The sequence below is a fragment of the Fomitopsis serialis genome (assembly GCF_022376445.1).
Source record: "Fomitopsis serialis strain Sig1Antser10 chromosome Unknown B0H18scaffold_23, whole genome shotgun sequence".
In the NCBI taxonomy this organism is placed as follows: Eukaryota; Fungi; Basidiomycota; class Agaricomycetes; order Polyporales; family Fomitopsidaceae; genus Fomitopsis; species Fomitopsis serialis.
This window is the reverse complement of record NW_025954983.1, coordinates 1-463,813: the sequence shown is the minus strand read 5'-3', so window position 1 is coordinate 463,813 and position 463,813 is coordinate 1. Positions and strand designations below refer to the sequence as shown.

At 56.1% G+C, this 463,813-nt stretch overlaps 160 protein-coding genes and 4 non-coding genes across 164 annotated transcripts; 82 read left to right on the top strand and 82 right to left on the bottom strand.

Annotated features, from left to right (window-relative positions):
* Window positions 1-4: 4 nt before the first annotated feature.
* Window positions 5-1,145, bottom strand: B0H18DRAFT_829566 (molybdopterin binding oxidoreductase; the record flags this gene model as incomplete). The annotated part of the gene is made up of 4 exons (XM_048039382.1): window positions 5-214; window positions 266-430; window positions 495-794; window positions 852-1,145. Coding segments are annotated over 4 exons (969 nt in total), but the record flags the coding sequence as incomplete, so codon positions are not given.
* Window positions 1,146-2,011: 866 nt separating this feature from the next.
* On the bottom strand, window positions 2,012-3,066 carry B0H18DRAFT_1117935 (uncharacterized protein; the record flags this gene model as incomplete). Its single annotated transcript, XM_048033681.1, has 5 exons — window positions 2,012-2,279; window positions 2,362-2,412; window positions 2,470-2,675; window positions 2,735-2,878; window positions 2,929-3,066. 5 exons carry the CDS (start codon window positions 3,064-3,066, stop codon window positions 2,012-2,014), a joined length of 807 nt encoding a protein of 268 aa, XP_047894982.1.
* Window positions 3,067-4,494: 1,428 nt separating this feature from the next.
* On the top strand, window positions 4,495-4,762 carry B0H18DRAFT_832230 (uncharacterized protein; the record flags this gene model as incomplete). Its single annotated transcript, XM_048039413.1, has 2 exons — window positions 4,495-4,583; window positions 4,636-4,762. Coding segments are annotated over 2 exons (216 nt in total), but the record flags the coding sequence as incomplete, so codon positions are not given.
* Window positions 4,763-6,328: 1,566 nt separating this feature from the next.
* B0H18DRAFT_1000468 (uncharacterized protein) lies at window positions 6,329-7,283 on the bottom strand. Its single transcript, XM_048028224.1, has 5 exons — window positions 7,073-7,283; window positions 6,768-7,002; window positions 6,615-6,715; window positions 6,518-6,560; window positions 6,329-6,489 (listed from the first exon to the last, which is right to left on the bottom strand). Exons 2-5 carry the CDS (start codon window positions 6,832-6,834, stop codon window positions 6,365-6,367), a joined length of 336 nt encoding a protein of 111 aa, XP_047894980.1. The 5' UTR covers window positions 6,835-7,002; window positions 7,073-7,283; the 3' UTR covers window positions 6,329-6,364.
* Window positions 7,284-7,590: 307 nt separating this feature from the next.
* Window positions 7,591-9,390, top strand: B0H18DRAFT_874564 (serine incorporator/TMS membrane protein; the record flags this gene model as incomplete). The annotated part of the gene is made up of 7 exons (XM_048040362.1): window positions 7,591-7,687; window positions 7,742-7,803; window positions 7,865-7,996; window positions 8,064-8,914; window positions 8,966-9,065; window positions 9,121-9,185; window positions 9,240-9,390. The coding sequence occupies 7 exons, from the start codon at window positions 7,591-7,593 to the stop codon at window positions 9,388-9,390; spliced, it is 1,458 nt and encodes a 485-aa protein (XP_047894979.1).
* Window positions 9,391-9,816: 426 nt separating this feature from the next.
* B0H18DRAFT_874747 (P-loop containing nucleoside triphosphate hydrolase protein) lies at window positions 9,817-11,080 on the bottom strand (the record flags this gene model as incomplete). Its single annotated transcript, XM_048040370.1, has 6 exons — window positions 9,817-10,059; window positions 10,115-10,185; window positions 10,238-10,331; window positions 10,384-10,479; window positions 10,534-10,661; window positions 10,717-11,080. 6 exons carry the CDS (start codon window positions 11,078-11,080, stop codon window positions 9,817-9,819), a joined length of 996 nt encoding a protein of 331 aa, XP_047894978.1.
* Window positions 11,081-11,337: 257 nt separating this feature from the next.
* B0H18DRAFT_1117932 (uncharacterized protein) lies at window positions 11,338-11,918 on the top strand (the record flags this gene model as incomplete). Its single annotated transcript, XM_048033680.1, has 3 exons — window positions 11,338-11,541; window positions 11,590-11,658; window positions 11,712-11,918. 3 exons carry the CDS (start codon window positions 11,338-11,340, stop codon window positions 11,916-11,918), a joined length of 480 nt encoding a protein of 159 aa, XP_047894977.1.
* Window positions 11,919-12,363: 445 nt separating this feature from the next.
* B0H18DRAFT_1000456 (sterol-binding-like protein) lies at window positions 12,364-13,289 on the top strand. The gene is made up of 5 exons (XM_048028223.1): window positions 12,364-12,644; window positions 12,697-12,774; window positions 12,834-13,001; window positions 13,059-13,145; window positions 13,200-13,289. The coding sequence occupies exons 1-5, from the start codon at window positions 12,615-12,617 to the stop codon at window positions 13,224-13,226; spliced, it is 390 nt and encodes a 129-aa protein (XP_047894976.1). The 5' UTR covers window positions 12,364-12,614; the 3' UTR covers window positions 13,227-13,289.
* On the bottom strand, window positions 13,290-16,566 carry B0H18DRAFT_1000452 (P-loop containing nucleoside triphosphate hydrolase protein). The gene is made up of 6 exons (XM_048028222.1): window positions 16,133-16,566; window positions 15,566-16,073; window positions 13,985-15,516; window positions 13,734-13,933; window positions 13,552-13,680; window positions 13,290-13,497 (listed from the first exon to the last, which is right to left on the bottom strand). Exons 1-6 carry the CDS (start codon window positions 16,446-16,448, stop codon window positions 13,402-13,404), a joined length of 2,781 nt encoding a protein of 926 aa, XP_047894975.1. The 5' UTR covers window positions 16,449-16,566; the 3' UTR covers window positions 13,290-13,401.
* Window positions 16,567-16,677: 111 nt separating this feature from the next.
* Window positions 16,678-18,088, top strand: B0H18DRAFT_1000449 (dihydrodipicolinate synthetase). The gene is made up of 4 exons (XM_048028221.1): window positions 16,678-16,870; window positions 16,931-17,106; window positions 17,165-17,446; window positions 17,500-18,088. The coding sequence occupies exons 2-4, from the start codon at window positions 16,987-16,989 to the stop codon at window positions 18,025-18,027; spliced, it is 930 nt and encodes a 309-aa protein (XP_047894974.1). The 5' UTR covers window positions 16,678-16,870; window positions 16,931-16,986; the 3' UTR covers window positions 18,028-18,088.
* A 99-nt stretch (window positions 18,089-18,187) lies between these two features.
* On the top strand, window positions 18,188-19,948 carry B0H18DRAFT_1000445 (NAD dependent epimerase/dehydratase family protein). The gene is made up of 4 exons (XM_048028220.1): window positions 18,188-18,323; window positions 18,377-18,616; window positions 18,666-19,671; window positions 19,734-19,948. The coding sequence occupies exons 1-3, from the start codon at window positions 18,293-18,295 to the stop codon at window positions 19,628-19,630; spliced, it is 1,236 nt and encodes a 411-aa protein (XP_047894973.1). The 5' UTR covers window positions 18,188-18,292; the 3' UTR covers window positions 19,631-19,671; window positions 19,734-19,948.
* Window positions 19,949-20,551: 603 nt separating this feature from the next.
* On the top strand, window positions 20,552-21,435 carry B0H18DRAFT_1000440 (uncharacterized protein). Its single transcript, XM_048028219.1, has 5 exons — window positions 20,552-20,683; window positions 20,749-20,973; window positions 21,088-21,132; window positions 21,188-21,307; window positions 21,352-21,435. The coding sequence occupies exons 2-4, from the start codon at window positions 20,914-20,916 to the stop codon at window positions 21,305-21,307; spliced, it is 225 nt and encodes a 74-aa protein (XP_047894972.1). The 5' UTR covers window positions 20,552-20,683; window positions 20,749-20,913; the 3' UTR covers window positions 21,352-21,435.
* Window positions 21,436-23,187: 1,752 nt separating this feature from the next.
* B0H18DRAFT_1000427 (uncharacterized protein) lies at window positions 23,188-25,317 on the top strand. The gene is made up of 11 exons (XM_048028218.1): window positions 23,188-23,277; window positions 23,340-23,532; window positions 23,595-23,629; window positions 23,687-23,850; window positions 23,940-24,024; window positions 24,081-24,178; window positions 24,231-24,328; window positions 24,423-24,645; window positions 24,721-24,772; window positions 24,827-24,861; window positions 24,917-25,317. The coding sequence occupies exons 2-11, from the start codon at window positions 23,417-23,419 to the stop codon at window positions 25,043-25,045; spliced, it is 1,035 nt and encodes a 344-aa protein (XP_047894971.1). The 5' UTR covers window positions 23,188-23,277; window positions 23,340-23,416; the 3' UTR covers window positions 25,046-25,317.
* Window positions 25,318-25,518: 201 nt separating this feature from the next.
* Window positions 25,519-27,993, bottom strand: B0H18DRAFT_1000425 (uncharacterized protein). Its single transcript, XM_048028217.1, has 19 exons — window positions 27,751-27,993; window positions 27,613-27,691; window positions 27,544-27,557; window positions 27,445-27,481; window positions 27,333-27,394; window positions 27,261-27,270; window positions 27,191-27,208; window positions 27,116-27,141; window positions 27,029-27,054; window positions 26,904-26,972; window positions 26,840-26,851; window positions 26,760-26,775; window positions 26,668-26,710; window positions 26,506-26,606; window positions 26,389-26,448; window positions 26,303-26,330; window positions 26,181-26,244; window positions 26,000-26,123; window positions 25,519-25,951 (listed from the first exon to the last, which is right to left on the bottom strand). The coding sequence occupies exons 1-19, from the start codon at window positions 27,819-27,821 to the stop codon at window positions 25,837-25,839; spliced, it is 975 nt and encodes a 324-aa protein (XP_047894970.1). The 5' UTR covers window positions 27,822-27,993; the 3' UTR covers window positions 25,519-25,836.
* Window positions 27,994-30,352: 2,359 nt separating this feature from the next.
* Window positions 30,353-30,532, bottom strand: B0H18DRAFT_1000417 (uncharacterized protein; the record flags this gene model as incomplete). The annotated part of the gene is made up of 1 exon (XM_048028216.1): window positions 30,353-30,532. A coding segment is annotated over one exon (180 nt), but the record flags the coding sequence as incomplete, so codon positions are not given.
* A 2,617-nt stretch (window positions 30,533-33,149) lies between these two features.
* Window positions 33,150-35,196, top strand: B0H18DRAFT_1117924 (Maf1 regulator-domain-containing protein; the record flags this gene model as incomplete). The annotated part of the gene is made up of 4 exons (XM_048033679.1): window positions 33,150-33,184; window positions 33,236-33,268; window positions 33,322-33,494; window positions 34,259-35,196. The coding sequence occupies 4 exons, from the start codon at window positions 33,150-33,152 to the stop codon at window positions 35,194-35,196; spliced, it is 1,179 nt and encodes a 392-aa protein (XP_047894968.1).
* B0H18DRAFT_1094183 (uncharacterized protein) lies at window positions 35,170-35,766 on the top strand. The gene is made up of 3 exons (XM_048032374.1): window positions 35,170-35,267; window positions 35,319-35,485; window positions 35,598-35,766. The coding sequence occupies exons 1-3, from the start codon at window positions 35,265-35,267 to the stop codon at window positions 35,692-35,694; spliced, it is 267 nt and encodes an 88-aa protein (XP_047894967.1). The 5' UTR covers window positions 35,170-35,264; the 3' UTR covers window positions 35,695-35,766.
* A 568-nt stretch (window positions 35,767-36,334) lies between these two features.
* Window positions 36,335-38,123, top strand: B0H18DRAFT_1000409 (uncharacterized protein). The gene is made up of 7 exons (XM_048028215.1): window positions 36,335-36,452; window positions 36,504-36,952; window positions 37,001-37,028; window positions 37,085-37,159; window positions 37,209-37,446; window positions 37,501-37,704; window positions 37,770-38,123. The coding sequence occupies exons 1-7, from the start codon at window positions 36,368-36,370 to the stop codon at window positions 38,050-38,052; spliced, it is 1,362 nt and encodes a 453-aa protein (XP_047894966.1). The 5' UTR covers window positions 36,335-36,367; the 3' UTR covers window positions 38,053-38,123.
* Window positions 38,124-39,036: 913 nt separating this feature from the next.
* B0H18DRAFT_1117921 (uncharacterized protein) lies at window positions 39,037-39,843 on the bottom strand (the record flags this gene model as incomplete). The annotated part of the gene is made up of 5 exons (XM_048033678.1): window positions 39,037-39,222; window positions 39,276-39,393; window positions 39,445-39,517; window positions 39,571-39,711; window positions 39,759-39,843. The coding sequence occupies 5 exons, from the start codon at window positions 39,841-39,843 to the stop codon at window positions 39,037-39,039; spliced, it is 603 nt and encodes a 200-aa protein (XP_047894965.1).
* Window positions 39,844-39,923: 80 nt separating this feature from the next.
* On the top strand, window positions 39,924-41,887 carry B0H18DRAFT_1000398 (uncharacterized protein). The gene is made up of 6 exons (XM_048028214.1): window positions 39,924-40,653; window positions 40,866-40,955; window positions 41,005-41,094; window positions 41,180-41,239; window positions 41,293-41,394; window positions 41,483-41,887. Exons 1-6 carry the CDS (start codon window positions 40,024-40,026, stop codon window positions 41,639-41,641), a joined length of 1,131 nt encoding a protein of 376 aa, XP_047894964.1. The 5' UTR covers window positions 39,924-40,023; the 3' UTR covers window positions 41,642-41,887.
* Window positions 41,888-42,352: 465 nt separating this feature from the next.
* B0H18DRAFT_1000397 (uncharacterized protein) lies at window positions 42,353-43,990 on the bottom strand. The gene is made up of 4 exons (XM_048028213.1): window positions 43,504-43,990; window positions 43,156-43,350; window positions 42,733-43,053; window positions 42,353-42,682 (listed from the first exon to the last, which is right to left on the bottom strand). Exons 1-4 carry the CDS (start codon window positions 43,724-43,726, stop codon window positions 42,591-42,593), a joined length of 831 nt encoding a protein of 276 aa, XP_047894963.1. The 5' UTR covers window positions 43,727-43,990; the 3' UTR covers window positions 42,353-42,590.
* Window positions 43,991-45,523: 1,533 nt separating this feature from the next.
* B0H18DRAFT_1117918 (phosphate transporter) lies at window positions 45,524-48,049 on the bottom strand (the record flags this gene model as incomplete). Its single annotated transcript, XM_048033677.1, has 12 exons — window positions 45,524-45,762; window positions 45,821-45,945; window positions 46,007-46,256; window positions 46,330-46,483; window positions 46,528-46,584; window positions 46,646-47,028; window positions 47,082-47,205; window positions 47,269-47,375; window positions 47,444-47,590; window positions 47,653-47,711; window positions 47,782-47,835; window positions 47,898-48,049. The coding sequence occupies 12 exons, from the start codon at window positions 48,047-48,049 to the stop codon at window positions 45,524-45,526; spliced, it is 1,851 nt and encodes a 616-aa protein (XP_047894962.1).
* A 4,492-nt stretch (window positions 48,050-52,541) lies between these two features.
* B0H18DRAFT_874771 (phosphate transporter) lies at window positions 52,542-54,648 on the top strand (the record flags this gene model as incomplete). The annotated part of the gene is made up of 9 exons (XM_048040372.1): window positions 52,542-52,669; window positions 52,723-52,776; window positions 52,844-53,034; window positions 53,093-53,199; window positions 53,253-53,376; window positions 53,431-53,813; window positions 53,878-54,133; window positions 54,192-54,450; window positions 54,507-54,648. 9 exons carry the CDS (start codon window positions 52,542-52,544, stop codon window positions 54,646-54,648), a joined length of 1,644 nt encoding a protein of 547 aa, XP_047894961.1.
* Window positions 54,649-54,913: 265 nt separating this feature from the next.
* B0H18DRAFT_247132 (uncharacterized protein) lies at window positions 54,914-56,449 on the bottom strand. Its single transcript, XM_048037276.1, has 7 exons — window positions 56,119-56,449; window positions 55,979-56,058; window positions 55,795-55,919; window positions 55,635-55,728; window positions 55,405-55,560; window positions 55,187-55,336; window positions 54,914-55,132 (listed from the first exon to the last, which is right to left on the bottom strand). The coding sequence occupies exons 1-7, from the start codon at window positions 56,231-56,233 to the stop codon at window positions 55,079-55,081; spliced, it is 774 nt and encodes a 257-aa protein (XP_047894960.1). The 5' UTR covers window positions 56,234-56,449; the 3' UTR covers window positions 54,914-55,078.
* A 774-nt stretch (window positions 56,450-57,223) lies between these two features.
* On the top strand, window positions 57,224-62,075 carry B0H18DRAFT_1117915 (ribonuclease H-like domain-containing protein; the record flags this gene model as incomplete). The annotated part of the gene is made up of 10 exons (XM_048033676.1): window positions 57,224-58,465; window positions 58,533-58,910; window positions 58,966-59,584; window positions 59,638-59,912; window positions 59,967-60,365; window positions 60,420-60,735; window positions 60,802-61,160; window positions 61,213-61,299; window positions 61,811-61,916; window positions 61,993-62,075. 10 exons carry the CDS (start codon window positions 57,224-57,226, stop codon window positions 62,073-62,075), a joined length of 3,864 nt encoding a protein of 1,287 aa, XP_047894959.1.
* A 1,946-nt stretch (window positions 62,076-64,021) lies between these two features.
* B0H18DRAFT_874619 (uncharacterized protein) lies at window positions 64,022-64,578 on the bottom strand (the record flags this gene model as incomplete). Its single annotated transcript, XM_048040365.1, has 2 exons — window positions 64,022-64,225; window positions 64,282-64,578. Coding segments are annotated over 2 exons (501 nt in total), but the record flags the coding sequence as incomplete, so codon positions are not given.
* Window positions 64,579-65,162: 584 nt separating this feature from the next.
* Window positions 65,163-67,840, top strand: B0H18DRAFT_1210230 (uncharacterized protein; the record flags this gene model as incomplete). Its single annotated transcript, XM_048036357.1, has 9 exons — window positions 65,163-65,319; window positions 65,376-65,605; window positions 65,675-65,890; window positions 65,942-66,006; window positions 66,065-66,440; window positions 66,498-66,659; window positions 66,720-66,893; window positions 66,953-67,104; window positions 67,325-67,840. 9 exons carry the CDS (start codon window positions 65,163-65,165, stop codon window positions 67,683-67,685), a joined length of 1,893 nt encoding a protein of 630 aa, XP_047894957.1. The 3' UTR covers window positions 67,686-67,840.
* Window positions 67,841-74,738: 6,898 nt separating this feature from the next.
* B0H18DRAFT_1000367 (uncharacterized protein) lies at window positions 74,739-76,157 on the bottom strand (the record flags this gene model as incomplete). Its single annotated transcript, XM_048028212.1, has 2 exons — window positions 74,739-75,151; window positions 75,220-76,157. The coding sequence occupies 2 exons, from the start codon at window positions 76,155-76,157 to the stop codon at window positions 75,025-75,027; spliced, it is 1,065 nt and encodes a 354-aa protein (XP_047894956.1). The 3' UTR covers window positions 74,739-75,024.
* A 2,467-nt stretch (window positions 76,158-78,624) lies between these two features.
* On the top strand, window positions 78,625-79,680 carry B0H18DRAFT_953950 (uncharacterized protein; the record flags this gene model as incomplete). Its single annotated transcript, XM_048042229.1, has 3 exons — window positions 78,625-78,670; window positions 78,731-78,779; window positions 79,251-79,680. 3 exons carry the CDS (start codon window positions 78,625-78,627, stop codon window positions 79,678-79,680), a joined length of 525 nt encoding a protein of 174 aa, XP_047894955.1.
* A 1,133-nt stretch (window positions 79,681-80,813) lies between these two features.
* On the bottom strand, window positions 80,814-85,145 carry B0H18DRAFT_1156846 (uncharacterized protein; the record flags this gene model as incomplete). Its single annotated transcript, XM_048035781.1, has 11 exons — window positions 80,814-81,817; window positions 81,867-82,022; window positions 82,104-82,330; window positions 82,405-82,807; window positions 82,886-83,301; window positions 83,364-83,718; window positions 83,774-83,987; window positions 84,052-84,316; window positions 84,386-84,491; window positions 84,551-84,829; window positions 84,912-85,145. 11 exons carry the CDS (start codon window positions 85,143-85,145, stop codon window positions 81,248-81,250), a joined length of 3,225 nt encoding a protein of 1,074 aa, XP_047894954.1. The 3' UTR covers window positions 80,814-81,247.
* A 1,054-nt stretch (window positions 85,146-86,199) lies between these two features.
* B0H18DRAFT_1117909 (uncharacterized protein) lies at window positions 86,200-87,657 on the top strand (the record flags this gene model as incomplete). Its single annotated transcript, XM_048033675.1, has 7 exons — window positions 86,200-86,499; window positions 86,558-86,641; window positions 86,727-86,816; window positions 86,874-87,002; window positions 87,093-87,260; window positions 87,319-87,449; window positions 87,501-87,657. 7 exons carry the CDS (start codon window positions 86,200-86,202, stop codon window positions 87,655-87,657), a joined length of 1,059 nt encoding a protein of 352 aa, XP_047894953.1.
* Window positions 87,658-88,822: 1,165 nt separating this feature from the next.
* B0H18DRAFT_874647 (uncharacterized protein) lies at window positions 88,823-89,446 on the top strand (the record flags this gene model as incomplete). The annotated part of the gene is made up of 3 exons (XM_048040368.1): window positions 88,823-88,933; window positions 88,988-89,110; window positions 89,162-89,446. The coding sequence occupies 3 exons, from the start codon at window positions 88,823-88,825 to the stop codon at window positions 89,444-89,446; spliced, it is 519 nt and encodes a 172-aa protein (XP_047894952.1).
* A 1,555-nt stretch (window positions 89,447-91,001) lies between these two features.
* B0H18DRAFT_1000354 (uncharacterized protein) lies at window positions 91,002-92,576 on the bottom strand. Its single transcript, XM_048028211.1, has 4 exons — window positions 92,258-92,576; window positions 92,031-92,136; window positions 91,666-91,978; window positions 91,002-91,410 (listed from the first exon to the last, which is right to left on the bottom strand). The coding sequence occupies exons 1-4, from the start codon at window positions 92,287-92,289 to the stop codon at window positions 91,235-91,237; spliced, it is 627 nt and encodes a 208-aa protein (XP_047894951.1). The 5' UTR covers window positions 92,290-92,576; the 3' UTR covers window positions 91,002-91,234.
* B0H18DRAFT_1000349 (uncharacterized protein) lies at window positions 92,577-93,536 on the top strand. Its single transcript, XM_048028210.1, has 5 exons — window positions 92,577-92,605; window positions 92,660-92,707; window positions 92,766-93,050; window positions 93,123-93,298; window positions 93,357-93,536. Exons 3-5 carry the CDS (start codon window positions 92,827-92,829, stop codon window positions 93,437-93,439), a joined length of 483 nt encoding a protein of 160 aa, XP_047894950.1. The 5' UTR covers window positions 92,577-92,605; window positions 92,660-92,707; window positions 92,766-92,826; the 3' UTR covers window positions 93,440-93,536.
* A 4,458-nt stretch (window positions 93,537-97,994) lies between these two features.
* B0H18DRAFT_1117905 (uncharacterized protein) lies at window positions 97,995-99,153 on the top strand (the record flags this gene model as incomplete). Its single annotated transcript, XM_048033674.1, has 2 exons — window positions 97,995-98,301; window positions 98,357-99,153. The coding sequence occupies 2 exons, from the start codon at window positions 97,995-97,997 to the stop codon at window positions 99,151-99,153; spliced, it is 1,104 nt and encodes a 367-aa protein (XP_047894949.1).
* Window positions 99,154-100,345: 1,192 nt separating this feature from the next.
* On the top strand, window positions 100,346-101,620 carry B0H18DRAFT_246915 (uncharacterized protein). The gene is made up of 7 exons (XM_048037275.1): window positions 100,346-100,535; window positions 100,590-100,669; window positions 100,735-100,844; window positions 100,909-101,002; window positions 101,062-101,217; window positions 101,268-101,417; window positions 101,478-101,620. The coding sequence occupies exons 1-7, from the start codon at window positions 100,427-100,429 to the stop codon at window positions 101,535-101,537; spliced, it is 759 nt and encodes a 252-aa protein (XP_047894948.1). The 5' UTR covers window positions 100,346-100,426; the 3' UTR covers window positions 101,538-101,620.
* A 611-nt stretch (window positions 101,621-102,231) lies between these two features.
* Window positions 102,232-103,347, bottom strand: B0H18DRAFT_246898 (riboflavin kinase). Its single transcript, XM_048037274.1, has one exon. It carries the CDS (start codon window positions 103,049-103,051, stop codon window positions 102,434-102,436), a length of 618 nt encoding a protein of 205 aa, XP_047894947.1. The 5' UTR covers window positions 103,052-103,347; the 3' UTR covers window positions 102,232-102,433.
* Window positions 103,348-103,458: 111 nt separating this feature from the next.
* Window positions 103,459-104,928, top strand: B0H18DRAFT_246859 (uncharacterized protein). The gene is made up of 7 exons (XM_048037273.1): window positions 103,459-103,730; window positions 103,791-103,870; window positions 103,929-104,065; window positions 104,130-104,232; window positions 104,295-104,450; window positions 104,515-104,664; window positions 104,719-104,928. Exons 1-7 carry the CDS (start codon window positions 103,652-103,654, stop codon window positions 104,740-104,742), a joined length of 729 nt encoding a protein of 242 aa, XP_047894946.1. The 5' UTR covers window positions 103,459-103,651; the 3' UTR covers window positions 104,743-104,928.
* A 552-nt stretch (window positions 104,929-105,480) lies between these two features.
* Window positions 105,481-106,018, bottom strand: B0H18DRAFT_1000322 (uncharacterized protein). The gene is made up of 4 exons (XM_048028209.1): window positions 105,869-106,018; window positions 105,764-105,801; window positions 105,639-105,707; window positions 105,481-105,574 (listed from the first exon to the last, which is right to left on the bottom strand). The coding sequence occupies exons 1-4, from the start codon at window positions 105,967-105,969 to the stop codon at window positions 105,489-105,491; spliced, it is 294 nt and encodes a 97-aa protein (XP_047894945.1). The 5' UTR covers window positions 105,970-106,018; the 3' UTR covers window positions 105,481-105,488.
* A 216-nt stretch (window positions 106,019-106,234) lies between these two features.
* Window positions 106,235-107,727, top strand: B0H18DRAFT_874621 (CRAL-TRIO domain-containing protein; the record flags this gene model as incomplete). The annotated part of the gene is made up of 7 exons (XM_048040366.1): window positions 106,235-106,471; window positions 106,582-106,601; window positions 106,691-106,814; window positions 106,873-107,033; window positions 107,094-107,160; window positions 107,228-107,252; window positions 107,303-107,727. 7 exons carry the CDS (start codon window positions 106,235-106,237, stop codon window positions 107,725-107,727), a joined length of 1,059 nt encoding a protein of 352 aa, XP_047894944.1.
* A 463-nt stretch (window positions 107,728-108,190) lies between these two features.
* On the bottom strand, window positions 108,191-110,851 carry B0H18DRAFT_1000311 (aldehyde dehydrogenase). Its single transcript, XM_048028208.1, has 15 exons — window positions 110,672-110,851; window positions 110,451-110,614; window positions 110,196-110,388; window positions 109,991-110,140; window positions 109,911-109,935; window positions 109,831-109,842; window positions 109,707-109,774; window positions 109,645-109,651; window positions 109,491-109,582; window positions 109,152-109,429; window positions 109,018-109,092; window positions 108,846-108,961; window positions 108,751-108,789; window positions 108,579-108,694; window positions 108,191-108,513 (listed from the first exon to the last, which is right to left on the bottom strand). The coding sequence occupies exons 1-15, from the start codon at window positions 110,714-110,716 to the stop codon at window positions 108,460-108,462; spliced, it is 1,434 nt and encodes a 477-aa protein (XP_047894943.1). The 5' UTR covers window positions 110,717-110,851; the 3' UTR covers window positions 108,191-108,459.
* Window positions 110,852-111,734: 883 nt separating this feature from the next.
* B0H18DRAFT_1156811 (uncharacterized protein) lies at window positions 111,735-114,257 on the top strand (the record flags this gene model as incomplete). The annotated part of the gene is made up of 15 exons (XM_048035780.1): window positions 111,735-111,770; window positions 111,823-111,894; window positions 111,952-112,012; window positions 112,065-112,229; window positions 112,285-112,487; window positions 112,532-112,642; window positions 112,730-112,894; window positions 112,924-113,012; window positions 113,042-113,173; window positions 113,209-113,224; window positions 113,278-113,415; window positions 113,480-113,660; window positions 113,715-113,782; window positions 113,842-113,866; window positions 113,921-114,257. The coding sequence occupies 15 exons, from the start codon at window positions 111,735-111,737 to the stop codon at window positions 113,953-113,955; spliced, it is 1,497 nt and encodes a 498-aa protein (XP_047894942.1). The 3' UTR covers window positions 113,956-114,257.
* Window positions 114,207-115,732, bottom strand: B0H18DRAFT_246619 (serine threonine protein phosphatase 2A). Its single transcript, XM_048037272.1, has 7 exons — window positions 115,564-115,732; window positions 115,354-115,437; window positions 114,993-115,292; window positions 114,679-114,931; window positions 114,509-114,626; window positions 114,378-114,447; window positions 114,207-114,326 (listed from the first exon to the last, which is right to left on the bottom strand). The coding sequence occupies exons 1-7, from the start codon at window positions 115,648-115,650 to the stop codon at window positions 114,324-114,326; spliced, it is 915 nt and encodes a 304-aa protein (XP_047894941.1). The 5' UTR covers window positions 115,651-115,732; the 3' UTR covers window positions 114,207-114,323.
* B0H18DRAFT_1084444 (nucleic acid-binding protein) lies at window positions 115,649-116,625 on the top strand (the record flags this gene model as incomplete). Its single annotated transcript, XM_048031791.1, has 4 exons — window positions 115,649-115,651; window positions 116,106-116,288; window positions 116,344-116,446; window positions 116,501-116,625. 4 exons carry the CDS (start codon window positions 115,649-115,651, stop codon window positions 116,623-116,625), a joined length of 414 nt encoding a protein of 137 aa, XP_047894940.1.
* A 244-nt stretch (window positions 116,626-116,869) lies between these two features.
* B0H18DRAFT_1210218 (uncharacterized protein) lies at window positions 116,870-117,836 on the bottom strand (the record flags this gene model as incomplete). The annotated part of the gene is made up of 2 exons (XM_048036355.1): window positions 116,870-117,751; window positions 117,801-117,836. The coding sequence occupies 2 exons, from the start codon at window positions 117,834-117,836 to the stop codon at window positions 116,870-116,872; spliced, it is 918 nt and encodes a 305-aa protein (XP_047894939.1).
* A 395-nt stretch (window positions 117,837-118,231) lies between these two features.
* B0H18DRAFT_1000284 (general substrate transporter) lies at window positions 118,232-120,811 on the bottom strand. The gene is made up of 15 exons (XM_048028207.1): window positions 120,697-120,811; window positions 120,621-120,636; window positions 120,388-120,491; window positions 120,258-120,335; window positions 120,054-120,150; window positions 119,969-119,999; window positions 119,830-119,916; window positions 119,711-119,773; window positions 119,602-119,655; window positions 119,302-119,548; window positions 119,131-119,239; window positions 118,851-119,076; window positions 118,714-118,794; window positions 118,543-118,651; window positions 118,232-118,483 (listed from the first exon to the last, which is right to left on the bottom strand). Exons 1-15 carry the CDS (start codon window positions 120,740-120,742, stop codon window positions 118,359-118,361), a joined length of 1,473 nt encoding a protein of 490 aa, XP_047894938.1. The 5' UTR covers window positions 120,743-120,811; the 3' UTR covers window positions 118,232-118,358.
* Window positions 120,812-120,968: 157 nt separating this feature from the next.
* B0H18DRAFT_1000276 (A1pp-domain-containing protein) lies at window positions 120,969-122,386 on the bottom strand (the record flags this gene model as incomplete). Its single annotated transcript, XM_048028206.1, has 9 exons — window positions 120,969-121,333; window positions 121,391-121,443; window positions 121,496-121,603; window positions 121,672-121,798; window positions 121,852-121,915; window positions 121,976-122,023; window positions 122,074-122,085; window positions 122,142-122,206; window positions 122,263-122,386. Coding segments are annotated over 9 exons (644 nt in total), but the record flags the coding sequence as incomplete, so codon positions are not given.
* A 193-nt stretch (window positions 122,387-122,579) lies between these two features.
* Window positions 122,580-126,285, top strand: B0H18DRAFT_246372 (uncharacterized protein). Its single transcript, XM_048037270.1, has 18 exons — window positions 122,580-122,841; window positions 122,889-122,898; window positions 122,953-122,971; window positions 123,024-123,372; window positions 123,427-123,697; window positions 123,756-123,860; window positions 123,916-123,929; window positions 123,983-124,067; window positions 124,130-124,190; window positions 124,246-124,284; window positions 124,333-124,424; window positions 124,490-124,651; window positions 124,708-124,751; window positions 124,812-124,826; window positions 124,879-124,913; window positions 124,972-125,104; window positions 125,152-125,847; window positions 125,941-126,285. Exons 1-18 carry the CDS (start codon window positions 122,740-122,742, stop codon window positions 126,037-126,039), a joined length of 2,331 nt encoding a protein of 776 aa, XP_047894936.1. The 5' UTR covers window positions 122,580-122,739; the 3' UTR covers window positions 126,040-126,285.
* Window positions 126,286-126,584: 299 nt separating this feature from the next.
* On the bottom strand, window positions 126,585-128,255 carry B0H18DRAFT_1084455 (kinase-like protein; the record flags this gene model as incomplete). Its single annotated transcript, XM_048031793.1, has 9 exons — window positions 126,585-126,819; window positions 126,879-126,958; window positions 126,994-127,014; window positions 127,076-127,219; window positions 127,285-127,621; window positions 127,671-127,776; window positions 127,825-127,921; window positions 127,970-128,092; window positions 128,148-128,255. The coding sequence occupies 9 exons, from the start codon at window positions 128,253-128,255 to the stop codon at window positions 126,585-126,587; spliced, it is 1,251 nt and encodes a 416-aa protein (XP_047894935.1).
* A 374-nt stretch (window positions 128,256-128,629) lies between these two features.
* On the top strand, window positions 128,630-128,714 carry B0H18DRAFT_t77. The gene has a single exon. It is a non-coding gene; the product is annotated as a tRNA-Gln (tRNA).
* Window positions 128,715-129,271: 557 nt separating this feature from the next.
* On the bottom strand, window positions 129,272-130,585 carry B0H18DRAFT_246357 (uncharacterized protein). The gene is made up of 3 exons (XM_048037269.1): window positions 130,255-130,585; window positions 129,993-130,190; window positions 129,272-129,933 (listed from the first exon to the last, which is right to left on the bottom strand). Exons 1-3 carry the CDS (start codon window positions 130,316-130,318, stop codon window positions 129,365-129,367), a joined length of 831 nt encoding a protein of 276 aa, XP_047894934.1. The 5' UTR covers window positions 130,319-130,585; the 3' UTR covers window positions 129,272-129,364.
* Window positions 130,586-130,827: 242 nt separating this feature from the next.
* Window positions 130,828-132,033, bottom strand: B0H18DRAFT_953931 (uncharacterized protein; the record flags this gene model as incomplete). Its single annotated transcript, XM_048042228.1, has 6 exons — window positions 130,828-130,907; window positions 131,108-131,192; window positions 131,238-131,299; window positions 131,361-131,432; window positions 131,593-131,681; window positions 131,747-132,033. The coding sequence occupies 6 exons, from the start codon at window positions 132,031-132,033 to the stop codon at window positions 130,828-130,830; spliced, it is 675 nt and encodes a 224-aa protein (XP_047894933.1).
* Window positions 132,034-132,771: 738 nt separating this feature from the next.
* On the bottom strand, window positions 132,772-136,329 carry B0H18DRAFT_1084454 (VTC domain-containing protein; the record flags this gene model as incomplete). The annotated part of the gene is made up of 17 exons (XM_048031792.1): window positions 132,772-132,821; window positions 133,002-133,114; window positions 133,158-133,201; window positions 133,278-133,801; window positions 133,861-134,058; window positions 134,114-134,189; window positions 134,247-134,473; window positions 134,577-134,871; window positions 134,943-135,061; window positions 135,120-135,158; window positions 135,209-135,269; window positions 135,328-135,531; window positions 135,658-135,758; window positions 135,839-135,968; window positions 136,026-136,127; window positions 136,154-136,255; window positions 136,306-136,329. The coding sequence occupies 17 exons, from the start codon at window positions 136,327-136,329 to the stop codon at window positions 132,772-132,774; spliced, it is 2,409 nt and encodes an 802-aa protein (XP_047894932.1).
* Window positions 136,330-136,538: 209 nt separating this feature from the next.
* On the top strand, window positions 136,539-137,640 carry B0H18DRAFT_246221 (Gtr1/RagA G protein conserved region-domain-containing protein). Its single transcript, XM_048037267.1, has 6 exons — window positions 136,539-136,694; window positions 136,750-136,851; window positions 136,908-137,016; window positions 137,066-137,191; window positions 137,240-137,435; window positions 137,491-137,640. The coding sequence occupies exons 1-5, from the start codon at window positions 136,591-136,593 to the stop codon at window positions 137,309-137,311; spliced, it is 513 nt and encodes a 170-aa protein (XP_047894931.1). The 5' UTR covers window positions 136,539-136,590; the 3' UTR covers window positions 137,312-137,435; window positions 137,491-137,640.
* Window positions 137,641-138,939: 1,299 nt separating this feature from the next.
* On the bottom strand, window positions 138,940-139,701 carry B0H18DRAFT_829865 (AhpC/TSA antioxidant enzyme-domain-containing protein; the record flags this gene model as incomplete). Its single annotated transcript, XM_048039383.1, has 4 exons — window positions 138,940-139,018; window positions 139,072-139,312; window positions 139,372-139,499; window positions 139,553-139,701. Coding segments are annotated over 4 exons (597 nt in total), but the record flags the coding sequence as incomplete, so codon positions are not given.
* B0H18DRAFT_246224 (uncharacterized protein) lies at window positions 139,553-141,658 on the bottom strand. The gene has a single exon (XM_048037268.1). It carries the CDS (start codon window positions 141,438-141,440, stop codon window positions 139,782-139,784), a length of 1,659 nt encoding a protein of 552 aa, XP_047894929.1. The 5' UTR covers window positions 141,441-141,658; the 3' UTR covers window positions 139,553-139,781.
* Window positions 141,659-144,426: 2,768 nt separating this feature from the next.
* Window positions 144,427-147,349, top strand: B0H18DRAFT_1117886 (transmembrane amino acid transporter protein-domain-containing protein; the record flags this gene model as incomplete). The annotated part of the gene is made up of 10 exons (XM_048033673.1): window positions 144,427-144,974; window positions 145,217-145,445; window positions 145,501-145,755; window positions 145,818-145,983; window positions 146,033-146,402; window positions 146,459-146,492; window positions 146,546-146,624; window positions 146,684-147,017; window positions 147,076-147,214; window positions 147,266-147,349. 10 exons carry the CDS (start codon window positions 144,427-144,429, stop codon window positions 147,347-147,349), a joined length of 2,238 nt encoding a protein of 745 aa, XP_047894928.1.
* B0H18DRAFT_246196 (uncharacterized protein) lies at window positions 147,243-149,992 on the bottom strand. Its single transcript, XM_048037266.1, has 7 exons — window positions 149,785-149,992; window positions 149,603-149,728; window positions 149,498-149,546; window positions 149,303-149,443; window positions 148,023-149,250; window positions 147,913-147,964; window positions 147,243-147,860 (listed from the first exon to the last, which is right to left on the bottom strand). The coding sequence occupies exons 1-7, from the start codon at window positions 149,843-149,845 to the stop codon at window positions 147,544-147,546; spliced, it is 1,974 nt and encodes a 657-aa protein (XP_047894927.1). The 5' UTR covers window positions 149,846-149,992; the 3' UTR covers window positions 147,243-147,543.
* A 374-nt stretch (window positions 149,993-150,366) lies between these two features.
* B0H18DRAFT_1084433 (nitrogen permease regulator of amino acid transport activity 3-domain-containing protein) lies at window positions 150,367-152,935 on the top strand (the record flags this gene model as incomplete). Its single annotated transcript, XM_048031790.1, has 6 exons — window positions 150,367-151,240; window positions 151,289-151,712; window positions 151,767-151,922; window positions 151,970-152,689; window positions 152,746-152,851; window positions 152,909-152,935. The coding sequence occupies 6 exons, from the start codon at window positions 150,367-150,369 to the stop codon at window positions 152,933-152,935; spliced, it is 2,307 nt and encodes a 768-aa protein (XP_047894926.1).
* On the bottom strand, window positions 152,668-153,991 carry B0H18DRAFT_1000223 (uncharacterized protein). The gene is made up of 6 exons (XM_048028205.1): window positions 153,671-153,991; window positions 153,580-153,622; window positions 153,387-153,526; window positions 152,896-153,336; window positions 152,747-152,830; window positions 152,668-152,690 (listed from the first exon to the last, which is right to left on the bottom strand). Exons 1-4 carry the CDS (start codon window positions 153,931-153,933, stop codon window positions 152,943-152,945), a joined length of 840 nt encoding a protein of 279 aa, XP_047894925.1. The 5' UTR covers window positions 153,934-153,991; the 3' UTR covers window positions 152,668-152,690; window positions 152,747-152,830; window positions 152,896-152,942.
* Window positions 153,992-154,157: 166 nt separating this feature from the next.
* B0H18DRAFT_1000217 (uncharacterized protein) lies at window positions 154,158-156,635 on the bottom strand. The gene is made up of 6 exons (XM_048028204.1): window positions 156,198-156,635; window positions 155,546-156,051; window positions 155,414-155,510; window positions 155,010-155,387; window positions 154,574-154,957; window positions 154,158-154,524 (listed from the first exon to the last, which is right to left on the bottom strand). The coding sequence occupies exons 1-6, from the start codon at window positions 156,556-156,558 to the stop codon at window positions 154,442-154,444; spliced, it is 1,809 nt and encodes a 602-aa protein (XP_047894924.1). The 5' UTR covers window positions 156,559-156,635; the 3' UTR covers window positions 154,158-154,441.
* Window positions 156,636-157,550: 915 nt separating this feature from the next.
* B0H18DRAFT_1117881 (S-adenosyl-L-methionine-dependent methyltransferase) lies at window positions 157,551-159,402 on the top strand (the record flags this gene model as incomplete). Its single annotated transcript, XM_048033672.1, has 9 exons — window positions 157,551-157,686; window positions 157,739-157,993; window positions 158,050-158,158; window positions 158,206-158,443; window positions 158,499-158,644; window positions 158,693-158,757; window positions 158,822-158,902; window positions 158,953-159,135; window positions 159,194-159,402. The coding sequence occupies 9 exons, from the start codon at window positions 157,551-157,553 to the stop codon at window positions 159,400-159,402; spliced, it is 1,422 nt and encodes a 473-aa protein (XP_047894923.1).
* A 325-nt stretch (window positions 159,403-159,727) lies between these two features.
* Window positions 159,728-161,642, bottom strand: B0H18DRAFT_1094161 (uncharacterized protein; the record flags this gene model as incomplete). The annotated part of the gene is made up of 5 exons (XM_048032373.1): window positions 161,537-161,642; window positions 161,320-161,487; window positions 160,965-161,157; window positions 160,464-160,911; window positions 159,728-160,411 (listed from the first exon to the last, which is right to left on the bottom strand). Exons 1-5 carry the CDS (start codon window positions 161,577-161,579, stop codon window positions 159,728-159,730), a joined length of 1,536 nt encoding a protein of 511 aa, XP_047894922.1. The 5' UTR covers window positions 161,580-161,642.
* Window positions 161,643-161,849: 207 nt separating this feature from the next.
* On the top strand, window positions 161,850-165,244 carry B0H18DRAFT_1117879 (DNA helicase; the record flags this gene model as incomplete). Its single annotated transcript, XM_048033671.1, has 15 exons — window positions 161,850-161,874; window positions 161,922-162,351; window positions 162,404-162,491; window positions 162,526-162,573; window positions 162,624-162,981; window positions 163,047-163,108; window positions 163,168-163,325; window positions 163,379-163,489; window positions 163,550-163,643; window positions 163,703-163,910; window positions 163,961-164,076; window positions 164,132-164,320; window positions 164,377-164,496; window positions 164,561-164,654; window positions 164,715-165,244. 15 exons carry the CDS (start codon window positions 161,850-161,852, stop codon window positions 165,242-165,244), a joined length of 2,631 nt encoding a protein of 876 aa, XP_047894921.1.
* Window positions 165,245-167,356: 2,112 nt separating this feature from the next.
* B0H18DRAFT_1117878 (uncharacterized protein) lies at window positions 167,357-168,466 on the top strand (the record flags this gene model as incomplete). The annotated part of the gene is made up of 2 exons (XM_048033670.1): window positions 167,357-167,458; window positions 167,522-168,466. The coding sequence occupies 2 exons, from the start codon at window positions 167,357-167,359 to the stop codon at window positions 168,464-168,466; spliced, it is 1,047 nt and encodes a 348-aa protein (XP_047894920.1).
* A 995-nt stretch (window positions 168,467-169,461) lies between these two features.
* On the bottom strand, window positions 169,462-171,078 carry B0H18DRAFT_1117877 (uracil-DNA glycosylase-like protein; the record flags this gene model as incomplete). The annotated part of the gene is made up of 8 exons (XM_048033669.1): window positions 169,462-169,581; window positions 169,648-169,674; window positions 169,749-170,034; window positions 170,078-170,130; window positions 170,191-170,243; window positions 170,309-170,407; window positions 170,473-170,594; window positions 170,657-171,078. The coding sequence occupies 8 exons, from the start codon at window positions 171,076-171,078 to the stop codon at window positions 169,462-169,464; spliced, it is 1,182 nt and encodes a 393-aa protein (XP_047894919.1).
* A 577-nt stretch (window positions 171,079-171,655) lies between these two features.
* B0H18DRAFT_1084426 (uncharacterized protein) lies at window positions 171,656-174,970 on the top strand (the record flags this gene model as incomplete). The annotated part of the gene is made up of 13 exons (XM_048031789.1): window positions 171,656-171,725; window positions 171,914-172,281; window positions 172,327-172,354; window positions 172,407-172,641; window positions 172,696-173,010; window positions 173,037-173,137; window positions 173,302-173,360; window positions 173,420-174,199; window positions 174,277-174,336; window positions 174,393-174,464; window positions 174,541-174,597; window positions 174,646-174,789; window positions 174,851-174,970. 13 exons carry the CDS (start codon window positions 171,656-171,658, stop codon window positions 174,968-174,970), a joined length of 2,409 nt encoding a protein of 802 aa, XP_047894918.1.
* Window positions 174,971-176,551: 1,581 nt separating this feature from the next.
* B0H18DRAFT_874624 (uncharacterized protein) lies at window positions 176,552-181,571 on the top strand (the record flags this gene model as incomplete). The annotated part of the gene is made up of 24 exons (XM_048040367.1): window positions 176,552-177,264; window positions 177,326-177,439; window positions 177,565-177,642; window positions 177,698-177,755; window positions 177,808-177,887; window positions 177,943-178,015; window positions 178,066-178,104; window positions 178,156-178,191; window positions 178,241-178,625; window positions 178,681-178,760; window positions 178,814-178,850; window positions 178,903-178,978; window positions 179,035-179,068; window positions 179,128-179,309; window positions 179,363-179,546; window positions 179,599-179,679; window positions 179,732-179,830; window positions 179,880-179,903; window positions 179,953-180,947; window positions 180,999-181,020; window positions 181,070-181,140; window positions 181,191-181,228; window positions 181,283-181,451; window positions 181,505-181,571. The coding sequence occupies 24 exons, from the start codon at window positions 176,552-176,554 to the stop codon at window positions 181,569-181,571; spliced, it is 3,735 nt and encodes a 1,244-aa protein (XP_047894917.1).
* Window positions 181,572-181,894: 323 nt separating this feature from the next.
* B0H18DRAFT_1000160 (uncharacterized protein) lies at window positions 181,895-183,155 on the bottom strand. The gene is made up of 3 exons (XM_048028203.1): window positions 182,780-183,155; window positions 182,521-182,723; window positions 181,895-182,467 (listed from the first exon to the last, which is right to left on the bottom strand). Exons 1-3 carry the CDS (start codon window positions 182,808-182,810, stop codon window positions 182,048-182,050), a joined length of 654 nt encoding a protein of 217 aa, XP_047894916.1. The 5' UTR covers window positions 182,811-183,155; the 3' UTR covers window positions 181,895-182,047.
* Window positions 183,156-183,480: 325 nt separating this feature from the next.
* Window positions 183,481-184,922, top strand: B0H18DRAFT_1084423 (homoserine O-acetyltransferase; the record flags this gene model as incomplete). Its single annotated transcript, XM_048031788.1, has 3 exons — window positions 183,481-183,665; window positions 183,719-183,892; window positions 183,944-184,922. 3 exons carry the CDS (start codon window positions 183,481-183,483, stop codon window positions 184,920-184,922), a joined length of 1,338 nt encoding a protein of 445 aa, XP_047894915.1.
* Window positions 184,923-185,106: 184 nt separating this feature from the next.
* On the bottom strand, window positions 185,107-185,984 carry B0H18DRAFT_245675 (uncharacterized protein). The gene is made up of 4 exons (XM_048037265.1): window positions 185,937-185,984; window positions 185,795-185,880; window positions 185,540-185,740; window positions 185,107-185,489 (listed from the first exon to the last, which is right to left on the bottom strand). The coding sequence occupies exons 1-4, from the start codon at window positions 185,953-185,955 to the stop codon at window positions 185,292-185,294; spliced, it is 504 nt and encodes a 167-aa protein (XP_047894914.1). The 5' UTR covers window positions 185,956-185,984; the 3' UTR covers window positions 185,107-185,291.
* A 256-nt stretch (window positions 185,985-186,240) lies between these two features.
* B0H18DRAFT_1156693 (cystathionine beta-lyase) lies at window positions 186,241-189,822 on the top strand (the record flags this gene model as incomplete). Its single annotated transcript, XM_048035779.1, has 10 exons — window positions 186,241-186,466; window positions 186,576-187,066; window positions 187,123-187,339; window positions 187,392-187,527; window positions 187,584-187,890; window positions 187,949-188,625; window positions 188,690-188,780; window positions 188,837-188,950; window positions 189,001-189,164; window positions 189,205-189,822. 10 exons carry the CDS (start codon window positions 186,241-186,243, stop codon window positions 189,563-189,565), a joined length of 2,784 nt encoding a protein of 927 aa, XP_047894913.1. The 3' UTR covers window positions 189,566-189,822.
* Window positions 189,823-190,267: 445 nt separating this feature from the next.
* Window positions 190,268-192,238, bottom strand: B0H18DRAFT_245670 (alcohol acetyltransferase). Its single transcript, XM_048037264.1, has 2 exons — window positions 191,814-192,238; window positions 190,268-191,758 (listed from the first exon to the last, which is right to left on the bottom strand). The coding sequence occupies exons 1-2, from the start codon at window positions 191,857-191,859 to the stop codon at window positions 190,404-190,406; spliced, it is 1,401 nt and encodes a 466-aa protein (XP_047894912.1). The 5' UTR covers window positions 191,860-192,238; the 3' UTR covers window positions 190,268-190,403.
* A 149-nt stretch (window positions 192,239-192,387) lies between these two features.
* Window positions 192,388-193,009, bottom strand: B0H18DRAFT_1000141 (uncharacterized protein). Its single transcript, XM_048028202.1, has 2 exons — window positions 192,935-193,009; window positions 192,388-192,883 (listed from the first exon to the last, which is right to left on the bottom strand). The coding sequence occupies exon 2, from the start codon at window positions 192,865-192,867 to the stop codon at window positions 192,598-192,600; it is 270 nt and encodes an 89-aa protein (XP_047894911.1). The 5' UTR covers window positions 192,868-192,883; window positions 192,935-193,009; the 3' UTR covers window positions 192,388-192,597.
* A 101-nt stretch (window positions 193,010-193,110) lies between these two features.
* B0H18DRAFT_1094152 (HMGL-like-domain-containing protein) lies at window positions 193,111-195,411 on the top strand. The gene is made up of 8 exons (XM_048032372.1): window positions 193,111-193,483; window positions 193,535-193,663; window positions 193,711-193,803; window positions 193,856-193,978; window positions 194,042-194,260; window positions 194,318-194,549; window positions 194,599-194,791; window positions 194,855-195,411. Exons 1-8 carry the CDS (start codon window positions 193,219-193,221, stop codon window positions 195,077-195,079), a joined length of 1,479 nt encoding a protein of 492 aa, XP_047894910.1. The 5' UTR covers window positions 193,111-193,218; the 3' UTR covers window positions 195,080-195,411.
* Window positions 195,412-195,864: 453 nt separating this feature from the next.
* B0H18DRAFT_906738 (isoprenoid synthase domain-containing protein) lies at window positions 195,865-197,201 on the bottom strand. The gene is made up of 4 exons (XM_048041507.1): window positions 196,785-197,201; window positions 196,444-196,732; window positions 196,041-196,383; window positions 195,865-195,986 (listed from the first exon to the last, which is right to left on the bottom strand). Exons 1-3 carry the CDS (start codon window positions 197,162-197,164, stop codon window positions 196,042-196,044), a joined length of 1,011 nt encoding a protein of 336 aa, XP_047894909.1. The 5' UTR covers window positions 197,165-197,201; the 3' UTR covers window positions 195,865-195,986; window position 196,041.
* A 3,072-nt stretch (window positions 197,202-200,273) lies between these two features.
* Window positions 200,274-201,366, bottom strand: B0H18DRAFT_1000130 (DNA-directed RNA polymerase RPB5 subunit). The gene is made up of 6 exons (XM_048028201.1): window positions 201,274-201,366; window positions 201,132-201,214; window positions 200,975-201,079; window positions 200,831-200,912; window positions 200,627-200,766; window positions 200,274-200,570 (listed from the first exon to the last, which is right to left on the bottom strand). Exons 1-6 carry the CDS (start codon window positions 201,343-201,345, stop codon window positions 200,426-200,428), a joined length of 627 nt encoding a protein of 208 aa, XP_047894908.1. The 5' UTR covers window positions 201,346-201,366; the 3' UTR covers window positions 200,274-200,425.
* A 104-nt stretch (window positions 201,367-201,470) lies between these two features.
* B0H18DRAFT_1000119 (WD40 repeat-like protein) lies at window positions 201,471-203,047 on the top strand. The gene is made up of 4 exons (XM_048028200.1): window positions 201,471-201,550; window positions 201,603-201,802; window positions 201,859-202,729; window positions 202,782-203,047. Exons 1-4 carry the CDS (start codon window positions 201,482-201,484, stop codon window positions 202,860-202,862), a joined length of 1,221 nt encoding a protein of 406 aa, XP_047894907.1. The 5' UTR covers window positions 201,471-201,481; the 3' UTR covers window positions 202,863-203,047.
* Window positions 203,048-203,167: 120 nt separating this feature from the next.
* B0H18DRAFT_1117866 (uncharacterized protein) lies at window positions 203,168-204,433 on the top strand (the record flags this gene model as incomplete). Its single annotated transcript, XM_048033668.1, has 8 exons — window positions 203,168-203,339; window positions 203,410-203,484; window positions 203,540-203,664; window positions 203,719-203,792; window positions 203,847-203,853; window positions 203,908-203,952; window positions 204,010-204,089; window positions 204,142-204,433. The coding sequence occupies 8 exons, from the start codon at window positions 203,168-203,170 to the stop codon at window positions 204,431-204,433; spliced, it is 870 nt and encodes a 289-aa protein (XP_047894906.1).
* Window positions 204,434-204,640: 207 nt separating this feature from the next.
* On the bottom strand, window positions 204,641-205,014 carry B0H18DRAFT_1117865 (NADH-ubiquinone oxidoreductase 12 kDa subunit; the record flags this gene model as incomplete). The annotated part of the gene is made up of 3 exons (XM_048033667.1): window positions 204,641-204,670; window positions 204,745-204,914; window positions 204,978-205,014. The coding sequence occupies 3 exons, from the start codon at window positions 205,012-205,014 to the stop codon at window positions 204,641-204,643; spliced, it is 237 nt and encodes a 78-aa protein (XP_047894905.1).
* A 318-nt stretch (window positions 205,015-205,332) lies between these two features.
* B0H18DRAFT_245468 (ClpP/crotonase-like domain-containing protein) lies at window positions 205,333-206,722 on the top strand. Its single transcript, XM_048037263.1, has 7 exons — window positions 205,333-205,503; window positions 205,557-205,772; window positions 205,831-205,887; window positions 205,950-205,991; window positions 206,044-206,165; window positions 206,217-206,459; window positions 206,518-206,722. The coding sequence occupies exons 1-7, from the start codon at window positions 205,449-205,451 to the stop codon at window positions 206,611-206,613; spliced, it is 831 nt and encodes a 276-aa protein (XP_047894904.1). The 5' UTR covers window positions 205,333-205,448; the 3' UTR covers window positions 206,614-206,722.
* A 315-nt stretch (window positions 206,723-207,037) lies between these two features.
* On the top strand, window positions 207,038-208,379 carry B0H18DRAFT_953906 (NAD dependent epimerase/dehydratase family protein; the record flags this gene model as incomplete). The annotated part of the gene is made up of 3 exons (XM_048042227.1): window positions 207,038-207,068; window positions 207,123-207,362; window positions 207,415-208,379. The coding sequence occupies 3 exons, from the start codon at window positions 207,038-207,040 to the stop codon at window positions 208,377-208,379; spliced, it is 1,236 nt and encodes a 411-aa protein (XP_047894903.1).
* A 3,464-nt stretch (window positions 208,380-211,843) lies between these two features.
* Window positions 211,844-213,124, top strand: B0H18DRAFT_1156652 (uncharacterized protein; the record flags this gene model as incomplete). The annotated part of the gene is made up of 4 exons (XM_048035778.1): window positions 211,844-211,846; window positions 211,902-212,002; window positions 212,113-212,473; window positions 212,509-213,124. The coding sequence occupies 4 exons, from the start codon at window positions 211,844-211,846 to the stop codon at window positions 212,845-212,847; spliced, it is 804 nt and encodes a 267-aa protein (XP_047894902.1). The 3' UTR covers window positions 212,848-213,124.
* Window positions 213,125-214,168: 1,044 nt separating this feature from the next.
* On the bottom strand, window positions 214,169-215,913 carry B0H18DRAFT_874776 (aspartic peptidase A1; the record flags this gene model as incomplete). The annotated part of the gene is made up of 6 exons (XM_048040373.1): window positions 214,169-214,249; window positions 214,309-214,845; window positions 214,907-215,137; window positions 215,195-215,333; window positions 215,388-215,797; window positions 215,854-215,913. The coding sequence occupies 6 exons, from the start codon at window positions 215,911-215,913 to the stop codon at window positions 214,169-214,171; spliced, it is 1,458 nt and encodes a 485-aa protein (XP_047894901.1).
* Window positions 215,914-217,577: 1,664 nt separating this feature from the next.
* On the bottom strand, window positions 217,578-222,450 carry B0H18DRAFT_1156648 (uncharacterized protein). Its single transcript, XM_048035777.1, has 11 exons — window positions 222,111-222,450; window positions 221,721-221,991; window positions 221,552-221,634; window positions 221,465-221,510; window positions 220,731-221,410; window positions 220,338-220,679; window positions 220,213-220,281; window positions 220,025-220,180; window positions 219,949-219,991; window positions 219,763-219,906; window positions 217,578-219,712 (listed from the first exon to the last, which is right to left on the bottom strand). The coding sequence occupies exons 1-11, from the start codon at window positions 222,273-222,275 to the stop codon at window positions 218,070-218,072; spliced, it is 3,642 nt and encodes a 1,213-aa protein (XP_047894900.1). The 5' UTR covers window positions 222,276-222,450; the 3' UTR covers window positions 217,578-218,069.
* A 775-nt stretch (window positions 222,451-223,225) lies between these two features.
* On the top strand, window positions 223,226-225,097 carry B0H18DRAFT_1084412 (kinase-like domain-containing protein; the record flags this gene model as incomplete). The annotated part of the gene is made up of 8 exons (XM_048031787.1): window positions 223,226-223,639; window positions 223,693-223,768; window positions 223,820-224,000; window positions 224,056-224,222; window positions 224,276-224,379; window positions 224,430-224,574; window positions 224,628-224,893; window positions 224,951-225,097. The coding sequence occupies 8 exons, from the start codon at window positions 223,226-223,228 to the stop codon at window positions 225,095-225,097; spliced, it is 1,500 nt and encodes a 499-aa protein (XP_047894899.1).
* Window positions 225,098-228,530: 3,433 nt separating this feature from the next.
* On the top strand, window positions 228,531-229,162 carry B0H18DRAFT_245406 (uncharacterized protein). Its single transcript, XM_048037262.1, has 2 exons — window positions 228,531-229,111; window positions 229,161-229,162. Exon 1 carries the CDS (start codon window positions 228,650-228,652, stop codon window positions 228,968-228,970), a length of 321 nt encoding a protein of 106 aa, XP_047894898.1. The 5' UTR covers window positions 228,531-228,649; the 3' UTR covers window positions 228,971-229,111; window positions 229,161-229,162.
* Window positions 228,565-229,981, bottom strand: B0H18DRAFT_1000074 (uncharacterized protein). The gene is made up of 7 exons (XM_048028199.1): window positions 229,894-229,981; window positions 229,728-229,831; window positions 229,637-229,707; window positions 229,334-229,497; window positions 229,225-229,244; window positions 228,945-229,121; window positions 228,565-228,768 (listed from the first exon to the last, which is right to left on the bottom strand). Exons 2-6 carry the CDS (start codon window positions 229,735-229,737, stop codon window positions 229,003-229,005), a joined length of 384 nt encoding a protein of 127 aa, XP_047894897.1. The 5' UTR covers window positions 229,738-229,831; window positions 229,894-229,981; the 3' UTR covers window positions 228,565-228,768; window positions 228,945-229,002.
* Window positions 229,982-230,448: 467 nt separating this feature from the next.
* Window positions 230,449-231,859, bottom strand: B0H18DRAFT_1000064 (uncharacterized protein). Its single transcript, XM_048028198.1, has 6 exons — window positions 231,417-231,859; window positions 231,355-231,390; window positions 231,197-231,334; window positions 231,137-231,154; window positions 230,984-231,084; window positions 230,449-230,778 (listed from the first exon to the last, which is right to left on the bottom strand). The coding sequence occupies exons 1-6, from the start codon at window positions 231,819-231,821 to the stop codon at window positions 230,700-230,702; spliced, it is 777 nt and encodes a 258-aa protein (XP_047894896.1). The 5' UTR covers window positions 231,822-231,859; the 3' UTR covers window positions 230,449-230,699.
* A 296-nt stretch (window positions 231,860-232,155) lies between these two features.
* B0H18DRAFT_1000059 (uncharacterized protein) lies at window positions 232,156-234,256 on the top strand (the record flags this gene model as incomplete). The annotated part of the gene is made up of 12 exons (XM_048028197.1): window positions 232,156-232,195; window positions 232,243-232,357; window positions 232,401-232,426; window positions 232,448-232,475; window positions 232,549-232,614; window positions 232,682-232,722; window positions 232,785-232,877; window positions 232,947-233,052; window positions 233,105-233,173; window positions 233,209-233,263; window positions 233,332-233,384; window positions 233,940-234,256. Coding segments are annotated over 12 exons (732 nt in total), but the record flags the coding sequence as incomplete, so codon positions are not given.
* Window positions 234,257-234,640: 384 nt separating this feature from the next.
* On the bottom strand, window positions 234,641-234,728 carry B0H18DRAFT_t76. Its single transcript has one exon. It is a non-coding gene; the product is annotated as a tRNA-Ala (tRNA).
* A 512-nt stretch (window positions 234,729-235,240) lies between these two features.
* Window positions 235,241-236,275, top strand: B0H18DRAFT_1084408 (uncharacterized protein; the record flags this gene model as incomplete). Its single annotated transcript, XM_048031786.1, has 7 exons — window positions 235,241-235,307; window positions 235,378-235,398; window positions 235,454-235,706; window positions 235,772-235,843; window positions 235,872-235,955; window positions 235,976-236,037; window positions 236,181-236,275. 7 exons carry the CDS (start codon window positions 235,241-235,243, stop codon window positions 236,273-236,275), a joined length of 654 nt encoding a protein of 217 aa, XP_047894894.1.
* A 2,515-nt stretch (window positions 236,276-238,790) lies between these two features.
* Window positions 238,791-239,446, top strand: B0H18DRAFT_874744 (uncharacterized protein; the record flags this gene model as incomplete). Its single annotated transcript, XM_048040369.1, has 2 exons — window positions 238,791-239,199; window positions 239,256-239,446. 2 exons carry the CDS (start codon window positions 238,791-238,793, stop codon window positions 239,444-239,446), a joined length of 600 nt encoding a protein of 199 aa, XP_047894893.1.
* A 508-nt stretch (window positions 239,447-239,954) lies between these two features.
* Window positions 239,955-240,604, bottom strand: B0H18DRAFT_1117855 (uncharacterized protein; the record flags this gene model as incomplete). Its single annotated transcript, XM_048033666.1, has 3 exons — window positions 239,955-240,091; window positions 240,144-240,358; window positions 240,429-240,604. The coding sequence occupies 3 exons, from the start codon at window positions 240,602-240,604 to the stop codon at window positions 239,955-239,957; spliced, it is 528 nt and encodes a 175-aa protein (XP_047894892.1).
* Window positions 240,605-241,615: 1,011 nt separating this feature from the next.
* B0H18DRAFT_999996 (uncharacterized protein) lies at window positions 241,616-244,978 on the top strand. Its single transcript, XM_048045601.1, has 13 exons — window positions 241,616-241,805; window positions 241,856-242,079; window positions 242,141-242,381; window positions 242,446-242,841; window positions 242,894-242,927; window positions 242,982-243,091; window positions 243,148-243,630; window positions 243,683-243,728; window positions 243,778-243,834; window positions 243,884-243,996; window positions 244,050-244,345; window positions 244,400-244,538; window positions 244,592-244,978. Exons 1-13 carry the CDS (start codon window positions 241,761-241,763, stop codon window positions 244,922-244,924), a joined length of 2,517 nt encoding a protein of 838 aa, XP_047894891.1. The 5' UTR covers window positions 241,616-241,760; the 3' UTR covers window positions 244,925-244,978.
* A 355-nt stretch (window positions 244,979-245,333) lies between these two features.
* B0H18DRAFT_1117853 (uncharacterized protein) lies at window positions 245,334-246,347 on the bottom strand (the record flags this gene model as incomplete). Its single annotated transcript, XM_048033665.1, has 1 exon — window positions 245,334-246,347. The coding sequence occupies one exon, from the start codon at window positions 246,345-246,347 to the stop codon at window positions 245,334-245,336; it is 1,014 nt and encodes a 337-aa protein (XP_047894890.1).
* A 2,034-nt stretch (window positions 246,348-248,381) lies between these two features.
* Window positions 248,382-250,467, top strand: B0H18DRAFT_244641 (MFS general substrate transporter). The gene is made up of 7 exons (XM_048037261.1): window positions 248,382-248,633; window positions 248,696-248,761; window positions 248,817-248,977; window positions 249,031-249,165; window positions 249,229-249,388; window positions 249,442-249,982; window positions 250,034-250,467. Exons 1-7 carry the CDS (start codon window positions 248,478-248,480, stop codon window positions 250,237-250,239), a joined length of 1,425 nt encoding a protein of 474 aa, XP_047894889.1. The 5' UTR covers window positions 248,382-248,477; the 3' UTR covers window positions 250,240-250,467.
* A 210-nt stretch (window positions 250,468-250,677) lies between these two features.
* B0H18DRAFT_1084404 (uncharacterized protein) lies at window positions 250,678-252,728 on the top strand (the record flags this gene model as incomplete). Its single annotated transcript, XM_048031785.1, has 7 exons — window positions 250,678-250,755; window positions 250,800-250,999; window positions 251,068-251,526; window positions 251,550-251,689; window positions 251,723-251,945; window positions 252,031-252,127; window positions 252,504-252,728. 7 exons carry the CDS (start codon window positions 250,678-250,680, stop codon window positions 252,726-252,728), a joined length of 1,422 nt encoding a protein of 473 aa, XP_047894888.1.
* A 73-nt stretch (window positions 252,729-252,801) lies between these two features.
* On the bottom strand, window positions 252,802-254,013 carry B0H18DRAFT_1117851 (uncharacterized protein; the record flags this gene model as incomplete). Its single annotated transcript, XM_048033664.1, has 6 exons — window positions 252,802-253,106; window positions 253,157-253,233; window positions 253,285-253,350; window positions 253,406-253,512; window positions 253,591-253,893; window positions 253,948-254,013. 6 exons carry the CDS (start codon window positions 254,011-254,013, stop codon window positions 252,802-252,804), a joined length of 924 nt encoding a protein of 307 aa, XP_047894887.1.
* A 1,038-nt stretch (window positions 254,014-255,051) lies between these two features.
* On the bottom strand, window positions 255,052-257,785 carry B0H18DRAFT_999960 (acyl-CoA dehydrogenase/oxidase). The gene is made up of 18 exons (XM_048045600.1): window positions 257,652-257,785; window positions 257,564-257,584; window positions 257,412-257,502; window positions 257,148-257,350; window positions 257,034-257,099; window positions 256,929-256,981; window positions 256,789-256,876; window positions 256,716-256,733; window positions 256,380-256,663; window positions 256,310-256,321; window positions 256,235-256,259; window positions 256,004-256,173; window positions 255,869-255,946; window positions 255,677-255,815; window positions 255,588-255,619; window positions 255,407-255,527; window positions 255,309-255,348; window positions 255,052-255,249 (listed from the first exon to the last, which is right to left on the bottom strand). The coding sequence occupies exons 1-18, from the start codon at window positions 257,697-257,699 to the stop codon at window positions 255,179-255,181; spliced, it is 1,560 nt and encodes a 519-aa protein (XP_047894886.1). The 5' UTR covers window positions 257,700-257,785; the 3' UTR covers window positions 255,052-255,178.
* Window positions 257,786-257,933: 148 nt separating this feature from the next.
* Window positions 257,934-261,319, bottom strand: B0H18DRAFT_999955 (sphingomyelin phosphodiesterase). The gene is made up of 19 exons (XM_048045599.1): window positions 261,056-261,319; window positions 260,957-261,004; window positions 260,584-260,907; window positions 260,366-260,531; window positions 260,192-260,312; window positions 259,999-260,133; window positions 259,919-259,940; window positions 259,784-259,866; window positions 259,692-259,753; window positions 259,470-259,596; window positions 259,241-259,344; window positions 259,122-259,190; window positions 258,974-259,039; window positions 258,887-258,924; window positions 258,777-258,836; window positions 258,654-258,722; window positions 258,567-258,592; window positions 258,352-258,515; window positions 257,934-258,297 (listed from the first exon to the last, which is right to left on the bottom strand). The coding sequence occupies exons 1-19, from the start codon at window positions 261,239-261,241 to the stop codon at window positions 258,107-258,109; spliced, it is 2,061 nt and encodes a 686-aa protein (XP_047894885.1). The 5' UTR covers window positions 261,242-261,319; the 3' UTR covers window positions 257,934-258,106.
* Window positions 261,320-262,394: 1,075 nt separating this feature from the next.
* On the bottom strand, window positions 262,395-266,569 carry B0H18DRAFT_1103704 (uncharacterized protein). The gene is made up of 23 exons (XM_048032592.1): window positions 266,547-266,569; window positions 266,164-266,482; window positions 265,948-266,113; window positions 265,774-265,894; window positions 265,581-265,715; window positions 265,419-265,468; window positions 265,278-265,309; window positions 265,079-265,138; window positions 264,906-265,003; window positions 264,682-264,842; window positions 264,593-264,621; window positions 264,435-264,538; window positions 264,101-264,154; window positions 263,999-264,051; window positions 263,776-263,948; window positions 263,598-263,661; window positions 263,440-263,537; window positions 263,263-263,359; window positions 262,981-263,130; window positions 262,909-262,924; window positions 262,801-262,852; window positions 262,710-262,741; window positions 262,395-262,645 (listed from the first exon to the last, which is right to left on the bottom strand). The coding sequence occupies exons 2-23, from the start codon at window positions 266,323-266,325 to the stop codon at window positions 262,486-262,488; spliced, it is 2,067 nt and encodes a 688-aa protein (XP_047894884.1). The 5' UTR covers window positions 266,326-266,482; window positions 266,547-266,569; the 3' UTR covers window positions 262,395-262,485.
* A 312-nt stretch (window positions 266,570-266,881) lies between these two features.
* On the bottom strand, window positions 266,882-268,836 carry B0H18DRAFT_999938 (uncharacterized protein; the record flags this gene model as incomplete). The annotated part of the gene is made up of 9 exons (XM_048045598.1): window positions 266,882-266,974; window positions 267,152-267,313; window positions 267,643-267,789; window positions 267,939-268,033; window positions 268,107-268,204; window positions 268,265-268,301; window positions 268,442-268,614; window positions 268,665-268,717; window positions 268,769-268,836. Coding segments are annotated over 8 exons (833 nt in total), but the record flags the coding sequence as incomplete, so codon positions are not given.
* Window positions 268,837-269,074: 238 nt separating this feature from the next.
* Window positions 269,075-272,220, bottom strand: B0H18DRAFT_874779 (sphingomyelin phosphodiesterase; the record flags this gene model as incomplete). Its single annotated transcript, XM_048040374.1, has 20 exons — window positions 269,075-269,200; window positions 269,255-269,283; window positions 269,344-269,504; window positions 269,566-269,591; window positions 269,644-269,712; window positions 269,766-269,825; window positions 269,876-269,913; window positions 269,964-269,995; window positions 270,099-270,171; window positions 270,229-270,332; window positions 270,447-270,596; window positions 270,649-270,702; window positions 270,752-270,834; window positions 270,885-270,906; window positions 270,966-271,100; window positions 271,152-271,266; window positions 271,318-271,483; window positions 271,537-271,860; window positions 271,909-271,956; window positions 272,014-272,220. 20 exons carry the CDS (start codon window positions 272,218-272,220, stop codon window positions 269,075-269,077), a joined length of 2,022 nt encoding a protein of 673 aa, XP_047894882.1.
* Window positions 272,221-273,248: 1,028 nt separating this feature from the next.
* On the bottom strand, window positions 273,249-274,263 carry B0H18DRAFT_999924 (uncharacterized protein; the record flags this gene model as incomplete). The annotated part of the gene is made up of 6 exons (XM_048045597.1): window positions 274,244-274,263; window positions 274,059-274,178; window positions 273,783-273,910; window positions 273,605-273,633; window positions 273,512-273,543; window positions 273,249-273,451 (listed from the first exon to the last, which is right to left on the bottom strand). Coding segments are annotated over exons 2-6 (499 nt in total), but the record flags the coding sequence as incomplete, so codon positions are not given.
* A 2,605-nt stretch (window positions 274,264-276,868) lies between these two features.
* Window positions 276,869-283,310, top strand: B0H18DRAFT_1117846 (Metallo-dependent phosphatase-like protein; the record flags this gene model as incomplete). Its single annotated transcript, XM_048033663.1, has 37 exons — window positions 276,869-277,213; window positions 277,258-277,311; window positions 277,340-277,372; window positions 277,432-277,565; window positions 277,827-277,899; window positions 277,947-278,088; window positions 278,158-278,164; window positions 278,225-278,327; window positions 278,378-278,450; window positions 278,508-278,517; window positions 278,575-278,606; window positions 278,658-278,695; window positions 278,754-278,813; window positions 278,867-278,935; window positions 278,996-279,021; window positions 279,079-279,242; window positions 280,251-280,348; window positions 280,410-280,457; window positions 280,513-280,996; window positions 281,052-281,166; window positions 281,230-281,364; window positions 281,412-281,433; window positions 281,497-281,579; window positions 281,636-281,689; window positions 281,746-281,888; window positions 281,953-281,959; window positions 282,019-282,122; window positions 282,178-282,246; window positions 282,308-282,317; window positions 282,371-282,402; window positions 282,458-282,495; window positions 282,554-282,613; window positions 282,670-282,738; window positions 282,801-282,826; window positions 282,879-283,042; window positions 283,104-283,132; window positions 283,185-283,310. The coding sequence occupies 37 exons, from the start codon at window positions 276,869-276,871 to the stop codon at window positions 283,308-283,310; spliced, it is 3,279 nt and encodes a 1,092-aa protein (XP_047894880.1).
* Window positions 283,311-283,876: 566 nt separating this feature from the next.
* On the top strand, window positions 283,877-284,249 carry B0H18DRAFT_1117845 (uncharacterized protein; the record flags this gene model as incomplete). Its single annotated transcript, XM_048033662.1, has 4 exons — window positions 283,877-283,891; window positions 283,950-284,048; window positions 284,111-284,164; window positions 284,223-284,249. The coding sequence occupies 4 exons, from the start codon at window positions 283,877-283,879 to the stop codon at window positions 284,247-284,249; spliced, it is 195 nt and encodes a 64-aa protein (XP_047894879.1).
* A 332-nt stretch (window positions 284,250-284,581) lies between these two features.
* Window positions 284,582-285,766, top strand: B0H18DRAFT_1117844 (uncharacterized protein; the record flags this gene model as incomplete). Its single annotated transcript, XM_048033661.1, has 3 exons — window positions 284,582-284,623; window positions 284,676-285,149; window positions 285,230-285,766. 3 exons carry the CDS (start codon window positions 284,582-284,584, stop codon window positions 285,764-285,766), a joined length of 1,053 nt encoding a protein of 350 aa, XP_047894878.1.
* On the bottom strand, window positions 285,671-288,636 carry B0H18DRAFT_244155 (uncharacterized protein). The gene is made up of 9 exons (XM_048037260.1): window positions 288,288-288,636; window positions 288,149-288,230; window positions 287,888-288,089; window positions 287,709-287,839; window positions 287,503-287,650; window positions 287,262-287,438; window positions 287,035-287,207; window positions 286,851-286,981; window positions 285,671-286,799 (listed from the first exon to the last, which is right to left on the bottom strand). The coding sequence occupies exons 1-9, from the start codon at window positions 288,568-288,570 to the stop codon at window positions 285,940-285,942; spliced, it is 2,187 nt and encodes a 728-aa protein (XP_047894877.1). The 5' UTR covers window positions 288,571-288,636; the 3' UTR covers window positions 285,671-285,939.
* A 179-nt stretch (window positions 288,637-288,815) lies between these two features.
* B0H18DRAFT_1117842 (uncharacterized protein) lies at window positions 288,816-291,462 on the top strand (the record flags this gene model as incomplete). The annotated part of the gene is made up of 7 exons (XM_048033660.1): window positions 288,816-288,847; window positions 288,902-289,275; window positions 289,343-289,503; window positions 289,552-289,660; window positions 289,715-289,991; window positions 290,611-291,143; window positions 291,200-291,462. 7 exons carry the CDS (start codon window positions 288,816-288,818, stop codon window positions 291,460-291,462), a joined length of 1,749 nt encoding a protein of 582 aa, XP_047894876.1.
* Window positions 291,463-291,465: 3 nt separating this feature from the next.
* Window positions 291,466-295,939, bottom strand: B0H18DRAFT_999884 (vacuolar sorting protein 39 domain 1-domain-containing protein). The gene is made up of 17 exons (XM_048045596.1): window positions 295,787-295,939; window positions 295,624-295,740; window positions 295,345-295,458; window positions 295,285-295,292; window positions 295,043-295,261; window positions 294,711-294,987; window positions 294,585-294,665; window positions 294,093-294,532; window positions 293,620-294,025; window positions 293,241-293,572; window positions 293,105-293,175; window positions 292,912-293,053; window positions 292,659-292,854; window positions 292,509-292,604; window positions 292,352-292,454; window positions 291,937-292,294; window positions 291,466-291,774 (listed from the first exon to the last, which is right to left on the bottom strand). Exons 2-16 carry the CDS (start codon window positions 295,694-295,696, stop codon window positions 291,937-291,939), a joined length of 2,916 nt encoding a protein of 971 aa, XP_047894875.1. The 5' UTR covers window positions 295,697-295,740; window positions 295,787-295,939; the 3' UTR covers window positions 291,466-291,774.
* A 44-nt stretch (window positions 295,940-295,983) lies between these two features.
* Window positions 295,984-299,338, bottom strand: B0H18DRAFT_244003 (uncharacterized protein). The gene is made up of 8 exons (XM_048037259.1): window positions 299,202-299,338; window positions 298,897-299,141; window positions 298,801-298,841; window positions 298,610-298,741; window positions 297,942-298,558; window positions 296,751-297,885; window positions 296,626-296,697; window positions 295,984-296,565 (listed from the first exon to the last, which is right to left on the bottom strand). Exons 2-8 carry the CDS (start codon window positions 299,075-299,077, stop codon window positions 296,206-296,208), a joined length of 2,538 nt encoding a protein of 845 aa, XP_047894874.1. The 5' UTR covers window positions 299,078-299,141; window positions 299,202-299,338; the 3' UTR covers window positions 295,984-296,205.
* Window positions 299,339-299,926: 588 nt separating this feature from the next.
* Window positions 299,927-302,860, bottom strand: B0H18DRAFT_999876 (uncharacterized protein). Its single transcript, XM_048045595.1, has 10 exons — window positions 302,463-302,860; window positions 302,119-302,304; window positions 301,959-302,066; window positions 301,666-301,907; window positions 301,422-301,616; window positions 300,962-301,365; window positions 300,838-300,904; window positions 300,596-300,785; window positions 300,368-300,499; window positions 299,927-300,299 (listed from the first exon to the last, which is right to left on the bottom strand). The coding sequence occupies exons 1-10, from the start codon at window positions 302,691-302,693 to the stop codon at window positions 300,270-300,272; spliced, it is 1,785 nt and encodes a 594-aa protein (XP_047894873.1). The 5' UTR covers window positions 302,694-302,860; the 3' UTR covers window positions 299,927-300,269.
* Window positions 302,861-303,075: 215 nt separating this feature from the next.
* Window positions 303,076-307,993, top strand: B0H18DRAFT_953885 (uncharacterized protein; the record flags this gene model as incomplete). Its single annotated transcript, XM_048042226.1, has 12 exons — window positions 303,076-303,141; window positions 303,354-303,550; window positions 303,623-303,908; window positions 303,970-304,077; window positions 304,128-304,251; window positions 304,290-304,659; window positions 304,684-304,710; window positions 304,757-305,548; window positions 306,234-306,333; window positions 306,399-306,884; window positions 306,949-307,271; window positions 307,342-307,993. 12 exons carry the CDS (start codon window positions 303,076-303,078, stop codon window positions 307,991-307,993), a joined length of 3,531 nt encoding a protein of 1,176 aa, XP_047894872.1.
* A 1,008-nt stretch (window positions 307,994-309,001) lies between these two features.
* On the top strand, window positions 309,002-309,803 carry B0H18DRAFT_1117837 (uncharacterized protein; the record flags this gene model as incomplete). Its single annotated transcript, XM_048033659.1, has 4 exons — window positions 309,002-309,295; window positions 309,358-309,411; window positions 309,464-309,545; window positions 309,610-309,803. The coding sequence occupies 4 exons, from the start codon at window positions 309,002-309,004 to the stop codon at window positions 309,801-309,803; spliced, it is 624 nt and encodes a 207-aa protein (XP_047894871.1).
* Window positions 309,804-310,049: 246 nt separating this feature from the next.
* On the bottom strand, window positions 310,050-311,377 carry B0H18DRAFT_1084397 (uncharacterized protein; the record flags this gene model as incomplete). Its single annotated transcript, XM_048031784.1, has 2 exons — window positions 310,050-311,195; window positions 311,372-311,377. The coding sequence occupies 2 exons, from the start codon at window positions 311,375-311,377 to the stop codon at window positions 310,050-310,052; spliced, it is 1,152 nt and encodes a 383-aa protein (XP_047894870.1).
* A 65-nt stretch (window positions 311,378-311,442) lies between these two features.
* Window positions 311,443-314,827, top strand: B0H18DRAFT_999860 (DNase I-like protein). The gene is made up of 9 exons (XM_048045594.1): window positions 311,443-311,999; window positions 312,184-312,712; window positions 312,772-312,899; window positions 312,953-313,078; window positions 313,134-313,411; window positions 313,472-313,573; window positions 313,627-313,840; window positions 313,893-314,238; window positions 314,291-314,827. Exons 1-9 carry the CDS (start codon window positions 311,844-311,846, stop codon window positions 314,362-314,364), a joined length of 1,953 nt encoding a protein of 650 aa, XP_047894869.1. The 5' UTR covers window positions 311,443-311,843; the 3' UTR covers window positions 314,365-314,827.
* A 273-nt stretch (window positions 314,828-315,100) lies between these two features.
* B0H18DRAFT_999854 (autophagy protein Apg17-domain-containing protein) lies at window positions 315,101-316,633 on the bottom strand (the record flags this gene model as incomplete). The annotated part of the gene is made up of 7 exons (XM_048045593.1): window positions 315,101-315,473; window positions 315,526-315,689; window positions 315,740-315,932; window positions 315,981-316,061; window positions 316,160-316,245; window positions 316,299-316,539; window positions 316,592-316,633. The coding sequence occupies 7 exons, from the start codon at window positions 316,628-316,630 to the stop codon at window positions 315,414-315,416; spliced, it is 864 nt and encodes a 287-aa protein (XP_047894868.1). The 3' UTR covers window positions 315,101-315,413.
* B0H18DRAFT_t78 lies at window positions 315,172-315,252 on the top strand. Its single transcript has one exon. It is a non-coding gene; the product is annotated as a tRNA-Val (tRNA).
* A 750-nt stretch (window positions 316,634-317,383) lies between the features above and the next one.
* On the top strand, window positions 317,384-318,842 carry B0H18DRAFT_1117833 (actin family; the record flags this gene model as incomplete). Its single annotated transcript, XM_048033658.1, has 5 exons — window positions 317,384-317,395; window positions 317,813-317,838; window positions 317,889-318,174; window positions 318,243-318,707; window positions 318,759-318,842. 5 exons carry the CDS (start codon window positions 317,384-317,386, stop codon window positions 318,840-318,842), a joined length of 873 nt encoding a protein of 290 aa, XP_047894867.1.
* B0H18DRAFT_t75 lies at window positions 317,466-317,558 on the bottom strand. Its single transcript has one exon. It is a non-coding gene; the product is annotated as a tRNA-Val (tRNA).
* Window positions 318,843-319,509: 667 nt separating the features above from the next.
* B0H18DRAFT_1084394 (uncharacterized protein) lies at window positions 319,510-321,967 on the bottom strand (the record flags this gene model as incomplete). The annotated part of the gene is given in 12 exon segments (XM_048031783.1): window positions 319,510-319,656; window positions 319,718-320,143; window positions 320,207-320,245; window positions 320,275-320,410; window positions 320,465-320,561; window positions 320,616-320,647; window positions 320,700-321,037; window positions 321,127-321,224; window positions 321,284-321,368; window positions 321,422-321,573; window positions 321,593-321,635; window positions 321,680-321,967. 12 exon segments carry the CDS (start codon window positions 321,965-321,967, stop codon window positions 319,510-319,512), a joined length of 1,881 nt encoding a protein of 626 aa, XP_047894866.1.
* A 275-nt stretch (window positions 321,968-322,242) lies between these two features.
* On the bottom strand, window positions 322,243-325,085 carry B0H18DRAFT_999834 (acyl-CoA dehydrogenase). Its single transcript, XM_048045592.1, is given in 18 exon segments — window positions 322,243-322,512; window positions 322,567-322,606; window positions 322,667-322,787; window positions 322,844-322,875; window positions 322,931-323,069; window positions 323,127-323,203; window positions 323,266-323,283; window positions 323,303-323,361; window positions 323,472-323,500; window positions 323,619-323,734; window positions 323,796-323,852; window positions 323,935-324,067; window positions 324,140-324,177; window positions 324,225-324,290; window positions 324,445-324,554; window positions 324,616-324,706; window positions 324,761-324,781; window positions 324,841-325,085. 18 exon segments carry the CDS (start codon window positions 324,886-324,888, stop codon window positions 322,442-322,444), a joined length of 1,266 nt encoding a protein of 421 aa, XP_047894865.1. The 5' UTR covers window positions 324,889-325,085; the 3' UTR covers window positions 322,243-322,441.
* Window positions 325,086-325,161: 76 nt separating this feature from the next.
* B0H18DRAFT_999830 (uncharacterized protein) lies at window positions 325,162-325,745 on the top strand. The gene is made up of 2 exons (XM_048045591.1): window positions 325,162-325,496; window positions 325,517-325,745. Exons 1-2 carry the CDS (start codon window positions 325,443-325,445, stop codon window positions 325,673-325,675), a joined length of 213 nt encoding a protein of 70 aa, XP_047894864.1. The 5' UTR covers window positions 325,162-325,442; the 3' UTR covers window positions 325,676-325,745.
* A 577-nt stretch (window positions 325,746-326,322) lies between these two features.
* On the top strand, window positions 326,323-327,195 carry B0H18DRAFT_953879 (uncharacterized protein; the record flags this gene model as incomplete). Its single annotated transcript, XM_048042225.1, has 4 exons — window positions 326,323-326,356; window positions 326,516-326,673; window positions 326,731-327,030; window positions 327,106-327,195. 4 exons carry the CDS (start codon window positions 326,323-326,325, stop codon window positions 327,193-327,195), a joined length of 582 nt encoding a protein of 193 aa, XP_047894863.1.
* Window positions 327,196-329,644: 2,449 nt separating this feature from the next.
* B0H18DRAFT_1117829 (carbonic anhydrase) lies at window positions 329,645-330,350 on the bottom strand (the record flags this gene model as incomplete). Its single annotated transcript, XM_048033657.1, has 3 exons — window positions 329,645-330,041; window positions 330,090-330,184; window positions 330,234-330,350. 3 exons carry the CDS (start codon window positions 330,348-330,350, stop codon window positions 329,645-329,647), a joined length of 609 nt encoding a protein of 202 aa, XP_047894862.1.
* Window positions 330,351-330,922: 572 nt separating this feature from the next.
* Window positions 330,923-336,792, bottom strand: B0H18DRAFT_1156431 (ABC transporter; the record flags this gene model as incomplete). Its single annotated transcript, XM_048035776.1, has 23 exons — window positions 330,923-331,228; window positions 331,308-331,391; window positions 331,455-331,524; window positions 331,581-331,655; window positions 331,697-331,782; window positions 331,900-332,131; window positions 332,164-332,244; window positions 332,303-332,534; window positions 332,593-332,729; window positions 332,787-332,973; window positions 333,033-333,055; window positions 333,108-333,158; window positions 333,222-333,326; window positions 333,380-333,407; window positions 333,461-333,481; window positions 333,540-333,656; window positions 333,712-334,095; window positions 334,176-334,530; window positions 334,559-334,711; window positions 334,771-335,528; window positions 335,571-335,602; window positions 336,226-336,715; window positions 336,767-336,792. The coding sequence occupies 23 exons, from the start codon at window positions 336,790-336,792 to the stop codon at window positions 330,963-330,965; spliced, it is 3,993 nt and encodes a 1,330-aa protein (XP_047894861.1). The 3' UTR covers window positions 330,923-330,962.
* A 615-nt stretch (window positions 336,793-337,407) lies between these two features.
* Window positions 337,408-340,420, bottom strand: B0H18DRAFT_999798 (DEAD-domain-containing protein). The gene is made up of 12 exons (XM_048045590.1): window positions 340,244-340,420; window positions 339,641-340,161; window positions 339,439-339,581; window positions 339,259-339,375; window positions 339,133-339,203; window positions 338,964-339,072; window positions 338,500-338,907; window positions 338,170-338,423; window positions 337,933-338,098; window positions 337,738-337,842; window positions 337,580-337,664; window positions 337,408-337,546 (listed from the first exon to the last, which is right to left on the bottom strand). The coding sequence occupies exons 2-11, from the start codon at window positions 340,086-340,088 to the stop codon at window positions 337,617-337,619; spliced, it is 1,869 nt and encodes a 622-aa protein (XP_047894860.1). The 5' UTR covers window positions 340,089-340,161; window positions 340,244-340,420; the 3' UTR covers window positions 337,408-337,546; window positions 337,580-337,616.
* Window positions 340,421-340,602: 182 nt separating this feature from the next.
* Window positions 340,603-342,559, top strand: B0H18DRAFT_243386 (uncharacterized protein). Its single transcript, XM_048037257.1, has 8 exons — window positions 340,603-340,771; window positions 340,822-340,922; window positions 340,980-341,403; window positions 341,465-341,539; window positions 341,994-342,143; window positions 342,193-342,317; window positions 342,371-342,398; window positions 342,458-342,559. Exons 2-7 carry the CDS (start codon window positions 340,902-340,904, stop codon window positions 342,377-342,379), a joined length of 804 nt encoding a protein of 267 aa, XP_047894859.1. The 5' UTR covers window positions 340,603-340,771; window positions 340,822-340,901; the 3' UTR covers window positions 342,380-342,398; window positions 342,458-342,559.
* A 739-nt stretch (window positions 342,560-343,298) lies between these two features.
* B0H18DRAFT_999770 (uncharacterized protein) lies at window positions 343,299-345,309 on the bottom strand. Its single transcript, XM_048045589.1, has 10 exons — window positions 345,267-345,309; window positions 345,133-345,189; window positions 345,034-345,074; window positions 344,905-344,979; window positions 344,785-344,856; window positions 344,566-344,721; window positions 344,311-344,493; window positions 344,106-344,235; window positions 343,916-344,043; window positions 343,299-343,851 (listed from the first exon to the last, which is right to left on the bottom strand). Exons 3-10 carry the CDS (start codon window positions 345,049-345,051, stop codon window positions 343,390-343,392), a joined length of 1,224 nt encoding a protein of 407 aa, XP_047894858.1. The 5' UTR covers window positions 345,052-345,074; window positions 345,133-345,189; window positions 345,267-345,309; the 3' UTR covers window positions 343,299-343,389.
* Window positions 345,310-345,428: 119 nt separating this feature from the next.
* B0H18DRAFT_999764 (uncharacterized protein) lies at window positions 345,429-347,308 on the top strand. Its single transcript, XM_048045588.1, has 3 exons — window positions 345,429-345,543; window positions 345,598-346,070; window positions 346,091-347,308. Exons 1-3 carry the CDS (start codon window positions 345,516-345,518, stop codon window positions 346,853-346,855), a joined length of 1,266 nt encoding a protein of 421 aa, XP_047894857.1. The 5' UTR covers window positions 345,429-345,515; the 3' UTR covers window positions 346,856-347,308.
* A 1,459-nt stretch (window positions 347,309-348,767) lies between these two features.
* Window positions 348,768-349,945, top strand: B0H18DRAFT_874553 (cyclin-like protein; the record flags this gene model as incomplete). Its single annotated transcript, XM_048040360.1, has 3 exons — window positions 348,768-348,965; window positions 349,020-349,559; window positions 349,724-349,945. 3 exons carry the CDS (start codon window positions 348,768-348,770, stop codon window positions 349,943-349,945), a joined length of 960 nt encoding a protein of 319 aa, XP_047894856.1.
* Window positions 349,946-351,022: 1,077 nt separating this feature from the next.
* On the top strand, window positions 351,023-355,139 carry B0H18DRAFT_1210150 (multifunctional beta-oxidation protein; the record flags this gene model as incomplete). The annotated part of the gene is made up of 25 exons (XM_048036354.1): window positions 351,023-351,090; window positions 351,151-351,245; window positions 351,306-351,432; window positions 351,489-351,637; window positions 351,698-351,810; window positions 351,862-351,921; window positions 351,983-352,144; window positions 352,195-352,244; window positions 352,298-352,328; window positions 352,382-352,586; window positions 352,622-352,960; window positions 353,015-353,037; window positions 353,091-353,212; window positions 353,299-353,326; window positions 353,391-353,586; window positions 353,636-353,685; window positions 353,734-353,794; window positions 353,827-354,041; window positions 354,102-354,181; window positions 354,248-354,399; window positions 354,487-354,583; window positions 354,651-354,678; window positions 354,733-354,784; window positions 354,842-354,988; window positions 355,051-355,139. 25 exons carry the CDS (start codon window positions 351,023-351,025, stop codon window positions 355,137-355,139), a joined length of 2,739 nt encoding a protein of 912 aa, XP_047894855.1.
* A 462-nt stretch (window positions 355,140-355,601) lies between these two features.
* On the bottom strand, window positions 355,602-358,000 carry B0H18DRAFT_874618 (Sodium/calcium exchanger protein-domain-containing protein; the record flags this gene model as incomplete). The annotated part of the gene is made up of 11 exons (XM_048040364.1): window positions 355,602-355,868; window positions 355,922-356,520; window positions 356,588-356,609; window positions 356,710-356,846; window positions 357,001-357,066; window positions 357,125-357,151; window positions 357,294-357,339; window positions 357,480-357,631; window positions 357,683-357,740; window positions 357,807-357,841; window positions 357,895-358,000. The coding sequence occupies 11 exons, from the start codon at window positions 357,998-358,000 to the stop codon at window positions 355,602-355,604; spliced, it is 1,515 nt and encodes a 504-aa protein (XP_047894854.1).
* Window positions 358,001-363,608: 5,608 nt separating this feature from the next.
* Window positions 363,609-365,947, bottom strand: B0H18DRAFT_1084385 (uncharacterized protein; the record flags this gene model as incomplete). Its single annotated transcript, XM_048031782.1, has 12 exons — window positions 363,609-363,683; window positions 363,747-364,094; window positions 364,128-364,320; window positions 364,345-364,705; window positions 364,761-364,902; window positions 364,929-364,950; window positions 364,974-365,062; window positions 365,117-365,130; window positions 365,154-365,261; window positions 365,316-365,337; window positions 365,364-365,429; window positions 365,450-365,947. The coding sequence occupies 12 exons, from the start codon at window positions 365,945-365,947 to the stop codon at window positions 363,609-363,611; spliced, it is 1,938 nt and encodes a 645-aa protein (XP_047894853.1).
* A 420-nt stretch (window positions 365,948-366,367) lies between these two features.
* B0H18DRAFT_999733 (uncharacterized protein) lies at window positions 366,368-368,215 on the bottom strand. Its single transcript, XM_048045587.1, has 5 exons — window positions 368,067-368,215; window positions 367,143-367,248; window positions 366,777-367,090; window positions 366,694-366,707; window positions 366,368-366,641 (listed from the first exon to the last, which is right to left on the bottom strand). Exons 1-3 carry the CDS (start codon window positions 368,144-368,146, stop codon window positions 366,818-366,820), a joined length of 459 nt encoding a protein of 152 aa, XP_047894852.1. The 5' UTR covers window positions 368,147-368,215; the 3' UTR covers window positions 366,368-366,641; window positions 366,694-366,707; window positions 366,777-366,817.
* A 169-nt stretch (window positions 368,216-368,384) lies between these two features.
* Window positions 368,385-369,039, bottom strand: B0H18DRAFT_1084384 (Erg28-like protein; the record flags this gene model as incomplete). Its single annotated transcript, XM_048031781.1, has 5 exons — window positions 368,385-368,437; window positions 368,501-368,619; window positions 368,684-368,774; window positions 368,827-368,970; window positions 369,024-369,039. The coding sequence occupies 5 exons, from the start codon at window positions 369,037-369,039 to the stop codon at window positions 368,385-368,387; spliced, it is 423 nt and encodes a 140-aa protein (XP_047894851.1).
* Window positions 369,040-369,220: 181 nt separating this feature from the next.
* B0H18DRAFT_242967 (uncharacterized protein) lies at window positions 369,221-372,981 on the top strand. Its single transcript, XM_048037256.1, has 3 exons — window positions 369,221-369,747; window positions 369,802-372,918; window positions 372,973-372,981. The coding sequence occupies exons 1-2, from the start codon at window positions 369,289-369,291 to the stop codon at window positions 372,712-372,714; spliced, it is 3,372 nt and encodes a 1,123-aa protein (XP_047894850.1). The 5' UTR covers window positions 369,221-369,288; the 3' UTR covers window positions 372,715-372,918; window positions 372,973-372,981.
* B0H18DRAFT_242953 (uncharacterized protein) lies at window positions 372,955-374,741 on the bottom strand. Its single transcript, XM_048037255.1, has 2 exons — window positions 374,305-374,741; window positions 372,955-374,254 (listed from the first exon to the last, which is right to left on the bottom strand). The coding sequence occupies exons 1-2, from the start codon at window positions 374,427-374,429 to the stop codon at window positions 373,195-373,197; spliced, it is 1,185 nt and encodes a 394-aa protein (XP_047894849.1). The 5' UTR covers window positions 374,430-374,741; the 3' UTR covers window positions 372,955-373,194.
* On the bottom strand, window positions 374,636-375,372 carry B0H18DRAFT_1103682 (uncharacterized protein). Its single transcript, XM_048032591.1, has 3 exons — window positions 375,263-375,372; window positions 374,986-375,203; window positions 374,636-374,941 (listed from the first exon to the last, which is right to left on the bottom strand). The coding sequence occupies exons 1-2, from the start codon at window positions 375,305-375,307 to the stop codon at window positions 375,087-375,089; spliced, it is 162 nt and encodes a 53-aa protein (XP_047894848.1). The 5' UTR covers window positions 375,308-375,372; the 3' UTR covers window positions 374,636-374,941; window positions 374,986-375,086.
* A 97-nt stretch (window positions 375,373-375,469) lies between these two features.
* Window positions 375,470-376,642, top strand: B0H18DRAFT_1094116 (thiamine pyrophosphokinase, vitamin B1-binding domain-containing protein; the record flags this gene model as incomplete). The annotated part of the gene is made up of 7 exons (XM_048032371.1): window positions 375,470-375,679; window positions 375,709-375,762; window positions 375,853-375,878; window positions 375,968-376,063; window positions 376,118-376,258; window positions 376,315-376,426; window positions 376,485-376,642. The coding sequence occupies exons 1-7, from the start codon at window positions 375,550-375,552 to the stop codon at window positions 376,640-376,642; spliced, it is 717 nt and encodes a 238-aa protein (XP_047894847.1). The 5' UTR covers window positions 375,470-375,549.
* Window positions 376,643-378,038: 1,396 nt separating this feature from the next.
* On the top strand, window positions 378,039-379,060 carry B0H18DRAFT_1084380 (Metallo-hydrolase/oxidoreductase; the record flags this gene model as incomplete). The annotated part of the gene is made up of 3 exons (XM_048031780.1): window positions 378,039-378,209; window positions 378,281-378,404; window positions 378,459-379,060. The coding sequence occupies 3 exons, from the start codon at window positions 378,039-378,041 to the stop codon at window positions 379,058-379,060; spliced, it is 897 nt and encodes a 298-aa protein (XP_047894846.1).
* Window positions 379,061-379,144: 84 nt separating this feature from the next.
* B0H18DRAFT_874756 (uncharacterized protein) lies at window positions 379,145-380,629 on the bottom strand (the record flags this gene model as incomplete). Its single annotated transcript, XM_048040371.1, has 6 exons — window positions 379,145-379,785; window positions 379,835-379,848; window positions 379,898-380,022; window positions 380,065-380,148; window positions 380,211-380,408; window positions 380,474-380,629. The coding sequence occupies 6 exons, from the start codon at window positions 380,627-380,629 to the stop codon at window positions 379,145-379,147; spliced, it is 1,218 nt and encodes a 405-aa protein (XP_047894845.1).
* Window positions 380,630-380,685: 56 nt separating this feature from the next.
* On the bottom strand, window positions 380,686-382,043 carry B0H18DRAFT_999714 (uncharacterized protein). The gene is made up of 2 exons (XM_048045586.1): window positions 381,849-382,043; window positions 380,686-381,792 (listed from the first exon to the last, which is right to left on the bottom strand). Exon 2 carries the CDS (start codon window positions 381,743-381,745, stop codon window positions 380,789-380,791), a length of 957 nt encoding a protein of 318 aa, XP_047894844.1. The 5' UTR covers window positions 381,746-381,792; window positions 381,849-382,043; the 3' UTR covers window positions 380,686-380,788.
* B0H18DRAFT_999713 (uncharacterized protein) lies at window positions 382,044-383,419 on the bottom strand. Its single transcript, XM_048045585.1, has one exon. The coding sequence runs from the start codon at window positions 383,317-383,319 to the stop codon at window positions 382,339-382,341; it is 981 nt and encodes a 326-aa protein (XP_047894843.1). The 5' UTR covers window positions 383,320-383,419; the 3' UTR covers window positions 382,044-382,338.
* A 3,282-nt stretch (window positions 383,420-386,701) lies between these two features.
* Window positions 386,702-389,439, top strand: B0H18DRAFT_1117811 (uncharacterized protein; the record flags this gene model as incomplete). The annotated part of the gene is made up of 6 exons (XM_048033656.1): window positions 386,702-386,938; window positions 387,024-387,123; window positions 387,189-387,839; window positions 387,891-388,028; window positions 388,086-388,795; window positions 388,822-389,439. The coding sequence occupies 6 exons, from the start codon at window positions 386,702-386,704 to the stop codon at window positions 389,437-389,439; spliced, it is 2,454 nt and encodes an 817-aa protein (XP_047894842.1).
* Window positions 389,440-389,980: 541 nt separating this feature from the next.
* On the top strand, window positions 389,981-391,744 carry B0H18DRAFT_874561 (Endonuclease/exonuclease/phosphatase; the record flags this gene model as incomplete). The annotated part of the gene is made up of 1 exon (XM_048040361.1): window positions 389,981-391,744. One exon carries the CDS (start codon window positions 389,981-389,983, stop codon window positions 391,742-391,744), a length of 1,764 nt encoding a protein of 587 aa, XP_047894841.1.
* A 4,560-nt stretch (window positions 391,745-396,304) lies between these two features.
* On the top strand, window positions 396,305-397,724 carry B0H18DRAFT_999706 (uncharacterized protein; the record flags this gene model as incomplete). Its single annotated transcript, XM_048045584.1, has 7 exons — window positions 396,305-396,436; window positions 396,461-396,537; window positions 396,559-396,625; window positions 396,656-396,778; window positions 396,800-396,814; window positions 396,839-397,143; window positions 397,165-397,724. Coding segments are annotated over 7 exons (1,002 nt in total), but the record flags the coding sequence as incomplete, so codon positions are not given.
* Window positions 397,725-401,098: 3,374 nt separating this feature from the next.
* B0H18DRAFT_953862 (uncharacterized protein) lies at window positions 401,099-401,590 on the bottom strand (the record flags this gene model as incomplete). Its single annotated transcript, XM_048042224.1, has 1 exon — window positions 401,099-401,590. The coding sequence occupies one exon, from the start codon at window positions 401,588-401,590 to the stop codon at window positions 401,099-401,101; it is 492 nt and encodes a 163-aa protein (XP_047894839.1).
* A 2,163-nt stretch (window positions 401,591-403,753) lies between these two features.
* B0H18DRAFT_999701 (uncharacterized protein) lies at window positions 403,754-404,512 on the top strand. Its single transcript, XM_048045583.1, has one exon. It carries the CDS (start codon window positions 403,766-403,768, stop codon window positions 404,087-404,089), a length of 324 nt encoding a protein of 107 aa, XP_047894838.1. The 5' UTR covers window positions 403,754-403,765; the 3' UTR covers window positions 404,090-404,512.
* Window positions 404,513-405,202: 690 nt separating this feature from the next.
* Window positions 405,203-408,115, top strand: B0H18DRAFT_953861 (uncharacterized protein; the record flags this gene model as incomplete). The annotated part of the gene is made up of 12 exons (XM_048042223.1): window positions 405,203-405,566; window positions 405,624-405,773; window positions 405,824-406,012; window positions 406,072-406,179; window positions 406,228-406,350; window positions 406,412-406,620; window positions 406,667-407,041; window positions 407,099-407,323; window positions 407,356-407,550; window positions 407,597-407,670; window positions 407,722-407,847; window positions 407,896-408,115. The coding sequence occupies 12 exons, from the start codon at window positions 405,203-405,205 to the stop codon at window positions 408,113-408,115; spliced, it is 2,358 nt and encodes a 785-aa protein (XP_047894837.1).
* A 5,086-nt stretch (window positions 408,116-413,201) lies between these two features.
* Window positions 413,202-415,705, top strand: B0H18DRAFT_999691 (uncharacterized protein). Its single transcript, XM_048045582.1, has one exon. It carries the CDS (start codon window positions 413,454-413,456, stop codon window positions 415,422-415,424), a length of 1,971 nt encoding a protein of 656 aa, XP_047894836.1. The 5' UTR covers window positions 413,202-413,453; the 3' UTR covers window positions 415,425-415,705.
* A 1,907-nt stretch (window positions 415,706-417,612) lies between these two features.
* Window positions 417,613-422,261, bottom strand: B0H18DRAFT_1117802 (uncharacterized protein; the record flags this gene model as incomplete). The annotated part of the gene is made up of 16 exons (XM_048033655.1): window positions 417,613-417,787; window positions 417,841-417,966; window positions 418,023-418,096; window positions 418,153-418,614; window positions 418,666-419,040; window positions 419,090-419,153; window positions 419,207-419,258; window positions 419,331-419,433; window positions 419,620-419,795; window positions 419,862-419,990; window positions 420,044-420,401; window positions 420,749-421,015; window positions 421,074-421,247; window positions 421,706-421,844; window positions 421,900-422,103; window positions 422,158-422,261. The coding sequence occupies 16 exons, from the start codon at window positions 422,259-422,261 to the stop codon at window positions 417,613-417,615; spliced, it is 2,982 nt and encodes a 993-aa protein (XP_047894835.1).
* A 1,583-nt stretch (window positions 422,262-423,844) lies between these two features.
* B0H18DRAFT_953858 (uncharacterized protein) lies at window positions 423,845-427,097 on the bottom strand (the record flags this gene model as incomplete). Its single annotated transcript, XM_048042222.1, has 10 exons — window positions 423,845-424,408; window positions 424,461-424,637; window positions 424,697-424,972; window positions 425,025-425,188; window positions 425,343-425,404; window positions 425,507-425,820; window positions 425,885-426,136; window positions 426,179-426,470; window positions 426,526-426,644; window positions 426,693-427,097. The coding sequence occupies 10 exons, from the start codon at window positions 427,095-427,097 to the stop codon at window positions 423,845-423,847; spliced, it is 2,625 nt and encodes an 874-aa protein (XP_047894834.1).
* Window positions 427,098-431,490: 4,393 nt separating this feature from the next.
* Window positions 431,491-434,237, top strand: B0H18DRAFT_1117798 (uncharacterized protein; the record flags this gene model as incomplete). Its single annotated transcript, XM_048033654.1, has 6 exons — window positions 431,491-431,667; window positions 431,730-431,972; window positions 432,024-432,497; window positions 433,011-433,205; window positions 433,265-433,531; window positions 433,581-434,237. 6 exons carry the CDS (start codon window positions 431,491-431,493, stop codon window positions 434,235-434,237), a joined length of 2,013 nt encoding a protein of 670 aa, XP_047894833.1.
* Window positions 434,238-440,223: 5,986 nt separating this feature from the next.
* B0H18DRAFT_874579 (uncharacterized protein) lies at window positions 440,224-441,042 on the top strand (the record flags this gene model as incomplete). The annotated part of the gene is made up of 1 exon (XM_048040363.1): window positions 440,224-441,042. A coding segment is annotated over one exon (819 nt), but the record flags the coding sequence as incomplete, so codon positions are not given.
* Window positions 441,043-441,282: 240 nt separating this feature from the next.
* On the bottom strand, window positions 441,283-443,173 carry B0H18DRAFT_999685 (uncharacterized protein). The gene is made up of 9 exons (XM_048045581.1): window positions 443,068-443,173; window positions 442,838-442,976; window positions 442,570-442,784; window positions 442,341-442,509; window positions 442,214-442,288; window positions 442,018-442,164; window positions 441,870-441,956; window positions 441,648-441,817; window positions 441,283-441,596 (listed from the first exon to the last, which is right to left on the bottom strand). Exons 1-9 carry the CDS (start codon window positions 443,106-443,108, stop codon window positions 441,578-441,580), a joined length of 1,062 nt encoding a protein of 353 aa, XP_047894831.1. The 5' UTR covers window positions 443,109-443,173; the 3' UTR covers window positions 441,283-441,577.
* A 677-nt stretch (window positions 443,174-443,850) lies between these two features.
* B0H18DRAFT_1094113 (uncharacterized protein) lies at window positions 443,851-446,815 on the bottom strand (the record flags this gene model as incomplete). Its single annotated transcript, XM_048032370.1, has 5 exons — window positions 446,370-446,815; window positions 446,080-446,272; window positions 444,719-445,996; window positions 444,490-444,618; window positions 443,851-444,457 (listed from the first exon to the last, which is right to left on the bottom strand). Exons 1-5 carry the CDS (start codon window positions 446,617-446,619, stop codon window positions 443,851-443,853), a joined length of 2,457 nt encoding a protein of 818 aa, XP_047894830.1. The 5' UTR covers window positions 446,620-446,815.
* A 1,355-nt stretch (window positions 446,816-448,170) lies between these two features.
* B0H18DRAFT_1156393 (ankyrin repeat-containing domain protein) lies at window positions 448,171-449,256 on the top strand (the record flags this gene model as incomplete). The annotated part of the gene is made up of 6 exons (XM_048035775.1): window positions 448,171-448,252; window positions 448,277-448,289; window positions 448,371-448,421; window positions 448,473-448,528; window positions 448,580-448,707; window positions 448,759-449,256. 6 exons carry the CDS (start codon window positions 448,171-448,173, stop codon window positions 449,128-449,130), a joined length of 702 nt encoding a protein of 233 aa, XP_047894829.1. The 3' UTR covers window positions 449,131-449,256.
* Window positions 449,257-449,491: 235 nt separating this feature from the next.
* Window positions 449,492-452,461, top strand: B0H18DRAFT_1084374 (PRMT5-domain-containing protein; the record flags this gene model as incomplete). The annotated part of the gene is made up of 12 exons (XM_048031779.1): window positions 449,492-449,783; window positions 449,846-449,931; window positions 450,001-450,325; window positions 450,377-450,543; window positions 450,608-450,793; window positions 450,849-450,926; window positions 450,984-451,030; window positions 451,079-451,201; window positions 451,257-451,432; window positions 451,484-451,729; window positions 451,792-451,991; window positions 452,051-452,461. 12 exons carry the CDS (start codon window positions 449,492-449,494, stop codon window positions 452,459-452,461), a joined length of 2,337 nt encoding a protein of 778 aa, XP_047894828.1.
* A 266-nt stretch (window positions 452,462-452,727) lies between these two features.
* Window positions 452,728-453,825, top strand: B0H18DRAFT_1210134 (uncharacterized protein). The gene is made up of 6 exons (XM_048036353.1): window positions 452,728-452,919; window positions 452,974-452,996; window positions 453,052-453,134; window positions 453,188-453,258; window positions 453,311-453,475; window positions 453,532-453,825. The coding sequence occupies exons 1-6, from the start codon at window positions 452,843-452,845 to the stop codon at window positions 453,704-453,706; spliced, it is 594 nt and encodes a 197-aa protein (XP_047894827.1). The 5' UTR covers window positions 452,728-452,842; the 3' UTR covers window positions 453,707-453,825.
* Window positions 453,826-453,994: 169 nt separating this feature from the next.
* Window positions 453,995-459,816, top strand: B0H18DRAFT_1210133 (uncharacterized protein). Its single transcript, XM_048036352.1, has 12 exons — window positions 453,995-454,414; window positions 454,490-454,606; window positions 454,669-456,330; window positions 456,388-456,816; window positions 456,873-457,532; window positions 457,591-457,941; window positions 457,994-458,320; window positions 458,374-458,616; window positions 458,676-458,777; window positions 458,837-459,006; window positions 459,058-459,735; window positions 459,792-459,816. Exons 1-11 carry the CDS (start codon window positions 454,121-454,123, stop codon window positions 459,383-459,385), a joined length of 4,683 nt encoding a protein of 1,560 aa, XP_047894826.1. The 5' UTR covers window positions 453,995-454,120; the 3' UTR covers window positions 459,386-459,735; window positions 459,792-459,816.
* Window positions 459,716-462,218, bottom strand: B0H18DRAFT_1210132 (armadillo/beta-catenin/plakoglobin; the record flags this gene model as incomplete). The annotated part of the gene is made up of 16 exons (XM_048036351.1): window positions 462,008-462,218; window positions 461,899-461,951; window positions 461,816-461,835; window positions 461,695-461,760; window positions 461,569-461,644; window positions 461,479-461,507; window positions 461,278-461,389; window positions 461,172-461,227; window positions 461,022-461,116; window positions 460,900-460,966; window positions 460,647-460,844; window positions 460,421-460,594; window positions 460,340-460,368; window positions 460,112-460,289; window positions 459,792-460,056; window positions 459,716-459,735 (listed from the first exon to the last, which is right to left on the bottom strand). The coding sequence occupies exons 1-16, from the start codon at window positions 462,145-462,147 to the stop codon at window positions 459,716-459,718; spliced, it is 1,578 nt and encodes a 525-aa protein (XP_047894825.1). The 5' UTR covers window positions 462,148-462,218.
* Window positions 462,219-463,029: 811 nt separating this feature from the next.
* B0H18DRAFT_953851 (uncharacterized protein) lies at window positions 463,030-463,758 on the top strand (the record flags this gene model as incomplete). Its single annotated transcript, XM_048042221.1, has 5 exons — window positions 463,030-463,227; window positions 463,277-463,377; window positions 463,431-463,510; window positions 463,567-463,630; window positions 463,689-463,758. Coding segments are annotated over 5 exons (513 nt in total), but the record flags the coding sequence as incomplete, so codon positions are not given.
* Between the last annotated feature and the right edge of the window lie 55 nt (window positions 463,759-463,813).

Genomic DNA, 463,813 nt, shown 5'->3' with positions numbered 1-463,813 from the left:
GGTTACTTATCTTCGCAGGCATCCAGGTTGCTCCTTCGTCAAGTGTGACCTCGACATTGGTCACCTTGGCAGAGCCCCGCCCGATTGCATAGCCTTTCACGAAGAGTTCTGAAGGCGACCGCCGTGTGATGGAGGCTACGACGGAGTTGAGCGGGAGCGTGGTCATCGAAGGGTACTTCGTCCAGGCGTTCTTTGCCTGCTCCTTGTTCTCGATCTGAAGCGCATATATCAACTTCGTTCTGCCAAGGGAAGCGTGTGGACGTACCTCTGGTGGTAACACCTTATAATCCCTCGCCTGATAGTAATTCGGACTCTCCTCTCTGCAGATCTCAATCTCATCCACCCACTTAACCCATCGTGCGCCGAGGTAACCAGGAACGACTACCCGCAACGGCCCACCACGGTCCGGACTCAACGGCGCATCGTTCATCTACATCAGAGCGCGATGAGTATGTTACGGTGTGCAGGTACGTGATACGAGTGGCGGAACGCACCTCATACGCAAGCAGGGCATCATTCGAGAGCGCTTTGTCCAAAGATATGCTCGCGCCATAGTAAGCGTCATTCTCAGTTGGCGTCACGCTCGAGTTGAAGCGAACATACAGCCCGGAAGGGCCGGTCGTGGTTTCGATGTCAGACGCGCGGTCGAGAAGATCTCTAGGAAGCCCGGCGGCAGCAAGCACGTCGCGTAGACGGGCACCTGCCCACTTGCAGTTGGCGATAACACCGTCATCCCAGAGCACACCCACGACGGGCTTGAGCGTAGACATCTCCTTGCGCCGGTTTCCTGCGCACTGCATGCCCGACACGTTAACTTCCATGGTCGCCTGGTACGAGCAAACACGACGCACCTGTAAAGCCGCCTCGACCTTTACCCTCTCGAACTGCTCTCGGATGTCCTTTGCTGTGATGACTTTCTCCACAACGTCTGACGCTCCGTCAACCTGCACATCCCCGACCCTGATCTTCACCTCGAAGTCGTCCCAGTCGTACTCCTGCACTGGGCCGTGGTTTCGACAGTACACCAGCTCCTCAGGTGTGATGGGGAACTGCACGAGTGCGGACGCCTTGGGCTCCGCGTTGAACGGCTGGTTGCCGCGAATGATGAGGAGATCTGAGTGTGCGACCTCCAGTGAGAAGTTCATCCCGGATGCGGACGCCTTCGCGGTAGACGAGCCGGGCGGCAGGCCGGGCGCGGCCATGGAGGTCGTTATGGTCTCCGTCATGACAGATCTGTGGAAAGGGGAGAACGTGCACGAGTGGCGTCCGGGTCTTGTCCGTTATACTTGCGAGCAGGTACTCGGTATCAGCGCAGGAGGTGCTTGCGAGGGATGTACACAGACACGCGCCAGTCAGGAGGTCGGCAAGGAGTTCTATGACTGGACTAGCGGAACTTCTTGATGTTATTGTTCCGAACAACGTGAGGTAGCACGAAAACTCTACGCACGAGAAATTCGGAATTGCATTCGGAAATGCTAGTGCTCGGCCGAGCTGGGTGGACATGGGACACGCATCTCAGTGTCACCTAGGCTTGCCATTGCCTTGCAGTGGCCTTGAGTGAATCCTCTGTGAGAACCACGGAAGTTATCCATACTCGGGGGCTTTGCCCCATTAGCGAGTGGTGAGACCGTTGACGGCCCAGGCTGAGGAGAACGTGGTCAAGAAGTAGGCTGAAGACGGGCTAGACATCTGTGCAACATCTGTGGTGGCTGCAGCGAGTCGGCGTCTGATAAGTGCGCATTTGACGCCAAGTACTTACTTTCTGCAGTGTGCAAAACTCGCTCATTTTTTTGGGCGCAGTGGATGTTTTGTTGTACTCGACGCAAGATCAATGGCCGGTATGTATCACTTCTGACTTGTGTGATGAACTCATACGCTATGACTACGTACTACTATAGGCTTTGACTACAGGTGCACCGTGGGAAAGGGAGGATGGGAATTAGGACGGGGATAATGGTGAGATGGAACAGGGAGAATGGTGAAATGGGACGGGAGGATGGACCTGACGTGCTCATACAGTCTGCTGAGGAGCGGCAGCAGTAGGCGCTGGTGCAGCGGCAGGAGCAGGGCCAGTTGCGGCGGCCGCCACTGGGGGAGCAACCTTCTCGCCACGCACAGCCGTCGCGTTCTGGTTGGCGTACATGCCAGACCGGTGGCCAAACGCCTCGTAGTCGATGTCGCGCAGCTGCCAGAGGAAGAGCGCCAGGAAGATCGGGCCGTGAAGAGGTCGAGGATGCCGTACCAGATCATCTCGGAGGTGACCGTGATGACATTCCCGCCTTCCGCGCAGGCCCAGGCAATGGGGTACGTGATGAGCATGAAGGAGAAGTATCCCGCGGCGAGGTAGTAGCCCCGACGGACGATACCGCCGCGACGAAGCTTGAGGCGGGGGCGTGCCAGAGGAGGACGTACCTAAGCCAGGCGAGAATGTAAGTGACTTTACAGATTCTCGAGAGCTTCGTGACGTACCAGATGTAGAACAGAGCGACGACACCGAAGGTGTAATAACCCCACTTATAAGTGCTGTGCACGAGCGCACCGACGAGGCCGCTGACGACGATGACGAGCGACATGAAGAGCGTAGTCACGATGTCCGACAGGGGTAGGCTAGTCGCCAGCAGCATGGCAAGCAGGAGAGTGGGGAAGTTGATGAACCACTGGATGTAGCGAACATACTGCAGGTCGTCGCGGTCAGACCGTGGTGTGGCAGTGGAGAGCACAAAGTAGTACGTACCCAGATCTGGCGAGTCTCATTGCCACGGAACTCGGCAGTGATGGGCGTCGCACCCAGGTCAGATGCCATGGAGAAGTAGGCAATACTGGAAGTCGTGAGGATGATGACCGCCAACTGGTGGAAGAAACGCGTGCCGCGGGGCCTCTACGATAGGTGGTCAGACGCATGCGCAACCCTGACCGGATACCACGTACCATAATCGCCGCACCAGCAGTCAGCAGAGTGCCGAGAGCCATGATAGAAAACACAGTCCACAACCAATCCGAGCCATTGGTCGAGAGGTGCTCCTGAGCGTAGGGCGGATTCTCCGACACTGCCTGATTGCCTGCCATTGCTTGGACTTAACGACGTCGGGAGGCGTTGAAAGTGTTGGGCAAATGGCGTGAGAGGTGATGCAGGTGAGGAGAGGCTGCTGATCCTGGAGGTGGTCAGCGAATGCATGTTATATACGGTCTTGGGTCAGCCTCCAATCGCTCCTGGGCCAGCCACCAGTCGCTTCTAGGGCGGATTGACGTATGAGTCCGAGGCGGCTGACGCGCCTCCGTTAGGTTGGAGGCTAGACATGGACAGCCGGTCGAAGGCGGGCTAGCCAGAACCCGAGTCAGCCAGTTGAGCGACGAGGAAGCAATGTCGGCGTCCTTTGCCTGGCACAGGGTGGAATCTAGAGCTTGGAGCTGGGATACTGGGATGAGTATCGAAACGTTACGATCGCTGGAATGGCCGATGACATCGGTCCGTGAGCCGAAGAGAGCCGCATATAACGATACGAAGAGTTTGACGAGTCCAGTACTTGCACCAAGGGAGACAGGTCTCGGGACAGGGCATTCGGGAATTACTAGTGATCTAGACCATGCCAGACTCCAACACGAAAGCCGAGTGATCCTTGGCCTGACCGAGTAAGCATAATGGGCGAGGCCGGGGACGAGTACAATGCGATTATGAGAAGCACTCTCACCTGTAGTAAATTGACGGGACAGAAGTCGAGTCGGCCAGTCTCGCCGTGTCAGGTCGCTCTCGAGCGGCCGGTATGAGGTGACAGAATTTCGGCCCAGCACCGTTTGGCGCAAACAGATTCCGAGGCGAGCGATATGCAAAGCCGTAATCTGGCGGACGCCGATGAACCGCTCAACGACGTGAGTATATGTACCAGAGTTAAAATTCATCTCCTAGCGAATCCGCATCAAGTAGTAAAACGAGGGCGCACACGATGAGCTACCAACGTCTACGTTTGAGCGAGGTGCAGCGAGAAATCAGCGCGAACTGACTCGACATGTTCGCAATATGAGGATGCTTTGTACGGGCAAGCATTCTGGAGCAGCTGAGGGGGTGTCAAGGGGCAAACAGAGCAGTTAACCGCGTCAGAGTCGAGGCTTCGCCAGAAAGTCGGGTCGATCGTGATCGAACTGGACAGTGCAGCATTGAACCGAATAATGGCAGAGGTCCCTCAGGCTCAAAACGGAGTAGGTGGACCATATGTAGCAGAAGTGCCCTAGCGGACAAACGACGCTCGGGACGACTGAGAAGAGACAGGAGACGGAGGAACGCAGTGCAAAAGCGCTGGCACCAGGCAGGTGTAAGTACGACTCGTCCACGTGGCTACCGACACGGCTCGCGGCCGACCATATTCGTCGCTCCCACTGTCACTGGGCCACACATCCGCCGACCGCGCACATAACCCCTGCTCGTCGCTTCGTATCCCAACGTTCACCGCTCCTCTTGCGATCGCACCCTCCGAGCCGTCTGCACATATCGTTACCAGCATGGCCCTCGGCAGAATCTTCCACTACGCAGTAGACGCGGTCCTGTTGTCGACCGTCGTAGCGGGGGTCAGGCGATCAGCAGGATTCAGGTGTGTTGCAAGGCCTTCTCTGCGAGTGCCCCCGACTGAACTCTCTGTGTAGACCTGATACAGAGGGCATCATCCCCGACCCTACAATGCGCTCGATAGCAGACCGGTACCTCGGTGTCGGGGAGACGATATTCGACATGATCCAGGCGACAGCGGTTAACAGCCATTTTTCAAGAAGGATAGCAGGAGATGATCTCCGATACGCTGGGGAGCATTTGGACATTGGGTTATGGGATTGCATGGTTGGGTGTAAGCTATCGTTCTTGTACTATGCTGAGGGATCGTCACGAACAAATCCCCTATATATTCACTCGGTCTCTCCATCACAGGGTGTGCAGCTCGTACGAGTGCAATACACTTGCAAGGGACTGGCTGAGTCTCCCCTGTCTGCACACAAACGGCCTATGTCATCGAGTCTTCACCATCCGTCCTCCAATGTCAAGGCAGGCCTGTCGCCTACATTCACCATGCAAGACCTCACTAGGTCGTTTGAACTTGGCAGTAAGCTGGGGTAGCAGAGATTGATTCCCTGTCGCTATTCTCCTTCAAAGCGCGGACCATCGTTCTATCCCCACCTTCCCTATCCCCTGTTCAGGACGCCTCCCTCGACCTCCCCCATTTGAGCCGTATGCATCCCACTTCACGCTTCGATCATCTGAGACATCGTTTCTTGCGCCGCACATGTCGGAGACTACGAAAAAGCCTGACAGGTCGTCAGTGTGTATGAATACGCGGTGAATGTACAATGTCAGTAGACCACGGGCACTCGCAGTTCCTACGGGACATAGGTCGACACCTGAGATCTATCCCAGCCTACTGGGTTGCACTCGGGACGCGTTGCGTGGTTGTCTTCCTCGCGGAACGTTTTGTCTGCTACACGTACGATTCAATCAACAGGCAAGAGTGTGGTGTATTGTTGACAGTAGCTAAAGGTACATGACTACGAGAACAGGGCCGCTCATGGGTGGGTATGCGACTCGCCGCCGGCGAGACTGCGAAAGACTGGTAAGAACAGAAGATGGTATGCGAAGCGTAGTACGCGCCCATTCACACTGTACTGCACAACACGGAGCGGCGCGGACCCGAGAGGGCGTATAAACGACAATAACAACGAGCAGTGGTCATACTCTCCGGAAGACGTAACATCGTTCTGCAGCGACGATTCAAATGGATACTTAAATGAGTTCGGCGCGAGTTGGTTTCCCCTCGCGCGCATGAAGCGGCACGAGGGTACTTATCCCGAGGACCACGTAAAGGTCCGCGCCCGGACGGTCGCCGCACAAGTGCAAGCGTCCGCCCGCCCTCGAGGGCCTCTTGAAGGCTCTTGCTGCAGCCTCGCTTGCGGCGCTTGACGATGGCCAGGGACCCCCGTTGACGCAGCCCCCGCTTCCGGCGATTGACCCTTGACGTCGCTATTGACGCAGCTCAACTTGCAGCGCTTGACGACCCGGATGGCCCACTCCTTGACGCAGCCCTCGCTTCCGGCGCTTGACTGTTGACGGACCTTGGGGTTGATGCAGCTCGTCTTGCAGCTCTTGAGGCAGCCTCCCTCCTTGCGGCGCTTGACCCTTGGCTTCAGGTTGAAGTTGACGCAGCTAGACTTGCAGCGCTTGACGACGGCCCGTCTTGAGGCAGCCCGCTTGGCGCTTGACGATCCCCGCCCCGACTTGAATCAGCCCGTTTGGGGCGCTTGAAACTCATGTTGACGCAGCCCCGCTTGCAGCGCTTGACCCTTGCCGTCGTCGCCCGCCACAATTTGAGGCTGCCAACCTTGCGGCGCTTCACGATGGCCTCGTTGAGGCAGCCCCTGCTTCCGGCGCTTGACCCTTAAAGAGCTTGTACTGGAGGCAGCTCAACTTGCAGCGCTTGACCCTTGCATCAGCTTCACCCCCCGCCTTGACGCAGCCTATGTTGCGGCGTTTGACATCGGACACCCACTGGAGGCAGTATGCTTGCAGCGCTTGACCTTTGAACCAACTGACGCGACCGACGTTAGCAAGGAGCAACGGAGTGAACAGCCGGATCACATACCAACAAGGAGACGAGCTGAGACCGAGAGGTGGCCTCAAGCAACGCCTTGAAGCAGCGGAGTTGCAGCGCTTGACGACCCGGTCTTGCCTCAGAAGACTTGACTACGTAGAGAATTGGTATATGAGCGACGACGATGAAAGAAGACCTGCTCACCACTCACAGAATCACATAGGCTTGCGGTGATCCCAACAATCAGCTCAGCGTATACTAGGCAGGACATATGGCACAGGCGAACATGCAGAGTACAGACAAGCAAGAGAGAACAAGAAGCAATAGAGAACAGGCCCAGCGACACGCTCTTAAGTGGACCACCTTGAGGCTGTCTGGTGGCCGGGAGTGGCGGAGGCTGGCAGCGAGTGTGGCGGCGAACATCGGACAGAACTTGCGGCTGACGGACGAGTGTGAGGCAACACCAGGCAACGTCAGGATGAAGTCCTTGACCGAGGAGTATAACATACCTTGACGAGTGGTGTTGGTGGCGTACAATTCGGGGGCCCGCAGCCTGAGTGGCTCACTACACGGCGAGGTCAGTAAGCGGGGACCTCATATCCCGTAGCAGCTACGAGTACAAGACAAAGGCACGCCCCGAATTGGCCCCGAATGACATGACACGGAGGGGGGATCAGAGGAAAGGGAGATGATGGGATGAGAAGAGAGACGGACTGGGCGAAGGTGCGGATAGCTGCTTCCTATATACGCGCGGGCGGGAGTGGCACACGACCCAAATCCGGGGCAGTCCACGGGAGAGGAGATTTTCCGCCATATCGATGCGCTCGGGCCAATCAATCGCTTGTAGATCACCTCATGGGCTTTTGTGGGTCCACATCGCGTCCGGATGCAGAATAATGGGCTCGAAATGGCAACTGCTCGGCGCGGCTAGTTTCGGACAGGGCGAGACGCTTACGTAATGGACCGCTGCGCCATAACCGGACCTGTGCGCCGACTGTGCACTTACACTCACTCACTCATTCACATCATGGGCCTCTTGTTATCCCTGCCCTTCACGGGTATCCTGGGGACCGTCGCTACATCATGTATAGGCGGTCTCGCCTTCTGTTTCACTTCGACGGCTGGTTAGTCGAGTTGGTACCTTGAATGCGGTTCAAGAGCTAACGTCGTACGTGTAGCGTCGATGTTCTTCAAGTCATGTAATTGTAACTCCTCCATCGCAACGCGGGTTGGTTTTGCGGTATGTACATATCCGTGGACTTGCTAGTCTTGTGAGCCTGATACGACACCTGTACGTCTAGATCATCTTTTGCCTGAACTCAATGTTCGCATGGCTCATGAAGACACCACTCGCGATTCAAACCATCGAGAGATGGAGTCATGGCTACTTGGAGATGGACTGCGACGGCGGTCGATGTTATGGTGTACTGGCGGTACGTGCTTAATGTCCACTCCTTGACTGTGGGTGCGGTCGTACTCAGCGATGGCGTTGAATTGCAGGTCCACCGGATATGCTTCGCTCTTTCGCTCTTCCATTTCATCCTCGGTGCCTCCCTTGTCGGCGTGAAGGACACCAAAGACAAGCGTGCGTCCATTCAGAACGGCTGGTGGGGCCCGAAAGTCTTCCTCTGGCTTGTCCTCGTGGTCGCGTCCTTCTTCATCCCGAACGGCTTCTTCATGTTCTGGGGCAACTACGTCGCCCTCATCGGCGCGACTATCTTCATTCTCCTCGGCCTCGTTCTCCTCGTCGACTTTGCGCACTCCTGGTCCGAGACCTGCCTCGAAAACTGGGAGAACTCCAACTCGAATCTGTGGCAGTGGGTTCTGATCGGGAGCACGGCGGGTATGTACGTCGCTGCTATCACGCTGACGAGCGTGCTCTATGCGTTCTTCGCGGACAGCGGCTGCACGCTCAACCGGTTCTTCATCTCGTTCAACCTCGCGCTCTGCATCCTCATCACGATCGTGTGCGTGCATCCGGTCGTGCAGGAGCACAACCCCCGCAGCGGCCTCGCGCAGGCGAGCATGGTTGCTGCGTACTGCACCTACCTCATCACATCCGCCGTCGGCAACCACACGCATGAGACGTGCAACCCGCTGAGGAAGGGCGGCGTCGGCGAGGGAGCAAAGAACACCACTGTCGTGCTCGGCGCCCTGTTCACCTTCCTGGCTATTGCCTACTCAACCAGCAGGGCGGCGACGCAGAGCCGTGCGCTGGTTGGCAACAACAAGAAGGGTGCCATCGAACTCTCGAATGATGACGGGCATGCGGAGATGGGCGTCGTGAACACTCAGCCGGGCCGTACGGAGTCTCCTAGGTATCAGGCCTTGTTGGCAGCTGTGGAGGCAGGGTGGGTATAATATTTCTGCTTGTTCACATGACAGCTGACCCAGCGTTCTAGTGCTATCCCCGCTTCTGCACTCGATGAAGACGAGGAAGAGGACGAAGATGAGGTTGTCGGAGAGACCCGAGACGACGAACGCACCGGCACACGATACAACGTACGCCTTCGCTGCTTTTCTCACGATGCCTACTCTGATGATACTATCTCTGCAGTACTCTTGGTTCCATATCATCTTCGCCATGGGCGCGATGTATGTCGCCGTCCTGCTGACAGACTGGTACGCTTATCCTTCAGTACTGCATCTCCTCAGAGCTAATCAATTGCATCGCAGGAACGTGGTCAAGACCGAGCCCGGCCCCGACGACGACGTCTACATCGGCCGCTCGGAGATCGCCATGTGGGTCCGCGTCGTGTCGAGCTGGGTCTGCATGGTCCTGTACATGTGGAGCCTGCTTGCGCCGGTCATCATGCCGGATAGGTAGGTGGTGTGGCTGTCTCTCGCAGAAGGCTTATACTAATGAATGCATTGGGTGCAGGTTCGATGATCTATAGTAAGTATACATATTGCGTGCAGTGTTTGAGTATTGTACATCTAGTGTCATGGACGCTCTTGACTGAGCTATGCCTTAGCTATGCTTCGAGACAGCAGGGTTATGACTGCAGTTGTCGGTCTGACCACAAGACACGACCGGGCTTCGATTTTGAAGTTACGCCTGACGAAGGTCACCCTCGTATCGCCCTGAGCATCGGGTGTCGTCCATAGGAGCACCAACCTGGTGTACAACCTGCGGACAGTCGCTCGCCGTTGATAGGAGCATAGTGGCCCTGGCTCGTAGGTTCCGTCACCTGCACTACGTGTCTGACAGTATACCGCGTCGAATCTTGAATGTGCACCATGACCGAGAAGGCTACATCGATGTCAGCCCAACTGAATAGGACACATCCACTGTGGAGAGACGCACTACCATCCTTGATCGGAAGATTTCCGCGACGTGCGTCGCACTCCCGTCTTCAGCGGTGTCGTGTCTTGCGAGCCAGAGCGTCGTATCTGTTAGGAAAGTGAATGACGGCCCGAGCGCGGGCTTTCTGTCGGTTGTGGCGAAGACGGAGTCGGGGTTGCGAGGCGTGCACCGTGTAGACGAGTTGATAACCTGCGAGGAGGGAGGTGATTGGTCGGATGGTGCCCGGGAAACCAGATGGACTCACGAGGATGGTCAGGGAGAAGGATTGGGCGAGGGTTTGGAGCTGGCGCATGAATGTGGTCATGATGGCATGGCCTATATTCCAAACGAAGGTGAGCTTACGACGGAGCACAGTGCGCAGAGATACCTTGGGAGGAAACCGCGCTCAGTAGGGGACTGAGTAGTGCGGTGACAGTGTCTACAACTACGCAGCGCACGACGGGCGGAGCGTCGGGATGTGTCTACGTCGGATGGTCTCAGCAGTACCCTGCGTACGGAGGGCGTGCAACTCACGCTCAGGGTCGTCCGAATCATTTCTAACACGTCTTGGGCTGTCTCGATGTCGAAGGCGAGCGCGACTTGTAGCCGTTCTAGAGTAGTAGACACCGCCTATAACCCACAGCTTAGGACTCGTTGCGTGGACCGAGAAGACTGGCATCTTACACAGCCCTCATAGGACTCGAGAAGAGGAGGTATACGGTCGGCAGAGAACTCCCCTGTGGTATCGATCCACAGCGCTCCGAGGTTGTGGTCAGAAGAAAGATGTCGCAACACGACTGAAGCGCAAAGGACTGTAGACGGTGTCCACACGTCGGCTCAGTAGCACGTTTCGCTGCAACAGCATACATACCGACTTGCCGGACCCTCTGTCTCCCGAGACCTCAATGACGCGCGGAGGTGCAAGTCCGCCCAGCAGCTGGTCAAGCTGTCGCACCCCCGTAGTGGGCTCACTGTAGAGATCGCTCTCTTCCCTTCTCTTCCCTTGTTCGAAGAGCACGTCTCCGCAGACGGCTGGTGCCGCCGCTTGTCGCGTTACTTGCGCGACGAATGAGTGAAAATCATGTAGACTCAGAGTACCGGATGGAAGCTTTCTGAAGATGTCGACAGGGGTCGCTGAGAAGAGCAGATCCGTGTCTGTGCGGATTCCGACCTGCGCCAACGCGTCGAGCAGGGTCTGGGGAGGCGAGGGGACCAGAGTTTGGAGGCGCATTGCAGAATGAAAAGCTTTCAGCGGTGGATATGCAGGGCCTGGAATGTACGCCCAGATAACAGACAGCAGCGGGCACTATCAAGCAATAAAGTCGCAAGAGTACGAGTGCGAGGCGCGTACACGGCGTTGACAAGTCAAACACGGTCGACCGCGCGAGTGGCCCGGGTCCACGCCACAGACGCGTTGGGATTCTCGGCCCGCTTCGAACGCACTGACCACCACCGTCCAGCCACTGTGGCTGATACTGAACCTCCACCATGGCGGACGCTATACCACAAAGCGATGTTTCTCGTCCCTCTGCGCTGCCCACAGCCAACCTCCTCCAGCGCCCGATTCAGCCGCTCGTCGACCAGAACTCGAACGAGTACCTGGATGCCATAGAGGAGGAGTGGAACAAGAAAGTCGACGTTGAGGTCGACACACTGGTGGACGGAATGGTCGACCTTGTCGGGCTGGCTTCGGTGAGTGGGATGCCTTGTTGCCCCGGGACTTGTGCTTAGTTGGAACAGATCGGAGACAAGGACAAGTTCAGAATAGCGCAAGAGTCCTACCAGGCTGAATGCCGAGCAGAGTCAATGGTGAGTTAGCATGTAGTTGGTTTGTATCTTTTGCTGAATCCCAGAGCTCTTAGATCCGGGCAGCACATTCTCTGCTGTCCATCATCCACTCCATGAAGCTGCTGCTATTACTGTCCGACGAGTCGCAAATCGCAAATCGTAGGGATGCGGAAATGCGGGATGTTCAAGCAGAGAAGGACACGTTGAAGCAGGAGGTGGCGGGCAAATTGGACGAGATACTTCACCAAGGGCGGTCAGGACGCCGGCCGGAGAGTCAATGATAGACCGGCGCTCTGGTGAACGTCCCGTCCGGCGGCACTGATCATGACACAGCTTCAGCTCGAGGTGTCTTCAAGGTAAGTATGTCCTACATAGACTGCGACTCTGTTCATGATTTATCAGGTGTATCGCCCGCCCTTCCATTGGAGTTTCCTTCGACAGCAGGCGATGGGGCCACGGCTGCCGCGTCAATCGTGCTCGTGTCAATGCGGCTACATTGACATAGTACGATGAAGACGTAAAGCAGGCGTAGGCTTACGTCTCATCGCACGGACGACAGACTCAGTCCTTATGGGACTGGCGCATGATATTGTCCATCGGAAAGGATTATACGTACTCGACCTACGCATTGCCTACGCATTTCTGAATGTGTCTAGCGGGGCTACCGCAGCCAGAGATTGCTTGACACAACACATCATGGTGTCGTTGCACTCCTCGTCTGAAACTACTCGTATCAAATGTGAGCTGGTCTGACTCTCAGTGAGCACTGAGGATGCCCGATTGCATCTATGAGCGCGTTTATCACATGCATCGGACCAGTCGGTGAGTCCGAGCGCGCTGTTCAGCTCCCAGCATCATAAGTTCAGCTGGGGAAGCATCTCCCCATCTCCAGCTTCCCCCCTCCTCCTTGCCAGCATCTCTGACGCTTCTCCGACTATCCCATCTCTCCCTTTTCATCGTGAACTACGTAAATCACCATGTCTGACATCAAGGAACTGGGTTTCAAGGTAGGATAGTGTCCACACGAACGTGGTACCAGTAGGATTCACGAGGAACCAGTCGTCCGAGACACTCGCAGCGCTCGCGACCGTCTTCAACGGCTACAATGACGAGGAGAAGAAGGCACAGATCAAGAAGGTGCGTCCTCGTCGCACGTCGCGCTGCTGCACCCAGAGCTGACCGCACGCGACCCACAGACGAACGGCATCTTCGAGCTGCGCGTGAAGAACGCGGAGGGCAAGGAGGGCGTCTGGACCATCGACATGAAGTCGACAGGATCGGTGTACAAGGGCGCGGCGAAGACGAAGCCGAACGTGACCCTCATCATGTCCGACGAGACGTTCCAGCAACTAGCTGACGGCAAGGTGCGTCCCGTCTCGCATGTGCTGTCAGGACGACTGCTCACGGATTGGGCTCTACAGCTCGACGGACAGAAGGCTTTCATGACAGGCAAGCTCAAGACGAAGGGCAACATGATGTTCGCCACGAAATTGGACGGAGTGCTGAAGGCAAGCCCCGCCTCCCCAACCTTATGCCCAGTGACTTACCCTCCCTCTATACAGGCGGCCAAGACAAAGGCCAAGTTGTAGACGCCTCTCCTGTCCTATCTATCCGTTGTATATCCATGTTGTTTTTTATCCGGAAGGAACACTAATGTATGACATGATTGAGCTTGAGCTGGAGATAGCATACGCGACGAACCCAGTCGTGATTACAGTAAGTACTGGTATCCAAATCCGAGAATGAGCGAAGGCGCAAGATTATCTAGTCGAACATACTGCCAAACAGGCCGCGTGCTCGACGTGGGGTGGGCTGGACATCTGGCCGTAGGGTGGCCAAGCTGTTCAGCTGTTTCATGACCTATGGCAGCGAATGAGTACTGTCCGAGATCTGGGCACGCAAGCGCGGACTTACCTCCTCGAGTTTGTCTTTGCGCTCCTGGAGATCAAGATGCTGCCTTACGGCGGGATTCTCCCGAGCGAACTCGACAATTTCTCGGCGATCGAGGTCGTAGAGGAGGCGCGAGTCGATTTCGCGGGGGAACTACAAGGATCCGCTCAGCGTATGGTGAGAGGGACATGCCAACCGCAACATACCTGGTAGAAGAAATGATCGAGGAGCTCGATGTTGATGAACATAGCTGACGTGTAAGCCAGCTTGTCTGCTACAGCGTTGAGGAAGATCTCTGGGCAGAAGACGTCGTTCTCCGGGCCGCCCTTGCATCGCTTCGACTTGAGTGCCGCAAGCCGGAGCTTGAGGATGCTCAGCCTGTCAGAGCAAAGAATAGCATGTCGGCCTATCAGCGCGTCAGCACCTTACATGGGTCAGCGCATACAGGTGGACTCACCATCGAGGACTTGTCCCTGCGGGTAACGGTAGTCGTCTCCATTGAGATCCGGTGCGTCACCCTCCTCTACCCCGCTTAACCGCTTCCGCCTCCTCTCGCTCTCCTTCTCCTCTATCCCCTTCACGTACGTCATCAGGCTTGTCAAGCGACGGCTGCCGCCCACGCGCTTCCTGATATCCTTCAGCTTGTCCTCGCACATCCGCATCTCGCTCTCGAACAGCTCCACCGCCTGCGTGCGCCCGAGCTCCCACTCGCGCGCCTCGACCTCGACCTCGTACTTGTACGGCTTGATGCAGTTCTCCACCTGGTCCGCCGTGATCCCGATGCGGTCGCGCAGGAGCATGTGCGAGAACTGAATGAGCCGCTCCGCCGCGCGCGGGTGGTACGTGAACGGTTCGCCCGCCGCGATGGAGTCGATGAGCGCACGGAGGCCATCTGCGACAAGGAGAGTCGCGTCGCGTCCGACGCCTGACTTGGTGAGCAGCGACGAGGCAGCCTCGAGTTTGTACCGCCAGTACGGCTCCACGTTCTCTGGTTTCACCTTCGGGTCCGCCGCGATCGCGGTGAGCTCGGGCGTCCGCTTGTCTGACCAGTAGAGTTGTTCGAGGACGTTGAGCACCTTTTCGTCGAGCATCGCCTTGAGCTTCGTGCGGACGTGCGGCTTGCGGAACTGTCCAGTAAACTCGCGGAAGCGCGCCTTGAGCGCGTCCATCGTTTCCGCAACGTATGATTCGGCGGTGATGCGGCGGTCGTTGTACTGCACCTTGAACTGATACTGCGCCTCCTCCATCTCGAGTTGCACCGCGTTCGTGATGCCGTGTAGCGACGACGCCATGCTCGACTCGAGCACCTCCATGAGCCGGCGCCGTAGCGTGTCCGTGCCAACCATGAGGCTCGACTTGTTGCCGAACTGCTCGCGATGTGCACCGAAGTAGTCGCTTTCAGCTTGTCTCGCGACGAGCGCGCTCGACTCGTTGCGCGGCTTCTTGCCTGGCGGTTTGCAGACGACGCCGACGTAACCGAGATGGAGAGGGTAGCGGTTGCCTGCGAGGATCTCAGCACCTTGTGTTGGTGGAACAAGGTCCATCTTCGTCACGACTCCAATGGTACGCAGGCCGAGTGGGTCGACTTTCCTGCTTGCACGTAGCGCGGGCGAGTTGGCCAGGTCAACGTCCGCCGCGCAGACCGCCAGGATGATGTTCGGTTCACGGATGTACCGCTCGCAGAGGCCCGCAATCTTCTCCTTCAGCGATTCAGGCTGGTCCATCGACGCGATCTGGACGTAACCGGGGAGGTCGATCAGCGTCAAGTCTGGAACACGCGGACTGTATATCCGCAGGTCAATGGGGTCGTTTGAGACGGCTTCCGAGGCGGGCACGGCAAGGTTGAGGTCAGTCAACGTCCTCTGAATGTTGGAGAAGTCCGTGATCTTGCCAAGTCCGAGAGCAGGGAATTCCCCGTACTCCTCCGCAGCGCCAGGCGTGTGAATGAGGGTCAGTTCGATCGGACGGCGAGTAACCATGTTGGTTCCTCTGCGAGAGTGTTAGCATTATTTCGAATGATTGGCGTGGCCGTACGTACTTAGGAAGGAACTCGTGCCCGACAATTGCCTCAAGGACCGAGCTCTTGCCTGAGCTTTGGCTGCCGATTACAACGATGCTCGGTAGCTTGAGTGCGTCACTCTGGTCGATGCTGATTAACATACTCCTGATTTCAATGAGTTTCTTTGTGAGGTGCATGAGACCGTTCTGCCGTGCGTCTGCGGATGTCCCATCATCCTTGCCGTTCGCTTTCGAGTCCGAAGCGGAAAGTGTTGTAGCAGCCAACATGGCAGCCAGCGCCGTGGCGTCATCCCCATCTGGCTGCTTCTTCCCTGAGCTTCCGGACCTGCCACCGTTACCACTGCCCTCGCCGCCTGCACCTTCTCCAGAGAATAGGTCCTTCAAAAATTGTGGTGTCTCGAACTCGGGCAGCTTCACTTCTGGGATCAGGGACTTTGCCGACTTGACAGCGTCGGATGCAGAATCAATCAGGTCCGTCGCTGTATCCTGCACACTCGAGATCCAGTCCGAAGACTTCTTCCGGAACTCTGTCAGCGGAACCAGATCACTCGGTCTCCGTATGCACCAAGACGAGCAGTACACGCACCTTCGAACTTGTAGTTGGCGTACGTGACGCCACCCGCACCTACTGTAGCAGTGGCAATCGGGACGCGGAAGGCCCGGAGCACGAATCTAGGGATAGACGAGTACGAGAGCGCGCGGACATGCATATGGCGCAGCGCAGCTGGAGACGGGGCATAACGAGGTCGTGAACGGAGGTGGTTGGACGTCAAGAAGGTCGTGAACTGTCTGTGCGCAGGCCGGGAGGCCTCGAGCTGTCTCCGAGAGGGTGTCTTCAAGCCATAGGCGACGGTCTTCTTCAGCGAGAACGCGGAGACGCGACGGCGCACGGCAGCGTACATTGGACCGTGTCACAGGCTACAGCCGGGCGAGATGTCAATGTTGTCGCGGACGTAGCAGGAGAGCCAGCATGCGAGCTTCCTGGCGGCGAGGAGGGAGACGGAATGTGCGCAAACGAATGAAAGTGGATGGGCGTGTTGCCGCGACGATGCGCGTACTCTGCACGCTGCTGACTAAGCCCGACGCCGGGATCTGCTCCTTCTTTTGGCAACTAGTGCCTCAGACGTTGACTGAGTCCTTCATTTGCACACCACGGCATGGGTCTTCTTCCACTCACTGGGTCCGTCATACATGGGAAGATTGCAGGGTAGTGGCTTCCGAAAGACACGCTCGGACTTACTCCTGGAGTAAGGGTGATCATGAGACGATACATCGCTCAGCGCAAGTGAGTGCTCAGCGGAAGGGCCGGCAAGCCGGCGGACCTGTGAGCCTCCGTACACTCTCTATCACGATGAAAATCGAGATGCGATACCTATATAATAAGCTGAGGCTGCCAGAAATGCCTCAACGGCGTATCCGAGATAGCACACCAACCCCGTCATGGCACCTAACAGCACTCCTCCCCCTTCGGGCGTGTACGTTCCCGCTGTTCTCTATTTTGACGAGAACGAGGACTTCGATGTGCCCGCTATCCAGGCACACGTTCTCCGGCTGGCGAAGGTCAGCCATGCGATGACTGAGCTCATGGCCACGAACTGACAAGCGCATGGGATGCCAGGGCGGTGTGACAGGCATCCTCGTCCAGGGCAGCAACGGCGAGGCACAGCACTTGTCGCACGACGAGCGGAAGGAGGCAATCCGTATCACGCGGAAGACCCTCGATGACAATGACTTCCAACAAGTGGTGATCATTGCGGGAACCGGTGCGCAATCGACCCGCGAGACGAAGAAGCTCTGCAAGGACGCCGCGGAAGCGGGGGCTGCCTTCTGCCTTGTCCTCACACCCTCTGTATGGCCAACCCAGATGACACCGGCGAACATCCTGAAATTTCATAGAGATGTCTGTGCTCTCGTTGAACTCCCAGTCTCCCTCACACTGAATACTCTCCACAGGTTGCAGATGCCTCACCTATCCCGACGATGGTGTACAATTTCCCGGTCGTCACCGCTGGACTGAACCTGGATTCCGACATCATCGGAGAGCTCGCCCAGCACCCAAACATTGTCGGTACCAAACTATCCTGCGGGACCGTCGGCAAGCTCCACCGGCTCACTTCGACCGTCCCTATCACCAAGTTCGCTACCTTCCCCGGCGTCTCCGATGTCTTCCTGCAAGGGCTCGTGTCTGGCAGTGCAGGCCTCATCGGCGCGCTCCCCAACGTAGCGCCGAAGGCGCACATGGAGGTGTACCGGTTGTACAAGGCCGGGAAGATTCAGGAGGCAGAGAAGATCCAGGCTCTGCTGGGCCACGCTGATTGGGAGTTGGGCAAGCTGGGCAGCATTGGGGGTATCAAGGCGGTGGTCTCGAAACACTTCGGGTATGGAGAGACGATCGTGCGGGGGCCTCTCAGTGCGGCGGTCGTGACGCCGACGAGCACTACGAAGCTGGAGGAGCTGATTGCATTTGAGAAATCGCTGTAAACGTCAACTGTATCGATAGATTTTTATATCTATGCTAGCGAACGAAATGCGCGCTCGAGGTTGTCAATGTCAGAACGCATCTGTCTTGGATGCCGTCTCGGAGGCGGCGAGCTTATGACGACATGCAGCTGTAACATCGCTGCTTCTTGCTGAATACACCTCTCCGCTTCGTCTGAGCTTATAACTTTAAGGTCGTTCACATCGGATCTCTGCGATACCCATCTTTGTGCGTACTGCAGACCTTACAATCAGCAAACCTCTCACTATGCCGACCGCAATTGTCACTGGCGCAACTGGTGAGTCTCATGTGAGCCTTCGAAAGCTCAACTTGTCATTCATGCTGGTCCAGGTATCCTCGGTCGCGAGATTGTCTACGAGCTTGGACGTCATCCGCAAGAATGGACTACGGTCCATGCGCTTTCGCGTTCGAAGAAGGACGTATACCCATCTAACATTGTCCATAACTTCATCGACCTCACGGCGGATGTGCAGGAGGTGGCAAAGGAGCTGAAGGACGTGTCGGCTGACTATATCTTCTTCGCTGCATATCTACTCAAGGGTTCGGAGGAGGACAATACCAAAGTCAACGGTGAGCTGCCAACATCTGAGTCACGTTGAACGAGGCTCAACCTGTATAGGTGATATGCTGGAGAACCTCTTCAAAGCCCTCGAGATCAACAATGCCGTCTCGCATATCAAGCGTATCGTCTTGGTCACCGGATGCAAGCAGTATGGCGTCCACCTCGGTCGCGCCAAGACTCCCATGGTTGAATCTGACCCTTGGCTCCCCGAGCCGCCCTACCCACCCAACTTCTACTATCGCCAACAGCGCAGCCTGCACGCCTTCAGTGCAAAGCATGGCATCGAATGGGTCGTCACCTACCCAAACGAAGTCATCGGCTTCGCCAAAGGTAACTTCATGAACCTTGCCGCGTCGATTGGGCTCTACGCCGCGGTGCACCGCGAACTCGGCACAGGCGGGCTGCCCTTCCCCGGCGGGGCGACGTTCTACGAGAAGTTCGACTCCTTAACGTACAGCCGGCTACACGCCGAGTTCTGCGTGTGGGCTGCGACCGCGCCCGGCGCGAAGAACCAGGCGTTTAACGTCGTGAACGGCGATGTCGAGAGCTGGTCGAATATGTGGCCGAAGCTCGCTGCGCGCTACGGGATGACGGTCCCCGGCGACCAGTTCTCGCGCCCTGCACCGGACGCGTCGGATGTGCCCATGGCGGACAACCCGCCGATCTCGTTCTTGGCGAAGGCCCTAGGACTACAGGGCAAGACAGCGCAGTCGCACATCGAGCAGACGATCGACCTCGCGAAGTGGAGCCAGAAGCCGGAGGTGCAGGCGGCCTGGGAACGCCTCGCTGAGCGGGAGGGCCTTGAGAAGGACGCATTCGAAAAGGCGACGTGGATGTTCTCGGGCTTCGTGTTGGGTCGCAACTTCGACGTGATAGTCAGCATGAGCAAGGCGAGAGCTGCGGGGTGGACGGGGTACCACGATACGTGGGAGAGCTTTGAGAAGGTTTTCGACCAGCTCGAGAGCGAGAAGATATTGCCCAAGGCAATTGGCAGATTCGTCGGGTGGTCGATGCAGCAGTGAAGTCACTGAGGGAGTATACTGTTCTTCAGCCAAAACATGTATCATATGCACAGCCTTATTGGCCTTCGTAGCTACATACCATGAACCATGTCATGCAAGAGTCGATCAGAGCTGTAGTAGACATGGCCCTGTCTTGATTTTGGCTACACCGCATGGCATGGCATGCCGTACCAGCCCGGGCCGTGCACGCGACAGCATGCTTCAGACGCAAGTCCGATTCAAAGGGGCATAGTCTGTGGCAGCGAAGTCACGTAGCTGGAGGCTGCCAAAGTTGCGACTGGCAGGCGTGCTTTCACTCTGAGTCGAGCGAAACAGACTAAGTAGGTGAGGATGTTGCCCCCCGCCCGGGCCAGGCCGCCTCACGCGTGCGCGTGAGCGCTTGAGCGCTTGAGCACGCGTGAGCGCGTAACGCCGGACCGTGCACTTCCGCAGATCAAGATCGACGCGTTCGGGCGCCACACTTGCCAGCGGCCCGCGGGAAACTGAGTGCTTCCAGATCCGCATCCTCCTCATCTTATCCGTCCCTCCGTCCCCACTGCCTGCAGCCATAACACTGCGCATCAGACGTTGCGAAGCTCTTTTTTGTCTAGGTATTGTGTGATCTGCTTTGTTCACGCGCCGGATCGGCGCGTGCCAAGCAGTTGCCATTTCCAGTCGTCCATTGTTCCGCATTTGGACGCGGTGTGGACCCACAAAGTCCCATGAGGCGATCTGCAAGTGATTGATTGGCCCGAGCACATCGATAGGGCGGTGTAACAGAGCTTCCGTGGACCATGCCCGGATTTGGGCCGTGTGCAAGAAGTGTGCCACTCCCGCCCGCGCGTATAAAGGAAGCAGCTATCCGCGTCTTCCGCCCAGTTCGTCTTTCTTCTCGTCCCATCATCTCCCTTTCCTCTGATCCCCCCCTCCCATGTCATGTCATCGGGGCGTGCCTGTGTCTTGTACTCGTAGCTGCTACCGGATATCAGTCCCCGCTTACTGACCTCGCCGTGTAGTGAGCCACTCAGGCTGCGGGCCCCGGAGGTGTACGCCACCTGAACGCCACTCGTCAAGGTATGTTATACTCCTCGGTCAAGGACTGTATCCTGACGTTTCCTGGCGTTGCCTTCGTTCGTCAGCCGCAAGTTCTGTTCGATGTTCACCGCTACACTCGTTGTCAGCCTCCGTCACTCCCAGCCACCAGTCAGCCGCAAGATCGTCCATTTAAGAGCGTGTCGCTGAGCCTGTTCTGTATTGTTTCTTCTCACTTGCTCGTCTGTGTCCTGCATGTTCGCCTGCGCCATATGTCCCGTCTAGTATACGCTCAGCTGATTGTTGGAATCAACGCAAGCCTATGTGATTCTGTGAGTGGTGAGGAGGTCTTCCTTCATCGTCGTCGCTCAAATACTAATTCTCTACATAGTCAAGTCTTCTGATTCAAGACCGGGTCGTCAAGCGCTGCAACTCCGCTGCTCAAGACGTTGCTCGAGGCCACCTCTCGGTCTCAGCTCGCTTGCTTGTCAGTATGTAATCATGGCTGTTCACTCCGTTGCTCCTTGCTAACGTCGCTCGCGTCAGTTGGTTCCAGGGTCAAGCGCTGCAAGTGTAGCTGCCTCCATTGGGCCGGCCGATGTCAAATGCCGCAACGTAGGCTGCGTCAAGGCGGGAGACGAAGCTAATGCAAGGGTCAAGCGCTGAAAGTTGAGCTGCCTCCAGTGCAAGGTGTTCAAGCTTCAAGCTTCAAGGGTCAAGCGCCGCAAGCAGGGGCTGCCTCAACGAGGCCGCCGTCAAGCGCCGCAAGGTTGGCAGCCTCAAGTCGTGGCGGGCGACGGTGGCAAGGGTCAAGCGCTGCAAGTGGAGCTGCGTCAACATGAGGTTCAAGCGCCCCAAACGGGCTGATTCAAGTCGGGGCGGGCGATCGTCAAGCGCCTCAAGACGGGCCGTCGTCAAGCGCTGCAAGTCGAGCTGCGTCAACTTCAACCTCAAGAGTCAAGCGCCGCAAGGAGGGAGGCTGCCTCAAGAGCTGCAAGACGAGCTGCGTCAACGTCAATGTCCGTCAAAGGTCAAGCGCCGGAAGCGAGGGCTGCGTCAAGGAGTGGGCCATCCGGGTCATCAAGCGCTGCAAGTTGAGCTGCGTCAATAGCAACGTCAAGGGTCAATCGCCGGAAGCGGGGGCTGCGTCAAGGTGGGCCGATGTCAAGTGCCGCAAGGGGAGGCTGCGTCAAGGGGGTCCTGGGCCATCGTCAAGCGCCGCAAGCGAGGCTGCAGCAAGAGCCTTCAAGAGGCCCTCGAGGCGGGCGGACGCTTGCACTTGTGCGGCGACCGTCCGGGCGCGGACCTTTACGTGGTCCTCGGGATAAGTACCCTCGTGCCGCTTCATGCGCGCGAGGGGAAACCAACTCGCGCCGAATCCGTTCCAAACATCGTCGACCTCACTGAGGTATTTCGTCTCTTTGAGTCTTTTGCATCTATCGTCGTCGCCGTGTACTTGTTCTCTCGTACTTGTGCTATGACATGGCGAGTCTTCCAAATCGATCCAGTCTCCGTGCTCGTGGCCCTGTATCGTTAGACGTAAGTATGAACAGTGTGCTACGATGTTGCCTTACTTGCGTCCATCTGTGTACCTGATGAACCCACATCAGACGAAGATGCTGTATACTGTCATTGCGGTTGTAAGTGTCTTGGCTCGCGTGTTGTAATCAGGACCGCCGTTGCGTTGGACTAGGCACACGAGGGGTGGAAGCTTGCCTTCGAACTGAATAATGATATATATGCGCACTTGAAGCACGGCGTCACCTCAGGCGTGAGCTTGAAGTCAATGTGGCATGGCATTCGCACAATTTCCGATGGGCCACATCCAAAGTGAGATAGCGGGCGGGATCAAGAACAAAAATAGGACGAGCCTGCAGGGAACGACAATTCGAAAGTGGAAGCCTGAACAGTAACTCGGTTGAGCCACACGCGTCACGTGATCGCGCGCAGATCTGATCGGTCGTTGATCCCGCGTTGCGCGCCCCGAGACTGCTCCGACTCGGAGGCCCAGGTCGTTCAAAAGCGTCAGCTCCGTCGAGACCTCGAAGCATGTTCACCGATGCTCCTTGCGCGAATGCAGAGGTGAGTCTGCGTGGCGTTTTGTACGCTAAGGCAAGTGGGCGGTCAAACACCGACGCTGTCAGTACATAGCCGACATTGCAACTTGAATGACATGCGGCCGCTGGCGGCGTTTGACCGCCGCTAACTTCTTCGACGCAGCTTCGACGTTATCGTGCCTGATCAGTGACTGCGCTCCGCCGAGCGCTGGAGAGTCCTTGCCCATTCTCTTCCTGACAGTGGGGAAGCGTCTGACCCGGATCCATCTCGTACTTATTGTCGGACTCCAGGCCAAGCCTCGACGCTGCAGTGCTCTCTCAATTACACGTAGGGGTTCATATACGCCTAATACTCACGTCCTGTGGTTGTGATCGACGCCGGTCTTGAAGAGACAGGCCACTCAAGATCCGAGGCAAGTACTGCGGTGAGTGTAGCAGCATTACAGCTCAGGTGATATGTCGCCTCTGTTCTAACGCCGTCGTAGATCAGAGCGCTCTGCGGTTTTCGTGTCATCGGTTGCTGAAGCCCAGCTGCACCCCAGGCTTGTCAAGGTCAAACCCGCCCGCTTCATTCATAGAGTGCGTGATACACAAGCAGCGCTGAGACCTGCCCTGACCAGAACCGCATCATGTCGATCTAGACGACTGCGGCTGAGTGTAGCCTCGCTCCATTACCGCTCGCTGTCACGCCAGTGTACGCTCATATACATCAGCGAGGATGAGCGCAGCACACTTGCACCCGGCGGCATTGTATCCTTTCCTCCTTTCAGCATCCCCCATGTCGTCAGGCGACCCGCAAGTCACACAATCAGACATCACTGCGCTCAAGCTAACGTCTGTATCCCTTCATCCTGTAGAGCAGGTCCCCGACTGATGATGCGCGTCATTTTTCTTAGTTTCACCAACACATGCTGCCAATTGGCGGCGGCTAGTAAGTATGAGTACAGACGCCGATGCAGGAAATGCCTGATCGAATCGATTTCGCCAGCCATGATATTTCACGAACACATGATCACAATCACTCAGGAAGTACGCTATGTGTGGGGTCAAAGACTTACCGGGGCCACTCTTATATTCCTTCTGAACCGATATGTGGTCCTAATCCTCGGCAGTACCATCGTTCTACAGACAGTAGCTTGGGACACCCCTCTCGTAAGTTTGGCACAGTGTTCATGTACTATTGCCTTCTGATTGTCGCTTATGCTTCACTTGCAGAGGTATGCGATCGTCTTTTAGGAAAGGCTCCGGCTAACGCATCTGGTAGCTGCGAAGCGACGATAGTGCTATATGACGTAGTGTCTATTTTGTTGTACATCATCGTCGCAAGTACGTCTGTTCCGCTACGCTGGTACATTCGTCGTGAATGATGACTGAAACTCAAGTATTCTCTGCCCTTCGAGCGTATGCCATTTGCGGACGCAAATGGACCTTTACCTTGGCTACCCTAGGCCTAGGACTTGCGATAGCGATTGCAAGCATTGTACGGATTCCTGATGGTCGCGTCCTCTAGCAGCGCTGACGCTGCTCCGCAGTACTTCGCGGCGAGGTCATCATACGCATACGTTCTCGTCATTGACGATATGCCCGTCTGCGACTATACGGACTACTACTCCGTGGATTCGTTCAACAAGTACGTACCTACTCTTCCTACAAGTTTGACACACTCTTACCTGGCTTTTGCGCTGTTTTCAGTGGTACGTCGCCCACACGTTGGCAGAGCGTAGTACTCATAAAGTGTTCACCTATCCCAAAGCACTGATCGCAACACGCGTATGCGCCATCCTGGCGGACGCCCTTCTGATAGGACTTACGCTATACGGTACATTGAGAACACGGCGGATCATATCGACAAGCCTTGATGCCACGACGCCTCTCACTGCGCAATTGGCTAAGGATGGTACGTCGTCTGGTATACATGAAAGTCGATTGCTGAATCTAATTCTTCAGGTTCGCTATATTTCGTGTATGTCTCGACCTGACAATGACGAGTCACTGCATAACGACTGATTTGCTGGTGCATAGCTCATTGCTGCTACTCAATGTTCTGCAAATGGCGTTCAGATCGGTACATGGCGTGTGTGTTGAATATTGGTGCGACGAGGAATGCGTTCAGCTCACGCTTTCATAGGCTGCTACAAATTATATTTCTGTATTCGTCGCCCCGTAAGTCTACGCTAAAATCTGCGCCGGACCTTCCTTGACCGACTCACACCCACAGCATCTCATCCATCCTCATCTCACGGTTCATGCTGAATCTCCGACACGTCTTCTATCTGCAATCCATGGGATGGAGCACGAGCGTGATCGGCAACATGGGCAAGCCACTCGATCATCACTGGTACTCTGACCCCTCAACGTCAACCTCGAGTTCTTTCAGGGCAGCGACCAGTCCGTATATGTCATCCGGCATGTCAGGGAGCGAGGCTCTGAGTTCTGAGGTTCCCTATGTGGAGCAAATACCGGAGGATATAGAGCTGCAGGACGTGCGATGAGCACCTGATTATCATCGCTTTGAGAAGGGCATTGTACGAGTATGGGTCCGTTGTATGGCAGTTGACTTCATGCCTGTCATATTGAGGCATGTGAACACAAATCAAGTCTCAGTTTGACTACAGCATTTACTTGTGCGCAGTCGACTTCGTCTTCGGAATCGTAGATGCACTGGCACGCGCGCATGTATCTACTTACTAGTGAACGACATTGCACATCTACGGCGGGCTGTGACCGGTTGGCCCGTGACACCCGGGTTGTAGTGACGTCTACAATACTAGTAGTGTTGGTACATGTATTGCTTGAACTCTGCAAACAAGTGCACAGCTTGTCCACGCTCCACACCAGCTAGCCATATGACATGGACTCCGGACGATCTTAATTACCCAGTGGGGATTGGTGGGGATAACAGTACAGCTTTTGCTAGGTGACAGATTTCGGGGCCTCGCAAACGAATCGATGATTCCATCTAGCTCCCCTCTAAACCTGCCCTTTCCCATATGCTTTCTAGGGGACTTCGTGAAGCGAAGGGGGCGAAGCCCAGGAACTTCGCCGCCGAGGAGTTGATGCTAGCACCGTGAAGCCTGTGCTGCTAGATGCTCACCAAGCCGTCGACTTTGCGTAGCCAGCGGCGGCGTCCCCCTCCATTTACACCTCGCCGTCGCGGACAGCTTGAACATCAGTCGAGATGGCGATGACCGTTGGCAGAACAGATTGCTGCTGCTGGCTGCTGTAACTGCTGCCACCGCCGCCATACTCAGGACTGTCAAGTGATCAGCGCAAGTGGAATTAATAGAGTTAACTGACGTACGCGGCTGCAGTGCGTTTGACCTTTGACAGCGGTATAGCCGACTTGAGAGATGGAAACTGTGTTCGTTTGCTCTTAAGCACGAAGTGCCTGACGTTCAGGACAGCGAGCAACGAGTTCGTGTAGACTTGGGAGTCATCGACGTCAGGGCCAAGACAGCTGGCAGAAAAACACGATGACTAACTCTGTGTGCCAGGGAAGTGGAAGACCAGCCATAGAAGAACGTTACTGTTCTCCAAGGCGGCATACTGCAGAGAAGACGCCCCGTCAAACACTGCACATAAACGAGGTTGGTACGTCACGCACAGTTACAAGGACGACAACCTGTAGTACACTGTCGTTTCATCGTGAGCGATCCGTCTCGTCGGAATGATCGACGACATCAAACTTACGCCGTTAAGACGCCTCGATTGACCATTGAGAATGTCAACCACCAGATCCGGCTTTCCGACCTAACACCGGCAGTAAGCAAAGGAAGCCCGTACACACGCCGAAGTAGGAATGCTCACTGAGCAAGTCCCGTCCGGTTGCCGCGCAATATCCAGCACAGCGAGACAGTGATGAAGACGTCCGTGATGCAAGCCGCGATGGTTTGCAAATAGGCAGGAATCTGCCCGCGCAGGATATGTTTCAGGGTCTCACGATCCGCATCAAAAAATATGGTCACCGACCTTGACCCGGGCGAAGGCAACGAAGACAAAATTATCTAAGGTACTGTAACCGGCGTAAGTCAAGATACGATCGGAATGTCCACAACACGCACGTGATATACACATCGGCTGCGACGATGGGTTACTTTACGCTCAGCGACGAGTGGTGCGCTGATGAAAAGCGGGCACTGACCGAGGCCACAAGCTGAGTACAATGTGATCAGTTCGAGTCGCGGTCTCGGCGAGCAAGGACGTACCCAAAGAAATAATAGAAAGTAGAACAGCCGTTGACAACATAGGGAGCCGATACCACTTCTTTGTCAGCACTGAGAAGACTCATGAGCACATATCTAGGTGCCCTTCACGAAGAGGAGTAACTGACTGCGCCAGATAGTAGACAAGTAGTGGCTGGGATGATGTATCGCGATCAGTGATGCATCCCGAGGAAGACCGCATCGACGACTCTCACCATTGTACTACAAATACAGAGATCGCCTGCCAAGGTCTTAGCAGGGATCCCTCTGTGTCTGACATGATAACATACCGAAAGACTGTATTGCGCCTGCACGCAGCCACGTTCAGCGATCATCCTCGTGCAATAATTGTGCGCTTACCCTGAAAGACCTGTACGCATACTGCATTCCAGCACATGGGCAGGCGAAGCAGGTGCAGAAAGGCAAACTTACCGGGGCGCGTAGTCAAGCGCTGCTGGATTTTGGTGGTTTGAAACCGTGTAGTACCAGAGAACCTATCACCTCGTGAGCGTCGTCGCAATGAAGTTCTCAGAATGCAGCATACCTGACTATTTGCTATCGTGGTTGCCGTATCCAGCACCCTGCAGCCCGAATCGGAGTAATCAACATTCCGCTCATAGCAATAACAAGTACCTTCACCGACCATACAAAAGCGACCTGTAGATCAGAATAATCAGGTATGAGGTTTGCACGGCGGTTGTACGTTACGTACGAAAAGCTTCAGTACTCTCGAGTCCTTTGGGTATTCCTTGATGTAATACAAAACCTGCGCACAGGTGCATCCGTACAATCTGCGTGCACAATCGTCTCAGTACTTACGTCAGCCTCATCACTCCGCTGTTCTACATACATGCCCGAGAAGAGAATACCAGCGAAGAAGCAGCCCACGCTCCCGTCGAGATGGATGTTGAGTCCAGTCATGGTGGCAAAAGGAGGGGTGCGCCGAACGTTGGAGACGGGACCATTAAATAGATATGAGAAAATTGGCCGGGAGCGAAGTTGGTTACTTCACAGCCAAGTGTAGGTGGGTGGTTCGAGACGCGCCAGAATTCGAAGAGAAGCAGAAGAGGAAACCCTGACTTGGTTGCTGATGCCAAAGTGATGCATCCTGACGCGACTCACGGTGAGCAACAGGCTCCAGCGAATGATGAGGCTATGCATGGCATTGCAGGCGCGCCGGGACTGGCATGCCAGTGTCCACGTCCTGATTAGAAATGCACAGGCTCGGTCATGCTAGGCCCCGAAGCAATGCCACTTTTGTTCCAGCGAAGGTTCAGTCGTTCCCGCAGCGTAATGCTTCGCCCTTAATGAAACTCAGCTGTCGTGATACTGCAGAGTGCGGCGAGCGTTAGTCACCTGTATCCCCGTACTCCACGGTTAAAACACCCACGTACTTTGTCATTTGATATAGGATATATCAGCGGGGTCCATCTTTGTGACCTTCGAGACACAGTGCCCAGACGTATTCTGGCGTGTCGCCGAGCAGTCCGCGTGCGAGGAGCCGATGTGAGCCTCGCGGCGGGAGGAGTTGACTGCGCCTGCCAAATATGGCCTGTTCATTTTGCGAGGTCGATTTAATCGCCGCAGCCACTGATCGGTGGCTGTGGATCACGATATTATACTGTACTATTTCGACCATAGGTTCGCGGGGTGTGACCTGTGACCAACGAACTAGCGAAATTTCTACTTAGTTCACAGTGTCTGGTGACCTGTGACCACAGCACTTGGATAGTTCACAGGTGGCCGGGGCAAGCGGCGGGCGACCGCCTTTGCTAGCACTGCGCCGCAGGCCCGAAAATGCATGCGTATACCTGTGACCGCCTATGGGAATCCTTGGTTCGGACCCCTCTGTGACCTGTGACATGTGAACTGAAACCCTAGCTATATTCGAGGGGGGTGCGACCTGTGACCGAACCTATGGTCGAAATAGTACAGTAGATCGGACCTGGCCATCGTCCACCGGGGTCCGGGGATCGTCTCCGCCCTCTTATGTCGCAAATGGGCCCACGTGCTTTGGTGAGCTGCATTGTTGTCCTGGCACTCAGAGGGCTGCACTTTATTCTGCAGTAGGAAAACCTATGAGGTGCTGGCCATCATCAACCCACAGCGCCGACTGTCATGTGCGTGCTTCCGCCGGGAGTGTACCTGAAATCTAGAGACCTTACACCCTCTTACACCCCGTGCTTGCCATTGTTTTGTCAAATTGTTCTGCTTTGAGCCTTCCGATGTGATGAGGAACTCGGGAGCAGGCGTCTCATCTCTGCGCGTTCGTGGCGCATGCATCATGATGGTGATGCGGCTGCTGTCACAAGTAGTACACTAAGTAAGTAATAGCTTCCCCTCCGGAGAGACGCAGTAGCATTGTCAGTAGGACGCTGGCCATAAATACGACCACCACGGGACCTGAGTGGCACGTTGTACGCAATATCTGACACATGCCTGGCCAACTACCCCGCCTCCGATCTGCTGCATGTGGTCGGATAGTGATCTGGTATTTGAAACCCCATCTAGGGGTAGTATGAGTTCTCCATACTATCTGACCGACCATCTCTGTCCATTCATCAGTTGCCTGTTGCTAATGGCAGATCTGCGTTTTCGGCAGTGTGCTTGCGCACGTCGTGTATGAAATGTCGACGGATATCGACGTGGCGGTATAGAGCGAAGACCGTCTGCAGAAAGATTTGGGAGTCTCTCGAGTCTACATGGCGTCATTGGAGGTCGGGCGTGCAGGTCGTGCACGGGTTCGCTGGGAAGTGGATGGCCTAAAGCTGCACTTCATTGAAGACGAATTTCACCGACAAGTTCATACCATCGAATGAAAGTGTGACAACAACAAGGTTGGCAACGTTACGAAAGAGCATACACAGTGGGCAGACAGCATGAACGCGAGGGTCGTCTACACATCGACCACCCGTTCAGCCATCTGGCGACCGACTGGCGATGAGTTCACGGCAACTCCATCTTCTTCCAAACAAGGACCCCACGCGAACGCCGGCTTCTGCATCAGGTTGTACATCATCGTCGCAAGTACGTCTGTTCTGCTACCGTTACGCTATACGGTACGTTGAGAACACGGCGGATCATATCGACGAGCCTTGATGCCACGACGCCTCTACTGCGCAATTGGATGGTACGTCGTCTGGTATACACACCGGAGACATAGGTCAGATTGAGGTCGTCTCAAATCTGGCTCAAATCCAGCCGCAAATTGTGACCGATGAGACGGGGTTTTAGGTGGTCTCATACGCTAGCCTAAATGCTAGGTTTATGCTCGCATTTGGGCATATCTGATATTGAATTGCCCGAATGAAGCGTTGATGATGATGAACTCAGCATTTATTAACCGCAACAAGCAAACAACGTGCTAAGACGCGGCGGACGCCGGCCTGTACAAATGTGGGCGTTAAAACGCGCCACCCAGACCTGCGTCCCGTTCGAGGTGGTATAGTAGTCTATAGACGTGATGTGTGTATAGTAATGGGCAGGCAATCTAATCGGGTTGTGAGACGGGGTCTAATGGTGTGGTCTGAGGTCGGGACGTAACACGCATGGTAATAAAGATAGAGAATAATGAAGAAGCGAGAAATGAGGGGAAAGCATACGGTCCATATCTCGGCACTCCGGTGTCTTTCTCCTAGGGGCGCAAGCCGGGATTGCCCCCTAGTGCACGATGTGTCGATGGTGGTGTTGGGTAGGGTGTGGGGACGGTACTTCGCCGTGCAGCTAGTACCGTTTAGTCTTCTTCGCCCTCGTCGTTCTCCGCCTCTCCTCCGTCCTGGTCCTGGTCTTCCTCTCCGCTCGGGTCTTCGTCGTCTTCGTCTTCCGCATCTTCTTCTCTCGCTTCCTGGTCCTGGTCTTCTTCGCGCCATCCGCCTGGCGGGTCTCCCGTCTTCGTAAACGCGTTGCTTTTTCCGATGAACTTCGCAAGGGCGTCTATCCCCTCCTCTGTGCCGAGGATGGTCGGCAAGTCGATCGTCGTGCTCACCGCGCGTAGGATGTGTCGGTGCTTCTCGTATCGTGGGCAGTCCTGGAGGATGTGGCGGCGTGACTGGTATGGGTCGCCGCATGGGCAGTCGACCGGTTCAGTAGGTACAAACGACTTGTAGTACTCGCCTATGAAGCAGTGTCCCGTTCGGCATTGGAGCGTACGTCCGAATAACTCTCGTGGAAGAGTTAGGAAGGGTTTTCTTGGTTTGGTTTGTGGTGGTAGACGGTTCGCTGTTGCGAAGTGGCCTGTTGGGTGTGTCTTTTTCCACTCGTCTATCCACGCGTTCGTTGCACGTTCTTTCGCTCTGCGCAATGCGTTGGCTCGTGTCGCGTACTGGTTCGGGCCTTCTTCCTCCGTAGCTTTCTTTGCTAGTACGTCTGCGATTTCGTTTCCGACGATGCCCTTGTGGCCTGGCGTCCACGCCACTGTGATTCGATGTTTGGGGCTTGCTTCCAGGAATCGTATGGCGAAATTCCTGAAGGTTATCGAGTGGATCTGCGAGGGGCCTGGTTTCGCCTCGAAGATGGCTGAGATCGCTGCGGTGTTGTCGGCGAAGAAGTGTAGGTGGCTGATGTCTCGAGCGTCGTCGCACTGGAGGTATTCTTCCATGTCGACGGCCGCCTCTGCTAGTCCTAGCATCTCCGCGTCGTAGACCTCCGATTTCCTGCTCATGGCTATTATCCTCTTGAATAGAATCTTGTTCTGCTGGGCAACGACAAAGCCTGCGCCGGCACGGCGTTGGCCGTTCTCTGTGAGTAGGGAGCCATCAGAGTAGATCATCGCATTTTCTCGTGACCGTTTAAGTTTGCTTAACTTTCCGTTGTGCATCTTCATTGCCTCGTTCTTCGTCACTCCTTTGACTGCCGGCGTGATCACCAGTCGGCCTCCAAAGTCGGCCGGGGTCTTCTTCCATGGCGGTACGGCGAGCGGCACTATGCGCTCGTCGCTGGGGTCCGATCTCTTCGCAAGGTTGCAGAGTCGAGTGGAGGCAGGGGGTGTCTTGCGGCGGGCTGTCACTTTGCGGTGAGTGGGACGCGGGGGAGCTGGTGTCGAGGTTGGTAGTATGTTCCATCCCTCTGGGAGGCGTCGGATGATCGGGCTGTGGGCGCTGAGTTTGTTGAATCTTATGGCGGCGCGGTCTTTCGTGAGTTCTAAGTGGTGTCGGATGGGTAGGATAGCGGCCTCGATTTCCATCGCCACGATTTTCGTCGTCTTGAAGGCGGCACAGATGAGTCTCAGTGCTCGGTTCTGTACCTTCTCCAGTGCGTGTTCGTGTGCCTTCTTGCCTCTCCACCAGGCCGGGCACGCGTATGTCAGTATTGGACGTACGCATGCGGTGTATAGCGTCCTCAGGTGTTCTTGGGAGAGCCCTCGTACCGTGTTTGCGAGCATCCCCATGCCGTTTACGGTCTTCTCCGCTCGTCCAGCCATCTGTTTAACGTGGTGGTCAAAGTTTAGGCGGCGGTCCAGGTGGACTCCGAGCCACTTGGTCGTGTGTGTTGCCTGGATGGTTATGCGTATGCCGTTTGCTCCTGGTAGGGTGATTGACGGTGAGTCGTTTGGTTTGCGTTGTTTCATCGAGTAATGCATGAGTTCTCGTTTAACGAGGTCGGGCGACAGCCCGACGCTCGTCAGCCAGGCCTCTACGTCGTTGTATGCCAGGGTGAGTATCCGGATGTTTGTGTCGAGGGACTCTGACGAGACGTAGATCTTCCCGTCGTCGATGAACATGATCAGGCTGGTTTCGCAGGGGTTGTCGGGGAGCTTGAGCTTGGCGGTCATTGCTTCGACATGGGTGCGGGCTTTCTCTTGGAACATTTCCAGGAGTTCGGCGGCGTAGAGGATGGATAGGATGGGGGATATGGGGGAGCCTTGGGGTATGCCATGCCCGAATGAAGCGTGATTGCCCGCCGCAAACTCCTCAATTGAATTGATTTACTGATTTTCGACGGGCTAACTTGCTTCATTTGGGCTATCAGATATGAGGCATGCCCATACCTCGTACCATATCTACGATTTAGGCTGGCATGTTTGCTCACCCAAAATTGGGTCTCATCGATCACAATTTGCGGTTGGATTCAGGCTTGATTCAGGCCGCATTTGCGGTGGTCCCAAAACCACGCATGTCTCCGGTGACATGAAAGTCGATTGCTGAATCTAATTCTTCAGGTTCGCTATATTTCGTGTATGTCTCGACCTGACAATGACGAGTCACTGCATAACGACTGATTTGCTGGTGCATAGCTCATTGCTGCTACTCAATGTTCTGCAAATGGCGTTCAGATCGGTACACGGCGTATGTGTTGAATATTGGTGCGACGAGGAATGTTCAGCTCACGCTTCACAGGCTGCTACAAATCATTTCTGTATTCGTCGCCCCGTAAGTCTACGCTAAAATCTGCGCTGGACTTCCTTGACCGACTCCACCCACAGCATCTCATCCATCCTAATCTCACGGTTCATGCTGAACCTCCGACATGTCTTCTATCTGCAATCCATGGGATGGAGCACGAGCGTGATCGGCAACATGGGCGAGCCACTCGATCATCACTGGTACTCTGACCCCTCAACGCAACCTCGAGTTCCTTCAGGGCGGCGACCAGTCCGTATATGTCATCCGGCATGTCAGGGAGCGAGGCTCTGAGTTCTGAGGTTCCCATTGTGGAGCAAATACCGGAGGACATAGAGCTGCAGGACGTGCGATGAGCACCTGATTATCATCGCTTTGAGAAGGGCGTTGTACGAGCATGGGTCCGTTGTATGGGAGTTGACTTCATGCCTTCGTATTGAGGCATGTGAACACAAGTCAGGCTTCGGATTGACTACAGCATTCTACCACTTGTGCGCAGTCAACTTCGTGTTCGAAATCGGAGATGCACTGTCACGACGCATGCACAGCAATCTGACAAACGTGAGCCCGGAACCCTGCGAGTGCCATCTTCTCTTTAGCAAGTCTATGAGCATAGATAGACTGTAGCGAGCTCCAGTTCTGGCGATCGGCGGGCTGCGAGCTGTGGGAGAGGCTGTCTGTTGGAACGTGCGTGGCTAACATACACCGGCTTGGTCTGCATTAGGCAGTCTGTAGGACCGTGGCTGCCACCATCCGCGTTTAGCGCGTCGCGCCAACTCCCAGCGCTCCGCCACTCCTTTATCCGAGACGCATACCATTCCACTGCCTTGCTGGCAAGCAACAACTCCAACTGCAAGAGACACTTCACCCCAAGACGGCATCCGGACACGACGCATCCAACGGCACACTCGTCTCGCTCGACACGACCGCCCGATGAAGTACATTGACATACCTGACCTCTCCCGCCTTGCGCACGCCTCGACCACGATGGAGCCGAATGTTCTGTGCGCACCCGCGTAGAGGCATACAGCTGCAAGAACATCAAACGCGACAAGAAGCTCTTCCGCCAGCTCGAGAGCGCATACAACGACGAGGTCTCCAACTCGCCACCCGTACCGTCTTTCATCGCGCTCGACGAGTCGACCGCGTTTGGGCCAATGTCTGACCCCAACGCGCGCAAGACGTTCCACACCGTGATCGCGATGCTCAATGTCGCCTACCCCGACCACGAGTTCTCAGACGTGAAGCCTAGCGACTTCCACCGGGAGGACCCCGCAGACGTGCTGAACTCACTCAGCACGGCGCTCCTCACCTACCGCGGCACCCACGCACCCCGGGCTTACTCCTCCTACCCACGCTCTGCACCTGGAATGTTCCCCTCTTCGATGCCGACGTCCTCGTCGCCCATGGACTACATGCGACAGAGCCCGAACGCACCTTCCAAGGCCGTCTCGGGCACGCACCCCTTCCTCTACCGCACAATCGACGACGCAATAGGCGTCGCCGAGTGCGAGGTCTACTCGTACGAACCAAGCATGGTCGAGTTCGACCCGCATGCCAACGACTACGACGACGACGATGATGACGTCGCCTCTGTGGCGAGGAGGACTCGGCATCCTCCGAGGAAGAGCTGCTCTTCGACGCCGACCCTTATGACGTCGATGAGGCGGGCGGCCAGCCCTCGCACGGATACCTGCGGATGGGCGAATGTCGCCCAGCAGTGGCGCACGACCTCCAGCGAGGAGTTCGTCTTCCGGATACCCTCACCGACCCGCGTTCGCATGCGGCGTCGCGGTCCTCTGCTGTGGAGCTGCCACTACTTCTTCTACAACAGGAAGCTCAAGCGTGTGCTGTTCATTACCGTGTGGTCGCGTCGGCCGCGGAATGCTCAGTGGTCATCCGCAAACGAGGAGATGGACGAGGAGGCTGAGTATATCTCGGGGGCGAGCGTTTCCTAGGCTGGGAGGGTGCTGTGGGTGCTGGGGCTCGGGCGATGGGTCTCAGGGCTACGATATCTATATGAGCCATGGTGAGTGTCTGAGACCAGTTACCCCTGCACCTCCTCCAATCAATGCTATAGAGTACAGGACAACAAGAGAACGCACCGATGCTTCGATATCCACTCTTGATTACCCTATGGACACTTCTGGACTCGACCTGCTCGCCTATCCCTGCCCTGTTGTACTATAGCCATCTGGTCTGCTCCGTTTCCGTGGAGTGTCGATGTGTCAGCCCCATTTCTACTGTCTGTTCGTTGCTCCCATATTAGTGGTGATAGCTACTTTACCGCATATATGATGCCGTCTTCATGTGGTGCCCACGAGCCGTCTGAGACATAGGCTGTTAACGAAATACGTACCGACTCAACATGCCTGGTCGAAGCAGCGCAGATAGAGCGGTGTACGACCAGCCATATGGTGTCGACTCAGCACACAATTGACTCGCGCGGAATATGACTCGAGCAGCCAGACCAGATGGTGGACGAGGGCGAGTGCCTGGGCCGTCGACGGTACTTATACGATTGCTCGACATCGATAAGGGGAGAAATGAAAACCACCTGCGGCGGCTATGCATATTTTTGCTCCGCCACGTGGAGGAATCGATCGCCACAGAGCGCTCGCCAAACGGGCCATTTGTTTGGCAAGAGCTTTGGATCCTAACAAACGCCGCCACGTGAGACTCAACGTGCCCTTCACGCGTCCTTCGCGCGCCCGCCACTCGTCCGCCACCACCATCCGTCCTCTCGTAACACGCCAGCATGATGGGCTCTCCGCCACCTCCGGGGAGCAGCTTTACTCCGTCTTCTGTGCCCAGGTTCATTCGCCCTCGGGATCGCGTCCAAGGCACTCTCTCAACTCGTCTTTCTCCTTTGGGCCACAGTCGCTCGTGAACTCGTTTGCGGAGGCAAACACCAGCATTGCTTCCCACCCTCATTCCTTTGCGCTTGACCCCAACCGCTCTATCCTGCAGGCGTCTCCCCTCTACTCTTCGCCGCATCTCACACGGAGAGCGAGGTTCAGTACCTCGAGGCACCCGCTCGCGAATGATACAACGGACGTGTTCGAAGACGATGAGGACATGAGAGCCGAAGATGCGGAGGGAGAGCCAGAAGCTGGGATTGTGGACCGCATGCGACTGTGGAGACACGACGCGCTCATGCAGCATTTGTACGAGACCGCGGCGTTCTGGGGCGACAAAATTGTGAACTGGACAAGTGAGTCGTTGACGCGTCTCCTACGTTCTGTGCTATAACTCACCCGCGCAGATGACCCGAATGACGCGTTCTGGCTCGCTCAAACGTACTTCCTCACACATCAGTACTCACGGGCCGAACGGCTCCTCACGCGTCCGTTCCCCACTGGTCCTCCTCAGCGTACGTACCAACCCGCTGGTATGAATGGGCATGCCCAGTCTGGAATGAACAGCTCGAAGGGTAAAGAGAAAGAAGTACCCTTTCCTGTACCACCTGCAAACGCTCCCATCATGGAGCGCCTCCCTATTGGGCCCAGCGAGCTCATTGACGTCGCTGCTCGTTACCAGGAAGGCGTCTCGAGGCTGGTAGACATGAGCGTCGCATGTCGGTATCTGTGTGCGCAGTGTCAGGTGAGGCAAGGGAAGTGGAACGAGGCCACTGAGATACTGGGCGAGGCGAATCCATTCCGCGAGTCGGGGAGGAGTGGGCCCGACGTACCGAACATGGACGGTGGGATTAAAGTATGTATTCTATGCGTGGTCCAAGGGTCAAGTTGACGTCGCTCACAGATCGAAGCCTCTATGTGCCACCTGCGCGGTCTGCTCATGCTCAAGCTGAACCGGGGAGACCAAGCAAAAGCATGCTTCATGGAGGCACTCCTTTTGACGTGAAATGTTTCGAAGCGTTCCAACAACTCATAGATGGACAGATGATGTCTCCAGATGAAGGTACCCACATTTCTCGCGGCATAGAGCATAAGTACTGACAGAGATCAAGAGTGGGAGTTTGTACAAGGCCTCGCTTACAAGGATCAAACTCCAGAAGATGCTGATTTCATGTGTCTTATGTACACTTCTCGGTTACGCAAGCTGAAACACGCCGAGGAGCATGCTCTGGCGAGGACACGGCTGGTCAACGACTATGGCCTCGGTGACAACCCTGATGTTCTGTACAGCTTTGCGGACGCATTATATATGCAGTTCAGGTTCGCTGACTGCTTCACTGTCACCTCGCGGTATGCGCTCTTTCCGGCAGGTGTGTTGGTCGTGCTGACGAAGCCTTGTGTCAGGATATTGGGCCTTGTCACAATCCATGCGCCTACTCTACCCTTGCACCTCGCTTGCATGCATCATCTTTCCCATCTAAACTCAAAGCTATTCATCCTTGCACACGAGCTAGTTGAGCGAGAGCCGGAATCTCCAATCAGCTGGTATGCAGTCGGTGTCTGGTACTTGTCATCGGGCAAGTGGTCCGAGGCCCGCACGTACTTCAGGTGTGCCCGATCCCATTCACAGCACAGCGATATGTGAGCTAAGACGTGCGTAACCCGGACCAAAGCAAGACATCGCTCATGGACCCACGTTTCGCGCCGGCGTGGATTGCTTTCGCGCACACGTTTGCACACGAAGGCGAGCACGACCATGCAATCACCGCGTATTCGACCTGCACCCGTCTGTTCACCGGATCACACCTTCCACTCATGTTCGTCGGGATGGAACACATCAGCCTCTCCAATCTTCAGATGGCTGACGAATCGTTCACCGCTGCGAATCTGATCTGCGACGCCGACCCACTTCTCGCCAATGAGCGCGGCGTGCTGGCATTCCATCGTGGAGAGTAAGTTTGTGTCCTACGTTCACAGACGTTCGCGTCTTACATGGATGTCTAGGTTCGAGTTTGCCGTGACACTTTTCTTGAGTGCTCTGGAACTAGCGAAGATTGTGCAGACTTCGCAGCGGGCATGGATGAACACGTATCTAAACCTGGGTACAGCGTATCGCAAGCTCGGGTAGGTTGACGCCTCACTTATTGCGGGTGGCGCTGATTGGTGGTATCTTCAGGCGTCTGGAAGAAGCCAGAGCAGCGTACCAAGAAGTGGTGAAGATGGACCCACGCAACCAGACGGCAGTGGCCTTCCTCGGCGTGACATGTCACTTGCTCGGCGACATCGACGGCGCCATCGTCAAGTATCATGAGGTACGCGTTGTAATTCTGTCCTCGGCACCTGGACGCACACTCACAATACCCCCAGACGTGAGCATCGATCCCATCAATGGCCCAGTGCTGGAGCTGCTCGAAATTGCCCTCGAGGCTAGCGCAGAGGTGGGACCGTTCGGTAGCAAGGGCATGCCTGGCGGCGAGGAAGAGTGGGCGCAGAAGATGCGGGAGCATAGAGACAGGGACAAGGGAAAACAGATCGCTACGAGAGACTACCCACACCAGCAGGACGCTGACGAGATGAGTATAGAATGAGACGCGGACGAGTTGTCAGCCTGTATCGATAGATACCCAGGGGATTGTATTTATAGCAGAGCGGTACCCTACAAGTCTACGTTGTAGCGCGTTGGTCATCACTGCCCCGTCGAAAATATACCTTTCCGCATCGTATCACGTTGGTATTGGTAGCGTGAAGGGTCATTCTGCGAGACAGGCCAGCTGCCTTCGTAGCCCACTGAGTAACCAGCGGCTTGAACACCCCACTCCCGTAGTGGCCGCCAAAACATCGCTGGGGGCCGTGGTTGGGCTGTTCGCGCCTTTGCTCGTGCTCGCCGGATGTTTCTTGATGTCTTTGTCTTGCTTTCCGCCGACGCTGTGGTTACCGCGATTACTGGAACATTGATTTAGGTCCTAGTGTATGCGGCGATGGCCGGAGTTCTACGAAGGGTCTTGCACTCGCAAGTTTCGGTGTTTTAGGCGGAGGTTTGTCCCATTCCACGACCATGACCGGTGGCGGGGGCGACGAGACTTTGCCTTTCATATGGATTGCTCCTCTGGCCTCCACTCTATGACTCTGGACGAACGTTGAGTGCCTTCCTACAACAAAAAAGGGGAGAAGACACGAACAGTACTCAACCTCTGGGCCTCGTGAATTATCTGGGCGAAATGTACTGCAACCTCTTGTGCTCGAGCTCCACGACGTGCTGCCTCATCCTCGTTGTCCTCACACGGCGGCTCCCTCACACTGTCGGAGAATCAGTGACGAGCGATACGATTGGACACCCAAAAAACTAACACAATAACTGGGGCTTCCTTCGGCTTGAGCTCGATTTCTTTAGGAGGGAGAGTCCGCGACACAAGGCGAAACGCTACAATGTTACTCTGCTCAGTGCCGCCGGACAGTCTTTCGCGACATACGTACGTATGGAGGTCAAGGAGTTTGTGCTCTCCTCTTGAGCGTCGTTGGCGTGTTTCTTCTCCGTCTTTCTGCGTTTCCTCCGCGCCTTCTCGTCGGCATCTTCGGAAGTACCAAGATCGCCCAACGAACGCTTCACCAGACGATCTAAATCGGTCAACAGTGCATCATCACGCACAGCCCCGCTCCCCGACTCTGTATCGCCTGCAGTGATTGTGCCCGTGAAACAATCTCAACCTTCGCATCAAGAGAATGAGGGTTCACAAACCGAGTGAACATGGCGAAAGCGTTGAGTAAACTCGGAGTTGCCAAAAGAGGCGAAGCGGTTGTTTGGATCGGAAGCTCTTGGTAAATAATCCCATGTGGCTGCTGTAGATCCCATCGGGACAAATAATCTCCACCACTGCTCGCGCCGGCCTTGGAATCATCCTCACCGTCCTCCTCCTGCATAGTCACATCATGGCACCAGGCCTGCTAGAGAAACTCAAGACGAAGAAGTCCAAGGAGGTCATCTCCGCAAAAGCTGCAGTGCCTGCTCCCGCCGTGGAGTCGCCCAAGGCGGACTCGAAGAGGCGAAAGAGAAAGTCACAAGCAGGAGCGGACGATACTCCGAGCACATCTACGAGCGTGCAGCCTGCGACGACAACTGAAGCCGCTCCCAAAAAGTCCAAGAAGGCGGATGCGTTGCCAATCGAGCCAGCCCAGGTGCCTCCTGTCGCGGAGAAGGCACCGGCGAAGAAGGGCAAGGGCGAACAGGAGGAGCTCGCTGATGAGCAGGTTTCGAGCGGTGCTGCGTCACTGAAGGGAAAGCGGAAGGAGAAGGGCGCCGGGGCTGTAGACAAGGGCTCTGTCGCCGGAGAGAAGAAAGGCAAGGGAAAGGAAGCGCGGTTGGAGGTAGAGGCCGACACGGAGGTAGAGAAGAGAGCGAAGTCGAAGAAGGGACGTAAGTCGAAGAAGGAGGGGAGCCTGTGGAGGACGACCTCCCCGAAGCGAAGAGCTCCAAGCAGGAAAAGAGCGCGAAAGTCTCAGAGGCGGCTCCTGCGAAAGAGGTCCAACCGAAGCCGTCGAAGAAGGCACCCAAAGAGCCGAGTGCCACTCCCATAGGCATATCTCACCCCACCATCTCGTCCAAACCGAAAGACAAGAAGAAGCGCAAAGCACTTCCCCCGAGCCTGAGCCGTCTGCTTCTGACAAGGACGAGGAACCAGGAAGAAGGATGTAGATGATGATGGCGAAGCTGACCACATATACGGGTTCTCTACCGATGATGATGACTCGTCGGACGAGGAAATGGGGATGAGTGGGACGGCATCGACGTCACGAAGCTGCCGACCATTGCGAAGGACGACGCAGTGGTCAAGAAAAGGCTGGATCAGGCCAAAAAGCATCCGGTATGTTCATACGTCGTTCTGCAACTTACACAGAACTGAAGTTTGACAGACGGTAGACCGCGGTGTCATCTACCTCGGCCGGATACCTCACGGCTTCTACGAGGACCAAATGCGCCAGTACTTGTCCCAGTTCGGCACAGTACGCGATTGCGTCTATCGCGTAATAAGAAGGCAAGTTCTACCTTTTGTGTGGCATACTTTGGCTAACTGTCGCCCCGTTCCAGACCGGTCGCTCAAAACATTACGCCTTCATCGAATTCGACTCGTCCTCTGTCGCGGAGATCGTCGCAGATACGATGGACAACTACTTGCTCATGGGCACATCCTCACTTGCAAGATTATCCCCAAGGATGAAGTGCACTCCGAGCTTTGGATCGGTGCGAACAAGAAGTGGCGTGTCATCCCGAGGGATCGCATTGCACGCGTGCAGCACAACAAGGTACGTCGATCGCCTTGCAACGTCTCGCAATATTTGTAACTTTGCATGCAGCCTCGCACCGAAGAAGAGCAAGAGCGAGCTGAGAAAGCGGCTGTTGAAGCGCCAAGCGCAGCGGAAACGCAAGCTGGAGGAGGCGGGCATCAACTACGACTTCGGTGCCGTCGCATATGTATGTCTTCGTCTCTCGGCTTTGAATCATTCGCTAAGCACCTTCTTTGGTCTTCCCAGAAAAAGTCCAAGCCTGTAGAGGTGTAGGACCCGGCTTGACAATTCAGCACATCTCCATCTATGGTTGTAGCCTTGTACTGGAAATGCTTGTCTTCTAAGAACAGTCTCGTCTGGACTCCGCTGTCGTACCTGCCTTGGGACATATTCTCCCGTGTTCACTGCTGAGATCTGTACGGCGCATGAATGCCAGTGTCGAGCTCAGTGGCCCAGTGAGTAGGAATTCTGACTGGCCCTCGCTTCCTTGCAGGTGCCACGATTGTCACGGGCGCATGGGTAATTCCATAGCATGGCTCTCCGTCTTGCCCGCCGCAGTCAGACATATACATGGTGTGTTCAAGGCATCCAACGTGGCTGGTGTCACTCTTCCTCCGTGCATTGCGTAGAGGTAGCCCCGTGCGTCAGACTATAAGTAATCGGACCTGTGTCGCTTGCGGCCCGGTCGGAAGACATGACACTACTTGCCTGTCAATTACTCGTTTAAATTCTCGCGCGTGCAACATGTGCATGAGGTGGTCGGATAGGGCAACGGAAGACGATGGGTACTAGACAGACGAACGTGCTTATGTCGCCTCAATGCTCCTGATGGTGAAGTGCCGTGGCTGAAAGGAGCTGCAAGTGTAACTGACAACGTGGCAATTCGTAGCGCAGACAGCCATGATACATCGGACGATAGCTATAAATGCGAACGGACCATTGCGAGGGCCATTGACAGCTAATTAGGCCAGGCTGAGGGGAAACCTATGTGTCATATTACATTGGAGTGAGGGTGCCCCACAGCAGCTCCCATGCCATTCATTCTACACTGTGTTTTCTATGGTACAGGGAAAGACGAGGTACAATAATATCAAGATACAAGCACTGGGCTATCAGTACGGCGATAGCAATACAGCTGACGACTTACAATGCGCGAAGACGCGAAGATCGAGCACAGACAGATGATACATTCGAGAAAGGTAGATATCAGCACGTCAGAAGAAAAAGTCATCCTCGTCTGTCGGTCTGCCATCGCCGTATTCTGGCAGCACGTCAAGTTCGGGCTTCTCCTTGAACGCGTACCTCACTGCAAGAGTGTTCAGCCCATGCACACAGCACACCGCAGAGCACACTCACGCAAAGCATGGGTCCCCGCGTCATACGCATACCCAAAAGCATTCTCAACATGAATCGCGCGGTCAGGCCAATACACGGTCCGAATGCTCTTCGACGGCATGATGTCCGTGCCCTGAGGCATGTGGAAGTCGCGGTAGTCCGAGAAGCATCCGATCCAGTCGAGATACGCGGACGATGTAGCGGCGTAGAGCGTTGACTGCGTGGGTGACCAGGCGATACCCGTAACGGTGGTGTTCCCCGTGCTGAGCTCGTACACGCATTTCTTGGCGCGGACATCCCAGCACTTGATGCCCTCCGTTTTGTTGCCGCCGGAGAACATGACTACAGGCGGTCAAAATGCAATGCAGCGGGACAACGGAAGAGGAGCGCTTACTTGGGAGTCCGTCGGCATGCGCAAGGGCCGCAGCCAGAGCGGCGCCTCACACTTCTCGACGTCAAACGTCAGGGCGGGCAGCGGCTTGCGGCGGTCATAAAGCCTTGCGTAGCCATCTCCCGCAGCCGTCAAGAACATGTTGGCGTCACCCTCACTAGTGGAGAAGTCGGTGATCACTCCGGCATGGCCAAGGTAACGCGCCGCCGGCACCGCCGTGTTCGAGGTCGAGGCGACGCAGCCGAATCCTCGCCCGCGAGCAAGTGCCCGCTGGGCTTGTGCACGTGCACCGCGGGGGTGAAGGAACTGTTCGCAAGGGCACCGTCGTGGTCGGCAGGCTCCCCGTGCTGTATTCTTCCTCCTCGTCCTCGCGGTCGCACATGCAGTTCTCCCAGCTATACTTGCCTGCGCCATCCGCGCGAATTTAGGGCCGCGTCCGTGCGTCTGGAGCGCGTCGAGCGTCCAACTCAGCGCGGACCCCCGGCCGGCGCGAAGTAGACGGCCGCCAGGCAAGAGTACGAGTGGTCCCCGATGCGTCTTCATGCAGTTCAGCGTGTGCACCGGACGGTCCGATTTATCCGCCCACGTGAAGGACTTGATACGGTCGCTGTCCGCGATGAACATCAGCTTGCGCGCATCGTCGAGCACGATGTCCAGCCCGGCTCGATGAGTGTCGGCGTGAAGCCATTCTGTTCGCTTTTCGTCTGCCTTGGGGAGCCAGTACTGCAGCACAGGGTCGCGATTCTTATACCCTCCTTGCGCGACCACTGCGAGGCATTCGCCGCTGTCCGAAAGCGCCAGCTCGCAAGGTTCAGAGATGGCCTCGTCGTAGACTTCACAGCGCGCCTGGAGGACCGCGGTCGCGAGAGGATGGGCTGAAGAAGAGGGAACTCTATCCCGGAGCGGAAGCGCGAGAGTCGCGTAGATGCCGGGTGTGGCTGCTGCTGTCTCATCCAGGGTAGGATAGTACGCCCAGAGGGTGGAGCTGAAAGAGAGACTGAGCACGCCGACAACCAGTAGTGAACACACATATACTCACATGCCGGCCTTCCCATAAGCTCCCAATGAAGTTTGCCATTGAGTTGCAAGGGCGTCCCCTGCGTGAGTTGCCGCAGATCAAACATATTCTCGACAGAACGGACGAGCCACTAACCACTGGGATGTCCCATGAACGAGTGCATGGAATCCTTGACGAGAGTTCCCGGCCTGTCTGCATAGCTCCTGAGCGCAGCATAACCCACCCGTTTTTTGACAGCAAGCTCTGTGACTTTGTTGTTCAGCGCCTGCACCTGCTCGAGGATCTGCGGGTGTCCGGGTGGTCGGTGATGTTGGCTTTGTTCGCGGCCATGCATGCGCTTCGCATATCTCCCAAAGCTCATTATCTCTTCGTTGTCCGAGTAGTAGTCCGAGTCATCTAGGTCGGGCTCTGGTTTGTTCTTGTACCGTCGAAGCGCCTCTGGAGTCTGTCCAAGGCTCTTCGCTTGCCAGTTCCACTCGGAAGGCGCTGAGCCAGGCGGTGCCGGAGCAGTCGCCATAACTGTCGATGTCCGAGCTAATATCTGTGGTTGCTACCGAACGAAGCTTTGCGAGACGACGGGTCGAGTTGCTGAAATTTGCAGAGTGCCTTCGCGGAGCTTCGCGGGCAGCCCATTGCCTGCTGCTACAGGCGCTAGTCAATGTACCGATATTACTCCCGATTTGGTAGTTGACGTCATTCAAGTAGACTTGGCAACGGAGTCATCAACACGTTGCTACTGAACGCCAGAACAGTGAGCTGGCGTCTATGTACATATAATGAGATGGCCAAGTCATGAACGTTTGAACGAGGAAAAGTTAGGTCCGAAAATGACGCGTTGGCTCTGTACTTCACGTGATCTACAGGGCATGGCACAAAATGCAGATCTGCATCGCAACGCGCGGGCACTCGACAGATTCCTTTGAAAGGTCGGCTGGCACGACCCGGAGATCATTGGTATCCCTAGCATGCTCATTCGGTGTTCGAGCTTGGATAATGGATCTTTGTTGACGTGGGCATGAGCGGTCTAGTTCGTGGGTTCGCGGGCATGAACCTGTGGGATTTCCGCTACAATGGGGGCTGGTACTTTTGCTACCGCAGCAGCATCAAGTCGTTCGTCTCAACGGCCTCCGATGGAAGATTGGAAATAATTTGCATTGCCTACTCTACACAGGCGGCTTGCTCTACATTACATGAGCTCTATCATTACATATCGGCCAATGAGATGCAACACAGACATTTTGGTATGAAAGGATACAGAACTGTTGTACAGCCTGATCAAGGTTAACGAATGTAGACGTAGCCAACGCTAAACAAGCCCAGATACACAGAGATAGAACGAGCGTGCGCGATGACATCTGTGCCGAAAGGCGAATAGCTTACTAGATAGGTATCAAAGCCGCCTCTCAATACTTGAACGAGGAGCTGGAGGGGCTCGTGGGATATGGTGAGCTGACGAATCGCTCATGTTCCTGATTTACATGTGCAAAGATGGGTCTCCGTGGCGATGCGGCGGGATCCACGCATATGTCTGGGGGCTCCAGGTCGAGCTCGGGTTCATGGGTCTGCTGGAATGGCTTCAGCTTGATGGCGGTCAGCGGGAAGTCGCTGGCGAATGTTTTGACGCTAGAGCGCCGCCGCGGGTCTGCGAGTTGAACAACGATAAGATACGAGATACCGATGACTGACGGGGAGAGGCGCACCAAGAAACCGAAAGAACTTGTCCTGCCGCTCATTCGAGAGCGCCTCGAGCGTCTTCTGGTTCGTCTCAGGTATCAACATCGTCGACAGGACGCCCGTCAACATGAAGAACCCGAAAATCTGCAGGCTAGCCACACGAGACGCCGACCCTCAGCCAATTTCTCCACAATCGTGCATCGCGTACGCACATGTGGTCCAGAAACGCATTCGAGCCCCTCGCGCCCCCGATGTCCTTGAGCCACTGGAACGCCACCTGCGCGAGGACCGCGCCGAACTTGCCGCTCGCCGCCGAGATACCGTGCGCGGTCGAGCGGTAGCGCGTCGGGAACGCCTCGCCGGGCACGATGAACGTCGTCGTGTTCGGCCCGAAGTTCTGGAAGAAGTTCGCGAGGCAGTAGAGGAAGACAAATACGCGGTCCCGCGCGTCGTCGAGGTGAGCTTGTGGTACGCGAAGCCTGCGTTGCGTCATCAGCATGGATGGGCGGAGCACAGTGACATGGAGCGGACGTACCCATGACGACGAGGAGCACCGTGAGGGCGCAGAAGCCCATGAGCTGGATCGGCTTGCGGCCCCAGCGGTCGATGAAGAGGAAGGCGACCCAGTATCCAGGGACGAAGCCCGCGAGGGAGAGGACGAGGTTGCCGAGGGAGGTGTTGAAGAGGCTCTGATATATCGCCAGCCCACCTGTAATGCTCTTGTCCGGCGAACCAAACCAATCGCCTGCATGATGACGGACGAATTCAGGCCGAGCCCATAGAACGCAAACTGGTGCGGCGCGTCAGCACCTTCGCCATACAGTGGGAGCACACTGTGGACGAAGACCCACGTCGAGCGCGAACCACGAGTAACTCGTCCCGATCAACACCTTCAAGTTCTCCCACCTCCCGAAGTACCGCCTGAAGTCCTCCTTCGTCGCCCTCTGCGCGCTCAGGCGCCTCGAGACAGCCTCTAGATCGACCGTGTACCCCTCGTGCGTAAGGAACTCGTCGATGTCGCGCGCGGCCCTCTCGACGTTGCGCTGGATGTCGAGCGTGAAGCGCGGTGTCTCCGGGATGGTGAGCCGGAAGTAGAGCGCGATGACAGCGGGCACGCAGCCGAGCCCGATGATGATCCGCCAGATGCGGTCGATGTCCTCGAGCAGCATGCCGCCGTTGGAGATCAGGCTGGACTTGTAGGCGCGCACGACGACGCAGGAGACGGCCGTTGCAGCTGGGGGTTGCCTCAGCCTCGGGTGATAGAGCACTGTGTGACAGAGTACGTACCGAGTTGGCCCCAGCCTTGGTTGGCAAACACCGCTGTCATGACACGTCCACGGATGTGCGTTGACGAGAACTCGGACGAGATGACCGCGCTCAATGGGTAATCGCCTCCTATCCCTATACCCATCTTCGTGCCGAATTTGCTTAGTATGGGATTTGACAACCGTGATCCTGGAGAAGGGGCACTCACGAAGGTGCGCCAAACGATCAATAACGCAATGAAGCTGACGGCCATACTTGGGGCCGCGATGGTTTGACCGAACGTGCCAATAATCATGATCATCAGCTCCAACCCGTCTGTTCGTCAATACAAACAACGAATCGTCGGTACTGGCCTTCGTCGGGAAGTTGAGAGAAGGACTCACAAATCCGCTTGCGGCCCATGACGTCCCCGAGCCATCCGAAGAGCAACTGGCCGACGATGATACCTATGGGCGTAGCGACCTTCACGCCGAGCTGCTGCTTGGCGCTGAGTGAGCGACCAGCGACTCCAGGGACCGACGCGTCCTGTTCTGTGGAGCGAGACAGTGACATAAACAATTTGCACCGTGACGGCGACTATTCAATTACATACCATCGCCGTACACGTAACCTAGCATAACAGTGACAACATTGATGGCGAAAATGTCATAACTAGTAGGATCGCCCTCAGTGAGATGCACTGACGCGCTGAAGCGCTGAAGGTAGTCATGAAAAAACATACGCATCGGTGAAGAACCCTGCACCAGATACAAACGCGACCTTGATGTGGAACCATCTGAGGACAACCAGGAAGACGTATCGCTTAGCTGAATTACGGGACCGTGGAAGCGCACTCACGAGAACCTGGCATTGTCGACCTCGGCGAGGATAGCCCGCCGTTCCTCGTTCAGGCGGTGAACTACGCCATCTTCGGCTCCGCCAACGACATAGCTATGTATGTCGCGGTCGGACCGTCTATGGAAGACTGTGACCTTTGGTGATGTCGCCATGTGCGCAGGGGCGTAGGCCCTGGTGCCCAACTGACGAGTGGAGTCGAGAGCACAGGCCGCAGAAGATTCAGGAGGGGCTGCGCGGATATGACGGAACGTGTACCGTACAGCTTTATACCTCTAAAGGTGTGATCGGCGTGCATTCGAGGGGGCGCCTTGCCGGTACCGGTCGGGGAGCGGAATACCACGCCGGTTCTGTCCCCTGCCCGACCTTAAAGTGAGTTTGCGCCGGGCGCAATGGCAATGGGACAAGGGGGCAGGAAGAAAGATGAGAGCGTTGGGTGGCACATCAGGGTTGGAAACTGGATGGCGGGTCGCCCAGAGCTCCCGTCTCAGCAGGCACCACGCGATCTCATCGGACAGCGCCAGACCAGAACCGTCCGAAGCCTCGACTGGTGTGGGCGCGCTGACAAGCTGAACCCTTGGATTGGACGCCACATGAGAAGTGAGCCCAAAATGAACCCATGCTTTGCCACTCACCGTTCCCACCGCGATAGCGCACCGTAGCGTCTCCGAGTCTGAGGCTCGGTGTGCTATGCATGTTCACAGCTTGCCTCGCAGACTGAACAGCATCAGAATGCCGAGGCGGTCTCGCACATTCGCCATCGCGAAAGAGGACAGCGGCAGCGGTGCCTTGGCTGAGCGACTGAACCTAGTGTCGAGCTATTCACGAACGTGCGCTCCGTACCTGCCATATTGCCAATTTAGCCTAGACGCCCGAGAAGCATGCCCGCCGGATGCACTGAGATCTCCCGATCAGTTTGATCCGTGTGCCGCCACATTCAATTCGAGCTGACCGGTGGATTGGCAGATCTGGCATTCCGCCTCTGCGGCGATAGCAGAAGGCGGGCGAACGCTTCAGGCGACCAGGCGATACTACGTGGTGGTACCATGTCACCCAGACCAGATGTCCATGATCACGCGCAACTCGTCTCAGCATCGCTGTGTGCCACTGTGGTAGAAAGCATTAGCTTCTTGACGATGGTGCACACAACTGCACTCACGTATCCAAGAGAGTCCGCCGAAAATTCACCAAACTCCCATAGTACCATGAGATCTTAGATTTTACTGAGCCTCCACCGACAAGGGATCCGTGCTCTACGATGCTGACAGCGCGATGACATCTCGCAGTAGGAATGGAAGCAGCCGAAGGTGTCCACGAATGGAACTGGCGGCCAGGCGGCGGCGGCGTTGCTGCCTGATACTAGCTAGTTAGCACGTCATCTGTTTGGTTGGGGCAGCATCATGTCGGTCAAGATGTGCGGCTCACGGTAATTGGATCTGTTCATTGCCTCATCACGCCCGCCATTAGCAGACCGTTCGAGCTCAGGCTGTTGACGTCCTTTTTGAAAGTGGACACATTAGAGACAGGTGCGCAACGGTATGGTGAGAACACTCACTCGCGACTTTTCAATGGCTTCATCGAGGTTTTAGGAAGTCGAGATGCCGAGATCGCGACCCATCTGGTTCTGCGAGACAATAATTGCTACCCAGTCGAGCATGCGACCAAAACACGAAGTGCGGACGCCTACTACACTTGCTACAGCATCCCTGGATAGGCTGCGTTACTTACATCAGTCGGTCTCGGGTCCAGGGGTGTCGTGCAAACTCAGTACCGGCGCCCGCCGACAGGTGTAGATGAAGACTCGAAGCTCGTATGACAGATGAACAAGGCTATGACTCGCCTAGTCCCGGACGCCGCTGCGCAGGAAGCAACCGACGGCGGACGAGTGTTCAGAGACGGGAGGACAATCTATCCGGGACACGACATACACGTCCCTAGAACCTGATTGTAGATGCGCTGAGAGAACGAGGTACAGTCAGTACCGCAACGACCTACAAAATTGCCGTTCCATCGCGTTAGTGTCATTTAAACTTCCCATTCAACGGCCGGAGACTCACTGGGCTCTCGTCGTGATATGCCGCATGTACAATGAACTCGCGCGATATCGACGGGTGGGGACGTAACGCTACAAACCGTTTCTTCAGGGTCGGTAAGTCTCCTGCATTGCGCAGACAGTTCCATCTCCGGCGGAATTGATAGACCTGTCTGTTATACCGACTTCACGGGTGCGGTTATTCAGATGCGCTCGCAGGATCGAGAGCGGGGTCCGAGTAGGTCATCCGATCTCCCACAGAAACCGAAGTAAGGAGCCCTCATCATGTCCAAGACATCTCATCTCTGGAAGACGCATCCTTGTACGTCAACGGCATACAGGATCGAGAGTGACTGATATCCCGAGTACAACCACGAACGACCAATCTGCCCGTGTCGCCTGCCGTCGCGCAGATGTGCCTAGATACAGGTGACAGAGCACAGCGGGACGCCCCGCGCCCAGCACCCTCACGCACCGATCATCTACAATAGGATCAGGAGCACCACCCCGCCCCTGCCGCCAGTCCCAAATGACCCACCGTCACGTCAAGCTACCTCAGACATGCAATCGCCGGGAGGTACCACCGCGAACCACGGGGGCATGACCCAGGGGGCGGCGATCAAGAATCCTTCCCAACTCCGGGGATCAGCGAGGAGGAAGACGCATACATACAAGGTTCACCTTGTACTCCGAGTCAGCGTTGCCTCGCGCACCGCTCGCCCCCGCCCGCATTCACGGCCGCCTGGCACAGCGGCCTGAGGAAGCGTCGCTGTGCATCGCCTGGCGGTTCGGCCAGGATCCGCGACGGCGATATATGGGTGGGGCGCTGGCGCCCATGTCGCACGGGACGACGGGTTTGTGGCTGGCCTTCGCGATGGGTGTGGCCTCGAGGATGGGATTCGTGGAGGCGTAGTAACAAGGAAGAAGTGCCGGTGGCAGGCGACACTGCCTTCAAATGCGAGGAGAGGCTGAGTCCGGAGTGGGCTAGTCCAGTTGAGACAGAGAGTAAGCATCCCAGGAGGGGTAGAACGTGGGTACGCAGGTGGGTCAATTGTCAAGATGACGGTGCCGGAGCAGCATCATGACCCGGCTCGCGATTCCTGCTGAGTACAGGTAGTCAACAACATATCAATTGCTAGTACTAACGAGGCAAACCTTGTTGGCATGGCCGCCGCGGCTCCGGACGAACGGATGCGATGCTGAGACCAATACGAGTGCCGGCGGTGCATTCTGGTAAGGAGTCCTTATGTGCTGGGCGTACTACGGCATTCGACGACATTGACCCGCTAGCGTGATCAGTGACATCTGACGTTCGGCCGTATATACCAAGTGTCTTGATGCTGCATAGGACAAACCACTGCTGTGCGTTATAATTGTACACATCGCTACGTTCAGAACTTGCCGGTCACCTTGTTTGGCGCCATTTGGAGGCGGTACTATCTGCAAGGGACCTTTGGTTCTGCCGCAAGCTACTGGGGTTGCTCCGTGGGTCGTTGCGTTTCCGCTCTGCACTCGGCAGTGCTAGATCCAGTCCAACGTGGAATTGCTGGATATGACCTGGGGTGGCGTGCGGCGGACAGCTCGCACCCGAAGAGCAGCCCCTGGTCAGTACGTAAGGAGGCCGCGGCCGTGACTATCGAGCATTAGAATAGCACTGATATGATTTGAAAACAGTTCGTGCGCCTCTCGGAGATACTGACACTCGTCATGTGCCAATAACCGAGCGGTCAAGATATCACCGTAGGGCAGTTCGGAGGGTGCATAATGAAATGCAGATCGAGTACAGTGAAGCGCGGAGCAGCGATCGGTGGACATAGCAGGTCCCTAGATCTGGTAGCTCTGCGAGAAGATGCTTCATGAGATTAGAGTTGTGTCTACGCACGGCTTCTCCGCGAGAACAGCATCTCAGCGTGCTCATGGGCTGCCGCGGTCTACAGCGTGTGTCGAAAGATGTGAGCAAGGAATCGCCGCAGCGGGCTGCCGCTGTCTCATTCGTGGCCACATAGAGCCCGGCGCTTTGCCCCCCGGCAGCATGTGCTGCGCGAGTGTCTGACAAGTAGAGAGAAGATTGCTGAATACGCCACCTACGAGCCCAGGCATAGCCAGGCACCGCGAGTATTCGGGTCGAGCGAGCGAGCGAGTGCGGAAGGTGCGCCAACACACGTCGACGGCGAGTGAGGAGCCGGGTGGAAGCCAGAAACATACTCCCCTAGGCACGCGAGCGCTGCCCTGGCTGGCGGGAGGGAGAACAGCGGGCGAGGATGGGCCCTGTGGACGGGTGAGAACGTGCATCCCGACGCTCGACACCGTGCTTCTTGCGGCCCAAAGAGGAAAGGTGCACAAACAGGACACCACAGGCGCGCGGCGGTGGTTGGCTGGGTGGTACGAACGTGCAAGGAACGACGCCGGGGGCAGAATGGGAGGCTCGCGGGCCAAGCTGCATCCAATTTCATCAAGTCCGGAACACAGCATGCCGTCCGTGCAGAAGCAACTTAAAAGACATGCAGCGCTATCTACAGCCAGTCCTCCAGCCCCGTGCTCTCTCCCGCACCCCCGCCCGACTCAGACGACTCCCTCGCTAGACGTTCCTTTCCAGCGAGATGGCTGAACTCCACATGGTAGACAAGGCCTCCACCAGCAGCGCAGGCCCAGAGCTCGAGAAGGGCGGCCCACCCCCCGTCGCATACGCGCTCGACGAGAAGCGCCGTGCAGCGCTCGCCGAGGTCGACGATGCCAAGTTCAGGTGAGCTCGATCGCATTTCACCTCGCTTACGGCAGCTCACGATTAAAACGCAGTTGGTTCCATGTGAAGGTGTCAATGGTGGCTGGTGTCGGTTTCTTCACCGATGCGTAAGTGTTTTGTGCGACGCCGTTTCACGGCTACGTTCTTGTGCTGATATGCCAATATTACCTTCAGCTATGATATTTTCGCAATTAACATCGCCGCGATCATGCTGGGCTACCTCTACGGAGGAAAGGGGTCGGGCGCAACTCGCGCCCTCACCTCAAACCAATCGCTTGGTGTCAAGGTCGCGACTCCCATCGGTAACATTTTTGGCCAGTTTTTCTTCGGTTGGATGGCAGACGTGGTCGGCCGTAAGCGGATGTGTAAGTCCTAGTTCACCATTTCACTGTGAAGCATTACTCATGTTCGTATATGTAACAGATGGTATCGAACTGATGATCATCATCGTCGCGACATTCGGTCAGGCTGTCGCGGGTCAGGCAAAGGCCATCAACATCCTGGGCGTCATCGTTGTCTGGAGATTCATTGTGGGTATTGCGCTGTGTGCCGGATGTATCGTTTAGCTGATAGCTGCACGCAGATGGGGATCGGTATTGGAGGCGATTACCCTCTTTCTGCCGTCATCTCCTCCGAGTTCGCGTCCAGAAAGAGCCGTGGTCGTCTCATGACGGCGGTCTTTGCCAACCAAGGATGGGGCCAGCTCGGTATGTCGTCTGTCTGACCTAGATTTGCACAATTCGATCTAATCACCTCCGCAGCCGGTTGCATCGTCGCATACGTCGTCGTCGCGGCTGAGAAGCACTCCCTCCTCAGGGACAACGTTGACAGCATGAACTCGGTCGACTACATGTGGCGTCTCCTCATCGGTCTCGGCTGCGTTCCCGGAGTCATCGCGCTCTACTTCCGTCTGACGATCCCCGAGACGCCCCGTTTCACCATGGACGTCGAGCGCAACGTCAAGCAGGCCGCGCAGGACGTCGAGAACTTCCTCACCACTGGCAGCTACCACGTCGACCCCGACGCGGTCGTGCAGCGCGTCCAGGCGCCCAAGGCCTCGCGCCGCGACTTCTTCCGCCACTTCGGCAAGTGGGAGAACGGACGCCAGCTCCTCGGCTGCGCGTACTCGTGGTTCGCCCTTGACGTGCGTGCATCTCTACCGCTCCCCATACTCTTGCCTCCGATTCTGACACGGTGCCCGCGCGCAGATCGCGTTCTACGGCCTCGGCTTGAACAGCTCGATCATCCTTGAAGCGGTCGGCTTCGGCACGATCACCACCGGCCTGAAGGGCACGGAGCTGGTGTACCAGAACCTGCGCAACATATGCATCGGTAACATCATCCTCTCCGTCGCGGGTCTCATCCCCGGGTACTGGGTGGCCTTCTGCTTCATCGACACTTGGGGCCGCAAGCCGATCCAGCTCATGGGCTTCATCATGCTCACCATCCTCTTCATCATCATGGGTGCGCCTCCTTTCCTTCCTCTCCCGTAGCGCACGGCGTACTGATTGTTCGCGGGCAGGCTTCGGATACGACGCGCTCTCGGCGACGAAGTCGGGGAGGAACGCGTTCGTGTTCCTCTACTGTCTGGCGAACTTCTTCGAGAACTTCGGGCCGAACACGACGACGTTCATCGTGCCCGGCGAGGCGTTCCCGACGCGCTACCGCTCGACCGCGCACGGCATCTCCGCCGCGAGCGGCAAGCTCGGCGCGGTCATCTCCCAGGTCGGCTTCGCGCAGATGGCGAACATCGGCGGGACGAACAAGTTCGTGAAGCACATGTGAGTCGCGTCTTTCTTTTGTGGGGTTCCGTGCGGGCGCTGACGGGTGATGACAGTATCGAGATCTTGGCGCTGTTCATGCTGACGGGCGTGTTCTCGACGCTGCTCATCACGGAGACGAAGCAGCAGACGCTCGAGGACATCTCGAACGAGGACCAGGAGGGCTTCGTCACGGGCGTCGCCGCCGCAGACCCATGAACGCCTCTATCCTCCCCTGGTCGCCCTTCCGGCGCATCCCTCTGGCACGCTCATTTCTTGCTCACTCATGTACCCGCATACCACGCCATCATCGCCCTCATACCTCCGTCCTTGTCGCGGGTCACGAACCCTCCGTCTGTGCTGCTATGATGATCTCTCTGACTCTCTCCTCGATGTTATCCTTATTGAGCTGGGTGTATTGTAGCGGGGCCTTGCGTGCGGTCGGTCAAAAGTGTCGCCGCTGTTGTCTGTGCGGTTGTTGTGTTACGTAGTAGAATCTAATGGTGATCGACCAGTAACTAATGCGAACTGTGCCGCTTGGTGCGAGACCCTGTGACCGCCAATTTGAAATGGCTGAGACCTACGTATACAGCGGAGACTCAAGCAAGACCCTGAGATAAACGCAAACACTATAGTCACAAAATAAACCCTAGACCATCTCTTCCTTCAAGTCATGGGCCGCGCCCTGCTGTTCCCTCACCATCTGCAATGAAAAGGTTAGATTCGAGGCACGCGTCCCTCACCGCAGAATACGCACAATCCTAACGACGATGGGCGGCTCCATCCATGTCGGGTTCTCGTCCCCGATCGCGAATTCCCGCACGACGACGAAGCCGCAGCTCTCGTAGAACGCGGTGTTGGCAACGTTCGACGAGGAGAGCCAGGACGCTGCGCCGAGCGCGTCTGCCTGCACGTCCCGGGGAATCTGGCAGTCAGCCCCAGACTCGGGCGGTAGGCAGTTACGGACAGACGTACCTTGGCGTTGGCAGCAGCCACGAGTGCGCCCCCGTACCCTCTGCCTTGCTTCCCTGGATGTGTTGCGAGATCGTGCGCGGCGAACATGCTGTGGATCCTCTCGCCTATGGCCGCCTTTATGGCGGCGTCCTGTTTCTGCATCGTCTCCTCCATACGCTAATTATGGTTGCGTCAGATAGTCACCAAGTAGGGGCACGCGTGTATTGGAGAGGGACCCGTAGGATGCATACCTTCTTCTGTTCCGCCGTCCTCACCTTCCGTAGGAAGGAGGTACTGCGCCCGATGATGCGCTCTACGACGGTCGGCTTACCACCGGGAAGGCCGCTGCGAATGCAGTTCACGACCGCCTGTGAGAAGCAATGCCGCTTTACGGGTGCGGATCGGACTCACAAGTATAGATAGGCATCCCCGTCGTTAATCACCAACATCTTCCGCGCATGCACGCGTCCGAGACATTGTAGGAAATACACCAGGCTATCGAGCCAGCGACTCAAGCGCGAGCACGTTGCATCATCCTGCAAGCAAAAACATCACTTCGAGAGCTGTACAACCTTGAGATGATGCGGTGACACACTGGCGTCCTGAACAAGTAACTCCATACGGGGTCGTTCGCGAACGCAGCCCTGTGTGTTGCGACAACGTTCGGAATGTCGGCTGCGCAACGGTGTCAGCACGACGACCTGGGTCCCATCACGGTAAGGATACTTGACTGACCATATCTCATCGGCCTGACATCCGCCGCCAGGTCATCTCTGGCCTGAGGCTGAGCGTCCGAGTCCTCCAGTTTGAAGTACATCCAGAGAGTCGGTGACGCGCCCGGGGGTATCATCGCCTGGGTCGACGACTACCGCTACTTATGTATGATCTGGCATCATCATGTGGCACGTTGACATGCAAGTCACCGCGGCGCAGCAGGTACTACCAAGGAATGCCTGCCTGCGCTCGCAGCAACGGAGGCGCGTGGAAAAGACGACGCAGATGTTGATCGCTACTTAGTATGGTATGGTGTGATAGCGCCCGCGTCAGCGCTGCGGACCTCTCTGGCGGTTGAAACGTTGAGGTTCGCCGCGGCGCGCAGTTGGGACGACGCCGAATGATGGCGATGCCTAATTTGAAAGTGCGGCGGGCCCGACGCAGTGGTGTTCCTAGAATGGCAGGTAAGTAGATCGTTTCCAAAAGTGCTTGAACCGACCACATCGTGAAACTAGGTGATCATGTGTTCCATGGACGTAGTTGTGGCAGACTCTAATGCGCAGCGCCATAGGGTAGCGTATGAAAGGGGCCTGTTTTAAACATGTAATTACTTTACATGTATTATACTGGTTAAATACGACTAACTTACAGGGTCCCCGGGTGTACATGTAAGAAAGTTTTCAGACCAACGGTCACATGATGAGATTTCGCGCGGCGGCGCCGCGCGACCGCATTGGGTCGTCGCGCGACGCGCGCCCGACAATCCGGCGCCTGGCTGCAGTGTCGTGTACTGTCTGACCTGGCCGACTAGTAGTACAGATACTCGTATATCGTAGACTCTGTTCATATCCAAACATAGTGAACTTTTATTTTATTTGACCTGAGTATATTAGTCTCGGAACTTCCGTCCAACTTGGTGCCCTACCGTGACACCGCTGGAGCAGTGACTCCAAGTTCAAGTTGCCAATTGTACTATTATGCGGATACATGGTAACACATTGGCAATGGAGCTGGGTTAGTAAGCCATGCGAGTGTCGCAGTCACTGCCCGCCATCTCTGAAGTACTAGTACTCGACGACTTGAACCTTGTCACTCAAACGACTCCAAAAGACTCGGACCTCTGCCCATGTCGAAACCTAAGTCGCATGCTGGTGTCTTCGTCTCGCATGAATGGATACTGGCTGGCCAGCAGTTTGCAAACACACCAAGCTACGTCCGCGAAGTCCTTGCGAGCCTTCTCACAATGCCATCTGGCTTGGAGATAGCTCTTTTCGGTGTACCATCCACAACTGTCCGTGCATTCATTGCTAATGGCCAGGTACCAATACTCTCGCCCGGAAGTCCTACCCCGAGTACACAAGACTTCTTCTCTGCAGAACCTTCCACCCTTCCTACGTTCAAGGACCTGTGCGCGCTGCCTGTGCCGCCTGTGGAGATGATAGATAAGCTCTTTCGTGCTGTAGGAGAAGAGTGGCTTGCTGGAAAGGTCTCTATCCATTATGCTCACCTCATATCGACCTCGTATGCCACCAGCACTGGTGCCAACTCCCTGGTGCCCTTGTATATTCTCAGTTTCTGGCGCCGTGTGCATCGCATGCGGAGCACCTACACAACCTGGAAAACAGCCGAAACATGGTTGTTGACGTCTGGGCGTGCTCCAGGGCCACTGACCGACTCAACCCGACTCCTCTTGACACGGATACCCCATTCCGGACGCCTTGGAGCTCTTGAAGGGAAGCCGGACACGATAGCTCTCGCCTCATTTCTTTCACGAGAATGGCTCGCATCAGAACACATCGGAATGATCTGTAACATACTACGCACCGATATCGACATGGACGACCACCTTCGAGGGAGACATGCTATTTGGGATGCATACTGGACGTGGCTGCTATGGAGCAGGTATGTAGAAAGGGCACAGGTACGCAGTGCCACAGGAAAGCCTATCCCACCTCCAAAGGTCGTGCTCCCTGCTTGGTTGGTCCAATTTGGAGAGCGCCTCGCAAGTGGGGACCTTCTATCACTGAGTCTCGTTTTCAATTTGAATGGTGCCCACTGGATCGCGGTCGTCGTGGACTTCAGGGTGTGGTCTATCCTCTTCGCGGACTCGATGGGACATAGCATCCCTCCTCAGCTGCATGATCTGCTTCAATGGTGGCTCACACCGTACGCAAAACAGCAGCTCTCTGTATCGCACCTTCCATGCATGCGACAGGCGCCTGGCGACTACTTCTCGTGTGGAATCTGTGCCCCGAACGCTATTGCCCACTACTATCTGCCGGATCTCCATCCCCTCATATTGCCTGATATGGTCGACAGTGCACGGATGGTCTATTTGGAACGTATATGGAAGATCTCGCAATCCTCAGTAAGCCTTTGTGCTTGGTACCCTATCTCATTGAATGCAAGACTCACGAGAGTTACTAACTGCTTAGCCCGTGGAAGCCGCGACATCAACACCCGACTTCACTGATAGTGACCTCGGTGGCGCCCTGCAGATTGATCAGGACATCACCATCATTGATACGTCTATCGACATACCTATCCTGTCCAAGCCCAAGTGTGACAGTGCAGCCATCGCATGCGAGACCCCAAAGGTGCCAGGAAAGCCGATGAAGCGAAAACGGCGTCCGATCGGAATGGGGTTCGATGTGGGGAGCAACCTTAGTGATGAGGGTTCCGAGGTCAACCCGATGGACGTCATACTGATGGGGAAGGCGGCACCGCACCTGAAGAAGCCCGTGAAGAAGCGTCGTCGTGGGGGGAAGTCTCAGAAGAAGAAAGCGGAGAAATCTGTGGCACTACCTGCAATTGTGAGCGTATATGTCTGTGCCAATGCATGTCCACTGAAACTCACATGCTACGCAGCGATCCTTCAAGCCAAACCCTAAGGATATCCTAGGCGACACACCATCAGATGGCGACTCCGAGTCAGAGTTAGATGGGAGCAATACAAGTGGGGACTCGGACGTACCTCATGCACAAACAATAGGACGCCCTCGCAAGCCACTCCTGGACCAGCTCACACGCGAGCTGAATCAGGCGACCGATGGCAAGAAACGCTATGGTTGCATTGGTCGTGGCTGCGATCGGGCTTGGTCTGGTCGGACAAGTGGCCGAGTCCTTTCTCATGCGAGCCGGTGTCTGCACCTGTCAACAGAGTTGCGATCAAAAGCCTCGAAGGCGAGTAGGGAGAACACCCCAAGTGCAAGGCAGGAGCAACTCGCCTTAGTGTTTGCCCAGAAGGTCGCTCCGAATGGCGGCATCACGAACATGACATTGGCGCCGGATCCCTCCACTGTAGTTGCTGCCCAAGCGGCATTGGCACCCGAGAACTCCCGGTTGGTAGCTGTCGACAGCAGACAGCCCAACCCACATGCAGCGAAGTCTGGCCAGACGACGCTCGATGTCATGGTTGGGCGGGCCGGGCGCACTTGGCTGAAGGCACAGCTTGACCCCGCGATCTTGAAGTTCATCTGCTGTAACGGTATTCCCCATCAGTTGTCGATTCAGCGACGTGGAAGAACATGTGGGAGATAGGGAACACAAAGTACATACCTGTGTCCCGGAGTACGCTCGAGGAGACACAAATCCCACAGGAGGCAGAACATGTACGACATCTGCAAATTGAGTATCTCCGCACTCAAATCAACCTCACCATCACGTACGACGGTGGTGCGAATAAGCGCCACCAGTCGTACTATACTGTGCATGTCACGACTGCCGCGCCGAATCGCCAGGTCTTTTTTGTTGATGTCATTGACGGTTGCCGGGTGCGACATACGGCGGACTGGTTGGCACGAAGCATGCTGAAGGTTTGGTTATTGACACATACAAAGACGTAACTCACTCACACTTTTGCTTTTCAGCAAGTTGTTGATCCGATCGGTCGAAGACGCTTCAGCGCCGCTTCATCGGACAGCACTGGCAACACGAAAGCATGTCGGCGCTTTCTGTGTGCGACGGTCCCTACAATCATGAACATACCTGATCCGGTCCATCATACAAACCTTCCGATCAAGAACCTGTGCAAATTGCCGTTTTTCAAGGACGTGATTGCAACTGTACGACGCACCTTGCAATTCTTTTCTAAGTCGGACCAATCTGCTGAAGAGTTGGCGGTAATCCGTGAACGCCTCGGTATACCGCGTGGCCTTGAGAAGATAGGAAAGACCCGGTTCGCGATGATCATTCGAGCTTCGGTGGCCATGCGGCGATGCCTTCCTGCACTCCGAGATGGCTGCTCAAGTGGGAAGATCACTGTGGAGGTACGAAGATTTCAGGAACAAAAGCTTTGCTGTGCTGATCAGCAGCACGTACAGGAAACGCAGGAGTGTTTCATACGCGACTCACCATCAACGTTGGTCTTCGAGACACAGCTGAATCAGGTTCTCAGTGTCGGTCTTCCATTTGCGAAGACGATCGTCCTCCTTGAGTCGCTACAGGTGTCCCTCGCGGATTTGTTCCTTTACTGGTGCGGGATTGGTGCGTCATTGAAACAAGTGTTTGCGCAGAAGGCATCGGGTATTCCAGAGAGCGTGATGGCAGAGATCCGTGCGATCTACAATGCACGCTGGAGCGAGATGTTCGAAGACGGACCTACCGATGCACACCTGTCTGCAGTCTATCTTGACCCGAGTGAGTGGATTTGTGTTGCACTCTGCCAAAGACGGTCTAGCTAAAAGTCTTCACATCGCACGGCAGATTACCTCAAGTCTGACCTTTTCCGAGTCAGCCAATCCAAAGCTAGCTCGTCATCAAAACACGTACAGCCCACAGATCTCGCCTCGGATCCACCACGAATTCAGTCCCTTGATGTCTACAAACGTGTAGGTCACTACTTGATGGCACTGCTCCAAGCCGAAGCAGTGCATGGTGAACACCCTGTCCTGAATGTGCCGAAGAAACAGTGGAATCAGCTCGTAAAACAATTCAAGAGCCAGTTTCTTGCGTACGCACAGAATAGCTACCCATTTACCACTGTTCCGCGGCGCAATGATGGCCAGACTGCCTTGGATTGGTGGATGATCGTGCAGTCTATCCCTCACACTGAAGTCCTTGCTGTACGTCACCCTATATTCATCGAGACGGCTGATCTAATGTGACATACCGTAGGCTCTTGCGATCAAGCTGTACTCTGTCATGCCCAACTCGATGCCCGATGAACGTACAGCATCACTCTTCACGCGGCTGAATAGCCCAGTACGAAACCGGATGACCCTGCAAGCGATGCATCAGGAAAACGCTTTCCCTCGGGAGCTGCCGCATACCACTCTGGAGCCCCCGGAGACACGAGAGCATTGCGCCTCGCTCCAGAGCCCTCTGAGCAACTCTCGAACCTACAGCTACTGCCACGACGCTCACTGGAGCGGATTGCGCCAGTCAATAGAATTATATAATAGACACCTCGTTTTGCGGCACTGTAGTCGTACTTTGCGTTAGCGCCCACCAGTCACGCTTTTCGGGCGGCGGTATCTGGCGTGCGATAGCAATCGATGCATTCTCCTTGAACACCACTACTACCACGCACTAGTACAGCAATTGAATGGCTCGGCCATGAACGTGAAGAGTGCGTATCCCATTGCACGAGAGTAAGTAGTTCTACTAACAGTTCAGCCTGGTACTGGTTCACGAGCAAAGACCCGGAGTAGAACGAAGTCGTCGTGGCGAAGATAGGGGTTGAGGTAAAACGTCGAGCACTGATCCAGGACAGTCTCGCTCTTCCAGCTCCTCGTCATGGCGCGACCCCACTGAGGGAGGAGGTGGCAACTTCGCTCAATATGGGAGACTGGGATCACGGAGCTTCTGGGGCGACCACGGTGAGTGGATTTGGACACCTTGTACATGCCGAGGTTCTGATCGTAGCTGCGAAGCGGTGTGTACCACTCCACAAAGGCAAGTGGCTCATGGAACTGCTGGCCGTAGCTTTCAGGGACGCGGAAAATCGACCGAACACGCGCAACACGAAGACCTTATGATAAACACAGCATTTCGTCAGTTTCGACTCGGATGCGAGGGCGGGAGCGGACGACTAGTATTGACTCACCCTCAAGGGGTTCTGTGGATCACCACCCCCCTCGTGCAGAGATACTTCACGCGCGAGGATTGTATCAAAGCACGCTGCCTTGGCTTTCTTGGGCCCAGACGCAGGTGTTGCGCGTGTGGCACGTACTTTGTCTCTGGTGCGTAAACCTTCCTTCGACACCTGACGCAATGACGGTAAGGAGAATTTGACGTTCTTGTAGGCATCGAACCGTGTCAATTCCGTGATATTCCTCGCGGCGAGAGGCAGTGTACCATCTCTCGTGGTACGCCGGAGATACTCCTCCAGCCGTGGAATAAAATCCGTGCAGCCAAAATCTGACATCAACGTCCCTACCCTCGTGTTTGGGTACGCCGGAGTCTTTGACGTGCGGCGTGCACTTGGGTCGTCCGCAACATCCTGTCCGGCGGAATCTGGCGCCACAGGGAGTTCGTGATCGATGTGTCCGTGCTTCGACGACATGCTGACATCAGCCGCCTTGTCTTCATCCAGCCCATCATCCCGTCCTACTCCTGTCGGCCTTCCTTCCGGGGCATCTTTTCCGAGCCAACGCAAGTATCGCGTGAATTTGCGGATTGACTCTTGCCGAGTGAGCCACTTTGTCATTTGCTGTACGTAGTCTTTCTTGCTGCTTGCTCTGTAGGCCCGTTTTGCGTAATCGATATGCAAGCGCTCCGAATTCTCCGTGTTGAAGCCGTCGCAAGTTCCGAGGAGGCGAATCGAAAGGCCGTAGTGGATCATCGAGTGGAGCTTTGGAATATTGAAGTGCGTACGTATTCCCATCCTGACGAATGCATCCTTGTTTGCATGGAAAGCATCTAATGCAGATTCGAGCTGCAGCAGAGATTCGGTCGTGTGAACCTGGAAGTGGGCGAGATATATGAAGTCGAGGACCGCACGGACAGATCGCAGGATACCCGTGTCGGTAACAGCACCCGTGAGTACACCCAGAAAAATCTTCTCCATGTGCTTATATTCTGTCCCGGTCCACTGGGTGATCGTAGAGATGCCCTTCTTGAACCATCTCAAGTCTGGATGACCGGTCATGGCACGGAAACGACGGTCACCCTCGTCTTCACCACCGACCATTGCAGCGGTTGCCCAATCAACAAGATGATCCTTGAAGACCCCTTTGTGGAGCTGATGCAGTAAGTCGGGCGTGATGCACTGAAAGATGTTGCAGTGCGGTAGCTCCCGCCAAAACGGATCAATGAGGTGCAGGCCCCACTCCTTGAATTCCGTCGGCTGTTCGCCATGGGATTCACCGGCCATAGCGTGGATTGTTTCGTCCGGATCCCGTAACAGTGAGTTGACGAGATCGCCCCGAGTATTCGGACTGACTGTACATTTTGGACAATGGTTCTGTTGACAGCATGCGACGAGACATTGTTCCGGATGGTCTGCAACGTACGCGGCGACAATCGGATACACTCGACGAATGCAACGGTCCGCGCAGACCATCTCGACGCCCGTCAAGCCAGCCGAGATCAACGGATGTAGCATCGAGCGCATACAGGCATGAAAGAGTCGGTAACCTTCGATCTTGCGCCGATCGTCCTTCTTGGTGAAGCACTCGAGCTTCGATGTCGGCAGATACCCGAGCAGCACGGTTGCGCCCGCAGATGGTTGTCGCCTTGTCGATTTGTCGATGTTACCGATGCTCAGATACACCGGGTAAGCCTGTTTGTCACCACTGAACTGCGACAGTTGTGTCTTATCTGACGAGATAATGAGAGGTGCAACTGTCGCACCCGGAGGCAGGTGCTTCTGGATCTCCCACCACCAGTCGGCCGTATTGCATTCGTCGATGACACGCGAGCGTCCATCTGAGTCTTTGAACTGCCTCTTTGGTGCGTTTTGGATCAAACCATCGAATGCTGGATTTCCAATTAACTCCTTGATACACTCGACAGGACGGCGTCGCCAAAGCTCGACCTCCTCGGTAAGTGGTTTCCCGTCTTCATCAAGAACATTCCCAGTGACCTCCCATGTTTCGAGTATCCACCCGGGGCCCTTTGGAAGAGCATCAATGCGCTTGAAGAATTCGCGCTTGCTGCCAAATGATGGCTTTGTTCGGTGCTTTGTCTAGGTATTCACTCTGTCACTTTGAATTCCGAGGTGAGTCAATAGCAAATACTCACGATCTCTAGGTTAAGATAGTCGTCTATTGCAGCCTGTGACAGCCCGGATGTCAGGAGCCACCGCGCTAACTGCCATTCTTCCTGCGTCTCGAAGGGTTGCCACGGAACAGCATTGTCGGCCTTCTGTTGCGCGAGCAGGTTGTCGAATTCGGTATCTGCCTGGCTAATGATTGATGCAACATCTCCAGGGAAGTGCTGTTCCCAGAGATGCTGAGGTAGGCCGTCATCTTCGTCGGGGACATCCTCGACTGTCACTGACTTGGGTTTCCGTGTCGAGGGACTAGGGCCACTTGACATGGCTCCTGACTCGGTGGCCGCTCCCGGGCCTGCCGCAGGATCATCTAGCTCGTCAGGGGTAGGGTCCAAGACAATGGGCTCCTCTATCTCGACGTGTGGCAGGTCATGGTTCGACGCCGAGTTGCCTTGACCGGAAGATGATAATGGGGTATGTCTTGTGTCCGCATCCGCTGGGAGAGCAGACACTGATGATGCGGCTTGCTGATGGGCTTTTTCGATGTCGGCGGCAAGTCGCCTGTCTCGCGCACGCAGAATATCTCGGTGAGCCTGCGTCTTGTGCGAGTTGAGCGCTTGAACAGTTCGCTTCGTTGCATTGCAGCCTGCGATTCCACAGGTGTACACAGTTTTTGGAGCCTTCATATGTATGATAGCTCGTAGGATTAAGAGTAAGTGATGAAGATTTTGGTATAAGAAGCAGCTTTGAACGTGTCGAGACAGTAGACAACTCGGTTGAATGTCGAGGGATGGGCGCTAATTATCTGCGGCCACGAACTCGGCCACAAGCCACTGAGCCACATCAACCACGCGTACTTGAACAGTAAGTCCGCTCGCCGCTCACCACTTCTTCTTTCGCCTCACCCCTCATGCCGAAACGCAAAGAGCCCCAGCATCACTTCGAAGGCGATGATTCGGATGATGATCCACCTCGAGCCAAGCGTCAACAACATGAGAGAAGTGGCAGCCCTGCCGTTGTTCGAACACCACGGTCACGCCAGCCCTCAAAGAAGAAGTCTGACCAAAGTACGTCCAAAGAAGTGGTTCTAACTCGGTCGGAACTGAACTGATGTGCCTTGTAGTGGAAGAGCAACTCGCCAAACAAGCAGACGAACTCGCAAGAATGAAGAAGCAGAAGGACAAGTATCAGAAGAAGCTGGCTGCTGCCTTGCGAAAAACCGGAGTAGGAAGTAGAAGTCGTGTGGCCGACTCTGCTAGAGATGACAGCGGTTCAGATGTCGAGCCAGAGAGTGAGACGGGGCAGACAGAAAATGAAGACGAGGACAGCAATGAGATTGTCATATCGTCATCGGTGAGTCTCATTATCAACAAGGTGGCTTGAATATCCATTGCGACCACTGACACTGAATGGTGCTACTAGTTCCAGAAGAAGGCATCCTTTGACTTCGCCACGCCCACACCTGCAATATCGAAGTCCCAACGCCGCCGCATGCTCGACAGTAGCCCCGAGCCGGAAACTCCAACCCGGACACACACACCCAACGTCACTGTGACTGAGCTTGATTCAAGTATGTCTCGGTCGCTCGTTCGTGGTAATGACAACCCCGCCAGGACTGCGACCACGTCAATGCCAATTGTTCGTGGAGCACAGCGCACTCCGAGTCAGGCTCACCCCGGGTCGCCACAGACAAGCCACAGGCCGTCTGAGCCACTCTCAAGTTCCCATGGTGTCAACGCACCTCGCGGTGCACGGTACGCCTTTGTCAAATATCCCTGTGGTAATCGGGTTGAACTGAGCTGCCTTCGTCAGCACCATTACCCCGAGTCCCCGACCAGGCTCATCTCCTCTTCCTGTGCATCAGACTCCGACCACAGACACCCAAAGGGCTTCTCGGGCAACTCAGGAGGCGGCTACGCAGCCATCGGAGCCTCGCAAAGACTTACTAGAGCCTCCGTTCCAGGGTGATTCCATCCCCCAAGGCCGGCCGAAAGCAAGCGACTACATCGATGAAGTGAAGACCTTACTCCTTGCCGCCGTACGGTTCCTTGAATGCCGACTGTACACCATCAATCCATACCCTAACGACGAACAACTTGCACGCTGGGCGATCGAATCGTGGGCGGATGCGTGTGATGAGTCGGAGCTTGAGCATCGGTACAAACTGACGACCCGAATGCTGACCTTCGTGCGCATTCCTCTCCCATACGCACGTAGATTGTGTCACTGACTTGATGACCTCAAGCTGAAGGGCCGGAAGTCAAACGCCCGACTCGACGTTCTCATACAGGCTCGGCAGTGGATCACCCGGCTGCATGGCTTTAGCAGCGATACCGACAGGAATGCACGGCGACAGAATGCCGAGCGCGCCGCAGCCCTCCTTCATGAAGCCGCATTTCATTATAAGGTGCTGTTCCCTTCTTCCTCGTCGTACATGTGGCTCACTGCCAAACTATGGGCCATCTAGGCAGTTGATACCGAGACTGGTGAACGTTCAGGTTTCGCACAGCACAAGATCGTCTCCCGAATGGTCGAGCAATGTTTCTTCAAGGCACGAATTCCGTCTCAGTCACTCGGTGTCAAGCATAGCAGGTATTTCAATCCTATCAGCGCGGCAAGTCTCGCGTTCATCTTCACTGCGGTACAGTGTCTCCTCACTTTTATCTCCCTCAAAGACCATCTCACATCGCCTTCTCTCAGCTCGAGGCTGCAATCGAAGAATGGCGGTCTGGCACACACGAAGAGTGTAACTTCCGTGAGGAACCAAATGCACCACGCTTCAGAGCACACCTGGATGATGTCGAAGAATGGGTCAACGCATCTCCCGAACAGACACAGAACATCCGCGTTGTGTAGCTCGGGAGTGTGGTACCCCCGGGCGCGATGTTCGAGGGGTGGGTCATTTCGCTGCTCCCTGATTGGAGGTGACATGGGTGGAAGGGGTTTTGAGAGTGGAGGGGAGATGTGCCGAGAAATGATCTCGCAACGATGCCTCAGGGTTACTGACCTTGTCCTCGGTTCTCCAAGCCTTGCTGACGACTCCGTTCCCAACTCGCTCCGTGGACTCTAAAGCTCTGTCTCGTTCTTGTCCTTGTTCTCGTTCCGAAGGTGCCCCACTCTGGCTCTGCAGTCGCTGCCCTTCAAGTCGCTAAACTCGTTCCGCGGTTGTCTCGTTCTCGTTCCGTGGTCGCCTTCCTCGTTCCGCGGGTTCCTGTGCTCGTTCCGCGAGCTCCTACGCTCGTTCTGCAGCCGCCTATGCTCGTTCCGCGAGCTCCTGCCAGTGTACTCGTTCCGAGAGCTCCTGTACTCGTTCCGCGAGCTTCTGTACTCGTTCCGCAGGCTCCCGTACTCGTTCCGCAAGCTCCTGTACTCGTTCCGCGAGTCCCTGTCCGGGTCCTGTATCTTCCGAGCTGTCCTGGCCTCCAAGTCGTAGGACTTGTCTTTTCTCAATTACGTGGCACCGTGCACGTCCGAAGATCCTTGATTGCCCAAGAAGGTCACTGTTGACCAACCCGGGGAGCCTCTCCCAGCTCCAACAAATGTATGAGGGACCCACAAGCTGTGCTCGCAGATGTCTAGATTCGGAGGTGGGGAGAACTAAGGTATGTACAAGTCTTCGTGGCACTGTATGCCGCCGAAGCTGACTAATAGTAGGTACTTGCTATATATGGTAAGTAATGCGAAATCGCACGAAGTCCATCAAGTACAGTAGAAATGGGGTATCGGAAGGAATAGCGAAGGTTGTCAATATGCTCGGAGGGAATGGCACTGACCAGATAGCTCAAAATAAGGGATATACATACTGTCCGGGCCTATGTGGGGGCACTCCCCACATCTCCCCCTTACTCAAATTGTGACCGTCCCCGGTCACCCACTCCCCGCCGCGACGGCAACACTGCCTAACCAAGAGCGATCCATTGCGACATGAATGACGCGAGTCCATCCGCTCGATTAACTTCTGTGCTGCATCCCCGAGTTGCGCTAAGACCTCGCACGCGATCTTTGTCCTCATTGAGCCAGCCGCAGTCCCCATTCGCCTCGCCACTCCGAGCCCTCTCCGCCTCCGCATACGGCCAGTGCCCGTTCTCGTCCAGATGGCAGCGGCTGATCAGCTCATCATCGCCCGCCTTCTCCGACATCTTGACCTCGGCTGACTCCACAAGTAGGCACTCTCGCAGCCCAGGTTCTTCCGCGTGATCACGCTGACTGGCTGACCACCAGGTCCAGCTCCTCTCCGAGGCTTCCCCATCCTCGGATCCACGCTCTGTGGTTGCCCTCGTTCCGCTGGGTTTTGCGTATTGTCACCTCGAGTCGCACCTAACCTGCGCCAGAACCCCGCGCGCAACCGCCGATCTGCCTCCGCCACCGCCTTCTTCGCCTCATCGCGCGGAAGAGACTCGACGACCCACTGCCCGCACTCGTCAAGGTGACAGCAGCTGACCAACTCGTCCTCGTGCGCCTCCTCCGGGATCTTGGGCTCCGCGACCTCTACAAGTAGGTACCCTCCGAGTCCTGGTTCTTCTGTGTCCGAGTCAATCGTCCTCTGCGCCCCGCCAACGGGTCGGGTACCTCGCTGAGGTCCCTCCTTACTGGGTTCTGCACTATGTGGTCGCTCCTGGTCCGTCTGGCCATGCGTATGTAGGTTCTCGAGCTGGCCCATCTCGTTCAGCCTCGAGTATTCTCTCCTCTGATCGCTTGAGATCACCGCGTCAGGCCCAAGTTGTCCGCGCTCGTACGCAAGGTACCGAGCTAGCCACTCGCTCCGGAGGGTTTCCTCATCAATCACCCGGCGTGCGTCGTCTTCCGCTATCCATCCGTCGGTCTGATTGACCCAACGCAGAGCCTCCTCAGCCTGGGCCCGCGGAACGTGCCCCCATAATCGACGGCCATCCTCCGCAATATGCCAACACGCAACGAGGTCGTCCTCAGGTGTCTGCTCCGGCATATCGGTGTCGAACTCGCCAAAGTCTCCTAGCAGCCAGCCTTCCTCCGGTACGCTTTGACTCGCAGACTCCGGCTCGTAGCTTGGATCATCTACGCCACATTCTGCTCGCGGTCCCTGCCACGGTTCATCCGGCGAGTCACTGGTCTTGCTGGCTTGCACTGTACAATCCGCGGCCTCCCGTGTGCAGCTCGGTTGTTCGGTCGTCACATCCCACTGTTCCATGTGCGTAGATATCGCTCGTTCGCCACGTCCTCGCTTCGTGTCCCACTGACCAGATTCCTGGCCACGATCCCGGTTCATCTGTGCCCTACGCTGGTGGATGACCTTGTCGCAGTCCCCCTTACTCAGCTCGAAGCTCCCGTCCTGCTTCGTCTCGCTGCCCTGCTCGTGCCCGAGCCCACTTGTCGTGCGTCCTTGCCACGGTACATTGACTGATTCCGCGAAGCGTCCGATTTCCTGACCGCTTGTCCATTCATGCTCGGGGCGCGTGGTGTGCTTTTGTGCGCTCGACAACCCTTCCACGACCGCCATCCATCTCGACGCCCTCCATGTCTCGTCACGGCCGGTACGTTCATCAGCCCGCTCCCCCATACTCGGCTTGACACTCGCGTGCTGGTCCACCGTGGCACCCATCTCGCGTCCTTGGCCCGGTATGTTTGCTGGGTCCGTGAACGCCCTGGCCTCACTGATCTCGACGAATTCCATTTGTAGCACCTCTTCACACCCGCCATCCTGCTCGTATCCGCCAGTAACACCGAATCCACCGCGTCCATCATCCCTCCGCTTCCGTGGCGATTCCTCCGCCAGGCTTCGATGCCACAATATGTCCAGTACGTCCATGGACTTGTCGGTTGACCGGCTGGCCTCGGTGATCCCGACTTCCCAGACCTCTTCGTTACCACTCTCCTCGGTGTACTTGCCTGTCTCCTCACGTCTGGTGCGTCCGTGTTGCCTCCGCCTCCCTGACGATGTTCCGCCTGATGCTTCCCAGTCTCGCCTCCTCTCTCCCTGAGTCTCGCCATCGCCAGCCCATCCGTCCTCAGGCTTCCTCTTATCCGGCTTTAAGCTCGCGCCCCGGTTCGCCTCGCTGCACACTCGTCCACGCCTTCCTCCGATCCATTGTTGGCACGGTGCGTATTCGCAGTTTGCTACAAATCCGCTCGGCTGGCTTATCTCGACCAGGTTGACCTGCGACACGGCCTCAAAATCGCCGTCCTGCGCTCGCTCGCCCATTCCCTCCCACTCTGCACGTCCGTTCTCTCCTGGCTTTCCCGTCACCGTCCCCACTCGGTCCTGTGGTCTCGCTGTCTCCAGCGTCTCCCTAAGCCCTGCGTGTTCATCGGCCAACTCGGGCTCCCCATTACTCGGCTGTAAGCTCGCGAGCTGGTCCACACCGCCGTGAGCTCGTACGTGCTCCCCCCCTGCACTTCGTTGCAACGATTGGTCTGTCCCATCTCCCGGGAGTCCATCTGGCTGGCTAACTTCGGCGAATCCTCCCTGCAGTGCCGGTTCTTGCCCGTCCGACTCTGCGATAGCCAGCGCGACATCCCTCGCCACTGATACGTGTCGTCGCCTTGGTATGTCCGGTGAGTCCACCAGTCCTTCGGCTACCTTGCTGGTCCCGAGCGAGTTCCCCGGTAGAACTGTCGCCCCATCCCCGTCTTCCGTGCACTCGCCCTCTCTCTCGCACTCGACACGTCTGCTCTCTCCCGATATGCGTTCTGACGCCTCGGCTAAACCCTGTGATTCTGCCGCTCTGAAGCTCGCGCCCTGGTCCGTATTGTCCTGCACCTGCGCCAACTCGCCCGCCGCGGAGCATTCCGGAGGTACGTCTGTTCGGTCCATGCGAGCCCCGTTTGATTGGTCGCCTGTTTCCTCTCGGTCGGCCTGTCCATCCTTGGTCTTTGCGCACGACAACATTCCCGGCTCGGCTTCCAGCCGTAGGGCGTACCTCGTGTCCTTCTCGCTACTCCTCTCGTCAGTCACCTCCTCCTTACTCGGCTTCAGGCTCACAATCAGCCTCGTCTTGCAGCATGCGAGTCCACCACCTGCTCCCTGGCGTACGGGGTCCTCCCGCTTACTTTTGGGTTGCTCGTCACTTGGCTCTGGGCCTCGCATCTCGGGCCCCGGCTTTCCTCTACTTGGCTCCAAGCTCTCGCCCTGCTCTGTCTCGCATGCGCGTACGTCCTCGAGGTTCGCTTTCAGCCCATATGACTGGCAGACCCCAGGCTCGACTAAGTCCTCCTGCGGAACCACCTCGCCATCGCTATCCTTCGTACGCGCGCCTGCTTTCCTACACGCGGTACGTCCGTTCTCTCCTGCCGTGCGTATCGAAGTCCTTACTTGAACCCGTTGTCTCGCCACCTCCTGCATCTCGCTGGGTTCGGCGCTTTCACCCGCGGGCTTAGGCTCCCCTTCACTCAGCAGCAGGCTCGCGCCCTGATCCGTCTCGCCGTTCGCCCGTGCAGGGCCATCCGCCGCCAATGGTTCGTCAGTTGCAGCTTCCCCAGTCGGTCCGTCTTCGCCACGCCTTCGCAGCGATGTTCCTGAGCTAGTTAGCCCCCTCGCCCGTAAGATATCGATACGCTCGTGAGTCATCTCGCCTAAACGTGACTCCCAGCTCGCGCCCCAGCACTCCACATTTCCACCATAGGAAATATCTCTGGCGAGGTTTCCGTCTACTCCCTGCTCGCGTTCCTTGTGACTCGGACAGTCTCCCCCGCACCTCTCGACCTCGCTTCGCTGCAGAACGACATACCTCCGTACATTCCTCGGCTTGTCCTTTCCTGTCGCATCCATATCTTCCTTGACTCGACCCCTGATCTTCGTCGCGCTCGGTAAGTGCTGCTCGCCACCCTCGGATCGTCCAACCGCAGTGCTCGCCCATCCCTGGTCTGGACTCGTCGCTGGCTCCCCTTCCTGAGATGCACGGCCTTCCTCTTCGGACTCGGCTTGCTCGCTGCTCGGCTCCACCCCTTGCATCTCTTGGGTACTCGTGTCAGTCTCGCCGTTGCCAGGCTCGTTCCTCAGACTACCCTCTCCCCCCGTCGTGTCCTTTCTCGTGTGCTTGCTCGGCCGGCTCCTGACGCACGCATGCGTCGTGATCTGGGACCTACGCCTCCCTCGCTGGCTGGCTTGCGTTTCGACTGGCTGCTCCTTCCCAGCCCTCGCCTCATCGTTTCGCAAGAGTGTCTCGAATCTCTCGAATCGCCCTTGAACTTGAGTCCCGGTGGAGTTTCCCGTCTTCCTATGCTTGGACGCGGTGCGTTGCGTACGCAGGCTTCCCTCCCCCTCAGCGCGGGCCTCTACCGTTACACTCGTCTTGCGACCGATCGCTGCTCGATCGCTCCGCTGTACCTCGCTTGCCCTCGATCGCTCTTCATCGTCTGCTGATCTATTGGCCTTCGCCTTCGGTAGGTTCTGACCCTCGCCAGCCTCCGTCCGTCCGTCCGCTAGTCTCGAGGCTTCGTTCCGCTTAATTCGCCACTGAGTCTTCTCCCTCCGCTCCTCGTTGGCTCGGAGCTGTACTGGTCCCCCCATGTGACATCCACCTTCCCCAATCGCTGGACTACTGCCCGTCGCTTCCTGTAGCCCGTGTCGCCAGACTGCGTTGTACGCGAACAAGCTCGGTAGATGAGTGGTCCAGTTTGACCTCAGGACGTGTGAGATAGCACGTAACCCCTCCGTGGCTCGAGAGACTAGCACGCCGGTGTTAGAGGACTGCGGCGGCCTTGACCCATGCACTTGAACGGTCGTCACCCCGGGTCCTCTCTTCCCTAGCTCCGCCTCCTCCGACTGACTGTCGTCGACGTCCCGGACCTCGGCACGCTTGCTGTCGGCAGTCTTGTACCTCGCCCCCTGCAGCTCGTACATGCGCATCGAACCATTCACCGTAAGGAATCTGCTCGCGAGTCTGTTCTCCTCCCTCGCTCTGGCCAGCTGCCCGTGCGTGTGCGCCTCGTCTGGGTCCTGTGGCTGGACGTCCCGCCTACCGGCTCGTCTGGAAACTCGTCTCATGGCCACCACGAGCCCTCCAACCTTCTCGTGCTCCCTCCGTCCCGCGCCGCTGTCGTCGTCCGCACGCTCTCGATACCGAGGTTCGCCTGCCGTTCCTTCCGTGACGTGGTCTCCGCTACCTGCTAGTTGTTTCGCGCATCGCCAGGCGATCTCGAGTGTCGACCTGCATCCGGACGTCCGCATCTCCTCCATACGTTCCTCCCATAGCTCCCTTTGCCCGTCTGAATCCGCAACTTGTCGTCTTGATGCATCCAGAGGTCCGTCTCGTTCTCGCTCTTTCCTCCGGCGCACCTCCATCTCTGAGCTCGCCCGTGCCGTATCCGCAACTGCTCGGCTCTCCATGTTCTCGCTCCCGTACTCGCGTCCCGCCTGGAGAGACAGAACATGCTGGCTCGCTGTGACTTCCGAGCGGGCGTGCCTTGACTCTCCCGTGGGCGTGATGGTTCGGCTCGTCCGTCTGTCGTAGGTAGCCTCGTAATAGATGCTCTTTCCTCCGGCCCTCCGCGTAACTCGAGCTTGAATTCCTCTATGCGCGTCCTCGATACGTCCCATCGTGTCCAAAGCAGGCCCTAACTCCACATCATATTGACCCTCTCCCGCTTCAGATGCTTGTGGACGGCAGCTGCCTTCCTCCTCCTCCTTAGATCGCTCCGGAATGGACGTTCTTCCCACTGAAGCTTCGCCTACGTGTACCGTCTCCTTCCGCGCCAATGCGATAGCCCAGGTCTGCGAGAACAACGGTACCGCAAGTAAGCGACTGGTCGTGGGGGCTTTATCGGTGATTCCAGCCTCCGTTGAGACTCGTCCGAACGTTGGCGCTCCCTCCGCGTCCAGCTTCCTTCCCTCCGAGGGACCATCCCGCCCGGCAATGCTCCGTCTCGCCGTCTTCCTTAACTCGTCTTGTTTCTTCCGTAACGCGCCGTGCTCGATCCTCGTCCATTCCATGTCCGTCGCTAGGCTCTCGATGTTATCCTTTCTGCTTCCGCATGCCGTTCGTTCCGACGCAATGCACTGGCTTAGCGAGACTTGAGAGCGGGCTGAGTTCGGGTCCGTGTATTCCTTTAGCTGTGAGTCGCGATTCCCGCATGTCTGTCTCGCCGGTTCTTGCGTTGCAACAGGCCCGACGTGAGCGAGTGTCCCTTCCGATGTTGAGTTTTCGGTTTCCGAGTCCGCCGGCTGGCCCCTTGGTGCGCGCATATCGATGCCCAGACCTGCTCCGTCGCATTCGTTCAGTCGTAACTGTTCAGGTGACTCACTTGCGCATAGAACTGTCCGTCTCGCCGCTCTGTTACGCTCGAACCGTTCCCACTCGTTTGCACGTTCCGGCCTGGAACCACTAGCATCCTGCGCATCGCTGGATCGCTCGTCTCGAGTGTCTGCTTTACTTAAGGTATGGACCCTCTGGTCGTGGTGCTCCCACCTGTACGCCTCGTAGGCGGTTCCTTCCGATCTTACGGTCTCGCGGCCATGAACTGCCGCAGGGCCTCTCGCGTTTCGCCAGATAGAGTCGTGCGCTGACAAGCTACTAGTATTGAGGAGACACACAAGCCGTGAGAATGCGCGCGCCGAATCTTCGACCTGAGCGACCAGCGAGGCGCCAGTAGGCTGTGCTGACCACAGTTCGGGCGCTTGAGCGATCTTCTCTCGCCGGAGTCCTCTCCCCACCGACTCTGCCTGCAGCCGCTTGCGATCCTCGCGCAAGCCCTCATCCATCGCGACCATGGTGCCTTGTTGGATCCTCGCCTGACCAGCACACTCCCAGCCTCCCTCGCGTCCAACGCTCCGCTGCGTACCCGAAAGCGGCGCGTCGTCAACGGCTCCGAGCTCGAACGCCTTCATCGCGTGCTCCTGCACACGCATGCCAGATCTCGCCGAGGGAAGTGAACGTCCCAGGCACGCGTAGTCGGTGGAGGAAATCCCATAGGTGAGCGTTGTCTCTGTCGCTCGAGTCACAACCTGTCTGAACCCCTGCGCTTCCTCCGCCTGTCGCTCCTGCTGCATGCACGCATCAAGCTCTTCCGCCGTCGCGCCATCCCGCCTTGCGGTATCTTTCCAGATGTGTGATGCGTGCGTCGCCTTCGTCTGCATGCATGGTGTGCCTCCTGGAATTGATATGGAGTCTTCGGCTTGCGAGGAAGGTGGGCAGCTTGTCATTGAACTTCTGCCGGTACGTCTGTCCTTTAACGCTGTTGTTGCGACCCGCCTGGTCGCCTGTGACACCTGTGCAGCTTGGTATAGCCGCAGCCAGTCGTTTCCGGGTTTGAAAACTCGTCTTGCCACTGCCAAGAACCCGCCGACCCCCTTCTGTTCCTCGCTGCACGCGCCAATGGCTGCGCCTGAAGCCTCACCAGCCGCCATCCTCTTCTCGTCACGGCCTAGCTCGCCATCGAAATCCCGGCCGTGCGCACTACCCGTTGCCGCTAGGTTCCTGCATGCAACCCCCGCCCGCCGTGAGTCTCTCGCTCGTCGTCCGAGCTCATCCTGCTCGCTCGACGCCCCGCCTGTGCCGCATCCAGGAATCCCTATCCTCTCGTCGATTTCTCGTTCGAGATCGCTTACACTCGAATCCTTGTAGGTCCGCACTTGGTCGACTAAGTACGCCATACCCGTTCCTTCTCGATCTCTTCGTATCGAGGCCAGTATCTCGCCGAACGGGGCCCTGTGTCGGTAACCGACCTCTGCAAGACATGCGTCGCTCCTCGTAGTGATTCCGCCGGTGAGTCTAACCTTCGTAATCACATCTCGCGCCTGTCCTGATGCTCGTGTCTCCGTTCCAGTTCGCTCCCTGAGCCACGGGTGATCGTCCTCGACCATCAAGACTCGTCTCGGCGCCGCCGGCAGCTTCCCGAGCTCCTCCGTCTCAGCGCCGTGGCGGTGCACCTTGGACTCACGGTGGTCTGTCGTGTACGTCCCCCCCGTGGTCTGCACCTTGGCCAATGGCATCTGTTCGCTCGCCTCCCGCGGACGCCCCTCTCGCTCGCGCGCACCCTCGTATTCGATGCTCTCGCTCGTTGGCCCTGTTCCTTGAATCGCGTGGCCGCGTGCTTCGTTACTCGCTGGACTCCAAGATCTGCCAGTTGAACCTTCGCCCTGGCTCTTGTGTCCTGACCTAAGGCTGACGTTCACTTGACAGACTCCGGCTCGCGGTAACGTTTGCGGAGGTGATTGCTCGTCCTGTCCTCGGCTCACTGCTGCAACTCCTTCCGACCTGCCGTACTGGTGCGCCGTCGCTTGCTCCGGGTTCGCGGGACTAACAGTCGTGTCCGAAGGTATTGCGTCACTGAACCGCGTGGCCGTGATCCTAGCGAGTCCATCTCCCACAGGCTCATCGTCTCGCTCGAACATCCTTGCTGTGACCCCCGATATCTCAAGGAAGAACTCGTCGAGTCGATGTGGACTGCTGCCCGACGTGTCCGTAGGTATACGTGTCATAGAGCTCGCATTACCCATGTACGCCTGCTGCCTACCTCCCCTATCCATCGCGTGTCGCCCTCGCCAACAGGCAGTTACACCTCTGCGTGTGCCTCCAAATCCAAGCGGTTGCTCGCGAATGCTGAATCCGCGGTTGCTCGCGTTCGCCCCGGGTCTCGTCGTCATGGTGAGGCTCTCCTGCTGGGTAGCTCCGTCGTGTTTCCTCGCCGTAAGGCTTGCTACTCCACTCCAGAAGTTGCGAAGTGTGAGTGAGCTGCCTTGGTGGACATGCGAGCGTACGGTGACGTGGGCGTCCAAGTCGGCTGCCCTGCCAGTACCACGAGAGGTGTCCTCGACTACTAGTAAGTCGCCGCCCGTACGCACAAGAACCCGCTCCTGTATGCGTGTCGTCGTCTCCCGTCCTTGTCCGTCTGCGGCAATGCTCGTGCGCGTGGCCGGTCGAGTCCCGTGAACGCCATGGTTCCGCATCTCCGTGGATTGGGCGATAATGGTGCTTGCGACGACTCGGAGTGTGTGCATCGCGAGATGATCGTCGCCTTCATGTGCCATACCTGGCTCGAAGGTCCCAGTCGCGCGTCCCGTGGCTTGCTCGTAGGTCTGAGTTGCGGATTCTGAGGCCGTGAAGAGGCCGTCGAGTGCGTACATGCTGTCGTCTCCGAGACCGCCAGTCGCCGACTCCATGATAGACCTGAACCGTACCGTCGTGCCGGTCGATCTCGCGACTACGTCCGCTTCGCGCATTGGCTTTGATTTCGCATGCACTGTAATGGTGGACTGGTAATGGAGGGAATAAACGTCGGCTCGCCTGTACACAGTCCCAGTAGTGACTCTGGCTGTGTCCCGATCGCACCGTGACGCGGGCCCTCGTTCCGTATGTGACGTGCTCGTAATGGGTGGGAAGTGAATGTATTTGATTGTGGGTGCTTGCCTGTGCTGTGAATGCGATGACGCGAAGCTGTAGGCGGAGTGGAAGAAGCACGAATAGGGTACCACCCCTCGCGGTGGGCTCCAGTTGTGTAGCTCGGGAGTGTGGTACCCCCGGGCGCGATGTTCGAGGGGTGGGTCATTTCGCTGCTCCCTGATTGGAGGTGACATGGGTGGAAGGGGTTTTGAGAGTGGAGGGGAGATGTGCCGAGAAATGATCTCGCAACGATGCCTCAGGGTTACTGACCTTGTCCTCGGTTCTCCAAGCCTTGCTGACGACTCCGTTCCCAACTCGCTCCGTGGACTCTAAAGCTCTGTCTCGTTCTTGTCCTTGTTCTCGTTCCGAAGGTGCCCCACTCTGGCTCTGCAGTCGCTGCCCTTCAAGTCGCTAAACTCGTTCCGCGGTTGTCTCGTTCTCGTTCCGTGGTCGCCTTCCTCGTTCCGCGGGTTCCTGTGCTCGTTCCGCGAGCTCCTACGCTCGTTCTGCAGCCGCCTATGCTCGTTCCGCGAGCTCCTGCCAGTGTACTCGTTCCGAGAGCTCCTGTACTCGTTCCGCGAGCTTCTGTACTCGTTCCGCAGGCTCCCGTACTCGTTCCGCAAGCTCCTGTACTCGTTCCGCGAGTCCCTGTCCGGGTCCTGTATCTTCCGAGCTGTCCTGGCCTCCAAGTCGTAGGACTTGTCTTTTCTCAATTACGTGGCACCGTGCACGTCCGAAGATCCTTGATTGCCCAAGAAGGTCACTGTTGACCAACCCGGGGAGCCTCTCCCAGCTCCAACAAATGTATGAGGGACCCACAAGCTGTGCTCGCAGATGTCTAGATTCGGAGGTGGGGAGAACTAAGGTATGTACAAGTCTTCGTGGCACTGTATGCCGCCGAAGCTGACTAATAGTAGGTACTTGCTATATATGGTAAGTAATGCGAAATCGCACGAAGTCCATCAAGTACAGTAGAAATGGGGTATCGGAAGGAATAGCGAAGGTTGTCAATATGCTCGGAGGGAATGGCACTGACCAGATAGCTCAAAATAAGGGATATACATACTGTCCGGGCCTATGTGGGGGGCACTCCCCACAGCGTGGTTCTGTACAAGCGTGGCAGGTGCGAGACGGGTAACATCCCGTTTTCATACTGAGTGCTAATACATCAATGTTGCTCTAGGAAATATGCGAAGATTCCAGACGAAGACGACGCACCCAAACGCGGGAAAGTGTCGGCAGCGAGGATCGAGGAAACCAAGAGAGAACTCGAGGGACGTACAGGTTTGACTGACAGCGAGGCCGAGGCGGATGATTGACGAATTATATATACTACCCTATGTATGTACTGATGGCTCGGATGTGAATACGGGGGTACTACATCTGAATGCTAGATTGATTTTCGAGGCAGGCGTGAAAAACCGGTGTTTGCGACGTGAATATTGAGTACATTAGAGATCTTGCGAGCACTGCCACTGTGTTCCCGAAGGCTCCGTAGTGCTCCGGAGTCACGCACAGACACTCTCGGGGCTCTCGGAGGGGGGGACCTTCCTCTCGTGCTCCGAATGCTCTCGAGCCTCTAAAGCACTCGAGAGAAAGGGTTTTTTTTCCTGATGTGGTGTCAGTGTCGCAAATCCGACAACACAACCTTACAACAAAGGTGATATATGTCTTATTATACATCTGCTTGATATTCATCCTAGCCTTCAGCCGCGCACGACGCCATCGATCATTCTTGCAGCCAAGAAGTTTTACGAGATCGAGAGCACTCTGCGTGAGGATACATCAATTAGCAAAAACCAAACACAATCTGCATCACAGGCAAGGGTTCCAGGGAGTGAAAGGGACCACGAAGACGAAGACATTGAAGAGCCGGATGGTCACCCAGCGTGGCTCGATGACTCGGAGAAGATCGAACATTGTGGCAGTGCCGAGACATTCGTGGTAGAGGTGTATGTGAATCTCGAGTCCTCCATTCTTCGCGACTTGCTTTCTAGCGACGGACCCGACCGATCAGACGTACAGGAGAGTAAGATGGGTGAAGACAGGGCGGAGAAGGGGGCTGGGGCTGAGCCGGGTGATAGTGCAGATGAAGGCGGTGAGGTCGATTGGGAGTTTGACAGCGACGTTTAGGGCGGCCGTGTACGGTGTAGGGTCTCTATCAGTCTATCGCAATCAATCGATGCATTGCCCTTGTCTATTCCTCCGCGCATTAAAGCCGCGATCCATGGTACATGTGTATCTGAATAGGTACTAGGCACCTGGCGCGTTTTTCAATCACGTGACACGTGTTACCTACGGTAAGAAACGTGCGTAAAAAATTGACATCCGGCGCAGTCACTTACCCCGCAGTAAGATACCCTCGCCGGGTTTCTTACGCAACCTTACAGCGCCACCATAGCTCGTGCAGACGAAAGTATCTCGAAACCTGTTGGTGAGGGAGAGGCTGAAGGATACCCTGTACTACAGTACCTTCTTCGCATTGGCACTGAGCCGGCCGCTGCCAGGTGCAAGCTATGATACACTGCAAGACCCCTGGCTTGATAATGATGCTGAGAAGGCCACTGTGAAGGAAGGCTTCCATGTGAGTATGTACGAAACATAGGAAGACTCGTCATACATGACGACGAACTTCCGAGAGCATGCCAGGGAACGCGCACCAGGTTCAGCGGTTCCGGTTAACGTTGGTCCATAAGCTGAATATTGAATATGAATACCATGGACGTTATTCAAGTCGTCAATCACGGTCCTCTACTGGCAGTAGGTAGCACTGGGGCTTGGAGCGGCAAGGCCGCATTTACATAGGTGTGGACTCCTGTGGAGCGGTGGACGATCGCCGTGCGCTTCGTCTTGACAGATGCTGTCTCTGCCAGGGAGCGGGCCAGACGGTGTGATCCCAGAATGGAAGGCGAGTACTAGGTTTGCGCTGAAAAAGGAGGATGCTCGGATCGCACTTGGGTGGACATGTACATACGACGCCGATCTTCAGTCTGTATCTTGTATTGTGTCTCTGGCCAGCCGTAGTATGAAAGACTCCTCCGAGCGGATATAAACGGTGTCCAGCGCAGTAGATTCGACACAAATCCCACAAGTGAACGTAGAGGATCTTGAATCGAGACCATCCAGCGCAGCATGACTGGATGAAATCCACCAGGGATCCATCGCCCACTATAGGCCTAATAAGCTTCGATTTTGTGGACACCCATTTACGAAGCACGGGCAAGCAATTGCGCGCGAATCCTGTTTCTAGGTCCATATGACTTCAACCCTCTCCTCGCCGAATGCGCAGCCGACGACCTAGAAACGCTGGAATCCTGCGACGCGGCTTACGAACGGTGCTTCGCAAGGGCGATACTCCCGACGCAAGGCGTTACACGCCCATTTCGCTGTGGCATCCGAAAGCGCTGAGACCCTCGGGCGTCACGGAGGTAACCCACGATGTACGGCTCATGGTGGTGAGACCCTGCACTAGGGTCACCGGCTTCACCTGACCATGACCTGGCTCGTAAGGTCCGCAGCGGGTGGGAGGTAAGATGATCAGGCTCTCCACACAAACATTGCTCAGCCATCTCCGTGACCGCCGAGTAATCTTGTGATCATACTGTTTCAACCCGATGCTGCAAGAGCCCCACAACATGACTCTAACCGTCGCGGGTGTGACTCCGAGAATGGAGTACATAAGAAAAGCGGCATGTATATGTTAGGACAGGTCTTCCATCTCCACATCGTCGTCCGCCCCAGTACCGACGTCTTCGTTGGCCATTCCTGGCTCTACGATTTGATCAGGTCGTTCGAACATGTACATATGAAACTTGGATAGCGAACCTGCATTAGGCGGGTCATTGCCGCTGTTTTCGTCCCGCAGTTGAGCATTGCGACTCGGGGCAGTCGTTGCGCGAGCCTCTTTGTTACGAGCGCGAGTCTCGGCGGCTTTAGCTGCTATTTGTTTCCTTCGGACACTACCAGTGACGCGGAGAGCGGTGGCAATACGGCAGTGCTGCACCTGGCGGTCGGCGAGATAATACTGAGGCTCTGTAAGATTTCGCGGTAAGGTCTCGCGAATCAGGTCCGCGTTGTGGAGAGCATGCATGTTAAGCAGGTAACGCGGTGTTTCTGCGTGCGTGACATGGAGTCGGGTCCGGGCAGTGACTACTCGCTCTTGAATGACATGCTCCAGCCCGGCCGTAGTGCAATGGCAAGCATAGCAATCATGCTGCGCATTGAAGATGAAGAGGACATCCTTTAAGAATAGGTTGTGAGAACACGGAGCCTACAAGTGCACCCTCGGACTGCAAATTTGAGCGTACCTTTGGTGCAACGAGTTGATGGGGTCTGTTACTGGGAGTAAGGATTGGCATATTCAGATAGCCATCCCGTTTGCCCATGATATCGAAATGCTGGATAACAGCAACCGCTTCTCCGCCGCCAACAGGGGAGAGTATCTTGAAGACACGCCCTGCTCCCACATCCGGAATCTGCGGAAAGGGAGATGCAAGATTTACTTGAGATTGTAAGTAGAGTTGATGGATCATTGCGCTCACCATTTCGCTGGGAACGACAGGCGTCACGTCTCGCGAAGTCTTAAAAAATACCCACGAACCCGGCTTACAGATGTCTTTTGATTGCGAGACCAAAGACTTGCACTCTTGGAAGATAGTAGCTGTGTGTAAAGAGTCGGAGTTTGATGCTACATTGTCCGTTGGTGGCGGAAGTGATAACGGTGCGATAGATTGAGCCCAACTAGCCGGATGTCGCTTCAACTGTGCCTCTAGCTTCACTGAGCCTGGTAACCGGCACATGAATAGGTAAATCAGTCGAACTCGTGAGTCATTGTCATGACAACTTTATTGTACTCACCAACTACGAGCATGGCCGATAGATTCTCTACCCAGCCGAGACGACGCTGTAGACTGGGATTCTCCTGCAGGAATGTGCAAACTCTTTCCCCCGCCTGAACGTACTCACCCGCAGAGTTGCGCCACCAACCGCCGCTCACCTGATGCTTGAAACGTTCCATATCGGCCAACGCCACAGCAATGTCACGGCTTGGTGCCCTATGATTTGAGAGGATACTGCAGAACCGGAAAATAGCGTTCCAGCACTCGAAGACTTCAGTGGAATACAAGATCGCTGGACCAAACCGGGGGATATTCGCTATCAGATGGGCAAGAACGTGAAGCTTATTTTTGGTGAGGATTCTATTCGGGTCGATGAGCACCCAAATGTCGAGGACATTCGCGATGAGGATCTCTAAATCTGCCTGTCAATGCATATGAAGCCCGGGGTCAATTCCAATGAGTTGCGCATGACAGTGCGCGAACAGCCGCATGAGACGTACCAAATATTCGTCCATTTTGCGGATCTTATTGTACCACAGCATCGCACCGAGTTCACCGGTGGCCTTCCACAGTTCCCGAATGATATCGGAGCATAGGTCATCATGTAAATGAAAGACCCCGACCTGTTGCAACGCCTTGAAGTGCTTCCCGACGAGAGAGTTCTTATATTGAAGCAAATATTCTGCTCGCAGAGGTGGCAAGGTCAAACCATCGACCGAGGAACCCCGAAGCCGTGCCGCAAAGAGTTCGTCCTTCTTCTTGTCCCAGGGTGAGGTCGTCTTGTGCCACACGTACTTCTCCTGTCCGAGTAAGTAAGTGTGCAAAATCTCACCGGGTGTATCGAAATGAATCTCAACGCCCGGGAGCCCAAGCAGGACATTATAGTGATCTCCTGGTCGCAGCCTATCACGAAGTGCTGCGATCACAGGACTTGAGGTGAGCGCCAGGTGGCTCTGTGGTGCATTGAAAGAGACGTACGGGAATCGGCTGGGAGCGTGTCGTAGCTGTGTGAAGGCTGTTGGACAAGCCAATCGTGCAACTCCTGTTGTATTTCACGGTTGATTGTCGTTTTTACAGCCTGTTTGGCCTCGGCGTCACGGCTGTAGGTACGATCGTTCAAGCGTGGGTCCCTTGTCGCCGCTGCTGTTATCCGCTCGTGCTGCAGTGCACGCGCCTTCTTAATCAGGATGTTGATCCAGTATTGGGCGGTCTTATCTTTCACCCCCGTGTTCGTCTGCATGAGATCGACCGTATTCTGCACGCCAAGACCTGCAATCCATAGCTGTGACTCGATTTGACTGATTGTCCATTCCGTGGTGCGATGAGGTCCTGACTTAGGGCCATAGGTGAGAATCATATCTATGATCTTCGGAATCACGACTACTCACTGAGAAAAATGACTCATAGATCTCGTCTGTTTCCCGCTCCTCTGCGGTACCACCAATCTTGCAAGATCGACAGGGCTTGTTGCCGTTCCCACCAATGTGCGAACAGTGCTCAGATTGCTGTGGATTATCTGCGGGGAAGACATGTGGGATGATCCGGAACAAGACTTCCTGTTGAAGCTTGCAATCGTACGCTGCATGCCATTTGTCAGGGCCCCTGTGTATTTTCAGTATGCACGTATTGTTGCCTTTCAAGCTGTGGAGAATGATAGAATACTCACGTATCTTTAGCGAGCCCTTCTAGTTGTTCTGCGGACGATGCATGCTGTGAGGTCGAACAAAAGCGAACGAAGTACTCTTGTTTCAGTTTTTCATGCGGGAGATTGATGTTCGCAACATAGACGTTCGTGTGGGCATTGTACTGCTTCGTTTTATTTCCAGATACATCATCGCACCATGCCATCAATCGCACTGTGAACGTTGGCCGGTTGGCAGCTTTCGCGCGAACTGGATGTCGTACATCCCGGACCCACAGTGGCGCTAGAGCTAGAAAGCTTGTCAGCGCCGCCGCCGCCATGCGGTGAATGATCTATGGTGTGTGCGAGCAAGACTCACCGTCAAATTGTATATTCAGTTGGTTTTGCAGTTCAACCACATTGTCTTGCAGCTCCTCCGCCGCCACACGGATCAACTCTTCACTACGGACGACGAATATCCCGGTCTATTCAATATTTGGTGAATTCGTGCTTTCAAGTACTATCCACGGACCACTTGACATACCGCAGGATAATGGACAACGAGGAAGCCATCAAGACAATCCACTTCGTTATCTTCCACAAATCGGAGCGGCATCACGTAGCGTCCGTCACGCAGCCGCGCGAGTTCCTTGATATAGAAATGTCGGTGCGGTTTCTTCTCGTCCATCCACATGAGCTGGCCTCTTTCAAGTGCATCCTCATTCATATTGAGCCATTTCTCCCCATCTCTGAACTCTGAGACTGACGTGCCCACGCGGGGCAGGAACTTCATATGCGGCCGCACAAGAGGGTTGGCAAAGTCCTACAGAAGATCAAGAACATGATCAGTTGCGTCGTGCGTTGACTTGGGACTCGGAAGCACCCCAAGTCCTCGCTGTACTTACAAGACGGCTTGTCTCGGATGGACAAGTGGCGTAGAAATGGTTCTCCTGGGCTGATGTATGGTGCGTGGTCTTGATGTTCACTTCTTTGGTGAGCTGTGCTTGCTTCGTTCGTAGTGAATGGAATGATGGAACATCCGTGGCTCCGCACTCCTTCAATGCCCAGATGACGACTTTGAGATGATCATCGGAGAGCCGTAATCGTGGTAAGTTGTCCAGAAGGTCGAGAATGAACATCTGACTACGTGTGAGCCAGTGATTATCTCCAATGTTCTGTCCATAGCAACATACTGTTTTCGAACCATATGGCTGCCATTGTGGATCATTTGCCACGTACTCTTGCCCTAGACTCGCGTCAAAGTCTTCCCCGTGCCAGCCACTGTCATCATCAAAATCGTCAGAGAGGCCTATGCATCAGCAGGTTAGTTACATGTTGTTGACTCTGTGAGAAGCGGTATCTACCTGCACGGTACAATTCAGCCACTGCATCTGCGACTGTAGGGTCCTCGTCATTTGCCTCAGCTTCATCGGCAAGGTCCGTGTCATTCATCCCTGCTGCCCTTGCGCCCCAGTGTCCATGCTCAATGTACGGGTTATCCAACAGATTCTCTAGTGCGGCTCGAATCCGCATAGGCTCCGTCTCCCATGGAGCTGAGCCTGCTGAGAAGGTGACCTCGTTACCCGCATGGTCCATGATCTGATCACCATCGACATAGATGTCATCGAGAGGATTGTGCCGAGGTATGTTCTCGTCGCTCTGTTCATTCTGCTGAGCCTCGGGACCCATAAACACGTCTGATAGGAACATCTTGGCTGGTGGCTGGCAGGCCGCCAGGTCATCGCGGCGATTCGGATGGGCTTCAGTATGTTCTTTCTCGAGTAATGCTGCAACAGACTCATGGTGTTTCTTGGATTCGATATGTCGCTTTGCTCCGTTCTTCTTTACTGACGTGAACTGACCTGTGTGTGCGGTGCAGGGCTTACATTCCCATGAACTCGGATCATCCTGGACAGGAAGAAAATATCCTGGCACCGTTGGTAAGCACCTCGCACATCTGTGATGCAACAACATTCACCATCTGCATGCAGATCTGTCCTTTGGGCTGGCATATGTTCAGCGGGATGCAATTGCTACGTTTTCTGCAGCTCAATGGCCCAAATTCGGGGGTCTTGGTTCTGCACGTGATTGTCGCTCATCCAGTTAAAAGTCTTCTCTGTGTTGACTCGGACGACAGTCGCCTTTCCTCCATCCCTCTATATTCTCTCCTTTTTCTCTCTTTTTTCTTTCCTCATGTCGCAGCTTGTGGACCTGATGCTTGCTGTCGGAAGCTCTCCACCGGTCAGTCCATCATCCAACACGGTGGACCTTCCTCCTATCACTGGCCCTGCAGCGATTTCAGCAGGCAATGCTACAGCGAGCAACAATGATGATACCAGTGTCGCATCCGAGTCTCCGTTGACCACTGTCAGCAACCCATCCCTCGGCGACAAGCGACGGGCAGAGGAGGACCTTGTGGAATTTGCTAAGCAGGTCGGTCGCCGAGTTCGCCTCAGGCCAGCGGCGCAGAAGGAACTTGATGCTAATGCAGTGGTACGTGCTCACGTAAGCTTGACGGCGGGCCCATATATCTGATTGACACTGGTAACAGCTCTCTCTGTCTGAGCGGACTTTATGGATTTCGGCACGCTTGCTCAAGCACGAAGAACAACTGGAGACTATACAGCCTGCAGAGGTTCAGTGGACTCTGCCGAGGGGGTGAAGGCATGTCCGAATCGTTATCTTCAATCTCAAGGCAGCTGATCGTTGACATTGAACAGGACAAGATTGAGGTGTACAGCTATTTAGTGATCGTCTCACCGCTGTTACCGGCGTATGTCAGGCACTCAACACCGAACAAGTGCATCAAGGTATGTGTGATATAATACATCCTGCGTATATCATGCTGGTGACGAACGCAAATACAGACGTTATTCGACCGTCATACACATTGGGGCTATACGACTGAAATTCGCAACAACACACACAAGAATCTGATCGTACTGAAGCGTATAACAGACCGCTTGACCGACCGGCGTGCAGAGTTGAAGAGTATGGTGAGTGCCGAGCCAGCCACTTACTGTATCATTCGACTCCGAAGGCTATCATTGCGCCAACTATCCACATACTGAACTAGTTGAATACAGGTGTGGCTCAGCCTCGGACCGGAGATGCTATCTGCTAGTGCGACTGCCAAGAGCCGGGCCGCTGCTGCGCGCGTTGACATCATGACGTTGTGCGAGAGCATCGCTGCGCATCTTGCAGGTACTCGAGTTCAAGTGACTTTAGAGCTGTGTGCTCGTGTAGCTCTGTTGGTGCGACTTACACTCTCATCTTTGTTCGCCGCGCGTCAGGTACTGACAGTTTCGACAGCGGCAGGTGCTGATCGAGGTTCTGTCCATACCTACATTCAACATCAATCAATACTGGGATCGTGTGGATACACATCTTGAGACCATCCGCACCAAATATCCTCAGGCTACTGACGCCCGCATGATAACAAAGTACATTCAGCGAATTGTCTCCCATTCTACGTGTCTGACTGTTAATCTCAGAGTCTTCATGGCTATACTGAATGCGGACATGAAAGAGTTTGGTTCGCCATCCTTGCCGGATGCCCGTGGACAGGATGCAACGTCTGCGCCGTCTCAGCTTCAAGCCTTGGCGGACGACGCAGCCGACAACTTTGCTCATGATCTTCGTGAGGAATAGGCTGCTCATTCATTGTCCATTGCAAGTCCGTGCTATCGCTTTCGTAATGCTGCTCTCAATTGCTATGGCTCCGCTATCTCTTTCATAATCCGTCATACTCTCTACACTCGTTTAATCACCTGTTCATAGTACATCGCTCGAGTTTGTAATTTGCTTACACCATTGTCGTGGTACCGACAATAATAGTTGATTATACGTGATTTTATTGCGCGCAACAATGTGCGATCAATAGCCCGAGCTACCAAAGCATCGTATTACAGGATGCTCTACACCGATGACCCCAAGCCGGTGTAGGGCCTTCACTCACCCATTCACCATGTTCTGTTCAGCTCGGACTAGGCTATCCGCAGATATCATCTGGGTGTCGAGATGTTAGGCAGATCACCTGGAGCGGTAGTGTCATGTTGCCCCGATGGACAGGTGGCTAGGGTACTCGGTCTCACCCCTACATGATCTGAGACGGCCATGTCCGCCTCAGAGGTGACTGAGGAGCCTCTCCCGGGATAGGCGTATTCTGCGCCTCCTCAGGTCTCACGGGCGCCACGCCGGTGTCCGAACGCTGACCCCGCAGCATCCCCGGTCTCGGGTGACCGAGGCCTCTCCCACAAATGGGCGTGTAGTCCGAGGGTTTGGGCTCAGTCATCTTCCGACTTTAGCCTCAGACTGCAGGACTCGGCCGCCCACACCCCTGTCAAGGTCCCCGACCGTTATCATGGGACTGGCACGGGCAGGTACTAGAGTGCCACCTGGGGGCTCCTTTGCGCCTCGGCCGACCGTGTTCGTTCCAAGTTTAATCGTCCAGAATGCCGCCGTCTGCACCAAGTCTGCCCTGGCCTCGGGTGAACGCGAACCGGGCACCCCGTCACAAATGCGAGCCACCACGAGCGACGCAACGCGCGCCAAAGATAGCAAGTGGTGCTGGGGGAAGCAAGCACGGGCGCCGCCACGGGTGACGGGAGCGAGGGTGGCTGATGGCTGCGAGAAGCGGGCGGGGCGGGGTGACGTCACGAAACGTCATGACCTTCCCCACCTGCCTTTTAGTGCCCGCCCGCCCAGCGGATGCAGCACAAGCCTTCTCCTCCAACGACGACTTAGACGAATCACCGCTCTCATATTTCGCACTCGTTTCTCTCCCACTCGTACAACTCCCATAATGTCCGCCATCATGTTCAACGCCGTGCGCGCCGCCGCCAGGCGCGTCCCCACCGTCCCCAAGCCTGGCATGGCCGTCGCGCCGCGCTATTATTCGAGCAGCATGCACGATCACAACGCCGACGTGAGTTCTCGTGGTTATCACCGCTGATGGCTGTACCTGACGGATGGCGTGTAGACTCTTGACACAGAGAAGAAGCGTAACTTGACCGGAAAGCAACACCGGAGCTCTGCGCCCCATGATGAGAGCGCGCCAGGGTGGAATGAGTACCTCGGTAGTGCGTCAGAGGCTGCCGTCAAGGTCAGTATATGCGCACACAACCGCATGATCTCGTCGCTGACGTTCCTGTAGGCCGACCAGTCGCCCGATGACGGCGATGTTGCAACCATGCAGCACAAGACGGCCACCCGTATCAAGCGCCGCTACCATGAGGAAGAGTCCCCAGACCCGAACCCGCCAGAGCAAGCCCTCGAGAAAGGTACGGACACGTCGCATATGGCGCACGGCGAGAATGTTCACGCTGTGTATGAGCGCGACGAGGTTAGCGGTCCGTTGGGCGGGGCTGGGGACGGGAAGTCGGTGGAAGTGGATGAAGTCACCACCAAGTTCACATCGACAACAACACCGGCAAAGTGAATTGTGAGAAGACGTTGTTGACCGCATGCATCCTGTAATTATATCGCATCCATGATCCGCCGTCTGTGTCCCGTTGTATCATAACTTTAGCTGTGTTGTCCACCGACCTTGGCACTATGCATGTTCTCCTACAGCTATGACGCCTGAAGCTTGCTGTGTGAAACGAAGTGGCGTCCCGATACTATAGCGGTCGGACGAAGGATCCAGCCTAGCCTGAGGGTCTCTCAACGACTTACAGCGTGAATGAAGGAAGACTTGTGATGCGCGCCGCAATGACTGCAAGTACGTAGCTATAGGTGAGCCTCTGTTCGTTGCGTGAATCTGTATTCTTGTCGACGTTGGTCCAATCATGGCCTGCACATTCGCGAATTGTCATGCACAGCGGGCCTGCGCACAGAAGATGGGAGTAGGTGGGGCACATTTAGCGCCCGCCGCTCCGCCGGAGAAATGTATTGACTTGCCTTATTGGGTACGAACGCCACCACCGGCGCCGCGGTCACGATTCGGAGTGCACGACGCGTGCCACCTTGCCACCACTGGTCGACCATTACTGAGTTGCTCAGTCTTGCCTGCACTTGTGACACTCGGAGGGAATGCTAGGAGAATAGGCATGTCAATGTCTGTCTTGTCTGCTGTGGCATCGAAGCGTCGGTCCGACAATGTCGTTCGTGATGGAGCAGTACTACCTTCCAGTCAAGATGATAAGGCGACGACGTGGTTGGAGTTGGATTGAAGGCGCAGTCAACATCAGGCGCGACCATCCGAAGTATCGTGTCGGGTTCCAGTGAAAGGATCACAGCATGGTTCGTCTCCCTTTCGTGACTGTGTTCGAGATGGATGCGACAGCTCACCTTTCTCAGCGGATTTTTGATGACATACTACGAACGCAGAAGATGACTCCCCACGGCCTCACGTTCGAACGTTCGGCACTGCAGTCATGAGGACAGGCTCATGAGAGCACGTTCTCCATTGTCATTATCAGCCAACTGATCACACTGACTGGAAGCCCAGTGGCATACATAGCCAAGATATAACGGCAGCAGCAGGTATCTATACGTCTTAATGCACGCCGCGTGCCTCGATAGCCCCCGCGTCGATATATTGTGTTCGCTACACATTCAGGCTGGCCCGTGGATGTAACGACTCAGTATGTGTATTATAATATAGTACATGAATGTATATTCTACATTCATCTCGAACCGTAGAGAACCCGCTGGAACTTACGACGTTCGTCTAGTAGCTGAAAGGCATCGCCTCGTAAGGGCTGTGCCGGGCGTTAAGGCGATCCTTATACGAGTATATAAGGATGAAGAGTTCTCGAGGTTCGACACGCTTTGCTGGCCAAACGTCTCTCCCTCTCTCCTCTCTCTACTCTCTCTCTCTCTACCTCTCTCGCGCGCTTCCCTTGTACTACCTCTCGTTACGTTAACGTAGTTGGTAATACACACCCGTTCTACCGAACCTAACCAGACGGACTGATCACCCGTCACGTGAGCGTACCTTGAGTGACCGAACCCCTCCCAGTAGCAAGTCCGGTAACTCGTCTTGTTACAATTTGGTGGACATTCAGTCTCCTCAAACCACGCTCTTTCCCCCTTCCGACGTCGACTCCGCTGTCCCCGACGGCACCTTCCACTTGACACTCCTTGTTCAAGTACCACTCGGTGTACCCACTCACCTCGCGGCCGCCACTCCCCTCACGCTACCCACTCTACGAACACCCTTTGTTCACCCCTTTCGCAACCGGCATGTCTTCCATAGACTCTGCCTCCACTGCCCATGGCCAGATCATGCCTGCGCTCCGATCTGGCCCACACACCGCACCACCCCCGGGCGCGCCACACGCGTCCTCTCTCGGGTCCGACGACGAGCTCCCTGAGATGGTTGACGCATACACCCAAACCGACACGAGGACGTCTGACGAGTCAGCCACTCCCTCGTCGCTGGATGCCAACATCTCCTCGGTGAGTATCTCGTCCTCTGACCGCGCCGCACGGTTACCTTCGCCCACCTTTGCGCACGACCTGCGCCGTCTTCCCGAGGACGCGTCGCTGCGTGAGACGCTACACCACTTGGTTGGCGGCCAGCGTCTCGCTTTAGAGACGACAAACGTCTTTAACGAGGTAGCCACTGCGACTAAACGCGATATCGCGTATGTTTTTAAGAACACTCATGCCATTCTTTCGCAACTAGAATCCCTTGCTGACCAGACGGCACAGCATCACTCGTCGATCGCCGAGCACGTCCAGCGCGCGCTCGACTCCGAGACTCGACACTCCGAGGAGCTTGGTTCCGATCATCACGAGATACGCTGCCGCCTGGACGACATACAGCACGCCGTGGACGACCTACGGAACGACAACAATTCTCGCTCGTCCCGTCGACACAGTACATCACACGAGGGTGATGCAACAGGCGCATCAGCCACGTTCTCAACGACCACACGAGGTGCAGGGCACACCCCGCCTTCGCCTCGGCCAGGCCATGCGGGGACGCAAGCCGATCCAGCGCAGGAGGTGCCGGGATGCCTCTGTAAGTGCAACTGTACCGAGAACACGGACGTTATCAGACGCGATATCTACAGGTTGTCAGACATCTGCGTCAACCTTCCGACACGGTCCTCGATGGCCCAGGAGATCAGCGCATGTATGTCAGAATTGCGTGATGACCTGACCGAAGCTGTCGCATTGGTACGTTCCGAACTTCTTACAGCCATACAGCAGTCCTATACGCAACCGCAGGCACCCCCGACGCAGCATGCGCCACACGTTTCTTTTGCATCGCCGCTCACGGCTGACTCACCCCTGTCAGCGCGATATCACGAACCGCCCCACTTCCACCATCTTCGCTCGCAACAGCCGGTGCCACCGCCTCCATCGCCGCCACCTCCATCGCCACCACAACCGCAAACGTCACGGCAGGGTCCTCCAGCACCGTTCCCGTCTTCGATCTCCGGCGCTCTGGCTGGCGGTATACCACAGGCGGCCCACGTGCCGACATCGGGGATGTATACTATGCCGCAGTCAGTACCCTCTGGCTATGTACCGTATTCATACGCTCCTACGAACCCATACACCGCGCTATCCGGTACAAGTAGTTCGAACAATGAAAAAAACAAACTGAAGCATAGTGACCTGCCGAAGTTCTTCGCCAATGATGGTGATGATATTGACGATTGGATTGGTCAGATTTCTAACATTGCTCGCTATACAGGTGTCGATGACAACGTAATCTTACGTTGTCTGCCTCTAATATTACGAGGTTCGGCGTTTAAGTGGTTTAACACACTATCGCAGACTGACCTAGCTCAACTCACAAGCTGGTCAGATTGGCAAGCGATATTACGCCGAGAGTTCCGGAAGGCCAACTACGACGTTAGCATGGCGGAACAGCTTCGCATGCGTCGCTGGCACAAGGGCGAAACATTCTCCCAATATTACACTGACCGACGGAGGTTGCAGAACGCTGTATTAGGTGAGTCAGCGACCAGTCAAACATTAATCAGTGACCTTCTGCTCGGCATACCGCAGAGCATGCATGCGCTCATCAAAGCGGGTACGGGATACAACGCTAATCCGGCGATCTCTTTGGCCGATTTCAAACGGTACGTAATGGACATGGAGCTGGGATTGTTGGCGCAATATGGACAATTCCGATCTAATCCGCCGAATAACAGTTCCGCTCATACAAACAACGCAATCTCTTCAGGTCCTTGGAGACCAAGGAACCAGCCTTCAAGAGGGGGTAACTACTCCCAGAACAATACAAACAACGGGAATACGAACCAACCACGATGGCAGAATCGCGATCGCGACTGGTCCAATAACAATACCAGTACGTCTCAATCGAAAGGCACGAATTATAACCCTACCTCTGGGTATCGACCGTCTAACCCATCTGATAACAACAGTCAGAGACCAACTCCTCGTACCGGGTTCATCCAAAATACAACGAATTCGAATCAAAACCAGTGGAAGCGGAACACGCCAATAAATTCGAAACCGAACCAGAACTGGCGTGCGAAGACTAACACAGTGGAACCCAAGGAGTCTGATGGAAGAGACACTGAAGAACTGGCACTCACCGAAGACGAGCAACCAGAAGACGAAGCGGAAACATCATACGATCAGTATGATTCAGAGGAAGAAGGGGACGCTACGAGCCTTTCGGCAAATGCGTACCTAGTGGCCGATACAAACGCCATCATGACTCGACGAATGGTTCGCGACGTCACGGATTCCTCAGCAGGTCAGTCGCTCAACACTAGCATTCCTATACAAGGCACTACTCCCAAAAGGAGAGTTCTGAGGAAGAAGCCGCCGACAAAGCGCACCTTATCAGATCAGAAGAAGACAACTCATAAACAAATTCTTCCAGAAGTCGTAAACGGAAATGAAGACACAGGGCCGGACGCTTCCGCCTTTATGAGTAAGACACCAGCTTTTATACAGGTTGCGATCGATGGGTCTAACTCTGACAGGGCTTTTCGAGCTCTGGTAGACACAGGATCGTCAATTTCGCTGATTGATCGTTCGATACTCCAGAAGTTTCTACCGCAGGCAGTGAGACAACAATGCCCGCTTATAGAACTACATGGCGTTTCCGGTAACAGCTTTATCACTTCGTACGTCTCTCTCAATCTCACTTTTACGGATCTAAAGGGACAGAACCATATTCTCCCCACGAAGCTGTACATGAATCCTGCTCAGGACTCTCGAATCATACTAGGTAACGACTTTTTGGATTTCTACAATGCAGTCGTTAACCTGCAAAACCAACAGCTGGCCCTCCGTGCCGAGGGCGGGAAGAATATAATTATTAGTATGGTCTGCCGTAAACAGCAAATAACGACGATGCGAGTTGCAGAGACGTTCACGGTGAGAGCGTTCCACTCTGCCCAGATCCCTGCCAGAATAATAGGACCGATCCCAGCACCGCTATACTACCTAGAACCAGAACCCTTGAAAGATGGATTCAAGGCAATCTCGGCAGCGAAAAGTATAGGTAAGTCTTCTTCGCCTCAACATCATGTACAGGTTGTCAATATGGAGCCATTTCCGATGACACTGTACATCGGAGATATCCTCGGCACTGTTCATCCGTTAGTAGACGTCAGCAAGACGCCTCGAATGAGCGAGTCCAACACTGTCAGTATAGCTGATAAGAATGACCTACAGGAGTTTCGCCGAGCACTAACTGATATAGATCTGAACCCGAGCCTGACTCCCAAAGAGCGGGAACAAGTCCTCGAAGTCTTGACTCGGCATCGACACGCATTCGCATACGGATCACGGAAGTTGGGCAACACTACAGTGGGTGAAGTTCGGCTTGAAACAGGTGACTCACCTCCAATCTCGACAGCTCCGTATCACGCATCTCCTAAAGGACGGCAGATCATCGAAGAAACTGTGGCCAAGCTTCTCGCGGATAATGTTATCGAAGAATCGGAGTCGCCTTGGGCGTCGAATGTCGTGCTCATTGCACAAAAGGACAAGGTCAGATTCTGCATCGACTTTCGAAAGCTGAATGCAGTAACGAAGCCAGATCAATATCCGCTTCCACGGATTGACGACTACCTTAATCAGTTCGAAGGTAAACGCTTCTTCTCCACTTTCGACGCTAACTCTGGCTTTCACCAGATAGGTATTCCCGACGAGGCGGATCGCGAGAAGACCGCGTTTCGCACTCATCAAGGTCTGTACCAATACAAACGAATGCCGTTTGGCATACGGAATGGACCGTCGATCTTCCAACGGGCTATGGACAAAGTCTTAGGGAAGATTAAGTGGAAATTTGCTGTAGTTTATATTGATGACATAGTTGTTTATTCTGCCGATTTCGAGCATCACCTCAAGCATCTTGAGCAGGTACTGGACCGAATTCGAGCGTCCGGATTCACACTTTCATTGCCGAAGTCTCATGTTTGCTACCAAGAAATACATGCCTTAGGACACCATGTAAGTCGCCTAGGGATCGGGATGAAGGAAGAGAACGTACGAGCGATCCTACAATTTCCAGTCCCAAAGTCAGTCAAGGACATACAGATTTTCTTAGGCATGACGGGATATTACCGTCGCTTTATTCGCGATTATGCAAAAATTGCGCGCCCATTAACGGCCCTCCTATCGAAGGAGACCCCGTTTGTATGGTCTGCTTTATGTCAAGACGCCTTTGAAACTCTCCGTGGAAAGTTAGCAGCAGAACCCATATTGGCCCATCCAAACTACGAACGACCATTCCTGATCTACACCGATGGATCCAAGATAGGGATTGGGGGTGTGTTAGCCCAAATAGGCACCGACGGCAAGGAACATATGGTCGCCGCCATCTCTAGACAATTGTCTGCGGCTGAGGAAGGATACAGCGCAACAGAACTGGAGTGCTTGGCGGTGGTCTGGGCTTTACGCAAATTTCATCCATACATAGATGGAACATCAGAACTTAAGGTCGTGACGGACCATATTGCATTACAATGGATTTGGAACTACAAAGGCACGAACGCTCGTCTCAAGCGATGGTCGTTGGAGCTACTCCCATATCAACATTCAGCCAAGATTGAGCATAGACCTGGACGTACGCATTCAAATGTTGATGCACTCTCGCGTGCGCCCATACCAGAATCGGCACCACAGGAAGCTGAGATATTGACCGTGACCACTCTAACTCCGAAGTCTACGTTCTTGAAAGAGATCCAAGAGGGATACCTACAAGACGAATACTTTGCGCCCATATTAGAATTGTTTGAGCAGGACAAACCACGAGCTCACCTTCAGCACTATGAAGCCGAAGACGGGTTGTTGTTCCGTCGACACTCTTCTGGGAAAGGTCGCGTCCTGTGCATACCGAGGTACAAGGACTTACGACTCGACATTCTTCACGACTTCCATGACGCCGAAGTATCGGGGCATGCCGGTGCTGATAGAACACTGAATGCGGTTAGCCATACATACTATTGGCCCCGACTCAGCAAGGACATACGTTCTTACGTTCGCTCCTGCGAATCATGCCAACTTAACAAATCTTCTAATCAGAAGACTGCTGGGCTACTATTACCCCATGTGATTGCACCGGGCAGATGGCACACCGTCACGATGGACTTCGCGGGACCATTTGCAGGGACACCTAATGGGCTTGATATGATTATGATCGTAGTTGATAAATTGACGAAACATACCCATTTTATTCCTGTCAGAAAGTCGGACACGGCCGAAGACACTGCACAAGCATTTTTTCGTGAAGTCGTAAGACTGCATGGATTACCTCAAGTGATAATATCAGACAGAGACTCAAAATTCACCTCACGGTTTTGGCGCACTCTGTTCAAGCGTCTTGGTACAAAGCTCGCCATGTCCACCGCGAACCATCCCCAAACCGATGGCCAATCAGAGCGCATGGTACGTGTGCTCAAGGATATGCTTCGTCATTACATTAAGTATGACCAGAAGAATTGGATCGACTTACTACCTATTTTGGAGATCGCCTACAATCGAGGTGTGAACGCATCGACTGGGTTCAGTCCATTTGAATTGGACTATGGATTCACGCCACGCTTCGTCCACAATATTGCAGACAACGAGGGCGATCACTTGCCTGCGGTCGATGATTTCCTTGAGCACGTTCATGCTCAGATTCGATCTGCAGAAGACGCGATCAGCAGGGCACAGGAGAGTCAAGCGAAACACTTTAACTCTCAACGACGTGAGATGATATTCGAGGTCGGTGAGTTGGTAAAGCTTTCGACAAAGCACTTGAATCCTCCATGGCAGAAAAAGCGCAAAACACGGAAATTGCTGCCTAAATGGATAGGCCCGTTTCGCGTCAAAGAAAAGTTGAACAACAATTCTTACGTGTTGGACTTGCCTCCACAGTTCGACATACACGAGGCTATCAATTCTGAGTATCTTGAGAGATACGTAGACTCGCCTGACGAGTTTTCGAAACGAAAACGATCTATACCACCTCCCATAGTGGTCGACGGACAAGACGACCACTATGAGATTGACCAGATACTTGACCACGATCAACGCACCGATCGTCGGTCGGGTAACGTCGTACATTGGTATCTGGTTAATTTCGTGGGTATGCCTGAACACGAGCGAGAGTGGTTGACTCGCGATGAATTACGGGTTGGAGCATCTCGCATTGTTCGACAATACGAAGCGAAGCATCGAATCGTGGTTTAATGTGTTCATTTCCGAGGACAGCACAAGGATGCTCCACTCGAACAGTCCAACGACGGAAATGAACAACGGACAATGACTCACCATACTAATCTTTATTGGCAACCAGGCTCCGTCATTGAGGAACGGTAGCCTTTGCGACCTCTGAACTCGGTTCGCTGGCCGAGCCTGTTGCATTTGGTCTGCCGCATACACCTGCGATATAAGAGGCGAGGGCACTCACTAAGTTCCTCACTCCTGGTCCCACCAGAAGTTTACCGTTCGCTCCTCTCCCCTTCGCTCTTCGCCCCTTTCCCCGTTCCCCTTCCCCCTTTCCCTTTCAACAACCTACACCTTTTGTCTTGTCTTCACTTCCCTTCCTCTTCGACATGGCTGCGCCTCTTCTCGACAACCTCGTTTTGGCCATCAACTCGGCCGCGTCGTCTGCTAGTCCCTCCGTCATGCCCACGATCCCCAGCGCGACTTCAGTACGGGACGACGTCGTTAACGAAGTTCGCTCACCTTTTACTCGCCCTAACTCGCCCGCCCCTTCCCTAATGTCGTTCTCTTCGATGCCGCCTCTTGCATCGTTGCCCGAGTCCGACAGCGAGCCTGGCGAGGTCGATGAAGATACCCCACTGCTCTTGAAGCCGGAACGCGTCGCAGGCGACGCACCTGTCAGGCAGCTGGGACATAGTAAGTCGAACTAGTGGTACAATGTGAATCACAGTTCTCACCCAATTTGTTCCAGTACTTGACGTGTCGGACACCACTTCGGTCTTGACCTCGTCGGACGGACAGGCCAACCTGGCCGATCGCTCCGCTTCCGCGTCTCTACAAGCACGCGACGGGAGCGACGCTGATGTCCCCATGGACGGTGACATTGTCCTAGCGGCCCGGCGGAACACACCACCGCCGTCGTACGCCGCGGTCCTGCGTCAAGAGTTCCTGCGAGCCAGTCGACCTATCGGACGTACGGAGCGCGCTGTTAACCATCCGTCTTCCACGATCGCCTCGGGGCACCCAAGAGTCTCGATCGCCGATCGTCCATGGCGCCTACGCACCCCGATATTGAATGCCTTCTCCCTTTCGCCGCAGAACCTCCACGACATCCTTTACTTCCTTTCCCTCAACCAGCTCGGCGTCGCGCACGCTCTCGAGGAGATCAAGCCGTACGAGCTGAGCTCGCTCAAGGCCGGTCTTGCCGCTCTGCACGACCAATTCCTCGTCGGACGACGCTCCGCTCCCGTTCCGCCTCGACTCGCCATCAACTGGGTCCACAAGCACGTTGTTCACCGACACGGTATCGACTACTGCGTCAATAACAACCGCGAATGGCTCCGCGACGTCGACATCCCGCTTTACGCCAACGGGTTACGCGCTGTCGAGCGTTACTGGCATGGCAGCGCCCGCCGAGGACGTCCCTACCTCTTCGTACACCAGATCGACGAGTTGCGCGTCTGTGCTCCGCAGTACCACGGGAATGCGGGCGCGTTTCTTGACCACATCAAGAAGGTGGATGGAGAGAGGATAGGATCGCGTCGGTAAGGATCGAGTCGGTTGTTTAGAATTGTATATTGCGCATCTTAGCTATGCCTCACATTCTTTACACGTCATGATTCACTGATATTTCGTTGCCTTCCTTCCCTCGACTCGGAGACCTCGCTTTCTTTGTGAGGGGGGTAATTGTAACGACTCAGTATGTGTATTATAATATAGTACATGAATGTATATTCTACATTCATCTCGAACCGTAGAGAACCCGCTGGAACTTACGACGTTCGTCTAGTAGCTGAAAGGCATCGCCTCGTAAGGGCTGTGCCGGGCGTTAAGGCGATCCTTATACGAGTATATAAGGATGAAGAGTTCTCGAGGTTCGACACGCTTTGCTGGCCAAACGTCTCTCCCTCTCTCCTCTCTCTACTCTCTCTCTCTCTACCTCTCTCGCGCGCTTCCCTTGTACTACCTCTCGTTACGTTAACGTAGTTGGTAATACACACCCGTTCTACCGAACCTAACCAGACGGACTGATCACCCGTCACGTGAGCGTACCTTGAGTGACCGAACCCCTCCCAGTAGCAAGTCCGGTAACTCGTCTTGTTACAGTGGAACACAGGTATGAAGAGTGCGGATTACGCACTGGGCAGCCCTCTACGTTGTGCGTGTATCACTGTCCTCCTCTGCTGGTTCCGGATTTTGGGCTACGGCTTATACCTGTGTTGGTCCAGACAACATGGGCTTGGTGTAGCATGTAACGCGACCTTCATACGCAATGCATGGTTCGAGGTCGTCGCCCGGGATCCGATCGATAAAGGCTGCTTTGCTGTTCAAAAGTTCAGGTCTCGGTTCGTACAATGCAAATACTCAAGAACAATGTAACGCTATCGATGCGGTTTCCCTGGTCACAAGCGAGCGCCGGCCAAACCGCACGCGGGAATCAAGCGGCAGAAGGTGAGATTACCTCTCGAAGGCGAACGATCGAATACTTATGCTGTATTCTTCAGACAGGCGGTCAGTCGCGTACCTCGCTAGCGACGGGCCCGTCAACGTAAAAATTCGTTGTGCATGCGCGTAAGTCGAGACTAGCGCGATCAGGCGCACGCAAGTGTGCCTGGGACGTACACGATGCCACGGCTCAGGCTCATGAAACCCTATAAAGCCCTGTCCCATATCTAGTACCTTTTTCCTCCTCCTCCTCCTCCTCCTCCTCCTCCTCCTCCTCCTCTTTCTCCTCCTCCTCCTCCTGAATCCGACTGTTTTTCCTGTGCCTGTACAGTGGCATCCGTATGCGCGTTATTGACACCTCACAAGTCGACTCAAGATGAAATGCCGTATTTCACGCGACGAGACGACCCCACTCATGACCTGCAAGAGGAACGATCAAGAGGCGGCCACGCTGCGCAACATCGAGGTGCACTCGCTGCGTTACAGTACGTCATTTTGATTGGCTGTGAGGCAGATTCACATTGCGCAGCTCATTGTAGTGGGAATCTTCAAGGCAGCAGTAACGGCAGACACAGCATTTGCCGACGACCCGCTATTTGACTACATCGAAGATCGTCCAGTGAGTCCAGAATCGCTTGGAACCTTGTGATACTTACAGAAATGCCTCTCGGTCACATTGCGCAGTATCCAAAGTCTTCCAGGAGAAGATGTTATACCCGGCTCGGATGGTATGCCGCGAAAGTGCATAGCGCATCTGCGATGACAGTAAACAACGGAGATGCAGTACTGACGTTGTACGCCGCATCCTCTATTCTATGATCATTGCTTGATTGAACTATGTGCCCGCTGTATGACTAGCCAGCTTCCTAGACGGGAAGCTCGACCAATAGAGCGTACTCTGTATAGGCTGTCTAAACTCCTTTGCAGAGGACTGTCGCGAGAGCAACAAGCAGTGAGTCTCATCTTATGTCTCCAGCCGCACGTACCTGTACTGACCACGTCGTCTTCTAGCGGTTTCAGGAGTGGAGGCAAAAGCAGGCTCAGGCCATCCGAGCCGCCTTCGGCGAGAGAGAACAAGACATGTTTCGAGTGGATGGTTTAGCCACACGACCTGAGAAACGACACAGAGGCTATGGAAGCGCCCTCATGGCAGCTGCGAACGTCAGAGTGCGTCTCTGTATACATGTCATGGAAGCAAACCGTACAATCAACAACAGGCAGACGAACTCGGATTGGCCTCATGGCTATCGACGTCCAACATCAAGAACACGGCCTTCTACGAACACTTCGGCTTTGCCACGGTGCACGAGTATATGGTGGGGGAGGCCAACCCGAATTGGGCCAGGCCACCAGTTGTTGTGAAGATTGTCCGTATCTCGCGCCTCCTCGATATGCTCCCTCCATCTGACCAGCTCGTGTTCATGTAGATGGTCAGAGAATCACAGCCTGCGCTAGCAACATCCCTGGACTACCTCATGTCATGGTGAACCACTATTGTGTATCTGGTATCCCATATACCAGCCCGTCCGACGCAGCTGCATACAACACTTTGAATTCATGTTTGTCAGCCGACACTCGGAGCCCGGGCCAGTTATTCCAACTGGTGACCCTGGGGGTGATGCCGCTTGCATATCGACTGACATCTCAGCACATGATGCATAAACAGACCCACCGAGGACTGAACTTGCGGAAACACTTCCAGGCTTTCGGTGAGTCGATGCCCGACCATCAATTAACCTTGTGGATCAATGACGCTGTATGTGGCAAAGTGATAGCTATATACGGCGGGACCGTTCTTGGTATACTACTCTATCGGCAAAGGCTGCTTTGCCGTTCACACATTCGGGTCTTGGTTCGTACAATGCATATACTCCTATTCACGGTCGCAGAACTATTTCCGTCCGCTTCAGTCCTGATATCCTCGAGATCACAGCATAACCCTGATGTCTCGTATCACCGCCGAGCCGTCGAGCAAGTCAAAGATCCGACAGCCCTATCGTAGTCGAGTGCGGGACGGCATCATGCTCAACGTCTATACCTCTGCTCGCGTCGGCGAGTTTATTGAGTCGACCGCTCGTCCGGGAAGTGGCTGAAGCTTGCGCTACAAGGCGAGTCTTTTTATTTTCCTATTTTCCAATGACCATGCCCCGATCTAAGGTCGAGTCTCTCTCCGACGCAAACAGGACGTAGAAGTCGTCTTCTTCCGCAACGAAAAAGGCGATCCCGAGTTTGCCATGGGGGTAACTACATGACAGTACACGACATTGCGAGTCTAAGGTGGAGGATGCTTGCTTATTCCTCCGGACTGGTCAGCAGCCTGCAACGAGCACAAGATTCCCCAGCGCTGTGTCTCCCGTCAATCACTTCTCTAATTCTCATGTCTTTATACTACAGCCCTATTCTGCTCTGTTCTTTCTCGCACCAACCAGCTCCCATCGAGCGTGCCCCTGCCCGTCTCCCGCAATGCCCAAGCCTCGCGGTCCAAGCTCTTGCGCGCCACATCGCAGTCCAGTTTGATGTCCTCGATCAGCACCTCCAGATTGGCGTAGTCTTTCTCCTCCCTGATGAACCCCGTGATCAACAGCCGCATCTCGACGCCGTAGAAGTCAGCCCCGAACTCGTGGAGTACGTGCACCTCAGCCGACCGCATCGTGTTCTTGTAAAACTTGTTGTACCCGATCGACATCACCATGGGATATACGCTGAACCCGGAGTGCGCCTCCGGGGCCGTGGTTGTCGTGGCGGTGGTGTCTGATGATGTCGTTGGTTGGTTCGGATGTGACGGCGGTAGGCGTAGGGACGCCCAGCCAAAGTATACTCCGGACTTGATATCGGCGATCCATGGTGTCAGGTTGTAGTCGATGGGGAGGTTGGCGGTGGGGATGCCTAGTTCTTTGGAGCCACGCCCGAAGCCGCTGATCACTTTGCCTTCCATCTGCAGGGGGTAGGGTGCTTTGAGCCCCGTAGAGGGGCCGATGATGAGTGGGCGGGCGGTGGACATTGCATTCGGCGGGCGATAAGCACACCGGGGATTGCGATGTTGTTGGTAGAAGTTGGGAGCGTTGCTACTACTACTTGCTAGGAGGATGAGGGGGGATTCGTACTAGCTGCGGTCGTCGAGGATGATTGTCGAGGATATAGCCTGATCGATTTCTATATCAGGAAGAGAATGTGCAGGCTTGTCGAGTTGTGACTCTTACCGGCGACAGCGAGAGAGCCCTCAGGTTATACAGTAAATATGGTGGGGTACGGGGCACGTCTTCGATAAAGTGTAGTCAGCTGGACCTGATATGAGACTCCGAGGAACGCATAAAGCGCTATAGAAATATGCTTGCGTGTGAGCAAACTGAGCTGCCGCTGCTGCCATTGTCAGAGCAATGCTGTTGGTAAACACACAAGTCTTAGAAGGTTCGGTACCTCATGCACACGACAGGAGCGCCTCCGAACGTCCGGCAGCGCAGATGTTGACTCGGTATCATGCAATTGAAATGTACTGCACGATGTCACCTTCGCCCGCAGTCATACTCTATATCATATATGAGCTGCGTGTCAACACACAGCACGAGATATCCCCCGAGGGTTCTTCCACCGGATATTGAAGATGAGCCTCAACACTAAGAGTGACTTCTACGACGTGCTGGCGGAGAAGAGGAACGTCAAGGTCGAGAGGGCGAGATATGGTCTGTCCTATATACTCTGACTTTGATACTAGCTTGGTTGTCTAAGCCGTCGGTATGTAGCGGACGTACCTAGAATCCAACAGATGGCACAGGATGCCTACGAAGACGACCCTCTGCGCAACTACCTGAGGAATACACCGGTAAGTCGTTGCAGCTGCCTTTCTCTGGTCAAGTTCATCATTCGCTGCCGTTCGACAGGACGCCAAGAAGCCTCCTGTGGCTCCTCGGCGGGACCGCCTCTACATTTGGCGTCTCATGGCTTACTTGGAACTCGGGTTCCATATCCATTACCACGCCGCGTTCCCTGTAGAGCACGGAGATGCTTACGTGACCATGTATGCCTTGTACAGTTGTGCCTCGTGCTCGTGAGTAGCTGACAGTCGAACATATGATGTGCAGAGGCCATCCGTCACCTGGGCGGACCAAAAGCGCTGTACTACGGATGCTCAGCAGAGTCACGAACGGGGTCTTGAACAGAACGAACACGCCCGAACAGCGCAAAGTGAGCCGAATCGCATCCACTTACAATTGACGGTGGCAGACCTGTGCTGACTTGGTCGTCAGAGGTGGGAGGAATTCGAGGATAAGATAGCCGCCGCGTCAAAAGACGCGTTTGGTGACGAGCTCAGGAGAATGCTCCATGTCCTGAACCTGGCTGTAGCGCCGAGGCATCAAGGAAAGGGTTATGGTTATGCCCTTATGGCGTTGGCGAACGCGCAGGTGAGATGATCGCTTGCAGGGGACCTACGATAATGAATGCGACCGGGATTGTGCTATGTCGCAGGCCGACGAAATACGTTGCGCATCGTGGCTGTTGTCCTCGAACGTCATCAACACGCCGTTCTACGAGAGCTGTGGATTCGTGGTGGTGAAGGAGGTGCTTCTAGGGGAGGACAACCCAACTTGGACAGAGCGGCCGTTCGCTATCCTGATCGTATGCACCTCATCTCTTGCCGTAATGACTGATCCAACAAATCTGATTGGATAGATGATGCGAGCGGCACGGAGCTAGACCTCCGGATGCGATGAGAGGGGGGAAGCAACTTGAAGGTGCAGGATACTGAACATACTTACGACGTAATCCTGTGCCCGAGCAGGGGGGTGAATTTAGTGGCCGTCTAGCCTTGGGAGCGGAATAGCGGAATGAAGCATATATGACATGATGCAAACACCTGAAAAATCTGCATTGCTCTAACCACAGCTGAGAAGCGCACAAGCTAGCCATGGGTAAGTTGTCGGAGAGATTGAGCGACGTACCTCAAGCACATCTTCTTGCTCATAGCCTCTCGGTACCACTGTACTTCGAATGACTTGTGTCATGTGGAAGGGGCTTGTTCCGACCGGATTGAAGCGCATTGATCCAAGTGAAGTCTCGCGCTCTGTTCATGTGCCCTCGCACAGTAGAGTACAACTAATGATGATTCGGATACAGTACAAGCATCTAGATGAGCGAAACGAAAGTGAACGGTCCGGAAAGCGTATCACGGATGCATGGAGCCAATAGAGTAGACGCACTATTATAGTGCAGGAATGGTCCCTGATGCAATGGCACGATACATGTCCAGCTAACTGCTGGTATGACGACATGGGTTCGTAATGTCGGAAGGTCGAGGGTCTACACAGCCCAGCCCACCGAGGCATGGCGGGGGAAACCGGCATCCGTGCGAGCGAAGAACGGGTCTGTCACATCTGCAGAACGAGCAACTATCAAAGGTCAGGAAAACAGCGAGGAGCTGCCGCAGTAGCGTACTAGTCATGTCACGAGAAAGTATCGCTACGTGAGTCGTCGGGATACATCCGCTTTAGATGTCGATATTTGCGTAGTGAATACAGCGCCAATGTTTCTGTAACGGTGTAGAGGGATGGTGAGCGATCAAGAGGAGATTTCACCAAGGGATGACTACACACCATTGCGAATATACTCCCCGAGTTTGAGTGCCCTCTCTATCTCCTCCGGATCATGCAGATTCCTGTTCTCTGGACAAGACACTTCGTGAGCCTACACGCACATGCGTACGGACCTCTGTACGCACTCTCGAACAGACCTCGCAACTTCCCATGAAAATTGTACCTGCCAATTAAGCACACGACCAGTATCCCTTAGCCCCTCGCTCCTGAACGACAGATAGGCAACGTACGAAGGATCGGGGTAATCCCTGCCCAGCCTATGAAGCTCCTTGTACAGCGCTAGGGCTCTCATGCGAGAGGACTTGTTCGCCATAGGCCTGAGGAAGGGCATTTGGTGGCGGTCGTGTGCTGAGGAGACCCGCGTCTTCCGTCGTCGTCCGGCGCAGGGAACGAGCGCCCAGCGTTGCCCAGAAAGTGCGGCCACGTGACCGTGCAGACGCGCGCGGCCTCGCTGTTGGCGGCACGGTGGCTGCCTTTCTGGCTCTCGGGACGCGCTGTATCTCCACTGGCTGCCGCCCTCGTCGAACGATTTGCATTCCGCATTTATACTCTGACGGTCGTGGCTGTGTCAGTCTATCTTTTCCTCATCCATCACGATGAGTGTCTTCAGCAACAAGACATCTGCCAGTGAATCGCACAGCGCCGACCGCATCTACGAGCCCCTTCCCATACCTCGACTCGCGGAGAATCACTCAGGCCCTCCGAAGGAGCTCGAGCTCACGGAAGAGCAGCAAAAGGTGTTTGACGCGGTGCTCAGCCACTTTGCGGCGGAGGACTATGAACTTCCATGCGAGGAGGATAGGTCATTGAAGGAGGCGGAGAAGTTCTGGCTGGTAAGTCCTCTCTAGCGTAGTCGCCGAGTCCCAAGCCTCTATGCAAGCTCCTGTCGCTCTCCTAGTGAACTCATTCTCCGTTATTGCTTTTATATTAACTCGCATGATAGACATGGGATTGTATACACAGGTGCGACCAAGCCGTTCAGGCGGTAGGACCATCCTGAGTCCCCAGGTCCTACTCTTACCAAGCCATCCCACATCCTGATGCGTCTCCAGATACTGCCGCGCAGTGAAGTGGGTATCGGCCAAGAGTGCAATCAAGCGACTCGAAGAGACCCTCATATGGCGCCGAGAGTATGGTGTATATGACATGATCACCGCAGACCATGTCGAGCCTGAGGTGAGTCCACGTATGTTATGTGAAGACATGGTGGTCGAAAATGACGGCTTGCGTGCAGGCCCTGACAGGCAAGATGATCATCTTTGGGTACGACAAAGACGGTCGGCCAGCGCTGTATCTCCGCCCGAGTAAGCAGAACACGGAGGAGAATCCTAAGCAGCTACACTTCGTCGTATGGGCTCTGGAACGGTGCGAGGATCTGATGGGCCCTGGCATCGAGTGCGTCAATCTACTCGTCGGCATGTTGGACTACCGTTGCTGACACCGTACGGCTTTCAGGAATATTGCCCTCATGGTAGACTTCGCTGACCGGGCGAAGAACCCGTCCTTACAAACCTCGCGAGCGGTGCGTCTCCTTCTCACATGATACATCCTAGCTCGGTTACAAGGCTCGCCTCATCACGCCTCCACAGACCCTCAACATTCTCCAAGGTCACTGTAAGCTCTTCCCTCCTCCCACGTTCCCCGCGCCTCACCCACATCCACAGACCCCGAACGCCTCGGCCGCTCGCTCATCGTCAACGTCCCCTGGCTCGTGCACGCCTTCCTCAAGATGATCACGCCCTTCGTCGACCCGCGCACGCGCGAGAAGATGCGCTTCAATCCGGACTGCATCAAGGAGGGCCTCTTCGCGCCCGACATGCTCATGCGTGAGTGGGGCGGCGAGTGCGACTTCGAGTACGACCACGCGCGCTACTGGCCCGCAGTCGTCCGGATGTGCGACGAGCACAGGCAGCGCAGGCTGGAAGAGTGGCGGGCGATGGGCGCCAAGGTCGGCATTCGGGAGTGGGATATCAAGATCAAGGAGGTGCAAGGGAGGGTGAGAGTGAGGCGATCCGGGAGGGGCAGGATGAGAAGGAGGACGTGGTGGTCGCAGATCGGTCGGAGGCTGCTACCCTGTCTGATGGGGTGAGGGGACTCGACTTGAAGCAGGTTGATGACGCTGATGATGTTGAGTCCGAGCCGCAGCCTGTCTCCATTGCGGCGTGACCGATCTCTGCAATGCATGCAGTAGACATGCTTGTCATCTTTGTGGACGTTCTTGCATTTTGAGGCATCTAACGCTAAATATTCACGCATGCCGGTCATTTGAATTGCTTTCGAGGAATCTTTGCGAGGCATGCCAGTGTTTCTACATAGTTTGCCACTGATAATACGGCGAAGACTTGGCTGGGATGGTATTAGTTGTCTGAAGCGTTGCCATGACCCTGGAACCTACGCAACAAGTAGGTCACGCCTTGCTCTGCCTTATTTTCATCGAGAGGAACTCGGTCACTACTGCTACTATACTGAAGATATCTGCAATCTGCATGTACGCACCTTGGATGTTTTGAAATGTTCTGACCAGTTTCAGCCAGCCCCGGCTTCACACTTCAGAAAGTAGAACAGTGTGGTATCAGCAAATTGCAGTGATAGCGTGTGAGTACGAGAACTACGAGACAGCAGGAACGATGGCAAAAGAGTGTCACTACCAGTAAACCCAAAATGAGTGACTACACCGGGATCTGACCCGTGAATACAACGCGTCTACAAAGGCAGAAGATGACAAAACGCTCGTCCATGGACGTAGCTGTACATATATGATATGCACAGAAGATCCACCCGAAGCGGAGCAACAGCTGCGACAACAGTCGGCATTCGCTGCTTACGCTGGCGGCTTGGGGTGCATGAACATGTTGAGCATTGTCATGTTGCTTTTCTGCGAGCACAAGCATGTGTCAGCGATGCCGCGGTAACGTATCGGCAAAGCTCCTCAAGACTCACTGTGTACGGCGGGTAGCGCGTGTAGAGCATCATGGTGTCCAGCCAGAACGGACTGTCGATCGAACCTCTCCGGTGGACAAATTGATCGAAAGCAGCCTTGCCTGTTGTAGCGCCATCTGAATCGTCCGGTCAGACATGTCCGTCGGTGACACTGTGAGACGTAAAGACTCACATCCAGAGGATCCTACACCGCCGAAAGGGATTCCCACCGCTGAAAATCATGACCTTCAGACGACGCGCCACGATGCCTAAATTATTTCAACATACCTTGAATGTGAAGAAGGGTCTCATTGGCGACGGCCAGACCACTTTTAGTATTGTCGAAGACTTTCTTCTTGTACGCCGAGTCGCTCGAGAAGACGTGGAGGACTAGTGCATGACCCCTGGCGCATCCGGAATGAGCACTGTAGGGACGGAACAATGTCGGTTGTCGACTTACAGGCTGTTGATGACCTTGATGGCCTCGTCCACGTCCTTCACGGGGATAACAGGCAGGATCGGAGCGAAGATCTCCCTATCGCACCGTGACGTTCAGCTTCCACGCCGAACAGCAAGAACAAACGCCAGACATACTCGCTCATGAGAATATCATCGAGCTTGACATCCTTCACGATGGTCGCCTCACAGAAATACGTCTCCATGTCAATGTTCCCGCCCAGAACAACCTCGCCCTTGGTATTCGCCAACAGCCGCCCCACGCGCTTCGCATGCCGCTCGTTCACGATGCGCGCCATGTTCCCTGTTTCCTTCGGGTCCTTCGGATGCATGTCGTAATACGCCTGCTTGCACGCCTCAATGAACGTGTCCTGGAAATGCTCCGGCACAATCGCGTAATCCGGCGACATACAGATCTGGAGGAAAGTAGATAGTGAGATCATCCGGGCTAGATTCAATTGATCGCATGAAACACACCTGCCCGGCGTTGGTGAGCTTTCCCCACATCAGGCGCTTCGCTGCAACTTTGAGGTTGCTGACTCTAGGGTCAATGACCGCCGCATTTTTGCCTTTGGATCAAGCGGTGAGTTCCGGGGCACAGGAGCTCTCAACAATCAATGAGTATGCATACCTCCGAGCTGTCGGAGGTTTCAGTTGGGAGAGATCATGACAGGGACACTGTTCTGGACTTGCCTCAAGGGTCACCGGCGTTAGGTGCTGTGCGGCAGCAGTGCATACGACCTTCGCAACAGACTGATTCCCTGAACCGCGCGTGTGAGTTCTATAAACTACGATTACAGGGACGTCATCTGCTCACCCGTGTACAATACTTTCAAGTGGGGGTAAAATTGGTTGATTACGGGTGTACATGCAATGTACGGTTATGAGTGAACTCACTGTGGTCCCATTGAAGCTCAAGGAGCTGCGTAGTATCGTGAAAATCCGCCTAATGGAAGCATATTTGTATCCACACTCACCTTTGTGGTCTCGGGGATGGCGCCATTGACTACCCGGAAGAAGTCTGGGTCCATGTATTTTGGGAACAGCTCGGCTAGGAGCGAAGAACATGCCGGAGCGCCCTCTGAGGGTTTCAGTATGCAAGCATTGCCAGCTGCAATCGCCGCAGCCTGTGAGTTGACTCTACATTCAGTCGCTCGCAAGACAGGTAAGCATGTAACGCACAAATGGAGCAAGACACAAGTACAACGGAAAGTTGAAAGGCGTGATGATGAGCACAACGCCCTTAGGCTCGATCCTTGTAGCAGGAGACATGGCAAACCACATGTAATGCCAGGACGCCCGTTCGGTCTGGGACCACTTCCCTACATTGTCATACGCTTGTTTGATCTCCAGTACGATGGAGTTCAACTCAGTGCTGCAGTATCATGATGAGCGTAGCCCTGAGTGGAATGTCAGCCTGAGTGAGAGGTAGCGCACCCGTCTGACTCATTCGGCGCCCGGCCAAGGTCATCGAAGAGTGCCTTGCGCATGCGGTCGAGGTTGTCCTCGACAAGGTGCCATAGCTGGAGAATCTGCCTCTTGCGCCATTGAATATCTTTCGACTTCCCTGAGGCGAAGCCCTGCTTCAAGCTCTGGTGGATCTGAATGCGAGGACATATATTCTAGTAAGGGTTCCCATAGATACTGAGACAACTCACTTGGGGAATCTCATCGACGGGGGTATAGACCAGGGAAGTGGACATGATGCAGGACGTTTGCGCGGGGGTAAGGGACGAGCAAGTTTGGGCCGTCAGGTTGGGATCTTCGGGTATATGAAGTCTGGAATCGAATCAAGTGACATTTGATCATTCCCTCGGGAGAGCCAGGGCAGTAGATGTTGTGTGAGACGTTTGATGTCCGAGCTTCCAGTTTCGGTGGTCGCATCATGTTGCTTCTCGGCCTGTGATGGATGGCGCTCGGTGTGTGTTGCGGGCTCCAGAGCGCCTTCTAGCCATGCGTCTTTCATCCATGTGTCAATTGCCATAATAGGATGTCCAGACCCGCAGTGAGATGGATGCTGTAGCCTCGAGCAAGCGACTGCTGTCCGGCAAGGCATGGCTTCAGAGAACGGTTCGCGTTCCCAGATGGTCAGAGCCACGGGGTGGGAGTCACCGCCGACTTTGACGGCCTAAGTTCAATGGAAGCAGACGCTCAGCTCGGGATGTTCTTGACGGGGAATACCTCGGCGGCCTGCAGCCCGGCCACATAGGAAGCGGTAACAAAGCGCCTGATGGAAGATTGCTGCCCATGCAGTGCGGTAAGATGCGGCCACAAGGCCGGCCGCCTGCATGCACAACAGAATCTAAAGAGAATCGAAGCTGCGTACCTTGGAACGTTACCCCCTCAGGATGTGGTGTAGGCCCTGGCAGGTTTCACGGCTGCTTCCGCGCAGGTTGTTCCTACCGAACGCGGTTCAGGGCCTTTCTGTAAATGTCATGCGCGTCAGAGAAAGACAGACTCCAGCTATGTGTCTCAAGAAGTGGTGGCCTGTCTGTCGCTAACTGCGTACATCGCATACAGGGGTAAACTTCATGGGCAGAGCAAAGATTGGGTAAAGCAACGTTGAGAAAGACGCGTCGAGTCGCGCATCAAACGCGTGACGACTGCGTGACGGGACGCGTGCTTCTTTGTGTCACGAGTTACCCAGGCGCGATCGCGTCACGGCGCTAGCTTGTGCAGCAGACGTTCTGCTTTCTTGCTTGTACGCGTCCCGAATCCAAGATGGCTGAACCACAAGCTATGTATGCCACGGACGAGGTTTGTTTTGTGCTCTCATTCGCTCGCAGTACTGTTGCTCAAAGCTCTCCAGTATGGGCGTCCCTTCATCATTCTGCGAGAACAGGCGAAGAAGACTCGCAGTCATGGTGTAGAGGCAATCAAAGTAAGCACCATCGTAACTCCTGTTCCATATAGTAGTTTTAATCTGAAATCCCTCTAGTCGCACATTCTCGCCGCCCGGACTGTCGCAAACATCATTCGCACATCCCTCGGCCCGCGAGGTTAGTACGCGACCTGGCACAACCTTCATGTCTTCCTAATGCTCGGATTAAGGGCTCGACAAGATCCTCATCTCCCCGGATGGCGATATCACGGTGACTAACGATGGCGCTACCATCCTCAGTCAGATGGAAGTCGACCACCAGATCGCAAAGCTGCTCGTGCAATTGTCCAAGAGCCAGGACGATGAGATCGGGGATGGTACTACGGGTGTCGTTGGTGCGTGACCAGAGCATTTCCAGAGGCATGAACAACTACGAACTCTACTGCACAGTCCTCGCTGGTGCACTTCTGGAGCAGAGTGAAGCGCTGCTCGACCGCGGCATCCATCCGATCCGAATAGCAGATGGCTTCGACCGCGCATGTGTTGTTGCAGTAGAGCACCTGGACAAAATCTCTGACAAAGTAGAGTTCACACTCTCTGACACCTCCAACCTCGTCAAAACGGCCAAGACCAGTCTTGGAAGCAAAATGTCAGTCACTTACTCTCAGGAGTGCCATTTCATTCATGCGTCATCCAGTGTTCGATGGAGCATGACAAGTTCGCAGAGATCGCGGTAGACGCTGTCCTTGCAGTAGCGGACTTCGAGCGCAAGGACGTGCCTTTCGACCTCATCAAGGTGGATGGCAAGGTCGGCGGTCGCTAGCGGACACGGCACTCATCAAGGGTGTACTCGTGGACAAAGACTTCTCCACCCTCAGATGCCCCATTCCGTGAGGGACGCGAAAATGCGATCCTCACCTGTCCGTTCGAGCCTCCCCGCCCGAAGACGAAACACAAGCTCGACATTACTAGCGTAGACGAGTACAAGCGGCTGAGAGAGTACGAGCAGGACAAGTTCCAGAGCATGATCAAGCAGGTGAAGGACACCGGCGCGAACCTCGTAATCTGCCAGTGGGGTTCGACGATGAGGCGAACCACCTTCTCATGCAGAACGATCTCCCCTCTGTGCGATGGGTCGGTGGCCCTGAGATCGAGGTGTGCACCCTCTATTTTCGTTCGTTGACTACGACTCGCTAACGGCACCCAGCTCATTGCATCGCAACAATGGTCGCATCGTCCCGCGCTTTGAAGACCTTACGGCAGAGAAGCTCGGCAAGGCGGGTATCGTACGCGAGGTGTCCTTCGGGACCACAAGGGACAAGATGCTGGTGATCGAGGAGTGTGCCAAGCCCGGACAGTCACCGTCTTCGTCAGGGGGAGCAACAAGATGGTATGTCACCTAAGCCCTTCCGTCTGCGTCTCGCTGATCCAGCTGTGACCTAGATCGTGGACGAGGCGAAGCGCGCCCTCCACGACGCGCTCTGCGCGGTCCGGAACATTGTCGTTGACAACCGTGTAGTGTACGGTGGAGGTGCGGCGGACATCAGCTGTTCGCTCGCGGTTGCGAAAGCTGCGGATGAGGTACGCAGAAGATCTGGCGTTCCTAGGTGCAACACTGTTCTCACGATCGTGGATTCTTGTCTAGATCCCGTCTATCGAGCAGTATGCGATGCGCGCGTTTGCGTCCGCGCTGGATTCTGTGCCCCTCGCGCTCGCGGAGAACAGCGGTTTGTCGCCGATAGAAACGCTCGCGGAGGTCAAGAGCCGGCAGGTCAAGGAGGGCAACTCCGTTCTCGGCATTGACTGCTTGGGACGGGGAGACATCGGTGCGTTGATACTTAGCCATGCAAATCAAGCAAGGGAGTCTCATCGCCCCTTAGACATGAAGAAGCAGTTTGTCTACGACCCGCTCATCTCGAAGCGCCAGCAATATCTTTTGGCGACACAGGTATGTAGTTGTGTCCATATGTTCAATTCATAATGAGACTGACCGTATATCACTTGTAGTTGGTACGGGCTGTACTCAAAATAGGTGAGTTTTAACCTGTGAGTCCTGGTGAATTGTGACTGACTGCATTTGCCGCAGACGACGTCATTGTCTCTGGACAAGCAGAGGAGTAGATCAAGCAATAATCTGTATCATTAAATGCATGCTGTGCATAATCCACACATCGCTCTGTTGCCGGCCGGTACTCACGTTCATGCCTGTCATTAGCATACAGCTTGCTGCATAATTGACATGGTCTGTGTCGCATACATGATGTTTGCGGCCATGGACCTCACAAGTCTCAGTTCATTATAACTTAGTAGATTGTTTTGTCTCGAGAGGTCCATTGTCGGTCCAAAGCAGACGTCACAGTAAGGAACAAAATACAGGAAATGAGGTATCAACTTCGTCTTCTGGATGTGCTACACTGTATCTGACAATTGCTATGTACTGTACTGTAACATCAAGGATGTGCCGCCAAATGCATGAAACAAAGCAAGGATCACTGCACATAGGGGTTAGCTTTCTCGCCAGAGCGATGATGACGCCTACTCACGAGGAAATAGTCCGGTACGCGTCGCGACACGAGAGGCTCTCCCACTCTGGGCGCGGGGTCGAATTGTAGGCTATGCGGTACACATCGATCAGTGACGGGCTCAAACATACATGGGCATGATGGTAACGCACAAGCTATACGATAGTTTTTCGTCCATCTCCATAATCGCCGCCTGGTTGCCGCAGCGGTAGCAGTAGTTTGGTGCAGAGAAAATAGTGACAACGTTCCGGTCCTGACTCCAATTATAGCCTGGAAGGAGGACGGTTTGAGTGCGTCTTAATGCCTCCGAAGTAGTACGCACCCTCCATGATGAGTTGGTGCGCCCGCGCAACCAATGTAAGACCATTGTTATGGTTGAACGCCTCACTGATGTCCTGCCCGAACGTATAACCAGCACCACGCGGCGATATCCCCCAACCGCATCGGTCATCGGGGTCAGACCACAGGAGGTCACACATCGGCCCTTCATGAGGAACCTCCTGCACACGATCAATGCCCCGAACATGGTCGAGAGTGTCGATGGATGGCGAGAGGCCCCCGTGAAGGCAGAAGATCTGATCGTTGATTGTGGCCCGTCAGAACGCGGGGTGCTGTACCGCAGAACTGGCCACTCACTTGGTTCTCGATCAGGGCGGTAAGAGGGAGGTAATCGAAGAGATCCGTGAAGTATCTCCACACATTTGCATTGCCATACTTCCGCAAGCACTCATCGTAAAACCCATACACCTGCGTGATTTGCCGCGACTCGTGGTTGCCTCGGAGGATGGTGACGCGGTCGCGGTAGCGCAGCTTGAGCGCGACGAGAAGAGTGACGGTCTCGACGGAGTAGTACCCCCGGTCAACGTAGTCGCCCATGAATAGATAATTCGTGTCGGGTGAGTTCCCGCCGATGCGGAAGAGCTCCGAGAGGTCGTGCTATGCATGTTCAAACGTTAACGTTACCAAACCTCCGATCGATCCCGTATTGTACACGTACGAATTGACCATGAATATCACCGCAAACAGTCACAGGACACCTCACAGGCTGGACGTTTGATTCGACCATGAGAATCTCCCGCGTCTGGCGTGAAATACAACCAACATGAGCACACCTCGAACATCGCATACACCGGGATGCTAACAGCGGTTCGCACACGTCCTGGTGGCGAACCGTTGTTATCAACCGCAAGTGCAACCTGGCACGCACCATGTCGCATAGCCGCTTCACGTCGGGCTCCGAAAGCTGCTTACACTGGCTGAGCTGTGCGATCCATCCGTCTATCTCGTTCTCCATGGTGGTTTAAGTCGAGTCGGGTAGTCGAAGATGCGTGAGGTGGGTTGAGGGATGCTGGTGATGCGCGTGCAAGTCTGTGCGGGGTCACATGTGACCGATAGCCGAGTACCCAGTCACGTAGGAGCTGTAACGCGTGACGGGGCGTGCGAAAGATCGAGATCCGGCGCAAGGCTGCACAAGCCGCGCCTCCATCGCTCTGTCTCTTGACTCCTTGCTCGCTACCGCCATCCCTCTGGGATCCCTTTGACTCGTCCGTATACATAGACGGACATACACACCACACGGCAGAGACAGTTCTCAGCGAGAGAAAGTAGTCCAATCCATCGAACATGCCCAAGGTATGTCCTCAGCCATAATCGGTACGATCGCTTACTTACACTTTTCTGCAGAACAAGGGAAAGGTTAGCACGACCTGCAGGGGATCCCATTGTGACACATACTTACTGTGACTATAGGGTGGTAAGAACCGGAGACGTGGAAAGAACGAGAACGATGGTGACAAGCGCGAGCTGGTCTTCCGGGAGGACGGCCAGGAATATGCTCAAGTAATAAAGATGTTGGGCAATGGGCGGCTGGAGGCGCAATGTTTCGATGGCGAGAAGAGACTGGCTCATATCCGTGGCAAGATGAGGAAGAAGGTCCGTCCCAATCGTCTACTTCATCCTTTCCAATGCTGTAACGCCGCCATCATAGGTCTGGATCAATCAGGGCGACATTATCCTTCTGTCCCTCCGAGAGTTCCAGGATGACAAGGCGGATGTCATCGTGAAGTATACTGCCGACGAGGCACGGAGTTGTATGTATTCCCACCTGCATTATCTATGCACTGCGGGCTCACCTACATCATCAGTGAAAGCATACGGCGAGCTCCCCGAGAATGCCAAGATCAACGAAACAGAGACATTCGGCGACGAGGAGGGCGAGTGTACCTTCGAGTTCGGCGACGAGGACGAGGTTGATATCGACGACATCTGAGATGTATTTCTATCCTTGTATCCCCAGCGTACGTGTATATCTCTACCTCCCATCCCTCCGTGTCTAGACGACCCTCGACGACTAGCTACGTTTCGCTCTTCGCATTGTTGTTTTCAGTCTAGCATTCCTTGTCTCATTATCCGAAGATACATCCGAACCTGTGTACCACACTCTGAGCGATGTCTTGTGCAGGAGTGAACATCGCCATGCTTGCGGTATGTACAAGCGCCAACGAGTGTTAATGCTATCTACTCGCTCCCATGAGTAGAACTGTCTGCATGTCTGGCACGCAGCCTTTCTCGTGGATAAAATACTCCACAATGTCTCGAGCATTAGACTGCACCGCCGTCTTGACCATCTCCTGGTTCACCTGTACTCTGTCCCCCAGTTTCCGTCTCTTTGCACCGTTATCGCGCGTCACGGTATCGTTCCCCCGGGCTGAATCCGCAGATATCCCGTCCCTCCCCGTCACCACACCGGGTCCCTCATCCCTCATCCTTGGCCGCTTGTAGGTTTGTCGCGGGCCATCGCGCTCGATGAGCAAACGCACCAACGGCAGATTCTTACGCCGGATGGCGACCATGACTGCGAGGGCGCCCTTCGTCTGAGGCGACGCGCCATGTTCGAGCAAAAATTGCACGAGAGGAATGAATTCGGCGTGTACAGCTTTCGTCAGCGCGTAGCCTTCCCAGGAGTCGGCTCCCGGCGTACGAATGCGCGGGTGGGCATAGAGGTAGCGAAGGAAAGGCAGCGGGTCGTCGTCTTCTGTCCACCCGGAAGGTTCTGGCTCGCCTCGCTTCCGCTTGCCTATGCTTGTAGGACGCGGCGATAAGTTGCGAAAGAGTCTCCGCGGCAGCTCCGTCCTCTTTCTTCGGTTTTCTGAGGACAGAGTGGGATACTCGGGGCTCCTGATGATTGTGTCAAGGACGGCCTGAGTGCAGACAGGGTACCGAAGGGCCAAGGAGATGATATCGGCGACGGTGCTGTAGGCACGAGCGGAGTGATAGCTCTCAATGAGATACTGAGCGTGGACAGAGGTTGGTGCAGACTTGCACACGGCATAGAGATGCTTGCATGCCAGCGGGAGATTCGGGGACGCTGCGTGAATATGTATGTCGTATAGCAGCTTTGATACTATGTTGGTAAACGTACGAGCGGGACAATAGGGGACTCACTTCAACGGGTAGTGAGAGTACACTTGTACGCTCCATATTGTAGTCCGCTGCTAGTAGGCTTGCGGCAACTTTGGATGCAGGCAGGAGGTGTGAATTAAGTCTGCAACCTGATCGAGATTCGACGATCGTGGCGGAAGCAGAAAGGCGGTCATGTGATTGCGTTCAGTGGGCCATTGTTTTACTGGCACGCATAAGCGTACTGAAGTACATATCTTCACTTCGAGCTTTAGAAGTCAGGGCTTCACAGAAGCTAGCTTTACAGGACTCATGTGCGGTACAGCAGTCGCTCTAAGTGGAAGAATTAGCTCAAGCAGATCAGCGGTCTTCAGGAAGAGGGGTGCCAGTGCACTGGCACGCGTTCAGATTGTGCTGTATCATTGGCAAAGTAACTTGGTTGAACGCAGCGATAGACTCGGATAGAGGCACAAAAATTGATGGCGACAATTTCGTGCTCATGAAAGCATTGTTGTGAGGCATCATCTTAATCCTACATACATGACCCGAAGAGATGCACCACCGTGACTGAGATACATTCGATATTATCGCAATGAAGACTCGTCACGCCTCTTTATGCTTCCCGGAGGTGTCATCCAGTGCGTCTTGAGCATCCGGATGATGTCCCAGTATCTCGTGAGGATCAACATCGTCCCCGAAGACCTCTGCCATCTGTTCCAACGATTTCCCTGACGAGGTGGCAGTTTCAGTTTTATCTGGTAATTAGAAATGGCGGTCACGAGCGCACCTTTCGTCTCGGGGAAGAAGAGTGCGATCAAGCAGAAGTCGACGAAGTTGAGGAGAATGAATAGCAGGTAATACCTCCAACCTACGTTGTCGATAGCCATGTTGGATACCTAGTAGTACAGGAGGATGGGAATCAGAGACGCAGACTTTGCAGGACAAGAAATAAACCTACCTGAGAGAACAGCACGTTGAAGGCCCAGTTCGCGCATACTGCGACTGCCGTACCGATAGATCGCGTCTTCGTCGGAAACACCTGTACACAGTAGCTTTTTATCTTTGTGTCTTGCCATGCGCAAGCACTGAACTCACCTCAGACGTCAATACCCAGCTGATCGGTCCGAAGCTCAGCGAGAAGAGGATACTGGTCAGGAAGATCATGGCAATTCCAGCACGCTGAGCAGGATGATTGTCCGATGATCCCGGTGGAAAGCTTGCGACTATGGCAGTGAGAACGGAGTACGTAGCAACAAAGCCGGCCGCGCCAAACATGAGTGGTTTCTTCCGTCCGACGTTGTCGAGGATACATGTAATGAATCTGCAGCGTTCGTTTCAGTAGACATCGCAAATCACCCGACATGCAAGGACTAACATGAAGTTCGTGATAGGGCCTACGGCGCCGTAGATCCCCTGAATGAGCAGTGATTGTCCGGAGCTCAGACCGAGCGACTGGTACATCGATGGTCCAAAGTAATTGATGACTGCGACATACGTGGAAGACCTTGAGCGCATGAGACACAAGAATATGCAGGGAATACGACACCATTGATCCCTGAGAACTGTCCGAAGACCTGCACTCCCACAGCAACCAGAGTACGCTTGAGCATCGCCGGCGTCTCCCAAAGATCATTGAGTCGTCGGGATCTTGTCGTCGTCTCAGCCCTGATCGTGAGCTGCATGTCAGTGAACTCGGCGTCTGCGGACTCCTTCTTCTCAGTGGATTCCACTCCATGCAGCTTATAGACGACCGCCCGAGCCTCGTCGTCACGATTTTGCTCGAGAAGCCAACGCTGAGGTGAAGGACTCAGCACAAACGTACGCTCTGCTGGAATAGTCAGCTTACTGGCGAATAAGGCAGAAATTGAATGCCGACGAGCAGCATGAAGGCAGGTACAAGCTACGGCAATGTATTACCACGCAGGCTGTGCGACGCTGACCTGGGTTTGACGGACCTGTAGACCCAACGCGAGCCGCCAGCTTCCGTAACCGTTAATGTATTGGCAGCCATAGCCGACCTATGGGTAAGACTTCTGAGACGCATGCTCTAATAAATCGGCGGTGCTATGCATACCCAATTCGCAACAATGAACCCTATGCCGATCATTTGCTGAGCCAGACCTACGATGAAGCCGCGGATTCTTGGCGGTGCGATCTCCGTCTATAGACAGCAGATATTAGAGCAAGCTTCCGTAAAGAGGTAACGCTCTGACGTTGTACAATGGCACAGACATGGACAGAATTCTGCAAGTGGAGTGGTCAGTATGGACGTCATTGGTAATACAATGCGACAAGCACCCTATGGCAAAGCCCGCAATGATACGACCTATGAGCATGCAAGCGAAATTATTTGCGCCGGCTTGCATGGCACATCCCCATAGGTCTATGAGAGCACCTAGCTGATAAAGCAATCCCTTGTCACAGCTGATACAGTTCTGCAGTCGAGCAACAGACCTGTATGCTCCGCTTTCTCCCTATTTTGTCACTCGTCCTGAGACCCACTTAGACATGTAAGACCACGACGGGCGAACGATAGATCGACATACCATCCTGCCAACATGCATCCGAAGAAGCATCCACCTACGCGGAGCACATGAGCTAGTTCAGTAGGCGTCGGTAGAATGAGTCGCACCCGTGAACGTAGAGACCACAGCTCCAGAAAGGCTACTGTACTTTGCAGGGTCGTCGACGAAGTCCTCAAACTGGCCAAATGTAATGACGGAGGCGATAACTCCACTACAATGACATGTAAGTCAGCCATTGCTGCGATGTCCCAGCTGCAGTTCTTCACCTGTCATAACTAAACATTTGCAGTGTTGATAAAGATGTTGAGCTGGGCCTCAGACGACAGAGAGTTGAGCATACCCGAAGAGAAATGACCCTGATGAGTATTGCGTTGAACTGGGCTACGCGCTTGAGAGTCATTGTGGCAGCGACGTACCGATAGAGCAAAATATGGCAATGAAGATGTTATACACCCGACCCATGGTTCAGTAAAACGGCGTTCAGTAGCGACCCGCAGGCTGTTTGTGCGATTGTGCGCGAAGACGCCGCAGTAAAAGAATCACACGAGAAGTTAGCCTCGACATTTATATTGGCGGATTCGTGAGTGCAGTTCCAGGTGCAGTTCAAGGCACAACATTGCACAGAAGCATCGTGCACCATAAGTTAGGTTACTCTGGATCACAGGATCCAGGTCTGCTGCACGACACCGAGAAACGAGTAGTCCGACTGGTTGCTCCGTAGGTCATGCGGGGTAGAATAGAGCAGACACGGCGGTCCGGGCCATCCGCCATGATCCGGATCGAGGTAAATAGGCTTTACACACAGCAGCAGAACCAATCGGGGAAACGAGGGCCATCTGCTTCCGGAGAGTACGGGATAGTCTGATGCCACAAGTTCAAGGCCAGCCACGCAAGGACGCCGGCACGATTGAACTTTTGAAATAGAGCCTTCATACAAGGCAGACAACTTGCAAAACATTTGTGGGAAATTTGGCCCATAGACGACATCAAAGGGCATGTTTCCTAGGCAGTCATTCCTGCTCCGATTCAGGGAAGTACTGTGGGATGAGGTCCCTAAATGTCGGTTCAGTATTTAGAGATGCTCTTCCCTAATATGTCGATGCAACTCACTCGTAGACACCCTTGTCCTTGTCGCTCCAAACAACGAAGATGACACGATGCAACTACCAGGTCATGTCAGACAGCTAAGAACGATTTGTTACTCAGTCGACGTACGGATTCTCCCTCGTCCGAGTCTAGAAATTGTCGTACGGTATCGAGTGCGATGTGGGTAGCGTCTTCTATCGGATAGCCATAAATTCCGGTGGAGATCGAAGGAAATGCCTATGAACACAGATCGGCGAGTTAGATAGGCTAACTCATGTTGTTGAAAAACCAGAACGCCTGCTCACGACGTGCTTGAGAGAACTCTTCACTGCTATCTGCAGGCTTGTCTGGTAGCACGATTTCAGCTGTTCCGCCTTCCCTTCGACATTATGGTCCGAGTAGATGGGCCCCACGGTATGTATAATATGCTGGCTGAATGTTTCTGCGTGACGATGCCACTCATTCTCGCGGAAAGGCGCACTCACGCAGGTAGGTCGTATCCTTTCGTAATCTTCGAGTTTCCTGTGTCGCAACCATTCAGAGTGCGGCCTGTCGAATTATAGTTTATATGGAGAAAAGTGACATTCGGGATTATAATTCAATACTCACATTCGTCCAGAAGGTGAGGCCCTGCGGCGGCATGGATGGCACCATCGACTGCAACATGCTGGCATCAGTGGGATACAAACGAGGATACAAGTACTTACCGCCTCCTCCGCCTCGATTGCTGTCAGGTCTGCATAGTAGACCAAGAAAATATGGTGGTTGTACTTACCTAGTAAGCTTCTGTTTGCTGCATTCACGATAGCATCTACCTCAAGTTTGGTGATATCCCCCTGGCTACCAATATTTGTCGTACAAGAGAATGCATAGAGATCGAACGCGAGATTACCCACTACAAAGATACTCTGTCCAGGTACTGATCTTTCGGCTGGTATCGAAGCGCGCTGGCCCGAAGAGCTGCCGCCTTGTACAGCTCACGCAAGGTAGGGATCTTCGACAGGCCCACTGCAGCCATTCGGTCGATATGTGGATGATAGGCACTTGTGCACAATGGTAATCCTCCCAGGCAGAGATGAGGGTCGGTCTGAAGCGCGAAGTCAGAGCCACTTGCCTTGTGGCATCCGATCCCTTTTTGGCAATCTGCATCTAGGAACCGTCACGTGTTCTGACGCACTGGAAAGCACCGCGCGTTGTGGACACCGACGTCCGACGAGCACCGCGCCGCTCTGCGGGTTATCAAATGGCCCGCCCTCGAGACACGCGCAAGCCGTGAAGCAACCAAGCTGTTCTTCTGCTCCTGCTTTGATAGACCGAATTCGCACTAGGCAGCATACCTAGCCAAATTCCGACTCGGGAGGAACGAATCGGACATGGACGAAGAGCAAACGAGTTCGCTGCTTGGACCAACCCCGGAAATGCTTGCGTCTGTCAAGGTCTTTCCGCTCATCCCAGCCATCAAGCGAGATGCTGAAGTGAGTACACTCCAGAGACATGTTATTTAGGCTAACGGGTGCTTCAGAAAGACATCGGTGCGTGCCAATGCATTCATGCATGCACATATGAATGACACCACTGCCACGTAGACACGGCACTAAGCTGGGAGTACGCATTTCCTCGTTTCTGAGTACTGTAATCATGCCTGACACGCATATAGCCAACTTACTGCGTCGGATATTAACTTTGCCGTTGTTCGCCCATTGGTCTTCAAGTATGCCAAACTGGACAATTTGGCGGTGGTGTACGCGTGTTTCGTGGTCCGCTCGCACTTCCTTTCGGAAGCCCAAGAGAACCTTGCATACTCGGGCGTCATGTATTCCAGAGCAAGCCTCTGTGAGATCCTCGCCATGAAGCTTCTTGGGACGTTCGCTTCCACCAAGATCCGATTAGTGGCTGCCTTGACTGCTACTTGGAGTCCGCTTGCAGGTGCACCTCTAGACGTGATACAGGAAGTGAAGTCCATCATGGGGACTGAGGAGCAGGATGATCCGCAGTGTGCTTTGGAGGTCAGTCTTTCGTCCTTGTGAGAGGACATCTCGGTGTCTCATCTTCAATGTCAGCTCGCGATCTCCACGGAAGCCAAGGCCTTCTTGTCCGCACCTGTGGTCCAAACTGTGGTTAACGATATATACTCAGGGAGGGTCATCTTCTCCATGGCGTCGACCCATTCTGTTCTCGCTGACAACTACAAGCCACGTGCAATTGAGATGTACGACTATCGGAAAGCACCCTTCCTTGACCACTACCGGCTGCGCGTGCCTAGATATGGCGCAATTTTGGAATTCTTAAATTTTGCTCTTTTGCTGACCACATTTCTTCTGTGTCTGTCCAGTGAGTGACAACAGTATGTTGGACGGACGCGTGCGCGTATAATGACCTCCTGGCACAGATCGAGAAGTCGGCACAGTGAATGGATTCGAGATTGTGTTCATACTATTCGCTACTGCGTTCACGCTCGAAGAGTACACAGCCTCAAAGGAGTATGGATGGGGCAGTGAGTACCTGAACTGTCTGTAACACGTACTTCGAGCTCACCGTGTTCTTGTCAGTGTACATGGCCAGTGTAAGTCCCACGAGTTTGTTTATATGGCTGTCCGCGCTTGAGCTCTGTGCTAGATGTGGAACGTATTCGACACATCGTTCGTCGTGGTGTTCTTCGTGTACCTCGGCTTCCGCATCAAAGGTCTCGCGCATCATGACGGTAAGTCGCACAATGCCTGTCGCGTGCATTCTTTTTTATATGCTATGTTTGCGTTCGCGCAGTCGGTGCATCTGAGATGGGATTCGACATACTGGCTTGCGGCGCATGCATCCTATTCCCTCGGTAAGCCAAGGTCTGACGAATTCCGGCTGTATCTCATCACTGATTTGCAATGCAGTCTGGCATTCTTTGCCATCTCGAACAACGTGGTAGTACTGTGAGGTGGCCTTCTTATCCACATGTTCTTCTGCTAACTTCGCATCAGAGCTCTACGCGCGATGATTGTGGACTTCATATTCTTCATCGGCATCGCAGCTATATGCTTCTCCGGGCTGCTCTTCACGCTACACAGCTTAGGTATTTGTTCCCCGATGAGTTCATCTTAAGGCTATGGCTGATGTAGGTTTGGGCTTGTCCTGAAGCCGAGGACACGTGGAGTGTGAAGGCTATCACCTGGCTAATGGTCCAGATCTGGTTCGGAAACACATATCTCAGCTTTGCGCAGGCTTCGAGTTTTCATCCCGTGTTCGGGCCAATTCTCATGACCATGTTTGCTGCGCTCTCAAACACGCTACTGCTCACCAGTGAGTCCATTCTCTGTAGGTTCAGCCCGTCTGATCAAGGCTGATACCAAACTCAGTTCTGATTTCCATCCTTACCAACACCTTCGCGCAAATCGACGCTGTAAGGCCTAGCACTCATGATAAATTGAGAACATGCACTGACCTGCTTTGTCTTTCATAGAACGCTAAACAGGAGGTGAGAAGACTTATTTGTGGATTATAGGCTAGTGCTGACTGGGGACCATCAGTACCTCTTCCAATATGCGATATCAACTATCGAGGGGTAACGTCCACTGAAAATTTCCTACCACGAGGCCCATCATGACCATTGCATTCTTCAGGGTCAAGTCCGATGCCCTCTTCAGCTATCAGCCACCTTTCAATCTACTCGCCTTTGTCATCCTTTGGCCAATAAGCTTCGTCGTATCCCCTCGGACGCTGCACTCCGCTAACGTATTGCTGATCAAACTGACGGTGCGACTAATTTTCTTCTTGGCCAACGTTTATCTCACCCAAAGCAGTCCTTCCCTTTCTTGATCATTATCAGCCTTTACGAAAGGTACCTTGCCCAGCGCCAGACATGGCGGGAGGGTGACGCCGACCAGAGTTTCTACTCACGCCTAACGCGCAACGTGAAGAGGATACCCTTATTCGACTTGCTTGGATCCGGCTCTGCAGATGTCTACGACGCTATCTTCGACGTCGAAGTCTCACACGAGACCGACCTCTTCGATTCTGATGACGAGCATGAAGACGAACGCACCGCGGTGCCCGGCGGGACCCTGCTCTCGTTCCCCTCTCGCGACAACCTACAGCCTCTCCCAAGATCTCCCACGCGCCCATCTCGTCCGCCCTCAGCCCAGCCAGGACCAGAAACTCCTAGACACAGACGACGCGTGAGTCTACCGCGCTCGCCCCCCTTGGCGAGGAGCCGTAGTCGTCGTGAGGGCGTCTCACCTAGTGTTTCGCCGCGTCCGCGGAACATCACCCTGACTGCAGTGCCGGCTTCGAGCTCCGGGGAGATGCAGACAGCTGGGTCGCGCAGCCCGTTGAGTAGGTTGTACAGCACTCGGGCTAGCGGCTCCGCGAACCAGCTCGAGCGTGTGAGCTCTGCTGCAGCCGGGATGGACGCGGGCGTCCGCAAGCTGGAGGCTATGGTCGAAGATGTGAGAAGCTTGCCCGTAAACAAGCTCAAGGACGAAATGAAGGAGCTGCAGGTGCGTGGGCGCGGTCGTTGTCTGTCAGCGGTTCCGCCTTGTATCCAGCGTGCCAACGGCGAAGAGCTGATGATGAATGAATGTCTTCCGCAGGATCGGCAAGCCCGGATTGAGAACCTGCTGCTCGTGCTCACGCGTGGAATGCGCAACGAGAGTACATACCATCAGTCTCCCAGACACGATACGATATGACGCAGTTCCGCATACCAAAAGGTATTCCTTGTTCTCCTAGTCTAATTATACCGACTATTATGTCTACGCTGATAGTGTACGCAATACCCAAGTGAACTGTATCCAGATTCGAGCATCGAGAAGTCGACGGAGAAATGCAGCGAAGCAACGAAGCAGCATGCATGAGACAAAGAACAAAGTGCAGACAAGCACCGGGTTGCAAGATGAGATGAGCATGGTGATAATACAGTGGATGGTGTGGGCGTGCCGCCGAGTACAAAGTATCCAAGTCCCGAAAGTGGAGGGCTGGGCGCAATGAGGCAGGCTGGGCCAGCGAGCCGGGTAACTACGACGTTGGCCGGTGCCGCGCGGACGCTAGAGCAGGTGAGAGGGAATGGGCTATGATACAACAGCGAAGAGCAGGCAATAAACAATGTCCGGCCGTGCGAGACAATAAGGTGGAGCGCGCGCCTGGCACTAGGCAACAACGATAGGACCGGCCGATAGAGCGAATGGAGGAGACTCAACGCCGCACCGTGACTATTGCGACGGCTGGCGTTCAGAGTTCAGTGCGATTGAGGCATGGGATAGGGTGTCTCGCGTCCCGATGCATCCTGCTCCTCGAACGGCGTGCCCGGTCGCGATCGCTCGACAATGGTGGCCGTTGGCTGCACTGTGTTTGTCGTCGACTGAGTGACCTCGACAGCCTCTGCATCTGCTTCGTGCCCTGCGCTCGTGATCGGCTGATTATGCGGGTAATACGACATTCGCCGGCTCTTCGTGAAGTCGTATATCGTGAATCTGCGCGCGCAACACAAGTGAGCCACACCAGGCACAGGGGGGAGCTCGCTGGGACGCACTGTTCTTCAAGCTGTCGCAACTCGGGCTTCATCTTCTCAAGGTCGGGATGCGCCTTGCGTTTCGAGTGTGTAAGTGGTTTCTCGACCATCAAGAATCGTCGAGCTCATGCGACACGTCGAAATTGGCCTTGCTGATCTGTGATGGAGGTCGTCAGCGTTTCCGGTGACAGGAGGCAGTGTACACGGTGGAAACGCACATCAGGCACGAAAGGCGGTTGTGCATCTTTTTGCTCGAGCGCATCCCAATCAATGGACGCGAACCACGGGTGTTCCCTGATGTCGGGAATATCACGGCCCCTGCCCTTGCATCCCAGACGCGTCTTGGTATTCCTGTCCAGGAGCTGCCGACGCGTAGGTCAATATGACAGATGGCCAGACATCAGGGGGTGGCGTGACGGGAACGTACCCCGCGTAGTACGTCTTGACCCTCTGCACTGCAGAGCTCGTTGGCCTTGCTGGGAAACCGGAGAGCGTCTTTCATGATGGAGTGCTTCATCTTGTCAGCGGTCCGGCCATCAAACGGACGTCTGTGAAACAACAGTTCCCAGACGACGACACCGAGGCTCCACCAGTCGACAGACCAAGTGTAGCCCTTGTGTCCGATGACCTCCGGGGCCATGTAGGCCATACTCCCAGCCACGCTTGTATGCAGGCGTCGTTCGGAGTAGTGGATGGCGACGTTGAAGTCCGTTATGTGGACGTGGCCCATGGAGTCAAGCAGCACGTTGTCGGGTTTGATGTCCCTGTGCAGATGTTCATATGTTGGGTACCTGTGGGAGAGGGGGCACGCACCTGTGCACGATACCTTGTCTGTGGAGGTACGACAGCGCGGACGACAGCTCTGCTGTCCAGAACCGCACGACATCCTCCTGTATGCGACCCAGTCGATCCAAATGGACTGGTAGGCAGCATGAGAGCGGATAGTGACGGTCATGTGAACACGTACATCGCAGGTCGCCTCCTAGCATGAGGTCCAGCACGAAGAAACAGTTCTCGTCGTCCTGGAATGCATAGCGCAGATTGACAACAAACGGATGGTCGATCTGGCAAGTGGTCAACAGAAGCTGAGGAAACGCAGAAAGGAAACGCACCTCCTCCAGTAACCTCCGCTCCTGTATGATGTTCGCGACCGCCTTCTGCTTGATGCACCTTGCCTTGTCTATGTACTTGAGAGCATAAAGCTTCTTCGTCTTCTTGTGTTCGACGACGCGAACCTGGGGCACGAACGCGGTCAGTTACAGTGCCAGCGCGGTGCGGGGTTAGATGTACCTTGCCAAAGGCGCCTTTGCCGACGGCGCGGAGGAGGTCGAAGTGGTAGAGGTCGACCTCGCCGTCAAGATCGACGGGGTCAGAGCAGCAGCAAAGTGCGGCGCCCATAAGACCTGAATGACAGTGGGGATAGGGAGCGGAGGGAGAGACAACTTATTGTCCCAGAGAACAAGACAGCCCAAAGCCGTGACTGGAAACAAGGCCAGACAACATCTTAGCGCCCAAGTACAGGGCGCCCGGCAGAAGCAGCCTAAATTGAAGAAGTCCCACCACGCCCCCAACGATTTCCCGAGCCGCATCTCCGAACACATACAACAGACATTCCTGGCTGGTACCGTACCTAATTGCTTATTCGAATTCCTGCATCGTCGGAGCTTCTGGGTAACTATTATACGTGACCACAGGGGGCTATTACTGCTAGTAATCAGCAGTTCTTTGTAGGCCAGAAGCTCTCTATTCTTGTACATGAAAAGGGGTGCAACGGTCCCATAGTGTAGCGGTTATCACATCGGATTCTGACTTTGCAGCACAATTCCGGTAACCCAGGTTCGATTCCTGGTAGGACCTCTTTTGTCGTCATTTTGAGCCCTCCATAGCAGCGAAGAGCAGCGAGTTTTGTCTAGAGCAAGAATCAGAATCAAAGTGGACAGTCTGAGTGCGAAGTTTCCTTTTCCGGATAAAGTTTCCCTTTTTGGCTACTGGTGTTTTGATAGGCGCCTGCGCCTCACTGCACTTCGAGCTCGAACCAGCTCGAACCTAGAACTGAAGCTCAGCAACAGTCAGCTATACACGTATCGGTACGTGTATATATGGTAATGCTTGCACCCACAGGGGCCGGGCTGCTTGCACGGCGGCACGGGTAGTGTTCTACATTCAGCCACTGGACTCCGAGTCGGCCTCGCGCGGCGTGCCCTGGCATTCATAAGCTTCCGCATTATTGCTTCATCACAACCCGAACAAGAAATACATCGCGCGGGATTTCACGAGTCCGAGAGCGAGTTGCACGTCTGTCGTCAACCGCAGGACTTGCTCAGTGCCAGGGACAGGGTCGGTACTTGGTGGAATGCTCTGAGCATATCTCAGTCACTGATTGTCCGTGACACCTTCACTACAAAAACAGGACTACTTGCCATCATACCACGAGTCACGTACTGTATTGCTAGTTATTAGTACAAACGCATCATACAACATCGCAGAAAAATACCCAGTAGACTATCCTAGTACGCAATATGGGCCCGCTTTCCCTCCCACTGATCCCAATGCGGCAAGAGCCCCTCCACCAAGAAATGTGCGGTATCTTCTCTCGAGACGGTATACCCGTCTCCGAGCTCGCAGTCCTTGACCCTATACGGCTCCTTCCCATCCTTCTTGTCCGCCTTGCACGCCCCGCTTGTCAGCAACGCCGGCCGGACCGCGACGACGTGCTGCAGCTCGCCGAACGCGGGCAGGCCGGGTAGATTCGTCCAATCCGAGGGGAGAGCCTCCGTGTCGGGTGTCTCGTGCGTCCACTCCCACCCTGCGCAGTGAGCGATGACGCGCTCCATCGCAAGCTTGTCGGCGTGCGGCCCGCGCAGGAAATAGCCGTAGAACGGCTTGAGGAGGAGCGGGAGCTCAGCATGCGACGCGCGCGAGAGCCCGATGGAGGAGATGGCGACGAAGCGCGGCTGCGCGGAGGGTGCGCGGAGGGAGGTGGGCATGGTGGTGACGAGGTTGAGGAAGGACTGAGTGCAAAGGTTTGGTGGGGTGATGATGAAGCCTTTCGTCGCGTAGAATGAGGGTACCCCACCTATATCACCAATGTATGCTTAGCTATTGACGACGCAAGGAATTAGGGACACAACTCACCGACACTGAAAAGGACAAGGTCGACAGTATCATTATTGGCACCCTGTGCCGCCTCCCAGCCGCGCTTCACATCTTCTGCCTTCAAAGCATCGCCCTTGACGAGGCGTGCGGTTCCGGCACGGATGTGAGGCTGAATCGCCTCGTCGTCGTCGAAGACGGAGGTCGAGCGCAGGAGGAACGTCACTATTGCGCCTTTGGCTGTAGCAAAAACGATGTTTAGATAATCTGCTGAGCGATGAAATATGACGACGAATGAACCCACCAAGCAGTCGACGCGCTGCATGGTAGCCGATGTTGCGAGATGCACCGATGGCGAAGACGTTCATTGTGCGATGCTAGACAAGTAGAGATGCTAACTGGTCGAAAGATGATGCTTATCGGCGGCACCCCTGTCGTCTTTTATACCAGCTCTCGAATATGCATGCCCGAGTGACCGGATTCCGGAACCCCTGACGCGGCATTAGTCGACAGGCTACTGCTCGGCGCACGGAAGCGCAGTACAAAATCCGCGTACTCTCCGCATGGATCGACATGAACAGCCACCGTGTGATGCACCCGTGGTCTCGTACCCATCCGATGGGAGGATGTCGCACCCTACCACCGCACATTAATGTGTGGTGGTAGGGTGTGACATCCTCCCATCGGATGGGTACGAGACCATGCACCCGCAGCTGTCATTGCAGTCAATTGGACGCAGTGATAGCTCAGCGCTCATCTATACTTATCATGTCACTCACCGGGGCTGAAACGAGTCACTACCTGGTTCGGCCAAAGCCCGAGCCACCGAGTATGTATCGAACTTGTTGAACCCGTTTGAGTGTACTACTTCAAGTTATTAGTCCACCAACGAGTCGCGCAGCACTGGCATCTGGATGGGGTCACTACCTCGTTCGGCCAAAGCCCGCGCCCCCGAGCCTGCACAGACCTCGGGTGTAGTCCGCTAATCGCTGAGAAAATGAGGAGACTCATCACCATCTGACATACAACTTGAAGCCGGGCATGGGAGAAGCAATACAGGCAGGAGCACGCCGACGATCGCCACCGTACTCAGTACATAATTTGAGCGATATACTCAGGGCATGCATACAGTGGGCCCCACGAACAGACAGACGTACACTTGACCGCTATGTCCTGCGCCTTCGAGGCGAGGAAGAAAGTGACCGCACTAGCGGCGACGATAGGCCGCATAGGCTCGGCGACCTAGAGCGCAGACGAGTCAGACGGATGGAGTGCAGGAGTGGCCACTTGCGGAGGCCCAGGAAGCTCATGTTGGGATGTAGTCTGTGTAGAAAACGGCATGAGCTGATCTGGGTCAAAGCCAAAAACACCAACACTGTACTAGGCTTAGTTGCGTTGACATTCACTTACCGTTCTGGACTTGAGGATTCCCTGATGTATCAAGAGCAATGCTTGTATACTCGTCGAGACACAAGAGTACACCTGGCTGGGAGGTCAGAGGATGGTCAATCGAAGTGAATAGATTCTTCTCTCGTCGCTCCTTTCGAACACACTCATGACCAGCTAGCCTCCCGAGCTTCGCAGCAAGAAGCCTTGACGACAGCCAAAGCTCGACAACTCGATACTGTACAATGAAACACACTACATCGTGACAAGACGCCGCACCGCCGGTGCGCATCACAATACCGTGACACAGCAAACACAGCATCGACGACTCGGACAACATTGAGCCTATATGCAGTAGTACTATCTGACACACCTAAAGTTCTTCCAATCCATACAGAGCCACTGCTCACAACACAAGGCCGTTGTTCAACATGGTGAACAGCAACTCCTTCCATAGACCCGCGTGGAGCCGTGGGTTCAGCCAGTTCGGATCGAGCGAGAACATATATGTCATGACTCGGTGCCCAGTGTACTGCGACCCAGCAACTCGCAGAAGGACAAGCATTGAGCCACATGGCCCATGAACATCCGTGGCCTCCTCTCTGCATCTCTGGAGCTTGAGGCGCAAACCTTCGCGCTCCCGTGGCGGGAAGTATGCCAACGTTTCCTGCTGCGCGTCCGTGACACAGAAGCGCATCTTTGGTGGTAAATGGTGGGCATATGACCTGGTTTGTAGGTCAATGACCAGTACGTCCTCGCGCTCTTTTGAAGCGGCGACAGGGTCAGGACAGGAGGGGGGTAGGTAGTGGTGGCGAACGGAGTTCACCGCAGCTTGGCTGATGGCGTTGACATGTATGTTTAGGAAGCACTCCAGGGTTTCGGGGCACTCAGCTTCCCCCGTCAGGTATATCGCGAACGTCTCCGGGGCGAGACGGATTTGTGCCTCTATCTTGCACCGTTGCTTATGGACTGGCCAAGCAGCCTTTTGGCACTTCCTGCTCTGCACAAGCCCGCATGCGACGTGTCAGCGTCGAGCGCGGTGACATACAGTAGGGGATTTGACGCACACAGTACCTATCTGCCTTGCATCCAACACATTTTTTCAGAGGCATACCATCGTCCCCTTGGCGTTTGGAGCAGTACGCGCATCGTTCACGGACAGATCGGCTGTTGTCTTCCTCTGGCTCCGGGGAGGGACGACCCCACCCTGCAGAAGGTATCTGCACGGCAGTGAACGTGATGGTCGGAAAATTCATGGTCTGGCCGGCGCAGAACAAATGTCCACCTGCTACAGAGGGAGCGATGAATGAATGCAAGCGGGGAGGTTGTACATAGGGCGTGCAGTAGAAGCGCACGGGCACTGACACGTCGCATCCCGTGCTTCGATAAGCAATACACTTAAGTAGTGCTTATCCCAACTCCGGATCCCTTTTCTTCACGAAGATGGCTGCCTTACTGAGGCAGCATCACCAGTGCCCAGGACGACTCAGTAGGGCGACTTTGGGTTCAAAACAATGAACAGCAAAGCAATGACCGTCAATTGACAAGCAGACCACACTGTACATGACCCCTCCGGCCGCCTACTCAGCCATCTCCCTCAGCCTCAACACGATATTCGCCCCCAACGCGCCGATCAAGGACAACGACAGGATCGTCGGCCCGTACTTTCGTAGTAGAGCCCATCCGCGTGCCGCTTGCGCAGCTTCAGCGCGCGGTACACGAAGATCACCGCGGAGTACGCGATCGCGACGAGCGCGGCGAGCGTGAACAGCCCCGCGCTGATGAGGCCGACCTTATCGCCCGGCGGTACGAATTGAGCACGTCGTCGCGATCGTGCCGATGTATATTGCGAAGTGCAGCCATTTCTGCGTCGGTGGTCAGAGTACGAATGGTCAATCGCGAGCCGACTCACCAGAACGTCCGCTCCGCCGCGAAATACACCTTCGGCTCGATCCTCACCGGCACCGCAATGCGCTTGCCAGGCGGGGCGACCCAGTGCCTCTCCAACACCCTGTCATCGCTCTGGCTCCGACCCGTTCTCTCCTCTTCTTGGGCCTCTTCCTCTTCCTCTTCCTCATCTTCGTCCTCCACCTCTACCTCCTCATCCGCCCTCTTCTGCCTCCGCTCTTCGCGCAGGCGGTCTCTTAGTGTCTCATCAAACGCAGACGACGGCGCGAGCGGGTCAATCGAGAGTGCACGGCCCTGCCGCTCCGAAAGTGTGGTCTTCGACGCCCTGCGCCCGCGGAGGAACGGTGTGCGCTCGTCCACGTCCCCCTCATCGTCAGCCTCTTCAGCATGGTCGTGTTCGTCCGGCTGAGGAGCCGTGGCGATATGGTCGCGCGCGGCGACGGGAGGAAGGCTCTTGCGCTTCGCAGGGTCGCCCTGCTTGAGCGCACTTTCGCGGAAGGCGATCGCCGCGGCGACGTCCTGCTTACTGAGCCCTGTGCGCTTGACCTCGTCCCGCGCTGTGAAAGAGTGTGAAGATGAATGCAGTATAAGACAATGAGCTGGACGCTGAACGCACCTGGAGCAAGGTCCATCGCCTCGTCTTCCTCGCCCTCAGACACTGGTTCAGCATACACTGGGCGCATATCCTCCGGCGTAGTGACCCCAGATGATCTGCGACCGGCAGACAACTCAGACGTGCCCTTTGAGGAGGAAGACTGCACGGGCCGCTCAATGGTGAGCGCACCAGTGTCCGGCTTGAGGATGTCCGTGTCCACTGTACAGGGGCATTATTTAGTGAAGTGCTAAGAAAAGTGCGTGGGCGGACATACTTTGAGGGAGCCAGAAAGGAACGAGGTCCACACGATGAGGCAGGAGCGTCGCGCACCCATGAATGAATTTACTGAACTGCACTCAGACCCGTCAGTCACCCTACCTTCCCTCACCTCACATGCAGCCACCCACCTTCGGGACCGCCTCCACCAAATGCGACGACACCAGATCCGTGACCCACGTCGGCGGCTCCTGGCCATACTGCGTCTGCAGCTTCACCTCCAACACGCCATACTTGAACAGCTCCTTGTCTTCTGGCGGCAGCTGGTCGAACGGGTAATCGATCCCGACGTCCGCCCGGCGCCAGTTGTCGCCAGAGCGTGTCCGCCCGTCCCAGTTGTCCTCGCGGATCATCGTTACTCCGTGTCCAGCGAGATGCGCACGCGCGCATCGCCGGGCAGCTGGAACGCCGTGCGGTTGTAGAACGTCCGCATCACTAGCCGGTCCGAAGCGTCAGAACACATCGTCCTCGCGTGACACACGGGCAGGCCGGTGATGTGAGGGAGGGAAGGAAGGACTCACCGGGCTCGAGCTTCTTAGTGAGGATCGCGTATTGTACCTCGTTCGCGAGCTGGATCATTCCGTCCACATCCTGCTGCGTCTTCTTCCCCTTTGTGACGAGCTCCTGGAACTCCGCGTCCATCGTGTACTCCCCTCGCAGGAACGCATTCACTAGGTTCTCCTTGATCGGAAACCGCGCTTTCACCGACTTCTCGCCCGTCCAATCCTCCCGGTGAGTCTTCCGCTCGACGAAGATCTGAATGGTGGTAACGTAGGGTTAGGGGTACGTTGAGTTAGAGTTCGGGAAAATAGTGAAGAAGTACGAACCGTTCTGACATCCGTGTTGCCGTACCATCGCAATCGAATAGCCTCCGCGCCTTCCGTCTTTTCGAGACGGCCGAGATAGAGCTCGAGGTCTTCGTTATCAAAGTACACAGAAGTGATAGCTGATAATTCAAATCAGACACTCTGTGGGAGTATGCGCCCCTCAAGACGTCTACTCACCTGCGTCTTTCTGCTCGAACTCCTTATCAGGGTTGAACACTAGTAAGATTTCAGCGCCATGGAGGAACAGGAGTGCCACTGCTGCGCACCTAGCACGGGGAGATGTCGTAGGATGGCCAGCTTGAGGTGGACTAGGTTGTCAGGATGTACCTAGTCGGAGGATGCTTCAGAGGGTAACCCGTGTACGCAAAGTCGCGCATACACCCACCCAGTATTTGGTGGTCTGGCGCACGAATGCACTCTGATTACCGCCCGCGCTCGAGTCTCCTTGTACAGGGTGCCCGCGAGTCCGGACGAGGTCGTAGAGCTTGGAGAGCTTGACTATTAGGCCATCCCAGTTGTACTTGTAGAACGGACGTTTCTCCAGATAGTCTTGAATGAATGTGGGTTTCAACGGACGATTAGTTTGTTTCTGCACAAGGTCAGGAGAACGTCAGCACGTGAAGAGAGGGCAACAGGAGGCAGTCGCGCATACGTCGTGTTTCTGAAAATGCAACATGAGTCAGGCATCGTCTGAGGAACATGGCAACTGGCGGACCTTGAGAATTTTCATGAAACCAGTGATATTGAGCTTGGTGTACAGCGCGAGGTCGTGCACATCGGCGACGAGCGTAGCAACCTCTTCTTCCAGTGCAAGAACTGGTCCTCCATGGCATCCTCCGACATAGCTTCCTCATCGTCTGAGTCATCGTCATCGGAGCCAGCATCCTGGACTGCACTTGGTTCTCGCTGTCCGCCTTCGGGATCGGACGAAGAACCAGCTTGAAGATGTCCGTTGCCATGCTCGCCAGCAACCAGACGCTTGACAGCCCGTTCAGCATCCTTTATGCGTCTTGCGAGCTCGGAGGTCTATGTGATTTGGTGGTCATGAAACGAGCGGCCTGGTAGCACGCGTTGATGCCGTACCTTGGACCTTTGAAAATCATGGATCTTGTCCAGCTCCTTCTCCAGCATGGCGGTGAAGTCGCGCTCATCATCATCGGACCATGCATGAGCGGTTGTGCGTTCCTAATGTAAAGAGCAGATGAGTTGACGGGCGTCCATGAATGATGTCGCAGAGAGCGCCTCGCCTTCAGCTCTCTCTTGAGTAGGTTGTAGTTGATGTAGAACGGTCTCCACTCGTTATAGAGGTCATTCTGGGCCGTTGTTCAGTCTGTGAAGCCGCATTGATGGGCAGGACACTCACGCTGATTTTGCGGCCAAACTTCATGGCAGAATGGGAGAGAGGGCGGTCGTGTGCAGGGCCTGCATGACGGGGAGGAATATAGTCAGAGACGGGACAGGGCAGCCAATGAGGCTACGAACGTGCGAGTGTGGGCTTCTTGAGTCGCCCGGCATCCCGCTCACACGTCAAGCACACCAGGCGCCCGCACCCGCCACTCACCAGCCCGGCCCGCGCCATCCCGATCAGCCTCCTCCCTCCTTCGACGCCCTCCTCAACGTCCTCAACGTCCGCCACGACCCCGACGACATGCGCCCCGAATATGGATCAACGTCCAGGGCGCCCTCCCAGACAAACGGACATGCAAACGGCGACGTGATGCGCACAAAGATCCTCCTCCTCGGCATGCGCAGGTGCGTTCTTGCTGCTCGCCCTCAAACGTGTGGTGCTCAATGTGTATCCGCGCAGGAGCGGCAAGACGTCCATTCAGGAGGTCTTGTTTAACAATCTCCCCGCAAAGCAAACGTTCTACCTCGAACGCACGACCCGCCTCACGAAACATACCTACGAGTACGTCCATCTGTTCCTATGTATGCGCGTCCGGACCAATCCGTTCGCCGTACCAGTACAGTCATACCACTGGAGATATGGGACTGCCCAGGGGACATGAATCTGGACCAGCTGGACGTCCCAGTGTCGCAGTTTGCCACCCTCATATTCGTCATTGACATCCAGGTGCGCGGCCCCATGTCAGCACTGCTCACTTCATTCAAACGAGATGTAGGACCTATACCAACCTCCCATCACCAAGCTCGTCACCATGGTCATCGCAGCCTACAACGAGAGCCCTCGAATTAACCTCGAAGTATTCGTGCACAAGGCTGATACGTGTCCGAAGAGTACAGGATGGGTGCGTGCTATCTCGTCCAACGCGACTTCGTTCTGATAGACACCACAGAGAACTGGCGGTACATCCAACAGCGAATCTTGGATGAGCTCGCCGACATCTCGCCAGAGTATGAGCAGATGATCCCATCAACTTCCATCTCACGTCCATACACGACCATACCCTGCACGACGCCTTCTCACGGACGCTGCACAAGTCCATCGAATCCCTGCCCTATCTAGAAGACCTGCTCAATGTATTCTGTACAGTGAGTCCAGGTGTGTGCATGTGGGAGCATCGCTGACATCAGCGCCTCTTGACAGAATTCCCAGTCATCAAAGGCCTTCCTGTTCGACATCAACTCACGACTCTATGTGGCGACGGACGCGTCACCGTCGACGCGCCACGCACAGTCTCTGTAATGACTACCTTCTCATGTTGAATTCTTTCGGACCCTTGTACAAGTATGCACGTTATTGCGCGTCCACTGTGTTTGTACTCATACAACGCCGCTGCCAACAGATCTATAACAGCAAGCACTGCCCGCCATAAACCTCCATCTCCACCACCACCCACCCCACCATCTGACTCCCTCCCATTATCACCCTCCTCCGCCCCTCGCTCCCCCCTCCTCCTCTCACGCACCACTTCCTCCGCCACCTCCACGCGTAGCAAACCGAGCAACCACCCCCCTCATCCCGCGCTCAGTCCAAAGCACTCTTCTACCCGAGCGCGTCGGCGACGCTCACGCCGTCGACGATGGGCGTGCCCGCGGGCACGACGATCGCGTACCACGTCGTGACGAAGCGTCTCGCGCTCCTCGCATTGATCCCTACGGCGGTGTGGGAGCAGCGTAGGGGCTTGGTGGAGTATAACGTGGTGTTCTTTAGGGAGGGCGTGCAGGAGATATGTGATGTAGAGGAGGAGGTGAGAGGTGGTGGGTAAGGATGGGTGAGTACGAGCCCGTGTGAGCCTGTTTGTGCGTTTGTAGTTTGCCTTTTGTTGATTGACTGGAAAGATATGCTATTAGGTGCGGCCATTCGAAAGCGATGTCATAACAGGTAAGGCTACATAACATAAAATACAGCACGAAAGCCTTTCGACACGACATAATTACGGATCCTTGCGTGTGTATCGTAAGTGAGATTGCAACAGTCCACGTTCACTGCTTTCCAAACGTATACGCCAACACCTCCTGCGTCAGCCGATACGACTCGTCGCGTGTGCGCCCGATCCCATCGAGGTACGGCAGGTCCGACACATCGCCCTCCCATCTATGCTCTCCATACGTGCCCTCATCCGACAGCGGCGTCGGCGGCCCAAAGTCCGGGTTCGCGACGTGGAATCCACGCCGCCCGACGACGACATCGTAAGCCCGCGCTTCTCGTCGCGCGCGCTCGGGTACGCCTTCATGCTGCGCTCCCCCCTCTCCGACCGCCCGCGCGACTCGACGCGCGCCACCTCCGCCTCCCCACGACCACTCCCATTCGCATTCATGGGCCCGGATCCGGGCGCACCGTTTGCCGCGGACCCCCAGCACCCGCTGAGGCTCCACTCCCCGCGTCGCTCGCGTACCCCGCCGCGGTGTCCTGCGACTCCTCGCGCCGGTGCCACTGTTGCTGCCTGCTCCCGCTCGCCTCCTGTCGCTTCTCGCGCCGCGCCTGCATGCGCGCGTAGCTCCGCCGGCGGTCCTCCATCCACGCCTCGTCATCGTCATCCTGTGACATGTAGGAGGGAGACGTCGCTGCGATCCCTGGCAGGCCCGGGGTGAAGCCCGCGACGGAGAGGATGTGTAAAACGGGCGCGTGCGAGCGCGTGGCGCGCATGCGGTGGGCGTACATGCAGGTAGACCTAGGTGAGGGGTATCAGTGCGTGGTAAGGGCGGTTGAATGTAGGGTGCTTACCCAGGGCCGAGGACGAACTCTCCGCCGAGCTGCGTGACGTCGCCGCCCCTCTCCCAGACCGGCATGCCGACGCGGATCGCGTTCTTCACGACCATCGCTAGTCCGCCGAGTGCCCCGTGGCGGACGTATTCGCCCCTATCTTCGTCTGCACCAGAATCTGTACTTTGGCGCGTCATGCCCAGCGCGGCGTGTAGACGCAAGGTTGGATCGGTGTATACTGGGAATCGGCTTCGGAAGATCTCTGATATCATAGCAAACTGCGTCAGTGGATTTACGCGGGAAGGACGATAGGTGGCTTACGTCTGTACGACTTGATCATAGCTGGTGAACCCAGTCCGATGATCACCAAGTCGATACCAGCGCGCTTCAGCTCCTCAGCATCTACGTTCCTCACGATGGAGTACATGTAGTCCTGGTCCGCAGGACACCTACAACAATCACAGTCAAAACCATGCGGCCTGCAAGATGCAGAGTAACGTACCAGAAATGCCTGATGAAGCAGACCACCGTGCACCTCTCCTTGAACAATTCCGAGAACTGCACTCGCAGCCCGTTCTGCGCAACTACGAACAGCGAGCCAGCATGCTTAATCTGGTCCCGCGTCGGTATGGCGTACTCGTCGAACCGCAGGTTTCCCACAAGCCGCTGCTGGCGCCGATCGTGCTGCTGCTCCCTCAGCGGCTGGTACGATCGCGCGCGCCGAGGCTCGTTCACGTTGTCACCGCGCGTGTACTGCAGGGGCTGGGAGTTGGCGGACATAGTCGGCGAAGGCGTGGCTGGCGCGGTATCGTGATGTCTGGTGTGAGACTGTGAGCCTTGCGTACTACTATGTGTCGTCTCCTGCCGCGACAGCGATCCGAAGCCTTGCAATTGATCGCAGCTTCGTCCACGAGCGACTGTATTATGGTCCTGAGCGGAATGTGGGGAACGCGCCCGGGACGCATGCCTCGCAGCGGGAGTCTGGATGCGAGAGGTCGCCTGAGGGGATCGTACACGAGAGTGAGGCGCCGCCGGTGGGGGAGACTGAGCACGGAACTCCGGCACCGGAGGAGGAGACTGAGCTCTGGGATAGTCGTGAGGCGGGTAGGAAGGGTACTGGTAAGGCGTCTCGGGTTCGGGTGACTGAGGCCTATATGCGATGTACTGGACAGGCGGAGACACCGGTATGTGATTGCGCTGCGGTACGTCGGCGGGCGGGGTGGATGTCTGTATCGGTCCGGAAATCTGCGCGGTACTGATGCGCCGCCTCTCGAGTGCCTTTGGCCGCGAATCTGCGCGCAGCTCGGGTTGAGGCTGAGGCCGCATCTGCGGCACGGGCAGGTAATTCGACTGCATCGGCTCCGGCGTTCGTCTCTAATTGGCTCTCGTCGGCGCTGTCTGCCTTCCATAGGAGGCGTACCGGGACGCGTGGACACCGCATGCTCGACGGTGGTTTCATTGCGGATTACCGTTGGTACAGCGTCGCGTGCCTCTCTTGGTCGGGAGTGAGGATGAGGCACAGGAGGCGCAGGAGACTTGGCTCGGGGCGTAGGAAGGGGCAGAGGTGTCGGGGGCTCCGAATGCTGAGGAGGGGAACGTGGAAGCGGTGCGGGTTGAATGACATCTCTGTCCGTGGAAGGAGGGATCGGTGACAAGTAGAACTGCGGAGGAGAGTCTGACGGCGGAGGCGGGAGCGGTGAGTTGCGATACGATGGACGCTGACGATCGGGTGAAGGCGTCCGCCGCGGTGGTGAGGGAGCAGGTATTGACGGGATGGTGTTGCGTGAATGCGAGCGTGGGGGACTGGGCGGGCGCTCCAGGAGCTGGAAGGAGTTGTCTGGAGTATTCTGTTCGGGGGATGCAGCTCGCGACGAGATAATAGTGAGTGGCCGAGTGCTCGTCAGCATTGCGATCGTATGTGTCGGTCGCCTCTCGATGTCGCGTGGGCGCACTTCGCCAGGCTCCTGCTTCTTGTCTACCGCGTCTCTATCCTCCTCGAAGACCGGGAAACCGGAAAGCCGCCTCGCACTACGTTCAGTCAAAGGTGGTTTGTCAGTTGCTCTCGGCTGACGCGCCTCCACTGGCCTTTCCTGTTCCACAGACCTACGAGGTGCCTCCTCTACTGCAGCAGAAGGTTGGCCCGTGTGCGCCGGCCCAGGGACTGGATGAGCACTATGCGGATGCGGCGGCTGCAGGAGACTAAGCTCATGCGTCTGCGTAGACATGTCGTCACCGCTCAAGCCAGCCGTCGATCCAAACCCAGTGCCCGTGGTCATCGCACTCCCGATGCTTGGGTTCGCACTGCGCGCCATAGGAGGCCCCGCGCTGACATTCGGAAGCCCTGCCAACGCCAGGCTGACCTGACTGAGGCTCTTCTTCGGGCGATGCATGATGAAGCGCGCCCCTTTGCCACTGTGTCCTGGATCGCTGTCAGCTCCTCGATCCCAGTTGCTGGAGAGATTCCTCGGCGCGTCGCCATAGCCGTCGGCGGGGGTAGCTTCGCCAATCTATGCTCATGGCCATGGGCTTGTGCCTGCGACTTCGCCTCGGTCTTTACCTCTGACTTCGTCTGTGGCTTTGCTTGCGGTTGCGGACGCTCGACAGGTATGGGTGGGGCTGCAACAACCACGGACATACGTGTAGTTTCTGTCGAAACTGACGCGTCCACGTGCTGCGCAAGAACTGCCTTACCCGCACGCCGACTGGCCTTCGACGTGTTGCTCCCAGTAGACGGTTTCTTCACCAGAAAGTCGTGCACCGACAGTATCTTGCTCCTCCTCCGGCTTCCACCCGTGCCCGTACTGGACGACCTACGCAGCAGCTTGCTAGCACTCAGGTGCGCCTGCGCAGCGTCGATGTATCTGGCTCTGGGTCCGTCTCCGCAGCCTCCGCGTGCGAGTCGACCGCGAGGCCGGGCGGCGTCGACACAGGCGACGGTAGACGCGACGGCGTGCGCAGAAGCGGGAAGTCAGCGCTCTGTAATGGCGCAGTCGATGGGGTCTCCTCAGGCTCCTGCTCCTGCTGCACAATCATTGCCTGTTCGTCCAGATGCGTCGACTTGGGACGCAGGGCAGGCTGCGACGTGGTGCGCGGGAGTTCCTGCACGAGGGAGCGCGGCGAGAGCGAGGCCGAGCGGCCGCGCGCACTCGAGCTGCTCAGGCTCAGTGTGTCGTCCGGTGTCATTGGCGGCGTCGCGGAGGCTGCGACTGCGTCTGTTCGGGACGTGCGCGTCGATGGTGGGCGAGTCCTGCGCCTCGGAGTCGCTCGCAAACTGGTCGAAGATGTAGCCGTGCGACTGGCGGTCATCGTACATGTACTGCCTTACCAGGTCGTGCACTGTATCGGTGTCGGACCTCGGTTCTGTTTGAGGAGTGGTCAGCGCCTCCGAGCTCGCGTCGGTGGGCGACACCTCAGCGAGAGCCTGGGGCTCGATATGGTCCTGTTCTTGGACCTGACTCGGAGGACGGGGGATAAAGACGGACGGCTGACGGTAGTGGTACTGGGAGTCTGTAGGCTGCTCAGGTTCAGCATCGTGTTGTTCGTGATGCCGATGGACTGGAGGCACTGGAGGCAATTCCGCCTCTGAGAAGTAGGCCTTGGACTCACGACCTGACTTGGTGCGAGGACGTAGAGGACGAGTCGGCCGGGTCACAATAGTGTCAGAATGATAGCCGCCTGAGGGCTCCTGTAATGGACGAGGGGAGTGTGATACACGGCCGAGTCCAGCCATGGACGCGGGGGCGTAAGAGGACCATGGTGATCGGAGCTGCTAGATGGATAGCTTATGTCCAAACCGGCTCCAAGTACGTCGGACGTAAGTGAAGGGAGGAATTGACCCTGCGACGAGTCTTCCAAGCGGAATTGTAGAGCACTATTTGATGATGCACGCTCGCGTAAGACTTTCAGAGGCACGAAGGGGTCGAAGGGGTCCGGCGAAGGGTATCGCGGTGAGTAGGGGAACGCCGGCGGCGGCTTGCGCTTGACCTTCGACGACATCAAGGCGGTTCGAGAGAGTGGGGGGAGTCAGACCTCCTGAAGGCCCCAGAGGTGTCCGTGGCGAGCAACGGTGCAAATGAGTGGGAAGCCATAAGACTTGAGCCGCTCGTGTAGGCCTGGCCGTTGCCTGGTGTCCGCAACTTCTCTGCCTCGTTGTATGCGCACAAGGGCGCTTCCGGCACACACGCGTTGGGTCCATGGAGCAAAAGTCGGACTGTCGGATGTGACGGGTTTAGTTGCGAAACCTGTCCTGCGCTAGTCCAGTGGGTTCACGACGACACAGCAGAAAACCGGTATTCACCCGACTTCAGGCTACCACTCAGTCCTTGCCTGAAGTAAGAGATCTGCGATTGCAGCACACTTCCTCGGAGGTGCCATGGAGAGAGTCTGCGACCGTGCGAGAACACGTTGTGAGCCTGATGGATCTTGGCCCATGTCAATTGATCAAGACTAGCGCTTCTCGGGGAAGCATCCAATGGGTTGATATAGAGCACAGCCCGAACGATTTGCTGGTCGGACGATTTGAGGAATGGGGCACGTTGATGGCGGTATTATTAGTTAAGCTTGTCTAGAGTGGCGGAGACCTGATATGTGAGAACTGTCAGCTACTGCAAGACAGACGACGAAGAGTTCTTACATCTCGTTTCCCTGCGCGACTGTCGATCTACATACATAACGCAGTACCGCCGGCACCGAGGGTATTTATATGTACGGGACTTACCATCTCCATTCATTGAATGAACAGCAGGGGCACTGGCAGTTCAAGAAAGCCGTCGACCAGCCAGCGCTGAAAAACTTGGCCCGCCAGCATCGCTGAGTCGCCAACCCTCTCATTTCGGGCAGGTCATCTAGAGGAGCAGAGACAAAACAGCCGCTTATCCGCCGAATTGCCACATGAATATGTCATCTCGTACAGAATCAGATGGACAGAGGGCAATTGTAGCGCGATAGTATTGCGACAAGCTGTGTTCTTCAAGTTGTTGACCGTTGGTTTTGAGTTTCACACCAGAGCTCCAGGGTCCCCTCCCGCTCCCCCACGCGATCACCACGCGATCGACGCCTGGCTTTCCAATTGCGGCAAGTGAATTGGCCAGTGCTTTGATTGATTGAAAGCCTCCGCCATTTGGAGAGTTCGCCGGACTACTTATCACTCGTAGCCAAGTTACTATGAGACTCTCTACAAGCTACGGCAACAACTGGCGCGACCGAGAAGGAGAGTCAAAGACTCAAGCTCAAGAGGGATGCTGGGGGAGGGTGCCGTTGTGGCGGCTGGCCCAAACGGAGTCATGGGATTAGATCCGCTCAGCGGCTTGAAGAGGCGCTCCGACATTGCAGTCCTTCTCCACGTACCCTACCTCGTTCTCCCTCTCGCTTACCACCATGTCCTCGCCCTCAAAGCCAGTCAACATCGTCAGTCCTCGCAGGGCCAACGCAGAGATTGCTGGTGTGGGCACACCACCCACTGCACGCGCTGTGTCTGGTTCACCAAGCCCTCGCGCTCTCCGAGCTCAGTATGCCGGCACCCCACAGCCGCCTAACATCCCTCGACGTGGAACCCCCATTGGCACTCCCAGTGCAGCAGGAAGCTCGCCTTTTCTTATGCCCACTCCATTAGCAGGAGGCGAGCCATCCTCTGTGGCCTCTTTGGGCGGTATCAGCGCGCGGCGACCAGACACGCCTGGTAGTGGAATCGAGGGCAATGCTCTCGATGACCTCACCGACGAAGAGAAGGCGAGAATACTCAGGCGCCATCTCGTTTCGCGGCAAGAACGCGACGGACCGGCGGGACAGTCGTCGCGTGCGTCCGTCAGCGGAGGCTCAGATAACGGTGTAGCGTCGAAACGGTCGTCGTTCTCGCACTTGCATACACAAAGGGAGGAGTCAGAACCCTTCCCTGTGCCGTACCACGCGCCTGGTGCAGATGTGACGTGAGTACCAGTTCGTATAGTGTTTTCCTTGTCGCCTTGCTTCAAAGGCACGCACACGACCTCGTCAGATCAGAGGTAGCTATCACTGAGCTGCCATTCTGTGCATTCTGACACAGCGGTCTGAATCGGAATTTAGTATGTGACGTCTGCATATTATTGCATAGCGTCGTCGGAAAATTAGACCAGTCCCACACTTCCAGTCTCCCCGGAGTGAACACATGCTAACTTCATTTATGTATCAGTCACAACATATACAAATGGCAGGCAGACAAGCGTCGACAGGCAGCGCGTCCACGCGCTGCATCATTTGCTGGGTCGACGAGGTCCACAGACCCTGCTTTCCAGCATATTCACGAGCCAGGAGGTTTCCGAAGGAACTACCTGCTCATGAGACGCGGTGAGGACGGCACTGCAGATTTGCCACACGTCCCCCGAAACTTCATTGAATTCCTATATCTATTCGGACACTTCGTAAGTGTTATCTTACTCGGTTGATTTGGCCTGACTGAGATCTTGCCCCCGCTAGGCTGGAGAGGACTTAGAGGAGATCGAAGAGGAGGACGAGTACCGATGGGATGACATGGAAGCCCAAGTCGGGACGCCTTCATCCGCGGAGAGGGACCTCGCGGGCACCGCCCCGCTTTCCATTGGTCTGCCGCCCGAGACGAGCACGGACCTTCACAAAGCAAGCGAACGTTCGCCGCTGCTTCCCCGCTCTCGTTCGAGAAGAGCAAGGTCCGGTAGCGTGGGCCCGCACGGAGATGCGACGGTGACGCAGGCTGTGCTTATGGCGAGTCTATCACTTTGCATGTGATGGTGTCGGTGAGCTGACTATGTGATTAGTTGCTGAAGTCGTTCGTCGGCACTGGTATTCTCTTCCTGGGCAAGGCCTTCTTCAATGGTGGTATCCTGTTCTCAAGCGCGGTCCTCACGTTCATTGCGTTGATCTCGTTATACTCGTTCTTGCTGCTTGTGAAAACGAAGTTCGTGGTATCAGGCAGTTTCGGTGGTATGTGTGTCATCCTTCACCACAGTGCTACTGCTCAACACCTCATCAGACATCGGTGGAACGCTCTACGGCCCCTGGATGCGCTACGCCATCCTCGCGTCGATCACGATCTCCCAGCTCGGCTTCGTCTCTGCCTACATCATCTTCGTCTCCGAGAACCTGCAGGCGTTCGTGCTCGCCATCACGAACTGCGCGAAGCTCTTCGGCATCCAGTACTTCATCCTGCTGCAGATGATCATCTTCATGCCGCTCGTGCTGATCCGGAACCTCGCGAAGCTGAGCACAACCGCGCTCGTGGCGGACGTGTTCATTCTCGCGGGCCTTATCTATATCTTCGGGAGCGAGGCGGCGATCATGGCGGACCGTGGACATGCGGATGTAGCGTTCTTCAATGCGAAGGATTGGCCTCTCCTGATCGGGTATGTGACGAACTGGTGGCACGTCGCGGATGGTCGTGCTGATGATCGTTGTACAGAACGGCAGTCTTCTCGTTCGAGGGTATTGGTTTGGTAGGTTCAGCTGTTTGTGTTTAGCATCATGGAAGCTTAGGTGTTTTTGCTAGGTTATCCCGATCACCGATGCGATGAAAGAGCCGCGCAAGTTCCCCAAGGTCCTCACTGGTGTCATGTTGTTCCTCATGGGTACGGTTCACGAACAATACTTGCCTAATCCGAACGCTGATCCTTTCTGCGCTCGTCAGTCCTCTTCTGCGGTGGCGGTGTCATGTCCTACCTCACCTTCGGCTCCGACGTGCAGACCGTCGTCATCGTGAACCTCGACACCACGAGCAAGTTCACGCAAGTGGTCCAGTTCCTGTACTCGCTCGCGATCCTGCTGTCCGTGCCGCTGCAGCTCTTCCCCGCGGTGCGGATCATGGAGAACGGCCTGTTCGAGCGCAGCGGCAAGGCGGACGCGCGCGTCAAGTGGACGAAGAATTGCTTCCGGTTCGTCACGATCATGTTCTGCTGCGCGCTCAGCTGGGCGGGCGCGAATGATCTGGACAAGTTCGTGTCGTTCGTTGGGAGCTTCGCTTGGTACGTGTATACTTGTGCGCGTTCCGAGCATAAGGCTGACGATGATGTTCTCTGCCAGCGTCCCGCTCTGCTACGTCTACCCGGCGATGCTGCACTTTAAGGCATGCGCCCACACGCGCAAGCAGAAGGTTGCAGACATCGCTTTGATGATCTTTGGCATAGTCGCCGCCACTTACACCACTGTCCAGACAGTCCGCGTACGTTGCACCGATGCTTCTCGTATGGCAGTCTGCTGACGACTGCTGCAGCTCATGGTGGAGCCGGCTCCTGCTGTGCCACCCAGGTTGGGCAGCTGTGACATTCCCGATGGTTTGTTCCACGGAGGCAACTGATGGCTGTCCAGACGGTCAACATGCATATTTCTTGGCTTCACGGAGGGTATACAATTCATCTACAACATGCTTGACCAACGCAATAAGCTACGGTATCTACACTAGTCTATAACGTCGTATTGAAGGGGACACTTGCTCTACAGGGGAATAGAGATACAGTGTAAAGTAACAATCATGCAATCCTAGCGAACCCTCTATTCGTTATCGTGACCTATGTCCGCGGTGTCTTCCTCAGCTTGAGGATCTGGATCCATGGCGCGTGTCCCGGCCTTCCATCTGTCGAGCCAGTCTAGGAGACCTCTTGCCATCTCCCTGCCTTCCTTCCGTCTCTTTCCCGTCTCCCCTTCCTGCCGTTTCTTGGCTTTCGCGTCTCTGCCTCTGACGTATGCTTCTTGGACCGCGTCGGCCCACTCGCCCTTCTCGTAGTAACTCCTGGATAGTTCAACGCCTACACCCTCTGATTCCAGGAGCAAGCGGAGGCCGTGCTCTTCGATGAATAGGGGACGAGGCACTGCGAAGGTGTCTGAGTGGTCACGTTAGTCTCTGCTGCACGTATTGCTCACCATAGACAAAGGGTGTGCAGGCATCTACGCACTCCGATACTGTACCGTATCCCTGTAGTACGACAACGACTTCAGCTCATCGCCGCCAACGTCACGAATCTAGGCCTCACCAGCTTGCCCAACAGCGCGTCCGCCACCGCAGTCAGATCCGGCATGTAGATATCGCGAGGAGCGACGTAGAAACCCGGAGGAAGCTCCTCGCCATTCTCCCTTCCCCATTCCTTCGACACGCCACAGACAATAGCGACCCAGGTGTCATCCGGCAGCAGACGCGGGAGGTCCTCTTCATTTTCTTCTTCCACAGAAGACGACCAGCCAGGGTAAGTGTCTTGGGCTTTGACCTCCCTTGCCAGCACCGGAGAGGGCGGGATGGTGTGCAGTGCTGGAAGAGACAGCTTTCCAGGAGACTTGCTAGCAAACTTGTTAGGCGGAGACATAGGGACTGCAACAGGCGGTGCACCAGGGATCTTCAGCGAGGAGGCACGACCCGTGGTCATAGGCTTAGGAGGAGGAAGGCCCGGAGACGCCGCGACGGAGGCAGGGCCATCGAAGAGGCTGGTAGACCGCAGCGCTGCAGCGAGTCGAGCTGGATCAGGGAAGTACTCCTTCGACAAGTCAGACGGTTTGGACAGGGCTACTTCTCGCTGGATGCCGTTCAGCGACTTTGTCATGGCGGACGCGAACGCTCCGGGGGTGCCTGCGCGCGAGGGAGAGCGACTGTGGATCCGACTAGAAGGCTTGCGGAATACTTGTCCTCCAAAAGAGACTACCAGGATCTTGATTTGCTCTGGATTGTGTAGGTACGGAGGTACCCCGACGATGTTGAGGAGACGCCGGCGACCTTCGGCAGTATACACTGAGGGGTTGGGCGAGCGAACTAGCAGAGGTGCAGAGATGGCCGTGCGAGGCAGAGATTTTGAAGCATATTGGTCGGAAAACTCCGTGCATGGATGGAGGAGATGAGATGACGGAGGCTCCTTGAGATGCGTGATGACTTCCTCAGTGAAGGTTCGCGTGTTGAGGTCGACCCAGCTCGGAGACGGAAGCCCAGGCAGAACAGAGAAAGACGGCATAGGGATAGCTCCTGGCAGTCTAAGTAGCAAGTCTGCACAGCGAAAGCCAGATAGGATCTCGTCCACCAGAGGTGCCAGGGTCTCTTCAGATATCGGTATGTCCGGTGGAAGAGCCATAGCTACTTGTGCAGGAAGACCGTCGAAGAGGTCTGGTTCCGGAGTAGGCGGTGCATCAATGAACGGAGTAGACAGGTAACTGTACACTGAGTCGAAGGAGAAGTTGCTGATCAGGACGGAAGGTATCCCAGCTTGGTGAGCAGCTAGACTTTTCAATTACGTCAGAATAGGTCGCAGTGCACTCGATTGAGCATACACACCATCCGAGAAATGCGGCATCGCTGAGAACGCAATCGGCACCTATATCCTTCAGCCATTGTGATTCTTCTAGGACCTTCATGTCCTTCTTGCGCAGGAAAGACTGGAGTACTTCCACGCTCTTCTGACGGTCGACACGATACCTAAGCATGATAGCAGTCAGCATGAAGATGTGCGGGCACGCTTTCCGTACTCACGCTAATGGCTGTACAATCACAGGGTCGATGTCTGCGTTCCTGTACAATGCTAGGTATCGGGCAGCAGTCACTCCGATGTAAGATGATACTTATGAAATTACATACCACCGACAGCTACACTGTCTGTAAACACCTGTTTGGGTGCAGACGAGACAATGTGCACAGTAGGAGGCGGATCCAGGCTCAGCAAGTGACGCGCGAAGGCGGACACTCGCGTAGCATGTCCATATCCTATTGGCGTCCCACAGTGTAAGATATGGAATACAGGGAGATTATGTATTGCGTACCATGTCCCGAGCAGTAGTAGACTAAGTGATAACTAGAATGGTCGCCTGGCATGAGCCCCATGTCGTTGCTTCAGGACAGCACCCGGGTTTGCACACTGCACTGAGAGGTCGAACCGCGGCCGTGATGTGCGAGTATTCAGGCTATGGCGGTATCAGGATATCCAAGAGCAGCGGGGAAAAGATCAGACAGGGAGGAACCACCAGTAGGGCACTGTGGCGGAAGTAGTGAACGTTGACAACTGCCATAACGGTCGAGCCCCCTTCGGATCTCCGATCCAAGTTCGCCCATTTGCCACCGCCACCCAGACTCAGTGACCGCCACAGCCGCTGGCACCGTGGTCCTTCACAGCCTGAGGCATCACTCAACGCGAAGTTCATCGGTCGACTCGCCGCGACAATCATTCCGTGAGTGCAGACCCCCATGTCACTTTCATACGCCGTGGAATATGATCTTACGCTGGCAATAGTTGGCCTGACAGAGCTGGCCCGGCTGCTTCGCTGCAGCCTGAGGCTGAGGCTTCAGTCTGGCTCACTGGATCATTGGCTTGAAGCTCCACCTCCCAGCCGGAATATACCAGAGCAATGTGCGAGACACTGATCGCCGTGTTACTGGTCACTTCGTCAGCGAAAGGCTCGAGCCTAGTCTACCGCTGGCCTCCTTCGCCCGAGTCCTCTGTCAGGCTTGCGCGTCCCAGGCTGAACCACGACGTCACATGTATCTACGGAGATAATCCTTGGCGGGCCGCCAATGGCTCCGAAAATCCCTCGGAGAATAGGGTATGCCCCGAAATCCTCGGATACGATGAGGATGCGTACATATGGCAAAGACCCGGAGCGTCTCGCCATAGATCGTCGTCAGTGTCGCATTCGCGCTCACATCCTGCTTCGAGAAGAGCATCACCTGCACCGGACATGTCGGCGTCATTCTCCAGTGGGAACCCAGGGCTGCCTCGTGATGACGAGTACGACACTGTACTCGGATACTCTGCGGAGTTCCTCGCCGGATTACTATGCCCTCAAGTATCCATGTGCCACCAGAAGTTCGAATTCATCGTCGACGACCTTGCATTCATAGGGCATCCTGTTTGCGCGGAACCCGACGGATTGTGGAGGTTCAAACCTGACAAGGCAAAATCAATTCCTCGCGGGCGAGTGTCGAAGAAGGGAGAGGCCCCTCAGCCCAAGGGAAATTCTCTCACACCCGATAGCACGGAACAGAACAAACAACCCCTGCCGGATTCATCCTGGCTACAGACTTTCCATCTCGTTCTGGTACTTGATCGTCCCGACCCGTCATCCTCCACCTCTGGAACGGTGTGGAAGTATTTCGACACCATCTACGAACATATCGCGTTCACCGTGACCGCCGTCCTGTACCAAGAACAGGTTTTGCACAACTTCGTGGAGGGCGAGTGTGACACTCTTGGATCTCTTAGAGATGAATACTCAAAGAAAGGTACAGTAAGGTATTTTACCGGGCATATAGCATACTGATGTTCTCAAGGCGAACCATTTGCCGAGTACCTTCGCGAAGCACTCAACGTGTCGTCAATAGCGGTGTCCATGAAGACACTCTACGAGGCCATGAAGGAGAGGTCCATAGCGCGAATTGTCATCCACGACTTGCCTCTTGAGCTGCAGCTGCCTCCATATCTTGACTCCCTGCTACATGCTCATGAAGAATGTGACTTCGATACGATGGAATCACGTAGTGAAGACGATTTGCCAAATTCTTGGGGCAGCATGAGCGTCGGCTGGCGGCTCCCCGCTTTGAAGCCCTGGAAGAGTCTCCTCCGCCTGTACGATGAAGACGAGCGAGGAAACGATGAACTCTACAGGAGGCTTAGGGCGCCCCAACCGACAGCTGAAGACAACGAGCTTGCGGAGCAGCTTGCCAGGTTTCTGGAGATAGCGAACGTCACTCTATCGTATGTATCTCTTTCTCCGCTGCCAAGCCATCATGGCTCACTAACAGCGTACAGGCTCGCGGACATGGCTAGTTTGCTGGACTGGGACCTTGAGTCACAAGTATACCCAACCGTGCGCTGGTTGGTCCATCACCGACGAGCCAAAGTGGTCGATATCGTTCATCCTGGTTTAAGGACCGTCTTCACTGTTCCGCCCAAGTTCAACACTCCGTATGTAGCCTGGACTGTCTTTCGTGGCGTGCGCTGATTGTGTTTAGGATGTCCGAACTGACTGCTGACTTCGACCGGAGGTTTGCGGAGCACGATGTGAGCCCTCTTCCGAAGATTCTCGCCATGGTCTCGATGTCGACACATCAACAAAGCGCAAACCACTTCTACGGGACCGTAGTCGGATCGAAGGAGCGTATTCAGCTGTACCACAACGTCGTCGTGTGGATGCTCAAGCGTGACCTGCTCATCACTCTCCACCTGCGTATCCGGATCGTCGCCACAGAGGAACTCAAGCATCGCGTAAGAATGAAATACGAGATGGCGCGCGCGAAACGGGAGCGCATCCAGGCTAGGTCGGCACAGGCAGAAAAGGAGTCAAACTCGCACGACTCACAGAAGACCGTCGCGTCGAAAGAAGCACCCAGTATCGAGACGTCCTCCGAGTCAAGTCCTGGCACGAACTGGCTGTCGTTCTCACCAAAGACGGCTAGGGCGCTCGCAAGGCGACAGTCTGTTAGTGCGCAAAATCAGGGAAGCGTGCAGACACATCCTGATGTGGCGGAGAAGCGCGGAATCGATGATTTGGATGAAGAGGTGGGCTCGTCAGGAGCGGAGGATGTGGAAGATTGGTACCGTGGCAATGGAGACGATAACAACCCGTACTCGTCTATGATCACTGACCCTGCGCGTGCCTCGCGGTTGGAAAGGCGCTGGCTTGCCGCCATGTCGGAAGGAAAGGATCCTTACATAGCCACACGATTTGAAAAGTTCGTTTCTCAGGAAGCATACAGCTGCACGTACTCACAAATTGTTCAATCACTAGGATCAATCAATATTTCGATGGCAAGTGTACGGATGATGAGATTCTATTCCGAGCAGAGATTTCTAGGAAACAACTCCGAGAGGTACTGCACCATTACGATGAATACGTCAGTCGTCCTATCATTCTGTCACTGCGCGCATGTAGACTCACATCCATGTCATAGCTGCAAACATTCCTTCACCCATCGTAACCTCCACTCATGGCACCCTGTGCACCCAGTCAAGCAGCCGCTCCGCTTTCGAGCAGTCGAAGAAGCCCTTCCTCCCGCTCAGATCATGCCCATCTCGAATCGGAACATCCGGCCAAAATTGTTTCTTCAGCTCCACTGTCTCCTCGTTTGTTGCTATGTCGGGCGCCGCAACGAAAAACCTCTCATGACCCGACCACCTGCCATTCTCCCCGAATACCGCGAGCAGGAATGCCTCCGCGCCGGAATCTTCTTGCACCCAGCCCCAAAGATCCTTGGCTCTTCTCGCGGGATCATCGCGCGTTGCTGCCTCGCGTGTCGGGACGGACCAGTGTAAGCGAATGCTGGCAACACGCATTGATGGATATCGCCGCACGATCGTGTCCGCCTGCATTTCGCAAATCCTAAACAGGGGTCGTCAAAATGGATCGGCTTCGGTATAATATGCTGTTACAATTTTGACAAGCCATATGGCTCGTCCGGTTCAGCAGGATGATCCTCATCGATAGGAAAGTACTTGAATCGTGGTTGCACGCTGAACACGAGAGCGATTACATTGACGGAGGAGGCTTGAGCAACCCTGTTAATCCCTAGCTAATTGCGCAGTAATTCAGCTCCTGTGGACCGTCGTCGTCTCGCTACCTCACCTCTGCTGCCGCTCGCAGAACGTTCCACGTTATGGCTACATTCCTATACCAATCTTAGCGTCCCTTCAATACGACTTACGTGGTGGCATACGTGTTATGAGTAGTGGCCACATAGTCTGCGGGCCATCGCACTCCCGCTAATTGGACAACCCCATCGCATCCTCGTATCGCATTCAATGTCTCATCGTAGTCTCGGAGGTCCGCCTGAACGAACTTGAAGTTTAGATCCGTGGTGAATTGCAAGTCCTTCGGAGCGATGTGATCTATGCCAACGACCGAATGCCCCTGCTTCAGGGCGACCATCACGACGCGTTTGCCAACGTCCCCCGTGCATCCCGTCACAGCGAGTTTCATGATGTGAGTCAGGGAACGAGAAGACCGTAGAACAGTGAGTTGAAAGGTTCGGATTTGTCTGTAGATAAGGTGATGAGCCTGGTCATGAGGTCATCACAAATAGGATGCGGGCTACCGACCTCCGGGGTGGTTCGCTATGATACAATAGTCAGGAGGCTCACTGAGAAGCACTTCAAATAATGTTTTAGTGCGCACAGACTCAGCAACCGAGCTTCCGATTTCAAGTGGTCATCGATCGCACCGTATATGTTATCAAGGAAAGTAATGAAGGTGAACAGATACGCTCGAGGGCTCAGACGTTCATGATTTCAATATGAGCGAGAAATAGGGTATACGCGGCAGAAGCCCAGCGGGCCTATGTGCCACTGCCATTTCTCTAAGGCATAGACATTCGCAGTGCTTTGAATGATTACTTCAAGATCATCAGGCGATTTAGCAGTACACTCATACACACACGCTAGCGAGACAGCAACATTTGCCATGTGGGCATTCTCCAACGCGAGAGCCTTCAAAAATACCCCCCGTCCATGGCAGCGTCACCATAGGCAGGCAATTGGGTGGGATCGGGATCTTCCTTGAATGCGTATCGATCTGTACGGCATTAAGTCACACTTGCCAACCAGAGAATGTATGTTCTTACAGAGCCTATGCTCGCCTGCATCAAAGGCGTAGCCGAAATACTTCTCATTGTGGTGCGCCTTTCGAGGCCAGCACCGATCGAAGTCGTCCTCTTCGTCCTCGTCCGTTGCGTCGTCTTCGTCGTCATCTTCGCCCGGTCCGTTTGCAGGGTCATCTGGAAGTTCTATGTCAGCCCACCTCGGGATACGAGCAGGGCGATAGTCGTGGTTGATCCCCATGCGGTCCATCCGCTCACATTCCGTCGCAGCATAGAGCGCAGAGCGCTTCGGGTCCCATGCCATGGATGCGACCGCGTTGTTCCCGGTAGACAGCTCGTACACCGCTGCTTTAGCACGGATGTCCCACAATTTGATGTGCTCGCTCTGCTGTCCGGATGTGAAGAGAGCTGGCACGCACGCACATTAGCATCGCCAGGCAAGTGAGTCAAGGGCACGTACTGGGCACTCCATCTGGGTGGACGAGGACGACCGAAGAGCAATACTCCAGGTCGATGCCGTGGTTGAAAGTCATGACCGGGAGGGGCTGTCGTACATCGAAGAGTCGCGCATAGCCGTCACTACCAGCCGTCGCGAACACATTCGGATCGCCCTCGCTCGTAGAAATGACCTCCACGTCCCCGCCATGGCCAAGGTATCGCGCGACGGTTTGTCCGCCATGCTCCAAGTCGATTGATGCGCATAGATACTCGTTACTATCTCGGCGTCCGTTAGTCCCACAGATCATGTTGCCGCTCGGCGCATGGCGATGCCAGACAGCAGGGTAGAATGTCGGGTCTGCAAAGGCAATGGAAGCGTGCGGAATGCTCCCGTCGAATCCTCGATGTCGTCGCCGTCGTTGTCACGCCAGCTGTCCTCGACATCGAACCGCCCCCTCCCAATCCGTCTGTGTTCAGGCCCATGTTGTTGGAGAGCATCTATGTTCCACACAAGCGCTTTCCCCTTTCCTGCGCGTGCGACGCGCCCGTTGGGAGGACGGCCAAACACCCAGAGCACTCATCGGAATCCAGTGTGTGGACTGCGGGGAGCTTGTTATGGCGTGATGCGTTGGGATTCGCTACCCAGGAGTACGATTTTACCCTGTGGCTGTCCGCGATGAAAACCAACTTCCTTTCCTCATCCATCGCCATCGTAGAGGCGAGGTCGGAGAGACCAGGAGTGATGGATCTCCCTTTCTGCATATGGTCGTCTTTGTCCAGAAAGTAGCAAGCCAGCGTGGGATTGCGGTTCTTCCATCCACCTGCCCCGATAATGGCAAGGCATGTTTGCCCGGGAGATATGAGCATCTTCGAGGGGACCGTGATGTCGTCATCAGTGATTTCGCAGCGAGCTTGGTGGATGGCCTGTGCAAGCGGTGTGGCGTCGGTGACTGAGGTGCTGACATCGGGACGGAAGCGCGATAGGCGGGTGCTCTTGATGTGAGGTTGCATATCAGGCCTCCACGGGGCAGGGCCCAGCAGCTCAGCAGGGATCCCACCGGGATCTGCAACGAAAAGTTGAATCAGACATAAGTTCAATTGTGCACGCTGAATACGAACTTGCGCTCACGATGAAGTCCTTGAAATGGGATACGAAAGAATCAATCAGTCCCTGGCCTGCGAAAGATCAGTGAGAGGACTGCGTATTTACATAGCTGGACGCTGACCAAGACCATGAAAGCTGGTATTGTCCTCCACCAAGTCCGCATCGCTGCATGTGCAAATGACGGGATGAAGTCAAACATTCCCTCCGAATCATCCGATCCGTAGGCAATCCCGACACCTCTGTTGATGATAGCCTCCGCTTTGACTACGATTTCGTCCATGTTCCCTGCGCCTTGTGCCGAAGCATTGCGCACGACTTCGCATACCCGCCGTAGAGTCGCTTTCAACACCGCGCCGTCGCCATCGCCGCCGCCATCAGACGTCTCTTCCTCGTCAGTCTCATCACCGTCGCCTAGTGCATCTAGACGTTCGTCGAGAGCATCGAGCTGTTGCATCCAATCAGACATGGCGAGAAAAAGGGTCGAGCTCTGGCAGTGGACTCTTGAGAACGGTATCTGCGAGTCGGTGGGAGTGACAAGCTTACAGTAGGAGCCAAGCACCGAACGAAGCACGTCGAAGCACGCGCCTTGCACGCGCCCAGCCTTCGTCGCGTTTGTGGCAACGCGTCGCAGCACGTCGGAGCGCGTCGTACCGCAAAATAAAGTATCTGGTCTCTCCGTAGCGCGAAGTATCTCAAAACATGCGTGCTAGAAGCATTATACACAACTGCCACTGCGGACAACCGTTTGCGAAGCTCACATGTATTAATTGACGTGTTATTTTTACGCTCTATCGACTCTACATAGGAATGGATTCTTTTTCGCCATTTTGAATTTCTAGATTGTTTTTTTTCTATGTTCGAATCGTCATTTCTAATTATTCCATGTTGGATTCATTGTTCTATATACGCCTTGCATTTAGCTATTAGCTCGACATCGGTTGTCCGGTGTGTACGGGCTTGCGCGACACGGAAAGCGTTCCTCCATGCATCATCCAGTGGACGGTCGCGCCGAGTGTGGCTGAGCGCTTATCGAGATCCCTACTCACGTGGTCTGGAAGGCAAAATTCCTCGCGCGGAAAGTCGAGACGACCTGAACCGTTCCTTCATGCTTCGCTAGTCGTGTGTCGTATTCACTAAGTACGTGCCGAAGTCGCGTGTATCACTGGTACGTGCTTTCATCAGTCAAGAGGCGAACATGATGTCTCTACACATACTTATCTACATTGTCCGACTGGGTCTCCCCAACTGAGGACGAAACGTGCACTGATTCTCCTCTTCTTTCCATTTGACCGTTCAACACACATTCTGATTCAAACGTCTACAGAGTGCTCTAAAGCAAGACGACTCCGGTGGCACGGCAGCTGGGCTGGCATTGACTTTGATCTGTCTGGCCGTGTACACTCAGCTCTGTCTCAGTCCTGCATCAGGCTGACTTACGCCCTGTACTAGCACTATACAATGAATTTCTACTTCGAGGCTGCCAAAGTACTTGACAAACTTGACTCCAAGAAGGGCTCGATCAAGGGCATCATCGCCACGGTAGCTGAGAAAGACAGAAAGAGGACAGCCGCGTTGGTCATCGAGACTCTGAAATGTGAGGCCCGTAGTGTCGTCGCTAGCTTCCAAGGCTAACCCTTTCCTAATAGACAAGCCTGTCCTGAATGAAGTACTCGATGCTACGAAGCTTCTGAAAGAAGAGCGCAAGATCACTTCGAGGAATCTCGCGCTGCTGCTTATACACGACCTCCTGCTCGCGAATGGCATACAGGCAGGGGATGGGCCTATCAAACAAGGTGTACTGCGACATAAGACGAGACTACATGGCGAGTTCACCAGAATCAAGATCAAGCGGGGCGCGAAGACGAACGCCGAGCTCGCGCAAACTGACGATTCCAGAGCTGGTCAGCCCGCATCCCATCTCGACTGCTTTGGCGTGCTCATACTGGCAGTTGCGCAGCACACATACCACGCTACGTGCGTGTCAACCGGAATTGCTGGACAGTAGAAGATGCGATTGAGACGTTCGGCTCCCGTGGGTACGAGCTGGCTGACCCGCTTACTTCGATGTAAGACGCCTGGGCCCCCCTGCGTTCTGCTATTAATCTGACTGCAGCAAGGCGTTCGCCAAGGATAAACATATCCCGGACCTCCTCGCCTTCCACCCACAAGTGCAATTCGTCGAAGACGCGTTGTACAAGGAAGGCAAGATTATACTGCAGGACAAGGCTTCGTGCTTTCCGGCACACGTCCTCGCTCCGCCGGCTGACGAAGGCAGCGTCGTCATCGACGCTACCGCTGCGCCGGGAAACAAAACCTCGCACTTGAGCGCATTGATGGGCAACAAAGGCAAGGTGCGTGCGACACCTATGACCGACGATGGCGCAGAAAGCTGACGCGCAGAGTAAGCTCTTTGCCTTCGAACGCGACCGCAAGCGCTTTTCCACGTTGAAGATGATGCTGTCCAAAGCTCGATGTAGGAACGTCGAGGCCGTCAATGCTGACTTCCTTATGACGAGCCCGACGGACGAGAAGTTCAGCAAAGTGACCCACATGTGCGTAGTCACACGCAGTGAATTGACCCATGCTGAGCGTTCCGACAGCCTACTTGATCCCTCGTGCAGTGGGTCCGGTATTGTCAACCGAATGGACCATTTACTGGAATCAGGTATGCGTACGCGTGGGCGTCTCAAGCTACTTCGAGCACGCTAACGCACGTCCCGGCACTTAAGAACCGCAGAACGACGAAGGGCAGAAGCGACTGGCCAAGCTTGCTTCGTTCCAGCTCATGATGATCAGACACGCAATGAAATGTAATCCTCTCTCATGTCCGCCATCGCCGAGCGACTAACGAAATCCACAGTTCCGTCAGTCAAGCGGATCGCCTACTCAACATGCAGCATCCATGCCATCGAGAACGAGCGGGTCGTCCGGCAGTCGCTCGAGACACCTGAAGCGCTTGATGGCCACTTCGTCCTCGCTCCGCAGGCGGACGTCCTACCAACATGGCATCGGCGAGGCCTGACCGAGGAGATGAGCAGTCCGGGTAGGTTGGATGGTCAACAGGAGTGCAATGCTATGCTGATCGTCGGCGGCGGTCACAGATGATGCACAGTCACTCGTGCGGTGTTCTCCCGATGGGGATGCGACGAACGGGTTCTTTGTATGCTTGTTCGTAAAGAGGGCCGCCGGCGGCGACGCACCTGCCGTCACCAGCAAACGGCGGATCGAGGATGAAACCACCGATACGACACACAAAAAGCGTCACAAACGCCGGAAAAAAGCCGTCTCTGATGCACAAAGAGCGTCATGATCCCGAGTAGTACATGAATACCCAATACCAGGTTTTATTCGTCGGGAGTACAGATCGTCATACGCTAGTCAGAAGAGTCGAGGCTACATATCGGACGAGAGCGGAAGCGGTCGACTGCACATGTCAGTTGGCGATGGTTAGTTTTATCGCAGACCAACCTCATTGCAGGTACGAGGATGAGGAATGAGGATGAGGATGCATCGGTGGGAACTGTTAATGAGCTGGAGTCGGCTTCAAGACCTGGACTGAACGATGAGGCCGCGGGACGATGAGAGCGAGAGGCAGAGTCAGAAGGGGACGAGTGACCGTTAGAGCACGAATCGGGTTAGTGAGACGGGGTGCCATTTTGCTGCTGAGCGTACTGGCCCTGGTAGTACTGAGCGTAGTTGGCTGAGTAGTCCTGTGGGGGGTAGTAACCGCCGGCTTGGCCTGCATATCCGCCTTGAGCGGCGGCGCCGCCCCACTGTTGACCGGGAGCGGCACTGTAGCCAGCAGCGCCATAGCCGCCGTAACCCTGCGGTGGGCGATAGCCGTTGTTCTGCTGAGGAGGTACGGCGCTGCTCTGCCAGACTTCCGGACGGCGCCAGGGAGGAATGTTGGAGCCGCCCGCAGTGATATCGTGCCCAGCGCTTCCCATCCAAGGGTTCTTGGGACCGTCTCCAGGACCTTTTCCGCCCTCTCCGAGCTCCGCCATCAAACTTGCGTACTCGGAGTCGAAACCGCCCTTCGTCATCGCCATCGAGTTAGAAGAAGGAGGAGTGTTGTTGATAGCGTTGGGGTCTCTGTTAACTTGACAGTCTCTGGCCATGTGCCCTGCGCTCCCGCAAACGCGGCAGATGATGTTGGCCGTGAAGTTACGCTGCTCTGGACAGTCATACTTCCGGTGACCAACACCGCCGCAGTTCTGACAGATCTGGTTCTCGTCATCACGAAGAGTTCCGTTCAGTGCAGCAAGCTCGCGAAGCTGGTTACGTTTATGGTCGTTCTGACCTTCGGGGGTAGAAGCAGCCTAAGTACGATATTAGCTAAAAGACTGATGTTAATGAGACACGGCCGCGTACCGTTTCGATGACCCTGTTGATCAATCTAACGCAGAGAGTGACTTTCTCGTCTGATTCAGCAGTAACAAGACAGTGGAGATCTTCCTCGGCATCTTCAGCGTACTGTTCTGGTCTCGCCTTGCCCTCCTTCACACTGCCCTTGCCTCGAATGCTGATTTTCGCGCCACTATCCCTCTCCATTTTCTTGAGACTGTTACCACGGGGGCCTACAAGGAGACCGAAGAAGTTAATCTCCGGGAACTCCTTGACGGGGATGTACACCTTCTCCGAAGGGCGCTGGGAACGCTTCTGCTGGTGATATTCAACAGGAGGTCGGAAGTTGGGATCGTTCTTCATGGCGCGGTCGACGAGGCGAATGCGCTCATCCTCTAGCTTCTTACGATAGCGGACTTCCCTAGTGTTAGTCCTGCGACCATGCGCGTCGTAAGTCGGCGGCGGGGAAGGAGATCTGATCCGCGGTTTCGTCAGATGGCAAGCCCGCATATATTAATGTCTACTTACCTCTCGCGCTCCGGAGGAACGAAGTCGTTCAGCCTAAGTTTGCGATTGATCTCTTCCAGCCTGAGGTGGATCGCATAGTTGTCAAGGTGAGCCTGCGAGACGCCATTGGCATTGATAGCCGTCGGCAATCCAGGGATCTCGTTCTTGGCTTCACCCCAGCGGCTACGGCGCTTGCGAGGTGCGTTAGGGTCAGCTACACATAGAAGACGACACCAGGTCACAAGTTAGTAAGAAGTCAGTATGAACGAGTGATATAGGTTGAGGGAAATGCATGCGAGATATATCGTAGAATTGCACGATCTGCTGCGATTAGGAAAGGCACACGGCCAGTCCGCGCTGAAGAATGGACACGTACCCGAACCATTAGTAGCCTGCGGTGTCTCTCCTCGGTCACTCCTCGAGCCATCTCTGTCAATCTGGGTAGGGGGACGCGGATAAGCGGATGGAGATGGCTGTGCAAGCTGAGGGGGGGCAGTTTCCTCCGCAGGTGCAGGTCCGAAGCGACGACGGTTGCCCAACGGCGCTACAGCGTTGTCAGCAAGTGTATGACGAGTAAAACATGAAAAACACACTTTCGTTGGTTCCCGTAACCTCGCGAGTAGCAGGTCTCCACATGCTGGACGAGCAGGAAGGGGGAAGAGGACAAGACGGAGAAAACGTGCGAGACGATGATTGATCTCTGCAAAGACCCGTCCTCCAGATCTCGCGTCTCTCCACGCATTTCGATCTCCGATTGAACAAGGTGTGGCGGTGGCACAAGTGCCTTGTGACGGCGCTTACTCACCAGCCTTGCTTCAGCTCGTCTCCGCCATCTTCGGATTACCTCTTGGTCTCCTGTGCAGTTTAGTATCTGGCCTGACTTCGTTGAGTGCCACTGTCTTTGTTATGCCTAGCAAACGTGCTGCAGAAGGTACGTCAGGGCGCCGTCTGGTTGACATCTGTCGCTCAGCCTAGTAGATTCCGCGGACTGGGCCTCTTCGTCTAAGCGGTCAAGGAGGACGAGGGACGACGACGACGACTACCTCAATGTAGATGACGACGACGAAATCCGCGATGAGCCTTCACCTTCATATTCATCTCTGATTCCTCGCGGCGCGACGATCAAGCTCAGCGCATTGTCTCGTAAGCTGGCGGAGAAACGGAAACCACAGGACGGCGTGGAGGATGGTGATGGCCGCGACCTCGATGCACATCGCCGTCAGCAGGACACGCTGGTCTCGCACGTATTCCAGGAGCAAGATTTCTCGTGGTTGCATCTAAAGCCAGATCACGCTTCTCGTCCTCTGTGGATTAGTCCCGAAGACGGGCACATCATCCTTGAAGCCTTCTCGCCCATTGCTGAGCAAGCGCAAGACTTCCTAGTAGCTATTAGCGAGCCGGTTAGCAGGTATGCATGCCATGACCGTCGGGTAGGACTAGGACTAGACAGATATCAACAGACCTGCCTTCATACACGAGTACAAGCTCACTTCCTATTCCCTGTATGCCGCCGTCTCCGTCGGTCTCCAAACGGAGGACATAATAGAAGTTCGTGCGCTCCGCGCTCATACTTCGCATGCAGACACTAATTGTCGAGTCCCTTACAAAGGTCTTGAACCGTTTATCAAAGGTCAGTGGTCATGGATCGTCCGCGGAGTGTAAAGCTTCACTCCCACCAAGGTTCCGGTGCCCGAAAGCATTGTCGCGTTTATCAGGGAGCGAACACTGTCTTACGGCAAGGTCAAGCTTGTCCTCAAGCACAACAAATATTTCGTGGAGTCGAGCCACCCCGAAACGCTCCAAGTCTTGTTGAAGGACAAGATCATTCGCGAGGCGCGTGTGCATTCGCAGCCCACGGATAATAGCATCAAGGCGGCCACCTTCACGACTTCAAAGGCGCCCGTCAGAGGCAACCTTGTTATCCCGGGAACAAAGGAAGCGGAAAAGAAGAAAGACGACTCTGCTGGCAAAGGCTCCACTGCGAATGGTTCAAACACGGACGCGGAGCTTTTCACGTCTGTAGTCGGCGTGGAGGGAGGTACGTCGGTGACGTCGGTGATATATACAGCGCAGAGGTTTATCCTTATCCTCCCTCGCCTACAGACGAAGTGGACGAGGACGATGACAATGTTCATGCCTTCGAGATCGACGATGGAAAAATCGACGTAGGTTGTGGTCGTGCGTGCCCAATGGACGGTCGTTAGATCATATTTTTCAATCGCAGGACGTCAAGAAGCGGTGTAATGAACTCGAGTATCCAATGCTGGAGGAATACGATTTCCGCAACGATACAATCAACGCCAACCTGGACATCGACCTGAAGCCATCTACCGTCATCCGGCCGTACCAGGAGACTAGTCTCAGTAAAATGTTCGGCAACGGGTAAGTGTTTTAGCTATTATACATCAGTGGTCGAAATCGACCCCGTAACCTAGTCGTGCACGGTCTGGAATCATTGTCCTACCGTGCGGAGCCGGTAAGACCCTCGTCGGTATCACTGCCGCGTGTACGATCAAGAAGTCCTGCCTTGTGCTCTGCACGTCGTCGTAAGTTGCCTCACGATCAATGCATTCCTCGGCACCCCTTGATGTCGCGCACGCATTTAGGGTTTCGGTGATGCAGTGGAAACAGCAGTTCCAACAATGGTCCAACGTCACCGACCGCCAGATTGCCGTGTTCACCGCTGACCAGAAGGAGAAGGTGAGTCTAACAGACTGCGCTTTACGGGCGCATCTTTATCCATCTCATCTACCGTGCAGTTTGCCGGTGATAGTGGTATAGTCATCTCGACCTACTCCATGGTCGCGAACACGCACAATAGGTCGCACGAGTCAAAGAAGATGATGGAGTTCCTAACCTCGCGTGAATGGGGTTTTATTCTTCTGGACGAAGTGCATGTTGTCCCCGCTGCGATGTTCCGCAGGGTGGTAACGACCATCAAGGCGCATTCAAAGCTCGGCTTGACAGGTGTGCTCACTGACACATATTTTTGGCGCCTGCGTTGACGGTGCCATTAGCGACGCTGGTCCGCGAGGACGACAAAATCGCTGACCTAAACTACATGATCGGGCCGAAGCTATATGAGGCAAACTGGATGGATCTTGCCGCCAAAGGACATATTGCAAACGTCCAGGTGCGTTGTCATGGCATCACCGTCGTCACCACCCTGATTAGATGCATGTGACTAGTGTGCAGAGGTTTGGTGCCCGATGACACCAGAGTTCTACCGTGAATACCTGCGCGAGCAGTCGCGGAAACGCATGCTGCTGTACTGTATGAATCCGCGCAAGTTCCAAGCCTGCCAATTTCTCATCAAGTACCACGAGGACCGTGGTGATAAGATCATTGTATTTTCGGACAACGTCTTCGCGCTTGAGGTACGCCGTTGTGCTCTCATGATACGCTTGGCACGGCTGACATGAGTGCGAGCCAGGCCTACGCCAAGAAGCTCGGAAAGCTCTACATTCACGGTGGGACGGGGCAGGTAGAGCGGATGCGGATATTACAGTGGTTCCAACACAGTCCGGACGTCAACACCATCTTCCTATCGAAAGTGAGGCGTCCATTCGTCCGTGTATGTGTCATTGTCGGAAGCTGATTCTGTCCCACGCTATCAGGTCGGAGATACTTCCATCGACTTGCCCGAAGCCACATGCCTTATTCAGATTTCCTCGCATTTCGGTTCCCGCAGACAAGAGGCACAGCGCCTAGGTAGGCCTCCCCGCGTGTGGTGTCCCGTCGCGCTCTTTTAATTTCTGAACCGCAAATTAGGGCGCATACTGCGAGCCAAGCGGCGGAACGACGAGGGCTTCAACGCGTTCTTCTACTCGCTGGTCTCGAATGACACGCAAGAGATGTTCTACAGCACGAAGCGCCAGCAGTTCCTGATCGACCAGGGGTACGCGTTCAAGGTCATCACGCACCTGGACGGGCTGGAGAACCTCCCGGACCTCGTCTACAAGTCGCGCGACGAGCAGATCGAGCTGCTCTCGTCCGTGCTCCTCGCGAACGAGAGCGAGGCGGACCTCGGCACGGACGTGCGCGCGGGCGAGGGCGACCTGGCCGGCACGATCACGTCGAAGGACTTTGGCATGCCGTCCAAATTCCCCGGCGTGCAGCGGACGTCGGGCTCGCTCACCGCGCTCAGCGGCGCGCAGCACATGTCGTACGTCGAGCAGAACAAGTCCGTGAACAAGAAGCTCGCGCGCGAGCAGGCTCCGCGACATAAGCTTTTCGCTAAGCGCGACAAGAACCTCGCCTCCGCACGGAAGGAGGCCAAGGCGGCTACGCGCAGTGGCTAGTCGTGGGTACGGCGCTCCTGTGGCTCAGGCTCGGCGGCGTATCTGGTAGTTGGATGTATACTACGGATTGTATACTGTACACCTTGTTTAATGCACTAGGTCCGATCAGGTGTGCACGTCGGACGTCGGCGGTTTGACAAATTGCTGGAGAACAGGCTTCGTGACGTACTCCACGGGCCAGGTCCGACGTCGGTGATCTGAACGCGCTCAAAGCCTGGGACTCTGGAGGCTGAATAGAAATGAATCAACAGCGCGACGTAAGACGGTCGCTCCGGGCCCACCCCGGGCAGAGCCCGCTGATCGAGGCGGGTCGACGACAGACAGGATGTGTTCCGCTGGGACAAACTTGCAGACAAACTTGCAGACAAAAGTCGCTATTCATGCGAATTCGTCTGCTTCCCCGCCTCCCGATACATCTTCACATTTGTTATTTCTCGGAATTACCAATGCGCACCAGTGCGTCAATCTGTGGACTACGTCCAGCGGTCATCTTGGTCCTATAGTCCACAGCGACGGCCAGTCGCGAAAATACGATTGGCTGCATGAGGGCAAATCTTCTGACGGCTGGTCAGTAGTGACGAGACGAGGGACTGGGCAACATGACGGCCGTACGAGCGAAGTACTGCTTGTGAAGGAAGGCCGCGGATTAGCGGTCTGGAGCACCTCGTGTATGGTGCGGACGGAGCAACACGATTCGGCGAGACTAAAAACCAAGGCTGGCTGCGGTAGAGAATAAAATTTATGGTTGTCACCCTAGAACCGGAGCCTGAAGAGCAGCACGGCATTGCACAGCATGGAAAGATTTGCGAGCTGTACATACGGCGGCCCAACCACACCGACTTGGAGCCTCTCCGAACCACTACGCGCACGAGGGTTTACGCGGCGCAGTACCAGCTGGTACCAAGACACTGCAGGTGCATCGGGCAGCTGCTGGAGTGCAGTATGAATCCAGGTATGACCCGGAGATAGGGAATGCGACACCAGCCAGGCAGAGGTTACATACAATAGGCAAACTGAATCGTGGTTGGCTCAGGCTGGAGTGAGAGTGCTCGCGGCGCCATCTCCGCCGTTGAGAGGGTCTGCCAGTGACTATCGGCTTGGCCAGGCCATTCTTGGCCCGGACCCCGTTGTCTGGACCGTTTGCTGCGGACAAGTACTCGGTACATGTCGTTACCTTTCCAGTAGCTGCAGCCGTTGCTGCAGCCCGGGAGAAGATATCGTGATCAAGAGTTGCTTCTGCAATCGCCCTACGCGAAAGCCGGATCTGAGAATTAGGCGAACGAGCAGCCACCGGAGGATCTTGGACGATAATTGATTGGTGTGCACGTGACGGGAAATTGCCGGATATGGCATTGGCGTCACGCCGGATCGGTGACACTGACGATGCGGTAACGGGTTGTTGAGCGATTGAGGGTGCCTGGGTTTCGAATCATTCCGAATATGTCGCACATGGCGAGGGGGCTTCCTGGACGTGTTGTAGCGGGGATGAAGAGTGCGAGCGCCACCGGAAGACGGGGGCTGCTGGGCTGTGATGGGTGTGTACTTACCGCGCAGCGCTGGGCGTCGAGGGATGGAGAGAGGGAAGACCCTGGCCCGTGGGCTGGGAGCCGGAAGCAGCGGGAAGCTAACGTACAGGCGCCAAATAAGCCGCCGGCAAGGCGATGAGGCCGATGTGGGTGACCTAAACGGAGGGTGCGTCACATGGCGGCCGGTCTCGAAGTGCGCGCACTGGTCTGGACGCGGGCGGGGGGGCGACGCGACGGGGGGCTGTGGGCGGCGAGCGGGCGGGGTGGGGGCGCTGGGTCGGGGGCGGGTGGCGGGCCCTCGTGGTGGCGACGGGCTCGCGAGACGGCGACTGTCGTCGGCGAGTGAGACGAAACACATCTGCTGGGAGAGCCGGGCCATCCTCCTGGCGACGTGGCCGCGCCTACCTGTCTCGGTCAGGCCCCTCTGGCCTCCCGCGCCGCATGCTGATCGACGCGCCAAACCCAAGCTCCCTCAAAGCCCTGCTAGCGCCTCTATATCTGTCACATGCATCCTCTCCCCATCCCCTTCCCCGCTCGCTCTCGTTCCTCCAGCCACCCGCCTCGCTCGACCGTCCGCCCTCACTGAATGTCCTCCAAACGGGGCCGCAAGCGGAATGACAACCTCCCTCCCAATCGTGCACGAGACGTCCAGAGAGCCTTCCGCGCCCGCCGCGCAGCACATCTCGAGGTGCGCCCGACATATCCGATACTCTCGCATGTCTGCTAATGCCCGCCGTATTCCGCCCTGCAGGCTTTGGAGAGCAGAGTGACGGAGCTCGAGGAAGAGAACAACAATCTGCGTGCTGCGCTCAATCTTCCGCCCGCGAACCGCATGCCACTCGGCAAGGGCCCCACCGGCAAGGATAGGCCCAAGTCTCTGTCGCAACCGCAGCAGTCAAACACCGCCTCCCAGCCCGGCTCTTCGACGCTGCCACCAATACAGTTCCTCCCGCAGGTATCGCCGACCAACTCACTTCCCTCCATGCCCGTCAGTCGACACGACTCTCCGTCGTCCGCGTCGACCCGGACACACTCCTTGTCCCCGACCGCCTTCAATCCCTCGCTCGGGCAGGCCGGCCCCATGTCGGGGATGGACTCCTCACCATGGGACAGCTCTGCGTACATGGGCAAGGACCAGCCAGAACCTGGTCCCTCTTCCACTTCCAACAGTTACACAATCCCGCCCGTACCCGGCCCATCCACTTCGCATTCCTCCGCGTATGCATCTTCTACATCGCGCCAGTCGCTGGACGAATCGTACGTCCCTCTTACGAGCTATCAATACTCTCCAGAGAGATCAATGGCCTCCGACCCTTACTCTGGGATCACCGGTTCGGGCTTTCTCTTGCGGGACGAGCGCCGCCCTTTCACGTATCAACAGCCTTCATTTCCCACGCATGCCGGTCAGCTTCATGCGCATTCCTCTCCGGTCTCTGCTGTTTCGCCCTCGATGCCATCTGGAGGAGGCCAGCACATTCATTCACCATACGCTCACCGTCGGTCAGCGACCGAGCCGCAGGGATATCGGTCGAACATCCAGCTTGGCTCCATTCCTCAGATGCGCGCCCCGCAGCCGCCCAATCTGCCAAACCGCCTGCCGTCCCCCAACCAGCTCTCTGGGGCGGGTGGCGCGCCACCGCCGCTACACCCGGGCTACGAGTACGGCGACGAGCGGAAACTCGACAGGCTGCGCTAGAATTAATTGCATCTTCAGGTTATATTTTTGGATCTATATCGTCGCACCTCTCTCCAGGACTTCCGCATCACAAAAGCATATTACTGTATCGCTACTCTAACCGAACGCTCTCGTTCGTGCAGCCGCTTTCCATCCGCTCTCCTGCATATACGTGTACTAGCATCTGTCTACTTAGAATCTACCACATGTCCGGGCAAGCCCCGTCGTAATAATGCTATCAAGGTGCGGCGCGTCTACGTTGCCTTCGCCACCGCTGACAGAGCCTGAACGTGATGACAGACCCGCCTCGCGTCCCACCAAACTGCGGATCGATGTCTGCAGCGGCGTGCGCATCGCCGAAGCGCCCCCGTCGAGTGCGGGCTTGATCGGGTACGTCTCGGGGGGTGTCTCGCGCAATGCACGCAAACTGTACAGCAGGCACTGCTTGCGCTCTGCGCACGCGCCATCCGGAGCCGGCCCTTCTGCATTGATCAGTCTCCAGCAACGCTCGACGCATGTGAGTCCGTGGCGCGCTGAGCGCGCTGTCTCTCGGGGCGTGTCTTGCGTAATGATGCGAGTTACGAGGTTGTATATACACAGTCTGCATTTACTGGGTTGCTAGTGTAATGTATCCGGGAATAGTATTGACCATTGTGGGCATACAGGGTCCACCCGCGGTTGATGCCGTGCACCGAGCTCCCAGCCCGCAGGGATGGTATCAACTCCGTCGGCGCATCCGCCCGAGGCGCTATCCCCGTCAGGCGCAAGTGGGGGCGGCGCACGGGCAGCGCCGACGCCGCGAGGTGAGTAGCTAAATATGAAGCAAGAGCCCGCCGTATGTCCGGCCGTCAAAGGGTACATATGGCACATATGACACTCGCGCCGATGGGCCTCCCAAGACGGGGGCGGGCATCACGCTTCTCGTCATTCATCAACGCCCGTCCAGGCAAGATGGGAGCGAGGTCGGCTTACGATGTGTGTTCGTAGGTCCGACAATGAATAGTGCGCGCTTGGTGTCAAAGCTTGCACCAGTCCACGCAGCCGTCTGGACCGTACTTCTGTTCTAGCCATTCATTCGCCTGCTTGAAGTGCCCGTTACCAAGGAAGCCTCTGCTCGCGCTCAGCGGGGACGGATGCTGCCAATGAGAAGACAGTGCTTATGTGAGACCTTCCGGACCACTCCAAAGGAACACGCCACTCACCGCGCTCTTCAGGATGAGATGCTTTTTCTGGCGGAGGGACGCACGGGTCAGGCGCGCGGGATGCGGTGAAGGGCGGGAACCGCAGACTGAATGGGGCCTACCTTGTCCAGTTTCGCGACGCGTTTCGCGGCCCAGGCTCCCCAGGCGAGGAAGACGATGCCCCGGCCGCGCCCTCCTGCGCCGTTCGGGTTCGCGAGATTGGCGCCGCCGTATCTGTCAACGACGTCGACCACCCTGTCGGTGAACTCTTCCCAGCCCTTCCCGGAGTGGGAACCAGCGTCGCCTGCCTTGACGGTGAGGCATGTGTTCAGCAGAAGGACGCCGTTTTCGGCCCATGCCGTCAGGTTTCTGTGGAGCGGCGTGTAAGTGGGAAGACGGACCGCGCGCCTGTGGCGGCGCGATGAGTCAGGCAGTGGGTGAGTGTGCTTACCCGTGCTTGGGGGGCTCGAACTGCGGGTGCTCCGCCTTGATTTCTGCGTAAATCTGTCCACCGGGTGCGGTCAATGGGCGTGCATGGTCTTCCCGGTGGAGATGAATGCTTACATTACGCAAAGACGGAGGCACGGCCACGCCTGGAGGGACGGAGAAGCACAGCCCTGGCACGAGTCGGGCACTTCTATCAGACGGAAGATGTCGGAGGCCTTGATATGCTTATGCTTACCGTGGGCTTGCCCGGGACCGTGATAGGGATCCTGGCCGATGATGACGACCTTCACTCGGCCAAGGGGAGTAAGATTGGACCAAGAGTAGATATTCTTCGCTGTGCGTTTATGTAACCTCCGTTGAGAGTCGGATATCGAAGTGACCGTTGACGCTGTGACTCACGCGAGGGATAGATTTTGAGGTTTGGGGCGCTGTCCTTCGCACCGTGGACGCCCGCGTCGTACAGAAACTGCTTTAATTTTAGGAAATAAGGCTTCCGAATCTCATCTTTGAGCATCTTGAACCTGCCAGGCACATCAGTTCCGCCATGAGCGGAGCAACATTTGACTGACAGTGGCCAACTCACCAACTCTTGCCAAGGGTCTCACACTCGAGGGCGAGTAGCTTACGCTCCTCGTCTGACAAAGCGGCCTGAAATTCCGACATGGAGAAGGGAATGGAGTTCAGGGACGGCTGCGAGCTCAAAGTAGACGCGGTCGACGCTATACTGCTCGCTGTCCTGGTGACCTTGATCTTTTTGGCTGCAGGCGCGTTAGCAGACGCGCCGCCGGAAAACATGTCCACGAGTGTCCTCTGTCGCTTTACCGCGGTCGACGAGGACGTCTTTTGCTCGGCGACAGCAACATTGGTTTCGACTATGAGCGCGGATGTGGCGCCGGCGGACTTGCCCTCCCGGGCGGCGTCTTGCACAGCATTTGTTGCGTCTTCCTTCGTTTCAGCAGAACCATCGAGGTCTTCAAGGTACACAACACGCTCCTTGGCTGACATGGTAAGGCACGGACGCGAAGCAGTGGAGAAAACGCGTGAAGATGCCGGGAAGGTGGAAGTCAAGCGCGTCGTGGTGAACATCAACGCGACGCGTCGAGCGCCCGAACAAAAGCCCCGATCGCGCTGAGCACGTGGTCCACGCGCTTCGACGGCGCTCAGGCCAGAAGGCGTGTGCCAGAGGGCGCCGAGGTGCTCGAGAGTGCATTGCGCGGGTCACTCGCCTGGTAGCGGTCGTGGTCAGCGTAAGTAGCGGGCAGAGTGAACGATGAAATGGGGCCGCTCGATTTGGGTCCGACGGTCCGTCAATCTCGAGGGCTCTGGTTGGCTGGAAGGTTAAATCGACCACGTGGGCGGACTCGATCGGCATTGGGCCCGGGCATTGGCCGCGAGTGCGTTCGACGACTCCGAGTCGCAGCCACCGAGCGCTGTTCGCTCCATGCACTGACCGCAACGTCCCCCTCTACCATTGCCAAGCTGCCTCGGTCACCATCATCTCCCTCTCCTCCCGCTGCCAGACACGCTTCTGGCCGCGCCGAGGCTTCTCGTCGTCCGCAGGTTCGCAGGCTGGGCTCCGGCAATGTCGCCGTGCAGCAGAAGCCTCAGCAGCAGCAGGGGTGGAGCACGAGCTACCAGGCAGGGTCCTCCGGGTGTGTTCTCTCTTTCGACTCGTAATCACCGGAACAACTTACCTGCCTCAGCTCCGAATCTGGCACCAGCACGGACGACGATTCCGACGACACCGACGAAGGCCTCCGGCAGTCCCGAGGGAGACCAGACGTGCAGCACGCGATCGGCAGTACTGGGAAGAATGTGAAAGGCCTTGCTGTACAGACAGCCCGTCCCGGTACCCCGCAGCAAGCCCCTGCTTCGGCTGGTCCAGGAAGTGCAAGGCAGAGCAGTCCGGCAATGCTTCAACGGAGACCATTCACTCGTTCACGATCACCTGCAGTTAATGCCGACCAAAATGGGTTCTCGTTCTCTAACCAGATGTCAATGCCAGGGAACAGCCCGTCCTCCATCTTCAGTCGTCAGAAGATCGCTCAGTTTGAGATACGCCATCTCTTGCCGAGCTTTGTTCACGCTACATTCCGACCTCCGTTTTCGTCGACCAGTTGGAAGCTTACCCTTGACTTACGGCAAACGTTCGAAACCTCCTTGCTGATCTGCTCTCTTGGATACTGCGCCACCAAAATGCGGGGATGTGTGCGTGAACGCTTGCCTCCAGATCTGTGGAATGCACGAGACAAGTTGTCGCCAGAGATGTGGATCTCAATAGGTAACAATCGTTCCACGTATGCAGCGGTCACAACCTAACCGTTGCTCCGCAGAGCTTGCACTTCTCATCATTGCATCTATGATTTATTTCTGCGTCACTCGCATCTATTGGAACAAATTACCGCCAAGTGATGAGACGACCACAAAACAGACTAATCCCCAGGACACGCCTGCATCGCCTGGCCTTGTTGTCCGTGACAACAGACGCACTTCGAACCTTATTCCAAATGCGGCGTCGAGGGGAAGCTACTTCGGCTTCGTGTGGATGACGGTGCCGAAAAACTATAGGTAATGCGACCGCTGTCTTCCATGCTGCATTTTGGCTCAAGCTCGGGTATCCAGGGACTCTGCAGACGACGGCATGTTATTTGGCCTGTTGACGGGACCGCTGATGTCCGCAGCCTTGCTGTATCTCTCCGAGAAGGCTGCTGCCGCAACCCCGCCGTTGGATCCGCTCCCGCAGAGCTGGATCATCGAACAGCCCAAGGTTCTGGACGGGTCCAATCATCCTCTCACGGCGCTGCAGGCACTCGTCCTGTCTCGGAGAAACCTGGTAGACATGGCGACGGTGTGCTCGACCATCATTATCGTCCATGTGATCGCATCCTGGATGACAGAACGCCGCCATCGCCGCAAGCTGAAGGTTCCGAGGGCGAAGTGAGCTCTGTTCCGCGTAAGGAGAGTCGAAGGACATATCTCTCCATTCTGTTCACGGTGTCCGTGAGTCTATGGGTGTTGTGTGTGCGAATCGCCCTGTCCGAGATGAGACTGGGAATATGGCAAAGTGCGTAGCGGGATTTCCTCCTTTGGCTCGAGCGAGGTACGAGGGTGACAACCTTGTTAGACATCAACTACTACGAGATTTTGGTATGCGCTATGTTCTTCCAATTCTCGCTATATGTTGCCATCCGCATGGCCATCACGGCTTCACCCTCGGCGAACTTGCAGTGGTGTGTTTTGGCGCCACCGTGCTCTTAATGGAAGCGTTGAGCCTCACTATCGCCCGTGTACGTGCTGTGATACTGTCCTCGCTAACACCGGTTTACACGTGCTGACCTTCACCAAGATCTCGCCCATTACCACGTCATTTATCAAGACCTACCGTCTTCCCACCCCACTTCTCATCTACCAAATAGCCCTCATTCCCGGCTCGCTTCTCGTCGGCGTTCTGCTCTCCCCACTACTCTACCTCTCGCGCCACATCGCCCAGCAGCCCGTCCGCCGACTTCGCTACCCCGAGCAAAAGCAGAAGCACCGCAGGCTACTCGCGCTCGGCTTCTATGCAGGCGCGGTGTTGATCGTGGGTGGCCTCATTGGCCTCTGGACCCGCTGGCTTCTGGGCAGCCGAGACCCGTGGCTCTGGGCGCTCTTCTGGATTCTCGAAGGCAAGACGAAGTGGAGCCGGCCGGCTCTCCTGGCGTACTGGGCGGCTTTGGGAAGTATCAGTGTAGCGGGGTGGAGTAGGCAGCTCGCGCGGTCAAGACGGTATCGCCACAGAAACGTCGTCAACGCCGCGGGAGAGTTCGTGCTGAATCACCACGGTAGCTTCGACGGCGGGGTCCGCGGGATGAACGCGGGCCAACGTGAAGGCGGCGCTGTAGAGTTTAGCGACCCCAGTGCGCCACCGACGCCACCGCCGGAGTCAGCGGGTCCGCTGGGCTTGAGCTTTTCGAACCTCCCGAACTTGTCGAACCTGTCGGGATTGCCGAATGGGGCGAATATGTCGAATGTTGCGGATTGGCTTGACGCAGCGGACAAACACGTACCGACGTTGAGCGTGAACGCGCGGCGCAAGTTCTTCCATGCACTGGCTGTGGCGATGTTTCTACCAGGCATAGCGATCGATGTGAGCGTCCATTTTCATGAGGAGCTATGCAGCTCCGCATGCTCACGAGCGATTCAGCTAATGGTCGACTGACTTAGCCAGCATTCACACACTTGGCGTTCAGCGCGGCCTTTGCGCTGTTCGTCTTTGCGGAGTACGTACGCTATTTGCGCTGTATCCGTTCGGTGCGTCGGTACATCTCTTCATGAACGAGTTCCTCGACCAGAAGGACAGTGGCACGGCCATTCTCAGCCACTTTTACCTCCTGATCGGGTGTGCGGGCACGGTGTGGTTCGAAGGGTAAGTTCGCATTTAGTGGTATATACCGACCGGGACATTGATGCGACGCTGTGGGGCTCAAGGCCGTCTCGATGCTCCAGTATACTGGTACGTTGGTGCTTGGAGTGGGCGATGCTCTGGTAGGCATGTTCCACGCAAACGAAAGATACCATTCTGAGTATAGTCAGGCTTCGATCGCCGGCAAACGGCTGGGGCGGCATCGCTGGCTGGCCACGAGCCCGAAAACATTGGAGGGGAGTGCTGCATTCGTGGTTTCCATCGTTGCGTGCGCGTGGATGCTGCGCCTGTGCGGGCTTTCGGAGCACTTTTCGGTACGTGCATTGCTGGTGCTCTCGGACGGAGCATACACTAATCCAGGGGCTGGGCGTGCAGATACTGCGCTACTCGGTGGTCGCTGGGCTATCTTCTGCTCTGGAGGCGTTCTCGGTGCAGAACGACAATGTGCTGCTGCCCCTGTATATGTGGAGCATGCTTGTATTTGCGGACGTGTAGACAAAATGTACATCTGTTGTATGTACGGTACCTCGCCCTGGAACTGGCTCGGAGTGGCTGGACGCGGACCGCCCGTACTTCACCTCCGCTTCACCTGGTGCCTGGCGTTTCTACATCGTCGCGGAGCGCAAAATTGAGCGATCGGAGATTGGGATGACGTCGACTGTCCGAGGGTTGCTGGAGAAGAGGACAGTTGCCAAATCGGGCGATCTAGTCTCGTAGGCGCCTGCGTGCAGCGCCCAGACACGCCTCCACTCCTCTGCAGCGACCACCCGCTCCAGTCGTCCAGGGCGTCCAATGTCGCTCGTCTCCTCCATCTGTCCTCCATCCCCCTCAGCCTGCACAGCGATCTCCTCCACGCGGTGTTCTGCTCCAGCTGTCCTCCCCACTGTCCTTTTTTGAGCGTGGGGCTGATGGATCATCTCCTGAAGCACAGCGGAACACCGACATCCTCTCCGCTGCTTCTGGTTCCAATATTTCCCTCAACGACATATCTTTGTCGCTTTCCTCGTCGCCGACGCCGTACGCCGTTCTGCGCCCAATCCCGAACATCGCTTTGCCGGGCAGGAAACGCCCACTGCGCAGACCTTCGACTGCCTCCTCTGCGGAGGAGCGAGGCATGCTATTACCTTCCTCCGCATCCCCGTCTACTACGGACTTATCTACTACTGCAGTCACACCTGCGTCCGATGGCGAGGAGTGCGTGGCGGAGCCGGAACCCCGTAAGTCTGACATAGCCGACGACGTGCGCATCCTCGAGATGAACCGGCGCGCACATGCAGCAGTGGAGGGCCTCCGAGAAGAAGCGTCGCGTCTTGCTTATTCAGGTGAGTGGTATGCGCTGCTTCGGCGTGTCTTGCACCCTAGCTGAGGCGTCCAGTCGACATGTTGCAATCCCCTTTTGATCCTTCGCCAGCCGAGGATCAGCTTTCCACGACTCAATCCACGCACGAGAAACGCGACCAAGAGGGCGACTATGACTGGGCGACGTTCGTCAGTGCCTATGCGATGGGTCGTTGGGATCCTCTCAGAACTCCGAACGCGCCGCGGTCGTGCTTGAACGCACCGACGCACTCAAGAGCGGTACGGTCGGAGTCTGCCGCATCCATACTCGATCGACCAATTGAGGAGATCTGTGATTCGCCGGACCACGACCCGCTCGAAGGCCAATCATTTCCTCTGGGTCTTCAGTCTCTTGGCTCTTCCAGCGATGTTACCACCCAAAACGGTGTTGATCTTGACGCCGGTGGTATGTCAGGCGCTGACAGTCCCCCAGATACATTCCCCGTCTCCCAGTCTGCACCTGCTGTCCAGCGCAGTGCCATATCGAAGCCGAAAAGGCTGAACGTTCCGTTCAACCTGGGGGCTTTCTCGCATCGACTCCGGAGCTCTTTCACAGACCTGCGTCCCTCTGTCGCGGGGTCGTCCTATTCCCCGTCTGCAGCTAGCGACAGCTCACGAGATGCTACAATTCCAATAACGGACGCGGCTACGACGGCGGCTGCAATGCGATGGGCGGGAGCGGGTGTCTCTGTGGCACCCCTGGCACTTCCTTCGCCAGAACACGAACTGACCGATCCTATGCGCGGCGTAACGGCTACCATCCCGGGGTCACATCCTTCAGACAGCACGTACCTCACGCTGCCGGCCAACCAGCCCCTCTACTCTCCCGGCACGCTGCGCAAGTCGCGTCTCAGTAGCTTTTGGCAGGGTACTCAGGACGTAGAGGATGGGCGTCTACCGACGATCGAGCAAAGCCCGCCAGAGCCAAGTGAGGGCGCCGTCGACTCTCAGCCGGAAAGCGAGCGCACAGAGCCAGATTTTGCGGCTCAGCAGCCCGACACACACCCACCAATCCCAATCATAGGCGCGTCAGTACCGCCTGCTACGGCCCCCGTCAAATACAACACGCAGGAGCCCGATGAAGACTACTTCGGGCCTGTTGAGCCGACGCGAGTCGAGACGCTCATTCAGGCAGGCGAGCCTCCCTTCCCTACCAACATCATTCTGGATCACCACCCGGAACGCCAGGTCTCCGCGCCCCCATTCGACGTCGACCCGCAGACGGTCCCTGCACTTCCCAGGAGGATATGTCTCACGCGTCAGACTTCTGCGCCACTGCCAACGCAATCACTGTACGAGCGGCGTATACGTTCGGCGCGGCCGGCGTCGGAGAGCTATGTGAGTGGCTCAACGGGGAGGGCGGCGAAGGAGGAGCAGATGTATTCGGAGTTGGGCTACCTCGCACCGCCTAACCCCCCTGATGAGCTCGAACGACGCAGAGCGCTCTACAAGTACGTATTGCTTCGTATGCTTCGCGGCTCGTGCCGTTTTGACGCGTGCCGCTGAACGCAGGTTCAATATCTGGGGCACGGGAAGGGACCTCAACTTCGACCGGATCGTGCACCTCGTCAAACTTGTGTTCAATACGAAGATCGTCACGATCTCGTTGGTGGACGGAACAGAGGAGTAAGTCTCTGCCATTAGGGCATTGTTTGATCAGACGTCTGACGGGCACTGTTCTAGGTTCTTTAAATCAGAGTGTAAGTGATATTCGCAAATAGTCGTTTGGTTGACGGGCGTGATTGACTCAGTGCTGTTGTGTCAGCGGGACTGGGCGTACAGAACATGTCGAGGACGATATGCTTTGACGCACATACGATCCTGCAAAGGTAAGTCACCATTCCTGTTGCTAGCTGTGAAATTGACGATGCGGTGATGTGTAAGGGATGACGAACCCACTGTGGTCCTTGACGCGTCGGAAGACTGGAGATTCGCCAAAAATGTGGGATCTTGTCTTTTGACTATGTCGCCGGTCTTCACACCAGTTTTTGCAGCCCCTCGTCATCGGAGACCCTCACATTCGCTTTTACGCTGCGTGTCCACTGCGCACGCACGAAGGGTACAACATTGGCACGTAAGTCTGAGGATACTCCTTGCGACTCTCAACATGGCTCTGATCACTCGAGAAGGCTGTCGATCATCGATGACACTCCACGACGTGAGTTTAGCCCTCGGCAAAGGCACACGCTCAAGGAGTTCGCGGTCAGTGTTGAGTTATCAGGATAGTCACTTCGTGACTGACTTCTTGACAGCAAGTTGCCATGAGGGAGTTGGAGTTGTGGAAAGATAAGGTACGGGGTTTCTGATGGATATTTTGTGGTATATCTGACAGGCTTCTGTAGATCCAGCTTCGCATTCGCGATCGCATCCAAAATTCTGTAGGTGTCCCTGGGCGATGTGTGATGCTGCTACTGACATCACGTGTAGATGGAGCAGTTCACGCGAGATTGCCTCGATCTTGACAAGGAAGTCGAGAGCGAGAAGGGCGTCTTTGTGGGTACATCCATGGAGCAGGTCTACCTGCGTGCTGCACGGCTCGTGAAGCGGACGCTCGACGTGGAAGGCGCGGTTGTGCTAGACGTGTCCCATGTCGACGTCGTCGAGACCGTGGGCGCGGAGAGTGCCATGGCCGTGACAGTACACAACGCAGATCGGATCGCGGGCAGTGCTACGGTCAGCAAGTCGCTCAGCAAAGAGGAGTACTCGCGGCTGCAAGAATTCTTCACAAAAAACCCAGATGGCAAGGTTTGCGAAGGCATCGTACCGACAACACTTAGGCCATTCTTGCCGCAGCGTATACAGTATGCACTTGGTATGTCTTAGCACGGTTATACGTTGTCAATTGGCGAGATCTGATCTTGTGACAGTCGTCCCTATCTTCAACATCGACAAGCAGCCGTTCGCGTTGCTCTGCGCGTACAGCACTGGTGAACGCACGACACCTTTCGTAAGTGGAACTATGTTCGAGGCTTTGACAGCATTTGCTGACTCACGGCGTAGCTTGAGGGTCATGAGTTGTCATACCTTCGTGCGATAGGTAGGTTCCTTGCGTGAAGCGACGCCGCTTGTTCACTGACATTTCGTATCAGGTGTCATCATCCTTTCGGCAGTGTTGAAGCGCAGGATGATTCTTGCCGACAAAGCTAAGAGCCTCTTCATTTCCAAGTACGTTCTTCATCGCCTGTTTGAGAGCGCTCCGTTTTTTGAGCTTCGACTTACAGCATATCGCATGAGCTGCGAACCCCGTTGCACGGTGTATGTAGCCAGCTCTTCAGCGCCTAAAGGTCGCCGTGCTCACTTCGTTTCTGACCCAGATCCTGGCGTCTGCGGAGTTGCTGTCGGACACGCCACTGGATCACAGCCAGGCGTCCTTCCTACAGACGGTTCAGGCGTGTGGGACGTCCTTGGTCGAGACCGTGAACCATGTGTTAGACTTCACGAAGCTGAGCGGCAACTCGAAAGCCGGAGGCGTAGAACACACCATTCATCACAGCCGGTATGTCGTCTTGTCACAATCACTTTTGGTGCCGACCCTGACTTATAGCGCAGAGTCAATTTGATGCAATTGGTCGAGGAGGCTACGGAGGGATGCTGGATTGGGCATCGAGCGAGAATGTTCACGTCTGAAATTGGCAGCGTGTACTCACCTCCCAAGGCGGACCGCTCAAGTGCGCTTGCGGACCCGCGTCCGCGTCATGTCGAGACCGTTCTCGACATTGGGCATAGTAAAACTGTGAGAGTCTTGTCATGTTCTATCCGGCCGATGTTCACATGCTCGCTTCCAGGGTTGGACCTTTCTCTGTGAGAAGGGTGGCATTCGTCGGATCTTGATGAACGTTTTCGGGAATAGTCTGAAGTTTACGACTGTAAGTGTGGTGTCCGTGGAGCTTGTGAGGTGCCGATGCATACTATCTGCAGGATGGCTATGTACATGTCATGCTTCGTCAGCTTCCAACAGGCGACGATAATGCGAAGAACAAAGTCATGGTAGAGCTCTCCGTCATAGACACCGGGAAGGTGAGTTTAGCACCGTGTACATATCCCACCCGTCTGACACTTTTCCCAGGGGATCAGCCAAAATTTCTTGAAGGTATACCTGGCCTGTGTTCGCATATAGAAACTTACTGACTATGACCCAGAACCAACTGTTCCACCCATTCTCTCAAGAGAATCCTCTGCAGACAGGCACAGGATTGGGTCTTGCAATTGTCAACAGCATTGTTCGTTCGAAGAGCGTTGACGGGAAGGTAGATGTCTGGAGTGCCGAGGGCGTTGGTACCGAGATTAAGATCACCTTTGCCGCCGAGGTGCTCGAGGATGCTCACGCTCGAGCAGCCGATGAAGATTTGATCAAGGTGTACGAGTCCCTCAATCGTCCTCTGATTTCCCTTCTCGGGTTCTCAGACCCGCATCGCGGGGTGCAACTCTTACGCACCGTCACCACGTCATATCTGTCTTCGCGGTGGGGCCTCGACATCGCTGAAGACGATCAACCTGGTCAACTCGTCATTGTGAACGAGGTCCTCGAGCCGATTACGCAAGCTATCGAGAACAAGGACGGATCCCGGCCATTCATTATTCTCTCCTCGCTGCGGGGTGATCCCCGTTTGATGAACATGGTTGGCGAGTACGAGCGCATCGGAGGCTTCTGCAGGATTGTGTACAAGCCTGTCGGCCCCGTTCGACTACATGCTGCGCTGAAGCTGTGCTTGCATGTGTTGACGTTCGGTCAAGGTACCAAGAAGAACTCCGCGCTGCACGGCCGGCCAGAATCGCCTCAGCCAGTCAGTCCAGCTGCGCTCTCGGACGAGGGTGTCTACTCTACGCTACCTCGCCGCTTCTCAGAGGAGACCACTATGCAAGTGCACAAGAAGGCACGGCCAACTCTAGGCCTGCGCGCCGCGACGGCTCATCCAGGAGCTAGTTGGTCGCATATGACGACCCCTCCAGAAGACATGGACGGCATTGAGCCTGAACCTCCGGACTCGGCACCATCCTCGCCAAATTCGGCTAGCCCCACGGTCAACATCGGTACAAGTGGAACGCTGCTTAAATCGTCTATTGGTTCACTTGGCGTCCGAAGTGCCTTGCGCGTCTTAGTTATCGAAGACAACAGCATATTGCGAAACTTGCTGTGAGTGTGGAGATAGTGTCCACACTAAACGACACTGACCATTTCCAACAGAATAAAATGGCTCAGGAACAAGGTGAGAACTATGCTTGAGGGGCTCTGACATAAGGCTGAAAACGGGATAGGGCCATGAATTTCGCGAGGCCGTTGACGGGCTGGAAGGTGTTCGTATATTCGAGACCGACGGTCATTTTGAGTAAGGACATTTGACCGCTTTTCCCGTACGCGATCTGACGATGCATCTAGCGTGGTTTTAGTAGATTTGTCTATGCCGGTGCTTGATGGTGGGTCCAATATGTTTCTCCGGTGAACTTACTTCCTGACAGATCTCTATTCAGGCGTTAGCGCTACTATACAGATGCGATCGATCGAGACTACGCGAAAGCTTGCTAACCCGTCATCAGAAGGTTCTGACCAGAAGCTACCTGCAGCCCGGATTCTGGCGCTTACTGGCATGTCGTCTCTGGAAGACAAACGACGCGCCTTTGAGGCTGGCGTGGATGGCTAGTGGGTAGTCTTATCTGACTTGGCGCGTGTGTCACTGAGAGAGTTTGCCCCAGTATGGTCAAGCCAGTTGCATTCAAAACTTTGGACACCATGTTCCAGAAGCTAGGCATCGTCTCGTGAAGGCCCTATCCTACTCGAATGTCTATTGGCGAAGACGTACACCGTCACATCGGTATCCATCCCTGTCGCATTGCTCATCCTATATAGTATTCTCGGGCATACCCCCTTGTTTTTGTCTCATGACACCACTGCTACGCACACTATGTACAGCATATCTTCTATCGCTGCTTGCTCCTCGTAATGATGTCGCCCCATGCTCTTGTCCTTTGCATCCTCACACCACTGTAGCCACTTAGCCCTCGTTCTAGCCACATATTATGATACAATACGGATTCTTGATGCCGAAGCACCATTGCAATAGATGTGATCGCCGTCTTCATTTCATGCAGTTGGTGGTCCGTGCCATCCCAGACAGTGCACAATCGTATGGCACCGCATCTCGCGAGGTTATCTTGTTGTAAGGGAGGGCAAATCCGTGTGTAGGCAGTATGCACCCAGTGGATTCTGTGGCCATGCATCCTATATATTACATACGATCATGCAGCGAAGTTGTACTTCTTACTCGCCATTCCCTCTACGAAGCCCGGGAAGACCCAATATAAGAGCTGCCCGAGCTTGCTGAACATATATGGTATCCACACAAACTTCTCCCCCGCGTCCACAGCCTGTACGCACCTCCGTGCAACATCCTCCGGCCTCGCACCATGTGTGTTGGGATTCGCCTCACGCACAGATCCGCCATCAACGGCGGACGCGCGGAAGTCGCCGCGGACGGTGGCGGGGATGGCGAAGGTGAAGGTGACGGCCGGGTGCTCGATGGCGAGGGATTGGTAGAGCATGAGGGAGGCGGCTTTGGAGGAGCCGTAGAGGGCGCGTGTGGGAGCGGGGACGAGGGCAGCGAGAGAGGACAACAGGAGGACGGAGGGTGAGGGTGAGCTACGCTGGAGGAGAGGGAGCTGCAGACGCGCTATGAATCTTAGTGAGTATGGGGAGCTGCAGGGTGACGTACCAGTGTGACTGCAGACACAAGTGGTCCAATGTAGTTGACGTTCACAGCCTTGCTTGCGACGTCTACTGTGTGTTTGATGCCTTCCATTGTCGCTTGGGAGGGCGTGAATGACCGCCCGTCTCGCTCGAGACCGGCAACCTCCATCAACGGTCGAAGTGCGCTCACGCCCGCGCAGACAACTAGCGTGTCAAGCCCGCTCCAATCTGATGCATCACCATAGTATCGATACCGCACTGACGGATGCGACGGTAAGGCGTACCATGCTCTAACACGTCCCGCAAGTGGACCATGTCGTCCACGTTTGTGAAGTCCGCAGCAACGCTGAGTACTGTTGCATCTTTTTGATCAGCGACGTCTGCAGTGTGCTGCAGTGCCTTGCACTCGTCGACGACCTTCTTCAGTTCATCGTGCCTGCGAGCGGTAACGCACACTCGCGCGCCTTTGCGTGCATACTCGTGTGCTAGGGCGCGTCCGATGCCGCTCGACGCTCCCAGAATGACGACCCGCTCATCCTCTCTCCTGACCTTCTTCGCGCGACTCGCGCGTCGCAAGAGCCTGCGAGAGACGAAGAGCACCGAGAGGGCGATGGCGAGGACAGAACCCGTGCCGAGGTGGATGCGGGAGGCGAAGGGCAACATTGAATTTGACTGTGATCGGGCTTCGGCGGCCCGCGAATGGGCTGGTCGTCAAATTCACAGATTTCCCATCGAAGTGACTCCATCGCGCGCGTCGTCACTCACCTCTCTCCTCCCCAGAGTCTCAGACTCGCTGCTCGCGCACTGTTCCCAGCCCTTCCGTAATATGAGCCATAGGCCATTGGACGGTAGAGATCAGACCAAGCTCGTATAGCATCCCGTCTCGCAAAGCACCACTAAACAACTACTCTTACTACTCCGAGTTACTCGGACAACCATCGAACGTCGACGAGCGCGCACAGCGAAGAAACTTGACCGTTCTAGGATGGCTTCTTTCGCGGGTCTCATCGACCAGAGCATATACACTGTGCCCTCCTTCACGCTCGAGTCGGGATGCGTGCTAAAAGAGGTCCCGGTGGCGTACAAGACGTGGGGGAACTTGAACGCGACCAAGGACAATGTCATGATCATCTGTCATGCATTCACTGGTAGTGCAGATGTCGAGGACTGGTGCGCAAGGAAGTTTATGCCACTTCCAATTGACACTGACAAGCTCTACATAGGTGGGGTCCGCTCATGGGGCGTGGCAAGGCCTTTGACCCGCGGCGCTTCTTCATATGCTGTTTTAATGTCTTGGGCTCGCCTTACGGCTCTGCGTCTCCTGTCACTATTAATCCTGACACGGGCAAGCGGTATGGCCCCGAGTTCCCCGGGACGAGCATTCGGGACGACGTCAGGCGCGTCAATTCTCGCTCTCGTTCACCCCACTCCTAACGCAGCCCTCGCAGACTGAACAAGCTCGTCCTTGATCACCTCGGCGTCAGCTCCGTCGCAGTCGCCATAGGCGGTTCCATGGGTGGGATGGCCATCCTCGAATGGCCTCTCTGCACGCCACCGGGCTACGTCCGGCACATCATCCCCATCGCCACCTCCGCGCGGCACTCCGCCTGGTGCATCAGTTGGGGCGAGGCGCAGCGCCAGAGCATCTACAGCGACCCGAACTACGAGGACGGCTACTACACCGCGCAGCCCGCGTCCGGGCTCGCGGCAGCGCGCATGGCCGCGCTCCTCACCTACCGCTCGCGCGACTCCTTCGAGCACCGCTTCGGCCGCAAGCCCCAGAAGCTCCCGCCGCCCGCGGACGGCGTACCCACGCCCCCGCTCTCGCCTGCGCCCCGCGAGGCCGACGACGCGCTCGCTGCGCACAACGACGGGCAGCGTAAGCGGTCAACGCCGTCTGCCCCAGGCACGCCCCAGGCCTCCCGCCCGCTCTCGCCCGCGCCCGTGCAGGCGAAGCCGATCTTCAGCGCCCAGAGCTACCTCCGGTACCAGGGAGACAAGTTCATCTCGCGCTTCGACGCGAACTGCTACATCCACATCACGCGCAAGATGGACACCCACGACGTCTCTCGGGACCGGCTTCTCCCCGGCGAGGACGAGCACGCCGCGCTCGCGCGCGTCCTCGCAACGCTCCCGCCCCGCGCTCTGGTCATTGGCATCCAGACGGACGGGCTGTTCATGCCCAGCGAGCAGCGTGAGATCGCGAAGCATATTCCTGGTGCGGAGTGTGTGATCATCTCGTCGCCGGAGGGACATGATGGATTCCTATTGGAGTTCGAGCTCATCAACGAAAATATCATGCGGTTCTTGAAGAGGGAGTTCCCGGACTACTACGAGGTGGAGGTCGCAGAGGAGCCCGAAGAAGGGTTTGATATCAAAAAGACTAGTTTGTTCGGGGAAGCAGAGGCAGACATTGCCAGGTGGTAGGAAGTATATGGAACGACTACCCAACTGTCGTATAAACGAGGTTATCTATCACGTCTTCAACATGGCTAGATATTACACAGCGCTTGTTTTCCACCTTCGTTCCTGATTAGCAAAGTAATCCTCTCGTCTCTTCAATGCACACTCATTAAGTGATACTGCGCTGTATCACAGAAAAGCGAGAGCTACGGCCGCAATAGACAAGCCACCTCTTGAATGGTGGCAGCTGCTTGGTGAACGCGCAGAGTGGGCGTCCGGGATTTCTCATCACCTCGAGATATCGTCATGTGAACCCTGCAACAGTCCATCCCGCAGCTTGCAACGGGGGGAACTCTCGACTGTGCGACAAGGCATATGCTGCCGTCGCCAGACCTACATGACCCGGCGTTCGCAGCGTGTCTCGTTGTGCACGCCCTCGCAGTTGAGGTCACAGTAGGGCATTGCGCACTTCCTGCACTTGTACTTGCCCCAATACCCACAAACCGAACAAATCAGGCGTGGAGGTTCCCGTGGCGGAGGTGCTGCAGCACTGAGATATGTGGGCACCTCGGGCGGGTAATTCGCGATGCCCTGAGTCACCGTGAACCATGGCTTAGGGGGTCGCTTGGATGAACACTCACGGACTCGTCGATGAGCTTCTCCAGATTCTTCTTGTAGAGCACGGCCGTGCGGACGTTGTGGCTCGACTTCTTTTTGGGCATACCCGGCCACTCGCGTTTGTCGGAGATGACGAATTGGCGCGCCTTGCCCTTCACGGAGCGGCCGCCCGGGGCGTCGTCGTCATCTTCAAGGCCGGCAGACTGTTCCGCATAGTTTGATTTCTGGAGTCACAAGCGTTGAATAGGTGTAGGAAGAGGAGACACTCTGGCACGTACCTCGAGCTCGTCGAGATGGCGCTTCGTGCGCTTTGCGATGACCTCTGGGTCGAGGTACGACGCAGCTACCTGTGTCTGGCGTTGTGCTGTCTGCCACCGTAGTTGAGCATATGAGATACACGAGACCTGAGAGAGTACTCACGTTGTCTTCGCGGAGCCATGGCGGTCAGGCGTAGACGCGGTGGAGGGAGAGCGCGATCATGGGAGCGCGTTGAGGACGCGCGATTGCGCGATCGACGTCACACGTGATCGGGATGGGCATGTATTGCAGAGTGGCTCGACTGCCCCGCTAAAACCACTTTGCTCACCCGACACCATCTCACAGCGGGAAGCATTAAAACGAGTCATCCCACCGCCTTTGCCTTATCGTCACTGTCTCCCTTCTCCGCTGCACGACTGTTTGTCCGTCCACTATGTCTGCAGACGGAACGCCGCACAAGCTCAGGATGCCTGAGGACCTCCCGACGCCTGAGCCGGAGTCGCCGTCACTGCCCCGCGCGAGGCAGCCCTATAGATTCTCGACGCTGTGTGCGACGGTGGAGACCCCCAACGCGGACCATAAGGACCAGCATGGGAGCTCCAGTGTACCCATCTACCAGACGGCGACCTTCAAGGGTGTAGGTGGACAGTATGACTATACCCGGAGTGGGAACCCCACTAGGACTCATTTGGGTGAGTGGAATGCACCTTGTGTTGTACGCGAGAGTGTGAACTGCGCTGTTCTCTCGCGTCTGCTGCTTGTGCGATGTCTGATTATACCCCTCTAACTGCACCCCCATAGAACACCACATTGCCAAGATCTCCTCAGCTGAACATGCTTTCGCTGTTTCCTCCGGCATGGCCTGTCTTGACATCATCACCCGCATTCTCAAGCCCGGGGATGAGCTCATCGCCGGAGATGACATCTACGGCGGCACGCACCGTCTCCTCACCTACCTGCGCACGCACATGGGCATCACAGTGCACCATGTCGACACGACCGACCCCACCACCCTTGTGCCTCACCTCACCCCCAAGGTCGCTATGGTACTGCTGGAGACACCTACGAACCCACTACTGAAGATTGTGGACATTGCGCGGATCAGCGCTATGGTGAAAGAGAAGTGCCAGGATGCGGTCATCGTGGTGGACAACACGATGATGAGCCCGTACCTCCAGCGTCCGCTCGAGCACGGTGCGGACATCGTCTATGACAGTGCGACCAAGTACCTTAGCGGACATCATGATCTCATGGCTGGGATCATTACCTGCAACCGAGACGACCTCGGCAAGGTATGTACACACATTCTTCGTGCTATTGGTTCTGTCTACTTACATGGGCACTACAGCAAATTGCGTTCATGATCAACTCGGTTGGGAATGCTCTTACGCCCTTCGACTCCTTCCTGCTCCTGCGGGGTGTCAAAACACTTGCTATCAGAATGGACCGTCAGCAGTCGACCGCTATGCTCGTCGCCCAGCTTCTCTCCCGCCTTGGCTTCGTCACGCACTATCCTGGTCTACCAAACCACCCTGGCAGGGAAATCCACGAGCGCATCGCTGATGGTGCGTGTGTTCAGTCGGTCTGTTAGTCATTCCAACTCACGCCATTCAATAGGGTACGGCGCCGTGCTCTCCTTTGAGACCGGTGACAAGGAGCTCAGCGAGCGCATTGTCGGTGCTACTCGTCTGTGGGGGATCAGTGTTAGCTTCGGCTGCGTCAACAGCCTCATCAGCATGCCCTGCGTTATGTCGTGAGTCCCTTCGTTATGTGCATTGCGAAATCCCCGGTCTCACTGCTCGTCACAAGGCATGCGTCCATCGACCCTGCTACGCGCGCCGCTCGCGGTCTTCCTGAGGACCTGATTCGCCTATGCGTTGGAATCGAGGACCCTGCGGATCTCTTGGACGACTTGCAGCACGCTCTTATGGGAGCCGGCGCCATCACGTATGCCGCGGATGAGTATGTCCGCCTGCCGAACCCCATCAGCCGCGCCGTCGAGAAGCTTGCCTTCAACCAGTCGCTCACGAACAGGCCCAGGGAAGACCGGGAGTGGTTCGTCAGCGCCCCGGGCAAAGTCATCCTTTTCGGCGAGCACGCGGTCGTGCATGGAGTCGTACGTCAGCCACTCTCGCACTTTGCTAGCCCCGACTGATTCGGATGCCCACCCGCAGACGGCGATCGCAGCGTCGGTGGATCTCCGCTGCTACGGCGTGACGTCGCCCCGACACGATAACAAGCTGTCGCTTCAGATGACGGACATCGGCGATTACGTCCACGAGTGGGACCTGGACGACCTCCCCTGGGACGCCGTCACGCCGGTGCTACCAGGAGAGCATCATACGGACTTGCTCGATCAGAAGCTCGTGGATGCCATCATTGCCCGTGCGCTCCCAGCGCCGTCAGACATACCGAAAGGCGCGCACGCAGCTGGGATCGCATTCTTGTACCTGTATATGATGATGGCGCATGGCGGTGAGAGGCCGTCGTTCAATTTCGCTGTGCGCTCGACCCTCCCTGTCGGCGCGGGTCTTGGGTCATCTGCGTCATACTCTGCGTGCATTGCTACGGCGCTATTGCTCCTGCACCAGCGTATCAAGATCCCGCCCCTCCCCGCTCCCACGCGTCCTGCGGGCGCGGACGACCCGGGACACCTGCACATGTCGCATCAGGGTCGTCGTGCTATACCGCCAGACACCGCTGAGGAGGTGAACCGCTGGGCGTTCGTCGCTGAGAAGGTGCTGCACGGGAACCCAAGCGGCGTCGACAACTCGGTGGCTGTGTTTGGTGGGGCGTTGGCGTATACACGTCCTGGGTTCGGGAAGAAGAGCGGGATGGAGCAGATTCAAGGGTGAGTGGTGCATGAATTAGAGGCGAAGGAGGTGCTGACCCTTGTTCTCTGTGCTTGTCGTCAGCTTCAAGTCGCTGCGCTTCCTGCTTGTTGACTCGAGGGTCCCGCGTGATACGAAGAAGCTTGTGGCGGGCGTCGCCTTGAAGAAGGCGGAGGTGAGTGCCCTTAATCGCCCGGAGATGGTATGACTTACAGGTGTTTTTATCATCAGGAGCCCGAGGTCATCAACAAGATCATGGATGCCATCCAAGCTATCAGCGATGAGGCACGTCGAGCTCTGGCTGATCCTGAGCTACCTCGATCGTCTTTGCTTGACGCACTCTCGGTACGACATTTACTCCCCTTGGGTGAAACAGTTAAGTGACCTCTTTGTAGGCATTGATCAATGAAAACCATGCCCACTTGGTGTCACTGGGCGTATCGCACCCGTCGCTTGAGCTCATTCGGTCGACTACTGCCGCCAACCAGTTTGGCCTGAGCACGAAGCTCACCGGTGCCGGCGGTGGTGGATGCGCGGTCACGCTTGTCCCAGACGGCAAGTCGCATCCCGCTGACAATAATGAATGAAGCTCACAGAAGCCCTACAGATTTCAGCGACACAGCCCTGCAGGCCTTGGTCTCCGCGCTTGAGGACGCTAGCTTCAGGACCTACACGACGTCCGTCGGCGGGTCTGGCCTCGGCATCCTCTCGCCATACAACAAGGAGTACGACGAGGCTGGTCTGGCCACGCCCCCGAGACTCCTTTCGAGGACGATTCACATGCTGTGCCTTCTGTGCGCAAGTCCCTTAAGGAGAACTTCCGGGGCGTCGACGCTGGCTCTCTGTCAGGGTGGGCAGAGGACCTTGGTCGTTGGATGTACGTGTAGCTGGGAGGACACGTTGAATGCGCGCCATGCGTGTTGGCAAAAGCATTACATTGGCCGGATGCTGTATTTATGAGTTGTACGGTTCTGTTTGGATAACACTGTGCGTTGTACTTGTTGATTGTGATTCTCAGACAGACCAATATAGTTCGGTCTGCGGTCGACGCACGCGGTTTCCGCATGCCCTTCATAGGAGATGATTGCGTTCATGGACTTCCTGCCCAGGGAAGACGTGAGGTGCTCCCGAAGCTCCAATGTACTGTCTTCTGGAGCTAGAAGACGGCTATATCAGAGTTAATCTGACACGAATGCTTGCAATGCGGGTACTCCAGCCGTATTCCCTCCGGGTCGCCTTTGAAACGGCATCGTCGATAAAGCGGGGCCACCTCTTCCGGAGGTGTTCGCGCAGCAGACAGCTGCTGGAAGACACGAGGGATCTAATTGTTCAAAGTCTCCGACGCCGCGTGTAGAGTTTATGTCGGATATGACAAATCACTGTGCTGATGCGTTCGTTGTGTTGTTCGTTGTGTTGTCGTTTGATGATTGTGCAATCGAAGCGGAGCAACTGATCGGTCGGCAGAATAGCAATGGTTCTCCAAGGTTGATTAGATCGCCCTGTCGCGTACAATGCAGGTGTCTATAGGTCCGAATGCGGGCATCAGCACTAACCTGGATCACTATTTAGTTCGAGAAACCTCCGAGATCAACTCGGTAGGACACACAGGCATCACCTGCCGCAAAGAAGTTCTCCATGCAGTTAGGTTCAGGAGAGGGCGCGAGAACGTGTCTAAGCTCGGAAGCCCGAGGAAGGGAAGCAGTGTACACCCGCCGACGACCTGCGTCGTGGGGGAAGGGGTGAGCCGGCCGAGCAGAGCGTGCGGGGAGCATGGGGAACCTACCGCCGTGCGCCGCGCCTATGCAATGTCATGATGAACGACCTCCTCGAGTCCCTCCTTGAATGCCTCGAAGAAGGCTTCCCCGAACGTATCGTCTATCGCGCCCTCGGCCCAGCTCACTGAGATTCCGATCCCACCGGCTGGATCGCCGGCGACGTTCACGTGAATCGCGCCTCCCGAGGATGGGTTCGACTGCGAGAAATAGACACCGTCGAGGGTCCACGCCGACGATCCCGTATCCCCCCCTGGAGTCTCAGCACCACCCGGGAACCGCCCGACGTTGGAGATCTCAAAGGTGTAGTCGCGCTTCTTCCCGAGCTTGTTCATGTGGTATGCTTCGAAGTCCCCGATGAACTTGACCATGCCTAAGCTCTCGGCGGAGTGTGTTTGCTGCTTGCGCAGTGTTTTCGATAGCTCACTCGTGCTGTCCCAGGGGAACTCTCTGAGCCACGATCTATCGGTAGATGGCGTCCGCTTTATGAGAGTAGGGAATGAGAAGTGGGTCGAGACATAGTTGCACATCACGCCCGGGGGTGCTTTGGCGAAAGCGCGCAGGGAGACGGGTATAGATGTCGATATGGAAGTGTACCTGCCGGTATTTGACGGGTCTTCGGCGAGGTACTCGGAGATGATGAGCGTTGCCAAAGTGTGCATGAGAGCCGTCAGCGACGTCTGATGAGCCCTGCAGACTTGCAAAATGCGATGCGCTGCCTCCGGCTTGTGGTACAGGAGTCGTAGGTTGGCCGTGAGTTTACGTTCTGATGGACAGGGATAGCCGGTCCACGCCCAATAGGCCGCGGTCCAGGAAGCGGGGACAAGCATCTTGATGATTTCGCGGATGAGCCTGAAAGGCGAGACATGAAGGTTCGCGACCTGTTCGATAGGTGGCACAAGTGTGACTTTAGCCGAAGTTGATACGACAGCCGAGTGAGGAGGGGAGGTTTCGCCCATCTCGTTCAGAGCGGCGAGCAGTGTCCGGTGGAAGGCGATCCCGCTCTGTCCGTCCCCGATCACATGGTGGAAGCTGAAGTTAACAGTGCCATCTGGCACCACCAGGATTCGCCAGAGAGGCCGAGTCATGTCGAATCCCTTGGCAACTTCGGCCTCAAGGACCTCGCGCAAGTCTCCGTCAACGAAAGTGACGACCTCGTCCAAGTCGATGCGATCCAAGCGAACGAAAGCAGGTGTGGGCGTCGCTTCACCTGCTACGCATACGTTCAAGGCTCCGTGCTTGTGGATGACCTTCTCCAGAGCTGCGTAGAGAAGGGCCTTGTCGAGGATGCTCCCATCGGCACGTGTGTATCGTCCGGAGATGACGACAGCACCGAGCACGCCCAGGTTTTGACGGGCGACATGCCATCGTTCTAGCATGCCTGTGGAGCTACCGTTGGCCCACAAGAGACGAGGCGAGAGGACGAAACAGCTCACCTGCTTCCCTGACGACGGATTTCGACTCAGTTGTCGCTCGAGACATCGTGCAGGTTGAGATCTCAGATGCTTCGTCTTCGCAGAACCCGAATGTACCTCGAGGGGATTGCGTCAGTCAGTGGAGGAGTGGTAGACAAGGTGATCGGCGTGCTTTACATAATAGCTCGCAAACAGGAGTAATGCACAGCCTAGCTGCGTAGCAGGTTGCCAACATGTCATAACCCGCTACTAAGCGCCATTGAGCCCGTTCACACTGCGCTCATTGCAAGCCGGTGGAACTCAGAAAAATCCAGTTCTCAGAGCGGCAACAGAGCGGCGTTTGAGATGGGAAACGGGTTACATGCTAGTGTGCTGTGGCAATCATTCCGTCCGACGTTGGCTAGCAGATCCTAGAGGTTGGCTGATCTCTCCTAGGACGTAGACTGTGAACAGGCGGGGCTGAGGGACGCTGGTCGTCTACATAGGGCACGCCGCGGCGGCCCGCCATCAATTGTCAATCTTCCCAGGCCCATTGATCCGTCAATTCCAGGTTCGAGCCTTGTCTACATAAGGCCCGGCCCTCGCGGACAATAAAGGGATTCAAAACGAAAAAGAAACGACTCGTTGAAAGCTTTCGGGGTATTCGTCTGATGCAGACAAGGTTCACACTAGCAACGCCGTCGCGAGAGTGATCATGGATCGAGAATGGTATCTGTCCGGGAGGGGCGCCCATCTCCCTTCGCTATGATCACCTCTTCATATAATCACATACTGCTTTAGGAAGTGCAAGGGCCATCACTTGCCGTCATCCAATGCAGTCCGTAGTACAGTTGCACTTACGTGTAGTGGTGTACTGCAGGTAGACAAGAATTGGGCTGCCGTGTTCGACATTGACCTCAGTTCCCGGGTACCCGCGTGGGGAAAGTATGCCCGGCTCTGCGGGACAACCAGTTTCCCCGCATAGAGTTTTATCCTGTACAAAGCGGCTCGGACTACTGGCCGAAGACACCAGCGGCGGCCCACGGCCAGGCAACATGAAATGAACAGGCCGCCACTGGTCAGAGCAAAAATCCATGCGTGAGACAGCGGAACTGCCAGCAAATGAGTCGGGAGAAAGCAGTGGAAGACAGGAAGCTACAGACTTATTCCTGTCACGGCAGTGTTGGCATGGGCGTATTACGGACCGTACATTGCTGATCTGCGCTAGTGGCAAGAGGGGCAGTTGCCATTCTCGTGATGAGATGACTCTCACTGTCCAGCAGATGCACGTGACCTGACTCAATGACTCAATTTGAATGGATCACTGCTTTTTGAAGCCGCCCGCCCATCTCCATCTCTTTACTCGTCCTCGTCCTCCCCCGCACAGTGCTGCAGCCCCTTTCTCTGCTCCTGACCGACCTCACTACCTCCGATCAAACAAAATAGCATGTGCCCACACACTAACGGCGATGCTCTTCCGAACGGCACCTCTGAAATGGTCGCCGTAGACATGTCTAACGGTTCCACCTCGCACTCATCATCCGTCAAGACCAACGGCGTGAACGGTCACGTAAACGGTGTCAACGGCCATGTCAATGGTGTCAATGGCGCTGCCAAGAAGCCCGAGCAGCGACGGAATCCTTACGCTCCTCGTGCATCGGACTTCTTGAGCAATGTTTCAAACTTCAAGATCATCGAGAGCACTCTGCGAGGTCGGTGGTGAGACAGGATTCAGCGGCGATCATCCTGACACTTTTGCATAGAGGGCGAGCAATTCGCCAACGCCTTCTTCGATACTAAGACCAAAATCGCCATCGCCAAGGCACTCGATGCGTTCGGGGTGGAGTACATCGAGCTCACGAGCCCTGCTGCCTCTGAGCAGTCCCGCGCTGGTAAGGTGTTCCACTGTATGCCGTTCAAGATCCTGATTCTCGTTTAGACTGCGAGGCCATCTGCAAGCTCGGCTTGAAGGCCAAGATCCTGACGCACATTCGCTGCCATATGGATGATGCGCGGATAGCCGTCGACACTGGTACGTCATACCTGGCAGCTTACCGCATATCCCCCTTAACCCATGTGTGCAGGCGTCGATGGTGTTGACGTCGTCATCGGAACATCATCGTTCCTCCGTGAATTCTCGCATGGAAAGGACATGACGTACATCACCAAGACTGCCATCGAGGTCATCGAATTTGTGAAGAGCAAGGGTGCGTTTATAGATGTGTGATGTGACTCCTCGGCGTCGGTACTCACACAGCATGATTGTATAGGCATCGAAGTCCGATTTTCGTCGGAAGACTCCTTCCGCTCCGATCTCGTCGACCTGTTGTCCATCTACCAGACTGTTGATAAGATCGGTGTCAACCGTGTCGGTATTGCGGATACGGTCGGTTGCGCCAATCCTCGTCAGGTGTACGATCTCGTCCGGACCCTTCGTGGTGTCGTTGGCTGTGACATCGAGATTCACCTGCACAATGATACTGGGATGGGTAAGTACAATGCGGCGTGACCCATCTTTTCAAGGCTGACCATCTGATGCGATTTAGCCATTGCCAACGCGTACACTGCGCTCGAGGCTGGTGCCACGCACATTGACACGTCCGTCCTCGGTATCGGCGAGCGTGTCGGTATCACTCCTCTCGGTGGTCTCGTTGCTTGCTTGTACGCTGCCAACCCGGAGTACGTCAAGAGCAAGTACAACCTGCCCATGCTCCGTGAGATCGAGAACCTGGTCGCCGAGGCTGTCGAGGTCAACATTCCGTTCATGAACCCCATCACGTACGTGCGGTGCCGAACTTCGCGTTCATCTCGACTGACGAACACCCAGCGGCTACTGTGCCTTCACGCACAAGGCAGGCATCCACGCTAAGGCCATTCTCAACAACCCGTCGACCTATGAGATCCTGAAGCCCGAAGACTTCGGTCTTACGCGCTACGTCTCCATCGGACACAGGCTGACCGGATGGAACGCCGTCAAGAGCCGTGTGGAGCAGCTCGGCCTTAAGCTCACTGACGACGAGGTACGTTCGGCGCCCTTCCCCCCGCCGCCGGACGCTCACAGGTGATTGACGCGCACCTTCTAGATTAAGGATGCGACGGCCAAGATCAAGGAGCTCGCGGACGTGCGGACACAGTCGATGGATGACGTCGACTCGCTGCTCCGTGTGTACCACTCCGGAATCCAGTCCGGCGAGCTCGCTGTCGGACAGAAGGAGGCTCTCGACCGTCTGCTCCGCAAGCACCGCGAGGGCACGATGGACAGCCGGGACGCATCTGTCAGCAGACCCTCGACACCGGTCGCTGCGTAGTTTCTCTCCCGGTGGATCTGGCGGCAACGTGGGACTATTCAGGGCGAACTCTTCATGTCCGTCGGTGGTGTTGGCTTATGATATCCACCACAAAAAGAGTGGGTAGCATTGTGAGCCCTGACAGATCTACCTGCTCCTTCCTGCATGTACACCGGCGTACGATGCATCCGGCATTTGATACCTGCATCGTCTAACTCCTTTCGCTGGTGCAGTTGTCATTAATTTCCCCTCCTTTGTGTAATGCGTCACATGTACGAGTATGTAATGCAGCAAAAGATGTCAAAGGGACATCCTCGAATTGAACAGGAATCCATGTATCATTTCCAAGTTGTACTGGCCGCAGTGCGAAGCTCCGTCGGAAAGGCTTGATTGTTCTTCAGAGCCTGCCGAATGGAGACTAGGGCCAGGCGGAGAAGCCGCTTGACAGAGGGTGGTCCGCGCTAGTCGTACATGTCAGTAGTAATCTGTGTCGGGTGTTGGCTGTATGATCGATCTCAGCGTCCAGCCTCGCCGCATCTCATCTGTCGGACCTCTAGGCTGCAACATCGGAACTTAGCACATACGCGCTCCGGTGGACGACTCGTTGGACGTCTGTCAAGACGAGACACTAAGAAGCGGGTGCTGCCTGTTTCGTCGACGCGGCTCGCGTGTGTGTCCCAGTTGCTGAATAGGCGTCGTGGAGCCTGCACAGTGCGGTCTCGGACGTCGACCAGTCCAATGTGGCGCTATGTGCGGCAGCAAAAAGTTCGCCGGTCAGGCGGCGGCACAGGATGGTTTGAATGATAGACACGATATATATCCAAGAAACACTAGGCTAGTACGCTGGTACGCAATAAATACTGTAACTCGTATAATATGCTACGTGAGGGCCAGTGGGAGTAGCACGGCGAGCCGGTGAGCGAAGACGCTGCATGGCCTTCAGTTAACGGTGTCGTGGCGGATGTAGTCTAGACTGACATACCTTATCTGTCTTCTTCACGGGGACGGACGTGGACGACACGGGTTTTCTTGATTTCAGCGTGCAGCGGCCCAAAGTAGCGTTGGGTCTCAAAGCTCCACTCCAGGTTTCCGACGATCCAGTGTTCCATGGCCTTCACGTACTTCCGGACCGTCTGGTCGACGGCAGGGTCCCAGCTAGGCAGCCGGCGTTTAGCCTCGACGAAGCGGGCCATGTCGCTCTTGAAGCGATCTCCCACAAGGTTCGACGCGGTTTGCAAATCGACGCCCTTGTCGTGCATAAGCACCGTGACAATGTTATTTCCGCCGATGCCCTTCGCCTGCTCCATGTTGTAGGAGTAGACGTCCTGGGAGAGAGGAGCAGGGTCAGGAATCTGATGGGCACCAAGACATCGCGATTGACTTACGTTAGACCAACAGACCATGTCCGCGGCGGCCCAATACAACGCCATGAACGTCGGATCATCGAAGACTTCATCCGGGAGATCGACACCGAAGCAGAATTCAAACAGGCCGAAGCAAAGGCGGATGGCACTGTTCTCACGGCGCAGCGTTTCAAAAGAGGTCACGTCGAGCACCACTCCGCGCTCGCGGTACTCGGCCTCTTTGGCCACTGCGTCGATGTAGTTCTCGCAATGCTTCAGGAAGCGGCGCATGCAGCCCGGACCCGCAAATTGCTGCAGCCGGTCCCTGAACCTGATCTTTGGGTCAATCGCGGAAGCAGGAAAGGACGAGGTCAGACACTCACTCCCTGGTCATCTTGGCCAACGCGGAGCCATCGTCCCAGGTCGGGTCGCGCATGACGTTCAGGAAGATCTCGCCGGTGCTTCGGGCGTCGGCACCGTTCTGTTCGTCGCTGACTTCGTCGACGACGAACAAAAGGTTCACAAAATCGCAGCAGGTTCTGAACTGCTCGTAGTCGGCGTATGGGTAGGTGTGGGAGACGAGCAGCTCGTTGTACCCCTGGATAAAGGCTGCGCGCTTTCTGTCGGTGAAAACATTGTAGGCGTTGATCCAGGCTGAAGACGCGGCTGCGGCGCTGGCGTAGTGGGGATTTGTGGACGGCTCGAAGGGGCACAGAGAACAGAGGTCAGGAAGAACGAAGTAGCGGGGAGAGGTGGCAGACATGGCGTGGTCAGAATACTTGGTGCGACTGAGGATGCGGATGCTACAGTACCTTGGATGGACCATCCTTTTATACGATCTCGACGTGTGCGATGCGCTCGCTGACGCAACAGACCTAGTACAAATTCGGCTGAACAACATGATAGACTTGCCGGTGTTTGAAGCCCTGAATGGGGTATACAATTGTCGTTCGATCTGGTCCAGAATGGAGTGTTGTCCCTGAGCGAAAAATCGCGGAAACGCACTAGCAAAGGAACACTGCCCACGACACACCCGCGCTTGGTGGTGAGTAAAGCGGTACCGGCTGAAATGCAGAGACCGCAGTAGAATCCACCATGACCCCAGATATCCAATTCACGATATCCTCCGCGTTCAACGAATCACTGGAAAGCTGATCACTGTTAGCGCAGAGACGCTACATGAGATGACCACGTAACTACTAACTTGAAATGGCCATTTCTTGCCTTAGAGCCCGTGGCAGGCGGCGGTGATTCCCCCTAGATTCAACGGCGGTTCGAAAACAGTACTATACTGATCGTTGCAGCTCCCCGCCGGATTACATCGGAGCAGGCATAGAATCGCGTCCGGATTGTAAATAGTGCGGTGAATACCAGCCCGGGGTCATCGAAGTGCACTGACACTGGTCCTCGGGATGATGCTCCGTACACGACTGCTGCATTCGAAACCTCCGATGAAGATGAAACTCGCGACCTTAGCTACGTTGGCAAGGTCATTGGGATGCAATTCTTACCACCTATTCGGCTGCTGTGCTCAACAACGTACGTCCCGCCACAGCGGCGCATCTGAGAATGGTAAACAAGATCCAGGCAAGGCAGATCGAGTCAATCATTCGATCCGAACACACGTGCCACACCTACCGCCGCTTCGGATGCAGGGCTTACCAGAGACAATTTCCTCCGCAGGTCCGAGCCTCCTCAGTCTCAGAGAACAAGACGCACAGTGCAGCGTCTTGCGATGACTGAACTATATCCGCTGCTCCCGTCGCGCTGTACGGGATGAGCGCTAGCTTGAGGGCTGCGGTGGTCAGTGATGGGTGAACTGTTGCACAAACGGCCTGATCGAGCGGTGCTACACTCAGGGGATGGAGGCTCACTGTTCTGAAAGCATCGAACGGTGGGATCGATGTCGAAGGCTCGCAGCCATTGTGCTTCTAGCTGGCTACGGGGTGTTATGCATGATCCGAGCATAGTCCGCATGCATGGCAGCGTCTCTGTACAGCTCTATGAGTCTTAATCAGACGTACGAAATGTTGGACACCTATCTAAGGCGTTCAAACAAGTTGCCATACTCCAAGCTCGTGATGACCGATTGGTTCCGGACCAAGAAGCTTGCAACGAAATGTTGCCGCCCATTGGAGGTAACACTGATCCCGAACCTCTGGACGCGGTGCTGCCATTCCACGTACCGCATTGTTGAGTGACCGTTGGATGCCTAAACCAGGCTGTGGGGGCCACACGCAATTTTAGACATCTTGGATGCCACACGGGCAGCAGGGACTGGGCAGTAGCTCCTGTCCGTGGTGCTTGGAATGTATTCCAACCTATGTCCCTTCACTAGGATATGTTGGACGTTCGCCCACAACCACATGTGTCGATTGAGGTGAGCTACGACCTAATGACCGCGCGTCAACCGGCCCAGCAACACCCGACGCCGCAGGACTTCACCGACAGCTAATAGCCGGGCAATACATTACCACTTACAGCGAGTTGAGCGGTGCGACAGCATTAGTATGCTTAATCCTATTGATGCAATAAGTACAGTGGACATGTCGCACACTCCGACGACGTCTGGGAGTACTCACAAAAGGATTCCTGTTAAGCACTCGACCGGTATGCCGCACAAATGCCGCACTATGGCCCCTGTGTGTACCACGCCTAGGCTGCCTGTATTTTTGAATTATAATCTGAGGATGGTGCAATATAGTCAGCGGCAAGCAGAGATGTCAATCGGAATTGCATCCAACTCACCCGATGAAAATCAAGCTGACGGTGCGTACTCGAGTTCCTAGACGGCGGCGTCGAGGACCGCAGGATGCCTCAGTAAAAACCCAGGATACTGTATAGAATGACAGACATACATGTCACTAAGTCAATGACTGTGTTGCGGCGGGCAGTATGACCCTTTTCGTCCTAGACAGTTAACCCGAGTCACTGCGCGATTCCAAGCTAGAATCCAAAATGAGCATTTGACCGGTATAGTTTGTTACGTTGACGAGTTTTGCTATAATTCACAGCTGCTTCCCCTGAGAGCGCAAGCCCCTCCTGCCTGGGTCCATCAGAAGATACTGTGAAGGTCAGTAAAGGCTGTCCACTGCGTGTAGATGGAGCCGCGCGTTGAGTCCGATCCAGGATAATTCCGTGACGTAGATCGGTACACATGAAACCTTTGGACGCAGTCCAGTACGCCCGGATGATGTCGACGGCAATACCAGTGCGGGGATAATCAGGACACCGGGGGTCGTACATTGAGAGCAAGGTATTCATGAAGGGGAAAGGAGACCGGTGTCCTACTGCACCCGCTTTTGCATTGCGAGGACCGATGAATACAGAACTAGCAGAATGGGAGCGCAGCGTATTCAGTCCTTTGGCAAGTCACCTACAATGAACCGGAGCATCTGAGCGGTGAGAGCAACGAACCAGACAAGGCAGGTATCCCCGCTGTTGGGGTCGTTCAAACCGAAACGAAATAGACTTCGGGGATAAGCCACCTCCTTGAACATACGAACAACACGGCGATACTCTTCCAAGTGGCCAATGACGCTGTTGTTCGCTGTACAGGAGAAAACTCACCGCGTGTCACCTGTCAATGCAGAGCAATGCTGGACTTCCATTTGCACGCCGCATAAAAGTGCTACAGATTATGCCGAGATCCAAGATACCCTCCGCTTGTTCGGCTGAAACAGTTCGGCCTGCCAATATTTGAGGTGTCAGTATCGTCGGTCGGAGGATCTGGGCATAGCCCCCCCATATGAGCAGGGGAGTGAACTCACCGATATCTCCTTCGCGCGATTCGTCATGGAGGGACGCCACTTCAGGATAGGATCAAAGGCAATGTCAATCATGGCATGCGTTTACTCAAGGTTTCCCGGTGGTGAGTTCTTGAAAGATAGCTGAGAGCGGGAAATGAACATTATAATACTACAGAGCGAGGATACAAAGGGCATTCCAGGAAGAAGAAAGCACAGACGGTGGCGCGACGTTCCGATTTGGAACATCCGATCCACACCCACCAAATACAGATATGTCAGAAACATAAGCGATAGCTGGCATAACGTCCAGCCGTTTCACTTGGTCTCGTTATTTTGACTACGTTTCCTCGCTTGAGGCCGTAATAGCGGGCGACAGGGTCCGCGAGCTGGATCCGAGGCAACTGTGTCTCCTTCAACCGACTTGACCGCAACGCGTTAGCGCGTCGATGGATAACGTTTGGAGAATGGAGGCGTACTATGTTTCCAGGAGTTCTTTCTTCTCCTCAGGGGACAGGACCTCGTGTTTAGGCACCAGGGTGTGATGCGTGATGTTCACCAACAAGTCAGATTCCGAGAATTCTTCCAACTTGTATTGCGATGCCATCGCCGCGATCACCTAGTGAATATAGAGTAGGACCCTCCTTCTCAATTGCGAAGGGGTATAGCATTCAGTTGCGTACCTTCCGAGCGGACGGGGTCATGTTCCCTGGGAAGACAATGACACCCTGTTGGATGTTCTTTTCTTCCAGAATACCAAGCATTCTGTACGCGTTCCAAACTCATCAGAAACACACACACTCGACATGGAATTGTTTGTTGCTGACTTTCGCATAGTCTTCACGCCGACACTCTTTTCCTCAGAAAAATACACGAAGATCTGTGTCATGGGGTTGTTCTTGTGATTTGTGAAGAAATTGAGTTGACTCCGGCTGCGCATTCGTCAGCATGCAGGCACTCTCCGCAGGAGAAGATCAAATGTACTCTACACTCCCCGAGTTGTTCGCATAGTGACTCCGGAAGGTGGTCAGGTCCATGTTGATCTCATCGTCGGAGACCTGGAAGCCCTACGCGACACAGAAGACGTTTGAGCATTCAATTGTGGAGAAAAGACGGCTATACGCACCCGATCTTTGACCAGTTCGTGTATTGTGCGGTTAACCTTCCATAGTTTTGCGGACTCGTCTCCCTCAGACATGGCGAAGTGGTCGAAGACAAGGTCCAGTAAGTAATGGGCGCCAAAATTGTTCACAACGTGATTGAAACCCCGCGGCGCCGGACCGCCTGTCTGCTCGACGCGATTAGCGCCCGCGCTCTGCTCTCTGCCTCCGACGATGTCGACCGCTCCTGACGCGGCGAGCGCACCGCCGTCGGCGCCGCTGGTGCTGACGCCGCAGCTTATGGTAATCTATACATCAATATACCCTATGCTCGACTCTCATATAGCGCTCTCAGACGAAGCTCAAGCCCGCAAAAATCTTCAAAGCCGCGGTCGAGCAACCACAGACGCCACCGTCTCCGGGCACGCCAGCACCGCGGTCACCCAACGCGGGCCCGAAGCATATTACTGGCATCAGCTTTGACGATAGAGGAGACCAGGTGGTGACGGCGTCGGAGGACGAGACGTTTCGCCTGTACAGTTGCAAAAGCGGCAAGCGAGTTCCGCTCGATTCGCAGCTCGTGTCCGCTTCAACTGATCGACGTGGCACAGGCATCTGAAGACCTTATACTCCAAGAAATACGGCGTCGATTTACCGCGCTTCACACACAAGAACACCGCGATCGTGCACGCGTCGACGAAGGAGGACGATACGGTGCGGTATCACTCCCTCCACGACAACAAGTACCTTCAGTACTTCAAGGGACACAAGGGGAGAGTCGTGTCCCTCGAGGTGTCTCCGGTCGATGATGGGTTTATGTCCGGCTCGATGGACAAGACTGTGCGTCTCTGGGATCTACGCACACCGACATGCAGAGGCCTTCTGAACCTCCCTGCTTCTCCCATAGTGGCATACGACGCGTCAGGGCTGGTGTTCGCCGTCGCCGTCAACGTGTACTCCCGTATCCTGCTTTACGACCAAGCCAACTTCGACAAGGCTCCGTTCCTCGTAATCACTCTGGAGGACCCGACGCTGGCGCTCATCAGCTTCCCGCCACGCGCAATCTACATGACCTCACTGTCGTTCTCCACCAACGGGAAGTATCTCCTGGTAGGCTGCTCCGGGGCCGCGCACTACATCTTGGACGCTTTCGAAGGACATCTGCTCGCGAAACTGGAAGGCCACGTTGGGCTGGAGCGTAGGAAGCTGAGTACACCACTGAAGATCGAGCCTGAACAAGGGTGCAGTGGTGAGGAAGTGTCATGGACGCCCGATAGCAAGTTCATTGTGAGCGGGAGTCTTGACGGCAAAGTGGTCATGTGGGACGTGCAGAACCTTCCAGTGAAGGAGGGCCCTATCAATCTGAAGGACACGCCTCTTCTATTGAGACCGATGGCCGCGCTGGAGGGACACCCGGGCCCGTCGAGATGTGTGAGGTTCAACCCTCGTTTTGCCATGATGTGTACTGCCGGTCCAGAGTTGGTGAGCTTACACTCCATCTAAGTAGTCGCGTTGGCTGACGAGTACTGTGCAGGCGTTCTGGTTGCCGGACCAGTCCGGCGACCCTGACGAGTTCGCAAAAGAGTTCTTGCAGAAGAAGACGGGCGCAAGCTGATTTGCTCCCTTGTTGTGCTATTCCTGTAACCTATCTGTTATGCTAGTCCTCGTTCCGTTGTGCTGTATACTACCGGGCCCTGGAGAGTGTGCATCTTGCACCAAAGACTGTCGCTTTAAGTTCGTTCTTGGGGCACGTACCCTCACCATTGCAGGTTGGTTTAATTGCACCAGTACTCGTACTATTCACGTATATATATGGTGTGATGTGCTCCCCCCAATACGTGATGCGCGTCGAGGACGCGTCTGGAGTATTTAACGCGTCGACCCTAACCCCAGGGGTCGATCAGGGCGGGGCTGCCACGTATGGAAGGCGGACGTGGCAAAGATCCCAACGTCACTCGCCGCCGCGTTCTCCAAGCTCCCCTCTACATTTCTCTCTCCCGGACATTCTTCATCGGTACAGGTACAATGCGTGTCCAGTCCTTTATTCGCTATACCGTCGCTGCGGCTGCTTTGCTGCAGCTCGCCTTCGCTGGTACGTCTGCGCCGTCTCCCCGAAGTCCTGGTACCGAAATGCTGAGAGGACTCGGACCTCTGGCCCCTAGCTCCTGAACCGGTTACTCTCGAGGAGCCTGTGATCCTGGCGATTGCGCAGTTTCCTGAGGACAATGCTTTCGGACGTAAGCAGTCGTTCTCCGCGGGTATGGAGAACAGGTGCTGAGGCTCGGCGTACAGACGTCGTGAACGGGGAGCGGAACAAGATTTTGTTGAACGTGGAGAATCAGTCCGACCGCAACATCACCGTCAAGAGCGTCGCTGGCTCCTTCCACCACCCGGAGTCTCATGGTTTGGTCAAGAACGTGAGTGTGTCTCGCTTCTCAGTTGTGCGCAGCGTTCAGCCCGCTTCGTGACAGACCACCGCGTTGGCATACGACGTGTTGCTGCTTGAGGGCGCCAAGATGCAACTCCCTTATACTTTCTATAGCGAGTGAGCGACCTTCCATTCTGTTCACCGCAGTTCACAATACTCATTCACATTAAGGTTCAAGGTATGGCAGTGTCTGGGCGCAGTGATCAGGGCCCATATTGACATGGAAATGTAGCCAGGAGACCTCAGGCTGAACATCTGGATGGAACACGAAGCTGACGTTCGTCCTAATGCACATGGTCGTATGGGCGTGTCGTGATTGACAGCAATGCTACAGGGCAACAGGTATCGCGTGACCGCATACGACTCGGTCGTCACCATTGTTGAGCCCGAGTCGGCATTCCTCGACTTCAAGATGTGAGTAACACGCGTGTACATGCCACCGCGGCCGCTGCTCATCGCATCGCAGGCTCTCAACGTACTTGGTTGTTTCCCTGCTCCTCGGTGGTCTCGGCTATTACGCCTACCTCTCCTTCGTTCCCCAGCCAAAGAAGAAGAGGACGCCCGCAGTCAGCGCACCCGTCGGCACCGTCACCGCAACAGGCGCAGGCGGCTACCAGGAGGAGTGGATCCCGGAGCACCATCTCAAGAAGACGAAGGGCAGGAAGACGCGGGCCTCGGGTGTGGCGACGAGCGGGGACGAGACGAGTGGCACGGAGATGAGCGGCACGGAGGGCAGGAAGCGGAAAGGGAAGAAGTAGGGTACATCTTGCATGTCAGGGATCACAAAAGGATGCATGTGTATTTAACGTACGACCATCCGTGTTGCTATCGTAGTTTTGGTGATCTGCGTTGGTTCATCGCTTATTCCCTCTCGAATGACTGCATGCTATGATGTCTCGGTGGTTGAGCGAGAAAGGCAGACGTATTACATGAGGCTTTCAGCATACAATGTCGGGCGGGCAGCATTATACATCAATGTGCTTGTAGCCCTGAACCTGTTGTCGCAAAGGGCCAGCCAGCAGTCAGTTCCTCTGCGACACTCAGCCCAGCAGGTACCGTAAAAGCGCACCTTGTTCTCCTGGAGCATCGTCGCATACCGCTCCGCCAGGTGCTTGCACTTCTCGCCGTGGTTCACGCCCTCGACGCGGTAGCACTTCTGCATGTTGTCCCGGACGATCTTCGCCTCCATCGCACGCACCCACGACTCGCGGATGTGGTCCTCGCGCTCCTTCAGCCGCGCTGCCCATCCCCGTCAGCACGCTGTTCAGAGAAGTACAAAGAACGGAAGCGGGGAAGGCGCACCTTTGAGCTCCTCTGCCCGTGCTTCGTCGATGGCCATGGTAGATGTGCGTGGTGGCTGCAAGCTGGCGGGCGGTCGTCGGTCGTCGCGGCACGGCTGCATCGAAGCGCCCGACTGGCCCGATGTGAGTAACGAGCGCTTAGCATCGGAGGAAAGTGATCCTCCAGGCTCCCTCAGCCTGCATCTTGCCAGTGTGCTCGCTCTGTCGTACCAGCGATGTCGACTGCTCGGCGTTCTCTGACGGCGACGCTGTATCCGACTGAATACTTAATGGCATCCTCAGCTTGTCGTTTTCTGGTCATGGCGCCGGCCCGTCATCATCAAACCCACTGTTGCTAAGTACGGTCATGCACCCTGTCTTCGGACGGACTAACCTGTGAGGTGAGGTCTTGCGACTGCCGCGCGCAAATCTTGCCAAGGCTCGTACGTCGTGGTCCCGCGCTCTGCATTTCCCCGGTTGTTCCTCTCCAGCCATGTCTTACCCTGTGAGCCTGCCGTCCGACAACCCAATTGTCACGCTCACCCATCGTACGTTCCTTGCATACGATAGGAGAGCGTTTACTGATGAGGGTGTTCTGCAGCGACACCGATCATATGGATCCTTGAGCTGCACAACGGCGAGGACAGTCGGATCAACGAGACCCTCATCGACAAGGCGTTGCAGCCCGCGCTGAACATCGTTGAACGCGACTGGCGCGAGGGGTGGCGCGCAGCGCGGAACGCGAAGGACAAGGAGGGCGGACGCGGTGCGCTGATCATCGTCGGGAAGAGGGGCCAGGACAAGTTCTTCAGCAATGGTACGCAGCGGTTTAGCCCTGAATCAGTCTTGTGTGTAACGCGAGAACCGTGTCGTAGGACTGGAACTCGACAAGCTCACGAGTAACCCGCACACTGCGCACAACTTCACGCCTCGTGAGTGAACCTGGGGCGGTTGCTAGTTGAGGCGTTGCTCACCCCTGCCGATGGGTCGCCAGTCGTACACAATCCTTTCCTCAGGAGGCTTCTGGCATTCCCTAGTGCGCACTACTCTCATGCTCACGTTCGTCGAGAGCTAAAGTTATGATTCAGTCCCTACCGTTGCCGCAATCAACGGCCACTGCTTCGCCGCAGCTATGATCCTCGCGCTCTGCTGCGACTATCGAGTGATGACGGACGGGAGCAGTAAGCGTGCGTGGATATGCATGAACGAGGTACGACCGCCACCCCGCACATAAGATCGCTTCACAGACCTTCGTCCTTAGATACACTTCGGCGCCGCCTACCCACTCTCCTTCGCCGCCATCATCCGCGCGAAAGTCCCGGACCCTCGCACGCAACGCAAGGTCGCGCTAGAGGGGCACCGCTTCACGCCTCCGGAGGCCTTGCAAGCTGGCATTGTCGATCATCTTTGCAAGGGCGACACAGAGGCTGTCATCGCGAAGGCCCGAGCGGTAGGCGAGTCGGTTGCACAGATGGCCTCAGCTGGGGCATGGGGTGTCATCAAGGTATGAGCGGTTCAGCCATGACTCACGGCACTCCAAATTGATGGTCGCATGTCCGCAGCGCGATCTGTACCGGGATGTTTTGGAGGCCTCTGCGAGAGATATTCTTCTGCAGACTATTGACGCGGATGATGCAGCCGCGAAGGCACGGCTATGAACACAGTATACTTATATCTGCTGGGAGTTGTATTTAGCACTGACCGTTGTGATACTGACACTTCAATGGCTCCGCACCCACTATATGCCCGCTTTAGGAAGGTGAACTACCAGATACAGCAACCTGATATTTCCGCACGGATAACGTGCGACTGCTGTAGCTCATGGCCACCGTTCTATGCCGAGGGACGCCACATAAACAGTACATTAAACGAGAGTCAGCTGAAAGAAGACCAACTCTGTCCTGGATGCCGTCTCGGAGGCAGCGAACTTATGACATCATACAGCTGTAACATCGCCGCCTCTTGCTGAATACACATCTCCACTTCGTCTGAGCTTATAAGGTCTGCTATACTACCCATCTTTGTTTTAGCCCCTTCGTTTGTGCGGACTGCAGACCCTTACAATTAATCGTCTCTCTCACTATGCCGACCGCAATTGTTACTGGCGCAACTGGTGAGTCTCATATGAGCCCTCGAAGAGGTCGTATTGTCATTCATGCTGCTCCAGGTATCCTCGGTCGCGAGATTGTCTACGAGCTCGGACGTCATCCACAAGAATGGACTACGGTTCACGCGCTTTCACGTTCGAAGAAGGACGCGTACCCATCCAACGTCGTCCATAACTTCATCGACCTCACTGCGGATGCGCAGGAGATGGCGAAGGAGCTGAAGGACGTGTCTGCTGATTATGTCTTCTTCGCTGCGTATCTACAGAAGGATTCGGAGGAGGACAACACCAAAGTCAACGGTGAGCTGCTAACATCTGAGTCGCGCTGAACGAGACTCAATGTGGACTTTAGGTGATATGCTGGAGAACTTCTTCAAGGCCCTTGAGATCAACAATACCGTCTCGCGTATTAAGCGCATTGTCTTGGTCACTGGGTGCAAGCAGTACGGCGTCCACCTTGGTCGCGCCAAGAATCCCATGGTTGAATCAGATCCCTGGCTCCCCGAGCCGCCCTACCCACCCAACTTCTACTATCGCCAACAGCGCAGCTTGCACGCCTTCAGCGCAAAGCATAACATCGAGTGGGTCGTCACCTACCCAAACGACGTCATCGGCTTCGCCAAAGGCAACTTCATGAACCTCGCCGCGTCGATCGGGCTCTACGCCGCGGTGCACCGCGAACTCGGCACAGGCGGGCTGCCCTTCCCCGGCGGGGCGACGTTCTACGAGAAGTTCGACTCGTTTACGTACAGCCGGCTGCACGCCGAGTTCTGCGTGTGGGCCGCGACCGCGCCCGGCGCGAAGAACCAGGCGTTCAACGTCGTGAACGGCGATGTCGAGAGCTGGTCGAACATGTGGCCGAAGCTCGCCGCGCGCTACGGGATGAATGTCCCCGCGGACCAGTTCTCGCGCCCCGCACCGGACGCGTCCGATGTGCCCATGGCGGACAACCCGCCGATCTCGATCTTGGCGAAGGGGCTGGGGCTACAGGGCAAGACGCCGCAGTCGCACGTCGAGCAGACGATCGACCTCGCGAAGTGGAGCCAGAAGCCGGAGGTGCAGGCGGCTTGGAAACGCCTCGCTGAGCGGGAGAGCCTCGAGAAGGACGCGTTCGGCAAGGCGACGTGGATGTTCACGGGCTTCGTGTTGGGCCGCAACTTCGACCTGATCGTCAGCATGAGCAAGGCGAGAGCTGCGGGGTGGACGGGGTACCACGACACGTGGGAGAGCTTCGAGAAGGTTTTCGACCAGCTCGAGAGCGAGAAAATCTTGCCCAAGGCGATGGGCAGATTCGTCGGGTGGTCGATGCAGCAGTGAAGTCATCGACTCATAAGTGATGTATTCAGCCAGAACATGTATTATACACAGGACGTACTGGCCTTCCGAACCGTGCATTTCCTTACATAGATTTAGATCGATGCGTTCGACTTGCCAGCGGGAGGCTGACTCAGTGCTTCCGGGTCCCGGGCCTCACGCGCACGCCGTGGCGGGTGTCGAGTGTGGCGCCGGCGACCTCGAGTGCAGAAGGACTCCCGCTCCAGACATTTTTCACCAAGACACGGTGTCTCGGTCTGGCACGCTCCCCGAGTTCAGTCGTTAAACTAGAAACTGGTACGGTAGTCGGACGATAAACGACCCCCGCGGGAGGGAGAGCAGGAGTCGGGACGTCGTCGCGGTATCCTGCATTTTGGTCGAGGCTACGTCCAACATCTGGACGGTGTAGAGTTTGAACTTCACAATGTAAATTGAGCGCCCAGAATGCCTTAAACACTGACATAACTCACCTTGTACTCGACCTTTACTAGCCCACAACCTGGGTGAAGCGGTGTGTGATATCCGGGGGTGTTACTGGTGACCTGGAGTGCCCATGAGGCATAACCACACTACATTCGTCCCTAACTCGCAGGACTCCGGTGGTCAAATTGCCAGCAGGAATAACTGCAGGAGTTATCATCGACGCAGCCAAGATCTAAATGAGTAACTAAAATACCGTCAGCCGTAACACACACGATGCTTGTTGCTGAGGATAACATCGTCATACCGCGGCGGTTCTGAGCGACGCTAACATCATGCGTATATGAAACGCTCAGCTCGAACCAGCGATCTGAACACCGAGCCCGGTAGCTGGCGATATCTGCCACGCCCGGTACGCATCCGGGTCAAAGCCCTCACCGTGGTTCCGCCGCGCGATGGTCAACTCGTGTCAATGCTTCCCCCAGTCCTGCGCAAACACCGCAAGCTCCCCATCCACGCTGCACGCATCGACAAACGCCTGGCGATCGCTATTGCGGTTTAACTCTCGATCCTGCGGGAGGTGTGTCCGCTCCCTCAACACGCGCAGCTTCGTACAGACATCCTTGTGTGGGACCGTCGCGTGCTTCCAGGCGCGTGACTGGGACGGACGCGAGCAGTAGCGTAGGACACCAGTGCAACCTGAACAGCGGGCGAACGCGCGTCCGGCGGTGGCGAACGTTTCACCGCACTCTGGCGCGCAGCAGTGCCGCGCCCTGGATGCCCAGCCGAAGCCATTGAAGGCCATGCTCAATGGGTCATGAATAGAGGTGACAGATTCGCGTACTGGCGGAGGATCGCTGGGTGGTAGGCTGTTGTATCCCCTGGGAGCCTGACGTAGTAGCATGTATTTCCAATGTGGGCGAAGAAATGGGTGAACTGGCTGATCATATCCTCCGTGAAAAGAGTCGTTCCCTCACGGAAGAGCGGGAGGTGTTTGAGGATGGTGTCGCATACGAAGAGAATGCCTTGGATGCGGGCCTCGTCCGAGCCCTCGTATTTAACGATCGTGCGAACGAAGAGCACGAGGTCTGATGGATCCACCTGTCCGGAGTCCGCGATATGTCCAGAGAATTGCATGACAAGGACGAGTATGTACACCCAGCTTGCCTGGGTGACGATGTCGATGGGCTCTCCTAGCGTCTGGTTGCGTTCTTCACAAACAGCAGTAGTGAGTCGGGTGACTTTCAACGGCCATTCAGGCTGGAATCGGAGTAGATGATGGATAATGGTTCCACCACAGATAGCAAGCATTCTGGTGACGAGTAGAAGGGTTTCCTGGAATCTATCGTCGCGACACAAGCGGAAAGACGTGACGTATCCCTTTGTTGACTGCTCGAGGCCGTAAGGGATGAGTTGGCTGGTGTCCGTGGGCCAAAGAGGCTTTCCGGCATGCTTTTTGCGGTGCTTGGTGAGGCCGCTTATCGCAGTAGTACCCCCAACAGTCTTTGAGTCGACTGCATGGTTGAGTACACCGCCGAGGTGGCGGATGAGCGCTTCGACCAAGTCCCGGAGGGTGAACCGACGAGCGGTCTCGAATGTGTGCAGCCACAGCAACAGGCTCAGCTCTGTCACATTATTGGCCGACGAGAATGAGCATGAGCACGTACTGAGGAAGGCATCGAGGTCCGAGGTCTCCTTGTTTGAACGAGGCAGGCTCAGGAATGCGACGGATACATTCAGGCCCTCGGGGTATATCCCACGGATGTCCGCGTAAGCTTCGTTTTAAACATGAGGTAGGGTTGGTACAGCGCGTGGGTTCATTTGGTTCTGAACCATCCAGCACCTGAAGGCAGCTGCAGAGAACCCAGCGCAGTGGGTTGGACGCGCCGGATCCTTCATGCAGGATGAGAGAAACAGAGCTGCCTCCGAGGGCTACCTCGGTCATCGCGTTGCGCCGGCGGACAGTCTACTAAGATGTTAGCATCACAATGGCGTTCTATGAGGCGTGGATTACTGACATTTGTGGAGGGAACAGAGAGTGGAACTTCAACTTAGAGGTGCCGGCGGGCGAGCTCTGCGGGGGAGCGGCCCGCTGCGAAATGGCGCGCTATCCGGACCGTGCACTTCCTTAGATCCAGATCGATGCCAGCGGGACTCAGCGCTTCCGGATCCGGATTCTCCTCGAGTCATCTTGCCCATCCTCCATGGCCCTCCTGCCTCCCTGGCCGGAGAGCTCTGCAGTCAGAAAACCGCACATCAGACGTTGGAAATCTTTTCCGCTGTCTATTGTGCAGGCTGCTTCTTCCACACGCCTGGACCGGCGCGGCGGCGCGCGCCAAGCAGTTGCCATTTCCAGTCGTCCATTGTTCCGCATTTGGACGCGGTGTGGACCCACAAAGTCCCATGAGGCGATCTGCAAGTGATTGATTGGCCCGAGCACATCGATAGCGCGGTGAAACAGAGCTTCCGTGGACCATGCCCGGATTTGGGCCGTGTGCAAGAAGTGTGCCACTCCCGCCCGTGCGTATAAAGGAAGCAGCTATCCGCACCTTCCGCCCAGTTCGTCTTTCTTCTCGTCCCATCATCTCCCTTTCCTCTCATCCCCCCTCCCATGTCATGTCATTGGGGCGTGTCCTTGTCTTGTAACTTACTCGTAGCTGCTACGGGATATTAGGTCCCCGCTTACTGACATCGCCGTGTAGTGAGCCACTGCGGGCGTAGGGGTGTACGCCACCAACGCCACTCGTCAAGGTATGTTATACCCCTCGGTCAAGGAGTGTATCCTGACGTTCTCTGGCGTTGTCTCGTTCGTCAGCCACAAGTCCTATCCGGTGTTCGCCGCCACACTCGCTGTCAGCCTCTGCCACTCCCAGCCACCAGTCAGCCGCAAGATCGTCCACTTAAGAACGTGTCGCTGTGCCTGTTCTGTACTGTGTCTTCTTTTCTCTTGCTTGTCTGTGTTCTGCATGTTCGCCTGCGCTATATGTTATGTCTAGTATACGTTGAGCTGATTACTGGGATCACCGCAAGTTTATGTGGCTCTGTAAATGGTGAGCAGGTCTTCGTTTATCGTCCTCACTCATACACTAATACTTGGCTACATAGTCAAGTTCTGAGGCAAGACCGGGTCGTCAAGCGCTGCAACTCCGCTGCTTCAAGATGTTGCTCGAGGCCGCCTCTCCGAGTCGCAGCTCGCCTACTTGTTGGTACGTAATTCAGCTGTTCGCTCCGTTGTTCCCTGCTAACGTCGCTCACGTCAGTTAGTTCAAGGGTCAAGCGCTGCAAGTGTAGCTGCCTCCAGTGCAAGGTCTTCTAGTGTCAAGCGCCGCAAGCAGGGGCTGCCTCAAAGAGGCTGCCGTCAAGCGCCGCAAGGTTGGCAGCCTCAAGTCGTGGCGGGTGACGACGGCAAGGGCAAGGGTCAAGCGCTGCAAGCGGGGCTGCGTCAACACCGAGGTTCAAGCGCCCCAAACGGGCTGATTCAAGCCGGGGCGGGCCTTTGTCAAGCGCCGCAAGCAGGGCTGCCTCAAGGTGGGCCTCAAACGCCGCAAGCGGGGCTGCCTCAAGTCGGGCCGTCAAGCGCTGCAAGTCGAGCTGCGTCAACTTCAACCTCAAGAGTCAAGCGCCGCAAGGAGGGAGGCTGCCTCAAGAGCTGCAAGACGAGCTGCGTCAACCTCAAGGTCCGTCAAGCGCCGGAAGCGAGGGCTGCGTCAAGGAGTGGGCCGTCCGGATCGTCAAGCGCTGCAAGTTGAGCTGCGTCAACAGCAACGTCAAGGGTCAATCGCCGGAAGCGGGGGCTGCGTCAAGGGGGGCCGACGTCAAGCGCTGCAAGTTGAGCCGCGTCAACTTCAACCTCAACCTCAAGGCCTCAAGGGTCAAGCGCCGCAAGCGAGGCTGCAGCAAGAGCCTACAAGAGGCCCTCGAGGGCGGGCGGGCACCTGCACTCGTGCGGTGTCCGTCCGGGCGCGGACCTTTACGTGGTCCTCGGGATAAGTACCCTCGCGCCGCTCAACGCGAGCGCGAGGGGAAACCAACTCGCGCCGAATTTGCTTAAGGAATAGTCGTCGTCGCTGCGGTGCAGCGTCGTTCGGTGAGCATGATTCATTTGTCGGTATCGCCTATCATACACCATCATAGGTCCGCGCGGCTTCGCGCTGCAAAGCAAGGTAGCCTCGGGAACCAGGGGAATGAACCGGTGTGTACTAAGCGCGTCTCAGCTGCTCTCTGTGGCAAGACGTAGCTGTCTTGCATACCTGTCAGCTCAATGGTAAAATTTGCTTGTCACGGTAGTCATGTACTTCAGTTAATGTGCACAATATATTGCCTTGCGCTCTACAACCGACGTTCGATTGTATGGCAGACGAAAACGTTGTGCCCTAAGCTTCTCGATTCGCCGACCGTAACGTATGAGACTGTTCACCCATTCCGTTTTGCCTTGATCGATATCACAGAACCTGTCAATGCCAGTGGGTCTATCGAGTGTCCCCAATCCGACAGAGAAGTGAATCGTAGCAGTAGTCCTGGACCTGCCAGAGGCGTCATGATCAGGCCCGGGCAAACATCGCGTCCCCGAAGCTGTACTGCACTTTCAGTGTACAGCTTCAGTTGAGCACCGTCACTTCATCATCGCGTTGTACAATGCGAGTCACAGCAACGTACTCACATCAATGCATAATAACGACAGTTCGTCTCAGACCCATCCGAGTCCGACGGGCAGAAACGCGCTCCGTCACACGCACGTGAGCGCGTCACCCTAGCCGCAAAGACATCGACGGATGCGGAGGCATTCACGAGCATATACATACGTTTTACCACGAGTACGTACGTTCTAGCAGGCTCTCGCGCACCCAGAATGATTCATCTGTGCTTCCCCGCTACAGCGGGCCTTGCTCTCATTGTATTGCAATGTGATGTGCGCGTGCTTGTGCGTATGGTACCGCCCCTGCACAGAAAGGGGACAAACAGAGGGGCAGCACCAACGACAAACGTATGATGTAACGACGAAGGGAACGACAGCGAGAACAACACGAATGCAAGCAGTCGGGGCGGGGGAGGGGGAGAGAAAGGGGGGGAGCAAGGAACGCCCAATCCGTGTATCCGAGTCAGCAGCAGTAGTACAGTGGGTGCGGTGCGCTAAGTACTACTAGCTCCAGTAGCGATGTCCGTCGGGGCAGCAGTGTCCGGAAGAGTCCGCAGTCAGTGGCTAGTGTAGAGAGCAGCGAGTCCGTGAGCGAGTGTCCGAGAGCGAGCAGGCGAGTCCGTGCAGAGCAGTGAACGATACGGTACGTGTAGGTAGGTGAATCGTGACGCGTGACGTGGAGGCGCCAGTGGGGGTCAGTGTGGGTGTGGCGGGGCGGGGCGGGGTGAGGGCACGCTCAGACGAGCTTCGCGAGCGAGATCTGGTTCGTGTTCTGGTTGACGGACATGTAGACGTTCTTGAGGAAGACGTCGCCGACCTGCAGAGGCACGTCGCATCAGCAAGTCTTCAACCACGAGGCGTGTCACCACCACTCACCAGCCAGGTCGTCGCACCGTCAATCTCACCCGCCGAGATCCCCGACACACAGTCGCCCGCGGGGTTCGCCGGGTCCACAGGCGTGAACAGCATATCCACGGGGTCGATCGCGAACTGCGCGCCCCCAAACGCCAGCGCGACGCTCGTGTTGCTCGTGCACGGGATCGTGTACCCGCCCTGGCCGTCGCTCTGCGCGCCGGGGATCGCCGCGTGCACCGCGTCTGCGTCCGTCTGGGGCGCGACGATGAGCGTCGTGCCCGTGTCGAGGATCGCGGAGCGGTTCTGCAGCCCGAGGTCCTGCCCGTCCGCGGTGACCGCGTCCATCGCCGCCTCCCAGAACCCCTGCGGGCTCACGTTGGCGACGGTGACGAGCGAGGCCTGGTCGAATTTGCTCGTGTCGAGCGCCCCGAAGGTTATCTCGCCGTCGTTGAGCTGGTCGGCGAGCCGCGAGATCTTGAAGGAAGTGATCGCTTGTTCGATGAGGCCGCCGGCTGCGAGCGACTCCGGTGGGGTGCTCACACCTTCCTCGGAGAGGCCCTGCGTGTGGCGTGATGAATTACATGGGACCGCGAGAGCAGAGCGAAATCGTTGCACGTACGGACTGCGCAAGACCCATCAGACCATCAAAGGGAACGGTATCGGCTGAGAAATCAGTGCTCTCGACGTTCGCAACACCAAAGGTGTGGTTGTTCAACGCGAGGCCGGCAATGTTGACGTTGTCACTGCACGTCACGCCCTGCACCTCGCCGGTACCGTATGTGACCTGGAACTGCTGACCAATCTCGGCGAAGCTTGAGGAGCTGTTCGTGCCCAGGAATGTGTGATTGCCCTATGAAGCATGCAACGTCAAACGGAAGGTTCCGGAACGAGAGTTGTGTATACGCACGCAGCCTTGGGTGGTACCTTGCGTCGTGCAACTCTCAGAGCCTACCCACATGTCTGCAGAGCCGGTGTCCATGAGGAACTTAAAGTCCTGCGCGGGGGTACCCATCTGCACAGTCGCGATGTAGCCCACATCATTCGCCCTGCAAATCGACGTCAGGGCATGCAAGAAGTCTTACTGTAGCTCCATTGCCCACTCAATATCAAGCCCAAGGGTGTTGCTAGTGGTGGGCGTGTTTGCGGCAGTCAGTCCACCGTTCGTCTGAGCCTCGAGGTCAATTTCGGGGAAGCCTTGGGCGGTAGAGGCGGCGCCAGTGGCAGCAGGTGCAGCGCTACCCGCGGCAGCCGTTGAGTTAGCTGCACTGGCCGCCGCACCAGTGGCGGACGCATTTGCTGCGGACGACGAACTGTTCGCGGCCGCGCCTACGACGCTGCTACTCCTCTTCGTGAGGTTACGGGACCGCTTGCGGTTCGCACGGCCGATGAGAGGCTCAGTGGCTTCCATACGTCTGTGTAGTTTTGCTTCGAGCGAGCGCCTGCTTGGCTGGATGTTCCCGGTCATGCGCGCGTAGCGCTTGAGACTGCGGTTAAGGTGCTGCTGCAAGAACTGCACAGAAATCAAGTGAGACCGATGTGACTGCTAGATAATTGTGTTGGACGCACGACTTGCGGGTGGACATCGGTCCGTGCCTGGTGTGCACGCTTGAGCGGCAGCGTGATCATCTTCGCATTGCGCTTCGCAGGTGCAGCGATCGCGGGATCGCCGAACAGAGCGAGCGAGAGGAAGAGGGACGCCAGGAGGACGGGAAGAGAAACCGGAAGCTGCATGACTGGGCCTGCCTGAGGGGGATGGACTGTGACCTGACAGGGACGGAGAGGACAGGGAAAGAGAGGACAGCCGTAGAAAGGAAAGCACAGCTGAAGGCCCGGCCTTGGGAAGAGGATGAAGAGAAGAAGAGGGGAACCAGAGCAGCATAGCGGACGCTGGAGTATATAAGTCGCCTGGCCTGCGCCTTGTCGAGGGGCCTTCGTGGGCTTCGAAAGCGACCGCGGCCACCTCCGTTGCCAGGCCGCCTCCCCACACGCGATTGGCCACCCCCGCAGACGCCCGCCGACGTCCCCGCCGCCCAATCAGCGCACCGCCGGGCCCCACCCAACGCGCCCTCCCATTCGCTCCCGACCGCCTCGCATATTAATAGCACGCGTGCAGAAGCCCTCGCCTGCCTCGCGTCGCCACTGCTGGCTTCCATCATCGCACAAACCTACACAAATGGGCACCATGATGTCGTACTGATGTCGTGTTCATCATCCCAGAAGGGTGATAATAAGTCTCTAGCTGGGCAGCTTGAGGAAACCTGCACACGACGGACCGCAGCGGTATAAGTTCTTTGATCTGACATAACCCAGGAATGCCGCATAGAAGATTTCAGGTGAAGTAGCGCACATGTAGCAGCGAGAGATGAGTCCACACAAGTTCGAGATTGGGTTAAGCAGATCCTGGTACTCAAGCAGATGAATGTCGTCCCAGAGTCGTCCCCACACGCTCCTCCCGAATCCTCGGTATCTTTGCGCGAGTAACGCGGTCACGTGACCGTGACCGGACGCGTCAGACCATTGCTCCAAAGTACGTGCTACTTACGCGTGCACTCTCCTCGCGAGACGTAGGATGGTTCCAATTCTCTCGACATCCCCTCACAATCAAGTGAACCAGTGTGGCTTGCACCTGAATACCTTCCGACAGTGCATCAGCCTTTCCTACTGCAGGGTGGCCCGGGTTTGCAAAGCGCTAACTTGCCGTCTCAAGACATGATATGGTAGACACTTGAAAGGTATAATGATCCAAAACTTAGCATGGCACTCTTTGTAATTATTTGATCCCAACGTGTAACTGTGCAACACCTCTAGAACAGCTGTGGCCACCCTTGCTACACTGCTGCCGCCCTACCAATGTCTTGTATCAGGTACGACGCACGATGTCAACGTCGAGTGAGGAAACAAGGCCCCGTCAAGAGTATCCGATGTTGGCGGAGCGTCCGACTCTGAGTGATACCATGCGAATACACTTGCATGATGAGTCGATTGAGTCGTATGGAGGAATCAGTGGGGCTCCCGTTCACGGAACCACATCAGTCTGTTTAGATGGTACAGCACCCGAATCCACCCGCGCCTTTCTCAGTGCCTCTCCAAGCGCGCCGTCCGATATTTCTGCTGTCAGGACTGCCAGTGGCACTCAAGGCTGGCAGGTGCATCATGATGAGTAGATGACCAAGGTCGCCGGGCCATCTTCGCACTCACGCCACCAAGTCAAACAGAGAATCTGAGATTGCGATCTCATCGCGGTACTTAACCTGCCCCTGCAAGGTCAGAGCGCTTTCACTCGGCTTGCACTCTTCTTCCACACCGTGCCTTCCCCCCTTCCCAGAAGATCGCTCGTGCGAAGCCGCTTGGTCCTACCAGTGCATGAGAAGCGGCCAAAAAAGCGCAGTCTCCAACCTTGCTAGTGACCTAGTCAGGCGGCAGGTATCACTGCCCCCGGCCGTTTATAGTTTCGTGGTGCGCGCAGGAACGGTGTTTCTCTGGCCCTGTGAGTATGAGCAAAAAGACTTGTTATTGGGGTGAGAGTAACATCCTTTCCGTTTCAGACAGTCTCCCTAGCCTGGCCTTACCTATTCAGACCAGAGACTCCGGTCCCCCGCCTCGCCTCCCGGCGCACCGTCATCGTCTCTGCCAAACCTCGGCATACCTTTACGTGTCGGCATAAACCGGACATAAACTACAGAAAGCACCATCAACGCAGGTATAGTACATCATACACCGTCTAACACGCAACAGGACCCGCGCAATACAGACCGCAAAAATAATATAGAAACATGTATGGTTCAACCCTCGCCGAGGTTGGGCTCCCCGTCATTGTCCGGCTCGCCCTCCGCGTCCTGATCATCGTTGTTCCCAGTGTAGTCCTCGTCCTTCTCATCCTCGTCCACATCCATCACGTCCGCCCCGTCGTACTCCGCCGCGTGGCTTCCGTCAACAGTGGACAATACAGGTGGCACACCGCCAGGGGATGCTTTGTTCATGCCGCCGGCGGTCGGCGTGACCACCACGGTGTCTTCGCTGGGCACGCTATGGCGACTCGTCACCCCGGTGAGCGGACTGTTCGCACTCTCGTCTTGCATCTCCACGTCAGGCTCGCCCTTATCCTCCTCACCGCCGTGAGGCTCATCGAGCATCTTGCTGTCGCTGGTGGGCTTCCTCGGCGAGCGTCGCGTCTTGGTAGGCGAGGCCGACGCCATCCTCGCGTTCGTATCCGTGTTCCGCCTGGTGGGCTTGCGCTGACTGCGTGGCAGAGCAGGAGACTGAGCAGGGTCCTCCGTCACCCCACGACGGGAGTTCTTACGGGACGGCGCCGGCGTCCTGGCCACTTCTGGCTCCGGAGGTGGCGGTGATTCGATCCGCCTGCGCTTGCGTGGCGATATGGACCGCGCAGACGACGCCGCCCGCACGTCAGGCTCCGTCGTCGCGCGGGAGCGCAGGGGCCGCTTCCCCGTCTCGTCATGATCGTCCTGGGAGACGCGTCGCGCGCTGTTCCCAGCCTTCACGGGCGACACGCTCCCCGTCACACGCACGGATGCTCGGCGAGCGGCCGCAGGACGCGACTTACGCACGGAAGGCGACTCGTCCCGGCCTCGCTGACGCGCGTCCTCTGTCGATTTGGGATCGGGCTGCCCACGCCTACGTAGAGACCGGTCAGACATCTGTAGGTCCCGCGTTAACTGCCGTGCAAGCAATTCGTCCTGCTCGAGTTGCAGTTGCTCATCCGTTTGGATCTCCTCTGGCTGCGGATCTGGCGCCAGCGCCGGTGCTGAAGCCGACGCGAACTCTGGTGCTGCAATCGGTAGCGTGTCGTTGGGAGCCGAGTTGGGAGCCACGCCGGCATCGGAAGCACCGTTCATCCCAGGACGTCCCGTAGAGGCTTCATGAGATGGACTGGATGCGACCACCACGTCGTCATCAAACAGGTCAAACGGCGACACAGAAGGAAATGCGCTAGAGTCCGCTACGGCTCCAGGCGTGGCCGTCTCGACCACTGCTGCCACGGCATCGGAGACTGTCATGGCCTGCGCACCCATCGCTCGTGCCGTCTCCGAGTTCGCGGACGCCAACTGCTCCGACTTGCGCGTCCTCGACACGATGAACGGGCTCCACTTCAGCTTTTCGGGCTTCAGCGTGACATAGTTCTTCGCCTCCATGCTCGCCAGGTAACGTTCGACCTCTTCCATGTTCCAGCGGATCTCGTACTTGTTCGGAATGATGAACGGCCCTTTGACCTTCTCGTCGTCGTGCGTCTCCCTGCGCTGCAAGTGCTTCCTCGCGATGCCGTTCTTCCTGCCCTTCGGGAACTTGATGGCCTGCCCAGGCATCGGCTTCGCTCGATTCGCTGGGTCGTCGATCCTGATCATCTTGAGATGGACGAGTGTGTTGCAGATGTCTTCGATCGTCATCGCGGTGGCGGCACTGATGTCTGCATGTCACTCAGTATGACGTCAAAACTCAGAGGATCGAGACACGTACCTTCAAGGCGAGGATTGGGCAAGGCCGTACGAAAGTACCTATGCAAAGCGAAGGTCCAGTACTTCCTGTAACTGATCGCCCCCAAAGGCGACAAGGGTTTCTCCGGGGACCCAGGCCGTTGCTCCTTTCGCGACAACAGGTAACCTACAAATATGTCAGCACGTCCATCAGCATCTGCGAACAAACCGATCTTACTGAAATCGATCAGAAGCTGACCCCACCCTCGTCTCTGTCGAACCGGGAGCGTCATGATACAACTGACGTTATAATCCTTCGGACTGCGCTTCTCCTTGCTAAAGTACCCTACGAAGCGTGCGCCGACGTCGTCGAACTCGGCGATTACATAGAATAGGAACGGCTCCACGTCGTAGAATAAGGATTTGTGATCCAGGAACATCTTTGACAGCAAACATAAGTTCTGGCAGTAGATTTGTTCTTGCGCCCATCGACCTCGAAGATGGAGATCGGGCCGTCACGGTAGATCTCGTCTCCTGGCGGGAACCGCATCTTGCATTTCATCTATATCATCGTGGTTCAACGTTTGGAAGTCAATGATGACGAGTTCCTTATCTTACCAGATGCCGATTCGCTAGAAACTTGCTCCTCATGTACTTCAAACAAAATTCGCAATACCACAGCCTGCCGTCGGAGATGTTCGCATACTCTTCTGGAAACGGAGCGTCGAACCAAGTGTCGATGTCGTGGTCACCAAACCGTATCCTGCGTATTCGCAAGCCATCCGAGGACTTCTGGGCCTGAGGCCCCGGGGTTGAGCGCGCAGGAGACTCCGAACGTTCTGACAAAGGTACTGTAACTGTGGCTTGACGAGTCGAGCGCAAGGGTCGCGAAGACGGTCCCGCGCCCGGTGTCTCTGGAGCCTCCAGCGGAGCCGGAGGCGGCTTCGGGTTCAGTCGCTCCTAAGAGTAACATCAAACAACAGTCGGATTGGACGAGTAGAAAAAACACACTTCCACGACAACACGGCTTTTCTCGAAGCGCTGCTTGTCCAGCCCAATGATCGTCATCTCGGTCATGTCGCGGTCCTCCGGGCTGAGGATGTCGTCGAACATCCCCTTGGGCCCGTCGCTGGAGTCGTCTTCGCGTGCCTTGCCCTTGTCTCGGAAGGGCAGCCGGATCCGCAGGCCGGTCCCGGACTTCTGCGTGGGGGAGGACGGCTGTGCAGGAGTGGCCAGTCGAACGCGCGGACGCTTGTGAGACCGGGTCGACGGCGTGGCTTCGTCGTCGGGGTCGTCATGCATGGGTGTTTTTCCTTTAGGACGCTGCTTCTTCTTACTCTTCTGTCTTGACGCGGCCGGGGTCGCCTCCCCATTTGCATCGGCCTCAGACTCATCCGTCGCGCCGGCTGTGTCATGTCCACGACCATCTGTAAGACGAGACGAGGACGCGACTGAAGACGAGCGGTATGCCGCGATATGTTCTGGCGGGAGCTTGGTTGGATGCTCGAGGAGGGGTGCAGGATAGGGGGCGAAAGGAGTGTTGGCCGCTGGTGGGACCTTGGTGGGGTAGTGTACATCAGGTTGCGGAGGGAACTGTGCTTCCTGCGCGAGGGCGCCCTCGCACAGCGGACAGTACCACGACCCCGGAGGAGCTTCCTCCAGCGGTGGTTGCAGACAGTCCATATGCCAGCCTAGGAGAATGAGTTTGTTATGTACGGCGTCTAATAAGACACTTGTGTACATACCTCGGTCGCATCGTTCGCACAGGACCATCTTGTTCTGAAACACCACCTTGAGGATGCGTTAATAATGGAGGGTGGCTGGGTACTTACCTCTCGTTCTTTCTTCTGACAGATCTCACACCTCTTGCAACTGTGACACACCCAAGCGTACGAATGCATCGTTTCGGCGATGTCTGAGAGATTTATGCAGCTCGGATGCGCTTATATGCGACGAGATGAGTACGAAGCATCCAGCTGAAACGTTAGGTGGGAGACTCACCGCTCCGGCCGCATTCCGTGCAACTGACCATGCGTTCAGCCTGTCCCTGTCCGTTCCTCGAGTCGTCTCCCTGGCAGAACCCGCACTCCTCCTCGCGCTTTGGCTGGCGCTTTTTCTTCGGTGGTTTCGCTGCAAGCGGTGGCGTTGGCTCCTCGATGGGCAAGTATGAGGGGCTCGGCTGTGGCGCGAACGGGTCTCCCTGCGGGGCCTGCGAGTACTGTCGAAACTGAGCAATCTTCGGCTGAGGCGCGACTACTCGAGGTGTGACGACCTGCATCTGGACCGTCAGCGACCTCTTTGACTCTCATGCAGACCGACCGCGGAGCGCGACGCGACGCGTTCGCGCACAACCGCGTCGGTGACCACGCTCAGACCTTCATGACGACTCACCTCTCCATTCTCTCTTTCTCCACCCTCAAGCAGCGCCGGGTCGACTGGGATTGCGTTCAGAGCAGGATCAATGGGGATGTCGTCGCCGCCGTTATTGGAGGTGGGATTTTGATGGTGCTGCTCCGGCTGGAACGGCGAGGCTGCCGCGTATTCCTCCCCGCTCATCGCAGCAAAGACTCTCCTCGCCTCAGGAGGCTGCTAAGGGTGCAGAGACAAGGAAAGACGTCGCCGTCGTCGTGCCCGGCGGTGAGCTAGATCCAGATTATTTGGGCCTTGTTTGGCGCTGTGGAACTGTTCCCTTTTTGGCAGTCTCTGTGAACGACGAAGCGCGCAACGACTCATTCGGATGTTCGGGATGCTGTATTCGCGCTAGCTACGCTGACTGCGCTACGAGAATTCGTATCTAGGCATCGGATGGGGGAGATATGACTGGCTCTGCGCGAGAGCGAACGACCTCACGCGCTCTGGAGCCGGCCGCTGTAGCGTTCACGTGCCGGGATCGACACTCGGGAATGACCGCGGCGGCCAGTTGGGCGCCGTGCATTGCCCAACCTCTCCCAGCAACAGAGCACAGCGAAGCGGGAGGTATGCTGGGACGGTATGCTCGGAGAGCGGTGCGCCAGCGGGGCCTGCAGGCCAGGGAACGGGTGGCTCAGCTGGGGGAGGGCGGAACATGCTACGCCGAGGCGCCCATGTTGGGCAAACACAGCGCGGCCACTCGAGTGCGCTTCCCCTGCGCCGCCCTGGCCAGCGGTGGTGTCTCCCCGCCGCGCGCAAGCTGCAGGACGCGCAGAGGCGCATCTAGCAGCCCGCTGGGCCCGCTGGGGGCAGCGAGGGCAGCTGGTCGCGACAGAGGGGCGATTTCGTAAGAGTGGCTGAAGGCGTGGCTCAGCCAAACAACAAATAAGGCTCCGTGGGCCAGCGTCTCCTGCTCAGTTGCACTCGTCGTCCTGGGTGTATCAGCCCGATAAACTGCCTCCCCTCGCTCTCTAACTCCTACCACCACGTCGTCCACAACTACCCTCACTGCTATGCAGACCGCTGTGCACGCCATGGCACCGCAGCTGCTCCAGTATTCCCACCTCAATCGCCCACTGAACGGCAATTCCACCGGCATGCCCACGCCTCCCACAACGCGCAAGCGCAAGCGGGCTCCTCACCAGTACACCGTCAGCTACAGCGAGGTCCAGGAGGTCGACAGTGCCGGCAAGGTCCGCGATGTCATCGTCATCGACGACACTCCCCCACCCACGACGGCGTCCCCGTCCACAACACACATGTTCTCGGCATCGTATCAGCCCCCGCTGTACTCCGCTCCCATCCGCACACGGGCTCGCGCAGCCCAGGAGGCACAGGCGGTGTCGACGAGCGTTTCCTCAGTCACGCTCACAGGGCCTGCCGCGAAGAAGCGGAGGCGGGACATCGCTGATGATGCTGGCACCGTCGCGAAGAAGCCCGCCACAGGTCATCTGCAGCAGCTCGTTGCGAACAAGTCCATTGCGAGTGGTAGTGGTGCTACTGTCGATGAGGTATGTCCCATCTTCGGCCGAGACGACGCAGTTGTGCTGATTAGCTCTGGCAGGCGTCGAAAGAGGTCTCTTGCGACGACAAGGAAGGCCACTACATCGTCGTGCCCGACGACATAATACACCGTCGTTGTACGCGATTTTCTGTTACTTATTGCGCGATGTGGCTGACTTCTTTCTCAGATCGCACTGTACGGCTGCTTGGCCAAGGGACTTTCGGCAAGGTGGTCGAGGCAGTCGACACTGAAACGAATAAGAAAGTAGCTATCAAGATCATCCGAGCCGTCCCAAAGTACCGTGACGCAAGTAAGATGGAAGTGCGAGTCCTCCAGAAGCTAAAGGAGCGAGATCCGAGAAATGTCAAGTGAGTATTCCCAACCGTGAATCGCGATCAGCTATTCAAGCGCACCACGTAACAGCAAATGTATCCATCTTATACAGTGGTTCGACCATCGTAACCATATATGTCTCGTCTCGGAGCTACTGGGGATGTGTGTCTACGACTTCCTCAAGGAAAACGAATTCGCACCGTTCCCTCGCCAACACATACAATCATTCGCGAAGCAGCTCCTCGGCAGTGTAGCATGTACGTGATTTCGCACTGTATAGCAAGTTCTCATTCTGATCATGTCTCCACAGTTCTTCACGACCTTCACCTCATCCACACCGATCTCAAGCCGGAGAATATCTTATTGGTTAACAACGATTATCGGATTGCTCAGATCCCTATACCGGGCAGAGGAGTATGTCCTGATTTTATGTGGCGTCATTCGCTGTACTGACATCGTGCCAGCGTAATGCTGCAGCAACAAGAACAAAGAGGATACTGAAGTCTACGGATATCCGTCTAATCGATTTCGGTTCAGCGACGTTCGAAGACGAGTATCATTCGAACGTCGTGTCGACTCGACACTATCGTGCACCCGAGATTATTCTTGGTAAGCGCACCTCAACATTCTCGTCGACCATTGGGTTAACGTTGTTGTCGTAGGTCTTGGTTGGTCATTTCCATGCGACGTCTTCTCTTTGGGATGCATTCTGGTGGAGTTCTACACCGGGATGGCCCTCTTTCAGACCCACGATAATCTCGAGCATCTCGCCATGATGGAGCAGGTGATGGGGAAGATGCCAGACCGCTTCGCAAGGCAAGGTGCTCGGTCGAAGCCAGAGTTCTTTAAGGAGGGCAAGCTCGACTGGCCCAAACCGAAGGTCTCGCGGCAGAGCAAGAAGGACGTGCGTGCTTGCCGGAGCTTACAGGTTAGTACCAAGGGTGCTGTTCTTCGTGACAATATGCTGATTGGCCTCCCTAAGCAGGAGATCATCCCGCCGAAAGACGGCATCAACGTACACTTCCTCGATCTCGTCAAGAGGTTGCTGACTTTCGACCCTGCGCTCCGGATATCTGTACGGGACGCGCTCGCCCACCCGTATTTCGCGCTGACGGTCCCAAACGAACAATGAACATGCCTATGCTATTTCCTCCTCATTAGGTATGGTCACGGACAGGCGGTGCCACGTCCCTCACTCTATAGGAGTACTTAATGCTGTGTGGTTCCGTTGCTGTTCGCCTCGTCTCGTCTTGTTTCGTCTAGCGCTTTCGGAGGTCTCCCGCATGTACAACCATATGCAACCATACGCATCTCCCTTCCTCCGACATCTTGACCCTCTGCATTGTGATGCTGTCCCTCCCATCTCATCCCCGTAGCATTATCCCTCGCGCTCATCCATGCCATTCATCACAATGCATTAGTAATGTCGTGTATCTATCGCGAGATCCCTCTCCCCATCCTGCCATTTCGTCATTCCTCCACGTACTACTCTGTCTCCTACTTTTAACATATTCATACTGAATTTATAGATGCAGCGCTCTTCCCCCTGTATTTGTGTCGGGTATGGGGTATGGACCAGGGTTGGCATTGGTTCGTGCCATGTATTGTATGTCGAACGTACAATGTTACAGTAAGTCTCTCGTGTAGACTATCATCCATATGCATAACTGCTGTGCTCGTCGCCTACAGAAGGTTCAAGGGTGCGTGCGACTGGCCGCAGTGACGCGGCCCGCGGGGTGGCGGTGAACAGCCCCCCGGCGGGCCTCGTCCTCGAATCGAGGGTGCGCGGTAGCAATACTGGCGGACCGTGCCGTCTCTACTCCGGCTCTGACGCAATGGTCTCAACGCATCGATGTCGTGCTACTCTTGGGATGTCCCTAATGACCTATGTTGGGCAAGCTCGCGGTAACGATAGGACATAATGCTGGCGAGGATCTACGCACAACTAGTGGTCGTCGATCTCACGCGCACGGCCTGCGTCGCTACACATTTATGCGACATGCATGAACTAAGTACGTATGACGTGAGTGTTCCCAGCCCGAACGTGCGTGCTGCATGACCGAATTCATACAGGACAATGGCGTATAGCATGATAGTACTATAGCCGAGGAGGCGATATGCATACCACGGGGCGTAACCTCCCAAGCCACGTCTGCATCAGGAGGGGGCATGCGTCAAGCGGCTGCCCGTGAAGATTGTTCAAGCTTGACGAACAGGATGAAGACACATTGAAACTGCACCGTTGCCTTGGACAGTGCTGACACGGCCTACAGACGTCGCTTCCGGGATTCTCGCATGGTTGCACAGGACGCCTTCCGAGTCTCTCGGAGCCTCGGATGGAGAACAAGTCGTCTCCGAAGGTGAGCCTTAGATGTGACGCCGTCGAGAATGGCATCGCTAACGTTTCGCTATGCATTTTTCCTGCAGTAGATCTCGGCCATTGAGGGCGATTCTCATGGCACCCGACGAGTGTCTTAGTGATCCTGTTCAATAATAGCCATCATGATCGTCGGGGATAGCGAAGTACGACTTGGAGGCTCGGACGCAGGGACGGCGCCAAAGCCACGACACGTTCAGTCACGGCACGTGTGCGTGACCATTCTTGACGCCAACCACGACTCGGACCCGGGCGAGGCTCGGTAACTTGCGAGTACAAGGCAAATATTCAGACATTTCGGCATTCCTGCTGGTATGTAGGTGAGGCAGGGATGTCACTTTTCCGATGGAATGCACTCATTACACAAACCAATTCGCGCAGGTTCGCACTCGTGGAACACCGGGGGCACCAGGTCGCGATCTCGGATTGCCGGTGTCAGACCAGACATGTCAACCGATGACGCGAGGCTACGCTGCTTGTTATGATGCTTGATAGTGTTACACAGGCTTGGCTGGCATTCTTACACCTTCCAGTGAGGTACGATGATGAAACTGGTATGCATCTGGATTCCCTCATTATAGATACGACGACCGACATAGCATCTGCAGCAGTGGACATCCCGGCTAAGTACGCAGCGACATGAGAATCCTACAATGCGAGGTCGAAGCGTGATGAGCCGGCAACTCAATCTCGTAGGTACAAGGGAACATACCATGTCGCTTCACTGTAGCATCGGGCTTACTTGCTCTTCGGGGGCTCGGCGCAGCCGCACGCCGGCCAGGAGCAGGACCCGCCGTTCTTCTCGACGTTAGCGCACTTCACGGTGTCCTACAGAGGAGTGTCAGTGTTGTGTACGTCGTCGCTTGCCTTGCCTGTTACTCACAGACATGATGTTCGAGTGTAGGTGTGTAGTAGTCGAGGACTGCTGGCGATCTACCACATCGGACCCACCTTATATGCAGCAGCCGGGCGGTACTTTCCCGTCAGCTGTCTAGCCGTACTCCGCAAGACTGGCGACTGTGAGCCAAATTTGGCGCTGAGATTCTAATGTCAAGTATTCTATTGGCGTACGTGGGTCCCAATCACAATTGCAAGTTCTGTCATGTTGTTCTCGATCCAGGCATCTCTCCAGGACTGCGGTACTTCTGACCAATACCCAATCAACCATTTCGGCTGATGAAGGCCGCTGTTGCTCCTCTCGGAGCTTCTTGTTCCCGAACTTGCACTTCAACGTTCTCGGACCTCACACTGTATCACCTGCCGTACAGCGACAGTGGGTCTCGGGCCCCTTTATCTGATAGTGCTCACCTCGGACAGTGGTAGTTGTTGTCGGACGGCTCATCTTGACGGATTGCCGGTCGGCCATTCTTCCCAGCTGACAGAATGTGATTCCACGCAGACTAACCCATACGTGGCGAGTACACCAACCAGTCTCTTCGTCCGCATTTCTCTTATAAGGGCGCTTTTCTGACAGGCGCTGTGAAAGAACATACCAACACGGCAGATTTGTCGTCGTTGAAGGGATGCATATGATGCAGAACGCACGCTTGTCGGACAATGTTCTCCGTCGCTTCAGAGGATGCAGAGGGCCTTACAGAAACTTCCCGCATCCGAGAGGAGCTGATCGGTCGTATTCGTCACCGAGGTTGGGTTCTCAACATCGCTTACGCGTTTGTAGCGCCGGTTGATGGATGCTTTGAATGGCTATTGAGTAGGTTCCGAGTTGCTGTTCTTTGCAGATAAACCGGGAAAGCAACTCAATATCCTATAGGACAGAGGGTAACTTAGAATCACTGCTTGCTTCTCTCGGACCGGGCAAGAAACAGGAAAATCCGTGTATTTTCGCTGTACTACATGACGACTCCTCGTACAAGACCACACACAATCAACCCGACCATAGCTGCCTATCCAAAGAACGTCATAAGTACCATGTCTCCACTGCATGCACAGAAGCAAGCCTACCTACGCTATGGTGCGGTAGAGGACATGAGTGCGATCACTTGCTCTTCGGGGCTCAGCGCAGCCGCATGCCGGCCAGGAGCAGGTCCCGCCGTTCTTCTCAACGTTAGCGCACTTGACGGTGTCCTACGATATCTGGTAAGTATCCTGTGCAGTGCAAGTCGTCGGGTGTGCTACTCACAGACATGATGATAGCGGATGTAGATTGTAGTCGGTGACTGGAGTCCAGCAATTCTCAGTAGCGACTCTTTATACAAGGACACAAGCCGGGCTCCGAGCCGGGCGTCACCAAATGCACGGGCGACCATTCGCCCCTTCGTCCAGGCGCGGCTGTTCCCCAACCATGCTATGCAACTGGCGTTATCATCGCTGCTCTATTGGCCAGCACGTTGCACAGGTGTCTCCGCGCTGTGGGGTCGCAATTCAACGCGACGGAGTTGTACCGTTGGAAGTGATGGCGCTACCTGGTACGGGCAGACCTCTGTCAAATTGTTCCTTGCGGGCGTAGCTGATCTGAGCACTTGTAGAACAACACCTACTATTCAAGAGGTGATACCGACTGGACGGCCTGTCCAGACCAGGGGGGTTGGCTCTAGGCCTGACAAAGAATACAAACCATCCGTTGTCGGTGGGAATGCGAGAGAAGGTCAGGTACTCACATCTTCGTAGATGGAGAAGGTTACGTTCCGTGGGCAATACTCTCACGGAATGCATCGAACTCGTGGACAAACGGGAGGTGTAGAATCACGTTCCCCTTGGTCGTCGACGGAGGTTGACCAAAGACATTGTTTCCATTGGGTACCATGCGAGGTGGGTCCTCCTGACATCCCCGCGCAGTCGACGCCCATCAAATCCGCAGATCACAATTGTCTTCTGCAAGCACAACCCGGCGTTGTACATCTTCTTGCGCGCCCGATGCTGACTGCTCCAGCTACACGACTTGCTCAACGTAGTAGGTGTCCACCGATCCACACCGCGCTCCTCTCCATGCGCCAATGTCATTGTCAGCTATCGATCATGCGCGCGAGGTACCATCGCCTGTAGAACTTGCCTCCTAGTGCGCAGCTGCGATCGATGGTCAGGTTAGCGTCGACGGCCGACGTCACCACCCCCCGACGCGGAGGCATACAACATCCCCAGGAGCGTCGAACAATACGGCTATGCGTCGGTCCGGAGGTGAGAGGTGCTGATCGTGACTGATAGTAGCGTCCAATTATCCCAAATAAATTCGGAGCGGTGTGTGAAGGCGATGTTGAGCGACAAGGTGCCTCCCTGTTAGTCAGTCCAATGGCCGATGTGGTGAGGTGCTTACCTGCGGCACGCGGGTTCGGGCACGGTGTAGGGAATAGCGTTGGCGACATACCTGATCGCTGCGATTGGGAAGATAAATGGAGCCCAATAACTGACTTGGCGTTGCGCGTGCTACGCGATAGCATCCGATGAGGACCCAATCCTCGCTATAAAAGAGCGTCGAGGGGACCGTCGCATCCCCAGTCTTCGACTACTATCACATCCTCGAACACAATGTCTGTGAGTACTACCCATTCGTGCGATAGAAGCGTTCAACCACTGACTGGATGCTCCGTGCGTAGGACACCGTAAAGTGCGCTACTACCGAGAAGAACGGCGGCTCCTGCGCGTGGCCGACGTGCGGCTGCGCTGAGCCCCCGAAGAGCAAGTAAAGTGCTCGAGTCTGCTCGCATTCGTGCACCTCGGTTCAGAAGGTAATGTCGTTCCCCTTCATTGAGCCTCACCGCACTGTCTTGACGGCTTGTTTCATGCAGCTGCGCGTCTCAAGCCAGGACACCTGTACATTTACTCAGAGCGTCGGCCATGACTAGCCGGAGTATACTGTCATGTAAATTTAATTGTAGCATATTCATGCATTGGTTTGAATTGTCTGTGAGATGATATGAGACACGAAGGTGAACACTGTCTGTGGCACCGTATCGGATATGTGGCGGGAAGCTATTCCGTATGTACTACGTTGTCCACTGGCAGCGGCCGAAGGAGAACTACACTACTATGTAGCACGAGAACGCGTTAGTAGGAACGCGTACGCGGCCAATGTCACAGTGCACGTGAGCGTGACCGACGCGTATAAGCGTCGTTGCAACTCCTGCCACAAGTACTTAGCAGACGTCCAGGCCAGCTTTCACCGTCATCTTGTTTTGGCATTCACTCAACTTACATGTTTGACGCGAGGCTCGAGCTAAGGCATTTTGGAAACGATTGCACTTGACAGAAACCCAATGCTTCGATTCTATTCCTTGGTCAAGTCAGAGTCACCTGCATTCGATGAAGTACGTGACGGTGCTGATTCTATGATCTTGAAGACGGATGTGACTATTGTGCAGTACTGAGAGGTGATGTTCACCACGACGACCTCTCGCCAGTCTTATGCGAGCTCCGGCCCTTGGTCCTCCTTCTCCGCCTTTGAATACGCGTTCGGCTTGCCCTTGTATTTCGGCATGGTTCTGAATGGGACGGAGAGCGACGTTCAGCAGCGTAGAACAAACGGCGTAAGTGTTTGGCGTACCCTTCCTCCTCTTCCATTTCCTGCAGCAGCTCGCTTTCGCCCTTGTGACCAGACATTTGGGTACACCGTCGGGGACGTCCATGACACTGATCATCGTGTTCAGCATACCGTTCAGAATTGTACAAAGGAGGGGATCGTCTTACCGCTGACCGTAGAAGATGTGCGCAGTGGGCTGGAAGTCCAGTGGATGTTGCCCGTCCTTGAAGCGAAACGACGCCGGGTACGCGAGCACGGTGTTGCGGCCCTCGTCAAATATGGTGATCGGCAGACGTTGCATGACACTTTGCAGGGCACACTATGCTCAGCAGTCTGTCCTCTGTGGAGAAGAAGTGCAGCGCTTTTCCTTCGTTGCGAACCATCCTGGCGGAAGTCTGTCCGCGGGCACGGGTGAGTGCACGGTTGCATCCGAGTAGGTGATATATGACCTTGGGGAAAATCACCGCCCATTGGAATGGTGCTCCGTGCAAACGCTGGCATTGCCGACAGTGGCAGTGCTTTGCGTCAAGCGGGTCACCGTGGATTCAAACGCGACATGGCCGCACCAGCACTGCTGCACAGCGATCCAATTCGTTGAACGGTCAATAGCATGAGAGGGGGCGACCTACGATAGTATTTCGCCTTGAACAGGCCGCCTTCGCTCTTCCACTCGTATGGTGGCTTGCGCATGTAGTCTTGCTCGTATGTACCGCCCTTCATGCTTGGCAGCTCACCACGCCATCCAGTATCGGGGATCCCACGCGTCTCGTGCGTCGGATGGTCTTCGGGCGGGGGATGGGGTATGTGGGACTGCGTCCCTTGCGCACGGTGCCTCGGGGTGCGCGTTGGGCTGACGTGACCGTTAGCAGACATAAGGCGCGTATTGTTGGTTTGTGCAACGACTTGTCGGTTAATACTCGCGAATAAGTGCAATTGCGAGACTCGTTGCCGCGCAAGAGACCGCCGTACTGCTAGCGGGGAGCGTGCGGGCGGTGGCGGAAGCATTTGCGTACTGCAGCACGCAGGCTGGCCTCATATGCAAGACCCGCCGGCGTCGGTGGCGGGGTGCGCCAGACCCCATGATGTCACCATGACGCGTCGCGGTCACGTGCTACCGCGTCGTAGCTGCTTTCCTGTCAATGAGGATCCCAAATGAGGACGGTCACGATGTTGCTGCTTATCTGCGTTCCTTCTCTCACTGCTACCCCATCTTTGTCGTCAGGCGTAGCTCTGTGTACACTCATACTGCGGCGACAAGCTGATTCAGAGACGTTATCCAGGCGAACTTCTGATCAAATCCTCACTGATATAATACTGCACAAATGCCATCCTTCTCGAGTTACTCCCAACGGCTGCAGTGTCCTATGGCCTACAATCAGGTATGCTCTACCTTCATGATGAGCGACAGTAGGTAATGCGTTCGAAGCTCTGGCTGTCATTTTTGTCCCGCAGGCAAACGAGAAATTCTACGATCTCGGCGGAGCGCTTGGATTCGTTACGAGTACCTTCACTTCGCTGTATTACCCATCTATGAAGGCGAAGTACTGGGATAGATTCCAAATGCACAGCTTCCCTCTTTATCAGCTTGCCCCCCAGGCAACTCTTGCTGAGTGCTGCCATAGTCGTCTGAGTACGCGGCTCGGTACATTTCTTGTCACTGTGAGTGACAGGCACTACCTCGCAGTCGATAGCCGCTGAACTTATCGAACCTGGCAGAGGGCGCTAAAAGCAGGGGTGACTCAAGGTTCGACGAAATTAAATACCAGCCGGCAAAGTTCACAGCTTTCGGATGGCTCAGGTACCGAACTCATAAGCCTCGTGTAATGGTCTTTCGGACTGACGTACGAATGTCTCCGCTCCCATAGCTACGTGGTTTTCGTCGTCGGCTTGCCAGTGTATCTGGTACGTCGATTCAGACAGCAGATGGCGGGTAGACATGAGGCTCTCTGACACGATTATGTTTGCAAGGTCAACACGTTACCCGCCTCCGCACATCCGCCACTCGCCCGTTTGATTATTTCTCACTTGCTTTGTTTGCCGGTTCCTGGCTATTTGAGATCAGTGGGTGCTTCGCCATCCTACAGGACCCTTCGAAGTGTCGAAGTGAATGAGACTGACCCGAATTCGCAGTCGCCGACAGGCAGAAGACCACCTGGCGCCGTGCCAGAGACAAAAAGGAGCATAACGAGAAATTCATTACCAATGGCTTATGGAGCATAGCCGCCACCCGAAGTACGTGTCATCTCCCTGCGACACTATGGTCTTATAAACGGCGCCCTGCTTCTCAGCTACGTAGGCGAGGTGGGCCTGTGGACTGGCATTTGGTTACTCTCTGTCCACTCGCTGTGCACGCCCTCGTTCCGCGCGCTTCATGGCTGCTCGCCGGCGCGAGTCCACTATTGACGTGGTTTCTGCTGCGCAACGTGTCGGGGGTGCCGCCACTGGAGGTGAGTGCTTCCATAGGACCCGTCATAGCTAATATCCGCGAACCTGACTGCGTTATGGTTGTTCACAGAAGGCAGGAAACTTGAAATTCGGCAACGACCCGAGGTGGCAGGAATACAAACGGTGTGTGGTACTTTGACATCTGGCCGTTACATCTTTGTCCCTGGAGCCTTTCCCAGACATTCAGATTGCCGCACCGATAGTCTGCAACCATCGTACATGTGTCAAATTTCCGAGCATGGCGCCCGACGATTCCGCTCGTCACGCCCCACGAGCATACCCGGTATCCTGTCACGTTGGGCTCTGCACAGCGGCTTCGGCCACGACGTGTTGTCAGTCGCGTCTTCTGAACCTCATATGGGTTAATTGCTGTCCCTTGTGGGCTGCTATGTCTTCACGTTCTGGTGTGCCTTCGCAGACACTCCCTCGGAACCTCTGTGGACTCCTCTTCCCAGCGTGCGAGTATTGGCTCGCTAGTCGACAGACTACTTCTAGCCTACCCACACAATCTGCAGACTCGCCCACTCTCCGACTATGCTTGGTGTCGGAAGGCGTCGTCATTCTGCGCGTTCCCTCGCTTGCATCGTGAGAGTTACGTATGCGCTTCCGCAACTTCGTTTGCAAGTCCTACTGACCAGGAGGGCGAGAGCTTCAAGATGCTGACGTGTTCTCACGCAGGACTGTTCCCGTCTTCTGGCCTTGGGGCCCGCGCGGCTGATGCTGAGAGCCGCAATACGCCCGGCACGCGCCCATTTTACTGCCATAGCCATGAACCAGAACCACGCTGCGGACAGTAAATTTTGGCGCGCTTTCGAAGTATTTGATAGTTCTGCATGTATCCTGTCACCCCAGTTGTGCGCAAATGTGTATGGTAGAGTCATGTAGGGATCCGATATCCTGACCGAAGTTCCCCTTCTTGTGTAGCCTAATTGCATCCGCTCATCGCGGTAGCGCCGACGTACGTGCGGCACTAATCGACAGTGAGATTACTCCGAGTCGGGGACTCGTCCCTGGTTGGTTATTGTATTCAAGGCTGCATCCGAGTCGGATATGCGCGTGATTGTGTGCATGACAAGGACCCAGAGCGCTATTGAAAGTGTACAAACGTACGAGGTCTTTTGAATTCGATTCGGGCGTGCATGTTGCCGAACAACCAGGACGGCATAGTAACTAGACAATACCACTTCGACACCGGAGCAAACAGCGTGAAAAGTGACCACTTCAGCGTAAAATTGCAGGAATGGCTAGGTCCTTTGGGTGCTTGGCTAGTACCGCGCGTACTCAATCACGAAAGTAGTTTGCATACAGCCCAGAGCGAACACACTTGCGTATCATAGGATCCTCTCCAAAGACTCCGGCTACTCAGCAAAAAAACAAAATGGACGTTGAGGGGCTTGAACCCTCGACCTCATGCAATATTCACACAATGTGTGCAAAGCATGCGCGCTACCACTGTGCTAAACGCCCTTAATGATCCCCGTTTTTACTGCATTATGATGTTTTGGCATTGTTCGCCCATTGCCGGACAAATCTATGACGGGTGCGGAGGAACGAATGAGCATCTCGATCAAACACGTAATGGGACGATGAAGATGCTGGTTCTCTGGAAAAGGAGAAGAAACAAGAGTTACGTTAGGGCTGTAGATGACGGGAAGCGCCGAGGGGTATTCTAGCTCTTGTGATTGATTGCTGGCCCAGGCCGACGCCTCTTCCATGCAGGCGTAATTAGAAATCTCCCTCTCCGTCCTGCCGCACCTTACCGGCATCTTAAAGCTCCTATCCAACTTACCGCCGAATTCCTGCCCTCTATGACCCACCTGCCTGTTCATATATCTCATTACAGCTCCCATAAAGCGGCGGCCTGAACTTCCCGAGGTTTGCAACTTGCATCGTCTCACTCGAGCTCGCGACTGACGCTACGTATAACGCAGCGTCATGGCGTCCCAACTGGCCGAGAATCACCAGAGGAGCTGGCCGCCATGAATGATTTCCGCACCAACATATGGTCCGTGTTTCAGCCATTATACGAGGACAAGTGGGATCAAGGTGCGCACTGCTATGTTTCCGTATGTCACGCTCTGACATTGTTGGCCGCCCGCTGAACGCTGAACACCAGCTAGGTGGGATGCCGCTGTAGGTACGCACCTGCTCGCACCCCCGCGCGTCGGCGTCTTGACGCTAGCTCCCCGAAGCGCGGTTCAGGGCAACGCACAACCCCGCAGTCGTGGACCGCTTTATGAAAAAGGCACGGCTGCCAACATGGGAAGCCCTTGAGGAGCAGATGAAGAAGGGTCCACCTGCGTTCCTGCGCCCTGGCTGGCGAAGCCCCCTCCTCGGCAAGAGGGTGGACCTGTCATGGCTCGATTCGGACGCATTTGAGTGCATACGACCGACCAAGGACGGGTGGAGAAACAAGAAGGTAGTCGTGATTGAATTCTGGGCATCGTGAGTCTCGTCGCTTATCTCTTCGGCAGAACGTCAGATAACTAACCGCAATATATCCTTCTCAGGTGGTGCCGGGTACGTGCGGCACCCCCGCTTCCATGTCAATTCTCAATTGGTGTCCCATCTTCTTCAGCCTTGTCATGTGGTCTGCGGCGTACTCTCGAGAATTAACGCGACCAAACCGGACGTCAAGGTCATCACCTTCAATCACGAAGGCATCTTCAACAAAACGGCGATTGTCGGTCCATCGTCAAGAACTTCATCGATAGCCGGAGTGACATGGACTACCCGATATACATCGACTCGCATCGCGTCGCCGTGCAAGGTATTGGTGCTCTGCTGACTAGCCTCTTGAGATGTCAGCTAAGACGCGTTCCATAGGATTGTTCGAGCCAGGCCAAAACCTATCGATCCGCTAGGTTAGCTCTTCATTCCCGTCCAATACAGTTTCTGAAGACTGACTATTGGCGATAGTGTTCATCATCACCACCAAAGACCAAATAGTGCATTGGGTTGGCAATCCGGAGGAGATGGCCGCTCCGCTTGAAAAGGCCCTGAGTTCTCCGTGAGCTTCGTAGGCCCTTTCCGGGGGCATCCACATGCTGATCCCACGGCGCGGTGTACGCGACCTCTGGAACACAAAAAAACGCCCACAGTATAGATCTGTATAAAATAGCTTGCTTTTTAGCTCTGTTAGTATCTGCACGTTGTCGTTCTGCGCGTACCCATCCTCTGGTCATTCTCGAGCCGATACGACGCCATTGTGTTGTGATACCGCAGTAAGTCAGTATCGTTCCATGCCGTACCGGTGACTGCTGAACGTTACGGCTTCTGAAGAGGCATGACATATTGCTCGGCACTTGTTCCACGGAGGTCCCTGATCGCTTCGTACAGCCCGATCTGATCAGTCGGAACAGTACCTGAGCGTCCCGTCTTCATGTGCGCTCGACCCGCCCCTATGGAACCGCATTCCGTGATCGAGCCAAACGGACATCCAAGTCGAAGCCTTCTCCGCAGGTGAGAGAGCTCTGGTTCAAATGGACACGTACGGTAGCATGTTGAGAGCTAACCCTGCTGTCAAGTCCACCAGACAGGCGGCTATCCCACAGAAGTACTAGGCTGCCTTGCAGCATGTGGTCAGCGTGTCCAACTGCGGGCAGGGCACATCTGGGCAGCAGTAAGCCAGCTTCGGGTTCGCTGTTGCCACTGCGTGAGATTGGCCAAGCGATAGCATGGGCATTCGATCATGCTGTTCCAGGCTGTTCCCCCGGTTTGCGCGTGTACCCGTACAAGATGTATCGACAGGCACACAGGCGTACCTGATCAGCCGGGTCATCTTTAGGTTACAATTCGTTGCCCCAGTTGAGATGGTAGGGCGACTGACTAGGTCTATGAGGTCTTCTCGATGTAGGTGCGTACTGGATGGGCATATATCGTACCCAATCAGTCAGCGTCCTGTAGACGGGATCATCGACGCTGTGAGCGCTGAGCCGGTGAGCGCATACCTGAGACTGGCCTGAGACTCCCGTGTCCAAAGAGCCCGATCCACGGGTCCGGTCGTATCTTGTTCTCCCACGTACCCGTACAGAGACGTCATCGCCCTCCGGACAGAGGGACCACCCGACGACCTGTCGGAGGCCTGGTGGTCTGATGAGCGTTTGAGTGCCCCAAAGGGCCAAGCAGGGCTGTTGTGGCTAACATAGTTACTGCGGTCAGCTTGAAGTTGATCCTAAGGGCGTTTTAATCCGTGCTGACCCACGCTGACGCATGTTCATCATTTTGAGAAGGACGCCTGCACATGACATGTTCGAGAGTCCTAGGGCTGATAGTTCGATTGCGGAACCCACATTCCTAGCATGTTGAGCGCGCTTCGTGACACAGACTATAGGCGATAAAAACGTACTGGTACTCGGCGAGATAATTCTTGCAATGTTACTGAGTCCTCAGTGGACGCCGCCGACGATGGCACCCGAAGACTGAATTGCACAGGTGTAGAACCAGAGACCGGCTCGTGTCGCGTGTACCATTACATCAAATATGGAGTAGAAGTCATGAGCGTGGCGCGTATATACGGCATGCGTACCGTAAGTATAAGGTCCACTTCCTACACCATTGCGTATTGCAGAGGCCGGCTTGCTAGACCCATAATCCACGTGGTCTCTCGCTGCAAACGTCTGGCATGAATTTGATGGCTGTTACAGAAAGACCGACCTTGACCACATATGAGTCGGGGTTCCCGACCTTCCTCAAAGCTTCATACATTCGCACCTAGGAACTAAGTGAGGCGAGCTCCCGCCGCGTCTCGCGCGTACAGTTCATCGTAATGACGGGAGGGTCGGTGGGTGGAAGGTGTGCGCATACGAGTCGGGGCCGAGGTGAGTGGTGCTGCTGCACTGGTGCAATGGTTCCGTCGACACCGGGGAAGCACGTCGACGCGCGTCGCGCCACGTGAGCGTTCCTTCAGGGAATCTCCTCAACGGGCCCAAAGTTTGGCCAATGTTTCTAGATAAACCCAAATAAACACGTCTTCGCCTTGTGATATGTCCTGTAGTATCTGTAGAAGATCGCAAAGAACTAACTTTCATAACGTTCAGGATGGCGTCGAGGCATATGCTACGAATTTGTTTGCTTTCAATTGGCGTGTCCCATCGAACGCCGCCGCCGGCTGTGGTGCCAATGGAACAAGTAGCTCCAGGCTGTCTGGCCCGACAGTCAAACATCGTCCAAGTCCTTTGAAACTCATCCCACCATCCATGTGCAAGGAAGGATGTTGCACGTATGTACTTCACTTGGACTACTACTGAACCGTCCTCCGATATAATCGGACATCACGGACCGACGGTCGAGTGACGTAAGTATGTAAAGACCTTCAGTAGCGCTCTCAGGCTCTCAGCCTCGTGCAATTAGCAGCGTCATACAGCAGTACGGTCACATTGAGAAGCTGAAGTTCACTCTCACAATATCCCAGTGGTATACGTATCCTCACAAGGTACGCATAGACAAGCCTGGTTGAACCGTTTCTAGGCTCTGACCGCCTTGACGGTGAGCTTCCACCAGACGGTCATCCAACGTCGTGACGACATCATGCCTAGACCAGCTCAAGAGGACATCATAGACCTAACATACGACAGCGAGCCAGAAAATGCTGGACATCCGGCGGCCGCGGGCCCACGTCACAATGAGGTCCGAATTCCACCGCTCAGCGCAGGAGCGCGCCAGCAGCTGTATACGGCCATAGAGACGTGCCCCGAGGACAAACTGCGGGACGTTCTAGCGAACATGGTGGCAGACGACGCCGTCTCGGCGCATGCACTGTTCGAGAACCTGGTTGCCGAGGACCGCCTCGCTCGGCCACGCGCTGCGCAGGGACACGCTGGAGGGGCACCGGAAATGATCTCCCGATGGGCGACCTGCTTGCGCTGCGGCGAAGACTTCGACGTGGCCGAAGAACGGGAAGAGGATGAATGCATGTATCATCCTGGTACGCCTATACGTTGATTTGGCTGTTCAGCCCGCTGTTGACCGACACCCACCGTAGGTGAACTAGAGTCGACGAGGAGGGGTTTCCGGACCATGACGAGGATGTGCACGGTCCTATGGACACTCCAGAGAACAGGGAGTCCTTCCCGGAAAGTTTCTTCTGGTCTTGTTGTAAAGAGGACGGCCGGTCGCATGGTTGCACCGAAGGGACGCACGTCCCTGAGATGCCAGTCTCAAAGAAGAGGCGAACGAGATACTAGCACAACGCTTCCTTCATGTTGTCGTATCCGGATGCTCCATTGTCATTTGTTAACAGTGCCGAAGAATGGAGACGAGGCCTCACAAGCGAACATCCGAGTTGGTATACCTCCAGGCAGCAGCTATTGTCGTCATACACGGAAAACACATAGCGACGAGCATTCGCAGCCAATAATGATAACATCCGCAGCGAGGCACACTTCTGATTACAGCTACACACGAGCTACATACGATCTTGGTTCCTGTACAATAGTACTACAACAAAGTCCCTGTTTTCCATATGAAGATACAACGGCCAGTTGGCCAGAAGAACTATAGCAGGATGCGAAGCCGCCATGGGCGTCCACGCCCTGTGAGAGAACAAAAGCGGGGAAGCATGTATCCGTGTAGGGTGATTGCAGTCATGCACTGTTCCGCGAGGCCGGGGCTCGGCGGAGCATGGGGTCGCCGTTGTCATCGAAGTCCAGGTCGCCGTCCTCCGTAAATCGAAAGCTTGCCCACCCATCCATCCTACGCCGCGCAATCGACCATCTCCCAATCCTCCGGTGGGACGACGACCCACGGCTGCCCAACGTCCTCCGTCATGATAGTGTCACCATCCCCCTCGCGCTGAGACGCGACTATCCGCTCAGGTCGTTCGTCGCCATCTGCAGCGAGCGCTCGAGTTCCCGATTCGCCGTGTACATCGACAGCGCTAACCGCGGCCCATGTAGAGTATCTTTCGACCCTCGGGCGACATGCGCATGCGGGTTGTAATGGCCACACGGTAAAGGTCGGCTCTGGCTTGGAGCGTGGGAAGCATGTGCGAGGCGGCGCTGTGGACGGCTTGGCCGCGAGAGGCGACGGACGGCGGAAGCTGGGCATGACGATGGAGACGGACGTAGGAACCGGTGTAGGAGAGGTGGATGGCTGAGCTACGGTGGGCGTCGAGCGCTGTGAAGTTTTCTTGTGGCCACGCTCGTCTCTATGTCGCGGATTGCGGACGTGGGCCCGTTGGGGACTCGCTCCGAGCGCGAAGACGAAGAAGGCGAAGCGCTGCTGGTGCGGCCGTATAGGGTTGTGGTTACGGCAGCCTGCATGTCTTCCAAAGACAGGTAGGAGCCGGTACGCTGAAGGCCTGTACGGGCAGCTTTGCGGGGCGGTGGCGAGGAGAAAGACATGGTGCGTTTACGGCTAACAGGCTGGGTCGAGGGGGTGGGTGTCGCGGCGAGGGTCGAAGAGAAGGCCATCGACGACGGAGGGGGTTTAAGTGATGTCCCGGGTGATGGTGGGACGGAGGGCAGTGATGGAACGGAAGACAAGACAGCTCGGGGAAGGTCCCCAGCGGATATGAGTCCGTCGCAAAATGAAAATCACGTGCGAAATTGCCAAAGATGGGCCGCGCGGGCAGAGCCACTCATCGGACTTGCGGGCGCTCCGCGCTCCCCCGCAGCGCCTCGACGCCGCTCGTCCGCCTCGCTGCAGCCACGCCGCCCTTGCTCCGACCCGGACACAATGCTGCTCGATACAATCCTATCCTCAGACTCGGCCGCACGGGCCACGCCGCGCTGCCCGGTCGGCTTATCTGCAGCGTGAGCTTGGAACCTGTTGCATGGGAGTCATCAAGTGATTGGAGGTAGGTGTCAGTTGATGTTCAGCGTCGGGCTATGATGCCAACAAGACGTGAGGGCAGCTGAGACTCGTACTGTTGATATTCATTGATTCTCCCAGAGCGAGTCAACTGATCTTGAGCAGTCTGACACTCTTTCCGTTCACCCGGCCCAAGCTAGAGGAGCACTGCTTTATCGGGGCATCGCCACCGAGTCCTGGTACACGCCTTTGCGCAGTTGAACGTCATCGAGTGGCAAATTCTGGGAAAGGGACATCGAGGCTATCCAGCAACGGTCAGACAGCCAGCCAACTTGTCGAGTTGGGGTCAGAGCGAACGAGACGGTCAAAGATAGTTCCAGACTCCCATGCCATGCAAGACTGTTGATAGTGATAGTTGCCTAAGCAGCAGAGTACAGCGAGAGATGGACTGAATTGCAAAGACAAGAAGAGCAGCGGTGGTCGTTGGATGGTCGTTGGGCGGATGAGAGCAAGCACGAAGAGAACTCAAAAGAGCTACGCGCGCTATGTATGAACATGAGGCAGATTCGAATCTCTCCATTTCCAACTTCGCGCTAATTTGCGGGGGATCGACGTACACTATCTTATCTTGCCATGGTCGACGAGCACGGGCAGGAGTGCGTGAGGCTCAACCTCGAAGACCGAGTGCACCAACTCGGTGATCTGGCCAACATCCAGCTACCCTGGTCGGAGTTGTGAACGTTTGCGATGAGGATCTCTCCCAGGGAGGAGGCGAAGCTCCTGCTGCACCAAGTATGCTCACGCCCTTCTCCTATTTCCGCAACGAGTTAACCCCGACATAGGCAGGCTTTCTCGCGCAGAAGCGTCTCGCGCGGGGATTGCAGCTGAACCAAACAGAGGCCGTCGCGCTCATCGCTTCGCAGCTGCAAGAGCGCATCCGCGATGGGAAGCACTCCGTAGCCGAGCTAATGCAGCACGGCAAGACGCTGCTCGGCCGCAGACACGTCCTTCCCGGTGTTTCCAGCCTCTTGCACGAGATCCAGGTGGAGGGCACGTTTCCAGACGGGTACGTATCATGCCACTCCGCCACTCACAGACCACTTCGTCTGATCCTCAACCTCGACAAGCGTCTTCCTAGTTACCGTGCACGACCCCATTTGCAACGATACTGTCGAGCTCTCACATGCGTTGTACGGCTCATTCCTGCCTGCCCCTCCGGACCATGCCTTCCCGGTGATCGACCCGGACGAGTATTCTCGAGCCAAGGCTCCTGGAGCAGTCATCGTCAAAAGAGAACCAATCGTTATCAACCGCGGACGCGAGCGCGTCAAGCTCCGTGTCACAAACGATGGAGACCGCCCGATCCAGGTCAGAACATTCAGACCCACCGCCTCCGTATCACACGTTCTGAGGTACCACTTACGATCAACAGGTCGGCTCCCACTACCACTTCATTGAGACCAACAAGGCCCTCGTCTTTGACAGGGCGAAGGCATACGGCAAACGGCTTGACATACCTGCAGGCACAGCCGTGCGCTTCGAGCCTGGTGACAGCAAACATGTCACCCTCTGCGCCATTGCGGGCAAGAAGCTCATCACAGGCGGGAATCGCCTCGCGACGGGCGTGTTCGATCCTGCAAGGACCGATGAGATCGTATCAGCTTTGGTACAGAGGGGCTTCGGACATACACCCCAGCCTGGTACGCTTGAGATCACCGTGGACACGACTGTCAGCAGGGAGTCGTATGTCGCCATGTTCGGACCTACTGTCGGCGACCGAGTGAGGTTGGGCGACACTGAGCTGTGGATTGAGGTCGAGCGCGACGAGGTACGCCCATGCGTCCCTCGGCACTTGACGTCTCTTACATAGACCTGGTCAGACTGTCTACGGGGATGAGGTCAAGTTCGGTGGAGGTAAGGCAACGTCCGCAGTGCCGTAGCCGGGTGATTTACGTGTTTCCTTTGTAGGCAAGACGATCAGAGAGGGCATGGGCCAAGCCACCAATCGGTCTGAGGCAGATTCCCTCGACCTTGTCATCACCAGCGCGTTGATCGTCGACTGGACCGGGATCTACAAGGCCAGCGTTTCCGTGCGGGGATGAGCGCATATATGCTCATTTTCTTCCATGCACAGGCAGACATTGGGGTCAAGGGCGGCCGTATCGTCGGCATAGGCAAAGCGGGCAACCCAGACGTCATGGCAGGCGTACACCCGAGCCTCATCGTCGGCTCCTCCACGGAAGTCATCGCCGGGGAGAAGCTCATCGTCACCGCGGGCGCGATCGACGCACATGTGCACTACATCTGCCCGCAGCAGGTTACGGAGTCGCTCGCATCGGGCGTGACGACGATGATCGGCGGAGGAACCGGGCCTAGCGCGAGCACGAACGCGACGACGTGCACGCCGAGTCCGTTCTATATGCGGCACATGCTGGCTGCGACGGACACGCTGCCGATGAACTTTGCGTTCACCGGTAAGGGAAATGACTCCGGTGAGACCGCACTGGAGGAAATTGTGAAAGCTGGCGCGGCCGGATTGAAGCTGCATGAGGATTGGGGCTCGACTCCGTCTGTCATCGTGAAGGCTCTGGATGTCGGAGACAAGTATGATGTTCAGGTACGTCTTGATCTCAGACAGGAATTTGCATATGCTAAGACGAAACGTTGAGGTGAACATCCATACTGATACACTGAATGAGAGTGGATTTGTCGAAAGTGAATCCTTTACTGCTTCCGGGTGATTCATTCTAAACCATCTGACTAGGTACCATCGAGGCATTTGGTGGACGAACAATCCACACGTACCACACGGAAGGAGCAGGTATACTGTGCCCCCATTTCAAAGCCGCAATTCCTTGACGTTCTGACAGGTGGCGGACATGCGCCGGATATCATCGTTGTGTGCGAGCATGAGAATGTTCTTCCTTCATCTACGAACCCCACGCGGCCGTACACCAACAATACGCTCGATGAACACCTTGACGTGAGTCATATATCGAGAAATTTTTGAGCATACACATCACGGACATCCGACAGATGCTCATGGTCTGCCATCATCTGGACAAGTCTATCCCGGAAGATCTCGCATTCGCCGAATCGCGTATTCGCGCGGAGACCGTAGCCGCCGAGGACGTCCTGCACGACATCGGCGCGATCAGCATGATCAGTTCCGACTCGCAGGCGATGGGCCGCGTCGGTGAGGTCATCAGCCGCACCTGGCGCACCGCGAGCAAGATGCGGGACCTCCGTGGCCCGCTGACCCTCGAGGGCGACATCGCCGGCCGGGACAACTCCCGCGTCAAGCGCTACATCTCCAAATACACCATCAACCCGTGAGCCACTTCGTCCCGGGTGGTCTAGCTCTCTTCTGACGCTGCAGAGCGCAGCGCGATCACGCATGGGATGAGCCACCTCGTGGGTTCGATTACCCCGGGCACGCTCGCCGACCTCGTACTCTGGAAGCCAGAGAACTTCGGCGCCAAACCCGAGATGGTGCTGAAGTCTGGAGTCATTGCATGGGCACAGGTGCGCATCGGGCGCTCTATACTGGACATGGAACGCTCACGGAGGTGTCATAGATGGGTGACGCAAACGCGTCCATCCCGACGGTCCAGCCTGTCATGGGCCGGCCGATGTGGGGGTCCCACGCCATGTCAGCTGCACTGAACTCGGTGGCCTTCGTGTCTAGCATCTCGGTCGAGCTGGAGATCCAGAAGCGCTACGGGCTGAGCAAGCGCTGCGAGCCCGTGAGCAATTGTAGGAACGTCACGAAAAAGGACATGAAGTGGAACTTTGCCACCCCAAAAATGAAGGTCGATCCGGAGAGCTATGAGGTGCGGGCGGATGATGTTCTGATGGACATCGAGCCCGCGGAGCGCTTGCCTCTGGCAAGGGCCTACAATCTGTTCTGAGTGGTTTCAATCAGTGTATTATGATGTAATTGTTTGAGCGCGATGATTGCAGTGGGATCCAAGCAATGATACAGTATATTCATGATGTCCTACAGGTATTACGCGACATACAGCATACAACGAAGATGGTACATATGACTACATAGCTTTGCTTGTGAAGTGTTCTCAGAGTCCGCGATCACATACACTGGAGGGTCTCGTGCCGAATATCTTCACTGCAATCCAGGAAATGCCCACCCCTTCCCATCCTCCTGGGCCCGCCCCGCAGCACCGCGAGATTTCCAAAGGCCATACAACTGCCACTGCGGATCCGATTCAACTCGGCACTCCCGGCAAGGCATGCACCGCCAGTGCATCCTGTTACCAACAACCGGTTAGAGATCGCTTCCAACGGTATATGAACATGCACTCACCTGCAACGCGACTTGAAGGCCACTGTCACATAGGAGGGCCATTCCATCCCCCTATAGTCGCGCGGCGTGCAGTAGGACGGCCTAGGCAGCCTCGTCGTGTCTGGGAGTCCGTCGCCGAAGGTGAGGGGCGACGGCACCGGAGGCGCATTCCACTCGCCGGGCTCCAGCCTCCGTCGAACGGGCAGAGCGGTGGCCGCAGAGATCTCTCTGGACAGTTTGTTCCATTCGGCAGACTCGGCCGCTTGCAGGTTCTCCTTGTCTTCGTCGTCGAAGGGGCGGGCGACGGACGGGCGCTGTTCCTGGGGCCTGTCTTGACTGCCTGCGCTTGCACTTCTGCGCCCGATGCCCGGTGGCGGGAGGAGCAGGCCCGCGGAGCTCCAGATGTTGGCATTGGCGGGCACGCGTTGCACTGCGAGTGACCATTGGACTTGTTGCGTGCTGTCCCCCGTTGACGAGGTGCTTCGATGCCCTTCAACCGTGTTCTTGGCCGATGTCGGCTCAGCATGAGTACCGCTCCCCGTTGTTTCATACAAGACATGCCTCGGTTCTTCGACGCTTGCAGAGAGAGAAGCGTCCGAGTGCTGGTGTCCGAGGTCTCGCGTACTAGAAGTTGCCTCTCTTGCCCTTGCATTGTGCTGGGATCGATCGGGGCTTCCTTTTGATGCTTCGCGAGACGACTTGTATGTGGCTACAAAGTTGTCATTCGGGACTGAATATACCATGCGCCGCATTGGTGGCGGCGTCCCGCTGTGGCGCGAGCCAGTGGGTGGCTGCTTGCTCGTTACGTTGTCATTCGGCTGTAGGAACGCACAACCGTAGTCGGCGGACGATGCCCGGCGCGATCGACCTTTGTTTGCGGCGTCGAATGGTGGCGGCTTAGCTGATGGCAGCCGGAAGGCGTATGCTTTGGCGTGCGATAATTGAGGCGCTGAAGGCATGTCTGGTGCGCCGAGCGTTTCGCGAGGCTCCGTATCGAACAGCGTCCCGAGGGGACCTAGGTCTTTTCGCATAGTTACTTGTTATGAGGAGCGACGGGGGAAGACTGTGCTTGTGTGCGGCGTTGAGGCTGATGTCTATCCTGTACAGAGGGCCACGGTATTTATATGTGGCGGAGCGGCCTTGTGCGCGTCTGTGCCACGGCCAACGAGTCAGCCAGGCCAATGAGGGCACGTACCACACATCCATTCCTGGCAACTGAAAGGTGTGGCAGCCTGTGGCAATGCCCGTAGAAGCCATGTCTAGCCGCGCTAGCCGTCGCTTGCGAGCTGCTGTGAGTCCGCGAACATGGACGGTGCAATCAGACAAGGCGGAAGGCATCGCGAGGCTGTGCTTGTCTTCCTTGTAAGGGCCGTGGGACGCATGCAAGCCTCGTGACGCCGTGGACGCAATCTGTGATTCGTCTTGCCTCTGACCTAGAGAAGGGCGGTCACTGATGGCACGGAGGCATCGATGCGAGGCTTGCACAAAAAAGGCAAAACGGTGGTCGCGAAGCGAGGTCCACGTCGAGGACAATGGGAAGTCCAAATGGGGGGAAAGCGGTGAGTGAAATTTGAGTACAACACAGAAAAATGCACACACGCACATTTGTGGCTTGCAGACGCGTGGACCCACAACCCCCTGAATACGGGAGCCCCTAGCTGGCCGGCGCCCACAGGGACCTATCGAGCTCTACGGCGGGTGCACCCCAGCAACGTCCGCTCTGCTTGAGGAGGCGGAGAAACATGGTGCGGCGTCCTGTTCGATAAGTACATGGCCAGAGTTTGGATTGCGGGCAGCCACGGTTCACGCGTGCATCAAGGTAGTTTGAATCTCCGCACTTCGCGCGAACCCAAAGCCAACTTGAGACCACGCTGAGACGAGGCGTTTTTGCTTTCACCGCATCCTCGGCCTCAACACAACGCTAATCCACAGTCGAATTGGCGTCGCGCTGAGGCGCGATGGGCACAAAAGGGAAACGAAGATGCGGTCGGCAAATGGCGACTGTGCGTGAAGTTGTCTATATAATGATAGTCAGTTTGCTCTTCGCGCGACGCGTACAGTATCACTTCATCATGCCAGCCGTTCAGTCATCTCCGTGGACATCAGCAAGCCGGCTTAGAATCAAGATGTTTGTCTCACTTTGCTCCTACGTGAAATCAAACTGAGAATGTATGGTTCCGTCATAATGGACTCCCGGTGTCGGGATTCATCGAGGTCGTTGGACCTTTCGAGGATGCGGACAACAACAAGTACTGGTTCAATCTTCGGGATGCTAGACGTCATAAAGATGGAACAAAACATCAATGAACGGTGCAACGGCACCTACAACAGGAGAGCAGTACGCCTCGCGACCGAGATGCAAGTAAGTACGCCATACGCGAGTTCGGATCGCCCAGCGACGCGGGTGCACACCCTTCTGAGCGAAACTTTGGTAGACAGGCCGATTCTGTCAGAAGGACTTGGAACGAAAGGAAAGGAAAAACGGGGTACTTACCTAACTTACATTGTTTCTCGTCTCAGGGCACGGCCTCAGCGGACTTGCTGATGGGTGGCCTCCGTGTCAGGTGTTAACTTGTGGTATGCGAGCGCGCACCAGAAATTGTGTTGTACCGGTTTGTGCCATCGCCCGGTCGTTCTGCGCGTCCCTACGTCGGTAAGCAAGCATTTGCAAGGAACGAGGCTGTCGAGGTACAAGGGGCGGGGGATTCGAGACCTGTAGACGTCAGGGTCTGGCTGTGACGCCACGACGACAGGCTACTGAACGCAAACCACGACAGTCGCCCACCCGTCTCCCCTTCTCTTCTCCCACCTCGACCCTTCCTCGTCATGCGGGCTCCCGTTCGCATTCGTCGCGCAGAAGCCAGGCCCAAGATGCAAGCGAAGAGGCAGCTGCGACACGACGGAGGAATCGATGTGGATGGTGTCATGGTGGGCGGGAACGTAAGCGCTTATGTAAGGATAAGGGATCGCTGACTCGCGCAGACCCTCGGACCGCTTCCCAACCTCCAGACGTCCGACAGTCCTCCTTATAAGGCCCTTCCAATGCGCCCGCGACTTTCTGTCGCGTTCTTTCACCCGCGCATCCAACGGTCGTCCTCCAGTCCGTCTGAGGCCTCAGTTTTGTACCACTACTTTCTTCACGACTTCACGTTCTCGCCACCATGACCGTCGTCGAACGCAGTGACGAGGAGACACCGCTTCTGCGCAAGGCGAAGCCGACGAAAACGCCCATCCCCTGGGCACAACTCTCCATCTTGCTCGTCCTCCAATTAGCGGAGCCACTCACGAGTCAAGTCATCTCCCCCTTCGCCCCGGACGTCAGTATATTCTCATCTTCAGAGCCGCAAGCTTGCATGGACTCACTGGCAGCGTTTGGTAGCTTATCCGCAACATTGGCATCACCGGCGGCGATGAGGCAAAAGTTGGCTACTATGTTGGCCTCATGGTACGCAGTTCTACCCACGGCGCATGAATACGCGGTCTAACGTCGCAATGTTCAGCATTCCCTCTTCTTCGCCACTCAGGCCTTGACCGTCCTACATTGGAGCCGCTTGTCTGACCGCGTCGGGCGCAAGCCCGTCATCATGATTGGCCTCCTTGGACTGTCATTATCCATGTACAGCTTCGGTATGTCGCGTACCTTCTGGGGTCTGGTCGTGAGGTGAGCCCCACGTTCCCGTAGCTGTGCGGCTCGTACTCAGTCCGCTATCACAGCCGGAGTCTCAATGGAGCTCTGAACGGCAATATCGGCGTGCTGAAAAGTATGATGGCTGAAATAACCGACTCCACGAATATCGCGGAGGCGTACGCCTACTTGCCCCTTGCATGGATGACTGGCGGCACTCTAGGGTGAGTCCTCCATCTATACGTGGCCTGCAACAATCTCCTGACACATGATGAATTCTACACCAGGCCTATGATCGGTGGCTTATTATCACGACCACATGAACGATTCCCCATCTTGTTTGGGCATAACGAATTTATGGCAAGGTATCCTTATTTCCTTGCTTGTGCTGTACCTGCGACATTCTCGGTTCTGGCCTTTTTCGTCACAATGATCTTCTTGAAGGAGGTGCGTAGATCACGATCATGCGTCATTCCCCACCTAATCCAGGCAATCCGCAGACCGTCAAATCACCTATCTCTCTCCGCCGCATCTTCACCCTCCGTAAGAGCAAGGCGAATCTCACTCTCCAAAACGTCGCAGGTGCCGACGGACCTCGGCCAGTCGTACCCATCGCGCCCGGCAAGACGTCCAGTTCAGAACCACTACCGCTTCGAGCACTATTAACCTCACGCGTCATGATCTCCGCCGGGAATTATGCTCTCCTTGCGATAGCTGACATCAGCTACCGCACAGTTCTCCCGGTGTGGATGTCTACGCCGATCGCACTGGGCGGCCTCGGACTGTCGCCGCAGGCCATCGGCGCACTCCTATCGGTGTATGGGATCACGAATGGCACCATGCAGATCCTCACGTTCTCGAAGGCGGTGGGCTATTTCGGTCCGAAGAAGATCTATGTCTTTGGGATGGCCGCAGCTCTCCCTGTGTTCGCGTTGATGCCCGTCACGAACTTCGTCGTGCGCGAGCAGGGCTACAGCACTGCCCTATGGGCGCTCCTGGCGCTGCAGTGCTTCATCTCAGTAGCCACGAATTTCTGTTATGGTCCGTTCATCCGTCTTGCACCCGCGCAGCGTGTACTGATCGGTCGTACAGGAAGCGTCTTCATCTTCATCACCGCCTCTTCGCCCAACAAGGCTTCACTAGGCTCCGTGAACGGCCTCTCGCAGATGAGCGTATCGGTCATGCGCGCCATTGGCCCCGCTATGGCGAACTCGCTTTTCTCCCTGTCCATCGATGAGTCGCATCACCTCCTCGGGGGATGTTCATCTATCTCTTCCTCGCCTTCCTCGCCATCGTAGCTTTGGGTGGGGCCATGCTGCTGCCTGCACAGGTTTGGAAGGACGAGAAGTCGAGCTCATGATCCGTCGGCTTGGCCCGGCACTCTTCGCACCTGGTTTTCACCATGTTCGCTGCATATATACCGTAGTGTCTCCGCGCGATACCTCTCGAACCACCATGTCATGACTGCACTACATAGAAGGAAATACGACTACAGAACTCAGGAGGACCGCTTTGTCCAGCCACCCATTTTATTGTGTGAACTTGAATAAGCGCCCAACCACCTCGGGCACGCGATTGCTGTATATGTATGTGCGCTGAGCCAGCCTTCGAGCGGCACTGCAACTTACCACAAACGACCACCTTCACCGCCCTTGCCCTGCCCACCTACTTCATTTATACACCTGGGCTGTCTCCATCTAACCTACAGTGCTCTCTGACGACCTCACGACCACAGAATGTCCTCCTTCGCTGCGCTCATGGCGCTCAGCGCCACCCAGACCCGCCAGTCCGAGGCAGCCGTGCAGAATGCGCTGGTGGAGAAGCAGCGGCGGGACGCGCAGAAGCGCAAGGAGCGGAGGAGAAGGAGCGCAAGGAGCGCGAGATGGAGGCGAAGCTCCGGCTCAAACGCCTCGAGGAGGAGAAAAGGGAGCAGGAGCGACAGGCCCGGGTCGAGCGCGAGCGCGAGGCGCGGGAGCGCGAGCTGCAGCGGCGCGAGGAGGAGGAGCGCGCCCGCCTGATGCACGGCCCGAAGCGCGCGGCGCGGACGGACGGCAACGGGTACCCCGTCTCGCGCGCGGCGGGGCGCAAGGGCTCGGAGGACCCGGGCGACGACGAGGCGGCGCGAGTGCGCTGACGCGCGAGGAGAAGCGCAAGCGGCGGATGGAGCTCGAGATGCGCCATGGCCTGGGCAGCGCGCGCCGCGCGAACTCGGCCGGCGGGTACGCGAAGGCGGGCAGGCGGCTCCCCGGCGGCGCGATGGACATCACGACGACGAACACGGGCGCGCTGTCTGCGGACGGGAAGAGCACGATGTCCGTGCGGCAGCGCCTCGCGCAGGCGCCGGCCACGCTCATCAAGCTCAACGTGAACAAACGGGATACGCGGACGATTGACGAGATCCTGCAGGACCGGGCGAAGGCGAAGGCGAAGACCCTGCAGGGCGACGAGGCGAAGGAGTTCAAGGACTGGTTTGGGAAGGCCAAGGAGACGAAGGCCGTCTCGCAGGTGGAGTCCGCGTCGACGTCGCGAGCGAACACCCCCGCAGGCATCGGCCAGAAGACAGGCCTGCAGAGGACGCAGAGCGGGTCTGCCTCTCCCGCCTCCAAAGTTCCCAGCAACCTCGCCCCGCTCCTACTCCAAAGTCTCCTCGTCTCAACGACCGGCCGCAGTCAAGCCGCTTCCCACCAAGTCGGTATCCTCCTCCGGTTCTAGGACACCTGTGCCCGCTGGCAAGGCGACCGCGGCCACGTCATCAAGCTCGCATCCTCAGCCAGTAGCAAGCCTATTCCCAAGAAGCGGCCCCGCTCTCCTTCGATGGCCTCTTCACGAAGCACGTCGCCGCCGCCGCCAAAGAAGCGCGCCGGGTCCTCCCAGAACGACATCAGCTCCAGATCTGGAGCCTCTTTGGCAAGGACCGCTCTCGCTATGTCGTTGCAGATGTGATGAGCGACGACGAGGACATGGAGGCGGGCGCAAGCGACCTCGAGAGGGAGGAGAAGCGAAGGTCAGCCACGATCCTACTTCTGCTGCAGAGCGACGTCTGCTGGTTGACGCATCTCATAATGCCGTTGCTGATATTGCTTTTGCAGTGCACGCATTGCTCGGAAAGAGGACGAGCTCGAGAAGGAACAGGAAAGGCGTCACGAAGAAGAGAACGGCGCAAGCGGAAGGAGAAGGACCGCAGGGGTTGATACTAGCATGTGTTGGTTCATATACATCGGACTTGCCGCGACTCTTGTTCTTGCCTTCATGCCTTGGTTCTCTGTATGTCTCCTCATATATTGTCGCCACACTGTACCATCGCCATCTATCTTATTCCGCATTCGCACCGAACACACCTTAGTACATCACACATGTATCCGCTTCCTGATGGACAACAATACAGTCAGGAAGATCCACCACATGTGTGATTGAGCTGCGAGTGGGTTACATTATGCGGACTACAGTATCTGAACATTGCTTCACGAAAGCTAAGACGAGCGGATGGGTGAGGAAGGCGTGAATGGAGAAGTATGTTGTCCGAGGTTCTACGTGTCCTTGATTGACGTGAACCGTGCTGCAGTGCATTTATGCACCGTCCTCCATCTTGAACCTCTTCCTCGGTCCCTCCGGCCCAAACGGACCACCCCCACCAGCGCCGCCCTGCATGAACGCGGGGTTGAAGTGTCCCTGGACGTTCCCAAACCCGCCGCCTCTGCCGCCCATTGGCATCATGCCCATTCCTACACGGTCATACAACACGGATCAGTCACCACGTCACAAGTACAGGAAACGGACATCGTCCTAGAACACCGTACCCATTCCGCCACCCATCATGCCCCCGCCGCGGCCCATCATGTTGCCGCGCGGGCCCTGAGGGATCATCCCGCTGCGTCCGCCGCCCATACCGCCCATGCCCATGCCTCCGCCTCCGATGCCGCCCATACCCATACCCATACCGCCCATACCACCCATACCACCCATGCCATGCCCATCATGTTAGGCATGCCGCCGCGCATCATGCCGCCGTTGCCCATCATGCCGCCGCGCATGTTCATACCCATGTTCGCGCCCATGTTGTTGTTCTGCATACCTCCTCCGCGGAAGTTGCCGCCGCCGCGGCCAGGGTTGGACCCCACTCCGCTCTGCATCTGACCGCCGTGGCGCATCTCGCGCGGTGGGGGCTCTGTGTAGAGTGATGAGCGATATACTACGGCCTGGGTGCTGCACACCGACCTTTGGGCAGGGTCCGGAAGGGATTCCCTTGTGATGTGCTCGTGTAATTTGCCGTGGCTCGGCGATTCTGGAAGTCACTGCGAAAACTCTCAGTGAGCTGGCAACGACTACAAAGGCTCAGATCTTACTTGTTGTCGAACCAATTCTTCAGGGCTGATGCACTCTCGAAGCTATGACACTCCACGTAGGCAATTCTGTCAACGTGAATGAATATTCACTCAGCATAGGAACGCATATATTCACGCTTACCCTTTGCTTTTACCATTTACCTTGTGCTCGGAGAAGGTGATGTCCTTATGGTCCAGTGTCACGCCAGTGTTGAGCGCTACTTGCCGCACGTCCTCATCAGTCGTCCACTGTAAAGGCAAACAGATTGCATGGGAACGTCTCAGAATGACATGAATGTGTGAACCTAAGTGTATGAACCAACAGACCCATTGCAAATCACCGATATATAACGCGTCAAAGGCACCCTGTCCAGCGGCACCGCCGCTGACCGACGGAACACCAGGCGTTGTCCCTCCAGAAAAACCGTTAGACGCTCCGGGGCTCCGAGCATCAGCGGTTGACTGGATCTCGAGCTCCTTGGGTGGCGACGAGTGCCCACCGTTCATGCGGTCGTCAGACTCAGGCTCGTCGTCTTCACGCTGCCTCTTCTCTCCTGTGACGGGGGAGCTGGAGCGATGTTCACCTTGGATCTCGTTCGTGTCGGGTGCAGCTTGCTCCTCCTCAAGACCCTGGTGCTCGCGGACCCCTTAGCAGATGGATCCAAATACATGGCGCATGCTCACCTCTACAGGCTTAGTGGAGTTGAACCCTTCATCCTCCCCGTAAATGTCAAAATCGTCTTCGGGCATCTTTGCACGACTCAGGCAGGTGAAGTGGAATAAAACTTCGTTGCACTTTTCTGAGGATACGACAGGAGGGTGCGAGTACCGACAGACAAATAGACAGCGATGCGACAGGATACAGCGAGCCAGACAACAAAGTCTAGGAGAGGTTGATTGCCGTGTCGACGCAGAAAACGAAAGAGCTCTTACTTCGGATACAGGCGACGGTGTCCAATTAATCGAGAGACTGCACCGTCGTTCAGAGAGAGTGGGCGACGCTGGTGGAAGAGAGGCCGTCAGAGATGGGTCGAGGGAGGTGGTTGAGGGAGAGGAGGCGGAAGGATGGACAACAAGACCACCGACGCCGAGCACGCTCGTCACCCGTCTCGGCTTCTGCCGCGCCTCGATTGCCCCCTCCATATCAGGCAATCGGTGTAGTCTTGACCGCCACCAGTACTGGCCCAGAATTGATGCATGTCCTGGTTCGTCTTGACATCAACCTCTGTCTGCGACGGTGTCTAAACCACGGACTGAGATCACCATGATACGAGCCGTCCGATACTTAACCTCAGTCTACGCAACTTACTGCTTCGCCGATTTATAGACGAACTTGAAGAGCATCACAACTATTTGATTAACATTAACACACGGATCGTGACATGACAGGAAGTTCGCTGCCGAAAGAGACTGTGGCGACACAAAGTCCATATGGCCGCCTATGAGTGCAGCTAACTTACGGTAAGGCAGCCAATGGTCCATATGCATAAACGCCCGTACTCAGTACTCAGCGCGGACTGCACGAAATGCAAAACTTTGTCGCATGTCGTGAGTTCTCACCAATCACATTAACGGCTGGAGTTGGTACAACATATAATCCCCTCGCCTTTTACTAGGGGATTCCGTGTACCGACTCCGACTGACGGCCGTATCATCAATCTTTGGAATCACTACGCTTCCTTGTGAAGTGAAATGTCTCTTTTCCTTTTGCTCACCGTTCTGGCGATTATTGACTGACAGTTGCTCTCAAGGGCAACGGAGGTGTACGCTCGCATACCACGCGCACGATTGAGAATAGAAGGCTGATATCCAAATGCCACGAGGGTACTGTACATCCAATACTGCAAGGAACGAATAACATTATGATGGCGGCTCACAACCCGAATGCGTCCTCCGCCGCTGCAACAAACGGCGGCTATAGCCTTGCTCCCTTCGGCATGTTCTTGATCGCCTGGCGAACACCGAGGTCGCCCAGGACATCCTCCGCTGTGAGACGACTGCATGAGCATACTCCTCTAACTCGAATACAGTACATGGCATCTTACCTCCTCCGAGGAGCGCGTCGAACGGCACGGTTCTGTGATACTGGAAGGAAACAGCGGGTCAAACTTGATAAGCTAAACTGCAGACAATGCACACATACGTGCTCAATCAAACGACCCATGCCCGTCTTCGTGATACCACGGCCACCAAAGATCTGCACTGCGTCACGGGCAGTATCTTGCGCAGCGCGCGTCGCAGCCATCTTCAATAGACCAATAGGGCTACAAGAACGTATATTCAATACTTGCGCGAGACACCGAGATCACCGACCCTAGACTTACCCCGCAAGTAGGGCAGCTTGCTCCTTGTACGACTAAACCAAGTCCGGGTCAATATAAATTCCAGGAGAGACAGAGAAGTGACGACGGACCATGTTGTTCATCTGGTACGTGATGTTCTCTAGCCAAGCCTGCAAGCTCTCGACGCGAGCGATCATCTCAGCGAGCTTCGAGCGGATGACGGCTTGCGAGCTGAGCGGCTTGCCAAACGCTTTCCGCTGGTTGACCCACCTGCCAAGGCGTCAATAAATAACACTTCACGGCGTAGACGGCGAACCACGCACTTCATGCATTCCTCGACGATAGTCCGTTGTGCCCTGATGGACGCGCAAGCCATAACCCATCGCTCGTGGTTGAAGTTGCTGGCCAACAACAATCAGCATCCTCCTCGCCAGCCTAAATAGAAGCATATAACGTACCTGAGGATGACGAAGACACCGCCATTAACGGGTCCGAGGGTGTTCTCGACGGGAACTTTGACATCGTCAAAGGTGATATACGCGGTCCCGGCTGTTGATGAATATGAAGTCTTGATCGGCTTTGTCTCAACGCCGTCACCACGTTCCACAAGGATTGCAGTCAATCCTTTCTGTCAGGTGTTGAGAGCGTGTGAGATGATATTCAGGCAAGGATATCAGAGTGTGGCTTACCCCGGTGTTACATCCGACGGTGAAGCTGATTATGTGGATTAGTACGCCGTTTCGGACTAATGCGAGAGCACGTACTAATCGGAGAACCTGAAAGACAGTAATCGCATTAGAAGATTTGCAAAGCACACGCATACAGCCCACTCACGCCCCGTTCGTGATCCACTTTTTGGTACCATTGACGATCCAGAACTTGCCATCCTCGGTCTTGCGAGCGGTCGTCTTCAAGCCCGCGACATCCGAGCCTGCGAACGCCTCGGTGATCGCCAAGCTGATGTACTTCTCGCCGGAAAGAACCTCCTTCATGACACGATCGCGCAGCTCGGGCTTCGCAAAATGCATCACGGGCGGCAAGCCGATGACCATTCCGCCATTAAACCCATCTTGGAAGCCGCGCATACCGGCGCGGACAGCTTCTTGGTTGAGTATGAGCTAAACCATGATGAGCACTTTCGGCGCCATGTCACCAAACTCGTAGGCATACCTCATGGAAATAATCGTACTAGGGATAAAGCCGCTGGTGAGTGATGAAGAAGCAGAAGTATGAAAATGAGTACCTCTTCCGGGGTGACTGCGCCTCCCAATAGCGTTAGGCCTTTGAGGTGCTTTCCAGGGCCAAGACGCATTGCATTCAGACCGTTATCCCTGTAAGATGATGTCAATGTGCTGCAGATGCTAGGCAAATCACGAGACGAACCCCATCTTCTTGACTAAACTAGGACTGGGTCGTTTACCGTCCTCTTCTCGTGCCTGCGGGTGATGTTTAGGTAATAGTCTCGATACTGACGAACACACGACTCACCGTCGCCTCAGGGGTGATCTCCTCATCAGTAAACTTCCTCATCGCCTTCTGGAACCGGTGGTGGGTCTGCGGCACAGTGAGTCGCCGACCTGAGGGGAAGGGATTGTAGCGTACCTCTTTGTAGTATGGGGTGTGATATCCCTTCGACAACCACGTTGGCTCGGCATACGGAACCTCGCTCAATTGACCTGAGACGTTGCTGACAATGTGACTCTCCTCGCCGCCAATCGTGCCAATCTGCAACCGTGCATACTGAGGCCTTAGGAGGACCTCATGGCGGTGCAGGCCGTAGAACGCTTCTGTAGCATCCTGACCAGCTGTAATAATAGGTAGGTCTGCTTATGTATGACATATACATGAGCAAGATAGAGTACGCACGAATCTCTTCTGCAAGGAATACGTTGGCTCCGCCAGGGTGTAAGTTCTTGAACTTGGATACGTCGTACACTTTCGCGTCTATTACAATCCACTATGTACGCATTTGCTGCATGAGCTCTGCGCAACATTGACGGGCTGTTGAGAAAGCGTACCAAGTCGTCTGGCTTGTTGTGCTACAGCGACCAATCAAGAGGGGCCCATTACTCTTACGCTCCTGAGATGATCGGGAGCCACACTGACCTGAGCGACCTCCTCCCGTGTGAGTTGCTTAAGCGCCTTCGTGGCCATAGCTGTCTACTTGTTTGCTGTCGCTGAGGGTGGTATAGGAGACGTGCGGGGGAATACCTGGATCTGAGCGGGAGGTCGCTCGTCTCGGATGCCTTATACCGCTCGATCAGACAGTTATCACATGTGTCTCGCGGGACGACGCGATCCTGTGACGGGTGCGGGAGAGCCATAGACACGTGGTTGTAGTATACTCATGCTTTCCGCCGTCCGGAACATGTCCTTACTCACCTTTCCCGGGTCAATGTCGTGACAACGATCTCCTTTGCATATACAGGCATGAACAATACAACTGACATTGCGCTCGCAGCTGTATATACATTGCCACTGGTCTTGTCCCACACCGTCGTGCCACTCAGCGCCTGACACAACACACCAGCAGGACACAAACCTACACCACTATCCAACCTTCAAGGGTACGCCCCACCCTGCGTGCTGCCGTACCCGGCTGGACAATTAGCAAGCGAAAGGCTGGCACTTCCACTACGCAAGTAGCATATCTTGGCGGTGAGGCATTCACCCGTACACTCGGGCGTCATGACTGAGCTCTTGCTTTGGTACAGGTTGTACAGCTGTATGAGAGACGAGTTCGTCTCCATGGCTGAGTGAAGCAAACGTCAGCGGACCTGACACTTCACGGTGCTGTCGCACGGACCTTCCGTGACGAGATGCCACCAAGTCGCGTTGAGAGGGTCGTCCGGACCCCATCCAGTGATACTATCGCCATACGCTTCGCGAGTGCTGTATTCAAGTTCAAACGTTGGCCCATATTCGGTCTGACCGTCCAAACCGCCGAAAGCGTTGACATCGGCCTGCCACCTAGCAGAAAGTAAGCATTGCGAGCGTCGTGCAGCCTGCCAATCGACCCACGTGTAGGCATCAAGGATATCGAATGTCTAGTGCCAATTGGAGTCAGAACTGCAACATCTCAAAGAATTGGACTACGGAAGAACGCACGCCTGAATCCACCTCGTAGATACGGAACCCTGAGTTGAGGTTTGTCAAAGGTGTAACCGACGGAGTGATCTTCACAAGGTCAGTAAGTACCAGTCTCCGCGCAGGTCGATAGACTGAACTCACCCATGCCACAGTCTGCGCATTCTCGGCGCTGATGTTCGTGGCGTTGTTCGCGTAAAAGATCTGTACGGAGGTGAGTCGCACTCTTGTCGCTCCCTCGTGTGTCAGCTTACAGTAAGCTGGTCTTCGTGTGTATGCCCAAAGAAGATGGCTGAAGCAACTGTAAGTACCACTCACACGAAGTCACTGACGAGACGCACCTGCGATGACATGCGGCGAGTAACGATCGACACTTCGGAACAAGTTGAGTACGCACGCCAAGGATACTAGCACAGAAACCTACATCTGGTAGACTATTGAGATATTTCCCATTAGCTAGCAACAATATGGCAATACAAGGGCACGTACACAAGTTCGACGGGTTCTCCAGAGGCTCGGTTCCGTCCCAGCCACTGAGAACATGGCCCAAGATCCACACTGATGAACGAAGAGTCAGGACAGTTCCTCCTGAGGTAGACCATGCACACCTCTGTCACCCGTATCTTCCGCGTCCTGCAGCTCATCGGTCAAGAACCGCAGCATGCCCGAGTTGTCCGACGAAGCCAAGTCGATGTAATTGAAGTAGTTCTGTCTGTATCGGCGTCTCAGTTTGGTGGGCCGAATCTGGAGCCTTCGGCCAATCGAACGTACGTGTACCCTGTTCGCATGCAGATCCGTTAATGACTTTCCAAGCAGCTGAGACCACTCATAAATCACGCACAGAAATCTGTGTTGATCGTGATGATCCTCAAACCGTCCTGACGCTGCACAGAGTACGCCGAGTAATGCGTGCGCGCTTGCTGCGCCGTGTCTCCGTCAATCCAGTCTTCTAGCTCCCACAGCGCTGCGAGGTGGTTGTAGTCCCTGAGCATGGCCAGTCTAAGCCTCGGGCGACACATCAATCCTTCGTGGCATACCAATCGAACTGATCTCGAAGACCGTTCCCGATGTTGTACGGCGAGTTCATTGCCCTATCGGAGTCATAGTCAGGTGTCCGTTCTCTGGGCAGATCGGAACAGGCTGTAACTTACATGTTGTACGTGTCGTGGTTGCCCTGCACAGCGTATACGGGCCCGGTGTTGACAAGCCGCTTGATAAGGTCATACAAGACGGACTAAAGGCAGGAGGTCGGAACTGCACGAGACTGCGCACTGAGTTATACGCACCTCGGAGTAGACCGTGTAAGCCCTACGCAACGAGGTTGAGTTGGTGAGATGACAAATAGGCCGAGCAGACACATCCTTACCTTGAAAGCTCGTTGGCGGGGTCGTGGGGGATTAGGTCGCCAGTATAGATCGTGAAGTCGAAGCCCGTCTCTTCCGTGCCTGTGAGGGCCGGCACCGCTTGCAACGCTGCGACAATCAAGGGGTAGGGGGAATCGCTGATACGTAGCAGGTGCAATGAGAACACGACGATGCCTGGTAGTAGCATACACGTACCAATTGAAGGCACCAAAACGGGGGGCAGGCTGCACTGTCTGGTTGAGACTGTTCTCGTTGTAGCCGTTCACGCGGCAACACAAGTACTGGCTGCAGTTCGCCTCCGCTCCGATAGCGTAACCTGCCGCATACCTTCGTATAAGCGAGGAGACACTAATTAGCATATAAACTTACGAGGATCGATATGCAAGTCGGATAAGTGTAGGATCTTCAGGCGCTCCCCCGTGGGTTGCTTGGGCGGAGGGAGCGGGTTAGGTTTCGGCTTCGCGAACCAACTGTCTAAGTCAAGGGGACTCGTGGGCGGCCTCGGACAGAGACTAAGAAACTGGTTGCATATGGTCTGAAGCGCGTCATCAGTCATATAATATTCATCAGCACCAAACCGTACTCACCTGCCCGTCGTAGCCTCCGACGTCTGCGGCCGCGATCGTCTGCGTCATGACCGAGCCAAGTGTGTATATCCCATACGTCGTCTCGCAATCGAGGGTCGTGCTGTAGTTGAAGTACTCGCACAGACGCACGGCGAGGTTTGGGCCCTGCTGGGGTTGCGCCATCACCAGGAACTTGGCGACCTCGAGCGCGGCCTGACAGGCTGCGCAGGAGTCAGCTGCGAAGATAGGATTCTTCGCTATCGAGACGATCTGCGCGACAGCCGTCTCGAGGAACACCGAAGAGTTCGCCGGAGGCGGCAGAGGATGGATCTCCTCAGTGTCGTTCTGCGAGGGAGTCAGCTTAGCACGGCTGGCCTAGGGGATTGTATCGAACCTGTGGGATCTCTTCCGCGTTCGTCAACCAGTACGGATAGATTTCATGCTACATCATGTACTGAGTGAGAGTGGGTAGAACGTGGACGTAGGCGCTCACCGTGACAGGATCGGAGACAACTGGCTGAGGCTCAGCCGTCGTAGCAGTGGGGTCGTTGTAATACGACGCATATAAACTGGTGGGGAATGCACCAGCTGCAGTATACGCCGATTGTAAGCCATTAGGGAGGCAGAGGACCGCCCTCAGTGAAGCGACACCAAGGACGAGGTTCAAAGCCCTAGTCATCACCGCGACCGCGAATTGCTCGAGCCTGGAGGTCGAGTTCGAACAACACACGGCCCGCTCGGGCCCATAGAATGTAGGCTATATAGTCTCGAATGGAAGTCATCGCTCGAAAAGAACATCGTACATCCAGTGAAGGGGCGAACGTGCGTGCAACGTACAAGGTCAGCAGGGCCATATAGCTTGACGAGCCGGCGTTCCTCTCATTCCTTGCCAATTTCCGAGATGACGACATGTCCGGGGCCGCTAGGATTATTCCCTGGTAGTGCAACGAGGCATCAAGACACGAGTTGCGGGTTTCGAGAATAGAAGCGCAACGTACATGCATGCTCCAGGGAATGTCCGCATCCCCTAGTCTCCAACGTTGCTCAGCAGTCAAGTTGCCGGCATTCTTAGCAAGCTGTCTTCGAGCGCAAAGCGCTGTCGGCGAGATCGTGGACAAGCGCATGCAAAGGTATGTGTAAAGTTGACGTCCACCATGCATTGCCACTGCATAGATGGTGAATATTAGCAGTTACGCGTACGGCACGCTGTAGAGCGCAATGGTCATCTGGCAGGGGCAAGCTGAGTGAAGAATGGAAGCTTAAGGAGGTGAGTGCGATAAAAGACACCCAGGGACGAACGAGGGATTGCGTGTCGTAAGGATGAGAGGCTCTTCTCGGTGCACTAGCGTACTGTGGCTTAGGCATGCAAGGAATTAAAGCCCAGCGTGTACGAGTGGCGGAGAAAGACTCTAGATTCGCGATGCGCTGGACGCAGAGCGAGAAGGCTGTGGTCCTCCGAGCGGCGAGTGCGTTCAGAGTGCGTTCACATTTCGAGACACTGCGAAAGTCGCGCTGTAAATAACACTCGTCTCACGCGCTGATTGGTCCCATGGTGCCTCGCCACCGCCACAGACGCGTCGTCCCGCGGGACGCGTCTCCGACGCGACTTGCCGTTTGCCCGCGCTTGCAAGAAAGGGAGCACATGCGCAAATTCAGGAGGACTTATTTCTTACCATGTAGACGGCCTGCATCAGATCTTTCTATTCGCACCCTCGTAAGATTCCTCCGACCGGATGTAAATGCCATGCTCGCAGGTGCCTCACAGCCCACGGAACTAGATAGCGGCGGCCTGTTTCCATGACTCGTATCCCCGTACGCCGAAGTCTCTGCACGGTCTGACTGCGACAAATAAGTAGGCCTAGACATCCGATGGTTTCCTTATGGACCGCGTCACGATCTAGCATCAATGAAATTCATCTCAAGCTACATCTCCAGTGCCTCTGTGATCTGTGTTGACGTATCCGACGATCCCGTGCGAAAACTCGGGAGAGTGCGAGAGAGGAAGTCAGACTTCCCGCCGTCGTCTGTATCTGATACCTCGCGAAGGTCCAAGAAGAGACGCGACAGCAGGACAGAAGTAAAACTGTAAGAGTCAAATGTGATTAGCTGGTTCGCGCGGCCGAGGAGAGGTAGCAAAGACGACATACGTAGCGGTCCACAGCTGCCAGATCTCAATGAACTGTGTAGAATAGGTTCAGAGCGTCACCGGGCCTGTGCACGATGCAAGGTGGCTCTCACTTCTGTCAGGCGGCCCGTGGCCATCCCAATCACGTTGATGATACATAATAACCTGTGTCGTTTCAGCGCTGTGTCGTCTAGTGAAAGGGGGCTACTAGCTTGACGCACGAGAAACACGAAACCGCTATTGATCGACATTAAGTAGGGTAGGAGGAAAGAGTAACGGTGAAGTTTACGCACTATCTCGAAAGAGTACCCCACTCAATGTCGACGCCACGCCGTCCCCACGTTGATTCCGGCGTGCTTTAGTCAGTGTTTGAGTCCTAGCGACAGTTAAAGCTAACACGATGCCATCGGAAACCACGGAGGCTGCTCTTGCTCCAATCATCCCTGCGACCAATAGAAGCATCCCATCCGATTCTACTTCAAAAAATAATATCTATCTGTATGTCATGACACTTACAGCTGCGTGGTTCGGGCCTCAAGGTAAGTCCATAGTGCTTAACAAACAAGGATATACTTACTTCTCATATGACGTATCGTCACCTATGATAGTCAACATACATGCTTCACGCTTGAGATAGGCGTCCAACGTTGGAAGCGACCTCCTGAAGATGTACTACTTGCCAATTATCGCATAATGTGAGTTAGTTCTTCCGGTGCACGCAACAGCGGCATAGAAACTTTGGGCATACTCACGATCGAGATGGCAGGATTTAGCAAACCAGCTATCAGCACAAGACTGAACAGCAATCGACCACGGTTGAACATGGCGTAGACGCGAAGCGCAGCGAAGACTGGATGGGACTCTTCGTCAGCGAGCACTGCCCCAAGCTGTTCGATCCACGACTCCTTACCGGTGGAGCTCACGAGAATGATGATATCCAACGCCATCTGGACATGCAGCATGATACCGCAGCTACGATGTGCATTCAGTCCTCCGATCCATGCTGTGTGCAACAGATTGTCAAACTTGCCTCTGTCCCATCTGTTAGCCACGTGAAGCGAAGATCTGAGTTGCTGGATGTTACGCACCCAATTGGATTGCAACTCGGGCAACGACATGCGAATGAGCAGCGTGGGGACGATGTTGAGGAGGGCCGCATATCGGAAGCTGTAGAACAACAGCGATGAAACTGACTGCTTCGCCCTCCAGACGTACGAGACTTCGCGATCAAGGGTCAACAAGAAATCATACACGACCAGTGCTATCATGTAGTTCGGTCAACTGTACACGGCGATAACTATGCATACATACCTGTGGCGGAGAAATACAGATAGCTCTCGAGATCGAGATAAATCCCCACAAAGCTAGTGAGCTGTCAGTTGACAATGAGAAGACCAGATAGAGTGCACGGACGGCTTTGCAAGATGTGGCTTGACTTCAACATAATCCCTCTTGAGCTCGGCAATACTTGAATATGGCATAGTGTGGGTGAGCTGGTGCCAGTGCGTGGACATGCAGTAGACTCTGGGTCGTCGAATGGCCTCGAAGATAGCGCGAGTTATCTTATATGGAGATCCGTGCGAATAGCAGCTCGAACAATGATGCATCGTGTTTCTGTTCAAGATGTCCCCGGTAGCGCGGGCGTGGCATAGCATTCAAGACATCTGTACATCTTCAAGACACCCATTTGGATAACATGTTGCCGAACAGTCATGCCCTTGAACCTTATACACAGTTCTGAAGATACAGACTGGCGCTGCCGCCCCGTATGGAGCAGATCTTGTTGGGAATGCAGTTCCCAGTGCACAGAGGGTAGCGAATGGAACTCTTGTACTGGTAGTTGCTGAACATCTACGCGTTCAAAGTCAGTCAATGATAGAAACATGCTAATTCAGGGAAACTGACCTGAACGAGAGTCGAGTTCGCCTCCATTGCTGCGTGCAAAGAATAGTCATTGACACGAGACAAGGGTGAGAGGATGATGGTGTATGTACCATCTGTCACTAGATGCCACCAGGTAGCGTTCAGAGGGTCGTCGACACCCCATTCTATCATTGCGCCATATGCGCCGCGAGCACTGTACTCCATTTCGAATGCGGGGCCGAATTCGGTCTGTCCATCCAGGTCGGGGAAAGGGTTGACATCGGCATAGTAGCTAGCAATACAAGATGGGTTATCAGGAGGAGCTCACTTACACTGCTAAAGGGAATTCACGTACGTATACGAATCAAGGACTTCGAATGTCTGCAGATGTGAGCCGAGGGCGACCCACCCTGGAGTCGACCTCATAAACTCGGAAGCCGACGTTGTAGTTCGCTATTGGGACAACAGACAGGCCGATCTGAAAGCTGTTTGTGAAGTGCAGAGACTACAAGAAATGTGCCGACTCACCCACACGACAGTCTGAGCGGTTTCGGCGCTCATCATGGTTGCATTGTTGGCATAATACACCTACGCAGCGATGAGACGAGTATCGACAACGAACACTCAATCAGAGTCGCCGTCAACATATCCGTGTGCGTGTGTCCGAAGAAGATGCCTGGTGACGAATGAAGTTGCTAACTCATTCCGCCATGTGTACAGCACTTACCCGTGATGACATGAGGAGAGTATCGAATGACGCTAATAAGGCATTAGCTAGTCGATCAATGCCTCGACTTCGTGACTTACACCTGGTAGACTGCGCAAAGCATGTATAGGATGCAACCGAAATAAAGCACGACAGACGAACATGGGTTCGTAGGGTTTGCAATCGGATTGGTATCGTCCCAAGTGATTACCCTGTACAGCGTACACAGGCCCAGTGTTGACGAGGCGCTTGATAAGCTCGTACAAGACAGACTGTGGGCAGGAAGTCGGAACTGCACGAGACTGCGCACTGATACATCCTTACCTTGACAGCTTGTTGGCGGGGTCGTGGGGGATCAGGTCGCCAGTAAAGATCGTGAAGTCGAAGCCAGTCTCTTCCGTGCCTGTGAGGGCCGGCACCGCTTGCAACGCTGCGACAATCAAGGGGTAGGGGGAATCGCTGATATGTAGCAGGTGCGATGAGACTACGACGATGCCTGGTAGTAGCATACACATACCAATTGAAGGCACCAAACCGAGGAGCAGGTCGCACTGTCTGGTTAAGACTGTTCTCGTTGTAGCCATTCACGCGGCAACACAAGTACTGGCTGCAGTTCGCCTCCGCTCCGATAGCGTAACCTGCCGCATACCTTCGTATAAGCCAGGAGACACTAATTAGCATATAAACTTACGAGGATCGATGTGCAAGTCGGATAAGTGTAGGATCTTCAGGCGCTCCCCCGTGGGTTGCTTGGGCGGAGGGAGCGGGTTAGGTTTCGGCTTCGCGAACCAGCTATCCAAGTCCAGCGGGCTCGTGGGTGGCCGCGGACAGAGACTAAGAAACTGGTTGCATATGGTCTGAAGCGCGTCATCAGTCATAATTCTCATCAGCACCAAACCGTACTTACCTGCCCGTCGTAGCCTCCGACGTCTGCGGCCGCGATCGTCTGCGTCATGACCGAGCCAAGTGTGTATATCCCATACGTCGTCTCGCAATCGAGGGTCGTGCTGTAGTTGAAGTACTCGCACAGACGCACGGCGAGGTTTGGGCCCTGCTGGGGTTGCGCCATCACCAGGAACTTGGCGACCTCGAGCGCGGCCTGACAGGCTGCGCAGTAGTCAGCTGCGAAGCGGCGATGGGGGTTTTCGCTATCGAGACGACCTGCGCGACAGCCACACCGAAAAGTTCGCCGGAGGCGGTAGAGGGTGAATCTCCTCAGTGTCGTTCTGCGAGGGAGTTAGCTTTACACGGCTGGTCAGGCGACTAAAGATGAGAGGTTCTTCTCGGTACCGCGGTGCATAGCTACTACTGTGGCTTAAGCATGCAACTTCAGCTGAATCCTTCGCGTATCTCGGGCTCTGTGTGGAAGCCTGCTGGGCATGTACGAGTCGCCGAGAAAGATGACATTCGTGGTGCGCTGGACGCAGAGAAAGCTGTAGTCCTCCGAGCGGCGGCGAGTGCGTTCACGACACTGCGAAAGTCGCGCAAAAAATAACACTCGTCTCACGCTCTGATTGGTCTCATGGTGCCTCGCCACCGCCACAGACGCGTCCGAGTCGTCCCGCGGGACGCGTCTCCGACGCGACTTCGGCTTACCGCTGGCCCGTACGTCGAGGAGGAGGCGCGGTCTGACTGCGGCAAATAAATAGGCCTAGACATCCGATACGGTTTCCTTATGTACTGCGTCACGATTTAGCATCAATGAAATTCATCTCAGGCTGGCCTTCCGAAGCTCGGGCATCTCGTTGACGAGCCCACGGTGGTCGGTACGTTTGGAGGTAATCATCGGAGCTTGATCCCAAGACACAGTGTATGCACTTATATGTCAATTGAACAGAAGTCCGCGCCTCAGGCCTCAACTGCGCTACGGACTTAGGGTACTTGTGGGTGCGTACATCTCCAGTGCCTCGACCTCTGTGAACTGTGTTGCCGCATCCGACGATTCTGGGCCATAACTCGGGAGAGTGCGAGAGAGAAACTCAGACTTCCCGCTGTTATCTGTATCTGATACCTCGCGAAGGTCCAAGAAGAGACGCGACAGCAGAACAGATGTAAAACTGTAAGAGTCAAATGTGATAAGCTGAATCGCGCGGCCGAAGAGGGATAGCGAGGGCGACATACGTAGCGGTCCATATCTGCCAGATTTCAATGAACTGTGTATAGTAAGTTCAGAGCGTCACTGCGCCTGTGCATGATGAGGTAGCTCTCACTTGTGTCAGGCGGCCCGTGGCCATTCCAATCACGTTGATGGCACACAATAACCTGTATCCTAGGCTCAGCGCTGTGTCGCCCAGTGAAAGGGGGCTATGAGCTTGACGCACGAGAAACATGACACCGCTGGTGATCGAGAGTAAGCAGGGTAGGGAAGAGTAAATGTGGAGTTTACTACGCACTATCTCGAAAGAGTATCCCGCTCAATGTCGGCACCAGGCCGTCCTCACGTTGGTGCCGGCGTGCTCTATCCAGTGTCCGAGTCTTAGCGACAGTCAAAGCTAACACGATGCCATCGGAAACGACGGAGGCTGCTCTTGCACTAATCATCCCTGCGATCATTAGAAGTACCCCATTCGATCTTACTTCAAGAATGAACTATCTATATGTATGCCATGGCACTTACAGCTGCGTGATTCGACCTCAAGATGAGCTTATAGTGCTGAACAAACAGGGCCATAGTGTGCTTACTTTTCATATGACGTCTTGTCACCTATGATGGTCAACATACAACCTTCATGGTTTAGATAGGCGTCCAACGTTGGAAGCGACCTCCTGAAGATGTACTTGCCAATTGTCGCACAATGTGAATTAGCATCTCCGGTTCACGTGACAGCAGTATTGAAAGGGCATACTCACGATCGAGATGGCGGGATTCAGCAAGCCAGTTATCAACGCGAGACAGAACAGCAATCGACTACGGTTGAACATGGCGTAGACGCGAAGCGCAGCGAAGACTGAATAGTTCCCCTCGTCAGCGCGTACCCCAAGAAGCTGTTTGATCCACGAGTCCTTACCGGTGGAGCACACGAGGATGATGATGTCCAATGCCATCTGGACGTGCAGAATGATAGCGCAGCTACAATGCGTATCAGTCCCCCGATCCATGCTGTGGGCAACAGATAAACAAGCTCGCCTCTATCCAATCTGTTAGCCACGTGAAGCGAAGATCTGAGTTACTGGATGTTACGTACCCAATTGGATTGCAACCCGGGCAACGATGTACGAATGAGCAGCGTGGGGATGATGTTGAGTAGGGCCGCATATCGGAAGCCGTAGAACAACAGCGATGAAACTGACTGCTTCGCTCTCCAGACGGACCAAACTTCACGATCAAGGGTCAAGAAGAAATCATACACGACTAGTGCTATCAAGGAGTTCGGTCAACTGTACATGGCGGCAACTATGTATACATACCTGCGGCGGAGAAATACAGATAGTTCTCAAGATCGAGATAAATTCCCACAAAGCTAGTGAGCTGTCAGTCGATAATGAGAGAAGCTAAGACAGAGTGTACAGACGACTTTGCAAGATGTGGTTTGACTTCAACATAGCCCCTCTTGAGCTCGGCAATACTAGAATATGGCATAGTGTGAGTGCGCTGGTGTCTGGACATGCAATGGACTCTGGGCCGTTCAATGGCCTTGAAGATACCGCGTTTTATCTTATATCGAAATCCGTGCGAACAGTGGCTCGAACGATGATGAGCCGTGGGTCTGTTGGATGTCCCCGGTGGCACCGGTGTGGCATAGCAATCAAGATATCTGTACAGCTTCAAGACACTCATTGGGATAATGTGTTCGCCGAACTGTTAAGTGCTGTGCATCTTATACACAGTTCTGGAGATACAGACTGGCGCTGCCGCTCCGTATGGAGCAGATCTTGTTGGGAATGCATTTCCCAGTGCACAGAGGGTAGCGAATGGAACTCTTGTACTGGTAGTTGCTGAACATCTACGCGTTCAAAGTCAGTCAATGATAGAAACATGCTAATTCAGGGAAACTGACCTGAACGAGAGTCGAGTTCGCCTCCATTGCTGCGTGCAAAGAATAGTCATTGATACGAGACAAGGGCGAGAGAATGACGGCGTATGTACCTTCTGTCACTAAATGCCACCATGTAGCGTTCAAAGGGTCGTTGACACCCCATTCTATCGTTGCACCATATGCGTCGCGGGCACTGTACTCCAATTCGAATGCGGGGCCGAATTCGGTCTGTCCATCCAGGTCGGGGAAGGTGTTGACATCGGAAAAATAGCTAGCAATGGGGCACGGGTCAGCGGAAGGAAGGCACTTATGCATACATGCAATCTACGTACGTATACGAATCAAGGACTTCAAATGTCTGAAATTCGAAGATGAGAAACTACTATAGGTATGACTCGGGAGAGACCTACCCCGGAGTCGACTTCATAAACCCGGAAACCGACATTGTAGTTCGTGACTGGGACGACCGATGGGCCAATCTACGCAAGCCGCGTGTTGTTAGAGAGGAAGCGCAAGAAACGTGCCAACTCACCCATGCGACAGTCTGAGCGGTTTCGGCGCTCATGACGGTCCCATTATTGGTGTAATACACCTACGCCATGATGAGACCAGCGACGATAGCGAGTACACAAGCTAGTTTACCGTCAACATGTCCATGTGGGTATGTCCGAAGAAGATGCCTGGCGACAGATCAGATCTCAATTCAAAGCATACTTCGTGCAGTACTAACCGGCGATGACATGTGGGGAGTATCGATCGACGCTGTCGAGACATAAGGCACACTGTCGATGTTTCGTCCTCGCTGCTTACATCTGGTAGACTACACAGGATGAGCAAGGAATAGTTAAAGAGAAGCGTAGTAGACGTACATAAGTTTGTAGGGTTTGCAATTGGATCGGTGTCGTCCCAACCGCTAGGGACATGTCCCAGGATCCAGACTACAATAGGTAAGTGTCGTTGAAGTAGCACTGCACGGAGTTTGAAACAGGTCGCACCTCGTTCTTCGGCGTCTTCGGCGTCTTGCAACTCGTCGGTCAGCCAACGCAGCATGCCAGAGTTGTCCGACGACGAGAGATTGAAATAATTGAAGACGTTCGGTCTACGGCAGAATTGTGGATCTCATAGCTGTTGTGCCGACAAGTATGAAGACGTACTGGAACCCTAGAGAATGCAATTGTCGCACATGAGTAACGACGGGGGCATCAACTAATACAACATACAAAAATCAGTGTTGAGCGTGACAATTCTCAGCCCGTCTTGGCGTTGCACGGAATACGCCGCGTAGTTCTTCCGCGCTTGCTGCGCAGCCTCGGGGGAGATCCATCCCTCGAGCTCCCACAGAGCGGCAAGATGTTCGTAGTCCCTGACAAGCCTTCAGTCAAAAATCGTGGTGAACCCTCTACTAGTAGACGCACCAGTCGAACTGGTCTGCATGGCCATTTCCGATGTTATACGGGGAGTTCTGACCTCTAGGTACGTTGAGCAGTGCATACATACAGCGCTCGGACATAGACGTACGACTGATAAGTGTCGTGGTTGCCCGGTACTGCATAGACGGGTCCCGTGTTGATCATACGCTTCATCAAATCATAGAGAACGGTCTATATGGAAGGTGGTGAGTCTCCGTAATTCTTCCGTCTCCGTTTCTTACCTCGGTATATACTGTATACTCCCTGGCGCATGACCTGATTAGCACGGCCACAGCGAACACTACACGAGTGCGATCGCATACCTCGATAATTCATTAAGGAGGTCGTGTGAGATGAGATCACCCGTGTATATCGAGAAATTGAACGAAGAGTCCTCTATGCCTGCTAGGACGGGAATCGCCTGGAATGTAGCCGTGACGAGCGGGTAGGGCGAGTCACTAGGCGGACGTCAGTAATCATCGGGAGCCGCAAATGCAACGATGGAGCACCATAGGAAAGATCCATATCGAGGAGCAGAACGGCTGGTCCAGTTCGAGTCGAGAACACTGTTTGCCCGACAGCAATAACCGTACGTGCAGTTCGCCTCCGCCCCGATCATGTACCCTGTACAATACGTGTCAGTGGAATGCAGGATCAGCCGCGCCGTTGACTTACTCGGGTCGATATGTAAATCAGACAAGTGCAGCACTTTCATCCTTTCTCCAGTCGCTTGCTTAGGAGGCGGCAAAGGGTTGGGCTTTGGCTTTGCGAACCAATTCGTCAAGTTCAGAGGGCTAGCTGCTGGATAAGGACAAGTCCCAGTGAGGTACGCGCACGCCGCCTGGTCGAACATGTCATTTGGCTTGTGTAGAGAGCGAGAGAATCCGATCTTACCAGCCCATCATAACCGCCAACGTCTGCCAAGGCGAGAGTTTGCATGAGATCAGGACCCAGGCTATACTGACCATAGTATCCGCCGCAATCGCCGCCGCTGGCGAAGTTGAAGTATTCGCACACGCGCACTGCTAGAACCGAGCCTCGTTCTGGGACTGTGAGCGCGATGAACTTGGCGATTTCGAGGGCAGCTAAGCAACGAGTGCATGTGTCGTTGCCAAACGCAGGATTCTTGACTATGGATAGAATTTGATCATACGCGATGTCGACGAGCTGGTCAAGAGGCGCGGGCGCTGGCAGTGGGTGGGCTTCCCAAGTGTCATTCTAGGAAAACAGTTAGTGGACAATGTGCGAGTTCCGAGATAGTCATACTCCTGGCACGGTTTCCGGGTTCGTCAACCAATATGGATATGTCTCATGCTGATAACAAAGGGTCACTCGATGACTAGTATTTTCCCGTTGGGTGGAACCACGTACCGTGACAGGGTCCGAGATCACTGGCTGTGGCTCCACCGATGTCGCGGTCGGGTCGTTGTAATAGGATTCATAGAGAGACGTGGGGAAAGCACCAGAAGCAGTGTATGCTGTAGCACCTGGCACAGTCGCTGTGATGGACTGAGCAAGGAAAGTGATGCCTACCAGCGTGATGGCAGTTGCAGAAGAAGTCGAAAGCCACGGGGCCATTGCGTGCGTGAAAGCAAACCGCGCCAGATGCTATGGACGCTGGCTTTGCCTAGCTGTTCGGAGACCTGTCGCCAGCTTAAATATAGCATTGCGAGTAGCTACTTCTTCTTCTGAGGAATGACACGTTCGTGAATAGTCGGTGAGTAGTGGTTGACGGATTGATGGCAGCAACATGCTCCCTTGGCCATGTGCCGCGAACATCAGAGCCTTCGATGCGTGACCTGATTACCGACCTAGGTCCACATACAATGCACGATGTAGCTGTTCTTCGGATTAGCTGAAGGACGTCTCCACGGTTGTAATAGTAGTACGTTTACTCACGCGGCACGCCTCAGGCCTCAGGCCTCAGGGTCGAGCTCCGTGCGAGACTATCATATGGAGGGTAAGATAACAGCACTCGAGCACTTTAGATGTAACAAACGTACGCCGTTTGGTAATGCTCTCGGACTGATGCGAGTACGGCGTCCGCAAGGCTGCTACTAGTACAACGCTCCGTGACATGCCTGACGACTTCATGTTCGACTTTTGAGCATCTTCTCACAGAACAAAGTGAGGTTGACGTCCGACGTCTCGCAAAGCTGTCCGCAGTCATGACATAGATAAAGCCTTGTGCACGTTCAAGGTGCTTGCCAGTGAGGTCGGCCCTGCAGTTGTTGGAGCGCTGGACATCGACTCAGAGCGCTGAGATTCATCGGTCGTATTGGTGCGGGCCGGTGCCAGCAACCGGCGACCCCCATATGTGCGGCGACTCGGTGGCGCGAACTTCGCTCTAGATGCCTTCAAGTACAGGTCCTCCATGTCGTGTCGCAAATGGTACATGGGTGCTACCGACTCTTTGACCACACAAACCGAGTTTCAAAATCACGTCCTAGACACTTACAGCCTCAACCGCGACGTCGCTTTATCAGATTAAATACAAATCGTGAATGGACCCTTGTTCGAGACGTAAGACTACATTCAGAGCATGAAACCACAACATCGTTGCGCGCCGCTTGCAACCCAGTGGTGTGAGTGGTTTATCTAAACACCAGTGCCGGATGCTCCCCCTATTTGGCTGAGCTCTACAGACCATAAATCGTCAGCAGACTCGGGCTCGAATCCATGATCATCCGGGATCGCATAGCTGATGTCCCGTAACGTGCGGCAGAAGAAATCGGTAGAGTCACCCGATTGCGCGGCAAAGGCCTCTCGTAGGTCCAGAGCCAGGCGCGATAGAAGCACCGAGGTCAGCCTGTGGAATCAGGTAATGCACATGCACACAGATGTCGATGACTGAACGGGGATAACTTACGTTGCTGTCCAATTCTGCAATATCCAAATGTACTTGTGAAAACGTGGTCTTCGCATAAGCTACAGCATCTCAGCGCACTAAGACTCTACATACCTCATCAAGATGCCCTGTCGCGATGCCAACTACATTGACGACACAAAGCAGTCTGGCAAATGTCCAAGGTTATGGCTAGAAGCTATCATGCGCGTTCACTGGCAGAACTCACGCAAAACAAAGTGCGGCTAAGATCTGTATCAGTAAAGGGTGGATGGAGATGCAAGATTGCGCTCACTGTCTTGCAGAAGAATATGCCTGATTATTGGTCCTTTATGCGTCACAATATCGGCGCCACGCATCCCATTGAGTGTTTTCAAGGCAGTCAAAGCCAAGACCAGGCCATCCGATACGAGAGAAGCCGCTCTCGCCCCCATCATCCCTATTAAAGCAAAATTCGTGTGACGCAACCTCGGGTTTGCAGAATGTAAGGTAACGCACAACTGCAAGGGACTGGTTAGGAACATAGAAAGTATTCGCAGTCATATGCCGTCGCTAAACCGAATTTGCTCACTTTTCATAGCTATCCGTGTCCCCCTTGATCCTCAGTGAGCAAACTTGATAGTTCACATAATTTTTCAAAGATGGTAGCTCCGCTGTATACACAGATACGCTATTCATGATAGGCCGAGACCTGACCATGATATACTGGAACATGTTATAAGAAAATCAAGATCCTCGATTGAAGTGCGCACTTACAATTGATATCGCTGGACTGAGTAGTCCCGAGAGCAGCACCAAGCCAAAGAGCAGCCGATTATGGCTGCCAGTGTAAATAGCATAAATGCGCAGGGCCCCGAAAGCTGTCAATGCGCAGCAATAATGTGAACAAACGTCATCAGAGAGCGGACTGAAATGCTGGACAAGCTCACCCGCAGCGCTGACCAAAATTATCAAGTCTAGGCCCATCTGCGTGCGTAGCATGATCCCGCAGCTAGGTGCATGGCATTATACCTCAGTGATTCAACTTTGAATTGCGGGTTGCCCACCTCTGCGAAATAATTGTTAGCCATCTAGAATGGTATGTATAGAAGAAAAATGATTGATACCGACCCAATTAGACTGCCAGGTAGACCATGCAATACGAGAGAGAATTTCGAGAACGACGTTGACCAGGAGGGGATATCGCAAGCCGTAGAACAGGATAGTCCCCCAGGACTGACTCTCTGACTTCCATATGAACCGCACTTCGCGATCAAACGTCAAGAGATAGTCATAGCAGGCAAGAACTCAAGACAGTGCCAGCGTGAATAACAGTCATACAAGGAACACCCATATGGCTGAGTTGCTTACCCAAAGCAGAGAAAAACATGTCATTTTCGAAGTGTACATAGATTTCCAAGAACCTGGAATACACACGGTTACTCTTCGTACGACGAGCATACCATCAAAGACATACCCTTCAATTAGCTTGTATATGTGTGTGGCTGACATTGTCGACAGTTGGTTGACAAAGCAGCTGAGTGAATACGTCTTGCGAGGGCCCTCAAGTGGGTGCTGCAGGTCCTCCGTCTCGGAGACCTGTAGTAAAGCCACCATTATATATGGTCAGTTGACACGATCTAGAGTTGCAGTTTTCAAACCCTGATAGTGTTTGCGAATAGTAAGGCTGCTGGTGTGGTAGTGCATCATACGTTGAACCACAGTAGCTCGTTCAAAAGTTTTTGGAACAGTCACCGGCGCACGATAAACACTGAATGATGCACAGGATACATGCCAACAGCGATAATCGTACATGGAAGTGGTCAACTATCATGAAGATTCCTAGATTCCACCCTGAATCATGATCTCAAGTTGTAAGTGAATGCGAACTATCTGATGACGAGCAAGTAGACGCACTTGCTCATTCCTAATCTCGCGCGGTCTCTATGAAGATTAATCGACGTGATATGATGATCACGACGAGGGAGACTTCCCGATGCGAACGACTCGGAGGTCTCATCTGCCAGCGCAGCCGAGGAACAGTGAACTGCCATCGTCATACCACATACCTGTCAGCGTGTGGGCAGCCAGTATCGATATCATGATGCAGTCCGTCCCAGAGGCCCTATTGACTGATTGGGCCAGCATCGCGTATGAATACCTGTCTGGCAGTGCGTGCTTATCGGTACTAGGACCAGTGACTGATCTTCGCCGCAAGGGTCTTGCATAGTTGTGATTGGAACAACAGACAAGTGCACCAGTACTAGTACTTTCCCGCCGGTGCTCGGAAGAGGGGATCAAGTAAGCGCTCTATGTAACAGTGACGGCGCAGCGCCATAAGTACACGTGCACGTGTGGATCGACCTTGGAATGGTCGACGACGACGAGTCCCTGGTGCCTGACTGGCTCGAGAAACAGTACGTGTGTACTTGGCCGCATGCCAGTGCCGTCGAAGTCAAGTCAAGATGCCGTAGTACTTGGAACACTGCCTTCTATGCCTGGCCTGCGTCGGAGGCCGTTGGCACTGGCAATGGACCTTCCCGCTCACTTGCAGTAACCAATCAGCTCTGTATGAGGTCTCACCGGTTGAGATCTTGAGGCCGCCCAAAATACTCATCTATTTTTGGAAATAGAGGCTTTCTCAGCGCAGGTGGGAATTCAGTCTCGCCTCTCACGTTGAAATGCGGGATTTGTGTCCAACCTAGGTCGGTATCTGCTATTTCCGCGGTTTCACATACCATTATATTTACCACGAGCTTACTACCGCGTGCCCAGTACCCAGGTGCGCTCCAAATAGGGAGTCTTCGAACCATATTTATGAGGACCCTACTCGGTTCACCGAGGCCGTGTCTGTCTGCCAGTGGTCTTCCTCTTCTTTCGTCTCATCCCGTTTTTCGCACAGACCATGTCCGGCATGCGCTCGGTGGTACTGACAATCTGCATTACCATCGCGGCCGCACAAAACAACACACTAGGTCCTTCTGTTTTACTGCGCCAGCCGCCTTTCCGACGTCGCTCTACCGGTCATACTATAATGACCCCACGGCGACCACTGCCCAGCCGCAGCCAATCATATCTGATCCAGTAACGGTATGCTTCACGCTCTGCTCGGAACGTCTCTTACCGCTCACACATCTCAACTGCTAGCATGAAGTCTATCCATATTGGTTGACAAACCCAGAGACCATTCCACAGGTACGGGGTCGATACACGGCACCCATCCTGCCATTCTCTGATAGCAGCTTCCAGAACGATACTTGGGAACCACATGAGCTCCCTGAGGCAGTATCGCCTTCACAGATTGCGGATGCGGCACTACAGCAGATTCTTGCGATTGTATCAAACCCAGTCTTTGGAACCAACACATGTTCACGCTGTCAAGCCGCTCTAACGATAGCGAAGATGGTCGCTCTGTCAGCACCGGCCGAAGGCCCTGGGCTGGCTGTGCGCCTGTGCGAGGCCTTGGGCGCGAGCACAGACTGTGGCTCCGAGTATGGACAATATACGCTCGGCGCGACCATCACTCAGGTAGCCGCATTCGCCGACGTTGGCGGGTACGATGGGCAGGCAATATGCGCGTATTATGCGGGATTATGTCCCATCCCGGCGACGAGCCCACTGGACTTGACCTCGTGGTTCGCGAAACCGAAGCCCGACCCGCTACCAGCAGTTCGACAAGCAACTGGTGAGCGATTGAAGGTACTGCACCTATCCGACCTCCACATCGATCCCCGTGAGTCCAGCGATGTACGTATGTGTTGCATGCCGCACCTGAACGCCTGCACGTCTAGGCTACATGGTCGGATCTGAAGCGAACTGCACTACTGGACTTTGCTGTCGCGCTGGTACTGTGGCTGCATCTAACGCGTCTAGTATCCCGGCTCCGTGGTTTGGGTCATTCTTATGGTCAGACTCGCCCAAGCCGTCTCTTCTCAATGCGACGTTGCTCATAATTATCGGTTCAGCGACTCTCCGTTCTCGCTCGTGGCGGCAACGTTTCAGTCCATTCCCGTGTTGACGGGAACGGAGGACTCGTCATTCAATTGGACGATCTACACCGGCGACCTGCTTCGCACGACGCGTTCAACGAGCTGTCTAGGTATGTGACGGCGCGTCATAATCCGAAAGCATGGTGTTGACTGCGACAGAGAGTATACGCTTTACACTGAGGTCAGGGAGACACGATCCTACCACAGAACCAACACTGAAATAGAACGAACAGACTGTAGTATACGACCTGATGAAGCGCATGCTCAACACCGGTCCTGTTTACGCAGTCCTTGGTAACCATGAACTTACATGACGTTCGTCGGCATCTCCGTCTCAGTGTTGTAGCTGACTGATGTTTTCCATTCCATAGTGCCATGAGCTCTCCGTACAACATCGGTGGCGGACTCGATGGACAGTTCAACTGGTACATCAGTCTGATTCAGGTCACACTGTCTCATACCGTGGTATACTGACCGTGCCTCTATTCTAGGGATTACGGCACCTCGCAGCTTTGTGGGAACTCGAAGGGTGGATTGGCCCGGAAACCGCGCAACAGGCCCGGACACACTATGCCGCGTATTCTGTACAACGCCAGGATGGACTACGGATCATCACTCTGAACACTGAATTCTGTACGTCTTTACTATTCGCTTGGCCGCGTCTGTGCACTATCCGGCTGACCGGGTGAATGCCTGTCACAGGGTACACGTACGTCCATTCAAAGCTGGGTCGTTCCAGCGAAGCACTCATCTCGCCTTGATCATACAGTCAGAATGCATACAACTACATCAACCTGTCGTCCTCTGATAACTCCGGGATGCTCCGTTTCCTCACTGACGAGCTGCAAGCTGCTGAAGATGCCGTGATAGGGGTAAGGTCGAGAGTCGTTGATTTGGGGAGCAGACATCTGATGCTATGCAGCCTGGATATTGGGCCACGTTCCCAGTGGTTACACCAAGGCGGATCCGATATCCAACCCTACCAACCTATGTACGTAAGCGGTTGCATGTGCTGTTTTTTGTGAGACCTGACACCTTCAATGTTTCGTCAGTTTACCAGATGTGAGTCATCTCGACCACTGCCGGTGTTCAATCCCAACCTGAGGTGTTGCCGTGTAGTGTCGATAGGTTCTCTCCGCATGTCATCGCAGGTATGCGTGTAGCTTGTCACGAACGTTGTCGACTCAACGACCCTTATCTAGGCATCTTTTTTGGTCATACCCACATGGATGAGCTGAACGTGCGTGCTATTGATTCGATTAGCTTGTGTAATACAAGAAGACAACGCTGCCTTTTAGATCTTCTACTCGAACAACGGGACCGAAACTACCGCTGGGAACGCGCTGGCAGTCGCATGGGTATGCCAAGCATGCAGTGTTCTGCATGACAATGTTCTGATCGACTGAAATAGCTGGGTCCCTCGGTCACGCCCTTGACCGACTTCAATGCTGGTTTCCGTGTTTACGAGGTTGACGCCGGGGTGTGTTCAAACCCGCACTCCAAACGTATATCTCATGGAACGCTGACAAAACAATTGTAGACATTCGAAGTACTTGATTCATACACGTTCGCATTCACTCAGACTGGCCATCCGCGAAAATTCTGCTCACGTTTTTTCAATAGGTGGTATGCCGACGTGAGCAGCTTTCCTGGCCTTGATGGGCAAGCAAGTCTTGGGCCGGAATTCCAGTTCGAATACAGTGCCAGGGACACCTACGGCGCTGCTGTCGCTAACTGGAGCCCGAACGACCCTCTGAATGCCACCTGGTGGCATCGAGTCACGGAAGGTCAGCGGTGCTTGGCCCATCCTAACACCACTCCTTGAGTTACTTACCAGAGATTGCTTCTGCATGGTAGCTATGGAAGCCAATTCCAGCCTGGTGGAGGTGTGTCCAGCCGAAATATATATCTTTCAGCTGTTGTTGATATGCTTCCAGACGTATACTCACCTGGGGACCAAGAATTCCGTCATGACTCCGGCCTGCACGGGGACCTGTGTCAACGAGACCATATGCGCCATCCGTAGCGGCAGCGCAAGCATTCTCATCGATAAGTGTTCGTAAGTGCGCCTTTCAGGTGCTAGTTATAGTATTCACAGGCCCATCGTGACGCGGAGATACTATGCATTAGACACTTGTTCAATTGACGGCTTCCGTCGTGAGCTCCAGCGTACAAGATTACTGCGACTCTACCAACAGTTCCAGCTCGAGACGTCGTCAATTGTTTGTCAAGGTTACTGGGTTCTGAGCACTACTCACCGCATCCCGGTGCATCAAGATTGCGTTGTTCACTCGCAGGGGAGTCTCGAGTTGCCTCAAATACTAGGTGTGTCCACTTCCACAGTGAGATATCAGGAGCTCGACGTTCGACGTTGAACGTTGGACGACAATGTTCGCTGCCGATACGCGCCGCCCGGGATCGGTGAAACGATGATGTAAGACCACTCTTGCTTCGGCCGGTATTGAGTTTCATACCACTGGCACAGTGTGATAGCAGTACAACGATGTACTTAGGACGCGCTTCTCTCGGTATAGGTGACTTGCCGGGTTCACACAATTTCCTTGGAAGCCTTAACCGACGCGTATCACCGGTGAGGAGCGGTCAGGTGCGCTCTAATAGTAGGGTTCGACTCGGAAGCGAAGCACATATGAAAGCCCCACTCAGTCCGAGTTCCCTCTTCCTTTCCTTGTGTCCCGTCCTGCTATTTCGCGGACATGCGTCTCGGGGGACTCCCACTTTGGATCACCATCGTGGCCGCACAAAGTAATACACTGGGCCTCCTTCTGCGTTCACAGTTCCAGCTGCCTTCCCGACGTCGCTCTATCAATCGTACTACAATGACCCCACGGCGACTACGGCTCAACCGCAGCCTATTATCTCCGATCCAGTGACGGTGTGTTCTGTCATCTGTTCGAAGGTTCCTATTGATGCCCACACTTGAATTCATTTGCCAGCATGAAGTCTACCCGTACTGGCTGACGAACCCGGAGACCATTCCGAAGGTACTCAGCATTGTACGACTTTCGTGCGATGGTTCTGACATCAGAGCATATTCAGAACGACACTTCGGAAGTGCATGAGTTGCCACCGACAGCGTCGTCTTCACAGATTGCGGATGCGGCACTACAGCAGATACTCGCACTTGCAACGAACCCCGTCTTCGGAAATAACACATGCTCACGCTGTCAGGCCGCTCTCGCGGTAGCGAAGATGGTCGCGCTCTCCGCACCGGACGAGGGCCCTGGTCTCGCAGTGCGAGTGTGCGAGGCCCTCAGCGCGAGTGCTGACTGTGGCTCCGAATATGGGCAGTACAGTCTCGGTGCGACGTTCACTCAGGTAGTTGCATTCGGGGACGTCGGTGGCTATGACGGTCAGGCATTATGCGCGTATTATGCGGGATTGTGTCCTATCCCGCCGACGAGCCCGCTCAATTTGACTGACTGGTTTGCGAAACCCAAACCGGACCCGCTCCCAGCCCCCAGACAAGCTACCGGCGAGCGGTTGAAGATCCTGCACCTTTCCGACCTGCACATCGATCCACGTAAGTGTTAGAATGTACATTACCTGTATGCCTCACCTTACGTCCGGGCGGGTAGGTTACATGGTCGGCGCTGAAGCGAACTGCACGAATGGATTATGTTGCCGTGCTGGTGGCGTGGCTGCGTCCAACGCATCCAGCATTCCGGCTCCTTGGTTCGGTTCATACTTGTGGTGAGACCTGCTCAGGACGTCTCTCTGGGATACTGCTAACTGCCAGTGTCACGGTCATGTCAGCGACTCTCCATTCTCACTCATCACCGCGACGCTCCAGGCTATCTCGGTCCTAGCGGGAACTGAAGATTCCCCCTTTGACTGGACGCTCTATACTGGTGATCTACTTGCTCATGACGCGGACAATGAGATGTCTAGGTATGTAGTTTGTCGTAAGATGGGAAACATCCTACTGATCCACCCAGGGAGTACGAACTCTATGCAGAGGTAAGACAGGTGTAATTTCGCCTGCATCGCACCCGGGCCACTGACCTTGGAGCCTGAGAATAGACCGTGGTGTACGACCTCATCAAGCGCATGCTCAACACGGGTCCTGTCTATGCGGTCCTGGGAAATCATGATACCTACATGACGTCCGTCAGAATTATCGTAGGCCACCGGATCTTAACTGACGTTCGCTGCGAAAAAGGGACATGAGCTCTCCTTACAGCATGGGAGGCGCACTCAAGGGACAATTCGATTGGTAATGCGGGTCCCATCGACTCACGCCGTTATTCGCATCTGAGTCGTTGCTTCCAGGAATTACGACCACCTCGCAGCCTTGTGGGAGCTCGAAGAGTGGATCGGCCCAGACAGCGCACAGCAGGCTCGGACACACTATGCCGCGTATTCCGTGCAACGCCAGAACGGCCTGCGGATGATCACACTCAACACCGAATTCTGTGCGCCTTGATTGACCGCCTGGTCTGTGTGGGACTCAACTGACCCAGAGAATGCTTGCTGCAGGGCACGTGTACGTGTTCTCCGAAGGCTGAACACTGCTCAGAGACTAATGGTACAGCTTCGGTTTAGCAAAAACGCGTACAACTACATCAACTTAACGTCCTCCGATAACTCGGGCATGCTCCGTTTCCTCACCGACGAGTTGCAAGATGCTGAGGATTCCGGTGATCGCGGTAAGCTTTACAACGCTCGGCTCAGTGCGAGACGGTGAGTCTGACGGTGCTGTAGTTTGGATACTAGGCCACGTCCCCAGTGGCCACAATACGTCGGATCCGCTGGCCAACCCAACCAATCTGTGTATGTCTCTGCCATGCTGTTGTGTGAGACCCGATCCCTGATGTCCTGGACGTGTTCCCAGTCTACCAGATGTGAGCGTGCACTTTTGCGCCTCCCGTTGTCGTTACTCAATGCCGTTGCGCAGAGTCGATCGTTTCTCTCCGCATGTAATTGCAGGTCCGAGTGCAACCTTATCCCACAAGATTTCGGCTGACGATGTGTGGGATATCAGGTATCTTCTTTGGTCACACCCACAAGGATGCGATAAGCGTGCGTATAGTTCCATGAGTGCTTCCGTGCGGTCTGGTGAGGTGATGACGTGTCCTAGCTTTACTACTCGAACAACGGGACGGATATGAATGTCGAGAACGCACTGGTAGCTGCATGGGTGCGCCGATCGTGCGGTTCCTGATTAGCGGTGTTCTGACACTCTGCCATGACTAGCTGGGCCCGTCTGTTACGCCTTTGACCGGCCTCAACGCCGGATTCCGCGTGTACGAGGTTGATTCCGGGGTGCGCCGAAGTGGCCATACTGTCGCGGGGGCTCCAGACTGCTAACGCCGTTCTAACCGCAGACATTCGAAGTGCTCGACTCATACACGTCCGTACGCGCCCGCTGGCTGTGTGAATAGCCTGCTCAGATTCCCCGACAGGTGGTATGCCGACGTGAGCAGCTTTTCTGGGCTTGATGAGCAGGCAGGTCTTGGGCCGGAATTCCAGTTCGAATATAGCGCCAGGGATACCTACGGCGCTGCTGTCCCGGGGTGGGGCTCTAACGACCCTTTGAATGCCACTTGGTGGCATCGTGTCACGGAAGGTCAGTGCCGCTAGGTGTGACGCCTACTCTTGCTCACCCAGACTGTACCTCTGCACCATAGCTATGGAAGCAAACTCAACTCTGGTGGAGGTGCGGCCAGCCACACCATTCCTCCTCGTGCTCTTATCTGACATGCCTACAGACGTACGCCAATCTGACGTCCAAACGCTCTGTCATGAGTGCCGCCTGCACCGGGAGCTGCTTGAACCAGACCATATGCTCCATCCGTAGCGGCAGCGTCAGTCTATTGATTGAGAACTGTTCGTAATGGGTGCAACGTTCAATACGTTCGCATGCACAAGTACTCTAGCCCAGTTATAATCACCGTTGCCGGGATGGACTGACTCCATCCACTGGTGATTCACACGAACGTGTTCGGTCATATTCTGTCTTGCGCGTGCACGAGACGTCGAGGCTCGGTTCTGCGGCCTCGTCGCTAGTACGTCACGCGTCACAGAAGGCCCACGGCGGTGACAGCGGGTAGACGAGAGGGATCCACGATTAGGCATGCACAGTGGATCGACAGCGCCTGGCAGCCTTCGAACTCTTCGCGGTCATGTAACGTCCCTAAAATGGTAGTGCAGCTTCCTTACTGGGAAGTGGCGGCGCTGCGCTCCATGGCGGGCCATTCGTCTGACCGCTCTACGTAGATCATGACGCATAATCCCAAGCGTCATCGCGACTGAAGTTGACTTGTGACGACATCGTGCCCGATCCTCGCCCACTGCGACGGCGACGGTATATAAAGGGTAGAGGAGCACGGAAGGCAGTTTCACAACTTTCACCCATACCTTCATCTCGCGCATACAACCACTTTCTTCTCTGTTAATCGCCATGGCTGACTACAAGGTCAGTCAAACGACAGCGCCACGGTACGAGTGCATGTAGCTCACCGAAAATACCACAGGAAGGAGACAAGGTCGAGTACCGCCCCATCGGTGGCAGCGGCGAGAACGTTGCGCACTCGACTGGTGTCATCGGAAGTGTGGTCGAGGCTGAGGACGGCGTGAGTGTATTTCAAGGTGAATGGTCGCCTTGACGTAGAGCTGAAAGCATGTCGGCTTTTAGTCCACCCGTTACACCATCAAGAATGACAACACGGGCAAGTCCACGACCTACCAGGTGAGTGAACGGCGTGTATGGCTGGCGAAAGTCTGACCGCGCGTCCCCTGATTGACAGGAAATGAACATTGTCAAGAAAATCTAGACGGGCGTGCTTGCGTCGTAGCTGTAAAGATTGATACGTCCCGGTGTACAATAAGCGGAATAAGTGTAAATCAGCATAATCTCGGACGGGATTCAAAGGAACTGTAGCAGCGCGCGTGTTGTTCCTTGAGTGATCGCGCAGCTAGCAGGAGCCGCTGCGCCGGACGGAGAGCACCTGCCTGACTTGTGTGTCCGGCAAATGGCGTGCTCGCCTCGTGCTGGTGAGTCGGGCCCAGCTGCCCATAGGCTAGGGTTAGCCGACTCGGACGGCCATCCCTGTCGGTTTCGTTCTTCCTCCTGCTGACGCTTGTCCCGTACTTCAATCCGTTCACCATGGCAGACGCCCTCAACGCAGAGGAGGAGAGCCTCCTCCAAGTGTGTTTTTCTTGATCTTGGCGTTTTTTGCCTGACAGTATCATCTCGACAGTCTGCGCTGCAGACGGCCTTCACGCCGGTCCCTCTCCCTAAGCAGTCCGCTGCACCAGAGCAGCCTGCCTCCGCACCAGAGCCAGCCCAGGAGGAGTCTGGGCCCACTCCTGCACCCGCCGTGCCGGAGCACGAGTCTACTGAGGAGGTCTGGAAGGCCGAGTACGATGCCCATGTCGCAGAATGGCGCCGGGCCTCTGCCGAACAGCGCGAGCAGGCCGAGCGGGAACGCACACGGTGGGAGGAGATCCGGAAGAAGGAGAGGGAGGAGGGGAAGGCGCGGGGCAGTGCGCGGAGCGACGGATGGGAGAGTGTGGGAGGGAGCACGAGCGCGAGCATGGTCCTGGACACTACGGCGAGCACGAGCACGGCGGCGAGTGTTGGCGGGGAGGCAGGAGGGGAGCCGAGCGTCGCTGATGCGCGCGACCTCGTGAGCGGCGAGGGGCAGGGGAGGAAGACCAAGGAGGAACTGGAGGTGCGCGGCCAATAGTGTCTGACCCATTCCTAAACTAACGCCGTCCTGCGCACGCCCTTCTCTTCTCTCGCCTGTGCTAGCAGGCCATCCTCCCAGGCTCGCACGCCCAGGCACGCTCGCGCTTCTCGACGCCGCCAGACGCGCCCGAGGTCGAGCACAAGTGGGAGGACATCCACTCCTCCGACCCCGACTCCCTCGCGTCGTCCTACCCCTCGCTCTCCTTCCCCTCGGACCCCCACTCGCCCTCCTCATCCCTCCCGCACCCACTACCACCACACGCACACGGCCACGCGCACCACCATGCGCACCCCCACCACGCGCACGAGCCCTCGCACGAACACACGCGCGAGGCACCGTCGACGACCCAGGCGCTCTTCGACACGTCCCTCTCGCCGCGCACGCGCGTCCTCGCGCTCGTCGCGAGCCTCGCGGTGAACATCGGCCTGCCCTTCATCAACGGCGTCATGCTCGGCTTCGGCGAGATCTTCGCGAAGGAGGTTCTGGTCGTCTGGCTCGGCTGGGGCAAGCGATCCTCGTCTTCAACGCAGGCGCAGGAGCGTGCGCGGCCCGGTGCGAGAGAGGGCGGCGCCGGGCTCAGGACAGCAGAGCGGAGATAGCCTGGCCGCAGGGTAGTCTTTCTCGTTCTCGATCACGAAAAGGGGACTATGTGCAGAGGGTATATCGACATGCATGCATCTAGACAGACTTGTATATACCGGCCCGCGTCCTACGCCGCTCAACCTAGACTACAGCACGAGAATAATGCACGCTCAAGAAGAGAACTCCATTCCTAACGTCCTTGCATCTGCATGCTCAGCGCCCCCAGGGCACGGCGGCTACGCGTTGCCCGCGGCCCTCGCCCCGAGCACCCTCTCCACCGCCTCCTCCTGCCGCCCGATCCACACGCCGAACGCGGGCTGCGTATCCAGCGCGTGTAGAACTCCTTCGCCTTCCCGCCGCTCTTGAACGGCAGCACGAGCGGCTTGAGGTTCGCGAGGAACGCCTTCTCGCTGAACGGCGCGAGCCGCGGCGTCGCGGGCGTGAGCGTCGCGGAGGACGCGGGGCTGCTCGTCCCGAGTGGCGCGTAGGCGTTGGCGGCCGCGCTCAGTGGCGTGTAGTACGCGCTGTTACCGGAGGGCAGGGCGGGGGTAGGGGCGGCGTCGGACGTGGCGGGCGAGTCGAGTGCGTCGTCGGTGGCTCGTGGCGGGAGGTTCAGCGCGGGAGGGACCGTCCGCGCCACGCTCGGGCCCGTCGGGGGTGTGGGGTTCGGCGAAGGCGAGATTGACCTGGACGACGTGCCCCGCGGCGAGTCTGCGCCCGTCGTGTCCGGGGTGTGGAACCCTGAGGACGAGGACGAACTGGGGAACGTTCCGGGCAGCGGTGTTGGCGGGAACAGATTGGAAGCGGACGACTTTGGATATGCGCTCGGCGCGGCCGACTTTGGGAACGCGGGGGATGCTGATGACCTGGGGAACCAGGAGCTAGATGTGGACCTGGGGAATGTGGAGGACGGGGTTGCAGATGGGAAGCCTGTGGACGCAGAAGATGATGGGAGCGGGATCAGCGATTGAAGGTAACGCTGGAGGGGCACAAGAAGTGCAGCCGTGCGCGACGAGAAGTGTTGGCGCATGAGGGCGGAAGCCTCGCGTTCTGCACGGACCTCCATCAATGACCAGTTGACACGGACAAAAGCCTACATACTTGCTTGTTCCGAGCCTGAACATGCAGCTTGGAGCTGCTGGAGCACTGTCTGATCCCTTGAGACATAGCGGCTGTGTTTCGTCCTCCATCCCGGAGCAGGACCAGCAGGTGCATTCGGGTCCGACTTATTGCTATTCCGCGGAAAGTCAGATCAATGCTGGTGCCATATATATGATCTACCTACGAAAAGGTCCGCCCAAGGCTCAGCACATGTGGCCAGTGCTTGCACGCACGATCGAAGTACGGGTTTGTCACACCTAGGATTAGTCCACTTGATGGTGGTCGAGGGTTGACGAGTGCCGCATGATCCGCGTCGTGAATTGTGAAGAACGGCCGGAAATCACCTGCCACGGGGATCTGGAGAGTAGTTAGTGGGATTGGGCCCCAAGGACCGGTGACGCGTCAACGTACGGGTCGAAGCACATCACGCAGCCACCATATTGCTTGGCTTGTCATGGCAGGAGAAGGTCCATAGATGAGGATCGGCTCGCATAAGACAAGGCATTCCCATATAGACCATAGTTGCGGCAGGCAGGCCTCGAATAGGGATATCACGGAAGGCTCTGGAGGAGGCAGAGAAACCAACAACTGGACCACCCGTCAAAACACGTTCTCCTGATGGTAAATAGCACATATACCAAGGCACACGAACCTGGTGCTCTGGTTCACGACGAGCGTTCTTCCGGATAATCGCAGAACTTGGAAGGGCCTGCTGGGTATCGACACCGGCCGGAAGCTCTGCGATGAGCACGCCGCCGAGGAACCCTAGCTCCAGCGTTGCTCCCGGCGAAGGGTCTAACCTTCTCTTCGTGCAGGACCATGGTTAATTCCGTGGTGTCATTCCACTAGACCACATACCAAGTAGCCATGTTATGGCATGCCGCTTCGAGCATTGGGCCACCGTGTGCGAGGAATGATGGACCGAGCTTCTCAACGAGGGTATAGAAGAGCGCGGGGTATGCTAGATGAGTAAGGATTACGACGGATCGCTGTACCTATGGTCAGGCAGGACGTGCGTCAGAGTAGATCGTGTGCACCTGCTGGTATCCACGCTTTGAGTTCGCGTCCCTACGTTGTGTGAACTGGGAGAAACCGTAAAGAAAGCCATCTTCTGTCTGCGGTCGCTGTTGACTGGGGCGGAGCAGCTTGTCTTCGGAGGGGTTATGGACGCGTATCCGGAACGAGTGCGTCTGGGAGCCTTGCTCAAACTGAGGTGAGTCCGGAAACGATGAGAAGGCTCTGCAGGCATCTCGGTGTGAGGATCGTCGATCTCATAGTTCGGTACCGAGGGCACTCACATATTGACTTCCTCGGACGGTGATAGGTCGAGGGGCGGGTAGATACAACTGATCTTGGGCCCGACCTCCAGGTCGAAGTCGACTTCAATTATTTGGTTTCAGAGTCACTATGCATACTATTAGGGCACATCATACTCACCTATCGCCAAGCTCATAATCCACCTGCGTAAGCTGGCAACCTTCATCGGATCCATCGACAGACTCTCTAGACTCAAGTTCGCCGACTGTACAGACACGGAGAGTTTCCGCGGATTTGTATTTCGTCTCATAGGAGGCTGTGGACGGATTGGTAGCAAATTGGGCGAAGATGGAGACTTCATTCCTGACGAGACTGCTCGGGAGACACCTGGAGGTCGGCTCGGGGACCCAGAAGCGGATGGCGCGGAGAGACTGACGAGGCCGATGTCGGTTTCCTCATCCATGGTCGTTGCAGTCAGACCTGTTGGACCTCAGCAAGAAACAATCTGAGATCAACGGTGGTATGCTTGGATCACCGCCGGCGTCGACTCGAGTCACTCGACACCCGTCATGGTGACGGGCCCATGTGATCGTGGTACACGCGAACGCGTCCCACCACACGCGCGCGCGCCTGACCCGTACCGCGTTCACGACCACTTCCTCCCATCGCTAGACATCGCTGGATTTTCCGCGTTCGCGTTGACACAACATGGCAGGAGCTAACTACATGGGTGGGAAGAGGTAAGTGATTGACCTTTCTGTTGACAATCGTGCTTGTTGACCCTCGCGCTGCAGGAACTTCGCGAGGGCGCGCGCAAAGGACGCTGCGGGAAAAGCACAGCGCAATCACTTCGGAAAGCAGAGGCTCGGGGTGCTTACGAAGGGTCTCAGCAAGGCGCATGCTGAGGTTCCCCAGTCGACCGACAGTGGTGTGAACGCGGTCGGCAAAATATCCCTTGCACACGCGAGACGCGACTTCCAGAAACGATCCGGAGACGCACCTGTTTCTGACGATGACGATGCCCCTCTACTCCCACCACAACGTATTTCTGGAACACCTCGCGCAACTCGGAGAGGGCCTGCGTCTGACAATGCATCGAGCGTCAGCAGCAAGAGCAGAAGCCATACACGCTCCTCCAAGATACTGAAGGCGCTGGATGCATTTGTCCGTATGTTTCTACGCGCATATATGCGTCTCATATGCCCTTAACTGCGTCTCCCCGTGACGTACAACAGCGATCTCTCTCAGGGCGGAGATGGATCGTATCCGCCACATCCCTAACCTCGCTGGGTTGGCACCGAAACCGGAGCGTAGGCCACATCTTGCGGATTACGAGGATGCAGATGTAATAACGTATTCATCGTCTCCCGATGATGCTGAACCTCCTCGGAAGAAGGTACCACGTACTGATAGTCGTCTTGACTGGTCTAACGAATACTACTAGCGAAGAGTGTCGCCCAATCCAGGCAGGGAACTATCTAGCGACACTCTTAGGCGATCTCATATACGGTCAAACAGCGGCACGTATGTGGACGAGGTTATGAGCGATGAAGGTTGGTCTGGTGTTTATAATTATCGTCATATTAAGACAGCGTCGCATTCACCAGGGTCTGATTTCACACCATTATATGTGTCTGAAGGCTATCCACCTCCGGCCGGTACGACAAAGCATCAACCTGAGTTTGTCAACCAACTCGACTTCGATGACCTCGCGCACACAGAGCCAGACTTTGAGCCTATGCCTCTCGACAGTAGTCCGGCCATGCCACGGAGCTTTGACGACTTCGGTTTCTCTGAGTTTCTCCCGATACCAGGGCCTAGTCCTCACAAAGACGAGAAGACTTTGGCAATCATGAAGACGCACCAACGTTACCAGCCAGCGAGGTACTCTTTCTACGGCTATAAAAGTTTGCAGGACAGATCTTCTCGCACCCAGAGTCCTTGCGCTGCCAAGCTCGGGCGCGTCTCCGTCCCGTCTGCTGCATACCCTGTCGATGAACAGGTCCCGTCTGACAGCCCTTATATCGGAGACCGCTTAGCAGACTCTCTTACGGAACCAGCCCACTGGATATGGCTCCTGGTCACCGCTCGTTCTACGTGTCTTCGCCGACTAGCTTTGGCTCTCCTACTCGTGGATCTTGGGTTTCTTCTCGGCCAGAGCACCAGTCCCAGTTGATGACAGATACTCGGTTGCCTTCCCGTACTCATGCTGTACATGCTACCTTCGACGAAACGTGCAGCGATCCTCAGGAAGATCACACGTCTACTGCTGAGGATGCCCGTCTGGAGGACTATGCTCTGTTTTGGGCGTCCCGATTGAAGACGATCTCGTCTTTACGGCTTCTTCAACTCAGGATCTTCAGAGTTCGCCTCCTTTTGAACCCCCTGCGCAATCGAGAAACAGCGCAAGACAGCTCCTTTCTCTGCCCATTGGAGCCAGCTCGCCTCGTACCAATCCACAATCATCTACTCGATCTTCCCCGGTTGCTGCGACCATCGACAGCTATTCAGCTGCGGGCGACGAGTCCGATGACGGTATCGTCCAGGAAAGTATCTATGACGTCCTCCACGGCGAACTCTTCGAGGGCACGGATCCGTGGCGTGCGCTCGACACCGTTCTGGGACTTCAGCCACAAGAACATTCTTTCAAACCTCGGCGTTCTCCGCGCGATCACATTCCAGACGACCGTCATGCTACAGAACGCAGCGCGCACTTCGAGCTCACGCCACTGACGTTGGGTCAACATGGTCTGGACGATCGCTCGGAGGCCGATGAGTACGTCGGGATGTTTGATGCTGCAAGCCCACCCGCAGAACTCGATCCTGCCCTCTCGCGGAGGATCTTAGCCTCTCCTGGTGATACCCACGAAAATGGTGTGGAAGACATCGAATGTCAGCCCCAGGACGACGTCGTACCACAGAGCCTGAGGACATTTTCACCAGTGGATATATTTCTGCCAATCAACCTGGCACGCGTTGAGCAGGCCGAGCACTCCCAGTCCATGGACATGGATTCAGGGACTCGATCCCCCTCCTGTAAGTTTTATGACATATTCAGAGGCTTTGCAAGTGGTGGTGACTCCCTCTGCCAGATAGGGATTCAAACCTCTCGCAGGACCTGGTCCTTTCTGACATCATACGCAGTGGGAAAGTCGTCTCGACTCTGCAATCACGCTCGCCGGAAGCTAGAGCTATCGCTGAATCGTCTGGGCCTGAAATGCCAGTAGCCGTCGCTGACAACGCAACACTGAGGCCTGCAGCGCTGCCGCAGGAGGATGTTGCGCCCGGTGCAGATCCGGCCAGTATCGAAGGACCATGCCTCTTTGCAGATGAGCTTCTGTCAGACGAGGATTGATACATGCATGCTTCCGGCACGCGTAATTTGTTGCTTTGAATTCAACGCATACGGTATCCTTGCGCCTCTAGCTGTAACTGCGAGAGAGTGCACTGCGGTGCAGCGTCCTTGGACGACGCTTAAGACTTCGTTATCGAACACAGCATGGACCGTATGGTGCAATAGCGGACGGAGAGCACGAACTATCTAGTAAACACAGATCTGAAGTCACCCTAGACACGATATAACCCACAAGATGATTGTCATCACTGTCGAGTTTCCTTTAGCTTGCGCGAGAACGCTTCTCGACATTGATAGTGCGTGACTTCACCCCTGGAGATCTGTTTCAGATAGGTTGAAGCAGTCTACACACGGGAAACTGACCTTGGAGCGTGCACAGCAATAACGCTGTTGGACCCGATGCGCTTGTGACATTGAGGGCATCTAGGATGGAGATCAGCATCATTCTCTTTGTCCACCTAGCCAATCAACTGCTTACATTCGACTGTCTGTTACCTTCACTCGCCTCATCTGCAAGCCCGTGAGCCTCCTGTTGACCTCGTCCTTCCGTGCCTTCGTCACCTCCCTCACGACGTGCGTATCAAATATCGGCGCTCTGAGGGCTTCCTTCAGGAAGGCCTGTACGTCGCGCGCCGCCACGAGCGGAGGTAGCAAGTCCAAGGTCTCTGCCACGTCCAGACGGGGACTGTGCCTACTGATCAGATCTAGTGCGGGTGCCAAGAGGTCAGACGCAGAAGACGCAGAAGAGGGCGAGGGTCTGAGGTAGGTCCGGAGGAGGGTGAGAAAGATGTTCGAGGTGTCGGTGTGAGGCTTGTAAACGCGCTTGCAGTATCTGTTATTGTGGGTTAGTTTGAGCACAGAATGGTCACAAGTGTAAGGAAACGCGCACTCTTCTGCACCGTGATAGTCTCGTAGGCGATAGATGTAGGTTTCGAGCGCACTATCATGTCGTCCCAGTCTTCCCAAGAGAATGGCCTTCGCCTCAAAGAAACCTGCAAAGATCAGCATGGCAAATCGTACGCTACACAGCCAAAGAAACGACTTGCCATCCGATGGCAAGAGCGCATATAGTCGATCTGCGCTGTATCGGTCTGTCGTGTCAATGAACTCCAGGAGTTTGTCATACGCGTTTTTGTTCGCCTCTATCCGACATAAACCGATAAGCCACATCAGTGAGACTCAGTGTATCGACGCACCTTCGTCCCCTCTCCGCCTCGCATCCGAGACCATCCGTAGATAGGTCTCCGCCAACCGTTCATGGAAGCCTGTACTTTCTTCATTTCGCTCTTCAATCAAGTACACCAGATACCGAGCGGCGATGCTCAGATTAACGCCTTCGACGAAGTCAACGACTGGTTCGCGTGGAAGTTCCACTTCCTCTGAGGTAAAGATCTACAGTTGACGAAACTCAGCTTCTGTCCGTTGCCAGGCCTTCACGAAGATGCGCACCTCAAATGCGATGTCAGCGTTTTCTTCGAACACCCATCTGGCTGCACCGAAAATCTGCTCGAGGTATTCTGGGCCTAGGCGTTGGAGGTAGGTGACGGAGGGCATCAGCTTGTCCCGCGGGTCTGCCTCTTTCTCACTGAGGCTACAACCATCTCAATTAGTTTGATACGCTAATGCAAGATCAAATACGTACTCTCGCAAGAGACCGAGCGCTTTCTCGTGCATCTTCTTCCCATTGTACAGGTAGATGAGTTCCGAGTGTTTCTAGTCGTGCAGTGTCAATGCTCAGCTAGTCGTAACTCGAAACTACCATCGTATGGATTACCTACCTCCCTGGCCCGCAAGGTTTCCTCAACCTCGCTGACTTCGCACCAGTTGCTTACCCTACACAGAGGCCCGAGGAGGCCAGGGCGCACGAGGAGATAACATTTGAACAGTGCTGTGTCCACTATCTGCGCAAAACGTACGAGCTCCTCTGGTGTCAAAGCCGACAAAGGGACGTTTGGTAACGCATATAGCTCGTCAGGCGACGCGGCGGACAAGTTTGGCCAGCGATGTGCTTCGGCAGAGGTGATATTGAGGGCCTTGAGCGCGCCGTCGACCTTCGGGCGGCGGTCGGAGAGGTAGCGCATCAGAGTCTCGACTGACCGGTGGAATGCATCTATAGGCAAGTCAGTACTTGGACCAGAACACATGCGTAGAACATACCCTTTGGCGGGCCCTTCGGTCTGCCAATGACTGAAACCGTGTCATCATCCCTCGATCTCGTCGGCGAAACAATGTTCTCCAGCCCTGTTCGGAAGCCGGATATAGACGCACGTATGGATCCCTTCGGTGACGGCGGCCGCTGTTGCTCCTGCCCTTCGACGCCGTCTTGATTCTGTTCTATGGATGGTGTCTTGCTTTCCGGCTTTGGAGGCACGGGTCCACCAAACAGTGGGATCCACTCTTCTTGAGGGACGGACAGCCGTCCGGCGATGCTTGGAGGATAGAGAGCGACAACCTTGGCGGGATTGATGTCGAGCTCGATGAAGGTGTCCATGGCACGATCGAAGCGCTCAGCTTTGAACTCTGCTACTGCGTTCAATGCACGTACAACCTTCCGTCTTTGCTCCTGCACGATACACAGTACCGTCAGCACCAACGCTTCGGTGAGGTACGAAACGAATATTTGAACGTACCTTGTCTGGGAGCGAAGCGACGTCGAGGAGGTCTAGAAGTGCGAGTGCGTCCGCATGTGATCCCGCCACAGCAAGCTCGTCGAGCTGTTCGCTCCATGACTTCATGCGGAACTGCCATATCGAGCTTCCTTGTGCATTCGCGGTAGCGCGGTCTGTGGGTGTCGTGACGAGGAAGAGAGAGTATTTCGTGGGGAGTGAAGTCAAAAGTCGGACGCTATGCTGTATCGGCGTAGCTGTGGGCTGGTCATCTGCGGGTACTGGCGGGAAAGGTAGGCATTGGACGGGAGACATAGAGATGGAGGAGCGAATCTCTACGACGGGCGAGGGGGTGAAGCTCGTGGAGGCTTGAGAAGTGGATGCCAAACTTGAGGCACCATCAAGCTGGGAGGAAGGCACGGTGCCCGACGGCATCACAGCAAATACATACGGTCTCATAAAGGCTAACGCAGTTTCAACAAAATCGGTCACGCACTTGCATTAAAATTCTCGTACCTAGCTCCTCGGGCGGTGCTGGCCAGTCGATGTGGGTGTCTCTCGTCATTTTGCCGTCCGGACCAACAAAGAGGCCGTTGTCTGCGCCAGTCAGCTCATGCAATTGATCGTTTCAAAGATACGTACTGTCTCTTGCGATGAGTGCCTCGCCTTCGTGTATGCTGACTACCCAGGGCCTTGCCTTAGCACCAATACCCATATAGCCACCTAGATTTGTGAGGGCGCCCATGCCCATGTTACTGATACTAGTGCCAGACGTCACGGAGGGTATGGGAGTAGCAATCTCAATCATGGTGGCAGTCTTCAGGTAGTAGAGCGCATAGTCTGAGAGTGCATAGCCGAAGCATATCATGTTTTCGCCAAGGAATGACATCGTCCGTGGAGAATGTGAGAGCGTCGTCTCCTGTGAACGCAGTTCTGCATGGTATACTTGTACTCTAAAATAGCACAATACTTACTTGTGGGTCCTGCGGTTCACCGTCCTTCCATGAATAGATGACAATCTTTCTCTTGCAACCAATGGCGAGGTGCGTCAGGACCGAGGGTACATCTTTGCCTTTGCCAAATTCTTCAGGTGAGAGTGTTAGGTTGTTATCCGGGACACTGTGCACCACGCCTGTGTATGTTGCCATAGACAGCGCCTGTTTACTCTTCGCTAGGGACGTAGCTGTGAGAGACTAGGGAGAGGGTACAAAGTCACGGTAGAGTCTGGGGAGTCGTTCAGCTGGAAGTCTACGCAATGCGCTGACACTCATCTCACCTGATAGAACCGCAAGGGAATTCACGTCTTTCACATAGCACAATTGCTCAATCGCTTTCCTGCTCAGAGCCTTCTTGGTCTCCACCAACTCTGCCTTGGGCTCAGCGCCGCCCGCTGCATGATAACATTATGCGTAAGCCATGGGGAGATCGGAAAGGCGACCTACGAGCAGAGCAATCAAGAGCATAGATATGGAGAGCCCCCGTTGCTGTGCCTACATATAGCCTATCGCCTGCGCTCACCATTAGATGCAACTACGCGCCAAAGGACAAACCAGACCTTGGATTGTCACTGCTTCTGCTCGTTCTTTGAATCCGTTCAGAACCGTCTGCGGTGCGAGAAATGGCGCCATTGAGACTTCGTGCGTATCCCCAGGACCGAACAGTGCCGGCAAGCTTCAGAGTAAGATGAGAGGAACTTCCCTACGTCTTGGTATACGAACGATGCACAGGCCAGTGTCTTGATAGTGAAGCGTCCACGCAAGCTCAGTGCGCGAGGTGTGCGCGCCCCAGCAGCCAGTGGTCGCGCCGGTGGCGTCCACGCCGGGTGTGCGACTCGCGACGCGTCGCATTCACGTGCTGAACTCGAGGTTCACATAGTACACCGTGTTGGTTCGATCATCCAATGAGTTTGATACTACACAGGTACTGATACTGCCAGTGACACAATAGATTTGTTACACTGTCATATACATACAGACAACATACCACATTACACTGCACCTATGGACATAACGATACATATCTACATTACGGCTACAGATATAAACACAGCTCTGGTATAGCGACGAGGGCGACAAACAACAGCATGTCCGGCGGTTTAGTTCCTAGTATCAAAGCAATATCCTTCCAGTCCGGCCAATCAGGTCCGTTTACCAAGCTCGAGAAGCACCTCCTTCACGATGCGCAGCCACACTACAGCTTTGTCGACCTCTTCCTCCGCTCCCTCCATCAGCGAGGCCACTTTGCGAGTGAGGAGTCTGCGCAAGTTGCGGACATCTTCGTCGTCGCCCTCTACCAGCGTAGACGACGCCGACGCGACAGACACGACGGATATGTCAGAACGCGATCGCGGGCGCGAAGAGGTCGGGCGAGAGAGGGATTTCCCATTGCCCTCTCCAGCAGGGTCCGCAACAGGGAAGTCCAGGAACGACACAAACGTGGAGGCAGCAGCTTCAGGCGCAGATGAAAGCCGGTCTGAATCAAGGGAGGCCTTTCTCGTCTGCATCAACCGATAGGTGTTATCATCAGATACACCACGCGCAAGATGGAGCACACGTACAGATATTACTCTGTTGATCCTCGTTTCGGCCTTCGAGATCGCGCGATTAGCATTGACGAGGAACTGCTCCGCCTGATCTCATCGGTCAGATACAGTGCTAAGAAGTAAGACCAACACAAGCTTACCGCCTCGAGACGACCTTCGATACGATGAAGATCTCGTCGCACCGCGGTGAGACCCTTCTGGCAGGCGAGAACGCGTCTGATCTTGTTAGACTCGGTGTCGGAGTCGTCGCTCTCCGAACTCGATCCATCATCGTGATCGACATGAGAGGCACTGGACAGTTGACGATCTTCCGGGATGGCGTCCGCGCGCGGGGTTCCCGGCCTGATCTTGTTGATCAACCATGCCTTGACCTTCGCCGTGCTGTTCGTCAAAGATACCTTGCTCGGGGACGTCGGTAACCGCGCGAGGTTGGGCTCTCCGATTGTAGTACTTCGCTTGCGCGTAGGTACTCTCGGCGTGCCCTTCGGTATAGTGCACGATCCGCTGCGTCCGTTGCGTCCCGAGGTGCTGGGGGTGCCGGTGCGAGATGGTGTATCGGTGTGGTATTTCACAGTAGTACTGCGTCTAGGAGTGGTGGGGGGTAGTCGGGGTATCGTAGGAACGGGTATCTTGTGTATATGCGCCTCCTGCGACGCTCTAAGATCCGACATCGATCGCGCTTTCCTGTTGACAAGGATGTAACTTGCTTCTGAGACAGCGGTGAGCTCGGAGTCGCCGGAGTCTGTCGTCCGCCTCCTGACATGGTCCGAGTCCTGACTGGGTCTCGGAATCTGATCAGTGTCGCCTACGAGCCGCTCGGACGCCTTCCGGACGTCTCCGTACAACGCATAGGCTTGTTGGAAGCCCCGGCGAGCATCATGAAGCTCCTCGATGGTCTCTCGAACACGGATACGGAGCGAGCCGAGGAGTGTATCGCGCATGACCGTGATCTCCTGCAGCATTCCGGCGCGCGCGGTGATGTCGAGGGCATTCGCGTTAGACGTGCCTGTTGACGCTGACTGCAGACAGTCGAGGACAGTATGAGACAGCGTGACCCAGTCTGCCTCAGGCAATGGTACGTTGGCCGGGAGCGGGATATCGTGACGGAACGTCGAGTCCGTCTTTCGAATCGTCAATGGAGGCATTGACTTCACCGACTCCGACGTGGATGGCCTCAGGGTACGCATAGATGCGGACGAGACTGGCCGGGCGTTCTCGTCGTCAACTCCGAAGGCAACGCGCATATCGGGCTTGGCTACATCGAGCGCTGTTAGTCTAACTCAGACTCCCGTTAGCCCCACGCATCGTGCACACGATCTGGAAGAACGCACCCTCGTGAATTGCGTAGCTCGCGAAGCGTGCCGGCGGAGTCTGCAGCGAGTAGCGCCATGACAACATCGATACTTCGCCCGTGCTCGGCTGCGACGTGCAGACAAGTGTCCATGTTGTGATCCCTGGCCGATAGCGGTGCATGAAGATCGCGGACGAGATGGAGGATGAACGAACGCAGAGACGCTGCATGGTCGTGCGTCTTGGGTTGCTTGGCTTTGTAGGCGAGACAGTGCAGAGGGGTTTCGTGTCCAGATGTCGTGTACAGATTGACATCTGCGCCAGCGCGATAGAGGATATCTAGTACCTCAGTTGACGGATGCTCCACTGAGACACAGTAGTGGATGGGGCACCATCCGGTTGCGTCGGGCAGGTTTACCAAATACTGTGGGAGGGTCGGATCAGATCCAAGGGTGAGGCACTGGGCATGAGAAAATAGCATGGAGTGGAGGCGGGCGACATCCCCAACGATGACAGCCTGCACGAGAAACTCAGTGCGCTGGGCATAATTTCGTAACGAGTGTATCGGCAAGCAGAATGTCTTGGGCGTGACAGGCGTGGAAATGAGGCGGTCAATGAATGGTGGAGGTAGAATTGTAAGGTGCTTGGTGTTTATGAACTGAAGAGCAGTGTTAGGGAAGGATCACGTCGAACTGAGTTAAGACCGCACCATGTCCTCTTGTATTCGATAACGCCGCAGAGCATGCTCACAGGACCAAAGGATATGAGGGTGTCTCAGAGCATGTTGAATGGAGGATCGGTGGTTGATGTCTCGATAATCAGGTCTGGCGCCATTGGCAAGCTGAACCGATACCTCGGCGTTCAGCATTCGTGCCTATGTGTCGCATTGGCTGTACTCACCAGGTACTCGACCACCTCAATGCTATGGTCCCTCGCAGCATCTACGTGAGGTTGCCTCAATGGGAATAGACTCGGAGATGAAGGCCGCGTGCTCACACATTAGCGGCGTAGCCCCGAAGTTATCCATGCCGTTGACCGGGATCATGCCACGACTACCCTCCAAGAGTAATTGGACCAACTGCGGTATGTCCAGCCAGGCTGCGAGGCAGAGGGGGGAAACTCCCCGCACAGGAGAGTTCAGCGTAAAAAGGGAGATGTCCTCATGGTCCAACAACATCTGGAGTACCTCGACGCGCTGCTCTAGCTTGAACGACGCGCCCGAGACATCTATTTGTTCCCAACTGCTCAAAGTACACATTATGAGCAATCTGAGACAACACCACCGCTCTGCGCGCACTCACCTTCTCCCTGCAATTGCGCATGCAACAGAGGTCCATCCTTCGGGTCCGACGCGTTCACATCCGCGCCGGACAGAATGGCCGTCCTAACAGCCTCGACATCGGCGCGCGCTGCAGCGTCAAGCAGCGGCATAGACACAAGATTGGATTGTTGACCGGATTCCGCTTCTGCCATCCTCCAGCACCACCAGACAACCCGCGGAAGCTAGCACGAGAGACGAGGAGAGCCAGACGGGATCGGAGCTCTTCCGGAGAATACAAGACGGAGCGAGAGCGGGGACCGTGTCGTCCATATAAGCCTGGATGCGCATGCCACGGATAGCTTACACACGAGGCACTTGAATGGATCAGACGGTACAATCCGTACGTTTGGCTGTTTCTCTCCGAAGGAGGATATGGTTCAGCCTCGAGGCGGCGTTTACGCGAGGTTTTGACTTCGAGAAACAATGCATCGAGATGATCAATCCCATCAACATCCTGTCACAGCCTGCCCACTCGAGTTGGGATAGTACGCAGGTGTTTACGGCAATGCGGCAACGGCGAGCTAACAAAGGGCATCTGGGCGATGGTCGGCAGCGACTGATATGTCGGTGTTTAGTACACAGAGGGCGCACAAATACTGGCACGCCACAGTGTCCTTGCTCTCACGGTCTGTGTTTGGCAGGCTCAAGGACCAGAAGCCTCGCACGCTGAGGCCATAGAGCGCGCTCAGTGCAATCGCGGCCAGGTGGAGGTGACACTGTAATGCTGCAACAGTCAAACCTAATTGCACCTGTATATAGATGGGGGGGAACGATGACTGTGCTGCTATGACAAGAGATGCGTGCAGGCGAGACGAGGAGGATGTACTGCAGTAGGATACATTCGGGCTGATGTGATGATGTGATGGAAAAGACTAGCTGATACGATAAACGCGACCATCCCATACATATTTCCCCATGACCAGGATCACAAGTCCATGTACTGGCGAGGAGCGATCGACGAAAGACAGGTCGGCATCGGACGACGATCGGTGACGGCGCGATAGGTCCGAAGAGTCGGTGTTGGTACACACGAGGCTCGTGCGAGGAGTTACAGGAATGCTTCTCGAGACAGTGTACCCTATGATGTAAATACCCGACACGAAGATCAATCGATCTGAACGCCGAACCGAACTCAAAATCACGCACCTTGACCTGCTCAAAGTTAGCGACAGCACGCTCGACGTCCCATGCGTTTCCCTCGAGGCACTGCACAGCATATTCGAAGTTGAGCCCCGTGCGCTGACATATTTGCATCACAAGAGACCGCTGTGGTTCCGGCTGCAGGTTTCAAAGACGTAAGAAATAATCGAGGAATTGGTGTCGCCGAGCCGGCACATTGGGATGGCGGCTAGCGTACCGAGCTAGAACACTCACCATCGTCGCCAGCATCTCCTGCAGCGAAGGTGGGGATTGCAGGCTCGTCGGCGCTCCCGCCGGTGCGGGGCGTAGGGGATCACCCGCTTGAACACGCATCGGTCCCGGCCGCCAGGCTTCATGACTTGAATATTGCCGGATTACCCACATATCCGAGAGAATTTGTACGTCCCAGCCACTTTGCTTGGCCCTACATAGGAGTCAGGCATCGAACACAGTACATCTCCAATCTTAGCACATACCGTGATCCCTCGGGAGCAGGAGCCAAAATGAATGAGCGGTCGAAAGACATGACACAGCGAGATGGTTCTGATAAAGACACGCGTCAACGGCAGAACGGACCCAAAGTACATGAAAGGGATGTACCTTCTTCGAATTGACCGTGTATCGTCACAAACAACTGCGGAGAATCACCTTGCTGTACCGGCCAAGCGTCGATGCAGAACTTCTCCGGCGAACCCGCCACATCGTGCTTCGTCGTGGGAAGCTGGGCCATGGCTTTAACAATCTCCTCATTTCCAACGTGCAGCGATTTCACTAGTCTGTCCGCCGACCCTCCTGCCAACCGATTCAGATTGCGGGATGCGCCTTTCCCGATGCCCCATGGCCCCCATTCTTGTTTACGCTGATTGGGCATCTCTTTCGAGTATCGATATCCTTCTATTCGCGCACGAACAGGGACGCTTGTGTTGGCAGAGAAGGAGAATGTGGCGTTAGGATGGTAGGCATCCATTAATGCTGTACGCTGGTTGTCGAATAGAGGGAAGAAGCTGGACGCTAGGGTATTAGAGCGGCCGCGAATATCAACACATCTCAAGAAGCGTACCGCATGAGGAAACTGCTCAGAAGTGCCCCGTCCACCCCAGTTATAAACGGTTCCCCCATTTCGACGGGGAAGGTGGTAGGTGCCGGACCAGCAGGTGCGCCGTGCGATGTTGGAGCGTGGGGTACATCGAAGGCAATCTTGGGGATAGGTTCCATGTCCAGCATTTCGAGCGAAGGGAGACGACGCGCGACCTCGCTGTAAAGGACGTGAGGAATTGCATCGTTTGTTGGAGACAGTAACTGACCTCTTGTACCGTTCCCCGTTGTCCTTCTCGTACTGCGCATTGCGAAGCGGATTGTCCAAGAGGATCAGCTCCCGCAGTTGTGGTAGTCGGGCCTTCCTCGAGGAAATGTAGTCCAAGTCCTTCCATACTCCTAGCTTGTTGCCTTGCAATGAGAGGTTGACCAAGTTTGGCAGATAATGCGGCAGGCGCATGAGCACTTTGCCGCTCACGAGATTGTTGTATGCCAACGAGATGGTTTGCACCTAAGTTTGGGTCAGTCGGCCCAGTGAGAGCACGGATTGGATGTAACAAACCTCAGGGAAGAGAACAGATGCCAATTTGAACACAACGGACAACTCTTTCTCTGCGCTCCCGTGCACCCACATGCGATTCCGCTGAACGTACACATCCTCCGCCACGCGCTGACGCCATATTGGATCAACTGTCGCAGAACGCTGGGAGGGTAAAACGCACCTCCAGGTTAAGAAACTTCGCCTCCGCATTCCATCTTCTCTTCACGAACTCCTTCCACTTCTCCACGATGCCCGAGCTTTCGGCGGTGGCGCCCGTTGAAACTGCATTCCTGCGAACCCGGCCCAGTGGTCCCTTCGCCGCACCGCGTATTGCCAAAGAATCGCCCGCAGCTAGCCGAGACGCAAGCTTTGGTGCACACGGATAGGGGCCGACGCGAAGGGTGGACCAGAATGAACAAGTAAGCGCGATGCATTCAAAGAGCACAGCAGACGTCGTCACAAAGAGTGTGGCGAGATCTAACTGTCACTAGGGGTGTATGAGTGTAAAACAATCGTTTTATTTACCATTGCTGCTCGAGACGAAGTGGCGGCTTGGTCCTTGCCAGTGAGCGCGTCAATCGCGCGTGGCCGGTGAGATGTTCGTGATTTGTGTGAGCTCTTCTGAGCCCCTTTGCGGCCTCCTGGTTTGTCTGAGACATCGCGCATGCGCTCATCTCGGTCTAGGATGCCTGCGCTGCGAAACGCGTTTGCCGCAATGTTGCGACTACCGGAGGCAGGCAAGGCGTCGGAATACATGAGGGTTGTGTGGCGAGGTCTCGCGACCGAGCAGATAGTGGTCTGGGACAAGCTGTGAGACCTGTCGCTTATATGTGGCCAGAGGTGTCTGCAGACGAGAGGCGGTGGTTCGTCACGGTGTGGCGGGTGGACGTGCTCGGAAGAGGAAGCTGTGGTGGCGGTCTGAGCGAAGCGGGCCAACTTGGCGGCCCCGGCATTTCGTCAGTCACTCGCACTGTGACTCGCCCGCGCAGGATGTCACATTCCGTAACGCCACCGTCACGCACGCTGGCCCCTCTCGCGTTGCCGGCCGCTGAACCGCTCTGGCCGAGCAGCGCCATCCGCGACGCAGCAAATACCACACTGCCGTCTCGCTGCTCATCACTGGCACAGAGTGCGTAAGATGCACTTTGCGCAATATTTGGAACACGACTTTGTACACGAAGGCATGCGCAGCGGGCTGTGGCGGGTTCGTTTGTAGCCCAGACATCGAGACGCAACCGCTTTCCCACGGGTTTTCTTTGTTCTTCCTGCACGACGTTTCGGCCTCCTGCTCGCCCAGCGTTACAGATACCCAACATCCCGCATCTATTTCTTGAAAATAGGCATGGACAATCCGCAGTATTATCAACCCCTGTCGCACGCTCTTCATCCCCCCTCGCTGTCAACCACTCCCCACAGCAGCAACAATACGCAGCCTACGGTGCACACGCACACACAGCCGCCTCTAATGGTGTCAGTCACACCAATCGGGAGGAGGAAGAGGAGGAGGAGGACGATGAGGAGGAAGTTGTAGAGGAGGAACTCGAGCGCAATGACACGGATCTTTCGCAGCATCCTGCTACCAATTCACCACATCAGGCTGCACAGTCGGCTGCGTGAGTGCTGAGTGTCTCACCGGACCTTCCGCACTGACCATGTGGCTGAAGACCCGCCGCGTCTACTGGTAGGCAAGAAGTAGTGCTGCAAGCGCAGAGCCAGTCCGGCGGTGACGGCGACGACTCCTCGAAACGCAAACCAGGTCGGCCGCGGGGTTCCCGCAATCGCAAGCCCAAGACGTTCAACGCCGTCACCCAACCGGCCCCCAAGGCACCTCTGAACTCTCACCACCCTGGGTTCTACCAGTACCCACCTGCGCCGGGTAGCACAGTGAACCCGAACCAGCAATTCTACGAATTCCAATGGCGCGCACTGAACTTGTGCTCAGAGTTCTACAACGCTGCGGAAGAACTGGTCGTCAGTATTGTGCCACACGCGTTCGTTATTTGCCTTTCATTCCTCACACGATCCTTCATAGAAAGCTGCGTCCCCGATTGTCATTTCGCAATGCTATCAAATGGGCCCCGGGGCGAGAGTCGATCCATTAGCTATGATTGCGGACGCAAAACGCGTGTGCGATAACCTTGTAAGCCATTCCGGTTCGTAGGCACTTTTATCGCCTCATGTTGTGCCCAGCTCGCCAATCCTAGTCAGCTCGTTGGGCAACAACCGCCATCAGCGTACCCTTATCCCTCTTCCTATCCTACCCCTTACGCGCCTCCGGCCGCACCGGCCCCGACGGCATCACCTTCCAGCAATAGTACGCCAGCTAGCGGCTCCGTCATCACCAATCCTCAGTCGTTTGTGATGCCCTTAGGTACCAACATGCCACCGCCTGCGCACGCAGCACCGAATCCGTACTATTCTGGAGTGTACGCGGCAGCCCGCTACCCGACGGCCCCGTACTATTCATACCCTACGCAACCACATGCATCGTATTATCCTCCGCCGGCTACCCCGGCTCCGGCAAGTACTTCAGCCAGTGCGACCACACCGGCACCGGCGTCCGCGGCTACCGCACCTCCCTCTACCACAACCTTCAGTGCGGTTCAGCCATCTTCGGCTTCCTCTCTTCAGTGGGTCAGCAAGGCTCCTGGTCTGCAGAGGAGGAAGACCGCTTAAGGAAGCTTGCGGAGCAGAGTAAGAACAGGGGGACCACAGAACAAGGGTGAGATCGAATGGGATTGGGTAGTGCAGCAATGGGGCAACAGCAGACCAGGTACGTGTAGTCCTAGAGGGAAGAAACGTTCTCACATCCCCTCAAGGCATCAGATTCTGTTGAGAGCTACGGCGCTCGGCCTGAAGGAGAGTACAACTCGCGCGACGAAACGGAAGCGTGAGGCAGAAGCTGGTGCAGCGGAGGCTAATGATCGCACGCCGACGCCTGCTTCTCACGCAGCTGCTAACGCTGCGCCAGCGGCCTCAACAACCGGCACAGCTCAGAACCACCCTCAACAGCCTCTTACTCAACAGAGGCATGCTCCAGCTGCCCATGCGCAACCCGCGCACACTCAACCTGCGCATGCACAACCCGTACACGCTCAGGCTACGCATAGTCAACCGACGCATGTGCAATCTACACACTCGCAGCCCACGCACAGTCAAACAACGATAGCGCCGTCAGCGACAACAACCACGCCCGTGTCCACCCACGCGTCACCGGCATTGCCCCCGCAGCGACCCCCGTCGTCTACCACGACGCCAGCCACCATTGCCCCAGCCCGCACCACCACCAACCCGTCCCCAGTGACGCCGTCTGGCTTGCCTTGGCCCATGCCTACTGTGGCCGCAAATACGCCGTCGCCAGTCCTCACCTCTGCGCAAATAGACCAGCGCACGACGTCTTACTACCGGCCACCGCCGACGCAACGACCGTCATACGGCACCAGCGCTGGTGCATCAACTACGACTTCGTATGCGGCGGCGAGCACATCCAACACGACCCCGTATGGCGCCGCCGCGACTTCGCGTCCGGCGTCGTCGCATGGGAACGTCGCGGCGTCGCATCCGTACATGTACCGCCCCGGCGTGAACGGGGCTGGAAGGAGGGATGGCGCGTAAGGGTGCCCTCGACATTGGAGGGGAATTTGAGCGATGACGTCCTGCTTTCCGCAGGGATCCGACCAACAACCGCGACCCGCCGGTGCCATTCCACATGCAGCCTTGGAAGTAGGAAACGGACAGCGGCGTCCGCGGGATGGCCCAAGCTTGTGCGCGTCAGGACCGAACGAAAACGCAAGGATTGTGTACGAGGGAGACTCGCCCCGAGTGCGCGCTGTACAAGTATCACATCTGGGCCACCCCATTGGATTCCCGTAAAATAGGCGTTCTCTTTACCTCTGATCTTTATTAGCCTTCAATTTTCTCTGTCTATATTGCTTGCTATATGCTAGGCACGCGCACAAATGTACAGAGGACACGAACATTATAACTAACCCGAATACCATCTCGCCTTCTGCGAGTCGAATCACCTGCGTGGCGCCGGCTCACCGAGACCAGAACGACGGACGGACGCCAGCCACCGGGCCACCCGTTTTCTCAGCCTGGCGCGGACAAACCGAACCAAACAACCGTCTGCCTGCGAGCGCGCGTCCGATCTCCCATCAGACTCGCACACCGACTCGGAGCCAGCTACACAGACGAACCGGTCTGGCGAAGCACGCCGCCCGACATGGCCCAAATGCAAGTCAATCATTTCTGTATACCACCACCATGCTGACCCGAAAGTATTTATTGCGGTAGACCGCATGACATTGGGAGGCCCGACGTGAATGGGCACTACGGTGCCGCTCCTCCGAATGGGCAGCATCTGAACCAGTCCCCGAGTGGGGAGGGGATCCAGGTGGGCCATAACACGGTGTTCGCGCACGGAAAGAGTCTAACTTGTATGTGTTCGTCGTCGTCTAGTCGAATGCGGGCTCGTACAGCCCCGCGCCCCCCGTGCCCTACCCCGGCGGCCAGATCTACCCCGGCAACGTCGTCCCGTACGGCAGCTCCTCGCTGCTCGGCGCGAACGTACTCCCCGTCTCTTTCCACTCGTCTCCCGTGCCCCCGAACGCGACCGCGCCCTCACAAGCTACGCCCGGCCCAGGCCCCTCCGAGCACCCGCACGCCGACCAGAGCCCGCGCGTGCCACACACGCCCACGCCCGGCCCGTCGAAACGCAAGAGCGAGGATGGATCCGGGTCGATGACGGGCCCGCGCAAGCGGCGGCAGTACGTGCCGGTCGGAAGCGGGCTCGACGGGATCGAGCGCGACGAAGCGGACTTGGGCCCGAACGGCGGGCCGAAGCACTGGACGGACAGCGAGAAGGACACGCTGTTCCATTGGCTGCTGGACAACGACAAGAACTGGGACATGTTCAGGTCGAAGATGAACACGGTCTTCCGCGACGTACGTCATCACTATATGCGCGTGGGCGCGACAGGGTTACTGAGCGCGCCACTGCCACGCGCAGGCCGCGACGCAGGTGTTCGGCGGGCGCAAGTCGTTCACGGCACTGAAGAGCTGCTACCACCGGAACGTGGAGACGTTCAAGCAGATCTTCGCGTTCGAGGTCTACCTGGCGCACAACCCCGACGCTGGCGGGCCTATCAATGGTGCCGCGTCGCTCGGGAACTTCAACGACCCGACGATGGCGCGCCAGGTGCACCTTGAGCAAAGGCTCGACGATGCGCGCGCGGCGAACATCCCCGTCGCGAATCTCAACGTAAAGGTCATCGACCACTGGCATCAGAAGGATTGGTACCAGCTGTTCAAAAGACGATACGTGGACGATGGGTGCGGCGCCTTTGTTGAAGTTCAGCGTTAACTTGGTCATTGTCACTCATGCCGTGGCACACATCATCAGGACTGGGCAGGCGGTCCCCTACTACGGGCCCACGGCAATGACATTCCCCGACGGCTCGACCGCCGCACAGTACTCCAACGCAAGCATCGATCCACAGCTGACGAGCCCGCAAGACGGGGAAGACGACGAAGATGAAGACGACGCCGACGAGCAACAAGTACAGCAGCGCCAACCTCACACGAGCGTGTCCGCCCCACCCGACGCCTCCCAGCTAGACGGGCGAGACGCCAGTGTACCCCGCCCGCCGGACCCTAACCCCGCAAGCATCCTCGCGCCGCCGCCGCTCCCACTACAGCCGGAGCGTGACCGCCGGCCGCAGCCACTCACGTCGCGGCGGTCCGTACCGTCGTTCGCGGTGAGCCACCGCGAGTCGGCTGCGGAGCAGACGCAGGCACAGATGGTGCAGGCGCTCGAGCGGCTTACAGCGGTCGAGCAGACGCTGGTCGAGCAGATCGCGGCGCTGAGCGCGCTGATTGGTGCCCAGGCGGAGCAGGTGAGACTGGGGGGCGTGATGGGGGTCAACAGGGAGGACGGGCTGAGCGGAAAGGAGAAGGCGACCTTGGCGACGGAGATGCTGGCGAATCCGGATGTGGGAGAGGAGGTGAGGAGGGCGGCGGCTGATTATTTGAAGAGGTTGTTCTTGAGCGAGTGAATGGCTTGCTGACTGGACCGTGGTCTTACGCGTTCATGTTGTTGTACGTTACGTGCGTTGCCGTTATATCTCTAAGCAGTGAATGCAGGTCATGTTCTAGGTTCGACGTCAAGAAGCGGTGTCAGTGTGTGCAGGGTCTTGGTGTGCCGTTGGTACAAGACGGGACTTTGTTCTTGATCGCCGGTACGGATTTGCGCTAGTGCGAGCTTGTCACTGCGAGCGTGCTAGCTCCGGGTTCGTTCCTCTCCGTGACCAGCTTCGAGTGCTTACTATGCACAACGTTTCTTTGATGAGAATGCTTCCAGCCATGGTCCAGGCTGCGGGTTTGACTGTAGGTTTCCATGTTACGTGACCTTCGAAGTCTCAAGATTCAAGCTTTCAAGCTTAAGAGCCGACGGGTACGGCGATAGGAACTAGACTCGCAGCCTATCTGCAGTGCAGCTGAACAATCTTCCCTCGAAGAAGCTTCCCCACACCGACCGGCCGTACGATCGCTGCCCGAGGAAAGTGACTATGTGGTGAATTACAGAGGCGGGCCGACAACTTGAGACTTGCACAGTACACAAACCGTTACTAAGTACAGCACTACTTGTACTCAAACACACGTCAAGTGAGAGCGTTGAGTATGCGGAATTGCTGGCCGGTAGACAGCGATCGATGCATGGACGTTAGATTAAACAGAAGAGGCAGATATTGGCGCGGGGGAGTCCGATCGTATTTGAGGGTTCGAGGAGGCACCAATAGTATACGTACTGGCAGCGGGTGCGTATAGGCGATCAGGCTATGCTCCGCGTCCGACCACCCCGGAATCCCAACACGAACACATCCTCCCCCCGAGGCCAACAGCGTATCTCAGTCTCGGCCGCCCCCCTTCGCATCTGCCAGCTTCAGCTTCTCTATCGCCCAGGCCTTGCCCACCCAAACGCTTAAATGCGCCCAATGTTCTCGCAACAGTCGCAGAGGTTCCCCTCTGGATCAGCCCGCTGCATACCCCTGCACGCGACCAAGATGGCGGTCACCACGATCTCAGGCTTTTCGGGCCCGCCCACCGCCAGCCAGACCTTCGGTACGTTGCGCCTCCCCGACCCCAACGCGCGCGTCCGCCGCCGCCGGCGCAGATCGCGCTCCCCGACCCCGCAGCGCGTGCCCGACTCGGATACACGCACGCTCAGGCCGAAGGAGAACGGCACGGTGCGCGTGACGGGCTACGACGCGTACGCGACGACCGCGATCAGGACCGCGACCGCGACCGCGGCGGGCGAGGACGTCCTCGCGCTCCCGTGGGCGGGCGGCGACTCTGTGGTGCGTCCCGGATGCAAGGGCTATGCCGTTAGGGGGGAGTTAACGACAGGCTTCACACGTAGATATCGCTCATGAAACGGATAGAGGACCTGCTCTGCATCCCACTCATGTACTGGGTGAGTCCCCGCGCGCTCCTCGCCCGACGCAAAGTAAGACGGCATCCCGCAGCGACTCGCGTGCGACGGCGAGGTGCTCGACCCCACCGCGTCGACGATCACGCACCCGCACTTCCTCAACGGCCCGATCGTAGGTGAGCGCGACGCCTCCTCCCCACACGGCCTGTGATCTGAGAGATCCCGGTCCGTGCCTTGCAGACCTCGTCCTTGTGCCTCTCGGTGCGTTGGAACAGTTCGCGGACGATCACAAGCCCGCGACGACGCCGCGGCTAGCTTCGCAAGCCCCCGAGGTGGCGGCGAGTTCGATGAACATCGCGGAAGCGCGCGGTGCGCAGGACGGCTGGTCCTCGCTAACGCTGACGGAGGCTCCTCGCGATGGAGGCCACCGGTAGAGTGCCATCGTTCTTGTCATCTGCCTGCCTCCTTGCTCGGCCTTTCTCCATTCTCCTCTCACCTGTACTTCCTGGACTTGTACTTGCCGTGGACCTCTACTCGTGTTATGTATCAATATACTATTCCCTCCGAGTCTGTGCTTTCCATGAGTTCGTCATCGACACGACTGTAGTCCGGCATTTAGCGCTTAGCAATGGTCGCTCGAAGCACCTTGTCAAGTATCGTATAAGCAGCGCGGTGGGACGTTACCACCTCCACCACGTCTTCTTCCCATCTGCAGGCTTCTCCACACCGCCAAATAACGGAAACGCAGGGATCCCGACTCCCCTCCCGTCCCTCCTCTGCCTCTCCTCCCACTCCTCATCGTCCAGATACCGATCCACCGCCCGGACCTCCAGACCGCTCCCCTCTCCCCCGCCCTCGATCGGCGAGCTGGGATGCCGCTTCCGCAGCTTCTCGGCTGCCGACGCGACCGCGCTCGCCTTCTTCATCTCGTCCTCCCGGAACGCGTCCGAGTCGTCGATGTCCGCGACGGCGACGTACGCCCGCGCGACGCGGTAGTCCGCCTCCTTCGTGAACGTGCGGAACCGGCTCTCTGCGCGTTCACGCGCGCGCCGCGCCTCGTCCGCTGTGCTTGGCCCGTTCACCGCCCTCACGCCGACCTTCCCTGCTAAGAGCGCCTCGGGTGTGTTGGGCGGGAGGTCGAGGAAGGCGCGGGTGTGGAGGAGGTGCGGGGTGGTGCGGAGGGTGGAGGGCGGGAGGTGGTTGAGTCGGCAGAGGAGGCGGCCGTCGACGTGAAAGCGGAGGGCGATACCGACGAGGGTGTCGGTGGGCTGGATGTAGTAGCGCTGTGGGCCTGAGGATGGAGAAGGACTGTCGCCATTTGGCTGTGGGGAATTCGCTTCGGAGTTGGATGGCCCTGCCTCCGAATCCTTCGTCGCGAATGCATAGGACGGGGATTTCGAGGGCATTGAAGGTGCGGAAGGGAGAGGGGAGACGACGTCGGTGTAGGCTGGGGGAGGCGTTGCAGGCGAGGGAGAGTCGGATGCCGTACTCACGTTGTCCCCTACCCTGTCTTCATCTTCCACCTCGTCATCATCGTCTCCCAGCACGAATACATCCTCATCCCGCACACCCCCATCTACGTTTACCTTCATGCTCGCACCCTTCCCACCACCGCTTGCCTCCTGAAACGTCCGAGTCCTCGAACCCGCACTGACGGCGCCGACTCCGCCCAGACAGTGCAAGCACGGATTGTACCGCACGAGCCGCGGGTTCGCGCGCACGCATGCGGGGCAGATCGGCCTATGACAGCAGTCAGTGACGAATATCTCGTCGCCGGACGATAAAGGCTTGAAGTTCGGGGAGGAGGGCGAGGTGAGAGCGAAGGACTTGCGCGGGGGTAGGGAAGAGGAACAGGCGAGGCAGAGGGAGACGGCAGCGTCGAGTGGGCTGCGGGGTGAGTTCATGACTGGTGCCTGCAGAGAGAGAGAAGAGAGGTGAAAGAGGAGGCGGAAGGCGGAGAGTGGGTGGAGACCGTTGCCGCTGCCACTGCGTAAGAGCGCACCGGCATTGCAGTGGTCGGGCACGTGCGCTGCTCCGACCTGGTTCCGTCCCGAGAAACTCGGAGTCAGTCGTCGACTCCTTGACCTCGACGACGACCTCAGCCTACTAGAGGTCACTACATCACATTAATTGCTTGCACGCTCAGCACTTCTATTGTCGTCTGGTATTGTGCGGACATTGGTTAGAGCCACCTAGCCTGACGTGGTACTAGCGAGCCTGCGACTTTCCGTATCAAGCACGTTCTGGTGGTCGTGTTGTAGCCGCTCGGGCTTGCAGCGCGGTTGCCACCGCCTTTGGCAGACAATACACCCTTCTTCTCCTCAGACAACATGCGCCGTTGAGCGCAGTCAGACATCGAAACGTGCCCCTCCCTCTTTCCTCATACCGTGGTAACGACGTCTGTGGTTTCGTCTCCCGTGCATTGACGAGGAACTTCGCGGCCACTTGAACGCGCATACGGTGTACCGCTCAGCATGCTCTCAGCCAGAGTACTCTGTTCAGCTCTTTCTCTCGCAGGCGCACCCATCGCTACGTGGGCAATCAGCGTCACTGAGATCCAAGGCAACTCATTCCGGTCGCCTTACGAGGGCCAAACCGTCAACGATGTGTATGGCATCCTGACCGCAAAGGTACGTCTTCTGTAGTGTTTCGGCTCCGCTCGAGACCTAGCTTTTGCGTGAGCGGCAGGAGATGACAACAGGTGAGCAGGGCTGCTTGCTCTCTGTGTCGTCTGTTGCCATTCAGCGCTCCTACGTCGCTTCCGGAGCCCCCTACATCGAGATTGAGTATCAATCCTAGCCTTGTCATGCTTAGGACAAATACGGCGGGTGGATCTCCGACGTGCCCTCCTCCGACCCGCGCGAGTCTAACGGCATACGCATCTACGGCCCGCACGCCCTTCGCGGCGTCTCCGTCGGCGACGACATCTCCCTCACGGGGCGGGTCGCGGAGTACCGCGCCGCGAACAACCCGAACGACCTCTCGCTCACCGAGCTCGACCTCATCCGCGACATCATCGTCTTCTCGCACGACAACCACGTCGCGCCCGTGCTCCTCGGCGAGGATCGCACGCCGCCTAAGGGTCAGCCCTCCGCGTACGACGACGGCCCGGACGGGTGGCTGTCCGTACCGAACAATGTTACGCGGCTCGAGGAGGAGAACGAGGTGTTGCGCCCGGATTTGTATGGCCTGGACTTTTGGGAGAGCTTGGAGGGACAGCTGGTCACGGTGCCGTCGCCTGTCGCGGCCAACTTCCCGGACTGGTTCGGTGCTGTGTGGGTATATGGGGCTTGGCCGGTGGCAGGGCTAAACTCGAGAGGCGGGTTGACTGTCCACTTTCCCGGTAAGGTTGCTGTGCTGTGCGGGCCTACAAGCGATTGTGCTCAATGTGTTACGGTGCAGAGTCGGGAGGAGCACCCGACGCACACTCCGGGGCTATCCTCATTGGCCGTCCTCTGGATGATACCAAGCTGCCGCGCGCATATATGGGTATGGAGATGAGCGATATCACAGGCGTCGTGACATATCAGGTAGGCGCGGACAACGGAGTTCTTGTAGACGTGTTGCTCACCTGTGTGTGTAGTTTGGCAACTACTACGTCTTGCCTCTGACCGCGCCCGACATCGTCTCAACGCCCGATGAGTGGCCATCACCGACCACTCTCCTGTCAGGGTCGAGCCCGTGCTCCCTCACTATCGGCGACTACAATGTCCGTCCTCCACCATCTCCATGAGGAACCACTAACCCTCCCCTCCCCTTCCCAGGTAGAGAACATGGGCCCGCGCTCCTGGCACCTCCCCACCATCGCCGACCACATTGTCAGCTACCTCAACGCGCCCGACATCGTCTTCCTGCAAGAGATCCAGGACGACTCGGGCACGAAGAACGACGGGACGGTGTCCGCGGACAAGACGCTCAGCAGGCTCACCGCGGCGATCGCGCGGGTGAGCTTGTACGAGGCGCAGTACGAGTATGCGTACGTCGCCCCGGAAGATAATATGGATGGCGGGCAGCCGGGTGGGAATATCAGAGTGGCGTACTTGTGAGTGGGCACCTTGGTGGGGTTGGTGTAGAGGATGGTGTTGATACTGTGATGCTGTAGGTGGCGTCCTGCGAAGGTATCTCTGGTATCTGGTTCGCCTGCTGGGAACGCAACAGAGGCGACAGAGCCTGTTCTGGACGAGCAAGGGAAGGTAACTCTGAGGTGCGGCAACACAATCTATTGCTTGCATTTCACGCTCTGACACTCTCCCCAAGCTTCAACCCGGGACGTATCGATCCCATCAACACAGCATGGGAGGAGGCGCGCAAGCCTGTTGCGGCAGCGTGGCAGACGAATAATGGAGAGCGGTTCTACACCGTGAACGTCCACTACAGCTCGAAACGTGACAGTTCGTCCGCGCAGGGCGATGCGCGGCCGCCTGTAAACGGCAAGAGCGAGCAGCGCACAGCGCAAGTGAACGTCACCGCAGTAAGCCTCCCGTCATCCGATAATGTGTCACTCTCTCAGTTCATTACCTCAGACCTTCATCTCGTCGCTCCTGGACCTCGACCCCACCGCACACATCATCGTCGGTGGGGACATGAATGAGTTCCTGCAGACGCGGAGCGTCTTTGCGCCCTTTGTTGGGCTGCTCACGGACATGAACGAGGTCGCAGGGGTTCCGCCGTCGGAGCGGTACACGTACGTGTACGAGCAGCACGCGCAGGAGATCGACCATATCCTCGTGTCGGACGCGGTCAAGGCGAAGGGCGGGGCCGTGGAACATGTGCATATCAATACGTGGGCGACGAGCAAGGGCGCGCAGACGAGCGATCATGATCCGACTGTGGCGAAGGTGTGGGTGTGCGCGAGCGAGGATAGGGAAGGTGCGCGACTCTATGTCCGATTATCTGTAGGCGGAACTGACGCATGATACAGTAGGCTCTGCGCATGATAGTGATTCTGACCAGGGTATCGTGCAAGCTCCTTGGAACCAGATCATTGTGCTATAAGCGCGCCCTGCGACCAACGATCCAGTTTGTCATTATGACTGTCCCATGATGAGACAGCAGTTTACAGTATAGGATTTCGCTATGGTACAGGGTGGTCAATGCAAGTGGGGCGCGTCCTAGATGTACCGGAAGATGTTGGCTTTCTATTGTAAATGAATGTACTATCAGTATCCTGTGTACCTAGGTGTGTTTCATGAATTGTACATACCACATTGCGCCGGTATCCACCTTCCACTTGACCGCCTTCAAATTCTGAATTAGCCAGCGAGCCTTGACGCTCCTTCCATTTATCCATCAGCGCAGCATCCTGCTCGGCTACGGTCATTTTGTGAGGCTTGGGTCCGGGTTGCTCGGGTTTATGTGCTTCGTCCACTAGTTCTGCACTGCTCGCTTGTGATGCTTGTGCAGCGTCGTTTTGAGCGGCATCCTCTGCAGCTATCTGCGTGTCGTGCTGCCTGATATTCTGGTGGGTTTGATTGAGAATATGTGTGATATAACGACCCCAGAGCTCACTTGCTTCGGGCTTTCCTTATTGACGTTGACGTCATAAGAGACTGTTCGGCGTGTCGACAAGCCAGTGAGGCGGGAACAAGCCGCCCTTTGCATATGATGTTCTGTGGCACGTAGCAAAAGTAAAGACATCTAGCTCAGCGGTCGTGGTAGAGGATGTCAAAGTCGAGTGCTCATGGTGAATGCGGTTGCGGTCGAAATACTTATGTTGACTCCAAACATACGCCCCGGTGACGTTCTCTTCAGTGGATGCAGGTGGCGCCGGAGCCTGGAATGACACGGGGAACACGCATGCAGGGGTCGGTGGCGTAGTTGGTTATCGCATCTGTCTAACATCGCGTTCACAGAAGGTCCTCAGTTCGAACCTGGGCCGACTCATTTTGCTGCCTATTGGCTAGAAGTTTTGGATCGAAGGAGCGCTCTCCTTTACTGAATACGGTTACCGGCAGGCACTTGCTTCAGGTCTCAGCTAGTTTCAGGTCTCCATGCACATGCACACAGCGGCTCGTGTCGACATGCGGGAAGAAGTGCACTCCGTACTAGAGTGACTGACTACCGACGAGACCACCGCCTTCCACTCTCTGTAATCTCGACCTGGCCTGATCGGACGACGTCAACGACGGAGCAACATAAGCACAAGATTCAACTAACCTTGTCGAGCAGATCGCCCTCCATCTCAGGCAGGACCTCGACCTCCTCGTCATCCCGCGGGATGACCGTCCAGTGGGTCGGTGCGTTCTGCACGTACAGACATACGTCGTCCGGAAGGTATTGGCCATGCTCTGCCTTGAACTCCTCGCGCAGCTGAATCTCCTCTGTGACGACTGCTGAGTACAGCGACAATATCGAGACAGATAGCACTGACCTTCAGCCATGGTATTGAGCTGAGAGATCACGCTCATGATCAGCCGCTCTGCATCCTCGCGGTACCGGTGACGACGCGCGAGCTCGAGGAGGAGCATGTTGTAGGAGTACTCGTAGGACGTGTAGCGGTGGTGGAGGTCCTCGATCGTGACCAGGTGCTCGTGCAGCAAGCTGAGATGTTCTGTGCTCTCGGTCTGCACCATATCAGTATGGGATGTGGTGAGGGGAGATGGGACACTGACCTCGACTGTTTCTTGCTGCTCGAGCATGTCTGACATGATACCACCAAGCTCGTCTAGGTCATCTATGGTACGTCGCAGTGTCTCAATGTGTGTTCAGCAGCGCGTTTAGTGGACAGTAATTGCTCACTAGAACATACTCTAAAAGTCAGCACGCAACCTTAGGACGAACCAATGGTCACGGCGTACTGAGTTTCCTCCATGGCCTTCATGTTCTGCTCCAACTCGGAAAGGATAGCAGGCAGCTCTTCCGTATCTCTGTTCATATCTGAGCTGCCCGGTGAGGGTGTTGTTGCGCTAATGTTGCCACAGTTCACGTACCCCGTATGTCATCTTCGCTGAACTCCTCGCCCGCCTCATGCTCTTGCATTATAGCAGCCATTTGGTCGTAGTGTGCAGCAAGGCTCTCGAGATGCGCTGCCATCTTGCCCTTCGCGTCCTCCTGTGCAGTAAATATCCTATCGAATGATGGCAGGGGTGCCTCCACGGGCATATCGTCCTCAATGGCTGCTATGGACGCCATAAGGTACTTTGGGTGATCGGATGTCCGAGAAAACAGCGTCTGTTGGGAGCGATAGGATCCCTCGCCTATGAGCAGCAGAGGATTCACCTACGTCCAGTGCAGTGCGGTCACTCTCGACACTGTCCAGCATATCCTCTATCGCACGTTCGTCCACAAAGTCTCGCAATGTCTTCCAGCCGCTCCGTCCTTCTGCACTCCATTGAACGCGGCTTCGCGTAGCGCGAGACGTTCCTGAGTGTATCTGTCGGACTGGTGCCGGGTCGCGGGTCTCCAGACAGCCCTCCGCCATCCTTCTCCTCGTCTGAGTCCTGAGGTAGGCCGAATGGCGAGACGTCGGACGAGGGTGGTATGGAAGTCAGGCGGACAACCTGGTTGCCCAGAGTTCAAGAATGGAGTCGAGCGCGTCCGTGCGTTGACTGCGCAAAGTATCCCATTCCTAGGCGAATGACAAATATACTTATTATCGCGCACCGTACGAGTTGACACACCTGTGCTCGTTCTCTAGCTGCGACCGCTTCTGTCTATGATCCTTGCTACATGTGCAGCCATCTTACATCATACTGAGTCTGGGTAGCATGTCGACCAAGGTCCACCGCTGGGTGCTCACCTTCAGCTGCTCGACGACCGCGTTCTTGATCCATTGTACCTTCGCGTCCAGGCTCATGACGTCCACAGCAGTCTGAGCTGATGTCGAGGAGAGAACGCTGGCCCGAGAACACAGTGCTTCACCATGCTGTAGTGCTTTCTTAGATGCAGAACGAGTGAGACCAGGTGGGGCTGGCGGTAGGTGCCGCGCTGGGCACTTCAGTAGGCTCCATTTCAAGAGCAACGGGTCTCGCGCGAAAAGTGAGCCAAACGCAACAGAACGCGTTCAACAACCAGAATGTCTAGTACGGTGATGTATCAGCCTGAGGGTCGATGGATTCAGCGGTGGCGGATTGGATGCTCAGAAGATCAGCAAAACATGAGTCGGCCCAGGTTCGAACTGAGGACCTTCTGTGGACACGTCCCATACTGGAATGTTAGACAGATGCGATAACCAACTACGCCACCGACCCATGGCAATTTTATATATATGATGTTGCACCCGATAGGCTGGTCGTAGTGATCTGACGCTGTCGGTCTCCGCCACCTGCACTGTGCAGTCGTAGCGCAGGGCTGCGCGGTCCCGTTATACTCTTCCACTCTCCCAGTATACTCAGCGCCATGTCTCTGTTAGCTCCCATCATCTGTGACAACGGAACTGGGTACTCGAAAGTCGGGTAGGTAGACATAGATCTGCCCTGGCTAGTGCTCACATTCGCGTCTCCAGGTTCGCGGCAACTCTGATCCCTCCTTGTGAGTTGCACGTCCAGCTACGTCGATGTGTTTTCTCAACTCTGTGACAGTGTGTTTCCTACCGCAATCGCGACAAGAGGGCCTGTACAGCAGCCGTCACGGTCAGGTCCAGCAGTTCCACCACGACCAGGTAACCTCGCGTCCAAGCGCGGAGTAGAGGACCTCGACTTCTTCATCGGCGACGAGGCACTCGCAAACGCGCAGACGCCAGGTTATGGCGTGTACTATCCCATTCGTCATGGCCAGATCGAGAACTGGGATCACATGGAGCGGTACTGGGAGCAGACGATCTTCAAGTATCTCCGGGCTGAGCCTGAGGACCACTACTTCTTACTGGTCAGTAGACCTCGCTTTCCGTCCTATGCATGGCAATACTGACGGCTCGCCTCAACGCCAACACGTAGACCGAACCCCCACTCAATGCACCTGAGAATCGTGAACAGACTGCCGAGATATTCTTCGAGTCTTTCAACATCAAGGGCCTTTACATCGCCGTGCAGGCCGTGCTCGCGCTCGCGGCCTCCTGGACGTCCAGCCGCGTCAACGAGCGCACGCTCACCGGCACAGTCATCGACTCCGGCGATGGTGTCACGCACGTCATCCCCTGCGCGGAGGGCTACGTTATCGGCAGCGCGATCAAGCACATCCCCATTGCCGGCCGCGACATCACGCAGTTCGTGCTGAATCTGATGCGCGAGCGCGGCGAGATGGCTACGGTCCCGCCGGAGGACCAGATGAAGGTCGCCGGGAAAGTGAAGGAGAACTTCAGCTATGTGTGCCAGGACATCGTCAGGGAGTTCAGGAAGTTCGACGAGGAGCCGTATAAGTACTTTGAGCGGTTTGACGGCGAACATACTGTCACCGGCAGAGTAAGTGCGATCTCCTTGTGCTTGCGTCCCACTTAATTCCCGTGCTCTCAGAAATACTCGGTGGACGTTGGCTACGAGCGTTTCCTCGCACCCGAGATCTTCTTCAACCCTGAAATCAACTCTCCGACTTCCTGACCCCGCTGCCTGAGATCGTCGACAGCGTCGTCCAGCAGTCGCCATCGACGTCCGGCGTGGTCTCTACAAGGTATGCTCACACGACTGATCCAAACGAGCATTGAGCTCAAGCTTGTCAGAACATTGTGCTCTCCGGAGGGTCACGATGTTCCAGCACTTCGGTCAGCGTCTCAAGCGAGATATCAAGCAAATAGTCGATCGCAGACTGGATGCAGCGTGCTTGCTAGCGGCAGCCACGTCAAGGTAGGCTTTCATACGTTGTCTGCTCGCACACCGCTAGCTCACGAGTCTCCAGTCGTCTGGCGTAGAGGTGGACGTCATCTCCACAAACGCCAACGGTACGCGGTCTGGTTCGGTGGGTCCTTGCTCGCATCTCTGGTAGGTCAAGCGCTTCCATCTAGTCTGTGCGTGCATGTTGACTGATCGGCGACAGCCCGAGTTCTACAATTTCTGCACACGAAAGCGCAATACGACGAGGTCGGCCCGAGCATCTGCAGGCGATACCAAATCTTCGGGAGCGCGACATAGAGGGGAACCTTGGCGGGAAGCAGAGGCGGGGGAAGTACTGTATTAATACTGTATGGATGGGCAATGCAAACCAAACATCAGGACCTCTGATTCAGACATGGCTAACGATACATATGCGGGCTGAACTGTTTGCGACTGCCTAGCTTGAACAGCTGCATTGGTATCCGAGGTAGTTCATGTCGCCGAGGCTGCAGAACCTGCGTTCTTCCTTGGCCTCGGCGTCCAACGTTGAGTCGTCGTCGTCGTGATCTTCGGCGCCCCAAGGCTCGAACGGGTTGCACGCCATCTACGCGCAGCCACGGGGTCAGCGAAGTGCGAGAGCTGAATACCGCAGAGTGGGACCTCACCTGCAGCACCTTCGCCAGCAGCCTCTTGCCGCTGTCCACATCCCGCTCCACGTTCTTGATGACCTCCTCAAGCACCCACTGCCTCAGCACGAACCTCGGGTTCGCGGCCCTCATCTCCCGCCTCCTCTCCCCGTCCGCCTCCCCGCCCCACTCGCCCCGCTCGCTCTCGATCCGCGCCGCGTACTTCCCCAGCCACGCGCGCCAGTCCTCGACGGCCTTGGCCATGTCGAGGTTGTGCGGCGTGCCGCAGAGGGCGAGGAGGCGGTCGACGAGGAGGTTGCGCGCGGCGTCGCCCGCGGACGGGCGGAACGCGCCGAGCGCGCGGAACGTCCCGTGGAAGTCGAGCTTGTGCTCGGAGAGGATGTCGAGGAGGGGCCGGCTGAGCTCTGCCTCGTCGGCGGGGTCGTGTCGGCGCAGGCCGAGGCGCTGCGGGCGGGGTCGTGGGGTCGGTCGGCGAGGGCGAGGATGAGAGGTAAAGGGGACGCGCACCTTGTGTATCAGCCTGCCGTATTCTTGTGCGCACGCTTCCTGGGCGACGCCTCCATCTCGTCCTTGACGAGTTCCGTGCCCTTCTTGCGCCACTCGTCGATCTTGGCTTCGTTGGCCCAGTTCGGGGAGACGGCGTGCCCGAGCTCGGCTTCCGCGCCGATTAGAGGAGCGAGTGCGGTCACCAGGGAGCGGAGGGCGAATACACTAGTGGAGAGTTAGTGCGCAAACGTATTACTGAGGTGTGGAGGAGCAGCTTACATCGCGTTGGGCTGCCACTTGTAGCCGTATCGGCCCTCGCCGTCGTCGTGATTGCAGATGTGCCATGCGTCGAATACGTCCATGAACGCGTAAGGGCCTGGGCAGACACTCCGTTTATGATCGCTGCGAAAGTTCGCGCATGCAGACTCACCGTAGTCAATCGTTAGTCCTAGGATGGACACGCTACCATATCGTGTCAGTGAGCGGACGCAGCGTCATTAGGACGCGAACGCACTTGTCGGTATTAATCACTCCATGCATGAACCCATATGCCTGCCATCCCGCAACCATCTTCCCATTCCTCCTCGCGCTCTCCAGCACCAACTTCTCTCCCCACTTACTATCCTCCCCCTCCCCTCCCCACCGCACCCCCTCCAGCTTCAATACCCTCTTCCCCACCCACTCCCCCAACAGCCTCAGCGCCTCCCAGTTTGGGTCCTGCTGCGACACCCCGATCCCCGACTGCGGCGGGCTCAGCGCCTCGAACGAGCCGATCCTGATGAACGACGGCGCGAGCCGCGCGAGGACGCACGCGGTCTCGCGGCGCTCGCGCTGCACGGGGAGCGCGGGGAGCTGGACGAGCGACAGGCGCGCGTCGTCGGGATCCCGAGCGCGTGCATCGCTTCGGAGCAGAGGAACTCGCGGATGGAGGAGCGCAGGACGGCGAGGCCGTCGGCGAAGCGCGAGAAGGGCGTCCGTCCTGCGCCTTTGAGCTGCACCTCGTAGGGCGTGTCTGGGTCGGACGGGTGCGGGGTGGACACTTCAAGGCGGACCGAGGGTTCAGTCGCGTTTGCAGCCGGTAGGATTGAGTGGACTCACGGATGGAGATGGCTCGGCCGTCACCCAACTGGCCTGCGAACGTGCCAAACTGGTGCCCGCTATATCTCAGAGACCACGGCACCCACTGTGCGTCCGCTTCGCCTTCCAGGTTCATAGAGTAGCCTGTCCGCTCAACACATCAATGAGTTCTTGGCGCGCCGCGACTGCCTCCTCAGATGCAGGCTCCGGTTTACCATCGTCACCATAAGCGTTGGACAGCGATGGTGTCCCCAGCGTGCTGAAAGCGTCTCCGACATCAAGACGCGGCAGGCAATCCTTGAGCGCGGACTCTGCCAACGCGACCAGCACCGCGGTTCGTCCTCTTCTCGGCATAATACTTCTTCAGCACACCCTGCGTCGCCGACGGCGCGGATGGCCGCTCGTTCAATGCCTCACGTTGAGCAGCCATTGCTCGACGTAGGCGACCTTGTCGACCACGGGACTTCCGTCCTCCGGCGGCTCGATGCGGAACGGGAACTGCAGCGGGGAGGGGGTGACGTACGAGAAGTGCGCGTCGTTCGCGAGCAGGTGAGACCGCCGCTGGACGCTAGGGCCCTCCCTGAGCACCTTGCGAAACTCGGTGGGCGACGGGGTCTCCGGATCCGGTGTGAGGTTCCGGGTGAGGATATGGCTCGGAGGGGGCAGCGGCAGCGCAGAGATCGGAACGGTCTTTGGGCTGGCCATCGTGTTGGACGGGTGTGATGTGATGTACCGGATGTGCTGTGTGAGGACGGACGAACGCATATATAGAGCCCAGGGGCGATGGCCGCAGCTCATGTGTGCTCTCGTAGCTCCTGCGTAACCCACGGTGAGAGCCACCTGACTTGACGAGGGCATACAGTCAGCATCGCCGGGTCGGGGACTGACGAATCCCAATGACGAGGCGAGACTCGCGTTTGCGAGCGCGGCGGCCAAGCGCAAGAACAGTCGTACGAGCGAACGAGATCCAGCACAGCGCAAGATTACGATCCATGCAGATCCGCGACTGCCGGCGGCACATGGGTCGACGAAATTACGATTGAAAGCCACAAAACAGTACAACACCAGGCAAATAACATGTACATGTATGGGGTATTGCAGTGTACAACAGCCTCCAAGTTGCCGGGCGAGAGATCTAGCTGCGCGAAACCCTTTGAGATGAGTGACCCGCCGGACGCTCTACAGCCGTGCGTCCTTGGGCATGTTCCGCATCGCCTGTCTAACTCCGAGATCGGCAAGGACGTCCTCGGCTGCGGACCTGTCAGCATGCACTCTTTCACAATTACAGCGACAGAAAGCCTCACCTCCGCCCAACAGCGCGTCGAAAGGTACCGTCCGGTGATACTAAGTAGAAAGCAACCTGTCACAGCCCGTCGACGTGTGCGCGAGGAGTCCGGAACGTACATGTTCAATATGACGGCCCATGCCGGTCTGCGTGATCCCTCGCCCGCCAAAGATCTGTACGGCGTCCGTCGCCGTCTCCTGTGCGGACCTCGTGCTGGTCATCTTCAAGAACGCGATGGGCCTGCATTCCTCATGTCAAAACACTGGAAGAGACGTGGAAAAGTGGATGCCACGCACCCTGCAAGCTTGTTCGCCTGTTCCCTATATGACTGTGCGCGGGTCAGCCACGCCATCCGTAAAACACACGCAGGGGGGCGAGCATACCATGTTGCACATCTGGTACGTGATGTTCTCCAGCCAGTTCTGCAGGCTCTCCGTCCGCGCGATCATCGCCGCCAGCTTGGAGCGCACGACGGCCAGCGAGTTGAGCGGCTTCCCGAAGGCTTTCCGCTGGTTCGCCCACCTGGCGGGTGGAGTCATTCACTTGTTCCACCGCGTAACTACGCATCGATGCACTTACTTCATACATTCCTCTACAATGGACCGCTGCCCGCGAGTAGACGTGCAGCACATCACCCACCGTTCATGTTGAAGTTGCTACGAGAGCGTGTCAACGACACATACCCCCCACGCACCGGAATCGCCTACCTGAGCATGACGAAGATGCCTCCGCCCTCCTCACCGAGGTGTTTTCACGGGGACTTTGACGTTGTCGAAGATGACATACGCAGTGCCCGCGGTGGGAGAGTAGACGTCTTGATCGGCTTGGTCTCGACGCCTTCGCTGCGTCTACGAGAATGACGGTAATCCATCCTGCAGCAGTGCGCTGGTCAGGTCGCTCAGAGGTGCTGTTCTGTTCACAGACGAACCTCTGTCTTGCATCCGACGGTGAAACTGGCGACACGCGGCTTAGCTAGACTGACATTGAGACGGATCTTCACTCACTAGTCCGCGAACCTGTCATACGTGATAAGTCAACGCCCGATGTATATAAGTGCATGGGTTTCCTTACATCCCGTTCGTGATCCACTTCTTCGTGCCAGTGATGATCCAGTGCTTCCCATCCTCCGTCTTCGTCGCAGTAGTCTGCAGCCCAAACACGTCGCTCCCCGCAAACGCCTCCGAGATCTACCCACCACCCTCACAATCAACCACCCACCTCACCCGAGTCACAAACCGCACCACTCACCGCCAAACATATAAACTTCTTCCCGCCCAGCACCTCCGGCAGCACCTTCGCCTTCAGCTCGGGCGCGCCGAAGTTGAGCACGGGCGGGAGGCCGATGACCATGCCGCGTTGATGCCGTCGCCGTAGCCGCGCGCGCCACAGCGCGTGAGCTCCTGCGAGATGATGAGCTCGTGAAGTAGTCGAACTCTTCCGGCTTGACGAGCCCGCCCATGAGCGTGCGCCCTTGGAGGTGCTTCCCGGGCCCCATGCGCATTGCGTGGAGCTCGATCTCGCTGGTGGTAAGGGTGAGTAGGGAGATGGGCGAAGGAGAGGGCAGGCGAGAGGGCTCACGCCATTTTGTCAACGACGGATTGGGAGGGCGCTTGCCGTCCAGCTCGCGTGCCTATGTCCATGTGAGATGCGTTTATGACGATCAGCAACGGTGCTTACCTGCGCATCGGGGTAGACGATCTCATCCATGAATACCCGGATTGCCTGCTGGAATTGCCGATGATTCTGCGCATTTCAGCGATATCAGCGTCATCGCTACAGAGCATTCCGGTCAGAAACACGCACGTCGCTAAAGTAGGGCTGTGGTAGCCCTCCACCAGCCACGTCGGCTCAGCATACGGCACTGCACTGATGGCGCCGTTATTGATCGTAGGAAGACCCTTGGCTCCTCTCCCTGTACGACGCCAACCTGCAACCGCTTATACTGTGGTCGCTCAAGTACCTCGTAGCGGTGCAAGCTGAAGAACACTTCCGTCGCATCTTGGCCGGCTGGACGCGTGAGGTGTTCCGTCAGTGCAAATTCACGCCTGGCGGGAAGCGATAGACGTACGAACACCCTCCTCCATGAGGACGGATGAACCTCCAGGATGAAGATTTCGGAACCGTGTCAGGTCGTAGACCTTGGAGTCGATCACGACCCACTGCGGGTTCCTTCAGTCCGTGTCGATGTCCGACAGCGATGTTCGGTGACTCACGAGGTCTCCTTCTTTGTTGTGCTATAGAGAGGGTAAAATAAGAACGGTGTGTGATTGTACTCGTATAGTTCTGAACGTACCTGCGCGACCTCTTCGCGAGAGATTGTACGAAGCTCCTTGGATGCCATGTCGCCCTCCTCGGAGATGTCTTGAAAGTGTGGTTGGTCTGGGGGTCTCTACCTACGTTTCTTCGTAGCAGTTATTGATATATACCTATGCACAACACGCCACGACGCCCAATGCGTAGCACTGCAGTTCAACGAGAGGAGCAGAGGCAAAGGAGGTGAGTAGCGGCTCCCCAACGGCTCATAAAGATGATCGGTGCACACGCCTTTAATAAGCGCCGGGCGCGCGAGCTTGTGATTTCCCCACATCGCGTCGCACATGATTCACACCGATCGTGACCATTCTCGTCCATGACCGCCACCGTCGAATCGAGCACCGACCGTTTCCACACGTTCAACGTTGCCCAGAGGATGAAGACGACGGAGACTCGAGCGGGGAGGAGAACAAGGGTCAGGACGAGGGAGAAGCGGAGAATGACGAAGACTAGGCAATAGCCAGTGCACGGCGACGTACCGTCCCCACCAGTGTGGCACCCCATCCTGGATCCACCAAACACTATCGACACGGGCAATGCCGGCTTACGCCTCTAGGGAAGGACGCTTGAGAGCCGGCGAGTATGGACAGTATGCCTTTCTCTTCTGTTCCTTTCCTTCTACTTATTACCATGTGCGTTACGTCTCGACAGTTCAGACCATGCCACTACTAAATACCGTCTTGATTGCCTGTCCATTACTGACACACCTGACGTACAGACTATCATATTACCCTCCGAGTCGAACGGAATGCAGGTCTGGGTGGCGCATTTCAAACGCTTACAATCGGAGGAACGGTCCGTCGCGTCCTACATAGCACTTTGCTTGCTTGTTGCGGTTACAGTAATACATGATGAGCTCATCATCATCATCAAAACGTCCAACAATGCAACGTTCAACTGCCGATGTGTACTGCACGGTCCTGCTCGGGATATCCGAGTCGATACATATAGCCTCAATGCATTGATCCCAGTCGATGGGGAGGCATAGACGTTACATGTGAGTACCTCTGAGTCTACTTCACATAGGCACTAGTGCTCACTGTTGCCAGGACACAGTGACAGGAGAGTTACCCGGGTTCAAGTTTGCATGCCGACAACACATTCGACCTTGATTAATGCTTGTTCATGCATCACGGGAACATCGGCAAGTAGAGCCTAAGGAGTGATTCCGAGCACTCCAAATATACACGCGTGATCAGAGGAATGGAAACACGAAGCGTGGACGCCGTTGGTAATGCGACCGCACGGTGGATCGTACCTCCAGTGGCCTATAAAACCGGCGCACCATGAGCAGCAAGTCGAGCCTGGCTGGTCCTCCCCCTCCTATTGCATTCGTCTTCTTTTCTCTTCCCTTCTCTTTACTTTGTCTTCTTTATCCCCATTTTGGGGTTCTTTCGCATCTTTGACAATCTTTACATGCGACTCCTTCTTTCCTGTTGATCGCTTTGTGCGTTACTACAGCATGGGCTGTACCTGCACCTGTCTTCCGGGGCACGGTAAGCATGGAATAGACTGGCCAGGAAATTGGTTCATGTACTGACTGTCTGCATGAATAGTCCTCTGAGCTCTCAGTCCGCGACCTTTGGCCGCGTGCGCCACGTATGTTCTGCTCGGTCATGCCTAAGCATCACCGCATGACAATTTGACCCCTGTAGATGTCATTGATCTGACTCTCAATGGCAAGAAGTACAAGATTGCGAAGAACCCAGTGCAAGGCATACATGGCGTCGTCTATCGAGTCATCGGAGGCAGATATGACGGCGGGTACGCCAAGACGAAGATCAGTGAGCAAGAGATCCGTGCGACTGCCGCCGTACGTCTCCTACGTTATCTCTCGCCTCGCTTGTGCACGATTGACACGTCTACTTAGGTCGGCGCTCTGTGGAAAGTCGGTCGCGACGAACACCGCGAGAAGTGGATCATCGTGAAGCCATCGCCGGGCAAATACCTCAAGCTGACGTCCGCGTACAGGCATGTGCGACACAACCCGGAGCAATGTTGGGCGCTGCTGGAACACGCCGTCGAAGCCGCGACGAACGCAATCCTAGACAGTTACCACCGCACTCACTGGCTTCACGAGGACCCAATTTTGGCGAATCTCTTCTTCAACGACCAGGTCTCCCAAGCATATCTTATCGACTGGGGCTGCGCGTCGCAGCCGTCTAGCGTGGTGAGTACAGCTTTCCGCACACATAGCTACGAGTTGACTGACAGATTCTGCCGCGACGTTATGGTACGCGTACAGCGCCGTGAAGATGTCAAAGCACTGGTGGCATACGAGGTGATGCGCCCCCATGTTTGTGGCCCGCGGCCTGCGTCGATGTGTCCGCCCTAACACGCCCGCCCTCGAACAAATGTCTGGTGCAATGAGATCGGAGTGGAGGACATGGGTGAATACGACGAGAATTCAGGCGACGGCAACACAAGCCAACGGGTAGAAAGATGTCCATTGACTGGAATCGTCTCCCCTTCCGCGCCCCGCTGAATTGATGGCTACGCTCTCTACCTCTTCGAGGATACTGGACTGCACCATCTCCCCAAGACCCCCATTCAGCACGCGCAATCGTTCGTTGGCCATCTGCAATGCTTTGAGGTGATGCTGCTCCTCCGCTCTGTTAGCCTCGTCAAGCGGGTCGCTATACATCCCTACTCGTTGGGTGGGCGGCTGCGTCGTCTCCCTCACCACCGCTGGCTCAGAGATGTGGATAGCATCGTACGTGGCACGAGCTTCTTGACTGGCCTCGGCAGTGTGGACGGGCCCCACATCGCGGCGCGGGACACCGTTCGCCGAGGATTAGCCGCTTAAACTGCGATATACAGGACATGTCTCGTGCTGCAGCATCCGGAATGTTCAGTCAGTTGAGCGAACAACAGCTGCATGCGAGACGCACTCACCCCACGGCGCATCCATTCACGCAAGTATAGGTACCAAGTATCAATGTCTAATAAGCATCATTGTCCATCCATTCTATTTGTTGCAGGTGGCGATGGTAAGTATACTCACGACTCGATGGCTCGCAGGATACAATATTGAGTGATCGCAACTCACTAACGATGATGACGTCCAAGATTACTGGAAGTTGAACGTTGAACTCTGGAGGCTGGAGGCTGGAGCTCGCTCTCGAGAGATGTCGTCAGCCGCGCGCCGTTGTGAATTTCTAATAGCCACAGCGTGTGGCGCGACGGTAAGTATATAGGCTACCGGGCATTGAATATTGAGGCTGGATCTCCAGGTTGCCTCCGACTCGTTGAGGGTCATTGCAGTAGTCTTAAATGGAGGTGCTTTCACGGTCTGGCCTTTCACAGCAGAAATAGTACCCGGATAGTACTCTTCCGCCGCCACTGCCGAGCTAATGCGGCACGACGCTTTGAGGACGAATTCGACGGCGCACTTACCCAATTAGGCAGTACAGCTCGTCCAACACCGACTGCGCTAGCGACGAGCCTAGAGCAACATGTCCCACACGGTCCTGCGCCGGCATCGGCGCGGTCACTCTCCGACGATGAGGCCCGCCTCACGACAGTCTATCGGGAAAGAACTCCTTTTGGGAACACCGGTACTGATGTGCTACTGGGCCGACGTTTGGGCTGCAGCCTGCTGCGTAGCCCGGCGAACTCGGACGAGCTCGGACTCTGTCTCGCTTGCGTGCGCCAAGCGTCGACCGACCGCGGTCCCAATTGCGATCAGATCGCGTTTTAGAGTTGAGCAACCCAAGAGCGACGGGCCCACTTGCGAGCACACTACGAGGATATCCTCCACCCGGACACCAAGAGGACAACATTCTCCTTCTGACCTCAGGCCGGATACGCTGGGTACGTAGATGCGCTGGACGACATCTCGCGCAGTACTCGCCGGCGCGCTCGGGTGAAGCGGCAACGGCCGCCACCTTGCGTGTCGTCTGACGAGTCGACTCATTCAGGCTCTAGCTCAAGATCAAGCTTTCTGTGTCCTACCTCGACGTTCAGAGCCAGTTACGGCCTCTCATGGTAGGGGTTGACTTACGTGCTGAATGGCCTTTCGTGGACATGCGAGACACTGACAGCTTCACTGATCCAGCTCAAGCTTCAGGGCGACTCGGCGGCGTGGTCGTGACGCTAGTTGTTCAGGAAGCGTTCAAGGTGGTGGGTCAGTACGTTACAGTTCTGTCTGAACCAGGCTTGTTGGACACGCCAGCCGCTGTTATCCAGAACCTGTGCCAGAGTGCGATCTGTTCAGTACTTCAGTTCTTACCCGTCTCAGCCTCGCCTCAGGCGCCCCGTGTGTGCGTCGTGCGATAGGCTTTGGTGGGTCCCAGGGTTACCGTCAAGGCCATGCCATCATCATGTCTCTCCCCGTCATATCCCGTTGGCATCGTTGCGTTCCGTGAGTTTTCGCGAATGGTTGTCATAACAGACTGGGAGATGCTGACCAGCTCGCTGCGCTTTCCTAGACCGCAGTTGTCCCGGGCCTCGGCCGAAGGCATTGATGTTACCGCTCCACCCTGGTCTTCCGAAGCGTTCTGTGCACAACATAATTTTAGCTCGAAACAGTCTCGAAACCGGTGAGATTTCATATTTCGTCTGACCGGGTACCACAGGATCCGTCGCCGCCACTCGGAAGGAGGAGATCCCGTTTGCCGTTCGACGTCGACGTCGTGCGCAGGCGAGGCAAGATGTCGCGGACATTAACATATATTACAACTTCCTCGGTTGAAGTCTTGAAGGTATCATTATGCTAGGTTTATCACTCTGGGTCCTTTGGATATACCGAACAACGCGCGAGCCAGTGGCAGGCAGCAAACGGCTCAGATGCCCTCCTTGCCGACAGTGATCCTGAGATCCTTCAGACGGCCCTTCTCGATCTCGTAGACCCAGCCGTGGACTTGCACGTCCTTGCCCTTCGCCCACGCGCTCTTCATGACGTCGGAGGCGATGATGTTCGCGACGTTCGCGCGCACATTCAACTCAACAAGGTCCACTGCGCTGCAGCGCTTCTCCTTCGCGATCGCGACGAGGGGCGCGAGCCAGCGCTCGAGGGGCGTGGAAGGGGGCCCGGCCGGCGGGGATGCGTTCGCAGCGGCAAAACAGGCCGCGGCGCCTCCGCACTGCGTGTGCCCAACCAGAACAACGTGCGAGACTCCGACGTGGTGCACAGCGTAGGTGAGCACGGCCAGCGCGTTATCGTCCTCCAGGCTGAATTGGCTGTCGGGCGCGTCAGAGCGGGCGCGCTGGGAGGGGGCTGTCACGTACTTTGCGACGTTGCGGTGGACGAAGATGTCTCCGGGCTTGGACACGGTGAGGACGGACTCGGGTACGCGGGAGTCGGCGCACCCGATCCAGAGCACCTGGGGGACACCGTCAAGTCTAGTTGGGACACGCTCACCGGCCTCGCACCTTAGGGGCCTGCCCCTTCGCGCACTCTGCGAAGAACCCGGGCTCTGCCCGCTCGACGTCGGCGGCCCACTGGGCGTTGTTGGCGAGGATGCGCGCGAGGACGGGGTCTTGGGACATGGCGGGCAGAGGGGGAGGACGTATAGGGGGGTGTTGAACGGTGGAGATATAAATACTAGGCGGTTGCCGCTGTTCCCGAGCAGGGAGGCAGGCACTGCAGTGGTCCATCATGGCGGCAGCCAACAGCGTCCGAGACGGCGCGCGACTGCCCAATCGTAGGGCCGATCTGCGCGCAAGCGCGCCCCTCGCGCGTCATCGTATCGCGGTCACATGCTCGCCGTTCCCTTATCGGGCGACGTGGCGGCCAGTCGTTGTTCGGGTTTATAGGGGCCGTGCAGTTGCCGCCGCTGCCCGGCTGCGTATGTACGCGGGGCTCCCGGGCTCCCGAGGCCAGGACCGCCTCCAGAGGCCTCCTCGGGCGCAACAGACTGCGAACCGGGCCTGCGCGTTGCCATCGCCGGTATGCTCCAGATGGGCATCAGAAACCATGCCAAACTCGTCTCACTGCCAACGCACCGTCGGAAATAGAAGAAGTCGCCCCGGTGCCAATATTGCTACATATCTATCAGTCGTCATACATACATCGGCCTAGTGTCTATATGTTCATCACTGTTTGACGTTAGTATTCGTGCATGACAGCCACTTTGGGCCTGTGTTTTCCCGCGCGTGCTATCAAACCTCGTCAACTTCAGTGCCAGCCTTTTCGTCGTAGTCGCTGTGCGTGCTCATCGGTGCCTCTACAGACACCCGCTTCTCGTCCACCATCCGCGCCTTCGCCGCGTACAGAATGTCCTCCAACGTGATCGTCGACCGCTCGCACATTCCGCGGAAGATGCCGTCAGACATCCTGTAAAGGTTCGCAGGCGTGTCGAACTCTGCGATGCCGCCGGCATCCATGACGCAGATGCGGTCGTAGCCAATGATCGTCCGCAACCGGTCTGCACGGATGACGTGGGCGACGCCCCAATATTGATTAACTGCCACTCGGGAACGCGGAAGACGAGGGCCCGGACTTACGCGCTATGCACAGGATCGTCCTGTCCCGGAACTCGACTGCGATCGTGTCCTGAATCTTCCGATCCGTTTCATAATCCACGGATGCTGAAAGGTACAATGACATATTCGTGAGCACTCTCCCCTGCCGAGCATGCGAGTGTCACTTACCCGTGGCTTCGTCCAGAATAAGGATCTTGGACTCCTTCACGAGCGCGCGGGCGAGCGAAACGAGGGACCGCTGCGAAAGATCGGAATCAATTTCGCTACCACCCTTCGCATCGAAGCAGCTCTCACCTGGCCAATGGAGAGATTGCCACCCTCGTCTTCGATGGGGCTATCGAGCGAGAACCGGTTAGAAGTGTTCACGCTCTCTTCAGTTCCGTCTATCGAGCCCGCTTGCGGTCCTCCACGAGGTACGCGCGCTTCAACGCGTCCCACAACCGCGCATCGTCATGGTATCCAAACGGGTCCAGATTACTCCGCAGTGTACCAGAAACTGTCAAGCCCGTAACGTAAGTGCCGCATAGATCGACATGTCAATAAGTACTACAGAGAGCTAAAGCGAGCATAAGAATGAGCACTTTGAAATTCGCCAAGCTCGTTAGAGCGCGACTCACAGGATCCTGAGGAATGATCGCGAGGCCCTGGCGCAAGTCGCCCAAGCCCAGCGTCGAAATGTCGACACCGTCGATGACGATCGAGCCCGAGGTCAGCTCGACCAGACGGTACAGCGCCGTCATGATCGAGCTCTTGCCTGCGCCCGTACGCCCCACGATGCCGACCTTCTCGCCTGGACGGATGGACATCGACAGGCCCTTGATCACCGCAGGGAGCTCGGGCCTGTACTTCAGCACGATATCGTTGAACTCGATCGCACCGACGGGGGCCATGGCGCAGGCGGCGTGCGGTCTGGGAGGCTATGCGGAGACTCCTGTTCCAGCTCGTTCGCGTAGTAAATCTACGATTCGGAGGGATTCTTAGGTCTCATCGGCGCGGACGGCAGCAAATGCACTCACGATACGCTCGACGCTGTTGAAGTCGTTCTCGACTTCCGCCGTCTGTCTCACCAGCCACCCAAACGCCTGCTGGACGCTGATGATGTAGCTCAACACAACACCCATCTGCGAGGGCGAGATGGTGTAGCGCGAGGCGACGGACAGGATCGCCACTACGAAGGTGAGGATGATGCCCATCATGTCGAGCCGGATACCGAGCCATCGCTGGTTCGTGACCGTCAACCAATAGGCACTACAATTGGCTAGTTGAGAGAGGCAGTAACTGGAGAGGACATACAGAGGGTACGTACCGATTCTCGATGTCGACGCGCTTCCTGTTGTCCGCCAAGAACCGCGACGTCTCGCCGTACGCGCGGATCGTGGCCAGACCAGAGAGCGACTCCGAGAAGTGGCTGTAGAGCGACGAGCGAAGGATGGCATCCAGTCGCTGTCCAGGTCAGGGCTACTCAATAAAATTGTATTCAGGAAAGGCTGATGTACAAACCTTCAACTCGCGGGCGCTCGCGCGGTAGAAAAACGCCGCCCAGACGTAGCAGATGAGGACCGCGCCGACGGCAATGAGGAACCACGGGATAACTATGCCGATTAGAATGATGGCGCCGACGATGGTTGCCAGTGTCGAGACAAGCATCCGCATAGAGTCGCTGAGCAAGTTATCAACGGTGTCGATTCTGCGGCAACGAACTCGTAGCTAATACCGAGACGCTGGGGCATACGCACCTTTGCGAACCGGTTCATGATCCGACCCAGAGGCTGGATCACCTTCAGTCCAGCGCGCTGATTTCATGTGTCCACAGTTGCTCACCGTAGTCTCGAAGAATGACATGGGCGCGTACATAACCCTGGTTAGTGCGTCCTGACATATCAAGCTTATCAGCATCCATTCGTCAGCGAAATCTATGCCCCGTTTGACACGCACATTATGCAGCTTCTTTGACGCAATATACGTCAACAAGGCGAAACATAAGCCTACGAAGAAGAAGGATATTGCTTGACCAACGCCGAGGCCCGCGTATATGCCCATCTGTACGCAGCATGATAAGACACTGAAGGTCGGGAAAGCACAGCAGTACTCACGTAAAAGCCCGATCCATACGGCCATTTGCTGAGACCTCTGTCAGCACACTCTTATATCACGACAATGCAGATGATACGTACTTCTCTTCCCAGTAGACCAGCCTGAAAGACGATCCAGTCAGTCCCTCCTACACCCGTCGCATATGGCAACCCAGCTCACCAATACGAGCTCATAACCTGAGTGCCTTGCAGCAGGGCGACCGACAGGATGAGGAGCGGAACCAGGATCTCTCCCCGTCCGGCATGCATGTACTGTCGATAAACCGCGCCGTTCACGCTCCCGTGTTCCGCTCCTCCGCCTGCATCATCGTCGCCTTCCCCACCGCGGCCACCTGCTTTCGCCCTTGTCCTTCTTCTCCGCCACCACCTCTTCGACCACATCCTCTTCCTCCTCCTCCCTCTTCTCCTTCGCGCCGAACTCGCGCACGAACCGCGAGAACTCCCCGCCGCTCTCAAGGAGCTCCGCGTACGTCCCGCGCTCGGCAAGGCGCCCGTCGACGACGGTGCAGATGTAGTCCACCTGCGGGAGGAAGTGCAGCGCGTGCGTGACGAGGATGCGCGTCGTCCCCGCGGGCGCGTCCAGGAGCACGTTCTGGAACACGCTCCGCCCGACGTGCGCGTCGAGCGCGCTGAGCGGGTCGTCGAAGATCTGGATCTCCGCGCCGACGTAGATCGCGCGGCAGATGTTCAGCCGCTGCTTCTGCCCGCCGCTCAGGCTGATCCCCCGCTCGCCGACCTCGGTCATGTCCCCCGCGGGGAGGAGCGCCAGGTCCGCGTCGAGGCACGCGGCATGCACCGCCCCCCAGTACGCGCCTCGTCGAACGCGCGCCCGAAGCAGATGTTCTCGCGCACGGTTGCGTTCTGGATCCACGCGCTCTGCGGGCAATACGCGATGCTGCCATTGAACGCCACGCGCCCGCTCGTCCGGCGCATCTCCCCGATGATGGCCTGGAGGAGCGACGTCTTCCCCGAGCCGACGGGCCCCACGATCGCACAGAGCTGGCCGCGCGGGATCGACAGCGTGATATCCGACATGCTGAAGATGCGGTCGACGACCTTGGGTGTCTGCGCGCCGGAGGTGGGTGACGAGGGCGAGGGCAGACCCTTCTTGCGCTTCTTGTTCTTCAGGCCGCTGAAGGCATTGGACTTGGCTTCTTGGACGTCTCGGGCTCCGGAGACGGCTCTTCCCAGGTAAGGACGCGTCGACGACGTCGACTGCCACGGGGAGTGTAGGGTCCTGGAGTTGCGTGTCTTGGACTATCTCCGCCTCGAAGACGCCGTACAGACGTTCGATGGCGTTCTGGGCGTCGGCGGTCGAGCTGATGGCCAAAGCTGCAACACAACATGCGGTTAGCAACATGACAGGGAAAGAAGGAACAGCCGTGACTGACGCAAGAACATGAGCGGCATGCGCAGCAAGTTGAACAGCGTCAGGCTCGAGAATATATCCGCCGCGTTCAGCGAATGGCCCGCCAGGCTATACACGATGAAGCTCAGCACGCTCGCCAGCGTCGGCAAGCTGATCGCGATCGCGTTGTTCGCGCTCCTGATCAGCAGCAAGTTCCTGATGTAGCCCATCTCCTTGCCCCGGAGCTCCTCGACCTTGCGGAGGTACGGCACCTCCCAGCTGAAATACTTGATGATCTTCATCCCGCCCAGGAGCTCCTGCAGCAGCTTGCTCCGCTTGTCCGTCCAGCCCATGCTCTTCATGCGCAGGCGCATCAGGCGCCGCATCGCGAGCGTCTGGAGCGGCGTGCACAGCACGAAGAACGCGAAGCCCGCGAGCGCGCTGGGCCCGAGGTTGATGATGAGGATGACGAGGCAGATGGCCATCTGCACGGGCGCGGTCAGGCCCATCTGCATGAACCCGCAGCAGAAGTCGATGCGCGAGACGTCCGTCGAGATGTGGTTCACGAGCTTGCCGTTCGTGAGCACCGTGCGCGCGCGCGTCGTCAGGCGCAGCGAGCGCGAGTAGATCGCGGTGATGAGCCCGCCCCGGAGGAGCACGCCCGTGCTCGTCGCGCGATAGAAGAAGTGGTGCGTGCAGAGCGAGGTCAGGACTTGCATGAGGAGCAGGCCGATGGCGAGACCGACGCCTCGGCCGATTGGGGGAATCTCGTCGTAGGCGCCTGCTTGGTGTGCACTGATGCTATATTAGCCAAGGTCGAAATGACAGAGGTGAGGTACTCACTAGTAGGAAGTTGTACCAAAGCTGATCAATGCCTATGACTTGACGTTAGCATGCTACTTGCGATGTTCAGGCGATACGGGAGCAATATCAACCACAAGTCTGGCATGTCCAACTCTCGTGAAAGATGCCAGACTGGTAGCGATCACACTAAGCTATGAACTAGATTGAACTGATTATTGCGATACACGGGTTGCATCCCATGACGGCCTCTGTCCAGAGTGATAGCTAACCTGGAGTGGTACTTGTCAAATGGGACAGACAAGACTGGCGAAGGCGTGCGTGATCAGCCTAGTGGTTCAATTGCTTGGCAGTCGGCGCACAGCACGAAGCACCGACGATATCACGGATGACGCGATGTTACCACAACCAATCGGGAAGGTACCACTCTAACATGGACCAGCTATGTTTCACCTCTCTCTCTCGATCATTCAAAATCGAGAAGCACGCTCTGAGCGCCACCGTACGCTGTTCAAACCCGTGCCATAGAGCTGCGGACGTGCTCGAAGCTCGCCATGCATTGCGCGCGGAACATCACCCAGATAGGTATAAATCGATGTCTCGTGTTCCACCCACTGGCACGCGACATAACCATTGACAAGGCTGCGTGATATGAACAGAAGGAAAGTCCGAGGGACGTTCAGGAAATATGACGCACCTTGACCACCAACGGACTTAACGTAGATGTTATATCTGCAGAGAGCTTCAGGAGCCCTCCGGACCAGTACCACCACGCAATGCTGTCGTTCAATGCAAAGGCAAGACTCGCCCGTTGCCGTCCGTCCTTCTGTCTCCACCTTTTTTCTCTCTCTGGCCGGTTGCCTCTGAGCGTCCACCAGAGGGACCGCCAGCCAGGCTTGATCTCCCCTGCGGCGAGGCGGGTGTTGTACGCATCTGCGGCCTCTTGGCGGCGATCGAACGAAGCAAGGATCTTGTCGGCGATCACTTGAGAAGACCGGTGGTCTTGGAGTTTGTAGAGATCCGTGTCCTCGAGGGGTCTTGCGTAACCAAGTCCGAGGAGGCCAGTAACCCAGCCGAAGGTGAGAATGTCAACGAAGTTGGCCGTTGCCTCCGGGATGAGGTCGGCGTCGTCTAGCGAGGCTTTTGGCGGTGGCGGGTCGATTGGCACGCCTGGCACATGCAAAAACCTGCAAATAACGTTGAAGACAGCACTACTGAACACGACGTGGATCGCTTACCTGTTGAATCGTTTCTGGGAGGCCATGACGGCTAGGCGTATTCGCGCGTGCGCTGCAGGACGGGCGAGCCAGAACGAGAGTCAGGGAGGACGGCGTGCAGGTTGCGTGCATGACTGGCGATATACGATATTGGGAGGAGCGCAGGTTGGTGGACGATTACGTTCCGCGCGGCGCCTCAGGGGGCTCCTCCGGCGGCAGCGCGGCCTGCTGACAAAATCGCCCGGAGTGACATGCCCCGCCCTCGATCGATCCCCTCGATCGAATCTCGCCGCCACCCCGCCGCCGCCACCACGAACCGCCTGGCCTGCACATACATGCACCCATCCGCCTCTGTCAGCCGACCGTCAGCAGCCGCACCACCACGGCTACATCACAAACCAGAGTACGCACACACCCCGGTGCGCCTAACCCGACTGTCGGCCCCCGTGGTGACACCGATTCACATCGGAGTCTAGACACGAGCCGCAGATAAGTGAAATACTTACACACGCCGCAGCCTCCGGCCTTGAACGGCATGAGATTGTACCTCGACGGCAATTAATTGCCTGCGGATGTTGTCCACCGTGCCAGAGGCTATCGGTTGATTGACTGGAACCTGACTCGCACAAGTACGCCAAACGCCACCGAGGACATGATCCAGAGTTCAACCGCTATACTTCAACCCAAGTACAGGACTCCGAAACTAGCAAAGTGCCCCGGACCTTCCATGAATGGCAGACCTCCGTGAGACGGCAGACGAATGCACGCCACGTACAATGAACTTACGTGGCACCGGAGACGGCTGCAGGCTCCCTGCGTCACTGCGGGATTACAGGATCCCATAAGAAGTGACGTTCGCAGAGTCTGCCAATCAGCCGGCTCCCCGTGCATACGCTTCTTTTAGTTGCACAAGCGCCTTCTGCAAGACAAAACAGCCACGTTCAGCACGGCGCGCTGAAGCTGGGGGGGAAGATGAACGCGAGCCGGCGTACCTCGTATGCGGGCTTCAACCCATCCACGTCCTTCTCCGCGACCCGCATGCGCTTCACCTTCTCCAGGTGGTCTACGCCCTTCAACATTGTCTTGAAGTAGCGCGCCTGAACACGATCAACGTCAGTACATTCGTCTGATGAGCTCAACGGGACGCGGGTCCCAGAACGCCACAAAGGAAAATAGTGGCGACTGACCTCTTGCTCCTCGACGAGCGTCCATGCATCTCCAGCCCGGCCCGCCCGCGCCGTCCGCCCGACACGGTGCACGTACTTGCGCATGTCGACCGGGGCATCGTAGCTCACGACGTGCGAGACGTGGCTGATGTCGATCCCGCGCGAGATCAGATCAGAGCACACCAATCTACACACCCGGCGACCCGAGAACATCAGCCCCGCCTTGGTCAGACAACTTGAAAGGGCTGTGGAACGCACATGTGGATCTCCCTATTCCTGAACCGCTCCAGGATCGTCTTGCGCTCGCCCGGGCTGAGGTCGCTTGAGTACGCGCACGCGACGACGGCCTGCTCCGCGCGGAGCGCGGCCTCGAAGAACCCGAACAGCCTGACGAGCCGTGTCGTCGACTCCGCGGACTTGGTGAACACGAGCGCGTTGACGACGTCGTGCGCGTGCACGAGGTGGAAGAGCATGAGCGGCTTCTCCGCAGACGAGCAGACAAGCATGTGTTCCTGAGCGCGTTCAATGCCACGTCAGCCACATTCCGTAGATGCAGACTCGGAGACACGAGAAATGGGACATACGCACCGAGAGCGTCGCGGGCATGCTGTACCTCTCCATCACGAAATCCAGCACGCCCTCTCCGCCCTTCTCTCCGCCCTTGCCCTGGCCTTGCACGACGAAGTACTTCGGCTCCCGCAAGTTCAGCGCCGCGATCTTCGCCGGGTCGCGCGTGAGCGTCGCCGAGAAGAGCAGCTTCTGGCAGGACGACTCCCGCTTCTCATCGACGTCGGTGCGCACGTGCGGCATGCCGTGGAGGAGGTGCAGGGACGCGGGGGAGAGGGCGTCTGCGCGGGGGATGTCGAGTGTGGAAGAGGGGTTGGGAGACAGAGAGGTGGGACCTTCGGGGACGGGTGGTGGACGGGTGGCAGAGAGGACTTGGGCGAGCCAGTCTTGGAAGGATTGAGCGAGGAGGCGGTCGGCCTCGTCTATTACCTATCAGATCGTGTACCATTAGCGAATGAAGGAAAGTAAGATTAGACGGAACATACGAGGAACCGGAGGTGTTGCAGGGAAAAGTTCGGCGTGCCATTCAGATGGTCCATGAGGCGGCCGGGCGTGCAGATGAGCACATCGACCTTGCTAGAGCCGCCTTGCATGCTGTCATTCTCGTGGATCAGTGACAGAGTGACAGAGACACGGAGATGACTTTGTACGCACTCCGGGGACCTGTCAGCAATGAGTTGAGCCTGCTCATGGGCGAAGGAGTGCTGGCCAGTTGCCGTCGCAATCTGTTCGCACAACTAAGCTCCATGCAACGCTACTTCGACTGGGTAAAAGTCCTACCTTGAGTCCTCGCCCTTTTGCCACTGCCTCAAATGTTTCGCGCACTTGTGTAACGAGATCGCGCGTGGGGAGCACGATAAGCGCCCGCAAGCGAGTAACAACACGTACTGAGAGGATCTAGCGTAACGCACTTGATCAGCCATTTTCGTGCTGCCACAGAGTGAGCGGTCATGACCCTACCTCGACGATGGGCAGGACATACGCCAACGTCTTTCCGCTACCTGTCGGCGCGGAGACGCAGACGTCTCTCGGCGGGTCATACGGCAAGTAGAGTGCCTTGACAGAGTCGGGGGTGAGCAGAAACGGGACGACTGCCGTCTGAACTGTTCATCACGAGTCAGGTACCCTCGACCATGATATGCAATGAAGGCGCTGCACGGACCAGCAAACAACTCCGTCACGCCTAGTTCCTTCAGTCTCTTCCGCATTTTCTCATTCAAACCTGTTCCTCCGTCGTCGTCAGACGCAGTAGGGAACGCGTGCAATTTCGCAGGGTCGACGAGCTCGGCCTCGACGAGTGCCTTATCGAGCCCTTGGAGGGCGAGCGTCTGTCTCGAGGGCGCGTCGGGGCGCGTAGGGAGGGGGAAGGCAGGGAGGGCTGCTGGCGGTGTATTGGATCTACGGCGTGGTTGAGGGGATGCTTCGCGAGGTACGGTTTCTTCATCGTCTACGGGCTGCGCGTTCTGTTCTTCCGTTTCGAGCTTCCGCCGCTTTCGTGGTCGCTCAGTGTCCTCCTTCTCTTTCCGCGACCCTTTGCCCCTCGCTCTCTCATTCGCTTCAAGATGATGCCCCTCTTCGACGTCTGCAGGTCGCGAAGAATCTACAATCATCTCCTCGACCTCGCTCTCTTCCGACGATCCCTCATGGCCCTCCGCATCGGAACCAGACCCGGGAATAACGAGTGGGTGCCGATCCCGCTTCGCAGCTACATCCGGCGCTGATTGAGGTTTACGCTTCTTGCGCCTCTCCTTCTTGGCCTTCAGGTACCTCTGCTTTGCTTTCGTTTTCTCCTACGCGCGAACGCCTTGAGGGCGGGAGTCATATACCAGCTGCACCGAACACACCTTGGATTTAGTCTGCGGAGGCTCGTCCACCGCAGCCATTGCTGTGCAAGAGGATGCTGTATTCTTGCTTCAGATATAACGTCTCGCCGTGATAATATATGTGGCTTCTAGGCGGACTTTGTTCAGATGACGGAGTGGTGCATTTGCGAGGTCGAGGTCGAGCAAAACTTAGCCAAGGACTCGGATCAGCCACCATTCGATGCTTGGCGCCAATATTGAGAAGATCCCCGGGCCGGGCCGGTGAGCCGATTCCTCTTCTTGGTCAGCAACGGGGACCGCGCCTGCAGGCCCCTGCGAGGGAGACTCATGGATGGCTCATGGAGTCCCGCTGGGTTCCTCGCATCGGTTCTGCAGTCGACTCAGAGTCGACCAGCACGACAGATTCAGCTCCTCCGCCAGTAATCTGCCTCCTCTTAGTGACTTATGAGACAAATACGGATTATTCCTAGGTGAGGGCTTCAAGCTAAGCTTCTGCCAGAATTGCTAAGATGAGCCAAAGATGAGCAGCCTGAAATCACATATACGCGACAATTGACTCGGTGCGAAGTTATCACTTCTTGGGGAGACTGAGAGTCGCACATGGACAAAAACCAAATTATCGTAGGTCTGATGTTCCCTGTCAAAAATGCGCTGACTCCTCTGATTGTTTTATGTCAGTTCAGTGAACTAGTGCGTCTTGAAACTAACCTGCTATACTGGCCCTCAGGCGTTCTTGGGAGGGCTCTAATAACTCGACCATGGCCTCGACTTCGTGAAGACGTGACTCCGCCCGCTCTTCCGCCGTACGTCACCGATGCGTGCCGCCAGGTGCGCGTCCAGCACTGCCTGCCGCCCGAGGTGCACTTCCCGACGCTCAACGCCAGCTCAACGCGGCCTCGGCTGTGTCGTCGCGCCACGCGGCGAACATGGGCCGTCACGCGTCATGGCGTTGATAAACCTTGCCGCGAGAGGGCCAAGAGGGCCAGCTTGCTTCGGAACGAGCCACGCGTGCGCGCAGTGGTACTGCTGTGTGAGTCCACCAAAGCGGCACTTCTGACTCTCCGCCGCGAAACCTCTCTCCTGGGCACTCTCGCCATCTCAGGTACGTCGCCGTTCCCATGTACTATCCAGTGTGAGTTCGCCCAGACAGCTCATTTAATGAGAGGTCATTCCATCGATAGTCGGGGCGATCCATATGGAAAAGTATCAGCGGGGACCACCACTGAGCGGAGTGCGAGGTGAGTGATCAGCGCTCATCGTTATACGGAAATCTTGTCTGGCCGATGGGCTGCCGTTACAACGCCGTGGGCCAATCTTAACGGCCCTGACTGTGTCTCCACATTCTGAGACTATCGTTGCATCTCTTTGCTCTTTGCTACCGTTGGAAACAGGCAAATGTGCGAGAGCAAGCACAAGAGTATCTTCATGCTGCTCATTCTCATTATTTACATAAGTATGCCGTTGTCTTGAAGATGAGCGATCTGATGATGTCCAGATTGCTTGTACGGTGTCGTGGGCTGTATTGGTGGAGGCTATGTCATCGGACCCTCATCAGCTGATAGCGCTGGTTTGCGTCCAGCAGAATCAAAGCAGAACCACAGACAATCCCAGAGCACCACCATGAGCCAGGACAAGCGGCGATCCTTATCGCGACGCAATCTCCGGGAGAGACATCTAACCGTCAGTATTCAGTCTCAGCCGGGTTTCTCAATGCGGGAGACCTTAGCGTGGTCCACTCTTGCCGCCCTCAGACAAACCATGTGTGGTATGGTGCGCGCAACGCCACCGTCATTTTACAGATTGTATTGGCGTCTTGTGCCAACCGCACTCAATGCTCGGCTTGTAAGTGCGCTACCCAACTCATCAATAACTTTGCCCATGAATACATAAGGCAAGCAGAGATCACTGCGCTCGCCCAATCCCTCCAAACGCGTGTGCCGAGGACTCCTACAGAGTGACGTCCCCTCGGGTCCGATAGCCCGCGTACCTCTGTCGGAACATGTGCTACCAGGAATGGTCGGTGCCTTTTCATATCATGTGTGTCAAGTCCGCTCACTTTGAGACCATAGCTTCGGTAACCAGCACAGGGGATGTGGGGTGAGCTCTCTTGTTCATAGGCAATCTCGTTTATGGCCCGCCCTGAACACCTACCGAAGCATTTCGTCGTGTCGTATTACTCTGGCGTCACGATCGACTGTAATCAAGCCAACTGCAAATCGAGTTCCGCGCACAGGCACACGGCGCAAAACTGTGGTTGTCCCAGTGTGAGTAACAAGCCATCTTTCCTGACCGAGTGCGGGCTGCTCACGAAGATACACGACAGGAATACCAAGACCATCGTCGCGTTCAGAACCTCATACAGGAGCCTTGCGACAACTGCAAGGAAGCAGCATTGGCAGCCAGGGTAACAAGACGCTGGTGACATGACTAGAGTTTTGTCACTTCAAATCAAAGGGCAATCTCGTCTTCTCCGAGCCTGAAGATGTCGCAATGGTCTGTAGTGGGATGTAGCTGTATATTATGATATGTGAAGATTTCGCAGCAATCGCGGTCTTGTGGTGCATCGCACCGCTGGCTAAGTCGCCGGGGAGACCGGGGGAGTAAGTACGGCGGACCAGACGCAACGACTCGGATGGCCGAGCACGGAACGGAGGGAAAGCAGGATCAGAGCACTTCACTGCCGAAACCTCACCAGCGGACAAACTGACGCCCGAATCGGCTAGCATATGCCACCCCCAAAGTCAGACTGGTGATATGTCGCCTGGTCCTCAGTCCCCTCCGGCGCCGATTACAGACATGATGCAGTCGCTTTTCTCGTGCGTGTGTAAGTAGGCCGGGTTCGCTCACCGAGTCCCCATAACCGTTAACACTTAGCCGCGTCAGAATATGCACTTGTACCCCGAACGCCAAGTTATGGCTACAAAACGCGCTGTGATCATAACGCATCAGCCTATGTACTGAGTCTCAAGAAGGCCGATTCTGACGCGCTCCACACACTCTGGATAATGGCATTCTCATGGGGTAACCATACATCCGCAAAGGCATAGGTGTGTATAATAGATCGATACCGAGCAGTGGCACACCTAACTTAGAACCGCTTTCCTCCTCGTTTGATTGGCTGTCTGGCCCCGCGTTGAGGAATGGACTTGATCTGCGCTACTCGTCTCCGACGCTCAGCCTCGCTGTCGTCCTCATCCGATGGCTCGACGCGCTTCGTCTTCTTCGAAGGTGGTGGGCGTGGAGGCGACGAATCATCGGTGGACTGGTCCGCGGCCGCAGATGGTCCCCCTCGCCCTCTAGGTGAATTCTGACGAGACACTCTGGGACTAGCACGTGTCAAGGGATTTGAGCTAGCGGGACTAGAGCTCTTCGGGAGTTTCCTTGTATGAGCTTCGTCTGCTGCCCTGCCGGTACTCTGCGCAGGCTCATTCGGAGCCACTTCCGAATCGCTTTCGGGCTCGGTCTCGGAGTCATCAACCCCTTGCGCGACACGAATAGGCGGGTTCGCTGATGGATCCCTGAGAAGTGGAGAGATAGCACGAGAAGTCGGCTAGTAAGCCCGCGGGAGCCATGACATCAGCACAAGTTGACCACTGCCTGGAGATTATGCGCACGATAATAGGCGGCGAGGGCTCTCGGACTGGTGAAAGCAGCCTCTGTGGTACTTTGGAAGTAGCCCGTGACTTTGGCCGAATAGATGGCAGGTGCAGATCGGGCTTCGGTGCCTCCGAGAGGATCGGTGCTATAGTGACAGGTACAGGTCAGCCATCAGCGAGGAATGCTACTGACGAAAGGCACACTGACGAAGATCAGGAGAGAAGTTGAACATCGCAGTCATACGACGCAACATCGTTGCTGCGCGAGGTCGAGATATGGCGTGCTTGACGTGGGTGTCGATAGTTCGTCGGGCGGTTCTGCCAACCTTGTCAACTGTCTGGGAGTGGCGGTATTCAGAACGCGTCGATAAGCCAGGGAAGGCACATGATAGTGGTGATTGGCATCGACGTACCTTCTCCAAATCGGCTTCCGATAGTTCACTAACCGGGTCTGCCGAAGAGAACGCAAGGTGCGTGAGGCTGATCAGCGGCATGATGAGATGCTTAGACAGTATTTGGGCGGATAGAATTGGCCCGACGGCACATGTCTCCCACCGCCACTTGTAAGAGTCGCTGCCCAGCTCAAAAGCGAAGTCCTAGACGTAAGGATGAGACCATAGAACAGAATCTCAATCAAACGTCATTACTCACGGAGTAGTGCGTCTTACTACTTCAAATGTTAAGTCCGCGATACCCCCGATAGAATGTGCCACCGAAAGGAGCTCGACGGTTGCAGTTCGCCACTCATCTTCTTCCTGATCGTTTGAAAAGGAAGGAGCATGACGAGGGTTGCAATCTCTCCATCGTCTCGCGAGTTGATTGCTCTGCAGTACTTTGCATTACGAAGGTCAGCTCGGAAGCTATGTGTGTGGCGGAGATAAGCATACCTTCACCCCAGGCATTTGAGTATCTGTAACCAAAATATAACAGCAGAGATCCACCGTGGACGAGTAAAATTTCTGCCAGCTGTGAGCTAACGGAGTGGTCGACACAACGAAGTATCTGACCAGCATGTATGGAATTGACTTTTCGGAATCTATCTTGACAAGCCATTCCTTGTTCAGAAGCAATTTGCTGTGATCCTGAGTTACTGGCTAGTTCAAGAGCCCGAAGCGGTACACAATTGAGATTCGCACCTCTGAGAAGTACTCCATCGCAGTGACGTGTGGTCTGACTTCTAGAACTCAAAGCGTGGACTTCAGTTGGTGGGTGCCAATGGCTGAATGCCGCAGCACCTTCAACCGAATCTGCTGGGGACCTGGGGTTGTGTTACGCCACCGAACTGGAGTACTCTACGAAGAAAATCTTGAGTTCAATTTTGTCTGTGTTACGGCCGACAGATACCGCCACTGACGAATGGTGTACGTACAAGGTCAGATGAAGCCACAAAGAAGTAGTGAATGAGATCGAGTGCTACACGAGGCGCGCCACCGTCTTCGAACATACTTACCTACTCTGGAAGCTGAGACAAATAGATGGCAACAGCAGATCGTCAGATGACCCAGGATGACCCTTGCGTCTCTCACACACCCGTCTTCACCTGCTTCGACCTGGCTCATTGCTCTAAGTCTGCTCCTCGTTCTTCAACTTCTCGTCTGTACATAATATCCCCGTGCACATGGAGGAAGGCGAAATCAATGACCCTGGCACGTTCGACCGACCGAGATTATTGAACGATTGTACTTACCAACTGTAGACAGATTCTTTCGGGGCGGCATATTCGCCCGAGCTTGAATGGCCAGGCGATACAACTCCCGAGTCGTCAATATCAGTTGATACCATCCAAGGCCAGCCTGCTATCACTGCTTCCGGGAACCCGTATCTCCGCCCTGCTCCGTCGAGTTCGCCTCCGCCTCGGGCCCACCTTGACACGTCGTGCCTGCGTCTACTCGTGCAACGCAGCACGATCCTCCCGAAAAGACAGTCCCTGGCCGTGCTAGACGGATACACAGAGGCCCAGCTGGGTCGTGATGCTGCCCCTACAGGTAGCGAGGTGCCACGCATTCGCTTGAAGGAGATGGAGGTATCCAAACTGCACGCGACGATATATTGGGACCATGGGCGCCGTGAATGGGCGGTCGTCGACATGGGATCCAAACATGGCACCTTCCTTAGGTCGAACCGGGGCCCGGACGCTTCGACTTCGGCCACAGACGGTCAGACTACTCCTCATGTGACGGCCGCAGACGAGAGAGGCACGCGGCTCTCTGCACCCCGGTGGCGAGCATACCGCGTCGGTTGGCGCATCTCGATGCACTATCTGTCGGCGGAACGACGTTCATCGTCCATACCCACGAACAGGCTCCGTGCGCAGAATGTTCTCCTTCTGCTGAGACCGAGATTCCTCTTATCGACCAACGTACCCCGGACCGTCAGGCTGAGGCGAGCAGAAAGCGCAAACGCGACGCTGCTGAGAGGTCAGCCGAGAGCGACTATATAACCCCGGTACGCGACCCGAAGAGGGCATTGAATGACCTCCGACGGAACTTGCTCTCTCGTCATGTCGTCCCTCAGACTCCTGCTGCCCAGTCTCAGTATACGGATAGGAGCGCTCTGCGCCGTACTCGCCATCCTGATGCTGCACCAGTTTCTACGCCTAGTCGCCCTCACACGACTCCTGTCACTCGTGCTCCGCCGGTCAGCATTCCTGCTCCAACTCCCCGTCCTTTGATTTCTGCGCCGCCTGCACCGCTGCCTGACTCTAACATTGGTCACCGCTTGTTGATGAAACAAGGGTGGTCACCTGGTGAGAGCCTTGGCCGTGCGGGCAGCAGCGATGTCGCTCTAGTCGAGCCTCTTGATGTCAAAGGTAATCGAGGCAGAGCTGGGCTCGGAGGCGCGAAGCAGGACTATGGCAATCAACCATCTCCACCTGCGGCCGGCATCGACTGGAAAGAGGCCGGCAAGCTACGGCACTGGGACACGGTCAGAACAAGAGACTTGGATGGGCCTCGCTAGCTCTGCTATCCCTTGGAAGGGACGGGTGGCGAATCACGGTAGCTGAGCAGTATGGAAAGCCGTCAACGCTCTGCGCCTTCCCGCGTCGCGACTTCGCCAAGCAATCTCGCGAAGTCCTGACGGTGTTCTACACTGCACGATGGCGGTACTGCAGCTGGGTATGTGATCGTGTCCACTGTCCATCTGACCCAACATCAAGCTGGTATACTGTTATCGTGTTACAGAGTCATGACGAGGACGCTTCGGGTGATCCATCGTTGCCCTTTTAACATGATGACGCAAACGTGTATAAGCCATCATGTTACGGTCCGAATACATACCGTGAATCCCAATGTAACGTCTTGCCTACCCTCACGTCGACTTTCTACTGTTAGATGAACAGCTTGGAATGTATATCGCTTACGCTCGTGCAGCAACGCGTGCCCCGATAAGATTGAAATGCCATCATGACAGGAATGTTCAGCAACGGCGACTTTTGCGCACTCTCATTTGCTCCAATGGCCGCGGACTGTTTCATGTATGTGGGGCAGCGCAGGCGGACCCTGGGCGGACCTGCCGTCGCCCGACATGCGTGGGCCAGGGGCCTCGTGTCTCACTGTCTGGCGGGTATCATACATAATCGAGGTCGTTACGCAGATGGGTGATTTGGTCTCGGCACCGCGCCTCGTGTGGCTGACATGAGCGCCGTCAGAGGGCGCGCGACTTCAAGTTGGGAAACTTGGAATGCATATCTGAACGAAGCAGCGCGAAAGCATCGAGGACGCGGAATCAGAATACATCGATTTGCAGCCTCCTGAGGAATGCGGGGTAATAGGGGCACCCCTTACAGTATGGGCGTCCGCAGACGCGTCGCGGTCACGCACACGGGCGCGCAGAGGGCGCTTACGCGCGTTCTTTGGCAGAGTTTGGCCATCACGTGCGGACGCGTCGCAGGCCAAGTTGAAATCGCGGTTCGAACAGGGCCTGCTCGTCACTGCATCATAGGCTGACTCTGTCTCCTACGCTTGTGTCTCTCCCTTCTTCCCACTTCCATCTCCTGGCGTGTCGGGCCTTTCCTATTCTCGTTTCCCATCTTCCGTCGATACAGCTCCCCAAGCAAGCCAGGATCCCAGGCCCGCTCGCTGTCCCCACTCGACGACAACTTGAACCACCTTGATCAACTTCGTTTCAATGGCCAACCATTCTGTACGCGTGAGTCGTTAGCCGCCTCCTTCCAGTCACCTCAGTGCTGACAGCGAGGGACGCTTGACTTGCAGCTTCCCATGCGCAACCGCATCGGACCTCAACGAAAAGTCAACGGCGACGAAAACGCCATGAGTCGTCATGTCCGCCAATCCTCTAGCATTACTGGAGGTGCCGCTCGTGTGGCCATTCCTCAAGCTCACGCAGCCAAGGCCGCTGCTCTTCAACGTCCAGCTCTCAACGAGGTCACCACTACTGCTGTCAACCGCAAGGTATGTGGCCCCTTCATAATCTCTGCCCCCCTCTACCTCGCCATGGTTGCCTTGAATATGACTAATAGCGTCGACAGGAGAACGCAAAGCTCAACGTCCTCGGAAAGGAGAAGGAAGTCCTCGATGCTGGCATCAAGCGCAGCACCTCCACAGCCTTCGCCAATGGCCCACAGAGGGTCCCGCTCGCTTCTACTCGAGCTGCTCCCAATGCCCCGACTGTGGCTCATGCCCGCGCATCATCCGTTCGTGTCCAGCGACCCCATGCTGCCCCTGCCCGTGTAGCCCATCGTGTTCCCGTTCCCGTCCCACAAGAGTACCTCATCCATGAGGAGGACGTCGACCTCGACCTCGTTGATGAAGTCGATATGGATGTTGAGTACCAAGACGGCGTCCCAGCGCGTGCCATCGAGGTAGAAGACGACGAGGCTTATGTGGTTGACGAGCACAACGCCGAGGCGATGGAGCCTGAAGCTGTTGAGGAAGAGCCTGAGCAGGTCCCTCGCGTTTGGCCAGAGATCAGCACCGAGCGTGCTCTACGATACCAGCGGGAGATCGACCAGATCAAGCACATCTACAAGGAGCCCGTTGATGAATTTGACACGACTATGGTTTCGGAGTATGCCGAGGACATCTTCGACTACATGAACGAACTTGAGGTGGGCGGCAATTGTGGCGTCGCGCAGTTCTGCTCGTGCTGACTTCTTCTGCAGGATGATGTTTTGCCTAACCCAGAATACATGGAAGGCCAGACGGAGATCAACTGGCAGATGCGCCAAACACTTGTAGACTGGCTGTTGCAAGTGCACCTTCGCTACCACATGCTGCCCGAGACGCTCTGGATCGCGATCAACATCGTTGACCGGTTCCTCACCAAGCGTATCGTCTCGGTGCTCAAGCTGCAGCTCGTTGGTGTCACCGCAATGTTCGTCGCGGCCAAGTACGAGGAGATCCTCGCGCCCTCCGTCGATGAGTTCGTCTACATGACGGAGAACGGCTACTCACGCGAGGAGATCCTGAAGGGCGAGCGGATAGTCCTGCAGACGCTCGAGTTCAAGATTAGCCATTATTGCTCACCGTACAGCTGGATGCGCAAGATCAGCAAGGCGGATGACTACGACATCCAGACCCGCACACTGAGCAAGTTCCTCACGGAGGTCACCCTGCTCGACTACCGGTTCTTGCGAGTGAAGCCCAGTCTGGTCGCGGCGGTTGGCATGTACACTGCGAGGAGGATGTTGGGTGGCGACTGGGTGAGTACTTCTCCTATGCTGCCATTGTCCGGCCTCATATACGCTGCGGTGGGCGCGGAACACGCCACCATCACGTTTTTGTTCTCTAAACGCGTACTGCCATGTCTCACGTGACCGCTTTGGGATGTTCTGACTCGCTAACGTTCATTGTTCGCCCATTTTAGAACGATGCCTTCGTCTACCACTCTGGTTTCACGGAGGAGCATATTCTACCTGGGCACCGCATGCTCTTGGATAAGCTCGTCGAGAACGGGTTCACCACGCAACATGTCTGCGAGAAGTACTCGCACAAGAAATTCTTGAAGGCATCGGTGTACGCTATCGATTGGGCCCACAAGCACATCCACCAAGAGCTCGCCGGGGAGCAGATGAACCTCGAGGATTGAGGAAGCGTATCGTGCGACGGCGAGCTGCTCGGCATCATACGCAACATCCACCACATCATCTCCATCATCCATCCATCCTCCATAATCTACTTTATTTTGTCTCATCGTCTCTCGTCTGCAGTCCATCGTCACACGTGTTTGAATACTACAGTCTACATCCCTGCCACTTGATCATGTCCTTGTCTATGTTTGTCCAGCGCATTGCTTTCCTTCAACTCGTCCTGGTTTGATGCCCCCGCCCTTTCGCCCGACATGCCACTTCATTTGAATTGAAAGCTCGCACACCCGCCTTCCCACGCCCATGATCTCGTCGCCGGACACTCACACTCGCACTCAAACACTCGCTTGTACAGGACTGCATATGCCCTCTCATGCTTGTTTTGTCTATGCCTCTCGCCGTCGCCTCTCGCTCCCCGATCTCGTTCCCCGTCGTTTTGTTTTCCTCGCCGCCTTCTCTCTTGCCGCGCCCACGTAGATATACGTGCACGGTCGCCTCCTTCGTTTGCCCCTTTCCGTTCGTTTGCCATCTCCTCCGTTTGCTTTGTCGTGTCCAAAAGATACCTTCTCCGCGTCGTCGGCTTGTTTTATTATCGCTCACTATTGAATTCTTCGTTTGGTCGCTTGTGGACTCCGCGTTGATCCCCGTCTTGCCTCCTCGTTCGGTGTTTTCGTTGGGCGATCGCGGTCAGCCACCATGCCCCGGCTTGTGGGTATATGTACAGACAGCATTGACATGTACTATATCCGCGCAGGGCGTCCAAGTCTCGGATGTTTATCTATCTAACCTATCGCTCCGAAAGTCCTGTGTGCTTGACACTGCCTGTGCTGAGCGTCTTTTGAGAGTGTTCTTGAGCGTGTGCGTCAGGCCTCTGGAGATTGGATTCCGAGTCCGTGGACTGAGCGACGAAATCCCGTGCTTGGGATAGAGACGCTGAGCAGCATCGCCAGATCCATTCGTTAATCACATGTACCGACGCAATCCCGAGTATAACGCCTGAGCAGACGGCACTCAGTGCGCGCGACCGATCCTTGGGGTGTACGCTACGTCGTGTCTGTATCTCTGAAGTTTATCCAGCCATGTCACAATTGTCGTTCAAAGGCCACACCGTGGTAGTCACCGGTGCTGGCGGTGGGCTGGGGAAGGCGTAAGTTTCCACGTATTATATCGAGTGCACGGCGTAGTACTTACTGTGGCGGATGGACAGGTACTCGCTGTTCTACGCATCGCGAGGTGCCAATGTAGTGGTGAACGACTTCAACCAAGCTGCCGCACAGAAGGTTGTTGATGAAATCACGAGTGGTGCGTCGCAGCGCGGAAAGTCCATCTCATGAGAGTGCTGAACGGACGTCGACCATGTAGCTGGTGGCAAGGGCGTGGTTAACACTGCGTCTGTGGCGGATGGTGCTGCTGTCATTAAGACTGCAGTCGACACCTTCGGAGGGGTGACTATCCTAATAAACAATGCGGGTATCCTCCGCGACAAGGGGTGCGCCTATAATGTTCACCGTCTGGGAATAGATTCTGATGTCGGTCTCACTGCAGCTTCAAGAACATGACAGACCAGGAATGGGACCAAATCCAGCTGGTTCATTTGAAAGGTTCATTCTCGTGTAGCAGGGCGGCTTGGCCTATTTTCTGTAAGCAAGGTTTCGGACGAATTATCAATACAGCCAGTGCTGCAGGGATTTATGGTGCGTTCCACGATCGCCCTTTTCTGTCGATCCACGTGGATGTTCTGAACGTGTGTATAGGCAACTTCGGCCAGGCGAACTACAGCGCCGCAAAGATGGGTCTCATTGCATTCACTAAGACGCTTGCGCTGGAGGGTGCCAGACATGGGATTAAGGCCACTGTTATTGCACCGGTATGCCGAACTTGAGATTGCAGACCGAGCATGGAGCTCATCTGCACTCAGATGGCAGCCTCCGCTATGACTGAGACGATCATGCCTCCAGAGATGCTCGCGAATCTCAAGGTGAGCCAACCATCGTCGTACTCACACATTATTATGTGTAATCCTTTTCCCCTTTCCACAGCCCGCATTCGTCGCGCCTTTCGTGGCAGCTGTTACCCATCCCGACGGTATAGACGCTTCGGGCAGAATATTTGAGGTCGGCGCTGGATTCATAGCAGAAGTACGGTGGGAGCGGAGCAAAGGTGCCGTCCTCAAGACGGACGCAACCTTTACGCCGTCCGCTGTAGGTCTAGTTCACTATCCGCTTTGTTCAGAACTGAAGCAATGGTATAGGTAGAAGCGAAGTGGGAGCAAATCACGGACTTCGATTCAGAACCTCAGCAGTAAGTTCCATCAGTCTTCGTCAACGAGAGGTGTATCATAACGGATTATGAAGCCCGACGACTGTCCCGGACTTCGACCCAGTGGTACGTACGGTGCTGCAGTGGTGCTATACATACATTGATGTTGTGGCTTCCAGACTATCGTCGAAGCCGGCAAGAAGGCCCCTACGAACGATCAGGGCTCACCCGTTCGCTTTGATGGCAAGACTGTCATTATCACCGGCTCTGGTGCAGGCCTCGGGCGGGCATACGCGCATGCGTTTGCTAAACTCGGTGCCAACGTCGTTGTGAATGATGTGAGCGAGAAGGCCGCACAGACTGTCGTGAAGGAAATCACTGGCGGTACGTGGTACTTGACAACAAGCCACAATGTATAGATGATGATATGGACAGCGGTGGAAAGGCGGTTGCAGCTGTCGTCTCAGCAGAGAATGGGGATGCGATTGTGAAGACGGCGCTGGACGCGTTTGGCGGCGTGCATATCCTCATCGCAAATGCGGGAGTTGTGCGTCCAAACGCGTTCGGATCCATGACAGACAAGGAGTGGGACGAAGTCATTGCTGTCCATCTGCGGCAAGTCTTCCCCTATGGCGTTCGTGTGTCTAGCCTGACAACCTCCGATAGATCGGCCTTCAAGTGCGCCAAAGCTGTCTGGCCAATCTTCCAGAAACAGAAGTATGGTCGTATCGTGACTACCAGCTCACAAGCTGGGGTTTGTACGTCGTCTCCCTGGATATTATCACTCCTAACTCATTACTCCTTGTTTGTAGACGGGCTGCCTGGCTTTGCCAACGTTGGTGCTTTTCTCGACGCGCTCGATGTCCTGATTGACCATGGTTCCGCTAGTACGCTACTGCCAAAGCGGCGACCATCAGCCTTACACGTACGCTTGCGATCGAAGGCAGGAAGTACAACATCCTCGCGAACACCATCGTCCCCTCTGCGGGCGCTCTGGTTGGCCTTGGCCGGTACGTGACAGCGTCAATGCCTCCTCCACCGCTCAGTTCAACTAACGTTTCGTCTTTGCTGCGCATATGCGATCGACGTTCCCCAGTCCCGGCAGTAACACAGATGCCATCAAGGTTGGACCACACAACATCATTGGGATCGCTCGATCATGCTGACACTGTATGGACGCATGTTTAGGAAGAGTACATCGCGCCACTCGTGGGCTTCTTGTCGAGCGAGGCGAACGAGGAAACGACGGGCGGGCTGTTCCAGATCGCCGCGGGGTGGATCGCACAACTTCGGTGGCAGCGTACTGGGGGATATGGCTTCCCTGTGAACAAGCCGCTCACCCCGGAGGCTATTATCGCAAAGTGGAAAGTCATCACTGATTTCGGTGAGTGTCTTCGTGACCGAGTGGTACGCAACGCTGACGCCCTTGACAGATGATGGTAGGGCGACGAACCCGGGGACGACGCAGGAGGCATTCATGCAGGTGCGTGAGGCTCTGGCGGCATGACCTGTTGATGCTGACGGCAAGCAGATTGCGGAGAACTTCGGTAACGAGTCTGAGGATAGCGGGAGGGCAGTGGCTCGAGCAGTCCGTATGCCGATCCGGAAGACTCTGACCTTGTAGTGGAGGCAAAGAAGAGCGTGGAAGACCCTCTTGAGTATAGCTACTCCGAGCGGGACGTAATCCTGTACAACCTCGGTGTCGGTGCGACAGAGCAGGAGCTGCAGTGGTCGTTCGAGGGCGACGAAGACTTCGCAGTCATCCCCACCTTTGGCGTCATTCCGCAGTTTGCTGCGAGTGGCGGTATCGCTCTGGACTGGCTGCCAAATTACAACCCCGTACGTGACGTGTATGTGCAAAAGCTGTGCGACAATTCATGTCCCTTCTCATGTTGACAGGCAAAGTTGCTGCACGGTGAACAATACTTGGCCATCAAGGGACCAATCCCGACTAGCGCGACATTCGTGAACGAAGCGCGGTGAGTGCAGTGACAGGGCGCCATAGCTTGCATATGGGGTGAACGACTTACACGCGGGACATGCAGGTTGATGGAAGTCTTGGACAAGGGCAAGGCAGCAGCGGTAACTTCTATAACCGAAACCAAGGACAAGGCGACCGGCAAGGTGATCTTCGAGAACCAGTCGACCGTTTTCATTCGAGGTGCAGGAGGTTTTGGCGGGAGACGGACAGGCAAGGGTGCGTCTTCCTTTCAGTTGCACCGCCTCCCAATGACTGCGCAGAGCCCGAGCGTACGGATTATGCTGACGTGACGGTGTTTCGTAGACCGCGGTGCGGCGTCGGCAGCCAACACGCCGCCGCAACGCAAGCCCGATGCTGTCCTTGAGGAAAAGACGCTGCCGATACAGGCGGCATTGTATCGGTATGTGCTTTGACGCGAGTCTACGGAGAACGGGCGTTCACATCTGACATTGCCAAAACGTCCATAGTCTCAGCGGAGATTACAACCCCCTCCATGTACGTGGGACCCCGGCGCACTTTCCGCGCTTTCGCTCACTCTCGGCGTCATAGATACAACCTGAGTTCGCCGCTATCGGTGGCTTCGACAAGCCGATCCTTCACGGTGAGCGTGCCTGCTGTGCCGCTTCTGGCTCTGCAGTAGCTGATGGTGTTATCCTAGGGCTATGCTCCTTCGGTATCTCCGGAAAGCATATCCTGAAGGCGTTTGGCCCATACAGTGACATCAAGGTGCGCTTTGCCGGCGTTGTCTTCCCTGGCGAGACCCTCGTCACGGAAATGTGGAAAGAGGGCGGCAAGGTCGTTTTCAGTGCGTAGTATTATATATCAGCTCCTGCACAGGTGCACCAACTGACGAAACTCATGACGCAGCTACGAAGGTGAAGGAGCGCAACGCTGTCGTCCTTGCTGCGGCCGCAGCCACCTTGGTAGACCAGGGAGCGCCGAAGGCGAAGCTCTGACGTTCGCGAGTCACCCATGCATTCTGAACGATATCCATCCTGTATATAGCTAGCTGTTGTACTCACACTCATATCGTGGATAAAAAGACCATACAACAAGAGGGAAACGAATAGTGACACGCAGGAACAATTAGGCAATGCGTGCACTTGAATCATTCATAGACCGGAGATAAGGTAGGAACTAGGATGTATGATACAATGAGTGGTATGTAATGGTACGCTCAATGTCCTGAGGCTGTCGTCGTACTGTACATGAAGTCAAGACAGCGCAATCGTGAATGGCAGTGCAATCTGTGTCTATGAGCCCTAGACTAAATTAGAAGACGCTGCGAGGGAGACCAGAACGGAGGATCAATCTGGGACAACGGCCGGCATAGTGAAGGAGACGTGGCGGCCATTCGCGATCTAACATGTCAGGCTCTGGGTCGCAATCTGTTGAGAAATGCTGACACCTAGAGTGGATCACCGGTAAACGTCTGATACAACGTAGAATTGTTGGCGGTCGGACTTACCAGGATAATACCAGAACGTGACGGCGATGATGAGGTATAGGCACATGAGGATCATGCCTTCGAGCCAGTTGCTCTTTCCGTCCTGGACCGTGTAGTTGACAACGAGGACCGAGAGGAAGAGCACAATGCTCTCAAAGGGGTCGAAGAGCATCGTCAAGGGCTTGCCCATGATCCATGACAGTATGACGGTGAACGGGATAACGAAAAGCGCGATTTGCTAGGCAAAGTTAATTAGTGTCCTGACTGGAGAGCGTCGGGAGTGCAACTCACGATACTCGAGCCAACCGCCACACCCAAACTCAGCGTCAGCTTGTCCTTGACCGAGACTGTCACCGCCGTGACGTGCTCCGCCGCGTTACCCACGATAGGCAACAAGATGAGACCAACCCATTCCTTCCCGATCTTTCCACCGTCCGTCAGGCCGTCAATCGAGTCAACGAGCCACTCCGCCGTGACCGCAACGAGCACCGTCACAACAACTAGGAGGCCAATCGTCATCGGCACACTCAACAGTGGCGTCTCGATTTCCTCCTCTTCACCCTCCTTCTGCGCCTCCGTGTCCGCGCCGGTGTGTTCGCTCATGCTGCCCGCCTCGCTTGCGCGCGGGCTCGCCGCCGTGGTAGGGTCCTCGTGCATAGGCCGCGGGCTGCTCGCGATGCCTGCCATCTCGTAGTTCTGCTTGTCCGCGGGCGGCGTCAGCGGCTCCGAGCTCGCGTTGGGGCTGCGTCGACGCGCGGGGACGTGCAGCCATTTCGGCTTCTGGATCGTGTTGCGGCCGGCGGGATAGTTGGTTGACCGGAACTGGTCGGCACTGTCCTCATACAGCTCCTTGTGCGAGAAGAGCTGGAACACGAGGTACGACGCGTAGACTGCGAAAAGCAAAGCGCCGTGTCAGCCCACCAATGGCAAAAGTGGTAGAAGCAATGTGTCACGCACTGAACAACAAGATGACGGCGGCCTAGAGACGGACACGAGGAAGGGGAAGAACAAAGTCAGCCGCGTGTTTACTCGGGTTCGAAGCGCGAAGGCAAAGCGGCAGAAGTAGAGGCGGTACTTACACCTCTGCTGAAGCTTAGAACGTCTGGGCCTTCCTTATCGTCAGGAATGATACTCCCCGCCACCTCGTGGAACGCCGCCGGCAGGAGCACCGCGATGACTGACACGGTCAGGAGCGACGAGTTAAGCTGTACCGCGCCTTTAGAAGTTTAGTATGCAAGTCCATGGAGTTCCGGAGGGACAGGAGCAAATAGAAGCAGTTGACCACGGCGGCAGTGCAACATATTGAAAAGGCGGTGTATAGCTCCGTCAGAAACTTGGAAGGCGGAATGTGAGAGAATTGTGAGACGCACTCTGACCGAACCCCTGTTCCGAGAACTTGACACCGCCCGCGAAGAAACACATGCCGAGGACAAGAACTGTGGACAAAGGCGTCAGTCTGTGGTTCAGCCGCCCAAGGATGGTGGTGCTACTCACGCAGATTGCTCAGGATGGAGCCAACCACTGTCAAGAGGATTGGGGTCAGCCATCAAACCACAGTGGAAAGCTTGGACGTGGAAGGAGAGATCGATCGAACGAGGTGATTGAGTTCAGGAGGCGCGTGGTATGTGGGGGAACAGCGCCAAAAGTGACAGCGATAACGTACATGACGATTGGACGACTTGCAGCTCGCAGTGGATGAGCGCTATGATCTAGTTCATTGTGAGCCACAGAAGGTGGTCAATAGGTCCACCGGCCACTTACCGCTACAATGAGTTCCACGCTGTCGGGTGGACATAAGACACTGTACTAGGGGCATAACAGATAGATACGCACGCATTGCCCTGAAGACAACTGTCAGTAGGTGAATAGCGATACAACAGGAACGGATGCCTACGAGTGTGGCGTTGAGCAGTCCAGCCAGCGTTTGTCCTACCCGCAATGACAGCTCGTCCGTGGCGAATGCTAGGAGCTTTGCCAGTGGGATGATAGAGAGGAATGAAACTAAGAGACATATTAAGCACACGTGAGGCGCATGCTGTCCTCAATACTCACATATGAAAATCAGGGTATCGTTGGAGTCCGTATGCGGAAGCGCGAAATTGAGTGCCCACTAAGTGGTGGAGCAGGGTGGAACGGTGAGCAATGAACGCCACCAGGTGGAAAATGGGGCACGTACAGATACTGGAATACAGACCAAGAGGACGTTCAACCCTGTCGTCTCCATGTCAGCATGCCCACCAGACGCTGCTCGAATTTCAACCTACATGACATCACGATGATTGCTTTGATCCCTTGCCATACTCCCGGTGCTGTTCCTAGCGGGCGAGCTGGCTCCAGCTGTTGATTGAACCGCTCCTTGATGATAGACATTCGTGAGGTTATTCGTGCGAGGTTCGGCAGGGTAGATGCCCGTTTAGAATTGGCTTGGGAGCGGGTTGACTGCCGACGGGAATCGGTGACGTCGAATGTGGCGCGACGGTGAACCAGAGGAGACGGCGGTAAGGTCGTGCTTGCCACCAGTGTCTGGGCTTCAGCTGAGTGGAGGTTGTGACTTTCTGTGCTGGCTGCAAGGTCGTTGACGGAGTGCGTGGGTATGGCGTCAGTTATCGGGTATCGCAAAGGGAGTGCTGGCTACATACCCATCGTGGACGGACCGATTTATACGGGACGCAAAAGATGTCGAGTTGACACTTGTGAGTGCTTGCAGTGCCTCGAGATCTGTTGCACTACTGTCTGGATTGTGTGGTTCAAATCGTTGTTCCGTGAAGGTTCTGCGCGTGATGCGCACCTGAATAATACCGCAGGCTTCTGGACGCTCTGTGAGAGGCTGTGATATGTGTCCTGACCCAGGTACCTGTCAAAGCGGCCTTTATGAGGATACGGTTCGACTGCGCGGGCTGTACTCGAGCGCTCACAGCCTCCGTCGAACAAAGCGAGTATAGACACAAAAGGTTCGTGAAACTGGGGGATGCTGAGATGGAGAAGAAGGGAGCGTCCTGAGGGGAAAAGGAGCGTCGGAAGCATGCGAATGCAGGCTGTGTGTTATGTAGTGCGCCAAGCAATTGCGGCACCAACGGTCTCTCGCCGCTCGTCCCAAGCCTGCAACTGTGGCGACGTAGCCGATAGCCGCCCACGATCCATTAACCGCACAGCCTCGCCGAATTCGGCAATTAACGTTTAACAGCTTCAACTAAGAACAGCTGCGCCCCCTGTGCACTGTACACTTAGACATAGCATGCTCGGCGCAGATTACACAGGCTCACATCGCTGTCGTATGGCCTTAGTTATGCGCAGTGGGCAGCATTCACCCACCGGTGCCTGCTGTTCACCGCGTGCGCCGCGCCAGATGGCCCGACTCGCGCGCAAGCTCACGGTAAGTCCCCGTCCCGGCGCAGCACTGGCAGGCAAATATGCATCTCGCGTACTCCCTGCACGATTGTTCATCTCAGGTCAGTGCAAAGATCAGCATTACAGCGTGAGCAACGTGCACACCGCGCGATATATACCGTCTGTGCGCCATAGCACCAAAATACCCGCCCGACGACACGCGCCATGGCCCAAGAGATTCTGTCTATGCAACACCTCGTCATCCCGGACTGGTTCTAGATGCATCCGAGGCGTGCGTTCCACGCACGAATGTCGGATCGCCACTTGCAGTGCTGCAACTGCCAGGGAATACACGACTCCTGCCTACATACACCAGGCCGCCGGAGATGATCTCTGGGCTACGTTCTCGGCGACGACTCGACGCTCCCAGCTGGAACCTGCCCTGGACGACGAGATACTCGTGTCTGCCAGACACGAGCACCGCACGCCCATTTCCACCCATATAGGCCATCGCACGAGCAGGTAACGGATCAGATTAGGATGCGTAGGGCCCCTCGATCGAGGATGCCCACTCCGGGATCATTCCGTTCTGCTTCCATGCCTCGTCGTCATTGGCTAATCAGGTACTTGGAAGCCTACAGTCGTCGCGCAGGGCTACAATATCCGGATCCGGGCCGCTTGAACGTACTGTGGATCAGTCTTCGGTGCTTCTGCTGTGGTTGCGTTACAGATAACTTAGCTTGAGGTAGAGTCATGAATCGCGGGATCTAGGTTGAATAGTGCTACAGTGTAGGTCATGTGCGTGTTGCACTATCTACGCTAGAGCACGGAGTCAGCGAGAATGGACAAGCTCACGGATAATGCCTAGATAGAAGTTTGGAACCGTACGCTTCGAGGCCAAAGGCTGTGTGCCACGGTCGAAGCCTGTGTACTAAACGATTCTCTCGCTTTGGCCTTGGGCTTGGTCCGCGTAGCCTTCAAGGCTGGGATTTCAGTTTCGCACAGCGGCGAGGAATTACTCAGGTCTCAGGGTCTGCAAGCATTCAGAGAGCCCGTGGCCTTCTCGGACGTCTACGGCATCGCTTCAAGAGCGCGCGCCACTGCGCCGGCAAGATATCAATGAGTCGCTACGCCTATGGAAGCTCTGTTCGGCGCCGTCCGTGGTTGAGACACGTTTCTCTCGGGTTCATGCATCGCCATTGCTGACATCGAGTGAAACTTGCTTCTCCGTGTAGGGACCAGCACGGGATGTATCATCCAAAAACGGAAAGAACGTGTCTATAGCTTGAAGGCATGCGGTGCTTCGTACTTCTACGTGAGTCGGTGCCTCGTTCGAGACAAGTACAGTAGATCATTTATCCTGTTACTAAGTAGTGAACACCCGATGCGTGTACGACGATCCATTAGGTGTCGGATATGACCGCGTGGAATCGCGTTCACTGGCAAGGGCAGAAGCTGTGCCGGGAGAAATGATGCACGTCAGAATGTCCTCGCCTCCGGCGGTCACATATTTATTACTACATGGCTCTCACCGACACGTCGGTGAACGGCATGCCCATTAGCGTATTGTCCGAGATACGACTCTATCGCGGGCCGAGCGAAATGACGCGTGCAGGATGAATTATTGAGCTGTACTAGGATCGCAGCTACTTACACGCGATTTGCAGCAGGGTCGACGATCTATGGAAGGATCCGGAATGTCACTGCGTAAGACGGAGATAGAACGTATCGCGGTGATGCCATAGGCAAAAAATCGGAATGTGACGGGTATTCGGTGAGCTATGGCGATGTCCCAAGCCAAGGTCGTGGATACAGAGTACGACAGCCTGCAGCTGTGCTCTCATGTGTAAATGCGAGTTGCAGATAGTTCCTCGTGATGTTCACATGATATCGCTGATACGAGGACAGTCCTTGCTTCAACATCAAGTGAGCCAGAGAATGGCATCAGTACTGTGCTAAGGTTCATCAGTTCAGTATATCAAGCCAAGAGTGCACAGTGTAGATGTCTTACCGTGATGGAAAGGCATGTTCTGCTGTGCATTCGCACAGCAGAATGTTCTGGTCGACTCCTGAAGAAAATTCAGCCCGTAAGGCCTTGCAGATCCCTTCAAGGTATCCGATCTTCGCATTCTACATACCCATGACGCATGGCGCGGCAATGATACCACCGCCCAAGAAAGTCCGAAAGGTATGGTTTGAGGCCGGCGGCTTCATGCATGTTGCGCCGGGGACGGGCGTATCAGCGTCAGGCTATGCTTCGGCCTCAGCCCAGGGAAGCATCTGGCGAGATTGACCCCGACCCGCCATTGAGCCCAGTTGGCTGAGGGGTACACTGCCTGCCGTGAGAAGAACCGGTCATCAGGAGGGCAAGGAAGCAGAGCACAACTCACTCACCTAACGAGATGCGGTTGAGATCATCATGAGGTCAATGTATAAGGAACAACTACAAGCCGGCATGCAGTGCATACTTACGTCGTGGACCCGACCTCAAAGGAAGTACGTTACATGTATTTCGACCGGAACATGGAGATTTTTCAGCATCTAGCTCCTAAAAACGAAGGCATCGTGAGTTAAATGTCCTTCACGTTTTCTGCACGGTGAAAGCGATTATATGAATCCAATTGCAAGTGATGCATCGCCATTGCGAGGGCAGAATCGAGATACACATGCGCAGTTCCCTGTTTGAAATTGAAGAGATACCGCGCCGACATGAGTTCTTCGTGAGGTCATACCGGGAGAACGAAAAGGGGATGGGGCCGTAAAAAGGCTTCTCGGCCTGCGGCACGCGGCTCACAGTGACTGAACCCAGATACAGCATGTTCGCGTAAGCAAGAGTAGAGTTTCCAATGCGACTCCTTGACATCTATGTAACGGCAGATACGTCATTTACAACGAGCAACGCAGTGGGCGTTATGCTTACTCCGTATGGCGACTGTTTCCTTCGCTGCTTCGTATCACTTCGCGGAACACTAGCAAATGGTCGGCGCACCCGAGAACGACATCCTCTACACACGCTTGCATTCCTGTGGTACAGAAACTGCGCCACTAGCACGACGACTGTTCACCGCATCGACTCCGACTTGCGGCACCGTGCGGTCCAACCCACCCAATCCGCAAAGTGCGGACCTTTGTTCTGCAACTGAAGTACTCTGCATTTCAGAAGAACATACTCTGAGGCGCCACGTCCAGGCTGCTTGTTTATGCCGCACTGCCAGCGCTGAGCGCATCCTAGGCTAGTGACCATTGTTCTACGGATATGGCGATGGCTTCCCGAAAGGTCTCTATTGACTCGAACACAGCCTGCGACGTGCGTCTGAAGAACAAGTCACTTCCTTACATGAAAAAGCAGTAGTGAGCACAGATGCTGAGCCTGTCCATTCTTCTCTGAGTTGTGGCTCAACTTCGCGGTTATACAGACATTGCTTAGGCGAACGCTTGAATGATGAGGGCAATCTTGTAACATGAGGCAGTACGAATCGCTGGCGCAAGTAGTCGGTAGGTATTGGATGCACTATAGTGGAACACGTACCTCTGCAAAGCAAGGAAGCTTTGAGTCAGGTCGTACAAGACTGACTCGGAGTCAGAATCGCCATCGTGCTTCCTTCATGCGATGATATCCCGAGAGATGCATATGCCATGTGCAAAGCTTGTTAGCCATTGAACATCGATGGTTCAGTCTGATTGACATTCGGTAAGTAACAGAAGTACGAGCAAGCGATTGTAGAGCGATATCGACGAGGAGGAGGAGGAGGAGTCCGATGCAGGCTTAGCGCTCAGGCGAGGCTCAGGCGCCTCCGCACTCGTCACAAACATACTCAGATCTCATCGGGTGCGGTCTATCACTGATCGCGCTGAGCCGAGTTCGAATCGCTGAGTAACTAAGACATCCAAACCACACATTCCGAGAATCCCCATATCTAGACATGCATGTACAGGCTATAGTACACTGTATACCTCGTTCGCGCCCCGCTTTGAGCCAGACCGCTCGTCCAGTCTGTTAGCCATATCGAACGCGTGTCGTCTCCCGGGCGGGAGTCCACTTCCTTCATACATAGACTCAACTCGTATATAGACCCAACCCCGCCGATCTCATTGCGCCCGCGTCTTCTGCTACTGTACATACACACTACTGCTACGGTCACTGCCTCGACACCCCACTCCACTCCACTCTCCTATTTTACAACCTCAAGCTCTCGCTTCGGCGATGAGCTCATGCTCAGCCTGATCCTTATAGAACATACCCGTACTTACTCGTAGAGCCAGAGTCTTGTCTACATAGGGCTAGGCCCTCGCGGACAATAAAAGGAATCAAAAAAAAAAAAAAAGTACACTGTATGTTACAAATGTTGCATAAGTCAGGGTATACGTATGTTGCAATTACAAGGACTTTTATCGGTGACTCCGGGCGGTAGTAATATGTTCAGCTTCTGGCTAACGGTCGTACTACTGACACGGCCTCAGCCTGTCGTGATAACAATTCCAGAATGTCCCCACGGTTCCGTCCTAACGTACCAACGTACACAAGAACCGCCATGGAAACGGCCGTGCCACCGAGAACAACACGACCGTTCCACAAGGTCGCCGACAATAAGGTGTCCGGACGTTCTGGGATGAAATGTTTTGACCGAAGAACCGCAGGCAGGCACTGTCCCTACCCCTGATAAGCGAAGGATACTGCGCCGTACAGCCCTGCTTCCCGCCCGAGAAGTCCATGGCCGTGCAGCACCTAGTACACACAAGAAGAACAAGTCAGCACGCCGCACAGCTGTCGGTACCAGATTGTACTGACCTCCAACTTCCGGGAGTGCCACCCTATGCCACTGCTGACGTTTCCATTAGCGTCTGACAAACGTTCGAGAGCAAGTCGCCACGGGTGCCCAGACGGTAGGTCCCTCTTCAGGACGCTAGCGTCGTTTTCGCCGCCGAGTTCCGCCACCCAACCACTCGCCACGTCGACGTACCAAGCCCTGCCGCCCTTGCTCTTGACAACCCGCCACGAGCTGGCGCCTGAGCCGAGACTAGCGAGCAGCGACGCCGCGAGCTCGATGACGCGCAGACGTGTTGGTGGCTCGACCGCCTTTCTCTTGCTCGGATTCAGGCTGAACGAGAAAGGTGGCGTGCACAGCGGTCGGATGATCTGCGCGTGCAGCGTGATGGGTACTTGGCGCACCGGCACACGCTGTGAGCCATACCCGAGCTCGGGCGTGCTCGCCACGAGGGTGAGTACCTCCACGTTGGGCGCCTTTGTTTTAACAAAGTCCGCCACCACACCGAGCTCGAGCTCGCGCATGTAAGACAGGCCAAGCGAGCGGAGATTCGGCTGGGGAGCGACGTCGCGCAGGTGTGCACGAGTCAACGGCGCACTCGAGAGATCGAGGTAGACCAACTTGCCGCTAGTGAAGCAGGGAGCGTTCGCGAGAACGTCGTCCAGGTCTTCGACGGAGAGCGGGGAGGGCCACGTCGGATCGCCGTACAAACTGAGTTGGCGGATATCGCTCGTGCAAGGGGCGTGTACGAGGAAGTGGCGGATACTCTCGCCCGTGAGCCAGTTGCATCGCTCCAGTGAGAGCGACTGCAGGTGAATCGTGGTGGATGTCCCGAGCATGATAAGTAGGTCGGGAGTGATGCGAGTGCAAGAGAGATCGAGGTGCGTGAGGACGGGAACGCCAGCACAACGGATGCAAATGTGTGGCTGGATGGACTTGACACCGCGCAGGCCGAGCCGCTGCAACCCAGGAAGATGAGAGGCTCGCATAGCGTTACGGCTCTTGGGCGGCCCCGTTCGCGGACTCTTCGTCCTCACTGTCACTCGCCGGCCCTCTGAGCCTTCGAGCAGATGCCGGTGACGAACTGGTAAGAGCGTTGACAAATACGGCGCTGATGCAACCGGTGAGGTCGATAGCCTCCAGCTCCTTGCATTCGCGTCGCCGTTCGCGCTCCTCTTCCTCCGAATCGTCGGGTCAAAGATGACGAGGTCGCGCCCTCGTGATGGCCTGCCCCGCCGCGAGACGCCGACCCTCTCAAGAGGAGCTCCTTCAACACAGAGAACGTGAGCGCTCCGTCCATGTACTCGGTCGCGCCAAAGGCCAGGAGGCTCGGCATTTCCTACGGAAACTTACATCAGAATCATGACTTCCATTCGCACATGCGTCGACTGACCTTGAGAACGGATTCTAGTCTTCGCCGGTCACGAAACGGTTGTTGACGCCTTCCTCTACAGAGCGCCTCATGCCGATGGTGCGGAAGTGGTTGAAATCGAGATGTCGCACATAACGGCCGACGTGAGAAATCTCTAGAGACGGGACTACACCGAAAACAATCAGCCTGTGCATCAATTTCACGTAGCGAGAATGCCTACCGTACATGCCAGGATTTTCGTGCTCCATAACGTTGCGCACGACATCACTGATGAGCGGATGAGTTTCCATCGTGGCGGACTTTTGCTCTTCTGTCGCAGGCGCCTCGGGCTAGGCTCGCGACTGGCGAGGGGACTGAGCAATTCGGCGGGATAGATCCGTCCGGAGTGCTGAGCCTGCGGAGAACATTTGCGTGCAGCTCGAGAGCGGATACCTTGTCCGTGCTTTCATGCACGAGGGCGGCTGTCTCCGCCGCGTGGATAGTCTGCCCAAGGATGAGTGCGGTCTGCTCCTGCTCCGAATCCTCGCCTTCGCCCCCCGCGATCTCGTCCACAAGGGCGAGCCAGTTGCGAGGCAGGCTGACTTCAACCTTGCGCCATAGCCACGGCTTCGCAGCCTCGTACCATGCATGGCTCACGAGGCAGAGATTTTTTAGCGTACGCTTGGAGACGGACTCCGCCCAGTACGCAGGAGGGTATGAAGACGGAAGGGTAGTCGGTACATCACCTTCGGTATGCAGAACAGGGTCGAGGGAGGGCGTCGGAGGGGGGCAGCCAGCAGCGTAGACGTGAGCAGAAATGACAGAAAACAGCTCCGGCGGGTATTCGCCGAGTGAGCGAGATTCCGAGGCCATTCTAGGGTATGCCGCACGGTTAGTGGACGGTGAATAGAGTGTGTGCTGTTTGTGCGGACGGGTATTCAATGCGAGGTGAAGACCAGCATGGACGGCAGGGCCGAGGCATGGTCCGGGGTGCTTTTATAGGCAGGAACAAAGGTGGAGGTCACCGGGGTATAGGTCAGGCAGCTGAGCTGGAACGCGCCTTTGGCAACATTTCGCAGTCATCGGCGTGATCGCGCACGCGCCCCTGTGGCTCGGCTCGGCGCCTCTCGCGTCGGCTACATGCCACGCTCGCCACTATTCCAGCCAGAATATTGTAGATCACTGCTTCTCGCACTCGTGCAAAAATTCCTGCGTTCTGAGCAAAATGATGCGAACGTGCTTGCGAATGCGGCGGAACGGAAAGCACGAGCGCGTACGGATTGCGACCAACGTTCTGCGCTATGACTTCCTACTGGGCTCCTATGCAAATCGGCAGCTGCAGGCATTGCAGATCATGAACACAAGGACGCAAAATGACGCCACAACACATATTCCCAGCGGTCGACGAGACCCCACCAGTACAGAAAGATGCATCCGCGAGAAGAGATACAAAGGTTATTTTTTAAATTTTCAATCACGACATTCCCCAGCTCCGGATCCACTATAATGGACTAGACCGAGGTCCGACGGACATGACTGGGTCCATTGCGACCACTGTATACGAGTGCTTCTCCGCACAACGTGGGTGAGTTGCGTGAGTGTATAGCATTGAGGCGTACCAGCGTCAGAAGCACTGTATACATCGTTCGTCATGGATGAAGCGTTACGCTCATTGGGCCTTGCGAGGCAAAAGCATACCTACGCGAGCGGTTTCAAGCGGGGCATCGTGACGACCAGGCTTCTTCACCTGACTTGCTTCAACACAAGGCGCTTCTGTCTGCTGACTTTCTGGCAGCATGGCCTTGCGACCGGCTGTTTGACCTGACCATTCGCCACAGCGCCTCTTCGTGAATTACAAGTAACGCGCTCGTGGAGGCGTGTCGTAGAGGCATGCACTACACAACGTTGGTCGCTGATTGGGCGTATAATGCTCCAGCTGCAAGCACGTTGGCCCGCGCATGCACGTCCGGTAAGAAGGGTTCGTAGCTGGTGAGACATCTCCCCAGGTCGTGAAACCTATTACGTTTTGTGAGCCGGCAGAACTACGTTCGCAAGATGCAGAACAAACGACGCGAGACCGCGACGACTGAGGGTCCTCTCGCGCAATTCTCGAGGTTCTCCGTCCGCTATGTATGTATTTCCTCTCCCTGCGGTTGAGACGACGGTTCGCGCTCCTAACCACCGTGAGCATGCTTGACTCCGAGACAAAGATTTTCGACCAGCTTGCCGTGCTACTCTCGCGTCGTTTGTCCTGGCCCGGGGGAACCGTGAACCGTTACTTCGCTGCATACTTCCCTCATATTTACTCTGTCACATGCTCCTTGAAAGAACGTCCTCGAGCTGTGCGGATGCCTCTCAAGCGGTAAGACATAGCATCCAGCATCATTAAGACGAGGGCCCCATGCGGCAAGTGAGCTGGGAAGTAAGAGGTGTCACTTCATCGATGGAAACCCCTTGCGCGCGATCACTTCCCGAGAAGACAGATAAAATGAATCCCACGAATGCACGCACGCTCGAGCGTACAGACGCCAAATAAGCGGCTCCACTGATCCCGCCATTCTCTAGAAGGGGTCCCGGATGAGGTCGTCTGGCGTAGACCGGCATCAGGTGTCTGGGAAGCCCCCCACGACCGTGTTCCGCCTAGCCACGTTCTAGACAATCCCTGCGCTCGCCAGATATCTGCAGAGCACCCAATCCTTGCGCAGTCACGCTCTTTCGCGCGCATCAAGGCGAATCTCGCGTTCGCCTGTACCAAAGCATTGACACAGAACGCTCGGGGCAGGAATACCAGCGTCCAAATGGCCGAGACAAATGATGCATGAGCTCCGAGGAGAAACTGACATGACCACATGCATCTCCTGAGTGTGCTCCTCAGGGGACGGCCGCTCTCCCCGTGTCGCACAACGGTCGTCGGACCTTCGGGCCAGCGGGCGTAGCGGTGTGGTCTCGGCCTGGCGAACACAACAAGGCAGTGGAAAAACAGCGGACGCACCGTGCTCTCGGTAGCAACAGCGAATATGTAATTGCGAGCACGCCGTGCCCCCAACTCGAGGCAAGTTGCATCTGAAGCATCTTCGACGCGGAGGTGAGCGTTGCAGTATATGGCAATGACGCACCTGCTACCAGGACACTTGTGACGCTCTTCTGGAAGTAGCCCGAGTGATGTGAGACACCAGGAGATTGCTTGAAGCCCAAGGTTACGACCACGGATATACGACAACAAGATACTAGTGCAACCTTACAGTAGAGCAAAGCCATCCAAAAAGACGAGAGCAACAAGAAGACTCCCCGTTGAATCTGGGTTTTGATGTTAGGCGCGAACGTAGAAATCGTATTGGTTCAACATCCACGCCAAAGAGAAGGCTGTACGGTGGACCAGAGGCACCTGAGTAAATAAACATCCATGGAGATGGATACACTACTTACTTGACACGATCACCGTGCTCAGGACTGGACCAGTCAATTTTGCGGTACCGAAGAAACAAATCTCCGAACCAAAATGGCCGAATGCGAAGAGGTAGCTGAACAGAGCGAGATCATATACCCTGATTTATGAGGTAAGGCTGTGCATATCTGGGAGAGCAGCATCGCAAAATGAGAGTTACTCACGGCTTCACATTGATATAGTACGCTGCGTAGAAACGTATGGCGGCCGAGGTAAGTGTCCAAATAGCAAATGTCCTTGCCTGGAGAGGGGTCACTGCAACCGGTAGGATCAGTGGGTAAGTGAGGCTGATGCAAAACATTCATACCTGGTTGCGAGGCTGTGTTGTATATTCTACGTGTCAGCTTAATGGTGGCAAAGTTCTGTGCGGTGTTGAACAGGGCCATCACAGCGACAATGAGTTGCCATGTGGGCAGCCATCCCTCTGCTTTCGGGAGCAGTCCAAGCAAGCCTGTGGGTGGTTGTATACGCTACGGTGCAGAAGAGAGGATGGCAAGTGCTCACTGTCGACGATGGCCATGGTCAGGGAGAAGACGACGCGCGACCGTCGCGTGACGGACTCGCGTCGGCCTCAGCCACGCGCAGGCGAGCTGGTTCGATTGACGGATTTGGAAGCGGCCGTGGATCACCTCGGGACCAGCCGATTTTGAGTGTGGGAAAAGTCGAGACGTCCTACGACTGTCACTTAGCCGACTTAGCACACCACCCACCGCCAGACTCGGCGACGAGCTCTCCTTCGCCTTCGTTGCATGCACCGTCCGCTGTCTGCATGGCCTCGACGACAGCCGTCGTCCCCACCATTCCCCATGACAGGCCATCCTCGGTACGCACGAATTCAATAGCGAGTACGGCGAGTTCGGGGGGCGCGTCGTTAAGGCGTCGGACGGCCACGCGGTCAAGATCGGTCCTCCCACCAGCCAAGCGGGGCAAGAGCCAGGGGCCGCCCGGGAGCCGCAAAAACACGGTGGACGACGATGCACACTCGTTTCCAATCCTCGGGGATGTTTTGCCGCCTGTTCCCGCCGTGTTGCACGCGGAGCCAGAGGAGTTGGCGTCTCTTTCGCGACTGAGCGCGCCAACAGGTGAACATCGTCCACGGACAGCAGGTTCGGAAAACAGAGCACAAGACGCGACCCGACAGGCGAGAGACAGGAGCATGACAGTGGGGACGGTGGAGGTAACAAAGAAGCCATGGGAGACGAGATCTGAAGGAGGCTCTATCAGAGGGGTGCGTTCATGACAGGGTCTGAGTCGTATTCGCGTAGAAATTGACATTCCACAGATTAAAGCGCGGTCGCGAGCGTTGAGTCTACCCCGCCAAGCCTTTAGGGCGAACGTGGCGTCTGACTCGTCCTCTGAACCCAGTCCCAAAACGCCAGGGCAGGATGCGAGGCCGTTATTTCAGGCGCGGACAGGCAAAGCAGACACTCATAATCCAAGAGACTCCATAGTGTCGACGTCTTCCTCCTCGCTATACCCCGCGTCAACAACCACTGGTTCCTTCACGGACTCGTCCTTCCCGTATTCTATTGACGATGATTTCGGCGAGCGTTTGACACCGGTCGCGCCCGAGATTGTTTCTCCGGACAAACCAGAGTTCGACGCGGATGACGTTTCCTACAGGCTGCGCCTGCTGGTTAACAACAGCTATTTTCTTCCTCCTGCGCACTCGAAGCCTTCACCGTTGTCGTTGAACCCTCAGACTGCGGGCGGCCAGAAGGTGTCCCCTAAACCATCTGCTGCTACGTTCTTGGACTTCTTCCGCCTAGGAAAGGCAAGGTCGAAGCTGACGACTCCGACCGTCTCCTCACCCCCCGCTGTGGACCAGCCGGGACCCATTCTTCGTACCACCTCGGACTCGACAACGGCGTCAGGCTTCATACCTCGTCCGCATACACGCTCGTTGCCTCAGACTCCGATCCACAACGTAGCCGTTCCCAGTACTAGTCGAGTTGTCGTGGTGCGCGAGCGGATGGACGACCTGGCAGCTGCAGCGAGAGAAGCCGAACAAGATCTAAGGACTCGAGCGGTGCGCAAAACGCGGAGTCAGTCCATCATCAGGCCTCAGGCCTCCCATCTGGATGTCATCGATCCCACAGACGCGGTTGACCTGCCCCTGTCCTCTGGCTATCCGTTCGCAGTGCAAGCATCGGCTGTGTACGGTGTGAACGTGTCTGGAGCGCTTGGTGCTGCTGTACTTGCCGAGCAGTTGCCACCCCTTAGCCCTGGGGCTTGGTCAAGTAGCACAGAGGACGACGCTTGGCGGAGGGCATTGCTCGCGGAGGCTGTCCACCACTCGCTCAACAACTCGAGGGATATGTCCTTCGCATCAGGATTCACGGATCGCTCGGGTCTGACCTCCCCTACCGGTCCTTCCGGAAGCGGTTCTTCAGGCCATACGTCGCAACCTTCGAGCGCGTTCTCTCAGGGCACGCAGTTCCGGTCTATCACAGACCCTTCGAAGAGTGGTGCATCAGGGCATGCGTCTCAACCGTCCGAGGCGTTCTCTCAGGGCACGCATGTGCTGTCACTCTCTGGCCCCTCGCGGGGCGGTTCCTCTGGGCATACGTCTCAGCCGTCTGAATCCTTCTCCCAGGCGACGCATTCGACGCCCAAACAGAGGATCGGGCAACGGATCCTGGAGAATCTACATGTTGCTGTGGAGGGCCATGAGCCACAGAGTCCGACCACGCCTACACAAGCGAGAGCGCCTTCGAGTGCCAACAGCCAGACGACCTTCTCCAGCACATCGAGTGTAGCTGGTCCACGGTCGCCACGCCATCATTCGAGCTCGCCCCCTGGACGTGCAGAGAGCCCCGCTCGGACTGCTGCCCTCCCGCCACCTCCACGCAGGCTGAGGTCCAACCCGACGTTCTCGCATTTCCAGCCCGAACTCACGGATCCCGAGTCTCCTGGGCCTTCGCGTCCGTCGCTGCAAGGTCTGCGGAAGGTCATGTCTTCCCCCGGGCTCTCCGATTCGCGCGAGGCTGTCTACATCGGGGATGTCCGTGCAGCGTCACCTATGTCGATCGCACAAAGGTTGTCGAGGCGGATATCACCGGTCATGTTGAACGTGGAGGCAGTCCCTTCCCACTCCTCCTATCGCAGCTTCATGAGTCAACTGACTTCGGACTCGCGGGCCTCCGATGACCTGTCATACGTGACGCCCGAGGATACGGATGTGGACCAGACATTGCAGAACAGGCCATCTGTGACAGTGTCGATGGTGACGGAAGGCAGGCCGTCAATAACGACGTCAGAGTACTCTGTCGACTCCCCGACCGCATCTGCGTTCCATGATGCCATTTTCGGGAGTTATCGGTCGCCGTCAGTACTGTCGCGGAGAAGTTACTTGCCTGAAGGCTCCGGCACCTCGCGGAGTGTGTCCCCGGTGTCTCCTACAGTCAGTGTGGATAGACCCTATGGCCAGGCTCTGCCACCTCCGCCGCGAACATCTATTTCGTCGTTAGCACAAACCGCATTGGCGCCGCCCCCTAGGTCACGTTCCAGAGCCTCACCCAGGACCCCTCCCTCCCCACTACGTCCTGCACCAGACACACATTCACCGCCGGCCACTGACCGTCCGTTCTCGATCCGATCTATAGGATCTGGGTCCCTCCCAGAGACATCCCCCGACTCCCCTGCGTTCCCCTCACCGCGCTCGTTGGCAGATCGCCGAGGTCATGCCTCGCCACTCGCTCTCCGCATACCGGAAGAGTTTGTCCTTCTGCCATCCATTCTGCGCCAGGTCCTGCCTCGCCAGCAGAGTTCTTTGACAAGATTGAGTCGACAATGGATGATGAGTTGGAATCTACCGACGGCAGCGATGACGAAGAGGAAGGGGAAGAGGAGGAGGAAGAGAACGAAGCGTTGTCGCCTCCGCGTCCACTATTCGCGCACTCCCGAAGCGACTCTCAGCAGACCATGCGTAGTGCTACTGCGCCATCCTCGCGGTCGTCCATCATGCGCCTGGGTAACCACTCTACGCCTTCGCTGCGCCCCCCGACGCTGCGACAGGAGGAGCCTGCGCAGCTCAGCGATGTCGATCGGAAAACGCCCATCTCCAACATACCAGCGCGGCCCCGCAGGCGGAGCTTCTTCACGTCCAAGAAGAAGGGTCTCCAAAGCACTGACATTCCCCACTTGCCGTTCAGGGATATCGCTACCTCCCATGGCGAGGACAGTTTCGCTTTGACCCCAGAGCAGGAGTATAGGCGGAGATCGGCCACCACGGGTGCTGAATCCAAGCCCCGGCTGCCCAAGCGCGAGTCGGTGCTGAGATTCGATGGGATGCTCGACCAGTACGCGCAGGCGGAGCGCGAGCGGTTCAAGCAGATCGCTACTAGCTTGTCCAGTTCACAGCGTTGATTTCTAGTATAGGCCATTTGATTGACCGTTTGTTGTGCCTTTATTTGCTATTAATTACACATCCTCATCCCAGTTGTATTCACAGATCACATCCGTACTTATCTGCTCATCGTCAATTCGCAACTTACCACTCGCCCTACTGATATTCACTGCAAGATATGACTTCTTGTACATACCCTACCGTACGCACATACCTCTCACATTCGTTTGTCAGTTTTGCCCGCTTCTCAGCCTGTCTATACCAATGTCGCTGCCGTTGGCTTACATATAGTATCTCGTAGCTATTCTTTCCGTGACTTGGGCCCCTTCATATGAGTATCTTGCATCTTGCATGACATATTGTTCGGTGTATATAGCGGCGTAGAAATACAGTACAGCGGCAAACGAAACCATCGTGCGAGCAATCCAAAATGACAGCAATCAAAGCAATGAGTCGTAACGTATACCGTTTTCGTCTCGTCTGGTCGTCTAAGCGTGCATTGAACAGTTTCTTCAGAGCCTCCCTGGCTTTTCCTCCATGACGACAGAGACAAGAAACCGACAACCAGGAGCGCAGCGCCCGCGCCACGAGCCCCGGGACGTACAAATACCAAGTCCGATCCTCATCGCCCGCGTCCGTGTCCGACGACCGGTAGTTCTCCATAAACGAGCTGGACAGGTCGCCCGACGACGCCTCCTTTCTCCGCCGCCGCCTGGGCTGCGCCTGCGGCGGGTCGGCCGAGGGCACCTCCGGACGCACCTTCTCGCTTTGCCTCCCAGAACTGGACGACGCTGGGCCCGAGCGCGAGCCTGTGCTGCGCCTGTCCCCGTTCTCCGCGCCCGACCCGATGCCTGAGCCCGCGTCGGAGTCGCTCTGGGGCGGGAGCAACGGTACGTCGAGCGACGGCACGAGTGCCCTTGCGCGTTCGAAGTACCGCCGCGCGCATTCGCGGTCTCGCCGCCAGCCTTCGGTACCGCCGGGGCTTGTGCTTGAGGCGGGGAAGCTGTTCCCGCGGCCGGTGCTGCCGCTGACTACGAGGGGTGTGCGCAGGGAGGAGAGCCCGGCGTAGGCAGACGAAAGTAGTGGTGCGGCGGCACCCTCGAGGTGGAGGATCCCGGCGGAGAGGAAGAGCTCTGCGAGGCCTGGCGCGCCGCCTATACGGTCGAGGTAGTACCCTGGTGTACCCTGACTTGGTGGTGAAATGTATGAGGTCTCGATTATCGAAGGCGTAGGTGTGGTTGGCTCGGTATCAACTGATGCAGAGTCAACAGACTCAGTGGATGCTGTTGTGTCGGACACCGAATCTGAGATGCTACATTGAACAGGGAGATAGTGCGTCGCTAAGCGGATCGTGGCAGAGGGCACACGGGCTTGGTGCCAAGCACGCCTGTACTAGCATCAGCAGTGTACTCAGCGAAGAAACAGATTGGGACCTACATGAAGTATTCGAACGCCTCTTCGTGGGACCCGCGGATGTCGTACAGGTCCAGAGCGATCAGGACGAGGCTCGTCGGGTCCATATTGTACGTCGACTCCGCCGTCAACGCCGAAGAAGAGCCCATGGATACGAGTTGATTACCGACGGGGACAGACTCTCGGGAACTGGCCAACGACGAGCGACGGCCAGATGACCGACTCTGCCTTCTCTAGGTGCAGTGTGAGCAGGCGCCCGGAGGCTCTATGCAGTGACTCGACGGAAGAATAGGAGGACGTGAGACTGAGCGGGACGTTATGCTGGCTCGAAGGGACAGGGGAAGCAGGGTAGGAGGGGTTAGAGCGTGGCTGTCGGCGTTGGTGCGGGAAGACGAAACCGTGCTCGTCTAGAGAGGAAGAGACGGGTGAGGAGAGCGCGGGCGAGGACATAGGGTCGTCGACGTCGGAGAGGAGGCCATTCTCGAGGGAGGCGCGAAGCTGCTGGAGATGTCTGGGTCCGAGACGACGCAAAGAGGAGTGTGTGGATGCAGATGCGGTAGAGGTGGTTGACGTGGTGCGTTCGCGTGCGGAGGCCGCGCTGCCCGTGGCTCGAGCTGCCAGACCGAGTTCGCTGTGTCTACGTTGCCGTACAGTCTCCCCTGGCATAGTCAGCGCAACATCAACCAAGTTACGATAGAATGCACCTTACGATTGGTGGCTGCCCTCGCACACCTGCTACAAGGAATTCCGCTCTATGACGACCTAAAGCACTGTGTTACGTCAATCAACCGCCGTCCGTACCAAACTCACGGATACATCCTCATCCGCCGTCTCATACGGTACCAACAGCAATACTGTCGCCTACGAGCAGTCAGAACACGCCAATACCATCCCCACAGAAAACCTCGGACCTGATCATGAGACTGAATAATCCCGCCCCAGTCAGTCAAACACATCACTCTCGCCGAGTCTCAACACGCACCTGATGCCACGAATAAGACTGGTAGTAGTCGTGCACCCTGTCCATCTCGTCGCATCTCCTGCCTACGCTGTGATGGCAGTTGGAATCAAGGCGGAAACTGAGGAGCGGACTCGAGCGGTACCGGTGCCAAGGACACGGAGAGCGCGCGGCCGCCACACGCGTCCAAGTAAACACAGGCGGTCACGTGCGCGTCTCATTAGGCGACGTCTCGCGACGCGCTCTGGCGCCGGCCGGCCTCCAGAGCGTCGAGCGAACGTGTAAGTACTAGTACGCGAGCCTCGGATGCCATGTCCGCTCCCATCTCGTGGTCGCTGCCCTTCTTCGAGCCTTCTCCCTCGTTGGTTGTGGACCGCCAGTATGCCCTGATCATCTTGAACCAGCCCTGTTCTTTCCCTCTGCTCAGAGGCTCTGGAACGCGTGCTCATGGCGCTGCTGTGCGGACGGAGGGGGAAACAGGCTGTATGATGTACTGACGGAAGTTGACGCGGGCGGCAGTAGGGGTACGACCAGAGAAGCTTGTGAGTCTGTACATACTCGCTTGATTTATGCTTTACGTTGGAGGGCGCAGGTACCGGCCAAATCTCATCAAGGTGACCTCGACTCGCTGAGGGATGATGTAAAGAATATTATGCATCCCATGTAAGCTATCTCTAGGAGTATGACGAGATTGATTTATGAATTATGCGCCTCTCATGTCTAAGTTAGGGTGTCCCGGTGGTCTACGATCCTGACCTGTACGCGACGGACCTGATGAAATGCATCCGTGCGCTCGAGGAGAGGGATGCGGCCGAGGGTATTCAGGTACGCGCAATGGAGTACTCAACATGCATATACTCATGACGATTCCACGGACAGTCTGACCTGATCATCCTCGGCGGGCTGTCAGGCAGACTCGACCAGACAGTCCACACGCTCTCGCTCCTGCACAAGCGACGCAGCGGACGCATGCGCATCTTTGCGGCAACGGATGACAACCTCGCCTGGGTCCTAGACTCGGTACGCATCCCCATCCACTTACCACTTATCACTCATACACCAAACGCCCGTCCCAGGGCACCCACCACATACCCGTCAACCACGACGTCTTCGGGCCGACCTGCGGGCTCCTCCCCGTCGGGATAGACTCGACGGTTCTCACCACCACAGGTTTGCGCTGGAACCTTAGTACGCACGTTCGCCGGTCGCCGAAAGTTTGCGCGCTGACCTGTCGCTTCCCTGGCAGCGGACGCCGAGTCGTCGTTCGGCGGCCTCGTCTCGACGTCGAACCATCTCGTGCCCGAGGAGAAGGTTGTCACGATCACGACGTCGAAGCCGATATGGTGGACCATGGAGCTGCGTCCTGAGGGCTGCAGTGAGGAGGTCCGGTTGGTGATGGAATAGACCCTGCAGACTCGTACAGGGAATGAGACTTTGCTAGTTTAGACAATCATATTCTTGTATGATGCAGGATGTATGCATGCATAGACACATTGGATGAGACATCTAGCATACTTGCCAGAGCCTATCTCCGACTATGACAGGATCATCACGAGCATGCCGCCGTTGGCCGTCCCTGCACTTTCTCCGAGTCGCCCACCACAAGTATAGCACGCACCCCATTCTTGCCCATCAAAGCACCCAAACCAGTGGTAAGTAGCATTGGCCCACCACACACATCCGTCAGTCCACTCATGCCACTGACTCACTCACTTCGCCACATCTAGACACCCAGGCAGTCCCCCCGAACATCATGTCCACACCCATCTCCACCCCCAGCCCACATCCTCCACCACCTGAGATCATCGTCCTCTACTTCGCCGGGCCTCCACGCGACGGGCTCACCACCGAAGCCATCCCGCTCCCCTCCGCACAACTGCCGCTCACTGACTCGCGGGACTCCTTGCGTCCGACATCCCCACACGAACCTTGGCGACATCCTCGCGAATAGCAGCTGGGCCGTGAACGAAGCGATGGTGGACGACCCCGGCGCGGTCGTGCTGAGGGGCGGGGAGGAGGTCGCGGTGATCTGTCCGTATCTGGGGGATGACGTGTGTCCGAGATGATGAGATCCACGAGGTTACTACAGTCTCCGCGGTTGATATCGACTTGTGTGCGCCCGGCACCGGCGCGCAGACCGATGCACGTTCGTGCTGCTATTCGCATGCCCGGCGCGCTACGGCGGTCAAAGCAATGTAGGGTTCGACATGACTCGGCGCCGGTAGTAGGGTGCAGATAGCAGCGGCCAAGAGGTACGTGGTTTGCTCGCAACTTGCGAGAGGTCGAGGCTCGCAGAGAAGTCAGAAGCATACCAACGGTGTGAACAGGAGCGCGAATCCCGGCTGCTCGTCGCTGAATCCCAAACAGCCACCGCATACTGTGCATGTCCACAATATATTGCTCGAATGCGCACCAAGGAGCTCCAGTACTCAGAGGAACCGATGCACCATCCAGCGCCAATGGCATCAGAGGGCTGGAGGATGCAGTCATTCAGTCGAGCGATACCCCGCAAGAGTCGCTTAAACTTGGCATGCAGCTGTGCAACCGCACGTTGATCCCTGTAAAGGCCCCATAACGGACGCTCCGTATTTATAGCCTGCGCTTGATACAGCCCGGGCGTCCTACTCCCCACACACTGCGTGCGATGCCCAGGCTGCACGCCCGTGCACCCGCCCTCCCCCCGTCTAGTCACCGCAGCTCCCCGCAATGCTGTCCTTAGCAGAGTTCATAGTGTGGATCGTGGGCGTGTCGGTGCTCGTCTTCGTCTTCCTGCCAATACGGGGACACGCCGGGCCTCTGGATGACATCGAGAGCGGCGCAGAGTCGGAGGAACTCCCGCCATACGCTCCGCGCTCGCAAAACCACAACCAAAGAAGAGCGCCTTCAAGCGTACCGACTCACGCATTCGACCTTCCTCATCGTAGAGATAGACGACGTCTACTCCGAGCACCCATACATCTACGTCAAGCTCGTGCCGAAGCCGACACGATCCTCCTTCTCGACACCGGCTGCGGCGGCGCGTCGAACGACCGCACCATCGAGATCACGAGCCTGCGCGCCTTCCTCGAGAGCGTGCCGGTGGAAGAGAACGGCGGGCGGCCGCTCAACGAGCGCGCGCGGATGCGCTACGTCGTCGCGCTCAGCCACTGCCATTATGACCACATCCGTAGGTCGCTGCCTTGTCGCGTGATGCCGCCGGTATTGACGCTGCCCGGACTAGTGGGCGTCGAGCAGTTCGCGAGCGACTCGCCGGTCCTCCAGTCTTCCTATGCACCCGCCTTCGTCTCGCGTTCCGCCCTCCCCGCCCACTCGCTATGCACCGACCTCGGCATCCGCACACCCCAGTTCGCGTCCGTCTTGGTTCCGCATAACACTATGCTGACGTCGGCATCCGGTGTTCCACTGGGCATGACACTCCTGCATACACCCGGCCATACGCCGGACGAGATCGCGCTTTGGGACGCGCACGAGCTGATGCTGTACGTCGGCGACACCGTGTATGAGTGGGAGGCCATCATCTTCCCCGCGCAGGGAGACATAAAGGCATGGCTCACGACGATTGACGAGCTTGTAGCGGTCGTGATGAGCTCGCGCGTCCCGGAGGCGGTCAGAATTAACTGCGGCCATCGGACGGTGACGCGACCTGCGCTGGAAGTCCTCGGGAAGGCGAAGCAGTTCGTGATGGATGTGTTAGTCGGAGACGTCGAGGTCCGCTGGAGGATGTGGAGAAGGGGCGAGTGGTATGTGGAGTACAGGCAGGAAGGAGGCCAGTTCAGCGTGCGGTGTCCAGAGCGTCTCATCGAGGAGGCACGACAGCAATGACGACTGAATAACGGACATGGTGTTAGACTTGTACCAATATAATCACGCCGTCATCTGTAGGAGGGGAGTACGTACGTTCGCGAGTTACTTCTTCGCGCCTTTGAGCACATCGTGCTCTAGCTGAGCGAGGAAAGCATCGGCAGCGTCGATGGGGTTATTTGATGACTTCGCTTTCGCCTTTCCCTTGTGCTTCGCCGACTGCTGAGACTGCTGAGCCTCTAGAGCTGCGAAAGGATCTGCAACAGTATCCCCCTTCGTCTCTGGCTTCGCAGCACCGTTCTCAGCGGCGGGTGTCCCCTCCTTCCCCGGCACGGTCGCGCCAGTACCCGCGACCTTCCGCCTCTTCGCGTCCAACATCTTCCTCCTCTCCTCCAACTCCCGCTTCCGCTTCTCCATCGCCCGACTCTTTCCCACCGCCGCCGCATCACCACCGTCTCCCCCGTGTTCACGCATCCCCTCCACCTCGCCCGGCTTCGCGTCCGCCGCGCCCATCTCCTGCCTCGTACGCGCCGTCTCCTCGCGCGAGGCGCGCAGCTCCTCCATCTGCTGGCGGCGCGTCTCCTCGTCTGCGGAGAACTGGTAGAAGCCCGCGCCTTTGGCGCGCACCTCGTGCGACGCGTCGTAGTGCACGCCGAGCGGATTGTTCTCCTCGGCGTACTCGGCCTCGATCGCGGCGACCCGGTCTTCGGAGGGCTCGTAGACGGGGAAGTGGTTGACAGGGTTGTCTATGGGGTGGTTAGTGGATGCAATGAAGGGTGGGGGAGGGTGGCGTACATATCACGTAGGGGCTGGTGGACGAGCGATGTTAGTGAGGTGTATGCGTGGTGGGGATGGTACACATACTCGTCGTCCTTCTCCGCCTCTGTTTCTTGTTGTTGCAGTAAGTGTCGCGGGATCTCAGAGCGACGGCCTGTCCGTACACGACCGAACTCGTCTTCGTATTCAATGATTGGATCATCCTGCTGGCTCGTTAGAAAGCCTGCAACGAACGAAAACAAACATACCTCTTCTCGAGGCTTAGGCACGGTCAACGACTCGTCCACATCATCACTATCCGACTCGTAATGGTCCATCGCCTTCTGGTCGAACTGCATCGTGGCGTCCGGGGACGGATGAGCGGCGCACAGCAGACAGAATACAGCACACGCACGTCCACCAGCAGAGACTCATACTGCTTCTCCGACAGCCCGCCGCTCTTCCCCTTCCGCAGCTTCTCATACACCAATGCCTTCCTCTCGAGCGCCGCACGCGCGGAGTCCAACGTCGGCTTGCTGATCTCCTCCAGCTCGATGTCCCGCGCCGCTCTCGCCTTCACGCCCGCGTTCTGCCTCCCCCATACCGTCGGTTTCTACGTATCGGGAAGATGTCAAAAAAACGGTTGTAGTGCGAGGAGGGAGGCGAGTAGGAGCGTACCTTGTCTGGCCGCTTCACACCACCTACGAGGGCGGTGGCCTTCCCCGCCGTCTTGTTCTTCACAAACTCCTCCTCTTGCTTTGCGAGCTCTGCCTTGAGGTCGAAGAATGAGCTGGCGCTGACTCCTGCGGCTTTTGCTTTGTTCTTGGGTGCCATCGGCGATGGATTGGAATAGAGGTGCAGTAAGACGGGTGTAGACTAAGTGTGGACTGTTAGACTGAGTGACGTTTAGATGCAGCTCAAGCGACCATTACAAAGTTCGAACTCCGAAAGCCTGTCGCTCCTCATACTTTCGTCCAATGATCATTGACTTCTTCAACTCGGTGCAGTGAATCTCATCCAAGCAGTCACCCAAGCCTTCTCCCATCCTTCGAGTCGTTCATAGAACGCAGCTGCCTCCGTGTTTCCTGCCACTACATCGAGCATCTGCCATCCATTTGTGAAGTCCTCCGGTTCTCCCGCCGATACTCGCGCTGTCCACTTTCCTCCTCTTGTCAGCCGCAGAGCAACGATCCGTCGCATGAGTTGCCCACCGAGCCCGCGATGTTGGAAGGCTTCGACGACATGCAGCTGGCCCAGACTGGAGTCTGCATGAATGAGCACCCAACCGGCTGGGACCTCTCCACCATCTGGGCCCGGTACGCGAATGCATACGGATTGGTCTATCCGGCTTTCCACGTACTTGACAGGTCGCTGGACCTTGTTGTAGCTCACTGCCATCTCTAGATCCCCCGTCTCCAGTCTCGTCATGCGAGCACCTGGAGGTAGCTTGTCGTCCGTCGCACCCTCCGCGAATTGTCTCGCCGCAGAAGGTGGTAACAACACTTTGAGGACCGGGAAGTACTGTCCCGCGAAGGGGAGCGCGCGGAGACAACGGGACCACTTGTCGTGAATGGACCCGAAAGTGAGGGCGGATTCTCGCACGAAATCTTCGACTGCGTCCGTTTCTGCAAGGTAGTCGAATGCAGCGCGCAGGGAGGCCTCCACAAACGACGCTACAAAGATCTCTTGCTCCGATGTGGGCGGTTCGTCCGACGGATCTGCAGAGCAGAAGAACCGTGCTTGGTGCCCAGCAAGTGTGAACAGGGCAAACAGCTCCGGCGGTGCCTCGTTCACCGCGAACGATGCCCAAAGGGGTATCTTCAACGATGTGTCCCGATGTTGCTCGCAGGGCCCCAGGATTGTCAGAGAGTGCGGGAGGTAAGGCGAGAGGAGAGAATAGAGTCGAGGATAGTCGTGCTGCTTGACGCGTGACAATAGGGGAGTAGCCATGTCCCTTTGGTTAGATGGGGTGCTGGGTCCTACTCACACTATCGTGGCTATCTCATGTTCAGATATAACATTCATTGCGTAGGTCATGCCCCTCAGTACTCACCAAATGAGTAAACCAGCTGGGCGATCCTTGATCGGGCGTCACGCGAAGCTACCACATAGCGTTGTTCGCGGCGGCTTTATGCATCCTCGTGCGCTCAGCTCAAAAGATGAGTCATTTCGCAACGCCCGTGCATGCTGATTGTCTTAGCACGTCAGCGGATGCTAGCCATGGGCAGAAGCTTCGATGTCGGAGTCTCCCCGCGAGCTCCGTGACGGACGTCACATCTGCACTGAGGATCGCGGGTTATAAACACTTGGGTACATATGTTTGCTCGCCGCACCTCGCCTGTATCCTGAGACTTGACGTGTAAAGGACGAATGAGATGTAGCTGTCCGTCGAGTTAGGTTACTACCCCTTGCCCAACCAGATGTTTCGTCATAGTCATCCCAGTGTGTCCCAGTGAACACCACTGGCAGGACTTGCGCAGCACTAGGAAAGTGAAGAAGATTGTAACTTCGAATTCCAAGGCATGGCTTGCGCATTGTCATCTTCATGGCGGTGCGGTGAACGTCATCCAAGAAGTCAACCAAGCCAGCTCCCATCCCTCCAAGCGTCCGTAGAAGCGAGTTCCCTCCTCGTTCCCCTCCACCACATCAACCATATTCCACCCGTCCGTCATGTCCTTCGGTCCCCCCGGGGTCCTGGCAGCTCGCTCTTCTTCTCTTGCCAATCGCAGCGCAACGATCCGACGCATGAGTTCGCTACCGAGCCCGCGACGCTGGAATGCCTCTATGACATGGAGTCCGCCGAGACTCGAGTCCGCATGCACGATGATCCAGGCCACAGGCACCTCCTCGCCATCCGGACCCGGCGCACGAATGCACACCGATTGTTCGAGTCTGCTTTCTACGTATCCCGTAGGGCGCGAGATCTTGTTGTACTGCAAGATCATCGCCACATCTCCTTTCTCCAGCCGTGTCACTCGCGCCCCTGGGGGTAGATGATCGTCTCGCGCGCCCTCCGCGAATGCTCGTGCTGCCGATGGAGGCAATAACACTTTGCGACACGGCGAATGCTTGACTGCGTAGGGGAGCGCACGGAGACAGCTGTGCCATTTCTCGTGGATGGAGCCGACCAAGAGACCAGATTCTTTACCGATCGCTCCGACTGGGCATGTCTCTGCGAACTCTTCAAATGCGGCGCGCAGACTGGCCTCCATGAATGATGCGACGAAAGCCTCCTGCTCCGGTGTAGGCTGATCAGGAAATGTTTCGGCGGAACAGAACAATCGCGATTGGTACCCAGCGGTCTGTGTACCCAGTACGAACAGTGCGAAGAGCGCAGGTGGCGGCTGTGTTATGGGGAAAGATGCCCAGATCGGCATGCTCGATAGTTGATCTATATGTTGTTCGTGATGTCCCAGAATCGTGAGAGATTGGGGGAGATATGGCGAGAGGAGACCGTGTAGTCGAGGATAATCGCGTTCCTCCACACGGAACATCGACAGTGTACCGGTCATGGTCGTTCGCATGAGCAACTCGGGTTAACTGTGTGGTCTCCTACAAGTGGGGAGCACGGTAAGTATGGTCTGCAACTGAGAACAGCTGCGAGATTGGCGATGTGCTTACGGGTGACTCGGCCTCATAAGAACGGCCCGGGTATGATCAGTCCGGCCAGGATCGTGTTCTGAACACCAAGGTCTCGTGCACCTGCGCAGTATAAGTAATCCGCGACCAGATCCGAGTCAGGCCTGAGTCATTTCATGAAAACCCGGCACAAATAAAATTCGAGACAGATGAAAGCAACAATGCATACTAGCCAAGAATGAAAAAATCAGCCACCCCCCGGGAGGGCCTCGTCGTCGACGAGCCCTGCGCAGACCTTCTCGTGGTCCGGGGGGTGAGTAGTCCCTATGGGATGAAACCAACATGCGCTATAAGGTCTGTTCATCGCTGTTCAGCGATACAGCCGGGATGAAGATTTGCTTCATCCGGGGTCACAGAACCCAATCCATCCCTAAAAGTCGAGCTAAACCGAGACGTCCATGCCCTGACTTACCCAGGCAGTGCCAGAGCACCGACAGAGAGACTATACATGCTCCCATTCGAGCCCACAGTTCCCCTACGCTGCAGACAGCGACCACTGAGCTGCGCACAGCGTCCAAGGGCGCCTGACCACGCATTGAGACGCCCACCGAGACGCCCATGATACCCCTTTCCTCGGCGACCCTCGGGTCGCTGCCCAGACGGGCGCCACTTAGCAAATACCACCAAACACAACGCCACCTCAACCCAAAGTCAGCCTCGATGGAATGATGGATCCCTCCGAGACGATGAAATGACATTCCGTCCCAATACCTGCCGCTCTTTCTACCAGCATAGAATGAATGTGTTCCTTCACACCCCCACACTCCCTGTACCCTGAGCGCTTCCCCATGAATAATTACGTTAGGCCGCTTGAACCGTATCAAATGCCGTTACTGGCATCAGGACTTCAAAATGTAAACGCTCGTCGTTCTTCCGTCTGTATAAATTGAACCTCACCTGTATGCCCAACAAGCGCGACACACCATGCCGCCCACAACAAGGCTGGCGACAGCATCCAAGCGGGAGGCCCAACACCACCAAGAAACTCCTGTGGCCAAACTACGCCAATTCAGAGCATGGTCACCTTCTTCTTATCCATTCTCACCATCCACGCCGTTCCCCCATCTCTCCCCACACTGCAACTCTCAATGCCCGAGTCCATCGCAGTTACTATCCAAGTGGAGGGGACCCCAGAGAGGAACGGAACTGTCTTAACGTGGGTAGTGGAAGAGCGCCCGGTCTGTCAGGTCGAAAGAGGACTGCCCATCATCCTCGTCGCCGGAGACCTACGGACCGGTGTCGGCCGGGTCGAGAACACGACGGACATCCAACGTCATTGGATCACGTGGCTCCTCACGGGCGGCCCAACGGCATGCGCGATCCGGGTCCCAACCTCATGGTCCAGACTCACACGTGACGAGAGTCATATCCACACCCAACTCTATACCTTTCTACCGCATAACCCGCCGCCCCACCGCCTCCTCGCGCACGACCCCGTATTATGCGACAGCGCTGAAAGCCCGTATGAGTTCGACTCCGAGGACGACCGCCCATGAAACACGGCGGAAGGAGGTGTATGAAATGACGGGCCATTGTGAACCCTACCGGCCGATAAAGCGCGGTAGACACGGAGAGACAGACGCACGCGGGGCGACCCAAATATAGAAATCGATCAGAGTTGACTAATGTACAGTACTCCCCCGAACGATCTGACACACACAATGCGCCACACATCATGGCGCGCCTATGAACATCCCGACATCGCAAAACTCTGCCGTCGACGAGGGAAGCAGCAACCTGCCCAGCATAACTATACTCAGATAAGATGAAGCACTCAGTCCAAGAAGGACCGGTAAGACCCTGAAGATGCTGGGTGAAAGAATTATTAGGATCACCCGGTATGTCTTGTCACTACCATACTAGCCGAGCTGCCATAGTGCCAGGACGCTGAAAGACAGCGCCAACGCGGAGCCCAGGCAAAGGCTGTGATAGAAGATGTCCCAATGCGAACAGGAACCACGCAACGAATAAGGCACTACACGGCCATATCCTCACACGCCCAGCCGTGTTACATACGTTCACACTAAGTAAACTCTGATAGAGCTAACACTACCAGGTACGGGATAGATGGACACCGCGTCTCACGAGGCCGTCACCACCATGCAGCACGACAGCGCAACACAAGTTCCGACTCTAACGACACGAAAGAGGACACTCTCTGTGCACAAGCGAAGCCCATGCACGAGGAGGAAATCGGACGTCCCGAAAGGCTGAAAAACCGACGTCATAGATGGAGTCCGGTGACAGGTACCGCCAAGCGCACTAGCTGTCCGGAAGAGACCGCGGAGACGACGGCCCAAACCACACAACCAAGCAAGTAGCGCGTTCTAAGAAGCCGATCAAACGATCAAACGAACAAAATACAGACGCCGCGGAGATCGCAGACCCGTCAAAATCGAGCGGAGCGACTAGCACCACTCTGGACCGGACGTACCGAAACAGGACATAATCCCCTCACCCGCCTAGGTAGAGAACACGCGATCCCACGCAAGCCGAATATATCTCGTACAAAACCCACGACGCGAACGTCGCCGAGGCACCAACGAGCTGCGTCACCATGCAAGCCTCCACCGGTGCGGAAATACGACATCTATCCATAAAGAGCGGACCCTGGACTAGACGAAGCGCGACTGAAAGCGAAAGAACACTCCCGGCCCGCAAACAGAGATGGTCCGACACGCAAGTGACAGAGATTTACTGCGCTGTATGAGTAAGGAAAGATCAGTAGAACACACTCCGGGCGGTAGGGACACCCACAGAATGTATTCCAGTCGACTGACATCGCTCCAGTTCCCTGCAGACAATGAACATACCGGGCGGAGACCTAGCTAATGTGGCCTTCCCCTCCTACGCCCTCAGGGAAGCAAGACACCCGGAAACGATGCCGGCACTGAGCCCCCGTGAAACAGAGCGCCACCACTAACCTCCCGCCTACCGCACGGGAACGACTCATCGCGCCCGCCAGGAACGAAACAACGTAAACGAGAGCGCTGACACGAACGTCAAACGGACCCGACCAAAGAACCATGGTAGGTTAGCGACGCACCGTCCTAACTCCTACGAGACGAGGAGACGACAAACCAATAGTCTGACAACCGCGAGAATGGAGCCCTAGATGGGCATTCCCTCACCATCACAGCATCCTGACAACTGCGAGAACGGCATGCGCCATGAGCCCGCCATGAGGATAAAAGGACCCTGGGGCTACGCTCACAGCCATCCCAGAATCCTCAGATATCTGACAACTCCTGTCGACTTTCTGCCATCATGCACCAGCCTTCCCGCCCCGTCTCCCCAACCTTGACTCCTAACAATGGGACTGCTAATGCGACCGACGATTGTAAAACCCTACCTGATCCCTACATCGAACGTCTGCGCGCCGCCTCCCTCGTCAAGTCCCCCAACAACGCGTCAACGCCGAGCCCCTCTCCTCTGGCACCCCCAACCCCTGGGACTCCCCCAGAGTCGCCTCGCCGCCGAGCCTTACGGGTGTCTCCTACGCAGGTATGGCGTCCCGTCCTGCGACGCCTCCGGCTCTCCTCGCACTGAAGAAGGCGAACGCGAAGGCCGCTGCACCGACGAAACATAGCGACGCGGCCGAACGCGAGGGGCCCCCACTGCGGAGTCTACCCAGATGCAACCGGAGGTCATAAACGTCGACGCCACGACCACTGAGGTGACAATAAAAGGTACGCATACCGCGCCCCCTTTTTTTGCGCATGCCGTCTGAGACTCAACTGACGTACCTTCGAAGAGGAGGAAGACCTCGAACTGAACGCTCTGGCCTTACGACGCACCCGCTCTGACAAGCAACAGATAGTGGCAAAGGTAAAGAACAAAAAGCAACGATCGAAAAAGAGCGCGAAGGCCGCAGGCAAAGCACCAGCGAGTGTAGGGAAGGGGCTGCCAAGCTCGGTGGTGCCAGCCGCTGCAGTCGTCCAGACGCCTGACCCTCCTCAGCGCTCGACTAGCGACATGCGCAAGCGGCGCCGGGTCTCCACGGACGTTGACGGGGACTATGCGGGGACCGGAGCGACGACTCGCACCCAAGACGCACCCTTGACGACTGACCCCGAAAAGCAGACTCGGTACGTGGTTGACATCGGGGAAATGATGGGCTTCCCGCGCTACGAGGCGTCCCCGGGCCTCGACGACGACCGCGACGACCCACCGGCGACCACCACCTCCGACGTCGACATGCGGGACCCTGAAATCTATGGGCGGCCCATCAGTTTAGACTATGAGTCCGGCGCGACGAGACGTGACGACGACCGGCCGAGCTTTCCTTACGCTCGTCGAGCGTCGGACGGATCCTACTCGACACGCATCATCTACCCGGACGACTCCCGTCGCGAGCACCAATACCTAAGTCGTACCACGGCCCTCCACGAGGGCGACGTTGAAGGTGTGTAGCTACAAATGCGTAACTCTACCCAAATCCTCATCCCACGGACAGATCTATACGAGAATGCGAGCGCCTTTGCATACCCGCCGGCACCTGAGCAAGCGGGTCCGTCGAGGATCGAGACGTCCAGTGAGCCTCCCCGGCGCAGGGCAGGCCCGCGTAGCACCACACCTGAAGATGTCGATATGAGTGCGTACATAGCTGTACGACAGGGCGACGCGAACTCACCCACACTCTACGCATTAGGCCGACAGATGCTGGAAATCGAGGCAGCCAGTAGGGCGCCGCGCTCCGTGTCTAGCCGACCCATTCCCCTCTCACCCGCACCCGCCCCGCCTGCCCAGACACGAGAGGAAGAAGACGCTCGCTTCGGGCCCCGCAGGCCGCGCTCACCCTCGGTACTCCACCCGCACCCCGTCCATTACGCCCCGGGCCCGTTCCCGAACTTCCCTGCTCCCGCAGGACCCATACAGCCCCTCGCGCCAGCACCAGGAGCGTCACAACCAATCACGATGACGCGCACGCCTCCCGAAGGCTGGCCGCGCATCCAGGGCGCGGATTTTGACCTGGCATACCGGAACGTGGCGCCCTCGCAAGCAGACGAATGGCGGAAGGCGACGGACCACCACGTCTTCATCCACTTCCCGGGGCGCGGAGCGCACGACAAAGGGAACTTCGGTAGACTCTGTACTGCGGACAACATCCTACGTATCTCCCTCGCTATACCGACTGCTAGCATCACCCAACCTATCGCCGCCGTGCCGCCTACGAAGCCCAACTCCAGCCCAACGTACTACCGCGTCGGGAACCTAACCATTGAACAACGGGACCGCTTGCTACGCGAGGGATGGGTCTCTACCGCCGAGGGAACTTTCGGCGTCGTCTCATCTGACTCTGTCCCACCCACCTTCCTAGCCTCCTTCCGGCACCCTGAACGGCTGTGCGTACCGCCGACGGTAGATGGACTGAAGGAGAGTTCCAGAAGGGGATGATGAGTCCTGACCTCTACCAATACGTTCGCGCACTCCTAACCATCGACATCCGTACGGGCGGAAGATGGCGTCACCTCACGATAGGGGAGGCACATCGCTGCATCATAGACTCGGTCTGGGTCAAGTTGATCTCCATCCGGGACTCGCGCGACGACGAGGAAGAACCGATCGCGTTCCTCTACATGGAATCGCCGACCGCCGACGCTACCGAATGGCTCTGCTTCCGCGAACGCATACGCGGCTTCACGTTCGGCAGCCCGTATGCTGGCCCTCCCGAGTTGGTCACCCGCGTCTTCTACTGCTTATTCTGTCATTCTATAGACCATCCCACGCATGCATGCACGGTCCCGACGACCCCCGGATGGAATGGGCCCTCCCTTGCGGACGTCCGTGAAGCCCTAGCAACCGATCGCCGGTCGCAGAACCAGGACCAACAAGGCCGAGGAGGCAGAGGCGGACGCGGTGGCAGAGGCGGCCGTGGACGAGGAAACGGCCGTGGTCGTCGCGGTGGAGCGCCAACTAACGAGCAGCAGCGCGCAAGTTTGCTCGGCGTCCTGAGCCATCCCCCGAGTCTACGCACCGCTGCCGATATACCTATGACTCTCTGATCACGTACGCATACAATGAACGATATAGCTCCCCTCGATGACCCGCGCCTCTTGCCCTTACAATGGTACCTCCGTTAAATCTTGTATTCTCCACCGAAATATATATACGCTTACCACGGTTAACCTCGTACCGTCCCTGTGAGACCAACGTGTACCCTTTCTACCTGACCCTTCCAAAACGCACACAGAGAACCCGGGCCCAAATCTACTGACCGTTCTCGGGACAGGAAAGCTTGGACTTCTCTGCTGAGCGATGCTACTGCTACCAACGGGTACTCTTAGACTTACCCAGGCTGAGAGGCCGAGCTGCCTAGACAGCATGTCACCTGAGGGAGCCAGGAGCGCTCCCCGCCCCTAGTGGATCGTTGTAGCTAGGACGCGTACACCAACGGCGACAAACTACACATTAAATACTCCGACGGATGACTACACGACAACCGGCACCACTCTCCTCTGCCCAAGAGAGGCCAACGTGTCCCCCGCCCGCGCTGAAATCAATGACCGGGTAGAGGAACCCAGCGACGGGGCTGCTCTCAGTGGTATGTGCACACCGACCAACAGTGCCCAGGGAAACACAGAGAGCCGAGTACCGAACAACCCTGGAAGGGATGCTCCGATAGTAGAGCATCCCGTACGGGCGGGACGAATTGTCCCGTCCGGGAAAAAGACGAAAGCTAGTCTACATATCGGAAGCCTCAACCTCAACGGTAGAGGTTCCCTGAACGGCCCTAGAGACCAGAAATGGAATGCCGTGAACCAGCTCCTCCGAGAGGAGAAACTGGGCGTCCTCTGCCTCCAAGAGACGCACCTGGATGAAACACACATAAATACGATACAGAGTCTCTATGGGAGACGAATCCGGATTTGGAACTCGGGCTCAGAGTCCACGACATCCTCCCAAGGGGTGGCAGTAGTCCTAAACCGAGAGATAGTCGACATTTCGAATGTCGTCTTCAAGGAAATAATTCCTGGCCGGGCGGTAACCCTGACCATGCACTGGCACGCCGAGCGATCGATCACGATCCTCAATGTATATGCCCCTAACTCAATGACTGATAATGCAGCTTTTTGGCGTCGCCTTCTAAGCATGGCTGAGAAAGACCGGTTCAACAAACCTGACGTCATGACCGGAGACTTCAACCTGGTCGAGGAAGCCATTGACAGGCTGCCAGCAAAAGAAGACTACGCACCCGCGGTCGACGCCTTAAGAGACCTCATCAGGTACTTTGACCTATACAATGGGTGGAGACTATCAGAACCGAACAAGAAAGACTACTCATATCCGCAACGAGGCAGCGTATCGCGTTCTAGAATTGACCGCATATGTGCGGCGGAATCCCTAGTCCGCACCTCGCATACATGGGACATCAAGACCACGGCTGTACAAACAGACCACCGGCTCATCAGCACCAAACTCAACACCGCTAACACCCCCTTCATAGGCAAGGGTAGATGGTCGATGCCTACACATCTTATTGAGGATAACGAATTCATGGATGAGATGAGGACCCTAGGCAAAAGCGTGATGAAGGAAATGAGGACAGCCTGCAACAACGAAGCAGCCCTACACAGCTCACCCATCCAACGGCTTCATCGACTGTTCAAGGAGGAAGTCCGGAAACGCGCTAGAGAACACTTAAAAAAGAAATCCCCGAGATTGCAGACCGAACTGAAGAGACTACGCGACCATGTTCAAGAGATAGAAAGCCGGAACACATACCAATCATCGAGCGAGCTACAAAACGACTCGGCCGTCCTCCATAACCGAATTTGCGACCTTGAAAAGAAGCGACACGCTCTCTCAAAGCTCACGACCACCGCAAGATACGTCCTTAATGCCGAGCGGGTGACGAAATACTGGTCGGAAGTCAACCGCGAGAAGAAGCCGAGAGATATCATATACAACCTACGGATTCCAGAAACGACCCCACCACAATTTGTGAACAGGTCTAACAAAATGGCGAAACTAGCAAGGGACTACCACGAGCGCGCTCAGTCTGTCGACATACCTGGCTTCTCAGCGGACCTTCAAGCCGCGGAAATTAGGCGGATCCTGGCCGGGGTTAGACAGACACTAGACGGTGGGGATCTAACCGTCCTGCAAACCGGAATCTATAAAGATGAGGTCAAAAGAGCGCTCAAGAAATCACAATCTGGACGCGCACCGGGTGTAACGGATATTCCCGTTACGGTATGTCTTACCTTATATGTTTGTCTTTGTTTGCTCGAGGACTCGTATGGCGCGCCAGTGCACCTACGAGTCCTCAGCCTTTACCTCGTCACCGCCTTTGTATGCAATCTGTAGACAGTACCTCTTGAATAGAGACTGGGTGCAGCGCATACGAGGCACGACGAGTAAGGCGCCTCACACTTTTTTGCGCTCCAGAAAAGCTTCTATCTCTCTGGGGACTATCTACTCTAGGCAACAAACTCTCGAACCTCGAAATTTGACATCAACAAACTCTATGCTACTTTGATCATCCTCTGGCCAACTCGACAACTCGACAAGATGTCCGAGTCGACCAACACCCCGTCCGCACCTTCGCGAGGCAGCCGCGGGTCCCACAGTGGAACCCGCAGCAAGCTGAAGGCGTTGCGTGCGGAAGTCCGAGCAAAGCTCGCCGCAAGTCAAGAGCGGATCAACAAAGCCCTCGAGGAATCCAAGCAACTCGAGGCCGAACTGCTGGCAACGGTCGACGCCGCTCTGTCCGAGGCCAGCAGCCGCAGTCGGTCTTCTCGCACGAAGACCACCCGGACTGAGTCCTCTCACCGCGAGGACTCAGCCGGAGCCCTCACAGAGCAGGCGCCGTCCGACCGTGAGGTCGAACAGGCACCGCGCACTGAGCGGCTCGAGCCCAATGTCGAGCCCGCTCAAAACCGCCCGGAGACCGACTCTCCACCTGCTTCGACCCAGCCGATGAAGCTCGGCACCACTCTGAGGAGTGGTGAGCGCGCCGAGCTCGACAACGTAGCCGTAGTCGAGCTCGTGCCTGGATTGAACGAGCAGCACCAGGAGCTGACTCGCATCAGCACCCGGGAGGGCATAGGCACACAGTACTACAGTAGTACTGTGTGCAGTGGGAACGAGCCCACGCGTGTAGATACGCTCGTCGCGTGTTCAGAGATGAGCCGCGACACAAAAAATATATATTCGTTGTCGAATGACGTGCGCGCCATGTCGAGCAACTTGCTCGACGCGACGCGCGACGCGCTCGACCCTACGGGCGTCGAGCGTCACGGGTCCGTGGCGAGCGCCCTGAGTGCTAGCGCTCACCGCACTGCACTCGACCGCCACCACCGACTCCACGTCCTCGACCACTACCACTCTCTGGGCAGCCACCTCGAGCGCCCGTCTGGCGAACCAGACACGCGCGCGGCCCCAACGCGAGTGCGAACTCGCGTTCGCGAATGGCTGGCTGACCTACCGCCAGTCCAGTCAGTGGCGACCGACGACCTGGTACCTCACGGTACCAGATCGCCAATTCCTCCCTCCCCGGCTCCTCACCTCACCCCTCTCGACTCGCGTCTTGACTCTGGCAACCAATACCGCGGCTCTGGCGACACGCAACCCAGCCGCGCGACCCAGGACTTGAACACTGCGCGTTCAAGCCCAGCGCCGAGCTGCAAGACCGAGCGGACCACGAGGAACGCGGATCGTGGAGGCGGCGAGGAAATCCCGAAGGAACGAGAAGGGTGCGAGGAAGGCACGAAGGGAGAGAGGGAGGAAGGGTGCGGGGCGAGCAGGGAAAGCGAGCAGGAAGACTCGCAAGTCGAAGGTACGCCCATGCTGGACGTACCCACCTCGCCTCCGCCTGTGCCAGTACCCCCGCCAGCGTGCGTATCGATGAACACGGAGTTCGTCGAGCGTACCGCTGGTCACGGAACCAGGTACGACTGCGAAGTCGTACCTTCCGCTCCGCAAGATAGCACGACTGTGCTACGGGACGACCTCGCAGTCGTACCGTCCATCTCGCAAAGCGACACAGTGGACGCGCAGCAGTGCACGTCCAACGTGTCCCATTTGTCCATCACCGATCCATGGAGAGCGAGTACGCCGAGCTTGATGCTCGACGTACACGCTACCGACCAGCACGAAGGGTCGAGAACTGAAGGTACGCCCCTGATGGACGTACCCATCTCGACATCCTTCTTGTCCGGGGTCGAGCCCGCTCTTCAAGAGAGCACACCCTTCAATTCGCGAGGCGGCACGATGGACATGCCGCGATGCATGCCCAACGTGCCCAATTGGACCTCGACTGCATGCGATGCAGCGTGTACGTCTAGCTCGTCGCTCGACGTACACGGCGTTCGTGATCACCATCCGCCGCATGATACTGACAACTCGTCGGGTAGCCATACTGCGCGACCAGCGGCGCATCAAGAAGGACTGCACGTCCTTGCAGAAGTGCAGGCCTCCGACAGTGTCAGCACAGCTGAACCTCCCTTGGTTCAGCTGGCCGAGCCATGGAGCGACCCCGACGATCTCTCCCGCAACGCGCTCGATCCCGCAAGTTTTCTGGCGAGCGACCCTCAGTGCGCAGCTGAACCATCCACGGTTCAACTGGCAGATTCCCCGGACGAACTCGTCTACGACCGCCAATCGCCTGGTCACGACGTCGACGCAGAAGGCTGCCGAACCGTCACGCATGCGACCCAGGACGCACGTATCGCCCCAACGGACGTGCGACAGAGCGACCGTCCATGCGCAGCCGAACCGCGCGCGGTTCAACTGCTAGACTCCATGGACGATTCCGACTTCGACACCTCCAGCAGCCACCAGCCGCGCGCGAACACCATTCAAGAAGACTTGCACTTCCTGTCGGAAGTGCAAGCCTCTGGTCTCTTCGAGAAAGCTCAGCTGGTCGCGGTTCAGCTGGCAAGCCCGCGAGACGACCTCGACCGGCTGGACGAAGCTGCGGACCTCGCTCACATTCAGAGCAGCAACCCATTGCGCTTCAACTCGGTGCAGGACTGCCGCATCGCCCCGACGGACGTGCGGCCGAGCAATCGCTCGTGCGCAGCTGAACCGTACGCGGTTCAACTGGCGGGTCCTACGAACGATCTCGACCTCAACCTCGACCTCTCCAGCCACCACTACCCCCCTACTCGCGACCCCGGCGCCCCGGCGAGCGCGCAGATCGAAGCTCGCGTATTCCCAACGAATGCGCGAGCTCGAGATCGCGACTTGATTGCTGCACTACCGTTAGTGCAGCAGCCGGCGCTTACGGACCCCGACACGCCAGAACGGTGTCCCGACCGTCAACCCGACGAGAACTTCACAGTTCTCGGCGAGGGCTCACTCCTAGGGGACCCCACCCAACATCCTATCGACCTCCCCGCGGCCCCCGACACCCATGGCGACTACGACAGGCCCATCGAGTCGGAGACCGCGAGCACACCCCGGAGGTCGCGCGCAGGACGAACGAAGGATCAGGACGGGGATGAGGGAGACGTCGATGAGGTCGTGGAGGCAGGAGAGGCAGACGGGAAGATTCCGGTAGACGGAGGAGAGGGGGAAGGGTGCAGGGCAAGCACAGAGGACGAACGAGTCGAGCGGGATAGCTCGACGACAGGTACGTCTCCTTTAGGCGTACCTAATTCGCCCCTACCACCATCTCCGGCCCCCCTACCACCATCTGTGACGACCACGACAACCAATGCGGTTGTCGTGGCAGCCACCACGTACGACGAGGGCACGGATGACCCAGGAGGCGACCTACAGGTCGCACCTGGCACAGCCAGGCAACGCGGTACGATCGGCGAGCGAGCGAGCTCATCCGATGTATCCAACACGGTCACGACTCATGCACAGACGTCGGGCCTCTCGACCGACGTCTATGCTAAGGAGTTCGGCGGCGACTCGGACGGCGAGTACCTCGCGGTACTCGCCCCGCCACCATCACCTACTGTACTACTACCAGCGTCGATCGCGACCACCCGGAAGGTCGTCGCAATCGACGGTGGTCCGCCCACATCACAAAGCGACAGCGTAGTCGCATCAGCAGCCATGCATGGCGGTGCGTTCGGAACGCATACTACATGCACTACCGACTCGCCCCGCCTCGTCACGACTGGTGCGGCACTGCCATCGAGCTCTATGCTCGATGTAGGTGCTGCTGAACATCCTCTTAAGGAGGAGTGCGAGTACCTCAGGGAACTCGCACACCCACTGGATTCGCACTCAGAGCATACGGCAGACGGACATGATTGTCCGACTGCCAAGGGCGAGTACCATGAGGTACTCGCCAACTCATCTTCTTTGGTTGCAGTGCCACCGCCGTGTCGCGCTGGGACGAAACATTCAATCGTCGTGAACGAACGTCAGGATGGGAAAGCGGATGAGCCCCAGTCGGTAGATCGCGAGCAGTCGACCGAGACGTCTACCATGGTAGACGTACGACAGGCTGCACCCGAGAACGAATGGCGACCGACGGGACGCTACGTGCTACCAGCACGTCGCGCCCACGGGCAGCACCTCGAAGACCGACGTGGACTGGCCGCGGATTACGGCGACGAACACCACGCCAAGTACCGCGAGGTACTTGACACATTCAGCAAACAAGACCAGTACCTGCTGCCGAGCACATCCAAGACGGATGTGCTGCCTTCTTCCCCGGACCCAGCGCAGTCAAATGAAGGGACGGGGACTGACGAGGTCACGTCGGTAGTTCCAGGGCAAGGGACCATTGACGAGGACGAATCCTCGTCCTCGCGGGTACAATTACCTGGACCGTGTGGTGTGGCGGGTGCATCCGGCTTACTGGGTGATGTGCCCGCATCGAATGACGCGACGACCAGGGCGTCGTCGCGCGCCCGTAAGAAGGAACAGCCAGCGCGAGGGCTGGACTCATTGGACTCAGCACAGGGAGGAGCTACCTCCGCCACGAGGGGGGACACCCTCCTGAGAGGGGAAGGGAGCGGGGCCTCAAGCGGCCACCGCTTGTTCCACACCACCACCAGTACATCACACCGAGATGTACTGGCCTCGGATCCGGCAGTGATATGGACGCCAAGCCGTGAGCTTGACGTACAGGCTATCCATGGGGACTCGACACGAAGGTCAGCTACTCGCACATCGAGCCAGGGACTCAATGTGCAGTACACTTCACGAGTGGCCAGTACATCACATAGTGTTGTACTGGGATCGGACGCAGTCACGGGCCGTACATCCAGCGTTGAGCTCGATGTACGAGCTTCACGTCGAACATCGAGACAGGTACCACCTGTACCACGTGTGTCGAGCGATCGACTCGACGTACAGAATACAGGTGACCGTCGCAGCCATGACCTTACTCGGGAAGCTAGTACCTCGCGCCGCGACGTACCAGCATTGAACCGAGTACCGACTGCACCGAATCAGCCAGTGACTGTTGACGTGAGTCAATGGCCCATGGACAAGGTGCTGCGTGAGGAGTGCTTCACCCTCCTTGCAGACCAACTTGACCTCGACCTCGACGAGGCTGAGTTTGCGGCGAGTGCTGGCGAGTGGGACATTTGGGCTCACTGCAAGAGGTCAGCACTTAGCTGTGGGCATGCCATCGAGGAGATGTCCCCGCGACCGAGGACATATTCTCGTGCAGCTCGTCGAGCATGGGACCACTTCCAGAGGGAGCTGGAAGTGGTTCCACTCGAGTTCGACCCTCGACTCATTGCACCACTTCCTATGGAGATGGTGCGACATTGGGCCTACAACAAGCTGGGATGGTTTGTTGTACCACCTCGCAGTCGACCTCAGGATGACTCCGACTGGTACAACTCCTCTGATGAGGAGCCCCGTACCACAACTCGCGAGGATTACTCTGACCATGTTGAGTCAGAGTATCTCTCCGAGTCTGAGCATCATAGCTCGTGGGATTCTTCGGATCCAGGTTCTGAGGGGACAAACTCAGTAGTAGTCTCTGACTACTATGAGCAGTCCGAGATGGAGGATACCTATAGTTCTTCTGCACTATCTGCTGAAGATGAGGGTAACTCCGAAGATGCAGACTACTACTCAGAATCCGAGTAGTAGTCTACATGACGGTTGCACAACTTGGTCAAGTTGTGTATGACAATGGTGAACGGTCATGTCTGCTCACTGACGCGAAGTAGCTTGTCGCTGTCTACAGTTCGACATCACCTTTGTCTTGTCGCTACCACCGTTGGGTTGTTGCGTATATGTTTCCTTTCTTTCCTTTTTCTCTCTGTTTCTCTGGTTATCACTGGGACCCGTGGTCGTGTCCAGTGGGGGAGGGTGTAACGGATATTCCCGTTACGGTATGTCTTACCTTATATGTTTGTCTTTGTTTGCTCGAGGACTCGTATGGCGCGCCAGTGCACCTACGAGTCCTCAGCCTTTACCTCGTCACCGCCTTTGTATGCAATCTGTAGACAGTACCTCTTGAATAGAGACTGGGTGCAGCGCATACGAGGCACGACGAGTAAGGCGCCTCACACCGGGCCTGGATGGGATCCCGTACGAGTTTTGGAAGTCCCTTATGAGTGACAGCACGGAAGGAGAGGCCTTCAATAGCCTTGACTACTTAACAGAAAGGTGATAGACGGGAAATTGCGAACTACAGACCTATTACGCTCCTGAACTCAGACTACAAAGTCTACACCCGAGCCCTGACGTCGAGGCTGGGAGAGGTCGCAACCAAGCTCATACACCCTGACCAGGCGGGCTTCGTGCCGGGACGTCATATTGAGGACCAAACACAGACCTGCCGAGTCCTGGTCGACTATGCTGAAGCTACCGAAGAAGATGGTATTATAGTCGCCTTAGACCAAGAAAAAGCATATGACAAGATAGATCATGCGTACCTGTGGAAGACCTTGGAAGCTTTTGGCCTACCTGCGAGTTTCATTAAGAAAGTCCGCGAGCTATACTCGACGGCGAAAACGAGAGTCATAGTGAACGGAGAGACCAGTGCGTTCTTCGACGTCGTACGAGGAGTGAGACAGGGCGACCCTCTCTCATGCCTATTATTCGACATAGCAATCGAGCCACTAGCAATTTTGCTACGCACCTCCAGCCTAAAAGGCTTCCAAATCCCAGGTGCGGCCGATAGACTGATTACGAAGCTATTTGCGGACGATACGTCCACCTTCCTATCGAAACACGATAGCTGGACCGACCTATGGGATATCCTGAGCCGCTGGTGCATGGCTTCAAGAGCCAAATTCAATGACGGGAAGACCGAGGTAGTACCGGTGGGCTCACCTGAATACAGACAGTCCGTAGTCTCCACACGCCGACTGAACCCTGACCTGGTCTCGTCAGGGACCATTCCCCTGAACGTGCATGTAGCCACGGAGGGCGAACCAGTCCGAATCCTAGGCGCCTGGATCGGAAACAATGTAGAACAGACTGCAGTGTGGACCCCGGCACTCACGAAAATCAGACAATTCCTGAAGCGATGGGGACAATGCAGACCCTCAATGATAGGACAAAGACACATCATTCAGATGGGCCCAGGAGGAATCTCTCAGTACCTTGCGGTAGTTCAGGGTATGCCAAAATCAGTCGAAGCAGAACTGAAGAAGATTATACGCACATTTATATGGAACTCGGAGGGAATACCACCAGTTAATACGGCCACCTTGTACCGCCCGGTCCGTGAGGGGGGCTTAGGCCTGCTGGATATAGAGGCACGAAACGATGCAATCGATCTAATGTGGGTAAAACGTTACCTAACCCTGACGAATGACAGACCTGTCTGGGCTTTCGCTATGGACGCTATTATTAATAAGCACGCAAAGAAGGATACTGGAGTAATCAGGCCAAAGGCGCAAATAAACACTTACCTGCAGAGCTGGGACCCGTCGTTGAGCGCACGCTCCGGCCTACCACTATACATACGGCGAATGTTGAGTGCGGGGAAACGCTTAGGTGTACACCTTGAAGCAATAAAGGTTGACACGTCCCTAAAGAGGGAACTGCCGGCTTGGTACCACATCGGTGCGACCAAAGCACTCCGTAGAATAAATAACACAAAAATTAGCGATTGTCTACGGGAGACCCACGGAGTGATAGTAATCTCGGACTTACTTGAGGCTACCCGGTCGACCTGCGGGGACCAGCCTACCACACGATATACGGAGTGGGAGGACAATGACTGCGCCTGTCCAGAATGCCAGTCCTCCCGGCAAAAAGGATGCACTCACCCCGCTACTTGCAGGCTTGCAGCCTTCCGAATCCTTAGCGAAATCCTACCTAAGTGGAACCCCCTGATCCCGGACGTCACAGACGGGCTTACCCTGACTAGGCGACGAATGGAGCGAAATGAAGAAGCGGCCTTGGACAAAGGCGATGTACTCGTATTCAACCCGTCGGTCACGTCCAGAGGGGGCATATCGGAGACCTTCCGTGTCTTCGTCCACCCAAGTACTCTCACAGAACCCCCGGCGATCAGGCGACGCCCCGGAATCGCAGTCCCGGAGGAGTCCACAACGGTGATGCTTTTCCGGCCCACAGAGAACCCTGATGCGCCGGACCCTGTCTCCCGCGCCGACCGGAGCACCTATGCGGCCTATTTCGGCCCCAATGACGAGCGGAACATACTGGTCACCCCGACTGCAGACCCGAATACCGACGTGACCGAGCCGGGGGCCCTTTTGGCTGCAATGTGTGCTGCCGAGCGAACACCTCTGGACGCACCACTAAATTTCCTGAGCACGGACAGCGTGTTGCCCACACTAATTTTCGACAAGACACCGCTGTGGGAGGAGAAGGGCTGGATCGGCGCCCCCCTTGCGAAATACCTGAGGCCGTTTATTAACCACCTCCGCCGGAGATGCGCACCCACCACCTTTGGCAGAATAACCGGAGAGGATGAGTGGCAAACCCTGGAGAAAGCGCGTCAGGACGCCTCGATGGCTCGACCGCAAACCTTCCATAAGGCTAACCCACCGGTGACGCGACCGAAAAGAACACAAAAGCCACACAAAAACCCAACCGTGAGGTCGAGCAGTGGTATGCGAGGCCTCTGCGTCTATGAGATGTACGGGGGACTGTACAGTGGTCTAGGTAAGAAGGAGGAGGACGGACAAGACTCCGAACGACGTGGGAGAGCTTCGAAGATATCGAAGACTGTTCGAAGACGAGGGCTAAGCCTCGAAGGTAGGAGGGAGAGTTTCGACAAACGTGTCGAACGAGCGGCGACAAGGAAGGCGAGCGACGGCAGGAGAAGAAGTGTAGAGCCTCTCGGGGCTACTACGAGCTGGCGAACGTACTGGCGAACTGACTGACTGACTTCGAACGTACTGACTGACCGGCGAACTTGCTGACTTCGAACGTACTGGCTGACTGACGAACCTCGCCGGTGCGAGGTGAGATTGAGAGGGTAAGGGGGTCTCTCATCAGGAAAAACACTTTGGACGCCCAACAGATTGGCCAATTTCCAAACCTTCCTTAACCTGGCCAAACATGTCTGAGGGCTGTCAAAAAGATGTTTGCCTTAACTCCAATATGTCTCAATAGCATTCTGGAGCCTGTGTCCGCTCTCCAGCATGTTTTGCCAGTCATAGCAGGCTGTCAGGCCATTCCAGACTTTCAAATATCTTAATCAATCATTGCACCCAACAATGTATCAGAAGCTATTTGTAAACGAGCAATATATTTGTGTTATGACTATGTACACTATTTGCAACCCCCATAATGCTAAGGCTCTGCTCGAGGTCATCCACACGCCTCCGTATCCTTGTCCGCAAGCTCCCAACAATCCATCCAGAGTCCCTTGCCCCGTTCCTTCACCTCCTTGGTCCACACGTACCCCTGCTCGTCCACACACTTCAGAGTCGCACTATGACCTGATGCCTCACCCTGCCGCGTGTCGATGCCCCACGCGCGGAGTGCGCGGAAGACATTGTCGAGGCTGTTCCCGTGTCCTGGATGAGATGCTGCTCGGGTGTTGTCGACGAATGCCTCGCGGGATGTGTCGCGGCTGACGTCGCCCGCGCTGTCGACGCAGCAGTATATCCAATTGTGGGCGACGTCGAACAGGGTGCAGACGGCAGAATGATAATGCTCGCCCTCCTCCGCACGGTCGCAGATCTGCGGGGAGGCGTGATGTTGAACACGTCCTCCAGATGGATTGTCGTGCGGTTCGCAACGTCCACGATGGTATCGAAAACTACCTGGCCCGCGCCGAACCCCGTTCGCCCGGTCCATGCTGCGCGCGCAATCCCGGTGGTCCTCCTCCACCTCGTTAGCCTTGCACTTCCGCAATCGGAATTCATCCCGCTCGCCCACATCGGCCTGGTTGTCAGTTCCGCCGTCTTGTGCGCACGTCTCAGCCAGTCGAGGCAGACGTGGGCGAGCGAGTGAATGGGTGGACGGACGAGTGGACGGGAGAACTAGCGAGTGGACGTACGAGCGAGTGCGGACGGGCGAGTTGCTGTGCGGCCGGACAGATAGACAGGCGGGCAGAGGGATTGACGAGCCGGCGGGCGAGTCAGTGAGTGAAACCTCGGAAAAATGGGCGAACGAGCGCATGGACGGGCCAGCGAGTGAGTCGATGAGCCGGCGATCGAGCGGTCGAGCGAGCGGACAGGCGGACGGGCGGGTGAGCAAGTGGGCCGGTGGGAGCGCGAACAGACGAGAGAATGGGCGTGCAGGAGGAGTTGGGGGGTCGGTGCTGAGGATGGTGGGATTGATCATGATGGTGGCCTCGACCCGGCTTGCGAACTAGTCAGAGGAGAGAATTGAAGATCGCTGGCGTGAACGACTGCGGCCCTGCGCGAGAGCCCGCCCTGGCTGTCATCCAGTCCTACGTCTAAGCCCATTCGAGCGGGCGATGCTGCGCGTGTGGGTGGTCGTCCAGTCAGCACGGGAAGCACGCCGGCCAGCGGCCGGCTGGACGAGTCAGCGAGCGGACGAATGTGTGAATGGGCGAACGAGGGAGAGGACGGACGGACGGAAGGACGAGCGAGTAGGCGTGCGAGCGAGTGCGGAGTCTCGGACGGGCGAGTTACTGGGTGACTGGACACTGCACAGACGAGCGGGTGAACGAGACGAGCAGGTGAACGGGGAAGTGAGCGGGCAGGACAGGCGGATTGACGGGCGGGCAGGCGGGCGGATAAGTGAGTGAGACCGTGGCGAGTGGGCGAACGAGCGGATGGACAGGCCGGCGGGCGAGTGGATGGGCCGGCGATCGGGCGAGCACATGGGCGGCGGAGCGGGCGAGCGAGTGGGTGAGCGGGCGAGCCAATCTGAGCCAATCAAGGTACATGCAACAACCGGGGCGCACCTTTGGTTTCCGAACCTTTGCGCTCGCTCCAATCTCCCTCTTCCCCGACTCGCCCTGCACGTTCAAGTTCCACCCACCCTCTCTCTCCTCCTTCCGCGTTCGTTTTCTTGTGACCAGGAGAAGGCGCGGGATCCTTAACGCATGGGAGTCGGTCATGGTGGTTGGTAGTAGCAGCGGCGTGAGTTGGGTACGACGAGAGTCCAGCAAGTGCGCACGCAGACGGGCGGATCAACGCGCGTGGAGACGGGCGGGCGAGTGTGAACAAACGGTCGAGATGGCGCGCGAGCCAGGCAGATGGGTCGACGCGCGAGTAGTGGGCGGGCACGCGAGTTTGGACTTGGTTTGGACCGGGTTTGGACGGTCGTCGAGAGCAGCGCGCCAGGCTCAGGCGCTAAAGACTTGACGCGCCAGAACTCAGAGTCACACTGCCGGTATGTACTTACCTCTGTCCTCACGCTCACTCGCTTCGTTGAAAAGAATTTCCCAGTCTTGTCCCGCCGTCTCGCGCCCACCCGCCCACTCTCACTCGCCCTCGCTCGCCCGTCTGTTCTTTCCAGCCTTCCCTCGCCCTACCGCTAGACTTGCCAGGTTGCCTGCTTGCTCGTCCGCTCGCTCATCCGTGCTTCGCCCGCCCGCCTTCCCTCACTCCGTGCAGAGCATGGGTCATGCGAACCCGTGGGGTACCGAGTACGGTCCTAGTCACAGTAAATCGCAAAAACTTGAACACTGGACGCACCTGCTGTGTTGCCACCTCGCGGACGACAACGACGCACCAGAGGCATTCGTGCCGTCACACAGCCAACCTCCCACTCCCGCTCGCGTGCCCATTCTTGCTCACGCGCTTGCCTTCTCGCTTTCCCGCTCGCTTTCCCCGTTCTCGTCCGCCCGCGCTCGCCTTCTCACTACCTCGCTCGCTCACCCGCTCTTTCCTGTCCGCCCGTCTCGCCCGCCCGCACCCTCACCATCACCCTGTCTTGCCCGCCCGTTCTGCGGTCTGCGCGCTCTCGCGGTTGCCTACGAGGATGTCGATGGCGACAACTTCGAAGTTCAGGGCAACGGCTTCGAGCGCGTCTCCAGGTCTGGGTCACTTAGTCGCGATGACTAGTGACGGTGATAACAACGCTCCCGCTCTGTCCCACGCTGACGTCGGTATCGCCGTCGAGGGTACTACCGACGCTGCTGGCGGCGCTGCTGACATCGTCCTGACGGAGCCCGGTCTTTCCACCGTCGTTCCACGGTTCGCGCATCGTATTCTAGGGTACGCACAACTACTCGATCGACTCATCACCCGCCCGCTCTCGCCCGTCTCACTCGTCTCACCCGCTCGCCTGCTTGGCGCTCGCTCACTTGCCCGCCCCGCTCGTCTGCCTACTCACGCCCTGGCTAGCTCGTTCGCATGCCCACTCTCCCCTCTTCGCTAGCTCGCCCTCCCTTCTGCTCTCGCAGCTCGCTTGCTCGCCCATCGATGACACTCTGCTGGACGAGCATCTCAGAAGGATGGACCACACGTCAGCTCGAATGCCGGACGTACGGAAGTGAACAGCGCGGACGACGTACCACAGTGCACGCATTCACGCACGCTGGACGCGTGTCGCATTGACACGAGCACACGCGGTCAGGCGGAGAGCACCACGTACGTACTGGGACGGGAAGGGCGGGATGGCTCGGGATCCGGAGGGCGAGAACGTGGACCAGGGGATGTGGTGTCAGGCTGTGCGCCCATCGGTCGACACAGACGTATGCATTTCACTGAAGTGTACTCGACCAGGACAGACACGCGGAGATGTGCGTCGGGACCACCTGTCGTAGGATCCGCTTTTGGGTTCGCAATGCATTGCGAACCCAAATAAGGTAAGTGATGACAACTGAAAGCTCCCACGAGCTACGGAGCGCCCGGCAGGCGACGGTACGGAGGCCGATCGCGAGCACACTGGACGGATGCTCAGTGCTCAGTACGCAGGCACGGCCAACAGATGATTGGTGAACCCCACGCGCATTAGTACAGACCAACGGCCATGCCGGGCATTCCGTGCACAACACACGCCGACCGTGGGCAGGCGGACTACTGGATGGGTGAGTGTGTTGGCGAGTGGATGAGCAGGCGAGAGGATAGGAAACGAGGGAGAGGGTGCACATAGTGCATGGACTGGAACAACGCACAGACCAGCACAGCTGACGAACGAAAGGTGCACTTGAGGGAAAGAAGGGTCACTTTCAGTAGAGTTAGCGCTGTGTATGTTATGTTACCCGAATGCATATTATTTGACAGACATCACGTATTGCCACGTAATGACTTGTTTTTGAACCTCCAGCTCAACCATAACTCTCGGTCAACATATCTACGCACTCTTGAAGAGCCTGGGCCAGCAATTGTCGGAGCGTGTTTGAATCACGCTTCGCGAAGTCAGACGTGTTCCGCGCATCTCCGTATCGCCAACCCGCAATGTTTTCACTATCGGTTGCGGAATCACTCAAGTGATTCCACCTGCTGTGACAAGTCTGTCTCCTTGCATCCCTTGTAGCCAACTCACAGCATGTCTCAGCGCGAAACAAGGTCCACGAAGAAGCCCGCTGTGTCCGTCCCGACCAAGGCGACCTCGAGCAAAAAACCGGCAGCCAGACGAGGTTCACCAACGCAGGCTTCCTCGAGCAAGCATGACGCCTCGGAACCAAAGCCCCTGCCCAGCAAGAATGCGGCCTCGAGCGCAAAGCCCCCGTCTGGCAAAGGCGGGTCGACCGGAGCAACCCCACTAACCTATCAGCAAAGCCTCAAATTGATGAAGGACGTGCTCAAGGTGCAGCGCCCTGATCTGGCTCCCAAGGAGCTGGATGTAATGGCTAGGTCGATGGTTGCGGCTGCGAACAAGAAGGGCAAAGCTGAGAAGGATCGTTGGGACAGTGAGTCTTCACAGAATAGCGGTAATGGTGGAATATGGCACACTGACATTTCTGTAGCTATACAGGCCAACAGTGCCGCCATGATAGATGAAGAACACGAAGGCAATATCGACATGTTGGGGGAGAGTGGGCAGGATGGCGGAGAGTCCACCGGGGAGGGCAGCGAAGTTGCAGTCAGGCGCAAGACCAAAGGAAAGGCGAAGGAAGGTGAGTCATCGTAGTATGTCAGCTCAGCCACCGCTCGTCAACGGCTATAGGAGCCTCCTCTTCGAAGTCAAGACCGACGGCCAAGCCGCGCAAGAGGAAGGCCATCGATTCTGAAAAGGAGAGCAGTGATGACGAGTCGGCTGCGGAGCCTGCCAACAAGAAGAAACCAAAGACCAACACGGTAGAGATTGACTCACCAGAAGCTGCTGAGCCGGAGGAGGGTGACACAATTGTGCTGAGTGAGTTGCATAACTCTGTCCCACACGCAGAGCTCAAGACGTACCGTTTCCATATACAGGGCAACCGGCTGCAGAGAAAGATGAGATTGAGGAACCCCGTGGTGCGAGGGCTCGCAAGCAAGGACAAAGTATCTCCAATGAGGAGAAAGCGCTTACCGATCGACTTGGTATGTGGCTATACGAGTAAGCCTCAACACAGCCTAACACTTGGATAGGTGCAACGACTAGGAGAGCCAAGCCCGTGGGTCCTGTCCGGAGTGTCCTGCAGGGTGGAAGCAGGGAAGGGGTTCTCAAGAGGAAGGGTGGCCGATTCAACGTGCCGTTGTCGGATGCTGAAGGTAAGTCCATGATGCACAGGTTCTCAACGAATCAAAGCCCCACTAATGGGCTGTTCATGAGATCCGGTCGGTAGCCCTCAGCCCTCTGGAGAGATTGACAGCGCGTCTGCCGGCGAACCGCCGGCGACGGTGAGTAAGGTCAAAGACGGGGCATCTGGCAGCTTGGACGATGGCTCCGGCGATGATAGCTCCTCTTACCAGCCCGAAGTTGAAGAGCACGAGGACGCCAGTGACGAGGATCAGTTGGATGAACTTGACGGAGCTGACGATGTAAGCATTTTTGAATGGCGGAATCTAGACTAACCAAATCTTGTAGCTCATCATACAGACGATCGACAATGCGGACTCGAAGAACAAAGGCAAGGCCAAGGTGCAGAAAACCAGTACCAGGACCAAGGACGTCACATCGACGCAGCTGCAGGACGTCAAGGACGTCAAGGACGTCAAGGAGCTGTTCGTGAAAGAGCCTGTCAAGAGCTTCCTGCACAAAGCAATGCAAGAGCTGCGGGTCTACATCGCCCTCGAGAATGCGTGGCCGCGCTTGAAAGGCACCAGCATGGAGAAGCTCACCATCCCGATCAACATCATGAACGACCTTCAAATCCTGCAGAAGTACCAGACGGATGAGTTCCAAAAGGACTTCGCCCCGCTGTGGTCGGATGAGAAGATCCAAGCGAAGATGGGCAGATATGTGAGTGTTTCGCGTCAGCTATCCCATGCTAATGATAATTTGGTTTCCATGTCTCAGGTCTACAGGGCGGCGGCGCAAATCCGACAAGAACTGAAGCAGAAAGCAAAGCGTGTCGTGGAGAAGGAGTTGTTGTCCATCAAGATCTCGGACACCGGGTTGGATGTGGTGAGTCGTACGGCGAAGCTGCAGAAGGCGAAGGAGGCACGCATCAGGTTCCTGAAGCAAAACAATACCTTCCACTACGGGAACGTGGAGCTGCCGGATCCCGGCGTGGACCCTTCGGTACGTGCATCACTGATCAGTCTTTTTCCTAGCTAGCTAACTTGCAACAGCTATGGGAAACCCCCGACCTCGACACACCATTCCACAGCATCGTCATTGCTGAGGTGATGGCCCGTCAGTGGTGGGTTGGGCAGCATCCAGAGGCTCTCCGCAGTGAGAACCGAGAGCGGTTCGACCTTGATGTCATGCCGCCGTCGAGCAACATGATTGCCTTGACGTGCAGTGCAGTGAGTGCCGGAATATTCCATTGACTCACTTCTAACACACTGTTAGATCTTGGTAGCCCTGGATGAATCTCTGAAGGGCAACTCAACCGTCGCCTTCGAGGAGAAGACTTATGCGGCCGAGTACATCCCCTTGCAATGGGGTCTTGCTGACGCTGACACTCAGTTTCTTAGGTTCGATCGCTTGTTTGCAGGCATCGAGAAGCTCCGTCGACATGCAGACCCCAATAGCCGTGCCTATAATGAGGGTGTCGCCGCACTCGTTGAGTCCTTGAATGACACCCTGGTCACTAACATCAGGTAAGTGGTCAGCTTCCGACTCTGCTAGTGTTAACAGCCATCTGTCAGGGCCTTCGCGGGGATTGCTCAAAGCTCGGCCCCGAAGCAAACCGGCAAGAGTGTCGATGTGGACGATGGCATTGACTTGGGGCTGGTGATCGGCCGATGGAGCAAGGGCAAGGCTGCCGCTGCGACACCGACCACGGCATCCACCGCAGCTGCCGACCAGGAAGCGGGTCCTTCGACCCAGCGTAATCCTCCCACCGCGACCAAGGGCAAGAAAGCCTGAGGGCAGCGGGCGTGAGGTGATTGCAAATATGGGTATGGTCCCGTCTTGTCTGGTGGGCTTATTCACTGATCATTTGCAGGTTGCGCGTGGGGCGTGTACTTCCGTTCTCACATTGGATCCAAGCCTCCAAGCCGGTGATATACCTGTCTGTCTCGATGCTCTCACAGCTTGTATGTACTACTCATCGTCCGTCGCTCACATATGTACTACGTATCATTTGTCGCTCACAATACTGTAGCTGTGCTTTTCTTCCTTCACAACCAGCAAATCGATTTATAGCTCACATTGTACAACACGCACTGGATGTAGGATATTAGCATAGCTTCGACGGGCTGTATGTTGTATGTCAATGGATATGATTTCTATGCTGCAATACGCCGAATGCAATGGCCCGAATTGGAATTGATGTGGTCTGTTGAGAGATTAGCATAATGCTCTCAGAGAAGTTGAAGAGCTGCCAGAATATGGGCCATACGGCTGGCGTTCCCAACCTGTAAGAAAGATAGTAAAGAGCTATCAGAGATGTCACTGAGCAATAGTGCTCTCTATATATCGAGGGACTTGTCTTGAGCTGTTGTCGACATCTTGAATAGATATGGATCTCTTCAAGAGGCATTCAAGAGCTCTTGGACATCTCGCCAACGTCTTGGGGTTTTGGGCGGTTTTCCCTGATGCTGAGATTCGAAGGGAACAAGTCCCAGAGTATATACAGGAAAATACGGTCCGAAGACCAAGAGAGCCAAGAGAAATCCAAGAAATGATGAATGAGAGTGATAAGGAAAATAGCCAATCGGAGACTGTCACAACGCTCGACCCGGACCTACTAACACATGAGAGAACCCAACTCGGCCTTCCGCAAGTTCCGAATAACGGGCGACCGTCCCCGAACGGTGAAGGTCATAACCGGAGCCGGTGACAGTCCTCGAAGATATGAGACAGCCGCAGGAGTTTGCCTGGCTTACACGAACATGCCGCACCTCGACCCAACTTCCGAAGCGTATGCTGCCCGCTACTACCGCCTCCTAGAGGTCCTCAAGACCGAGGGACTTGTCGAGCCGCGATACGATGCCAACAGTCCCGGAGAGTGGCTGGCTTGGGCCCACGGAGTCCGTTGGATGATCGTACGTGCCTCCGGACATTGACTATCCTTCGAACCATCGTACCGACCTTCGAACAGCGCTTCTTGTTCGAGTCCCGTAGCCGGGCTATCCTGCTAGCGAACGATACGCTTCCTGCTCCCAGGTCGTTCCCCGAGATTGACGAGTTGATGCGTTACCTTGACGAGGTCTTCCACCGCGATGGCAACCAGGGAGATATCCTAGGTTCGCCCTACCCTACGATCGTGTAACGGATATTCCCGTTACGGTATATCTTACATTACATATTTGTCCTTGTTTGCTCCAGGACTCGTATGGCGCGCCGGCGCACCTACGAGTCCTGAGCCTTTACCTCGTCACCGCTTTGTATGCACTCTGTAGACAGATCTCCTTGAATAGAGACTGGGTGCAGCGCATACGAGGCACGACGAGTGAGGCGCCTTACACTTTTTTGCGCTCCAGAAAAGCTTCTACTCTGGGGATTCTCTACTCTAGGCAACAACCTCTCGAAACTCAAACTCTATGCTCTATCAAACCCTCTAGTCGACCCAGGAAGACCTTGACAAGATGTCTGGATCGATAACCAACCCCTCCGAAGCAACTCGGAGCAGCCGCGGAACCCGAAGTGGAACCCGCAGCAAGCTCAAGGCGTTGCGAGCGGAGATCAAGTCCAAGCTCGCCGCGAGCCAAGAGCGGCTCGAGCAAACACTCGCCGAAGCCGCGGCGAGTCAGCAGCGGATTAATGCTGCGCTCGAGGAGTCCAATCAGACCCGCAAGGATCTGATGGACGCCGTCGACGAGGCACTGTCGGCGGCGAGCAGCAGCAGTCGCAGCCGTTCATCGCGTGCACAGACCGCTCGAACTGAGTCCTCCGACCAGGAGAACTCAGCCGGAGCACCCACGGAGCAGGCGCCGTCCGACCGTGAGGTCGAACATGCACTGAGCACTGAGCAGCCTGAGTCCGCCGTTGGGCCTGCTCAGAGCCACCCGGAAGCATCCCGGGCTGCTCCAGCCCAAGTAGCGAAACCGGGCACCATCCCGAAGGATGGTGCACGCGCCGAGGTCGATGGCAGGCCCGTTGCCGACCAACCCGAACTGAGCGAGTGGTACGTCGAGACGACGCATCTCCAGACTCGGGAGGGTATAGGGACACAGTACTACGGTAGTACTGTGTACAGTGGGAACGAGCCCACGCATGTAGATACGGCCGTCACGCGCTCAGAGATGAGCCGCGACACAAAACATATATTTTCGTCGTCAAATGACGTGCGCGCCATGTCGAGCGGCTTGCTCGACGCGACGCGCGACGCGCTCGACCCTACGGGCGTTGAGCGTCACGAGTTCGTAGCGAGCGCCCTGAGTGCTAGCGCTCACCGCACTGCGCTCGACCGCCACCACCGACTCTTCGTCCTCGACCCCTCCCACTCTCTGGGCAGCCACCTCGAGCGCCCGTCTGGCGAACCAGACGCGCGCGCCGTCCCAACACGAGTGCGAACTCGTGTTTGCGACTGGCTGGCTGACTTATCCTCAGTCCAGTCAGTGGCGACCGACGACCTGGTACCTCACGGTACCAGATCGCCACTTCCTTCCTCCCCGGCTCCTCGCCTCTCTCCTATCGTCTCGCACCTTGACTTGAGAGGCCTTCCTCTCGAGTCTAGGACTCTGGCAACCCCTACCGCGGCTCTGGCGACACGCAACCCAGCTGCGAGACCCAGGACTTGAACACCGCGCGTTCAAGTCCAGCGCCGAGCAGCAAGACCGAGCGGACCACGGCGAACGCGGAGCGAGGAGAGGGCAAGGGGGACGAGGAGGAGACGGAGACGGAGGTGAGGGACTATGAGCAGACAGAAAAGGAGGAGGAGGAAGGGTTCGACGAGGAAAGCAAGCACGAGCACCCAGGCTCGACGCTCAAAGGTACGTCCCTACCGGACGTGCCCTCGCCGCCAGCCCTCCCTATGCCCGTGCCAACAGCCGTATCGACGACCGCGAAGGTCGTCGTGCGCCCCGCTAGCCACGCAGATCGCACGCACGGGTCCGGGTACAACCTACAGGTTATACCGGACCGTACGCACGGCGACTCGGTGGACGTGCAGAATTGCACGTCTGACGTGCCTTGCATCTTCATGGACGCGCCCAGAGCCGTAGCGACAAACGGAACGCTTGTCGTGTGCACTGGGAATCACGAAAGTGGCACTTCCGTCCCCGGGTACGACTGCGAAGTCGTGCCCGATGTCCCGCAAGATGGCACGCATGTGCTCCGGGACGACCTTGCGGTCGTACCATCCATTTCGAAAGGCGACACGGCGGACGCGCAGTACCGCACGTCCGACGTGCCCCACCACTCCACGACCGGATGTCGAGTAGTGGGTACGTCCCAGATGGACGTACCGACCTCGATATCTCCTTCTTTGCCCGTACCCACAGCAGCAAGCGTGGCGACGACCGTGAAGTTCGTTGTGCGCGTTGCGGGCCAGGAAGACGGCATGTCCGCGCTGCAGGACGACCCAATGGTCGTACCGTCCACACTGCAAGGCGGCGCATCTGCGTTAGGGGACGACCTCACGGTCGTACTCTCCAATTCGCAAGGTGGCACGATGGACACGCAGCGATGCATGTCCAACGTGCCCCATTCAACCTCGACTGCCGGCTGTGCAGCGCGTACATCTAGATCCTTGCTCGATGTACACGGTGATAACGATCACCATTCCCCGTACATCACTGACCTCCTGTCGGACAGTAGCCTCGCGCTCACATCAGTGTCTCAAGGCAGACTGCACTTCCGTGAGGAAGTGCAGGTCCCCGGCGGATTCAGTGCAGCTGAACCCCCTGTGGTTCAGTTGGCCAAGCCGTGGAACGACCCCGACGACCTATGTCGCTACCATCTCGACCCCGCAAGATCTCTGGAGAGCCGACCGCTGCGGATGGCCTATCGCAGAGAGGCCCGTACCGTCCCTTGGCGAGAGCAAGCAGTCCGCACCCGCGCAGATGAACCTCCTACGGTTCAACTGGCAGGCCCTCCGGACGGATTTGATCTCACGTCCGACGGTCACCACTCGTACGCGGACGACTTCCAGGAGGATTCGCACATCCTACCGGAAGTGCAAGCCTCCGTTTTGGCCTCCAAGACAGCTGAACCTTCAGTGGTTCAGCTGGCGAGCCTCGACCTCTCGTACGGCCGGCACATTGTGCATCCAGTCGTGAGGCAAAACAGCCCGTACATCCTCATGGAAGTACGGGCCTCTGGCGCAGTCAGTAAACCGCGCCCGGTTCAGCTAGCAGCACCTCGGAGTGACCTCGACTCCGGTGCTTCCATCAACCACCCTCGCGATCCCTATGACCCGGCGACCCTGCAACTCGACCCTCGCGTCGTCCCAACGGACGCGCGAGCTCAAGGTCGCAACTCATCTGCGGCACTACCGGTAGTACAGCCGCCAGCGCTTACGGATCCCGATCGACCAGAACGGTTGCTCGACCGTCAACCCGGCGAGAACTTTACAGTTCTCGCCGATGGTTCGCTCCTAGGGACCCCTCGCCAACATCATGTCGACATCTCCGCGCCTCCCAACACCGTTGGAGACTACGACGAGTACGACGAGCCCCAGGACGATCGTGCACTCGGAAGCTCGCACGAAGGGTGGAAGGATGGGCAGGACAGGGACGGAGAAGACGTGGACGAGGGAGTGGAAGCAGGAGATTCCGATGGGGACGGTCAGGCAGAAGGAGGAGAGGGGGAAGGGTGCAGTGTACGCGAAGAAGACGAGCAGACGTGCTCGAAAGATGAAGGTACGCCCCTGTTGGACGTACCTCCCTCGCCTCTACCACCATCTCCTATACCGCCACCACCACCCGTAACGACCACGACAACCAATGCGGTTGTCGTGGCAGTCACCACGTGCGTCGGCGGTACAGACGACCCACGGGGCGACCTACAGGTCGCGACTGGCACGGTCACGCAACGCGGTACGATCGACGAGCGAGCGAGCTCATCCAAGGAGCTCGGCGGCGACCAGGACAGCGAGTACCTTGCGGTAATCGCCCCACCATCACCACCTACGGTACCACTACCCGCGTCGATCGCGACCATCCGGAAGGTCGTCGCAATCGACAGTGGCCCGTCCACATCACAGAGCGACAGTGTAGTCGCATCAGCAGCCACGCACGGCGGCGCGTCCGGAGCGCATACACGCACTACCGACTCGCCCCACCTCGCCACGACGGGTGCGGCACCGCCATCGAGCTTTATGCTCAGTGTAGGTGCTGCCGAACATCCTTCTAAGGAGGAGTGCGAGTACCCCAGGGTACTCGCACACCCACTGGATCCGCACGCAGAGGGTACGGCATACAGACATGATCGTCCGACTGCCAAGGGCGAGTACCGTGAGGTACTCGCCAACTCATCTTCTTGGTTCGCAGTGCCACCGCCGTGTCGCACTGGGATGAACCATTCCACCGTCGTAAACGAATGTCAGGATGGAATAGTGGCCGGGCCCCATTCGGTAGATTGCGAGCAGTCGACCAAGACGCCTACCACGGTAGACGTGCGATGGGCTGCACCCGAGAATCAATGGCAACCGTCGGGACGCTACGTGCTACCGGCACGTCGCGTTCAGCAAGACCGACGCGAGTTGGTTGTGTCTTTCGACGGCGAGCACCAGCCCAAGTACCATGGAGTATTTGGCACGCCCAGCGAACGAGACCGGGAGCTACCGCCGCCAAGCACATCCACGATGGATGTGTCGCTGCTTCCTCTGGACCTGGCCCAGTCGAACGATTCGACGCGGATTGATGATCCTACGTCAGGAGCAAGAACACCTGGCGAGAACGAATCTTCGTTCTCGCGGGTGCGCAGCACGGCAGGCACTTCGAGTGAAGTGTCCGCGTCGACTTGCACGACGAGGAGGTCGTCACGCGCCCAAACGAGGTCGCGTTCCCGGGAGCTAGTTGGAAGTTTTCCGATGCAGCTGGATGAACTGGACGCCCCATCGGCACGAAGGCAAGAACCGTCGGACACAGGTGAACAGCAATGTTCACCTACTATTGGAGGTACCGAGACCGAACCAGTGCGGGTGCATGAGGGGGCTACCGTCCTCATGAGAGGGGGCACTCTCCAAAAAGGGGAAGGGAGCGGGGCCTCGAGCGGCCACCGCTTGCGTCACACCACCACCAGTACATCTCGTGAAGATGTACTGGTCTCGAATCCTGCAGCTACATGGACGCCAAGCCGTGAGCTTGACGTACAGGTTATCCATGGGGACTCGACGCGAAGGTCAGCTACTCGCACATTGAGCCAGGGACTCAATGTGCAGTACACCTCACGAGTGGCCAGTACATCACATAGTGGTGTAATGGGATCGGACGCAGTCACAGGCTGTACATCCAGCGTTGAGCTCGACGTACGAGCTTCACGTCGAACATCGAGACAGGAACCACCTGTACCACGCGTGTCGAGCGATCGACTCGACATACAGAATACAGGTGACCGTCGCGGCCACGACCTTACTCGGGAAGATGGTACTTCGCGCCGTGAAGTACCAGTCTTGAACCAAGCATGCACACCGGATCATCCAGTAACCGTCGATGTGAGTCAATGGCCCACGGACGAGGTGTTGCGCGAGTTGTGTTTCAGCCTCCTCGCGGACCAGCTCGACCACGATTTCGACGAGGCCGAATCCGCGGCGAGTGATGGCGAGTGGGCCATTTGGGCTCACTGCAAGAGATCTGCACTCAGCTGCGGACAGGCCATCGAGGAGATGTCCCCGCGACCGGGGACATATTCTCGTGCTGCTCGACGAGCATGGGACCACTTCCAGAGGGAATTGGAAGTGGTTCCTCTCGAGTTCGATCCTCTGCTGGTTGCACCATTACCTATGGAGATGGTGCGATATTGGGCCTACAACAAGCTGGGATGGCTTGTTGTACCACCTCGCAGTCAACCTCAGGATGACTCCGACTGGTACAACTCCTCTGATGAGGAGCCTCGTACCACAACTCGTGAGGATTACTCTGACCATGTTGAGTCAGAGTCTCTCTCCGAGTCCGAGCATCATAGCTCGTGGGATTCTTCGAATCCAGGTTCTGAGGGGGCAAATTCAGTAGTAGTCTCTGACTACTACGAGCAGTCCGAGATGGAGGATACCTACAGTTTTTCTGCACTATCTGCTGAAGACGAGGGTAACTCCGAAGATGCAGACTATTACTCGGAGTCCGAGTAGTAGTCTACATGCTGGTTGCACAACTCTGTCGAGTTGTGTATGACAATGGTGAACGGTCGTGTCGGCTCACTGATGTGAAGTAGTTTGTCGCTGTCTACAGTTCAACATCATCGTTGTCTTGCCAATTGCTACCACCGTTGGGTGGTTGCATGTACTATTCCTTTCTTTCCTTTTTCTCTCTGTTTCTCTGGTTATCGCTGGGACCCGTGGTCGTGTCCAGTGGGGGAGAGTGTAACGGATATTCCCGTTACGGTATATCTTACATTACATATTTGTCCTTGTTTGCTCCAGGACTCGTATGGCGCGCCGGCGCACCTACGAGTCCTGAGCCTTTACCTCGTCACCGCTTTGTATGCACTCTGTAGACAGATCTCCTTGAATAGAGACTGGGTGCAGCGCATACGAGGCACGACGAGTGAGGCGCCTTACAGATCGCCTGGTCCGAGACCTTGGTGCTGCTCGAACAAGTTAACCAGGCCGAGCGTCGTCCTCTCGCGAACCCGCAGTATCAGCGCGAGTCGTTGATCCTGTCCGATTTTCGCCAACTGCCCGACAACCTCGAGTCCATGGGTCGAGCGATTCACAACATCGCAGTCGACCAGCGCCGCACGCACGGCACCCTCGTCGGGTTGCTCGAAAGCCTGCTCGAGCGCGTCAACACTGACCGTGGCTCCGACACCGGTCCGTCTGTTCGTAGGGGTAGGGGTGGTGGTGGTCGAGGACATAGATACGAGAGTTGCCGGGGTCGTCACTAGCTAGGTTGACGTAGCCATGTACTTGCTCCGGAGTCCTACCAATGTAGCGACGCTTCTACACCGCTTGTCTCTGCCACTAAGGGTTCCGAACATGGACGCTTGAGCTTCGAACATCGGGCGGTTCCCTCGAACGGACGGACAGTGCGTCAACCGTTCTGACTTAGTGTACCGTTGTATCGACCGTAAATGGCGTTTTCGGTGGGTAGGTGAGCTAAGGGCTCATCATCTCCCCCTTACTGAGATCCAGACCGTCCTCGGTCGGCTCGAACACGCCGGCGCTTGATTTGCGTCCGCGATCATCGAGATGCTTCCGCGCCAGGCCGTCCGAAGGTCTTGTCCAATGGCGAGCACTCGAGAAGCGATTAGCGAACGGCAGGACGTGCCTCGATCACGTTGATCCGAAGAATTAATCCCATTGGACGGGAGGTGAGCGCTTCTTTCCCGTTTTGGACTGGTTCTGATGGGGATGACTTCGCCACCGTAGTCGCTAGCCGGACCTTTGAGCGGAACGTCGTCGATGTAGGGTACAGTGTGTTCGGGAGTTTCGGGCTGAAGTATATAGGTTACGTCGTCGTGGAAGATGGGTACTGCATTTGTCCAACCCATAGGAAGCGTAGTAAGTCGCATGGCTCCGTACGGTGTCTGGAACGTAGTGAGATCTCTCGAACTTTCGGCGATATAACGTTCGTCGTAGCCGACATAGAGGTCTAGCATCCCTCCGCACGTTCGGCCTCCGAACTGTTCGGCGAGATGTTCCATCAGGAAAAACCCCTTGAGTAAAAAAGAGCTTTGCAAGTGCTTAGAAGCGCTTGCAGAGCTCCAAAGCAGCTCTAAGTACTTCAAGCAATTGGAAGGACTTGCAAGACAAGTCCGCTAATTAGAAGTAAGCAAAACCATTTTGCATGCTTATAACCAATGTTTAACTGTTGCTGTTAACTTTCCAGTGTGCTCATGCGCACTTACAAGACGCACATTCCTGATGTCCTTGCTCCCTTAGGTCATGCTTAGCTGTACTTCCAGTTCCTTGCCAGTGCTCTCCACTACCATTCTGGCCTGGTTTACTGCTAGCATGCACTCAGAAGTTCATGGATTACGTGTGGTCATCAGATTCATTACATTGCTCAGGGGGGTATGGAGCCGTATGGGAAAATACATGAGTAACATGAGCACTATACAACCAGCAATGAAGAGTACAGATGGGATATGCGCTGGGAAGTGACGTTACAACATGAATGACAATCACAATGAGGCCGCGGGAAGACAACATTTGGACGAGGGAACCAGAGGAAAGAGAATATCATACAGCTCGAACGTACACTGCTTGATGCTCTTCTCATGGGGTTTGACATATGAGCATATTGACTTGTCATGACACGACCCACTCACTCACCTGTCATCGCCTAGATGCCACACTGCTCCGCGCTGTTCGAACCTCACGACGAGCTGTCGGGGTCCCCGGCGGTCGAGCCACCCTTTCCGGAGGGCCCCGCTCCAGTGCTGGTCGCAGCTTTCTTCCCCCACCTGGAAAGGAAGCCTTCCAGCTCTCCATCTTCCTTCTCAGTCTCCTCGGCCTCATCCTCCCATTCGCCGCCCAAGCCAGAGACAGTCCTTGAGCGCAAGGCAACATTAGTACTAGGTCAGAGTAGCATAAGGAACATTACCGGATGTGACTCGTCAGAGTCTCGTTCATGGACTTGAGGAATGCGGCAACCGCGCCGCTCTTCTCGCGGTACTTCGGGCCCGCCAGCTTCCTGAGCCTGTCGATACGAGCTTTGATGCGGTCATGCCTACAATGCTCATCTTAGCTTGTTCAAGTTCAGGACCGGTCAAAGATAAAACTTACTCGGGGGCGTAAGACTTCTCGTCGAAGTTGATCGTCATGTTGCCTCTCAAAGCCTCGTCAAAACAAACGAGCAGCTGGGAATTGCATCAATGAACATGGATGAACATGGAAGAATGGATGTTGCACTCACCGCGCTGCACACCAGGGCAATCATGTTGCTGGAGAGAGGTTTGTTGAGGTCGAAGCGGCTCTGGTTGCCCTCGCGCAGTGCCTCCGGGTGCTGCCCAAGCCACCACTGACGCGCCATGACCTCCGCCACTGCATCGTTGTGGAATGGCATGTCGAAGTCGACCTCGTTGTGCTGTTCCAGTAGATTAGTACGAAGAAATGCACGCCGGTCACAATCACGCGCCGATGTATCGTCGTCGGGATCCGACAGCTTCATGCCACCATGGTGGAACGCATCCTTCTCTTTCAGCCACTTGATGCGGGCCTCAATCGCCTTGACGAGCTTCTCCGCACGGGCTGTAGGATTTAACCTCTCGCCGTTCCGCCCAACCTCCGTCACCTTGATGGACAGGAAGTCCCTGTCAGCGACTCGCTTCGCCTTCTGTTTGACCTCCTGGCGGAACTGTGACGCGATCTTGTACACCTAAGGGCCATCATCGTTGGTGTCAGCTAGAGTTGAAACTTCAGTGCTTACCTGCTTCGCCATGTATTTCATCACCTCCCGCCGTTTCGACAAGATCTTGTATACGGCCTGGAACTCCTCGCCCTGGAATGCCTTGTGCTGTTCGCCTACCCTCTTGATGATGATGGCAGCGGAGTCGGTCTTCTCCACGAAACCGTGCTTCCTAGAGCGGGGCCAAGCATTCTCCAAGGCGAGGTAGACGCGGAACTCCTGTTGCACCACTTGCACGAAGCCCTTGAGGAGCTCAGTCCCAATGATGACCTTGGCCTCGGCAGTAGCGTAGTTAATTTTGGCAACAGGGTTGCTGGCTGGCTTCGCCTTGGCCTTGGCCGACTCTGCGGCTTTCTTCTTTCTCGGCGGGGTCTTCTCCTCATGCTTCACAATGATCTGGCGATGACAGTTTAGCTTCCTGATAGTTACAATTAACAGGGCTTACCTCGTCGTCATCGACCTCATTCTCCTCAACGTTGATGTCGTCTTCCTCCTCATCCCCTCCGCATCTGCATCTGAGGAGTGGAACGCGTCGCCATCATCCTCATCAGAGTTGTCGGACAGGTTCCTGGGCGAAAGGGCTCTAGCCTTGCCCTTCGCGGACGTGGATGGTGCTGTCCCAGCCCAGTCACATTGTAGATAATTGGTCAGCTCCGCATTTTTTGTGGTAATGGCACTGGACATACCCTTGCCCTGCATCTCCACGTCCTCCGGTTCCTCTTCCTCCATTTCCTCTGCTGCCTTCGTCCCCCGATGGCCGGCTGGTCCGCCTCTCGCTTCTGATCCATGCTGTATAATAGTCACATCACCAGTTAAAGCACGTTCGACACTCACTGAGTCTCGCTGTCAACTGGCTCTCCTCCTTCGACGCTCCTGAGGTGAGACGAGCCCGTGACGGCGACGCGTTCGGGCGGATGGGTACTTTCAGAGTTAATTTGTTCATCATATGGGTGAACGCAACCGAGATGAACGCACCATGCTCCTGTGTCCGCCATTACTGTCAACTTCCTCCTCATCTGACGTGTTCCTTCTCGCCAGCTTGCGTTTCTTCTCCACCTTCGCCTTCTTCTTGCCCCGCTGTTCCACGCCCTCCTCTTCGCTGTCTTCGTCCTCACTCGCTGGGGGAGCCTTCCTCTTCGACCAGCTTTTGTCTTGTTCGGCTCCCCTGCTTAACAGAGGGTGATAATGAGCAGTGAATAGCAACAGCTAAGACATACCACGTTTATCGTTGGCCTTAGTAGGCGGCACAACTTCCACACCTTCGCCAAAATCTTCCTCCAACTCGTCAACCTCTCCATCTCCATCCTCATCTTCCTTCTGCATTAACGCGCTCTTTGCCTGTATGCCTGCAATGCGAACATATCAATTTATATGGAGACCGGCCAGATCCTAGACTTACCTTCTCGTCGGTCCTTCTCCGACACTGTGCCCTGTTTCCTCATGTCCGTCACGTATCTACGAGCCTTGGCCAGAACTTCTTTGTCGCTGGCATTCGGCATTGCCTTCCTCACGAACTCTTTCGCCTCTTTCAGTGCAGCATTGTAGTTAAAGGGGGCGGCGGCCGAATCATCGTGCTTGCTGGACGACGCATCAGGTTTGCTGGACGTCGCTTTACCCGCGGAGGCGCCTTTTGACGTCGGCTGGGCCCCGGTCTTCTTTGCCCGAGCCCCATTGGGCTTCGCAGTCGAGTTAGATCGTGTCTGGCGTGTAGACATGGCCCCGAGATGGGCGAGCAGGCGCGAGACCACGGAAGTGTACTCGAAAAACAAAACCGTGAGATGAAGCTAACGGTGATGTCTTCCGCCGGAGTGGCGGAGAGAGGCGGAACGGAGTTGGGTGCGCTCCCGGACCTTCGAATTGTTACCAGAGGCTAAACAGATCCGGAGCGATAAGACTAAACACCTTCCAAGTAACCGGTTTCAGTGCCAGGGGTGCGAGCAAGCGGTATTCAGAGACACGTAACATACGATACGACATACTAGTGAAAATGCATATTTTCGTCCCAGCCATTCCGCCCTCCGTTTGTCCATCTCTCAATCTCTCTGTCCGTGTGCAGAACAATAGAAGCCCTCTGTCCGGTAAAATGTAGGTTATAATGAGTTACTCGCGAGGATGGGAACGCCACAAAGTCCCCGTTGCGGAGCGGCAGGACGAGACCCGGCTCGTACAAACACAGCTCTCCTCCTTCGTAGTCTCCGACAGCCAGGACAACGCACAGTGACTTATCCTGACTGTCCCTGTGCGCGAGAGTGGCCACGTTTAGGTTGATTACGAGGGAAAGGAAGGGGTGCACAACCGAGCACGCATTGCCCGGCAGTATCTCAGCATCCAGTCGAAGATCGGCGTAGGTGGCGGGCAATATTGTCTGAATCTGACATGTAGATTGCTGAGGATTATGTACATAACGGTCGTGGACTGGAATCACTCACCTTCTTGGCCATGTATTCAAACACATCAGCAAATACTGACCGCAAAGCCGCGTAGATGTCTTGATATTTGCTCATATCGCTGGAAATATAGGGGAGCAGCTGTCCGTAGTTCATCCTGGTGCTGTCCGACTTGCCAACCACGTAAGGATGCACGTCCGGCGGGACGTCGTGTCCCTGTTCATATTTTTATTAGCACTCACAAGATCATGGTAGAGCGTGTCACTTACTCTCATGCCATGCCTATTGTACCAAGAAAATGAACCGCCGGGAAGCAAAATTCATCTCCCATTGATTCAGACGACATCGGCTGAAGATGAACTCCTCCATGGCAAAACATGCCATAAGATTAGCGGTGAGCGTCATTCGAAGGTGTTCTGGCATGTCCGTAAACAGGCACGCAATGAGACTTGCATCACAATCTTGGATCTGCATGGTTTGACTGGGAACTTGATAGTTAGCGCCACGCGTTTATCATGAATACAACATAAGAAACAGACCTGATGATTTCCGGCGCAATCCTGATGTACTGAGTAGGATCGACGCGTCTGCCATTGTGATACATTTCCGCGAGCTTACCACGTTTTAAATGTTCCATTAGTCGCGTGCTGTGGTATACAGGTATAGGACATTACCAGACGCTCCAGCTCCTTGACAGTCTTGGGCTCATGGGCTTTCTTGGCTTCGGAACGCTGCAACTCCGTCCAAGCAAACACATCTGCCGGGTCCTTGGGCACAGGGCTGGCGTGATGATCTTCATGTTGTTGACGATAGCTTGTGGTTATGATCAGACCCTCAGGGGTGCAGATAGAGTGTCCGCCATGGCAACTTCCCCCCCATATCGTCGTCACGTTCGCATCCTTCATCCTCCTCAATGGAGGTACAGGGAGATGGAGGGTACTCCCAATGTACGTCGTTAGTCGGACAGAGTACGCGTTGACTAACCCATGTAAGCTCGAATTGTTGCTGCTGATCGGCCGCAACAAGACACGGCGCCCAGGCATTCACGTCCCTGTCCACGGTGTCGAAGGTACTAAATAGTAGCATTATGTACGGACATGCATCGTCAACCAAGAGACTAACTTACTTCTTTTTCAGCGCTCCCAAAACACGATCGGACTGTTCTATGTCAGAACAGAGGATCGTGTCAGTGCCGAGATTAAGCTCTTTGAGAAGGCTCGTAGAGAACATGGTGTCCAAACGAAGCGACACACGCTGGCGGATGCGAGCCAGGCCAGGAATCAGTCTCTTCACTATTATTTGACCACACGTTGTAGCTATCCCCTCACGGCGTTGCAATCAGTTGGTGCATCATCTGTACGATGGAATTATCTTACAGAGATCAGGCGCGCGCAAGACGTTGGCCAACTGCCATGCAAAATTGTCCAAGGATTTCGTAAGATCAGTGCGCAGGTCTGCCCACGCAATGACCATCAACAGATATATAGTTCCTTCGGGGAGAACCCAGATTAATGGCGTGTCATCCAAAGGAATTACACGCATACCTCCAGCGGCAACAGCCGCAAACTTGCTGCCCATGGTAACCCAATATCGGAATGTGCGTTCGCCCGGGGCATCTTGGAGGCCACTTGCATGTTTTTCATACACCTGGGTAACGCTCTTCAGATTGTCTCGTCGCTGTAGGCTATTACGGAGCAATTCTTGTGTCAGCGCTCATCATTCTTCAGAGGTTGACTGTCACCTACGCAGTGCACTTGCATACGAGCTGGATATGATGAATCATCAACAGAAAGCTCACTGTAATGTCCCGGTGAGCAGATATACGACATCTCTGTAATATTGAGGACAGTGAGTCGTTCGCGAAGCCTGATTGGAGATAGTTATTGTCGATGAATGAGGTCAGTATCCCGACAATTTGTGACTCTGCCTCCTGCACGGCAGTTCCCAGTGTGGCCACGAATGTATGAATTTCGGGTGTGATGACGGTTGCTGGTGCGTGGAGATTTATCCACCGCCTACTTGCGGCGACCTGCCCTCCAGTGCGACACTTCCAGTACGCGACATCTGCTCTCCTGCCACTGCTGGAGCTGGTTTTCTTCCTGGATGACCGACGTGCGGTGGTACGGCCCTCGCCCTCTGATGACGCTATGGATGAGACGCGGTCAGATCCCGTTAACAGCTGGATGCATGGAATGCCCACTCGCCTTCTTCATCCGATCCCTTTGCACGTGGCACTGCAACTTCGCTCGGTCCGTCTTCGTGTAGATTAGATTCACCGGATGCATGACTCACGGAGTCTGAAGGGGTCACTTCAATTAACGAATTCAACAAGATGACGATGACACTTACCATCTTCATCCATACTAGGAATTGCCTGAGACGAGGTTGTGCTCGGCGCGGATACCCGCTCAGTATCAGCGTGAGTATCTGGACCTGGGCTAAGTCAGGAGAGGTTTGACGACCAGTAGAGACGTCATGACCTTCCATTACGAACTCCACCTGTCGGTGATCTGATGGGCCCATGGCACTACAGAGGCGTTCCCAGATAGACTCAAGAGGTGGAGAGCGGTCAGGAGCATTGTTCAAGAGAGCCAGAAGTGCACTTCCCTCGGTTTCCGAGAGGCTGAGAAGTACCGCCGACATGGTGATGGCCAACGTCCGACCCGATGACTAAGCGCCCACGGATGCGCCGCCCAAGGGCCCACTTTGAATCCGTGTTAGTTAGATATGGGGTGATTTCGTTGACCTCAAGCTACAGTGCATATTAAGGCTACATCTATTCATGAAACATGCGTACGCTGCGGTGTCCCAGTTCAACTTCCAGAGCCTTTCGAGCCTCCCCCACTTGAGCCGCCGCCCTTGGCCGGCTGTACCTTCGCCGCACGAGTTTGCGCCGCTTCCCTCTTTGCCCGTTTCTTACCATCCAACTTCTTACGCAAAGCCGCTTCGCTCGCGATTTTTGCATCGACCGCCTTGCGAAGGCGAACTTGACAAACGCACGTTACGTAGTCCAGAACCCTAGAGGGCAACTTGCCGGCGAGGTTGTTGAGCAGGGAGGTGGTGAGGGTGCCTCCGATGATGTTGAATGTGTCAGCGACGTCCGGGTCAGAGGGGTCGAGGGACGGTAGGGTAGTGTAGAAACCGGGGATGTCCTGCTCCGCAACACTGAGCAAAACACTATTGCTCAGCGTCGACGTGACCCCGGGGAAGTGGTGTAGAATGCCCGGCACATCGTTGTCAATGGCGTTGGTTTCACGGGCAACGATGGCTTTCAGCAGCTTGTTTGTCAAGATGGCCATCATGAGGAGTCGCTTCCTGAACTCCTCCACGGCGTCCTCGGTGGAGTGCGGCGTGCTCCCCATTTTCAGGCAGAACTCCTGAGATCTTGGTGAGTATTTGAGTATTGAAGTCAAGTGCCGCTTCACATACCATGCTCTTAAATTCCTCGAGGACCTTGTGCAAGCTCCAGTGCTCCTCGACGGCCCTGTCGAACAGGCCATATTCTGACGGCAATACGGCCACGGCATATAGCTGGGTCGCGCCATGAAGAACAATGCCGCGTAGGGCGACAGGGGGAACGATGTGACCGTGCCACCGTTCGCGAAACTGATCCAAGATATTACGCCCCTCTATGGGTGCGCGTTCACCGCCTAGAGTGGCGTAACCTTGCTTGGGGGTGTCCCAAGGAGCTCCCAAGGTCCCCATAGCTTTGAGATGGACTTCCTGGCAGCTTGTGCGTTGTTCGCATCGTCCGGATCAGCTTTCGGGCCCGCCTGATTAGCCTCGTTTTTGGCCTTCAAAGCCAGCTCTTCTTGTGTCGCATTGATCCAATGCTGTGGAACGGTGTCGGGAACGGTGTTTGGGGCCCCGCGAGTCTCGTGCACAAACACCAGGAGCACCCCACAAGCTGGTATGAGATTTCGTGCCACCATGTCCCGACACTGCGGTTTGTACAATGAATTCTATTTGAGATGTGACCAGTGTAAAACTCACCTTCCGCATGAGCTGTTGAGGCGTTTGAGACACGCCAGTTTCCTGAATAACCACGGCGTGAATGGTGAAACCGAAATGAATGATGTATGCGGTGTCCGGGACGATGGCGGGCGACTCGCCCAGAGAGATTGCGGTGCATGTGATGGGTATGTCAGCCATGTCACCTATTGGGACGAGGATGTTCCCCAAGAACCAACGGAATAGCGCATCTATGGCTTCATGTAGATGGCCAGGTGCAGCATGGGAGGCCATAGCGCGAGCACTCTCCTAGGTCGTAGGGCGTATCGTTGAGATATTGCATTGAGGGCGGTCACGTACTGGGCTTATCACCTTCTCTTCTCACAGGGACATGTGCGCCGGTATAACGCCGCATGCAGGCGCTGAGAAAGCGGTGGAACGCGCATAACATCATCATTCATCGTGGATAACATACGGATAATACATGACATTCTTCTACAACCGGCTCAGATGATCAGATAAACATCGCGTTGCGAGAGAGGCCCTTCGCATAGTAAGGCTGCTGGCCGTTCCCAATGAAAGGCTTGCCCAGCCCCTGGCGCTGGCAGACGATGGCCGATAACTTCTCGTACACCACCCGGTGCAGCCACCGAACTACCTTATCACCAGCCCCCTGGCAGACGTCCTCCAGAAGCTGCGTGTCCATCTCCTCGCTCCGGGGCGGGGCCAAGAGCGAGCGCTGGGCGATGTTGGAGGCGTGCGATAGCACGATCCTATGGATGTGTTCATCCAGCAAGCGGAAGCCGTCAGCCGGGACGTCTGCGGCGTAGGTCTTGATCTGAGCAGTCGCTGGCGGTTTACATGTCAGCGCCGACATGGCATATCAGTGGGCAATAACGCACCATGAAGTTGGGATCCTCCACCCAGTCCTCGAAACCCATGGCGCCGCTCGCCGCCACCCGAAATCTGGCAAACTCTGCGGATGTGTAGACCACCACACATACTTCCATGGACTGGGATGCCGCACCCGGCGGTACGCGTCTGGCGCTGTACAGGTCATGCCTCTCCACGGTTGCCTCGGCCGGCCCAATCATGGCGACGATGAATCCTTGAAGTATAGTGAGTGACGGCAATGCCGCAGCGATCTGTGAACACTGGTTAAACGGATGGTCAAAAAATTAAATGCGCAATCATACCTTCTTCATCTGATATACGAACTCCTGGCGTGTGTCGGTCACCAGCGTGAGGAAGATCTCTGTACCCGGAACGGCCTCTATGTCCTTCACAACGGCGCTGTGGCGTAACGTAAACTGCACATCAGTGTTCTTGACGTCGGTCTTGTATGCCACTGTCGGCCTCGCCTCGTTAAAAGGGGCGGAACTTAGGCGCAACATGGATGCAACATCGAAGAGGATGTTGATTGAGAAGTCCTCGCTGAACGTCGGCGCTTGGAGCACGACTCTGCCATCACCTGGCCAGAAGTCCATACTAACACGCATCAGCGCTGTACCGCATAATCAGAGGCTGAGCTTGTCATACTCACTTGATCGTACGCAGAAACGCAACGTACTTGACAAGATCCTCGCTCACCTCCCAGTCCCAGCTCTCCTCCACCATGGTTTGCAGTAGCAAGAACTCTCTCTCCGTGATCCCAAGTATCTCCTATATCGGACGTGATTACAGTTCTCAAAGGCCATTATGTTGGCTCACCTTGACTACAAATCCCACTTGTCCACCGTCCACCCACTGCTCCCACAGTGTCGAGATGTCCCGGAGGTATCCGAAGATGAGGTGAGTGTCTTCAGGTTGTGCGACATGAGTGGTTGCGAAGCGATGCAGAGCCTTGAAGTTGTCGAAATGATTGAGGGGGCCCCGACGTCCCCCTTTGCCGCCGGACAGCTTTGCAATGGCGGTTGGAGATGACTCAAGGTTGTCGGTAAAGGTGCTTCCAGGGGAGTAGTGAGTGGCAATGCTAGCGCTGCCAGAGACATCGGTGGGGGTCTGAGGCGGGACGGACTCCGTCTCGCTGTCGGATAGCCCAACATCTGAGGCGGTATCCGGTCCAGTGTCGAGAGAGAGGACAGAAGCTAGAGAGGCGTAGCGATTGTGAGACATGCAGGGAGTAGCACTGCCCGAACGAGCTCGTGGAAGTTGAAATGTTGAACGTCGAAGTCCGTGAGATGGGACTTGGTTAGGACATCTGCATAATGTCAGCTTCCGCAAGGCCCATGTGAACTGGAAAACAAACCACAACTTCGCGGGTCAAGTTGCCGACCCGCGCTCACCACCACAGTCATATCAATGGCTTGCCGCCCCAACGCGTAGCTTAAAAGGTGAGTAAATCTGACCCAAAGTCAAACACTTACTACTCCCAGTCGTGTCGAACTGGGCCGACCGGTCACCCCGTGCGGCGTTATTGGGAAGCCCAGTTACGCGGTGGGCGCTTGCCCAATATAGCTTCTGACAGTCGGCTGCCAGAATCCATATTAGGCAAGTGATCGCACCGGTAAGCGCATATGGGTGTGCGCGTAGTGACTTCTCTCCATAGAAGGGCAATGCACCTAAGATGGAGCCCCACATAGAATGCAAGTAAGTAATAAAAGACGGAGCAGTGGAGAGGAAACTTACCTGATCCGTCATATTTCGCCGCCAGTGTAGATTAATGTCTTCTGCACTTGCACAATAAATGAAATGGCCAACGTTGAGGGCCAAGCTAGTGTCTTCACCATGCACATGGGGACAGGAGGTAAGCCTGACAACAAGTGTAGAGGATCAGGATGCACGTTTGCGCTTGACAGAAGGTAACGTGAGCGATCGACATTACGTCTCATACCCGCTCAATTGACAAAAAAGCGCCGACAGGTCGACCCAAGTTCCGACGAAGTTCTGCGAAGTCCTCACAAGCCTATCCGGGTCGTAAACTCTCCCTGGCCTATATCCTCTGCAGCAGGTATGTGATAAATATTCACGGTCATGGACGAGGCCTAAAACCCGGTCTGTGACTTGTAGCCCATAAAAGATGAGAGGCAGGGCGAAGACAACTTGCCCGGCCTTTCCTTATGGCGGTGACGTGGACGGACGCACTTGCCCGGCCTGCGACAGACCTTTCAGGACCTCCCAAGGGCTCATGGCGCACTTATCCTCCGCAAGATCCTGCAAATGGTATCAGAAAGGGAAGAATCGCGATCTTGGGGAGTACTATGCTCCAGAAATCCTAGAGAATGTCGACTCGAGCTCTGAGGACTCCGCTGACGACGAGTGCGACAATCTGGAGGACATCATATGGAACAGAGATCTATTTCGGTTCGATCTCCCTGAACCTGCGGCAGACCCACACTACCAGAATTCCGCCCAAGCCTCAGGCTCATCATCCACTTCAGCGGCTCCACCCGAACCGTTTCGCATCCCACCCCGCCCGCCTTGGATGACGACGAGGATACCAGGGTGGAAGAAGAAGATCCTCTCGCGGGAAAGGTCATACGCATGGAGAAGACAATCGTGGAGAAGTGGAAGGCCTACTTCGGAGAGGATGATGGTGAGGGGCCGGGAGGTGATGACCAAATGGATGTAGATGGGGAGGATGACCGGATGGATGTAGATGGCGAGGATGGGCAGCCGGCCAATGAACAATGGAAGCCCTTCGCATCCGAGCTTGACTGGCGTGTCGCCATGTGGATCGTCGGTGAGGGTGTTGGGCAGAAGTCCCTGAATCGGTTCCTTAGCATTCCCGGCGTAAGTGATGCCATGTCCATTCAGTTAGCCTGGCCCCATCCTAATGGCCTGCGATCATTATAGGTTGTTGAGAAGCTCGGTCTCACCTTTAAGGACGTCCGCGAGCTGTTTATGCGAGTGGACAGCATCCCTGATAGGTCGGCCTGGAAGACGGCATCCCTGACGTTCCCCGACCGTCCCGATGATACCCATCTAGTGCACTATCGCGACATTCTGGACGCTATACAAGCGCTGCTGGGCAACCCTTCCTATGCAAAGCACATCGTGTACAAACCCCGGCGGGTGTTCGCAGACAGGTCAAGAACGAAGCGAATATTCACTGAGATGTGGAGCGGCTTGTGGTGGAATTCTGTGCAGGTAAGCAGTGACGTCTCAGCTGTATGCCATGTAGTTAACCAGATCCTACTGCAGCAACTACTACCGGAAGGCCATGCCGTAGCACCCGTCATTATATCGACCGACAAAACGCAGCTGACCCAGTTCTCCGGAAACAAGTGCGCATACCCGGTCTACCTGACTCTGGGTAACATCCCCCGCGCCATCCGCCGCAAACCATCGGAACACGCCTGTATCTTACTTGGCTACCTCCCAGTGTCCAAGGTTGATGGCGAGAAGCTCACCAAACGCGAGCGCAAAGCAAGGTCTCAACGATTATTCCACGCCGCCATGCGGGTTATTCTCAAGCCCCTTGTACGTGCAGGTGTGGAGGGGATGGAGGTGACCGGCGGGGACGGCTCCGTCCGCCGTGTCCATCCCATTCTTGCCGCGTACGTCGCCGATTACCCGGAGCAGTGTCTAGTGACATGCTCCAAGTATGGAACGTGTCCGAAATGCCAATGTCCGGCTGAAAAGCTCCAAGATCAGAATGCCGCAGACCCTCGTACGCCGGATGGAACGGAGAGCATCATTGCGGAGGCTCACAGAGTAGTCGCAATGCGGCCGTGGCGGAGGCGGTCTGCATGGAGCAGGATGTCAGCGGGGCGGTGAAGAAACCGTTCTGGACGGACCTACCTTTCACCGACATCCACCTTTCCATCACTCCCGACGTACTTCACCAGCTCTACCAAGGGGTCTTCAAGCACCTCGTCTCCTGGTGTCAAGATATCTTGGGTCCCAAGGAGCTAGATAGGCGACTACGCACCCTTCCGCATGCGTATGGCATCCGCCACTTCAAACGTGGCATATCTTCTCTCTCTCAGATCAGCGGCAAGGAGCGTAAAGACATGGCACGCATCCTCCTAGGCTGCCTCATAGGCAAAGTTCCTAAAAGTCTTCTGCTTGCGATACGCTCACTTCTGGACTTCATATACCTGGCTCAATATCCCACTCATGACGACGACACACTCGGATACATGACCGATGCCCTGAAGACCTTCCACCGTCACAAGGACGTTCTGGTTACCTTGGGCATTCGCGACCATCTCAACATTCCGAAATTCCACTCGCTTCTCCACTACGTCGAATCCATCCGTTTATTTGGCACTACCGACAATTACAATACGGAAATGTTCGAACGCCTCCACATCGATTTCGCCAAGAAAGCCTGGCGGGCTTCCAATCACCGCGACGAATTTCCGCAGATGATGAGGTGGATCACACGTCGGGAGAAGATGGCCCTTTACGAGGCATTCCAGAGGGAACGTCAGGCCGAGGATGAGGTAGAGGATGAAGAAGACAGTGAAGATGTAGAGAAATCCGACAACGGCGCGTCCGGGGCGGGCACTGACGCTCTTGGCCATCAACCAGAAGAGGTGGTGGATGTCGGGTGTACCACCAAGGTTGCCAAATATCCACCGGCCCCTCAACAGCATCTGCTGCGAGTCCAAGAGCGCCACAACGCCCCCGGATTTATGGCCGCCTTGTCCCAGTTTGTCAATGACCAACAACCGGCGACACTTCGACTCGCTCGGCGCGATCTGTCTCAAGCCATGTTACCATTTGACAGAGTCATGTGTATCACAAGTTCTACTTCAAACCGTGCGAGCTCTCAGAGGGAAAAGAAGAAGTGGATATCGTGAAGGCCATCCCGGGGGCGGGTCGGAAGGGAAGAAACAACCGGTTTGACACAGTTATCGTACTGGAAAATGAAGACGCTGAATCAACTGGTATACGAGGTGAGTGGTGACTCCCAATCTCATGTCAACATCGAACTAACCAAGCCGTTGAATGACAGGTACCAGAGCCGCGAGAGTGAAAGTAATTTTTGCGTTACCGAAGAAGCTCTCAACATTGAGGGGCGCCCGCCCCGCACCGGCTTGGTGGCCCAATGAACCACTGGCATACATCGAGTGGTATGCACGATTCCCGGCGGCACCGGATCCCGTACACCTGATGTACCCAGTCTGCAAGCCCCCTCTTCGTGCTGGCGGTCTTCCTCAGGGTAAAATCATCCCATTATCCCAAATCCGACAGTCTTGTCAGCTCGTACCCAACTTTCCAGGCGGTTCCCAAGGGGTTGTTCCCAATGATTGGAGGTCAGAGAACATACTTGACAAGGCGGGCAGTTTCTATCTCAACAATTGGGGTGGGATGTACGCGTATCAAACATTATGGTAGTTGGTAATAATGCAATGCATTTCTGTCATACCCCGGATAACTACATTTGATGTACGCCCAAGTAGCTCCACCGCGCGTCAAGACGTTGTTTGAACTTTGCGGCACACTTGTGAGTGCTGGCGCCAAAGTTTCGGGCGCTTTATTGCGGTTTACGCGCCGTACAGAGATCCCGCCTCTCAACCTCCACCACCAACTATCTACACACACACACACTGCTCCCATGTCGTATCCTACACTGCTTCCAATCGATCCCCGCGTCAAGCGCATAGTCGGCAAGATGCTCCGCCCTGCGGGTTTTCCCCGAACCGGCGGGAACTTCTGTCAGCAGTTCCTCTGGATCAACCACATTCCAGTGGTATGCTTCTATCGCAAACAGCTGGGGGCTGTTTTTGAATACGTGAGTCGCTACAACCGTCTTGTTGCTGATGTTCCGTACTAACGTAATGTCTTACCGCCCAGTGCGTCATGTTCAACAGGCCAATCTGCTGGGCGTATACCTCGGCGGCGTGGCAGCCCACGGACGCCGCCAGGGAGAAGGCCCTACAGCTCATTGACGCGCTGGACCCGCCTGCGGAGCTCGGAGGATGGCGTTACATGGGAGAGGTTGTGGAGTTCTGGGAGGAGTCCTGCTATCGCTTGCCGAGGTGCCTGCAAGGCGACCTGACCTCCAAGCGCATTTTGGAGATCCTTGTGTACGTTAAGGTGCGTTGCAAAGATCTTATTTCCCCATGCCAAAGTCTTACTGCCGTGCAGGACACCTACCGTCCGATATCCATCCCCGTGATATGCGACGTCCTCGAAGGGGAGATCGTATTCTCCTTGAATCAACCTATCACACAGCACGTCCTCACCGCCATGCCTAGCCCGAGCAAGCGGCAGTACACTCCTCCGCCTTTCGACTACTACACGCTCGAGTTCGACACGTTCTTCCCTCCGCATCTGTACGACGCGAACGCGATCCACCTCCCTCTCCCCCTTCGCCAGATCCCCATCTTCAAGGACGGCAGAGTCACCATGGCGGGCCACCCGTCGAAGTACGCCTTGGGGACTCTGACGCCCCTGCCCATGTGCTGGATGAAGGCCAACATGCACGACTACGAGTGGATCTGGCCGTCCGACATGCCCAAGGAGCGCGTCTTCACGCAGAGCGCGTGGCTCCCGATTCCATTCCGGAACCACGCCCAAATGTTGGCGGCGCCCATGTCGGAGGAGCCCCCGGTGCCGGCTGTGAGGAGGTTTTTGGTGCCTGCTGGAGAGGAAGACGCGGAGGATTGAATTTGTATGTCGCGCGCATGATGTCCGTACCATATGTAAAGCTACTCGTTGACGTTTTTCAAAATTGCAAGCGCTATAGCGCATTATGAACTCTTCAGAAGCCGGTTAACAAAAGTTTGTTGTGCTTTCGTGCTCTGAGAGATTCTTCTGAAGCACCGGGAGGAGTTGTTCCGCAGTCACTGCTCACACGCGGATGCCCACGCATTACACCAACTCACTCTCCCTTCCCATAGCTTGCCTTTACGTGAAATAACAGCACGTTCAAAACACTTCTCACAGACGTGGCACGCCCAAAATCCAATGTAAGTACGAATATTCATCATTAAATCACTATTTCCTCCAGACGCGCGGTGGCCTGACGGGCGCTTCTCTGCGATAAGGACGCGCGTCGCCTCCCGAGCGCTTCCAACTCCTGTCCATCACTTCCGCCTCGCTTTGAGCAACTTTGACGCCACTTCCTCCCAGCTCCTATCTCGCTTTACAATGGCTGTGTCGCGCATCAACCCGCAACTGCTCAACCTCATGGGCCAGAACAAACCGGTTTCTTTTCGGGGAATCTCCGAGCGGGGCCTGGTCAAGCTATGCCCGTTCGACTCTGGGATCGCGCACGTTACGGTGATGTGCCTGGGGCACGGGCATATAGGGGAGCTTTTCGATTGGGTAAGTGCAGTTCAGCTACGCACCGATCATGGAACGTTATCTCATTCATTTCGTCCAAGTGCCCCCTGTACTACCACACCCGCTGCGTTATGCGCCCGTCCAACGGCTTCCTGCAGCCGACGTTCGAGCTGCAGATCGAGATGCTCAAGGACATCTACGACGTGTCCGTGTTCGCCGGCCCCATCCCGCTGGATGGGTTCATCTTTATGGGGGCGTACCACGGGTTCTACGACAACCCGACGACGGTCCCCCGTCTGTTGAGGAAACCTGGGCGCAATGAGCGGGCGCCGAAGGCGGCGGTAGTTGAATGTCTCTTCTTCATAAGCGTACGTGCCTCGGTTTGTTTTGTAACGTCGGTAACTAACTACACTACAGAACGATTTTGGCCCGATGTCCGTCCCGCTTTTGTGCGAGATCGACGCTCTCGGGCTGGAGATGGAAATTGCCGGGCTGGACGAGCAACCTCTGCTGCAGCAGATCTTCCCCGGTCAGGACCTCGGGGAGAACCCCGGCTTCAGGGCGCACGGTCTGGGTTACGACGGGTTCGATATGTACAACCTCGCACTGGAGACGTTCTACCCTCTCTGCCGCGAGGAAGGCAACTACCCCATACGCTTCAAGCTGCCTTTGCGGCAGTTCCCCACCTTCAAGTTGCCGCACGTTAACACCACCGTCCTCGTCAACAGCTACGCCAGAGGCGCAGCCCCCCTGAAACCGATGTGCTCCATGAAGCACCGGTTCATGAACCTCGACTTCGTCTGGCCGGTCGACCTTCCTCAAGGCCCTCGCATGTACATGGACGCGGACTGGAGCGTGGTGGACATGGGGGCCCCACAGGGCGTTATCGCGGTGAGGGCACAGCCGGGAGAGGCGGGGTGCGTGGTCCTACCAGGGCTCCTGCCGGAGCCGGAGCTTCATGCGCATGAGGCCGAGGGTACGGGCGATGGAGACGGCGGGGACGAGGACACGGATAACGACGGTGCGGACGACTATTTCGACTGGGACGAGTATAGGTACATCGGGCAGGATTAAGTAATTGGTTTGTTTGATTTCAATGATCATGTAGTACAACGCCGGTTGTCCGTACTGTAGCATGTAGATGAGTGCATTTCTGGAGCTGTAGAACAGTGCAACGATGTTATGTATAATGTACGAGATTGTATGTACCGGAATAGCAGCGCAATTTGGTATGACTCCGCAACATACGCATGCAATGGTATGAACGGTTGTGGAAAATATAAAGTGGTTTGAAGGGCGCCATACTGCGCGCAAGGCTAAAACCATGCTGGTCATGTCTTCCAATGCTATCGATACCTCCTAAGCAACGTGAAAGCAGATTTAATCTCTACCAAGTGCTTGAGAATGCTGGGCGCTACTTCGCTACCCGGCCAAAGTCTTGGGCGGCAAAAGTGTTTTTCCTGATGTCGGGAGTCGGCGGGACACCAGAGTGTTGGATCGTGACTGCGTTGAGAGGCTCGAGACTGTGCACAATCCGCAAGGACTTGCCATCCTTCTTAACAACACAAAACCACCGCGAACGGTACGACGAGTTCGAAGGTTCGTAGACGCCGGAGTCAATCTTGCGACGAATCATCGAACAGACCTCCTTGTACAGGCCAGGAGGGATAGGGATGTTCTTCTGGACCCAAGGCGTATGCGGGATCACAGGAAAGTCTATAGGTGGGAAATACTCGGACTTGAAGTTGCCACGTTCGTTGTCTGACCACGCGAACACGTCGTTGTTCGTAGCCATGAAGTGGTGAAGTAGATCGCGTTCGGCAGGTTGTAACAGATCATCGTCGTGTAACTTATCCGAGATGGCTGCCCTTTCGGCCGTGTAGCGACCTTCGGGCTTGAAAGGAGGTGGGTTGGGGTTGAGTTCACGCATCGTAGAGAGCGGATCTCCCTTGATGTCGCGAACGATACGAAACTGTTCGGGGACAGACCCGAGAACAGGTCTCGTCTTGAGTGCGACCGGCTTGTACTTCTTCTTCGATTTTGCCTGTGCGAATGTGGACACATCAGGAGCATCCTCGGACGAGTCGGTACTGTCGTGGGTATGGCCGGTGCGGGTATACGTAGGTGGGTCGTTCGAACGAGAGAGCGTGTTCGGAGAAGTGGTCGAAGATGCCTGCGTGTTCGAAGGTTTCGAAGTGTATGACGGGGTATGCTGAGTCGATCTCGTAGCCTCGGTGGCTGTCCTAACTTCATCGAAAACAAAACTGGAGTAGGTATGTGGAACGGAGAGATACGTAGCCGCGAGAACTGGGTCTTCGAGAGATGATATGTTGCGTAGGCAGAAATGGACGGGGTATCGTTTTCGAAGTCGATCACAAGCGCGACTTGCTCGTCATCGTCGGCTTGAACTACGTGTTCAAAAGTCCCGACTGCCTCTTCTGAAAAACCTCTTGGAACTTCGGACGTCCTCGAGGCATCGTAGGTACCGTGATCTGTTCGGACGTGTTCGGGCACAACAGGGTGATGGTTTGATTCTCGTCGGCGAAGTTCTTCACCAGGCTCTCAGTGATGACGTCGAATGGTCGACCTAGCAGTACGTCGTACGACGCGCGCTTGATGACGTGGATCTGGAGATACAAGGTGATCGGGCCGACTTGACATGGTACGTTTCGAACAAGGCCGAGCGAGCGGTCGACTCCACCGTTCGCGGATTGCATGCTGAGACGATGGTCGGGTCGAACGATAAACCGAGATGATAGCACAGCGCTTCCGACATGCAGATGACCTGAGAACCGGGATCGAGAATGCAGGCTACCTTCTCCTTACGATCGATCGTGAGGTCGATCGTTCGAAGCGAATGGGACTCGCCGCGACAGTGAGTTCGCTAGGTATCGCGCCTCGAGGCAACACCCTCAGGTACGTCTCGTACGAGTCTGGGATGATGGTGGCGTCTGGGTCGAGCTCGTTGTCGTGGCAGTCTACTAACGCGGGGTCGTGTGTCGGAAGTTCTTCGAACGCAGCCATGTTCGTCGAGGTCGGGTTCGAGTCATGCGTCACTCTTCGGGGCGTCACCGCTTCGCGATAGCGGTTGCGAAGCTCGGGCGAGATGCTCAACAGCTCCTCGATGGTCAGCGGGACCGTTGGCGTGCTCATCGACCGCTTGAAGACGGACTCGGCCAGCTGGGCCTGAACTACGGGTGCAAGATTCGTATACGAGCCGTCCCGGTTCTTAAACTTCGTAGGCGCTGCTCCGAAGTTTCGGGTCGTCGGCGGTGCATAGGTCGCGTCGCGGACATTTGCGAAGGGATGGATCGGACTCTCCTTGTCGGGCACTGACTGCGCTGGTGGCGCCGAGGCCTGGACGCTCGGCCTAGAGTCTGCAGGTGGCGTCGAAGCTCTCGGCGGTGGACCGGTACGCTCTGCACTCTTCGAACGCGTGGGTGGGGTCTCGATCGGTGCTGCTTGCTGGCTCGACACAGGCGGCGAAGCGAAGCGCACGGTACGCTCCTTCGAAGAGCCTCGGGAGTCCGGAGCTCGTGACTTATCGGTGGGCAAGTTCGCAGGACGGGCCGTGGAACGCTGCGGCCTCTTGTCAATCATGACGCCGTCGAACACGTGCTTCTTCCGCTGTTCCTGGGCGTAGACCTCCGTAATATGTGACAACTGGTCTCGCATACGTTCGAGGGTCTCGCCAATGTCTAAGGCGTACGTCGCAGTCGGTGGGGTCTCGATCGCTTCGTAGAGTAGCTGGGAGGTAGTCGAACCTTGGGTGGCGCCGCCCGAACCGTTCGAAGTGTTCGCGTTAAGTCCGACCTTGCCGGTGCGGCGCGCGTACTCATAGATGGCGTCGCGGAGGGTCTCGCCCTCTCTCCTGCTCATGAATCGACCGTCGAACGACACGACCTTGCCGTCTGGGTTCCTCCGGCACAAGCCCTTCTTCGCATCGTCTTCGAACATTTCGCAGTCGTTGATGCGACAGCCCGAACGACCGCAGTAGAAGCAGTGAGGGCCGTCTCTACCACCAGGTGGTCCGGGTGACCGACTCCTAAACTGCTGAGCCTCGAGAGTCTTGATCAGCGTCTGCAAGACTGGTAGGAGGTCTTCGTTCTTAACGCCGACGAAAAGATGGTGCGACGTTCGAAGGACCTGAGGGACGTTCGAAGATTGGACTATGACTTGCTGAAACGTCGAAGCGGGGGTAGGGCCGTCTAGGACCCATTGAGCGGCGATGTAGATCTGCGCGAAGGTCCATGGCTTGCGTCTCGAGTGGTCGGGGTTCTTCATGAACAAGCGTTGTTCGATCGGTCCCCAAAGCGCTGGGGGAAAGCCTTGCTGGAACCTTCGATCTTGTTCGAGCGTCGAGAGGGAACCCTGAGCGATGAGGTACTCGGAGATCATGTAGAAATCACGATAATAAGCGGCGAGGTCGAGCGCGTTGCTCAGGCCAAGCCTCTGACGTTCCTGGACCACCTTGTCGAGGTCGTCCGTCGAATACTTGTGTTGATCGTCGGCACCTGGGTAGAGTGTTCGAAGAGCTGTCTTAAACTCGTCGTACGTCTTCGTAGCATCCTTGTACGTCGGCTGCATCGTCCACAGGTCCGAGACCCGTATCGGCGGGTACCGAACGGCCCATGACTTCTTGTCCGCATCGGTGGTTATCCCGCATCGCGTGAAGTGGGTCTCGAGGTCCTGGAAGAAGCGGTTGAACGCGAAGGGCTCTGACTCATCAAAGACCGGCGCAGTCGAGTGACCGCGGGCAGGCATGGAAGCCGCCTTCGAAGCTTGTGCTGCTGCTTCGGACATGTTCGTATCGGTGTTCGGAGGGTTCGAAGGATTTGGTGGATCGTTCGAAGGGTTTTGGTTGTCGCTGGTCGAAGTCCTTCGCGGCTCGGACGACTCTGGTCCTGGAGGGGCTAACGACGCTCGGCGACGAGTGGGTAAAGGTAGACGTGAGGTGGTGGCTCCACTACGCGTCGTGATCGGCGTGGCTGAACTGAGGTCCTCTCCTTCGAGAGGTGGCGACGGCGTTAGGGACGGTAGAGGAGAGCCAAAGACTCGAGACTCTAGGTCGTCTGAGAGCGAAAGTCTTCGAGCACGTCCGTGATGGGATGGAGTAGTAGGTACTTGGTCTCGAGCGGAGCGTTCCTGATCGTCGTGATCGGGGACAAGCTCGACGTGTTCGGACGAAGAGGGGATAGTCGAAGGTCCTGGTAGAGGGTTGCTATGCCTGCGAAAGGCGGCGGCGGATCCGGGACCTAGACGACTGTCGATAGCGAGTGCGAGAAGAGGACTTTCGTAGTCTCGGTAGTCTTCAGGGTTGACGTCGAAGTTCCGACGCGGCGGAATCTTGCTCTATATCCCCCTCGCGGTGGGCTCCAAGATGACGCGACCAAAAGAACACAAAAGCCACACAAAAACCCAACCGTGAGGTCGAGCAGTGGTATGCGAGGCCTCTGCGTCTATGAGATGTACGGGGGACTGTACAGTGGTCTAGGTAAGAAGGAGGAGGACGGACAAGACTCCGAACGACGTGGGAGAGCTTCGAAGATATCGAAGACTGTTCGAAGACGAGGGCTAAGCCTCGAAGGTAGGAGGGAGAGTTTCGACAAACGTGTCGAACGAGCGGCGACAAGGAAGGCGAGCGACGGCAGGAGAAGAAGTGTAGAGCCTCTCGGGGCTACTACGAGCTGGCGAACGTACTGGCAAACTGACTGACTGACTTCGAACGTACTGACTGACCGGCGAACTTGCTGACTTCGAACGTACTGGCTGACTGACGAACCTCGCCGGTGCGAGGTGAGATTGAGAGGGTAAGGGGGTCTCTGAGATTCGAAGGGAACAAGTCCCAGAGTATATACAGGAAAATACGGTCCGAAGACCAAGAGAGCCAAGAGAAATCCAAGAAATGATGAATGAGAGTGATAAGGAAAATAGCCAATCGGAGACTGTCACAACGCTCGACCCGGACCTACTAACACATGAGAGAACCCAACTCGGCCTTCCGCAAGTTCCGAATAACGGGCGACCGTCCCCGAACGGTGAAGGTCATAACCGGAGCCGGTGACAGTCCTCGAAGATATGAGACAGCCGCAGGAGTTTGCCTGGCTTACACGAACATGCCGCACCTCGACCCAACTTCCGAAGCGTATGCTGCCCGCTACTACCGCCTCCTAGAGGTCCTCAAGACCGAGGGACTTGTCGAGCCGCGATACGATGCCAACAGTCCCGGAGAGTGGCTGGCTTGGGCCCACGGAGTCCGTTGGATGATCGTACGTGCCTCCGGACATTGACTATCCTTCGAACCATCGTACCGACCTTCGAACAGCGCTTCTTGTTCGAGTCCCGTAGCCGGGCTATCCTGCTAGCGAACGATACGCTTCCTGCTCCCAGGTCGTTCCCCGAGATTGACGAGTTGATGCGTTACCTTGACGAGGTCTTCCACCGCGATGGCAACCAGGGAGATATCCTAGGTTCGCCCTACCCTACGATCGCCTGGTCCGAGACCTTGGTGCTGCTCGAACAAGTTAACCAGGCCGAGCGTCGTCCTCTCGCGAACCCGCAGTATCAGCGCGAGTCGTTGATCCTGTCCGATTTTCGCCAACTGCCCGACAACCTCGAGTCCATGGGTCGAGCGATTCACAACATCGCAGTCGACCAGCGCCGCACGCACGGCACCCTCGTCGGGTTGCTCGAAAGCCTGCTCGAGCGCGTCAACACTGACCGTGGCTCCGACACCGGTCCGTCTGTTCGTAGGGGTAGGGGTGGTGGTGGTCGAGGACATAGATACGAGAGTTGCCGGGGTCGTCACTAGCTAGGTTGACGTAGCCATGTACTTGCTCCGGAGTCCTACCAATGTAGCGACGCTTCTACACCGCTTGTCTCTGCCACTAAGGGTTCCGAACATGGACGCTTGAGCTTCGAACATCGGGCGGTTCCCTCGAACGGACGGACAGTGCGTCGACCGTTCTGACTTAGTGTACCGTTGTATCGACCGTAAATGGCGTTTTCGGTGGGTAGGTGAGCTAAGGGCTCATCACCGGCACGAGTGATCGACCCACACTTCGAACTAACAGGAGCCAAACTAAGCTCTCTGACCCAAGCTATCGCCTACCGCGGAATCCTGGAGCGCCGCGATACACCGAATCGAAGACAAACCGAAGAGAATTTAGCCACAGCCCAGGCGCATATGAAGACCTCGCAAACGAGATGCTCTATCTGGATGAGCGCCAGGCACAAGGACTTCAGCCGAGCCTTCGCTGTCTTCCTCTGGAAATTAATGCACGGCGGCCTGAAGTGCGGGGCTTACTGGAGCAAGATACAAGGATACGAAGAGCGAGCGATGTGCAGCCACTGTGGAGCAGTTGAGTCAATCCAGCACATCCTCTTCGAGTGTAACGCAACGGGGCAGTCCCTGATATGGTCCCTAGCGCGTACCATGTGGGAAAAGAAAGGGATGGAATGGCCCTCATTGTCTCTTGCCGATGTCCTCACGCTAGGACTAACCGCATGGCCGAGCCAAAAGGGACGCGTTCGCCCGGGTGCCACAAGACTGTGGCGGGTGCTGATATCTGAGGCCGTCCACACCATCTGGAAGCTGAGATGCGACAGAGTGGTAGGACATGCGGAGGACGAGCAATGGGAGCACAATAAAACGTTTGTCTGGAATAAGCTACAGTACACGCTCAATAACAGACTAGCGCTCGACGTTGAATCTGTGCAACGAAAGTACGGGGGCTCTGCCCTCAAACGTGACCTTGTCCTGGCGACATGGAACAAGGTTTTACGGGATGAACCTGCCCTCCCAAGAGACTGGACGATGTATAGGGGTTTTTTAGTGGGTAGAACACCGGCTTTACGAGTAGACCTCGAACCGGATTGACGAGCCCCACACTGATTGTTGAATCGTGCGTAATTAGCATTTTTCACCCTGGATTGGCAAATATGGGGAAACTCATACGCAGGCTGGGCGACCCGGAATGACCCATTGTCATTTGCGGGCGCCCTCGAAGGCCCTCCAAAAAACAAAAAAAAAAAAAAATCAGCCACTTACGCGCCGATCCCGTGACTAACGCGTAGTGTCACGCCAATAACGTCACGCCAGCCTACCAAAGCAGACGGTCTCAGGTCTCCTCAAAATGATCCGCTGGGGTGATCAAGAGGACCGAGCGATTGCAATCGAGGCTAAACACGATCAAGCCTCCGGGTTGCTACATATGTGAGCGATCGAGCAATTTACACCGATATGTACAAGCCCTCGATCGTTGTGCGGATACCTAGCCAAGATGCATCTCCCGGGCCTACGATCGCTCGGGAGCATTGGGCGAGCGAGCCATTCAGTTGGCGCGCGTAGCATTCACTTGGGATTCACCGATGATGGATGCACATGCCGTACTTAATTGGACCGGGTGCTCCAATTACACCTGCTTTACGTATCTGGACCAGGCTGTGAGCGGGCGAACAGAGAGGTATACGAACAAGACGTACGTCGCATCCACTTGCTTAACTTGAGGAAGGGCCAAGATCACCTTTCTCCGGTAGCTTGCTCCTTCCTTCTTCTGCACCGGGTTTCCCTCGAGGTAAATTGTTTCGAGTGTCCTGATATGCTTTAGCTGTGGCTCCAGCGCCTCAAGAGTATCAACTTTATTGTCGTTCATCTGTATAACATATGAGCATAACACCTAGTGAATATCGGGTTGTAATGCTCACCCAAAGCTCTTCCAGATCATTCAGATGTGCCACATTCTCGAGGGTCACCACAAAGTTGTTACCAATGTCAAGGGTCCTCAGCTTGGTCTGAAAGAAGTAAACTCCAACTTTAAGACTCGGGACGACAGTCTGGATGATGGGGACTTACGTTCTGCTCGAGACCCTCTAGTCGAGTGACACCGTTGTGGCTGATGTAGAGCTCTTCCAGACTCTCCAGGTTCTCTAGTCCCTCTAGCTTCGTGATACGATTTGACTGGATAGACAGTATGCGAAGACGTTTCAGATTATCCAAACCCTACGACGCGTCAACGCTATGCTCCAGCACAGTGGCACCTGGAGCCTACCTCTAGTTTCGCAATTTTGTTCTTTCCTAGCCACAACTCTTCTAAGGCCCCAAGAGCATCGAGGTTCTCGATTTTCTGCGTCAATAACGTCAGCATGGCTCATCCTTGCGAATGGCTATCAACCTACCCGTAGTCGGTTGCCTCCAAGTTCGAGACTGCGCAGAGTCTGTCCAACACGATCCAATCCGCTAATTTCTGATATCCTGTTCTGGACAAAGAACACCTTCTCCAGCGAGGCGAGATACTGTACCGATTCAGGTACGTGCCGCAGGTTGTTGAACGAGAGATCTAGCACGCTAAGCGAATAGAGGATCAGAGCCGATCGACCAAAATCCCGCACCAAATCGAGTGCTCACGAGAGCTTCTTCAGCGCAGACAAAGAATCGTCGATCGATTTCAGCTTGTTGTCGTACATATCGAGTTCCTCCAGTTCCACCAACGTCCGGACGACATCCGGATCCAATTGCGAGATATGGTTCTGCCGCAGGCATAGCTTCCGCAAATGACGGCCGAATCGTTGCAGCCCGAGTCTACTGATTGAGTTCAGTCTCGAATGAATGAGCTCGATTTCCTGTACAAGTGGTAAGCCTGGAGCGCGGCCGACTGACGGAACCGTCGACGCACCTCTGTATCATCCGGAAGTTCCTCGAGTATCTCAGAGTCGTCTACATCTGCTACTTCCACCTCTCCCTCCTCATCTCCACTGCTATGTCCATCCTCTGTTTTCGGGGGCGCAACTGTCGCTACACGTGCGTTCTTCACACTGTGTGATGGTGTGAGTAAGCGTAGCGCAGCCTGGTGAGACGACCATACGGTGCAGGTGGCGTCTTCTGAACAGGCGTCTCCTCTGTAACGCCTTCAACTCGGTAGCGAGCTTGGAGCTTGGTTCTGACATCGCTCGTCTGGAAGATTAGCTCAGATTTTCCAAGGCCGAGGGATGCTTGGAGAGAGTGAGGGTCACTTGGGATCATCTGCTGAAGTGCGACTCGGAGCGCGCAGCCACCACCAGTGCATGGGCGCCTACAGATGTCATCGGCATTGAGATGGGCGCTCGTGCGTGCGCTGAGCGTGGCTTGACTCTAAATCATAATCAGCTCTGGGGGGTTCTATAGTAAGAAACCTCGTCTTCCCGACGCGCACACGAAAGGCCACCCCTCTTCTCTTCCTTTACAACTCGCTATTCGTATGTCGCAATTGGCTTCTTATGGCAAGACTTACCCATGATGTGCCCGGCTCTGATAATTGATTGTTTGGTCTGTGTGCCGATCGGGGATGCCGTAAGGCCATCGACTCCGATTGTCGCGCAAGATCGCGATCACAAGTTCCTGGCCTATCGAGCCATCCCCACAAACACCCTAAACCCACAGGGCGCGGGCCAGAATGAATATCTAACGAGGGCACGGTAGAATACATAGCTAACTAAAAACGTCTGGAGCGGGCGGACGACTCGAAGCGTCGCGTGCGCCGCGGAAGTACACGTACGAGGGAGAAGGGAGATGCGCTGCTCGAGGATAAATATTACGGGAAACTACTGGGAGAGCCTTTTGCGGAACGGCGCGAGCGAGGTCCGTCTGTGAACGAGGAAACGACAATGACATGTACACTTGGCACGAAGGGAACTACCTAGCGTGCACCCTTCACTTATACGGCGACCTCCTGTTCCTCGGGTCTGCGCTGACAGGGCTCGGAGGCAGCCCTTCACGGTCGTCTTGCATCTTCATCGGCCTCTCCCGCTCGTAGCTCGCGCTGGAGAAGCTAGTGCTGAGTGGCGAACCGCCTATGGGCGACGGGGACATCCTTCCACCCGCGCTGTATGGAACCGGCACGATGGGGTCCAGGCGCGGCGGCTGACCGGGGCCCGCGAGAGGCTGCGAGTAGCTTCCATTGCTGTGAAGACTGCTGTGGCTCGACATGTGATGCAGCGACGGCTGCTGGTGCGGGTGCGGGTGCGGCGGTGCAGGCGGCGGCACTGAATAGAAGCTGTTCGAGTAGCGTCCAGGCGCGTCAGCGTGCGCGTTTTGCGGGGCATGCAAGAGTGGATGCGGGGCGCCCTGATGCGGGTGCGGGTACGGCATGTATGGCTGATGCGGGTGATGCTGCATGCCACCGCCTGGCGAGGGCGAGGGCGAGGGCGACATGGGGCCCTTGAAGCTCGGCCCAGCGTGCGCCGTTGGGGCGTACAAGTCAGGCGCGCCAGGCGAGCCGTTCGACGACGCCGATCCGAACGATGCATCGTCGTAGTAGCTACCGCGCCGCGGGAGGGACTGGTAGCCGACGGGCCCGGCGAACCGGACGGCGAGTGATCCTTCTGCATCGAATTGAATACCCGGTCCTTGCGGCGGCGTGACTGCTGCGAGGGCCCGCCTTCCTTCTTCGCGCGTGATCGTGCATACCTCAGTCCACATCTGTTTCGGGGGCGTGTAAGCGAGCAGGGGTCAGCCGATGGCGTCAAAGTGTGGTCATGAGCTCGTGTATCTCTGCGCAAATGAAGAACACGGCACTTACGCGTTGCAGAGGTCCTTCTTGCCGCTGGGGCCCTTCCGCCACTCCGGGCTCTGGGTCACCTTGCAGCTCGAGCACCGCGGGACGCCCATGGGCGGGTTCCCTGTGCTGCGTCCACCGTTCCCGTACTGCTCCCTCGAGTTGTTCGACCCTCGCCTGTGAGTGACCCTTGAGGGAGGCACAGTGTCACTACCGGGAGAAGGTGGGGCCTCGTCATGTGATGGCGGTGCCGAATACGACGATCCGGAGGGTGCCCCTTGTGGGCTGTAAGGCGGGGCACCCGGATGGGCATCTAGGTACGGCGGCTGGGAAGGCCATTGATGCTGCTGGGGCGGGGGAGGTTGATGGTAGGACGAAGAACGCATGCTGCTGACCGACGGCGCCGACGAGAGAGAGTTGCCTTGAGGGTCCCATTGGTAATGAGTTTGCGAGCTTGACGATTCAGGAGGGTGCGACCAGTTGTTGCTTGCATAGTGCGAAGGCGGATAATGCGTGGAAGACATATTACTAGGGTACTGAGCGGGTAGGTGCGGCAGGTTGTATGAAGGATGAGCCGGGTCTTGGTATGGGTGGTTAGCGTAGTGCTGAGACTGGGATGCAGCGTCATTGGGATTGAGGTCGCGAGTGCTCGGGTGCACTTTGTGGCAAGCGAAGATGATAGAACCTGACCCCGTCCGGTCAGCCGTTGTTCGAGTGGAACTAGAGTTGGTGGACATACCGTGCGGGATGAAGATGCTCTCGACTTCCTTGCTATTGTCTCCTCCGAAGTGCATCGTTTGGTGTGCCTTGTACCGTCTGGTACAGCTCGTCTTGGCGTCCGTCCCACTGGAAACGGCGTTACTTATTTGAACGTCCTGCGCTAGCCGCGCGAAGTCCTTGGAAGTCGGCCCACCGGGCTCCTGGTGTTCAGGGGGCCAGCTCATGTACAACGAACGTTCCGGCAGGTTAAGCAGGATCTGAAACACCCGGCTCATGGAGAGCGGCTGCGGCACGACAGCAAGCAGGCGCTGATACAAAATCTGGACCTGCTCAGTGTTCATGTACGGTGTGCCACACCAGTTGGTCCAAGGCGTCTTGTTGTGCTCGTCGTTATCGCGAGGCGAGAGGTCCACGACCGCATGCATGAAGCACAACACGAGCCCGTCGGACGCCCAGTTGATGACGAGGTCCACAGCCATGTAGTTCGTATCCACGGAGACCTTGTCTGCGTCTGCGAACTCATGTGTAGGCCCTTGGTAACCCAGCTGCCTGCGTACACGCGAGAGGCGAGAATAGCGTACTCTGAGAGCAAATAGTTACGTCAACGAATCAATGGGCGGACGTTAGCGTATGGGACGCAGTGCGCATGGTGCGTGTATGCGTACCGGGTGACGCTCCCATGCAGTGTCCGACTCTCCAACACACTCCCCAAGTCAAGCTTTGCGGAGGCCTGCTCGTCCGGGTGGACGTAGGCCAGAAGCGACTTGCCTACTAAGAGGTCGGCCTGTTCTCCCAGGTGATGGGCGAGAACGGGATCGAGATAGATAAATTGGAGGTCTGGGGTGAGGAGGCACCAGTCTGTATGCGAGTGAAGTTAGCACTTGAGCGCCGGGGACAAAGTAACCCAGCGAGTGATCGAGGGATGATCGTAGGGGTGCAAGGGAGAACCACGTACAGCAGCGTGTCTGCCCAAGCTTTGGCAGAGAGACTGGACGATCTAGGACCGGTGACGGAGGCACGGCGTTACTCGGCGTTGGGGGTGCTGAGGCCAGCGGTGGAAGCTGGGTGACTGGCGGGAGGTTGTCGAATGACGAAAGTGGATGCATTGGGATCCTCGAAACGGAGCTGTGTATGGGCGGGAGCTGCGCGACGTCCGAGTGGGAAAGGCCGTCGTAGTTCCGCTGGGAAGAAGTGAGAAAGCTCATGGTATAGGGTACGAGGACTAGGGGAGACGTAGGGTACGGCTGCGGCGGGCTTAAACCAACGGAGTAGAGTAGGGCGCCAGCGAGGCTGGCTGGCTGCGAGGAATGGGTGGGAGGAGAAAGAAGAGGGCGAGGGGCGTGGCTGCCGTCGTTGTTGAGAACAAGAAGGGGGCACACAGGGGCAGCGGCCTCTGTGGCGACACGGGCGAGGCAAGTCAACACGAACAACCCCAGGTCATCGGACCGCACCGAACTCAGCCCGGCGTCGTTTCGTCGATCGCACCCAAACTCTGATTACGTTGCTCGCTCGGTGCTACCTGTCTCTACGGCGCGCTGCCCTTCGCGCTGCCCCGCCCCCGCTGCCAGCGCAGCACCACCGCGGACGGGGGCGCGAGCGACCGCGCCAGCGCGTCACGTTCTCCTGCCAAATTAGGCGGGCAAAGGACGACATGTCTGCATCCGCGCGGCCGCGCACATGCCCGTGTCCGGGGCCCGTCGCCACACATGAATGGAATCCTCGCAGCTCGCCCATCCTCCGCCCCCGCGCGATCACGCCCGCGGCCACCAGGGATGCTGCGCTGGCACTGGCGGGCGCGCGCGGTGGGGGTGCGCCAAACTGGGACATGGCCGTGGGCGTGGGGCGGAAGATCAACCTCCGATCACAAGATCCGCTTCTCGCGATCGTCAGGACAGCCATAATCACGCCCGAGGTCGTCGATCGAGCAGCCCATCTCGCCCAGCGGACGCGGGCAGCGAGGACGAGGGCGTGATCGACGCCGCGCACTGGCCACCGCAGCGAACTCTGCGCGCACCAGCACAAGGACGAGGCGTACGACCGACGACTTCTTTCTCCGGACACGCGAGAAGCCTCCTGACACCCCAACAGTGATAGCTCGGCATCCATGCCAGGGTGAAGAGGACGCTCCTCCTCGTCACAGCGCTACGCATGACACCGGGGAACGTCGCAGTGGCATGCCTTGCAACAAAGGGAGGATATATTGCGTCCAGCGAATTGTGAAGCCGACATATGGAATTTTGCCTGGGACGCACTTCACGGACCTTGCTGACACGAGGTATCCTACTGTTTCCGTGCTACGTGGGATGTCCGATGTGCTAATGAGGGTGAAGGAGCGCAGGCCTACTCTCCCACTGACAGAGTATAACCTCGTCACCAAGGTGCACAGCCCTACATATGTACTTACGAGGAGGGGCAGGCACACCTTGCGGCCAGCATCTGTACCTGAAGCACTGACAACATATGAGGCCCTGCTCCAGGCTTTGAACGCCGCCCGTCACATCGTGAATCCTTGCGCACGCCCCGCATCCTCAGCTTGCGTTCTTGTGCTAGGGAAATACGCCATTCTCCCTGCACCTGGGGCAACGCCGGAGAAATGGACCGGCACTTCGGAGGCGAGCCAAAGTGAACCGCGATGATGATCGGCGCGAGCTCGCTTGCCGCCGGCTTCCCTGTGACGCAACCGTCACGGGATCCCCCGTAGCGTGACACCGCGTTGACAGGCGCTCAAACGCGATCGAGAGTTGTGCAAAACGACCATGCCTGTCCCGACGCGAGTGCGGTACGAGAAGAATATTTGGGTCGCCGCGGGCGACGGCGACCTCGAGCGTGTGAGGGTGAGTGCTTATGATTATGCTAGATAAGGATGCATGCTAATGTAACGTGCACCGCAGAAACTCGTCGAGGACCAAGGTCCGTAGCCATGAAGTTTACTCGCCGACGACTCGACGCTGAAAAGGCGTGCAGCGCTATCGGCCAATATCCCTGACGAGAACACGTATACGCCGATGTGCGTTTTATCGCTTGATGAAGATTGAACCTAGCTCACGCTATAGGGAAGGCATGCCGCTGCTTCTTACGGACAGCTCCATGTTCTCGACTACCTTGTCTCCAAAGGTCATTGTCCCGTACCCTAAGGCCGGCTCACACACCGAAATGTTTATGTAGGAGGGGACGTAAACATCACCGACAACGACGGCGATACACCATTGTACGTAGTCGAGAACATCGAGACCGCGCGTTGGCTCGTCGAACACGGGGCTACTGTCGAGAGGCAGAATAGCGAGGGTATCTCGGTGACTAGCGTTTTCTCTTCGAAGAAGCTTTCGTCGCTAACCAGCAGGTAGCCGGCGCAATACCTAGAGGAAGACTTCCCCGAGGTCGCCGCATACCTTCACAGCCTAACAGCTACCACGGACCCAGCGTCAGCGGCATCATCTCTCACACAACCATCACAGCACGCCCAAAACCTTGCGTCAGAACATCTCACGTCGTCGCTCATCCAGTCCGTGCAGGACGTAATGCAGCGTGCTGAAGCCGAGGGGAGAAATCCCGACGAAGAGCTTCGGCAGGTCGTGGGGAGGACAGTGCTGGAAGGAGTGGTTACTGGGTACGGTATGAGCACACTGGGTGGGCAGCGGAGGGAAAATGCCGAGGATGGTCCGACAGAGGGTCCGAAGCGAACACGCATGGATGACGGGAACAACGGACAAGGTTGACGGGGCCCATACGAAGCGATGTTTTGCGCTTGTGCAGTTGAAGTTGTAGCAGTAGTTGCACCTATATGTAGCTGAACACAGATACGCAGATTCTGAGGACGCCCTCACCAGCGATTTCCTGAGCGCATACGCGGTCGATCATGATCGCTGCATGGTCCAGCGCGAGTCGTCTAGGTCATCACGAACTTACGTCTGAGATGCTGTGCGCACCGTCTGCGAGACTGCAACAACGCAGAAAGCAGCCTCAGTGAGTCCAACTTGAGTCTGCTCGACCTTGGTTCGACCCACCACCCATGCACCATCCTACCTCCGTCCACCACCCCAGCGCGCTCTCCCGCCGACCTCCAAAATTGGCGCCGTCATGTCGACCTTCACGAAGCACCTCTCCCTCGCGGACCTCCAATCACCTGGCGGCAGCGGCGCGGGCGCAGACGGCGAGACACCGATCCTGGCGGCCGTTGCGGACGCGCGATCCCAAGACTACGCGGGGATATGCTGCCCGCTCACGACGGACGCCTGGCGCGCGCGCTGGCGGGGCATGTGCCTCCTCCCCGCGGACGACGGGCACGACAAGGTGGAGATCGAGCGGCGGGCGGAGGCGTGGCGGGCGACGCCGGCTTTCGAGAGAGATGAGGTGACGATGACGAGACTGGGTGCGTCCTGGGATGTGTGTGACCCGGACGACGGCGGCCATACTGAGATGGCGAGCGTGCAGATGAGGCGGAGGGCGTGGTCGCCGTTGCGTCCGAGTGGTTGGAATTGGACGCGACCGACGACTGGGTGCGGCATGATTCGGAGACGGTGTGTATCTCGTCGTTCTGCATCTGGGTTGCCGGTGACTGACATGAATACACACGGCATGGTCTATAGGCACTCCTCCAAGAACTCGCATATGCATCCTACCTCAACATCACGTCTGCGATACTACCCCCACCGAAGCACCGATCGCAGCTCGCATCGTATGCCCGGGCGGTGAACACCTGCCTGAACGCGGTACCCTACATGGAGCTCTCCGTCTGTATACCCATCTACGACCCCGTCATGCTGCACGCATCTTCATCCGCGGGGTCCGCTGTCAATATCACCACTGTGTCAAGCCCGAGTGTGCTCTTCAGCGACGAGCCCAGTGTGGCGACCTGGGAGATGTGGGATGCGATCCGGACAGTCTGCGAGTATAATCCGCGACTGACACTCAGTGCGTATGCGCGGATTTGTGATGCCATTAGTACCTGACATCTACTCGCAGCGCTGGACTTGACACCCCCGATGCCTTCCGTGATCAGCGTTCTGAGCCAATGGTCTGCAGAGCCCGTACGACATATATTCTTGCCTGCCTCAGCATTTATCGCGAACGCGAAGGGATACCCAGTACTGCCAAAGGTAGCGCAAGGCTTTCTTCGGGACATCATGAAGGTTAGGACGAACTCTCTGTTATTCGAGTCAAGCTCGTACAGGACTCACCGTGTTTCGTCTACAGCTGAGACCTAATGTTATCCTGTCAGGTACTACGGCAGGTCGACATAAGAACGGCGGGGAGGTTGTCTATTCGCAGTACGTACGACATCTGGAGAAAACCAGCCCCGCGTACAAGGCATCGAAAACTCAGGGGACCGTGGAGAACTTCGCGCAGGGATACCAAGACTACTTACAAGCTCCTCTACAGGTAAGGCGTCACTCAGACGATGATGTCGGCGTGATGCTGAGACCAGAGAGTCAAGCCCTTGATGGACAACCTACAAAGCGTTACGTACCAGACATTCGAGCAAGATCCAGTCAAGTATAGACAATACGAGGAGGTATGTCCTTCGGTGTGTTAAGTCCATCAGATTATGAATCTCCGAGACGACGGACAGGCGGTTTATGCAGCAATCGTAGAATGGCCCAACAAGGCTGACAAAATGTTTGTGTTACGCTTCTAGCGGTTTCACCGAGTTCTTACCGAGGGTAGGATACTATGTGTCGCCGGCGCAGGCCGTGGTCCATTGGTTGCGCGGTGCCTGAAGGCTCTCCAACGGGCCAACCGAGAGGGCTTGGTCTATGCACTTGAGAAGAACCCGAATGCTTATGTCACGTACGCACTACCTCTCCTCGCTCGTTACGCATCCCCTGAGCCTCCCGGAGTGAAGATTACAGCAGCGCGTACACGATGACTGGGGCGAGAGCGTGAAGCTATTCTTCGGTGACATGCGGACCTTCGAACTGCCCGAGAAGGTGGACATACTTGTCAGCGAACTGCTGGGGTCTTTTGGAGACAACGAGCTTAGTCCTGAGTGCTTGGATGGGGCGATGCGCTTCTTGAAACGTGAGTGAACATGCTCCTACGTCGTTGACAATATTTGACGCCTCGGTGCAGCGGAAGGCATATCGATACCTGCATCATATACCGCACACATAGCACCGCTATCCTCGTCAAAGCTATTCAATGAAACCAGGGCCACAAAAGATGTAAAAGCAGCCGAAACGCCTTACGTGGTGATGTTCCAGGCCATCAACATTCTGAGCGGTAATGGCGGAGGCCTTAGCGGCAATTGCGGACCTAAGGTCCAGGAATGCTGGGAGTTTGAACACCCTCGGAAGGACGCTGTGCTCAACGAACAAGGTACGTATGACACAACCTCGTACACTGGGAGGTTATTGATGATGTACGTGTATGTGTACTAGGCCTACCACCTACGAATAGTCATAACGCGCGATCCGCACAGCTCACGTTCCACATACCCCACGCGGGCATCCTGCACGGCTTAGCCGGATACTTCGAAGCGGTACTCTACCGCAACATCGGCCTGAGCATACGCCCAGACCGGATGCAATACATCTCGAAGAACATGCTGAGCTGGTTTCCGCTACTTTTCCCGTTTAAGGTCCGTTTGATCCGTCGCGGTGCCGGTTCTCTGTGTCGTTCGTCTGACACTGCCGCCAGGAACCGCTATATCTTCCGAGCTCGTCAGAACTCCACGTCTCAATCTGGCGCCTGACGAACCAGCGGCAGGTCTGGTACGAGTGGTACGCGGAGGCGTTCTTGCCAGTGCCAGGCTCGACGTCTATGCGAGCGAAGACGGACGCAGAGAGCGCACGACCGTCTCGCAGCGACTCGCTGGATGGGTTATCGGTGACGCGGAGTGATTCCCGCGAAGGGTGGCTAGTATCTGTCCGGTCGACGCCTGTCTTGTCGCCGAGTCCGATGGCGGACGCGGTTGACATCCCACCTATCGAGATTGACTCGAACGCAGCTATGGAGGATGATGCGGCAAACAAAAACATCGGGCTGATAAAGATCGGACAGACGAGTCTTCACAATCCCAAGGGTCGTAGCAGTTGGATAGGGCTTTGAAACAAATTTTGTACCGAATTATTCCTTGCATCACAACTTTTTGCAGTCTGAAGGGGAATCATGCTCATGCTCGCAAACTATATGTACTTGTCCAGCTATTCATTCCTCTTGACTGGCCGTCCTGCCCAGGAGGAGGGAAGGAAGACAAGCGCGGGTAGCATATGGATTCTTGGATTCCAAGAATAGCGGCGTGGGAGGGGCTGTCAGGAATTGGGGCGCCGCTCGTTTGCCGCAACGCGCGCTACTACATAAACCGGATCCGTCTTCTCGCTGCAACCCAACTCGGCTCCTGTCTTTTCGACGACGACGACATCTGTACAAGCCTGCCAGGCGCACCATTCCGCTCTTTGCAACACGCACACTCCTTAGATCTCAGCAACAATGAAGTATTTCGCGTCTCTCGCTGCGTTCGCCGCCGTCGTCCCTGCCCTCGTGAGTGGTCTGACTGTCAACACCATGTGAGCTTTCCGTAGAGGGAATGAGGTTGAGTGATGATCTGACAATTCCCCTAGCACCACTGGCGTCAATGAGTGTGGTATGCTGCGATGGCGCGTGAAGTATTGGTGTGTGCTGACGCGTTGTGCCCTTAGAGCCCGTGCTCTTCACCTGGAACGGTGGAGTTGCTCCCTACTTTTTGTCCCTCGTCCCGAACAAGGACACCAGTGCTGCGGCGGTAAGTATGCCCGTAGTGGTGTTCAAAGCAAATGCCTGACGGTGGTCGTGCAGATCAAGAACTTTGGTCAGATTAGCGGTACCAGCTACACCTGGACCGTTGACCTGGCCCAAGGCACTTCCTTGTAAGTACTGTAACGACCGTCTTTTGCTGGTATTAATTAGTATCGTCATTAGCACGACTGTGCTGAAGGACAGCACTGGCGCCAACGCTTTGTCTGACCAGCAGACCGTCGCCTCTGGCTCTGGCACGAGCTGTGTGAACACCTCTGTGACGGAGAGTGGTGGCTCTGTTGGTACTGCTTCCGCGACCGCTGCGACGAACGGTGCCAGCACTGCTGCGTAAGTCGCTTTTCCTGTCACCCAAGCTGTTACAATGGAATCTCATCTTCGAGCAGGGCGTCCACGACTGGTGCATCGGCTGCCAAGTCCTCGGGCTCGGCTTCTGGCTCGGCCTCGTCCAGCGCGGCTAAGACCTCTTCGACCAACAGCAGCAACGGCGCTGGCCGCACCTCCGTTGGTGCTTTCGGTCTTACTGCGTTGATGGGCTTGGTTGGCGCGGCTCTCTTCTGAACACTGGACCGTTGTTGTTGTGATTCATAGTTACCTATTTCCTTGGACGGTCGTGTCATAGAATTTCGGTAATCAGGATCTCTGTAAACCTCTTACTCTATGCACACATGCCTTCCGAACTACTGTGTGCTGGCTGCTCCGAACCAGGTTCCTGATCGTTAGCGCTGGAAGGCGAATAGAGTCGCAACGTACGATCACGTGATGAAGTCGCGTAAAGACCCGGGCACGAGGTCCGACACGATCCTGTATGGCACACGAGCGCCCTGCAGAACCATTGTGCTTTCTTTTCTCTCTCTGACAGCACACTAACCCCCGCCGCTGGACGACACCGACCAGCACCTCACTTGATTGCGCCAGCACATTACTACTTATAACGACACCTCACGCGTATCATCAAGTCTTCGCTTCGTGGACATGTCCGTCACGGTGGCGGAAGGCGAACCAACCATTTCGGTTCTGGCAGATGCTACAAACGCGCCGCACACGACTTACGAGACTGGGAAGCTGGAGGAAACCGACCTTGCTGTTGACAAACAACCTGACGTGGACGCGCCTGTTGCGGTCGAATTGACGGAGGCTGCCGCAGAGCCCGAGAAGGCTTCAGAGATCGCTGAGGAAGTGAGGGCGGAAGTAGATGAGGACGCGTTATCTGCTGAGCCAGTGACTCTGATGAACGGCGAGAAGGATGAGGTGCATGAGAATGGAGAGGTGCGTGTGCTAGTTCTCACTCAACCCTCATACGTGGCTCACACCATTGCATTGCAATGCTCGCTGGCTGCCCAGGCCGACGTCGGAGAGCCGGAGATCGATGCAAAGGCTGCTGTGGCCGACGCCACGGCATCAGACGCGTCGCACGCTGTAAAGAGTGACGTCCCCGCAAATGGTCATGCGCCACACCACGTAAGTGTATTAGCCTCTTGACGCGTCGTCCATGTGATTGATAGCTAAACGCGCGACTATAGGACGCTGACGAGAGCGAGAGTGCGGCACGCGAGCCCGAAGTTGAGGCTGTCGACGAAATTACCGTGTCAATTGAGGTGGAACAGCCGACCACCGACGCTCCCACCGAATCCATAGTACCTGTCGAGGTGGCAGCGCTCGAGGAGAACGTGTCGGAGGCTCAAGCAGAGGAAGTCGTCGAGAGCAAGGTCGAAGAGGAGCTGCCTGCCTCCGCTGCCGCACCCTCGGAGCCAACACCGACGGACGAGCCCTCGGACGTCCTTGTAGAGGAAGCACCTACGCACGCAGTCGCACTCGAGCCCGTTGCAGTGACGGAGGCTGCTGAACAAGACACGCCAGCTGCAGAGAGTCAGACTATCTTGACGGACGAGACGCCTGCTCTAGAGGAAGACGGCAGCGTGGTAGAGGAGACAATCCATGTCTCAGAGCCGTCCGACATCGAGGACGCGCCGCCTGCGGCTGCAAAGGTTTCGCCGGAGGCCGAGACGAGTGTGGTTGATGAGGCACCTACGGAAGAGGTCGCCGCCACAGAGAGCGAGATTATAGCAGAGGCGGTTTCGGTCGCGGACGCGGCTGTACCAGCCGAAGAAACCGCGACTGTCCCTGAACAGGAAGCACCAGCGTTCGTAGAGGAGGCTATCGTGGCAAGTGAACCCATCACAGAGGAGACTATCCCATCAAGCGAACCTGTCGCCGAGGAGCCACCTACCCCGGAAGTACCGACACCGGCTGAAGAGCCTGTTGCCTCTGAAGAGGCTGATGTAACCGAAGCAGCCGTCGAGGTGGCCGCGATCGAGGAACCTTCTGCTTCAACAGAAACAGCAGCGGCGGACGAGGTTCCTGCGATCGAAGACCTGGTGCCTCTTGTCGAGGAGTTAACTGCGTCGGCCGAGCCCGCTGCCGAAGAACTCGTCGCTGAAGAACCTGTCGTGGCGGAAGAACCCATTGTAGTTGCAGAACCTATCGCCGCAGAGGAACCCGTCGCCGCAGAGGAATCCGTCGTCACAGAGGAACTCGTTGTTGCTGAGGAACCTGTCGCCACAGAGGAACTCGTCGATGAGGAACTTGTTGCTGTAGAGGAACCCGTCGTTGCTGAGGAACTCGTTGCTGTAGAGGAGCCTGTTGCTGCTGAAGAATCCGTCTCTGTGGAGGAACACGCCGTTATCGAAGAACCCGTCTCTGCAGAGGAACCCGTCGTCGAAGAATTAGCCACCGTTGAGGAGTCGGTTCCTGTTGAAGAGACCGTGCCCGTGGCCGGGGAGGCAGCGCCAGCTGTTGAGGTGGTAGTTGACGTCGACGTCGCACCTACAGTGGCAGAAGCTATCGAAGAAGCAACCGCAGCAGAGCCTGTGGTGGATCAGGCAACGCCTGCTGAGGACACAGCGACTGATACCGAGGATTTGGTGGAGGTGGTTGAAGAACCGTCGACGGAGTCTGTCGAGGACCCGGTCGGAGAGGCTGTTGTTACCGAGACGGTGGCTACAGTCGTCTCAGAGGTCCCTGTTGCAGTGAACGAGGAAACTGTTGCAGTGAACGAGGAAATTGTTGCGGTCGAGGAAGCGGCTGCTATCGAAGAAGCGGTTCCTGTGGAGGTGGCAGCTGAGGAGGTAGCTGAGGCTCAACCTGAAAGCGAAGCTGTTCCTGCCGCGGAAGAGACGACCACAGTGAGTACGATCAAAGATTTCGATCTTTAGTGATTTTGACCAGTGGATACTATGCAGGAATCCATTGTTGCAGTCGAGGCACCACCCGAGGAAGTTGCTGGAGAGCCATTCGTTATCGAAGTTGTGACAGAGTCGACTCCTGGGGTTGAAGAGGTCATCCAGCAAGAAGTGCTACCTGCTCTTGAGACGGACGTCGTTCCTGATGAACCCTCGGAAAGTATCGCTGCAGATGCGACAGTACCTTCTGACGCGCCCCTCAGTGACGAGGCTGTTTCCGCAGAGGCGCCAGTCCTCGAAGAGAGCGTGACTTCTACTATCGTCGTTCCCATCATGGACGAGGCTTCTGCCGTTCCGGAAGCCGTTGTTGACCCAGCGGCCATCTCTGCAGAGGAGAGTATACCTTCCGTGGTGGACAGCCAGCTGGACGTTGCTGTAGCTGAAGTGGTTGCGGACAACGTCGAGGTATCTGGCGACAACGTGGTAGAGGTGTGTTCCAACCTTATGTCCGGATTGAGATATCGAGTACCTAAACAACACTGCAGGCCGGAAATGAGGCACCCGAATCTTCCACGAGTGACGAAGAACACGTGGTTAGGTCAATTGGGGAGGCTATCGCTGCTGCTGCCGCTTTAGCGACTGTCGTCATCGGCGTGGCGAATGAATCGTCCTCCGATGATGCTGTTGCCTCTGCCGATGAAACTGTCGTTCCACTGGAGCATGCTGCATCGGAGGCTGAACTTGTCAAGGCCGTGGAAGAACTACCGATTGAAGGCGCGTTCACTGTCCCAGCCGTCCCCGAAACTGGCGTAGAATCAGCAGAGGCCGCAGTCGAGGCAACTGGCATTGATGCTGTCGCGGAGGAACCAGTAATCGAAGAAGTATCAGACGTGGCTCCTGCAGTCACCGTGGTGGTCGAAGACGCCGTGGGCGAGACTGCGGTCGTAGCCGACGCAACCATCGACTCTGAGATCACGGCACCTGCCTCCATAGAGCGTCCGAAGTCACCGTGGACGCCATCCTACAGCGTTGTGAGGCAGGGGTCGGAGAGTCTCTCTCCTGAGGAGGTCGAAGGACTGGAACAACTTCCTCCTCCTGTAGCAGAGGTCCAAGCGACCCTGGAAGTTGTGGATACGACAATCGCGGTCCCAGTTATTTTGACGGAAGTGGTTGAAGAGCCGGCAAATGACCTTCAGCCGACAGAGGTAAATGTCCGCTGTGTTACAGGTGTCATCGTGCTGACGACGCTCGTTTTCTGTCCAGTCCGCCATTGACGAGTCTAGCAATGCGTCTGGTGAGGTACCGAAGTCGCCCTCTTGGCTTCGCTCGTATTCTGTCAGCTCTCAGGGTCCTAGTCCAGCGCACTCGCCTCAGGTCGTAGCCGTTGATATCGAGGCAGTGCAACCGGTCGAGGACGCAGAGGCAATCGCTCCGTCAGCACAAGACGAAGATGCAGCAAATGCGCCGGAATCACAAGCATCCACGGCCGCAGAAGCGGATGTGACCGTGCCTGCTCCGCAAGCTGTTGAGATCGAGGTGACACGGGTAGAGAGCGAACCTGATCCGAGTGAAGCTCCAGTCGTCCAGATCGTCACGACTGAGGTTGTGGCCGAGGTGAGTACTTTGTTCGTCCTGTCATTCACTTACTAATGGTGTTTGGACATAGCCCGAAGTCGAACCGTCTGCTTCTGTAGAAACTACAGAGGAAGCACCTAAATCTCCTTGGGTCCGGTCATATGCTGTCAGCTCCCAAGGTACAACTCCTGCACACAAGCCCGTGGCGACGGCAAACGAAGACGTCGAAGAGATACAACCGTTGACCGCAGCCGTCGCTGTGGCCGCAGTTGAAGCGGTTCCTGCGGTCTTTCCTGAATCGACTCCTGTTGCTGACGTCGCCTCCACGGAAGAGCACAAAGACGAACCTGCACCCGCCGAACCCGTCATTGTCCTGACCTCCGAGCCGGAACAGGTTGTTCCTGAGATTGCAGCGCCCGTTCGTATCTCATTGTTGTGCGACGCACAGAGATTGACGTTGTTTTCTTGTAGATACCAGAGCCGGCCGCTGCGCCTGCTGTTGTCGAGATTGAGAGACCGAAGTCCCCTTGGACTCCGTCATATTCAGTCTCTCGACAAGGTACTACCCCTCTCAGTGCTCCCGTGGCGAGCGAGGAGAAGGAGGTGGAGCATATTGAAGAGCTACCTGCTCCTCTGGCACCAATTGTAACAGTCTCCTCAGAGTCGCCAGTCGAAGATTATGCAACGGATTCAGGGGTTCCTGCTGAGGTGGTTGTAAGTCCATGACTGTTGATGGTGTTTAATCCTAGCCTAATAAGTCTCACCTCGTCTAGGAACCACCGCCTCGTCCATGGACGCCATCGTATTCAGTCACCTCGCAGGGTCCTGGTACGCCCGGGCTGAAAGAGGTTGAGGTCGAGCCTGAGGAAACCACAGTGAGTGATATGTCATATTAACCCGCCCAATAAAGTTCTGACGGTATTGGCTATGTTAGGACCCGCCGCCTCGCCCATGGACACCATCGTACACAGTTACGACACAGGGCCCAGACACTACAGCAGAGGCAGTCGATGTGCAAGCCTCAGAAACGCAACCAGCTGCACTGGAGAGCGACAAGCATGCCTTCCCGACGACAGAGGGAGGTAGCAAGGGCATCGCCACCAAGTGAGCTGATCTTGGCTAAGCGACCTCTACCCACTGACGCGAATTTTGCAGGCCTAGCCTTGCACGTCTAGTACCACTCGATGAGAATGAACAGCTGCAGACTGAGCAAGTGGCCCACGTTGAGGTCCAGCCTCCGTCGCCGACGACGATTCGCACTAGGCACGAGTCGACAACGTCGTCACGGTTCTTCCCTGGCGGATGGTTCTCAAGCTCGCCCAAGCTCCCTGAAGAGCTCACTTCGCATGAGAATGCGGAGGGCGAGTTCCTCAAGAGCCCTAGCAGTGCCGTCGCATCGCCTGGGCTCGAGGTACCAGCGAATACCCCGATTGATGGCAAGATCGACGAAGAGAAGAGGGGCAGGTGGTGCACAATAATGTGAATGAATGTTGTTGGTTTTACGAATGCTCTGACGACCGATATGTCTATATTTACTTACGGGTCTCTTGTCTTATACATCACTTACGCCTCGTTTATCCCCCCTCCGCACTTGCTGTTGAGTCACATGCATACCTTACTACCCACATTCACCGAATGAACGCGAATAGACTTTGGTACCGGAACATACACGCGAGAGCCATTTCAGCTAAGTGTCTGTTGTCACTGCGACCGTGTGATAGTGTACATATGACGGCTCTGGGTTCCCATGCCTTGTCGAAGCTCTAGCGAAGAACAGCGTCCCCTTTACTGCCAGAAGCGAGATTCTGTCCGTCTAGAGGTAGTAACGATCTCCTGCGAAGACAAGTAAGCCGAGCATCCACTGGGTTTGATAAATCGCCGATACGAACCTATGTGACCCATCCCCGGCTCGACCACCCAGACCTTCCGACCCTCTGCAGGCTGTTCGTCCTCATCGACGCCCTCGAGCCACATCTCCCTCAGGTGATCGTCCACGGCGCCGCACACGATCTTGACGTTGGGGAATGCGCGCTGGAGGACGGAGATGCCGCCGCAGCGGGCGACGAGGAAGGTCACGAAGATGATGTGGTCCTGCGGGACGCCGTGGTCGAGCAGCATGCGGATGGCCATGAAGCCCGCCGCGCCCGTACCAATCTGCGCAGACCACTCTGATGAGTAAGATTACTATAACTGGGGACGTGGAACACACCTGGGCATCTACGAGGAAGACGTAGGTGTTCTGGGCAAGGTGACGCTGGCGGACACAGACGGGGAGCTGGAGGTGGAGCAGTAATGGTTCCCCTGATGCGGCCTCCGACTGTATTAGCATTGAGCCGATCGGGATGTCGTTGATCACCCTCCGGAGACCCCGCTCCAGGGGCCCTCCTCTGAGACGCGGTCAGCATAAGGTCTCAGGTAATAGGTTGAGGGGACGTACGATCGCAAGATGGACACTCCACACAGATGCTACAGAGACCTCATCAGGTGTGCCCATGGACCAATGCGAGTGAGCACTCACCTGGACATCTACTTGTTTACCATGTGCTTCGACGCCGAGGGGAGTGATGACGGCCTTCGGGCGGTATGGCAGCAACTCTGTCGCCTTCTCCACCAGAAGCGTCGCAAGTCGGTCACTGAAGAAGATGAAGTCCCCGCGGCAAGTCTCCGCATCCCTCAGGATGGTCAGTATACCCTGTAACGTTCGTCAATTCCCGAAGTCGAGTAATAAGGCACGTAGCACACGCCTTCAACTGTGGTGTCTGGGGGAGCTGAGTGATATTGAGACTCGAGCTGCTTAGGTCGAGCGAACCATGAGCGACAAGCTCGCGAGGGACGGCTCCAGCCAGACGCTGCCGAAGCTGAGTCGCCCGCTCGTCTAACTGTCTGCGAATGTGCGTCGAGATGATGTCGATGGCCACGGCATTGTCGGATCCGGGTACAATCTGATAAGGCAGTACGTCAGGCGGGCGCACTCAACGAAACAGAAAGTTAGCGCACTATATTGGCATACCGAGAAGTCGGCTGCACGAAGTGGTCGTAGGAGGGCTTCACGTAACGAAGGTACCTGTGCGAGGTGTGGTGTTAGCGATAAGTTTCGCCTTTGGCAATCTACCACTGACTGTTCGAGGATTCCGTCAACGCTCCTTCCACGTTCTGTCACGTCGCGCTTGATACGGCGGGCGAGCATCAAGTCTGAGTCGCATTGTACAAAAATCTGGAGAATGCGGACGTTAAATTACCATCGAGTTGGCTCTGGATTCAGTCTATACCTTCAGATCATACAACGCCCTGAGGGCGGGGTCGTGCAAGGCCATGATGCCCTCCGCTTCACTGGAGCTCAAATTCTGATGCCAACTGAAGCCTGGTTGGACGTACCAATGATAATTGCTGCTCCATAGAGATACTTCGTCTCGTCAAGACGCTGATGCTCTGTGAAGGAGTAGATGGGGATGTTCGTTTGTCGACAAGCCTTCAGATCCGCCAGGCACTGTGTAGTTCCATGGCAGGACACGCGACCTTCAAAGTTCAAGTACACCTCGCATTCCAAGGATACATGACACGAATGGGTGCACGTACGGATGCGAACAGCGGCATGTCAATTGCGTCTGCCAGTGCAAACGCGAAGCGCCTCAGTCAGGGACAGACAGCATAGCGTGCGATGTATACCAGGATGATCGAAGTCATAGCGGCTTGCAAAGGCCAGTTCGATTTCCTCTTCCGTATGCCGCTTGTAGAAGCTATCCTACACGTTCGGTGTAAATGTAGGAAACGACGTGCAGCGTTGCATCTTACTTGAGACATAATGATGACAGTCGGAATAGATCCTAGAGACTGAACTATACGGCGCGCGACATGCGTCTGTTCTCGGACGGGGCATGAATATACTTGTAATGGTGCTACCGAACGTTCTCACTTTGCCACTAGCAGATCCTCCTGCAAATCAGCTGGTCAAACGCTGATCGACTGGCCGGTATGAGTTGCGTCAGATTTGCGCACCAGCAATACCGATGACGAACGCATCAGAGATTCTGTGGCCATCCTCTCCATACCTGGTAATCCGTAGCTCAATGGATAGACCTGTGAAGGGCCTCTGTAGAAAGTTTACCAAGGTGGCCTGCCGTGGGATTTGAGCACCGTGTTCTTCTTAGCCTGCAACAGCACATCGCGTGCAGTCAGAGTCGTCGTTGTCCTCGACAACCCGGGGCGAGAGGATGCCGGAAGGGGAGACAAATTATCACCAGACATTGCCGTTGCCTGAGCTGCCGCCTTGCCTGGGATAATGCGTTGGGATATCGTGGCTCGCAGCTGTCGACGTTTAGTTCGATGGTGGAATGTGCCTCGCAGGCGCCGGAACGTACCGGCGCTCGCGCTCAGGCCTCGCAGGCGCCTGTTTCTTTTATATTGTACATCGCTCTTCGACTCGCCATCGTGTGTGCTGTGATCCGCTCAAACACACAGCTTTCGCGGTGTTCCCACTGCACCACTGTCCTCCGGTCTCAGTCTTCAGATGCTATTGAGGACGTGGCAGAATCGTCGTGAGGCATGGGCCCATCCGAATCCGTTCTTCTGTCAAGTCCAAGTCAAGTCTCGGAGCGAATTGCTCAACGAAATGCGGTCAAAATGTTGTACGTATCCGGAGATGCGCATTGCGCTCATCAAAGTCAGTCTTAGGTGCCAAGCGAGCGCCCATTCAGAATCAAGACCTGCCGACTCTTGGCCGACCCGCTATGCGATTGATATTGAGCCCCCTTGACCAGTGCGGGCGCGGGCGCGGGTCGACGTACTGGCGTACGCCAGCCCAGCATGCTGTTGTAATCTGTTGAGCACAACTCTCAAGCCTGCCTTGCGGCTAAGAGGCTCTTTGTTTCCGGTCCAGCATCTGGAGGCACCACTATACATCTCAGCGCAAGTGGCTTCTGTGACGGTCTGTCTCACACAATCGCTAGTAGTTCCTGCTACCCGCGACGGCGACCCTCGGGATGACAACCACTGCCTGCCAGCGCCCTATTACACCGCAATCTAGCCGTGTGCCCTGTCTCGACGCTTGACTGATGGCACCTGTCATACATATACCCGGGACGACCTTCGAGGAAATCACCATCGTTATCCCTTTCTCTCCTTCTCCCAATGACTGTTTTGCCCCTTTCTATTCTCGCCCTCATTGGGAGCACTTATGGCCTCTCTATTCCATTTGAGCGTCGCTCCGTCGGCGCCCGCTCGACTACTGTGTCTGTGAATCAGAACTCTAACGGAAATATAGGATTCTCTAACGGTGCAGGATTCGTTTACACTGCCACCATCTATGTGCAAGGACAGCCCTTCCAGGTATGCAATTCACTTGACTCTTCTGGATTCAACGTGAACACATCTGCAGGTCCAAATCGATTCTGGCAGTTCAGATCTTTGGTTGGACACATCCAATGTCACCCTCGACGACCTTCAGGATACAGGAGTAACTGGTTCCATTGGCTACGTGTATGCCACTGATCATTTTCAATAAACCGCGCCGCTCATGTTGCGCTGAACAGAGATGGCTCGTCTGCAACTGGTCCGATTGTCCTAGGCAACGTCAGTTTCGGCGAGTTCACCGTTAGTGGCCAGGCTTTCAGTAGGTGCATGTAATTCTCGCAGCGATCAGACCGTACTCATGTGTCTACCTTGCAGTCAACGCTCCCGGCAGCAATGCAACCTCTGCTGGCTTTGACCGCGGCTTGCTGGGTGTTGGCCCGTGAGTGTTGCATTGCATTGTGCTGCTCAGTACTCACTTACGATCATCCAAATTGCAGTCCATTCGCATCCTCTGTCTTCAATGAGCTGATCAACACGACATATGATGGATTGCCTTTCCTGGTCAATGTAAGCTGTATGATATACGAAGCATAGCGTCCGGCATTCATCGCTCTCTCGTAGG

Excerpts from the sequence above, each read along its gene's own strand:
- B0H18DRAFT_246357 (XM_048037269.1), bottom strand. The coding sequence starts at position 130,318 with ATGAACGTCTTCGCCATCGGTGCATCTCGCAACATCGGCTACCATGCA. Across the intron at positions 130,191-130,254 it reads TGCAGCGCGTCGACTGCTTG|CCAAAGGCGCAATAGTGACG; the intron begins GTGGGTTCATTC and ends TTTTTGCTACAG. Across the intron at positions 129,934-129,992 it reads CCTTGTCCTTTTCAGTGTCG|GTGGGGTACCCTCATTCTAC; the intron begins GTGAGTTGTGTC and ends TTGGTGATATAG.
- B0H18DRAFT_1000284 (XM_048028207.1), bottom strand. The coding sequence starts at position 120,742 with ATGGGTCGGGTGTATAACATCTTCATTGCCATATTTTGCTCTATCG. Across the intron at positions 119,917-119,968 it reads TGTCTGTGCCATTGTACAAC|ACGGAGATCGCACCGCCAAG; the intron begins GTCAGAGCGTTA and ends TGCTGTCTATAG. Across the intron at positions 119,656-119,710 it reads GGCTCGCGTTGGGTCTACAG|CTTGTACCTGCCTTCATGCT; the intron begins GTCCGTCAAACC and ends ACATTGCCGTAG.
- B0H18DRAFT_1000141 (XM_048028202.1), bottom strand. The coding sequence starts at position 192,867 with ATGGATTTTTGCTCTGACCAGTGGCGGCCTGTTCATTTCATGTTGCCT.
- B0H18DRAFT_999770 (XM_048045589.1), bottom strand. Across the intron at positions 344,857-344,904 it reads AGTCAATTCCATACATGCTG|AAATTTTACTCGTCCACGGT; the intron begins GTCAGATACTTC and ends CACAGCTGGCAG. Across the intron at positions 343,852-343,915 it reads AGCCCTCGCCGCCTATTATC|CCGACTTCTCGTGCTATCTC; the intron begins GTGCGCATAATC and ends CGGGCTTACTAG.
- B0H18DRAFT_906738 (XM_048041507.1), bottom strand. The coding sequence starts at position 197,164 with ATGTCTGCCACCTCTCCCCGCTACTTCGTTCTTCCTGACCTCTGTTCT. Across the intron at positions 196,733-196,784 it reads TTGGCCAAGATGACCAGGGA|GTTCAGGGACCGGCTGCAGC; the intron begins GTGAGTGTCTGA and ends CCCAAAGATCAG. Across the intron at positions 196,384-196,443 it reads ACATGGTCTGTTGGTCTAAC|GACGTCTACTCCTACAACAT; the intron begins GTAAGTCAATCG and ends CCTCTCTCCCAG.
- B0H18DRAFT_1000397 (XM_048028213.1), bottom strand. The coding sequence starts at position 43,726 with ATGTTCATCGCGGACAGCGACCGTATCAAGTCCTTCACGTGGGCGGAT. Across the intron at positions 43,054-43,155 it reads GACGTTTGACGTCGAGAAGT|TCATGTTCTCCGGCGGCAAC; the intron begins GTGAGGCGCCGC and ends GACCGCCTGTAG. Across the intron at positions 42,683-42,732 it reads CGCGGGGACCCATGCTTTGC|TGAGGTACGCGTTCAAGGAG; the intron begins GTGAGTGTGCTC and ends ACACTCTTGCAG.
- B0H18DRAFT_246859 (XM_048037273.1), top strand. The coding sequence starts at position 103,652 with ATGAGCCTCAACACTAAGAGTGACTTCTACGACGTGCTGGCGGAGAAG. Across the intron at positions 103,731-103,790 it reads GGTCGAGAGGGCGAGATATG|CGGACGTACCTAGAATCCAA; the intron begins GTCTGTCCTATA and ends GTCGGTATGTAG. Across the intron at positions 104,066-104,129 it reads GGAGATGCTTACGTGACCAT|AGGCCATCCGTCACCTGGGC; the intron begins GTATGCCTTGTA and ends TATGATGTGCAG.
- B0H18DRAFT_1103682 (XM_048032591.1), bottom strand. The coding sequence starts at position 375,307 with ATGGACAGGGTGCACGACTACTACCAGTCTTATTCGTGGCATCAG. Across the intron at positions 375,204-375,262 it reads AGTCTTATTCGTGGCATCAG|TCTCATGATCAGGTCCGAGG; the intron begins GTGCGTGTTGAG and ends GGGATTATTCAG.
- B0H18DRAFT_1000074 (XM_048028199.1), bottom strand. Across the intron at positions 229,245-229,333 it reads GGCAAGTTCTACAGGCGATG|CAAGTCGTGTAGCTGGAGCA; the intron begins GTACCTCGCGCG and ends TACTACGTTGAG. Across the intron at positions 229,122-229,224 it reads CAAGTCGTGTAGCTGGAGCA|GAGGACCCACCTCGCATGGT; the intron begins GTCAGCATCGGG and ends CGGGGATGTCAG.
- B0H18DRAFT_999764 (XM_048045588.1), top strand. The coding sequence starts at position 345,516 with ATGGAGGAAGGCGAAATCAATGACCCTG. Across the intron at positions 345,544-345,597 it reads AGGCGAAATCAATGACCCTG|ATTCTTTCGGGGCGGCATAT; the intron begins GCACGTTCGACC and ends AACTGTAGACAG.
- B0H18DRAFT_244155 (XM_048037260.1), bottom strand. The coding sequence starts at position 288,570 with ATGGATGAGGAAACCGACATCGGCCTCGTCAGTCTCTCCGCGCCATCC. Across the intron at positions 287,840-287,887 it reads CAAAGCGTGGATACCAGCAG|CGATCCGTCGTAATCCTTAC; the intron begins GTGCACACGATC and ends CCATAGGTACAG. Across the intron at positions 287,208-287,261 it reads TGCGTGATGTGCTTCGACCC|ATCCCCGTGGCAGGTGATTT; the intron begins GTACGTTGACGC and ends ACTACTCTCCAG.
- B0H18DRAFT_1000349 (XM_048028210.1), top strand. The coding sequence starts at position 92,827 with ATGGCGGAACAGCTTCGCATGCGTCGCTGGCACAAGGGCGAAACATTC. Across the intron at positions 93,051-93,122 it reads TCTTTGGCCGATTTCAAACG|TTCCGCTCATACAAACAACG; the intron begins GTACGTAATGGA and ends GCCGAATAACAG. Across the intron at positions 93,299-93,356 it reads CAGTACGTCTCAATCGAAAG|TCAGAGACCAACTCCTCGTA; the intron begins GCACGAATTATA and ends TGATAACAACAG.
- B0H18DRAFT_1000398 (XM_048028214.1), top strand. The coding sequence starts at position 40,024 with ATGGCACCAGGCCTGCTAGAGAAACTCAAGACGAAGAAGTCCAAGGAG. Across the intron at positions 40,956-41,004 it reads ATCAGGCCAAAAAGCATCCG|ACGGTAGACCGCGGTGTCAT; the intron begins GTATGTTCATAC and ends GAAGTTTGACAG. Across the intron at positions 41,095-41,179 it reads ACTTGTCCCAGTTCGGCACA|ACCGGTCGCTCAAAACATTA; the intron begins GTACGCGATTGC and ends GCCCCGTTCCAG.
- B0H18DRAFT_246372 (XM_048037270.1), top strand. The coding sequence starts at position 122,740 with ATGGACGAAGAGCAAACGAGTTCGCTGCTTGGACCAACCCCGGAAATG. Across the intron at positions 123,373-123,426 it reads ATCCGCAGTGTGCTTTGGAG|CTCGCGATCTCCACGGAAGC; the intron begins GTCAGTCTTTCG and ends CTTCAATGTCAG. Across the intron at positions 125,105-125,151 it reads TATTGCTGATCAAACTGACG|TCCTTCCCTTTCTTGATCAT; the intron begins GTGCGACTAATT and ends CACCCAAAGCAG.
- B0H18DRAFT_1000064 (XM_048028198.1), bottom strand. The coding sequence starts at position 231,821 with ATGCTTCCGCCACCGCCCGCACGCTCCCCGCTAGCAGTACGGCGGTCT. Across the intron at positions 231,391-231,416 it reads CCCCTCTCATGCTATTGACC|CAGTGCTGGTGCGGCCATGT; the intron begins GTTCAACGAATT and ends ATCGCTGTGCAG. Across the intron at positions 230,779-230,983 it reads CACATCTTCTACGGTCAGCG|AACCATGCCGAAATACAAGG; the intron begins GTAAGACGATCC and ends CGTCCCATTCAG.
- B0H18DRAFT_1000119 (XM_048028200.1), top strand. The coding sequence starts at position 201,482 with ATGTCGACCGCTCCTGACGCGGCGAGCGCACCGCCGTCGGCGCCGCTG. Across the intron at positions 201,803-201,858 it reads TACAGTTGCAAAAGCGGCAA|GCATCTGAAGACCTTATACT; the intron begins GCGAGTTCCGCT and ends GACGTGGCACAG. Across the intron at positions 202,730-202,781 it reads GTACTGCCGGTCCAGAGTTG|GCGTTCTGGTTGCCGGACCA; the intron begins GTGAGCTTACAC and ends AGTACTGTGCAG.
- B0H18DRAFT_999830 (XM_048045591.1), top strand. The coding sequence starts at position 325,443 with ATGGACAGTATGCCTTTCTCTTCTGTTCCTTTCCTTCTACTTATTACC.
- B0H18DRAFT_247132 (XM_048037276.1), bottom strand. The coding sequence starts at position 56,233 with ATGATACCCCCGGGCGCGTCACCGACTCTCTGGATGTACTTCAAACTG. Across the intron at positions 55,729-55,794 it reads GGGGATGCCTATCTATACTT|CGGCCTTCCCGGTGGTAAGC; the intron begins GTGAGTCCGATC and ends CTGCATTCGCAG. Across the intron at positions 55,561-55,634 it reads GGACGGCGGAACAGAAGAAG|CGTATGGAGGAGACGATGCA; the intron begins GTATGCATCCTA and ends AACCATAATTAG.
- B0H18DRAFT_999876 (XM_048045595.1), bottom strand. The coding sequence starts at position 302,693 with ATGTATTCCGACGCCTTGCCTGCCTCCGGTAGTCGCAACATTGCGGCA. Across the intron at positions 302,305-302,462 it reads CTTCGTCTCGAGCAGCAATG|CTTGCGTCTCGGCTAGCTGC; the intron begins GTAAATAAAACG and ends TGTGCACCAAAG. Across the intron at positions 300,300-300,367 it reads CTAACTTTGAGCAGGTCAAG|GGTACACTGTCTCGAGAAGC; the intron begins GTGCGTGATTTT and ends TTTACATCATAG.
- B0H18DRAFT_1000354 (XM_048028211.1), bottom strand. The coding sequence starts at position 92,289 with ATGGTGGAAGTGGGGCGGTTCGTGATATCGCG. Across the intron at positions 92,137-92,257 it reads GGGCGGTTCGTGATATCGCG|CAATGCGACAGCTTCGGTCA; the intron begins CTGACAGGGGTG and ends TTCGGAACGTAC. Across the intron at positions 91,979-92,030 it reads TGACGCAGATGTCTGACAAC|AGAGGCATCCCGGCACCTCC; the intron begins CTGTAGATATCG and ends AGTTGCACTTAC.
- B0H18DRAFT_1000456 (XM_048028223.1), top strand. The coding sequence starts at position 12,615 with ATGTCTGACATCAAGGAACTGGGTTTCAAG. Across the intron at positions 12,775-12,833 it reads AGAAGGCACAGATCAAGAAG|ACGAACGGCATCTTCGAGCT; the intron begins GTGCGTCCTCGT and ends CGCGACCCACAG. Across the intron at positions 13,146-13,199 it reads AATTGGACGGAGTGCTGAAG|GCGGCCAAGACAAAGGCCAA; the intron begins GCAAGCCCCGCC and ends CCCTCTATACAG.
- B0H18DRAFT_1000425 (XM_048028217.1), bottom strand. The coding sequence starts at position 27,821 with ATGACTGGACTCAACATCCATCTCGACGGGAGCGTGGGCTGCTTCTTC. Across the intron at positions 26,973-27,028 it reads CTTGTCTACTATCTGGCGCA|TGCTGACAAAGAAGTGGTAT; the intron begins GTCAGTTACTCC and ends GAGTCTTCTCAG. Across the intron at positions 26,331-26,388 it reads AATCGAGGCGTCTTAACGGC|TGTACTACAGGTTGTCGTCC; the intron begins GTAAGTTTGATG and ends ATGAAACGACAG.
- B0H18DRAFT_1000322 (XM_048028209.1), bottom strand. The coding sequence starts at position 105,969 with ATGCCCTTCCTCAGGCCTATGGCGAACAAGTCCTCTCGCATGAGAGCC. Across the intron at positions 105,802-105,868 it reads AGGGATTACCCCGATCCTTC|GTACAATTTTCATGGGAAGT; the intron begins GTACGTTGCCTA and ends CTTAATTGGCAG. Across the intron at positions 105,708-105,763 it reads GTTGCGAGGTCTGTTCGAGA|AGAACAGGAATCTGCATGAT; the intron begins GTGCGTACAGAG and ends TGTCTTGTCCAG.
- B0H18DRAFT_999701 (XM_048045583.1), top strand. The coding sequence starts at position 403,766 with ATGACTAGTGACGGTGATAACAACGCTCCCGCTCTGTCCCACGCTGAC.
- B0H18DRAFT_1000311 (XM_048028208.1), bottom strand. The coding sequence starts at position 110,716 with ATGTCCACTTCCCTGGTCTATACCCCCGTCGATGAGATTCCCCAA. Across the intron at positions 110,141-110,195 it reads ACTTGTGTCTTGCTCCATTT|GCTGCGGCGATTGCAGCTGG; the intron begins GTGCGTTACATG and ends GTCAACTCACAG. Across the intron at positions 108,962-109,017 it reads ATCAAGGTCATCAACAGCCT|GGGTCATGCACTAGTCCTCC; the intron begins GTAAGTCGACAA and ends CGGATGCGCCAG.
- B0H18DRAFT_245468 (XM_048037263.1), top strand. The coding sequence starts at position 205,449 with ATGTCTTACCCTGTGAGCCTGCCGTCCGACAACCCAATTGTCACGCTC. Across the intron at positions 205,504-205,556 it reads AATTGTCACGCTCACCCATC|CGACACCGATCATATGGATC; the intron begins GTACGTTCCTTG and ends GGTGTTCTGCAG. Across the intron at positions 205,773-205,830 it reads GGACAAGTTCTTCAGCAATG|GACTGGAACTCGACAAGCTC; the intron begins GTACGCAGCGGT and ends ACCGTGTCGTAG.
- B0H18DRAFT_246915 (XM_048037275.1), top strand. The coding sequence starts at position 100,427 with ATGAAATGCCGTATTTCACGCGACGAGACGACCCCACTCATGACCTGC. Across the intron at positions 100,536-100,589 it reads GGTGCACTCGCTGCGTTACA|TGGGAATCTTCAAGGCAGCA; the intron begins GTACGTCATTTT and ends AGCTCATTGTAG. Across the intron at positions 100,845-100,908 it reads GGAGATGCAGTACTGACGTT|CCAGCTTCCTAGACGGGAAG; the intron begins GTACGCCGCATC and ends CTGTATGACTAG.
- B0H18DRAFT_246221 (XM_048037267.1), top strand. The coding sequence starts at position 136,591 with ATGCGCCCCGAATATGGATCAACGTCCAGGGCGCCCTCCCAGACAAAC. Across the intron at positions 136,852-136,907 it reads CTCACGAAACATACCTACGA|TACAGTCATACCACTGGAGA; the intron begins GTACGTCCATCT and ends TCGCCGTACCAG. Across the intron at positions 137,192-137,239 it reads GTCCGAAGAGTACAGGATGG|AGAACTGGCGGTACATCCAA; the intron begins GTGCGTGCTATC and ends TAGACACCACAG.
- B0H18DRAFT_1210134 (XM_048036353.1), top strand. The coding sequence starts at position 452,843 with ATGAAGTATTTCGCGTCTCTCGCTGCGTTCGCCGCCGTCGTCCCTGCC. Across the intron at positions 452,997-453,051 it reads CACTGGCGTCAATGAGTGTG|AGCCCGTGCTCTTCACCTGG; the intron begins GTATGCTGCGAT and ends TTGTGCCCTTAG. Across the intron at positions 453,135-453,187 it reads AGGACACCAGTGCTGCGGCG|ATCAAGAACTTTGGTCAGAT; the intron begins GTAAGTATGCCC and ends GTGGTCGTGCAG.
- B0H18DRAFT_245406 (XM_048037262.1), top strand. The coding sequence starts at position 228,650 with ATGCAACTGGCGTTATCATCGCTGCTCTATTGGCCAGCACGTTGCACA.
- B0H18DRAFT_1000440 (XM_048028219.1), top strand. The coding sequence starts at position 20,914 with ATGTCCCGTCTAGTATACGCTCAGCTGATTGTTGGAATCAACGCAAGC. Across the intron at positions 20,974-21,087 it reads ACGCAAGCCTATGTGATTCT|ACGTTGCTCGAGGCCACCTC; the intron begins GTGAGTGGTGAG and ends CCGCTGCTCAAG. Across the intron at positions 21,133-21,187 it reads CTCAGCTCGCTTGCTTGTCA|TTGGTTCCAGGGTCAAGCGC; the intron begins GTATGTAATCAT and ends CGCTCGCGTCAG.
- B0H18DRAFT_243386 (XM_048037257.1), top strand. The coding sequence starts at position 340,902 with ATGGACAAAAACCAAATTATC. Across the intron at positions 341,404-341,464 it reads GGGCACTCTCGCCATCTCAG|AGGTCATTCCATCGATAGTC; the intron begins GTACGTCGCCGT and ends TCATTTAATGAG. Across the intron at positions 341,540-341,993 it reads ACCACTGAGCGGAGTGCGAG|TCTCAGCCGGGTTTCTCAAT; the intron begins GTGAGTGATCAG and ends GTCAGTATTCAG.
- B0H18DRAFT_999834 (XM_048045592.1), bottom strand. The coding sequence starts at position 324,888 with ATGGCATCCAAGGAGCTTCGTACAATCTCTCGCGAAGAGGTCGCGCAG. Across the intron at positions 324,707-324,760 it reads ACAACAAAGAAGGAGACCTC|TGGGTCGTGATCGACTCCAA; the intron begins GTGAGTCACCGA and ends AGGAACCCGCAG. Across the intron at positions 324,068-324,139 it reads AAGCGCCCTCCCAATCCGTC|CGAGATCGAGCTCCACGCAA; the intron begins GTTGACAAAATG and ends CCTTACCACCAG.
- B0H18DRAFT_242967 (XM_048037256.1), top strand. The coding sequence starts at position 369,289 with ATGGCCTCGACGACAGCCGTCGTCCCCACCATTCCCCATGACAGGCCA. Across the intron at positions 369,748-369,801 it reads AAGGAGGCTCTATCAGAGGG|ATTAAAGCGCGGTCGCGAGC; the intron begins GTGCGTTCATGA and ends GACATTCCACAG.
- B0H18DRAFT_1000223 (XM_048028205.1), bottom strand. The coding sequence starts at position 153,933 with ATGAAACTCGCTGTGACGGGATGCACGGGGGACGTTGGCAAACGCGTC. Across the intron at positions 153,623-153,670 it reads GTGGCCACTACTCATAACAC|GAATGTAGCCATAACGTGGA; the intron begins GTATGCCACCAC and ends AGATTGGTATAG. Across the intron at positions 153,337-153,386 it reads CCATATGGCTTGTCAAAATT|GATTTGCGAAATGCAGGCGG; the intron begins GTAACAGCATAT and ends ACCCCTGTTTAG.
- B0H18DRAFT_999960 (XM_048045600.1), bottom strand. The coding sequence starts at position 257,699 with ATGGCCACGAAGGCGCTTAAGCAACTCACACGGGAGGAGGTCGCTCAG. Across the intron at positions 257,585-257,651 it reads CACGGGAGGAGGTCGCTCAG|CACAACAAGCCAGACGACTT; the intron begins GTCAGTGTGGCT and ends TGGTCGCTGTAG. Across the intron at positions 255,947-256,003 it reads GGTGTCTTCGTCATCCTCAG|CAACTTCAACCACGAGCGAT; the intron begins GTACGTTATATG and ends GTTGTTGGCCAG.
- B0H18DRAFT_1000217 (XM_048028204.1), bottom strand. The coding sequence starts at position 156,558 with ATGTCTGATTGGATGCAACAGCTCGATGCTCTCGACGAACGTCTAGAT. Across the intron at positions 155,388-155,413 it reads CGATGTCGAGGACAGCTGGC|GATTCGACGGGAGCATTCCG; the intron begins GTGACAACGACG and ends GACGACATCGAG. Across the intron at positions 154,958-155,009 it reads CCACCCAGATGGAGTGCCCA|CTCTCTTCACATCCGGACAG; the intron begins GTACGTGCCCTT and ends CGTGCGTGCCAG.
- B0H18DRAFT_999798 (XM_048045590.1), bottom strand. The coding sequence starts at position 340,088 with ATGATTGTAGATTCTTCGCGACCTGCAGACGTCGAAGAGGGGCATCAT. Across the intron at positions 338,424-338,499 it reads GCATGCCCGCGACGCTCTCG|GAACACATGCTTGTCTGCTC; the intron begins GTGCGTATGTCC and ends GAACGCGCTCAG. Across the intron at positions 337,843-337,932 it reads CGCTCGTCGAGGAGCAAGAG|GCGCGCTACTTCAAGACAAT; the intron begins GTCAGTCGCCAC and ends GATCGTGTTCAG.
- B0H18DRAFT_1000449 (XM_048028221.1), top strand. The coding sequence starts at position 16,987 with ATGGCACCTAACAGCACTCCTCCCCCTTCGGGCGTGTACGTTCCCGCT. Across the intron at positions 17,107-17,164 it reads ACGTTCTCCGGCTGGCGAAG|GGCGGTGTGACAGGCATCCT; the intron begins GTCAGCCATGCG and ends ATGGGATGCCAG. Across the intron at positions 17,447-17,499 it reads TCCTGAAATTTCATAGAGAT|GTTGCAGATGCCTCACCTAT; the intron begins GTCTGTGCTCTC and ends TACTCTCCACAG.
- B0H18DRAFT_1000409 (XM_048028215.1), top strand. The coding sequence starts at position 36,368 with ATGCGACTGTGGAGACACGACGCGCTCATGCAGCATTTGTACGAGACC. Across the intron at positions 37,029-37,084 it reads CTCTATGTGCCACCTGCGCG|GCACTCCTTTTGACGTGAAA; the intron begins GTCTGCTCATGC and ends TGCTTCATGGAG. Across the intron at positions 37,447-37,500 it reads TGCTTCACTGTCACCTCGCG|GATATTGGGCCTTGTCACAA; the intron begins GTATGCGCTCTT and ends GCCTTGTGTCAG.
- B0H18DRAFT_1000452 (XM_048028222.1), bottom strand. The coding sequence starts at position 16,448 with ATGTACGCTGCCGTGCGCCGTCGCGTCTCCGCGTTCTCGCTGAAGAAG. Across the intron at positions 16,074-16,132 it reads CGCCAACTACAAGTTCGAAG|AGTTCCGGAAGAAGTCTTCG; the intron begins GTGCGTGTACTG and ends TTCCGCTGACAG. Across the intron at positions 13,681-13,733 it reads TCGATCATTTCTTCTACCAG|TTCCCCCGCGAAATCGACTC; the intron begins GTATGTTGCGGT and ends GGATCCTTGTAG.
- B0H18DRAFT_246898 (XM_048037274.1), bottom strand. The coding sequence starts at position 103,051 with ATGTCCACCGCCCGCCCACTCATCATCGGCCCCTCTACGGGGCTCAAA.
- B0H18DRAFT_1094183 (XM_048032374.1), top strand. Across the intron at positions 35,486-35,597 it reads GTCAGCCCCATTTCTACTGT|CGACTCAACATGCCTGGTCG; the intron begins CTGTTCGTTGCT and ends CGAAATACGTAC.
- B0H18DRAFT_1000468 (XM_048028224.1), bottom strand. The coding sequence starts at position 6,834 with ATGTCCTGCCTAGTATACGCTGAGCTGATTGTTGGGATCACCGCAAGC. Across the intron at positions 6,716-6,767 it reads CCTATGTGATTCTGTGAGTG|TCAAGTCTTCTGAGGCAAGA; the intron begins GTGAGCAGGTCT and ends TTCTCTACGTAG. Across the intron at positions 6,490-6,517 it reads AAGCATACTGCCTCCAGTGG|GCTGCGTCAAGGCGGGGGGT; the intron begins GTGTCCGATGTC and ends GCCGCAACATAG.
- B0H18DRAFT_999713 (XM_048045585.1), bottom strand. The coding sequence starts at position 383,319 with ATGCGAACGACCATGACCGGTACACTGTCGATGTTCCGTGTGGAGGAA.
- B0H18DRAFT_999733 (XM_048045587.1), bottom strand. The coding sequence starts at position 368,146 with ATGCTTCAGATGCAACTTGCCTCGAGTTGGGGGCACGGCGTGCTCGCA. Across the intron at positions 367,249-368,066 it reads CTGTTGCTACCGAGAGCACG|GAGCGCGAACCGTCGTCTCA; the intron begins GTGCGTCCGCTG and ends CACGGTGGTTAG. Across the intron at positions 367,091-367,142 it reads AGTCGTCGCGGTCTCGCGTC|GTTTCACGACCTGGGGAGAT; the intron begins GTTTGTTCTGCA and ends AAAACGTAATAG.
- B0H18DRAFT_999691 (XM_048045582.1), top strand. The coding sequence starts at position 413,454 with ATGCTCAGTGTAGGTGCTGCCGAACATCCTTCTAAGGAGGAGTGCGAG.
- B0H18DRAFT_1000427 (XM_048028218.1), top strand. The coding sequence starts at position 23,417 with ATGAGCGCAGCACACTTGCACCCGGCGGCATTGTATCCTTTCCTCCTT. Across the intron at positions 23,630-23,686 it reads CTGCCAATTGGCGGCGGCTA|CCATGATATTTCACGAACAC; the intron begins GTAAGTATGAGT and ends CGATTTCGCCAG. Across the intron at positions 24,329-24,422 it reads TCCGTGGATTCGTTCAACAA|TACTCATAAAGTGTTCACCT; the intron begins GTACGTACCTAC and ends GGCAGAGCGTAG.
- B0H18DRAFT_999955 (XM_048045599.1), bottom strand. The coding sequence starts at position 261,241 with ATGACTAGGGCTTTGAACCTCGTCCTTGGTGTCGCTTCACTGAGGGCG. Across the intron at positions 259,345-259,469 it reads ATCAACACAGATTTCTGTGC|ACAGAACTACTTCAATTACA; the intron begins GTGATTTATGAG and ends ACGCCGATACAG. Across the intron at positions 259,040-259,121 it reads GGAGAACCCGTCGAACTTGT|TATCCTTGGCGTGCGTACTC; the intron begins GTACGTGCCCTT and ends TTTCTGTGCTAG.
- B0H18DRAFT_1210133 (XM_048036352.1), top strand. The coding sequence starts at position 454,121 with ATGTCCGTCACGGTGGCGGAAGGCGAACCAACCATTTCGGTTCTGGCA. Across the intron at positions 457,942-457,993 it reads CGACTGAGGTTGTGGCCGAG|CCCGAAGTCGAACCGTCTGC; the intron begins GTGAGTACTTTG and ends GTTTGGACATAG. Across the intron at positions 458,778-458,836 it reads TCGAGCCTGAGGAAACCACA|GACCCGCCGCCTCGCCCATG; the intron begins GTGAGTGATATG and ends TGGCTATGTTAG.
- B0H18DRAFT_1103704 (XM_048032592.1), bottom strand. The coding sequence starts at position 266,325 with ATGGCGCAACCCCAGCAGGGCCCAAACCTCGCCGTGCGTCTGTGCGAG. Across the intron at positions 264,155-264,434 it reads CGGGGCGGCAGCGCCAGTCT|TATTGCCGAGCTCAAGAGGG; the intron begins GTATCTTCAGAA and ends GCCATATTCAAG. Across the intron at positions 263,662-263,775 it reads CCGAGTTGCAATCCAATTGG|AGCTGCGGTATCATGCTGCA; the intron begins GTGCGTAACATC and ends AATGCACATCGT.
- B0H18DRAFT_999685 (XM_048045581.1), bottom strand. The coding sequence starts at position 443,108 with ATGTCAGAACCAAGCTCCAAGCTCGCTACCGAGTTGAAGGC. Across the intron at positions 442,785-442,837 it reads AACTTCCGGATGATACAGAG|GAAATCGAGCTCATTCATTC; the intron begins GTGCGTCGACGG and ends CCACTTGTACAG. Across the intron at positions 442,165-442,213 it reads ACAAAATTGCGAAACTAGAG|GGTTTGGATAATCTGAAACG; the intron begins GTAGGCTCCAGG and ends GACGCGTCGTAG.
- B0H18DRAFT_244641 (XM_048037261.1), top strand. The coding sequence starts at position 248,478 with ATGACCGTCGTCGAACGCAGTGACGAGGAGACACCGCTTCTGCGCAAG. Across the intron at positions 248,634-248,695 it reads TCTCCCCCTTCGCCCCGGAC|CTTATCCGCAACATTGGCAT; the intron begins GTCAGTATATTC and ends AGCGTTTGGTAG. Across the intron at positions 249,166-249,228 it reads ATGACTGGCGGCACTCTAGG|GCCTATGATCGGTGGCTTAT; the intron begins GTGAGTCCTCCA and ends ATTCTACACCAG.
- B0H18DRAFT_242953 (XM_048037255.1), bottom strand. The coding sequence starts at position 374,429 with ATGGGCTCTTCTTCGGCGTTGACGGCGGAGTCGACGTACAATATGGAC. Across the intron at positions 374,255-374,304 it reads GAGGCGTTCGAATACTTCAT|GCGTGCTTGGCACCAAGCCC; the intron begins GTAGGTCCCAAT and ends ATGCTAGTACAG.
- B0H18DRAFT_246619 (XM_048037272.1), bottom strand. The coding sequence starts at position 115,650 with ATGGAGAACGAGATAGACGGATGGATCGCACAGCTCAGCCAGTGTAAG. Across the intron at positions 115,293-115,353 it reads GTGATATTCATGGTCAATTC|CACGACCTCTCGGAGCTCTT; the intron begins GTACGTGTACAA and ends GAACATGCATAG. Across the intron at positions 114,627-114,678 it reads GCACCAACTCATCATGGAGG|GCTATAATTGGAGTCAGGAC; the intron begins GTGCGTACTACT and ends TCCTCCTTCCAG.
- B0H18DRAFT_999714 (XM_048045586.1), bottom strand. The coding sequence starts at position 381,745 with ATGGCTACTCCCCTATTGTCACGCGTCAAGCAGCACGACTATCCTCGA.
- B0H18DRAFT_1094152 (XM_048032372.1), top strand. The coding sequence starts at position 193,219 with ATGTGCCCACACACTAACGGCGATGCTCTTCCGAACGGCACCTCTGAA. Across the intron at positions 193,979-194,041 it reads CGAATTTGTGAAGAGCAAGG|GCATCGAAGTCCGATTTTCG; the intron begins GTGCGTTTATAG and ends ATGATTGTATAG. Across the intron at positions 194,792-194,854 it reads TTAAGCTCACTGACGACGAG|ATTAAGGATGCGACGGCCAA; the intron begins GTACGTTCGGCG and ends CGCACCTTCTAG.
- B0H18DRAFT_245670 (XM_048037264.1), bottom strand. The coding sequence starts at position 191,859 with ATGTCTCGAGCGACAACTGAGTCGAAATCCGTCGTCAGGGAAGCAG. Across the intron at positions 191,759-191,813 it reads ATCCGTCGTCAGGGAAGCAG|GCATGCTAGAACGATGGCAT; the intron begins GTGAGCTGTTTC and ends GTAGCTCCACAG.
- B0H18DRAFT_246196 (XM_048037266.1), bottom strand. The coding sequence starts at position 149,845 with ATGGGGCTCATGCCAGGCGACCATTCTAGTTATCACTTAGTCTACTAC. Across the intron at positions 149,444-149,497 it reads GTGATTGTACAGCCATTAGC|GTATCGTGTCGACCGTCAGA; the intron begins GTGAGTACGGAA and ends TATCATGCTTAG. Across the intron at positions 149,251-149,302 it reads GATGCCGCATTTCTCGGATG|TCTAGCTGCTCACCAAGCTG; the intron begins GTGTGTATGCTC and ends GTAATTGAAAAG.
- B0H18DRAFT_1000445 (XM_048028220.1), top strand. The coding sequence starts at position 18,293 with ATGCCGACCGCAATTGTCACTGGCGCAACTG. Across the intron at positions 18,324-18,376 it reads AATTGTCACTGGCGCAACTG|GTATCCTCGGTCGCGAGATT; the intron begins GTGAGTCTCATG and ends ATGCTGGTCCAG. Across the intron at positions 18,617-18,665 it reads GGACAATACCAAAGTCAACG|GTGATATGCTGGAGAACCTC; the intron begins GTGAGCTGCCAA and ends CAACCTGTATAG.
- B0H18DRAFT_1000160 (XM_048028203.1), bottom strand. The coding sequence starts at position 182,810 with ATGGTCCACTTGCGGGACGTGTTAGAGCATG. Across the intron at positions 182,724-182,779 it reads GCGGGACGTGTTAGAGCATG|ATTGGAGCGGGCTTGACACG; the intron begins GTACGCCTTACC and ends GTGATGCATCAG. Across the intron at positions 182,468-182,520 it reads TTGTGTCTGCAGTCACACTG|CTCCCTCTCCTCCAGCGTAG; the intron begins GTACGTCACCCT and ends GCGCGTCTGCAG.
- B0H18DRAFT_244003 (XM_048037259.1), bottom strand. The coding sequence starts at position 299,077 with ATGTTGTTGGACCATGAGGACATCTCCCTTTTTACGCTGAACTCTCCT. Across the intron at positions 298,842-298,896 it reads CGGGGCTACGCCGCTAATGT|ATGCTGCGAGGGACCATAGC; the intron begins GTGAGCACGCGG and ends AACCTCACGTAG. Across the intron at positions 296,566-296,625 it reads GGATCAACAGAGTAATATCT|ACGAGAAAGGCCTCCCTTGA; the intron begins GTACGTGTGCTC and ends CGGTTGATGCAG.
- B0H18DRAFT_1000130 (XM_048028201.1), bottom strand. The coding sequence starts at position 201,345 with ATGTCTGAGGGAGACGAGTCCGCAAAACTATGGAAGGTTAACCGCACA. Across the intron at positions 201,215-201,273 it reads ACGAACTGGTCAAAGATCGG|GGCTTCCAGGTCTCCGACGA; the intron begins GTGCGTATAGCC and ends TGTGTCGCGTAG. Across the intron at positions 200,571-200,626 it reads AAAGAACTCCTGGAAACATA|TCGGTTGAAGGAGACACAGT; the intron begins GTACGCCTCCAT and ends GTTGCGGTCAAG.
- B0H18DRAFT_999996 (XM_048045601.1), top strand. The coding sequence starts at position 241,761 with ATGAGGATCTCTCCCAGGGAGGAGGCGAAGCTCCTGCTGCACCAA. Across the intron at positions 241,806-241,855 it reads CGAAGCTCCTGCTGCACCAA|GCAGGCTTTCTCGCGCAGAA; the intron begins GTATGCTCACGC and ends ACCCCGACATAG. Across the intron at positions 242,080-242,140 it reads GAGGGCACGTTTCCAGACGG|CGTCTTCCTAGTTACCGTGC; the intron begins GTACGTATCATG and ends AACCTCGACAAG.
- B0H18DRAFT_1156648 (XM_048035777.1), bottom strand. The coding sequence starts at position 222,275 with ATGAGCGGGGAGGAATACGCGGCAGCCTCGCCGTTCCAGCCGGAGCAG. Across the intron at positions 221,635-221,720 it reads CACGGAATGCGGCCGGAGCG|ACATCGCCGAAACGATGCAT; the intron begins GTGAGTCTCCCA and ends TAAATCTCTCAG. Across the intron at positions 219,713-219,762 it reads GCCCAATCCTCGCCTTGAAG|ACATCAGTGCCGCCACCGCG; the intron begins GTACGTGTCTCG and ends AGTGACATGCAG.
- B0H18DRAFT_245675 (XM_048037265.1), bottom strand. Across the intron at positions 185,741-185,794 it reads GCCATCTCGACGAGCTCGAG|AAATCAAACTATGCGGAACA; the intron begins GTACGTGCCAGA and ends TTGTGACTCCAG. Across the intron at positions 185,490-185,539 it reads AGAAGCTCATCGACGAGTCC|GGCATCGCGAATTACCCGCC; the intron begins GTGAGTGTTCAT and ends ACGGTGACTCAG.
- B0H18DRAFT_246224 (XM_048037268.1), bottom strand. The coding sequence starts at position 141,440 with ATGCATCGCCCGAAGAAGAGCCTCAGTCAGGTCAGCCTGGCGTTGGCA.
- B0H18DRAFT_999884 (XM_048045596.1), bottom strand. The coding sequence starts at position 295,696 with ATGGCGCCATTTCTCGCACCGCAGACGGTTCTGAACGGATTCAAAGAA. Across the intron at positions 295,459-295,623 it reads AGAAGCAGTGACAATCCAAG|CGGGCGGCGCTGAGCCCAAG; the intron begins GTCTGGTTTGTC and ends GTTATCATGCAG. Across the intron at positions 292,455-292,508 it reads TGCGCTCTTGCCATCGGATG|GTTTCTTTGAGGCGAAGGCC; the intron begins GCAAGTCGTTTC and ends TGATCTTTGCAG.
- B0H18DRAFT_999860 (XM_048045594.1), top strand. The coding sequence starts at position 311,844 with ATGCTCTCAGCCAGAGTACTCTGTTCAGCTCTTTCTCTCGCAGGCGCA. Across the intron at positions 312,713-312,771 it reads GTTGACTGTCCACTTTCCCG|AGTCGGGAGGAGCACCCGAC; the intron begins GTAAGGTTGCTG and ends GTTACGGTGCAG. Across the intron at positions 313,079-313,133 it reads TCACTATCGGCGACTACAAT|GTAGAGAACATGGGCCCGCG; the intron begins GTCCGTCCTCCA and ends TCCCCTTCCCAG.